General features: G+C 36.6%; 1 long non-coding RNA gene and 1 other non-coding gene across 2 annotated transcripts; one reads left to right on the forward strand and one right to left on the reverse strand.

Annotated features, from left to right (window-relative positions):
- The first annotated feature begins 15208 nt into the window (after positions 1 to 15208).
- LOC122106863 lies at positions 15209 to 23147 on the forward strand. The gene is made up of 3 exons (XR_006147246.1): positions 15209 to 15270; positions 19493 to 19496; positions 23113 to 23147. It is a non-coding gene; the product is annotated as an uncharacterized LOC122106863 (long non-coding RNA).
- A 370757-nt stretch (positions 23148 to 393904) lies between these two features.
- On the reverse strand, positions 393905 to 394066 carry LOC122103378. The gene has a single exon (XR_006146742.1). It is a non-coding gene; the product is annotated as a U1 spliceosomal RNA (small nuclear RNA).
- Between the last annotated feature and the right edge of the window lie 182650 nt (positions 394067 to 576716).

Genomic DNA, 576716 nt, shown 5'->3' on the forward strand with positions numbered 1-576716 from the left:
GAAAATCAAGATAAGTTTCCGAGAAAGTTTACAAAAATCTGTTCCTATAAAATAATTCATGAGGAAAAAGTACTTGAACACTGTCTTGGTTAGAGAAAAGTCATCAGGCTACAGTTTATTACGCATCCTACCAAATTTCAGCCTTTGTTATTGCTAAAATTAGAAGCCCAGTTGATGGTATATTCAAATAATGGAATTAAACGAATTTTATTAAGCCCATCTCAGAAACTGCACAAAAAACTTGATGTGGAAATGATAGTGAAAGAAACGGGAAGTAAACATAGGCTCGATTACTCCCTAAAAGCCCAAATTGCTTACTAAAATTAAATAACAAGTTAGGAAAGTACTGCCACATTTTCCTAGTATTTTCTCCCTTGTGAGTTTCAAATTGAGTCTTTAATAAGGAAAAATAGGAAGAAAAATGATAATATGCCATGAGCAAGTAAGGTTTATCCCAAGAATGTCTTTTAAATAATTTAAAATCAAATAATGTAACTGACCAGTTTACAGGTTAAAGTGACATGATCACCTTAAATAGATACTAAAATACATCTGATAAAATCCACCATCTTCTCCTGATGAAAACTATATGCAAATGAAGAACTGAAGGAAATTTTCTTGATCTGATGTGCTTCATCTACAGAAACCAATAGCTAACCATCATACATAATGCTAATAAAGGTAATGCTTTTCTTCTAAAATCAAGAACAAAACAAGGATGTCTGGTTTATCAGGTCTGCTGAACACCGTATTGGAAGTTCTAGCCAACAGGGAGGCAAGAAAAAGAAAAGCCAAATTGGAAAAGCAGAGGTAAAATTATCTTTGTTTTGGCTGACATGATTATGTGACCTACACAAATGCTCTAGAATCAGTCTTTGGTGAAGTTTCTAAATACACATTCAAAGCAGCAAACTCCCTGTACTTTTCTATAAATTTCTAGTAATGATCAGTATGAAATTCAAAGCCATGAAAATATCATGAGTATAGACTATCTAGGAAAAGAATTTGACAAAATATTCACCATACACCAAAGTAATAAAATATTGCCGAGTAACCAAACAAGATGCCCAAATAAATGGAGTGATATAACTTGATCATGTGTGTGTGATGGTCTTAATTGTCAGCTTGATGTGATTGACAGCCAGTAATAAAGCATACCTCTAGGTGTGCCCGTGAAGGCATTTGCATTTCCAGCAATAATGAGATCATGAGGGGTTTAACTTAATCAATGGCTTAAATCATTGATGGCTTCAAAATTCCAATAAGGAGACGGCAGACCTGTTAAAAAGGCATCAGGCTGTTTTTGTAATAATATCATTGCTATGGACTATTAAGCTTGGAACACACAGTGTCTTATTTTGTTTCTTCTCTAATTTAACCCAATAGATTCATCATCTATCCCTTGTTCACCCCCAAATTGTAGAGAGTATGCAAACCTGGTTTCTTGTTTTCAGTAAGCTGTCATTTTGTAATACCTTGGGGGAAAAAAACTATATACATAAGACGTGGAAGAAAATAATGATGGTTCAATAACGTGGCATAAAAACTATGCACTTCTCAATTTTGTACTGGCTTAGAGACACCAGATTCTATGCTTTCTGGACAGAGTATACTACAGAAAAAATTTCAATGAACACTACAAATGAGATGACTCATATTTGTATTGGGAAATAAAGCGTGAAATGGTTTAAAGTTCAAAATAGAAGCATCCTTAGCCAATTAGATACGCAAAGTTCCCTAGGCACTACAAAGATATTCCAGGTAGTTTTGCCACACCTTAGTGGAAGCAGTTATGCATACATTTCTAAGTCATTTATTAGTCCCCAAACAAAAATGGTGCATCCTCTTGGCCCCAAGCACTAGTCCCCTGTATATCTCCTCTGGCCTCTCTGTGTCTGGATGACAAAGATGGCTCCCTAAGCACTGATCTGCCAAGCCCTCACCAGCCTATGCTTTCTACCCAGTGAGGGGCAGAAACTAAAAGGAGAATCCTTTCCCAAACTGACAACCTGCAATAACTCTCTTAAAAAATAAGTACCCTGGAAATGTACTATACCCACAGGGCCAGTTTCCAGCCTCTGGACACTTTTTAGAATAAAATGACTTATTTTTTCATCTTTAAAATTGTTATTATAAAGGTGATGTACAGTTACAGAAGCCAGGCAAAGAGTACATTTCTTTTTGGACAATGTCAGCTCTTCCCTTGCTCTTTTCCAGGTTTTCCCTCCCATCACACTGGCAAATTATATTTTCAACATCGTGTCTAAGAAGTACTATTGCTGCATTTGTTCACCCTTTGTTCCTCCATTTCTGTGCCCCTTAATTATGCTATAAAATGACTTATTATTCACTTCTTTGGATCTTTCAGCTTCCCAGTTTTCTCTCTCTCTCTCTCTCTCTCTCTCTCTCTCTCTGTATGTGTGTGTGTGTGTGTGTGTGTGTGTGTGTGTGTCTGTGGGTACATGGGCAGATGAAGCCAGGGCCACTTAAATTATACCCCAGCTATTTGTTTTTGTTTTGCTTTGAGAAAGGGTCTCTTTAACTTCAATCATCTTCTTGCCTCTGCTTCTCAAATAGCTAGGATTATCAGTATGAATCACTATTCCCGACTTGAAATTCCATTGTTAAATTTTTGCCCTTCTACCATCACCTCCTTTACTTCTAGGTGACATGTTCCAATAATCACTACCCAAAATATGTCCACTGAAACCTTAACTCATTGGTGGCTATTTTGTCCTCCACTAAGCATCCTTTCCATGCTCTCCTGTCTCCTCACATCTTGGAGTGTAGGGATAATTCCTTGAAAACATTCTTAAATCCGCCAATTCTTCTCATTCTCTTCACTATTTTATTTACCAAAACTCCAGCCAAGGTATGGCAGACAGAATTATGGCTCTCCAGAGATGTCTACTGCCTAATCCCTGGATGAATATGTTAGGTTATGATTAAAGTTGAAGATGAAATTTACTTTGGTCAATAAGCTGGCCTTGAGAAGGAGAAAGTATCTTGCATCATGAAAAAAGGCCCAGTGCAGTCTCAGGAGGCAGAAGAAGTTTCAGGGATAAGCTGACACATGGCCACTATTGCTAGCTTTAAGGGTCAAAGAGAGCAACAAGAGAAGAAATGAGCTCTCAAAGATGGAAGGGCTGAAACAGACTGATGTAGGGCTATAAGAAGGAATGCAGTTAAGTTGCAGAGTTTCTCCATGGCAAAGGACATAGCTAGAGACATCAATAGAAAGCTCACAGACCGGGGGAAGATTTTCATTAGCTATACAACAGACAAGGGCCTCATATCATGACCTGCTCATGTAACTGTAACCTCTCTGTATATTATCTTTACAATAAAAATATATAAAAAATACCTAGAGTTCAAAAAATTAAACCCCCAACAAGAAATCCCCAAAGAAACAACCACCCCATTAATAAGTGGGCTAAAGAATTAAAAAGAGACTTCTCTGGAGAGGATATAAGAACGGCCAACAGATAAAAAATGTTCAAGATCGTTGGCCATAAAAGGAATGCAAATCCAAGCCACAATGAATTCTCCCTTACTACAGTTAGAATGGCCATTATCAAGAAAACAAATAATAACAGATGCTGGTGGTATGTAGTCAAAATGGAACACTACTACACTGTTGGTAGGAATATAAGCTTTTCACCCACTCTGGAAAGCAGTATGGAGGTTTCTCAAAAGACTAAATATAAAGCTGGTGCTGGTGGCTCACGCCTATAATCCTAGCTACTCAGGAGGCTGAGATCTGAGTATCACGGTTCAAAGCCAGCCTGGGAAGGAAAGTCCCTGAGACTCTTATCTCTAATTACCTACCAGAAAACCATAAGTGGCACTGTGGCTCAAGTGGTAAAGTGCTTGCCTTGAGCTGAAGAGCTCAGGGACAGGGACAGCACCCAGGCCCAGAGGCCAAGCGCCATGGGGGGTGGGGAAGAGTAAACTCTCCTATGATACAGTAATCCCACTCCTGGGTATTTATCCAAATGATCACAAGTAAAGCCACACTAAAGCTACCAACACAACTATGCTCACTGCAGCATTATTTATCATAGTTAAGATATAGAACCAACCCAGATGCACCTCAATAGATGAATGGATCAAGAAAATGTGGTATATATACACAATGGAATTCTATGCTTCTATCATAAAGAATGATACTGCCCCTTTTGTAAGGCAATGGAAAGACTTGGAAAAAAATTATATTAACTAAAGTAAGCCAGACCCAAAGAAACATAGGCTCCATGATTTCCCTCATTTGTAAAAATTAGTATATGTCTAGGATAGTCCTAGCAGAGTATTGTATTAGCTCAATAGCTATGTACATATGACCATACAGAGTGATGCTAATTGAAGTCCAAGACATGGAAACAACAGGTCTTTTTTATTGGGGGGGGGGGGGGGTGGTTGACCTTGTGTTCTTTGTTCTTAACTTTCTAGTTCTTTCTTTTTATTTTATTTCATTTTGCTTTTGCCATTGGTCTGTCCCTTGCAATCACTGTCTTTGATTATGATACCGTGTGTCTTGTATATACATTTGTCTGATTTGGGGAAGGAAAGGTGAATAATAAAATGCTGAAACAAGGACAAAGGATGACCCAATGCAACAATGAAACTCACAAGACAATATATTGGAAATGAACTTTACAATCTTGGGGACAGGGGGAGGGTTTTGGGGGAGGAGTGGGGAAGGGAAGCTATAGTGGGAGAAAAACAAAGGAGTGGGCAGCAATGTTTGACAAGAAATGTATTCATTGCCTTATTCATGTAACTATAACCCCTCTCTATATTATCTTAACAATAAAATAAAATTAAAAAAAACAAGGAATGCAAATATTTATGAAAAGATCATACTGATCAGCCATAGGAAAATATGTGTTCAGAAGAGTATGTAAAGGCACAGGCCATTGTTTTACTGAATAATCTAGCAAATTAAAAATCCAAGAAGGTTTTCTTTCGTTAAACCAGTGAGGCACCATGCCTAGCCCAAAGACCAATGCATCAATACTCTATACAGTATCAAATCTTAGTGTTTATCAGTTCGCACACAAAAAAAGTTCGACAACAAGGATGTATTTTATGTTTTTGCCTTCCCAAATATTTTAATCTCATTTGAAAAGGGCATAAAACAATCTACCAGTATTAGTATAGTTTGTGGCTGTTGAAGGGGATATTCATTTCCTTAAAGCTATTTCTCTTTTCTTGACAGTACAGAGTTTGAACTCAAGACTTCATGCTCTCATTTGGCTTTTCCTTTCTTGGTTGGAGCTCTACTCTTTGAGCCTCTACTTTTGGCACTTTGTGGGTGTTGTTTGGTGACAAGTCTCACAGATCTGTGTGCCAGAACTATCTCTAAACTTTGATTCTCAGATCTTAGCTTCCTTAGTAGCTTATATAGGTATGAACCATTAGTACCCTGCTAAACTATTTTTTTAAACTAGATCTTCTAAGTAGACTAGAAAAATGTTTCTTATATACACATTGCAAACCAGAAATAATGATTACTTAGCTGAAGTTTGGGAAATTTTTGCAGACCTTGGTTGAATCACACTATTCCTCTTATTAAAGCTAAGCAAATTTCTATTAGCTTGATCTAGTTCTGTTATAAATAAAAGGGTAATGTCTACCCTATCATTATAGTAATGGTATGATATTCACCTCTTTCGGACAGGAAGTAAGGCATTGTATAGTGACAGACTAGAATGCACTGGCCCTGCACTTTCCCTTAGCACACAGTCCCTCTACATATGCAAAAAATCCTGCTGTAATGTGCTGTGATCTTACCCCACATTATTTCAAAAGAAAAGCTAAATCAAACCAGAAGTTGAACTCTTCAAAGGAAGTTCTCTCTCCATTGCTTTTTGGCTTGAAATTCTGTTATGCATTGAAGCAGGCTTCTGTGATTGAAGGTGGGAAATGATAGATAGGGTTCAATAGAGGTCTGTGGTGAGGGGGCAGTATTTTAGTGTCTCTGTGACCTGATCCAAAGGCTATTTCTAGCAGTCTGTCATTTAGTCCAGGGAAGGTTTGTGAGGTCATGTTGATATATGATCTTTAATGCTCCACATTTACCACTGCACTTGAACTGGGTCTATAATTCTCATTATCAACGAGCTGCTATGTTTTGATACTAAAATATAAAATAAAATAACTTTTTTTTGCTTTATTTCTCCAAACTGCAATGAAAAGGAAAGTCAAACTTTATAAAAGTTCAAAGTATTTAGCTGGAAAAATTACAGCATCTTTATTTTTAATCCAGAGAAGAAAAGGAGCTTCTGCATTTTCTAGAAGAAAACCAGATGAGATCACAGGGCTGGGAATACAGAGGAGATGTGTCCAAGTGCTAGCAATATCATGATAAATATTTGGTTCTGGTAGACAATGAGGTTATCTCTGAAAATGTTTTGGTGTCTCAGAAATCATTTCAAAAGAAACAGAACTCATAAAAGAAAGAGAAGTCCAAAGATATGGGAAGACACTGAAGGATGGAAGTACAACAGCAGCATAGGATCTAGGAGAGCTGAGCTCCAACTCACTGAGGTATAAGCTAAATGATGAACAGAAAAGACCACAAGTTTCCCTTACCTGTTCTTTTCTTCTTTGTATTTCATTAATAACTTTCTGAAATGTCTAGAGACAGCCAAAAGGCCTACCAGATTCACATGCCCATCTACTCCATAGATCTTTGGAATTTGGTCAGCTATATCAGCTGATCTAACAGCATTAAGAGTAAAGTTCTAGCTGGGTGCTGGTGGCTCATGCCTGTAATCCTAGCTACTCAGGAGGTTGAGATATGAAGATTAGGGTTTGAAGAAGCCAGACTGGGCAGAAAAGTCCTGTGAGATTATTATCTCCAATTAACCCCTCACAAACCAGTAGTGGCATTTTGGCTAAAGTGGTAGAACACTAGCCTTGAGCAATAGAGCTCAGGGACAGTGCTTAAGCCCCAAGTTCAAGCCCCATGACAAACCAAAAAGAGAGTATTAGGTCATCTAAATCTTCCAGGCTCTAACTTACCTATTACCTCATCTATTTCTATTAATTTCTTTCCTCCTTCACTATCATCTTACCATGTAGGACTACTAGAGTTTCTGTTTGGATCACCAGAATTCCATAGTCTCCACCACTAGTCTGCATAACTTTTAATAAGTGATGGCTTAATTCACCTGCATGGCATCTTTGTAGGTGTCATTCTTTGCTGTGTTATTATGGAGTTCATTATTTTACAATAATATGTTTAATCATTTGCTTTTCCCCTCTATCCATTAGATCAAAGCTTCTTGACAAATGGTAGTAAATGAATGTATCATCAATGAATGGAAAGCAACTCCCTTCATTCCTATTACTTTGAGAAAGAATGAGATGGAGTTGAGTGGTTGGCTAGTACCAACATCAAGAAATCAAGCAATCATTTTAAATTGGAATTAAATGCTTTACTGGAAAACTGATGAATAATTAACTTAATTAATTTTAATGAATTTTAATTAATCTTGAAGGTACAGTTAAGTTCTTTCACTTCTTGTGCAAATGGTCTTTGAATTTGGCTTCAACTGATAAAGCCCCTGGTATATGATTTTTTGTCTATTTCTCTACTTTGTATCTTGGCTCCATGTGAGCACAAGTGTCACCTACCTCTGTTAGAATTGACAAAGTATTATTTCATACAGAGTCAGGAATATAGGTTTGATTTAGTCATCTTGTTTTTAGTGTGCTAACTTTATATGAATTCTTTTGAATCTCTCTCCTCTTTCATACATGGGGACAATACACAGTAAGGCTCAAATAAGATGGTATCTGATGTGGAAGCACTTTTTAATGGTAAAATGCTAAACAAATATGTCCTTACTGTAGCTTAAAACCCAAATTGTGGGTATTACTTATAACTGGACCCTTAGTCTCACTTTTCCCTAAAGATAATATACTCAGCCAAAAGGATTAATTTGAATTTTATCTCCTCTGCTAAGTGAGTTGGATAGAAACCAGAAAGAATGCCTTAAAAAGCAGAGAAAGACCAGGGTATCAAGTAGCCAGCTCAGATATAATCCACAGTATAGATAACTGACTCCTTCGAGTTAACAATTCAGGATAGACACCTCTGTGCTATGTGACTACTCTTGACACATATATTTCCCTTTTTACAGATAGGCACTGAAGGCAAAACAGGGAATTAAAATTGGATCAAATACTTCTGTAGTGTCTCATATTCCCAAAATGCCTTTGCACTCAGTTCTGTGTAGTATGGCTCGGAAGGACCTAGAAAAGTATGTCAATATTATCCTTGGATCCAAAGAGAAAGTCAGCTAGCAATTAAGTGATTCATTTCAGGTTACAGAGGGAATTAATGATGTTATTAACATGCAGAAGTTCTTCTGTATGTGGCAAGAACTCCTTTAATTCTGCTATTTGTGGCTGGTCATATATGGCTAGGTCATCCAGTCTTCACGTCAGGATGACCTTAAAGCACCATTTCTAGTGGAAGAAGTGGCTTACAGGAAGGAGCTCATCTATTTTCCAGGAGGAAAGTACAGAGAAGAGACAGGAGGACAGATCTATATGCATTTTGTCTTAGAAATTTCATGTGCTCTCTAGTAGACTAGAGATTTTCAAACAGCTTCCCTATATCTTGAAGATAGAAATTTAACTATATAATAAACAATCTGCAGATAAGAAAGCAAGTTTAGAGGGTTATTAACATTATTCACCATGGTCTGGACTACTGTTTCCAGTATTCTCCTCAAGAGTATATGGTTCAAAAGTTAAATAAACTTGAGATTTTTAAATCATGGAAGCAAATATTAGCTCCCAAAGGTAGGACCGGATTTAGGACCAGAATGAATAGGTAGGAAGATATTTCTCAGGCATTCATCTCTTCACCAGATATTTTGGGCTCTTCTTTGTATAGACACCATGAGGGTGCTTTCTCTTCTCCTTTGAACACAGGAGTGAAATAAGACTTGTTCTGGTCAATGAAAGGTCTTTTAGGTGAAAGCTTCAAGAGCTATGACCCTCTGCCACAGTGTTTGATGTTCAACAATATTTCCAATAGTGAAGGTTCTGTTTGCCTGGCCCTGAACACAGGCCAAGTAAAACAAGTGCACCCAGTCCATGATGGATATGTAGCGTGCAACAGAAAAAGATGTTTTAAAGAACTTCAACTTAAAATTGCATACTTATTTATTTATTCATTTGTTTATTTGAGTCCAGGATGGTCTTGAATTTATCCTCCTGCCTCACACTCTCCATACTGGGATTACAGGCATGTGCCACCCTGCTCAGTTTGGGGATAATTCATAATCAAAACATCTCAAAGCTCCTCAAGTACTGTTCCAATTAATGCAATTCCCCTTAGTCAAAAGGAGGGGAGGCCCTAAAGAAGAGAATGGCCAAGCATGTGAAGACATCCTAAAATGGATGTTCACAATGCTGAAGAGAAAAGCAGAATGCAAAGCATCTGAGAGAGGACAAATCAGACAGTAGTGAAGTGGTGGTAGTGGGGTATATATAACTGCCAAATGCTCTCCTACCATAGATGGTAAAACTGGTGTGATAATTAGGCCACCACGGGGAGATGCTGTCCATCTGATGGATATCAAAAATTGTGATCCGGGGAAATGGTAGATTTTGATCAGTTCTTGACTTGCTTGGAAAAATAACATCACTTTTTTTCTTTCCCCAAAGCAAGTCTGTCAGAAACTGAGGAGACCGTGAAGAGAACTATAAATTGGAATTAAGTTGGTCCAATGTGACAGACATTATGGAAAACATGGGAGATCAAATGACACCCCAATGTGCAGTGGTCATTGGAATGCACTCTGGTTTTCATAGAAGTGGATACAAAAGAGATTATTAATTGAGATTATAATTTTATCATATCCTATACTTGTTAAATTTAAAAGGACTGAAAATTCTAGTAGGCTGGGGAATATGTAATATATTACATTACAATAAAGTCACAACCTCAAGAGAACCTACTTGTTGATTAACTTAACTACTGGGAGTTAGGAACTGTGCTAAAATGTTGAGGGTCAAAAGAGAACATAGTTTCTGTCTTCAAGTGCCTCACAATATAATGAACAAATAGATAAACAACAAATAATCCTCTAGCCAGCAACTAGTAAATATTTATCATTTACTTAGTGATTAGGGCAGAGTATTTGCACAAATTACCTCTAATTTTAGAAGCCTCCTAGGTAGGATTAAAGACCCTCATATTAAATAGGAGACACTTAGGCCTAAACAGATGAAGAAAGTGACACCATATTCATACTGACAATGACCAAAGTAGGTCTTGAAATTAATTTTTTTTTGATTCCAGTATCTGTATTCTTTCTACCATACCATGGTGACTTTCATGTGTAACTATAAGCTAATATGACATCTTTTTAATATACATTTTTGAAATATTAATTTACTATGTGTTTCATACAATGAGTGAAAGGTACATGGGAGCAACTACCTTTTATATGATTACACTTTTCTCACTTCAATTGGTTTTAGAAAAGAATGGGACATAATGACTTAGACATATTCTGAGAACTTTTCTTGTAGACACAGGCAAACTGTAATTTTTTTCCAGGAAAGAGTATGAAAATATTTAGTATAGGGGAGAAAAGATACCAGAGAAAAAAATAAAAACCTCTCTGAAAATATAAGCAACAGTCAAGTTGGTTTTACAAATTGAGAGATGGCAATAGATTTTTTTTGTTCTTTTCCTTCAGGGCTTGAATTCCAAGAATTAAATAGAGAGCTCTAACATATCTTTTTTTTTTTTTTCCTGGAAGTCTCACTAATATATACCTATAATTGCAGGAATTTTGGCATTTGGAAATATAAATCACCATTTACTATAAGCCAAAGAGCTAAATTGATTTTAGCATTCTGGAAGAAAAATTGCACCTTTGGTGCCGAATTGCTTTCCTGTGAGCAGCAAGCCAAATATTAATGTAGATTTAAAAGGAAACAAAAAGTGTTCAAACTCTAATGTACTTCACACTTATAAATGGGGATTCAGTCACTTTAAAATAAGTTAAAATTCTTCAAGCAAAACTACTCTTATTATTTTTGTAATACTGCTCTGATCCACGGCTCATATACCATATAACAATGTTGTAAGCTGTTTAAATACACTGGAAACAGAAACTTCCATGAGAGGGCAGTTAATGTGGTTATACTCATTCTAGCTAACACATACTGGCATGAACCCATACCTTAGGATATCTACAACCACGTCACCTCCCACATAGCATCCTTTCTGTGACTTTGTGCCTCAAGGAAGAATTTATTTCCTCTTAATTCCTTTATTTTTTGTGTACAGAGAAATTAAACCAAAAGATACTAGGAAATCAAGACAAGGACCAATCTACTTGCCCAACAGGAAGTACTGGTAAGATCTTGGTTCATATTTTCTAAACCCTTCTCTATAAATAGATGAAAATTTCTTTTTATTAAAAATGTTATACTAGTGATTCGTTACCTCAGTTTTTCCTCAGGATAACATATTAAAATGTTGACAAATCATTTTATAGCCATATAATATTAGTTCATGAATAAACTCATTTTTATACTGACCATTGTATTTGAATAGTTAAGCCATCTGCAATGTTTTATTATTATAGACATGCCTTAAATAGACATGCCATAGCTTTTGGAAAGTAATTCAATGTGTATATGTATATATATACCTATTTAATTATCTAATTATAATCATCAAACTAAAGGAATTCAATGTGTATTTTCAAAATTTTGTTTATTAGGACTGGAGGAGTGGTTCAAGTGGTAGAGTGTCAGCTGTGAGAAAGACCAGGGAGAATGAGAGACCCTGAGTTTAAGCCTCAGTTCTATGTCAATGTCTCTCTCTCTCCATCTCCACATACACACACACACACACACACACACACACACACAGAAATGATGATACACAATTGAAATATAACATAAACAGGTGAATTTTTATGTGTCAAAAAGAAATTGTATTTAAAGATGATTATTATATATTTTACTTGATTGTTATTAAATCACATTCTGAAGATGGTAATACAATAAATACTATAGATATGTATTATAATGAATGAATGAGGACTGAATTAGTGTTAGATGCTAGTTCTGACCACATGTTCTACCTCTTCCTTCTGGAAGTCCTGCCCTTGCTATCTTCTGTGCCTTTGTTTCTCGATTTCTTGAGCCGTGGCTCCTCCCTGGTCTAGCCTAGGCACTAAGCTCTGTTCCTGGAGACAAGGCTGGTTTGTTGAAGAAAGCTTCCAGCTGGGCACCGGTAGCTCACACCTGTAATCTTAGCTACTCAGGAGGCTGAGATCTGAGGATCATGGTTCAAAGCCAGCCTGGGCAGGAAAGTCCATGAGACACTGATCTCCAATAAAAAGCATTCAGAAAACTGGAAGTGGAGCTGTGGCTCAAGTGGTAGAGCGTTCGCCTTGAGCTGAAATGATGAGGGATAATACCCAGGTCCAGAGTTCAAGCCCCACGACCGACCAAAAAAAAAAAAAAAAGCAAGCTTCCAACTAGGCTCCCTGCCACTCTGACCATCCATTTTGTTACTGCTAGTTTTCAGAATGTCTGATGAGCCCTTAGAGTCATGTCTTGACTTAAAGCACCATGAAGATGCTATGAGGAATTCACACTCTCCTCCAAGGCTGATTTTTGGGTGGTGCCTAAATAGTTCATCTTTTGCACATGTAGTAATTCCTTCAGCTGTGACATCATTTAGTGAATGTCTATTCTTCAGATTTTGCCTGAGGCAGGAGGTAAAATTTTTAGCTTTATCTTTTAAACTTTTATTTATTTGTATTGTGACAGGGTTTATTATATAGCTCAAGCTGGTGTAGAACTCTCTACATATAGTCTGTGTTGGCCTGTAATTCTTTATCCCACTGCCTCTTGAGTAATAGAATTACAGATATGTGCCACCAATGTCAAGGAAAGACATCATTTTAAATGATACCATCTTTGCCTTTACGAAGTAGGTCTGTATTTCAGAACTACTACACAGTTCTAGGCCAAGAAAGAAGGTATTGGGAAATCTTCAATGGAAGTCAATTTCAACTAGTGATCAACAGTTGAAATTTTCAACAGTTGGAATGTTGTGGTATTTAGGTATTTCTGTTAGCTTTCTCTGATTTCCCCTTTTAAACTTAGGACAATCCTTGTTAACTCAAGATTAGAAGGAACACTTAGGATGTTTAAGGCAAACCTCAGTTTCACGTATGTTATAAATACAACATAATGTGAAGAGAAAATGAAGCTTCTCCCCTGTTCACATTCCCTACCTCTGTCAAAGACAAAGTGTGAAGACAGAGGTTCAATGTAGAGCGATAACTGTTAGGTCATAATATTACCATTGCTTGCCTAAGACTGTAGCACTTGATAAACTGAGCCCCTGATTTGTAGTAATGTTTACCTTTAAATATTGAATTATTACACTGGTAAAAAGAAGTTTCCTTTTTTTTTTTGTTATTGTCAAGTGCATGTACATAACACTGTATTTATACTGCCCAGATTTGAAAATCCAAATCTGAAGACAATTAAAAAAACCTTCTAGTCTAGGATACTCACTGCAGGAATGAGAAGATGGAGTCAAAGGTCAATGGCTTGAGGTTCTTTTTTTTAGATTTTGATATCTACAATCCATTCAGGATTTGTCTGACTAAAAGAGAAGTAAGAGAAAAAATCTCCAAAAAGTATCAAGAAACTTAAAACTAAAAGCTAATTGTTATTCTACAGCTAAATAAAAAATAAAATCCAAATTCTCTAGCCTGACATTCAAGATCCCTTCCTTGTTTCTAACAAGTCAAATCTCCATCACTGTTACTACTTCACTATGAGCAGTTGTCACAATATGCCACTGAGGATGCAAACCTATGGCCTGATGGCTACACAGCGGTCAGAAACCCAGCCCGAATTTTCTTCAGACAGATGGGTATATCCTTGTCTATGCCCATACCCTGTAAGATACACAGATTCATTAAGTGCAAACTGTTACTCTAGAAAGGTAGCAACTTATCATATATATAGCAACTTATTATATATGTGGCAACTCCAAAAATATTCTTTTTTCTAAACCTCCCCCCCAAAATTGCACAACCCTGTGAAATTGTAAGAATATTTCAGGAAGCAGTTGTTTTTACTGCTTGTAATTTGTTTTCAAGCATCAGATAAAGTTATCAGCTGCTTCCTTTGTGTCTGCCATGGTCACCATGACATTGACTTTGTACGCCTGAGGTAAAAGCTGAAAGAATCCTTAACAACTCTATCCTACCAAGAGGCAGTTTGCCCAGCTAATACCTACCTTGCCCTGGAGGGGATAGAACCACTGGAATGAAGAATATATCATGAATGCATGTTGGCCAGACCAAAACTCCTGGAGCTTAGTTATCAATTTATTTCCTTTCTCTCAGTCTTTAGAGTTTACAAGAAGTGCTGTGCCTAACAATACCTATTTTCTGGTGTTTGTCAATATAGGAGACTGAAATAAAACCTGAAACTTTTGTGCTTCACTTTTGTTTTTTGTTTGTATCTGAGGGACACTGAAGTAAATACATTTTGGAAATATTCTAGCTTGTATTTTCCATTATTCTGGTTTAATTTTCTAGTAAGCACATCTCTTCAAGATAGACCTTTCAGCAAGAATTTTTTTCTTTTTAGTATAACAAGAATATTGCAGGGAGAAATAGGAAAAAGAGAAATAAATATTTCCTGCTTCGCATGCAGGAAACAGGAGTTGAAGACTCCAATGGCAGCTCCTATATGTAGCTTTTATATTTTTTGATCTGGAAGAACACACATGATCATGTCAGTCTAGCAACTCCAAATCCTACGACAATGTTCTGGGTAGGTAAGACAAGCAAGTTCTACCCCTAATCCAGGTAGCCTTCAGGAGTTCCCTTTGCCAGATGTGTCTTTCCTTCTTTCAGTATTGAAGAGTTTCCAGACTTTTATAATTTCAAAGTGAAAGTCAAGAGTTAGATAGCTCCTCCTTTACTTCACAGGTGTAGACAGATTTAGAGTTCCCCCTAGATTTTAAAGAAGCCCCTCCTATGTGTGATTGGAGTCTTTTTTTCTAGTCCTGGGGCTTGCACTCTGGGCCTGGGTGCTGTTCCTGAAATTTTATGCTCACAGCTAGGGCTCTACCTCTTGAACTACAGCTCCACATCCAGCTTTTTTGGCGATTAATTGGAGATAAGAGTCTTATAGACTTTCCTGTCAGGGCTGGCTTTGAACTGTGATCCTCAGATCTCAGCTTTCTGAGTAGCTTGGATTACAGTTGTGAGCCATTAGTGCCCAGCTGATTTGCTTGTTTGAAAGAATATTTTAGATTTTATTCTTTTATTATCTCTAAGTAGTTACAAAGGGGTTTTAATTCAACATAATAATTTATGAGTACGATACATCTTGATCAATATTACCCCTTCTGCTGTCCTCCCCCATCCCTTTCAGCCCTACCCATCTCCTCAAGTTACCTGGATTCATTTTCACACAAGTATATTGAATAAAATTCATATATTTACCCAGCTTTTCTCTCTCCATTCATGACTGTCCTGTTTTATTAATGATACGTGCAGATGCAGAGTATGGCCAGATAGTGGAGAGAATCACAAAGTTTTAACTTTATTATCCCTCCTTCTTGGTACATTTGAGACAATGTAACTGAATCCCTTCCTCTCTTGGAAGATAGAGGGACCCTATTATTAACCATCAACTATCGATTTCTCACATTGTTTTGGACCATTTGGCCAGAAAATGCCCTATTGGTAGTAAAGAAAACATTCTATAAAATGAGTAAATTAGATGCAGAATCTCACAACTTGGTCCATCGGGCGTGTCTTAGTCATATCACATACACAATTTGCTACAGTAGCTACTTTTGCTAGAAATTGTATGAGGCAAGTAAGATATAAGTTAATATAGCTCAAATTGTCACTAAATTCAGTCTGAGAAAGCAAATAAAAGGTAATTGATTTTTTTCTGAAAGATGTGATATTCCACTGAAATATATAAAAGGGAATATTGTTAATAAATTATATCGCTTTATTTCTTCTTTAAACATTGAAAACACTTTTAAAGTTGAGGTATTTTTAGAAAGAATATTTTAGCTTTCTAGCATTGCATATGAAGAATATCATGTTTTCCTTCCTTCCTTCCTTCCTTCCTTCCTTCCTTCCTTCCTTCCTTCCTTCCTTCCTTCCTTCCTTCCTTCCTTCCTTCCTTCCCTTCTTTCCTTCCTTTATTTTTTTCTTTCTGAGACAAAGTATTGCTACATAGTTCAGACTGACCTTGAACTTGCAGTTTTCCTGCCTTAGCATCCCAAATGCCGTGATTACAGGTATTCACTATCATACTCATGTTCCTTCATGTGTTTTTTCAAATGGGAAAAGTATACATATTCTGGAAACTTTAGGTTTTACAGCAGCATGTACCTTACCAATGCCTACAATTCTAAAAGTGCACCCTTAAATTATTTAAATATCCTTAAAAAATCAGCTGTAAAATTTAGGATAAAATGTTAAAATTAGTTTTAAATATACGAAACCATCTTGGTTCAGCCAAAAAAAAAAATCGTGGCATTTTAGTTTTCTCCAGTTTTACTCTTTCACGGTTATTAAATATTCAGCAAGATCAAAAGGCACTCTATTTCTGGCATCATCTACATCTAAGGCAATTTTTAAGAAATCAGGAACGAGGTAGACTTTTATTGCAGAAACGGAGCCTGATGGCACACGCTCATTGCTATTTAAAGCACTTACAGGATAGAAGGATAAATGACATCACTGTCACCCAAAATGGAAGTCTTCCTGAGGAATCACTTTGCACAGGTCAGGGAGAGTGCTGCTGCAAAGGTAAAAAAATCACTGTGCAGCATTTCACCAGAGACCAACCACCAGCGTTTCCTGTGGACCACTGACAAAACATGATGGTCTGTTTGGCTCTATTTGACTCTTCCCTAAAATTCAGAAATAGAAAAATCACCCAGGCTTTCTTTTGAAGTGAAATTCATGCAGCCTGCGAGCTGACAACACTCTTCCAAAAAACTAGGAAACAAACCCCTCAGAGACCACTCAGAATAACACCTATAGGAGGCCATTAAAATAACAAAGCTCCTGAGGTGAAATTCTATCTAGGAAGCTTTAATCAAAGAGCAGCGTGCATCTTATATTTTTGTTCTTTCTTCACCACAATTAATATTATCATCAGTTCCTTAGGGTATTTGGCCTGAAACAGTTTCAGAAACATTCCCTGGATTGTACTAAGAAAAAAACTACAAAACACACTTTCTGCACAAGCAAAGCATTTAGAAAGGTATAATTTAAAAAGCTAGTAAAACTAAAAACCAAACAAACAAGAGAAGCCTTTCTGTGTATTTTTTTTTTATAGCAAGTCATTCACATACTCCAATACAAGCTAACTAGTATATGTCTCAGTCAAGCAGAAAAGGTCAGTTAAGTTGATGTTAGGGAAATGAACCCTAAGATATGTATTCAAAAGTTTTTTTCTTTCATGTGATTGTTTCTAACACATTTATAAGATTATTTCTTTGTTGCTTTGTATGTCCCTCCCCCATGGTATAACCCCTGCTTTCACTGTATTTGATGTTGGTATAATTTGTGGAGGGGAAGGGAAAAAACAAATCGTTTAAATAGGGATACAGGTGGACCCATTGCAACAATGAGAAGTACAAGTCGTTATGTTGAAAACAAACTTTACAACTTTGGTGGGGGGGGGGGCGAGGAGGGTTGGGTGGGGGGGAGGGGAGATGGGAAGAGATGGGAAAGGGAAACAAAGGAGGAGGCTACAATGCTTGATAAGAAATGTACTCATTATCTTGCCCAAGTAATTGTAATCCCTCTGTACAGTATTTTCACACACACACACACACAAAACTTATACAAGAAGTGTAGCTTGGCCCCTTTCCCTGGTTCCTTGGCCTCTCGGTGTTTTCCTTTAGAATCTTCTTGGAAGAGGGTAGTGAAAGGCAGCACTGCAGGGCATGGGAAAGCAGTCTTTATAGGCAGGCATGGCTGGGGTTTAAAAGAAAAGTCACTTCATCACTCTCATACCATTGGGATAATAACAACATCTAAAGGCTTTTCTGAACATGAAGTAAGGAATATGGCGTGTGGAGGAAACCAGCAGAGAACCTAGGACATGGTTTAGATTCAGTATCTGGCAGGGTTTATTGGAGTGGGAGTTTTTGGTCTTGAACTCAGTGCCTGGGTGCTGTCCCCTTAAGCTTTTTTGCTCAAGGCTGACACTCTACCACTTGAACCACAGCTCTACTCCCTGCTTTTTTTAGTGGTTAGTTAGAGACTTGATTCTCAGGGACTTTCCTGCCTTTAAACCTCTGGTCCTCAGATCTCAGCCTCCTGACTGGCTAGATTCTAGGCATGAACCACCAGTAACCAGCCATGGCAGTTATATTTACTACTCTGAATAAATGAATGAGTGAATGAGTTGTAATGAATAGATGAATTGATTGTAATTCTAATTTCTCTCCTCAGCATTTCCATTTTAAAAGTAGTTTCTAGAGGATTGTAGAATTCTTAGGACTCAAAGCTGTCAAATTACTTCAGACATTTATGGGTATCCTAATCTTTTGAGTTAATATTTGTGATGGGAACACTGAGCCCTTCACATGACAGCACAGGAAGATGTGAGCACTGAGTCTGGGCTGGAAGAATTAGGTTCAAATGACACTTTTGCTTCATGCTAGTTGTGAGATCTCAGGCACGTCACAATCCTTCACTGCCTAGACTTCTTTATTGGTAAGGTGGAGACAATGATACGTAAAAGGCTGTTAAGAAGATAACATGACTCAAGGGCACAAGAACAGGTGCTGTCAATGGTCAGTGCCAAAAAACTGTAAGTTACTACTGTGACTCATCCTTTGCCCTTGCCATGCATCAGGCCCAAAAGTGATGGAGGTCCTTTAGCCAAAGAAATACAGAACAGCAAATACATGCACAGTAGAACACAAAAGACAATTTTGTTTGAAAATTTTGATATCCCTGCACAGATTTAGCCAGTAGACTTCTAGAATCATTAGAATTATCTGAAGAAGTTAGTATAGACACATGGGCAAAATGAGGGAACTCCAAAAGCACTGTGCCAAGTGAAAAAAAACCCCCAAAACAGCTAGGCACAAAAATCCTAGTGAAAGAAGAATGGTATATGCAATGGAATATCATCCAATCTTAGAAAAAAGAAAAATTCTGACACATGCTGTGGCATGAATGAATCTTGAGGACATTATAGTAAGGGAAATAAGTCAGGCTCTAAAAAGGAAATAGGTACTGTAGGTACCTAGATTCAGAGTATTGGTTAGTAGAGGCCATAGAAAGGGAAGAATAAAAATGAGTGTGTAATGGGTAAAAAGGTTCAGTTGGACAAAAGGAAAAAGTTTTGGAGATATATAGTGGTAGTGGGTATATAACAATGTGAATGTACTGAATGCCATGTGCATGCTTAACAATAGCTAAGTTGGTAAATTTGTATTAGGAATATGTTATAACATTAAAAAAAAAAAAACAAAACAAAACACCCAACAGTAGTAACAACAATAGTATCCAAATGGCAGAGATCAGAAGGATTAAGGTTCCAGATCAGCTTCGGCAGAAAAGTCTGAGAGATTCCATTTCTAGTTAACCAGAAAAAGGCAGGCTTGGAGGCATGAATCAAGTGATAAAAGGCCAGTCAAGTAAGCTGAACAAGCACAAGACCCTGAATTTAATCTCTAGTCCCAGGGAAAAAAATGTAGTCACAATACATGACTCAACTTATGGAAAGTACTAGAATAAAGAAACCTAGTCTATCATGACAGGAAGTGAAGAGTGGAATAGATGTATTTTATCATATGCAAATATGTGTGATATTTAATGTGTTTACTTTGCTAGCTTATGGTGCCTTGCTGTTTAGCCAAATATCAGTCTCCATGCTACTATGAAGGTTTCTGTTTGTTTGTTTTTCAATGTAATTAACATTCAAGGCAGTAGACTTTCAGTAGAACAAATTATTTCTGTGGTGGTTCATTTTATGTGTCATCTTTAGTAGGCTACTGCCACCCATACATTTCAGTGAACATTACTCTGTGTACAATAATGGTAAGGTATGTTCTGGATTACAGTAACATTTGAATTGGTACTGGACTGAGTAAAGCAATCTGCTCTCCTTCCAGTTCAGTATTTTCTTTGGTTTTGAGCTTACCAGTTTTCAGACTGGTAAGACCAGTTTTCAGAACTTCCATGACTGACCCTTTTAATTTTTAGTTTGGACTTTTAGTTGGAATTATACCTTAGCCATTGTGGGTTTCAGGCTAGCTGACCTAAGATCTTGGAACTTGTAAGCCTTTGGTATAGTGTGAGCTAATTTGTTAAGACCAACTTCTCTCTCTCTCACTTTCTAAATATATGCTTACTATCTATAGAGTGTATATAATATATATATGTATATATATGTACATACATGAATACATATCTGTATACCTTCTAGAATATAGATGGGCTTGAAAAAATTAGTTGAAAGCCTAAGTGAATAGAAATATTGGAGAGAGGAATTTCGATTCCAGACTGCCTTTGCATTAAGTCTTGTTGGACTTTCCAACCTGCCAGTTTGTCATGTACATTTAAGACTTGACACTCCCCATAATTGTACTATTATTCCCTTAAAATCTCTCTCTCTCTCTATCTCTTTTTATCTCAGGCACACACACACCTATACCTATACCCACACCACCCACTCTCTGGCTATGATCTAGAAAAGAAAAATCTTTATCTTGTAAATAATTGACATATAACAATTTTCTAAACACTTCAGATTTTGTATATGTGCTTTTCTGTTCCATGTCCCAGGAATACTTTATATACATAATAAAACATTTTTAAAACAAGCGAAGTTGTGCCAAAATATCAGTGGTTTAGAGGATCACAGTGCAGCCACATGCTCACAGCTCAACAGATGTTGGCTGAATATCTCTATGTCAACAGCTGACCTAAGGTCTGGGGAGACATGCATAGATGAACAAGGCAGAGAAAATCCCAACCCTCAAGAAGCTTATGCTCTAGTGGAAGGACCTTAGAGAAAGTCTAATTACGTATGTATGAACTTTGAATGAAAAATATTCACTAAAAATATCTGTTTTGCTGTAAGATACAGTAGGCTTTTGGTATCTACAGGCATATGCTTCAAAGAGACCACTATTGGGAACACCAGAAATGTTCTGGATACACAAAGTTCAGTCAGTCCTGTGGATGCTTGGTTAATTTTCCCCATAATGTCCCCCAATTCCATGAAGACAGAAGAGATATTTCAGCACATCTAAAAATTTCACTTTATCACTATATATTAGCACATGAACTTTAATCTTGCTTTTGGGGTACCATCTGCTTTTCAGGAGGCAGATTTTCACAGGATTAAGGACAGAGAATCCCTCAGCGGATCATACAACAATGTAAACACAACTGACAATAAAATTTGAGAGCTCCCTGCACCAACGGAGCTGCGGAGTGTGTGTGTATGTGTATTTGACTGCTCTTCGTGAAAATTGCATGCAAGGCAGGCTTACTATAAATCAAAATAAACCTGTAGATCTTACTTGGATTGTGATCATGTCATTTACCTGAGATAACTGCACCCAAATTCAGCAGCACCCTAGTTGATGAAGACAGTTGCTGAAAGTGAAAAGTATTGGAAAATAGAGTAACCAATTAACTCCAGCCTAGTGTGGATGCCAGCAATGGAATGCAGGTTCTTTACAGCTTGCAGCTCTGCTCTTTCAGCTTTTAGTTGTTACACATAATAGGTATCACATATGTTTTGCAGTGAAGGCAAATTGCTGCTTAGGCCTTTTCACCATAGAAAAAGGCTTCTGATAAATTCATTAGTTTTTAATGAATAAGACAAACTCCAGGAAAAAATTCAACTCCCTGGCCCGGCTCCTTGTTCATTTGTCATACATTTCTTAAGCAGGATTCTAATATTAGTACCTCATAGAATTTGGGAGGATGTAAATCCCTTACTTAGCACAATGCCTAGGACATAATGAGTTCTCAGGAAATGTTAACTGGCATTATTGCTATCTTGGTCTCAACACTGGCCAGGCCAGGGATACCTCTAAGAAGTGAAGAATTATTGACAATTGACAACTGACACTTGCCACTGCAAGAAGCATTCTAATATCTATTAGGAAAAGAGATAACAAAAAAACTGAACACAAAACCCAATACATTATGCTTGCTGTTGTAAGAGGGTTCAGAGACATGGTGAAGAGGAGTTTTCCAGGACACAGAAAAGAAGGCAGAGAAAAATCAGATGAGCCTTTAAGAGGGAGACTTTTGTCTGTGCTTTGATGTAACCCACAAATGTGCAAAGGAAGTTTCAGGGCTGAAGGTATTTTCTGCTGTGTGAAAAATGGATACGATAACATTGATTATCAAAGGTTTTATATGAAGCTCAAATGTGCAGGACTATTCTCATTGGTAATATGAAAGGCTTATATTGTTAGATTTGATGTGTATGTAGGTCTTTGATAGTACTAGTGATGATTGTAAAATTGTCTTGTTTGTTGCTAGAGGAAGTCAGACAGTTTGAACTGTGAAGAACATTAGAAATCATATAGTCTACACTCTCAGTCAAATGAGAAAACCAGATCCACACAATGAATGTGCAAACACCAGCAAAGGTCATTGTTAGTGAAACAAGTATCTAGACAGCTTTTTTATGCTGTCTAGAATGGTAGCCACTAGCTATGCATGGCTACTTCAATTTAATTATAATTAAATACAATTAAAAGTTTCATTCTCAGGTTGAGTTAATGCCATTTAAAAAACTCAAAATAGCATCTTCCCAATCAAACAGTCGATACCTAAAACATTTTCATCATCCAAAAGCACTCTGCTTTTTTTTTTGGTTGGTTGTGGGGCTTGAATTCTGGGCTTGGGTGCTGTTCCTCAGCTCTTCAGCTCAAGGCAAGCACTCTACCACTTGAGCCACAGTGCCACTTCCAGTTTTCTGGTGGTTAATTGGAGATAAGAGTCTCACAGTCTTTCCTGCCTGGGCTGGCTTTGAACCGTGATCCTCAGCTCTCAGCCTCTTGAGTAGCTAGGATTACAGGTGTTATCCACTGGCACCGGGCTACTCTGTTCTTTTTATTAAAGTTTAATTTAATTTTATTGTAAGGGTGATAGCAGAGGGGTTACAGTTATTTAAGTAAGATAATGAATGCATTTCTTGTCAAACATTGTTACTCCCTCCCTTGTTTTCTCTCCTTTCCCTCCCCGTCTCCTGCCCTCCTCCCCAACATGGTGTCTTGTGAGTATTGCTGTTGTATTGGTTCACCCCTTGTCCTTTATTTCACCATTTTGTTATTCTTCTTCCCTTTGTAAATGTATTTACAAAGCTTAGGGTATCAAAAAAAAAAAACAAAAACAAAAACAGTGACAACAGGGGAAAAACCAAAGGGGAAAAAATGAAAGAAAAAAAGAAATAACTACCCACAGTGCAATAAAAAACAAAAAAACCCTCTTGTTTCCAAATCTTGGAGTTTATTTTGATTAGCATCGTTTTATATGGTCATATGAACATAGCTATTGAGCCATTGTGAGCCTCTACTAGGACTACCCTAGACATATACTAATTATTACAAATGAGGGACACCATTGGAACCTATGTTTTTTTGGATCTGGCTTACTTCATTTAATGTGATTTTGTTCAAGTCTTTCCATTTCCTTATAAATGTGGCAGTCATTCTTTCTTATGGAAGCATAGAATTCTAATATGCCACATTTTCTTGATCCATTCATCTACTGAGGGGCATCTGGGTTGGTTCCACATCTTAGCAATGATAAACATAATTGTGCTGGTAGAAATGCACTCTGTTCTATTACACTGTTAGTTTTACACAGTGTGAGAAATGTAGACTTCAGTTACCAATAAAAGCATTTCCCAGTGAGTAAAGAAAGTCACTTGTTCAACATGGTGACAGGCTTTCTCAAATGCACTTCTGAAATTACCCATGTAATTTCAAGGTTATAGAGCAATCAAACTCAATACACAAATGTTTCACAGGGAAAACCAACAGGAATCCTCATAAAATAGCTTTATGGAAGCACCTAAGTTGAGGTGCAAGTTTGAAAATGAGGGTTACAATTGCCCAGTGTTTCTGAAACTACTGAATACAAAGATCTAGTATATAGATTATCAACAAGAAGAAAAGGGAGGATAATGAAATTTAAGTAGACCATGTTTGAGGAGTAAATTTGTAAAATAGGAAAGAAAAGATGGGGTATTAGTTTTTATTAAATATTACAATACAAATTTTGAGACAGGGATTTCTATGATCAAATTTGAAAGTATAAAAGTGGATAAAATTTTATCCTCTGGCAATAATAAAAATGAACAATTTATTAGATATGTATTATATATATTATATTAGAAGATACTTATTTTTTGGTGCCAATCCTAAGGCTTGAACTCAAGGCCTGCGCACTGTCCCTGAGCTTCTGTGGTCTAACACTCTATCTATCATTTGAGATACAGCTCCACTTCCAGCTTTTTGGTGGCTAATTGGGAAAAAAGAATCTCCTGGACTTTCCTACCCAGGATGGCTTCAAATTATGATCCCCAAATCTTAGCCTGCTGAGTAGGTAGAATTACAATTATGGGTCACTGGTGCTTGGCTAGAAGATATGTTTTGAAAGAAGATGGCATATGTACAATATTGTCCTTAAATAGGGGAACATGATTTAAAAGCTGTGAGGTGACAACTTGAGATTTAAATGGAAAAAAGAAAACTTTTCCCAGAAATGGACCTTTTGAACAATTCAAATAGACTTTGCTCTTGAAGTTGTTTTTCTTGTTAAAAAAATCCATGAATTTTCCTTCTATAAAATTATTATTTGCTTCAATAAAAAAAGAAAAGAAAATTATTCCTTGCTGTTTTTCCTCCTTGTATTTTTCTTTCTGATTAGTACAATTCATTATCAATGTTCACCATAAGGTTTGGCTGCAGTTACGTGGGCATTTAATATTCCAGTGTGCCCTTTTACCAAATGCCAAAAGAGCGGCTGTGATAGGCTTCCATTTAGAAATGCTTCTTTTGTTACCATTCAGTGTGTTCTCTCCTTTTTGTTGAATTTTGAAAATAATTTACCTTCAAAATCTTTTGGATGCTTATTATAATTACAGTTTACATTCTAATTTCACTTTGCAAATCAATGAACCACTTTTCAATGTTCTCAGAGCTTATACCTTAGTGGACATCTGGCTGGTAGTCTCAAGTAGTAGTCAACCAATGTGATAAATGTGACAAAAGTAAAAAAAAAATAAGGTTGATACAATGACCATTCATGGTGTGGCTTAGTATAGTACGGTGCAGTTGACTTGTAATCAGTGGACTTGGTTGACTTTATGAACTCTCAGTAGAACTTTGCCAGAAAAAACAAGCAATTATTTTTTACCCTTTGCTATTTTCCTTCTTGTACCTACAAAGAATGGAAACTTCTTGAGAACTAGAAATTTCTTTTCAGATACTCAATGCATCGATTCTCCATATTGGCTTATACACAATGTTTACTGCAAAGCTTCCCAAATCTTATTACAACATACCACCACTGGAAATGAAAAGGATCAGTCTCTTGTTTGCCTAGCATCTCACTAGCCAAGGTAGTTAGAAAGACAGCTATTCAAGATTCAGCCAAATACCAGCAGGGTGAGCCTTTTCCAGGAAAGTGCTTGTGGTCACAAGCTGTGCATTTTCCATGCTGTCCACCTAAAATCTAAGAGCAGCAGCAACCAGCAGTGCTATGCCTGAAGCAATGGAGATGGCCAGGCCCAATTGAAGCAAAGGTTTGGGCCAGGTCTGAGAGGAAAAGGCAGGTTTCTAAATAGTTACAGCCTCTGTGAATATTAAATAAGGGCAACACTGGGCTGTGTATGTATCTGCTGTGAACAAAGGCTGAGTTCTGCTAGCACTGAAACGCCTTGAGGCTCCTGTTCCATTCACCACCAGAAGCCAAGGCTCCCTTTCAGGCCAGCCTAAATTCAGAGAACTTGGTTTGACGTTATTCCAGGAGATTTTCAAGTCTAACCAGACGGTGCCTTACATGACATTAACACTGTTCTGGGCTCCCTTATTTATAGTCTGTTTTCATCACCCTGAACTCCAAACAACCATCCCCACTCACTGCCCTCCTTTAGATTCATCATCCTGCTGGTTCTCAGAAGGTGTCTTCATCCTTCAGTTCACCCTTTTCCTACCTTCTCTGTTTTCTCCGGGCTATTTCTCTAGACTACATTTTTTCTTCTTTTCTGAGAACACATGGAGGTAGGCTCCAGATTTATTAGGAAAGCCAAGCAAAGATAGAAGGATAGCATTGGCACAGGCCTAGGTGTAGCACATCTGATAGCAGGTGTGTTGTAGGCTCTGACGTGGTGGAAAAATAGATGGGGGGTTGGCTCAAATTCACCTTACCATAAGTGATCTGATAGCTTAGACCTTACACTTCTTGGAGAACCTTTTCACACAGCTCTCACTTTCTCATCCTGTCCTCTGCCCACCTAAAACTGATGATGGTTTAGTCTACCTCTCTTCTCTCTGTCTCTGTCCTCTCAAACTCCACCTCTCCAAACTTTCCTGGGAGCTGAGCCTGCAACCATGAAGCCCTAGAGTTGGAGGGACCCAGAGCACTGCTCTAGCTTAGGATCCCACTGCTTATCTGAGAATACTGATGGATGGGGAGGAAACAAAGCTGGTTGCAAAAGATAATCCTTGCTCCTCTGTGGTATCATGCATACATGTGCACATGTATGTTCATCCATGCATAGTTACATTCTGGAAAAAAACTTTCTATACTTAAAAATAATGTTTATGCCCAGCAATCCCACTTTTGGGCATTTACCCTAATGTTTACAAACAAGACCACACTAAAGCTACCAGCACAACTATGTTTATTGCAGCATTATTTACCATAGCTAAGATATGGAACCAACCCAGATGCCCCTCAGTAGATGAATGGATCAAGAAAATGTGGCATATATACACAATGGAATTCTATGCCTCCATCAGAAAGAATGACATTGCCCCATTTGTTAGGAAATGGAAAAACTTGGAAAAAATTATATTAAGTGAAGTAAGCCAGGCCCAAAGAAACGTAGGTCCCATGGTTTCCCTTATTTGTAATATCTAGTATATGTATGAGTCAAGCGAAAAAGGTCAGATAATGTGATGTCAGGAAAATGAACCCTTAGATGTGTATTTTAATGTTTTTTTCTTTCATGCATGTGTTTCTAACACATTTATAAGATTATCTCTTTGTTGCTTTGTATGTCCCTCCCCCACAGTATAACCCCTGCTTTCACTATATTTGATGTCAGTATAACTTGTGGAGGAGATGGGGAAAAACCAGTTGTTTAAGGATACAGGTGGACCTGTTGCAACAATGAGAAGTACAAGTTGTCATGTCCAAAACGAGCTTTACAACGTTGGTGCGGGGGGGGGGGGGGGGGGGAGGGGGGAGGGGGGGAAGGAGAAGGATTGGGATTAGGGAGGGAGGGAGGAGGCTGGGAAGGGATGTGAAGGGTAAACAAAGGATGAGGCTGCAATGCTTGGTAAGAAATGTACGCATTATCTTGCCCATGTAACTGTAACTCCTCTGTACAGTATGTTCACAAATAAAATTAAATTAAATTAAAAAAAAATAATGTTTATGCTAGAGAAATGACTTCAGTAACAAATTCTGGTTTGAGAGGGGAAGCAATGGGTACCTTAGTAGATATTTTTGAACATTTCTTCACTCAGTTAATATTTATTGAGTACTAATTATGTATTGGTTATTATTATTGTTATTATTATTATTTTGTGCCAGTACTGGGACTTGTACTCAGGGCCTCAAGCCAGACATTATGGGAGTTCTACTCTTAGGAGATCATAGAACCATCACTGCCCTGTGAGGTGGGTATTATTACTTCCACTGGTTTGCAGGCTATGGAACCAAGGCAAGGAAGAGTTAACTAGCTTTCACTAAGGCCTGGATCCAATGTCTGACTTAAGGTACACACACACACACACACACACACACACACACACACACACACACACACACACACACACACACACACACAGAGCTATCAATTGGCCTTATCTTCCTCTCTCATGTAAAGGCCCCTCTGGTTGAAGGCATCTTTGGGAGACCCAGGGTCAGGGTAGAGGGAAGGAGCAAGCCCTCTCTAGGCAGGAAGAATCCTTTGTGCTGTTTCAGGATGGCAGAATCTGCAGCAAGAAGCTTTGAATCCAGCTGGGTGATGTGATTCAGCATGGCTGCACATGGGATGGTCATGTAAGCGTCCACCTGACTCAGGGACACTCATTTGATTGTCCCTGAGATCAGCGTTTCAAATGCCTCCTATGAGTATGCGCCAGGACTAGTGGAAAACCACTGTGCTGGCTGCTTCTTTGCTGGGACTGTCAGGTTTTGAGGGAGGGCTTTTTACGGTCCACGTTCCCTTTTCCCCCTTGGCTGCTGTCAGATTCTTTACTTTCTGCATGTTGAAGTTATGTGCTCACATCACTGTCAGAGCATACTTAAAACTCTGACACATATGTTTCCTCTCCAGGCAAACCATGTAGAAAACTGTTTGTCACCATGGAGGGCTACACAGAGTGACAAAGCTCAGAAGCACCAGGAGGGAAGTTGGGGGAGATTTGTATGAACTTGGAAATATTGTTTTCTATGTGGTTAAGAAACCAGGGGTGGTATGGAGTATGAGAGGTAAGAAAACCTAGACTGTTAGTTAAAAACATATGTGGAACATGGCATAAACTCTTTCCCCAGAGGCCCTGACAAAGCTTGGTGGCTGCAGTGGCCTTGCTGTTATCTTTCTTATGCAGTGCCTGCCGGTTTCCCCGAACTCAACCATTCCTTCCACAGATGCAGCATTTCATCATCATGATTAGATCAAGACTCACATCCTAACCTAGGGAAACCACAGAGAAAACTCATTTTGAGAAGAGACTGGCCCAGAGACAGGAGGAAGGGGAGTTGGGGAGTCCAGCATACCCAGAGCAAGAGAAGGTAGATGATTCTTTGAAGAAAGGCAACATCAGGGTCTGTGGTGGCCATGAGCAATAATCCCAGGGACCCTGCCTTGCCGCAGGTGGAGCAGACTTGGCAGACCCCATGCTCCTGCCCCAGTCTCAGAAGCTGGTGTCTCTCTCCTCACCCGGGTCAGCCTTTCAGGGACTAGGTTAGAGGCTCTCTCTGTTGTATGCTTTCTTCTCTTCCATGGTCAAAATTAACCTCTTTCTTTGAGCACCTGTCAATTGTCATGTCTGGTACATGGCAGACCTGTATTTTGACTTTGCTCTTCCTTTTGTTTGGGGAAGCTCTTCCCCAGATAAGCTATGACCTATTCTTTCACCCTCTTCATCTTTATTCTAATAACATCATCTCAGTGAGGACTTCCTTGAACACCTGCTTTATCCCCGAAGCCTGCACTTACACCCCTTTCTTTGCCTTGTGTTTCTCTACATCAATCATCTCATTTCCCACGTGTCGGAATCCTAAACCAGAAGCAGATTTCTGTGCTTTGCTTTATCTCCAGCCCTCTGGAACCAAGACTGACACACCACAGGTACTCAGTTCAGACGTACAGAATGAAGGAGTGAGTCCTGCCTGGCATTAGGATTGGCAGACTAGGCCATGAAATGGAAAATCCATTGCAAACAGAACTGACTTCTCCCACCCCCACTGGATATCCCACATCATCTTAAACTAGAAACCGTTCAGTGTCTCCTGCAGGGGTTTGCATTGCTGTGGACTACAAGGTGCTGCCCTTCTTTCATATTTTTTGGCTTCGACACACTTCACAATATAATTTCTGGCCATGTAAAAGCCTTGTTAATTCAAGCCTTGTGTAGCTGCTGTAGGAAGTCCTCATTTCATTTGCATAATCCAAGTATTTAAAAATCATCCTGCATGTTTTCATGGAATAAGGCTCAGGATGATCTTCATATTCAGCTCTATTTAGATCGTTGCTTTTTTTTTAATTGGAACTGTTACAAAATTAATATTTACAGCCAGGCACTGGTGGCTCACATCTGTAATCCTAGCTACTTGGGAGGCTGAGATCTGAGAATTGTGGTCTGTGCAGGAAAGGCCATGAGACTTTTATCTCCAAAAAACTACTCAGAAAAAGCAGGAAGTGGTGCTGTGGCTCAGTTGAAAGAGTGCTAGCCTTGAGCCAAAAGAAGCTCAAAGACATCGCCCAGGCCCTGAGTTCAAGCCCAGGACCTGCCCTTCCCTTCCCCTCCATCCCCCTCAAAAAGAATATTTACAAAGTGAATAAACTTCTGGGAGAGATGTCAGTCTCTTTTGCTTTCTCTGTCTTATTCACTCAAAGAATGAAAGAATACTGAAGTCATTCACTCAGTGTTCTGCCAAAGAACTATTACTGAAGTATTTTTTTCCCCAAATAGACATGTGGATATGACAGTAAAATGCATCTTAGCCATCTTATTTCAATTGCTTTCTGGGTAATGGCAGTATCCAAAGTAGAAATCTGAGAATGATCTCTTCTTAAATGGGTTATCTGGAAAGATTTTTTTCTCCTTTATTAGAAACAATTTCTCTTTCTCCCTTTTCCCTCAAATACCTCATTTACCATTTCAAGTATAAAAGATCTGAGGTTCATAGTTCAAAGCCAGCCCGGGCAGAAAAGTCCGTGAGACTCTTATCTCCAATAAACCACTAGAAAACCAGAAGTGGCATTGTGGTTCAAGCAGTGGAGCACTAACCTTGAGCTGAAGAGCGCAGGGATAGTGCTCAGAGTTCAAGCCCCATGACCAAACCTCCCTTTCCCCCCCAAAAAAAGTAATAATATGCTGGCTTTAACTCTTGGGGTCTAGGAAATAAGCAATGCATATAGGGAAAACATTTCTGAAGCCAGGTACTAGTAGCTCATGACTATAACTGAGGCTGAGACCTGAGGAGCATTGGTTATAAGCCTAGCTGGGTACAAGACTCTGTGAGACCTCATCTCCAATTAACCAGGAAAATGCCAGACTGGAACTGTGGCTCAAGTGGTAGAGTGCTATCCATGAGCCAAAAATGATGCGTGAGAGCATGAGGTCCTGAGTTCAAGCCTTGGTACTGGCATTCATACACACATGTGCGCGCACACACGCACACACACACACACACACACACACACACACACACACACACACACGCGAAAAGTACTTTTGATAAAGGGTTCAGAGAAGTGCATGCCAGTAGATGCTTTAGAAGGACAAGGACTTTCTAAAGTCCTTGGCACAGGATGTTTAGTATTTTCTTGCTAGAGTGCAAAGTACTGGGTTTTGACTTGGTTGTTGCTACACTAATTCTGCTGAATTAATGTAGTCAGTATTAACTTGGACATATATAGGACAGAAAATGAGAATACCTCTCCCAGGTGGTCATTTAAAACTCCTCTAGTTATGTCTCTCTGGTAATCAGAGTGGACACACCACAGAAAAGAGACATGACCTCTCATATGTGTAAGGTCTCTTGTCCACCTGTAAACAAGATACTGGATCTTTGTTTCATTTTGCTTTCTTACTACCTGGGGAATAGACCAGACTCAGATTTCCTATGTGTGATGATTAATCTTGGCTGTAAACTTGATTGGGTTAAGAGGTTTCTAGGAGACTAACAAAGCACATTTCTGCATATGACTGTGAGAGCATTTTTAGAGAGGATTAATTAAGAGGGAAATATCTACCCTGCACATGGAGTCACCATCCTATAGATTGGGTACCCAGATGGAACAAAAGGGAGTCAGAAGGAAGCCTCCCCGTCACCCTCTCTTCCTGTCTGTCATGATGTCAACTGCTTGGTTCTGCCATGGCTTCCTGCCATACTGGACTGACATCTTTGAAAATGTGAGGCAAACTAAGTCTTCCTTTAAGTTGTATTTATTTATTTTTGGTTGGTCATGGGGCCTGAACTCTGGGCCTGGGCACTGTCCCTCAGCTCTTTAGCTCAAGGCTAGCACTCTACCATTTGAGCCACAGTGCCACTTCTGGTTTTCTGGTGAGTTATTGGAGATAAGAGTCTCACAGACTTGCCTGCCTGGGTTTGGGTTGAACCAAGATCCTCAGATCTCAGCCTCCTGAGTAGCTAGGATTACAGGTGTGAGCCACTGGTGCCCGATCTTCTAAGTTTTTTTGTTCAGGTATTTTGTCACAGAGATGCAGAGGAAAGAGACTGGCAGTTATCTTATTTATAATTGGGAAAGTCTCAGTTTGATACTGTATCTTCATCATTTCTCTAACATTTTCTAATATGTACAACTGCAAGACAAGGCTTTCAATTTTCAAGTTAACATTAGCTTAGAATTTAGTAGTAGTATTTGTATGTTTCTTCATCTTTTTTACAGATTTCCTTTAACCTATGGAAAGTATTACTGATTGTTCATCTATAATAGGATGTAAACTCCTTTTATAATAAATACCTTAAGGTAAAATATTATTTAAAATGATATATTAAGTAATTGCAAAACTGGCTGAAATCAATGGATGAATATGCTATAGGCTGAAAGTTGAGATGCAGTCGATGGGATGAATCACAAAATCTCTGATTGCTTACAATATTCTAAGATTCATTTGGGAATCATATGAAGCATTAGGCTGGGAATGTGGCTTAGTGGTAGAGTGCTTGACTAGCATGGCATGCAGGAAGCCCTGGGTTTGATTCCTCAGTACCATAACAGAAAAATCCAGAAGTGGAACTGTGGCTCAAGTGGTAGAGTGCTAGCCTTGAGCAAAAGAAGCTTAGGAACTGTGCCTAGATCCTGAGTTCAAGCCCCAGAACTGGCAGAAAGAAAGAAAGAAAGAAAGAAAGAAAGAAAGAAAGAAAGAAAGAAAGAAAGAAAGAAAGAAAGAAAGAAAGAAAGAAAGAAAGAAAGAAAGAGAGAGAAGAGAGAAAGAGAGAAAGAAAGAAAGAAAGAAAGAAAGAAGAAAGAAAGCAAGTGCAGGGCATTGCTGATTCTTTTGTTTTTTTGTCAGCCGTGGGGCTTGAACTCTGGGCCTGGGCGCTGTCCCTCAGCTCTTCAGCTCAAGGCGAGCGCTCTACCACTTGAGCTACAGCGCCACTTCTGGTTTTCTGGTGGTTTATTGGAGATAGGAGTCTCACGGTCTCTCCTGCCCGGGCTGGCTTTGAACCGTGATCCTCAGATCTCAGCCTCCTGAGTAGCTAGGATTACAGGCGTGAGCCACCAGCACCAGGCCAGGGCATTGCTAATTCTGACTGTAATCTTGGCTGTGAATTCAGTGCGGTAGTGCCATGTTCAGATCAGCTCCAAGTGCATCTTGGGAGCTGATCACAGTGGAAAAAACTGAAGACGCACTTTGGGATTCAGCCACAATGGAGAAAAGACTCTCTTCTGCCAGAAAAGGGACAGTTCTTAGGTCCAAAAGAGCATCGGCAAAAGCAAAAATTGTAGCCAGGCAACCGCATTTAGAAGTTATATGTTTAGTTTTAGTTTCTTCATGTCTAAACTCAGAAGATTATTGTAAGGATGAAAGAAGAGAGGGTGAACAGCAATGCCTGAACCAAATCAAATGCTACTCAATAAGTAGTAGCTGTTTTTCACAGAGAAACGTATTGGCATTTTGAAAATGAGTGCTTGATACACAATTCTAATATCAAGTAGACACATCTGGCCTTACTACCTCATTAAAACACATTATCAATTTTCCCTCCAGTAACTTAGGTCGCATCCTCCTCCCTGGAGGAAACAGTGAATCTGTATTTACCAGGAATCACCACCATTACCAAAAACAAAAAAAACAGTCATACTAAATTGGTTCTTTTTCTCTCTGACGCTCAAGGATCAACCTGTTATCACACCACTGCCATAGATGGTTAGGAACAGCCCAGTACTCTAACTGAAAATTTCTTTCAGTTAATATAGCAACTGAATTTGTTCTTTAGCATATCAGTAAATCAGTGATGGAGTTGCTTTTTTCAGTTCTCAAAATTCCATGTAATATTTATAGCCTCTGAATATATTTAAAGCTAAGCATACCAAGGATAAGAAAAAAAGTTCCATAAGGAGAGAAATAAATATGCTAAATGTGTGCAGTATATCTGTCCTATGAGGCTCCAGCATGCTTTATGCAGTGTTGAGAGTTTGTGCGTGAGAGCTAAGCTGCATTTCTCTGGTTGTTCTTTTGAACTGGAAGGGAGATGATAAATTATAAATGTGCCTAAGCCACCCAAGTGTGACAGTTTTAATTTTCATTTTAACAATATGTACAATACCAAATGCATGAAACTCAATTGGAATGTGACAAGGTAGCAAAGGGTACAGGGAAGGAAAGGCTGAAAGGTGAGCTTGCCCTTCCTGCCCATTAGCTTCTGTCCTATGGATGGTGGTTGGAGGTTGTTGGAATTGCAAGCACCTAGCCACTCTGCAGGCCTCACATTCTACCTAACACAAGCTTCACGTGTTTCTTTGCACATAACTGGCCATGCATGCCAATGACCACCAGTGTTTTAGTGGCTTTCAGATCCTTGTGCTGTTTGAATAAGCTAAACACTTTCCTGCTTCATTTTCCATGTCACGTTTTCTTCTTTATTTCCTATAGCTGATTGTGTGTATTGCTATTTCTTAGTTTCCAGGTCATCTTTTTTTTCCTCTCATAAAATGATGCCTTAGCCTTTACTTTTTTCAAGCTTTACAACTGCCTCCTTTTCTTGTTCATCTTTACTTGTTCATCTTTTCTTGTTGAAGCATCCCTGATTTTTTTTAAAGGTGACAAATTCACATCTGAGTATAGAATTCTTAGCAAAGAAGTGTGAGACACACCATACTTACAGGGTTCATGCAATTGTAATTGGGACTTTAAAAACACAGGCTTAAAAAGTCCTTGATCAAATGAAGTCCACAGTCTAGGAATGGCAAGCCAGTGGAGGGAATGAGAATAATGGAGGAGCATCAATGAGGAATGCCATCAACCTGCTCTGTGTTTTTCACTAGAAATGCATTCTGAATGTGGCCATGTGACTGGCACACAACTCATGAGAGGTGAGGATGGCAGGAAGGAGGGTACAGAAACAGAGTAGGTGAGGATAGTGTACAACTGTAAGCCATAGAGAATTCAAATCAGCTTGCACTTAGGAGGCTGAGGTAAGGGGATTTTGAATTCTAGGCCAGCTTGGGCTCCACAGAGAGAGATCTTTATTTATTTAAAGATTGACCCAGCCTTTCAAGACATTTGTAAAAATGAGTACTTGGCTCACCAGTAAGTTTGATAATCATTTTCCCCTGATAGATAAAATCACAACACCACTACAGAAATGGCTCACTCTCAATGGTCTGTCACTGGATCCGTGGAAAAATAAAATTATTTCAAAGTCTCAGAAGAGAAGTTAAAGGAACAGCACTTAATTGATCTAGGTTTTGTGAGTTCTATACAAAGAACAGACCTGTTCAAGGCTTTTGTGGAGGTCCATGCATTTATGGAGAGAGGGATTTTTAGGAGAAGGGCTTTGTAAAGAATTCATTTCCTTTGTAACGCTGCCATGTAGAAGTCATTCACCAATTCCCACCTTAGAATTATAGGATAGAATTCTTATGGAAACACATTCATACAGAATAACTTTCAGAGTTAAGGAGGAGAGGTTTAAATGATGGAAGTTGGCCACAGAGGGGAGTCTGGTAATTAGACTTCCCTTCTCCCTTTCTAACACCCAAGTACAAAAATCAAATCAGTTGCTTCAAACAGGGGATGCTTTTCATCAGCTATGTTGTCTATGGGTAAGTTAGGTAACTGGTCTATGCCTTAGTTTTCTCATCTAACACAGGGAAATGCTAATAATGCCTACTTCATAAGATTATTATAAAAGTTAAATGAGATAATATCCATAAAGTATGCAGGACAATGCCTGTCAGATAATAAGCAGAATACAAATGCCTGATGTAATAATGATTATTTCTATAATGCATATGTTATATTCAATGGAAGATCACTAGATATAATCATTGTCTAATTCTTCTTCCAGATTTGTGCTTCTCTTAGGAATCTGTGCATGTCTGTTGCAGAACAGAAAGTGAATAGTATGTACTATTGTCATTCCAATATTAGTACTTTGGGTACAAGTTCTTAAGAGAAAAGCAAATGAGAAGCCAGCAGGCAGTAGAATTGCACCCCTGAGATTTCCCCATGGCAACTGTCTTCACCACTCTCAACTCTGGCCTGGGCAGATTGGCATCTAACTTGTTCCTGACAAGATTGATGATTTGAGCATTACAGATTTGCTTTCTGTATCTTTAGGTTGAAAGATTTTTATTCTGTTTCCAGTTACACAAAGACAAGTGTGTGGCATTCTCAAACAATGGCAATGTCATCACGTTTGGATAACCAATAAAGGCATGACATTACAAACAGTTTCCCATCAGGTCCCTTTCAAAAACTGACTTCAGAATAGAAGTATGATGAAAGCCTTTGCGTTTATATAGAAAGAAATAAATATGTTTCATCCTTGGGACTGTCATTGATAAGGGGCAAAAGGATCCTATACAAGGACCTGAAATCAAACTCTCCCAAAGTTCCTACTGTATGATTGACCAAACATAAGATCGTTTAATAATGTGAGAATCCTATCCAACTGAGAGTCCTTTAGAAAATACACCTACAATAAAAAAATCCTAAAAAATGATAACTAGAGATGGCAGGCCCAGAAAACCGTGGATAATTTAAAAATATTATATTCCTTGTTAGAAGGAAAAAGTAAAGCTTTTTCTCATCAGGCACTAATCTTAGATCTCATAATTCCTAAATAATCAGGGCCACATTTTAATTCCTTTATCTGAAAAATGAGGAGTTGATGACTACTTCCAAGTGGTTTTGCTGGAATAAACTGAGCAGTCCTTGTATAGCTCCTGGGACAGAGCCTGACACAAGATAGGTCATTAGTAAATGTCTGTGTCTGCCAGGCCTGCTACTCTGCTATTATTAGTCAGTACCTGAACAGTGAAGTCTTTAATCAGGGAAAGGCTTCCCCTGGGCCTGTATAGCCTGGGCCTTTCAAACATGCCTATGGGTATTTCTAGAATTTGTAGAAATGATTCACATGTCTCCACCTCTTGTTTACCGTAGTTTTTCTACTCTCTGTTATATTCAATGGAAGATCACTAGATATAATCATTGTCTAATTCTTCTCCCAGATTTGTGCTTCTCTTAGGAATCTGTGCATGTCTGTTGCAGAACAGAAAGTGATTTTTGTCCCTGGCCTGACATTCCTTGTTTACTCTGAAATTCTTGATCTTGAACCTGATCTTATACCACTAGACAAATTATGCTCTGGTATTTCCTTAGAGTTCTGACTCAGGGTTCTGCTTTTGTTTTCTACGTAGCACATTTCAGTCTTATTTCACATATGGCACAATGGCTGACTAAAACAAATCAAAAGACCTCACAGGGGGCTATTTTATTCCTTCACAGGAAAGTTTCTTTATTATGGTCGAGTGCTTCCAGTTTCACCTCAAGTGTGATTTGCCATGGTCTCAGCAGTAAGCATGGCCTGTCTGGTTTAAGGCAAAGCAGAAATGGCATGACAATATTGGGATTGAAATGCAAAATCCCCACATCAGAGGATGGGAGTGATGGAGACACATGCTGGGAATCTGGAGAGGAACCTGGAGAGAGTGGTCACAGTAGCTTGCATGGATAGGAGATGAGAGATGCTAAAAGAATAGAGGCTACATAGGAGGAATCAAGGGTGTAGATCAGGCAGCCTACAACAGCAAAGGGAAGGGGATCAGGAGATGGGAAGCTAAAGTCTGAGAATAGCATGTGAGAGCAAGCACTCCTTTACTGTGCCAAAGCAGGATCATGACTGCCTCCCACCAAGACTCAACCCAGTGTTCAGGGCTGCTAGTTTCTGGGTTTTGGGCCAGTCCTGAGGCTTGAACTCAGAGCCTGGGCACTGTCCTTGGCCTTCTTTTGCTCAAGGCTAGCACCCTACACTTGAGCTACAGTGTCACTCCTGGCTTTTTCTGTTTATGTGATACTGAGGAATCAAACCCAGGGCTCCATGCATGTGAGGCAAACACTCTACCACTAAGCCACAACCCCAGACCCATGGGCTGCTAGTTTCTGACCAAGTGTTGTGTCTAAATAAGTAAGATTGAGATGCTTAGATTGAGATGCTACCAGTATACCTTGTCACATTTACATCATAGACAGGAGATGTTTGGGGAAGAATCTGGATGTTCAAGAGCTACTTGGATGTGGTGAGAAGGGACAGAGGATTTACATTCTGGAGTGTACACTATTAAGAAATGATGTTGATCAAGATATTGTGTTCATACACTGCTTTGTTAAATGGCGACTCTTTTGTACAACTACTTAAAAAGATAATAATAAAAATGACCCTAACAATTATTCAAAGGAAGTAATACCTGACGGTCAGAGGTGTATTTAGTAATTACAATAGAACCCTGAAAGATGGTATAGTCATTTGTGGTCATACATATTTATTTATTTGTAGAAACCTGGAAGATAGAATCCTAGCAGGGGACCATCAAAGTGCTGTAGATGAACTACATTGGAAAGCATATGGCTTAGGTATTCTCAAAGCTCAAAATATTTTGTTCTTGAAAGTGGGAATACTGGTGTAGCTAGGAAGATAAACATCCTTAATATCCTTTCACCTTTCATTTTCATAGCTTGTTCAAAGAATAAATGAAAAAACAGAAAATACATATTTTCTTCCCCTGTAAATTTAAAGGCCCATTCTTTCAAGTCATTGGAAAGAAGGCCTATTTAGAAAGATTAAGCCCCTAAAATGTTAATGATGAAGCAAAGGAATGACATGTGCCTTGCAAATTGACCATGTCAAGTCAGATTTTTTTTTTGTAGTATTGCTTATTTTGGGTAGCAACATTTGACCCAGAGAATTGCTATCTGAAACCTTGTAATAAAAATCCTCTCTCTAATGGGGTTCTGCTGAGTTGGCTGTAAGATCAAATGTCAGTGTTCTTTGATCTTCGTTGCTCAAATGTTCTCATTATGTGGAACAGAATTCGGCAGGTGTTTGATTGTTTATCCAGTAAAGGGGAAGGTGAGCTGGGATTAAATTGTTATGGCCTAGCTTTGTTTTAGGCCTGCTGACTCTGACTGAATTTGGAATAATTGTGTTGCAGCACTAGCAATCTTGCTAAGTACAATAGGACACTAAAGCTTGGCTCGGGAACTAATGGACCACAGCTACCATCTGTGGGATTGAAACTAAATGCCTTTAAAGAAATACTCATGAATGTAACTAGCCATCTTGTTGATTAGCTTTTTGGTGGACAGCCTACCAGTTGCCTCAGTGAACCATCCCAACCTCTCTCTGAAAGTCAATAGTGGATGAGTAATCATTTGTTTCTGAATAAACATTTGTCCTATAAATTCCAATCTATTCAAAGCCCTCTTGAAAGAAGATACAATTAAATGATGTAGAATGTAGAAAATTATATCAACACTTTGCAAAACTGTAAATTAAAATAGGAAAACATAAGCTCTTGTGCCAATGTTTATATGGTCATTTTTGTTTACTAACTGAACACATTCAGCAATCCTCTATGTCCTATTTTTTGTGCCTGGGAAGTTCAAATTTATATTCCTATACATTCTCTCAATGATCAATATTAGCATGCTTTCTATTTTTAAAGAAAAAAGTTAATCCTTGCAAGTGTATTTCTTTCATTAAACAACACATATGTGTAGCACATACCACTATTAAGCGCTATTATTAATAGCTCTACATTCTTCTTTACTTTTGACTCCAGAATTTTAAGACATCATTACATACTGACATTCAGCTAGAGATAAAATTTTAGGTGATTAGGAATAATTCCATTATTCCCTGAACTAAGCATGGACTGGCTTTTATAAAGACAGAGGAACTTGAACCCCTCGGGCACTTTACAGATTTATTTTTCTCATCTTTCTTCTCAAAATTTCATCATGCAGCCCAGGGAAATGGAGAAGCTAAAGTGGATTCATTGAGGGTTTGCTAGGTTAGAGGGGTCAGTGCCAACTCTGCTCACTGCCTCTACACACTGTCCTTACGGTTCAATCTCCCAATGTATGTGCAGTCCCAGTGGGCTGCTCTTTGACCGTTTCATTCTTGTTTCAGCTAGGATGTAGGATGTAGGAATTTAGCATCCTATATCTTTTGCTGCTAAGGGTTTCAGCTTCTTCCTTGAGTAAGAGACCAACCCTGTCTTGTCATGATTTGTTGTTTCTAATTTTGTTAAATGAATCTGTTAGGGACCTACCTAATCACATTCATGCTCTCCGGATCATGTTAGTTTGCCTTAAATTAGCAATGTTGTAACAATTTATCCCCATCTCTTAGTCCTAGTCCCTTCTGTTCCTCTTAACTCTATATGGAGTTGTATTTTTTTTCTCTGACCTTTCCCATGGCTGGAGAGCTGCTCATCTATTTGAATACCCAGTTATTATAGTTAGCTCATTCACTAAAATAGCTCTTTATTGCCTGTAGGCCTTCAGTAGTGATACTGTGCTCACTACTGCCATTCAGATACTTAGTCTGTCATCTGGTTTAGATGTTTTCAGATATTTTCCATGTTGGTATGGAACAATCACGTTCTGGCCCCTGGTCTGTTCTGCTTTAGTATAGCTAAATAAATAAGAAAGTTCAAATAGTGACACATTCTATTGGAACTGCATTAAACTTCCAAATGCCCCAAGTGTTACTTCTTTTCTACACTGTCTTTTTTTGATGTTGATCCTGGGGCTTGAACTCAGGTTACTGGTACTACATGAGTACTTGGGTGCTGAGCTTTTTTTTTTTTTTTGTTCAAGGCTCCACTTTGGGCTTTTTATTGGTGGTTAATTGGTGATTAGAGTCTCACAGACTCTCTTGCTTTGTCGGCTTCAAACTGTAATCCTCAGATCTCAGCTTCCTAAATAGCTAGAATTACAGGCATGAGCCACCAGCGCCAGGCTCTTTTCTGCATTTCTATTGACATATTCTTCTTTTCTAACTACTATTGAAAAATTCTTTCCCCTCTCCATGGAAACATTGACTTAACTCTCATATTCATATTCTCCCAATTAGGCAGGTCCTCATGACGCCATATTTGTAGAAAGATCCAGTTTTTGTACTGATGTATCATGCTCTCTTTCCTCTCAATCAGATTAACTTTCCCATGTTCAGACAGGTATAATAGAAGGGGCAGTATATTTAAACTAGGGGACTAATTTCAAGTATAAGTAATTTTCACTTGTTTCTTCTGTGCTTCAAAGTTCCTTAAGCCACCCCTACGTCCTCTTTTTTTTTTTCATTCCCCTGTACTTCTAACAGATTCAGGATTCATGTAGTATCACCCACAATCACTTTCTTGAGTTACTGCCTCAGGACTTGTGGTAATCTTTCATTCTGGGCAAGTTCATTTTGCAGATGAGGAAATTACCAAAAAGGTTAGGATTAGTTTGCATTTACATCTTTGGTGTTGAGGTCCTTTCAAGTAGAGAAAAATAAGCAAGGAGCAGCTAATTGGTAAACAGAGGGTGAGGAGAAAGTGCAGTGGGGAGCAAGGATGGTCACAGGCAGTTTTAGTTTGGGGGTCAGGTGGAGCCACACAAGCACAGGCAAATCCAGATGCTCCAGGAGTTTGGACTGTAGCCTATCCGTAGATGGAAGGAGATGGACATATCTGATTATTACTATAAGGCTATGTCTGGAATAATTCATATCTTGGCCAGCTTTGACCTTTGGCTGTGTATTGATAAAAATCTGTAAATAATTGTTACTCCCACCCCCAGAAAGTAGGAGAGAGGAGAGGGGAGAGTGGAAGCGCAGCATTTTCTTATCTTTCTCATCCAGTTGGCATTATTCGTAACAAAGAGAACTCCAAAGAGGAACAAGCTGGTAAATTGGATTGGCTGTATTAAAGCAATGTTAATTGTGAATGTGACTTGCTTACTATATTTGATGAAATCCTTGCCTGGCTCACAAAGCCTTCCAGTTCAAACCATTCTGTGCCATTGCATCTGATTTAGTTTCTGGCCTTTCTCTCTTCCCTTCACAGGCTCCATCTGGCTCCCTCACTTGGGGAAGCCAGGGCTAGGAGTACAGAAGCGTGTAGCGATTTCCTCAGTCAGGCATTTGCTGGGCACCCATTCCCTCTTCCTGACATACACTTACCCAGATGTAGACAGGGCATGCTTCCTGTGACCCCTGCCCCATGTCATTTCACCAAAGTCTCCCATTACAGCCATAAAGAATATGAGTCCTTGCCTCCAGTCCCTTGGGCACTTTCTATTCACTTTACTGCTTTATTTTCCCCCCCGAGGAACAAACTTATGCTAATTATTTTGTAGCATAGTATCTTGTTATGTTTAACATGGCTGTGTTTATTATATATCATGTTTTATTATGATACTAAATTTTGATAATGACTACTTTAATCTTATGGCTTAATGAAGTATATCTTTCTTCACCCCTCCCCAAATTTTAAGTGGCTTGCACAGATATAAATAATAAGACATAAATAAATTTGAAAGAGAAAGGAGAAAATAGGCTAGTAAAACAAAGCTGGTGATACAGTTAGAGAATATGCAAACATTAGTCTTTTCTTAATCAAACCAGTGAACTCTAGTTACAACCCAGACAAAACAAAGTAAAAACAAACAAACACTCTACTTTGTAGTTCCACTAAGCCATCATGGAAAAAATTGGGGTCTGAATCCAGGTCTTGCTACTTAGTAAATGCATACACAGGATAATCATCGAAGTTTTCAGATTCTGGCTTCCTTGTTTATCAAATGGATGCCATTATAGCATTGACCTAGTGGCTCTGATAGAGATTAAATGAGAACAGGGTGTGCCTACATGTCCTCAGCCTCATATACAACCTCAAGCCACTTCCTGGCATAGTCTGAAATGTGTTTGATCTGGAGATCTGGCAATCATGTGGAAGATGGGAAACCGGTCAAGGTGAGATGTGTGAAGTTCTGCCACCAATTACACCAATTGTTCCCCTCTAATTTAAGACAACAAAATCACTGTGTTCTGCAGCATCCAGGAAAGGGCCTGTTATATCACATTCCTAGGTGACTTTACATGTTTTTAAAAGGAAAATTCCCCTCAACACAATCCTTTGTAAATCTGATCTAAACACAAATGTCATATTCTAAACTGGGCTTGGATTGGGTGTGAAATGAGATGATCAGCAGACCCTACGTTATAGATTGAAATGGGAACAGTGCTTCCACCCAGGGTTCTTATAATGTCTTCAGCTAATTTGCTATGCTTTTACCCTGGTTGTCCTCACTGGAGCTGCCTCTAGAAATGAATGAGCTACTCTGGTGGATGATAGTAAATAATAGCCACCAGGAAAAAAAATCCTGAGGAAAATTAATTTTCAACAGTGGAACAGAGCAGGGAAAACAGAGCTGTACTTCTCCCGCTTGTGATTTATAGCATGTCCCCTCTTAACTCACAATAATGAATCACTGACTTTCTCTGCACAGAGTCTGTTCTCTGAGTTTGACTCTGCATGTATGTATATGCAAGGACAAGAACTTTTCTTCCACTTGGAATTGCTCTATGTTAGACTTCCACATCCTCTTTTCCTCAATCTTAATCTCCAAGAACACTCTCCTCCCTTACCCCATTCCTGGTTCTTTAGAACTCTCAACCAAAGTTCACATAAAAACAAGTTTTAACAATTAGATTAGGGCACAGAATTCATAGTCTTTTTTTTTTTTTTTAAATTAAACATTGATTTTATTTCTTTACAAGTTAAACTATCAACACTGCAAGTTTGCACTTTATACAGCAAGAAAAACTCTTAATTTAAGTTATTTTTCACAATTTAAATGCAATCTCTGAATATCTGTGGTGGCACAGAAGAACATTTGGATTTCTGGGTTAATCTGTACTTAATCTGAACATATGAGTTTAAGTAAATTTATAATGAACCGAGTAAAAAGAAGCTGCCATATCTTGCCATGTTGAAAAGCAGACTACAACCTTTTGTAAAAAGCAATTAAACAAAACAAATAAACCAATTCAGTGTTGCAGATAAAGTTGATAGCATTTAGTAAGAAAGATTATACTTCCATTATATTTAAGGCTTATCTTTACTCATTATCTAATAGTTGCATCATTTACTTTAGATTATAGTTTGTCTCAGGAGAGAAAACATTGTAGATAACCAAGTTTCCTATACTTTGGAAACAATGAAAGGCAGACTTATTTTTTTTTTTTTTATCACAATATACAATGTCAGGTGGCTAAAATTCTTAAGGCTTTGAAGCTGTGGAGAGTTCCATGTAGGAGGTTTTAGAGGACAGCATCCTCCTCATGCTGAAACTTCTCCCCACCCGGGAGGATGGGAAGCTCTGCTTTCTCACTGGAAATGAAGTCACCATTACAGGATGAGGCCAACTTTGAATTCACAGAGGTTTAAAGAATATTTTCTTGCCAAAGGTAGATATTTTATGAAATGACCAAAGAGTGATGCAACATCTATTATGATCCAAAGTAGTACAAATATTACAGTGTGACAAGTTTAAATTATGCATTTTAACAGATGGGGCAACGATCTTATCGGTATACACTGTACTGTGGAACAATGACATCTACTGTAACTCCATCACCTCTGTGTTCTAGTTATTACTGAAAACCCACTTCTTCTTAGCAGTTTCCTTCATCTCCTTCTTGCCCAAACTGGTAGACATACTTTCAATATGAAATGTAGTTCACTTCTTAACAGCATCTGATACTAATGAGTGTCCATTCCTTTCCTCCAAAACATTTTCCTCCATTGTTCATCATGATAAACACACTCTTTACATTTTCCTGTAACATCTTTCTTCTCAGTTCCCAATGTCCTTTGAGGTTCCTTGTCTCCTACCTATATCTTCAAGCTTTACCTCTGTTCTGGATATTCTCTCTCTAAGCTCTGTATAGCAACTTGTGTTATTGCCATGATTGCTGCAATTACTGTATTATTTACCTTTTCATCTTAGATTTCTCTCTTGGAATCTAAGCTAGTCATCCAGCAAGTACATGTACTTTAATCTTTACTTTCCCCCATGGAATGCATTGCCCTTTACTTCTGGTTTCCTTTCCTTTTGCAACCTCTCCTTTAGTGTCTACAATGATTATCCATCTCCTTTTATAGTTAAGGATTTGTAGGTTCCATTCTAGATCTCCAAGTGTGACACTTTCTCTTCACCCTTTTCTCTCTGTTCCCATTGTTGAAACCTGCTTTCAGACCACTCTTGCCTTCTATGGTTAACTGCCCTTGCTTTTCCTGCCTCCTTTGTTTTGTGTCTATACCATCCTTCACCTTGAATCAGCAATGGCTCTCTAACTTACTAATGTGATCAACATTCTCAAATTTAAAAAATATTTAGTGAGTTCACAGAGAACCTGGGAGGGTTCCTTGGGTAAAAGTGTGAGGATGGGGATATATAGGGATTAAGTTTGGGAGATCTAGTGTACAGCATGGCGATGACAATAATAAAGATTTAAAAGTTGTAAAGGAAGCTCCATTGAACTATCCCCTAATGTAAAACATGTATCAAAATATCACATTATATACTGGCAATATATATTTACCTGTAAACTTCAGTAAAACACAATTGGAAAATAAAATCATTCCATGATTTCTACCTACTTTGATGATAAAGTCCAAAATTCAGTCTATAAAACCTTAATGGATTGGTTGTTACTTCCCCTTTTTAGCACTGTCTCTTTTTCTTTTAAAACTTACTTAAGGGGCTGGGAAGGTGGCTCAGTGGTAGAGCGCTTGTCTTGCATGCCTGAGGCCCTGGGTTCAATTCCTCAGCACCACATAAGCAAAAAGAAAAAAGCTGGAAGTGGCGCTGTGGCTCAAGTGGTAGAGCGCTAGCCTTGAGCTGAAGAGCTGAGGGATAGCACCCAGGCCCAGAGTTTAGGCCCCACGACTGGACCAAAAAAACCCAAAAAAACAAAACAACAAAAAAAACTTAATTATTTTAATAAGTACTTTTAACTATCATTAGTAATGCATAATTGTATGCTTTGTTATACGGTGGCATTTCTATCCATTGCTCATATGATAGTTTGGTTGTATCTCTTCATTCTTGACATAGTTTCTTTTTTTCTTCTAAGTTTCTGGTTTTCTTTTTTATCTTCTCATATAGCTTCTTCTGCTCATTGAGGTCTTGTATCTATACATTCCTTACCCCTCCCTGACCTGAATAACTCCTATTCATTTGTAAATCCAGCTGTCATTACTTCCAGGAAGTCTGCTGGGCAAAACCCACAGTGCCTCAACCTTCTCTTTATACCTGGTCCCACAGCACTGTAACTTCCTGTAGACCTGTAGGCTTTAACTTCTTGTTCTCCGGGGAAGAGTTTGAATTATCTCGGGTGAAATACCTGTGCTGTATATAGTGCATAGTGCAAGGTCTACTCCTGGATGGCAAGCAGACTCCACCCAGTACCTGTGTTACCTAGGCAACTGGGACACCTGGAAGAGGTCACATTCCCATCCACTGAGGTCACATCTGAATCTGATGTGGCCACACCTTTCTCCCACCTGGTCCCACCTCCCTTTACCTGGCCACACCTTCCCCCCCACCCCTACCCTAGGTAAAAACTAACCCAAGGCCAGACAGCATCTTTGCCAGTCCTGTGGAGTGCCAACCTGGTTTGGTCCCAGCAGGTCTACTGAATAAAACTACCCCTTACCTGAATACCACGTGCGTGGTATGATTCTTACTCAGCAACCTCTTCTTTAAAAACCTACCACATAGTATAGTAGGTCTCAATAAATGTTTGTGGAAAATTTAGTAAAAAGGACAAATAAAATTTGGTTGTCAAATTTTAATTGACTTTAAAGAATGCACATCTACCCATACATTACGAGCAGCAATAGCTCTACTCTCTTGAGGCAGAAATTGGAAGAATACTCATCTTAAAAATGAAAATGATGCCATCCATTGTGGAATATTTATCACTTGAAGACTTTATTATTATTATTACCATGTAAATCAGCTGATATGTGGTCGGTCATTCTATTCTCACTGTGATATGAGAAGCAGGGACTACTAATATTCTTTACATAACAGATGAAGACAATGAAGCCAACGGAGATGAACAACTTTGAAAAAGTCATTTGGCAGAGCCAAGATTCTATATAATGCCCAGAGCCCATAACCGTATTCAATAAAAGTATATACGCACAATCCCCATTCAACTCCAGTAAAAAGAATTAACTGTGATTATTGAAGAGAGGGTCCATTTTACATTTGGCCAGTTATTTCTACTACACTAATAAAAAATGTTCTCTATGATGGTTATGGGTTGGCAACACGAAAATCTTGCTAGCTCTTTTGCATCAGATAATATAATTTTACTATTTCATATAAAATGCGAATGCTCAGGTTCATTAACAGTCAAATCCAGATGCAAACGCAAATTGAGAAATAGAATGGAAAACCAAAGAGCAGATTCTCATTATCTGGCTTTTGTTGAAATCTGTGCTACTGTTTTCCACTGTAAACAAGTACTGAATTATAGAATTCTAGATCTTAGAAAAGCTTAGAAATTCTTCACTTAATCTTTACCCATTATTTTTCAGCTAGAAGTTCAAAGGAAAATAACTAATAACTGTAAAAGATTATCAGGGCTCCCCAAATCATTCTGCTTTTCTATAAGCTGAATCTGTATCTACACTGACCCCATCATGCCACTCATATAACAGGAATGCTTCATTTCCACCAAAAGACATATCTGCATTGCTTAGAGATTCACGTTTTTGTTTTGTTTTTGTTTTGTAGCTTCACACTGGCTGGAATCAAATTAGTAATCATTAGCATTGGGCTAGGTAAAAAAGTGTAATGTGTATAATTAATTATACTGTGCTTTGATAAGAAAATGTACAATTATGTGGTTGAATCTCAAAAACAAACTGAGAAGAAAGAGTTGTGATGTTATTAATACCAAGTTCAAAGCCTAATCTAATCTATATCATACACTGGGACCCTGGTGGCCAGGGCTGGGCTGACAACCAGAGAGGATATTCATGGTTGTTAGAATGCTAGTAATTTCTGTTTCTTGATTCAGGTGCCAATTAGAGGTGCTCACTCAGTGAAAATCTAGAGAGCTACATACTTCTGGTGTTTTCATGTTTTGAGTGAATATTTGGTTTCAATAAAAATTTAATTTACAACTCTTTCCTAAAAAAGAAGTTTTGCATTTTAAGTGATTAGCCTAGTATATTATTAAAAATGTTCTGGCATAATAAGAAAAATCTGTGGGATATTCTGTATCTAAGTCCTGCTAAAACTAACATTGGTATGGTCATATCAACAAAAATAAATACATCAATATTGAATGTGTTTGCTCAAGAAACAAATGTCTTTGATGAGAAAACAAAAAATAACATTCCTTTGGCAGGTGGAGGTGGCAAGCATAAGCTTGTGAGGTGCTGCTGAATGGGTTTACTAACTCAGTTTAGAGAGGATCCAGAATTTGGTAGAGCTGTATTATTTTTTTTAAACTGTGGGGATAAAAATAATCTCAACAGAAACAAAGGATGAATTTTTAGAACTGTCACATCTGTGTCTCAACTACACACAGTCGTGCAATGCCTACCACATAACAGGTATTCAAGACATTATTTACCATATATCTGAATGAAGTACATTTCAATAGTAGTTAGAATGCTTCCAATTCATCTTTCCTATGTGGAAGTGTCATATATATTTGGTCAAATAGGGAATTATTTAATCTTGGTAGATCTACAGTATAGAATAATATGCACAATTACAAAAAATGTTTTAATTATTTTATAAAATACCTATAGGTTATTTAGAATATTTATGAATGACTTAGGAATCAACATTTATGGGGAAAGTCATTTAAGATCAAGGCTTTTCCTTTAAAAAAAACTTGAAAGTCATTAAGCCTTAGAAAATAAAATTTAAAATCTCTTCTCCCCTATAGCACTTCCAGAAAATATTGAAACAGAAGTATTATTCTCTCTGGAAGTGGCTATATTTTAAATTGGTGTCAAGAAAAGTCTTAGAAATTATTAGCTTTTAGGCAAAACACTTCCAATACCATATTTTCTACTTTTAAGTAATATATTCTTCCTATGACTCTAAAATCTGTCTAAACCACCATTAACATTTTAAAAGAAAGTTCTCTGGTTCTTTCCAAACAGAAATAAATAATACCTGACAGCAGCATTAGGGAACATAAACATAAAATTACCTGTTATTAAAAACTGAGCACATTTTTCTCAAAGAAATATATTACACTGCTGTAAAATAGTATGTTTGCCATTCACACGAATGTTTCAACATTATGGTTCAATCTTCTAAAAAGCTGACATGGAAAATAATGGTGTAATAAACTAATTCATCATAATGTGCAAAAGAAACTGCTGGAATAAATTGTAATAACCCTTCAAAAACTAGCAGCTTTTAAAAGTATTAATTTCTACTCCAGATAATTGGAAAGGACACCTGGGTGGGTAGGCAATATTTTTTATGGGATTGCTCTGTCAGGAGCTCAGATTGTCTCTGGACTCAGCAATGATCATTTAGCACTAAATGACAGTGAATCTTGCAAATGGTCCTTCCTAGATGGTGTTTGCTATAAATTACCAAACTCAGCTCCCCTCAAGGTCAGCCAGATGAAGGGGCAGGTATCAAATGGCCTTGGAGGAGACCTGGAGTGGCCCTCAGGTTTCTCATAAATGGACAATAGTTGTGTTGGCTGCCATAAAATCAACTTAATGGACTGACAACATAAATTACCATCAAACTTTGGACAAGACTGCTCCCTAGAAAACAGCTGAAGAATGCTTTTATATCAAAGTTGGGAGAAATGGATAACAATATGTTTTGCTCTATCCCGGATCATAAATATTTTTAACAATGTTAAGTGGGGGAATGAATTAATATTAGATGCCACAATGGGTTTTACTTGATGCATTAAAACCAGCATCTAAGTAATAGTAAAATGGCGCTTGCTTTCTTAAGTGACTGATAATATATATCACAGAGTAATGCAGAAGGTGTGTGTGTGTGTTTGTCTGTGTGTATATGTGTGCATGTGTGCACACACGTGTGTTTAGGGAGGAAGGTTCTGTCTACCTTGCTCTGTATACTTTTATTAAGCGTGAAAAATTGAGCACAATTGTACTTGCTCTCTAAGCTTATTAACTTTTCTTTTGAGCTCAAAGTGATAGGTTGTTGAATTCTCACACTGCATTGGGAAAATCCTTAACTCACTCTCTCTTGGACTTTTTTCCCCATCTGTATAAGTAAAATAATTTGTGATCCAAAGACCTCTAAAGACAATCTAACCAGTCTTTGGGCGATTACTAGAGAATCCTATATATGTATAAAAACAATCTACACTACACTTAATTCAGAGTTATGAAGAGTCTATCTGGTAGAAAATTTAACAGCTAAGTGAAGAAATTGCAGTTGTGAATTGTGGAGGTAAATGAAACATTCTTTGTGAATTCAGCTGAATTTTTCTTTACTCATCTAACTGCTTCCATCTAAAACTTCAGTTATTATTACTGGCTATTATGCTAACATAAACTTATTGACTTGGACTATTTTATTATAAAATATATACTTTTATTGTAATGATACTGTACAGAGGGGTTATAGTTACATGAGTAAGGTGATGAGTACATTCCCTATAGAGCATTGTTACCCCCTCCTTTGTTTTTCCCCTACCATCCCTTCCTTCCCAACCTCCTCCCCGCTCCCCCACACTCTGAAGTTGTAAAGTTCATTTCAACATAGTGTCTTGTACATCTCATTGCTACAATGGATCAACCTGTATCCTTATTTCAGCATTTTGCTATTTCCCTTCCCCTCCCCAAATCAGAAAAATGTATATACAAGATGCAGGCACCGACATCAAATACAGTGACAACAGGGGTTAGACCACATACAAAAGAAACAAAAAAATCACATAGTACATTAAAAACAACAGTGACAAAGATAAAACCTCTTGTGTCCCCATCTTGGGGTTCATTTTGCTTAGCATTATCTTATGTGGTCATGTGTACATAGCTTTTAACCTTTTCTGCCTGTCCTAGGCATATACTAGTTATTGCAAATCAGGGAAACCATGGGACCTATGTTTCTTTGAGTGTGGCTTACTTCACTTAATATAATTTTGTCCCAAGTCAGAGCATTTTTAACAGTATTTTTTTTCTTGAAGGAATTTCCTGTTGATTATGCTAAAATCATTGACATCCTGAGTGATGGCAAGTTATCCCATGAATCCAATGGTGTCTTAGATTATGAATATTCTATTTTATATAGTTTCATGAACTGTACACATATTGCAAAGTGCAGAGGTTCCCAAGTAGTATTTAAAATGAGCATACTTTGTGCTTTCCCTTCTCCTGTCTGGCAATGCATGCACACCTATCTTTCTTTGTGTTCCCCCTTACATTTATTTCTTGCCTTCTGTTCCTACTGCCACTTTGTCCAGTGCCTCATCACCTTGTACCTGAGTTATTGCAGCAGTTTCTTTGCTCTGTTCTCATTCCACCAATCCATCTTTCCTGGTCCTGCCAAATTAATCTTTTTAAAAGCACTATTTTAATGATGCTGTGTCCCTGCTCAAAAATTTTCAGTGACTCTCATCACCTGGAGGCCAAAGGCCAGAGTCCTTAGCTAGAAACACAGACTTTGGCTGCCTGGCCTCACCTCCTTTTCTGGTCATGTCTTCTCCAGTTCCTCTGCAGGAAATGTTAGCACCTCTACTGAGAGTCAGTCTGGCCAGTACCCAGCCACCTCTCTGACTTGGGAGTTGTCTCCCTTTGCCAGGACTTTTGGACTATTTCAATTCACAGTCAGCACCAGCAGCCAGAATTCCTTTTTGCTTTGTATTTGGCAATTTATTTTATTATTGTAATATTACATAATTTTGACATATGTGGCTTAATGCTTACTCTGTGTTTTCTCCCTAATTAATTTGCACAGCCCTTGGAGGGCAAGGGCTTTTGAGTTCTCATTATCTGTCAGCATTCCCAGCATGCAGTGATTAAAAAAAATCATTGGCACTCTATAGATATTTATTTAGCAAATGAATGCCAAGTATTGCTCTAGGCTCCTTGTAAGATGAGGGTACACGCCATGCAGTTCTGTTTGTGACTTGTGGCATTTAAGAATCACAACCTAGGGATGTGAGGAAGTTTTTCTAAGTATAAAACATTTCCTTTCATCATTTGATTCACAGTGAAACTCTAGACTATGAAACACAAGCTGAGCCCATGGGATTTATAACAATAAAATACAAACATGGGCAGCATTCAAGCCAATGTATATTAATTTAACAAATCCTAACTTTCTGAAAGTTCCTTACTACCATAAAGCTCATTCATTTCTAAATAAAACTGAAATAATGCCATGAATGGAAAGAAGGTAAGTAAGACATAGTCCAGAATCTTTATTTTATAACCCAGATAGATATTTTGCTTATCACATTCTGTAATAAAAAGAACACATATTTTGTAAATCAACAAGACCTAAATTGGCAACTCAGTTCTGCTACTTAGTATATTTCATCTCTCAACAATGTCTTTGAACCTGAAATTTTTCGTAAGATCTAGTATTAATATCCAATTTATCTGGAACAAAACCTGACATGAATGAACGTTTTTGAGTTGTTTATAGGGTTGGTGGATGTACATGCCCTAGGGCACCTTACCCAGGACTTGGCACATTAATAAATAGTAGCTATGATTACTGTTTTTGTTTGGAGAGTGTTTCTTGTTAACTCATTGTGTCAGAGACACTAATAAGCACTGGAGTCAAAACAGACCTGGGTTTGCATTGTGGTTCTCCCATCCTATACCTTGCTAATCTGTTTATTAACCTATCTGCATTTGAATTTCCTCAGCTGTATACAAAGGCAATCAAGTCTTTCTGCAGGAATGTTCTGAATACTAAGAATGATCTGCTTTAAAGTATGTAGCACAGACCTGTTGCTCCATAAGCAGTAGGTATTATATATGTCTTGAGAGGTTTCTTGTATCAATACCACCCTGCTATTCGTTGAATAGGTGTTCAAAACTCCTTTTTATGTACAACAGGCAAGAAAGCTTTTCTCTGTTATGTTTCACTGCCTTTCAGAGAACACAATTTGATATTAGGAGAAGCATTCTTGTAAATAGTATTTGAATAGCAACTTATAGCTTTAAAAATTCCTTTGCAACTGGGGAACACAGCCCAAAATATGCTACAGATCAGCCCTTGGTGACTGTATGATTATTATCTTTGCATTCCATTCTACCACCAAGAAGTTTAATAATTAATACTGATACACTGCTATTCAAAGCTCAGATACATTGTTGTCATACTTTCATACTTTTAGAAATATTTGACATTTGAACATTACTAGATGAAATTGAAGAATTAATCATAAAATGCCCATATCAGCAGTATATCAGACATGGAGTCCTCCTCTAGGGTGGGTCTAATAGAAGACACACTTGAAGTAGCTTTTTAATTTCTCTGATTCCTAAAATACAGTTTAAAATACTATCTATACTATCCATTCTCATCTAGGCTAGAATGTAGTTAAAAAATAAATCTAATATCTGGTACCTGAAACTTAAACAAAAGAACATAAACAAAAGAAAATGAAGAAACATGAGTAACTTAAAAATTTCATACAAAGGCACTCTGTCATATGCTGAGATTAATGACTTTTTTTCTACACTCAGTTGGAAAGCAATTAAGTGTTAAAAAACAGGAAGCACCTCACTGTTTTATAAGGAAGAGCTGTTTTTGCTATCATAATAACTGAAGCCTGTGCTTGATAATTTACTTCAATATTCCCTCCAATATCGACCAGGTCAAAGCCAAACATCAACCACAACTGCGAGTGTCATTCATCTTTTGGAAAAAGCACTGAAGAGTTTGTATCAAGAAGCATCAGGCCAAATCTCACTAAGTCTTTTAGGGTGGGTCAAAGACGCTGGAGGATACACATGGAACACTTAACCTCTTAATATTCCAAATGAGTAGCCAAACAACCATTCTTTCTAACAAGTTACATGGTTTTATATGCAACGTTCTACTCAATGTCCAGCCCTTAGTGACTTTGGTCATAAAGATAGCTATACTTTCAATGATGAAATGCTGTATTAGAAGAAAATTTCCACTTGACAAGTGGGAATTGAACAGCATTTAGTCAGCATTGGCAGCAGGCCACTCACCTTAGCTAGGTCTGTCCCCATAACCTATAACCCTTGCACCTGTATGGTATTCTTGTATCTTTAGTCTTTACTTCCTTTCCTTGTATCCATTTCCTTGCTATTACCTTTCAGGGATTTAAAGCCATTCATTCAGTGACTTACCAAGTGCTCTAGTATTTATGTTAACAGACTTATAGTGGTGGTTTATGTTTAGAGCTTCTACTACTGTTTCAAAGCCATTTCCACCTTCTTCCTCATAGTAATGTCATGTGAGAGGAGAAAGTTGAGGCACAGGTGACAGGAGGTGCCTGAGATGCCATGAGGTTAGTGTCAAGACAGAGTACCTGCCTCATGACTCAACCTAGGCTCATTTTGTTCCATGACCGTCATAACACCTTCTCTATCTTTAGATGTGGCTTGTGCTCCTCACCAATAACCCACCCCTCTGATTCCTCTGATACTGGGGCTTGAAATTGGTGCCTTACCTCATCATCATCATCATCATCATCATCATCATTATTGGTTTTTGGGCATGAACTCTGGGTCTGAGCACTGTCCTCAGCTCTTCAGCTCAAGGCAAGCACTCTACCACTTGAGCCACACAGTGTCACTTCCTATTTTCTGGTGCTTTATTGGAGATAAGAGTCTCATGGACTTTCCTGCCTAGGCTAGCTTTGAACAGTAATCCTCAGATCTCCTGAATAGCTAGGATTACAGGTGTGAGCCACTGGCATCCAGCTGGGCCTTCACCTTCTTGCTCAGATTTTGTTGTTGTTGCTGTTGTTGTTTTGTTCATGGCTAGCACTCTACCACTTCAGGCTTTCCTCTAGTTTTGGGATTTTGTGGTTAATTGGAGATAAGAATCTTCCATGGACTTGTCTGCCCAAGCTGACTCTGAACCTCAATCTTCAGATCTAAGCTCCCTGAATAGGATTGTAGACATGAGCCATAGGTGTCTGGCTGTGATTTTCAAATAGGTTGAACTCTCTGAGTTTTAACTTTGGTGTAGTAAGTGACAATGACAGTTGTTACTTCATAGGATTCTTTTGAGGAATAAATGAAACCATGCACCTATAATATGAAACCTACAGCAAGATTAACTGGTCAGAAATTTCAAGCTTTCTAGTCCTAAAGTGGGTGATATCTCACCTGAAGCTTGTTCTGATAGGTTCACTGAGGGTCTCTGAAGTTATTCTGGAATTCAATGGTGTATTGATTGGGCACAGAATACTTAACGTGTCAGTATGGAATTTAATTTAATGGAGGGTTTATCAATTATCTGTTATGCTCCAGCCTGGTTCTAAGTACTTCAGACATACCAGGAGCCACCAAGGAATGTCACAAGTGGCAAGAACAAAACTTGTGGATGACTTCTTAGACAATAAAGAGATTCCAAGACAGCATCGTCTGCTACATTGCACAGAGCTCTTTGTACAAGTTCCAAAATAACTCCAGAGATAATAAAGCAACTTTAAAACTACTTCATATAAATTTTATGGTTTACCCTTCAATGATTTATTCCATCAAATCCTAAAGGTGATTTGTGTAGCTAAAGATTCTGTATCCAGACTGTATCACTACCAGGAGTAAGAAAGGAAGGATGGAGGTCCCATCTCACAGTGAGCAAAGAAAGGAGAGGTGAAAAGGTATGGCGTTCTATGGTATTTCCATTATTTGTATTACCTAATTTTTAAAATAATGTAGGACATAAATAGCTGTTGACATTTTCTCTCTTCTCTTGTGGTGCTTCAGAGCAAAAATACTTAAGGTGATTTTTTGCCTCCGAGTCAAACAGAGAAATAAACAGTAGTTAGTATGACTCTATCCCATTTTGATTAATCCATTGATAAAAGGTATTTACCATTACACAGAACTAGTTCACCTCCAAAATGTTTATTTAAAGATCCAAACATAGTGAAATCTCAGCCTAGCTTTGTTTATATGAATGGAGGAAATATGGTAGGTCCAAGGAGATCTCAAATAGTGTAATTCTAACATCAAAGTTCAGCAAAATAAAAATACCAGGAAACAGGTACTCAAAAGGGGTGGGGTGGAGGGAAGAGGAAAAAGGTAGAAGAATGAAGAGGTGAAGAGGTAGGAAATGCAAACAAGAATCTAATGTACATATCCTACAAAATAAAGAAGAGCAAGGGAACAGTTGGGTAGGGGAAGGATGAGTGAAAATGTTGAAATGGGTAACACTGATAAAGATATATTGTATTTACAAATTGCTTTGTTAAATGGCATTTCCTTTGTCCAGGCAAGATAATAACTAAAAACTATGAATAGAAGAGTAAAACTAGCCACTTGGTACCGATGTGAGACGCAATGCTGAGAATGAGACAGCCTGGGGCTGAGGGTCAGAAACTCTTGTCCTGTTGATGCTACCCTCTTTCGGGTTTAGTGTTTTTAGCCAGTGACCTCACCTCCAGGGAGCCACAGTGATTCTGTTTGAGAATAGTGACTATGCCATCAATTTTCCAAGAAATGCTGAGCAAATTGAGATGGAATATTATTTGTACTAATTTTGGAGTGTTTAATATGTATTTTTAGGCCTTTTATATATTATCTCAGTTATCACAAGCATGCTATAGATAGTAGACGTTATGGTTTGCATAGGAAATATGTCTCAAGGGCTCATGTGGTGAAGGCTTGATTCTCAGCTGGGGGATTCAGTCTTGGAGGCTTTGATTATGGAGGTGTTGACTTAATCCATGGGTAAATCTGTTATGACTCCATTATTAGGAGGTACTAGATGTTAAGAGGTGGAACCTGGATGAGGAAAGTGGGTCTCTAAGAGCATGTATTTTTTTGTGTGTGATCTCTGGGGGAGGGGGAAGGTATCTCTAGCCACTTCCTGTTACTTTCTCTAATTCCTGGCTGCCATGAAGTAAGTAGATTTCCTCCATCACATAACTCTATCATGATATTCTCCTTATTATAAGACCAGAAATTCTGAGGTATGTGATCATGAGCTAAAACCTTGGAAACTATGCGTCAAAATAAATCTGTCCTCCCTTTAAGTTGTTCCTTACAGCTATCTGTCACTGAGATGGGAAGTCTGAAACACACTTTTTTTTTTTTACTACTATCTTCATTGTGCAGAGGAGAAAATTAAGACTGCAAGTTCTTCTATAAACACTTTCAGCTAGCAATTGGCTGAGTGGAAACTGAAGCTCAGGCAGCCTACTACAGGAAGTTGGACATGATTTGAAAGCGCATGAAGAAGTCTTTCATTCACATACCTACATTCAGACACTTCTCAATTATTCCAACGACGATTATCTGGTTTGTGGATATTCCGTGGCCTCTTCTCACCTGGTCATTTTCTTCTTTTGTTTTCTCCCTCGTTTATGAGTCCCTAAGACAAAGTGATTTTAAAGTCAGTTTTTGTTCCCTACTCTTTTTCTTAGTATCTGATTATTATCATTTTTTTGCCAGTACTGGGTTTGAATTCAGGGCCTCATGCTTGCTAAGCAGGCACTCTACCACTTGAACTATGCCTCCAGCCCCTAAACAATTGTGGAAAGAAACATATTGTAAGTGATAAAAACTTTTTTCCCATGGTATTTCTATTTCCTCTGTTAAATAGTTTTCTGATTAAAAGTATAATTTATATTGAAGGTTAGCTCTAGAGTACATCATGGTTAATTCCCTTCAGTTACAGATGGGAGCTCCACATTTCCAATAATGTTCTTATAGCAAAACTTTGTTCTGTGTCTGGACCTTGATGTTGTCAGGTACAAGTGGACAAACATATTCTCTTTGCAAGTGCTAAGCATTGCATATCTTCAGATTGACCTTTACAGACCTTTTACATTCTTACTTCTGACTTCAGATGACCAGGAGATTCGGGTAATTCTCTAACTGTAGAGTGTATGTTTGATTATAAAAACTAACATTCTTTATTGTAGAGATTGAAAACAAGAAAGATATTGGAAAATGGAGTAGAGAGTGATGTAAACTCTTTTCAAAAAAGGAATGTTTAATTACTACTTCAGGTTAATCTGTAGAGAATATAGGACTTCTAAATAGATTGTATTACTCTAATAAATCATTATCACAAATAAATGTGTAAGAACAGTAGAAATAAGATTATTCTGGTAAAATGGCCCAGAAAAGTCCATCTTTTGCTAAAATCTATTGAATGCAAAATGAAAATATATGGTGCACAGTAAACACACACATACATACACACATACACACACACACTTTTCAAGAGAAGGAAATGGCCTAAATGATTATATGTTTGGCCAACAGCCAACAACTGAATCTACTGCATCTTTTCATTGAGTAACATATTTCCATAAGTTATTTGTAATTCTAAAGGACTTGAGTCCTTGTCAGTTCTTCCCCTTAAAACCTCAGTATTTCCCAGAGCTTTAGAAAAGTTAGAGAGAAAAACTTCAACCCAGTTACTTTAGGACATGACACATGTGAACCGTGCCTACTATTAGCCAGAAAACAAGATCCATTGTCTGTGAGAACTTCTTGGCATGTTCACAGGCCTGCTGACCACAAAACACAACAAAACAAAACAAAATAACAAAGCCAAACTACTTCACTTCTCAATTTATGAAGCTAAAATTATTTCCAAAGATTTCAAATAAACAGAAATCATTGTAATTATGAATAATTAAAACGTTAAACTCAAGAGGGCACTCAATATTCATTACACTGTAGGGCTGGTCCCCTAAGGCTAAGGCCTTCAATTAGTTCAGTTTTTACAACATAAGACAAATGTGACAATCAGTAATTGCAGGTATTTTGTTCAAAGAACAAAACAAGCTGACTTGCCTTTCAATAACCCTCTCTCAGCCACTAGAGGTACTACAGTCTTAGGTTCTTAACATTTTTATTCATATCAGAATCTAGGAGGAGGACAGATGACAGGAAAGAATACCACCTTCAAAAGTGTGTACAAGGGCTTTGGCCTTATTGACCATCATTACTGAGTAAAATAGGTAGGCTATAATAGCAAATAGATTAAAAAGGAAGCCTTTTAATGTATTAATGCACTTGCTCAGATAATTTATGAACTTAAGTGCATCACTCTTCAGTTGCAATAGAATTTTAAAACTTTAGGGGATGGAATGAAAGTCATGCCTGTGATCCCACCTATTGGACATTTGGAGATAGGATTGCAGTTTGAGATCAACTTGGACAAAAAGTTAGTGAGAATCCATGTATACACAATGGAATTCTATGCCTCCATCAGAAAGAATGGCATTGCCCCATTTGTTAGGAAATGGAAAGATTTGGAAAAAATTATATTAAGTGAAGTAAGCCAGGCCCAAAGAAACATAGGTCCCATGGTTTCCCTTATCTGCAATAACTAGTATATGTCTGAGACAAGCAGAAATGGTCAGATAAGTTGATATTAGGTGAAATGAGCCCCAGGATAAGGATTCAGGTGGCTTTTCTTTCTTGATATTGTTTCTAACATATTTATAAGGTGATTTTTTGTTGCTTTGTATATTCCTCCCTCATGGTATAACCCCCGTTTTGACTGTATTTGATGTTGGTATAATTTGGGGAGGGGAAGGGAAAAACAAATTTTTTAAACAGAGATACAGGTGGACCCATTGCAAAAATGAAATGTACAAGATGCTATGTTGAAAAATGAACTTTACAACTTTGGTGGGGGGAATGTAGTCGTGGAGATGGGAGGGCAGGGATGGTAAGGGAAGAAGAAAGGAGGAGGCAACAATGCTTGATAGGAAATGTACTCATTAACTTGCTCATGTAACTGTAACCCCTCTGTATGGTATTTTCACAATAAAAAACTTATTAATAAAACAAAAACAAACAAGCTGAGTGTGGTGACACACACACACACACAAGAGGAACATAGAGAGACAAACACTTGACAAAACCTCAAAATCTTATCCAAAAAAATACTTAAAGGATAAAAGAACTAGGGGTATGAATCAAGTGGTAGAACATTTGTTTAGCAAGTTTGAGGCTACAAAGTTATTTTAATTTTTTTCCTCAGACTTTTCCTTGTGGAGTGGAAATGTCTTTTTACAAAATATATCGATTTTGTTTCTTGAACATTTATTTTCATTTAGCATACATTAATAGTGGGAGGGCATATCAATTTGGTAATTCCATAGATACACAGCATACTTTGAACAAGTGAACCCCCTCCATTGTATTTGCATAATACCCCCCTTCTTACCTCCTTTCCCAAACAGTGTCCAGGGTTTCATTACATGTCTTTATATATGCTCTGTTTTTTTCATCCTTGTATCCTTTCCTTTATCCCCCTTCCTCCCAAGCTCTCCAGATAGTCTCCTTTTTACATTCTATATCTTATCATAATCCTCATTTTAGGAAAGACTGTAACACTTGGCTCTTTGTGCTTGACTTATCTCACACAAGATGATTATCTCCACTTTCATCCATTTTCTTGCACATGACAACTTGTCATTTATGGGTGAGCATTACTTGGTGTGTGTGTGTGTGTGTGTGTGTGTGTGTGTGTGTGTGTGTGTGTGTGTGTGTGTGTGTGTGTGTGTGTGTGTGTGTGTGTGTGTGTGTGTGTGTGTTATCTTCTTTATACATTCATTGGTTGTTGGGCACTTTGGCTGATTACACAGTGTGGTTGTAGTGACCAGAGCTGTAATAAACTTGGGTTGCAGGTATCTCTCTTTCCTTTTTTTTTTTTGGTCGGTCATGGGGCTTGAACTCTGGGCCTGGGCGCTGTCCCTCAGCTCTTCAGCTCAAGGCAAGCACTCTACCACTTGAGCCACAGCACCATTTCCAGGTATCTCTCTTTTATATTGGTCTACAATCCTTTGGGTATATGCCCCCATAAGTGGAATGGTGGTGTCATAAGATGGGTCTACTTTTAGCTTTTTGAGGAACCTTCATTCTGATATCCATAATATTTGCATTGGTTTACATTCCCACCAACAGTGAGTAAGGATTTCTTACCCCATGCATCCTCGGCAGCATTTGTTGTTTGTTTTCTTGATGACTGACATTCTAACTAGAGTGACATGGAATCTTAGTGAAGCTTTCATTTGCATTTTCTTTATGGCTAAAGATGCTGAATATTTCTTCATGTATTTATTAGCCATTTGAAATTATGAATGATGCCTTTCATTTTCCTAATTTGTTCACTTGCTATTTTTTGAGCTTTTTGCATATTCTGGATATTAACCTTTTATCTGTTGACTAGCTGGCAAAGACATTTCATGGATTGTTTCCAGACCCTGTTAATTATTTCCTTTGATATGCAGAATTATTTTTTCCTTTTTCCTCCCATGGTACTGGGCTTTGAATTCCAGGTCTCATGCTTAGTAGGCTGGATGATATCGTTTTGCCCTGTCTCTAGCTTTGCTTTGTTCTGATTATTGTCTAATGTTTTCCAGATGTTATATAAAGATATTTGATCCATTTGGAGTTGATTTTTGTCAGGGTGAGAACTAGAGGTTTAATTTTATTTTTTTCCTGTGTGTATTAAAAAATGGTAATGGTACAATTTCTTCTTTGGTATTTCAAGTTTTTGAGCTGTTTCCTAAGCATTTATTGAACTAAAAATTACGCTGAGTTGGATGCTGACTAGCTAACAGTAAACATAGTTTGGAGCTGGGCTGGTAGCTTACACCTGTAATACTAGCTACTCAGGAGGCTGAGACCAGAGGATCATGGTTCAAAGTCAACCCATAGTCCATGAGACTCTTATCTCCAATTGAAACACACACAAAGCCAGAAGTGGATTTGTGGGTCAGGTGGTAAACTGCTAGCTCAGGGACAGTGACCTGAGTTCAAGTCCCAGAACTGGCATCCTCTGAAAGAAATGTAGTTTGGATCTAGAAGGCTTAAGTAAAAGGACTTCTTTGATTCAATACAAAGTTGACAGTCCTGACCTGAGAAAGGATTATCTTCTGCTAGCTACCAGGCCAACACAGGGAGAGATAATTAGTCTTTCATTTAGGTAGAGGAAAGAACTCATTAGAAATGTAGTACAAGTGGCTTCACAATGATAAATCTCAAGTTCCCAATTCCACTTTTAATAATTAGTGTGCTGAGCCTTGTGCTTAATTAAAATGGTTATTTTAAATGCTTATATTTAACTTAAACCTAATTAGCTGAAGTTCAATGTTACTGCCTCATCCATTTTTGAAATTAATTAATTTATAAAATAGCTCAAAAGTGCTGAAAATTTTAATATTAAAACATTATCAGGAGCAATTTGCATCCTTCATTGGCTTCAGTTGTGTATTCCTCAGGGAGAGGTTCACCCTGGGTGCAACCGCCACTCTCCCATGGCTAGTACAGGATGAGGTCAGAGGCTGACATGGTCTTGATAGTTCTAGGATATGTCCTGTAGCCTTCCATGCAATAATAGTCTATAGCTAAGGCTATATTTAAATTTCAAAGGGATCTAGAGGATCTAAGCTATAGAAATTCATTTTGTATTTCAAATATTAATTTTGGTTTTGAGCTAATGATCCATCCATGTGTGACAATAAGTGTAACAAATTTATCTCTGAGTCTGACCAGGAAACATTTCCAAGGACAAAATTTGACTTTAAAGTCTACTGAAAGGAAAGCATAAAACATGGCTATGTGTGTGAGAACAGGAGAGTCCAGAGAGACACACAAAGTTCTCTTGGTCCACAAAAACCCATGGATTAGAAAATCTAAGGTTTCAGTAGCCATGTAGAGAGAGTGGTGAGAAAGTACCATTCTTATTGTGCTGAGCAGGCAAAACTGCTGTTATAGACACTTGCCTATTAATCATGATTAATATTGTCTATTAGGTACTAAAGTACTAAAATGTTTTAGCCACTAAGTGAAATTAATACCCAATGAGATGGTGTGAGGCCTATGTTCCAGACAAATGAAGTAAAGCTTGGAGAAGCTAAGGCCCTTGCCTAAGCTCATATAATCAGTGAATGGTTACCTCCAGCTCCTCTATCAAAGTGCTAGGGAAGCCATTCTCAGTTGTAGGATACTTAGGGCTGCTCCTTCTCCTCCTCTGCCATCCTTATCACCACTATAAAGTGGTTCTTCCTGGTGGTAATAGTTAAATTAATGAAAAGATAAAGGTAACATATGTGGCTTGACAATTACTGACTAATAGCTGCTGCTACAATTTCAGTAACCTCTCATACCAGTGTGTGCAGAATTTTTTTTAATATTTAGTTAAGACCTAGACTTTCCTTTTTCCAATGAAATTTAGAGCTGGAGGAATTTGCTCCCACTGTTCTTTGACATGGCTCAGAACTTTGCAAAATTTCTACCATAGCAACAACACTTTAGGATATCCTAATTGAGAATAGGAAGTAAACTCGAGTCATTAAGTAAAGTGATGTGGAAGAGTTGCTCCCCTTCCCACACTAGTATGATTATTATGTGGTGCCCTACAATGTCCTTGAGTGATACTAACTTCAATGACCATATCTGCCATCTGGTTCTCTTTCCTCTAGTCATTCTCCTTGGTTTCCATGGAAGAGCTAAACCTATGCTCATTCTGTGAAAGAACAAATATTGTCTTACTTTGCAATTTAGGTAATACAATATTAGACTGCGATCAAAACCAATTATTCATTCATTTTTCAATTTGACATTTCAACCATTATCTTAACTCTGGATAGTCTCAGAGGATTCAAATACTTGGAACTATCACAAAATGATCCTAAGAGGACTCACTTGAAGAACTAGAAAAGGTAGCCATAGAGGCACATCTGTTTTGTTAATTTTGCTAAGGCCTTTAAATATCATCTGTCATGCTTTCCTGGCTTCCATCTTCCCCTGAGCTAAAGATTTCTAAAATGACTAGGGAAGGATGCACTTTGTGAGAAACTAGTTTGTGATTTCAATTCTGCATTTCATCTTCTGGACGGTGAAATGTAGTCAGCTACAGCAAGTGTTCCTAATAGATAAGAGAATTGTTGCTTCTCCTATAATTACCCCAAGTCTAACGGTAAACCTAGACTGCCACAACCTCATCATGCCTTTAGAAGTGCTAACAAGTCTGTAAGAATCCATTTGAGAAGAGGAGGCAGAGCTACTTTTATTTTACTTCAAACTAGGGTTATCATGGAATAAAATTGATGATTCTTTTGGGGACACAGGTTTTGGAATACAAAAAATGTAGTAAAAGGCAGGCAGTTCAGGCATTTTGTGTTCTTTTGAGTTTGCTTTGGAATGTTAAACAAGGTTGAATTCTTTTTAAAAGAAAACATTCTATTCAGAATATTCTGCCACAAAAGTCCTCTTTGACAAAGTGTCATATATATATATATATATATATATATATATAAAATATGTACATGTCTACATGTATTTTATATTCAAAACAGGCAAGTAATGTTTTAACAACTTTTGACAAGCATGGGGACTTCAACTTCCATAGAAACAAATCTTTAATGTATGTGATGCTATAGTCAACTTTGTATTTAGTACTTCTTCATAGTAAACGATTACGTTTGGAAGGGTTATATTTGGAAAAGTACAGAGAAATTAAAAACAAGCCATGAGAATGGTCAAACTCAACTCTCCAATAAAAGTTTTAAGTATATAATTCTGAAATTTGTTGAGAAAGAGAGCTGCAGATGTAGCCTTAAGTGAGTAACTGGAGACAAGTCATGGAAGTTTCTAGTAAACTACCCAAGGAATCATAAGAAACCAGCCACCTCCCAATTAAACTTACCTAGGAAATCATAAATATAAAAATCAAATCCTTTACTTATTAGCAATGCAACTCTCCCTGCTGGGACTCAATGGGATATCCATAGGTACCTGAAACCAACATCTCTAAGCCTTCTCTATCTTTTCCCTCCCACTGTGGTTCCCCCTCTTGTGATCCCCTAATTGGGCCCCAACAGAGGAGGTCCTGGTTGCTCTCCAACTTTGTCCTTTTGCATACTTCCCTTACTTTGATTCATCCAGAACTTCTTAGCATTCTAGGACTGGCCTAAGCTGTTTCTTCTTGGCCCACATCACATCTTGTTGGTTTTTAAAATCTTTCCTGATTAGACCAGTTCTTGGACAATTTTATGTGCTCTAAAATACTTCATTAAAAGGACTGATGAACCATATGACTGAGAAGTTCATATACAACAAGTATCTTTGTGCTTCTTTTTCTTTTTGGTGATTATACAAACTGTTAAATATAAGCATATTTTTAAAAAGAGTTTGATTGAGTTGGTATGTGTTCACATTCCCATGTGGCTATTTCTTCCAGCCAGAACAAGAAGTTCTATAATTTGGTTCAAATGCTTTCTTATCCCCATTTGTTAGGAAATGGAAAGGCTTGGAAAAAATTATATTAAGTGAAGTAAGCCAGGCCCAAAGAAACATAGGTCCCATGGTTTCCCTTATTTGCAATATCTAGTATAGGTATGAGTCAAGCGGAAAAAGTCAGATAATGTGATGTTAGGAAAACAAAACCTCAAATATGTATTTTAATGTTTTTGTTTCTTTCATGCATGTGTTTCTAACGCATTTATAAGATTATTTCCTTGTTGCTTTGTATGTCCCTCCCCCACAGTGTAACCCCCGCTTTCACTATATTTGATGTCAGTATAACATGTGGAGGAGATGGGGACAAACAAGTCGTTTAAGGATTCAGGTGGACCTGTTGCAACAATGAGAAGTACAAAATGTCATGTCAAAACCAGCTTTACAATGTCGGTGGGGGGGGGGGAGGGGGGGTACGATTGGTTGGGAGGGAGGGGGGAGGCCGGGAAGGGAGGTGAAGGGTAAACAAAGGAGGAGGCTGCAATGCTTGGTAAGAAATGTATGCATTATCCTGCCCATGTAATTGTAACCCCTCTGTACAGTATGTTCTCAAATAAAATAAAATAAAATTTAAAAAAAAAAAAAATAAAGAAATTTGGATTGTAGCAGAAAAAAAAAAAAAAAAAAAAAAAGAAAAGCGTAAAAAGGAGATAACGGGCCCACTGAAGTATGTTAAACTCTTGGATGACATTCTTTATATTTGAGTTCAAGGTTCAGACTTTTAACAGTAAGCACGAATTGAAAGGGGTAGGAAGGGGTTTTGAAGACCAATGCCAACCTCTAAATTTGCGCAAGTGCTCATTCAGAATGCAGGTCATCAGAGTCTGAGAGCTTTAGAAATACGCTGTGACTGAAAAAGGAGAAAATATGAAACCTGTACTCATTCACGGGTCAGGGAAATAGAATGGGCTAATAAATTATCTTATGAATATTGTTATCAAATAATGAGGAGCTGTAATAATCAATATACCCTTAAAAGAGCTTAAATCAAATGAAGCAGCTTGGATAAGTAAATTATGATGATGACAAGTTCAGGGAACTGGTTCAGAGTTCTTTGCATCCCAAATTCATGTAAGTAATCAAAGGGAAATTGCATTAGTTGCCCTCCTCAGACCATGTCTGAAAGATAGGAGGAGGCATTTATTAAGAAGATCCAAAATAACTTCATGACACAACTGCTTCCTACTTCCCAAGTGTTGTGGCTAAGGGGAACGATGGAGGGATCTTGGTGGGGGAGGAATTGGTTGAACGAGGAAGACACAGAGAAAGCAAAGAAGCTACGAAGGAGATGAGTGGAAGTCTTAATTTAACAAGTGTCTCACCAGTACTTTGCTTAAGGCAAGATTAAAAAACATGACAAGATTATAGGATTTTACCTTCCAATGCAAAAGTAAAATGAAAAACCATTTTTACTCCCCTATAAATTACTTAACACAGCTGCTCCTTGTTTTCTAGATTAGTACTTGGATGGATAGGCCATTCTACATGAGATTTGTTCTCTGTAGTTTGTGGTCTCCAGCCTTCAGTATTCCTTTGTCATTTAAGCAAACTCTTATTTCAAAATAGGTTGAAGTATTTCACCAGGATTATGCACAGAACAATTTCCACTGACCATCCTCGAGGTAGTCACAGAAAACAATCCCAAAGACTATAGCAATGATGCATAAATTAAACCACAGACCATGTAGTCTGTCAGATAAAACAATTTACTTTATTGAATTTACTTTTGATTTGAGAACTATCCTCCCTTACACATTCTTTCCAAAATGCTGCTTCTTAACAGTCTCATTTTGAAAGGGTGTGTCAAACTGATTCTAAGGAATGTGAATCCTCCACACTCTTTTCTGGCAATATGCTTTTAAAAAAAAAATCAGATCAGCAGAAACAATGTGAAAACACCTGTCACAGTAGTTTCAAATGTCTATCATTGACCAAATTATACATAAATCATCTGTGGTTTCAAGGGGGTCCTTGAATGAAGGACTTATTCATGAAAGGAAAAACAAATGCTGTAGAAAGTTTAAATCGGATAGCTGGTAAGAAAAAGTACTTGGATCATTTGCAGAAACTTACAGTTTTTATTTTTATCTTTCATCAGAACCAAGAGAACATTTTTGAAAGAACTAATCTTGCTTTTCATTCATGCAGGGTATTATATATACACGTACACCTACTCACAGGTACAGACATCATTCAACTAAACTCCACAGGGCTGAAGCTTGAAATGGAGCAGGATTGGAAACAGCATTTACTGAACACTTACTCAAGGTAAATGATAAAAAAACCTACCCCTTCCTCCCACTCTACTTGCACCCCATCCTCCAAAAACAAGAAAAGGTATAATTTTTGAACATGTATGGGTTTTTGAAAATAGCTGTGGGTTATAAATCTATTTTTATGACCTATATATCAATTCCTTTCTGTGGTCTTAGCTTACATGCTAGTCAATCTCAAGAAGTGGTAGGCTCTCCAGGTGACCTATTGTAAAGCCAGGCTAGAGGATTCTGCACAGAAACCCTCCTCTGCTCTGAAATAAAGTGACATTCTCCCTACTCATTTCCCCTTCTCAGGCATTTCCCTCATGTTAGTCCTTTCTCAGAGCTTGAGACCCACAATGTGTTCCTCTATCATCTTCCCTCCTTGTCTCCAGAGCCATGATGTAATGTTACTGTCCTCTGAATGTAAAGTATCATGCATTTAATATCCAGATTTAAGAAAGCAAGAATGTATCATAATAATAGGAATAAATTTATTATCTACAATAATACTGTTTGAAATAGCTAGCACATAACTTCTTTTCCAATGTTTTTTTATTTCAGACTTAAGCTTATGGCAGCTTAATGAGACAGAATGATAATCCTCAATGTGAAATGTTTTCTAAGGACATGTAATAGTCAAGCTGGTCTCAAATGATCTAAACCAGTCTGTAGCTAAGGCAGAGCATCATGTTCTAGGGTAGTGTGGTTGTGGCTATGGTTAGCAATATATAGTCTTCAAAAAAGCAATAAAGAACATTGTTAAATTTGCCTTATTTCTAAACTACTGGGGCCACACTGCAGCAGTCTTTGTCAGCACTTTATTGGTTTCAAAGAATGAAAACAAACACTGAGGTCTTTACTCTGAAATCCATTTCTAGAATTTATCTCACTAACAAAGGACTTGGTCCTGTGAGAGGTGTTCTAGTTATAAAAGGAGAATTTCTTTTTTTCTTCTTCTAAAAGTGTTCTTGCTATTTGGAAGACTGTTCATTCAGAAGTTTAGATTTATAAATGGGTATTAAAAACAACAAATTTACTGTATGATTTTATTTTTTCCAGGATAAACTCAAAAGAAGAAAATTTACTGAAACAAGAACTTTTCTGTAGTTGAATAAATTAGTGCATTTATCTATTTATATAAGAAGAAAAGACATTTAAAAACTTTGCTGAAACATGTAAAAAAAACTGGAATTAGTCCAGTTTCCTTTCAGTATTGTTTTCTATGGGTCTCTACCACAATTATTTATTGATAGTCTGAAAAAATACTTAGTCCCACTTTTCCCTTTCCTTCTTTTATTTAACAACACAGTGATAGGCATCCCATCCCAGAGCTTGCCCAGGCTGCTTTGCTTTTGGATTTCATATACACGAACACAGGTTGCCTGAAGAGAATACACAAAAATAAGTCATATTTCTAAAGCAACAAAAGAACGAGTTAGTTTGTCATACAGCCACCACTGAGACATGTTTTTGTTGAGTGGATTTTTAGATGTGAAAATGACTTGTTAATCATCACCAAAGTCTCTTTACCAACCAGCTCTGCATATGGGTGACAAAAGAGTGAGAAATACCCAAAAGAGAAGAAAAGTAGCGGAAAAGAAAGTGCAACTGCCCCAATCACGTTTTTGGTTTTTCTTCTTTTTATTATTGCCATTTCATCATGATATTTCTACATATGCATATAATATACTTTGGTCAAATTCACCCTGTTACTGCCTTCTCTTTACCATACTTTTTAAAGGGTTTCATTATTCTTTCTTCAGACATGCATAGAAAAGCCTTTGATCATCTTCATTTCCCTGTCCCTGTGTCCTTCCACCTCTCTCTCCGACCATTTCTCTCATTTCCCATGAATACTTGCTATTCAGTTGGTGGGAATGTACTAAAATGAAAAGGTTCCTGGAGCTGCTTTATAGGTGTTTCCATTGGGAAATCCCTTTTTGGAAAGAATTATTGTGGAGCTTTAATTTTTCCATGGATTTGGAAACCTTTTTCTTCCTGTTCCTACTCCTCTTTTTCTTCCTCTTCTTCCTCTTTTTCCCTCCCTCCCTCCCTTCCTTTCTCCCTTCTTCCCTCCTTCTCTTCCTCCTTCCCCTCTTCCTCTACTTCCTCCTTATCCTCCTCCTCTACTTCCTCCTCCTCCTCCTCCTCCTTTTCTTTCTCCTCTTTCTTTAGAGTCTCTCTCTTTTCTCTTTGGTCAGGCTAAAATCTTTCAGAGACAAGATTCAGGAAAGCAAATAGATCATTGTAAGACTATGACAGATCAAGGTATCTTCTAGTTTAGAATAATGTTCTTGTGTAATCCATGTGTATTTTCAGGGAAGAAGACATACTTATTTAGAAAGTAAGGATGATAAATAACAAAGGATGATAAATACCACTAAACAAAATGTCATGTCAAAAAGAGTCCTCATGAATTTTTGAAAAAGAACTATAAGTAATATTTACCATATATGTCACAAGCAATTTGATAGAATACATTTCCCTCTTCTTTCTTCCCACATTTAGCCAATGTCCACCAGGAGCAATATAAGTGGCCTGAAAGAAGATCTTTAAATGAAGGAGACTGTTCAGAGCATCCTGCAAATGCCTGGTTCTTTTCATTAACTTCCTAACTCCAGAATATAAGTTCAGTGGAAATAGTTTTATTTATTTTTTTCTTCTAAAGTCTTGCCTGGTAGATATACATTTGGGGTATAAATAAATGAGTGTACTTCAAAAAAAAACTTCTCTAATTATGGTAATACTTGTTTCCTAACTCACAGAGATGAGCCTAATATTAATTGTTCTAATCGTGTAATACCCAGTCAATTACTTCTCATCCTATGATAAAGGCACTGTCATTTACATTTTAGAATTGGTAGTATTGTAAGTAGGATGAGAGAGCAAAAAGGAGTTAGAGTCCTTCATCTTATAGAAGGTAGAGGAAAGGAGCTAGCCTGGTTTAATTTCAAAGCCTAAACGTTTTTATTTTGATCTTGGTTAGTCAGTAACCTTGTTCTGTCTACTGAGTCAGAATTGTCTTGGTTTTGGATCCTGGACTTACTTAACCCCTGCTCTATAACTCAGGCTTTGGGATCGCTTGGCACTAACTTGGAAGACTTCAGTCTTCACAGTGCATCTTTTGGTGATGTCTTAGATTACTTGAGCGGTCATAAAAATTTCATAGATTTATAGCTGAAACAAGACATTATTTATTATTTTTTCATGGGGCTGAAGGTTTGAGAGTCAGAAAATCACAGTGCCGCAATGGCCAGGATCTGAAGACCTTTTTCTTCCTGGTTGGCAGAGTGTCAGACCTACTCACCTGTGTGCTGAAACAGGAAAAGAGGTCTTCCTTTCTGCTTCTTCCCATCTCTCAGACTATGACCCCATTGCTGTGGCTTCCCTTAACCATAACCACTTCCTGAAAGTCCTCTTTCCAAATTCAGTCCCATTGAGGGGATAGGGCTTCCACAGATGAATTTGAATGGGAGAGGACACAATTCAGTCTTGGCAGTGTCCTTCTGAGCTAACATGACCATGACAGTAAGAACCAAATACATTCTCTTTTTCTACTTTGACCACATGATTCATTGTCACATTTGCTGAAAGAATAGATTTGTCAGATATTGGTTTCATGCTATGGTTAGACCTCAGTGATTTAGAGCTGAAATCTACAAATCTAGGTCAAATGAGTACTGTATTTGAAGCACTGTTAAAGCTCTATAACAAAGTTATTCAGAGATACACTTTTCCAACATTAATGCTTCAGTGGTCATAGGACGTTGCCAGAGCCTTCATCCTGGCCACAACATGCTCAGAGTTAGTGTTGTGGATGCGGACAGAAGCCTAGCACCATAGTTGAAAATCGTATCTTCCTCTGTGATCTGGAGAACATTGTGAAATTCACAAAATACATGCTTAATTATAGTTTTTCTGAGTCAGCTAAATCATAGATACCTGCTGCTAACCAAGGGGAAATTTCACAGATAGTATATGGCTTAATAGTTGCCAATAGAGGTTATGATCATGGTGTCCACTTGCTACTTTCCCACATGTAACTATGAGAATAAATTCTAAGTAGACAATGTACTACAGAGTTAATACAACTCTCACTTATTTCTTGGTAGGATATAAATATTTCTTGGAATTTTCCAAGAAATTGGAAATTTATTCTGACCTACTAATTACAAAGCTTTCTTAGCACAGGGGATAAGAAATCAAGCCGAAAATGATATTCCTCTGGTAACAAAGTGCTTGTTCTCTTAGCTGTACTTGGTTTCCTAATGACTACATGGATGGTTGTATCCTGCATTAGGATTTTAAAATGTGAATACAAGACCATTATTTGCAAAAAAATGGACAGACTACGCAAGTCAAATATATTGCAATATTTATAGGAATTTCACAAAAATATGGTAACAAGTCATCATTGTTAGATTTTTCCTCATAATTATATCTGAGCATAAAAATGAATTATTTATTTAATGAAGAAGAGATCAGTTATCCCCAAACTGCCATCTGGTACTGCATTTAGACAGTAATGCAAAACTCAAGTAGATAAAGACATTACATGTTACAATTGTTTTCTGTGACATCTTACCGGAAAGTTTTCTGTTCTTGGAAATTCCTGTGACAGCTAGTTTAATTTTTTTTTCTTTCCAAGTTTCTTGAACATGCCAAGCTATCAGGGAAAAACTACAGAGAAAAGTCCTAGATAAGGTGCTTGGAGATCTGAGTTTTCGTTTTGCCTCTGGCACTAAATAGCTCTGAGAGTTTGGGAAGATTACTCAGTCTCTAGAAACCTGAGCTTTCTTGTCTTTAAAAGGAGAGGGTAAGATAAAATTAGATGAGCTCTGAAGTCCTTAGAGGTTTTCTCAATTTATGATCTGTAGTGATTTTTCTTATATTAAAATCAACAGAATTTTGAACAAAAAAGGCACTAAAAGTTATTTTAGATAAGTACTAAACTTCATGTGGTTATAGCAGCTAACCTCATTATTATTAAATAGCACACCCTAGGTAGCATACTTTAGTTTTTCCAGCCTGTGATGATTAATATTTTCTGTCATCTTGAGTAGGCCACAGGTCAGGGTACCCATATCAGTTGTGTCTGCATTATGTCTTTCCAGATGAGATTAAAGTTTTAACTGTTGACTCTGTAAAATGTATGTGGACTCCTTAAGATGAATAGAAGTATAATCTAATCACTTAAGGATCTACATAGAACAAAGAGCAGAATAAGGCATATTTTTTCCCTTTCTCTTTGACTACCAAGATTAACTCAATCACAAAGTTCCTAAATATCTCTTCCCAGAGGAAATATTTTGCCTTTGCTCCAGACTAATACACCTCTATTTTTATACAAGTAAATAAAAAGTTGCCTTTATTGCATTTAGCACTATTTGTGTTAAATTGCAGATCTATACAAATTCTATTCAATTTCACTCTTTAGGACATAACTCCAAGGCAATTAAGACTAAGAAATGTTGTTTATTTATTATTGTTATTAACTATTATTAGCTTTGCCTTTGGTGATAAATGGACAAATCTTAATCTAGGGGTTCAACACATTTTCATTGTCCCAGAAGCAAGTAGTTATTCTTCTAACTTGGTATTTTCATATATTTGCTTTCACTATAAATATGTTTACTTTTTTGAATTTTTATATCAGGTGTTCATGAGTGATTTCCTTCTAGGGAAATAAGGATGCACACAGTTCACTTTTGTATGTACCTATACTGTATCACACAAATATTTTCTGTCTTGATATTCTCCTGTTACATTCAGACCAATGGCCATCATTACTACTCTTAACATGTTAATACTGCTATGTTGTACTTCTCTCAGCTAATTGCATTGCTAACTTCCCTCTGTTGGAGAAATTACTTACTCTTTTCCTTAGTTTCTTCCTAATGTAGCTGCAGTACAGTTATCCTGTGGTATGTCTTTCTTTCTTTTGGATAAAGTCCCATGTTACTTAATTCCTTAAAATCCATGTATTCTACTTCATTTCTCTTCTTGGTAAAGTAGACACTTTAAAGCCATCTTGAGGAAGATCACATGTAAAGTAGAAGTTTTTTCAATATTGTTGTAACTAAAAACATGATAGCATAATGTGTGTCTGCACTAACAAATAATCAATAGAGAAACTTAGTGCAGATTCTGAGTTAGAAATAATTATCTGATGAACTTTGAAGATACTTATTGAGAAATCTGATACCATTTTGATAGTTCATCTGCTTTGTGAAATCTCTACTTTTGCTCTGGGACAAACTTAAGATGTTTTCCTTTGTCTAGTGTTGTTCAATTTCCTAATGAATATGGTCTGTTTTTATTCACTGTTCCACTCCATCATTACTGAATTAGAAAGCTCATGCTCTTTAATTCTGAGAATATACTTTGGTGAATTTCCCCTCCATTTAATAAACAAGATTCTTCATAGTGGAGATTCTTACTCAATAGTAGTATATTTAGACTAATTTTTAGAATCTCATCTCTTGTATTCCATCTTTGATGATGTTGTATTTACTAGGAAATGCCTCAACTTTACCTCTATCTTACATTTTATGTAGCTTTTCATTTGTGTTGCTATAACTGTAATTTCTAGACATATTTATCTTTTGCTTTTAGATGTTCTTTTATAGCATATTCTCTTACTTCTGACACAATATTTTTTTTTTTTTTTGTCCATTGTGAGGCTTGAACGCTGGGCTTGGGCGCTGTCCCTGTGCTCTTCAGCTCAAGTAAGTGCTCCATCGCTTGAACCACAGCAGCACTTCCGGTTTTCTGTGGTTTATTGGAGATAAGAGTCTCACTGATTTTCCTGCCTGGGCTGGCTTTGAACCTCGATTCTCAGATCTCAGCCTCCTGAGTAGCTAGGATTACAGGGGTGAGCCACCGGCACCCGGCTGACACAATATCTTATCTCTTCACTAAGTCTGTTTTCTATGAAGTGTTGCTGTTTGTAATGTTTGTTAGATGTCTTTATAAAACAATTATCAATCATCCATTGTATATTCATTTCTAAGTAGATTATGATTGAGTAAGAAAAAGGTCCATTGTGTTCTTAAATTTGGGATGATCTGGTGGGACTCCTCTAAAATAGCTATCATTTTAGTATCTGTAAGGTTTTCATTTGGGGTTGATAAAATTCTCTAAAAATGACTCTGAATATCCTTCCAGTCAACCTGATTATTAGATTTTTTGAGTTCCATAGGGAAAAGGGCTATGTTTCTCAGTATCTGTTAATTAAACTCTAAAATTTAGTATTTACAACATAGGGTTTCTCTTTTCTGCTGGACCTTCCCAAGTCAGTTCATTCTGGTTTGCATCAGTTGTGAATAAAACTTCAGTTTCCCAGGTGCATGGATGAGAGATGATGTCTTGCAGTTGTGTATTTGTTCTTAGTCTTATTTTTCACTCATGGTTGCTTCTCAAACTCAGAGATGTGCAGTAATTTCCTTGGTCTTTGGGGAGTACTTTGGCTTCTGGATTTTGACCACTACTGTTTGAGAATTCAGCACATTTTTGAGTTTGCGAAACTGTTTTTCATGGTTATATGTACTTTCCAGTGTAAATAATGGCCTGCTATATTCTACTCTACTGTGCTTTTGGCCTTTTAAAATCACTTTCTATGTCATTTCTCTGATGGCTTGGAAAGGAGTTCCAATCTCCCTATGACAGCCTCAGCAGGAAGGGGAAGTGCTAGGCACATCCAACTTCCCCACTAACTACGTATGAACAGAGTAAAGAAATCATTACATATGTCATACTTGAATTTTCCTCATGTGAATAAGGTTCCACCATTTAAGTAGAGTCACTGGATCAATCCATTTCTCCAAGTATTATAACATGTTGACTATTTTGTGCCAGCTTATTGCATAGCCATGCCGAGCTCTTTGGTGTGTTAGAACTTTGCTGGTGTGGGACCGTTTTATTGGCACAAATAGACATTCTAAACAGAAAAAAATGGTCAGCCTCCAACAATGATGAAGGGCTTTCCTGTGGCTATATTGCCATCTGTCCTGCTTTCTACTTAACATGGATATTAGTTGAATGAATAGGTTTCTGGATGGTGAAGGTCACTATATTGTCACCCTTTGAGTATGAGGTCATCATCAATAATCTCCAACTGCAGCTGTAGCCAAAGAGAAAATGATTTCAACTGTTGACAACATGCCCTTGGTCCAGACTTAATGGTGGTCTAATAACATTAAATACAGAAAACCAGGGACAAAGGAAATCTTGGCGCACAAAAAGGTAACACTGTATATAACCTAATAGTTTTCTTTATAAAGGAAAGTTCTTTAAACATCTACCCTGTGTATTCTGTTATCTCTTCTAAATCGCTCTTTTTGCAGCTTTCAATTGCAAAGTGATGTTTATTATAAGGTGAAAGTATCATTTATAGATGATAAATATTGTCACTCATTTCTGCTTTGTCTATTTTTATAAGTTGCTGTATAATTAGATATTTTATTTCACTGGAAGAGAAAATATATGAAAAACAAGACCCTTATTTCATTAGAGAAATGCCTGCTTAGGTAACTACAAACTCTATTTAGCCTGAAATAAATGTCACATTGGGGACAAGGAAGTACATAGAAGAATAAAATTCCACGACAAGTGTTTCTGTGGCAGGTATTGCCTAAGCTATGGAAACACAATAGAAGTTTTTGGCTGGGTGCTGGTGGCTCATGTCTATAATCCTAGCTACTCAGGAGGTTGAAATCTGAGGACTACTGTTTGAAGCCAACTCAGGCAGGAAAGTTTATGAGACTCTTATCTCCAATTAGCTAACAAAAAGCTGGAAGTAGAACTGTGGCTTAAGTGGTAAAACACTAGCCTTGACCAAAACAAAATAGAACAAGACAAGTCAGAGGTAGTACCTAGGCCCTGAGTTTAAGTTTAAGGCCTAGGACTAATACCAAAAAAAAAATTCTGGCTAAGTGGCAGAGATTTGATCGTCATTTAATTTAATTAATTAATGTTTTTTGGTCGTGGGGCCTAAATTCTGGGCCTGGGCGCTGTCCCTGAGCTCTTCATTTTAAGGCTAGTGCTCTACCACTTGAGCCACAGATCCACTTCTGGCTTTTTCTGCTTATGTGGTGCTGAGAAATCGAACCCAAGGCCTCATGAATGCAGGGCAAGCTCTCTACCACTGAGCCACCTTCCCAGCCCTTTAGTCCTCATTTTAGTGAACACTAAGTAAGGAGCATTGCAGAGCAACAACAATCAGCCTCTCAGTGCCTTACACTGTCAAAAGCCAGAGGCATAGCCTCATAGTTACATGTGTGTATGTGGTTGTGGGGGGGGGGGGAGGGGCACATGTGCCTGCATGTGCGTAGGACTACTTTTTTGTGGAAGACCTTGGTTCTCTTTCAGCCATCTAGGCTCCAATACAATTTTTTTAAATGCATGTTTTCCCATTAGGCACCTTAAATTCTATGAGGAAAATGTAACCTTATTTTCATTTGATTGATCCTAAAAGCATGTGTACCTTGGCAACACCGTCACCTAGATTTCAAGTTCTTCCAAAGCACCTTCCTCAAAGCAAAAACATAGGTAGTAGTTGTCAGAATCTTTCAGCAACAATTATCTGTTCTTCAAGAGAGAAACTATTTTTTCGGCACCAACTTCAAAGCGTATTTTTATCCCACAGTCCATATGTAAAAAATAATGAATGGTAACCTAAGGAATATTATTTTGAGAAAGGGTTTAAAAAGAGAGATGCTTTCTGAGTTATTTTTCTGTCACATTCAGCAAGTAGAGGGCGCAGACAGCAATTTTGAAAGCACCTGCTGAGACCTAATGTATGCATATAGATTCTTGAATAACTTGATGATGACTGCAGATAGCCTCAGATATTTACTATGCATCTGACACTGTTCCAAGCAACTGATACACCTAACCTCATTTCCTCTTCCAGATAACTGTAACAGACAGATGTTTACGATCATCCCATTGCATAGATCTGAAACTGTATCCTACACAGATTAGTATTTGGCCCAATATCACACTGATATTAAGTGGTCAGAACACAGGGCTGAGCCTGTACCTTCAGGTGCATTCTACTTATTTGGCTTATCTTTTCAGAAAGGTCAGTTCTTCCACCTAAGATTTTGTGAAAATTTGTATAATGATATATCCCAAACTAAACTCCAAGCTAAGAGACTCTGGTCTTGTAATACTGAAGAATCAATTAAAAAGCTATGCTCAGTAACAGAGGTGCTATTCTATTTTTAAAAATGTAGTGGGCTTCTTGTGTATCAGAGGGCAGATCACAGATTATTCCCTTAGAAAACCCAGAATTGTACAATTCAGGAAAAATGGGTTGGTCCTTTGGTCTAGATTTTACCCTTGAGTTAATAGGGGTATCGATATCAGAGAAAAAATATAGACTAACACAATTTCTCTTCATTGATCTGCTCTGCCAAGTAATATGATTTTATTGCTTTTCTCCAGCTGTTATTTCTGTGGTTTCCATATAAAGTTATTGTCCTACAATTTTTTTTCTTCCTTTTAAAAAGGTTTCAACTTAGTATGATTGTGTGTCTACATTGTTGTTGTTGTTTTCTGTTTTTTGTTCCAGATTTCATCCTGCTACTGGCAGTTTTTTTGATTTTTTTTGTAAAGATACTGTACAGAGGGGTTATAGTTACATGAATAAGGTAATGAGTACATTTTCTATTGAGCATTGTTACCCCTTCTTTTGTTTTTTCCCTACTATCCCTTCCTTCTCCACCTTCCCAACACCCCTGCCCCCACCAAGCTGTAAAGTTTGTTTTCAACATAGTGTCTTGTACCTCTCATTGTTACAATGGGTCAACCTGTATCCTTGTTTCAGCATTTTGTTATTTCCCTTCCCCTCCCCAAATTAGAAAAATGTATCTACAAGATACAGGGCACTAGAATCAAATACAGTTACAACAGGGGTTAGACAACAGGGGGAAGAACATACAAAAGAAACAAAAACATCACATACTACATTAAAAACAACAGCAACAAAGAAAAAAACTTCCTGTGTCCATATCTTGGGGTTCGTTTTGCTTAGCATTACCTTACATGGTCATATGTACATAGCTTTTGATCTTTTCTGCTTGTCTGATAAGATTATCCTAGATGTATACTAGTTATTTCAAACAAGGGAACCCATGAGACCTATGTTTTTTGGGTCTGGATTAGTTCACAATGTAATTTTTTCTAAGTCTTTCCATTTCCTAAGACTACACATAGAGCTCCCCTAAAACCCAGCAATCCCACTTTTAGGCATTTACCCAATCACAAACAAGGCCATACTAAAGCTACCAGCACAACTATGTTTATCACAGCATTAGTCACCATAGCTAAGATATGGAACCTACCCAGATGTCCCTCAGTAGATGAATAGATCAAGAAAATGTGGCATATATATATATATGTATATATATATATATATATACATATATATATATATATATATATACATATATATATATATAATGGAGTTCTTTGCCTCCATCAGAAAGAATGCTACTGGCAATTTTATTGAACTGAGGCCAGGTGGCTTATGCCTGTTTGTACATTCATGGAACATGAATGGAATCAGTAAGCTTTTTCAAATCACTCATGTATGGAATCTTGGAGAAAAAGGGAACTTGCTTGTTGTTACATACCAATGGTGGAAGGACAGACAAATGAACATAAACAGGCCAATACACATATGCATGGTGGAAAAGTTATGGAAGTGCTTATATATAAATCATAATTTGAAGTAGAAATCACAAGCCATAAGATGGATCTAGTGAGTATCTATTTTTGGTAGAGTAAAATCCTCATGGAATACAAAGGACTTGGTGTGTCTGAGAACAGCAATGGCTGTAGCACAAGCTAGGCTTTGAAGTAATGTTGACTTGAGGTTTTAGATGTAGACTCTGGCATTATCCTGTTTAGTTTGACTCCTGGCATTGACATTGGACAAATTCCTTATTAACTCTTCTGTGCTTTAATTTCTTTATATGTACATAGAAAAACAAGCAGCAACTAAATAGCTGTTTTTGGTGGTTAAATGAAATAATATTGTAAAATTCCTAGTAATCACATAAATGACAGTAATGAGATGTCAGTAAGTGCTAATTATTAACATTACTACCCCAAAGAGACACATAATTTTAAAGTAATCAGTATCACAATTAAGAATGGAATTTTCCCCACAGCTGACTTCATGCTAATAGTAAGCAATATTAGATTATGTTTCTTGGTTTCCTTGGATAGGTATGTCATCTATAAATAAGAAATCTATTCCAGGAAGCCACCTTCCCAAGTCAGAAACTCTGAATCCTGTCTGAACAGCTGTTTGCCAGTCCTTTGAGACATCTTGATCTCTTACACTCTGAAGTGTGATGATAAAAGGGACAAAAAGTAACTGCAAGTGGCCCACACTGTTATTACACAGCCTGTAAATACACTTTAGAGGAAAAAAGGTATTAATCAAGATATATAAACTTTACCTTTTAGAGGAAAAATCATATTATGAGAAGCAAGTTCTGTTTAGGCTGTGCTACTTTCAAATCAGTAATTTTAACTGACTTAAGACATATTATCCTTCATTAGCTAAATCTCTAAGATAGAAGTATTTGAGAAGAGTACAACATTTAATAAAGAAAATTTGTGGCTATCTGGTTAACATATAGTTTCTAGCTTTTTGTTAGTTTGAATGCATAGGCTCTGAGTTACAGCTTCATTATGATCAAATATTGCTGAGTGTTTCTTGGTAACAAAAAGAAAAAGACCTGAAGGAACTTTCTAGAAGCTGGCTCCCTCTACCTAAATGACATTAAATGATCATGATCACTTCAGGAGACATCACTGAGAGACAAAATGAAAGCTTAGAGACACATCATTTTACATTAAGATTCTATATCCCACCACTTTCCATGTGAGAGTTCGAAGTCATCATGAAGAGCTACTGTTGAGTTACACCAGCAGGTTCAGTCAGATCTATCTCTCCAAAGGCAAAATTCAACACGACAGGCAAGATTTCAGTCAAGAAATCCTTCCAAGTTAAGAAATCCTTCCAAGTTTTCTAAACCAGCCCAGGCAGGTTCCTTTTTGGTGGTGGGAGTTTGCACAGAAAGCAAAGAAATCCCGCATGCTAGAGAAAATGGGGCTGAATAAGAGTAGGAGTTACAAATAGACCAGACCCAATGAGCAAGGCACAAATGGTCACGTGACTGCCGCTGGGCGCCATTGGTATGAACCAATGTTGTGTATGTACAACATTGTTAATATGATACATTACTGGGTAAGAAGACAGAAGGAGTAGAATTTCCAGGTTTGCATCCCTAGGCAGGGTAAGAGCAAAGTTAAGTTGGCAAGATCCCTGTTAAATTAGGGGAATTAACATTGGGGCCTATTTTCTCTAGTTTGGTCAGTTTGATCTTAGGTTCTACCATTGTGGAGTTGGGATGGGGTGAAAATAACACATGGGATTAAAATTTATTTATTTTTTGCTTGTTCCTCAAGGAAGACTCTCCTGAGAAAGTAATATTGAATAGAAAGTATATGGGTCTAATTCTAACGACAATACCAAACAATCAGTGAATGACCTTAGGGAAGCCTCCTCCTCCTCCTCACTGTCACAAACAGCACCATTCCAAACACTTGGTAGCCACAATGGGGCTCCACAAAATAGAGACCCCAAATTCCACAAATTGAGTCAAAGGGACAGACACTTGCTATACAATGTTTTATGTGTGATGATTATTTTTTTAGGTAATTGGAGGTTTTTTTTCTAAGTTTTTAAACTGAGAATTTGGTGACATTGAGATAGAGAAAGTACTAGCTGTGGAAAATAGTTCAGTTGAAGGGAAAAGTGGTAGAGTTGTTTTTGTGTTGTTTTGTCCAGGTTTTGTGGTTGTTGCCTTCATAAGGTATTTTAGCTTCAGGGAAGACATAGGTAGTGGCCACAGGGTTCCAACCAGTTGGCCAAGAATCAACCATTTTTGACTGAAATGAGAACTGACCTATTTGATGGAACAATGAGAGGTAATGGAGCAAGTTAGCAGGCGAGGCTCAAGGTACAATTAGCACCTTCTTCCTACACATCAGCAGAGCTGCCATAGGAAATAATAGATCAGGGTGAGTGAAGAAACTCAGATAATTCTGTCTGTACACAAAGTGAAGTACATAATTAGGTCAACTAAAGAAATGTTTGAGCTTACTTGAAGGCATTTTATGCAAATTGTGACTTTACTTGTAAATCATGGTTATAATTAGAAATGAAAGATTAATAAAAATGCTAATATATTTTAGAATTTCTTTTAAAAATGAATGCACCAATAAGGTAATTATGGGCTGTATACTTGATTCTTTTGGTAGCCAATGCTTAAGGCAAGCCCAAACCAGTCCGTAACATACTTTCTTCATCCTTCCATTCCCAGTAACAGATACCTAGAAACTAGTCATGAATTTCATTATCAAGGACTTCTTTTAGAACCACAACCATTTTACAGACTTAAAAAATCTAGTATGAGTTCAAATAGATACTAAAGTATACAAAGGTACTTCTAAGGCAGAGGGTAAATGTTCAGAAGTAGTACTGAAGGAATAGTGGTAGGCACCACTATTAAAATCATAAACTATTTATATCATTATTATCACAGTAATAAACTAGAAACACTGAATGCTAATATCATAGGCAAATATATAAATAGGTACATAAAATCGCATATCATGCACCAAAATGAAGAGGAAGACTTAATAACAAACAAAAAGTGCATGTACAAAATAACAAGTTTTTGTGATTATGACCATAGAGGATGCAGGCCCAGGACAAATCACTCGAACAAAAGTAAGTATTCCCTGTCTTTGTGGATTCAATCAGAGCTGTATTAGGTCTGTGGAATATAGGTCCTATGACATGCTTCATAAAAAATAATCATCTGTGGCCAAATAAGTTGGTGAAATGTCGCAAAACATATTTCTCCCTTGGAATCTGATAATGCACAAAAGAAAATGAAAACTTCTGAAAGTCCTGTAGTAAAGGAATGTTTATGCACAGAGCTAACAAACGTGAGGACAAAGAAAATTGAAAAATAAGAGACTAATTTTCCCTGTTGAATATAACAGAAGAGATTTGTCTCCTTACATTTTTTCCTTAAAGCAATTGGTTGCAAGTGCCTTCCTCACTTTTTTAAAAAGTATAAAACCTTTGCCAGGTGCCAGTGGCTCATGCCTATAATCCTACCTACTCAGGAGTCTGACACCTGAGAGTCATGGTTCAAAGCCAGCTTGGACAGGAAAGTTTATGAGACTCTTATCTCCAATTAACCATGAAAATCCCAAAGTGGAGCTGTTGCTCAAGTGACAAAATGCTAGCCTTAAGGAAAAAAGCTTAAGGACAAGGACCTGCCCTGAGTTGTGAGCATTATGACCTAGAAATGTCTTTGTTCAAGGACTTGGGAGCCATTCCCTTTAAAAGGCAAGTATCAAGGAAGATAGTGCCTTTTCTTCCTGGTCCTGTGTCTAGGGGCCTAACTTGAAGATGGTGCCTCATCTTCCTCTTCCAAAGCCCAACCGTGATGGGAATCTTGCTACAATGTGCAAAATTCCTCCTGCTATTAAGACATGACATTTGTTTTCCTAATGGACAACACTAAACCCTGACACAGATGGTCACACCAAATATAACACTAGGTGTGACAAAAGGTACTGTCAAGTATGTCTTACTTGAAAACTGGTTATTGCTTATCTTGACATCATGTATGTAGTTGGGCACCGGTGGCTCATGCCTGTAACCCTAGCTACTCAAGAGGCTGAGATCTGAGGATCACGGTTCAAAACTAGCCCAGGCAGGAAAAGTCCATGAGACTCTTATCACCAATGAATCAGCAGAAAAAAGCTGGAAGGGGAGCTGTGGCTCAAGTGGTAGAGTGCTAGTCTTGAGCTGAAGAGCTGAGGGACAGCACCCTGGCTGGACTGATATGCTTAGCTGTAACAGAGGGTTAGGTTCCTTTCATACAATATTTTAACATATTATCTGTGATGTACATCCTATTTCAGGTTAATGCTTATTCAATAATGAGAGTGTTTCTTCTCTGCTACCTTCGTACTTTTGGTTTGGGAGATGACTGTTTCAATCATATTTTTCTCACTCAAGTTTAAATTTAAACTCGAGTTTAAATTCTACACCTTTTGGAAACATGGGTTTGTGGTATTCTGTTTAATGCTTTAAACAGTCACTCCAACTCTTTAAAGATTCCAATTACCTTAAAAATAAGAATTAAGAAAATTTGCCCCAAAGCTCAAGAACTTGTTCATTTTGCCATCCACATTGTATTTCTAACTTATTCTCCCTTATCTGAACCATAGTACAACCAAAAAAAGTGATTCTTCAATTTTCTCAAGGATCCTACATACCCAACATCATTCTTATACACACAAAAGAACTTTATTATCTGGAGCAGGTACATTAGGCCTTAATTCTTCTGTGAAACTCCAGCTGAGAAAGACTGGCTGATCTCCATCTCCTTTAAGATCAGAGGAACCTTTATGCTTCTTCTTCTAAACCTTCTCAAATACAATCATGACTTGGTGTTTCTACTTAGATATTTAATCACTGTTTAATATGTCAGAAATTTGATTTTTTCTCTACAAACCTGCTTCTCCAAAATATTCCTTCAAGCTCAGTTGATAGAGTTATTCTATTCTTCTATTTATCAGGTAAAAAACAAAAATAAACAAAATCTCAGTCTTTTTTATTATAAAGATGATGTACAGAGGGGTTTCAATCATATAAGTCAAGTAATGAGTACATTTCTTTTTTGAACAGTCACCTCTTTCCTTGTTTTCTCCCAACATTTTTCCCTCCTGACCTAACTTAACATACAACAAGGAAATCTTGCTGCCTCTATTTTTTAATTATGTCCAATAGTGGCTACTCCTAACCTCCTCCATTACTATCCATTAGATATGAGGTGTTATCATCTCATCTTGTAAGACTTGTATCTTTGACTTCATCCAGTCACTCCCTTTTTATTGTCCAAGTATGTCCTCTGTCTCTAACCTTAAGGTCAAACAATCACTGCTCCTATTTCTGTAATAGCCACCCACATAATCATGTCTCCCATCTCAACTCTTTGCCAGATGTCAGATTCTTTTTATTTTATTTTTATTGTGAGAATACCATACAGAGGGGTTACAATTACATGGGCAAGATAACGAGGACATTTCTTATCAAGCATTGTTGTTTCCTCTTTGTTTCCCCTTCCCATCCCTTCCCATACTCGCCTCCTCCCCCTACCTGATCCTCTCCCCAACCCCCACCAACGTTGTAAAGTTTGTTTTTCGACATAACGACTTATACATCTCATTGTTGCAATGGGTCCACCTGTATCCCTAGTTAAATGATTTGTTTTTTCCCTTCCCCTCCATAAATTATACCAACATCAAATACAGTGAAAGCAGGGGTTATACCGTGGAGGAGGGACATACAAAGCAACATAGAAATCATCTTATAAATGTGTTAGAAACAATTGCATGAAAGGAAAAAAAAACAAAAAAACACTTGAGTACTTATCTTGGGGTTCATTCCCCTAACATCAACTTATCTGACCTTTTCTGCTTGACTCAGACATATATAGTTATTGCAAATAAGGGAAACATGGGACCTATGTTTCTTTGGGCCTGGCTTACTTCACTTAATATAATTTTTTCCAAGTCTTTCCATTTCTTAACAAATGGGGGCAATGTCATTCTTTCTGATGGAGGCATAGAATTCCATTGTGTATATATACCACATTTCCTTGATTCATTCATCTACTGAGGGGCATCTGGTTTGGTTCCATATCTTAGCTATGGTAAATAATGCTGCAATAAACATAGTTGTGCTGGTAGCTTTAGTGTGGTCTTGTTTGTGATCATTTGGGTAAATGCCCAAAAGTGGGATTGCTGGGTCATAGGGGAGCTCTATGTGGAGATGTCAGATTCTTGAAGAAACCACTTTGACCATTCTACTAAAAACTTCAACCAATTTCCCCAAACCCCTGATGATTCAAATCCCCTTCATTCTACTGATTTCTTCAACTAAAACCAGTAATTTACTTCTTTTTTTTTTTTTTTGGGTCCGGTAGTGGGGCCTGAACTCTGGGCCTGGGCGCTGTCCCTCAGCTCTTCAGCTCAAGGCTAGCGCTCTACCACTTGAGCCACAGCGCCACTTCCGGCTTTTTTCTTTTTGCTTATGTGGTGCTGAGGAATCGAACCCAGGGCCTCGAGCATGCAAGGCAAGCGCTCTACCACTGAGCCACCTTCCCAGCCCGGTAATTTACTTCTTTTTTATGTGTATAGTTATACTGTAGCTCTCCTCTCTCCCATTCTAAACTCTAAGGACCTTGAAGGTGGAGATTTTTCTATTTTACCTATCTAGAGAGGTCTTGGTACATAGAAGGTAGTTGATACATATTTGATCATATTAAACATTTGGAATTTGAAACTAGCAGTGGGTAGGATTAAGGTTTGATGCATATGGAAACAGCAACAAAACCTCAAAACCAAACCAACAGGCTGGTTTCAGGCTCACCCACAAGTTAATAGGCAAACCCCAAAAAATCCTCTCCTAGGAAATCATAAGTCTAGAGAGTGTCTTAAACAGTTTGAGGATGGTTAGGGGAAGCCAGACTTCAAGCACAGTGACAAAGGAGATATTTGATAGATCTAGGGAGTTTTACTTTGCTATATATTATTTTAAAGAAAGGAAGAAAAAACCCCTCAAAGGCTATGCTTTTTCTAAGTATAGATGAAAATAATCTACCAATTAGAAGGTAAACAGTCCTCAAATGTCAGATGGTCATAAATTCCATACAACAAAATGGTGGGGCAAATAAATGAACTTATAAAATGATCTTCTTGGCTAATCGGTGGTACTTTCTAATTCTTAATCCTAAACAGAAGAGACAATTGAGTTGAAGTAGAATTTCTCATGCTGTGCTCAGAACTTCTGGTTAGATGGTGAATTGTAAAAACTGGCTAATGTGAGAGTATATTATACATTTCATCTTTATCTTTAAATCTATTAGTCTCTTTTAAACAGTACTGCTGCCATTTCTTTGAGTGTGAGTCTGGTGATGGGTGTTGTTTATGTTTGTTCTTGTTAGATCACAGCTAAATTTTAATCACTGTCTTTAGAATAAAGTCTTAGTGTCATGTCTGAAGACTTCTTTGGTAGAGATTCCTTTTTATTTGTGTTTTGAGACTAATGTCTTAGTGTCACAACTTAGACTTTCACAATTTTGACAAACCGATTTTATCAGTATGTGTGGGAGCTATTTCTTGAATGAGGTAATAGGGCAAGACCTGGTGGGTGGGGGCAAAGCTACCAAATTCTCTCTCTAGGTATGCCTGCCACCAATACGGAAGCTTTTAGACTGGTTGTTCCAGAGTTTTAAAATTCTTTACAAAAAAATCACCGATTAACACATTAGTCATGGGCAATATAACTCAATTAATTCCTTTCTCCTCCTTGGATACTGGTGGTAGTAGGGTTTGAAGGTTTAGCCTTTTAATTACGTGGCTGGCTTTTCCAAGTCCCCTTTCCCATGTTTCTTAGCTCTTGAATATCATTAGTCAACAATAGGAACTTCTTTCACTCAGTAAATTTAAAGAGTTTTTGGTGTTTTCTGTGGCAAAAGAAACAAAAACCGAACATATACTTTTATTACAAAAAATCATCTAGGTATTGTAGTGAATATATTTGTTGATCTGCTTTCATTTCTGGATGATAAACTCTGTGAGTCTGTTTCTCTAGTTTCTTTTTTTAAAAATTCTGATCCAGGTAATAGAATATTTTTAATAAATGTGTTACTTCCTAATAAAGAAAGGCAATTACATTTTATTAGTCTGTAGTACTGTTCAGAGTTTAAAATATGATAGAACTAGATATTTTGCCAAAATCAAAGATCATAGTAAATTGTAATATCACACCAACAAAATTCTTATTAAGTACAGTTTGGGACAAATAAACCAATGCCTGATTCTACACTGGCCACATATTTACAAGATATAATTGGGAAATTCACATAACGCCCCAAACCTGAAGGTTCTCAAATACAACACACAGGTAATACAATGTCCTTTCTTCACACAGCAATATTTTGAGGATTAAATGAGATAATATGCTAAAGTGCTTATTACTTCAAAGGATTAATCAAATAAGCTTATTACTTCAAAAGATTAATCAAATGGGAATATAAAAAGCTACTAAATACACAGTATTGGTAAGAATATAAGAATGGCTCCTGAACAGCAAAGGAATATTACTGATAAAGACAGAGGAAAAACATCAGCTATAGATTTTATTTAATCCTGAGAGAGGTGGCAAAGGCTAGGGTTGCAGAGATAGCTTATTCTGACCTTCCAACTCAAGTTGAGAAGGTTGTGGCATAAGGGCTAAAAGGGACATGGTAAAGTACATTAAAAATCACTGCATTTTCAGCCCACTTGAGGCTAATGCTATAATCAATGGAAATTTTCCTGTATAAAGTCTGGAGGATATAGTATATCACATTCAACTCTTTCCAATAAGGTTATTTATTGCTATTCAATTCACATTTCCCTCAGGTTTTGGCAAGATTATTGAATTTATTCTCCCACATAGTAGCCAACCAAGTAAATCACATTGCATACTTCCATTGTCAGACATTTTTCTCACCCAGCATCGCAGGCTTTGTCCCTCAGAGTATCTTAAAATTTAGCTGTACCAGCATCCATTTATTATTCTGCAATTTAACATTATTGTTTCCTTCCTAATATTTTCTTAATAAAAATGTCAAAAAAGGCAGAGTGAGTCAGGTAGTTTTCAACAAAAAAACCAGAGGCCAGGTGATAAATGTTACGGATAAAACATTTTTCCTTGTAGATAGAAGGTACCAGTTACATTAACATGAAAAAATAATACTATCTCTGCTGCAAGGTCTCGGAGCACTTCATTAGAAACACAGAAACATAAAGAGCTGTGTTAGGGTAGCCTCGTGGGCTTCCCGAAGGACAGTAATAGTGAAGATACTTTCCTCCCCTGCTTTACACCATACGTTTTTAGTAAGAAGTCCAGTCCACTGAGTATCTCTCTTCTTAACTGACTTGGATGAAAAGCACTTTTGAGCAAGAATAAAAGGTCTTACCATTAGTCTATTTTTCAGTTGCTCCAAAGTCTTGTTAATAATATTATACCACATCATTTCACCCTCCACCATACATATCATACCATACCATACCCAACTATACTCGCATTACAGAATATTGTACTATTCTATAGTATCATTATAATGTACTATGGTAATCATACTGATCATACTTTATTATACTGTATATAATTTCTGAAGGAGAGCCTGTATATGTAATCTGTGTTAAAATAGCAACATAATTTATCCATCTTTGAAACACAATATATAGCATATCTTAATGCACAGTTACTGCAAGTTATAGGTCAAAAGCATTCTCATAAAAATAGGTATTACCCCTCTGTTTTTAGTATTTTCAAATAAAAATAAATTTAAAAATAGGCATTACCAAACACTTCCAGTTTAGTAAAATATCCTATAATGATAAATTAATAGAAAATGGCAAACTGAAACAAATAAAGCATTGTATCAATTGAAACCCTGACCAACTAAGGATCAATACTGAGCCATCAATAACATGTTTTTGCTGAACACTGGGAAACTTCACTATTGTCTGTGTGGCTTGACAAAGACATCTGAATGTTTGTTGTAGATTTTTAGGCTATTGATAAATTCAAAAAACTATTAGTTTTAAGCTCTAGGTGCCAAGTATATATAAATTAATGTTAGTAATAAAGTTGCAAAGTGCTCTTCCACAGGTGCATCGCCAGCATTTGGGGTTGCAGAACTCTTCATTGTGAGAAGAGGGCATACTCCAAATCATCACTGTTCTTCTTTTGTCCCTCATGATTTAATGTCATTGGCATCATTAAATCTTTGTACTCATCATGAAGACCAACTCAAAAGTTTTTAAGGAGAGAGAGATGGTGTTAAGACTCAAAACTGATTGTAAGATCTTTAAAAAGAATCAGCACAAGGGCCTATGTGTATCATACCAGGAGATCTCAGTCTTCTTCAATCACCTCAAGAGTCTTAATTTGATGAGACCAAACCTTGACACAAGCTACAGATAGGATTCTTAAGCGTTGTGGTATAAGAAGAAAACTGTTCTCCTTTACTGAGTGATCCCAGGTTATTTATCTGATTCCTTTGAGTTTTAGCTTTATCTGTTAGGATGGAACTCAAGGCCTCACACATGCTAAGCACATACTCGACCACTGAGCTGCCTCTTAGCCCCTTTCTCAGTGGGAATGCTTAAGCCTGTTTTACCTATGATTTGATGCAAGGTGTTTTATAAATTGTAAATCATGAAGTAAAAATTATTATTAATTTTATTAGCTTTTTTAAACTCAGAGTTACCTTAAATTGCCTAATGTTTTCTTTTTCTCTCTCCTTCCCCCCCTCATTTTTCCCTCTCCTCACCTCTCTCATTTGTGCTGGTCCTGGGCTTGAACTCAGGGCCTGGACACTGTCTGTAAACTTTTCTGCTCTACCACTTCAGCCACAGTTCTACTTCTGGATTTTGGTGGTTGATTGGAGATAAGATTTCATGGATTTACTACTCAAGTTGGTTTCAAATCATAGTCCTCCAATCTCAATCTCCTGAGTATTTTAGGATTGCAGGCATGAACCCCTAGCAACTGGCTTATGAGTTCATTCTTAAATATGATGGCTACACAATTTTACCATAAGTACAGGATTACTGGGCAATAAATTCAATAAATCCAGCTAAAACCTAATAGAAGTATAGGCATCAAAAGCCAGAAGGGATCACAGCAATTACTGGCATGTAAATAGCAGATTTCTGCTCTCTTAAAGTAAATTGGAATCATGAGTAGGATGGATGTCTGGGACATATAAAGGTTCAGAATCACTTAATTATTGCCGAACTGAGATGTGTTCATGTGCCTATATTCTGTATTGTCAGTGAGAACAAAGATTTTCCACAGTCAATTCAAAGCAATTTTTTCAGCACCACTGAAACAAGGACACAGGATGACTCATTGCAACAGTGATACCCACAGACAGTATATTGGAAATATACTTTACAACTTTGGGAAGGGGAGGAGTGAGGGAGGTGGGGGAGAAAAGGGATAGTGGGAGAACAACAAGGGAAGGGGTAACAATGCTAGATGAGAAATGTACTAATTGCTTTACTCATGTAACTGTCACCCTTCTGTACAGCATCCTTATAATAAAATAAAATTTGAAAAAAAGCAATAAGTAGTTCCACTAACTACCTGCTAAATCTTCATACTGTTTTTGCTTTAAGAAATACTGGTTGAATATCTTAAATCTTTTAAGAAATATCCATTCCTAGCTCCCCTTTTTATTACTGAAAACTTATCTTCTCTTTTTAAAACTTAAAAAAAATAACTTTCCCCAGCATAATTTTCAAGCCTTATTTTCTCTGACCTAATTGTCTCCTCTTGAAAATTCTCTTTCTATAATTCCCTTTCTTGAAGTCTTTCAGAATTTTCTACTGAGTATTGTTTTTCTTTTGCCAACTCACTAAGTACTCCTAGAATAAACAATTTGGTATTCAAATTGTGAATACTCATTATAATAAAAAAAAGTTGTTAGGCAGAATATGACAATTACTTGTTCCTGTTCCCAATTTTATTTTGAAATCCCTTATAGAAATTGGTATGCAAGCATGAATTTAAGTAGGTTAGAAATAAATTTGTGTATAGCAATTGAAAACTATAACTACAAATATCCTGGGTAGGAGAATAAATGTTAGAGGAGGAAGTGGGGGAGGGAGAGGGGCAGAGAAAAATTAGGAAAAGAAAGAAAATTTTCTGAGAAAATAAAGACAAATATTAACAACTGTGTGTTGGTAAACAGAGGCACCAAAATCAAGTTTGCTCTCTGATCAAGGCAATGTAGAAAGAGAAAGCTCTCAGAAAACAGCATAAAGTAAGCTTTCAATGTATTCTAGGCCTTAAAAAACTACCTATAAAGCTTATGATTCTAGTAGAATTTTGCTTTCATATATAGATTAATCATGGCCTTTGATTTTTCTGTCAAAAGCCACAGTAGCAAAATTGATGTCATCTAAGGCAAAAGCATAAATATTGCATTGTGACTAGACCAGATGGAAAAACATGGAAAGGTTGCTGAAATGCTTCGATAAAATATTCATTACCAGTAGTAATTACAAACTGAAATTAGAAAATAAAAATTCCACATGAGCAAAAGTGATTTTGTAATTCCATTCATCTGAGTGGCCCTGCAGGTATAGTCTACATTTACATCACATAATTTGAAAGCAAAAGCCTGTTGCAGACTAAGACTTCAATTATATGAACCAAAAAATACATTTAAAAGATCTGTGATCACAATTCATGTCTTAAGGGATTTGAGCTTATTTTAGGTATCGTAGCAGCTGCTCTGGTATCTGAGAAAATAATACAGAAGAAAACTATTAGCACTTCTTCCGTGTAAGCAGCAGCAATAGGAATGTCAACTAGAAGGGTAAGATCTAGGTTATTGAGGTGTGCATTAAATGGGTTATTGTAAAAATTAAACTAATGTTTCTTTGCCTTTTCAAGAAGGCAAATGGACACTCCAGTGTAGTTATAAGAACATATACTATATTCCATTGAAAGTTTGAGGCACTTCTGCATTACCTAAATCCAAGCTCTGGAGGGCCAAGGAAAACAGTTTCTGATGATATACACCATTTGTCTTCGGTTGGAGATCCTCAATATTGGCCTTTGGCAAAATCAAGGACATCTTACTACTTGCTGGACATCTTAGCTATGGTTATTATGAAAGTCCTACTTAAATCAAGACAAGATTTACATATTTGTATCTTCCACTGTTTCCCTTTTGTTCTCCTTATGAATACATTCTGGATTCCTCAAAGCAGCCTTCAATACTGAAGACAGTTTTCAATCCTCCACTACATCTTATCTTTTCTCATTTTCTTCAGGGTACTTCTCAGACTCATTCTACTCCTAGGTATGCTACCTGAGCGTGCTTTCTATCTGCTTCAGTTAACGGTAGCTTTACAAGAAAAGGTGCCATTTCAGGCATGTCTGAGGTGAGACTAACCGACAGTAAGAGAGGCTATCACACTCTTTGTTCAGGACATATTCTTATTAAAAATATAAAGTAAAGTACCATTAGCTTTGTGGCCACTACCACACAGTTCTGAGACTGAGTTACCTATTAAATGAGCACAGAATCTTTCATATGTGTTTGTTTTCTAGTTCCTCCCAATGCACCTCTTTTTGTTTTGCAACTAGGATGAGACTGCACATTTACTTCCACTGCATTTTGGTTCAGCATTGAACCTACTGCAGATGTTTCTGAATCTTGATCCAAGTGTCCCTTATGTGAACTATTTCTGTTTCATAATATCTGATTTTCAGGGAGTTCATGATTTCTATGGCTCAACCTAGAAGCCCTTCTACAATAAAAACATTTAAGTAATAAAATTATTATTATAATAAAAGTATTAGTTTTATAATAAAATTAAAGATAGGGCTGGGACGTGGCTCAGTGGTACAGTGCTTGCCTGGCATGCATGAGGTTCTAGGTTTGATTCCTCAGTACCACATAAGCAGAAAAAAGCCAGAAGTGGCGCTGTGGCTCAAGTGTTAGGGCACCAGCCTTGAGCTGAAGAGCTGAAGGACAGCGCCCAGGCCCAGAGTTCAGCCCCCACAACCAACAAAAAAATAATTAAATTAAATTAAAGAAAAGAAAAAATTACACAAATATTTTATGTGATAATAAATGAGTTTTCTTCCTAGTGAACCTCATAAATTCTTGGAGTCTCATTAATATATAACCTAAAATTAGTCCATTTTATAGTAAAATAAAGACTTCATTTACTAAGACAGATGTTTAGACCAATTAAAAAATGTGCTAAAACTAGCTTTCACTAATGGATTCTTAGATTACACAGAAGGACTAAAAAAATGTTTCCATTTATGACACTGTAGTAGTACAGGATGGAATTACAGGAAATAGCTGGCTAACAGACTATGCTGGAAGAATTAAATAGAACCCTAAATAGACTCTGAATGCCTGGAAGCTTTGGAACTGTTGGAAGATCATATTAGGTGATTGCTAATAACTAAAACATAATGAATATGAAAAAGTATCCTCAAGTGACATGCAACACAAATCCACACTACTTGATATAGTCTTACAGAAATATGATATATCGATATATCATGTATACATTATATATTGTTGTACAGTCATTTGGAATTATTATGTGAGAAATGGCAAGCAGAGTAAAATATTTCAACACGGCTATGGGTATGGTCTGTAACTATATTCCATGGTTCTCAGTTCACAGTGATTGTTAATGGAGTTCCTGCTTGCTAATATGTTAGCTGGTCACTCATGACTAGGATTTCTTTGACATCAATTGGTGGTTAGTGGATTACTTGAGCATCTACTGTAGTGAATGTCTCCTCTAGGATAGGCAGTGTCTTTCAGTTAGATCAATGAGATGTTTCTCAAAATGGTAGTACTGGCGATAGTGGATTTTCCAGAATCCTCATACATTTTCCTCGTTCAGTTAGAAGAGGTGGAAAAACATGTCAATCTTGATGTTGTATTGCTCTTTCTCATTTGTTACAGAGTAATAAACACCACTGTATTTCATCTCTCCTTGTTTTGAACCCAAAAACCATGACACCAATGTTTATGTGATGCAGACCCTGGTAGGGAAAACAAAATGCTAATGATAACAGCTTATTATTTCTTATTATTAGATAATTAATAATTAGTAATAGTGAAAGCAGCTAATTGCAAACATATTGGCTATGTAAGAGCACCTTTAACTTGCTTATTGACGTAGGCTAGCCTTTTTGCAAGCATGACTGCTGCCCTTCAGATTAAAGAATTCTCTTCAGCTTTTTCCTTTTCTTCCTAAAATTATCATGTGAGCCATTTGCTTCTGCATATCTATATTCAGATACCTGAGCAGAAAGATACAATTCCAGTTTTGAAGTACTCATGGCCTCCCAAAGAACAACCCAACACACATGCAGGGATGTCTGGCTTCATAGGAGAGGCATGCTGAGATCCTTGGTTGGCATTCAGAAATCCTTCACAGTTGCGTCTCTACAATACCATCCACCTTTGTCCTCAACTCACAGCCTCAAATAACACATGGTGAACTCTAGTAAATCAAACTGCATGCTAATCTTACTGTTCCATACACTTGTACTCTTCATTTGCATACCAAGTTCTTCCCTCAGCCACAATGCATTTTTCTTTCCCAGGAAAAATATACACTGTCTCCATGTGTAAATAGTGGCTTTGGGGTAGTTAACTGGGCATAAGAATCTCACAGACTTCCTCCCTGGGCTGGTTTGGAACCACAGTTCTCAGAACTCAGCCTTCTGAGTAGCTAGGATTATAGGTACTATAAGCCATCATTGCTTGTTTATTTTTTTCTTTCAAATTTCAATTTACCATGTCAGTTTATGAGTATAAAGCATCTTGGTCCATGTCAGACTGTCCATTGTTCTCACCTTTCTCTTTCTTTCCCACCTATTCCCTCAAGTTTCTTGGTTCCATTTGCACACATGTACACTGAATATTTATGTGTGTAGTCACCAACCCTTCTCTCTATGGGTCTCTCCCTTTCCTTTACTTTCCTGCTTTTGACAATACATGTTTCATCTTCCTGGTATTTATTTCATTAAACTAGAAGTTAGTTGTTCAAAGGAGTTACATCACTGGAATCTTTTCCTGGACATGCAGTATTTTAATCAATTGTGCATGTATACACAATTGCATATATATTTTATATATGTTTATAATTTAATTTGAACTTATACATATAAGGGAAAACATGGGCCCTTTGTCTCTTTGAACCTGACCTATTTCACTTAACATAATTTTTCTAAACCCGTCTATTTTCCTGCAAATGACATATTATTTTTCCTGGTAAATGAGTACAGTTCATAGTATGTATATATGAATGTATACGTGTGTGTGTGTGTGTGTATACATACATATATCTCACGTTTTCTTTGTAGGGCATCCAGGTATTTCCACAACTGGGCTATGATAAATAGTGCAGCAATGAATGTGGGTGTTCAAGTGTCTTTACTTTAAATGGCAACCTCATGGCTTTGTCACCATGCTGCATGAGAGTTCTGGCAAGGTATGTTTATTTATACACATGGACACTGTTGACATGGTTTTGAGTTGAGACTGAACTTACCCAACAAGTTGTTTCATCAAAACACTGCATAGAGAAGGTTGCATTCTATTGCATGTTATTTGGCTCTCCAGCTAAACCTATTAGTGAGCAGAAAATGTGGCCATTCAGAACTGTGTGCATCAGGAGATTGGGTCTCTCCAGATTCCTGAGCAGCTGGAGTCAGTGACTCATGCTGAGCCAACACAGGACAGCTGTCCATAACCCTGGTAAAGCTCTGTGAGTCAATAGCTGGCATCAGAACAACAGTAGGACAGCACCACTAGAAAAATGCAGGCAAGTAAAATTGCCAAGCTTTGTTCCCACCTCTGAACATCTCTCCACCTAAATCATGTAAACTTCAAAATCCAGGAAAATATGCTTTAGAAGCAAAGCACTTCATTTTTGTTCTTAAAGCAATTATGATTCTTTTTTAATTTCTGGATACTGATGAAGTTTTTCTGAGGCAGACAAAAAAGTTCACCTGAAAAAAAAATTTTAGCTGAATAAACCATTTTAAGTTGAGCAAACTAACCTGCCTACATAGAGTACCTCATGTTTTAATTTGTTCTTATCAACTACCTGTAGATAATAAGAAAGGGATATGAGAGGACAGCATTTCAGTATGTCGGAATAGGTGTCTGCCATCATCTAAATATGTTGGCAAGTGCAATTAAAGTGATCATTGGAATGCTTCTGGTTCAGCATCAATGAAAGTTTGTTTACTACTTGGTTCCCATGGAGTGTAAAAAATTGACAGTCTGCATCATAACTTGAGGTGCATACATTTATGATCTGCTGCTTTTATTTGTGCATTGTTGTATTGGGCTTTGCCAGCTCATTGCAAAGAAACTGCTGCAAGCTACAAGTCACATGGCTGCATGTATGATTTGATTTACTTCAAGGTCTAGCCAGGGCATTCAGCTTTATTTGTTAACCTTAGCAGAACATTATTTATTAATGAGTTCTTCATGCTTTATTAAGCCTAATGTCAAAATACCTCTGCGGGACCCTACTTGGCATGCTTTCTCTTTGTAGTAAGGCGTTCCATAGAAAATGAAAAACTATGCAGGACTGCTCTAGTTAAAACACAACAGATATCAGCTCAAATGCTCCTTTTCCTGTCTGAAGGTATTTCTGAATCTTTGTGAAAGATCTAAATCCGATACAACGTGAGGCTGAAATTTAAAAATTCCTTCTTGATAGAGGTAAAAGGACTCTCTAAAACAAAGCAATCCTATAAACTTAGAAGATGTGGTTTGCTCTTCAGCAGGCCAAAGGAAACAAGTGAAGAGGAGGCAGAAGACAAAGGTAAAACCTGTGCAACAATAGGAAGAAGGTGCAGAATTAGCAGAATTAGAAGGATTGCTTGAGATTAGTATCACGGTAAAGTGACTAATAATCTCTTAGTCATAAGGAGAATGAACACAATTCAGAAAGGTACAGGAATTTGATATTGGGAAGGAAGGACACCAGTGGGATGAAACATGCAGAAAGCATGGAATTTTCAGCACGGATCCTCCTGGCTCCTGGGAAGTATGAGCCTCAACAAGTATAGAAGGGACAAAACCTTAGAAAAATCCAGGGAATAAGAATATGTTGGACAGGTGAGTGTTGACCTCTCAGTTTAAGGAACCTTAACAAATTCATCAGGTATTCATAAAATAGAACCAACTGGGGTTCAGAGTCACAGATAAACAGACCAGAGATCTTTATTCTGAATTTTCAACAGAAAGCTGTGGGACAAAAACTGAGGTGTGAGAGAAGTGGGGGATAATTATCTTGGCTCACTAATATGTACAAATGACCAAGACCCTTCTATGACACAAGACTTCATCTATGCCACAGGACCTGTGATAATAAGCTCCATTAGTAAGTCATGCTAGATACTGAGCCATGAGCTTTCCTTCTGACTGATTACCAAGATTCTGTGTACTGTCTTGCGCATAAGGGAGGGAACCATCAAAATTCTTTGGGAACTGAGAGAAAGCAGCCTCAGATACAGTACTGGCAAATAAACTTTTCTATCCCATTATTTCTTAATGTTGTACTTTAACTTTTATAGTAACATGATTCTGTAGCTTGCTACTGGTACCTTAATTATGTGGGTTTTCTCACTATCTTTTATAATTGTTTCTCATATGTAGTAAGTAGTAATTATTGAGCTCCTGCTGTGTCCTAGATGGACACTTTGAAGAATAAAGTTATATCTCAGTGACAGATCTTATAGGAACCCTTCTGCCGAGGGTGGTAATAGGTATGTACAGATGAAATAAGATTACAAGATAATAACCTATCCAGATTATAAGAAAGAGAAGTAACGGCTGAGAAACAATTATAAAGCTTAGAGGAGACCAATCAAAGACATGGAAAGAGCTAAAAAGCTATGTTAAGTGAATTAAGTCAGGTCCAGAGAGACAATGGATTTATGATTTCCCTTATATGTGGAAGCTAGATTTAGCTTAGGAACTTATACATAAATGCATTGGGTGGTAAGCAAGTGTATACAAATATATTAACTGAAATACAGTAGATTCAAGGGAATCTCAATAGTGTAATTTCTTAGGCAAAATCAAAATTAAGTAAAATAAAACACAAGGAAAAGCACTTATTGAAAAGGAGTAAGTTGGGGTAAAGAGGAGAGTGGTAGACAAATGTAAAGGAGAAGAGGGGAAAAATGCAGACAAGAATCCAATGTATATCCTACAAAATTGTGAAGAGGGAGGAAAAAAGTCATAGGTGAGGGATGAGTGAGAATACAGAAAGGGGTGATAATGATCAAGATATATTCATAAACTACTTTGTTAAATGCCAAGTCCTTTGTACCACTACTTAAAGGTAACTACAATAATTCAAAATAATAGAAAAAAAGAAGAGGTACAGTTTAATCCAGTATAGGATTTTACATTGGGTCCTAGAGCAGAAAGAGTACATTGCTGGAAAACTGATGAAATCCAATTAACTTAATGTTCGGGTATTGCAGCAGTTTTGATTCATTTGTTTTGACCACTGCATGATGATTATGTAAGATATTAACACTAGCAAAAGTTAGCTAAAGGGTATAATGAGAACTCTAAATTTTGTAAGTCTACATTTATTTTTCAGCTGAAAGTTAAAAATTGATAAATGCCGTAAGAAGATGGATGTGAGTTTCTATTGAGCTTATTATAAAAAGAATAAAATTCTGAATGCTAGCAAGAAAGTGTTCAGGAGAGGAAGGACACAAGATAGTGACTAAACAGTAGGAAAACACAACTGTCTCCAACCAAATAGAGAGTTCAAGTTGCAACTCTCAGCGCCCCCAAGAGATGGGTAACAGCAATAAACAACAACAACCAGAGAAATGTAGGAATTGAAAAAAGGAAAGAAAAAAAACTTCAGAACCTGCACAAAGATGAAAAAGCGTGAGGACCCTTCCCCCACCCCTCACAGGCCATGAAGCTCTGGGCCAAGCTGCAAAAGAGGCCCGGCCTGCGGCCGCCTGAGACCCCAGAGCCACAGCAGTCTGTAGAACCAAACCCCCATGGCGCCAGACCTGGATAAAATAGAGAAAGAAACTGTAAGTCCAGACCCGGAGCCCCCATCACCACCGGGCCAGCTCACAGTCATCGCAAAGGAGCACAGTTGCCACCAGTGAGCTACAGTACACAGATACAGCCACAACACCACTGCCACACCACCACTGGACAGTCCGTAACCAGTTCCAGAATAAGTGAGTACTGCCATGGAAGACCAGCACTGGTGGTAACCCCCAGAGCTAGACCTGGACCCTCCCGCTCCTGCCTGGGCTACTGGTCCCAGTGAAGCTGAGAATTGTGTAAGCACCCCAGTAACCTGGGGAATGCACCCAGCCTGCCAGATCTCCACCCCTCCCAGCTGAAGTTGGGAACCATTCCTGGGTTCTAGGAGCGGATGGTGGAAGGATCCCCACCTGCGTGTTCCGGGAAGGTGCCTTAACAACTTAAACCAAGGGTACCTGGCTGAAGTCAGGAACCATGAGCAGGCGCTCCAACAGCTGGAGGCCGAATGAGCCCCCATCTGGGTTGCCCTGGATGGGATTCCAAGCAGAGCGGTGCTGTTGGTTCCTGGCTAAAGTCAGGAACTGCGCTCATGGTCTCCAGCAGCCTGCAGTGGAAGGAGCTCCACATGTGTGTTCCCGGCGGGTGCTACCGACCCAGGAACCAACCCAGAACCAAGGGAAGGCAGCCTCCTACTGTCCAAAACAGAGTTTGGGATTTGACTCCAATAATCCTTGAATCCTCATGCAAAAATCACTGCAAAAAATTACAAAATTCAACAGTCAAGACAGCAAAACCATCCCCAAAGGCCAGCAGCCACCCAGGAAAGAACTCTCCTGAAAGCGAAAAAGAAATGGAAGACAAAACACTACATCCAAGAGTTGATAGAGGCAATGACTCGAATTAAAGCAAGAACTGGATCAGAAATTTAAAGAACAAACAAATTATCAAAAGAGACCCAGGATTTCTAAAAAGAGATGCACTCAAGAATAGATGCAGTACACACCTCCTTAAAAGACAAAATTAACAGTTTGAGAACCGACATAGAAATCATAAATGGTTCAATTTCCTCCATGCAAACCACAATGGAAGCCATAGTTAATAGAGTGAATAAAGATAAAATGCAGCAACTGGGGAAAAAAGTCACAGATATGGAAAAAAAAATTCAAAATATGCCAAAGGGAAGTCCAAGAACAAGCAGACGACGCCAAGAAATTTATATATCAGGGTGGACAAAGGTGAGAAATTTGATGGAGAAACTAAAATTTTTAATAGTAAAGAAACACTAAATAAATTCATAAACAATAAGCAAGTGCTACAAAGAACATTAAGAGAGGGAACACAATCTGAAGAAAACAATCAAGATCAGGGATCCACATCAGACAGATTATCAGACAGAGTATAAATTGATAATGTCTTCAAGAGACCCATCTCACAGCCAAAGATAAAAACACTCTGAGTGAAGGGATAGAGGAAGATCTGCCACGCAAATGCTCCCAGCAAGAAGGCAGGAGTTGCCATCCTGATATCTGCCAAAATAAACTTTTCATTAAAATCAATACAAAAAGACAAAAAGGACACTACATATTAATACCAGAAACAAGGAGAGGATATCACCATTATCAATTTATACTCTCCAAACATTGGAGCACCCAAATATACTAAGCAAATACTCTCAGACTTACAGGAAAAAATAGACCCAAATACAATAATCTTAGGAGACTTTATTTAATACTCCACTCTCACTAAAGGACAGGTCTACCTACCAGAGGATTAGCAAAGAAGCCTCCAAATTAAATGATGCCATATCTCATGTGGATTTAATTGACATCTACTGAGTTTTCCACCCAACAATAACTCAGTACACATTCTTCTCAGCAACCCATGGAACATTCTCCAAAATAGATCATATCACAGTTCACACAAAAATTTAAGCAAATACAAGAGGATCAATATAATCCCTTGTATTCTATCCGACCATAGTGGAATCAAGCTAGTTCTTAATAACAAAGTGTGCCATAGGAATTACTCAAAAAGATGGAAATTGAACAGCATACTTCTGAGCAACACCTGGGTCACAGCAGAAATTAAAAAAGAAATTAAAAAGTTCCTACAATCCAATGAAAATGAATATACATCACAAAGAAGCCTGTGGGACACGGCAAAAGCAGTCCAGAGGGGCAAATGTATTGCTCTCCGTGCACACATCATGAAAATAGAAACAAAATGAAGTAAATCATTTCATGATGCAACTAAAACTGTTAGAAAAGCTAGAAAAAAATGAACCCAAAGTTACTAGATGGAGCAAGATAACCAAAATAAGAGTTGAAATCAGCGAGATAGAGACTAAGAAAACTACAAATAAAATTAATGAAACAAAAAGCTGTTTTGAAAAAAATTAATAAAATTGACAGACCTCTGGCAAGATTAACTAAAAAAAGAAGAAAGGAGACCCAAATCAATAAGATCAGGGATGCCACAGGAAAAATTACAACAAACATTCAAGACATCCAAACAATCATGAAAAACTATTTCCAGAATCTATACTCGCTAAGAAAGGAAAACCTAGCAGAAATGGATGAATTTTTAGAGAAATACAAATTGCCCAACCAAACCAATAAGAAATAAATCAATTAAATAAGCCAATAACTTACAATGAGATAGCAGAAGCAATCAGAAGTCTTCCAGTAAGGAAAAGCCCAGGCTAGGTGGATTCACTACAGAATTCTGTAAGACCTTTAGAGAGGAACTAATACCCATACTCCTTAAGCTCTTCTGAGAAACAGAAGCAGAGGGAGAAATCCCAAACTCATTCTATGAAGCCAATATCACACTCATCCTCCAACCAGGCAAATCTCCAACAAAAAAGAGAACTACAGACCAATCTCTTTGATCAACACAGATGCAAATCTCCTCAATAAAATTTTAGCCAAGAGAATCCAGAAACATATTAAAAAATTATACATTATGATCTAATAGGCTTCATCCTAGAGATGCAGGATGGCTTAACATACATAAATCAATTAATACAATCCATCACATCAACAGATCCAAGGTCAAGAACCACATGATTATCTCTATTTAGGTGGAAAAGGCTTTTGGTAAAATACAACACTCATTCATGTTAAAAGCTCTGGAGAAAATAGGAATAGAAGGAACATTGCTTAAAAGAATAAAAGCCATATATGAAAGACCGATAGCCAATATTATCCTAAACAGGGAAAAAACTACACCAATTCTCCTAAAATCAGGAACAAGGCAAGGATGCATATTCTCTCTACTCCTCTTCAATATAGCTCTGGAATCCTTAGCCAGAGCAACAAGGCAAGAAAAGGACATTAAAGGTAACCACATAGGGAAGGAAGAAATTAAACAATCCCTATTTGCACATGGCATGACATTATACCTTAAGGACCCCAAAAACTCCATTCCCAAACTCTCAGAACTTATAAACCACTTTAGCAAAGTAGCAGGATACAAAATTAACCCACAAAAATCAGTTGCTATTCTTTGTACAAGCAGAAAGGAAAACCAGGGAAACATCCCTATCACAATAACCTCAAAAAAATAAAATATCTAGGAATTAACCTAACCAAAGAGGTAAAGGACCTATTTAGTGAAATCTAAAGAAAGAAACCACACAGGATTCCAGGAAATAAAGGACCTCCCATGTTCTTGGACAGGCAGAGCAATATTGTGAAATGGCCATACTGCCAAAAATGATATACAAATTCAATGCAATTCCCATCAAAATTCCAATGATATTCTTTACTGAAATAGAGAAACAATAAAAAAAATTCATATGGAACAACAAAAGACCTAGAATAGCCCAAGCAATTCTAGGCAAAAGAAACAATGCAGGAGAGATTATTATACCAGATTTCAAGCTCTACTACAGAGCCATAACAATAAAGACAGTTTGGTACTGGCACAAAAACAGGCCCAAAGACCAATGCAACAGATTAGAAGATCCAGAAATAAAATCATATACCAATAGTCAGCAGATATTTGACAAAGAAGCCAAAGACATACAGTGGAAGCAACACAGTATCTTCAACTATTGGTGCTTGGAAAACTGGATGGCCATATACAGAAAAGTAAAAGTGGACCCCAGCCTGTCACCATGCACTAACATCAATTCAAAATGGATTAAAGACGTTAACATCAAACCTGAATCTCTGAAACTACTGCAGGACAGAGTAGGAGGGACACTTGAACTTATAGTCAGGAACTTCCTGAACAAAGTCCTGGTGTCACAACAAATTGGAGACAAGACTTGACAAATAGGACTATCTTAAAATGAAAAGTTTTGGGCTGGTAAGGTGGCTGGGTGGTAGAGTGCTTGCCTCGCATGCATGAGGCACTGGGTTCGATTCCTCAGCACCACATAAGCAGAAAAAGCAGGAAGTGGTTCTGTGGCTCAAGTGGTAGAATGCTAGCCTTGAGCTGAAGAACTGAGAAACATTGCTCGGGCCCAGAATTCAGGCCCCACTAACAGCAATAATAATAATAATAATAATAATAAATTATTTCCATTTCCTAACAAATGGGGCAATGTCATTTCTTTCTAATGGAGGCACAGAATTCCATTGTGTAAATATACCACATTTTCTTGATCCATTCATCTACTGAGGGGCATCTGGGTTGGTTCCATAACTTACCTATGCTAAATAATGCTCCAATAAACATAGTGCTGGTAGCTTTAGTATAGCCTTGTTTGTGATTGTTTGGGTAAATGCCCAAAAGTGGGATTGCTGGATCCTAGGGGAGCTCTATGTGGAGTCTTTCAAGGAACCTCCATACAACTTTCCAAAGTGGTTGAACAAGTTTACAGTCGCACCAACAATGCAGTAGGGTTCCCTTTTGGCCACATCCCAGTAAGCCAGGCCCAAAGAAATATAGGTCCCATGGTTTCCCTTATTTGTAATAACTAGTATAAGTCTAGGACAAGCAGAAAAGGTCAAAAGCTATGTACATATGATCATATAAGATGATGCTAAGCGAAATGAACCCCAAGATAAGTACACAAGTGTTTTTTTTTCTTGCTATTGTTTTTAATGTATTTAAAATGTACTATGTGATTTTTTTGTTTCTCTTGTATGTTCTTCCCCCACAGTATAACTCTTGTTTTCACTGTATTTGATGTCGGTGCCCTTCATCTTGTATATATATTTTCTAATTTGGGGAGGGGAAGGGAAATAACAAAACGCTGAAATAAGGATACAGGTTGACTCACTGTAACAATGAGATGTACAAGACACTATGTTTGAAACGAACTTTACAACTTGGGGTGGGGGAGAGGGAAGAAATGTTAAGGTAAAAACAATGGAGGAGGTAACAATGCTCAATAGGAAATGTATCATTACTCATGTAACTATAACCCCTCTGTACAGTATTTTTACAATAAAAAATTAAAAAGTAAAATAGTAAAAGGTTTCTGCACAGCTAAAGATATAGTTGCCAAATTAGAAAGACAACCAACCAATTGGGAAAAATATTTACCAGCAACATATCAGACAAAGGCCTAATATCCACTATATACAGGGAGCTCAAAAACTAATCTAATAAACCAATCATTGAATGGGTAAGGGAACTAAAGAGCGATTTCTCAGAATAAGAGATGAAAATAGCAAAGAAATACATGAGGAAATGTTCGTCATTCCTGGCCATAAAGGAAATGCAAATAAAAACAACCCTGAGATACCACCTTACACCAGCCAGAATGGCTCAAATCCTACATTCAGCCAATGGCAAATGCTGGCAGGCATGTGGAAAAAGAGGAACCCTATTACAGTGTCGGTGGGAATGTACACTAATACAATCACTTTGGAAAGCAGTCTGGAGGTACTTCAGAAAGCTAAATATAGACCTCACCTATAACCCAGCCATACCACTCCTAGGCATCTACCCTGAGCAACAGGACCTAAGTTACATGGACACATGCACCTCCACGTTCATTGCTTCACTGTTCACAATAGCCAACATATGGAAACAACCTAGATGCTCCATTATAGATGAATGGATCCAAAAATCGTGGTACCTATATATAATGGAATATTACGCAGCTATTAGAAAGGACAAAATAATGGCAAATGGATGGAACTAGAATAAATCATTCTGAGTGAGGTAAGCCAAGATCAGAGTGACAAATGCACATGGTCTCCCTGATATGTAGATGTTAAATCCAAAATGCAAGGAGATATGACAAAATAAACTGGACTCAAGAAACAAAGGACATCTACTTAATTTGTCGTATAATTTCTAAATGACTCCATGTTCTTGGTCTCATATATATATATATATATATATATATATATATATATATGGGCACATCTGAGGGAAGCTAGGAGGAGGACACAAAATCAGAGGGAAACAAGAAATACAACAGAGGGGCCCATCGGCTGCACTGGACATTGATGAAAATGAACTAAGCAACTCAAGGGCAGCAATGGAAGGGAGGTAAAGAGGGAACAGCTTACACCTTACACTAGCAAAAGGAAAGAAATGTACATATCACCCAACATGGAAGAAATAGTTGTATTGTCCAAGCTTATAGAATTCACAAACTTTATAGACCATGATAATGACAATTTGCCTTGCTAAGGTTTAAAGGTATATGTGACTTTAACTAAGTATCACTATCCCATAATAATGTAAAAATCTTTGAAATTTATGTAATCACTTTATCTCAATAAAAATCATTTTAAAAAGAATAAAATTTTCTTGATAAGATAAACTCAAGCTTTGCAAAGAGGCAGTTAGATATCCAAGGGTAATAGAAGAAAAACTGTGGGAAAAAGCATGCAAATATTGGGTGGAAATAGAAGGGAAGAGGTAGCTCAAGTGGCAGAGTGCTAATCTTGAGCAAAAATGCTCAGAGACTGTGCCTAGACCCTGAGTTCAAGCTATAGGACTAACATACATGTACTTATGTAAATATACCAATCATATATCGGTAATTTCTTCATTTTCAAGGGTAGAGCTACAATAAAATTGAAGAAGTAACTAGGGTTTACAGTGTTACATGACAATATTGTTTTTAGAAAAAAGGCAGGCAGAGAACTAAAAGTGAAAGTTATCTAGAGCCTTACAAAACATTTTATGAATGAAGAATTTCAAATTCAATAGTCTTATGACATTGGTATTTTATTTATGAGGAAACTAAGATTTAGCAAGTTGGAGTTAACCAAGTCAACAGAGCTAGTAACAGAACAGTAGGCTTGTCTGCACTGCTTTAAATTATTCTATACTACCTTGTAAGTTATCAGTAAACCTAATTATAGATGGCTGTACCACTAAGTTGGAAGAAAAAGTTGGACTCCTCTGCCTATCTCCCCTTGCACTGAAATGAGTTTGGGGTTATCCAAGTCATCTTTCTGTATATTTAAAAAACATTATGTTACATTTGCATGTAAAAATTTGCTTCTCAATTTGCCAAAGTGCAAAACAAAATAAAATAGTTTCCTTCTCTTAAAATAGTTCTCGTTTGAGTGAAAAATAAGTTTGATATTTACCTAAACTAATACTGGCATGAATCCTCAGAAAATAAATCATACTCAGTATCTTAGTGTTGACAACTGTGTTTGCAAAGAGGAACACTTGGTTGATGGATACTAAGCCTCTTAGTAGGTATGAAGTCTTTTTCATTTCCCCAAAAGATTAAAACCAAATTTGACATTTCGTTGTTCCCTCTTAGAGTGGTAAGTAGACTCTTTTGAAAATAATTCTACTTTCCATAGTGAATGAGATTTATTATTCAAGTCTAAACTCTACACAAAGAGGTATAAACACGAATATTCATTCATGATAAATTTGGTACCCCAAGGCACTATTTCTACATCATAAGTATTTGGATATTATATTACATTATATTGTCTGTCAAGCCACACTTGCAGCCACATTATTTTTATTCATTCCAATTTACATAATGCGTGAAAAGACAATGAAAGGCAAAGGTATGTTCAATTTTAAACACCCCAGGAGGCAAGTTATGACATTCTTGGACCACATTGGTCTAGATAGAAAAGGTGTGTGGCTACTAATCCCCTATGGATCAGACAACAATTCATCTGTGAAATAATTAAAAAATGGAGAAAATGTACCTAAGGGAAAATAATATGCAAAAATGTCATTGCTTTCTAAATCATATCCATATTCATGGCAAAGCTGGGGAGGAGGGAAGGATAAAAATTTCCAAGGCGATCACTTAAGGGCCTCAAATAAAATGAAATCAATCAATCAAAAATGAACATAACTTAGTTATTTTTATAGCTTTTCTATTATTGGTAATCTGCAATCTACTAGCTTTGTACTTTTTTAAACCTCAGTTTTGCTTATTATTGAAAATAATAATCTCACATGCTTAATGCTAGAAAGCTAATAACCACCTGATTAATAAGAGCCAGATGTAGACTTTGTCAGAATTTAAATATAGCTTTAAATGGTAAAAGTCTATTAACTTTAGATAGTAATAGAAGTCCTTAATTGAACAGTGCCACAGATATAAAAATAGATCTGTTTTTTTAGCTTTTTTATTCTTATAAGATATGCAGTTTTATTATAATAAACACACAAAATGGGCAGGTTACATATTTTCTACCCTTTCCCCATCAAACCTTGGAACATTCACAAAGTGCCCAGTAAACCTGAGTTTACATCTGTTTACATCTGTTTTCTATAACAGTCCTCACCAATCAATTATAACCTTGTTCTTAACATTATACATATTTTGTATTTTACTTGAAATTTAACTTACCATGACAAATAGCATGTATGGGACTACACCTAAAACTGTGTTCTGTGCAATTGAAGCCTACCCTCCCACCACTATATAAATGAACTATATAACTGTCCCTTGTGAGGGCTCAGAATTTTCATATGACTATATCACTTCCTAAGAACTGAGTAATTCAAGCTATAGATGTTATTTCAGTTGTTTTTCTACTCATCACTTTACTATTTTCTTTCTTTTTCATGTACTGAAAAATAATATAGTTGCATTCTAAATATGCCATATATATCAACAAGTCATTTTGTAGCTATATAAACATTTTCATTTATTTTCAAGGAAAAATAATACTGAAATGCAGTTTCTACAAAATGAAGATGTTAAAGCAAGGCACTAGTAGCACAGAGTTGTAATCCTAGTTACTGATGAGGCCGAGATGTAAGAATCATAGTTTGAAGACAGTCCAGCTAGAAAAAAATCTGAGATTCTTATTTCCAGCTAATCACTAAAAATTGAAAGTAGAGTTATGGTTCAAGTGGTAGAGCGCCCGTCTTGAGCAAAGAAAGGACAGTACCCAGGTCCTGAGTTTAAGCCCTAGAACTGGCACAAAAATAAATAAATAAAAAATAAATATTGAATTTAAAATCAACAAAAGGCAATAAAAGTTTACATTTAAGTCCTTCTAAAGAGGTTGTTAAATATGTAAAGCTTTTTCTGGGAGCTTACGCAGACTGACTAACCAGACTACTTTATAAAATTCAACGAAATGGTAAATCTCCTTACTTCTTAGGGACACATTATTTTGATAAAAGGCAATGAAGGATTGCACTTTGAGTGGTGTGCTGAAAACCCTATGTGCTTGGAACTGACTAGACTGGATATCTATATTATTCCAACACGGACTGCCTGTCTAGACCCGCACACAGCATGTAACCTGCACAAAATACTTCCCTTGGAATTTGGGTTTCACACCTGTAAAATAAAAACAACCAAACAAGTGTCCTTGGCATCACTTTCAGTTCATAAGGGTTTGATCCAATGGTACCAATAGTTAGATGAATATAAGCTTATCAATAGTGAAATAATTCTTGAAGTGTCATCACAAAATGAACCAAGTTAGAGATATATGTGTAAGGTATTTTTTGTATTTAAAAAATTATTTTATTGTAAAGATGCTGCACAAAGGGGTTACAGTTAGATGAGTAAGGTAATAATATATACTAAAATTTAGAATTTAGTCTTTTTTTTCTCCAAAGAATCAATTAACAATTTTATCCAATTTTTTTTCATTAGATACTTTCAAAATCCATTTTCTTAGCTACACAGGAGGCTGTGATCTGAGGATTATGGTTCAAAGCCTGCCCAGGCAGGAAAGTCCATGAGACTCTCCAATTAACTACCAGAAAACAGGAAGTGGTGCTGTGGCTCAAGTGGTAGAGCACTCACCTTGAGCTGAAGAGCTGAGGGACAGTGCCCAGGCCCAGAGTTCAAGTCCCACGACCACCACCAACAAAATGCAGACAATCTAAATATCTCAGATGATATTTGGGCTGTATTCAGCTCATTAGATTTTTCTTGACATTAGCTGACAAACATAGTTACAATGACATTGTAATAATTAAAATTAGTTTGTAACATGAGCTACCAACTAACAGGAAACAAATTTAAATGTCATATTTCCATTTTTTGAATTGTTTGAAAATGAAACAGTATTACTTAGAGAACACTTGTTCATAAACCCCTTTTCCCTCAGTCAAAGCAAACAGAGGATACTAAGACTAAAAGTAAAATAAAACATCAGGAAATGGATCTTCAAAAGGAGTGGGGTAGGTGAAAGGAAAAGGGCTAGAGGAATGAAAAGGAGAAGAGGAGGGTTAAGTGCACACAAGAATCAATGTATATCTTATGGAATTAAGAAGATAGAAGAAAAAGGTGATAGGGGAGGGATAGACTACTTAAAGAGGTGACAAGAATCAAGATATATTGTCTTCATAAACTGCTTTATTAAATAACTCCTTTTTACTTAATAAAACAATTAAAGAAGTTAGTCAGGCACAGTATAGGGTAAGAATCTCAAGCATGCACATGAATATATGTTCAAATCGAATTTACCTAATCTGATTTCAAGACACTGGACTAAGCATAGAAAAGCATCTTCTAGAAGAGCTGGGATAAATAGTACCTGGTCAGATTATCCTCCATCCTGTCACATTGTTCTTATCCATCTCTTATCCCTTACTTACATTTTCTTTCTTTTATATCTTATGATGCTGCATAATTCACTTAATTGTTGTGATTGTTTTTATTGTCTGCCTCTCCTCAACAGAATGCTATGAAAACAGATTATTTATTATTATTTTGTCTCTTTAATTCAGTGATGCATCTCAAGTCTTTGAACATACTATGGCCTATCATAGCTATTAATTACTTGTGTTTGACTTGCTGGAGAAATGAAGTATGCATTCAATTCTAATGTAGTCAGGTAAAGATCCTGATTGATTCTCAGCTGAAATCACGGCACAATCACCATAATATACACTTCTCATGCACAAGAACAAACACTCTCAGGCCAGTACAGTTGATAAAGTTCATTCAAAACTTAGTTCAACATTTCAATTTTCTGTTATGAAATTTAGTCATTGTGGTTGCCATAACACAGTGCAAATGTACTCTACTCATGAAAGAAGAACAGTTAACAGATGAACAAAGTGAGTTACTTCAGCGAAATCATGGAGATAGAATATTTTTGGGGTATAAAGTGTTGTCTCCATGAAAGTATCCTCACTTGGTCTCTCTTTATGAAGGGCTCAACAGCTGTGTATGTGCACATGAGCATATAAAATTATGCTTATTGAAATGAACTCCAAGAAATGGATACAAGAGGTTTTTTAAATTGTACTGTTTGTGGTTCTTTTTCCCCAACTTTGCTTTTTTCCCCTTTGGTCCCTCTTTTTTATGTTTGTACCCTATGTTTTGTGTATAATTTTATCTAATTTGGGGAGTAGAAGGGGAAGCACAGAAATGGTGGGACAAAGGGTGGACCAATGCAACAGTGATACTCACTAGACACTATGTTGGAAATGAACTATACAACTTGGAAGAAAATGAGAGAGTTGGGTGACACTGTTGAAAAACAAATATACGCATTACCTGACTTATATAACTGCATACCCTCTGTACATCATCTTCACAATCAAATTACAAAAATAAAGTGTTGTCTCTGAAATCATCTTTCCATTTGGCAGTTTGGAATTTTAATTCAAGGCCTTCTGCTTGCTAGACAGGCACGCTATTGCTGATCCACAACTCTAGCCCATTTTTTTTTAATGCCTAACAATATTTATTTTTTTTAATTTAATTTAATTTTTTTTGTGAACTGTATAGAGGGGTTACAATTACATGGGGAGGATAATGCATACATTTCTTATCAAGCATTGCAGCCTCCTTCTTTGTTTACCCTTCACATCCCTTCCCAGCTTCCTCCCCACTCAATCTCCCCCCTCCCTCCCCCGCATCAACGTTGTAAAGCTCATTTTCGACATGACAACTTGTACTTCTCATTGTTGCAACAGGTCCACCTGTATCCTTAAATGACTTGTTTTTCCCCATCTCCTCCACAAATTATACTGACATCAAATATAGTGAAAGCAGGGGTTATACTGTGGGGGAGGGACATACAAAGCAACAAAGAAATAATCTTATAAATGCGTTAGAAACAAATGCATGAAAGGAAAAAAACATTTAAATAGATATCTAAGGGTTCATTTTCCTAACATCACATTATCTGACCTTTTCCGCTTGACTCATACATATACTAGATATTGCAAATAAGGGAAACCATGGGACCTATGTTTCTTTGGGCCTGACTTACTTCACTTAATATAATTTTTCCCAAGCCTATCCATTTCCTAACAAATAGGGCAATGTCATTCTTTCTGATGGAGGCATAGAATTCCATTGTGTATATATACCACATTTTCTTGATCCATTCATCTACTGAGGGGCATCTGGGTTGGTTCCATATCTTAGCTATGGTAAATAATGCTGCAATAAACATAGTTGTGCTGGTAACTTTAGTGTGGTCTTTTTTGTAAACATTAGGGTAAATGCCCAAAAGTGGGATTACTGGGTCATAGGGGAGCTCTATTTGAAGTCTTTTGAGGAACCTCCATACTGCTTTCCAAAGTGGTTGAACAAGTTTACATTCCCACCAACAATGAAGTAAGGTTCCCTTCTGTCCACATCCCCTCCAGCATCTGTGGTTGTTAGAGTTCTTGATTTTTGCCATTCTAACTGGAGTGAGGTGGTATCTCAATGTTGTTTTGATTTGCATTTCTTTTTTTTTTTTTTCTTTTTTTTAATTTTAATTTTTATTTTTGTGAACATACTGTACAGAGGGGTTACAATTACATGGGCAAGATAATGCGTACATTTCTTATCAAGCATTGCAGCCTCCTCCTTTGTTTACCCTTCTCATCCCTTCCCATCCTCCCCCCTACCGAACCCTCCCCCCCATATTATACTTCTTGATTTCAAAATTTGTTGTGAAGCTATAGTAAGCAAAACAATTTGATACTGGCACAAAGACACACACACACACACACACACACACACACACACACACACACACACACACACACACACACACGGGAACAGGACTTAAAACCATGAAATCCCTATTCATGAATTCAACTAATCTCCAACACAATACACAAGGAAAAGGCTGCTGATAGGAAAACTGGATACCCACGTGCAAAAGCTTGATCTTTTTTTTTTTTTTTTAATTTTATTTTATTTTATTTGAGAACATACTGTACAGAGGGGTTACAATTATATGGGCAGGATAATGCATACATTTCTTACCAAGCATTGCAGCCTCCTCCTTTGTTTACCCTTCACCTCCCTTCCCAGCCTCCCCCCTCCCCCCCACCCAATCATACCCCCCCCCCCCACACCGACATTGTAAAGCTGGTTTTGACATGACATTTTGTACTTCTCATTGTTGCAACAGGTCCACCTGAATCCTTAAACGACTTGTTTGTCCCCGTCTCCTCCACATGTTATACTGACATCAAATATAGTGAAAGCGGGGGTTACACTGTGGGGGAGGGACATACAAAGCAACAAAGAAATAATCTTATAAATGCGTTAGAAACACATGCATGAAAGAAACAAAAACATTAAAATACATATTTGAGGGTTCGTTTTTCTAACATCACATTATCTGACTTTTTCCGCTTGACTCATACCTATACTAGATATTGCAAATAAGGGAAACCATGGGACCTATGTTTCTTTGGGCCTGGCTTACTTCACTTAATATAATTTTTTCCAAGCCTTTCCATTTCCTAACAAATGGGGAAATGTCATTCTTTCTGATGGAGGCATAGAATTCCATTGTGTATATATACCACATCTTCTTGATCCATTCATCTACTGAGGGGCATCTGGGTTGGTTCCATATCTTAGCTATGGTAAATAATGCTGCAATAAACATAGTTGTGCTGGTAGCTTTAGTGTGGCCTTGTTTGTGATCATTTGGGTAAATGCCCAAAAGTGGGATTGCTGGGTCATTGGGGAGCTCTATGTGGAGTCTTTTGAGGAACCTCCATCTGCTTTCCAAAGTGGTTGAACAAGTTTACATTCCCACCAACAATGAAGCAAGGTTCCTTTCTGTCCACATCCCCTCCAGCATCTGTTGTTGTTAGAGTTCTTGATTTTTGCTGTTCTAACTGGAGTGAGGTGATATCTCAATGTTGTTTTGATTTGCATTTCTTTTATGGCTAGGGATGTTGAACATTTCTTCATGTGTCTATTGGCCATCCTTCTTTCTTCTTCAGAGAAGCTTCTCTTTAAGTCTTTCGCCCACTTACTTATTGGGCAGTTGTTTCTTTGAGGATTTGTTGTTGGGTGGTTTAATTTTTTGAGTTCCAAGTATATTTTAGATATGAGACCCTTGTCCGTTGTATGGTTAGTAAAGATCTTCTCCCAATCCGTGGGCTTTCTATTGATCTTGCTAGCTATGTCATTCGCCCTGCAGAAGCTTATGCAACCTTATGCAATCCCATTTGTCCAACCTTTCTTTGATTTGTTGTGTTTCCGGGTCTCTATTCAGAAAATTTCAGCCTGAGCCAAGGAGACCTAGGGTTTCTCCTATTCCATCCTGTAGTTTTCAGAGTGTCTGCTTTGAGTTCAAGGTCTTTGATCCATTTGGAGTTGATTCTGGTGCAGGGTGATATATAAGGAGCTAGCTTTAGTTTTCTACAAGTAGTTAACCAATTTTGCCAGCACCATTTACTGAAGAGGCTGTCTTTCTTCCATTCTATTGTTTTAGCTCCCTTATCGAAGATTAGATGGCTATAGGTCTGTAGGTTCATTTCTGGGTTTTCAATTCTATTCCATTGGTCCTGAGGTCTGTTCTTATGCCAATACCAAGCTGTTTTGATTACTATTCTAGCCCATTTTGTGCTGGATATTTTTCAAGATAGAGTCTAGCTTTCTGCCTGGGAATGTGCCTGGATCCTGATCCACTTATTTCCTGTTGTAGCCAGTTGACAGGTTCGCTCATTAACATCCTCCCCAATCTCAGCTCCTCAGGTAGTTAGAAATGTGTTGTGAGTCACCTGTAATTGAGCCCAGCTTCAATTCCATTTTAACATTTGATTTTTTTTTTAATTTTTAACAAACTTGAAATTACCACCTATAGTTTACTTATTCAAAGCCTAAGATTAATGTCCGGATGACGTATAGTAATGTCTGGTCTACACAGTCATATTCAATGGATACAGCTAGGATTATTCTAGTAGCAGCAGACAAAAGATCCTTTTGAACAATCTTTAATTTCTCAGGCAATACAAGGAAACTTTAGCCTACATGTCTGCGATCTAGTAGGGAGAAAAAAATTAAACTGGAGGAAGATTATGTAAATTGGAAGGATTGGGAGATCTAGTTTAAAAAATGCTACTATAAACATAGCTGGTGCTTTACATTTTTCGGAAGTAGTATATAATAAAGGTAATGAATTAAATTTTCATCTTTGAATATTTTCTCCTTTCACAAGTCAACATATATGTGATTTCTTCTTTGCTTTATGTATGTGAGAAAAAATGGGATATTTTCATTTGTAATTTTTTCCACGCTTTGCAAAGTTTGCCATCACAAGCCACTCTGCATTTATTACCAACAGGTATCACATTAGAAAAGCAATCCAGAGGTATTCCTTGTGAAGCTAAGCAGCTTTGCATTCTAAGTACTCTGAGTTAATAGGACTATGTTTGAAGGATATATTACCAGGACCTGGAGTTACCTAGTTGTTTCTTACTGAACTTAGGACTCTGCAAAATGAAGGCAGGAAACCTGCTGTGAGGAGGATAAGAAAATTATTGTAATCTACATTCCTAAATTGAATGAGAATTTTTTCTCAGCAGAAACCTCTTGACTGCAAAACCTCTGAAATTATATCCTGCTGGCAGGAATACCTGTTTGGGGGTGGGGGGAGTCTGTATGTTCTACTGTTCCTCAAAGCAAATTTTAAGTATGCATTTACAGCCTTACTGAGTTTTCTATGTCTCTTCTCAAAGAGAAACAACTTGTGATCCCTTTATACTACTAATACAAAAAATTGTGATTAGGTACTGTTTGGTTAGTAAGTATACTGAGATTTGAATTCAGGGCCTCGGACTCTTACTTGAGCCATATTACCAACCCTGTTTTGCTTTAGTTATTTTTCAGATAAGTAATGATTTTTACATGGAGCTTGGACTGTGATCCTCCTATTAACATTTCCTTTTTAGGTAAGATTGCAGAAATCTGTAGCCACAGCTTGTTTGTTAAGATGGAATCTTAAATTTTTCCCAACTGGTCTCAAACCATGATCCTTCTGGTGTCTACCTTATTAATAGGTGGGACTGAAGACAAGATTCACTATGCTTGGCCCAGTTTTAATCATTATTGATACAGAATTCCTTTGTCTTAAAGATAAATTTCAATTTTTGTGTGTGCCAATTCTGGGGCTTGAACTTGAGGCATGTGTGGTCTTTGAGCTTCTTTTGCTGAAGACTAGGACTCTACCATTTGAGCCACAGCTTTACTTCAATTTTCTTTTGTGGGGTGGGGAAGGGCGATGGGTAGTTCTTATTAGAGGTGAGTCTCACAGGCTTTCCTTCATGGGATGGCTTCACAGCCTCCTGAGTAGCTAGAATTATGGGTGTGAGCTACCAGCAACTGGCTTTTCATATACAAGATAACTCATTAGAGCTACTTTACCACCTGAAAGTAGACATTGTATTTCGTGGGCTGTTTCCCGATGTTAAACTTATTTTCTGAACAACTGGCTAGGGTAGCTTGGAATAGTTTCTAGAGATTTTTTTTTTTTTTTAGTTGAATGGGGCTTGTCCTCTAATAGTTGTTTCAGAAATGGATCATAAGAAAACTTCCAAGTTCTCTCATAATGATGACAAAACTATTGTGTCCCAAGGTATCTTATTTATTATCAAATATCTCAAGTGTTACTAGCTTTTTTTTTTTTTTAAAAAGTTTTCTCCAAATTCATCTCCTTGAAAACTTCTAATAGATTCTTCTATAGTCTCTTTTATATAAAAATCTTTCAAATAAGCTGGGTGCCAATGGCTCACGCCTGTAATCTTAGCTACTAAGGAGGCTGATATCTGGGAATCATGGTTCAAAGCCAGACTGGGCAGGAAAAGTCCGTGAGACTCTTATCTCCAATAAACAACTCAGAAAACCGGAAGTGGCGCTGTGGTAGCCTAGCCTTAAGCTGAAGAGCTGAGGGACAGCGCCCAGGCCCAAAGTTCAAGCCCCTGGGGTTGGGGGTTTAGCCCAGGTTCGGTCCTCAGCCCTGAAAAAAAAAAAAGACCAAAGTCCAAGCCCCAGGACCGACAAAAAAAAAAAAATCTTTCAAATACATTTAAAGTAAAGTTCTTATGGACAAAAATACCTCTAAATCCTTTTTAGTGGACAATATTTTGTTTATTCTGCTAGTATAAGTCACCATGTTACCCTTGCCTACCCTGAATAATCTCATAACCCTTTTTGCAAGCAAGTGTAGAGTGATAATTTCAGAGCTACAGGGGCCATCTTGGGAAAAGGGTGAAGGAAGGTGGGAAGAAAGTGGGAAAGAGAAAGAGATTCCCTTAAAGCCAGGCCACTAGTAGGAAGCTGAGCTGGCCTTTGAATCCAGGTGACCTCCAGGATAGGGACCTTTCACCTTCACTAAGCCCACCAGAAATGCAGTGATGAGAAATGCTTCCACATACCAAGAGTATGTACTCTGTGTATGATGCCCTGTCACACAGGAAAATTTGCCTAGGGTCTGATCATTATAATTTCATTCCATATTCTAGCTACAAAATGGCAAACGGATAGCAGCAATGTTACAGTACTTTCCCTGGGTTTTCTGTTAAATCCAGAAACCATCATTTTTACTTTATTTTTCTTAAAAATGAGAAATTTCTGATGAATGAAGATTCAGTTTTTCTAACTCAAATTCTCTAAACTATTGTCTTGAAATGTAATTAGATAGTTTAGGCTAAAAATATAATGCCAGATTCTATCTTCAAATACACCACCTACTCTCTAACAGCAGAATTTGGCCCTGAAAATCCATTAACAAATATTGTCATTAAACTAAAGAGATAATTACTTTGGACTGGGATAGAATGAACAAAATAATAGGCCAACCACAGCTGGTAGTCATAATGGTAACACTAACCATATGTTACACCAGAGATTTAGAGAACAAAGACATATTGACACCCATGTAACCAAACATGTACAATTATTCTTCAAATAGAACAACTATTATAGTTAGAAAATTCATGGAAGTTCATTACAATTATCTGATACATGTAATAAAAAATATTTCAAAGGTATTAACTATTTTATCAATGTTTAAAAAAGAGGGAGACATGGAAACTTCTGTTCCACTGTGATATTCTAGAAATAAATAATTATGTAATTTTTTTTATTAAAATGGAACTACTGTGCTCATTCTTAAATAAGTTTAAGTCACAAGAACCTTTATTTTAAAACTACCCTTAAAGTGAATTTTCAGATAACTGAATAATGACTCAGCTTTTTAAAAAATTGTAGAATGACATTACAAATATTTCCTTCAGAAAAAATATTTTACAAACCCTGAGAAGCAATTAAAGATCAGCCATAAGTCTACCAACTGAGGGTAAGCATTAATATTATTTTGATTAAATAACTCTTTCCTTTTGATTTTCTCCCTCTGAATATTTCACATTTAATGAAAAGGCCATATCATAATGTGATTTTATAACCTCTTGTATTCATTTACATATATTATAAATATTTCTCAGTGATCATAATATTTTTACCATATAAATTTTAATGACTGCCCAACTTGTTGAGAATAATAAACACATTTTCATATTTTTGTGTACTCCTAAATTTCATTATTATACAATTTCATAATTATACTATTGCTCCCAAGAGCTTCTTACATATTTAAGTCTACATTCTTCTATACAGATGATTCCAGATGGCTGTGCTTTTTGAAAGCTGTGTCTTAACTTTTAATTCATTTTCTCTCAAATTCAGATTTCCAGATGAAGTTGGCTAAGCCTGAATTTAAGCTAATTTTTCTGTGTTCATGTCTAAATTAATGAAAAGAGAGATTATCCATTGATAGCTAAAACAATCATTTTGAATTCAATTATGCTTATAAATAAATACTCATATTTTTATGTCATTAAGATTTTTCTTTCTTTTTCTTTTTTTTTTTTTAAATCTTGGGACTTGAACTCTGAGCCTAGGCATTGAGTTTGAGCTCCTTTTGCTCAAGACTAGCACGCTGCCACTTGAGCCACAGTGCCACTTCTAGTTTTTTCTGTGATTAATTGGAGAGTCACAGATTTTCCTGCCCAGTCTGGCTTCCAACTGTGATCCTCAAATCTCAGCATCTCTTAACTAGGATTACAGGTGTGAGCCACTAGTGCCTGGCCATAAAGCTTTTTCTTATAGACAAACATGCTTCTCTTAGCAAGAAAGGGTAAGGATATCAGCACTGAAAACATTTTCTTGATTTCTGAGGGGTAAGTCTTATCTGACCAGATTGTTGCTTACTGTCCTTTGTACTAGAGTTTTACAGGACATGTTTGGAAGAGAAAAGAAAGCTATTATACATTGGGGATGAGACTATAAGACCTCAGCCATCCATTTCTTTTCTAAAACCTTATGCTGTGGTGATTCTAGAAAGTTTCTGACATTTACTCTCTGGTTGTATAATGTACTTCTTGGGTATTGAGATGTCTCACTTAGTTCTCTGAAACTGTGTTGAAGTTTTCTTTAGGGAAACACAATTGAAGATAAATGCCTGTCATAATAAATGTGATTCAGTTGCAAACATATTTCCATCCTCTCTCTATCTGCTCCTCTGCAAGGAAAAAATAATGAAAGGGAATGAAAGAGAGAGAAACAGAGAAAGAGGGAGAGAGGGAGGGAGGGAGAGAGAAAGGGAGAGAGATGGGAAAGAGGGAAGAAGGGAGAAATGAAATAGAAAAGTAGTTTTTATGTTTTTTAAAGTTTGTTTAAAACATTACCAAAATGTATTCTGAAAGTTTTATTGTTTTATTTGGGAAACTTATCTAGCCATAAACTTATAGTTTACATTTTAGGATTTGTGATTTGTACATTAAAATGTAATGCATGCATGTAGCAGTCTTAATGCTGAGAATGATGCTAATAATAAATGCATGTAAAATTATTATTATAGTTGGTCTAATTTAGTATATCTTCATTTTGATTATTAGAAAATAATAACATTATTTTACAGATATGAATATATTCTATTTCTCATGTGTAATTTTTTTATTATGAAAATACCGTAAAAGGGGTTACAATCACATGGGCAAGGTAACGAATACATTTCCTATCCAGCATTGTTGCCTCCTCCTTTTTTCCCCTTCTCATGTATAATTTTTTTATGTCATTCATAAGGCTTAAAGTCAAGGCCTCAGTGATGCCACTCAAAGTGGTGTTGCTCAAAGCCAGTGCTCTACCAGTTGAGCCACAGTTCACTTTTGGCTTTTTTTGTAGTTAATTAATGGTAAGAAATTAATGAGCTTTCTTGCTTGATCTGGCTTTGAACCATGATCCTCAGATCCAGCCTCCTGATGACTGAATTACAGGTGTGAGCCACTGGTGTTCAGCTCTTATGTGTAATATTGATAGCTAACATGCACAGTTAATTGATGCTAGAGGGATATATTTCTTTTTGAAGAAGATCTATTTATTTTTCCATATTTTATAAGCAAGAAATTTGATTCGATGTAAATAAGTACATGCAAAGACACACAGAGCCGGGGGAGGGAGAGGATAATGTCTATAAAGCTGAAATTTAAAGGATTTTCATTAAAACTTCATTTGCTACTATAAAATACCATCCTATTGAATCTTTAAGCAGTTATCACTATTTAAAGCATTTTTGTTAGCATTAATTAGTTGTACAAGGGGGTTTCCTTCTGATATGTCCATATATACATATGTACCTTGATTCAGGTTTATCTCTATTTCTCTCTCCTCTCTTCCATCCCTTAATCAATCTCAACAGTTTTATTATTTTGACCATATATATCATCTCTCACCCTCTCTATTCTCCCTCCTCTCCCCGCCCCTCAGGAGATGCTTCACCTGAATATGTACTATGTTTCTACTGATCATTTTGTTTGTTACAATAAGAAAATATAAACCCCTTATAAGCTTAAAATTGCAAATGGAAATAAAGCTGTTAAATGAGATACAGGAAGCAGAAACACCATAAAGTGATATTCATTAAATGTGCATGTAATCCATCATGAGTATTTAGTGATTTATAAATTCTTATCTACCAAGAAATCGAAGTAATAAGAGCTAAATCTAATCTTTAACTAAATCTAAGCCTGAGTTTTTACATGAAACAAAAAGATGCATCCCTCAAAATATAAAAAATTCTTAGCCAAAACTGGTAATTACTCATTATTTAGAAATTCCTTATAATTAAATCCAATAGCCCCAAATATCTGAATAAATTAAAATAGTACCCAGGACAGTGTAGTACCTAGAGAGACCAAGATGAGAGCTACCATTTGGAAAGAGATAAGGACCACTGGGAATTAGCTCAATGTATTCAACTTTAACAAAAAAGATTGATGAGAATTATTAATTCAAATGGGAGAATAAAAATGGAGTGCTATCTTAGTGCCTTTGTGCTAACATCACTCCTTGTTTATTCTTTTAAAGGAGTAAGCAGTGTATAAATCAAGTTACACATAAAGTTTGAAAATGTAAAGAATATAATTTTGAAATCCAGTTTCAATGACTCTTAAAGACCCCAAACACATTACGATCAATTAGGGCTGAGTAAATGCAACCAATCAGATTCCAGTGCCATATCCTAGCCCAAGTGAATCAAAGTCTCTGTGAAATATGTCCAAAAGCATGCACTGGTAAGACATCAACTGTCACTCTCATGTATGAAGTAGATCGTCAAATAATGAGAATTTCCATTGTGCCTTGCTTACACTTAAATCCACATAGCATTCTGTAATGTTAAACTGTGCACATAGCTGTCTGTTTGTCGTAAACTTAATAACTTTACTTTAGTATGTATATATGTGTATATATAGGCACATATATTAATACAGTATTCACTTTCAACATAAATAGCAGTTTCACAAGAAAGCAAGTTACCTTTCAAATTCTCTTACCTTCAAATCTTTATGCTCATCCAGAATGTTCTCCAAATGTACGTGATGATGATGGAATTGACTCTAATTTCCAAGGGTGTTAATGCTGGCTGTAGAGACTCTGCATATGGACAGCAGAAGTGCTTCTCAGAAGCTTATCTGATTATCTCTAAACAGAACAGAAAAACAAATCATTGGTCAACGGCAATTCATAGAGAATCTGCTATGGAGAAGGTTATTTTCAGTAATCTGTCAGTGTTACTAAATTTAACCTTGGCCTGGGTTCACTACACCCAAATTTAGCACGGTTGTCATTAAAAATTTCATGTCATTGTGAAGTCAGTGTTGTATGATACAGCTGCCTGCAGAGAATTCTGGTACAAGTCCTGTTGTTTTAATTGACTATTTTTTCTAAACATTGCATCAGGTGGGATAATTACCAATTTTAGTTTTTGATATTCAGGTAGGTACTTCATTTCAGTGCTGGATTTCTTTCTAAGTCAAGATTGATGAAGTCTCTTGGAAATACAGCTTTATGTGAAAATGTCATAACTTGTTAAGGATGTACTGGGATATTTTTACTTAATCACTATAAAATCATCTGGTAACTCTGCTATATTTTCTTCACATGGAAAATGCTTGCTAAGATAATTAACCATCAAAAAAACAAAGATAATTAACCATCAAGAAAGATAATATCCTTTCTAGTCAATATGAGTTGGCTACTCAGGGAAAAGCAAGCTTCTTTGTTGAATGAGTTAAGGAGAAGTTGGTAGTAGTTAATAGAAAAAAGAGAAGAAAACTTTTAATTTTTAAACTGGCACTTGAGAGAGGAAGCAATTGTATGGATAAATATAAGGTCAGATAAAAATGACAAGAGTGACAGCACAGGCAGCACAAAGAACAGCCTATAACAGTAGTTCTCATGGGAAATCTTACTGGTTGGTTATTCAACTACCATTTCCAACTGTCTTCCTCTTTGCTATGTCTCAAATACAAGAGTCATGTAACCTTATCCTGGGACACAATGTGAAGTATGCTGTGTACAAAATTATGGCTGAGAGGTTGGCCCAGTGGCTCAAGCCTGTAATCCTAGCTATTTGGGAGGTGTTGCTCAAAGGACTTGAAGTTCAAGGTCAGCTCAGGAGGGAGAAGGAGATCATAATACTCCATCTCAATCAATGGCCGTCACAGAGGCATGTGTCTGTCATCCCAACAGTACAGGGAAGCACAACCAGAAGGACCATAGACCAGGTTAGCTGGGTATAAAGCTAAACTCTATCTTGAAAATAACCAATCCAAAAAGGGCTGGCAGAGTGGCTCAAGTGGTATACAGAACCAACATTAGAATTCTTCCACCCCTTCTCCCAAATACTGGCAGAATTTGTCTTACTCATAAAAAGATTCTACTTCTTTTCTCTCTCCCACACCATTGTTTGCCTTGAATGAAGTTGTGTCAGTTGCAGAAAGAATAGCTATCTTCTCACATGACATAAAATACAACATAAATCCAGAGAAATGAAGATTATAGACATTATGACTGATGAGAAGCTGAACCAATCGCACTGTGTCTGGAATTTTGCTTTATTGAACTGCTGGGTTTTTAAAATTCCATTTTGGTGGTTGACAACTCAAAAATCACTAAGAAGTCAGTGCCACTGCAATGATTGTAGTGGTATCTCTTTAACTTCTTAAGGTGTAATCTGCAACAACAACAACAACAACAACAATATCTCATTCACTGGAATCAAGAACAGGCTTTACTTGACTGAGTAAGAACTCTGATTGATTGGCAGGGAAGGTGACTATGGGGAGAATAAAAGACAAAATAACTAGTTACAATGAAAGACTTCTTTTGGTCTTCCATCATGCATTTTTGTTTCCTTTCATTATATTCTTATGGGATCTAGAATGATCTTGTTGAGGGTTACAGTTATGTAAGTTATATAAGTCAGGTAATGAGTACATTTCTGTTTGAACAGTATCACCCCTTCCCTCATTCTCTCCCAGATTTTCCTTTCCCAAGTTCCTCTCCCCCCACAAGTTATATAGTCCATCTCCAACATAGTATCTAGTTGTAAGTATCACTGCTGAATTTGTTCACCCTTTGCCCATATTTCTGTGCTTTCCCTTCCATTCAAATCTGATAAAATTATATATAAGACAAGTGGTACAAAAATCAAATACAATGTCAAAAGGCAATAAATAAAGAAAAAAAACAAAAGAATTGCAAACACTACAGTAAAGCAATCCTCTTGTTTCCATTTCTTGGAGTTCATTTCAATAAGCATCATTTTATATGATCATATGCAAATAGCTATTAAGCCCTTATGATAATCTCCTAAGAATATCCTCCTTTGATCTTACTGTGTATGTTTAGAGTTGTGTTTAATTAATCATGTTCAAGTGTAATTATTTATCTTTTACTAGCCACTGGGTTTACTTGTAGATTTATATGCACATTCTAATTATTACAGATAACGGAAACCATGTCAGGCTGCACTAAAGCCACCAGCACAACAGTGTTCATTCCAGCATTGTTTATCATAGACAAGATATGGAATTAACCCAGAGGCCCCTCAGTGGATGAATGGATTGAGAAAATATGGTATATATACACATGGAACTCTATGCTTTCACTAGAAAGAATAGCATTGCCTCATTCATAAGGAAATAGAAAGACTTGGAAAAAAATTATACTAAGTGAAATAAGCCAGACCAAAGAAACATAGGTTGCATGCTTACCCTCATCTATAATAATTAGAATTTGCTTATAAACCTACAAGTAAACCCGATGGTTTGTTTCTTTGTAAGAGAGTCTGCTTATCTAGATCAAGGTGGCCCTTGAACTACCATCTTCCTGGCTGTTCTTCTCATGCAGTCAGCAGGCTCAGGTTTAGAATGATATTTTAAAAACGCTTTCCATAATTCTTAGGATACAAACTTCACATTTTTGTGTTTTTTTTATCATAGGAACCTATATACCCAGCCTCATTTCCCTAAGCAATAAGGAGCCTTTATTTATCTAAGTTTACATACAAACAGCACCCACCACAATGCTTAATACATACTAAGCAGCTAATAAACATCTGTTGAATGAACAAACAATTGCATTGTAATAACTTGTGAATAATCTTGCATTATTAATTTTTCCTTCATATTTGATTTTATGAAATTCTTATAAATATATATGGAGGCAATGAAATATCACTCATTTCTTTGGAACCTATAGCTGAATGCCATGGAAAAATAGAGGTTAAGAACTATGCAATTTTATTGATATGAATAATTGTTTCCTTTCTAAAAAGTTGAAGTTCATAATCTTTCAGTTGATAGGTTTTCATTGTTTTATGTAAGATTAGAAATAAACAAGGGAAAATATATTATTATTCTGTCAAGTGGAAAGAATAGGAAATGTGTCTGATTCTATACAATTTGCACAGATTAATTATAAAGAGATTATGTATATGATAAAGAGAAACTGACAAACCTTGAGCTAGAAGGACAAATGCTCATGCATCATGTTTGATAATTCCAGTGTCACATTGTCAAATATTGTATACATTTCTTTTCAGATATAATTTATATTTACAAAGGAAAGCTAAAGGACTAGGCAGTGTGGTATACATCTTCAATCTCTGCTGCTTGGGAAACAGAGACAGGAGGATCAAAAACATATCTCAAAAACAAAGTGGTCTGTTGGCTCATGCTTGCAGTATCTGGGAGGGAGTGTCAAGGTCTGAGGCCAGGCCCAGTAAAGTTTAGTGAATTCCTCTCTGAAAAATAAATTCAAGTCAAAAGGATTCAGGGTATGGCATAAGGGTCAGGGCTTATCTACTTAGCAAGCCATAAGTTTACTCTCCAGTACTCCCCTTCAAAAATCTAAAGCACAAGTCCAAAACTTATAATAACTAAAAGCCATATCACTTCTAAATATTATTGATTAAGTGTGGAAAGTAGTTCCTCATATACAAATATTTCTATATATTAGAAATTTACCTGTAAAGAGTAAAAAGTGCTTTAGGGATTCAAAGGAAGAGATACATATTGATCTCACAGGCACAAGAATTCTATGAACAGTTCCACAGGGCTTCTACCTGTATTGCTTATGGATAGAAAATGTTTTCCAAACTGGAGACAGGTAGATAAAGTTTACAATTAAAGAGATCCAGAAGATGAGAGGCCAGGAAATGTAAGAGTAGATTATGGAAATTTTGTCCTTGAACAAAATTCTTGAACAGGATTCATCTTCTGGGTAAAGGCATATTTCTATTAGGATCAATTATCTTTGAGTTTCTATAGAATATTGTTCAGTTGTAAATACATTCTAGTTTCTTCAGAATAGTCAATCTGTTGAGGTTTTAAAAGTCAAAAGGCAGGAAGGCAAAGAAGTAGGCAGGGAGGGAGGCAGGAATGCAAATGGAAGGAAGGAAGGAAGGAAGGAAGGAAGGAAAGAAGGAAGAGAGGGAGGGAGGGAGGGAGGGAGAGAGGGAGGAAGGAAGGAAGGGAGGGAGGGAAGAAGGGAGGAAGGGAGAAAGAGAGGAAGGAAGGAAAAAGGAGTAGGAGGAAGGAAGGGAATAGGAAGGAGTAGGAGGGAGGAAGGGAGGATCCTTCATGAAATGAGTCTGCAATGACTACAAATAGTTCTCTTTAAATAGTCAGACAGCAGGCTATTTTATACTTTTTCCTTAGAGTACTAAAAGGTATTTTAGGAAGTAGTGAATCATGATTTAATACTCAATTGCTTTTCAAGCAAAATAAGAAATTCCACTAGGATGTTAGTCATGATTGCATTTTCCCTATAATTTAAACTCTAAGTGGTAGGCAGAAGCAGTACCATTTATTTTGGTTCTCTTCACATAAAAACTCTCCATAATAAGTTTAACTGAATGACAGAAGGGTAGATTCTTACATTCTGTTTCTTTATACATGTATCTTCCATGGAGGAGGAAATGTTGTTCGGTTATAAATACCATTTTCATGGAGAAAATTCCACTTGTTAAACTTTTAGTACTATTTGCAAATTTCTGAATTTTTTTTAACAAAACAGGGCTCATTCTTTTTCCTGGAAAATTGATATTCGATTCTTTAAACATTGATTCTATTGTTAAGAATATAGGACTGTTGGAAGAGAGCAAGGGAAGGGGCAATACAGTCCAAAAGGAAATGTACTCTTTAACTGACTAATGGAACTGTAACCCCTCTGTACATCACCTTTATAATAACAATAAAAAGTTTAAAAAATGAGACTGATTGTTCAAATACTTTATAATGATGAATACTTTTTCTTACTTTTTGTTCAAAGATGTTAAATAAACCACGACAGCGTCTGTCCATGAAAAGCAAAATACCGTCTTTTAATTATGAAGATTTCTCAAGGAGATGAGAAATAGGATGGTATGACAAAACTAGACAAGAATACACATTCATGATTCTTCTTAGGTGCTCAATTTTTGGTAATTGTCCTCAGTCAGTGAGTAACTAAGGACTCTAGGAACAACTAAAGCTCTACTAACAAGATCTGAAAACAAGGTCATTCTAAGGAGATTGGAACGGACTATGGTTAGAAAAGCTGAATTTTATTATAGAATAGTAAAAGTAGTCATTTTTTGTATCTTTTAAGAAAATCCATCTCTCACAAACCAATTCTTATACAGAATCTAGAAACCTGTGGAAGATGGTTTGACCAACCCAGGCTATGAGAATGGAAAGTGGATAATACAGGAGTCAGAAGTTACTTGTGTTGATCAAGATGACCAGAATCCCACATCCTCCTGACACCTGGAGAATTCACTTATTCAGGCAATGCCTCAAATTCTTTTTGCTTTGCATGCTGGATCTTTTACCTCTACCTGCATTTATCACTCAGTGCCTTCCAGGCCAGAGAAGCAGTCTGGGAAAAGGAGAGAAGTAATGCCAATGTTTTAGAAATGGCTGTGTGCAAGAGTGTCCCACTCATGAGCTGACCTTGCAATTCAGGAACTTCAGTTCCTTCTCCAGAATGAGACTGTCCTCTTGTGCCAAACTTGCATGCCAGTAGTGGGAAAATTTGCACCCGGAAACCCTAGCAAATTCCAGAAAGATAGTTCTATTATGACATCACTATAGATAGTGGAAGTCTATCCTTAGCTTACAAATTCTTCATTCTGATTTCTGCTATTAGACAGATCCTTTCTAATATTTTAAAAAAGTGATTAGCCGGGCACCAGTGGCTCATGGCTATAATCCTAGCTACTCAAGAGACTGACATCTGAGAATCACAGTTCAAAGCCAGACTGGGAAGGAAAGTCCATGAGACTCTAATCTCCAATTAACCACCAGAAAACTAGAAGTTGCACTGTGGCTCAAGTGGTAGAGCACTTGCCTTGAGCTGAAGAGCGGAGGGACAGTGCCCAGGCCCAGAGTTCAAGCCCCATGATCAACCAAAAAAAAGAAAAAAGAAAAAAGAATCATTAAAACCCAAAATATTCAGGCATGTCTCTGTTCTTTACATGCTGATGGTAATTTGTATAAACCATACAAAGTTACATAAAATGATATTTCAGACAGTCAGTTTAGAAAGTCCTTATTGAATTTTTGTAATTGATAAAAAAAATTGAGTATGTATAGCTATATTCGTACTCTGTGGAATATCCTTACAATTATGAGCCTTGTCTTATTTAAATATTTATTCTTTTTTTTCCCCCAGAGCTGAGGACTGAACTCAGGGCCTTGTGCTCACCAGGCAGGTGCTCTTCAGCTGAGCTAAACCCCCAGCCCCTAAATATTTATTCTTTATTCCCAATTAGCTTAAAATATATATTGTATTTGCTTTTGATGCAGGAGTTGATGTTTTCTGTGTTTCCTCATGAGGAATCTTCTGAGTCTGGGGACTGACTGTGTCTTTTCTTTATTCCTCTTTATTCCTGTTCATTGTACAGTGGCTGTTTCATGCATAATGATCATCACTACAGAAAATATTTTACATGAGTAACAAAAGAGAAAAATGTCCCAGTCCTTTATCTGCTATTGTTTTCATTTACTTCTGGCACTGGTAAGACATTACCTTTTGAGCACAGACAAGATGCATTTAGATACACTTTTCTATCTCTCCACAAGATAAAACATATACCACATAACAATCAGTACTGTAATCTTCTGCTGAATTGAAATATTTTAGAATTTGATGGGCTCAACAGATATACACACATAGAAAAGACAGATGTCAAAGAACAGGGAACCGTTTAACTATCGTATCTTCAATATTCTGGGGCCCATGCTATCAGTGCTATTTCCTCAAATTGTTTCTCAGGAAGTGACTTATACATAGCTTTAGGATGATTATTTCTGTGTGTGTGTGCCAGTACTAGGGCTTGAATTCTGGGCCTCCATGCTCTTTCTCACAGCTGGTACTCTACCACTTAGCCATGCCTCCAGTTCTATTTTTTTTTCTGGTTAATGGAGATTACAGTTTTCCAGATTTGTCTTATGGAAATGGCTTTGAACCTAGATTCTCAGATCTCACTCAGCCTCGTGATTAGGCAGTGTAGGTGTGAGCCCCTGGTGCTTGGTTTTAGAATTATTTTTAAAATGGGGCTAACATATGGTAAAATGATTTATGAGGTCCACTTGTTTCACATAAAACCAAAGTTATGAAATAATTTAGAATGCAAAACTTTCATAATCTTCTTTACTTTCACAAACTCCTGTGTTTCACAAAACCCACCACAATGATAAAAGAGTAAGTTATTTTTGGTGAAAGGCAAGGGAGTAAACTATGCTGGTAAGTATAGGAAATCCATGTGTTAATTTACCCAACTGCACAGCAACATTTTTCTGGTTGATGACAATATTGGTTTTCTCCCAAATCAAGATGTGTGGTTCTTTCTGTTAATGTCATTGCCAAGGGAAAGTTCAAATAAGACACAAATGAGACAAAATGTGAATTGTGGATTGTTACTAATTTTGTTCTGAACTGGGGCTAGGTAATGTGGTTTCTAGTACAGGCTTCTCTAAGGATGAAGATAAATCATCTCTTCTTGAAGGATGTTTAGTTTGTTTATACATATAAAAAGAGGTTGAATGAAGCCAGAGGTTTTTATCCTTGCACTTTGGAATATACCTGGGTTTAAGAAAATAAGTCCCAGGCCTTATCCTTAAAAATGCTGATCTGAGATGAAGAAACTGAACTTCAGAAATTCTTCAGTTGATTTTAATATTCAACCTCAGTTGAAATTGACTGAATCTTTAGTGCCTAGTAGGGAATGATACTGAATTCGGAAACAAGACCTATTTCAAGTCACACATGCTCCCTTCCCACATGCTCACAAGGCAGTTTATTCATTAATATGGACTCTCACTTTTGATTATAGTTTCCTACATGAGTGAGACCTAGCTTTCGGTGAGCATATGTAGACCTGGTACCATGAATGTGTATCAGAAAAATAACAGGAAAGCTAGAGAGGAAAGAAAAAGACATATACACATAGTCAGATTATTAGCTTTCTGAAAGCAATATTCTATCTGCTCAATCATAATGAATAGAAATGCTTTTGGATATTACATTTACGTACAACAATTTAGAATGTTAAGTTTTATAAACTCTTTTGCTTTCTATCATATTGTGGGAAGAAAAGGCTCATGGCTAAAAATGGTGAGGGCTGATCCAACTAAGAGATAAAAATCTCTTTCAATGAAGAAACTGCTTAATGCTTATTTGTTGAAAGAATGGAACTTTCTACTGTCTAATTGCAGTCTGTTTAAAAGGGTTTTCTCAGCAAAATATTGGTAGCTTTTGCTTTGCTAGAAGGATGATGTCCAGAGCCCAACAGTGTGTCACCATGGTCTCCACAAATTCAGGCCAGAAGAACTACTCATATTTTGGCCAAAGGGAAGAGAGTTGGTATACAGAATGGGCTTCAACATAGGTTTCTTCTTTAACTATATTACCAGCATGCAAAAAGTTAATAAAGAAGAAGAGAAACTTATGAGTAAGCTTAAAGAAACCATGAAAGGAGGCTGAGTTAGTACTGAGCATTTTCTGCTGGGAAAAGCTGTACCTTAAAGAAAAGGCATAGGGCCACGTTTTCAGTCTATGTGGCTACCTCTATGTGTGTGTGTGTGTGTGTGTGTGTGTGTGTGTGTGTTTGTGCGTGTGTGTGTGTGTTTCAGTCTCTACATATCTGTGTCTTTCCCTGTGTCTTTTTCTTTATTTCTGAAAATTCCATTGTTCCTTATGTCTGTCTTCAGTCAGTTCTCTTCTATACCCAGTTCTGTTGAGCAATAAATAAAGTCCAATCAAGATGCCCAGTTTCAAATGTGTAATTGTCACATGTGCAGTTCTGTTTTAAAACATGTCTTACTTGCTCCACTGTTAGACTGGAGGGCTGCTAAAGAGCATAGATCATGTCTTTCCCATTTCTATTACACTGAAAATTAGGAAATGCAGGCCATCAGAGATTAAATTAAGATTATGGAAAAAGTTATAGACAAGCTTTCAACTGCAAATGTCCTATTTGTGAGCATTTCTGCTTCTCCGTGTGACTGTCATTTGCATGGAGTTCATGATTTCAATGTACATGTGAAAAAATACTCTTTGATTTTGTTTCTGTCACAAATAACTTTGTGTGAACAGGATGCATTGGAACAAGCCTGCTACTTTCTATCCTGTTCATATGGAGAATGACTACATGTTTTCTTTTGCGGTTCTCTGTTCAGGACACAGACTGAAGCTGTAGTTCAAAACTAGGATGGTAGAACTTTACTCCTATTCACTACCTGTGGGTTTGTTTTTGTTTTCAGTTCGTAAGGCTTCATCTAATCTATGAGGACCATGGCAAGGACAGGAATAACCTCCCATAGACTAGAGACTAAGGTTGTACATGAAATACTGTCAAATTCTTAGATCCTCCTTTCTTTTTGAAGATTCTCTATATGGAGTAAGTGAATGCATACTGATTAAATTATAAAAAATAGAATCCATTCATTCACTCAGGAAGCCAATAAATAGTTATTATGTGTCTTCATTTTAAAGCCACGATTATACAAAATTATTAATTTGCCAACAACCTATTGGTTGATGTCAGCGTAAGTGGTTTTGTCTACTTCTGTAGCTTTGGGTAAATTCTGTAGCTTTTACACACAGATGCACACACACACACACACACACACACGTGTGTGTGTGTGTGCACATGTACACTCTGCTCCTCATTCTACTGGCCGATGAGTCCTTCTCACTCTTCACTGTTGTTCAATGGAGGTGATCCCTTTTTACATGGCCAGTCTTAGTCCTTGAATTAATTATGATGCTTCTCATGCCAAACTATCTGCTGTACGATATGAAACAGTCTTCTGTGAGTCTTCTAACCTCAGGCGGAAGGGGTGGCTCTCCACACCATAATGTTTGCCCTATTACAGTCAGTTGCCTTTCTCACATTCATATATGACTAATTCATGAAGCACTAATTGGCTCTTAGTTTCATAACTGCTTGGCTTTTTTTTGTTTTTATTGTGAAAATACCGTACAGAGGAGTTACAATTACATGAGCAAGTACATCTCTTATCAAGCATTGTTGCCTCCTCCTTTGTTTTTCCTTACCATCCCTTCCCATCTCCGCCCCCCTACTCCCCACCAAAGTTGTAAAGCTCGTTTTTTGACATAATGTCTTGTACATCTCATTGCTTCAATGGGTCCACCTATATCCCTATTTAAACAATTTGTTTTTCCTTTCCCCTCCCCAAATTATACCAACATCAAATACAGGGGTTATACTGTGGGGGAGGGACATACATATTTATAAGATGATTTTTTTGTGACTGCTTGACTTTTAACTCATGTATTTATTTAGGCAGTGCCAGGGTTTGAATTCAGCTGACACTATACCATTTGAGCCACACCTCCAGCTTGGATGGCTATTTTGGAGATGGACTCATGAGTACTGTTCTACCTGAGTTTACTCTGAACTATGATTCTCTGGATCTCAGCTTCCCATGTACTGAAGATTACAGGTGTGAGCCAGCATTACACAGCTTCAACTTACTTTTAATCTCCTTCTGAAAATATCTCAAGGTAATAAAAGGATACTATATACTTCAATATTAAAATCCAAGCTGTCAGATGCAGGGTAGAAGGAGGGGAGAATAGATACCAGCCATATAGCCAATGTACACAAGAAAAAAATGTTTTTTTTTAAAAATCAGGAATTGTTAACTTGAAACAACCCTGTTACCAAACACAAGGCTAGTATTGCTCTTCTAGTTTAAGCTCTTCACCAAAAAGAGGGAGAGAGTAGATGCACAAATGGATTTTTGTAATTTAAAGTGTAAAAAACCCCACTATGTAATCTGGACTTGCTTCTCTATATAATTATAGTCATTTTCTAAAGTGTCTAGTATGAAAACATAGACCCATAACTGTAGTTTTCAGTAATTTCTCATGAAAACAGCATCTCAGAGTTTACAATCTATTATGCTGGTCTTTGTACTGTATACCCCCAAACTACTTAAACTGTTTGCTGTGGGTGAGTATTGATAACACCAGAGATAAAAGACAAGGATGGGCTGAGTTCACTGAGAGCACTATTTCAAAAAGTGTCACCTATGAGGCTTGCCATGTTACCCAAGGAACAATGAGAGAGGAGGGCACTTGCCCAGAGCAGTTTTGATATCAATGGGTTATGCAATCAAAGTAATGAATCACCACTGAAAAGACACATAATACACGGAACAGGATTTAGAAAGAGATTTTGAAAAAGCTCTTTCAGATGGAAACATAGAATTCCATTGTGTATATATACCACATTTTCTTGATCCATTCATCTACTGAGGGGCATCTGGATTGGTTCCATATCTTAGCTATGGTAAATAATGCAGAATAAACATGGTTGTGCTGGTAGCTTTAGTATGGCCTTGTTTGTGATCATTTGGGTAAATGCCCAGAAGTGGGATTGCTGGGTTATATGGGAGCTCTATGTTTAGTGTTTTGAGGAACCTCCACACTGTTTTCCAGAGTATTTGACAAGTTTACACTCCCACCAACAGTGTAATAGTGTCCCCTTTTGGCCATATCCCCTCCAGCATCTGTTATTATTAGATTTCTTGATAATGGCCATTCTAACTGGGGTGAGGTGGAATCTCAATGTGGTTTTCATTTGCATTTCTTTTATGGCCAGAGAGATTGAGCATTTCTTTATGTGTCTATTGGCTATCAGAAAAAATTGCATCACCCCATCTGCAAGGAAATGAAAAGACTTGGAAAAATTCATATTAAGTGAAGAAAGCCAGATCCAAAGAAACAAAGATCCCATGGTTTACCTCATTTGTAATAACTAGTATATGTCTAGGGCAGTCCAACCAGATGAGCAGAATAGCTCAATAGCTTGGTATATATGACCATATAAGATGATGCTAATCAAAATGAACTCCAAGGTATGGAAATAAGAGGTTTTTCTTTGTTGTTGTTGTTGTTTTTAACTATGTGATTTCTTTTTCTTTTGTGTTTTTTTTTAAACTATGGTTTATTCTTGTTGTCACTGTATTTCATTTTGATACCCTGGGTTATTATATATACATTTATCTGAATTAGGGAAGGGAAGAGGAACAACAAAATGGTGAGACAAAGGACAGAGGGTGAACCAACGTAATGGCGATACTCGCAAGACAATTGGAAATGACCTGTACAACTTGGGAGAGGGGAATTTGGGGGAGGGAAAATGGAAGAAAAATGAGGGAGGGGTAACAAGTTCAACAAGAAATGAACTTTAAAAAAAAATTTTTTTTGTCAGTCGTGGGCCTGAACTCTGGGCCTGGGCACTGTCCCTCAGCTCTTCAGCTCAAGGCTAGCGCTCTACCACTTGAGTCACAGTGCCACTTCCAGCTTTTTCTGCTTATGTGGTACTGAGGAATCAAACCCATGGCCTCATATGCATGCAAGGCAAGCGCTCTACCACTGAGCCACCTTCCCAGACCCAGGAAACGTACTTATTACCTTACATATGCAACTGTAACCCCTCTGTGCATCACCTTGACAATAAAATTAATTTTTTAATAAAATTCTTTCATTCTTTTTCTTTTTCCTTGGGGGGGAAGGGCTGTGGGGCTTGAACCCAAGGCCTGGGTTTTGTCCCTGAGTCTCTTTGTGCTTAAGGTTAGTACTCTACCACTTGAGCCACCGTGCCATTTCCAGTTTTTGAGTGGTTCATTAAAGTAAGAGTCTCATGGTGACTTCTCTTCCCCGTGCTGCTAAACCATGATACTTAGAACTCAGCCTTCTGAAAAACTAGGATTACAGGTGGGAGCCACTGGTGCATGGCCACTGTTTCACTCTTTAAGCTATGTCTATATATGTAAAGAAACATTGGAATTCTTTTTAGAGTACAAAGAGAACATCTTATCTCTCATTCTTAACAAGACCCTTTCTCTTCAACTTCAACAGAAAAAGAATTGCTTTTTTTTAAAGTTACCCTCTTTGATAAATCTTTCTTAGGTAGTTTAGTTTCTTGCTTTAATCAGATTACGAATAGATAAACACTGTTAACTGTTTCCTTTTTTTTTTTTTTTGCCTCCCTCCTCCATTCCCTGCCTTTGTTATTCCTTGCAATACTTCTACAAGCAAAGTTCTCCCTTTTATCTCCTTTCATTATGCATTCTTTCGATAACCACCTATACTTTTAAAAAAAATCTGGAAAGTGCTAAGAAAAATAACTGCCATTCGACTTTTTGATCATAAAAGTTTAGACTCTTATCAGTTGAAGTTGTAATGCAGAAATTTATCTACCTTGTAATAAGAACTCAGGTAATGTTCCTTTACTATATTGGTGTTTGCATACCACATCTTTGTTGGCAGTCTTAGAAGCACAGGTAATTTTCTATAAGATTTTGAAAACCCATGTTGGAATGTGGCCAACTTAATCATACTAGGAGATTGGGAAGTTTAGTGACATTGTGTATGTGTATGTGTAATTCAGAGGCATTGGAATAAGATGAAGAGTTGCTGCATAGTTGTATGACAAGATCCAAGAGGAGTAAACACAAACAATTCCCCCCAAAATCAAAATGTGAACTTGAAAAGATTACATTCTCCTGACATTCTGCATTTTACCAGCCTAGTCGGTTACATCAATGTATGTTACAATTATTTTGCCTGTGTTTAGTAACGTGCCTCTTCATCTACATCTAGGAGATAAAGCTTGGGCAAAACAATCCACCTGGCTCTCCTCCACATGCTTGACATTAAGTGGCAAGTCAGGACCCTCATCTACAATAGCACCTGAGTATGCAGCCAGCATACTAGTAAAGATCGCCACACTGGAACACCACAGGTGAGAAAAATACATGACAACAGATGCAGTTATGGAGCTGATGTAAGCACAGCCACAAGCTGTGAGGACAGACAGTCCTGCAAGGATGTGGAAATACAATCGCAGTGACACTGTGGAGATCAGTGAACTGCTGGGAAGCCAGCAAGCCTGATTGATTGCTCTGGCACGTAGCAATCAGGGGCAGTGGCCTCATTTCCAAGACAAAATCTAAAGAAAACCTGGTATGAAGAGCAGACTCCCAGAATTCTGGGCTCTGACCACACTAGCAGAAGCCAAGATAAACATGACAAGTATTAGAAAGGAAAGGAAAGCTCCATGCGGTGTGCAAGCCAGATATCCAGTGAAATACTATGTTTCAAATTGATATAAAAGTAGAAGCATTTGAGGAAAGAGTCCAGAAGGACATCTCATGACTCATAGAAACAAACCTTTGAGAAAGAAAGAGATCACACCTTCAATTGTGTATGCAGGCAAAGGTATATCTACTTTTTGGAAACTGTTCTAGCCTAGAAATTCTTAGCAGCTATACCCCGCTGTCTAAGGGTATACATACATAATGTCTGATTTATGTTCTATTTGATAGCATCTTTAATAAGCTGTCTTAATATAACTTTATAGGCAGAATGCTTATGTGCATAGCCAGGATAGAATTATTTCCATGATTGCAAGCAGAGGCAAACATGTCACAGAGTAATACTGAATGAACTAAATTATCAGAAGTATTGAACCCATGTGGGCTCACCTATGAGTTTTGTAACTCGTCAAGGTAACATCTCTGCTTAAGCCACTGTGTTTTTGTGAGGATTGAAGTGTTAATAGAGGTGTGCTTTGTAATCCATGGAGCACTACACACATATTTTGAAAGGTTTAAAGTATAATCGAGAGGACTTCAATAACAATGCTTACAGCAGACTTTACCACATTGACTGTTCTCATCTCAGCTCCAAAAGACAATAATATGATTCGCCTATCTCTTAAACCAAATGAAAAGTCGCTTAGCAATAGTTTAGGTAGCATTTATACAGCAATGTTTCCATTAAGAGAACAAAAGCACTAAAAATTCCCTCCTCCTCTTGCTATCTTAATAGTTCAAGGAAAACCATCTTGGTACTCAAAGGCAAATTCTGTGTTGGTTCCTTTGTTTAGACCTTACACAACTTCTAAACAATAAAGCTGGGCATCATTTACCATCTTGTAGTTACTGATAAAGTGCTCCTCTTTTTTTCTCTCTTACTCACGTCATGAAGAGAACCCTTAGAACAGATTTCTCTTCCCATCAATTTGTCACCTTATACAAACAAGCAAGCAAGCCAAAGCCCAACAACTTCGATAAAGCAAAGTCTCCTCCTATTGTGACAACAGGAAAAAGAATAGGAAGAATACATTAGAGAAGCATTTGCTGTTTCTTAATTTCACTTTCTACTTAAGCTTTATTGTGTTTCCTTTGTCATCATGGTGGAATTTGATAAAGCGCTCTAATTCTCATCTTTCAGAATATCCTAGGGTGGTCAGGGAAGTCCTTCCCCTTATTAGTTGTGCAAGGGACCTCACCAGTCTGTCATCTGGCACTGGTGTCAGTTTGTATTGGGACACCAGCCCTTGAAGCAGTAAGAGTGAACCAAATGGCCCACCTGATTTTTCAATCTTTCCTTAGTGACGAAACCCAAAAACTATTATCATGAAAAATGAGATGGACAATGAATGCAAAAGAAAAGTCAAAAGTATCAACAATGAGTATATCTGATATTGGATTCTAGTCCACAGAACCAGGGTGACTGGCAGAAACACAACTTGGAGAAAAACATTTGAGTTTCACAGCTCGTAAGTTACAGATTTGGCGATTTCCTAGCACCAGGGTCTGTTTCTCATGAATACAAAGGAGCTACTACTGTCTCATGTGTTTAAAAGTCTGTTGTTTCAAAGCAAATTTAAGCAATTCCTTGGGGGTTAAGTGCTCTGTTTTCTAGTCATTATTCAGCTTTGCCAGAGCCCCTTGGGTACTGCTACCTCTCAGCTTAGCATTTCTATTCTTTATTTAATATCTTAGGTTTTATTTCCCTCTTTGGTATACTGGATAACTTAGTCTATGTAAGCTCAGGCATGAGTACCAAATAGAAGTGTTAGAAAATTCAATTTATCATTAATGTTTGAAACCAACAGAATGCTTTTTTTACTATTGAATGTGAAAACTATAACTTGTCTTTGTTAGTAAACAATTAAAGATAAAGTATTTACCATGGGCTCTACCAATGATACATATACATGAAAGGCAAGCTTCTTAGGAATTAGATCTAAAATATATCACTGAAAATAGGAGGTCAACTAATTTCTGACTGGTGAATAAGATGATAAAGGATTCCTAAAGTGAGAATATGTATGTATCTCTAAAGAAGAAGCAAACACTATAACTGACTATAGAAAGTTTTGTAAATAATGTAAAATAATGATGCATGGTCATCAGACCACTGGACATTACTTCATTCATCAGATTATTTTTTGAACTTCTGTTACTGTTTTGAACTTCTGTTTTTTGAACTGTGTTAGACTATTGAAATAAAACTCATAAGTCAAACCAGACAAGGTCTCTTTTCTCACACCACTTATAGTCTAATGATTTGGGTAATTTAATAATGTTCAACACTGAGCAGGATTTTAGAAAAACAAAAATTTTATAATATTTGAAATAAGTGTTAATATGATAGGCCTCACTTTCAATGGTCCTAATGTGTACCAGTCCCTTGTTTATTTATTTATTTAATTGATTGATTGATTTTTGTGCTGCTTCTGAGCCTGGAACTCAGGGCCTGGATGCTTTCTCTGAGCTTTTGTGAGCAAGGTTAGCTTTCTACCACTTGAGCAACAACTCCACTTCGGACTTTTGTTTTTAAATTTAATTTTATTGTCAAGATGATGTACAGAGGGGTTACAGTTACATACATAAAGTAATGAGTATATTTCATATCAAACATTGTTACCCCCTCCCCACATTTTCTCCCTTACCCCAACTCCTCCTCCCCAAGTTGTAAAGTTCATTTCCAATATATTTGTTGTTTTTAATGCACTGTGTGAAGTTATTTCTTTTTTCTTTTGTTTTTTCCTTTGGTTTATCTCTGTTGTCTCTGTATTTGATTTTGGTACCTTGTGTCTTGTATACATTTATCTGATTTGCAGAAGGGAAGGGAAAACCACAAAATAGTGAGACAAAAGGACAAAGGGTGAACCAATGCAACAGTGAAATAACACTTCAGATTTTTGCTGGTTAATTGGAGATACAAGTCTGACAGACTTTACTGCCCAGGCTGGCTTTGAACCATGATCCTCAGATCTCAGCCTCCTGAGAAGCTAGGATTACAGACAAGATCCACTTACACCTGGCCTGTACCAGTATCTTTAATTACAGTACTGTGCAAAACAAAAAATGTCCTGCAAGTTCATTATCATCTATTTCAGCCTAACAGCTGAGCTGTCAGCCTTGATTATTCAACCTTTTGACTATGTTTTTCTGTGTACATGCTACTGAAGACATCTATTATACTTTTGGTGGTCCCTGCTAACAACAAGTTTTCTACTAGTTTTTCAGAACCTTGCCTAGACCAAACTTTTAGGCAGTGAAACAAAAGAATTTCCCATGATTTTCTTTTTAGTTAAAAAATGTGATACATACCTACAACAGTGAATATGTGAAATTTCATGTGTATGCATCCTTCATCAATATGCTTTTAGCACACATATAATAATTAATAACTAATATGTAGGCCTACAGAAACTTCTTAGATGTTTCTCTTACTCTATCCATCTTCCATTACTTACACTTCCATTGTATCAACAAATAGAAATATTGCTTTACTCAATAATACATTCAAAGTTACTAGAAATAATTTGTATGAATGTAAAATAAGAATGACTGAGAACAAAAGTCCTGGCATTTTTTTTCTTGGCCTATGGATGGAGACACTGTTGTAGTGATACCCTATGCAGTGCCAAAACACTCATTCCCTTAATTGTAAGGCAGGTTGGCTACAGACAGCTTAGAACTGTGCCCTTTCTTTAACGTGGCCTGTGGCTGAAGAGAATTGACACTGAAGGGTCTATCTAATGACTGGCCGTGGAAGCCTGGCCTCCATAGTCCTCAATTTGGGACAACTCCCCAGAGGAAACATTTAGATCAAAACTCCCTTGGCAGTTTGGAACCTCTGGTGAAATAGTGTTGCTGGTTGAGCTTCTTCTGTCAAATGTTCCTTTCCTCATTTGCATAGCTATATTGGTAAACATTTCCCCAAATGCCATGCACATAAATTCCCTAGGAGTCTGTTTCTGGGGAACTTCTGGGTATTGCAGAAGTTTAAAACAAAGAAGATGAATGCAAAAATAAATAAATATAAATCTAGAATATTTGTATATCCACATCCTTTTTATGCTTTGTAATCATTAAATCTTTCAGTGGGGCGCATAAATATTATTTATAGAAGACCTTCTACATAAGGTTACTATATGGATGCCACTTATTGTATAAGATTGAATTTTAAAGAATAATTTAATTTCTTAAGGATTTTCAAAACATGTTTTTGGAAATAAATTCATAGACCAAATACATATGACAGAATGAGATGCAAGCAAGTTAGAGACCTACTAAAAATTTAAAGTCTTTGAAATACAATAAAATTTGGGCATATTTTTTCTTAAATTTTACAATTTATTGGCTAAAACGTGAAGTAGATAAAAATATCCATAGATAAGAAAAACATTTCTCTAAATAATTTATGTTGCTAATTTTGACATAAAGAAAGAAACATTCTGTCTTCCCTTAGGTTAAAGTTTGGCTTTTTAAAAAAATTAGGTATTAATTTTCAAACTGTATTTTTATCAGGGGAAGCCAGAAAGGACAGCCATATTTGCTTAGCATCTCTGAGTCGATCTCACTGGTAGCTGTACTCTTCTTTTAAGAACTCTTACTCATAATTCACAGATAGGGATTTAGAAGTCTTACAGAGGTAGAAACTGTTCTCTAGTATTTTGAGTGAGCAAATGGAGCAAGGAATATAAGAAAATCTACCAAGCAACTACTTAGACAAATATGAGGAACATAAGAAAAGCACCTGTGAAATGGAGTTTTCAGCACTAACACCTGTATTTCAAGAATTTTTTCCATGACATTCTTATTCTTTAATTGACACTACAAAGGGCGCTGATAAATGAAAAGGAGTATGCAAAAACAAATGTGGGTGTTTTGGGTATTAAACAGCATAATGAGAGTGGCTGTAAAACTATATTCAACAGGGAATTACTTTCTCCAGATGAAGTCGGACATAGAAGCCCAAAATGTCAGACAAAAGAAGACTATTTCTGTTGAACACTGAAGGTATGGACTTAGGGTTATGATAGTGCGTATGCTGTAAGACCTCAGATACCTCTAAGCAATTTGTGGGGATCCATGGTATGGTACACTAGCACCTACTGACTTTGGGAAGCTTGCTGACGGTGAGCACCAAGGGCCAAGATTATATTAATTCTGTTGCTGCTTCTTAGGATCAATTCTTTCATTCTTTCCCTTTTCTCAAATAGTTCAAATTCCCAGCACAAGGTTTGGATGGAATTGATTCCTTTCTTGTTTCCAGGAGGGACCTGACTGGCTTAATCCAGACAGCATATCTCATCTCCAGCTCATACTAATTAGTTCAGAGTTGATTTGATAGATTGGTATCTGAAAATACATAACCTCAGGAGTTGCTCATTGCTATGCTCAGACAGTAACCCACAGGGCTCATGACAAAAGTGAACACTGAACAAATGGCTCCAAGAACCAAAGACAGAGTCATCATAATGAACTCATTTCAGTCACTTGGTTCAAGAGTCATCTGAAGCTAGAAATCTCTCAATTTCATGTCAAGCTGTTGCCTTAACTTTTCAAGCCAACTATCAATTGGGTTTTCTATTGTAACAGTAAAACACTATAACTGATATCAACTATATTCCAGAGTATGTAGCACACAGTGAGTAGCTCAATATTTTTTGACTTTAAGCATATGAGCTATAGCTTCTAATCTTATGCTTGTCCCTAAGCAACAACTTATTTAATCACTCCAAGTCTTATTTCTTTTATTTATAAAACAATAGAGCTATTCAGATTCATCTAAAAGACTCCATCCCCTTTTCTAACATGTCTGTTTGTGCCTTTGTACAGATTATCATTTTTTGCATCTCAGCCAACCTACTGGGATATTTGAGTCTAGGCACCGATTCAATTCTGTTAAGGACAACCCACTGGGAATATTCATCATCTGAGGGTTAAGGTAGTATGGGTCTTCTTTCAGCTGACTACCTGGGAATAAAATTATGGTGACCCTTAGAAGAGAAACAACACTCGAAGATTGGAAATGTAGAATTTATGGGAGAGAAAGTAGGATTAACATGGTTTGTTCAATAGTTTGTGAACATTTGTGAAGGGAGATGAAGGCAAGTTCTTGGATGGTTTCAAAAGAAAACTTCGTTACTTGAGGATAATTGAGGTGGTACTTAGAATTGTTAATCAAAAATTTAGGATGCTTCTGAGAACTTAGTCAAAATCCATTTTAAAAGGGAAAGGAGTTGGGCCTATGACTCATGTCTGTAATTCTAGCTACTCAGAAGGGTAAGACTGGGATGATAATATTTTGAGGTCAGCCTGGACAAAACATTTGTGAGCATCCTTTCAGCAACTATATGACACAGCTCAAGAGGTGGCATACTTGTAAATTGACCTCTTGAATTGAAACCTTTGTATAACAACTTGAAGATAATAATAATAAATAAAAAAAAATAGAGGATTTATAAGCTTTGTTAAAGTAAAACAAAGAGCTGGATGTGGTTAAATGGGCCTGTCATCTCAGCTATGTAAGGTTCTGAGATTGTGAGAACTACAAGTCCAGGTCAGCTCAGGGCAAAATGTTCCATCCTAGTGGAAGAAGGTGGGTGTGCTGGTGCACATCTGCCATCATAGCTACTATGGAAAGCATAAGAGAGGAGCACGGTGGTCCAGGTGCATGTAGGGGTGAAATACAAAATCGCATACGAGAATAACTAGTGCATAAAGGGACAGAAGCATAAAGGCTCATGTAGCAGAGTGCCGGCTTTGTAAGTGCAAAGCTCCGAGTTTAATCCCCTTTGCAGTAAAAACAGGCAAAAAAGAAACAAAATAAAAATAAAAAATAAAAGATATGTATCCACCTATGAAGTTACTCTAATAGAAGAAGGATGAGCCTTTCTGAGGCTTATATCAAAGCACCATCAACTGTGGGCCTTCAGGACATGAAGTGAGGAGAGCTCTGCTCTGTTTTTGTTTGTTTTACAAATTTCCAAGTGTTTCCCTCACAGTCACAATCTGGAGCAGCATTAGTGGATAAAAAGATAACACAAGTGAAACATATGTCAGATAAGAATGTTTGAAAGCTATTAAGAGAAATAGATGAAATTCATTTTAAGCATCCATCTTATTTCACCTAGTATATGAAAAATATTATTTTGACATATAGGCATTATAAAAATGTCAATGAGGCATTTTGTTTCTAATCTTTAAAATGTTTCTGATAGAGCATTTCAATATTTATGGCTGCATTGCTCTATGTTGGTCAACAGAGATCCCGAGGAGAGCTGTTACCTTCTGGGATCCCTTTTGTGTAGTTCTTACCTGGAGAATCAGCTTTCTCTCAAGGGAAGAAGTTTAACATGGCCCAACACTCAGGAAGAGTGCAGAAGAGTGGAGGAGGCTGGGAGTTTTTTTAGTACTAATCTTGTAAAGCCAGGTCTAGTTATTTTGAGACAACACTGAACATACTTACAAGCTGTAAAAATGTTCATACAAGAGAGTGTCAGGATTCAGTTTGCACTGTAGTCTTGTAGCAAGTATATTTGGCTTCTGTATATTTCTGTATATGTGGTTAGACATTTCAGATATTAATCTGTTCTCCATGTGAATCATTTTTCCTTCCTCCGTTTAGCAGGCAGTAGAGTCTCTGCTTATTGTTTCAGTAAAGAAATATGGCAAGGTTAAAAAAATTAGATATGTTCTCTGTTTTTTTTTTGACCCCAAATTTCCTTAGGGCCATTTAGAAATTATATGAGATAGGTGACAGGAAGAGAATGTACACATATAGGAAATGACGTTTTGGACAAAACTGTAAAATAAGTACGATTGTCCTCCAGGCAGGGAGGAGGGAGACAAGAGAAAAGAATGAGGAAGAGAAGAGGGGGTTGGAGTAATAGCACACAGGATCTGAGCTCTGCTTCCTGAAGAACAGGTAACACCGAAAGACCATTTCTAAGGGCAGACACCCCAAGGGAAAAAATGTTGCAATGCTTCAAAGAGGTAGGGAAGCTCAAAGACAGCCTGGGAAAGATTTTGATAAGCTAAGAGTGGTGGGAACTGAAGCATGTGGTAGGGGTAGATGCTTTGGGAGGATGGAGGAGACGCTTGCTTGATCTGTCTCCCCTGATGGTTTGGGAGGGGAGAGGGAGGAAGACAAGAGAGAAGAGAGAAGAGGAGATGGGAGGACAAGGGAAGGGAAGGAAGGAGATGGGGCGGGGAGGAAGAGGGAAGGAAGAGGAAGGGAGGAAAGAGATGGCAGAGGATAGGAGAGGATAGAAAAAAGAGGGGAGAAGAAGGAAGAGAAAGGAAAGAGAGAAAATGGGAATGAAAGGAGAGAAGATGATGAGAGGAAAATGGGGAAAAGGAAGGGAAAGGGATATAGAGGAGAGTGGAGGAGAAGAGAGGAGAGAGTGAGTGAATTCATTTTCTTGGGAGACAGAACTGGCAGTGTTGGTTGGATGGATATAGTGAGCTGAGGGAAGAGAAATCAGGACATATTCCAAATATTTCACCTAGGAAAATTTTAGTAAAAAAATTAAAAAACCCCAAATACCATTCTGAGACAGCACTCGAACACTAGCTGCTCTTCTGAGTTCCTGACAAATGATGTATTGAATCTCTGTAATACCCCCATGATGCAGTTGCTACTGTTTTCACTAACATTTTATAGATGAGGACATGGAGGCTCAAAGAGGTGAAGTGTTTTACCCCACATCAAAACTAGTAAACAGCAGATATCTGGGTTCAGCATTTTACTCAAACACTTCTGCTCTAGTCAAATAATCAGCTAAGCAAAGATCAGAGACTGATTAAAACTAACAGGAACAGTTAGTGACAGGAACAGTTTGGCCCACTCAATCCTACCTTCATGTTATCATGGTCCTGGATACTCAGTAACTGCTGTCCATACTCCACCTGCCTTTAATCCCTGTATATGACTTAAGAGCTGAGTCCCTCTGAAACAGGTTATTATGGACTTTAAACATAAATGTTCTGGAGTATGTCTTCCAGTACATTTAGCAAGTAAATGCAGAGGTTCTACTGCCTTTCATATTCACAAATAAATGATGACATCTGAGTGATTGTCTTTCTCCCTACATTCCCTTCTCTGGGGAGGAGATGTTTGTCCCCTGGGGAGTATGTGAAGATTTCTCTCCTGTTTCAGAGCATGAAGACTGAAGGTTTCTATCAATTCTTATAGGAAACTGAATTTAGACTAAAACAAAAAATGTTCGTTACTTCTTCAGCGGCAGCTGGATGATCACAAGCAGCAGAATGGTGAGATACCTCTTGGCGTCACTTAATGCTTTGAGGGTCAGAGGAGGTCTAAGGTAGGAAGAAAGACCAGGATGGTGTTTAAAGATATGTCCATGGGCCTAGGGTGAGCTGCAGGGTCTTGACCTTAGGTTCCACTATTGACAGGAAGCCCTGGGCCAGGGCACCCCTCAGTAGTTCCCTGTACTTATATAATAAAATTTCTTTTTGCCCCATCTCTTTGCTCTGGCTCTTGAACCCAGTGGGTCATGCTTGTAATCCTAGCTACTCAGGAAGCTCAGATCTGAGGGCATTGGTTAGAAGCCAGCATGGGCAGGAAAGCCCATGAGATTCTTTCTTTAAATAAGTTTTTTACTGTGAAAATCCTGTACTGAGGGGTTACAGTTACATGAGCAAGGTAATGAGTACATTTCTTATCAAGCTTTGTTGCCTCCTCCTTTGTCTTCCCCCTACCATTCCTTTCCTCCCACCTCCACAACTACGCTCTCCTCCACAGTTGTAAAGTTTGTTTTTCAACATAGTGTTTTGTACATCTCATTGTTACATTAGGTCCACCTGTATCCCTATTTAAACATTTTGTTTTTTCCCTTCCCCTCCCCAAATTATACCAACATCAAATACAGTGAAAATAAGGTACCGTATAAATATATTAGAAACAATAGCAAGAAAGAAAAAAACTACTTGTGTCCCTATCTTGGGGTTCATTTCGCTTAACTTCATCTTATCTGGTCATATGTATATAGCTTTTGACTTTTTCTACTTGTCCCACACATATAATAGTTATTGCAAATAAGGGAAACCATGGGACCTATGCTTCTTTGAGCCTGGCTTACTTCACTTAATATAATTTTTTCCAAGTATTTCTATTTCATAACAAATGGGGCAATGTCATTCTTTCTGATGGAGGCATAGAATTCCATTGTGTATATATACCACATCTTCTTGATCCATTCATCTACTGAGGGGCATCTGGGTTGGTTCTCCATCTTAGCTATGGTAAATAATGCTGCAATAAACATAGTTGTGCTGGTAGCTTTGGTATGACCTTGTTTGTGATCATTTGGATAAATACTCAAAAGTGGGATTGCTGGGTTATAGGGGAGCTCTATGTGGAGTCTTTTGAGAAACCTCCATACTGCTTTCCAAAGTGGTTGAACAAATTTACACTCCCACCAACAATGCCGTAGGTTTTCCTTCTGTCCACATCTCCTCCAGCATCTGTTGTTATTAGAGTTCTTGATTATAGCCATTCTAACTGGGGTGAGGTAGAATGTCAATATTGTTTTGATTTGCATTTCTTTTATGGCTAGAGAGGTTGAGCATTTCTTCATGTGTCTATTGGCCATTATCTCCAATTAACCATCAAAAAAGCTGAATGTGCAGCTATGGCTCAAGTGGTAGAGCACTATCCTTGAGCAAAAAAACCTCAAGGACAGAATCCAGACCGTGAATTCAAGCTCCAGGACCAGAACATGCAAAAAATTAAATTAAAAATATAAATAAACACTGCTATCTGTCCTGACCTCCCATTGAAATGATCAAAACTAGACACTCCAGTCTTGCTGCCTGGAGTGTCTAGTTTTGATCTTTTAAACTCTGATCTTTTCTGATTGTTTTCTTGTTTTGTTTTGTCTTGTTTTGTGTTTTTCTAGTTGACAAGGATTTTTGTTTCTAACTGAATTGCCAAATCTAGTTATTTTGAAATCATAGAGATTGTCAAACAAATAAAAGAATGAGGTTTTAAGTACAGATAATGTAGGAAATAAATATTTACACAGAAGCTCTAGACCTTCTATGGGCCAGATTCTCATCTAGAAAGGCATTTTCTAATTGTATAATCCATGCCTGTGTCACATACAGTGACTGGTCATGGGCAATAACCACAATTAATATTATTCTTGTTACTTATTTAAACCTTTAAAATTATTTCCATTTTCCCCAGATTCCCATTAACATTCTCTCAGTAGAATGTAGACAATTATACATATTATCAATATACTATGTATATTATATATACATAGATATATGTCTATACACATATACATACATGCATGTATATGTATATATATATATATGTATATTTGTGTATGTATTCACACACACACACACACACACACACACACACACACACACACACACACATACACCCTAAGCCATCAGTTCTAAGTAATGTGGGAATCATTCCTGTAGCCAGTAAAATACTTCATATAGGATTTCTAGAAATGAGGTTTTATGTTTATAATTGATGACACTGTTTCCTTTCTATCAATCTATTTCCCATACTAAATTTAATGCCTTTATATACATCTGTTAATGCTTATGTGGCATCCTTATAGCAGTAACATGTTATGAATACATGTCATGCTTTTGATTGGCTTTCCTGGTGTGGTGCTTAGAGGCACATGTTAGGAAATAAATTACAGTTCTCTTTTCTTTTCTTTTGTGATGTTAGGATTCAAAACCAGAGCCCTGCACATTTTGGGCAAGTAGTCTCTTATTGAGCTATCTCCTCCCCCAGCCCTTGATGGGTCATTTAAAGTAAAACATGGGGTAAGATGAATCTTTCTCTACATGTACCACAGCTGTTTTTATAGATGTCACTCTAAGCAGTTAGCTGTTGGACACTCAAGTTAAAAATCAATGTAATACCTCAATGCATTCATCTTTATTTATTGGAAATAGTATCACTAGGATTTCTAGACACTTTTTGGTGAATCCCTAAATATAGGCAGATAGATATACATTCAAAGCACATGCACATATGTGTGTGTTTATGTGTATGTGTATGTGTTTGTGTAAGTGTGTGTATGTGATGAATGATTAAGAACATCTATCTACAATTCATAGCTTCTCCAAAAGCAAGCTAGTATCATCATTAATAAAGAGTAACAATTAGCAATTTAATTCTATTAATAAGTTGTTTTAATTTACTAAAATGAAATTTCTCATTTGGTATGACTTACATTAGTGAAATGTCAGGATAAAATATCAAATATAAGTTCTGAAGTTGAATTATTATGATTTATTTCTTTATTATACATAAGGACACAGCCTAATTATTAATTAAAAGTGCCACTGATAGCAAAATTATGAGAGTTAACATACAAAATTGTTTGTTGAAATGGTTTTGTTTGTTTGTTTGTTTGTTTTTTGGTCATAGGACTTAAACTTTGGGCCTGAATGCTGTTTCTCAGATCTTCAGCTCAAGGCTAGCACTCTACCACTGAAGCCACTTCTCCACTTCTGGTTTTCTGAGTGGCTTATTGGAGATAAGAGTCTCACAGACCTTCCTGACTGGGCTGGCTTTGAAAGGCGATCCTCAGGTCTCAGTCTCCTGAGTAGTTAGGTTTACAGGCGTGAGCCATGGGCACCCGGCTGTTGAAATGCATTTTTTTTTATTTCTGTCAGTCAGGGGCCTGAACTCTGGGTCTGGGCACTGTCCCTCAGCTCTTCAGCTGAAGGTTAGTCTCTACCACTTGAGCCATAGCACCACTTCTGGCTTTTTCTGCTTATGTGGTGCTGAGGAATCGAACCCAGGGCCTCATGCATGCAAGGCATCTCTACCACTGAGCCACCTTATTTTTATAGGACTTTATGGAATTTTATCTGGAACTGTAATAATTTCAGTATCACAATGTTTTTCTTGGTGAAGAAATAAGGAATTGCAAAACTGAGTCTTATTGAGCCACAAGTCTATCTTCTATTCTAATACACTAGGCTACATAAGACTTTAGTGAACCTTACAAGAGTAATAAAAAACTTTGGGAATATTTTAAACCACTTGAAATTACTCTTTAACTCACATTTTCCCCAGAGTTAAATGTTATAATTACTGTATAAAATTATGAAATCAGCCAAGCATGAGTGGCTCACATCTGTCATCCTAGTTACTCAGAAGACTAAGATTGGGAGTACTGCCCAAGCAGAGAAATTGGTCACACCTCTTCTCCATAGAGAGCTGAATGTTGTGGTACATGCCTGTTTTCCTAGCTATGAGAGAAAGCCTAACATAGGTGGATCACACATAGGTGTGCAAATGGGCAAGAAAAGAGACTATTTACAAAAATAACCAGAAAAAAAGATGAATGAAGGGAAAGGGTTGGACAGGTGACTCAGCAATAAGAATATCTGCCTAGAACGCATGAGCCCCTCAGTTAAAATCCAACATAGGCAAAAATAAGTATAAAATTTTTAAAAAGTATGAAATCATTAAAATTTTTGGTACATTTACCACTAAAATAATTATGATTTAATTTTTACTTAAAGCCAGGGTCTGATGGCTTATTCCTGTAATCCTAGTTACTTCGGGAGCTGACACCTAGATGATTACATTTTGAAGCCAGCCAGGGCAGAAAAGTCTGTGAGACTCCATCCTCAATTAAACAATAAAATGTTTGACTACAAGTATGGCTCAAGTACAAGGTCCTGAGTTCAAGTGCTATTATTGGTCCAGATTTTTTTTAAAAATTTAAAACACAGGTGATGTACACAGGGGTTACAGGTACATCAGTCAGGTAATGAGTACATTTCTTTCTTTTCTTTTTTCTTTTTTGCTTGTCCTGGGGCTTGAACTCTGGGACCTGGGCACTGTCCCTGAGCTTCTTTGGCTCAAGGCTAGTGCTTACCATTTGAGCTACAGCTCCAATTTGAGCTATAGCTCCAATTCTATCTTTTTCTGGGTAGTTTATTGGAGACAAGAATCTCACATTCTTTCTGGCCCAGATGGCTTTGAACCGTGAGCCTCAGATCTTAGCTTCCTGAGTAGCTAGGATTATAGGTGTGAGCCACTGGTACCTGGTGAGTACAATTCTTTTTAAACAGTGTCATCTGTGCCCTCATTTTCTCTGGTTTTTCCCTCCTGTCCCCCCCAAGTTGTATAGTTCATTTTCAATATAGTGTCTAGTGAATATCACTGCTGAATTAGTTCATCCTTTGTCCCACTGTTTCTATGCTTCCCCTTCTCCCCAAATCTAATAAACTTACATATGAGACAAAGGGTACAAAAGAAACCCCATAGCAACAAAAGAGGAAAAAAACTGAACAAACCCTCTGTGTCCATTTCTTGGAGTTCATTTTGATAAACATAATTTTATATGATATTATGCACATAGCTATTGAGCTCCTGTGATTTATCCAATTGACCTCAAACCAGGTCACACGAAAGCCACCAGGACAATCATGTTCATTGCAGTAGTAGAATCAATCCACATGCCCTCAGTAGAAGAATGGATCAAGAAAATGAGATACATATACATATTCGAATTCTATGCTTCCATCAGAATGATGCTGCCCCATTCATAAGTAAGTCAAAGGAGTTGGAAGAAAATTATATTAAGGGAAGTAAGCCAGACCCAAAGAAACATAGGTTACATGGTTTCCCTCACTTGTAGTAGTTAGAATGTGCCTATAAGTCTACAAGTCAATCCAGTGGATGATAAAAGGAGGCTAAGGGGATCACAAGAGCTCAGCAGATTTTTTTTTCTTAGGCTGATCTTTCAATAAATAATAATAATAATATATATAATTTAAGAGAGAGGGAGGATATAAAAAGTAAAATACTAACAGGTTTTCAGAGGAAAGCCAGAATATTACAACAAGTTTTTTCTTGACAAATGTATAGAAAAGGTCATGCAATCAGCAGCCACAGCTATTGCTTTCATCTAAAGAATTTATCAGAATCTAAACGAACAGATTTTACATTACTTTAATATTAAAGGTAAACGATGCTGTCTGTGAGCCTTGTTCTATACTAAATGCTGGGGTGGGAGGCTGAGGTTCTAGGGAGCAAGGAGATACACGTAAAAAAAGCATGATCATTCAACAAAGCAAAGTGTTTCCTTTTTGGCTGGATTGTGGGATGTCAGAGGATGGAGAGGAAAGAAGTTAGATTGGGAGCTCTGTTAGGGAATTGGGAGCTCATTCTGAAGCAGGAAGACATGATGGCATTACTATTTTAGAATTCACATTCTAAATGCAGGATGGGAAATGATCCCTGTGATTGAGACAAAGGCCTCCCAGACTTGCCAAGGAGATGGACACACTGACCACAGAGGTGACAACTGATGGCAGCTACCTGAGCAGTTTAGATGAGAACTGGGAAGAGAAGCTAGAGCTCAGTGTGTCATGATAAAGGTTCATAGTCAAGTATGAAGGAAATGGAATAAGTTGGTTAAAAGTGGGACTAAGAAAGCCTTTTTTGGGAGGGGAGATAGGAAAAGCTTGGTTTGGGAGTAAGAGGAGGAGTGCCATAGAAAGACTAACTGTGGGTAAAGAAGACAAGAGGGTTAACTAGTGGCGTTCTGTCATGAGGAGTTGAAAGGTTTAGTAAAAAATCACATAAGCAGTATAGCTAACAACAGACAGGGACCAAGCAAGCTTTTTTTTTTGGAGAGGGAAGGGGGAAACAACTCTGGGTGTATGAGGAAGAAAAACTTCACAGTTTCCATTTTATCTATAATAATAATCAGTGAGAATAATAATCAGTGAGAATGAACAGGCTTGAAGCTGCCATTTGTGTTCTGTTTCAGAGAGAGAAAGAGGAGAAAGAAGGAAGGGTGATGCTTTTACACTGTGATCAGAGCATGTAAGAAATACAGGTCTTGGGATGGGAAGGAGAAACAAAGGAGGAGGCAACAATGCTTGATAAGAAATGTACTCATTATCTTGCTCATGTAATTGTAACCCCTCTATATGGTATTTTCACAATAAATAAAAAAGAAATACGGGTGTCTTACTTAACTGAAAATTCCCCTGCATTCATTGACAGTATATTCTACTGTTAAATCCCAACCACAACTCCTTAAACACTGATTATTATTCTTGCATGTGTCTTCCAATGTTTTGTTTTTTCTGGAATACTTAAACAGGGCTAAGCCTCCTTAGACTAACTTCCCAATGTTCCCATCTATGTTAGAAACCCCCAACACAGTTTGTTCCAATATTTATTCATTTGACACCTGCTCAGGGAGATCTTAGTATAATCATGACTCTAAAATGAGAATGAACCTGGGTGCTGGTGGCTCATGCCTGTAATCTTAGCTTCTCAGGAGGCTGAGATCTGAGGATCATGGTTCAAAGCCAGCCAAGGCAAAAAAAATCTCTGTAAGACTCTTATCTTCAATAAACCACTCAAAACCCAGAAGTGGTGTTGTGGCTCAAGTGGCTCAGAAAACATGCCCAGGCCCTGAGTTCAAGCCCCACAACTGACAACAACAACAGAAAACCCCACAAACAAACAAACAAACCTGGGAATGGTATTTCATGTCTTTATAAAGCTTTGCTGACCTCTGTGTCCTCCCATCTGCTATTAGAGTAAGCACTGTTCATCCATTAAATGGATTTCATTTAGTATCAACTTATGAAGTAAGGAAAAGCATTGGAATTTCTCATTTTTACATTGTCCTATTTTGCAGTGTATTTCTTTGAGTAATAAGCCTATAGATAACTTATTAAGAGGAAATCCGTGAGTGAAACTATGGGAAACCCAATAACCCTGTCTTATCTCTGAGTAAAATTAGTATATTACCTTTAACAAAGTTAGTATAATATTTCACTTACATATATATTAAATAGCACTGACCATAGCCAGTGAGATTGACAACTGACTTTGAGTTTGACAACTCGAATATCAAGATGGAGTTGTAAAACCCAGTTTAGTTGATTTCACCGTAACCCATTCCCAAAACAAATATCAGAATTCTTGTGAAGATTACATGCCAATTTTATACTTTTTCATAAAAAAATACAGAATAACATCAACAAATGGTCTAATTACTCATTGGTCCCAATATGAATTCAGTAGTATCATTCCTACTTGTTTTATAATACTTCTCTGCTTAGTTCTCATTACAGAATAAATCTATACTCATATCCAGCTGTCACTTCCCAAGTACATCTTTCAACTCCATGGGTAACTGGTTCTGTCTTCAAAAAATAAGCAAATAGTCTGTATCTTCAGCTCTTTCCTGTCTAATGATTTCATCAAGTCATCCACTAAATATGACTTGGTCTTGAATATGAATGAGATAATGTATCACTATGGTTTTCAAACACATCTGACATTCTATAGTGGTATTAACTGAAAAAAGAGAAAGTAAGAAGTAAATCTTTAGCTGAGCATAGTAGCTAAACTGGAAACAATCTAAATGCCAATCAATAAAGAATTATTTAAATAAATTATGTATTACTTGCATGTGATGAAATCATGCATTCAATAATATGGCTCTACATTTGGTTTTAGAAATAAAAGCATAACCATATTAAATTTTTAAAAAGAGGTGTTTGAAATAGTACTTTATGATCCTTCAAACACTGTATTTGTTTAGGGCTAAGGATTTATTTAGCTTATTTGTAGAGTACTTGTTTAGTCTGTACAAAACTCTGGTTTAATCTCAAGTACTTTAGATAGACAGACAGACAGACAGATAAATAGATACATGATAGTTTATTTGATAGTTGGTAGTATGCTTATTGGGGTAGTGATTCATAAGTACTCTTCATATTTTCCATATATTTCAGATTATTTTTCTTTATCATGACAATATTATTATCCTTTACCATGTTGACTATAAGAAATTCTATCTCTGCAAGTGGATATGAGGTCTCGCTCTTTGGTACATTTTTCTCTTAGGACTGACTTTCAAATGATGTGAGTGGTGCTTTGTCACCCACTTCAGGAGTGGTTAGGGCATTGCTGAATACCTACTTTGTGGTCCATAAACAACTCAGAAGGAACACATTAACCCTAATTCATTTGGAGACTGGTTCTCAGCAAGTAATTTGTTTTGTTTCTCAGTTAGGAATCAGTGATAAAAACTTGAAAAGAAATGAGTATCCACCTAAAATGAAGCTGGCAGAAAGCTCACTGAGAATAACAAATTTCAGTACTTTGAAGATTAGAAGGTATGTTAGAAGTTCAAATAGCTATTTTCCTTATCTGGAGAACTGGATAATTTGCTGCTTAAGTAACTAAGAAGTGTGTGTGTGTGTGCGTGTGTGTGTGTGTGTGTGTGTGTGTGTGTGTGTGTTTGTGTGTGTGTGTGTGTGTGTAAAAGTTTTAACTAGATTTAATGAGAAAATTTAATTTATAAAATCAGAATTAAAATCATAGGGAAGATGTTGTTGAAAGTTTTTCCTGTTCTTAAATATTAATAATGCCAAGGTTTCCTGAATAAAACTGAGTAATAGATGGCTAAAAATATAGGTTGTTACAATAGTTCACATCTATCCAGCTACTCTAGAGATTGGGGGGGGACTATAGATCAAGGACAGCTATGTTCAGTCTTTTCATTTCATTTTTAAAATAAAAGGAAGTATGCAAGTACAACTTACTCAAAAGTGATAGCTGATGGGTCATACCTATAATCCCAGCTACTTAAGAGAATGAGATCCTCTGGAGGATCTTGGTTCAAAACCAACATGGGTAGAAAAGTTTGTGATACTCCATCTCCAGCAAAAAGCAGGTATGACTCAAGTGGTAGAATATCAGTCCAGCAATCATGAGATCATATACATATATATGTATATATATATATAGTGTGTATATATATATATATATATAGTGTGTGTGTGTGTGTGTGTGTGTGTGTGTGTGTATATGTGTGAGTTTACCCACCAGAAACATTCCTTTTCTCAGTTTGTTGGTTATCTAAATTTACCTAAGGAAAAAATGCTTGAGTTCAGAGACAAGGCTTAAAAATTAGGGTACTTTTAGCAAATATTTGAGCTTCTAAAAGTTTAAAAACTTTGCTTTCAAAAATAAATGCAGTCAAAATTTTATTCTTCACTTTGAAGAAGTTAAATGGAGAGGCATTAGCTGACTATATATATAAGTTAAGTCTGCTCATGAAAAAAGCAAGAAAAACAAGTACTTATTGTCACTTTTTTCATTTTAAAATGTAATGTGTGGGTTTCTCTTCCAAAAATTCTCCGAAATGTATCAAATTATGAGGAGCAGGAAACAACAGGAATACTTATCATCTAGGTTTGAGAATAATAATTTGTCGGTATTCATGTCAGTATTTTTCTACATCATAGACAGCACCAAGAACATTTTGAAAGGTGACAAGTACCAGCTCTTTTCAAAGAAAATTTTGTCTCTAACTTTAATTGATCAAAAGGTGCTAAAAATGATACAAAGCATCTGCATTTAAAATTAGTGAAGTAAGCTGGGTGCTGGTGGCTCATGCCTCTAAATTCTAGCTATTCAGAAGGCTGAGACTGGATGATTTTGGCTCAAAGCCAGCTTGGGAAGTAAAGTCTGTAAGACTCTCCTATCTCCATTTAACCAGCAAAAAGCCAGAAAGAAAAAAGCCAGAAGTGGAGTTATGACTAAAGTGGTAGAGAGCTAGTCTTGATCAAAAGAGCTCTAGGCTGGTGCCCAGGCCCTTGAGTTCAAGCCTCAGGACTGGTGTGTATACACACCCCCCCCCCCACACACACTAGGGGGTGATTGGTCTGGCTAAGCTTTGTGGCCCACACTTAACATACAATAATCAGTTCAAAATTCAAATACATTGGGAGAAAATGACTTTCAATTACAAAAAGTATGTCTAGTTTCCAATTAGGTGTACTTTTTGGTACCAATTCTTTTCATGTGCCCATGTTTTTTCCATATTCATTGTCTTGCCTATATATATATATATAAAAATCCCAGCCTTCACCCCAAATAGTTATTTGTATCTTGATATAGAAGCCCAGAAATGGCAAATGTGACAAAGAATGAATTGTCTATTAAAAGAATCATGAAAAAAGTAACTAATGACTTATTGGTGCACATGTAATAGTAAGAATGATAATGAGTCACTGTGATGAAATTAGTCTTGCAATAACAGTCCAACAATCTATTTCAGTTAAAAAAGGAAATATTTTTAATAAATAAATTTTAATTTCAGCTAAAACCTTTGCTAGGAACATTACAATCTTTAGATGGGGCTGTTTGTAACTTCTATAACAAGAATCATCAAAGTGGGGGGAAACACTTACGTACATCTTGAAATAGGATCCACCTAACATCTAATCTTCACCACTATTATCCAGGATACTGAAAAAAAGTGTCCCAAGTGCACTCCATTTAGGGTATGGTTCTAGGCCTTGAGCACATGGACAGTGAAGCAGACAACAGATCTCGAAGGACTAAGGCAAAATTCGGATACAGACAGAACAAGGTATAAGCCCCTCCCTGGAAAAATGGCAACAGGCATATTCTAAAATAATCTAGCCTCTTGAGCTGTAGTATTTTCTATTTATCTACTTTTGAAAGTTAGGACCAATTGAAAACAAACCAAGATGCTATCTGCCCCTAGAAGCCCCTAGGCAGAAGAAGCTATCTATCTGTCTGTCTGTCTGCCTATCTGCCTTTCAATCTATATGTCTGTCTGTACGTATATGTGTGTGTGTGTGTGTGTGTGTGTGTGTGTGTATGCTCTATCTATCTATCTATCTATCTATCTATCTATCTATCTATCTATCCACTTATCTATTATCTATTGCCCTGTAATATGTATATCAGTATGCTCTTTGAAAAGCTCTAGTTCTTTAATTCAGGCAAATGTATCTTTCATGAACATTTTTTTTTCTAGAAAAACTATTGTTCCTCACCTTCTAGTTCTCATAACACATGGCTCTATGGCCTCAATTAATAGGAAAAACCCATGTGTAAAGTTCACCATCTCTCCCTGTGATTGGAAGTGTAACTTAAGTCTGTACACCTTATATGTCTAGAACTTTCTTCCAGATAGTCATCCATCAATGTGTACTTTCTTTAACTAGTTATTATGAGTGAGTAAAAAACCTTCCCTCCCTTAGTTCCTGCCCCTTGGAGTTTTCTTTGTAGTACAGGACACTCCTTTAACACTCTAAGTTCCCAGGTAGAATTCTGTGGAACCCTGTGCAGCTCCGCACTTCTCCATAGCCCAGGGTAGATGTATCAGGTATGCAGGTTCACTCAGTTCTTTCAGGAGAGATGTGATAGAATACTTCTACATTTGGAATAAGAAGTACTTACAGAAGACAAGACAGAAACCCCTCAGATATTTCAGTGTCTGCCATCATTCTGCCTTTTTCTCATCACTTAGAGAAGTAGAAAATAAATAAGAAAATAGTATACATTCCCTAAACGCTTATCTCATACCTCTACAAACAGTATTTTAAATGTTTGTTGTCTATTTAGTGGTGATGCTAGCACATCAAGCTAGAAGAAGAGATATGCCAGACACAGTATGAGTACTACTCTGAACAATTACTATTCTCCTTTTCCCAAAGAATAAACAAAGGACAACTCATAGCTGGACAAGCAATGGCTTAGAAATGAAGCAGTCAATTTCATTTGCTCCAGTTGGCTACTTCTTTGGGTAGCAAATGGTGAAGGAAGAAGTGAAAAAGTTGGAGGTAAAGTAAGTACACCAATAGTGAAAGTAATAGCAAAAAGTATATTTTATCATCCATTGCTGACATTTAACTTTTAAACAATTGAGAAGAATTAAGGGGGGAGAAAAGCAATGATGAAGAAATGTACAGGAGAGATGATTTCTCAAGAGAAAGAAAAAGAAAATTGGTGCTTGGGGCACTTCCTGGTCAGGGCTAAGCCTGCACTGGGAATAGAGCTTTATAGGCCAAAAGCCTATATCCAATATCCAAACTTGCAAAGGTTATGCCGTAAGATATATGAATTTTAAATGCTATTAGACTTGTATCTTTCAACATAACACTCTGATTCTGAAATTTCATTTCAAAACTTTCCCTCAAGTATTAATAAGTCACATTTTAAAAAACAAAGCAGAAAATAGAATGCTGACTATGTGTCAAGTGATGTGTTAAAGCAATATACTCATTTTATCTCAAAAACCCTACAGTCCTACAAAAGTGTTATCTTCTTCTTCTAAAGATGAGAAAACAGATTCAGAGTGATAAACCATCTTCGGTAACACTTTGTAGCTCTATGCATCAACGCCTAGAGATCTGATTGCAAAGGTCCTATTACTTCTATCTCATCATAATACTATTATGAAAAGCCCACCACCACACATAATAACAGCCATGAAGTGAGCAATATTTTAAGGGGACACTGGTAGTTCTAGAGTAGTTCATGGTCTCTGTGAAATTAAAAATAGAAATCTATATGTTTCTATGATTTTCTGTAAAGGATAGTTTATTTTATTCATCCCATTCTCAAAGGATCACCTCATAAAATTTGAAGAACTGTTGTACTTAGTGTATTTGGAAAATAATAGCATTTTACCTTAATTCCCACCATTTGGCATTTGAGCTCATTCCCAACATGATCAATTTTCTTCGCTTATTGGAGCAAGAGTGGAAACCTTAGAACGAAGGCGAAGATTAAATAATAATGAAATATACCAAAGTCCATTTAGCCATGTGTGCTATTTGGCGGCTGCCCATATAATTTCTGCTATCAGCACACCCCAGGGGCTATTGTAGGCTCATTAATATAATTTTTGACTGGAAGAGCCTTTTATATAGGCTAATACTCTCAGTTTATAGATGACACAAACCAAGACCCAAGGGGTAGAGTGACTCACATACTGTTACCACCTCTCACTGGCTTGATAATGGATTTAATTTTTACCCAGCAACCAGTCAGTTTTGGGCATCATGTCTGGCTCCAGTCCATGGAAGGAGAAACATTAGATCCATTCTCAAATCGACCTTTCCAGTTGGACTATTGATCTAGCCTACCAGATACTATTTAGCTTTTGAGTTCTAATCAGATTAGCTGATGGCACCACAATCGTCTGGCACCAGAGAAGTCTGTGGATGATGTTAGGGAAATGTTGACATGATTCTGAGAATTCTTATATTCTGAATTAGCAAATAAAGGTTATAAAAAGGATGCTCTTCTAAAATGGATCGTAATGAGGCAGACTCTGCCAATTTCCCTAATATCAGCCAAGTCATAATGATAAAAATCAGTCATTTAATTACTCACTTGCAAATGAAAACATATCATCCTCACCATTATTTCAAAGTATTATGACTCTATTACAATTTCCATTTCAGTCAAAATATGAAAAGAAACTTCTATTTAAAATATAGTCCTTGCCTAAGAGGAAATTGCTAAAAATAAATTGAGATTTCAGAGTTCATTGTAAAATTTTACTGTGGTACAATTTGGTGCATGATCCTGGTCATCTGACATGATCCTAAGTACTGAAATATATTGAAATGAAAACATTTCAGGAAGCATCATTAAAATATTCAAGAGGCAAAATCCATGGTATTGACCACTCTAGAATGGGGTCCAAGAACTTGTATGCAAAAGGGAGCTGGGAGAATTCAGGCTCACTAGACCTCAGCTTTTATTCCTGTACAATCTGTCTGTTTGACTCCTTAAGTCAGCATCAGCTCTAAAAAATGAAGCTGATGGTTCTTTCTTAGCTTTTTTTACTGCTGGCTAGGAAGTCAAGAATTTTGTGTTTCTTATAGGCAAAAATAGTTTAACTATAATCTAGTTAGATTAGACTGCCAGGAAAGGTTATAAAAAATTAACAATCTTGTATGTTTAGAGAGAATGTTCAGCTAGATTTGTTATGAGTTACCATCATATTAGAATCAGAATGAAATCTAAAGGCTCCTATCCAATATAATTCATATAAAAATTCTCTCTAAAGAATCACAAAATCTTGATTCTTTGTATTTTATGAATATTTCTATTAAGTAATGACATAATGAAACCCACTTGGGCTGTTTTAACTGTTAGAATTCTTCTTAATATTACTTAAAATCTGGATCACAGTTGTGTTTACCAAGTTCTGACATATTCTTTCTTAGTTGACCTTGGAGGCCAAATTTTGCCTTCCTCACCCTCTTCTTACTAGTCCTTGCCATTCTCCACTTCTTTCTATAATTTTTTGGAGCTTCTGATACTAAATAAATAAGAATGTATATAAAGAGAAAAATTAGTCAACAAACTGGTATATAGCTGTAGAAGAGAAATAGATTCTTAAGAAAATGTAATTTCCGAGACCTCTATGGAAATATAATGTACATTATAGTCATTATTAATCTAGGTCTTAGGGATACTTAGCTTTAGGATGTGTTTATTTTGTATGTAATAAGCCAACTATGACTTCAAACTAAAGCAAAACTGTAGCTTACGTATTAACCCATTATTTCTTCCCCTGTAGTTATATCCTAAATTCCTTCCAATTTCATTCCTTTCCCCCACCATTCTCTACAGATAATCCTGCCTTCTACAAAACTGAATATATTGAATAAGTAGGTTCCAATCATTTTTTCTGCATAAAATGGAATATTTATCTTTGAATACACCTTTATTCATTTTATCCATCTCTCCTGCTCTTTTGCAGAAAATGAATCCTACCCTTTCCACTCTTACTGGCTCACAGGTTGACCCAACTCCATTATTATACCCCTTTTTCTCTCAAAGCATACATCTTCCTGGCAGCCTATAAATATATTTTCACATATAAAAAAATCTGAATTAGCGAAGGGAAGGGTAACAACAAATGGTGAGACAAAGGACAAAGGGTGAACCAATGCAATAACGATACTCACAAGGCAATATGTTGGAAATGAACTGTACAACTTGGGGGGAGGGAACTGGGAGGAGAGAAAGTGGGAGAAGAATGAGGGGGGGGTAACAAGTCTGACAAGAAATGTACTCACTACCTTATGTATATAACTAACCCTTCTATATATCACCTTGACAATAAAAATAATTTAAAAAATTAAATAAATTTTGATTTTAACTAAAAACAAAGAAAGCAGAAAAAAAGGTAAAATGTTACATGGATAATGCATGATTTCAGTAAGCCACTGAATCATCCATATCCTGGTGCTACACTTTTTCAAATGTATTTACTTATATTGTTTGGATATATTTATAACAAATTCTTTAAGCTCCTTAGGATAAATTCTATTTATGCATCATCTACCCTCATTTCTTTTTTTTTTTTTTTTAATTTTATTTTATTTTATTTGAGAACATACTGTACAGAGGGGTTACAATTACATGGGCAGGATAATGCATACATTTCTTACCAAGCATTGCAGCCTCCTCCTTTGTTTACCCTTCACCTCCCTTCCCAGCCTCCCCCCTCCCTCCCACCCAATCATACCCCCCCACGCCCCCCCACCGACATTGTAATGCTGATTTTGACATGACATTTTGTACTTCTCATTGTTGCAACAGGTCCACCTGAATCCTTAAAAGACTTGTTTGTCCCCATCTCCTCCACATGTTATACTGACATCAAATATAGTGAAAGCGGGGGTTACACTGTGGGGGAGGGACATACAAAGCAACAAAGAAATAATCTTATAAATGCGTTAGAAACACATGCATGAAAGAAACAAAAACATTAAAATACATACTTGAGGTTTCGTTTTCCTAACATCACATTATCTGACTTTTTCCGCTTGACTCATACCTATACTAGATATTGCAAATAAGGGAAACCATGGGACCTATGTTTCTTTGGGCCTGGCTTACTTCACTTAATATAATTTTTTCCAAGCCTTTCCATTTCCTAACAAATGGGGAAATGTCATTCTTTCTGATGGAGGCATAGAATTCCATTGTGCATATATACCACATCTTCTTGATCCATTCATCTACTGAGGGGCATCTGGGTTGGTTCCATGTCTTAGCTATGGTAAATAATGCTGCAATAAACATAGTTGTGCTGGTAGCTTTAGTGTGGCCTTGTTTGTGATCATTTGGGTAAATGCCCAAAAGTGTCTACCCTCATTTCTATTGATTTTTTTCCCATTACTATGGGTCACATTTTCCTATTCTTTTCTATGTGTAGTAATTTTATACTGAACACTAGATTGATGGATGATAAAAGTTCTGGAGTCTGTTTTCCCTCTTCTATGGTATGTTGTTTTCATTTTAATAGGCAGGAAATTATTGAATCATCACCTTGACATTGTGTAGGGCAGATGTGTAGAAAGCCCACACATGTTCCAATCAGCTATAAACAGAGAAGACATAACTTCAACACATAATCTCCCTTAGAATCTTATAATATGTCTTTTTAAACTTTGCAGAGAGGGCATGGACCTAAACCAAAGGCCGCTCCTTTGTTGCACAATTCTGGGAACCACACAAAGCACTAAGAAACTGCTGACATGGGTGGCATGGAATACCAAGATTTTCCATTACTGCTGTTCAATTCTCAACCATAACAGTCTCTGGTAAGCTTCAGGAGAATTCTTCATACACCCTTCCTCAGCCACAGATACACAGGAGACTCCAGCAGAGACCTTTGGGAATACTATTACAAACAACCTTACTAGATGACACCTGATTAATGAGATGAAAGAGTAAAGCATACAGATCTTAGGGAAAGGGGCATCTAGGAAACAGTAAGTACAGAGACACAAAGTATAAAATTTCTGGTGAATTTCACATCTTACAAGATGGCCTGTGTATGCTCAGATTGGAGAACATAAGAGAATGGAGTGGGGGAAGAAAGCAAAAGCAGCCTTACACACCACAACAAAGACAAAGCTTTTCTCTGAACAAAATGGTTAGTCATTGTAGTATTTTGAGGAAGATCAAATTAAATTTAACCTAAGATATTCAAGCAACTTTAAAGAAAATTAACTCTATAAGAACACAGGCAAAGGAAAGGAGACAGATACTAAATGTAGTTGAGAGATTACTGTGGAAAGAATAAGGGTGATGATGGCAGTAAACAGTAAATAATAGATATATTGTGAAGATAGAGCCAGTGGATAGCCTCAATAGATTAAATGTGGACTAAGATAGAAAAACATTTCTGTCCTGAACCACTGGAAAAAATAACAATGCCCTCTACTGAAATGGAAAAAAGTACTGGAAGAGAATTAACTAGAAATCTGAGATTCGCATTGGTTCTTTATACTTGAGATGTGTATTAGATTATAAATTGTGTAATTTGTTGATCTGAGACTGGAGCCCCAGGATCAAGTCCAGATGAGAATAAGCAGCCTACTGATGATATATAAAGCTACAAGACTCAATTAATTTATCAAAGGAGAATAGAATCTAGTTTTAGTTTTCTGCATATGGATATCCTATTTTGCCAGCATCATTTGTTGAAGAGGCTATCTTTCTTCCAGCCTATGTGTTTGGCTCCCTTATTGAATAGCAGATGATTCTATGGGTTCATTTCTCTGTCTTACATTTTGCTCAATTGGTCCTCAGGCCTGTTTTGTGCCAGTACCAAGCTGTTTTCATTACTATGGCTTTGTAATAGAGTTTGAAGTTTGGTATTGTTATTCCTCCAACACTGTTCTGCCTAGTAAGGATAGTTTTCGCTATTCAAGATGTGTTATTCCATACAAAATTTTGGATTTCTTTCTCAGTTTAAAATAGATCAACGACCTCAATTTAAGACCAGGAACCATGAAACTATTACAGGAAGGGAAGGGTAGGGGAAACACTAAGGCTCCTGGGTACAGGTTGAAACTTTGTGAATCAAAATCCAAACAGAACAATTAAAAGAAAGACTTGATAAATGAGATTTCATCAAACTTAAAATTTCTTCTCAGCAAAGGACATAGTTAACAAGCTAAATATAAAGTCCACAGAATGAGAGAAGATCTTTACCAACTATATGTTAGACAAGGGCCTAATATCCAGATATACTTCAAGCTCAAAAAAGTAAATCCTCAAAAATTAAACCCTCAAAGAAACAAAAGATCAGCTAATAAATTGGGTAATGAGTTAAAGAGTGACTTCTTAGAAGAAGTAAAAATGGCCAATAGATGCAGGAAGAAATGCTCAACACCTCTAATCATAAAGGAAATGAATATCAAAACAACACTGAGATCCCCTTAAACCCAGTCAGAATAGCCACTATCAAAAAAACAAACAACAAATGCTGGTGATGATGTAGCTAACGGGGAACTCTAATACACTTTTAGTGGAAATGTAAGCTTGTTAAACCACTCTGAAAAGAAGTATGGATGTTCCTCAAAAATTAAACATAGAGCCAGGTGCTGGTGGCTCACACCTGTAATCCTAGCTACTAAGTAGGCTGACATTTGAGGATCGCGTTTCAAAGCCAGCCCGAGCAGGAAAGTCCATGAGACTCTTTTTTTTTTTTTTTTGGTTGGTTGTGGGGCTTGAACTCTGGGCCTGAGTGTTGTCCCTCAGCTCTGTGCTCTACCACTTGAACTACAGCGCCACTTCCGGTTTTCTGGTGGTTTATTGGAGATCAGAGTTTCACAGAAGCCACTGGCGTTCGGTTTCCATGAGACTCTTATCTCCAATAAACCACCAGAAAACTGGAAGTGGCACTGTGGCTGAAGTAGTAGAGTGCTTGCCTTGAGCTGAAGAGCTCAGTGATAGTGTCCAGGCCCAGAGTTCAAGCCCCATGAGCGATTAAAAGAAAAATTAAACATAGAATTACCCTATGACCCAGCAATACTAGTACTGAGAACTTGTCTAATAGAACATAATCTAGGTTGCAGTGAAGCCACCAGCACAACCATGTTCACTACAGCTCTCTTCACCATAGCCAAAATATGCAATCAGCCCAGACACCCCTCAATGGATGAATGGATAAAGAACATGTGGTATATATACACAGTAGAATTCTACTAACCCACCACAAAGAATATTAAGGAAATGGAAAGACTTTGAAAAAATTAAGTAAGCCACTTGCAGAGACACACAGGTTGCATGATTTCTCTCATTTGTGGTAGCTAGAAACATGCCTATAAATCTACAAGTAAATGCAATGGATGGTAAGCAAGTAGTTACAAATGAATTAGATGAAGTAGAAGAGACCTTATAGAGAGCTCAAATAGTATAATCTTTTAGAAAGAATAGGTCAAAGCTCAACAAAATCAACACCAGAAAATGTGGACATCCAAGAGGCAGGGTGGGGCCATGGGGGGAGGGGTAGATGAATACAGGAGGGAGAGGGGAGTATGAAGATAAGAATTCATTGTATATGCCACAAAATTAAGAAAAGTAACAGATGGAGTGGGTTGAAGGATGGGTGAAAATGTTGAAGGGGTGACACTGATCAAGATGCATTGTATTCATTAGCTGCTCTGTTAAATGGCACCTTCTCTGGACAACTACTTAAAGATAATAAGAAATTAAGGACAGAATAGGAATAAAGGAGATCTGGTGTTTGAGTTTTATAGTGTTTCAAGGGACCAGAGAAGAAATACTCAAGATACTGAGAAAGAAAATGAGGAAGGTAGAAAAAGTGTTTCAATAAAAATAAAGTAATTGGCTGTGTTAAATGCCAACAAGTAAGGTTGGATGAAGAGTGAGCAGTGTCTGTTAAATGTCTAGCATTGACTTCAACAGGAAATGGACTCATTACCTTGCTCACGTAACTGTAACCCCCTCTGTGCAGTATCTTTATAATAAATTATATATTGTAAATGTCTAGCATAGAGCTATTGGTGATTCTGAAAAAGGAGAATGATGGAAAGTGGTGGGAGCTAGAAATGAAATTTGATGGTTATTTAGAAAAGTTCTATTCTAGAAGAAAGAAAAAAACATGGTTGTAGCAAAAGGAGGAAATAGATCAAAGAAAAAACTATTAAAGATGAGCTAAAACAAACAAAACCTGTTTACATGCCACAGGAATTATGTAGTAAAGACACATACTTTGATGGTGGAGATAGAGCAGGCAATAGTGTCTTGGGACCTCGTGTTTGTCTCAGACAGGAGAATAATGACTGGGTTCTCCAGAGTAAAAAGGTTGAGACAGAGAAAACAAAGGTTTGTGAACAAGTACCTTTGGAGGTGGAATTCTGAAAGTTCTAGTTACTTTTGTTTTTAATAAATAACTACTCACTGGAAAGGGCAGCAGGGAGGCTGTGTGAAGTGGAGAAAAGAGGTGACAATGGACTAAGGTAATATATCACAGAAGCTGGAAGCAGTATGGACCCCATGAGGTTAGAGGTAATGATCTGAAAGTGACAGCCATCAGCATGGTTGTATGCTTTCCTCTGGAAATGTGGGGCTACAAAGGAGCTGGCCTGCCACATACAGAAAACTAGAATTGAGTTAAGAGAGTAACTTCAATGGAGGACCATGTGTTGAAGCTAGTAGGAGGGAAGTGAAAATAAGAGAAAATGGTGAGACAGTGAGAAGGTAGAAGGATTGATGGTTATATATTGCTGTGAATTTCTGGGGTTAGAGTAGTAACAGGAAGTACTGCATATAAGGATTTTGAAGGTGATACTCTTAATGAGAATTGCAAGGTGTAGATTATGGCTTTAAGAGCAGTTGCAGCAAGATGAGGGACAAGATCAGCTCAAACCCTTTCTTCCACAATTCTTATTATACTGTGCATTTATTGTTATTGGGATACATTACTGAGAATTAGCATGTTGATGACCCTTAACATATCATCTTTGTGCTCCTTAGCACCTAATCATTCTGAGTACACCACGATACAGAAAAAGAATGCATGATATATGCTTGTTAAACCAATAAACATATACATAATTCAATAAATAAGAAATTCTATAAATAAGAAAATTACATAAATTCAATAATGTTAAACATAAGAAAAAAGAAAGATAGTAGCTAACATCATGTCTTTGGGCTAAATATTCTTCCAAATGCTTCATATGACATTACTTAGCTTTGTACTAACACAATCTTGTAAGTAATGCATTCAGAGATGCAGGAAGAAATGGCTTAATTGGCTCAGCTACAGGGCTTAGGAGATGAGTTGATGAACAAATGAGGGCCATGGGGCTTCACACTGAAGCCAGGTTTGTGTTTTATGGAATGGGGTAAGCATCAATAAATGTTTTCTTATAGAAGACCGATAGAAAGTATTTTAGGATTATTTATTTATTTATGCCATTTGGAATCCAGCAGCTACTCTACTGCTATTATAGCATGAAGTCAACTCCACAGTTATGCAATATAAAAACAAACAGGGGTAGTCATATTTTGATGAAAATTTATATATGGACACCGAAATCTGATTTTTATATGTTTTTCATATGTCTTGATAGATACATTTTTTCTTCGCCTAAAATTATAAAAATCATTTTTAGTCCTGAGTTATACAGAAATCACTAGTAAATCTGGCATACTATTTGACAGCTATGATAGGGAGATATCTTGTGGTTTTGGCTTACCAGTTTTTTAACTTTCATGAAAAAAACTCAAGAATTGTTCCTGTTTTTATTCCAATTATCAGGTCTAATCATTTGAGAAATGTTCCTGAGAATTGGTTATCTCATGGATAGGGCATTAAATTGGTGAAATGAAAGATAGTAAATATAGAAACAAGGAAGTGTAAGACTCTCCACCATGCCTGTTGTACTTCTTATGAAACCATAACAGAGAAAATGAAGTCACTTCTTGGAGACAACATATTTCAAAAGAGGCAAAACTAGGAGTAGAACCATGGTCATTAGAACCAGTCATTTCCTTGACATTCTATATTGCAATGTTTTCATGAGATGATAATTACTAATGCTTTGTCTTAAATACGTTTATAACACTTCATATGCCATAAACATGGAAGGTTCTGCCTTTGTACTTCCTGTTTGAGTAAATGAACTGGTATTGGCATCATTAGACAAGCATCCAATACCATTCTAATCAACAGGTAACTCGTCATTATTTATGATAAAGGTACCTTTTGATCAGGTCTTAAAAGTAAAATATAGCTCTCTTTTTGTATGAGTACACATTTTCTGTAGGTAAATGAAACCACAATCTGCCACAGACAGCTAAGTCTCCAAGCTATGAGAGTAGAAAGGAAAAAAAAAATTGTAACCCCTCTGTAGGGTATTTTCACAATAAAAAAAAAAAGATTTTGGTGAAAGTTTCCTGGCAGAATGTGTTAAATGCCCTCAGAACTGCATTTTCAGATTTCTTCTCTGCAGCTCATATTTTGTAAAATATAGAACAATTTCTACATCTAAGACTGTGCCTTGTAGGCACAAATATTTCCAAGCACACATACTTGCTCCAACTCAATCTACACAACTCACCTTGGGTGTTGTCTTCTATTTATGAAAGGAAATGATGAATGAGATGAAGTTCAGAATGGGGTTAGCTCAGATTGTTGAAAGAATGTGTGTCTATGGTTGCACTGTAAGAACTCTCCAATTACAGAAGCTGCCTGGTGTGGAGTGTCACCTGCTATAAACTGACTGCTATACATAGAGGAAAGGCTCATAGTCACAGTGGTCTTGCTTTTGTTTTTAATACCAAACAATGATTTAAGAAATCCTAAGATTCTTTTTTCTTTTTCTTTCTGGATGGTGGTTGAATACTCAATGTACAAACACGAACATGGAACATGGAACTAGGATCCTTGGGGAAATGAGCGTGGTTGGGATAGATGGAAGGAGGGGGGAGGAGAATGACAGAAGGAGTGACACTGATCAAGATACACTGTGCACATTAATGGATATATTAAATGGAAAGCCCTTGTGCAAGTATTTGAAGATAATAATAAAAAAGCAGAAAACTCTAAACACAGTATTCACCATTTTTTCAACCTCAAGTTTGAAGTATTTTCAGAGTCACGTCTACCCTAGTAAGGATGACATATTATTAAAGTATTTTAAATTCATGATTTAATTCTTCTTTAAATTCTGCAAAACCAAGATTGCTTTCCTGGCTTATAATATCAATAGGATGTTGAATGCCAGTGGTGGATAGATAGATACAATGCTGAACAAAAAAAAAAGGGGAAGAAATGAATTCCGTTTCACTTCCTCTTTTCAACAGGAGATATACCATTGCTTGTAATAGCAATCATACAAACAGCAATCATAATTATACCAAAATAAAACTGTGTATATAAATGCAAATCTCAAGTTCATTTTCTCCTTTCCTTTTAGTTATGGCAATTTTATCACTTCTATCTGCTGAATAAACAGATACATTCCTGGTTAGGACGTTTGTTGCACAAAACATTTCCTAGGCAAAGACAGGCAGGGAAGAGCTCCTGATAAGAGAATTCATTCTAAACCACTCCATGCTTGAGTACACATGTGGAAATTTGATTGACTTCAGGAAAAGCTGCACACAGATATTATTCAAGGATGTTTCAAAAGGTTCGTTCCAGAGGTTTGTGATTATATCCATCCCTTATTGGGCAAATGCTCTTATTAAAGGTGACCCAGGCCAGGTTACAGTTATAATTGTAAAGGAATAAGAAGATGATCATAAAAAACCTCTGCTGTTTTAAAACATACTTAAATTCTTCAAACATGGAAAGGTCAGCCTAATTATCATTGATGAGAGCATTATGGCTTTCATTTCTCACCTTGGGTGAAGCCACTAAGGATGGGATTTGAAGCAAGGCAGGGTGATGGGAGAAACAATGGATGAGTGAACACGGACACTCATGACTGACAGCTGCTTCCTGACATTTGGGTTAAGTCATGAGGGAGGAGACCCAAAAGGGCCCACAGAGCAGGTTTACACATGCTCTTCAATCGTTCTTATGAAATTTATATTGCTCCATAAATGAACACAATTCTGTAATAAAAAATATGTCAAAATCAATAGGAACCCTTGCTGTTCAATTCTTCCACTTCTTGAATCTCAATGTGGGTAATTTGAAACATTGTTCTTTTCCTTGTCATTATTACTCATTTCTGTCTTAAGGGTTACGTTTCCTGTGTAATTGTGCTTGCAAATTTAACAGTCTCATAAGGTTGGAGTCAAAAGGAACAGAATTTTCACTCTCAAGTCACAAAATACAATAAAAATAAGAGTCAGGGGGAATTTAGAAAATTGGGAGGAAGAATGTGATGACTTTTTATATTTATTTTAACTAAGCAATATTTCAGCATTAAAAAAATAATTATCTCTTGAGGAGATACACCAAGCTCACAAAGACCATTACCCTGTTTTTGCTTATAGGCAGAATTTAGACCTAAAAAATGACATGATTGTAAAAGTAGATAAAGCCAGCAGATGGGGGGAGGAGGTGGAGCAGAGATACAGGATGAATATTATAGAATATATTATTCATATATGTATGAAACAGTACAATGAAACTCATCAAAACCTGTTTTAAATAAGGAGGAGAATGGCTTGAAAAGAATAACACAGATCAGATGAATCTGTACATTATATGCGCATTGTAAATCTCACACTGAAGCTCCTTTGTACAATTAATACATTGTGGCAAATTTCTTTTTTTAAGTTTACTAGAGTGAGGGACCATAAACTATTACAACAAATCTCCAAGGTTTTAATAATCAGCTATGTTTGGATTACTGCATCCCAATTTCCAAGAAGGCTAAAGGCTGAAGATATGCAGGTTAGAGGAAGCACTCAGAGAGAAAGACAGGGAGGGGAGAAGGGGGAGGGGTTTGCTAAGAACTTCTGAGTGAATTTACACTAAAAAATATCAGTGCTGGAAAACATATGATTTTATCCCTCTGCATGAAATTTCATGCACACATACAGATCCCAAAGGATTCCTTTTGAAAACCAGATGGAAATATGTTATCTACAGCAAATACCAGAATGCAACTAAAAAGATCAATTTATCAGGAAGTTATCATTCAGGAAATACTCCTAGGCTCAGGAAAAAGGAGAAGAGTAACTTCTTCATTTGTTTGTACATTAAGTTCAATTCCAATGCATCAATTCCATTTAAGTAAATAGGCAATATTTACTTAATGGTTACTATATGATTAGACAAGTTTTAATGGAAGGAGATAATTTATCTCTTCAGCTGACTATAAGGCAAAGGAATATGGGATGAATTAAAACCTAAACCTTCAGGATTATTCCAAGTTCATATTTTATTCGCCAAATTGGCATCTAAGCCAGTATTCAAATGTATGTGCCCATCTTTATCTACACTGAATTGAAACTAAGAATATAGTTCTGTCTGCACAACTGAAAACAAGAAAGCACATGTAATAGTGCACAAAGGCAAATGTGTTGCTTCAGAAAATACCCTGAAACGTGTGCTCGTTTTTAAGAAGGTACACGAGAAATAAGGAGCAGCGATGGAAGCACAATTCAATGTTAACGATCACCTTTCTATTTAGGGAAAACTAGGCAGAACCTGGGCTTTGGGAGTTCTACAAGTTTCTAAATGTAGACTGCACGCTCATGGTGTATGACAGAGCTGCCCCAGATTTGTATTGCGATTGCAATGTACTGTGATCTAATTGGTAAAAACACGAACGAAGGAAGCTCTCTATTCTGGACTCTTCCACATTTTTATCAGCTCCTGAAGAGAATCCTCATTTTATTGCATCTTGACAACCGCCTCATTATGGTTAGGACTTGGCTCAGGAATTTACTTTGAAGGGACAAGACAGACCAAGAACAGTAGAAATAAGACCTGATGAGAGAGAGGAAATTAGCTTTCAGCAGTTGTGAGAGTTCAAGCAAGCTGGTTTACTTGGACACAAGCAAACATATCTAAATATTGATTTAGGTACTGATTTTTTAAAATAACAGAACATGAACCTGGAATAGCTATGCAAATCTAGCCTTCTTCCAGGTTTCTTTAACAGTCAGCTAAAGAGGTAGTGTATTATCTCTTGCCATTAAAGTTTGTCTGGTACTTATTTGTAATCCTATAGTGCACTGCTTCTTTATCTAAATGGAACTGATGCATTAGAAATGAAGTAGTCCACAAGTACTTACCGAGAAATCACTCTATAGAGGGACACCATGGGAGGCAGTAAGAGCACCTTGGTGAATTCTGATCCTCAGCTTCAGAGTGGTCAAGGAAGAGCTAGGGAGAATTCTCCCGTGGAATAGGAAAGGGCAGGAAGGAATTTAAATCCAGAACGTAAGGAGTAAAACACTAGTCCATGATATTCAAACTAAGCAAGCATAAAAGAGAGGAAAAGTCAAAGGAAGCTGGGAGGGGAGCCCAGAGAAGTGCTTTCTAAGTGAGGTTCGAACAGGGAGAAGTTTTCTTAGATAGATATGTGCATGTGTGTGCATGCTTGTGTGTGTGTGTGTGTGTGTGTGTGTGCGTGTGTGTGTGTGTGTGTGTGTGAGAGAGAGAGAGAGAGAGAGAGAGTACACCAGAGCCAAAATCAGACAGACAGACAGCTTGATTTCAGGAAGAAGGCAAAGATTGTTTGGGATGTCAGAAGTATGGAAGGTGTTGAGGGAGGGAACATGCAAAGGTACACAAGCCACAAGCAGAGGCCACCCTCAGAAGGAAGGGCTATTCTAGGCAGGCTCAAGGAAGCCTCATTATGTGCCTAAGGTTCATGGGATACAATTTGTTAGAACATAGGAGCGAACACATTGGCATCTGTCAGCCAAGGGTACTAAGAAAGCTTCAACAGGACACGGTAAGCTGTGCTTGGCGATTCTGGCAGCACAACAGAGTATTTCACAGGTAAGAGAAGAACATGGGGTCACAGGTTGAGATCCAGGATGGAGAGCCCTGACACCAGGCAGAGGAGTGAGGACATGTGATTGGGAAAGAGCATCATGGCCTGGAGATGGAATCCAAGTCCATTAGTAAAACATCTCAGAATCAGACTTGTTCTAGTGGCATGATTGATTGTTATTGAATCTTCTGGTTGAACCACTAAATTATTTTTGAATTCAATCTCCTCCCTTCTGAAGGGTAAATGTTATATTTAAAGATTATTTTGGTACAATTATTTTCAAATAGTTCAAAAGTATATTTTTGAAGGCTATAAATATTATACTTCCTGTCTTCTTTTTGAAAAAGCCTTCAGAGATTTAATTTCAATTTGTATGCTTTGAAGATAATCTGACCTGCTTATTCACAATTCGGCATCAAAAACCTAAGTAGGACGCCTTCAGCCTTAGACAGAGCCTTTAGGAATTACAAAACCTGATAAGTAATAAAATCATAAAACCTTAACTAATCATTAGACTAACAATGCATCTGTAAATGTGGGTTTCAGGCCAGTGGGTCTGGAGTACCCCTGAGGCCAGGAATTCTTCTTCTTTAATGAGAGTAGCCTTATAAGCTTGGCAAAATTCTTATTAGCTGTGAATTTCTAGCATATAAATGAGGGTTTAGATACTATTTAGTTTTGGAATTCACAATTAGAAAATATATTTGAGGATAAGGGGAAAGCATTTCCCCCAAAAGCACGCCTCTTTGCCTTACCAGTCTCTGTAAGTGTATCTCTGTGTTACATTTCATTCTACCACGTCTTTGTACTTAAGCACTGTAACATGTAATATGATTCCTTGATTGAAAGAAATGATTAAGAATAAGTTATACCTCACAAAGGTCCAAAGTGTAGCCCTAAAGTGTTAGCTGTATATTTTTGGAATAATGGTCCTGTATAATGCAATTTTCTCATGAAAATGTCAAAAAGTTGTCCTGAAAGTAATGAAGAGTTTCACTGAAAGGCCACAAAAGCATTCTGGTCAGCTTTTAAATAGCTTGAGAAGAATCAACTTTTCTCCCTGGAGCAGTAAACATCAGATTCTTTGCTTTCCATTTTTATTTTGCAATCTCCTGTGGCCACTTGGAAAATAGCTCAGCTCTGCAATGGTGTTAGGGGTAGTGGGAAAGTGGGAAATCAAACTTGAAGTAAGATAAGCTTTTAACTCTGCTGTCAGGAAGAAGAAGAGGAGGGAGAAAATACGACTGCCACACACTTCTCCATGTTCCTTAGCCCAGGCCTGGTGTGAAATCCTTAGGGAGCATAGCAGCAAGTTTGAGATTTTCTTTCTCTCAGTCTGGCAAGGCCTCCAGGAAAACACTGCATTGTTTATGTCAGATGGGCCCTTTGCTGCATACAATCCCCAGACAACCAAGACAATTAGCATTCTTGCTGAAGACAGGGGATAGCACAGGAAATTACACATAGAAAGCTCACTCCAGGGAAAACTAAACACCTTTTACAGAGGGGCAAGGTGCTGATGAGTTTTGCCTTTTGAATAAATTAATCAAATGGGATTTTTGAACAATTTAAAGGAATGAGTTGAGATAGAAAAATTTAGATTTCAAGTGATGTAAGAAAACTTGAGGAATATATTTAGAAACTGTAAATGGCTAGAGGTAGAGTCAGAGCCTGTAATCCCATCAATAGGAAGGCTGAGGCTGGAGGATGTCAAGATTGAGGCCAGTCTGGGCTACATAGGAAACTTATTAAAAAGAAAACAGAGAAGAAAGAGATAAGAACCCTATATGTTATAAATTTTTTAGCATGAAAATAAGAGTTTAGCTAATAGTTTTGGAATTCAGGATAAGAAAATAATATATATTTACATAAGGGTATTTGTTATATATGCATTTAAATATAAAGATAGATAAGTATATAAGATATAAGGTATTTATATGGATATGATACAGATACACAACACACACAATCTTTTGATCATGTAAATTTCATATGTGGAGATCTTGTGTTTAGGAACAGTTCTTTCTCACATGAGTTCTATATTGCTACAAAAATTCCCACCTTGTTCATTCTGAAGACTCTCTCAATGTGATGTGTGGCCACTGGGATCATTGCATCTTTGAATTCACTGCTCCATTTTCAGGCAGTCTCTGAGCGGAATCCTGGGTTTTTGCCATATGCCAAGGGTTAGGCCATTAATATGTAAGAGAAGCTGGTATCCAGGGAATTGACTTTATAATTGGAGGACTCCAAAATAAACCTAACACTTCTCAAATAATGGTATACCATAGCCTCCCTGTTCTCTGGGCTATTAGGCCATGTCCAATTTCGTGGGTCTGTTGAAAGATACAGCTGCTTCCACGTGCCTGGAAAGCTTTAATTATGGTGACTTTTCCTCCCACTGGGAAGCCTCTTCCTGTGGTTTGAAAGTTTGAATTATTCAAGCTCATGTTAATACACTGGGAGAATGCTCCATGTGGCACGCTGAGGTACACTTGCAAACTGTCCTCTTTCCAGGACTTGATTTCTCCCTTCTCTAGCCCTGATCCTTTCCTTAGCCTCTTTTTTTTCTTTTCTTCGGTTCTTAAAGCAGGGATCAAGGAACAATAGACAGATTCATGAATTTGGGAACAGCTCATCTGCCGCACCAATTGTGTGGAAGTATATGCTAGATGATCTACCAACTGAAGTTTCTCAAAAGAAGTCATACGATTACATATTTAGGCAGCCATCTTCTGGATCTCTAAATAAACTCCTTCCACAATGGAAGCTACCAACTTGATTTTTCTTCCTAAAATGGAATCAATAGGATATCAGTTGCTTCATCCTCTTGGATGAAGCTAAGAATGGTAGTTTTAAAAACTGTCTTTATTATTATTTTATTATCAGTTAATGCATGTTAACTAACAAATTCTACATTTCAGTCTTTGATTAGTTTTCTTAGGCACTTGCTACCTCTCACAGGCTAGTTAGTGTCCTCTCCTACAAAATATGAACAATAACACAATCACCATTCAAAGAGAGTACAAAAATCAAGTCAGGCACTGGTGGCTCATGCCCAGAATTCTCACTACTTAAGAGCTACTCAGTCTAGGCAGGAAAGTCTGTGAGACTCTATATCTCCAATCAAATACCCCCAAAAAGCCAGAAGTGGAGCTGTGGCTCAAGTGGTGGAGTGTTAATCTTGAGCAAATAAAGTGCCCAGGCCCTGAATTCAAGTGTAGGATCAGCAGCAACAACAACAACAACAAAGAAAACACAAGTGCAAAAGCCAAATACGATAATGGCTAAGAGTTTTATCAAAATTACTATTAATAACAAACCAATATGAATTAAATGTTTTAGTGTTATTTGTATGACATGCAATAAACATCAACTTTAATTTAGTCTCTCATTTACTCCGTTTGATAAAACGAAAACATTAAAAAATACTGAGATTACATGCAAGAGTCTTTTAAAAAATATTTTCTTTAAATAGTTGTACAAAGGGGTTGCCATTCGACAAATTAGTCTGCAAGTACAATGCATCTTGGTCAGTATCACCCCTTTCATTATTCTCCCCAGTCACTCTCAACCTCTCCCACCTCTCCATTTTCATAGTTGCATAGAATATGCCTATAATACAAGATTCTTTTCCTTCCCTACAAATTGAATTTGTTCCATGAACAGAAAAAGAGGAGGAAAATTCATATATTCTCAGAAAATTCTTTGTCTTCGGTAGCACTGGGGTTTCCATTAAGGGCAATGTGCTTGCCAGGATAGTCTAGTGTCTACCACTTAAGTCAAAACACCAGCACAGTCCCTGAAAATTCCTAAAGAGATACAAAAGCTCTTTGGTTAATAAACCAGAGCATTTGTGAAAATTATTGGCTTGACTGAGAAATGCTAATAGAAACTTTCAGAATATCAAAACCATGATATATGAGCAAAAAGAACTCAATATTTTTTTTAGAAGCAAGTGGATTATTGAGGCAGAAAACGGACACAAAGGATTTGTTCAAAACATCCACAGGTCTCTGATGTGGGAAACCTTGATGAAACTCAGACCCTCTGTCAGTCAAAACTGGTATTTTGATTTGTAAAGAGGGTCTAATCTCTGGATGCTAAATAAAGTTTAACAACAACAACAACAGGTTTTCCCCAATAGTTACTAATAATCTAGCTTTCACCATTAAACACTAAAGAAAAAAATTAAAAGAAGAATGTTCTAAACTTCTCTTTAATTGTAGGGTCATACATCATTTCTTGGGGAAATAGTCAACCTCCTTATAAGAGGAACTTAATAGTCATCGAAGTACTGTAAAGCTTAGTATTAATATATGTTCATGTTTATACTGACGATTTACTTGAAAAAAGGAAATTCTTCACTATGTGACAACATGAATGGGCCTTGAGGACATTATGCTAAGTGAAATAATTCAGTCACAGAAATATAAACATTGTTTCATCCCATTGTTCAACGCATCTACAATAGTCCAGTTCCTAGAATTAAGTAGTAGAATGGTGGTAGTAAGGATCCAAGGGAAGAAAAGATAGGGAGTTGCTAATCAACGGACAGATTGCTTCAGTCAGGCAAGGTCAAAAAGCTTGCTGACCAGCTTCCTACCTTTGTCAACAATAATGTATTGTGTGCTCCAATATTTGCTAAAAAGGGACATCTCATGTTCAATGTGTTTGACAATATATTTAAAGATCTGAATGGTTATTAGCCAAACATATCATATTGATTAATCTGCTTACCAAATTACATCTGCTTATGTTCTACAAGGAAGAAGTCTAATTTTCTTCCCCATTAAGTGGGTATTGTCAATTTCTCTTCTTCCATTTTATGGACTAACCTTGAATGAACAAAAATGACGTACTGAATTCTTTTTCCCTCAAGCACACAATTTTGCTTTTCACATTTTCTTGTGAATCATTTTAAGTGAGAATAAAATGGGTAATTTAACTTCAGAAAGAATTATAAGACTTGCAATAAATAATGTCTGTCTTAATACTTATTATAAAAAATATTTTGAGAAGGAAAAAAACCTACTGTCACATTTTTTTGTCAGTTGTAGAGCTGGAACTCTGGTTCTGGGTGCTATCCCTGAGCTATGTCGCTCAAAGCTATTGATTTACCTCTTTTTTTAAAAAATTATTTTATTGTAAAGATACTGTACAGAGAGGTTACAGTTACATGAGTAAGGTAATGAGTCCATTTCTTGTCGGGCATTGTTACCTCCTCCTTTGTTTTTCTTCTATTATCTCTTCCCTCCCCCACCTCTCCCACTTCTCCCTGCAAAGGTTTTTCTTTGTTGTTGTTGTTTTTTAATGTGATTTTTTTGTTTCTTTTGTATGTTCTTTCTCCTATGGTATATCCTTGTTGTTATTGTATTTGATTTTGGTACCCTGCATCTTGTATATACATTTGCCTAATTTGGGGAGGGGAAGGGGAATAACAAAACGCTGAAACAAGGACACAGGACACAAGACACTATGTTGGAAACGAATTGTACTCTACTGCTTTAAGCTACAGTTTCACTTCTGGTTTTCTGGTGGTTAACTGAAGAGAAGAGTCCCACAAATTTTCCTGTTCAGGCTGGCTTTGAACCACAATCCTCAGATCTCAGCCTCCTGAGTAAGTAGGATTACAGGTATGAGCCACCAACTGCCGGCCCTGTTGTCACTTTCGTCTGCTACCTTTCTTTTGTAGCCCAACAGTAACATGTTGAGAAGACAAAAATGAAATAAATACTTGAGTGAAACAGAGTACTTTCTCTTTAGAAGATGTTATACAGGACTGGACTTGTGCTTGAAAACTTCTAGTAAAGTTAGAATATTCACATTTTTCTATTATTTAAATAATACATGTAACATTGATTCATTTTCATTTTAGGAAATGTGGACAATTGAAAAGAAGGGAATAATCACTTTGAGGCCAGTATCTAGATACAAGAAATCTTAAGATTGAACACATTAGTGTACAAAATACAATTTTAACAATATTAAGCACTTCTCTTGTCTAGTCCCTGCTCAAAATTCCTTATAAGTGTTAACTTGAGCATACAAATTCTGATATCTGCATTTTGAAAATGGGAGACCAAGGCACTGAGAGGTTTAATAATTTGCTCAGTGTCTAAATTCATATCTCAATGTGTGGAGAAGCTAGAATTTTAAGTTGTGCCTCTGAAGGGAGGCAAGCCCTGGGAGTAGGTAGAGGGGCTGCGAGTGACACACTGTTTGCTTTTTACATTTACGTAACACACGATGAAGCACTTCTCATGTCACTGAACAATCTCTTGCACAGGACTTGAAAAAGCAGCATTCAGCAAAGAAGAAATGTTACAATATAGCTATTGTATCAGGTTATGATTCAAGAAGCCTGAACAAAGAACAGTCACTGTTTCCTGACATGTATTGAAATCAAGTAAAACTCATCCTTAATAGACAAACAGAAGTCATTATGGAAGAACTGACCAATGATCTCATCATTCCAATATCCTAGTTCTGAAAATGTCCAATGACGGTTATTTTAGCAGAAGATATAAAACCATAAAACTGCCATAAAGTACCTAATTGTGTGCTAAACTGTAGCAGGATGAAAATTCCCCCTTGGCCTAGAGTCTGATTGACTCCCATTTAAAAGCATTAAAAAGACAATTTTACCCCTTCACACGAGTAGTGGGTGAACAAGTTATCTTAATATACACAAACACACTAAGCAAGTAAAAGAATGAGTTCCATTCCCACATAGCTTTGTTATAACTGTCTCTGTATATACACAATGCATTGAATACACATATTTAATTAATCCATTAGAATTATTCAGTAATATACTTGCTAAGTAATGTACCATAGTAGTGAAAACAACAGGTAAAGAATAACCTGTTCTTCCGTTAACAATTGATTATAGATGGGTAAGCAAAGGGCAATTCTTAAATGGCAAAATTCACTAGTTGTGTTCCTATACTTGGTAAATTGGAAAATCAATGCAATGGCACATTTTATTTCATATACTGAAAGTCCCAATACTCACTGGAATTACATTTTGAATTGAACATGGGTCTAAAAATATCACTGGTTTGTTGGCACAGTAGTCAGGCTGACACCAGCATTTTAGGGGGCTCTTGAATAATTCTCTGAAATCTTGACTTCCTTTAATAAAGAAAATGACATAAGGGCATAAGAGACTTGTACCTTCCACCTACTATTCCTTGGAACACTTGCTCTTAAAGCCTTGAGCTGCCATACAGGCCCAAAGATAGACAGCTATATAGAAATAGATCAAAGATACATGACATAAGACCCATGAGCTTTGTGAGTTAGAGTGAAGAATTATCTCTGACTGGACAGGCTACTAAAGATTTCATGGTAAAGGCACTTATGCCAGTTCCATTGCTACTCTTTTCAGAGTCTCTCACCTACTATCCTTGTCTCCCAGATGACCAGGATAATCAACATAGTCTATGATTAAATGCATTAAAAATTAAGTCAGTTCTACAGTGCTGGAGACCAGTGCTTCATAACCTTGAAGGCTTTCCTTGGCACAATCAGCTACTAAGATGATTTCTACTTCCCATAATACCAACAATCCTCATTTCTTCATAACATAGACTGCACCTTGTAAATTTTATATTCTGATGGCTTAGCATAATTATGGAAACAGAAATGATGTTTGACACATCCTGATTACAACAGTACCTGATACACAGTAGGCCTTCTGTACATAAATGCCATTTGCTAAAATATTTTAATGGAGAGGTGGTGAGTATACAGTGCTTACTCATGGACTGGGTTTTTAAAATTAATCTTACCTTATACATTCCAATCTGGTTTAGGTGCATTTCAAAATGTATTTTATAGGAGCTATTATAATGCCACATTATAGTCTTATACTAAAAATACACTCACTAAAGACAAACCAGTCACAGAAGCTTGCACTGGAGTCTGATCAGCTAGCTCTGTTTGTAAAATTGAAAGAATTAATGAATGAATAAATAAGGCTTTAACTGCTTTCAAATGAGCAGAGGTTAGAGCCAGTCATCCAGGAAATAAGAAGGAAATAGGAAGACATGCTATGTTCTATAAGAACAAATGACTCTGGATATTTGTTTTAAAATTACAGACGTAAAATTTAAAGACATTCCATAGTTATCTCACTCTTATTATTATTCTTTTAGTAGCTCTATTCAATATGTGAGCACTTTGGATTAATTCACTCACTCTTCTCCTTCTTTTCCCCATTGTGCTGACATTTCTGGCAGGTTGAAGAGAAATCATTCCAAGATGCTGGTTTGCTTATAACCCAGCAGATGATGGAAGTGAGTCAATCCTAAATGACCCCGAGTGTTTTTCAACGGAAGATATTAATACTTCTTCTGCATTTTCCTCAGGAAGGCTAGTGATTTCCAGAACTCACTTGATCACCAAATGCCTCCTAAACATGTGTTCTACAAGTACAAATGTTACATATACTACTTGTCACCTCAGTGACAGACAGTCTTGAAATCAGAAAGGTGATGCTGGAGTTTGCCCTTCCCCACTGTCTTTCTGTGGGTTTTGAAATCCCAGTTCAATATTTTATGTTTCAACATCTGTCTTCACCACAGCTCTTTATGAATCACAGAAAGGTCTAATGGATAATCTAATAGTGAGTATTTCACTTCACATGACCCATATCTGTTGTAATAATGATTATATGAATTCTGAGAAGCCAAAAAAATGGTATTGGGTTATTTATGATTTCTCTTTCCTCAATAATCAGTTCAACTACTGCACAATTATAAGTGAGCTCTTTCTGCTAGTTCCATAGTTACATACTATTTTGAAATGGGAAACACTATACAATTTTTTCTATCTACTGTAATTATATATTTTTAATTTAATTTTATTGTAAAGGTGATATACAGAAGGTTACAGATATATAAGTAAGGTAATGAGTTGATTTCTTGTCAAACATTGTTACTTCCTCCCTTGTTTTGCTCCCACTTTCCCCCACAATGCCCCTTCCCAACAAAGTGTCTTGTGAGTATCGCTGCTGCATTGGTTTAGCCTTTCCCTTTGTCTCACCATTTTGTTATTCCCCTTCCCTTCCTCAAATCAGATAAATGTACATATAAGACACAGGACACCAAAATAAAAAACAGGAACAGGGGATAAACCAAAGGGAAAAAATGAAAGACAAAAGAAATAACTTCACGCAGTACGTTAAAAATACCCTTATTTCCGTATCTTGGAGTTCCTTTCCATAGACATAATTTTATATGGTCATATGTACTTAGCTATTGAGTTATTGTGATCTTACACAGATATTAATTATTACAAATGAGTTAAACCATAGAGCCTATGTATCTTTGAGTCTGGCTTACTTCACTCAAAAAGGAATTCTACTAAACTGTTGGTGGGAGTAAAAACTTTACAGAGTAAACATAGAGCTCCCCTATGACTCAGCAATCCCACTTCTTGGCATTTACCCAAATGATCACAAAGAAGGCCATACTAAAGCGACCAGCACAACTATGTTTATCACAGCATTATTCACCATAGCTAAGATATGGAACCAACCTAGATGCCCCTCAGTATGTGAATGGATCAAGAAAATGTAGTATATATGCATAATGGAATTCTATGCTTCCATCAGGAAAAATGGCATTGCCCAATTCATAAGGAAATGTAATTATATTTTTAAGCTTCAACATTCCAAAAATAATCTTTCAAAAACAGTAAACAGTACAAATCGGGTTTTTAAGTCTCTACCTGTCCACATCCCCTCCAGCATCTGTTGTTATTAGAGTTCTTGATTACAGCCATTCTAACTGGGGTGAGGTGGTATCTCAATGTTGTTCTGAATTTTTTTATGGCTAGAGAGGTTGAGCATTTCTTCATGTGTCTATTGGCCATCCTTCTTTCTTCTTCAGAGAAGTTTTTCTTTAAGTCTTTAGCCCACTTATTTATTGGGCAGTTGTTTCTTTGAGGTTTGTTGTTGGGGAATTTAATTTTTTGAGTTCCAGGTATATTTTAGATATGAGACCCTTGTCCATTGTATGGCTAGTGAAGATCTTCTCCCAATCCATGGGCTTTCTATTGATCTTGCTAGCTATGTCCTTTGCCATGCAGAATCTCTGCAATTTCATGCAATCCCATTTGTCCAAAGGTCAGATAAGTTGATGTTAGGTGAAATGAACCCCAAGATAAGGATTTAAATGATTTTTTCTTTCTTGCAATTGTTTTAACATATTTATAAGATGATTTTTTGTTGCTTTGTATGTCCCTCCCCAACAGTATAACCCTTGCTTCCACTGTATTAGATGTTAGTATAATCTGGGGAGGCTAAGGGAGAAAACAAATTGTTTCAATAGGGATACAGGTGGACCCATTGCAACAATGAGATGTACAAGTTATGTCGAAAAACAAACTTTACAACTTTGGCCGGGGGGTGGGGGGGGCAAAGAGGGGCAGAGGGGAATTGGGGGGAGATGGGAAGGGATGGGAAGGGGAAACAAAGGAGGAGGCAACAATGTTTGGTAAGAAATGTACTTATTACCTTGCCCATGTAACTGTAACCCCTCTGTAGGGTATTTTCACAATAAAAAAATGTAATAAAAAAAAGTCTCCACTATGCAGAGTCTACCCTGGCTACTCCTCCCAGGAATTAAGAAGAAGACAGAGCTTGCTCTGTTGTTCTCTTTAAAACAGAATTATTGCCAGTCCATCAAATTAAATGGAGATTTTTTTAGCTTCTTTAAATGTATTGTGAAATAATCTTTACTAGATGAAGTCTCATGATGAAATTTCCTCTATAAATTTTGCACTTCTGATCAAGATCAGACAAAGCCTGAACTACTAACAGAGGATGATCACAAGGAAAGAGGTAATGCCAAAAGAGATTTCATTTTCTTCAGGCTTGCTCAGTTCAGTCTCCCGTTTCTCACCAGCCTGTCCTGGGAGGATTCACACTACTGTGAACCAGTTTTTCTTTTTTTTTCAAAGTGATTTGAATACCAGATGGTGTCAGAGTGGATGCTAAATTTTTCTTTTGAAATAGAGGCTCTTTGGAAAAGTCTTTCAAATTTTTGAAATTCAACTTAGTGATTACTAGGTGACATTTGTGTTGGTACTGTCACATGTGCCAAAGTTTAAAAAAATATTAAAAGAAAAATTTGTCTTGGAGACTTGAGTGACTTCTGTTTTAATTGGAAAGTCATTAACCAGCATGGAAGAACACTATCAAAACCGTGTTGCAGGTAATCATTCCTTAAAAAAATTTTATTTCCATTGTTCTTGGTGATTGCAGTATCAAGAAGCAAGGAGAAATTGATGCTGGGGTTCTAAAAATGCCCCATTACAGTCAGCTCTGCTCAGCCTCTTCCTAGACACAGCTCTGTCACATTGGCTCCAGGCTCTCACTGAGGATGGCATTCCTTTCCTTTAAAGATGAAAACGTCCTCCCAATACATGGGTTCAGCCACCTGTCCTACCACTTAGTGCCTCAACTACAAACACCAGTTGAAGAGTGTAGGATTTCAGTAGTCTCTTCTTTGGAGCCAGTAGAAGGATGATTTAAACAGATACCCAACCCAGGAAAAGAGAGTTTGTTGTTTGGTATTCATCTGCCATTGAGGTAGTACACTTAAGGATTTGAAGAGTAATTGCACTCAGCATTTATACAGATGCCCGTTATTAATGAATATAATGGGAAGACCAGGAAGCAAAGGCGAGTCAATCATTAATATAACATATTTATGAGACCCTCATGTTGGCCCAGCTTTGAATAGGTAGCCTGCATCTCTAGTTGAGAGAGTATTTGACTTACGGCTGGTATAAAGGCAGTGCCATAGGTGGGGTGGAAACTGATTTCCGCAGGACATTAGTGATCTTCTGTAATGTTCTATGGACAGGATGACAAAAGTGGGCTGTCTGATGGAAAGATGGATAAGAATACCTGATGGATGGTTAGTGCCACCACAAGGGAGCTCCATATGTCAGCCGGGAGGCTCAGAGTTCTGCTCTTCCTTAGTCTACATTTATCAACACTGTCTTAAATGAAGACATTACACAGAATCTCTTGAGCTTATTGGAAAGCTCTTTGGTACTGGTTTTGACATACACCCAAATTCTGCAAGTTTCTATTTTCTCATGCAAGAAGAGAATAAACAGTACTTTTGTCTCAGAATTACTCTGAATATCTAAGGCAAAAATGCTAGCATTAGGCATACCCCTAGGAACCCAAAAGATGTTCTAAGACATGGGATTGATAAGCTATACACAGGAAGGACAGCCAAGCAAGTTTATAGCAAGATGGAGATTCAAAACGATCTTGCAGGGGGAGAAGAGAACTGTGAAAAGGTTTTCCTCTTTTGTCACTGTTTTTTGATTTATGGACCTTTTGTCTTGTATGTAAGTTGATCTGATTTGGGGATGGGAGCACAAAAAGGGTGGGACAAAGGGGGAACTAATTGAGCAGTGATACCCACTAAACACTGTGTGGGAAATGAACTATGCAACTGAGGGAGATGGGGATCAGGAGGTGGAACAACTGGGAGAAAATGAGGAAGGGGTGTCACTGTTCATAAAAACAACACCTGACATGTAACGGTAACCCCTCTATACTTCACCTTTACAATACATTTTTTAAAAATTATCCTGCATAGTGGAATATAGGATGCAATAAGTAACATTTTGTAAAGGAAATTGAGGTTGCTTAATAATTATTATTATTTTTTTTTGGTCCGGTGATGGGCCTGAACTCTGGGCCTGGGTGCCGTCCCTCAGCTCTTCACCTCAAGGCTAGAGCTTTACCACTTGAGCCACAGCGCCACTTCTGGCTTTTTTTCTGCTTATGTGGTGTTGAGGAATCGAACCCAGTGCTCTACCACTGAGCCACCTTCCCAGCCCTGCTTAATAATTTTTATTTTTAATAAGGAAACCTTTAAATTTTTTATCTTGGTTTCTGGTAGCATTAATATTATAGTGCATGTCAGATAACAGGTTATCATAAGTTTCTTTTGCACTGCTGTTAACAATTGAGCAATTGATCAGACAAATTTTATAAAAATCTAGAAACTTGCAGTTTTAGAAGCTAGGGAGTCCATCTCAAAAGTCCCGCACACGGTATAAACCTTGCCATGTTTTCTCATGATGGAAGGTAGAAGGGAATGAACATTATTCTCAGAGGGCTGAAGACCACATTTTCACACCTTTTATACTGGCATTGTTCTATTCAGGAGGGAGATGTCTTCATGACCCAAACACCTCCCAATAGGTGCTACCTCTTAACACTATTAGCCAAATAAGTGAGAGAATTGTAGAATTTTCCAGCAGAAGATACCACATAGGGCTCAGAATGAGAAAGAATACCAGTTTCAAATTCAGAAGCTAATTTCCTATGCATAAAAAAAAAGATTGCACATGTGATTTTTCCCTGAGGTTAAAGCTAGAACTTGGAACTTGTCCCGAAGAACTTCATGTAGTAAGTAAATTGAGTTTGAAAAATATTCAGTAGCAAGAGTAGTCATTACATTCCTTGACTCAGGAAAATGACTGGTCTTGGATCAGTAACCTTACTCCAGCTACAGAGAAGGCATTGGATAACCGAGAAAGATGATCCAGATGACTATTTTAGAAAAACAGGCAGGAAATAGTGCTAAGGAGTCTGTAGGGGCAATTCAATTCTAAAACATAGGAGAAAAATTTGGATTTCTGACTTATTGGTGAATCACTGGAATGTGAATATTAACACAGTGTATGAAAAATCACACATATATGCGTAATATGAAAAAAATGGCCAGAGGCTACACTGGGGTAAACTGTCTCTAGCCTTACTATTTTAAGGTCAGTGAACAAAGGAGTCTAAAGGAAGCACTTGAAGCCAAGAGGAAAATGAGAGAAAGGATCTTATAACAGAAAAGAGCCCACAGGCTGCCAAGTAAATGCTTCAGAGAGACTAAGTGTACAGACAGGAGAGTCTGGTGTCCAGGAGGTTGTCCATACCCTCACAGAGTTGTACTGCAGTAGAATATCTATCCAATGAGAAACTATATTGTGGGGCTTTCTAGAATAAATTAAAAGGGAAAGCATGAATGACCAGGGGAGCTTGCTCCCAGAAGATACAGGCACAAAAGCATGGACAGGCTTTGATGAAGCAGATGTGACCTTTAATCAGAGAGGGGAAAGGGTTGTATTGGATCTCAATGATATCTTGAGGAATGCTTGAAGGAGAGGCAACAACAGAAAATTTAGTATTCGAGATAACTGGCATTCTGATGAGATTTGTCTGTCTGCAGAAGATGGCATTTAGGCAAGGGAGAACTGATCCGTGGAAACAAGCTTCAGTTCGTTATACAAAAGATTTCAAAATGAAAGCTCACCCAAAACACAATGCATTTACTTCACCTGAATATGAACTTCTTATATAAAGGGTTCAGGTAGAACCTGACCAAGGATATGTGGGGGAACATACCAAATTATGGGGGAAAAATCTGGATCGGATGGGTTTATACATATTCCTTTGAAATCACCTTGCTAAAGTTGACTAGTCCGATTGCGTTTCACTAATACTGGTTGAAATATGGGCCAAACGTGTTTTGGAAATCCCTACAAAGATATAATGCCTACCATTTTCTCTCTATGAATTCTTATTTTTCTCTTGATTTTGAATTTACACCTGAAAATAAGAATGTTTACGTAGATGAGAAATAGAGTTCTCTTATTCAATGGAAAACTTAAAAACTGAGACAGTTATTCATATATTAATTGCAGATAAATAACAAAGCACTAGAAAACACTTCATCAAATCAAGTGCTAGGTGTCAGAACATCCGAACAAAATGATGTCCAAGAGCAAGATTTTATTCTGACAGTTTGTGCATACCCACAGTCAGACTCTCTCATTTTATTATTTTTATCTTCCTGCACACATACATTTAATAAAACAAGGAAATATAATAACAAAAGTTGAGTATTATTTGAATCATAACTATCTTTCCTGCTGCCCCTTGTTCAAATATTTCTTTTATGAATTTTATGTATAAAGCAATACCATGTGGCTCTTCAGTGAGCAAGTATAACTCCCTCATAAGCTCAAGTTCCTTCCAATATGAAGTCAGAGATTAAGTGGTTCATGTGGAACAAAGTAAGTAAGACCAAAGATAGAGGATGACTGCTATTGAAGTCTAACATTACCACATTTACAGCCATAGTAAGCTGGAATTCGGGCAGTAACTGTTGCTTCTGACATTACATTGCTACATAAGAATTTCAACTTCATTCTGTGACTACAAATATTCTGATTCCTGAGATTACAATGCATAATCATGTAGGAGCATAATCATGTAGATATACCGAAGGGAAAGAACTACTCAGAACCCATGTAGGAGCAATTACATCTTTAATATTCTTAAGGCCAATGTCTCTTAGTGCTCTGTAAACTAGGTCTACTGTGACGAAGGCTGAAATGATTGCTCAGGGACCACCAGACCATATCCTAGTGGCTTCTTTCCAGCTTGTACAATCATCAGGCTCACACCAAGTGGCAAAGAAGATAGTCATGAGTAGAAGAGAGTTCAATTATTTGAGCAGTCCCATATGTATGTCCCATGGTTTCTATTAGACTTAGAAGCTGCTTCTATTGTGAATCTGTGCTCCAAGTAGCTAACCACACAGAATATTCTATATTCTACAACGGACATTAAGTGTGGGCCAACAGTCACACATTTCTCAACATAATCGCTTTTCTGTCAGTAAGGAAGAGATGCTCACAAATCTTAAATCTCATATATTTTTAGTGTAAAATTAAGAGCAATATACCTTATTATTCATAGGCTGCTCTGCTACATTAATAGTTTTACCCATCAGAGGCCTGTTATATTATACTTTAATGTTAATAAATATTGGCTCATGTTGACTATAGTTCAATCCTCCAAATAGCAATGCTCACTGAACAGTACCTTATGAAAGTAATAAAAAAATCATGCAAGATACCCTGGGGATTACATTATGTCTTTATATTTTGATCTTTCCTCAAAGGAAAGGAACACTAGTATATAACTAATTACAGAAAGTCATTAATGGTTGTACAGCACCTATTACTATATAAGCATATACTTAAGCAAAGGATCAGAATGCATTCTAAAATATCTATAACAGACTTGGGTATAATTCAATGGAGGAAAAAGAATTTCAAGTTAATAACAATGTTTTAAAATTTCATTTGTGTTCTTAAAGATAGCTATTTTAACTGTAACATTTTATCTTTTTCATAAAGTTGATGATTAGCACCTCACAAGGTGCCAAGAAAAATCTGCCTCTGGGTAGAAACAAACATATATGATTGCTCTGTTAAAATACAGGGCAGAGTCAAGAGAAGGAATTAGTTGGTTTAGGGATTCATAAGTTCTAAAGTGGAAAGAGCCAAACCAAAGGTCCTGAGGTCAAGCCACTGGAAATAAGGTCCTTGCTGGAAGTAAATAGAAACTGCAGCAGACCGAAAACTTTACAACTGAAAAGGTACATAAAGATCATCTCAAGGGTAGAGTGAAAACTTTAGGTAGCTGCAGGAGTTAATAAAAACCATGGGTGAGCTAGTGATGGTGGCTCATGCCTACAATTGTAGCTATTCGGGAGGCTGAGATCTGAAGGACTGTGGTTGAAAGTCAACCTGGAAAGAAAAATCTGTGAGACTCTATCTTCAAAATAGCTAGCAAAATTGAGGGCTAGAGGCTTAACTCAAGTGGTAGAGCACAAGCTGAGCAAGCAAGCCAAGCAAGCTCAGGATCCTGAATTCAAAACCTGGTATCATCAAAATAAATAAATACATAAATAATTAAAATAACAAGAGCAAAAAGGTAGACAAGAAAATGGTGTCTGATGCAAAAGAGGGGTACATGATTCGCTGAAACACACACACACACACACACACACAGAAAACACTGCTCTAAGGTTAGATTCAGCAAGCAGAACACTGGATTTTGAAGTATGATGGAAGCCTTCCCACAGCATTATACCGATAGGCCCAGAGAGGTTCCTCCAGTTCCCAGGACACTACCACCAGCAGCTAGTAGCAGCCCAGGCATTACTTCAAACCACTCAGCAAGTAACGGAGTAATGACCAAATAACAGGTACCTCTATGCATTTGTCAAAACAGAATGCAGGACAAAACAGAAATGATTTTGATCCTGTGGGGTCCCAGTGTAGAGGGATACACAAGCGATGATACCTGTACTTACCAAACCAAGAGACACTGTATTCTGAGTAAGTTCAAGGTACCATAGGGAACTCAAGCCAGGAGTGTTAGCAACATATGTCAGAGCCTAAGGAACCTCCACATTCTTATTTTTCAGGAATTACTCTCTTTCTTACTCTCAATCTTTCAGGATTGTTTCACATAGACAACACTAGAGCATTCTGGAGGGTTCAGGTGTCCCAGGACATTTCATTTTCTCAGTGGTGGACCCGGTGTCAAAAACTTTCCCTCTTAGCTCACCTGAGTCAGTGCTGAAGGAAGTATATGAACATTGGGATGTCCCCCCCATTGTCAGTTGAGTAAGGGCTGCGTTTACCCTGGGTATTATGGGGACACCTGCAACTTGGAAGCTCGCTACCCCCAGTAAGGAATCTTATTCTTCTCCCTCACTCAGCATAATTCCCCACCCTACCAATCTTACCAAACACCTGAGTGTTTGAGTGAGCTCTCTTTCCTTCTTCTCCTTTTCCCACCCAGAGCTGAATGTTTTGACTTGAACTCAAGGACATCAAAGTCATCACTTATCATTGCTTTCCATATGGCCGACCTCTTAAATGCTTCCTGAAGTTCTCTTTGGAACAGAATAGGTCTCCCAGGATGGCAGCTCAGCCCCGTCACAGCCCACTAGCTGCTCAATATCACCACTTAGGACAATCAAGGAATTAGAAGAGCTCTAAAGAAAAAGTCATGGAACCCCATGGGCAACCAAATGGTGATTTACAGTAGTGAAACCACAGGTATACACTTGGTGGGAGAGTGGGAGAGACAGAAAAGTCACTTGTTTCAATGAACACAACCTTCAAGAAGTAGACTCAAGAGAGCTGTCACCTTGGTTTACTGGAAGCTCCAGAACATTCTGGTGTTAAGATCATTGGGGTGTGAACTGCAGGTGACATATGAAGGGAAGGTCAAATTTGTTAAGGTAGAGTTTACCCAGTTTTATTTCTTGTCCATGGCTCTAGTGAAGTGCATAGCAAGATTAAACTGTCAATCACCTTACAATCTAAGAAATATCTAGGATAATAATTCAGACTCACAGGGGTAAGACTAGAAGAAGTTAAACATATCTGAAATGCAGTGTGGAATAATGGAAATCTATCATAAGCATTTAGGATATAGAGATTTTGGGGCACCATATTTCTATTTAAAGAAAAGAATTTATTTCATTTTCTGGATATGCTTCAATTTGTCTAGAATAAAAGATGACATTGCTATAGAATCTGAGGGTGCTTGATCTTCCCCCAATCTTTACCTCTCAGGGAAATCACTACATATGTTCATATTCACAATTCAACTATGTCAACAGGATAAAAACAACTTTAACCCTGTCTCTGGTAAGTAAGGTTTGCGTACATTAACAATGTTGAATGTGAAGTAAATGGTGTAGTTATTCCTGATGAATTTCTCCAGTCTTATTTGGCTCTTGGACATTGACTGTTCTAAGGAAAGAAAAACAGGTTTCATTTGTTTAAACACAAATTGACTCAATTGCTTCTCTAAATATACAACTTGGGGGGGGGGGGCTGGGAAGGTGGCTCAGTGGTAGAGTGCTTGCCTTGCATGCATGAGGCCCTGGGTTCGATTTCTCAGCACCATATAAGCAAAAAGAAAAACGCCGGAAGTGGTGCTTTGGCTCAAGTGGTAGAGTGCTAGCCTTGAGCTGAAGAGCTGAGGGATAGTGCCCAGGCCCAGAGTTCAGGCCCCAAGACCGGATCCCCCCCCCCCAAAAAATATATATATATAAGTTGGAATTTAGAAAGACAAAACAGATCTGGAAGGTTAAATGAACTTCCTGCATTTGGGGACTCACTGTGCATCATCAATTTGGGACTTGATTCTACCAGCACTTTCAACGTTAAACGTCATAGATTAGTAGAAGTGGGTTTTGATGGCTCTACTAAAATTACTTCAGGTTCCTGAAATTATTTTTAGTGACAACAGAAATAAGATGATAAAATTATGTTAGCCCCAGATACTTAACCCTCCATTTCTTACTTCTTCCTGCCATATTGTCTATTGATTTAAAGCCCAGAATCTCCCCCTCCCTCTATCTCTCTAGCACCCTTTCTCTTAACCTCCCCCCACCCACCCCAGTTTGTGTTTGTGTGATAAACTCAGGATCTCATACTTCCTAGGGAAAAGATACCACTGGACCTGCACTCCCAGACCTTTTGTTTTTATATTTGATTTTATTTATTTATATTTATGGTAGTGGGGACTGAAGTCAGGGGGGTCTCATGCATGCTAGGCAACACTGTACCACTTAAGTCATGCCCCAGATCCTGTGCAGATAGCGTCTGATGCTTTGATCCAAAAGCCATAAACCACTACCTCTGCCAGATAGAAGCCAGATACTGCTACCTCTGCCTCCTTAGTAGCTGTGATTACAGACCTGAACCACAATGCTGTTTTTTGAACCACAATGCTGTTTTTTGAGATAGGTCTTCACTGCCTGTGTCGGCTCTGAACCATAATCATCCTATCTCTACCTGCTGAAAATTGGCATTTATTTTGTTTTTGAAATGGGGTCTCCCTAATTTAGCTCAGGCTGGCTATGAACTTTCTAGCCTCCTGAATTTACCTCCTGTGTCACTGAGATTCCAGACATGGGATACTCACAGTCAGCCTTGAAGCTCAGATGTAGAATCTAAGAATGTTCAGGATCTCAATAGGCTCCCAAATCTTCATAATTATATGTAACACTAAGCATCCTCTAGCTGTGGCTAGAGAATAAAGCTATTCTCTAGGGATTATGGCTTCAGTCTGATTTAAAATTTCTTTTTGCTTTTCTTCTTTTGGCAATATAGAGGTTTGAATTCCAAGCCTTGCATCTGCTCTGGTGAGATCCTAGCTCTTGAGCTGTGCCTCTAGACTAGCTTTTTGCTGGCTATTTTGGAGACTTTTCGGCCCAGGCTGTCTTCAAATCATGTTCTTCTGGATTTCAATCTCCTCCAGAGCTAGGATTATAGGTGTGAGCCACTGGTACTCATTTCTTTTTACTTCAGAATGTGCAGCAGCCACAGTTTAAAAGAATAGAGAAGAAACTTTATAGAAAGCATTCAGGGGTATGAATTTTTGTCACAGGACTTTTTACCCTGGTCCTTGCCAGGGCATCTGATATCTTACCAAGGGGACAAGTCAAGTATCCTAAAGGGCTCGAAGGTGTTCAGCTTTGGTTTTACTCTGACACTGTTCACTGGAATTATTTATGAAAGGCACAGAGCAGTGCATGCAACTATTTCAAAAATATCCTCAGCAGTAATCTTATAGTTTAACTCTCAAGGCTTTATTGACTGTTAAGAAGTGTAATGTGATTTTTTCTGAATAAGATGTAGAAAGACAAAATTTAGTATGAAAAGTGCTACCATTGAGAAAGAGTTTATAAAACCACAGAAGTAACGGGCTGCAATGGAGATGTGATTCTACATCCAATTCAGAGACACGAAGAAGTACATCACTCAGGACATGGACACTGCCTCCATACACACAGTGGTTTCCCCGTAACTCATACAAATGTCGCTGGAGACACACATGATGCCAGATGTATTTCTGACTGACCTACACTCAATTAATAATTACTCAGAAGTCAGTGGGAGACAGAATCTCCATATCAACTTCTGTTGTTTATAAGGAAGCAGTTAGAGGAGAAGTAATGGCTTCTTTCCATGTGGTGTCATAAATATTCTTTGTGTATTTTGTAGTGTGTCTCTTCATACATATGCATAAGTACATATATACATCCTCTATATGTATATATACACATATACATATATATGTAGATATAAGGCAGTAAGATTCTTCAAATGCTTTTGTTGTACACTGATCTTAGCCGTGTTAATGTGTCAATTTTTAATGTCTCTGTACTATACATTAAAATAAAATCAAAGCGCCCTCTAGTGGCTGAAGGGTCTTCTTTGAGCTGAATAGCTTCTCCAAGGTCTTATCCATATATATATATATATATATATATATATATATATATATATGGATATATATGTATACACACACATACAAATACATGTATATATATATATATATTCTTTTTGTCAGTAATTCTCAAAATTTTTGTCTCAGAATTTATTTTCAATTACTTTTAACCATTAAACTTGTATTTAACCATTTAAACTTGTATTTTAAAATATTTATTCATTAAAATAATAGTGAGACCATTCATTAAACATCAACACAAAAAATTGTTGTCTTAAAAAACATACTTTCAAAACAAAACAATCCAAAAAGACATGGGTTGAATTACTGCTGGCAAATTTCTTTAATGTACGGCTCAAAACAGGTTTAGCTGGATTATCATAAATGTTTTAACATGCAATTGCTGTTTTGCATTAATGCATTTAGTAAAGAAAGGAGAAATTCAACAGCCTTTATAGACAACTTGGGGTATTTTTTCCTCTAATACTACACCAAAACTTGACAAGCAATATTTCCTGAGAGGTTACTTGTGCTGTGCAATCTGAAACTATACTGGTGTACTCTATTATGACAAATTCCATTGGCCTATCTTTCCTTTAAAATCAATGTAACTTTGACCAAACAGAAATTGTCCCATCTTTCACTGGCCATGTACAACGTACCTCACTGAGTTCAGTAGATCTTCCAAATGTTGATACATTCTCTTATTCAAAATTCACACTCACTAATATTTCCAATTATTTTTTCTGAAGCATCCAAAAAGTCTAAAAGCATCCTAAAAATCTATGCAAGCTTTCTAATACTTTCACCCGAAATCTTAAATTTTGTTAGTGGAAATAACATGATTAGATTTTTTTTACTGAACGTGACAGGTTCACTTTTTGAAAAAATGTCCGTAAAATATCCAAACATAAACAATAGTAGTTTGTCTGCTGTTCATTCTTTCGAGCAAATACTTGGTCAGTGGAAAAGTGGCAAGTAAAACTAGCAACTCAAAACAATCCATAAGCTTTTGTCCTCAATACTGTCTTTGTACACAAAGTGCAGCAGAAATGCTTTATGTGTCCCATTTCATCACCGGGCACATGAGAAAGACCATTCTCAAAGGTAGAGGTTTCATAGAACTAGTCATTTCTACTGCTCCATCAAGGACATTCCTTAGGAAGCCTGTCGTTTTTTTCCTCTCTCTTCTTAATATGATCATATCATCATCAGTGTAGTGATTTTTGCACATTACAAATCAATATAATGATAAGGACAAAACATAATGATAAGGACAAAAAAGTACCTTTACATTATGAGATTCTGACATAACTTGGGAATTCCAGGAGTCTTGAAACCATAGTTTGAAAGTGTTTTGTTTGTTTTCTCTCTGTAATCTAACTGCAAGTGTTGTTCATCAACATGACTATAGACTTCAACAATTTTCATTTCACGGGTTAGAAAAAAATAAAGAGATAAATATATAAGTTTTCCATTCAACAAAGGAGTTACAGTTGAGAGACATGGTTTGAATCCTTGAGTTAAAGGGGTATTTAATGCCTTCATACTGCAAGGATCAAATAGGCTTAACAAACAGATTCAGAAATCTGACAAACCATGCCTGATTTTTTTTAAATAAGTTTTTTTATTGTGAAAATACCATACAGAGGGGTTACAATTACATGAGCAAGGTAGTAAGTACATTGCTTATCAAGCATTGTTGCCTCCTCCTTTGTTTTCCCCTACCATCCCTGCCCTCTTATATCCATGACTACACTCCCCTGCCACTGCCAAAGTTGTAAAGTTTGTTTTTCAACAAAACATTTTGTACATCTCATTGTTGCAATGGGTCCACCTTTTCTGTATTTAAACAATTTGTTTTTTTCCCTTCCCCTCCCAAATTTTACCAACATCAAATACAGTGAAAACAGGGGTTATATTGTGGGGGAGGGATATACAAAGCAACAAAAAAATCACCTTATAAATGCGATAGAAACAATAGCAAGAAAGAAAAAAACACTTGTGTCCTAAACTTGGGGTTCATTTCACCTAATACTATCTTATCTGACCTTTTCTGCTTGTCTCAGACATATACTAGTAATTTCAAATAAAGGAAGCCATAGGACCTATGTTTCTTTAGGCATGGCTTACTTCACTTAATATATTTTTTTCCAAGTCTTTCCATTTCCTAACAAATGGGGCAATGTCATTCTTTCTGATGGAGGCATAGAATACCATAGTGTATATAGTCCACATTTTCTTGATCCATTCATCTACTGAGGGGCATCTGGGTTGGTTCCATATCTTAGCTATGGTAAATAATGCTGTGATAAACATAGTTATGCTGGTAGCTTTAGTATAGTCTTGTTTGTGATCCTTGGGGTAAATGCCCAAAAGTGGGATTGCTGGGTCATAGGGGAGCTCTATGTGGAGTCTTTTGAGGAACCTCCATACTACTTTCCAAAGTGGTTGAACAAATTTACACTCCCACCAACAATGCAGTAGGGTTGCCTTTTGGTCACATCCCCTCCAGCATCTGTTGTTATAAGAGTTCCTGATTATAGCCATTCTAACTGAGGTGAGGTGGTATCTCTGTGTTGTTTTGATTTACATTTCTTTTATGGCTAGAGAGGTTGAGCTTTTCTTCATGTGTCTATTGGCCATCCTTCTTTCCTCTTCAGAGTAGTTTCTCTGTAAGTTTTTAGCCCACTTATTTACGGGGCATTTGTTTCTTTAAGGATTTGTTGTGGCATTTAATTTTTTGAGTTCCAGGTATATTTTAGATATGAGACCCTTGTCCATTGTATGGCTAGTGAACATCTTCTCCCAATCCATTGGCTTTCTATTGATCTTGCTAGCTATGTCCTTTGCCATGCAGAAGCCCTGCAACTTCATGCAATCCCATTTGTCCAACCTTTTTTGATTTGTTGCGTTTCTGGGTCTCTATTAAGAAAATTTTGGCCTGTGCCAAGAAGACCTAGGGTTTCTTCTATTCTGTCCTGTAATGTTTTCAGGGTGTCTACTTTGACTCCGAGGTCTTTGATCCATAATCCTGCCTGTTTCTGAATTAGCTGGAAATCAAATGATGAGTGTTTACACTCCACTCAGGGAGCGTGCATTAGGACAGGATTGCATCTGGAGGTCCCTTTCAAAATACCTCTATTCTTCTGACCTCCAAAGTACACAGGAAATGGTAGTAACTGGTGAAGGCCCATGGTGGGCGGGGAAGTCTCTACAGAATTATTGACAATGGCAAGAAAATTGTGAGCATCCTACTGCATTCCCATTAAGCATGGACTTATGGGTTATGGTTACAGGAAGTGAATATTAGACTTAATTTTATTGTATTACTTATTTTTGTGGTACTGGTGATAACATTGGGGGCACTGTGTCCCCAGTCCTTTTGTTTGTTTGTTTGTTTTTCATATTGAGTCTCACAGGCCAGTCTCAACACCATAGTCTTCATACTTCTGCCACCTGCGTAGCTGGGATTACAGATATGCACCACCACATCCAGACCTGAAAATATTTTGTTGTTGGTACAGAAGGTCCAAAAAAGACTCTGTGGAGACTAAGAGGAAATGTCACACTTGGATGATTCTACTCTTCTTTTTACTATACCTATGGTATTATCCAAGGTAAATGAGTTAGGACCTCTTTCTGGTCAGTACTCCACGACACCTGTGGTTAGTTATCAGTGGTCATACCAGTGACTGAATTGCATGCAAAGATTTGTCTTTTCCTTATAAGAACAATACAGGCTGCTACATTTGGAGAGTATAAATTACAACTGTCCTCAACTTTCCCCCATGATTCATTGAAAATTATACAGATTGCTAAGAACTGTATAAAAAAAAAAAAAAAAAAAAAAAAGCTTCTTGGGCTGGGAAGGTGGCTCAGTGGTAGAGCGCTTGCCTTGCATGCATGAGGCCCTGGGTTCAATTCCTCAGCACCACATAAGCAGAAAGAAAAGCCGGAAGTGGCGCTGTGGCTCAAGTGGTAGAGCGCTAGCCTTGAAGTGAAGAGCCGAGGGACAGCGCCTAGGCCCAGAGTTCAGGCCTACGACCGGACCCAAAAAAAATAAATAAATAAAAAGCTTCTTGATGTATCTTGGGATTTTATTGCTATTACAGAAGTTAACATAGAAACTGGAATAGAAATTGGACTGATGTTGGTCTAAAGTAAGCTATTAAAGAATAACAATAAAAATAAATAATTTTGACTCTAGGTATGGTAGCTCATGCCTGTAATCCCCACTATTCAAGAGAAAGAAATATGGAGAATCATAGTTTAAAGCCAGCATTGGTAAAAAAGTGTTAAGAACTCATCTTGTCAAAATATCTGGGGGTTAGTGATATACACTTGAAATCTCAGCTACCCAATGCAATGTAACTGGGGGAATTACTGACCAGAAATGGGCAGAAAATATAAAACCCTATCTGAAATGCAATTAAAAATGAAATGGGGCTATGGGCGTAGCTCAAGAGGTAGAGGCATGCCTATCAAAAGTAAAAACACTCAGTTCAAAGCCCAGTACCATGAAACAAAAATAAAAAAGAATAATTTTGGTAAAGTATTGCATAGTATATAATTTCTCCTTTGACTTATAAAGGTAAGAGGGTAGAGAAAAAGTTATATTTAAGTTTCAAAAGCAGATGAATTAGCATTAGTGAAATGTGACTTGCTCTATTTTAGTGGATGGTAAAATACTGATAGCGACATATCCCAGCAAATTTGAGATAGCACTACTTTAGTCAACATCAATGTGAAGTGATTCAATTCTTAAAAGATATTGTAATTTCCAGTGTCATCTTGTTTTTTCATTGACAATTTTGAAACATATAACATTACTCAAATTTGAGAGATAATTATTCAATCTGCAGGATAAAGACTGATACAATAACAAGTTAATCAGCTGAGTCATGTAATGAAGAGGTGATTGCCTTAGAAAATGCAGATAAATGCTTATTAATGAGGAGAAAATTTTATACATTAACATTGCTGGGAAGAAGGAAATAATAATTAATAGTCTTTATTCCCAGAAAATACAGAAAAGCTGGTTTATACTCAGCAGAGAAGTATGTTAAATGTGAACTGAATGTTTAAAAATTATTTTGGAACACCAGTACCTTAATACTCTTGTCCCCATGTGGCTTGACTGCATACAGAAAGCAGTTCCATTTTATACTCACTACGTAGCTTGCTGGACATTTAAATCCAGAAAAATAGCACACTTCATAACACTGTGACTTAGAGCTACAGCTATGAAATGTATTCAACTCTTTCAACTCTCTAGGCCGAGGTCCCAGGCGGTGAGGTCCCAGGTGAGCAGAGGTTAGTAAACAATTTGGCCTGTGAGGTGATTCTCCTGGTAGCTTCTCGTATGCCAGGACAACTCAAACCATTCAGAGACACCTCTGCTCCCGGTAGCTCAGGCACACACACTGCCACTGAGGATAGCACATGCTCAGACGCCAGCAGATATGAAAGAAGAGAACACAGTCTTCACAGTGACGTTTGGGAGCAAACTGGCAACTCGGAGGCAATATGGGAATGGACTGCCCCCACCAACCCCGCCCTCCAATCATTAGTTCACATATTCTAGTGGTTCTTGTATGCTCTGAGCAGCACCATTATCTGGGAAGTGGCTAGCAATATAGAATGCAGATCCCATCTTGGAAGGTGCAGCTTTAGAAGAGGTGGTGGCCAAGGAAACTGACTTTTTTTTCCTGGATGCAGGCACAGGTGGTAGTTTTGATCATTCTATAAGCAATCTTTTCAGCACCCATATATAAACACCAGGGGAAACGAACAAAATCTTTCTAAAAGGATGATATGCTTAAAATAACTAAAGCTCCTAAGATACTTAAAGTATAAGCATAGCTGCCCAGGACAGTAATTACAGTTGAATAGAGAAAGCCTCTTACTATGGACATGACTTGTCCTTAAATGCATCCATGTGTTTCTAAAATACCACCCAGTGTCATGAAGTCATAACTTTGGGTTGAAAATATTTTTGTGTTAAATGTTTTCGTTTTTTTTTAATAGGAGGCATAAAATACTGGAAAATATAGTACTACATTTGTCTTTGGGCCAAAACTGCTGAACATTTTTAAGCAGAAAATTAAGTTTGCATTAAATATTGTCTGCCAGGGCTCTTTTCCAATTTCTATTCCATAAATATAAAAGCCTATCTAAGAAAAGGTCTCTATGCCTTTTTATACTTTTGAACATGCCTTTCATCAAGGCCTTAAGGGTAACAGGCAAGAAACCAAGCTTCTAAGTCAATGGAAGAAACAGAGGGAGTGTGTTCCCGCCACATGACAGCACACAAGGAAATTGGGAAGCCATGGTGAAATGTCAGGAAAAAATTAACACCAGAGCACCAGAGACTAGAATTCTCTTATCTAAAATAAACTTCCCAGGAGCTTGGAAGTAGAGAGCCAGCTTTATCAAGTGGGAGGCCCTGAGTTACACTTCAGTACCAATAAAGAAAATAATTAAGTCAATCAGCAAATAAATACATCACTAACTAAACAAATCATTTATCAGTAAAAATAACTTTCCCGCAACTAAGTTCCTGGATTGAAGGATCTGCCTTTACCAGGAGCCAGAGGTTGAGCAAAGGAGATTTACAAGAGAAAGTTCTCCACTCTGGATTTTCTTTGGCAGAGATAAAAGTCATCAAATGAGCTTATCTATGAGCTTATAAGAAATTTTAATTAGGGAATGTCAACCAAAATGGCATTTTAATCTTTCAAATTCAGTTGCATGATAAAAGGTTAAAAAAAGTCTTTTATGAAAGAGATCATTTTATTTGTCCACTGTATTTTCTTCTTTATCCTTGGCACTCAGAAAATCCATTGTTCCTCAAGTCCTATGCATGTAGATAAGGACTTGTACATGATAAACATTGGTTAAATGTACGTTTGTTTAATGTTAGGATTATGTTTCTCCACAATTGTCAGTGATAGGAATATTTAACAGGAGTTTTCATCTATTTCCACTTATACAAACTTCAAGTCCTAGAGAAAAACAAATAGTTTGGCAACTCTGGTTTACTTCCAGATTGTAAATGCCCCAGGAGGTTGAATGTGCTGACATAGGCAAAGTCACCCAAACTAAATGTGTAGACTAAAGAATAAATACATTAAATAAGCAAAAAAAGTTGAACCACCAATTTTATTCACTGAAACAAATATTGCTATTTTAAACAATCAGGCAAGAATGCAAAATTATATGTGCCGGTCTGCTAATCACAGCATTGTTTATATGCAAAAACACAAAACAAAAATAAAAGGTAATTTTGTTTATTCATAGTCAAGATGTGTGACTTTGAAACAATCAATTCTTACTTAATCCTGATGTCCACTTATTAAAATAGAAAGAAACCTACAATATTTTAAGAACAGAATGATAGCTAGGCTATCAAGAGGTATGACTCACCATTTGATCTTTGTGTTTGTATATTTGGATATACTTCGAAGTGAAAGGGATTATGTTGGATTTAAATTATTCTTTTTTATAAAAGTTCAATCAAAAATAATATATACTTCTATTTTAACATTTTATTAACACCATTTATGTTAGGTTTTTTAAAAAGAACAGCACCACGCACGTGGTATTCAGATAAGGGGTAGGTTTATTCAGTAGACCTGCTGGGACCAGGCAAGGTTGGCACTCCACGTGGCTGGGAAAGGCCTAGGAATGAGAGAGAGCTGGGAAAGAGAGGAAAGAGAGAGGAACGAGCTAGAAAAGCAGAGAGAGCAGAGAGAGCAGAGAGAGAGCTATTTTAACATTTTAAAACAGGACTATTATTAAAATTGCAACTGCTTAGAAAGGATACTGGAAGGAAAATATTTTCTAGTATAAATACATCAATGCATGGTTTACTATGTATTTCATTAAGTAAGTATTCTTACTCTCAGTTCAACATTCTTCCCTGAAAGTCAGTAGACTTTTATTTCTTCCCAATGACTACACAATGTTGTACATTAGCTTATAATCAGGTGGCAGATCATCCTTCCAATTATGTAGAGTCTAGGCTAAGAGATTTTTGTGTTTTCCTTCCTTTAGTCAAATTTAGATGAAACATATATATATATATATATATATATATATATATATATATAACAATACTAAATTCCCAAGGGATAATTAGGGATAATGTTTTCAAGCTAGCATATCCAATTTTGGGAGGGAGGTGGAAAGGACAACTGTCTTGTTTCTTCTAGGATTGCAAGGGTGGTAGAAAATAGTCTGGCAGTCTTGATAGAGACCTCAGAATGCAATTCCAGTCCTAGTCAATGATAAATAAAAACAATCCCAATAAGACCTACAATAAAATATTCATAGCAGCTGGATTTCTAATTAAGCTCAGCTGCCCAACTGTTTAGATAAATGGATAAACCCAGGAATAGTCATACAATGGATTGCTACCTAGTATTAAAAATAAATGAGCTCCTGATGAATCTCAATAGAAAAATAATCCAAAAATATGAACACAAAGTATATGTTATGGTTTATACTATATTTACCTATGTATGTATATATGTGTGAATATAAACTTCACTTGAAGTTCTGAAGCCAGAAACACTGATCAACAGCAACAAAAATAAGATCAATAGGTTACTGGAATATAGGTGCATATTTGCCTATAAGAGATTTCCTGGAGAACTGAGAAAACATGTTCAGTATCTTGCTTAAGGTAGTTGTACAATGGATACATAGATTATCATAACTTAGCAAGATGTATGTATCAAATGTGTGCACTTTGAAAATACATTCTTGGCGACACGGATTCAAAATATAGGAATTTCTAACATCAGCATTGCTGGGAGAACTTAAAATAGATTTCTGGAACTTACTCCAAGCCAGTGATTCAACAGGTATGGGGAGATGTACTAGACATTAATATTTCTAGTAGATTCTCAGGTGATGCTGATACTGCTAGTTCAGATACCATACTTCAAGAACTTTCTGACTCCTTTATAGTAGGCATGAATTATTCCTATATTAAAATTTTTAGACAGAGAAATTTCATTTGTAGAAAGATAGCCTCACTGTGGTTCCATATTAAGCAATCCTTAAGGTTGAAATTCATATAAAAGCATCTCAATTAAATGGAATGAAGTTTCATTTTGAAAAATTTGCCAGAATAAAACCCTGAGCTTTAAAATTTGCTTTCATGGGTCCAAGAAGTCTTTGGAACTTCACAGAATCAGAAAAATCCTCTGGAAAAAATGCATGTGCTAATATGTGTGTGTTTATACTATTTTTATGCCTCTAGAAACAGTGTAAAGTTTATATAAAATCTCCAAGAAAATATGATCAGAAAAATTTTAAGGAACACTAAAGCAATTTTATGAGCATTTCTTACTGTTTTTAATTTTCACTTTCATCTGTTTTCTCCATAGATAAACAGTAGGTGCTCATGAAAACCTACATATTCATTGTTTATTTATATGAGTACTCAGAAATTGTAGATGTAAGATTTGGCATTAACATTATGTAGGTCATTAGCTGTGCAGACAAATAAATATGGATGCATCATTAAGAGAGTAACAAAGAAAGAAAGACCTCCTGAGACTTGCAAACTATCCTAGAACTCTATTTTTTAAAAGTAAAATTAAAATGAAGATATTAACGCTGTAGTATTTTACCACCTCCATTGGTCCTGATTTCTGTTTCCAATGTAATTATGGCAACAAATTTTCATGCAAAAATTTTAAAAAATACTGTTATGCATCTTGGGGGACACATGAACAATAGAGTATCTGTAAATATAAGGACATTTTTATTAATGCAAATTAAATTCATACACAGAATACGCAAAATACATATATGGTTAAGATTATTTCATATCTATGTTCACATATAGATGAAGTGTTTTAATACCAAATGCTAGCATGTGGCATGTTTCTCTATTCATCGTTTTTTACTGTTCTTCTAATTCATTTAAAAATGCAAAATGCACTCTTCTCTATTCAGTCTATATATTTGATGCATATTTAGGGAGTCATTTTACTTTCTCCAAAACTACTAGAAATCTTATTGCAATTAATTTCATCCAAAATATTCAAATACAGAGTTCAACTATTAACTGATTTAGTATACATGATTCACAATATGGCAAAAGTCTAAAAATAAGTGATCCATGGATGTTTATGACTTAGACACAAGTAGAAACAAAAGGTCTAATTGTAAGATACCATGAACTAATTCACTCTCTCATATTATGAAAACATGTCGGGAGTTGGCTTTTCTTTTTTGCATGCCTTTCAACAGGTTACAATTCAAGGTCTACATATTCTATAAGTGTTAAGTGCTTTAAGAAGACAAAAACACAGATACTTTCCAATCTGAACTTCATTTCCTCTACCATTTTTAATCTTCACACAGAATTGGCTAGCAGAGTGATATGCTTTTCTCTGTCTTCTTGTCTGAGCAGTTGCTAACAGCTTTTAATTTGGGAAGTCTAAACTCTGAGTTACTGCGCTTCACTGCTTGCAGCTCAATTGTTTCTCCAGCCAGCAGAGCATTTCATTTCTCTGGAAGGTCACTGCAGGCTGCCAAGGCTTAGAAAACATATACCATCCTTTCATTCATGCTGCAATCTAACCCTGCAGTGCCATTAAAAGAAATGGAAGCAGACATGTGACTTTTTCTATTAACAATTATTGAATTTGTTGTAGTATAAAGTGAATTAGGCCATTGGTGAGCAAAGATACTCCATAATCCCATCTTATTTCAAGGTACTAGAAATCATTTTATATTTTAGTAGGTGGACTGTGCACAGATAATTATTTGTATAAATGATACTATGTCATCTGCTTTTGGAAATTACTCTTCCAACCATATCACTACCAGTTGCAATAAACCAACGATGCAGGAAGCAGCCCGGATCTAAGGACACTCATAAAGCCACACCACATTGGCCATCTGTTGGAGGAGGGATGGCATTAAATGTAATGTGGGTCTGGAACACATCCAGCATTATTTATTCTGTCACATATCAGATAAGCATTGAAATCAAATTGATGATATTTTAATTCCAAGGGGACAAGAAATGGAGAGTAAAAACAGGGGGGCGAGAATTCTATATATTTTGAAAAGTGCTCAAGTGGCAATTTATCCAAAGGGGGGAAATTACAAATGCAGATGATCTCAGAGGAGGAATAACCCCCATTACACAAGCTAAACATTGATATTATGGAGCTTGCTAACCTATGTATTTAAATATCATTCATAATGTTGGTAGGGAGAAAAATAAGGTTTTCAACGTACACAAGTTAACTGGATGGTTAGCACAATTTAATTCTAAGATTTAAAGGCAAGTTTTTCCTCTATATTTTGGATAATTTGAATGTGTTATATCGTTTTATATGCCAATATGTAAGGTATTAACAGAGAAATAAACTGTATAGCATGATAGTCTTTGTTTTGTTGCTGTTTTGAAGTTGTAAAGCAACAAATTTGTTGCCTAACAGTTATATTATGTGGTGAATAATATGAGGTTTTACTTAAACAACAACAACAAGTTATCCATGTATGTTTTAAAGGAAAATCCCTTGAAATTTGGATCCAAGATATTACCTAACATCTTATATTTTCCAATTATTGGTGTGGTAACTTGGTGCGAATAATTTAATTTTCCTGATTCTTAGTTTCTTTAAAATGTGAAAATGTCAACCTGAATTGATACCTGCCATCTTTGTAAAGCTAAGGCTTCAACAAAGATGCAAATAATTTTATTTCAATTTGGTAAGGTATATAGGCCAATCTTAGAGGACACAGCATGAGGACTGGCCACGTTCTCAGATACAGAATTTTTGCTCCCTAGTAACTCCTCCCTGTCTTCAGAAAATCAAGTCAGTCATGAACACACAGGAGTAAACTTAAGTAGGTAGTCCAGCTACATGTCTGCCTTAAGAATGATGGTACATACTGAAATGAAAGGGATGTTTATAACAGTTTTAAAATCACAGGAAGAAAAAAATGTTCTTTAGAGTTTGAGGTAGTATCTACAGATAGGATATTAGGGTCATATATTGTTAGTTTAAGGAGAAAAAAAAACATTTCATGATCATTTAACAGAGGGAGTCATGGAATACTTTGTGGTAGGCATGACACCTAACTAGCTGGGAATAAAAGTGACATAACATACCTGCCTTTATAGAACTCATATTTTAGTTGAGAAGTAACACCAACATCAGGCACGCTGAAATATTCACAAATTATTCTAAGGACTAGCAAAGAAGGATGGTGAGGGTGGGAAGAATCCACGGGGAGAGGTGATTTACTTCAGATGGAGTCCACTGAATTTGGTTAGTAATATATTTCCATATCACACCCACTGATAAGAGAATTCAGGACATCCTCACTCACACTACTGTTATTTTAAACGCTTAAACTGGAAGACTTCATTAAAAGTGAATTTTCCTCCATTTGAAAATTTCAACCCTCAGCTCTTACATATATAGCTGGCGAGAGTTAAACCCACTGTGGTGTGAGCAGCTGCCATGCCGAACCCCTACCTTGACCTGCCAAGGCTCATTAATCTCTACCGTTTAACACCTTGCTATGTGTGTCTCCCCATTTTGGAGAGTCAACTACATTCTGTCCATTTATGTCTAGACAACCATATAAGGTATTTATATAAAAAAAACTACAATGTCTACATGAGCCAAAGTACAGTATGTATTTTTCAAAACAGCAGTGCTGACTCAACTTCAAATTTTTCTTCATGGATTTCAAAATCCATATTATTCTAATTTGTTGAACTACTTATCACTGGATTGTTTCAACTGCTACTTTTTATTCTGTTTCCTACATTTAGGCAGATATATAGACAGACAGGTAGATAGAAATACAGACAGATCTATCTGTCTCTCCAAAATGGACTTTAAAAAAGCTTCCAGTTCATGTGGTTGTAAAGCCATAGACAGACTTTGAAAATAGTTAATATATAGATATATATGTATATATGCAAATATACACATATATATGCATATATGTGTATATATACATATATGTATATACAGAGAGTATATATATATATATTATATATATATATATATATATATAATTTTTTTATTTTAAACAACTTCCCTGGGCAAAATTGTAATAGTCAAATGAAAATCATTGATTTTACCCATCAAAGCTCTTTCGATCATTGTTTCTATACACAAATGTACTCTCTCAAATTGCTTTTCCTCAAGCTTTGAATATCTAGCTATATACTAATCTCATTTCCCTCTCATCTATCAACATGATCACAAATAAGAGCTCAGATAATGACCTCAGCTTGAATGCCCACTTGTCTTCTTTCTACCTATGGGACCATGGGCAAGTAAAGGAATCTCTTAAGGAAAAAGGAGCGCCTACTTCCTCAAGGTTATCTGAGAACTATATTGAAACTGACTTGGCACTGAGTTTGGACTTAGTAAGTACTCAAGTCCTGTTTGCAATTGCAATTACATAATTGTCTAAAATGACAAAAATACCATTTTTGTTAGCGCTCATTGGCCTAAGGAAAACCACAACATAGGTAATCCTATAAACATAGCAATCTCTTTTTTTGTTTTGTCTTGCTGAATTTATTTGAAAAAGCAATAACAAAATAAAACTGAAAACTGTTGGCATCTTCAGATGTATAATTTCTGATTAATCTAGTAATATTTATGTGGCTTCTATTACATGTGATACCGGTTTATTTGTGTTTCTGAAGATGTTACATATTCCAATCTCAAAGAAGAATTCTATCTGCTTAATTTTCGTAAGCTTAATGTATTTATTTTATATTGTCTGATTTATGTGCACCATTATGCTCACATGCTTCAAATAAATTTCTCTCTTCTGAATTCAAAGATATCACTGCTGAGAGTGATCTCATGGATAAATACAGCTTAATAGAATGATTTATACTTTGAGGTTTTTTTATAAACTTGATTCATGTATGGTATTGCCTCTGGTTAGCAGTTGTCACTGCTATTGTCAAAGTCTACCTATGGCTTTATAAACATATCAACTGGAAGCCTTTTTAAGCCCATTTCAGAAGTCTTAGTTGAAGACAGAATAATTTCTTTCTTCCTTCCTTTCTCCTTCCTTCCTCTATTCTTTCTTTGTTCTTCCTTCTTTCTTTCCTTTACTTCTTTCCTTCTTTCCTTCCTTTTTCTTTTTCTCTTCCCCTCCTTCCCTTCCCCTCCCTCCTCTTTCTTCTTTCTTTCTCTTTCTGTCTTTCTTTCTTTCTTTCTTTCTTTCTTTCTTTCTTTCTTTCTTTCTTTCTTTCTTTCTTTCTTTCTTTCTCTTTCTCTCTCTCTCCTTCCTTTCTTTCCTTCCTCCTTCCCTCTCTCTCTCTCTCTCTCTTTTTCCTTCCTTTCTTCTTTTTTGTTGGTTGTGGGGCTTTATCTCTGGGCATGGGGGCTGTCCTTGAGCTTCTTTTTGTTCAAGGCTAGCGCTCTACCATTGAGTGGCACTTCCTGTTTTCGAGTGGTTAATTGGAGATAAGAGTCTCACAGGGACTTTTCTGCCTGGGCTGGCTTTGAACCATGATCCTCAGGTCTCAGCCTCCTGAGTAACTAGGATTATAGGCATGAGCCACCTGCATCCGGCTGGCAGTATAATTTTTAAACTTATTTTCTTCTCTTTTGCTAATCTTGGCATATATTAATATATATTAACATATACATGCCTGTGTATGTATGTATGCACATCTACAAACATATATACATATATTTAACACAATAATACATATAGATACACACATGTATGTGTGTAGGTAGGACAACTTAGTATCCTTTTTCCAGAATATGCATCTTGCTTTTATATATTAGTACATATCAGTTGTCATTCTGATCTTTTTTATTCTTGTGCTAGCCCTAGGGCTAGAACTCAGGGCCAGAGCACTGTCCCTGAGTTTCTTTTGCTTAAGGCTAGTGCTGTATCACTTAAGCCACAGCTCCACTTCCAGCTTTTTTTCCTCAGTAATTTATAGGATATAAGAGGGGAAACAACAAGGAGGCAACAATGCTTGATAAGAAATGTACTCGTTATCTTGCCCATGTAATTGTAATTCCTCTGTACGGTATTCTCACAAGAAAAAAAAAGAAATGCAAATCAAAACAACATTGAGATACCACCTCACCCCAGTTAGAATGGCTATAATCAAGAACTCTATAAACAACAGATGATGGAGGGGATGTGGACAGAAGGGAACCTTACTGCATTGTTGGTGGGAGTGTAAACTTGTTCAACCACTTTGGAAAGCAGTATGGAGGTTCCTCAAAAGACTCCACATAGAGCTCCCCTATGACCCAGCAATCCCACTTTTGGGCATTACCCAAATGTTCACAAACAAGACCACACTAAAGCTACCAGCATGACTATGTTTATTGCAGCATTATTTACCATAGCTAAGATATGGAACCAACCCAGTCTATAAATGGATCAAGAAAATGTAGTATACATACACAATGGAATTCTATGCCTCCATCAGAAAGAATGACATTGCCCCATTTGTTAGGAAATGGAAAGACTTGGAAAAAATTCTATTAAGTGAAGTAAGCCAGGCCCAAAGAAACATAGGTCCCATGGTTTCCCTTATTTGCAATAACTAGTATATGTCTGAGTCAAGCAGAAAAGGTCAGATAAATTGAGGTTAGGGAAATGAACCCTAAGATATGTATTCACATGGTTTTTTTCTTTCATGCAATTGTTTCTAACACATTTATAAGATTATTTCTTTGTTGCTTTGTATATCCCTCCCCCACAGTATAGCCCCTGCTTTCACTGAATTTGATGTTGGTATAATTTGTGGAGGGGAAGGGAAAAAACAAATTGTTTAAATAGGGATACAGATGGACCCATTGCAACAATGAGATGTACAATTCATTACGTCAAAAACGAACTTTACAACTTTGGTTGGGGGGAGGTGGAGGATGGGAAGGGATGGGAAGGGGAAACAAAGGAGGAGGCTACAATGCTTGATAAGAAATGTACGCCTCTATACAGTATTTTCACAATAAAAAAAGAGGTGCATAAAAAAAAAGAGTCTCACAGACTTTCTTGTCCAGGCTGTTTTTGAACTGCAATCCTTAAATCTCAGCCTCCTGACTAGCTGGATTTATAGGCGTAACACATTGGTGCCAGGCTCTCCCATCTTTACTTATGATAATAGAATTCTACCACATGAACAGCTCTTAATTTAGTTTTATTTAGTCTCTTGCTACCATAAACAACATTCTATACTCTGTCTGTTCTTGTTCATGAACAGTGTCAGAAGGTCCTTAAGGACGTGATCTTTACGTTTCTGCTAGGTGCCCCACTATTACCCCTATTTGGTTTAGAGATTCATTCTCTTCTCATACTACAGCACAGTGAAAGCCATATCAAATTCAAATCAGTTCTTTATTTGCATCTAACCTTCTACTGGATGTGAAGAAAACATTTTAATAATAATAAGGATATAACTAATAAAGTATATTTTTGAATGCATATGAAACAAACTCTAAAATATAAAGAATTGGCTTTAAGGTAAATATATTACTATCCTGTTCTTAGGACTTCACATACATTGATTTTAATTATTATAGTGAGTCAGGCTTTATTGTGCCAAGTTTTCCAATGAGGAGACTAAGACATGGGTCAAAGTAGGAATATGATTGACATTACAAAGCAAGTAGTAAGGTGCATGATGTTAATTGTTTTATGCTGGCTCATTAAGCCTTCTGAATGTTTCTGAATCTACTCAGTGTCCACTAATTCAGGGAGGCCAGTGAAATAACTTCTATGGGTTCTTTCCTTGTCATTCCCTCCCCTAAACACCTGAATTTAAACAGGTGATGATGCCATAAAATACCTTTCATTTTATTATTCTTCCTTTACTATTATAGAGACCTACATTTTTAATTCCTAATGGCAGCAATGTCAAGGTATATGAAACAAAGAAGGCAAGGAGACAGATGTCCCATGTCTTCCCTTCAACTGAACAGTTTATTTTGATTTGTGTGTCATAGACAGAGTTGGAGTATACAACGTTTGATTCTTTAAATAAAACTCAAATAGAAAACTACAGAAATACCAGTTGCATAAACACATGAGTGTTTTTCTCTTTTGTTCATTGAGGTATTCTCAAGTGCACAGGCATTGTTCAATTTTCTCAACTGTCACAAAGTGAAGCTTTCCTCTTCCCCGCCCCCCACAGTGCATCACCCCACCTTCCACCCCCACCCAGGAGTCATGTGGAGATTACAAGGTGAGGTGTTTAACTGGGTTCCCAACGCACTCAACTTTAGACTTTATTATCTCTTCTATACCAAGAGTTATTTGCTGTTTCATAAAATCCTTTTATCTGGATTCCTGATTCCTTTCCTGTTAATTCTTTTCCTTTCATTAGTGACAGCAAAGATATTTTCTCAGTCTTCCTCAATTAACTCAGCTAGAGAGAAAAGCTCTCTCCCTCTACTTGACTGTATTCATGATTTTCTTGGGGCTCAGTGCTTACAATAACCGAGAACTCTATAAACTGAGAAAATTAGGGATTCCATTCCATCACTCATTCATGGATTCTGTTTCAGTGTTGGTATTTGTTACTAATAGTCCTTATTAGTACAAGTTCATCTTTCCAAATATATTTAGGAAAATATCAGTATAATGCAGGTTGAAATCTATTTCCAAGTATTAGGCTTGGCACTCTATAAAATGTTCTAGAAAAGTATACATGTCAATGTACATTGTAAAATCTTGTTTCTCATACACAAACACACACACACACACACACACACACACACACACACACACACACACACACACACACACACACACACACACACCCCTGCATCTGGTGTCTGACTTTTTAATCTGAATGTGGACGTTGTCTATATATCTCATGCTAATTAGAGGTGGCAAAAAAATAAGGCTAATTCTGTACTTTCTGGTCACCTAATTTAATAGCTCAGTGACTTGATAGAACAGTAGATTCGTTATTAAAATCATACTAATATAAATGGAAAAGCTGCTTTTTATTATAATTATTTTTGAAGTTATTTTCCTTTGCGTTATTTAAACTAATGTTATACATAACTTTTTTCATTTATATAATGTTCAATAGAATAAAGAGTTTTTCCTGATAGCAGTTCTTATTAGGAACATTACATGTTAGCAATAACAATTGCCGTCTCTTTCAGAATTTCTGTCACTTACGTCAGATGAGGAAATCTCTCTGTGCCTGTAAATATTCCAGTGAAACTAAAAAATAAATGTGGTTTTAAAGCAGCAACATAATGTGTCTTTCGGAATGCATATACACTTTCAATTTATTTTACTCTAACCCTCAAAAAAATAAATCTATGGTAGTCGACTGGCTTCAAAGCAACTTAACCTTAATTTTAAGACCACACTAAAAATACTGTCTGCACAACCTTCGTCTAATCGACTTTGAAAGAGACAGATGGGCCTGCTTTCTCCTTGTACTGTGTTGATAGTTACAATCTACATTTGCTCATATAACACATTTAAAAAGTCATCTGCAAAACTGACATCAGAGAAAACGATTCCAAATTCTAAATATATATATTCTAAATTCAAAAAGGCAACAGTGTAGCCTATAAATTCCCTGTTGATAATGACCAAAAATGCATTTCAGCTCAGTTAATAAATGTGAAGGAACCTGTTTGAGACAGGACAAGAACACAATAGGCCATTTCTGTAGAAGCCGTTAAGCTAGCAGGGGGAAAAAATTCCTTGTAATGTATTTGCCTTTTGTCATCTATCATTTCTGGTTTCTCTGAAGGGTTCCTTGACAGTCCCAGTGAAGAGACTACATATGCTATTCCTTGTTCTTACTTAGTAGGAAACAGTACTGAACTTCCAAAATATTTGCTATTACTTCCTGAGGAGACTTGTGCCTCTTTGCCCCTAAGTGTCATAGCTGGCCATAGGAATGGATCCAGTGAGTAAAATGAGTGCTCACGATTTGTGCTGCTCTGGAGGAAAGCTGCCAGAGCCAACAGCAATCCCTCTTCCCTGTGACATAAGATGGGCAATGTTCTTGACAAATGTTGCTTTGACAGGTGGGGTCTCTGAGTACAGAAAACTGGAGACAGAGCTTCCAACTTGCACTGGATACAGAGTGGAAGGGAAGTACTCAAGGTGTCAAGACATGAAGACTGGTCATTTGTCACCTCAACATAATGCATCTATTCCTGACTCACATCCATTACAAAAAGCCATATACCACAATGAAAGGGGCTTTTTGCCTCGAAGTTAGGAGGGAAACAACATAGAACGTGTGAATTAGATTGGAAAAGGAGCCTATGTAAAACTGGCTGGAATATCCAATGGTATTTTTTTTAACTTTTATTTGTCATTGTATAGTTGATACACAGATTACAGTTGCACCAATCAAATAAAATCAAGACAATTCTTTTTTGAGCCATGCCTCCCCTTCAGTCTCTCTCTCCCAGTCTTTCGCTCCCACCCCTACCCGTAAGATATCCAGTTCATTTTCCACCTAGTGTCTAGTGAGTACTACTGTTGTATTTGTTCATCCTTGTTCCACCTTCTGTGTGTCCTTCCTTACCTTCCCAAATACAAACAAACAAGACAAAAACAGCAACAATGGCAACTAAAGGGTATCTCTTGTTTCCTTTTCTTGGAGGTCATTTCACAGAATATTATTTATATCTGTTCATAGCTATTGAGCCATTGTTCAATGGTTAAGGTCTCATCTTTGGAAGACTAGTGTGTTTAGGTTGGAAAACGTAAGAAAAATCAGTCATCTATTGTTGTTTTGTCAGTTGTGGGGACTGAACTCGGGGCCTGTGCACTGCCTCTGAGCTCTTTTGCTCAAGGCTATTGCTCTATAAGTTTGAGTCACAACTCTACTTCCTCCCATCATAACCAGGAGTTAATTCCAATTTCTACCTCCTCCTGGCTATTGAGCTTTGAGAACTTTAATTTAAGCTGCAACTTTTGTATGTGTAAAAGGAGAATGCGGAAACTGCTGGGTAGAATTCTTGTAAGGACAAGAGCTAATGTGCATTACAGGTTCTGTTTAGTGTATGATTTACAACCATTGCTCAATCATCATTACAAGGCTTACTATGTTTCCTCTCAAGGAAGTATACATCTTTAGCCACATTATAAGCTTATGGTTGTTTAGAGGTGGTTAAGGAACGAACACTAGTTTCCAATTTGGATCTGAATTTGGGATAAAGAAGGTATCAGAGATTGTCAAAAGCAGACTTTTAACTTTAGGGCTAAAGGGGTCTGGAACATTATTTTGGAGGGAAATCGAGTCAAGAGGTAAACGGAGGTACTGCTCCTTTCTGCCAGCAAAAGACATCCCTAGATGACCCAGCAAAGGCAAGTCAGTGCATTTCCTTCTTCTTGTCTTTTTTTCCATTTCCAAGAATACAGATTTAAAAGGAGGAGGGAAAAGAAGAAAGCAATACTCAGATAAACACAACTTAACAAAAGGCCTGCTGTTATGCACTGGTCATCACTGCACATAAAAAGCCACTGCATGAAAATGCTTACCTTTGCTGGCTGTTTTCGACAACTGAGCTTCTCATATCATTGGCATTCAATGAAATGCCTGGCTGAGTAAAGGCAGAGAGCTTCTAAACATTAGGATCCTGTGAGGGAGTTAAACCTGTGTCTCCTTTAATACCCTCTTAGAAAAAATTTCATCTTTAACTTGGCCCTGAAGGGACAAGGAGTTTCTGACACAGGCAGGTTTCTAGTTTCAGCTCATCACTTTATTCATCATTTACACATGGCTTTTGACATTTCATCATGACACAACGGAATGGAATCCTTGGATCTAAAAAACATTTTGATGCAACATTGGCTTGATGGCTCTGACTCTGTTCTTTTTTTTTTTTTTTTTTTTTAAAGAATGTTCTTCCCCCAAATTATTCCACTATTATACAGGCTAGGATTTATTTTCTAGTAGTCCCTGCAAATCTCTGCCCATCAGAATAATTTTCCTTGTGCACTTTAGGTGTTACTTGTCAGTTATTGACTTGTCCTTTGACTTTTCTGTCCAAGCCATTTTCATTTTGAAACAACTGGTCTGAATGTACAAAGTCTATTGTGACCCTTTCCATACAGTGGTTTTTTGACAGAAAACATTAGGCCAAAATACCCAGAGACATTCAGATGGACCAGGGACAGATTCTGCAAATCTGAATAGATCTCTATCATAGCCTACTCCAGGCTTTCGTATCTACAGGATCAAAATTTATGTTCTCCAGTGATTCTGAATTCTGTCAATGTATCTTAACCCAAAATAGGGGACATTATGTCATAAAACTTAGCATGGACTTAGCCAACAAAATGTCTTCGAACTGGGAAATGATGATGACACATTCAGATGAGATCTAGAATTGATTCCAGGCCAATAATCAAGATAAAGAAACACTAAGTAAAGATTTACAAAACACTTGGGCCCAGCTTAGGGTAGGAAGTAAGCACTGAATGCAGGGATCTAAGCATCTGCTCTCTGAATGGATAGATTTCTACGTTTAGTACCTGCAGAAGATCCATGCATCCATCTTCTATACACGAGATCTGGCTTGAAGCAGAGTCCAAGAGTCAGACTGACAGGGTTAGTTACTCGAGTACAATTAATAAAAACTAAAACAAGAATTTCTTCATACTACAAAAGTATAGTTTCATGTCAAAGGCTGATTTAGTTGTAAATTAATTGGCCTATCCCAGTATGGATTCAAATTGGACAACTGGTTCAAAATGACATTAGAATGGAAACACAATTTAAATGGTATTTCTTAGCTAAGGAGAGCTGAGTATATGAGATGATTTCTTGAGGACTTTGGAGTAAAAGATATACTTGGATAAGGTGGTAGTACATGTAAGAATAGAAAGGGAGAGGGCTGCAGCCTTTTGCTGCAACGTAAGTCTCAAGTTATTTACTATGTTCCATTGTCAAACTAGCATTTCTTGTCACTGTGAAGGCAAGTTTCTAGATGAAAAGAACACAACAGAAAAAAAAAACAAAAGCAAAACAAAACAAAACAGTCTAACTGGCTTCATGCAGGCCAGTATGTGGTCTTGGCAAGGTTTACTGAATTTTTGCTTCCTCTTAAAAACACGTTCTAAATCTTTCTCTCCATGTCTTCTCTATTTATCTGCTCTTCTATGACACTTCATATACAAGTATTTACTAAGTACCCACTCAATGACAGACAATCTTTTACCATATTGCGGCAACACGTGAACAAAATTCCTGTCAAGTTGGTGAGAGAGAAGCAATAGCAACTCATCAGTCCTTACTTAATGGCAATGTAATGGTTTACTTTCTTGCTTGACTTCTTTATGAGAGAGGACTGTTCTGGTCAACTCTTTTGTATACTGTAGGCTCTTAAGAAATACCTATCTCATGACAGTATGGAATTCTGATTAATGACAACATTAAAAGTCAAAAAACTTTCTTAGCAGTGAGCATGTGAGCCCTTATTCCTTAGTATTAATTTATGAACTAACATAGCACTTAGAGCAGCTTCCAGTAGCTTCCAGTTTTATAGATATCATTTTGGAAAGCTTTTGTGTTGAAACAGAGTTGTCAAACAACCAATTTCAGTAATCACAATACTTCTTTTTTTTGGGGGGGAGTCTGGTCGTGGGGCCTGAACTCTGGGCCTGGGCGCTGTCCCTCAGCTCTTCAGTTCAAGGCTAGCGCTCTACCACTTGAGCCACAGCGCCACTTCCGGCTTTTTTTCTTTTTGCTTATGTGGTGCTGAGAACCCGGGGCCTCATGCATGCAAGGCAAGCGCTCTACGCTGAGCCCCTTCCCAGCCCCACAATACTTCTTTATAGTCAATGCCTGTGACTTTTTCAAACACTTTTAGTCAGAGGTGGGGAGGGGTGATCTTCTATTCTTGTTTTTAAGACAAAATATAAAAATAACCCCCTACTCTTTATAGGATTTATACATCAGCTAGGACTTACATTTAGGGTGTTAGTCAAACTTGTGGCTCAGCATTCAAAATAGCTCTTCAATGATCTTCACTGAATACCCGTTTCAAAATTTAAACTTAGCTTCCCTGTGCCCATGCATAGAATTATCACAATGATGAAGCCCCCTTGTACTGTTATGTTTATGCTAATAAAATAGTTTAAAAATTATACTTAATGTCCACACAACTGCTGTGTCTTAGAATTTACTTTCGGCAAAATCTCTTAGGTTACAAATATGCTCTTGAAAAATTTCCCTTTAAATACCTTTGTTAGAATGATTGCTTTTAGCAAACACAGATGGCAACATCTCTAGCTTATATAAATCTATGTAGTTCCCTGTCTAGTTTCTACACACAGAGGTCATCTTATACTTGTGGGAAAATCAAACTAATGGGTTGGCTACAACCTTTCTGGACTCTCCAATATTTGCCTTGCTGCAGCCTCTTTGCCCAACCTCCTTGTCCTTTAGCTCATGAGTACTAAAGGGTGAGTGGGAGAAATGAAGGAAAGAAAGAAGATGGAAATTATTTTGAGGATCAATTTAGAATTTTGTTATTCAAATTCATCTTGCTTCTCATTGCCATGGATACATAAGTTGATTCTTATGATTATGGCATTCATAATGGCAAATTATAAAAATGGCAGTATTTTATACTGAGACTATATTCTTTACAACTTAAGAAATAAATGCTGTCCAGATCACTTAAGATAGCATTGTGAAAACACACTATGTTAGCCCAGAGAAACCACATTCAGAAATATAACCTGTTTTCTTCTTCAGATTTTGGATTCCCTAGGAAATATTTTTATGAACAGTTTCCAGAAGGATGAAAAAAAATTATAGCAATGGTTCTATTGGTAATGTCACAATAAGCTGGCCCATTTACCTTTAGTAATATATTAAAACAATGAAAACAGCGAATAACATTCAAGGATCTCTAGTTGAGTCATGCTCATGATCACTCTTAATGTTACTAAGAACTGACTATATACTGTAACATGGTATGGTAAAGGTGGTGGTGCTCAAAGTATGGAAAATGTACTGTACTGCTTAGAATCCCACCAATATCAGTTATAGGTTCACATTTGGTAAGAATTTCCAGGCAAGAGAGTAAGACAGGGCAGGGTAAATGGAGTAACACAGAAAGTAAGTCATAAGCATACCTAGCCACTACAAGAAAAAATGAGTGGCCATTGTACTCAGTTTTAAACTTTAAAGAATACAAAATCCTAAATTTGATCAAATACTTTTCAAGTGCTCTAAACCCTAGAGATGAGTATAAAGATTAAGAAGAAGAGTAGAGAGGGAGGGAAGAGAGGAGTTAAGAGTATCTAATATAATTAGAATTAACTGATATGCAGGGATGTTTCCATCTCTAGTACCCAAACACCTCCACATTCCACCCTCAACATACACATAGACAAATACAAAAACACTGATGTGACACATAATTCCAGAATGGGAGTTAATGGCTGGCAGAAGACTACATTTTATCCTTTTGCAATCTGTCTGTTTTCCTAAAATAATAAGAAAGGAAAAATACTTTATAGCTACTGATTTTCTTTGTGTAAATCCATAGACACTCCCACATAACACAAGCTCAATTCCAGCCAGACTCTGTGTGTGTGTGTGTGTGTGTGTGTGTGTGTGTATTTAAATAAAGAAAACTGATCTTCTAGCTCAATGTTAGCAAAGTCACCTCTCACTGCCACTGCTAATGCTAAACATGTAATAATACTTTATTGTCTGAAGTAGGAATCTGCTTTGCTAATTAAATGCAGCTGTCAGTAATTACTACTTGTCAGTGTAATCTATTTTAGGGAATTCTACTTTAAATGATAAAAGAGTGGCCTAATACTGTGGGGGGCGGGTAGGCAAGGTGAATGTTTACTTCCTCAGATTAGAAACTCACCCTTTTTATAATGAATGAGTAACTTTATGATAATACCTTAACTGCATTATGGTACATTTCTTTAGTGCATGATAAAGTTTGAAATTAAAATTGTTCAATATCTTAACATAAATGCCTCTACTCTAACACCCAAATGTACTAGAACTTTCACAGAGTTTCTGGCTGCACCCTGAAGATAAGTCATGAAATGAACAATTCATGGCAATCCATGAGGAAAGCATCAGTGGAAAGTTCTTGTAATCTCTTGTCATTACTTTGTTTGGTATAAATGCACCTTTTACTTGTTGGTAAACTTGATTAGTAGATTCAGAGAATAATCACTTTGAAGGGAAATAGCAACTGCTCTTTGATTATACATCTTTCACTAGATTTTGCTGGGACCTTAGTTGAAGACCTTGAGATCTGAAAATGAAAATAATTCATGATGTTTGCATATAGTGTTGATCAATCTTACCTCACTCTGAATGAACCTAAAACGCTAATAGCTCCACATCTGTGTAACTAAAAGCAATGTCAAGTCAAGGGTAATGGCAGCAGGATTTGCTCCGTGGGATAGGGCTGCCACAGATGTTAGCATTGTGTCCAGGGTAAAAGAGAACAGACCTTTTGCCTTCACCTCCCTAATGTCCCCTGCCATTTTAAATGGATGTGGGAGCAATAAGAAAAGAAAGCTGGTGTCTCCAAGAGAAAAGTGTTAGGCTAATGGATGGATCCAACAAGAAGAACAGCACAGTGGGAAGCATGGAACAAGAGGGTTTTGGCACTGGAGTACTTTTACCCCACTGAGGCTGAAAGACTTATCATGCCCCTCAGAGCATCCTGACTGCCTCATCCTTCTTCTCCCACCATCTGTTTTACATCCAATCTCTAATAGTCCTGTGTTATTGGATAATTAATTATCTTGTTACAGGTCCCTAACAAACTTGGCAGCTACTCCTCTGAATATAGCAGGTAGCTTAAATAGAATTTTGATTTTGTCCTAAGGAATGAAAAAGCCCTCAGATGGAAAAATAATGAAAAAGCAGATCTATCTAAATAGAAATTTTAAATTTATAGGCAAAGACCACTAACTTCTATGATAGTCAGTGTAAATGTTATAAATTCCCTCCCTTGTTTTTACCCCCATGGCAAAGATGATCACCTTCTCTACAAAGAAAGCTTGAGTTATTTCTATTTTATATTTCTGGGTAAATGAAAGGTTACAAATCTGTCTAAATCAGGATCCAGATAGAAGAAATTAAGTACACATTGAAGGCTCTCAAAAATAGGGAAATTGAAGAGAAAAGAACAAGATGAACATGGATAGCAAGTTTCTTTTTTAATGAGTTCCTACCAATCACCTCCTCTACTACATTCCTAAAAGGCCTAAGATTATGTGTTGAACTCAGTTTCATATCTGCTGCTCATATTCTTGGAATATCGTGAGTGCTCATGAACAGCTGAGGGATTCATAAGCAGTGATTCTGAGCTACAGTCGCAACACTGAGTTAGATTGTGGCAACACTCTACACTGATGGAGTAGGTGCTGCATGGTGGCCAGATTTTAGGCCAAAGACATGCTTCCAAATATTTAGTTTGACTAGAAGAACAGTGGTTTTCTTTCCTGACATGCACATCCAGAGGTGTCACGAGGTTCCACAATTCCCACATTCCTTCCTCTATCAGTTACCTTCATTCTAATATAGGGAGTTAAAATCCCTACTTGGTTCATTTCTTGAGAGTAAACAATCTCCTCAAGTCTGTGGGTTGCTGGTTCAAAGACTGACTCTCCCATACTCCCAGCATGCCTGCTTAGCCCTGTGAGGAGGAAGACACAGAACCAGGCTCCTCGGATTGGTCTCACCAGAATGGAGCCCACCATGGCCAGGATGGCAATACTACATTACCTATATTTAAGGACACTATAACATTCTTTTCAGCAGAATTATTAATATATCCCTTTCACTTAGAGAAGTCTCCCAGTCTCTAGGCTTAATACAGAGTACATGTGTGCTTATATGACATAGAGTTATTTTGGTCAGCTGTCAATATTTTTAATTTATTTATTTATGTATTGTTATTATGAAGGTGATATACAGAGGGCTTGCAGTTATGTAAGTCAGGTAAAGAGTACATTCCTTTTTGGGACAATGTCATACCATCCTTTACTTTCTCCCAGTTTTTCCCTCCCCTTCTACCCATAAGTTGTACAGTTCATTTTCAATGCAATGTCCACTGAGTATGTTCACCCTTTGTCTCTCCATTTCTGTGCCTGCCCTTATACTCCCAAAGACATATAAATGAACAAACAGAACAAAAAAGAAAGAAAACCAAAACAGCAAAAAAGAAAAAAAATGACTCTTGTTTACATTTCCTGGAGTTCATTTTGATAAATATTATTTTATATGGCACACAGCTGTTGTGCCTTTGTGATCCTTTCCTAAGAGTATCCTCCTTTGGTCGCACTATGTGTGAAGCCTAGGGACTTGTACAATTTATTATACCCCAGTATTTTAGATGTAGGTTCCACATATGAGAGAAAACAGGCGCCGTTTGCCTCTCTAGCTTGGCTTATCTCATTTAACATGATTTGTTCTAGGTCTATCCATTTCCCAACTGTCAAAATTTGGAAATATTTTTATTAGTATATGTTGATTGTACAAAATAATGAGTTTCACTGTGACACTGGCATATTACTACACACCTTCAATATTTGGAAACATTTAAAGTATGTAAGGAAGAACCTACAAGCCAAGAATGGTTGGCTATTAAGCCGGGCACTGGTGGTTATACCTGTAATCCTAGCTACTCAGGATACTGAGATCTGAGGATAATACTTGAAAACAAGTCTGGGGAGGAAAGTCCATGAGTCTCTTATCTCCAATTAACCCCCAGAAAATTGGAAGTGGCACTCTGGCTCAAAGTGCTAAAGATCTAGCCTTGTGCTTTGAAAAAGCTCAGGGGCAGAACGGTGGCCCTGAGTTCAAGCCCACAACTGACAAACAACAGCAGCAGCAGCAGCAGCAGCAGCAGCAGCAACAACAACAACAACAGAATAGTTGCTCATTATTAGGGTGAAATTAAATCACAGAAAACTTCATAGATACAAAAGAATGACCTTTCTTCAAGATCTATTTACCTACCTACCTTCCTGCCTAACCTACCTATTTATTTCCTAGTTAACTTTTTAAATATATATTTTTTATTGTAAAGATACCACAGAGTGGTTACAGTTACATGACTAAGGTAATGAGTATCAAGCATTGTTACCTCCTCCTTTGCTTTTCTTCTACCACCCCCGTTCCTCCCCACCTCCACAACTCCCCCTCCCCCCCAAGTTGTAAAGTTCATTTTCTACATAGTGTCTTGTATACCTCATTGTTACAATGGGTCAACCTATATCCTTATTTCAGCATTTTGTTATTTCTCTTTCCCTCCCCAAATTAGAGAAATGTATATATAAGATGCAGGGCACCAACATCAAATACAGTGAAAACAGGGGTTATCCCATGGGGAAAGAACATACAAAAGAAGTATATTATAAGTACATTAAAAACAATAGCAACAAAGATAAAAACCTCCTGTGTCCCTATACTGGGGTTTATTTTACTTAGCATCATCTTATATGATCATATGTGCATAGCTTTTGACCTTTTCTGCTTGTTCAATAGTACGCAGTAGATCATCATAACAGCATACAATTTCAAAATAAGTTTATAAGTAAAAGCAGACAAGACTAGGTTGGTTTTACTTTCTTTTTTGCTCATGGTTTTCCTCAGCTTTAAGGTATAAGATGCGAGTATAATATCTTCATTAGTACAGAATAGCAGTTAATCCTTTTATGTAATTTGAATAGAAGAATGTAATACAATTCTACATTTAATTATGGTTTATTATTTTTGTTTGTTATCTCAAAAATGAAATCATAATAGAACGGATCATCATTTATATAGGTTGAGTAAGGCTTATCTAGTGTGCTTCAGTTTCAGACATTTTCCAGTTCTGGAATAATTTATATATGCACCATAAAATATCTTGGGAATGTGACCCAAGTTTCAATAAAACATTCATTTATGTTTCATATATAACTAATTATACACATAGCCTGAAGGTAATTCATATAATATTTTAGTGCACTTGCATTTTGACTGTGACTTGTAACATAGATAAGGTTAGAATTTTCCATTTGTAGCATTATGTCACAAATGTTGAAAAGTGTTTGGGATTTGTGACGATGTTGCTAAAGATAATAATGGGATATAAAACAGAGACTAACCAGGATAGAGATTAGCAGGGAGGTGTGAAGGTAAGTGGGGGATGAAAAGTGAAAAGTAGGAGAAATAAGGCAGAAAGAATGAAGTAGAAGTGGTGAAATTGTCTAAAGTACACCATATACATCTATGGAATTATCACAACCCAAACCCCTGTCACTGATGAATGCATCTAAAAACAATTACTTTTGAATGTGGAGGTATTCTGGATTTTGAATTTTCAGATTAGAGATGTCCAATGTGTACTTAATCTACAGTATTAGATACTTTACATATTTTATAAGATACATCAAAGTTTTTAGAGAATAGAAAATTGTATTTTACATATTTTGGAAGTAATATTATAGTGTATATATTATATATTTAAAAGTAATTTCTTATCTTTTACATGTAATTACTTACTAGGGAATGGCCACTAAAATCAACATAGACATTGTAAATATATTAATCAATGGGACATTTTTATTTCTTTAGTACTAAATAAGAATCTATAATGTGATTATCATATGTTGTTGGTTTATCTTTTTTCCTATTAACTTTTCTGTTTTATTCATGGTAAATGAGTTAATTTCAGATCTACCTTAAATCTGGAAAATGAATCAGATTTTTATATTAAAAATACTAATAATTGGTTAAATATGATCCTTTGTCTTTTTAGATAGAAATAAAATTAAATACATAATACAATTCTTAGATATACTGCTGTTATTAGATATATTTGTTACTGTTATTAGAGGGAAACATGGTAAGTACTCTAGGATCATCTTGAATTGCTCTTTTTCTATCACCTCTGGACAATCCAGCCCCAAGACATGACAATTCTGCCGCCAGAACGTCTTCCTGGCTCACCAGTCATGGTACTACTGCTTTGGGCCAGATCATGGGAATTTCTCACCTGGATCACAGAAGCCTTCTTTTTGCCCTCGAGTCTCCATCTTTTCAGTGCTTCTGAAATGTATTCTAATGTTTCTAAATGTTTTCTAAATGTTTTCTACAAACCTGATCACAAGATCTCTCTACCTGTTCTGCAACCTCCCATCAGGGTCAAGTGTAACTGAACTTAGTAGCTTAACCTTTCTGTTCCAATGAGCTGGCCTAGAACTCATCTCTATTTTTCCCTCCATGCTCCTGATACTAGCCATTCTTCTTGGTTCTCACTTGGCTTAGATAACTGGGCAGATGATACAACATTTAAAAAACTGGGAAAAAGTAACATTTAGAAAGTAATGCCATAGGACCAGAGGCATAACTCAGCATTGGAGCACCTGCCTACAAAGCATAGTAGGTATTACCAGAGAGAAGGAGGGTTGTCAGAAGGAAAGAAAATGGGAGGGAAGGATAAAAAGGAGGGATGGGTAGGGAGAGAGATGAAAAGAGAGGGAAAAAGAAAAGAAATTAATAGTGTATAAAAATTATGAAGCTCCTTGTTGGTAGTTCAGAGTTAGGAGTCTATTAGTTATAGAAAACTAATGATAGCCGTAATAACCCTTGACTGTCTCATTTTTCTATACAGAGTGAACAGGCCATTTGATTTACATAAGCATCTGATTAAGAGAATATAATTCCATTCATAGAAAATCAGGAAATAACAATTACAGCTACCATTTGTTAAAATTTAATTGAATGCAGGCACTTCTGTTCTGACAATGGGAAATAATATTCTTCATTTTAAACAGTTAGATGCCAGGTGAAGTGGGCACCATGCTTCTGATCTAAATTTGGAAAGAAGAATACAAAGCATACTGAATAACAACAAAATGAAAATAAGTCTTCCAAGTACCCATGACATCATCTTTCATGAACACTTATCTATTATTCTCTGCCTGTGTCTCTTCCCTCTTCTCCATTGTCTAGGGACCTCAGTTTTCTTTTCCTCAAGTCTGAGATAATGACTGAAAGAAAGCCCTGTGCCTGTACTTTTAAACCATGTATTAAATACCATGGAAATAAAGAGGTAAAGAACACTATTCAGCCCTATCCCTGTCTTTTAGAAGCACTCAGTTAAGATAGTCAGTGGAATGATAGGACCAATCTGTGCATTCTCAGATTCACATGAACCATGGAGTTGTCTGGACAGGAGCTTCTTCATTTCTCCAAGCTGCGTCCCCAAGAAAGGGGCTCTTTTCTGATGGCTTTTGGCCCTATACTCTTCCATTCCACTCAACAAAAATTAGCCAGGTAGGAACATCAGGTCACAAGCATCTGGCTTACAGGTGAGGAAATCCCATTTGCTCTCGGTGTCAAGTCCTACCATTGTCTACAGGACAGTCAACTGTTCAGCAAGATTTTGGATCATATATTTAAATCTATTTAAAAATAGGTTCAATGATTTGCTAAATCTTCATAAGGCTTAATTTATTGCTTTACTGGCCACAGAATGTAAGTATAAAATAGTATGATATAATAAGGCCAAGAAACTAACCTTTTTTTTTTTTTTAATATGAAACTTGTTTGTTGAGGGGAAGACATGATGGAACAGGAGGCTTGGACCTCAAAGGTCAGAGATCAAGGGACAACAGTTAGGAGCTAGCGTCCATTGTTAAGCCAGCTAGTGTAAGGGTTATTTGGGCTCTGAGCCAGATGGCCTGGGTTCGGGCCATGGCTCCATTTCTCTAGCTATGAGTACTTTCTGGGTCTCAGTTCCTACATCTGCAGAACAGAACCATTAATAACACACACTCTATTGGATGCTTTGTGAGGATGAAATGTGTTAACACCTGTGCTACTGGGTAGATAGGAAATATTAATTAAATGTCAGTGAATATCATTTATTACTTTATAGGGCAAAGAAATAAATAGTTGTATATATTATGAGGAACATTAGCATAGAGTGACACGTTTGTAAGTTTACAGTGGGGAATGGCAGAGTAGCAACCTGAAATAAATAAATTAGATTACGATAATAATCCTAAAATAAAATTAAGCTCAATATTTAAAATCAAGCTACCCAAGGTTAACAAGCAGAGTTAAGATAGAGCTTTTTTCTTTTCTTTTCCTTTTTGGTTGGTAGCGAGGCTTGAACTCTGGGCCTGAGTGCTGTCCCTCAGCTCTTCAGCTCAAGGTGAGCCCTCTACCACTTCAGCCACAGTGCAATTTCCAGTTTTCTGGTGGTTTATTGGAGGTAAGAGTTTCACAGCTTTTCCTGCCTGGGCTGGCTTTGAACCGTGATCCTCAGATTTCAGTCTCCTGAGTAGCTAGATTATAGGCGTGAGCCACTGGGGCCCGGCTAGAGCTTTTTTCTTTACACAAAGAATTCTGTAAGTTATAAAATATGTCAGTCAAACATAGTGTAAGTATTTGAAAACTTTTAACTCATATTGAGCATAGAGAACAAACAACTATTTCAATGCCCTTAGAAAAACTTTTGTCTTTCCCCATATGCTTTATAACAGAAACCACCAATTTGGAATACACGTACACTGAGTGTCAAATACAGATTAGACATGACCATTTCTGATGGTGTGGTGGTGATGTTAAAGATGACAGTGATAAGCAGCAGTGCCTTCTGAGCCTGTACGTGATTCTCCATGCTAGGATTTAATGTAGATTATCATTGGGAAGTCTATGAACTTGGTAACTTCACTGCCACACAACATAAAGTTTAGAAAGGCTAAGAAATTTGCCCAGTGTTCAAAAGCTGATGAGTGCAGATTCTAATTCAGGCAGCTTTTTCTGACTCCAGTACTTGTTCGTAGTACAATAAATACTTGATTTATGTTGAAGATTACTGCAATTTTTTTCATTGACTTGAGTTAGTTAACTATGGCAAAAAACATTACAGTGACATTTTAATATGTTCCTGAATAGTTCCCTAAACTACACTCAAGTAGCAAGGAGACTGTTAATATTTATGATAGGACAGTTGTGCTACCTCATTAGCAGTTTATAGATTCTGTTACTTAATGCTAATTATGTCTTAGATGCCTTTTTAAAATAAAAGGCACAATTATTGGCTTGCTTGCTTTTATCTAATTGTAAATCTAAACATTTTAATCAGTTTATCATCTCTTTCTCCTTAACATCATCTCTCTCTTTTCTGTAAGGCTACTCCATCTCATAAAAATTACTATTCCATGGGGTTTCATAGACAGTAAGTCATGCCCTGAGGTCATCAGAAACAAGAAAATGATTATCTAATATAAAATCACATCTTTAACCAAAAATACACAATCAAAAGGTATTTGCTTCTCAACAAGCAACTTGTAGAATATCCTGTTTTGGTCCATCCAGTTAACATTCATAGGATAAGCAACTGTGTAAATGGGTTAGGGAGAGTAGGTCTCTTCATACCTTTTACAAAACTCAAAGGCCTTTTGGCACAAACTTATAGTAACACATAGTACTGACCTCTGTGCAAGTTCACATTATAAGAATATTATGAGAGGCATAAAACATTCAGTATTGGATCCACTGTGCTATTACAACTACTTAAATATGGCATCAGTTCTTAACGTTACCTAATTTAAAAGTAGCTGAACCTTAGGAAATCATTGAGTCCATTAAAAACTACATTAAAGTATAGCACTGAGCCCAAGTATCGCTCCAGTTGGGGTTATGTCACAGTTTCATTAGTTACCTTCCTTATGATTTCCCTAAGAACCCATCCTCACTTGAAAGTTGTTGTAAGTTTCAATAGTTAGAATATATTTTGCTCTACAACCTCAACTTGCTCCCCACTTATCCCCCTGTTAAATAAACTTAAAAAAATAACATATTCAAGAACAGTGGCATTACATAGTAGACTGCCTGGCTCAAATACCAATCTTACTGCTTACTAGCTAACTATAGAGGATAAACCATTTATTTAGAAGCTTGAAATTCCTGATCATCCAATTGTGGCTAATAATAACATTGCTTACAAGAATTAAATGATGGGCTAGGAAGTTGGCTCAGTGGTAGAGTGCATGCCTTGCATGCCTGAGGCCCTGGGTTCGATTCCTCAGCACCACATAAGCAAAAAAGCAAAAAGCCGGAAGTGGCGCTGTGGCTCAAGTGGTAGAGCGTTAGCCTTGAGCTGAAGAGCTGAGGGACAGCGGCCAGGCCCAGAGTTCAGACCCCACGACCAGACCCCCCCTCCAAAAAAAAGAATTAAATGAATTATTATTACTACATTTCTTTGCCATTTCTTAAATAAATTGTTCAAAAAGTCTAGCACATTCCCCAAATCTTAGTATTAGATTAGTTGGGCATTTGTATCATTCAGAGGATGCCTGCTTCACAAATTATTAATATCACAAATGGACTCTCATTATGATGCTCAGTTATTGAACAAAATATACATATGTACCTAAACATAAGTAAGTTGAGAAATATATACATATGATTCATATATTTGCATATATTTATATATAAAACTTAGGAAACAGTCTAAAGTCTGCTCAACTCTAGCAATTTTTTAATACTGATATAAATTTCTCTTGTAAAGCTTTTCATGGAAAAATACTCATTGTATTAAATGTTAATTACTAGTAAGACATGAGAATACAACCTTTACATAAGACTCAAGGAGGTTAATTTATCTTTTCTGTACATTACATAATTATCTGGATGGTCCAATGTACTTTATACGTATTCTAACAGAAGTAAAATGTGTTAAGTGTTTTTGACTTAGATCAAAAAGATTAATGTGCAGTTAATAATATTTTGCCTTAATGGCAATGGTTAAAATAGCACCATGATGCTGCAAAATAAACACTGGTTTCAGATAAAGCAAAAATTTGTCAAGAATTAATTTGGATTCTATAAAAATGTTATGCTTTTGCTAGCTTTAAAAAATTAACACTAAACTCAAGAGAACTTTAGTTTTTTTTTCCTGAACACTACAAATTCAGTGTATAATTAAAAGCTCACTAATTTGGCTTTGACTTTCCCCAACCAAAAAAAAAAAAAAAAACATGTTAAAGGCATTAAGCAAAGATAAATCCATGGGTTACTAAGGGTGAGAATGTTGAAAGGGGGAACATTGATCAATATGCACGGTATTCATAAACTGCTTTGTTGAATGGTAACTCCATTGTACAACTACTTTAAAAAACTAAAAACATTCCAAAAAAGAAAAAGGAAAAATGCTAATGACATATACATTTAATGGAAATTGTGATTTGAATAATTTTTCCCTTTAGCTTGATTTGTGCTTTCTTCTCAAACTATTTACTTTTCCTTAAAGGAAAACTACAAATTCATGAACAAAACACTAACACAAACAACTGCAAACTTCTAACACAACTACAACTAGTAGTTGCACTACTCAATTGGTTATAATAATCTGAAGGCACTGAAATGTTGGCTAAAAGATTAAAAAGAAATAATTTTGTTTGTGAGTATCCATATTTACAAATACAGAATAAACACATTTTCTAGAACTTCAATGACACATCCTAGTGTTATGAGATGATGTAGATTAATCTTTAGCAAATATTCTGTTTAGCAAAAGCCCTGTTTTCTGGGAAGTTACCTTCACAGTTATTTTAGGGGGTCTATAATCAAAGCAAGTCAAAGAAAACTCCTCTCAAGCAAAATTTCCATAAGGCATTTCTGCATTTCTAAAAAAAAAAACTAATCATTTTTGTTAACTTGCTCATTTACATATAATTACATTTTAAGAGAAGTTACTGTTTGTGAGATCATAAAAAATAAACATGAGAAAATTAAGGAGCAAAATATTTGTTGTGCTCTAAGAATTCAAGTTTGCTTTTTCTATGCAACATGAAAATTTGCATTTACTCATAAATGAATACTAATGACATATTCAGATCTGGCACTACTCCATAGAAATTCATAGAAAGCCAGAGCTGGAAAATAAAATACAGTGCCCAACTAGTTACATTACTTTCATGTATTTAGACAAAGAACAAGAAGATTACAGTTATCATCAGTTTTCTCAAGTTGAGTCATCTAAATAATATGGTGAGTTAAAAAATAATGACGGGATTTTGGGCGAAAATCTACTTAACATCTCATGGATTTTTGAGTCAACAGTTCTTGGTGGATCATCTACTCTGGGCAAAATGCTGCTTCCTGATGTGTATGCTACTGCTCTAGAGTTCTATTTACACAGTGTAGGAGTAAGCACCCTGCTTCTAGCAATAATTCCTTGTTTAAAATAACACCCCAGCTCAGCAATGCATATTGTGTGTGCTCGCGTGCTCAATAAGTACTTTCTGAATCAGTGGAAATTCAGTGAGTATGAAGGTTATTCATTCATTCAAAAAAATCTGTGTGTGCCTACAAAATGGTAAGGACAATGATGCAGGCATCATCAAAACGCTGTGAGCTTCACCTTCTCATGTCAAAGGGAGCGACTTCAAATAGGAACATTTTAGCAGGAGGTCTGGCATAATCTAGCAACCAGGACTCCAGTATTGAATTATGTGCTCACCATTTTCCACATAATATGTGCCTGCACCTACTTGGAAATATTAGTTCATATGAGAAATGCTGTTGTCATATATTTTATTAATTGACAAAATAGCATCTTTAAATAGCCCAGAGCAGTAACTTATGAGAAGATGGAGCAGTTTTCCTTTCACTGTTAAAACACTCTAATTGAAGGAGTTAAATTTAAACACTAGTTTCCTTTCCATGTTGCTTACAATACTGCCCTGTGTCAGCACAGTTCACTTGCAAGTAGCTATATTCTTGAAGCCTGCCTAATACACTTTTTGGCCATTTGTAAACAAATACAGGAAGAAAGGTAAATAGGATGATTTTGATTTCTCCTTTTAAGAACTTCACTAGGAGGAAACCCAAAAGTAACTTAAAAATTGGGCTTAGATATAATTGATAGTAATGAAGACATTTTAAACAGCCATATTTAATATCCAAATTTATAATCCCCTTTTATTACCCTTGGAAAAAAGGCTGAATATATTTTAACTAAATTGCAATGTGAAAACATTTGTCTAAAGCTCTGGCATATGTAGAAAATCATTGATGGAAATCTTTCAGAAGTACCCACTTTCTATGATGTCTATATAATGGCTAGCAAATCATTTTAGAAAAGAAGCGCTGTGAAGCCAGGATGTCCATCCACTTTTGCTCCTGACCAAGACCCTACATGCTATTTATCAGTCTGAGTTTACATAAATCAGAAGAGTTACAGTGCAATTAAATGTATCCACAAAGTAATTTTGATATAAAGCACTTTGCAAATATTAAATCTCTCCTTCAAGGATCAATGTTTCCCATAAAGAAACATTATTCAGAGAAGGAGGGGACCCGCCCTGAAGGGACAAGGAGACCAGTGATGTGAGCCAGCAGCCTCCTTGGATCAGGGGCCCGGAACATGGAAAGAGGGAAGGAAGCCTGCCAGTGGAGCCCACTGAGCTGTGGTGGAGGTTTGCTTGGTTTTGTACCTGGAACCTCCACCTAACAGGGCACCTACATCAAGCAGGGCTCTCTCTCCTTCTTCCTTCCCTGAAGCTAGGAGTTCCCCCAAGTCCCAGGGGCTGGAGTCTTAGTGCTCCAGTCAGTAGTCTCCTCGACCTGGCACACTAGGTAGTAATAATATAAACACCACCTGGATTGCATTCACCTCGAGGTGCGCGCGCGCGCGCGCATGTTCAGGAGGATAAGGGAAAGGGTTGAGCGAAGTGGGGCTGTGACTGGGCGGGAACTGGTATTTTGAATGGTGGGACCCCAGTCTAAAGAGGAGGCACCCCCATTTAGACATTATCTTAGCTTTGCCCTGCCTTGTGCTTGCGCTCTGCTGGGGCCTCTTAACCCTCTCCCCCCCCCCCCCCCCCCCCGCTTCCTCAAAACTACCCTCCAACTCCGAGAGAAGCTGCCCAGCCACCAGGGAAGAAGTACAGCCCCCCCCCCCCCCCAACTCTGCCAGGCTCGGCAAATGCGTCTTCCACATCTTCCTCTAGGACAGAGCTGGGCGGAAAGCTGGGAGCGGAGTTCAGAAAGAAACTGACAGACGGACACTGCCAGACAGACTGAATCCACCTAGGGAATCAACCACCCCGACCCGCCTCGTCCCCACTACTTTAACCCCAAACCCTCAGAAAAAAAAAAAAAAAAAACGTCTCCAAAGTCCTCCCCGGGCGGCGCCGCGCCCCACAAAGTATTTCTGGCGGGCCCGCCCGGACGCCTCCTGGGGGGATGCTCCCGCAGGTCGTCGCCCCCCGAATCTCCGGGGCTCAGCCCCTCCCCCGTGCGCGGCCAGCGCGCCCGCCCCGTCACTCACCCGCGTCCCGGGCGGCGGCTGCGGAAGCGGCGCGGGGACCGGAGCCTGGGGGGCGCGCGGTTGGCCGGAGGCCCCGGGGCCGTTCCTGCGGCTCGGGCTGCCGTTGGCCCGCCGCGCACCGCACTTTCGGAGGCGCTGGCTCGGGCTGAGCGGAGAGCGAGCCGGCGTGGAGGAGGGCGGCCCGCCGGGCGGTGCGTGCGCGCGTGTGAGTAAGCGGCGGGCGGGCTCCCCGCGCAGGCGGCGGCGGCGGCGGCGGCCCGGAGGTCCGGGGAGGGAAGCTGGGACGGGGAGCAGGCGAGCGAGAAGTAGTGGAGTTTAGGGCGCGTTTCCGGCACTTCCCCGGGAGGCTGGAGCCAGGTGCGGCGGCAGAGCGCGCCCCCGCGGCGCGGGCACGGCACGGGCAACCGCGGGCGCCTGGGTCCGCGCGGTGTCAGGGGCGGCGGAAGCTCTGCGGGAGGAGGTGCGCATCCTCGTCGCCCCGCCGGGGCACCCGCGCAGCCCCGGACCCTCCGCGCCCGCCGAGGCTCACAACGAACAGCCTCGGGCGTCCTCGGTGGTGACAGTCTCGGCCAGCAGCCTGTGTCCCCTGGAGAGGCGCCCAAAAGAGCAACCCCAGCCAGTGCGGCTGGCTTCTTCCCTCCCGGCGTCCTCCTGCCACCGGTGCCAAGCTGCGCGGGCGCCGGGCTCCCCGCGGCTCGCGCTGTCACGGTCGCCGCCGCCCGGCCCCCGGGGCGCTCGAGCCGGCAGCTGCCTCCCCGGCACGTCCCCAGCTGTGCGCGCGTGTGTGTGTCTACGCCAATCTCCTCCCCTCCATCACTCGAGCGCGCAGGAGGGACCGGGTCCCCGGCGACCAGCTGCGGAGTGGCTGCCGGTCCACACCCTCGCGGCTCTCTTCCCACCCACCCCGCCCCGGCTCCTCCTCGCCCTCCCCGCCTCCCTCTGCTCCTCCTCCAGCTGCCGCTCCCCAGCTCCCCGAGGCAGCGGAGAAACCGCATGGAAAGGAAGGGAGGAGGAGAAGCGAGCGAGCGCGCGAGCGCAGGTGTCTTCCTGGAGAGCGGGGCGCACGCACCGGGGAGGGGCGCGCCAGGGAGCAGGGGGAGGCCGGGCTTTTAGGCAGAGACGGGAAAAGGCGAAGGATTTACTAGGGGGTTCGGAGGTCCTGCGGCTGAGCCTCCTCGAGTGTAACCCAGGCATGAGAACCGCAGGCGAGCGGGGCGGGTGGGGCAGCCAGGTGGACGCGCACAGGGCTCATGAAAAGGTTCCAGCCTGGGGAGCCTGTTGGTGTGACACGAGGATGACAGGACACTAGGACCTAAAGATCGAGAATCCAATCTCTGGAGCCGAAACAGGTCCCCCCTGCAGGGTTGGGGTTGTGGGTTTGACCCAGCGCTGGGACACACAGGTGTCCTGAAGGCCGGGATGTGTGGCTTCCTTTGGCGAGGCAGGCGAGAGAGCAAGAGGCTGTGTGAGGTTGGTCGGGCAGCGGCTAAGGCGATGCTTTGGGCTGCTGTGTGCACACCAAGTCATAGGGGGCGATCACTGCCTACCTGGGAAGAGTTGCTCAGGGCTCAGCTTTCTTGAAGGTCCCAAGTCTCCAGGGCCCAGAGGCACACTCACCTTTCCAGTGTCATCTCTCAGCCCTGTCCCTCCCCCCCCCCCCCCCCCCCAGCACAGCACAGGCCAGGGAACGATTCTTCATGCTGTGGGCTGTGTTAGATTGCAAGTGACTCACCTGATCTGAGGCTCCTCTACTCTACCCCCCCACAATGCTCAAGAAATCAATTTTTTTTAATCATTTATAAGTTTTCCTGAAAAAAAATTTTCCTCAGCCTCAATGCCCCCCCTCCCTTCCTCCAAATCTCTTGCTTACATTTCATAGTACAAATGTAGAGCACAGACAAATCCTTTAGGTAAGAAATCATTATTACTGCGCCTGATGGCTTGTCTGTTTTCAAATGACAGTTTGTAGAATGCAAAGTTGAGTCAACCTGAGGTCAGTAGAGAGAACTGGTCCATTTAATTAGCTGTCGGTTAGAATGATCACCAATAAGAACACTAGAAAGGATTGCCTTGCTTTCTCCTGGTCCCATTCCTTTTTATTATGGTAATTTCACTCTTGTTAATTTAGCAATCTGAAAATGAAAGGTCAGAGGCCATTCACCAAAGTACAATATTTCTAGATTCTCATTCAAAAGCCAGCCTTACCTCCTTCCTTAGGCCCCACTTTCCACTGTTACTATTCCTTCCAAAGGTCATGAGTTCAGATCTCAAACTACATTTTCAGACTATGGGGTCATGTAGCCTGAAGGACAAAGCTGTTGAGTTCTAGCAAGAGATAACACATCTAAGTGAACTTATTTCTACCAACTCCTCAGCATCATAAGCTCAGCAGCAACAACCACATGTATACTGTGGAATGTATTGAGCTGGATGAGGGATGGCTGTTTGCCAGATATGTGATCCATTAACCTCTGGCTCTTTGTTGGCAACAATAGCCTACAATCACATTCTTATGTTTAAAAGACAAAGGATTTTTTTCCTCCCATTTCAAAATCACAATGCCACATTATACTCGAAAAGAAACTGAAAACAATAAAAGTAATAAGAAAAGAAGAAACACAGTTTTTTTGAACTTTTTTTTTTGCTGTTCTGTTTCAGTTGAGGAAAAAATAGTGCTGATAAGCAATAAAGTCCAACAAAGGCCTAACAACACTTTGTGAAGAATGCTTCACACCATCTATCAGGGTTTTCAGTCGGTAAACTTTATTTAAATGTTTATTTGCATTATATCTTATTTTGTCTTTTGCATCAGGAAGATTGCTGAGAGGGATGGGCAAGACATTAGTTCTGTCTTACATCAGATTGATGTCTGGCAGGAAAGGAGCTTTCAGCAGACTGCTTTCTCAGCAGCGCTAATTTTCCTCAGAGGATCCTTAACTTGGAGATGATGTACTGAGAGATGATCACTGTGAAGCACAGCTCTGATAAAGCCCTTTGCTTCACCTATGTGTGGAGAGCAAGATGAAAGTACACGAACTTCTCAGCTACAGCCGTGAAGTACCAGAGGGGTGAGTGAGGTCTAACATTTTAACAGGGACATAATGCTATCATTCTAAATTAAATAAATGAAATTAACCACCAAAGGGATGCCTCCTAACACATTTTAAAAATATAATTCTGGAAATAGTCTTAGATTCAATGGGTTGGTTTAATGAGCAAACCCAAAGAAACCACAGGACGATGAAAACATTTAGTTAATTGGAGTAGTCATTTGGAAAAGAGTATTTTTTTTCCTGAACATCATCACACTCTCTTGTCTCATAAAATTGCAGCCATTAAATATTATTCATTTTGCAGTTTCTCATAGAGGCTTCCCTCTTCATCATTATTAGGAAATAGAGGGTTACCTTCTAAAATCTTATCTTTTATTTTCTTTTAACCAGCCAACCACTAACATCTAGCTGTAATTGGTTTGGCAAATATTCACTGAAAGAACCTACTATATGCCAATCATGAAAAAATCAAAAGATGAATGAAAGAAGCCCTTGCTTGGATGGAGGGAGACCAGTAGTCACTATGTTTAGCACATGCAGATGTGTGGTGACCCGTAGTTCTTTTCTTATAAAAAAACTGATCCCTGTATCACATTTCTGTTCCCCATCACTATATCTTAGTATCGCTTGTATGAAAGACATGTTTTTTTTCCTAGTATTACATTGTTTACTCATGAGACACCTAGCAGTATAAAGCCACACTCAGTTGTAAGGAAAACATTTGTCATAGAAGGGATGAATTGCTCTATAAGAAAGTTAAAGAGACTGCCTCAGTCTCTAGGTATAGACAAGTGTGGGTCAGCAGAAGTGTAGTACAGGACAGAAATTGGAGCCATTATGCTCTCTGTGATATTCCGATAGTTCACTAAACACAAATAAGAGATTGATGAAATCAACTTTAATAATATTTAACTTAACCCAATATATTTAAAATACCTAATTTGATGTTATCAATATAAAAATATTAAGATAATAGTTTGCTTTTATCTCATAATATGGTAGGCAGTATGTATCCCAAAGATGCCTACATCTGGTATTTGTAAATGTGTTGTATCACATGAGAAAAGGGATATAGTAGATGTGATTAAGGTTATAGACCTATATAATTCAATTATGAGTACTTTTTAAATGCCTAAGTAGTATTTTGTATTATTTACTTTAACTAGTTAAAACAAAAGTTACACATTTAAATTAGTGAACAATCAATAAGTTTATCTAGAGAATTGAACCTTCATACATATTAAAAGTAATTTCTAACCAATCATTTATACATTTCAAGAATTGCTTAGTTCTGATATCCAGATGTAAGTATGTGAGTACATGCTGATTTCTGCATACAGTATTTAAAGTTATTTCTCAGAACACTTTACTTGTTCTATATTCGTAATGTTAAATTTACCCACTTTGGAGCATACATAGTTTAATGGAATTCTATAACATACTTTCCTGTGTTGTACCTGAAATTACTGCTTCTCTATGTAAAATTGTGTCTTTAATTGAATTTTTAAGTCATCCAGTTCCAAAAGCACTATTTGGGAGTTTATCTTGGTCCAAAGAGAAGGAGAAAACATAATGTATACATATATATATGTATTCCTATATATTTATATATTATATATGTATTATATAATATACATAGATCCAAAATATGATCTATGTTAGTTATATGACATCTATGATCCAAAACAATTCTGGAACAAGAAATAGACTTAAACATATGTTCAGGGAAAGAAACAACAGTCTTGTAACCCAGACTATTGAAATAATCCAGACTTCTGTGGTAACAGACATCTGTAACAGAAATGAACTTAATATTATAGATTTAATAATATTGGATTTTGTTTTACATAAATGCTTGGTGTTGTGAATGACAGCTCTTGGCACATGAAGTCATATCATAAAAATTTGAAATGAGCATAAAAAATAATACGGATAAAATTAAAGTATCAATAGGGAGGTCACAAGTAACCACTTAGAGCATAGCTTAAGTGTAATACTGAGGCCAGATAGAGAAGATAGTAACCTGCTAAAGATTTCTCAAGGACCTTGGTAGAATAAACTGTCCACTTTATCATTTTTTTCTTACTGTTTCTTTGGTAACATAACAAGGATGATCATATAATTTATTATCCAAACTAGGACACTTGAGAGAGAAGAAAGGAATTGCTATTAACAATTATGCCAAAAAATACATAAAAAATGACTTTCACACAAACTGGGGCAAGTGGTCATCTTAAAAATAACTCCTGACTCGTAATATAAACTTGACTGAAAGGAACAAAGCAAGCATTGTCCAGGTTCTCTTATATTTTTACAAGGCCCTTAGACTAAAATGATACCAGCTCACAGTAGTTAATTTCTTTGCAAAATTTTACAGGCAAAGTGAATGTGTCATATCTTGACCAAAGTAGAAGTTTACTTGTCAGGGAAGATGATAGAAGACAGGTGTGGTTGCTGCACATAGAATGTGGCCTTGTTAGTCTCCTTTCTCCTGGCTAGATTGTGGTTCCTCTAATTAGGGTTCTCAACAGCCATTTTGGATCGTGAAGCACTGTGCTTAGGATTGAGCCATCAGTGACCATGGATTGGTCCTACAAGCCATGTCTGTCTTTGGCCTATTGAGTGAGGAATTAACAAACATTTTTCCCTAGTTATAATCCTGTATCACCTTGGAATTTTCTGTTATATCTGATTGAACAGTATCCCAGTACATACCATCATTACACATACGCTGTCCAAAGATATCCCACAATGGTAACCATACATGTTATTTAATTTTTTACCCACCATTGGACATAGGAGAAATTAATTTTAGTAATATATTTATTTGAACAATTATAGCGGAAATTATTTTTTCAACACATGACCAATGTGGAAAAAACTATTGTTCTGATCGTTCATATGCTTTGTTTCATGCTGGGGCTTTGAAATACCACATGTAGAATATTTTTCTTCATTTACATTAACCAGGTATCAAATACTTAATAGCCACCTGTGGCTAGTGACTGACATATTGGACAGCACAAGTTTATATCATGATTATCTCGCTCTCTCTCTTTTTTTTTTTGGCCAGTTCTAGGGCTCAAACTCAGGGCCTGGGCGCTGTCCCTGAGCTTCTTTTACTCAAGGCTAGCACTCTACCACTTGAGCCACAGTGCCACTTTTGGCTTTTCCTGTTTTTGTGGTACTGAGGAATTGAACCCAGGGCTTCATGCATGCTAGGCAAGAACTCTACCACTAAGCCACATTCACGACCCCATGTTCAGGTATCTTTACTATCTCCCATTCTGTCTTTACTAAGAAAATACAGGTAAAACTCTGCATCTTACAAAATAACTATAAAACTTTCTCTCATTTTTACTTCCAATCTAGCTATTTCTTCATTTCTTTTACAACTCTAATTAGATATGTAATATCATGGAATTCTGCAGGACAAGGTTGTTGAGTGTACTGCTTGATAAACAGAGTGGCTAGGGGGTACGTATTTTTAGAGGGATCCTCTAGAAATTGATACCATAGATATTAGGAGCTGTTAATATCAGGATGAAAAGCCTGGAGCATATGTTGTAATAGATATTTGGTTAGATATATGTTTTTCTTTTTTTATGTTTTTATTGTAACAATACTGTACAGAGGGGTTACAGTTACATGAGTAGGGTAATGAATACTTTTTCTCTCCAGGATTGTTACCTCTTCCTTTATTTTTCCCATAGCATCCCTTGCCTCCCCATCTCTCCAAGTCCTCTCTCCCCCTCCCCCCCAAAGTTGTAAAGTTCATTTTCTACATAGTGTCTTGTATACCTTATTGTTACAATGGGTCAACCTATATCCTTATTTCAGCATTTTGTTATTTCCCTTCCCCTCCCCAATTTAGAAAAATGTATATACAAGATGCAGGGCACCAAAATCAAATACAGTAAAATCAGGGGTTATACCATGGGGAAAGAATATACAAGAGAAACAAAAAAATCACAGAGTACATTGTAAATATATTAAAAACAATAGAAAGAAAGAAAAAAACCACTTGTATCCCTATCTTGGGGTTCATTTCACTTAGCATCATCTTATCTGGTCATATGTACATAGCTCTTGACCTTTTCGGCTTGTCCTAGACATAGACAAGTTATTGCAAATAAGGGAAACCATGGGACCTATGTTTCTTTGGGCCTGGCTTACTTCATTTACTATAATTGTTTCCAAGTCTTTCCATTTCCTAACAAATGGGGCAATGTCATTCTTTCTGTTGGAGGCATAGAGTTCCATTTATATATACACCACATTTTCTTGATCCATTCATCTACTGAGGGGCATCTGGGTTGGTTCCATATCTTAGCTATGAGTAAATAATGCTGCAATAAACATAGTTGTGCTGGTAGCTTTAGCATACCCTTGTTTGTGATCATTTGGATAAATGCCCAAAAGTGGGATTGCTGGGTCATAGGGGAGCTCTATGTGGAGCCTTTTGAGGAACCTCCATACTGCTTTCCAAAGTGATTGAACAACTTTACACTCCAACCAACAATGCAGTAGGGTTCCCATTTGGCCACATCCCCTCCAGCGTCTGTTGTTATTAGATTTCTTGATTATAGCTATTCTAACTAGGGTGAGATGGAATCTCAACGTTGTTTCAATTTGCATTTCTTTAATGGCTAAAGAAATTGAGCATTTCTTCATTTGTCTATTGGCCATTCTTATTTCCTCTTCAAAGAAATTTCTCTGTAAGTCTTAGCATACTTTATTGGGCATTTGTTTCTTTGAGGATTTGTTGTTGGGGGATTTAATTTTTTGAGTTCTAAGTATATTTTAGATATGAGACCCTTGTTCATTGTATGGCTAGTGAAGATCTCCTCCCAATCCGTAGGCTTTTTATTGATCTTGCTAGCTATGTCTTTTGCCATGCAGAAGCTCTGCAGTTTCATGAAATCCCATTTGTCCAACCTTTCTTTGATATGATGTGTTTCTAGGTCCTATTAGAAAATTTCAGTTTGTGTCAAGGATCCCTAGGGTTTCTCCTATTCCTTCCTGTAATGTTTGCAGGATGTCTGCTTTGACTTAGAGGTCTTTGATCCATTTGGAGTTGATTCTGGTGCAGGGTGATATATAAGGCTCTAACATTAGTTTTCTACAGGTGTAAAGCCCATTTTCCCAGCACCATTTACTGAAGAGGCTGTCTTTCTTCCATTCTATTTTTTAGCTCCCTAATCGAAGATTAGGTAGATATAGTTCTGTGGGTTCATTTCTGGGTATTTCTGTTCTTGGGCCAGTACCAAGCTGTTTTGATTACTATGGCTTTGTGGTAGAGTTTGAAATTTGGTATTGATATTCCTCCAGCATTGTTCTTTCTGCTAAGGATTATTTTTGCAATTCGGGGTCTTTATTGTTCATTTTGAATTTTTGGGTTGCTACTTCTATGAGGTTAGAATATTGCTAGGTATCGCATTGAATTTGTAGATAGCCTTTGGAAGTATTGCCATTTTCACAATGTCAATCCTCCCAATCCAGGAGCATGGGAGGTCTTTCCACTTTTTTAAGTTCTGCTTTAATTTCCTTTTTCAGGAAATTAAACTTTTTAAAATTTGCATTGTAGAGGTCCTTCGCTTCTTTGGTCAACCCCTAGGTGTTCTATTTTTTGTGGGCCATTACAAAAGGAGTTGCTTTCCTGCTTTCAGCTGTGCTCTTCTCATTGTTGGCATATAGAAGAGCCATTGATTTATTTTGAGGGTCATGGGGCCTGAACTCTGGGCCTGAGCACTGTCCCTTAGCTCTTCAGCTCAAGGCTAGTGCTCTACTATTTGAGCCACAGCAGCACTTCTGGTTTTCTAGAGGTTTATTGGAGATAAAAGTCTCACTGACAACCTTATACAATCCCATTTGTCCAGCCTTTCTTTGATTTGTTGTGTTTCCGGGTCTTTATTCAGAAAATTTCGGCCTGTGCCAAGGAGACCCAGGGTTTCTCCTATTCCATCCTGTAATGTTTTCAGAGTGTCTGCTTTGAGTTCAAGGTCTTTGATCCATTTGGAGTTGATTCTGGTGCAGGGTGATATATAAGGATCTAGCTTTAGTTTTCTACATGTAGTTAACCAGTTTTGCCAGCACCATTTACTGAAGAGGCTGTCTGTCTTCCATTCTATTGTTTTAGCTCCCTTATCGAAGATTAGATGGCTATAGGTCTGTAGGTTCATTTCTGGGTTTTCAATTCTATTCCATTGGTCCTGAGGTCTGTTCTTATGCCAATACCAAGCTGTTTTGATTACTATGGCTTTATAGTAGAGTTTGAAATTTAGTACTGATATTCCTCCAGCAGTGTTCTTTCCGTTGAGGAGCGTTTTTGCTATTCGGGGTCTTTTATTGTTCCATATGAATTTTTGGATTGCCTCTTCTATTTCCTTGAAGAATGAGGGTGGAATTTTGATAGGTATTGCGTTGAATTTGTAGACGCATTTATAAGATTATCTCTTTGTTGCTTTGTATGTCCCTCCCCCACAGTGTAACCCCCGCTTTCACTATATTTGATGTCAGTATAACATGTGGAGGAGATGGGGACAAACAAGTCGTTTAAGGATTCAGGTGGACCTGTTGCAACAATGAGAAGTACAAAATGTCATGTCAAAACCAGCTTTACAATGTCGGGGGGGGGGGGGAGGGGGGGTATGATTGGGTGGGAGGGAGGGGGGAGGCTGGGAAGGGAGGTGAAGGGTAAACAAAGGAGGAGGCTGCAATGCTTGGTAAGAAATGTATGCATTATCCTGCCCATGTAATTGTAACCCCTCTGTACAGTATGTTCTCAAATAAAATTAAATTAAATTAAAAAAAAAAAAAAAAAAAAGTCTCACTGACTTTCCTACCCTGGCTGACTTTGAAGTGTGATCCTCAGATCTCAGCCTCCTGAGTAGCTAGTATTATAGGCATGAGCCATCAGCACCCAGCTTAAGCCATTGATTTTTGAAGGTTAATTTTATACCCTGCTACTTTCGAATCAGCTGGAATAATTTGGGAGTGGAATCCATGGGATTCTTTAAATACAAGATCATGTCATCTGCAAAGAGGGAGAGTTTTACTTCATCTTTCCCTTTTTGGGTCCATTATGTTTGCATTTTTTCTTATTTCTGTATCTAGGCATTCTAATAGATACATGTTTTTTTTTTTTTAAATCATTTTTAGCAGAATCAAGTTTATCTCTTCAGTGGTGTCAGTTGCCTTTTCTTTGAGATATTCATACATATATCTCAAACACTAAGAGAAGAAAGAGAAGTATGAGTGCTGACTACTTGGAAGTCATACCCTGAGAGAGGGTATGGTTTCACATGCCAGTTGTGATGGGTGGTTTGAAGGAACAGTCATCTCCAGCAGCAAGAACACTTCCCAGAACACAGTATTACTGGAGTCTGTGTTCAAACAGCAAGAATAGTATCAGATAAGAGGAAAATGTGGGCTGGGAAGGTGGCTCAATGGTAGAATGCTTGCCTTGTATGCATTAGGCTCTGGATTTAATTCCTCACACCACATACAGAAAAAGGTAGAAGTGGCCCTGTGGCTCAAGTGGTAGACTACCAGCCTTGAGCTGAAGAGCTGAGGGAGAGTGCCCAGGCCCAGAGTTCAGACCCCACAACTGACAAAAAAAAAAGGAGAAATGAGCTTTGAGGCATTTAAGTTGTGTGAAGAAGAGCCAATGACTTGAACATGATAACAGATGAGTTTTGTTTTGTTTTGTTTTTTGGTCGGTAACAGCGCCTTTACTCTGAGCCTGGGTTCTGTCCCTGAGCTCTTCAGCTCAAGGCTAGCTCTCTACCACTTGAGCCACCACTTTTGGCTTTTTCTGCTTATGAGGTGCTGAGGGATCGAACCCAGGGCCTCATGCATGCAAGGCAAGCACTCTACCACTGAGCTACCTTCCCAGTCCAACAGATGAGTTTTGATTAATTCTCCAACAGAGAACACAAGAAACTTTCTGACCTAGCCAGCATGAATTTAAAGTCTCTCTCTCTCTCTCTCTCTATATATATATATATATATTGATTGATTGATTGATTTGCTTATTTGTGTGTTTGCTTATTTTTCCCTGTTCTGTGGCTTGAACTCAAGGCCTAGGTGCTGCCTCTGAGCTTTTGCTAGCATTCTACCTCTTGAGCCACAGCATCACTCTGGCCTTTTCTGAGTAGTTTATTGAATTTGAGAATCTTATAGACTTTCTTTTTCAGGGCTAGCTTCAAACCACAATCTTCAGATCTCAGCCTCTTGACTAGCTCGGATTATAGGTGTGAGCCACCAGTGCCCAGCTAAAGGTCAGTATCTTAAAAGCCAAGAAGTTCAGATGCCATACAGAGACCCAACAACATAAAAAATAGGAAAGGCAGAGAGCAAGAGAAAGTGGGCAATCAAGGCACTATAGGAGCATAGGTAACCAAAATTAGAAGTAGCAGCCAAACAATATCACCAGGTCTTGTGGACAATGGAAAGAAACAGAGTGAATTCAGTAGCCCAGGAGATGTTAGATTGGAGAGAGTAATTAATTCTTCGCTGACCTAGTATTTCATTTGTTTATTTGCTAATAAACCCACCCACTTGCCATCATCTAATGGGTATCATAGCTATTCATCCTTTGTCCTTGTGTGTTCTCGGTGACCTGGACAAAGCCAGTGTGTGTTAAAGGTGATGCTGCTAAAACTTAAGGCCTCAACACAGAGCATAGCCCAAGCAAAATAAAGAACAAGGGAAAGAAAAGACGAATGTCAACATTCAGTTGTGCAGAAGGCATTCATCTTGCCTCTTTAACTCTCTCTGTACTCTGGCTAAGAACAGAGCAACAGGCAGAAAAACACATCTGAAAATCCAGATAGATGATGCCAAGGCCATCCAGTCACCTCCATGCAATTTGCTCACTGGAAACTCCCTGAGGCCTAGAAGTGTAGCACCAAGTTCCCTTCTCAAGTCATGCCAGAATCACTACTCCCATGGGCCATCGTTCCCAACTGCATATGTCCAGGCAGCTGCTGCTGCTCTGCCACGGCCAGCATTCAGCTTGGAACCATTGTTCTTGAGAACTTTTTATTCTTAGTTTTAGACACGTCTAACAAGCATGGTTAGTATTTTCTAAGCTGATTGCAGACTTATAGCAGAAAACTACCAGATGGGCAAAGACATGTAATACATAATAGGCAAAGTGGTTAACAGGTGACTTTGAGTAGGGACAGAAAAATTGTAAAGCCTATTAATTTCATCTTCATCCAAAAATCAGGTGGCCTGTTCAGTGTCGGAGTGAATGTGTGTGGCATGTGTTGTGACTTTGGAAAACAACAGGCACAGATTCAAGTTAGAGGTTGGCTCATAGCTGTGTGACCTTGGGAAACTCATCCAATTATTGGAGGCTTTGTTCTCTTTGGTTTTTGTGTTTTGTGTTTTGTTTTGTCTTAGGGGTGGGGTGCCTGTCCTAGGGCTTGAACTCAGGGTGCTGTCCCTGAGCTTTTTTGCTCAAGTATAGTGCTCTATCACTTCTGAACCATAGCTCCACTTCTGACTTTTTGGAAGTTCATTGGAAATAAAAGTCTTACAGTCTTTTCTGCCCAGTCTGGCTTTGAACTATGATCCTCAGTTCGCAGCCTTCTGCATAGTTAGGATTACAGGTGTGAGCTATTGGTATCCTACTGTGTTCTCATTTTTCAAACAGATAGAGTAATAGCATCTTCTTTATCCAGTTGTGACAATTAAATATATGTGTATCAATAATCTTTACCCTAAAAATGACTAGGTGTTTAGGTTATTGCTTGCTTTTCCTTCCTTCCTTCCTTCCTTCCTTCCTTCCTTCCTTCCTTCCTTCCTTCCTTCCTTCCTTCCTTCCTTCCTTTCTCTCTTTCTCTTTTTCTCTCTCTCCTTTCTCTTTCTTTCTTTCCTTCCTTCCTTCCTTCTTTCTTTCTTTTTCTCTTCTTTCTTTCTCTTTCTTTCTTTCTTTTTCTGTGTCTCCCTCCCTCACTTCCTCCCTCCCCCTCTCTTTTTCTTTTTTCTCTTTCTCTCTGTGCTGGTACTACTGACTACTGTGGCTTGAATGCAGAGCCTGACTGCTGTTCCTTAGCTATTTCACTCAAGGATGGCACAATACCACTTGGGTCACAGCTCCACTCCCAACTTTTTGCTGGTTAGTTGGAAATACAGGTCTCTTGGCTTTGTCTGCCCAGGCTGGCTTTGAATTGTGATCCTCAGATCTCAGCTTTCTGAGTAGCTAGAATTATAGGTGTGAGCCAGCTTTATCACTGAGTTGTATAATTTCAGATTGTGCTTATTAAACTTACTACAATGTAGACATTATGCTAGGCACTGGGATTTAGAGTTATAGGGGGCAAAACCAGTCTATACCAACCAAGCTTAGAGTTACCTGTGGAGAAAGGCTAAAACATAAGTTACATGGTGTGTTATTATACAAATAATTGAGATTATCTACAACACAGTGCAAGTGTCCATATCTCATGAGAGAAGGCATCAATCCTAATTTATCATCAAACAGAGTCATGTTTAATAAACCATATTAAGGAGGCAGGGTGTGAGCAATTCTTGTTTTGGAAATATTCCATTTAAAATGATGAAAGCTAAAAACTAAATTTCCATGGCTTAGTTTGGTAGAAAATCCATTAGCTTCTGGTGGAACACCTTATGCCCCATTATATCAACTAAATGAGGCATTGCTAAAGTGGCAGATGAGAAAGATAAAAAAGGAGTGAGAAACAGTGGGCTGAGAAGGGACCTGAAATGTGGTGCTACCACATCACTCACAGAGCATCATTCTTTGCAAACGGCTCCTCCTTGCTGCTTCATTCAGTCCTCGCAATTACCTGGCCCACTTCAAAAGTCAGTATTATATGGAACCAACCCAGATGCCCCTGAGTAGATGAATGGATCAAGAAAATGTGGCACGCGCACGCACACACACACACACACACACACACACATAATGGAATTCTATGCCTCCATCAGAAAGAATGACATCGCCCCATTTGTTAGGAAATGGAAAGACTTGGAAAAAATTATATTAATTGAAGTAAGCCAGGCCCAAAGAAACAGAGGTCCCATGGTTTCCCTTATTTGCAATAACTAGTATATGCATAGGACCAGCAGAAAAGGTCAAAAGCTACATACATATGATCAGATAAGATGATGTTAAGTGAAATGAACCCCAAGATAGGGACACAACTTGTTTTTTCTTTCTTACTATGGTTTTTAATGTATCTAAAATATACTATGTGATTTTTTTTGTTTCTCTTGTATGTTCTTTCCCCATAGTATAACCCCTGTTTTCACTGTATTTGATGTTGGTGCCCTGAATCTTGTATATACATTTTTCTAAATTGGGGAGGGGAAGGGAAATAACAAAATGCTGAAACAAGGATACAAGTTGACCCATTGTAACGATGCAATGTACAAGACACTATAGAAAACAAACTTTACAACTAGGTTTGGGGGGGGAGAGTTGCGGAAGTGGAGAGGGACAGGATGGTAGGGGGAAAAGCAAAAGAGGAGGTAATAATACTCAATAGGAAATGGACTCATTACCTTATTCATGTAACTGTCACCCCTCTGTACACTATTTTTACAATAAAAAACATTTAAAAAATTCAGTATTACTGTCAATTAATAATGATCCTATAGAGATTACCAGCTGCACACACAAGAAGCTGTTACTTGTCCAAGTAACACATTGTAAGTTACACGTTCAGCAGGTAGAATGCATGTTGATTTCCCAGATGCATATGCACAAATGCATGCACACATGTACACATACACACCACACACAAACACACACACACATTACAAAGAACAGAAAGTTACCTTCATACAAAAGTATAATTCCACAGAATTTCATTTAAATTAATGACATAAACATCTCAAAAGCAGGACGCAAACATGTAAGAAGTGGTATTGGCATAAAGATTTTGTAGATGTAAGAAACATGCTAAGCATACAACTTCATCACCAATTCTTCTTTTGCCCTTTTCTTTTGGGCCTGCCCTCATCTTTTTCAAAGAGAATGGGGGAAGGTTATGGTGGTGGGTAGAGAGAAGACAAACAAGAATAGGAGATAAATATACAGGGACATCTTGATCATGAAGATATAATATATGTTTGATGTATTATATTTTTGTAGGACATATTCCAAGAAATATGAAATAAGGAAAGGAAAGAAAAGATCATGGTAAACATTTAGTTATATAGAAGGCATTTATCCAGCTCCAAAGATGTTGATATACGTTTGCAAAGAATAGAGGAATAGACAAAAACCACATCTAAAAATCCAGTTAGATGGCACCAAGTCCACCCCCAATCTCCATGCCAGAGGTTCTTGGAGGCAAGAAGAACGCCCTACAAATGACTCTCAGAATCTCTTCTCTTGGGATTTCTCCTAAAGGCAATCCAGTTTGGGAAAGGACAGATAGATCAAGGGGATCAGATATTGTGTTTTCACTAGTCTATGACTCTGAGTACCGAATGCCGTCTCCTCTGTTGTCCTGAACTGACAACTCCAGTTACAACCTTGAAGTCTGCAGCTCTCTATTACTACAGGGTATCACTTGGTCTCTCTACCTCTTCCCTGCCAAGTCACTGTAGATAATACCCAGAACCGGATGCCACTCTTGGTATGTAAAAAGATATCAGCTTCCTTCTTCCTTCACTGGGTGATGCACACCCACGTGTGCAATGCCCATTTCTCCTTCATGTGGACATAACCATAGGCTGCATCTCACAGCTATTAAAAAAAAACTTAATAGTGGGATTGATTTGTAGAAAGTTCTTAATAACTATTAGCTCTTTAAACAAACTCTTTTTTTTTCCTCTCCCAAATTAACACTATTTGTCCTCTGTAAAGTTTCAGTGAGTTCTCTGACCTATGATTATCTTTTTTTAAAAAAAAACAATGAAAAATAAGCTTCAATCAAAACCAGCTATTCATTATTTTCTATTGTGCAACACGGAAATTTCCCTCTTGAAATAAGAGACAAAAAATGGTGGTGTTTGAAATGCCTGCATAAACAGTTTTATATGGAAATGTGTTCTTGCAGGACACTTGTTCTGTGGATTGAGGGCCATATATTCGTATCACTCACATTTTCTTTCTCTAAACAGTCTCCACAAAAATAAAAAGAATACAATTTCAAAACTTGCTATCTCTTACTATTTTTATATGTCATATCATAAATGTAAGCTCTAAAACTCACTTATTTGCAATAATGGAGGGAAAATAGTAAGAAATCTGATGGTAAAAATATGTGGGAAGCAATGGAGTTGTAGCAATCTCAAGGAAAGTTAATACTTTAAGCTAAGTTATAAATGGGCTTTAGCAAGTAATAAAGTTAAGTTCCAAAAACCTATTTGTCACAAAAGACTCTGGTTGTTTTATACAATCATAAGTACACTTCGGTAACATAACAACTTTAATTACTAGAGTCAGAAGTAAATGACTCTTTTGAAAAAAAAGAAAATCAAGCAAACACACTTGGATTTGCCTCACAAATAAAACTGTAAAGAATTGTTTGAAGGGGAAAAAGCAACATTTCTTAATTACATATGCTTTAGTTGGTTAACTTTACGTGAGATTAGTGAAATGTGGATTAATGGGATTTTATTGCATTATGTAAGTTAAAGCAGGGTACTCATACAATAAACAACCCAATTATCTTTTCTATATCATAGCTTTCAAACACCTAGGACTTTGGCCTCATTTATGCTTGTTTATATACAGATTGAATTTTATCAAGGGAATGTCAGGAGTATGGTGTTAACTCTTTCCACAGAAGCAGCTCTGAAGAGAATCAAAGCTTGGGTCTGAGGACTCTCTGTCCCAGGAGGTATTGGCTTCCAAGTTTAATTTTTGTGCCTAAACTCTGGAGTCAGCCTATAGATTGTGACGCTGGGGAAGTCAAGTTAGGTCCTTCTGTCAAATGGGCACAATCATATCCTTCATCTCACAGTGTTACAAAGATTAACCTCTAGAACAATTGCTGACATATGAGCGCTCCCAACCTTTTACTCTGGAATTAAAGGAGGTTTGTCTATTTGTACCTTCTTGACAACACATCTAATCAAACCCTAATTTAGATGATTAATTCAGCTGTGCATGTACTAAACTATTGGGTTTTGAACTCAGGGGCTTGTGTTCTCTCCTTACTGTCTTGCTCAAGGCTAATACTCTACCACTAGAGCCACAGCTCCAGTTCAGACTTTTTGCTGGTTAATTGGAGATAAAGAATCTCTGAATTAAAGAATGACATTGCCCCATTTGTTAGGAAATGGAAAGACTTGGAAAAAATTATATTAAGTGAAGTAAGCCAGGCCCAAAGAAACATAGGTCCCATGGTTTCCCTTATTTGCAATACCTAGTATATGTATGAGTCAAGCGGAAAAGGTCAGATAATGTGATGTTAGGAAAATGAACCCTTAGACATGTATTTTAATGTTTTTTTCTTTCATGCATTTGTTTCTAACGCATTCATAAGATTATTTCTTTGTTGCTTTGTATGTCCCTCCCCCACAGTATAACCCTTGCTTCCACTATATTTGATGTTGGTATAACTTGTGGAGGAGATGGGGAAAAACAAGTCATTTAAAAATACAGGTGGACCTGTTGCAACAATGAGAAGTACAAGTTGTCATGTCGAAAACGAGCTTTACAACGTTGCGGGGGGAGGGAAGGAGGGAGGTAGGATGGGGGGGGAGGCTGGGAAGGGATGTGAAGGGTAAACAAAGGAGGAGGCTGCAATGCTTGATAAGAAATGTACGCATTATCCTGCCCATGTAATTGTAACCCCTCTGTACAGTATGTTCACAAAAAAATAAAATAAAATGAAAAAAAAAGAATCTCTGAATTTCCTGTCTGGTCTGGCATTGAACTGTGATTCTCAGATCTCAGCCTCTTGAGTAAGTAGGATTATAGGGGCTAGCCACTGGTACTTGGCTCTTCTGTCATCCCTTGATCATACCAAGCTTGTCATTTTACAACCTTTCACTTAGCTATGCTCTCTGCTGATAGAGCTATCCTGTCATACCTAGATCTGTCTTTCCCTGGGATTTTCAGTGTAAATATCTCTTCCTGAGAGACACCAGCTTTCAGTCTACAATGTTTTCCCAGTCTTTATCATATAACCCTTTAGATATCTTGCTTGGAAATTTATCTTTACTTGGTTTATTTCTTATCCATCCTTCACTGCTCATTTTTCTCTCTGAATGTCATCAGCCTTGCTCTCTTTGGAGGATAAATTCCAACAGATTAGGAACAATATGCTTCTAACACCACTATGTGGCATCTTGTTTGTTAGAACACTGTTTGGCAGACAGTAAGTACATAATGAATATATACTAAATAAATGAATGATGAATGAAGAATTGGAAGGTTACCCAAGGGAAGAAACTCCCTGTGCTCTGACAAAGTACTCCAAATCTCCTCAGTTCTTAACTTGTGTATACAATAACTCTGTGCGAGAGTGTTGAAGAGTATAGTTGGATATCCTCACCAGGAAAGTAGGGTAGTTGACTGTCGATTTCAAAACTTCATTGTATAGCTATCATTTCTCCACTGCCATTCATTTCATTTCCCATCATTCAGCTTTCTTTTTCTTGTGTGATATTAACATCTTTAACAAAATGATCTCTTTGGGTTCATATTGCAAAGCTGGGCAACTATATTTATATTCTTGTTTTTTTTCTTCTTGGTCCTCTCCTTCCTTCCCTTTTTCTCCCCTTCTCTCCCTCTGTCCCTCCATTCCTTCCTTTTTGTTTATTTAATTAATTAATTTATTTTTTATTGTGAAAATACTGTACAGAGGGGTTACAATTACATGGACAAGATAATGAGTACATTTCTTATCAAGCATTGTAGCCTCCTCCTTTGTTTCCCCTTTCCATCCCATCCTCCCAACCCCCCCCCCCCGCCCCCACCAAAGTTGTAAAGTTCGTTTTTGACATAACGACTTGTACATCTCATTGTTGCAATGGGTCCACCTGTATCCCTATTTTAAATGATTTGTTTTTGAACTCAGGGCCCAAATTTTCTAGGCAAGAGCTCTGTCACTTGAGATATAACCTCCAGACATTTATGCTTTTAAGTTATTTTTTCAGGGAGGATCTTAGTTTTTGCCCAGTCAATCTTGAACTAAAATCCTCCTACCTATGCCTCCCATGTAGCTGGTATTAGAGATAAGAGATATACACTATCACATTGAGCTTCTCTTTCCCAAGCTGGCCTCCAGCTTCACTGTTCTTGATTTCTGCCGAGTAGCTTAGATTTTTGGTATAAGCCATCATATTAGGCTTATATTCTTGCTTTCTAGGGGAGAAAATTCATGCTCAAAGAGATTAACTTATATGAGAGATTTGAACCCAAGTCTAATACCAAAGACAATAGATTTTTCCTTGCCCAGAGATAGTAACCAGTCATTTATCATGATCACAAATTTCTCACAATAATGATTAATAAGATGACCAAATAGTTCTCAAACTGATCTGTCTTATTTAATTATTTGAGACTTACTGAGTCTCTTTAGATTTACATAGCAAAAAACTAGGTTAGAGCTTAAGAATCTGTCTTTTTAAAGATCTTTCTACATAATTTTAAGGCATCCATCTTAGGTACAACTGAGTTAGATTATACAAGCAAACAAAAACCAAAGGAGGTAAACGATACTAAAAGGAATAGTTACCTTCAGGAAGTCTTCAAATTACCACTAGCGCTTGGTTTATCTGAAAAGTTTAATGGCAAAGAGAACTTTCAAGGCTGAAAGGTGGGGATAGGAAATTGGAAATAGGAAGTCTAAGCTTTTGGTCTAGAAGGAAGGAGAGCCTATATTATTTATTAGAAGACCCACAAAAGTGTGAGGTGGATTCTAAACTTGCTTGTGGAAGATGTCCTAGAAACTGTATTGGAGAAAATACTTTTTCCATGTTTTCAGGTTGAACTTTTTCCACTTTCTCTTCAAGTTTTTCTTTTTTCTTTTTAGTCTTTGTAAGAAGCATTCAATATGTCGCAATTATTGATTCAAAGTAAAGTTGGTAGAAGGGCATTTTCTAGGGACATAACCAAGCTATCATAATTTGTTTTATAAGAATCTTCATACTATTCTCCAAACACTGGGAAGTAAAGGAAAAAAATAAATAATACATTTAGAATTTTCCTTAGTGGAGAGCCTAAAATGCGGTCATATTCATAAAACCTAGCAGTAAAATGATGTCTGTGACACACTTTCTATAGGAGTGAGTTCTATCCCTTTGATGAAATAAATAGCCGCCTGGGACTTAGAGACCCTGGAAAATCACATCTGGTAGCTTGCACCTGGCTGACCTATTCATGGAAAAGGTCAATGTGGTGCACATTAATCGGCACGGCTGGAGGGAACTGAGCAGGTGTCAGGAGGTTTTCATCCTTTCAATCCATTCTACTTGCAGAGCCTGTGGCTCTTCATTCAGTAGTACTTACTATAGGCAATATTTATTTTCTTTTGTTACCATTGCAAAATTAGTAACTCAACTCTACTCATATTTTATAGATGATCTCATTCCTCACATAAAGATGGAGAGAATATTTTCTTTTTACTAAAACATAAACTATTATTTTAGAACTAGGATCCATTGTCCTAACAAATATTCCAGTATCACCTTTTATATTTCACATTAGTTCCCTTTGGTAAGTTAACTTTCTTCAGTAATTGGATATGGTTTGTCACAAAGAATACGTTTGCTGTTTCCAATTTTGAGTGAAGATCTGAGACATGTGGAGGAGGAGCAGATCAGAGTCAGTTATGTGGGTAACTATGCTGATCTTAGTACTGAGAGACTTTTAGCTACATAATGCTTTCTTAATGCAGGACACAAGATGTGGTCTTCATAAAATCTGAAGGTCTCAAATGCATAACTTCTAGCTGAAATGTTTATTGGACTTGTTTAGATGGCTGTTCTTTATGGAGGCTCCTTGCGTTCCACTCAGAGTTTGTTTTCAGATAGCTTAACATATAGCTGTTATGTTGAGTCTAGGGCTCCATGTCAGAACATTTCTCTTCTGTCAGTTTAAGATGCTAATAACATCTGAAAATCCACAGTAATTTTTTTTTAAACTCTGAAAATCCACTATTTCTATCTGTTAACTTTCCTATTTTTTTTCTATTCAATTCTAAGTAGTCTGAAAAGAAAGGCAGGATCTACCCAAATAATACAGAATTTTTTTCCTTTGATGTTGGTCCTAAATCCTCTGTTACTGATGACTGGAATTTTTAGATTATCTGTTAAACGCTGAGCTTTTATATTATCTCACCCTGAGAAGACAAGTTCATAGTAGAATGAGTTCCCTTTCATTGAAAGTAAAGTATCAATATGCCCCAGTGGTCTTGCCTTTCAAAAGAAAAAAGTTGGGACTCAATGACTATTGCACATAATTATTTTATGTTTAGTTTTGACACTTTTTAATTGAAGGATTTAATCACAGAGTTTGGGGTTTTTAAAAAGGTTTTATGTAAAGTTCAGATGCTTAGGTAATTTTTTTATTTTCAATGACTTATGTCCAAATAAAATTCTGTACTAGCCAAATGCCAAACAAGCGGGAAATGGAGACTGTCGGATCTGGGCTATTTTGGCTGCCGACTGAAAAGTGCTGTAACGTATGCTCACATTATACAGGCTGTTTCTCCACAGAGCCTCTCCTTTAGCATTCAGACCATGAAGCTTAGGGTGAGTTGGACTAGAAATATGGAGAATACTCCATTCCTGTTAATCTATCATGGCTGAATTGGCATAATGAATGGTGATAAATAGGCCTTTTTCCATCCACACAAAGTTACCATTACATTTTCAATGGTTTATGCTTGAGTGTCAAGAATAGCAGGCTTAATTACACAAAAACTGGTGGAGGCATGTGGTGTGGGTTTAATGCAGCAACAGGAGGACGTCAGCTTTGATCCTGCAGAAGGAAATGAAACTCATAGACGTATATACATCAAATGAAATGTGAGAGATTACAGAAGTCGTGAACATTTGCTTCTCAGATTAGCTTATTTAAAAAAAAATCTAGAGAACTTGATGGATTGAAAGATAAAACAACTAGTATTATCCCATTTCCTTCTGTTTTGAGAGTTAACCCTATCTCTTAATTCTAACTATATGTGAAATATTAAATTTTCACGATTTCTTTAGCATACTCTAAAAAATGTATTACAGGTTTGATCATGGAATTTAACAGAACACTATGTTGAAAGAGAAGAGCCAGTTTTAGGAAAATCAGTCAGGTAGTAAAATCCTTACGTGTAGAAGTGAGTTAATAGAATCAACTTGATAAAGTGTGACCATAAAATGTAATTATTATCACTGGACAACTATTTAGAGTTACCAGATATCTATTAGGAATTAAAAAGTCTAGTGGAGGCAGATCATAAACATATAAGAGGTTTCCCTTCACAGCCCACACTTAATACATTTTTCTTGCCCTACTTGATGGATTATGGCATAATTCTCTATGTAGTTTCACCTTTAGGAAATAAAAAAAATTAATATTGATGCTATAAAATGAGCCATCCAGAGAAGTATTTTGATGTTGAAGAAAGCAATTTGTTGCTTCAAAACATTCATGGCATGCCTCAGTTAAACTATGTATTGATTTTTTTCTTTTTCTTTCTTTCTCTCTCGTTTTTTGTTTTTGTTTTTGTTTTTTTGGTCATGGGGCTTGAACTCAGGGCCTTAGCACTATCCCTGAGCTCTTCTGCTCAAGGCTAGCAGAATCATGTTTGCCAATATCTTATTTCAATTTTATCATAAAGATACAGGATTTGAGGACTTTTGTGTAACTATTTACTCAGATAGAGATAATGATAAAATATAGGTAATGATTAAAAACAATTAGCTGCCATAAAATAGCCTTTTTAACAATCAAAGATCACATAACCTGACATTTCAATGTTCGTTTGTATCCTACAGTTGCAAAATTATTTTCATATTAGAGCAATTTAAGCCTACACCTATGCCAAAGACTTAGAGTCCCTTTATTCTAAGGAGGAAAATGGCACAGCATAGATCATTTTCCCTTCTATAGTTATAATGTGATGACATTTAAGACTATTAAGAACAAAAGTATACTTTGAAATGCAAATTGAAATGCAAATTTCATTTTTAATTTCTAAATAGGTAATAAAAACCATTACTCATTCATTTCAATGAGCTATTTCATTGAACATATATTGAATATTTGCAATTTATAAAGCATTGTGTATAAAGAATTATATCTAGTGATTGATTATATTTCCCCCTTTGGTGCATGCATGCAAGAACGCAGCATGTTTGCTTTCTTGGAATTCACAATATTGCCAAGGAGAAAAAAAGTCAATTGGAAAATATGGCAATATGTAAGCATCCGGGTAAATTGTCTGGGACAGACAGGTAAATGTGGTAAAAGCAAGTGTATGCAACACTGAGATCAATGTATGTCCACACGCTACCACTCTGAATTTGTTTTGACTTGTGTCATCATATTACAAAGAGTGAAAGAAATGTTGTAAGTTTGGATTCTACTACAGTTCAGTCCTGTATTTAATCTCTATTTAATTTTTACTTTCACAGAGATATCTGAGGACAGAGAACCTTCCCTCCAAGTCTATCCTTCCTTCCTATTTTCCTAATGACACATTCATACTTCTTTCCACAATTAGCTTAACAATCTAGGGAGGATAAATGTCACAGAATTTAGAAAATTTGATTTTCTGAAAGAAAAATACTTTGACATATATGTATGTAAACACACAGATGTATCTGAATAATTTTAAAGGAGATACAGTAAGTTTGGAACAAAATTTGCCTTAGAAAAATTTGATTATAGCATAGATATGTGTTATTGTCTGGGTGTGTATGATAAGAATAATTTTAAGGTTGTGAGCTCTCATACTTCAATAGAATGGCTAGAGAAATAAAGAGGGCATATGGATGTTCAGGGAAGGAAAGTTAATGATTAGTGATCCCTAGAGAAGCAGCTCCTTTCTTGAGGAAAATATAGTTCTCTTGATTAGAATGGAGTGGTATAATTCTGAATAAATTTTCTCTTGCATTAAAATTGTAGTTAAGATATAATCCTAATGTGCTTAATATGTAGATCTTCTTATGTTAATCTTCTATATTGCTCTAGAAAATTTCTTCAATTTCTACATGCTTCACTTAATTTTTTGGCTTGAATTTTAATGGCCTCCTTTTTTCCCATGGAAGAATATATTCGTGGCCTCAAGATGGAAGCTTATTTGCTTTATTATTCATGATTCAGCAGGGTATTTTACGATTAGCAAGAGTTGCAGCTTAAGTGCATATCTTCTGTACATACAGAGGTCAGAAATAATTTGCTTCATGATATAGGAATTAAAATCAATACTCTTACTTCCTTAAGAAAACAAACATAATGTAAATGAGAAACAAGTAAATTATTAATAGATAGGCTTATCTACAATATAATAAGCAAGGTCAGTCAAGAGAATTGAATTTAGGAAGTAGAACAAGTTACAGGAAACATAAAGAAGTTGGTTGTTTCACCACAGCTTGGCCTTCACAAAGTCACTTTTATCTAAGCCATGCAATATTAAGCCATATTACAAATACCCCACTAGCTGTTCCTCTCAATAAGTGCCTTACTAACGATAACTTATCTTCAATAATGGACTCTCTTGAGAGATAGAAATAAAATATATGATCATCAACAAGTTGGATCCTGGCTGTACATGTGTTCTATTTACATCTCTAGGACCTTTCCTCCCACTGTCAAACATTCCTTCTATAGATATATTTCTATATGACTTATAGAAAAAGAAACATAATTTGAACCATAACTTTAGTTTCAGTGCTGGAGATATAAGCATAAATGAAGCAACCTGTTGTCTTAAAAGACTTACAGTGTAATAGGAGTGACGTACAGAAGGAATTACAGTAAATCAAAATGAAATAATGGCACAAGCATATCTGCGGTTTTATGGAGGCATAAGGCAGGATACGGTAGTTACTGACAGGTGGGAGGCAATGCATGGAGTCAGTGGAGAGGTGACTAGTGTGGCTTCCTTTTTAAACCTTCCTTTACTTCAGTGCCTGAGGTGATTTTCCTTGTAGACAAATAGGCAATTCTCAAGATGGAGGAAAGTAGGGGCTGTCTGAGTAATTATATGTGCTTTCAACTTGGCATTTTTAAAAAATCTCTACTAATGGATTAGTAAAGGTAATCAGCAAAGAGAAACTGAACTCTGTGGAAGAGGTCAGTGAGGTGGGATTACAGAATTTATCTTTACTGCTCAGCCCCTATCATGGATGGCGGTGGTGAAGCTTGTGTATGATACGTTTTTATGCTTTTCAACCCTCCTAGTTCAGGTTGCTTCATAGATAGAAAGTCAGTCACAACCTTATCATTTGTGCAGATCTTTCAGAACTGCATTGCTCTCAGTCATTACAAATCAAACAGATCTCTAGCAGAGAAGATTGAATCTCTGAAACTCACGTACCCACTGAAATCTTAAATTTAGAACAGAGGGTCATTTGAACCTAAGATATTAGTTCTTTATCAAAAAACGAGTTTGAGCCACTGCAGAAAGGAGACTTATTCAGAGACATTACATAGTCACAAAAGTGGGAGATTATGTAGCCTAATGGCTATGTTGACCACAAGGGAAAAGAGGAGTTAGAATGACATTGTTTTCATCACATCTTTCCCCTGAGGAAGTCAGGACTACCTCAGTCTTATGTAATGGACAGCAATTTCTCTCCACTGTTTTGCTCTGTCCCTAACCCTGCCAGATAATAATAGTAAAGAATCCCTGAAGACCAGCAACTTTCTACTCTCAAAAATTATGCTTCTCACAGATCATAACAACTCATAAATCAGCTTATTTCACTAATCTTAAGCATCATTATTTTCTACTTATATATAGTCAGTCTAATCTTCTTTTTCCATCCTTAATACTACATCTGTTTAATTGAGTACTTTCCTTCTCTTACCATGTTTGTGGAAGACACTGTTCTTTTCTCCTTATACTTAATGAAATCATTTCAACTTTTGATTACTTCTTTAACTTGAGAGGTAGGGTGAACATTTTAAGTACAGCACAGAGAAAGAATGGGATAGGAAGGGGAATAATTCTTGTTTTATTCTACCAATTGGTAGCTTACATTTGGAATATTGTTTTATTTCCTGGGCTTTACATTCCTCATTTAATAAGAACAAAGAAAAAACTAATAATATGAAACATTTTAAATCCTTTCTGCTAAGATGATAGTTCTAAAAATCTTTATCCAGATGAAGGGCACCAGTTTCCAACATAAAAGACAATGATAGAGCTAGGGTAGCCATCTCAGATCAGTGTTATCTCTTTAAATATGTTTGCATTTATGAATATATGCATACATGTTTACCACATGTATCCATTTAGTACATGCATGCATGTGGATGTACATATTTTCGAACATACTGGCAAATGCATACTATCATTAACTTTGTCATTGCAGGATTCTCTGTACCAATGAAGAGTTTTGTGACACTGGACCTGTCAGACTCAGCGGGCCTGTCTGGAACAAAAAGGAATTGTAGAAAATGATCCTCATTAGGTCTATAATTATATGAGCTTCTCTCAGTTGAGATAAGCAAGACTATTTTGTATGACAACAAATCATGCTTTAAAACTCATGGAGTAAAACAACACAATTCATCACTCATGAAAACCCTGCCTCATATTAGGAGATACTTCAGGTTGACTGTTCTCTATGTGGTATCTTTCTTAGCTTGGTTGCATGAAGGTTCTCCATCTTCTGCTTTTACATGAAGATTACACCTTTATCATAATAGAAAGCTCATCTCGAGTTGCATTGCCTCTACTCACATTTCATTGATCAGAACAAAGTTATTGGCTTAAGCTAACTGCAAAGGAGATAGCTAGGTGTAGTAACTCAGAATCTCCAGGAAGACCCAGGGCCCCAATATCCTCTTAACAGCCTTGGTCGGCAACTTTAAATACAGTCTGTGGTAACATTGCACTCTTTCTTTTACAGTGTTAAGTTCAAATACAGGGCAGAGTGCCTGCAGTGGAGAAAGTTTCTTCTGGTCTATCTTTAACACTGTGGTATTAGAAAACTTATCACTCAGTGCTTCCTGACAGCAGATTTTCACCATTTATAGAATAACACTTGAAGTTACAGGGTGGTGGTTAGATTATATACAGTGTGTGTGTGTTTGTGTGTGTGTGTGTGTGTGTGTGTGTGTGTGTATGTGTGCGTGCGTGTGTGTGTGTGTGTGTGTGTGTGCTATGTATGTGGTACCTGGGGATCAAACCAGGTTTCAGACAACTAGGCAAATGCTTTACCACTGAGATCTGCTTCCAGTCCTTCTTTTGGGCTTCTAAAACATTAGGTTATACCAAATTTTTATACAATTCTTATCTCTGAACTGTAATTGTGGGAAAACTGGTCAAAAGTTACACAACACATGTGTCAGAACTACACAGCATTTCTCAGGGATGGTTCTTGTGTAACCTATGGAGTGAGAAAAAGAAAGGGAAAAATGAGAGGAGGAACTGAAGATTAGTCTTTCCTAACAATTACTTTTATGTCCTTTTAGGAGGTTTGGTGACATGTGCCATCTTGCTTTTTAGGGAGAGGGAATAGATCTGGGAAACGAGAGAGAAGAGAATGGTGTTAGAGTGTACAAGTCTGTTAACGTGGAGTCTGGGAGTGGCGTGAGATGGAGGATAACCAGCTCTGCCTTTGCTCTCCTCTCTTTATGAAAGAAAAAAGCAGGCTTTACTGAAGTCTTGAGCAATTGGCTCCCTGAGAGGGGCCTGGGTGGTTTGTGCAGTAAAGTAGATCATGACAGATAGCAGTCTTAGGTCAAAGCCTTTGGGATAGCAATGTACGCAGAAAGATTTTTCCAGCGAGACTAGCTTCTGCCCACTAATTGTGGTCATATATTTTATGGCTTTGGGAATACCGTGGCTACTATGTCCCAGTGCGGCAGAAAGTAGAGTTTGTTTCGGATTCAGTAAAAGCATAGTTGTGTGTGCACTTTCCCAGCAGGTTTTGAATCTACCTTTGATAAAGTCACTGATGGCTTACATCCAATCAAGTATTTTTTTGACTCATGGTGCATAATTTGCTTACACTTGCTGCTATTGATTACATCTAACTTTTTAGATCCCTGATCTAGTTTTTTTGAGCTCCTTAATTTATGTTTGTCTTTTCATCTGGCTGCTATTTTTTCCTTCAGAATCATCAATGGATACCTTTTCTGCTTCCTCTTTAAATATTAACATTGCCTAGAATTTTATCCTTGATCCTTGATGCTTCTTCTTCAGTGTTTTCTGCAGCTTTATACATACTAGTGGCTCTCAGCTACCACCAAACCCTTTTTTTTTTTTAATAGTCTTTCTTTTTTTTATTTTTTTTATTTTTCTCCCCTCCCCCCCCAATCCCAATCCTTCTCCTCCCCCCCCCCCCACCAAACCCTTTTAAAGTGATAAATCAATTGTTGTAGAATGGACAACTAAAATATGGTGTCTCTAAATTATAATGAACTTTCAGAAGTGAATGAGAACAGGCCTACTAAGCATTCCAACATAGAAAGAGCTCCCAAGAAATATTATTGGCTCAGAAAAGCCAAAATTTACTCAAGTGCCTTTACAATTAAATGATAATTATATCTATAAATCCCCTTTCCCCTCCAAATCTTGTGAAGTCCACCTATAATATCCATTTAATTAATTAAGCAAATATCTATTTTCTTAACTTGTTCAATAGAAAACACATTGAAATGCCACGCCGACTCCAGTGGAGTCTGCTTAGCATGGGAAACCATCTATCAGACCAAGATAGGGGCTTCAGAGACCTATCTCTGAGTTCTGGGACTTCACCGAAGTCTACCTCAGAGAATGGGGCTTTACAGAAACCTATCTCCAAGTTTTGGGACTTCACCGAAGTCTACCTTGGAGAATAGGGCTTCTAAGAGGCCTACTCCTTGAAAAAGGCTGGCAAGCCCCTGGGAAAGATGTGTTTCTGCCTTTCTTTTCCTCACTGTATAAGAGTGCCTATTAATCTTTTACTGTTTCTGCTGCTCATTGTACTTACTCATTGTCAACGTTCCCTTATTCAAAGCTCTTTCTTAAGAGTGTTGACGACTCCAATATCTGATGAATGTCTCAAAAATATGACTAACTCACCAGAGTTAAGTGCTACCCTGCAACCCCTCTTATGAAGGCTAGTAGACAAGTTATAAGCAAATATAAAAGTATTGGGGGTTTCACAAAGTCACTCCAGCAGAAGGAATTGTAAGAAATTTACAAGAAGCTGTAGGCGCGGCTAGAACAGAAGGAATGTATGGCAATTGCTGAGATAACTACTTAGGAGAAAGAACTTCCTGGTACTCTCATTTACTGAGACTTGCTAGATCTAGGCCTCCGTGACCTTACTATTAAAGAAGGAACAGGAAAAATCTTATGGGATAATTAAGGCCTCTAAAGAAATAAGGTAATGGTTAGTTGGTGACAAACGTCGAAACCCATTATATTTCTTAGAGATGAGCCGGAAACAAGTGCCTTTCAGGCGACCAGCTGGTGACCACCTAAGAATGAAGCCCTGCAGCAAGATTGTGTAACCTTTTGCCCCTTTCTTATGAAGACTTCTGTTATAAAAGTTTGTTATCCTCTGCATTAAATCGCACTCAGCACTCAGCATCCACTCCTAATGTGTGTGAGTTGTCTGTTTGCCATCTCCCCATCCTATTCCAGGTTCCTCCCTTAGGTGTCCTCCGTCGTCCCGACAGAACCCGGTCCGCGGCATTGAAATAATTTGTTCTCTATCCCTTGTATTGAGAAAGAATGAATTTGACAGGAAGAGGGAGTTTCAAGTATCTTTTTTGAATGATCATGGGAGAAATATATGGGGTATTGAGAGGTAGGGGGCATGGCACATAATGAATCATATCCACCAAGTACAACTGAGAATTCAGTACTGGGCTTCTGAACCTGCTATTGTGCTTACTGTAAGTGATATTTTTGTGGCCTTTTCTTTGCCCAGATATTTGTCATTCTGGAGTTGATTTAGAAAGAGATTCATTGAAAGTCATAATTATTTAAAGAAGGGAACAGGCAAAGTGTTCTTTCACCATGTCTATAAATCTTTCCTTATGGTCTGCTGAGAACTCTGCTCTGGCTGTCTGCTTTAACTATGTAACAGGAGTACATCATAATCTCAGGAGTTGTCAGACCCTCAGAGCTCGTCATGATGCAAGATCACAAGCAGAGACATTTTTGTGGTAACATCCCTAACTATGAGGTATAAATAGCATTCAACTGGCCCATTGACATCACATCAGGAATTTTAGTTTTTTCAAGCCTTATACTTTAAGTTTGTTGAAGATCTTAACTCTGAAATGTTAGACAAAACTAGAACCAGAAAATTAAAATTCATTCTAGTATAATATTGTCAGAAGAAAAAAAATTTTCTGCAAGGAGATATAAAGTGGAAAAGTTAGAATAAAGATGACAAAGATATTGAGGAAGATGCTCCATGTATTTTCAGTTTTGCTTCCTATAGCTGTCTCTAGTGTACAAAAACATTTCTCAAAGCAGTTTAATATCTAAATATAAAAAATAAGTCATTCAAACACAAGATTTAATAGATTCATTGACAGCCCCAAGAGTATATTTTTTTCTCAGAATGAAGCTTCCAATTGAGAATATTATCTTCATTGTCTAGTTTACCCATTGCTTTTCCTGCATGATATGGTCCCTTTAACACTCACTGTTTTAAAAATGGGGGAAAAAACCTTCATGATTGCATATGCGCAGATGAAAGAACTGACATGACAGACATTTTCCTCTTGTAGTGTGATTATATACAACTGATATAAGTTTTCTCAGTTATTTAATAAATCTTAGAATCAACTATTAAGCAATAAAGACCCAGATGATTATTTTAATTATGTTTTTTTCTAGAATATCTTTCTCAATTCACCTTCTACTTCCAGGCTGGGTCTAAAGCATGGATATCTGATTTGGTGGCATACAAAGACCTGACAGACTCAGTATTTGGTCACTGAGCTTTTGAAGAGTTGTGTACAGAAATCTAGATGCTGTTTCTACAGAGGACATGCCATTCTCCTTTCTTGTTTTTCTTTTTTTTGGGGTCCGGTCGTGGGCCTGAACTCTGGGCCTGGGCGCTGTCCCTCAGCTCTTCAGCTCAAGGCTAGCACTCTACCACTTGAGCCACAGCGCCACTACCGGCTTTTTTCTTTTTTCTTATGTGGTGCTGAGGAATCGAACCCAGGGCCTTGAGCATGCAAGGCAAGCGCTCTACCACTGAGCCACCTTCCCAGCCCATCCCATTCTCCTTTCTTATGAACCAACCTTCTCTCTCTTCATATTATGAAATACGAGGTGCATGGTATCCTCCTTCAGATTCAGCACTAGTGTAATGATCAGTGACAGCATGAAAATTTACTCAAACCCTCTCAATACTGAAGCAAATCTAATTTTAAATGCTTGGAAAGAAATCAGTTTTTAATAGACTTTAGAGCTGTTTGGCAAATGAAGCATCTTTTAGCAAGGTATAAATCAGATATTTGAGTTGCATACTTGTTAAAGTTAGTGACCAGAGCTATCTCGCTCTGTTTCCTGCTTTTTGAGATAATAATAATGTGTGTTTTTCTCTGTTGTTTATTGCTTGGCTGACCACACCTCTTTTAGATTAGGATAATGTCTGGTCAGGGTGAGGAAAGCTTGACAGATTCATCCTTCTCCATTGTGTTAACTTATTGAAGGCTCATCCTGTGAGTTTTTCTTTCTTTACCCACTCTTCCCAGGCAGTGGCTTTGATGAGGTGTATACTTAATCTACCTTTATTTCTATCCCAGAACTCTACTCTCAGCTTCAGAGAGGTACATTCAATAGCCTATTTGGTGTCTCCATGTGGAAATTTTAAGGACAGTTTAAATTCTAACCATCCAAAGTGAACTTACGAATATTACTACACTTCTACTGCCTACAAAACCACACAAGACCTTTTCCTTGTATTGCAACTTCAAACCTGAATGTCAGAAACCCGAGTCCTCCTTTAAGGCTTGCTGTTTCATATGCCATATCCTATTAATTCATCGTCAGGCCGTGCTGATTCTGCTATCTCAACATGTCTTAAACCGATAATGTCTCTCCATTTTCATTTCCATGGCCCTCATTCTAGCTGTTGCTTTCTCCACTTAGAGAACAGATAAAGCCTCTGAAGACCTGCAAGTTATTAATTTGAATCTGGGCTGCACCACATCATGATCACATTGCTGGAACCATCTTTTTATTTAAAGCTTAATTTGTTGAAAAACTTAGGCTAAGACTTAAAACATTTAACAGGGCCTTTTGACTCTGCTGGGTTTCCCCTCCACACCTTCAGTGGCATCTGTCACTGCATACCCTTCTTCAGCTGGTCCTCCTGTAGTCTTTTGAACACAGAACTTCACTCACACATTTCCCATTTCATAGCACATCTTGTCCTTTCCTCATACACATCTGTTCCTGCTTTCAGACACACAGTGTCCTCTAAGGTCTTTACTCTGCTCGGATCTCAGCAATATCATCGTTTTTTCAAAGATACCACCTTGCAATATCCTGTTTAGGTCAAAGCCCCCTCTAACAAACTTTCAGAGTACTATGTACATTCAATTCCTAGTGCTAATTTTATGTAAGTGAATAATTTATAGACATCTTCCCTACTGGTGACAAACTTTATGGTCATAGGGCAGGCACTATGCCTGTTTTTACTAAATTTTGCATTCTCAGTGCTTATTATTGAGATCACATGTGTGGTCCCTTCAGGGGTAATTCAGAGATCTGCTTGTTTTTGCTGATGTCCAGTGTCCTGGATCTTCACTGGTGATGTTGTAAAATTGACTCTGTAGCTTTGTCATCTTTCGTGCATCTCTGTTTCTGGAGCTTTTGTTTATCTGTGTGTTATCTGGCTGAATAAGAGGTACTTTATGTGGATAGGAAATGTGTTTGTTTTCTTTTTCTTTTTTTTTTTTCAGGTAAGGGGTAGGTTTATTCATCATTCCAGCTGGCACCAGGCCACCTTGGTCCTCCACGCGGTGGGGAAAGGCCTGGGAAAGAGAGCTGGGATAGCTGGGAAAGAGAGAGAAAAGAGCTAGAAAAGAGAGAAAAGAGCTAGAAAAGAGAGAATCTGGGAAAGATGGGAAAGAGAAGAGAAGGAAAGAGCTGAGAAAGGGCTAGAAAAGAGCAGAAAGAGCAATGTGTTTGTTTTCATTACGTAGCCCACATTCTGTATCCAGATCAAAATTTCAGGCCAACATTAATGGCCAGGATATACTCATCTCTGTACATTTCATGGTCACAAGGCTGTACCGTGTCATCAGCCATCTGCTTCATACCCTGGATCTCCATGTTCTCTAAGGGTCTCAATTCCATCTGTTATACCTTCCTGAATCATTTGGCTATTGTCAACCCTATCTCTTTAGTCCTTCTTTCTTCTCTGGCCCAGTTCTAATCATTGCACCTTCCTAATGAACTTTGACTTTCAGATTCCATGATTTCCCAAGTCTACTGAGCTCCAAGTCCCAAAGATACCTTTCATCTTTGGTCCAAGTCATTGCAGCAAGTATTTATCTTGCCTTACTGATTTTAGGAATAAAGGACAAGCTTTTGAAGCAAATGTCAGTAAAAAAATACTAAGCTCCATAAAATAATACATTGCATGTTCTTTGGTCATTTGCTGTTGCCCTTTCAAAAAAATTTGCCTATTTGGCTTTTTAACTATAATAATAGGGGCAGTAGGACAGCATGACAATCTGTGCTATCTGTAAATTGCAGCTCAAAATAAAAAGGCTGCTCTTCCTTGAGAAAAGCTCTTTTCAGTACTTTCAAATCCGTTGGCATTTTACGCTCACTATGTGCGGATTGTGCAAAGATAGAGAGGTCACTGCATTAGAAATGCAATGGGAAAGATGCTTTGTACAAGCCTGTGATGGCAGCCGTGACTTCAAGCAACTTTTTTCAGTGTAGATCTCTTTCTCATGGGTGCAAGAAAGAAAATATTTATAAGTGAAAAATGAAATGGTAGTTATTGTTTTCATAATTAGAACATCTTCTGAACATAATAGTCTATAACTTGCTTTTTTTGCTTTCAACAAAGGGGTGGGAAGGATCTACTATCTACTGGGTATCATGAGAATACTGAAGGAGCATATAGATTTGCAAGCCACAGACCCTGCATAGAACAGCCTATTCCAAGTAGAATTTGGAAATACAGTGAACACTCATGAGAGAGTAATACAAACTTAATTATATACATATGTTTGTCCCTTTGGGCTATGGTAACAAAATTGTTAAGTAGCTTATAAACAAGAAAATGTATTTCTCACAATTCTGGAGGGTAGAAAGTCCAAGGTCAAAGTGACAACATAGTGAAGTCCTAGGAGGAACTCATTTCCTCCTGAATGGCATCAGCTCATTGTGTTCCCACATGGTAGAAAGGGAAAGGTAATTCCCAAGGAATTGGGAAGGTCACTAATTGTAAGGTCACTAATCTCATTCATAAGGGCTCCACACTCATGGTCTCACTATCTCTTTAGGGCTCATCACTGTGCTGTTAAGATTTCAACATGTAAATCTGGGGAAACACCAACACTGGAGCAATAACAATGAACATTTTTTGAGCACAAAAAGACTAAATTCTCTAGTTTGGAAAGGAAGAAGCATATACAGTAATAAGTCAGGTGGTTTTTCCAAGATTATATAGACCTAGCCTTGGAACACTTTTCTTCCTCTTATTCATTTGTCCCATCTCAAGTGCGATCGAAGAAATTAATATTATCTTGTTTATTACTACTGGGATACATCTTTCTAGGCATAATATTTCCTTGAATAGAAAATTGACACTGGAAATGCGACTTTTAGAAAAACAGATTATAAGCCCTTTCTGTTCTGAGGGTCCTCTGTGGACACCATCTGGACTACTAGAAGTTTAGAAGTGGAAAACCTCAGATTCCACCCAGACCTCAGGAATAGAACCCTGCATTTTCACACCATCTTCGATTGTGTCTGTGCATATTCAGGTTTGTAAATCACATCTCTGTAATCCTTCACATGGAACAGAGGTCCTCCAAACTTACTGCCTCTACAATGCCTAGATGGCTTCTTAAGGCAAATAGAGTTGATTCTCTAGTGTAGGTTCATTTAGGATGTCTGTGCAGAAGCCAGAGAGCATGCAAACAGGCACCTAAGATGCTGCCAGCACCATTGCTGGAGGAGAAAGTTATTCTCAACCCTGAGTATTCATCAAAATCTTCTAGGTAGCTTGTAAAATATACACATGCCTAGGTTCCATTTCTTAGTTGTTTGGATAGGATCCAGACAGTTTTTGAAACCCCCATAAAAAGCAACCCTGTTTAGAAACCACTGCCTTGAAGAGACTGTGTTATATGATTGCCACAGAATTTGTGAAATGACTGATTTCATAGAAACTCTAGGAGAGAGAAGTAGACTTCTGCGTCTACTCAGCCAAAATGATGTATTGGTTTTGCTTCAATCAGTGTGGGCTCCAGCCTTGGATCTTCCACTGATCAGCTTCATAGACCTAGGCAGGTTATGTGTTCTCTGATCTTTAGCCCTGTATCTGCTTCATGGAAATAATTTTAACCATCATGTCCTATTGTGGGAGTGCAGAATGGAAAAAAAATGTATCAAAACATTCAATTGTTTTAGAAACTGAACTGATAACAGATTAAAGTATGCTTTTTCTATATGAGAATGGAGATAAGTATATACTGTACCATTTGTTTTTCCAAACACCAAAGACTTTAAAAGAATATTCAATATTGAAACTATATTGATTGAGAAGATATAGGAATATTAATAGGCCTAACTTCTGAAAGACATATATAAAAGAGCTCTCCTTTCAGTAGTTAGTACTTAACCATCACTTGAAGTTTTCTCAACAGGCAAAACTTCTGTTTAGCACACAAGGGAATGGTAACATTTTTAGTTGTATATTTTGAAGTGATTTAGATTAACTTATTTATGTCTCTCTAAACATTCCACAAGTTCAAGCACTTGAAAGTATTTCAACCAGATGACCACCTCCCTGCTTAGTTTAGGCATAAATTAAATTATCTAAGTAAGAAATATTACCATTTGTCTAATAATCAGGTATGCCATAAGTGTTTAAGGTTGACATTAGCTGATAAATTCATCTGCAAAAGTTCAGTATTGATCTAAGAGTATGAGAACGCTAAAAAAAACTTTAGAAAATTCATAGTTTAGCTTACATATTTTGTAAGTAATCAATATTAGCTTCCAGATATTAATCACCTACCTTTTCTAAAAATAGACTAGGAGCTATGTTCTCCTAGTCACAAACTATTATTTATTCCTTTTGTTAATTTTTATTATGTTGGCATACTATGTCATCATGTTGATGAAGTCTCTTGCATCTTTTTACAATACTTGATTGAATATGGTATATTTTAGATATGAGATCCTTGTCCTTTGTAGGGCTAGTGAAGATCTTCTCCCAATCTGTGGGCTTTCTATTGATCTTACTAGCTATGTCCTTTGTCATGCAGAAGCTCTGCAATTTTATGCAATCCCATTTGTCCAACTTTTCTTTGATTTGTTGTGTTTCTGGGTCTCTATTAAGAAAATTTTGGCCTGTGCCAAGGAGACCTAGGGTTTCTTCTATTCCATCCTGTAATGTTTTCAGGGTGTCTGCTTTCACTCCGAGGTCTTTGATCCATTTGTAGTTGATTTTGGTGCAAGGTGATATATAAGGATCTAGCTTTAGTTTTCTACAAGTAAATAACCAATTTTTTCCAGCACCATTTACTGAAGAGGCTGTCTTTTTTCCATTCTATTTTTTTACCTCCCTTATTGAACATTAGATGGCTATAGGTCTGTGGGTTCATGTCTAGTTTTCAATTTTATTCCGTTGGTTCTGCGGTCTGTTCTTGTGCCAGTACCAAGCTGTTTTGATTACTATGGCTTTGTAGTAGAATTTGAAATTTGGTATTGATATTCCTCCAGCACTATTCTTTCTGTTAAAGATCGTTTTTGCTATTCAGGGTCTTTTATTGTTCCATATGAATTTTTGGATTTCCTCTTCTATTTCCTTGAAGAAAGAGGTTGGAATATTGATAGGTATCGCATTGAATTTGTAGATAACCTTGGGAAGTTTTGCCTTGTTCACGATGTTGATCTTTCCAATCCAGGAGCTTGGGAGTTTTTGCCATTTTCTAAGTTCTGTTTTGATTTCCTTTTTCAGGGTTTTAAAGTTTTCATCATAGAGGTCCTTCACTTCTTTGGTTAAGTTAATTCCTAGGTATGGTAAAAAAAAAGTATTCTGTAATAAAGAAGTCATCTCATAAAGTATAAAAACATAAGGATCAGAGCTCAGATTATAATCATTATAATTACTTTTACTGTGTAATTTGTATGTAATTATTTTTGTCTTGGTGTGTATGAGACTTGTTGGATTTGAATGTGTCTCCGAGACTGTGTATTTATATGCCATTTAGTATTTGAGAATAGCTGCATATGTGCATGCAGATATATTTGTGATCACATGTGAGGCAGTACGTGTATATACACATCAAAGCATGATGGGTCCTTACTCCATAACTCCTTGTGGCATGTATTATGTTCCCTTGTAAGATCTGTAGCTTCACCCACTGTTCTTTCAGATTCTGGGCTCCTAAGAAGTCTACCACATTTATGACTACACAAGGTTCAATCTGAAAAATATCTCCCTTACCTAGTGTATTTTTGGTATGTATGACACACTTCAGCAAATCTTAGTCTTAACACTTTAAAAATAAAGCCTTTTTTTCTTTTCTGAGTGCTGCAGTGTCGTCTCTTTCAGTTCTAAGTGAAAGACTAACTTGAGAAGAAAGATGTACCAAAATGGAAGTGTTACAACACTAGCAATATGACTTACTAATGCTACTTTGAGTTGCATTAGATACTATTTTATTCAGCACAGAGTGTGCACAGAGTATAGATGCTCATGTTTACTCATTTAGAAATAAATCACAGAAGCCAAGTGCTGCAAAGTCTGCATAGAATGGAAAGCTCAGCTCACTTTCTCATTTTCTCTGAAATGAGGGGTTGGAGTTATTTTTTAGATACTATCCTTGTTTGCTATTACAAAAGAATCAGAATTTGGGGGTTATATTTGTTTACCTATTTCCTTTCCATTTTGAACAGCGTGGACAGCCAGACCTGCAGGATGACCTGAATATGTTACTTATTCTGGTCTTAAAAGGATATATCTTTTATAGATTTTGCCTCTCTTGGAACATTATTAAAACTCATTGTTGTATGAAAAGTTAGAATACAGAATTCCTGACAGTTCAGAAAAAAATTCCTTATCTAGTCCTAAAGAATTACTTACATGGATTTGCTCAACTCGTACATGTGAAAGATTATTTTTATAGATTGAAGAACTGTTTTGTTTTGTTTTTTCATGTAAAAGATAACATTGAGTGGGCACTGGTGGCTCACGCCTGTAATCCTAGCTACTCAGGAGGCTGAGATCTGAGGATCATAGTTCAAAGCCAGCCTGGGCAGGAAAGACCGTGAGACTCCTATCTCCAATAAACCACCAAAAAAACCAGAAATGACTCTGTAGAGTGCTCGCTTTGAGCTGATAAAACCTTACTGCGTTGTTGGTGGGAGTATAAACATGTTCAACCACTTTGGAAAGCACTATGGAGGTTCCTCAAAAGACTCCACATAGGGGTCCCCTATGACCCAGCAATCCCAATTTTGGGCATTTTACCCAAATGATCACAAACAAGACCACACTAAAGCTACCAGCACAACTATGTTTATTGCAGCATTATTTACCATAGCTAAGATATGGAACCAACCCAGATGCCCCTCAGTAGATGAATGGATCAAGAAAATGTGGTATATATACACAATGGAATTCTATGCCTCCATCAGAAAGAATGACATTGCCCCATTTGTTAGGAAATGGAAAAAAATTATATTAAGTGAAGTAAGCCGGGCCCAAAGAAACATAGGCCCCATGGTTTCCCTTATTTGCAATATCTAGTATATGTCTAAGACAAGCAGAAAAGGTCAGATAAGTTGATGTTAGACAAAATGAACCCACGATAAGTATTCAAATGTTTTTGCTTTCAAGCAATTGTTTCTAACATATGTATAAGATGATTTCTTTGTTGCTTTGTATGTCCCTCGCCCACAGTATAACCCCTGCTTTCATTGTATTTGATGTTGTTATAATTTGTGGAGGGGAAGGGAAAAAACAAATCATTTAAATAGGGATACAGGTGGACCCATTGCAACAATGAGATGTACAAGTCGTTATGTCGAAAAATGAACTTTACAACTTTGTCTGGGAAGGAATGGGAAGGGGAAACAAAAAGGAGGCAACAATGCTTGATAGGAAATGTACTCATTACCTTGTCCATGTAATTGTAGCCCCTCTGTATAGTATTTTCACAATATAAAAAAGAAATAATTAACTCATTTAAAAAAAAGAACTGATAGCACCCAGGCCCAGAGTACAAGCCCCACAACCGCCAAAAAAAAAAAAAAGATAACATTGAAATTTAAGGAAACTTCCCTAACATGCAATGTCTACAAGATTTATTAACAAACTAATTGATGTAACCAAGTGAATATTTGTCTTCAAATTCTCCAAGAGTATTATGTAAAATCTTCAGCAAGCCTTGAGATAGCATTACTTCATATTTACATAAGTCAGAACATTATAGGTTATAATTAATATCAAAGATTTGTGAGCTTTCTCAACATAAATATAATACTAATATGTCTATCTAATGTCAGCTATAAAAAAATCTACCATTTTTCTTCTATGAAATGTATCCCGAGACGAGGAGCACAAAAGTACAATACCTACTTGCATCTGATCATACAAAATAATCTTTATAGCAGTCAGCTCCAGGAAATGGAAACAAGAGTTTTTTTTTCTTTGTTGTTTTTTTTCTTCTCTTTTCTTTTGTCTTATTTGTTTGTTTATCTCCTGTGGGAGTAAAGGGGGACACAGAAATGGTGGACAAAAGATGAACAAATGCAGCAGTGGTACTCAGTAGATACGATGTGTCTAGTGAAAATGTCTACTAAAAGGAATTATATACTTGTGCATGGGGAAGGGAGAGAAAAACTGGGAGAGAAGGAAGAGGGAAGGGGTAACATTATTCAAAAAGAAATGTACTCTATTTCTGACTTAACATAACTGTAACCCCTCTGTACAATACCTTTATAGTGACAATTAGAAATGTATGAAAAAAATTGCATGAAATTTCAGAGCTTCTGCATGGCAAAGGACACAGCTAGAAAGATTAATAGAAAGCCCACGGATTGGGAGAATATCTTCACTAGCCATACAACAGACAAGGGTCTCATATCTAAAATATACCTGGAACTCAAAAAATTAAACCCCCCAACAACAAATTCTCAAAGAAACAACTGCCCAATAAATAAGTGGGCTAAAGACTTAAAGAGAAACTTCTCTGAAGAGGAAAGAAGGATGGCCAATAGACACATGAAAAAATGCTCAACCTCCCTAGCCATAAAAGAAATGCAAATCAAAACAACATTGAGATACCACCTCACTCCAGTTAGAATGGCTATAATCAAGAACTCTAATAACAACAGATGCTGGAGGGGATGTGGACAGAAGGGAACCCTACTGCATTGTTGGTGGAAGTTGTTCAACCAATTTGGAAAGCAGTATGGAGGTTCCTCCAAAGACTCCACATAGAGCTCCCCTATGACCCAGCAATCCCACTTTTGAGCCTTTACCCAAATGTTCACAAACAAGACCACACTAAAGCTACCAGCACAACTATGTTTATTGCAGCCTTATTTACCATAGCTAAGATATGGAACCAACCCAGATGCCCCTGAGTAGGTGAATGGATCAAGAAAATGTGGTATATATACACAATGTAATGCTATGCCTCCATCAGAAAGAATGACATTGCCCCATTTGTTAAGAAATGGAAAAGCTTGGAAAAAATTATATTAAGTGAAGTAAGCCAAGCCCAAAGAAACACAGGTCCCATAGTTTCCCTTATTTGCAATAACTAGTATATGTCTGAGTCAAGCAGAAAAGGTCAGATAAGTTGATGTTAGGGAAATGAACCCTAAGCTATGTATTCAAATGTTTTTTCTTTCTTTTTTTTTTTTGATCGGTCGTGGGGCTTGAACTCTGGGCCTGGGCACTGTCCCTCAGCTCTTCAGCTCAAGGCAAGCGCTCTACTGCTTGAGCCACAGCACCACTTCCTGTTTTTTTCTTTCATGTGATTGTTTCTAACACAATTATAAGATTATTTCTTTGTTGCTTTGTATGTCCCTTCCCCATGGTATAACCCCTGCTTTCACTGTATTTGATGTTGTTATAATTTGTGAAGGGGAAGGGGAAAAACAAGTCGTTTAAATAGGGATACTGGTGGACCCATTGCAACAATGAGATGTACAAGTCGTTATGTCGAAAACGAACTTTACAACTTTGGTGGTGGGGGGAGGAGGGTTGGGTGGGGAGGCCGGGGGAGGGGGAGGATGGGATAGGAAGGGGAAACAAAGGAGGAGGCTACAATGCTTGATGAGAAATGTACTCATTGTCTTGCCCATGCAATTGTAACCCCTCTGTACAGTATTTTCACAATAAAAAAAGAACCTAATGTATATCCTTTAAAATTAGGAAAAGTGAGGGAAAGGGTGGGTAGGAATGTTGAAAAGGGTGACATTGATCAAGATTGATTGTATTCATAAACTGCTTTGTTAAATGGAGACACCTTTTACAGCTACTTAAAGATAATAATTAAAGAAAATAGAAAGTGTATTTAAAAAGGAACATAACTCTACTATATGCTGTTTACAAAATATTCACTTCAGACAGAATATTGACATGTTGAAAATAAGATTGAAATGATATAAAAAGTACACTTACATTTATATTATTAATTTAGTTTTAATTTGAATCACATTTATTCCTACTCAATTATTAAAACATCAGTAACAATATGGTGGGAGCCGACAGAATATAGCACTTCTCACTTTCTGCAAAATACATGATATTGTATTATACTTATATTTTATAATGCTTACGATATTTATGTTGACAAAAAAACCATATGGAAGAAACAGAGAAAAACAGAAATCAGGATTGATGACTACAGACACTAGAAAACAGATGGTAAAATAAATCTAGTCATTTGCTTATGATTGCTTATGACTCTCTTCCTACAGCCATTCAAACTACTGGTAGTTTCTGAGGGAAATAAATTCTGACCTCATGGTAATCCTTGAAAACTACATACTAGAAATGAGTTAGTGATTTTTGTCAATAGACAAATCAAGGATTTTACTTGGGTACTGAAATAACCATTTAAAATGCAGCAAATAAAGAATTTAGGAAGCATTTTGGCTTGTAGGTCCTACCAAACAGGGTTTAGGATGTATTATTCATCCTTTGTACGGAACTAGAGTTTCAAAATTCTTTGACTATCAGGTATACAATTGATGATTTATAGAAATTAAAAATGGTTACAAGAAACCTTTATGTGTTTGTGACTTTAGCTAAGTATAACTTATGCCACAGTATTGTGAAGCATGTATAGTCACTTAATCTCAATAAAGAAATATTTGGGGAAAAAATCCTATCACCTTTTCCCTTCAACACTACTTCTATTTTCTGTTAAAGCTACTTGTTTTAAAAACGAACAATATACCTCAGTCTTAAACTTCTAAAAATTTTTTTCCACAAGAAGTCTACTTTGTTTTAACTTAAGTTCAGTAAGAACAAAGATGAGAACAGAGATAAAGAGAGCTGTGAAAACAAAAATAAGGTGGCTAGTGGTGGTGATCAGGAAATAATCTACCATTAACTCTTCGATTCATGATAGCTTTTTCTCAAGGATTGTATTCTACCACTTGAGCCATACATCCATTTCTGACTTTTTGCTGGTAAATTGGAGATAAAAGATTCAGGGACTTTCCTACCAAGACTGGCTTTGAAACATGATCCTTAGATCTCAACCTCTTGAATAGGTAGGATTATAGGTGTGAGCCCCAGGCACCTGACAATTCTCTGATATAAGTTTATTGTCATATTAATAGTTGTAGTTATTGAAATTTCAAAAGAGATAATCAACATTTATGATTTGATGTTGTAAAACTACATGAAGGTGCTATCAAAATATTGAGGTATTGCTATGAGAAATAAATGATATATTTGTATGCAGAAATTCTTGCGCATTATCACCTGGAGCATAATAAATGCATTTCTTTTAGATTAGAACATATGTTAACTAGAGACAGACTCAGACCATCTTTTCCTGTGGTTTTTATCTCAGAAGGAACAGAACTTAGTAATATTCTTTCCCCACAGGCATTTATGGAATTATGTAGTCTGTCTTAATTAAGGAAATGAAAAAGAACTCGATATTTTTGTGTGAATCTATGTAGGTGGTAAAATATACAAACAAGACAGAAAAAAAAGATGATACAGAAGAAAAACAGTCTTTTCAAGCAAATTGGAAGCTATAAAACATCATATGTCACAACTTTTGGAGGAATATGAATGTGCCAAACTACCCAGAGTTTTAAAAAGTCAGTCATCGACTCATTCACTCGAGTCTACAAGCAGATGTTGGCATAAGCTGGGGTGTGATTTGGCGTGCTCAGGGAAGTGTAAATGAAAAGCACCTTTTGAAATAGGAAGTAGTTACCTAGTATAAGAAAATGGTTTTTTATCTTCAAATTTTTACTTGACATATTATATTACATTAGAAGATGAAACAGAACATTAACTGTGTAATGAGACAGATACTAAGATGTACAGGAACACATATCTCTCAGCTCAGATATATACCGATGGTTTAGACATGGATACACATTTTGAAATGATGGCAGAGTTTTCACTTTATGTGAGCATGCTACTTGTGAGTTCAGAATAATATGAAAGTTAAAGAAACAAAACTTTGCAAAACAACAAAGGGGCACAAGTGATATTTTACTGTTTTAAACAGACAACATGGTTCTAGCAATGCAGAACCAAAGATTTCCCAGGGGTTCTGGTTGACATGAGCTCCCAAAGTTATGGGTTTCAACACATTCCAATATTGCATGTAGTTCTTTTCACAAGGGTGCATTTAGTGGACCTTCAGACTTCTATTAAAGTGAGTATAGTGTAGCTCTAAATAAAGAGATGCTATACTGATACTTTGAAAATTAGATTGACTACATTTCTCATTTTTGTTTTGGTGAGGATTGTATCATTTCTCTTTTTTTATATTTAATTTTATCATGAAGGTGGTGTACAGAGGGTTTACAGTTACATATAAGGTAGTGAGTACATGTCTTGTCAAACTTGTTACTCCATCCCTCATTTTTCTCCCACTATCCCTCTCCCCAACTCCCTCCCCCAGGTTGTACAGTTCATTTCCAACATATTGTCTTCTGAGTGTCACTGTTGGATTGGTTCACCCTATTTCCTTTGTCTCACCATTTTGTTGTTGCCCTTCCTTTCCCCAATTTAGATAAACATATATATAATACATAGGATACCAATCAAATACAGTGACAATAGAGGATAAGCCACAGAGGAAATAAGCACAAAAGAAAAAAGAAATTATGTAGTACATTAAAAACAACAACAACAACAAACTTCTTTCATATCTTGGAGTTCATTTCACTTAGCATCATCTTATATGATCATGTGTATGTAACTATTGAGCTATTCTGCTCATCTGTAGGATGAGACATATGCTAATTATTACAAATGAGGGAAACCATGGCATCTATGTTTCTTTGGGTCTGGCTTACTTCACTTAATATGATTTTTTCCAAGTCTTTCCATTTTCTTACTAATGTGGTGATCTCATTCTTTCTGATAGAACCATAGAATTCCATTGTGTATATATAGAATCCCCTATGACCCAGTAATTCAACTTCTGGGCATTTACCTGAATGACCACAAACAAGGCCACCTAAATCTACCAGTACAACCATGTTATTGCAACATTATGTATCATAGCTAAGACATGGAACCAACCCAGATGCCCCTCAGTAGATGAATGGATCAAGAAGATTGTATCATTTCAAAGTAAGAGAAAGTAACCCAAGAAGACAATTGTTAATGACAAGTAAAAGAATATTGGAGATTTACAGACAAGTTAGTTGGTTTTTCATGGGATACATAACTTAATCTCTGACATTGAATTACTCCTACAGGTGCCTGATTAATGTTTCAACTATTTTAGTATAGCCCATAATTAGTTTATAAACATTTCAATCTTCAAGGTTTGAGGTTGTTTTTAAGGCCTCCATTATGAAGATTATCACATATCATTGGTTAAAAATATTGTCTACAAAATCTCACAAATTCATTTGGATTATTAAATTGTCATCTTTCTTAAGCAATGACTGTAATTGTGTTTTCTGTGAAGCCAACCTAGACTGATTACATGCAGAATTCCTCTCAGGATCAACTAGAAAAAGAATGAGAAGGATAGGGCAGACTGGGAAAGGGAGGGAAAGGAAAAGGAGGAGAGGAAACAGCTCAAAGTGAGATTAAAGAGAGGCAAACATGGACAGTGGGGGGCTGGGAGGTGAGGATTAAATAGTTGCAGTGGCCTGAGTGCTTGTGTGTCCCCCAAATTCTTACATCTTAATACCTGTGATGGCATTTGGAGATGATGTCTTGGGAATTAATTAGGTCATAAAGGTGAGGCTTATGGGAATTGGTATTCTTATGGCAAGAGGCCAAATCCAGAGAACTAACTAGTACTTTTTTTAAGGTAGTGAAGATTTGCAGCCAGGAAGATTGTCTTTATCAGAACCTATCTACAAGAACTATGGCACCCTGGTCTCTTACTTCCAGTGTACAAAATTGTAAGATTTTTTTTAATTTATAAATCATCTAGTCCCTATGGTTCTTTTGTCAAGAAAGTCCAAGGTGATAGAGAGAAATTTTGTGCTATAATGTCACAATAATTATCCCATATTTGGTGAGATGGTGGAAGATTCTGCTCTATTCTATGCTCTATTCTCTATTCATACTGTGTTGTTAAATTTATAGTTTGTACTGCATACTGTATTTTACATTACACCAGGCATTAGAGGCAGCAGTTGGGTAAGATAGTTCTCTCTGATCTAGGGAAATTTCCAGGAGGTTCTGAAGACTGACAGCTAAGAGCTTCTTTAGCAGCTGGAGGAATCAGTCCCAAAGTTCTAAAGGGAGATGTGGGACACTTGTCACAGCATCCATTACAAGATTAAAACACTGATTGTTTTTTATTTCTAAGCTGAATGTATTAAAATTCTCTCTACTTTAGTTTCTGATTCTTTGTGGGTACTGAGCAGCTGCTTTTCATTTTACATATTTCAATCACAATACAGTGAGTTTTCTAATGTAACTGAAAGCCAGTTGAACAATTTCAGTCCATTCTTTGCTAAGCTTTGAAAGCATTTCTCTTGTGTTTCCTTGGATGCACTGGTTAAATCTATTATGAAATGTATTGATTTTATATAGCACTGGTGCAGGGATTATACTAGGGGGACATCTACTAACAATGATTAGATGACACTGCTGTAATTGTAATGACCTTCAAGAGGCCAGCTATTGAAAGGAAGGAAGGAAGGAGAGAGAGAGGGAGGAAGATGGGGAGGGAGGGAGGAAGAGAGGGAGAAAAAGAAACACGCGAAGGAGAAAAAGGGAGGGAGGGAAAATGTCTCCATCAAAAACTGCTGATGAAAATCCTTGTTGTGTAACTCCTCCATGACTTGAAGAAACAGTCTAGGGCGGAAGTTTTCACTTCAAAGTGAACTTCTGGTAAAATGGATGGAAGCATATTTTGAGATAATAAAGTAAGATTCCAAGCTGTATATTTTTCATCAAACATATAGGTACTAAATCTTGTGGGGAAAATAGAATAGTTTGTTTTACTTTAATTGAAAAAGAAAATTTATTTGTTAAAGTTACAGGCATTGGTCTGTGCAATTACATCAGTTCTCTATGAGACCACATGAGCTTAGTGAACTCCATCAGGCCACCAAATGACAATTAATAGGATCTTAATGGAGCTGAGGTGTTTTCTGACTCTTTGTTCTAGTTTTTCCTGGTTTGTGTTTGGAATTAATATATAAACTTCTACCTGATCATTACAAGTCAGTGGCACCAGTGGTTCTTAGAACAGATGTTTTATGGGCATCCTCTAAAAACAAGGTGAGCAAACCAGAATGATGAAACTAAAACCATTAAATGATGAGCTATTTTATAGCAAAATAATAAAAAATACTCTAAAATCTGTGTAGTTGAATAAATGCTTTAAAAAATTAATACCTTCAGAAATGCTCACAAGCTTGAAATCATAGCTCAAGGTACACTGAAGCATATTTCCTCTGCATTGCTCTTTTCAGGTTGAGAAAAACAAAATGACGTTTTTGGTGAGGACTCTGTGCTTTTCACTCTTCTGCTCTCTGGTTTGTGAGTGTTCATGCAGACTTTCATTCTCTAGTCAGAAATAAAACTGCTGATCTTTTGTAGGAAAGTTACCCTCTAAATAATACTTCCATCCAAGATTTTAAGTTCTATAAATCTTGTGCAAAATGCTGAACTGCTCCTTCAGTCATGGAACCACCTATATTCAGTCAGCTACCATTTCCAAGTCAACTGTTTCTGTATCATTACTTCCTATTTTACTTACTTTAAATATATAAATGCTCCTGTGTAAAAGATGAATTATATTTAAAAGGAGTGGTATTGGAAAGGCTAATGAGTAATATGATATCTTATAATTGTGTTAAAAGTGTGAGTGGATCGTGACTCTAAACCCATATTCTAGAGAATATAGATTCCTACTTTCTACTTATTTTCAATTTCATATTAATACTAGCATTCCTTAAAATTCTGGGACAAGGTATGTATGTTTCCTCTTTTTCCTAGCCTCCAGTCCTAGAATTTGAAAAGTTGAGATAAATCATTAGGTTGTCAGTTGGCTTGGACTGAAGAAAATAGCTAATTGTACATTTTTTGCATGATTAAAACAATAACATCTGCTGTCTTCACTGTGGATGATTTAATTTTTAACACGAGCTTCCAACCTTTAATTTTCTACAGAGCAGCCACATCAATTATTAATTCATCTATACTTCCTCAAAGCGAGTCAGACTTAAGATCCTTCATAAATATTTAAGAATACTGCTGTAATATAAACAAAAACTTTTACTTAACTTTTAATTGCAAGTTTGAGAACCAATGATTGCAAAAGCAACAAAACCAAAATAAACATGAGTTTAAAAAAAAAATCCAGGAAAGTGGAAATAAAAATAGACACTAAAATAAACAAGTAGACTACACTTCTACCACAACCTACATTATCTGTTTTACAATGTGAATCTGATTTGCTGCTCATTGAATTAATGGTCTAAGTGGACTTGACCAAAGTTAACTCAAGCCTGACCTGTGATAGCACATAAGTTTTAGTAACTTACCTTTTTCTATTTCTCTCACAGAGAGAAATAACAGCATTAACACTGACAGTTACTAAAGTAATGAATACATGAATATATAAACATAGCCTGCATGTAACTAAAATAATGAGGACACATTTCTAATTTTCTTATTATCATTAGCTCCCTTCTGAAATGAATATTGCTAAGTATTATATTTTTGTCCACCAGAGTGATATGTTGAAGTATCTTAAAGATACTTCAAGGCTACTACAAAGGCTAAGAATTTGCAGATATAACCAAGTTAAATTAAGGCCATGCTGAATTATCATGATCTCTAATCAAATATGACTCATGCCCTTATAGAAAAAGAAAAAAGCCACAAAAGGTATATCAGGAGAATGCTATGTGATAATAGACAACAACTCCAGGAAGAACAAGGATTCTGAGCAATACCAGAATCCAAGAGAACAGCATAGAATATATTCTTCCCTGGAGACTATAGAGACAATAAAGTTCTTGATTTCAGACTTGCAGCCTTTAGAACTGTGTCAGAGTGAATTTCTGCTGTTTTACACTACCTAGGATGTGGCACTTTGTCACAGCAGCTCTAGCTAATTAATGGGGATGATATAAGAAATGCCATCCCTTTTTCTTTTAAAAGTCTACGATCTAAGAACGTATGAAAATATTTTATGCCTACCTATCTGTCTGTCTGTCTGTCTGCCTGTCTGTCTTTCATCTATCTTAAGTAATCCTAAAACAAATATCCATCTGGTCTCCAATCTAAGTACAAGATAATGTTGAGTACCTGAAATGCTCCCCTCTGCAATTCTTGCCATAGCTTCTTCCCTCACAGCCTGATAGCCATTTGATAGCTTTTAGAAAAATCGCTGTCATCTTTGTAATCACACTGTAATCAATATTGTTTAATTTTCTTGCTAATAAGTTCTGGAATATATTTAGATGAACCCCTCTGATGAAAATGAATTTTAGAATAATTTTTAGGCAAATTCACAAGATGCTCACTGAGCATCTGAAAAATAGTTGGTAAAATCATATTTTACAATAAGTATATTTATTCTGTTGATTTTGTTTTACTGATCACTTATTAATGAGGACATATTAGGTGGATTTAGTGTCTCCTTTATTTTCTATACAAAGATAAGGATAATGCCATTGGTTTCATTCATACAAGATATGTAATTCAAAACAAAATTAAATTTATAAAATTGTTTCACACATATACAATAAAGTCTGTGAGATTTAATAACATTTTTAATAATATAGAACATTAGGACAACAGAATGGATTTTACTTGGTCTCAATTTACATAAACATAGGTACGTGGTATTAGAATTAAATGCTACACTTTTTAATTTTTAAAAGACATTACATTTAATCTAGATGTCCTTGGATACTTAACTTGCCTAGTCTAATGCCATGTGAATTCTTGTGATGTTTCATGTTTCTTTACTTCTAATAGAAGGGATGCATATTCTTTTACTGGCTACTTATTCATCACATATATTTAAGAAGTGTAATTGTCTATATGTGAAGAGTATTCAAAAAACTTATTTTGTTCAGTATGGAAAAGTTTGTGAACAGGAATCTATTAGGTGTTTTGGAAGACACCAGATCACAAATGGTCATTGCTTTCCAAAAAGCTCAGGAGAATGATTTTAATGTAACATAATACATCCTGTAGCCTAGGAAAATTTAAAGATACAGTCCAAATAGGAATGACAAACTCCATTTCAAGACCTGTTTCTCTGGAGAATAATATACATAAAAGCCATCCTTTAGTCTTGAACAAAGAGATTTTAGGTAAGGAACCTCAAGGCCAAAGAAGATCTAAGTATATTGGACTTTTATAATGCCTAAGAAATAAACTCACATTATTTACCTCTAGATATTAGTCAATCACATTATTACCTTCATGCCCCCTTTTAACTGGTCTTGGAAAGTTACCAAATTCATATATGTATTGGGCGATTATTATTTAGTTAAGAGAATAATGTCACTGACTGATAGGATTTGGTTGACTTGCTCACTATCCTAGGCATTATTTCTAGGTCAAAAAGCCTTAGCTCTGCACAATTTCAGAATTGCAAAAATTATTTCTCTAAAACACTAATGGAAAAGGTAAGAAAAAGTTCACTAATTTTAAGGATTAGATTTCTCAATTTTTAATATAAGAACAAAATTAAATACCTTTCTTACTGTTTAGAATAGGCCATTATGTGCTAGAAGTCTGAGTTCAGTGTAATTAGTAAAGATGTTTAAAATACTCTTAAACATGCCATTATTAGTGGTTTGGAGCTTTGACTTTGTTGTTGCCTAGAGCAACATTTTTTCAATTCTGCCCAATGAAACTTCATGAAATTTACTACCATGTTTTTTTAGGTCATTTAGTCATCTGTAGTTTTATTTTTTAATTATAAACTCATGAAATGAAAATGTAGATAGAAGCAATACTTATATTAAAGTATTTCTTATAAAATGCTATTTTAAAATTGTGTTATAAACACATTAAGCACTAAAGTTCATAAGGAATTGTATACTTATTCATCCACATTTCCAAGAGTTAATAAGGTCATGCAGGTAGAAAAAAAATCTCATGTTAAATACCATATGCCTAAATGTAATATAGCTCTTATTACTATAAAGCAATTCTACATTTTTGAAGTGGGCATATGGGATAATTGGTACTTTTTCAAACCTGCCTTTAAAAATATATACCCAACTTTTTTTTCAGGGCTTCTAATCTATATAAAATTCTTTACACTATTTTTCTAATTTTGAAAAATGTTGACTCTTTGGGAATGTGAATCTTCTTATTTTTTTGTCTCCTGTTTTTTTTAGAGTAGTGAATTATCTCCTCATGTGATATGCAGTTTTTAATTGTGTTTTGTGCACATTCTATTTTCGCATTGTAAGAGTTTTGTTCAAATTGTAGAATGTGTCTAGGTGGCAGTTTCTTGGAGTTTCATGTGCTTTCTCAGTTGTGATAGTTCTTATGTCAATTTTTATCATGATATTTCTATGTGACAAAATAATATAAATGCATATTTCACACCTAGGAGAACACAGGTTTAGGGGTGTATTTTTCTCTGTTGGAATAAATCCAGGTACTGCTGACATCTCCTCCTATTTCTCTACTCTGGGAGAAATAAGCTTTCCTTGCAAATTCCCTAAACTAATGATTGTTTTAATATCATTTTACTCAGATTCAGCCTCTCTAGATTTCTGGCTTTTTTATACAAGTTCTTACATGAAGCCTTCTGCTTTGGACAAGTCAAAGTCATTGTATTCCCATATGAGGCCTAAACTTCCCTTGGCCAGTATCCCAGTTCCATTAACCTTTACCAGTATTAGCTTATATGTTCTGTATTTTGGCTTTGGTTCCTTGCTTCCTTTATAGAGACTTGTGTTGCTTTTTTCAGGCTTAACAGTGTTTTAGATATTTTGGGATGTTTTATGATTTTAGTTATCCAGGGCTGAGGAAGGTGGCAGGAGAGAGTGTAATAATCTAAGTTGTTGAAATAGAAATGAATTTTCTTTAGATTAGAATGAAAAATAATGTGATTGTGTCAGAGAATTCTGTATGGGGAAACAAGCCTAAATGATGGGGTTAAAAGGATGACCAAAAGGATGGGATTTGCCTGCAAAGAGGAAAGAATTAGAAAACTAGGCAGAAGACAGAACCTTGGTGTTATATGAATGTGTAGGCCATCACAACTGAGCAGCAGAATTGAATGTAAGCAAAATCTATACCCCTAATGGTAAAAGAAATCTGTCCATCAGAGAATGTTCACGTTATTCCAACACTTCACTCAAGAAACATTGGGGTGTGATTTCCTTTCTCTTTATAAGTCATACTAACTTTTTAACATATTATGAAGTAGTCTTCATATTTATTAAGATTTATTTTTACATTTTGAATCCTTTTCTGGCTAGAAACAAGCCATGTGATTCTGTTGAAAATGATCTGGAAATAACTCTGGGCTTTTCTTTCTACTTGTTCCTTCGTCCTCCCTCTCCTCTCTCAATTTTCCTTTTCTCATACATTGATTTTCTTTGTCTTTTTCTTCTTTAAATGCTTTTTCTCAAAAGAAACATTTGTAATTGAATGAAGAAAATCTTTCCATTTGATAATTGGTCCTTTGATAATTCTTTCTACATCTTTTCTCCATGAAAACTTTAAAGTGAGTTTAGACAGAAAATAAATATTAAACTCTCTCACATTCTTGATATATAGTGAAAGGCAACCAAATAAATGTATCTATGAAATTTTCTATTGCTTTCCATATAATTTGGTTGTGGTGATAAACAGACATACTAAAACCTATAGTTAACATATTAGCTTATACAATTTGGTTTCCTTTTATCACAAAAAGCAAGTAGGACAATGCATCTTTGTATGAAGATAAAAGAGAAAGAACATCTTTTAAAAAGACATTTTGAACTATAAAAACAGAAAACACTTGTGAAATTAAATATAATTACATGATTGCTCCCCAAATTAGGCTATTCTTCCACTATGGTGAATATGTGGTGAGAGAGGATTATTCTATTAATGATTGAAAATTCACTTGTTTAAAATGAGATCAGAATAACATTAGCACTTAGTTACTTTCCATTGTTCAATTTTTTTAAATAGCGATTTTTTTTGTGAATCTTCCAAAAAGCCAAGACCAAGAATGTATTTTTTTGTAAAAAAAGAGAAATCTTTTTTGATCCTCTGAGCCTTATCTGCATGTCCACTGATATTGGAATGGAAATAGTTGAGAAGTTGAAGTTGAGAAATCTAATTCTTAAAAATCTATAATTTTTTTAGTCAGATTATTGAACACAGTTGACTTCAGATTGTACTGGACTCTCAATAGCTGCCAGTGAAATACTTTCTAATCTGGAAGAGGGCTAAGGTTTACATCATATGAGATTCATAGTCAGTCTGTTCACTGTAGGGCTGTCTTTGAACTTGGTCTTAGCCATAAGAGAACTGTATAGAACATAGGTTAAAGAAAGCAATGTGACAAGATTTCCAGTCTTGGAACTTGTCTATGTGCAATATTTGCACATGAGTTCAAAATAAAAATAGATTTGACCTTTAACACGAAATTCAAGTTGAAGCCAGTTTGAAAATAAAAATGTATTGTTTTTTATAATCTGTATCTGAGGAAGTCTATTAAATATTGGTTTTTAATACTTATTCATTGCATGACTTATAATTTGGTTATTATATAATTTGGTTATCTGTTCATAGATCCTTGTTATGTTGTTACAATATAGATATCACATCATATTTAAAAATGGAATATAAATATCGTAGGAATATATGACTGAAGGCATATTGAATAACACAAAAATTGTGAATTTAAAATATATTCTCTTTCTGTTAAGTAATTTTGTGTTTATCATTTTCTTTGTATCTTGATTAAAAAATAAATAGCTACTGTGTTATCTGCTTTCCAATTTGCCCCAGTATGCTTTGCCACACACAAAAATAATCTTGCAGAAGGAAAACGTCAGGCTTGTGCAAATTTCTTTTTATATTCCCTCTGTGTGAATCCAAGTCATAATTCAGCAGCTAGTCAAAGTGATTTTTTAATACATTATAGTGCATACTAAACAGCGTGTTTAGCATCCTCATTGCTATCCCACACATATTTTATTATATATTTTTATTGTAAAAAATTGTACAGAGGGGTTATAGTTACATTAGTGGGATAATGAGTACATTTTGTAGTGAGCATTGTTACCTCCTCCTTTATTTCCCCCCTACCATCACTTTCCTGCCCACCTCCCCACTCCTCCCGCCCCTCTCACCCGACATTATAAAGTTCATTTTCAACATAGTGTCCTGTACATCTCATTGTCACAATGGGTCAACCTGCATACCCATATAAGCATTTGCACAACATGTTTTTTAATCAAAAGTTTTGCTCATTATATTTTCCAGTCAGATATCTTAATTATTTTGTGAGCAAAAATCCAACCCAGATTTTCTAGTTGGAAATAGAATCCATAACTAGGAATACAGTACTTCTGTAGTGTTTTGTGGAGAGGTGACACCACTTTTGACTGCCAGAAGTCTCAGGTCTTATAACTTTCTACAATTACTTAAATGCAATTTTCTTCTTGGAATGAGGAAAAAGATATGAGAAAACTAAAGTACTTTTCCTTCTCTAACTTTTAACCAACAGAAGCAGTTAGGCTTAAGGAAAAAAACCCTACAACTTTGCAAGTTTATACAAAGGTAATATTACTTTGTCAGTTTTATGGGACAAAACCTCTAACTTACCACATTATACTTTCAGCCTTTTATTGAGCATCCTGTGTTATGGACACAGATCAGTAAGACCATCTCTGTCCTCAAGTAGCTCATAGTACTCAAAGATGAACACCAGCAATTTATACTATAACCCATTCTACAATATCAATGACAGGAACATGATCCCATCTAATGTCACAGTTCTTATTGGAAATGTCAAAATGACCCTAGTATTTCCATGCCTAAATAATGATCAAGAAGAATTTTACTGTCAGAAAAAGGTGCAGAATGGCACCCAGTCACAGAATCCAAGGAACACACAAGCTTTATTACAACGGGATGGATACTTACACAACTATTTGCAAAGGTGCCTTCAGAGACTCTTACTAAGGCTGTAATTGGACACTTAACTTTTAACGTCCCTTCCCAAATGGCATGTTTCATTTTCATGCCAATTAATCCAGTGCTGAGAACATGTAAGGCTGGAAAGGGGAGAAAGGGCCTGTCACATGGACACAGTTGCATCTTCTGGTCTCACCTGAGAGCAGCACTAGAGATAAGGCTGGTGGCTGACAGCCCTAACTGAATTTTAGAAAACCCAAATCTCATTCTTCCTTGTCCCTAAAGTGAATGTTAAAATTGGGTTATTCAATTCTTCCTGTCCACTGTGGCCTGCAGAGGAAGCAAATGGGCAAGGGCTCATGAAGCTAAGAGGAAAAAGTCAACACAGGAGATTTTCCCACTGTTAGTAGTTTTCTATGGTGGCAGCTGAATATTAAATACCATGTTTAGGCATTTGTTTTATTTTATCATCTACCAAATACCATCAGTCCATCCATCCATTCATCTTTCTGAGAACATATTGAAATGTGTTTCTCCCCCTATCTTTACTCTCTTACAGAATTTCAAGGCTTCTCTATCTTACTGATATGTATCAGTGTACATAAAGGGTATAGATTAGAAGAAAAGCTGCATTGCATTTCCCTCTTTGGAAAATGTACCGTTGCTTCTTAGCAAGGTTAATTAGATTGAAGATCCAGGTGGAACACTGCAATTGTATTTGTCACTGCATTGATGTTTTAGGGTAGCCTCAATGTGGAGAATCTTTGTATACATCCTTCTCTACTTCCTCCCCACTCAAAAAGCCTACTGTCCACCGTTCACAGACATATTATTCTACCATAAGGACTTTGAAATTATGAATCTGAGGAACTTTGTCCCTAAATTACTATAGAAACAATGTCATCACGACTACCATGGACGAGCTACTCAGCTATTGAAATTTTAAAAATTGTTTTCTATCTAGTTTGGACTGGGAGAGGCACTTAGTAACAGCTTTGCTCTTTAAAGTCCTTAGCCCCATAGCAATTCAAAAACATGCAAATCTTTTGTCTCTTTTTGAAAAATGCTGTCTGTAATATTAAAACAACAACAATAAAATTTGGCCTTAAACAATTCAAAGGAATTCCATAAAAGAGTGGCCTATTTGTAGCCCAGCAGAAGAAAAGGTATTTACCAACTTTTGTTTCATCCATAGCTATTTAAAAAATTCAGTTTTTGTTTATATTAATAACCAAGTTTCAAGGAAAGTTTCTTGTGGTCTGGGATTCTTTCCCTTAAAGGCATACTTTTGTCAGTGCCTGAGAATCATGTTCCTTGCTTGTAGAAAACATGAGAGGAGATTTGTAAAGGTGAATATTAACTGGTAGTTGAGCTGTGAAAGGTAGGGTATATAGGAAGGAAAACTTGATAATCTGATAATCTGTTAATGTACTGCTTTGATAGAACTCACAATCTTATTATATTTTTACCATGTGTGAGCACATCAGAGCCTTCCCTCGGCCTCAAGGTTGGCTGTAGGACACATGCTTGGAACTAATGTCACACAGGAGATCAGCTATTTCTCACTGTGGCTCCCAGTGGGCACCTTGCAGGGAGCTTGTTTATTGCTCCACTAAAGGGTGGACTGGCTTATCATTACAAAGCCAGACTGAAATACTGCCCAGATTCTTCTTTCTGCCATCAAATGCTAGAAATTTCCACACGTACAGGTGGGCTATTTGAAGACTAGAGTGAATATCTAGATACAGGAAAAGAAATTAAAAAGAGATTTGGGCATAGATGATCACATACTGAGATAACTTGCGTGCCAGTGTTTTGCCGTTGAGTGCAGTTATTCTCAGTATACTGAAGAAAAGGAGAAAAATTATGTCTGGGCTTTTATGTTGTTTTTTTTTGGTGTGTGTGTATGTGTGTAAAGATTGGAACTGATTTATCATTTTCTTCTTTTCATTACATAAATAAAAGAGATGTCATAGTTGGAGATTTGGGGTTCAGGCAGGTCTCAGGACTGTTTTAACTTTGATGGGGTGTTACAAGCAGTTTTACTTGAAGAGAGCCCTTTAAACTGCAGAGTGACTAGCATAATAGCTTTTCAAGAAGGCAAATTTAATGAGACTCTAAAATGCTTCTTAGATATTTAAGCATTAAATGCATAGACAGGGGCCACCTCAGTGGGTCTATAGATGTATAGGAAGACAGCAGGTGCTATGACCATGCCCACTGGAACCAAGACTGCCCTGCTTTCTAGCTAATTTGGGCTGATAACACATGACAACTACTTTTCACCCCTTGCTTCTCATCCAGGGATCTTTGTATTATACTAGTGTTTTCAGAAATACTATCTGATTTCCCTCTCTCTCATGTTCACATTTTTCCTTTCTTTCCTCCAATTCCCTTTGATAAAATATCCCTAAATAGTGATATTGGGGATATTCCCCTCAAGATTAAGGTTTGTTTCAGTCATTGGTTACATTGGGGAGAGTTAGGAAATATTAACAGACTTAACCAAGCACAGAGAAAAATAGCTACATCCACAATTCCAGTGTAAAGGAATATCTAACTGTATATACAGCCTTGATAAAAGTGTTAAAATGTGTGTATGTGGATTTGGGGCAGCAGGCAGTACATTGTACTTAGAGTTCCTTGGCTTGGAGACAAATATCACCCTGGGTTATATCAATGCTGATATAACCCTTAAAGAAGGCTTTTGCCTTACTCATGTAACTGTAACCCCTCTGTACACTATTTTTACAATAAAAAAAAAAAACATAAAAAAGAGAGGCTTTCACATTTTTTATTTTTTTATGTAGTACTGGGGAATGAATTCAGGTTTTCTACAGCTTGAACCATACCTTGAGCATATTTGTTTAGTTTTAAGATAGGATATTATACCTTTTGACCTAGGGTGGCCTTCAGGCTGTTTTTTTTTCTATCGATACCTTTTGAATATCTATTTTTACAGGTTTGCCACCATGCACTACCTGTTTGCTGAAACGGGGTCTGGATGATTTATTCCCAGGCTGACCTCAATCTGCAATCCTTCAAATCTCTACCTCTTGACTAGCTTGTAAGTGTGAGTCATTCTGCCTGTCCAGGAATATCTGTCTGTCTGCCTGTCTATCTATCTATCTATCTATCTGTCTATTTTGGGGAAGGTCCAGTCATGGGGCTTGAACTCTGGGCCTGGACGCTGTCCCTCAGCTCTTCAGCTCAAGACTAGCACCCTACCACTTGAGCCACAGTGCCACTTCCGGCTTTTTTCTTTTTTGTTTATGTGGTGCTGAGGAATCGAACCCAGGGCCTCATGCATGCAAGGCAAGCACTCTACCACTGAACCACCCTCCCAGCCCAATGTTTGTTTATTTTATTAGTAAATTGATCTATCGTTCTTTTAAGTTTACTTTTTTCCTCTACATTTTTATTTTTCATTTTTAAGAGAAGCATTGGCTTCTAGATGAGATTTGTTATAAATTAAAACAAGAACATTTGACTGGAAGTTACATGAGTTGGTAGGTAGCACTTGAGTCAGTTCAGAAATTGCCTGAAATTGGATTGGCACATTTGAAAGGAAAGATTCACAGATCAAAAATCACAGACAAAATTCAGCATTGAATTTGGGGATGGTGAGAAAGCAAAGAGAGAAAATTTTTAGGCCCAAAGAAAGGACTCAGGTATGCCAGGATGCTTATCAGAAATACAGATGGCTAGTTTTCACTGTATTTGATGTTGGTATAATTTGAAGAGCTAAAGGGAAAGGGAAAAAACAAATTGTTTAAATAAGGATACAGGTTGGCCCATTGCAACGATGAGATGTACAAGATGCCATGTCAAAAAATATACTTTACAATTTAGGCAGGGGCAGGAGGTGAGGGGGTGGGGAGGCTCGGGAGGGGAAATGGAGTTGTGGAGATGGGAGGGAAGGGATGGTAGGGGAAAAACAAAGGAGGAGGCAACAATGCTTGATAGGAAATGTACTCATTACCTTGCTCATGTGACTGTAACCCCTCTGTACAGTATTTTCACAATAAAAAACTTATTTAAAATTTTTTCTTTCAGCTTGTCTTCATTTTCTCAACAAAAATTTCCATAGAGCAAAAATTGTGATTTTCAAATCCTGATCTTTATTGACTTTATCTCCTCCACTGTAACTCAACATAAAGAGACTTACTGTAAAAATGACGATTAGCTGAGTGAACCACACAATACAAAGCATACCTCTAGGAATAGATATTCTGTACCTAATTGCTAGAGAAGCAACTATACTTATTTGTCTCTTTGAAAAATGCTATGACAAACCAGTGACTAACATATAAGGCTTAAAACAAAATTTAAGGATACCCCTCTCCTATCTGAGATATCTTCTCAGGAAGCCATCACATTAATGTGGATACTGCTGTCACTTATTGTGACAATTTTATAATGTAAAATTAATGTTTGCCAGCATCTTTTTAGGTAGCTCTGGAGATTAAGTATGGGAGACAGGGCCTTTTGTTTGATCTTCACAAGTAAGGCTAAGTGGGAGCATTGAAGCAATTATCTGAATTATTCAATAATACTCTCTTTTATTTAATTATTCACATAAATCCTTAGTTTTTCTTTTTTTGCTCTAGCCATGGAGACTTGTCATCTGATTTATTTTTGCTTTAGTTTTGAGAAGTAACATGCTTTTATATATTTCTTGTAATGTCTTAGAACTTTTTTTTTAAAAAAAATGTATGATTATCAGACCTTTATAAAAATTAGAGGTTCTACAATTGTGTTCTCCATAACAGTGTTGACTATGACTGACAAAGCATGATGTAATTTCATGTTTTCACACATTTCATTCTATCCCCTAAAGAGACTGTTATTTGTGCCTAATTTCCAGCTGACAATATATGCAATTAGAAATTGGCAAAACAATTACCCCAACAGCTGCAAGAAACATATAGTTAACACTAGAATGTCAAATGTGTTGAATGAATGTTGAATTTTTAAAGAAAAACACTCATTTTCATTTCAGTTATCACCTAACCTTTCTCTCTATTAATTGATCATTCTCTTGAGTACTTTTCCCAAAGATATCACGTTCTGTTTGTATTCAACACATTTTTTTTTCAGTGAAGAGATAACAGGGCTACAAGGCATATCCTACTGTAAACACACGATTGAATTACAAAATCAGTTATCTAGATGACCTCCATCGCTCCCACTAACTCTCAGCTCCTAGGTTTATAAATAAAGGAGGTTCTCCCAGGTGTATGGAAAATGACCATTCTCATCTCTGTGGTGCTTGGTCCTATTGAGCAAAGTTACAAATATCCCCATTTCTCCTCTACTGCTGGCATCATGCAAAATGCATTACATGAATTCAGTTAAGAAATGCATCTCATCAAGGAAAGAAGTGTCATTTGATTAGACAGGTTATAAAAGGTAACCACAACCTTCCCCACCGAAGTGTACTGGAGACAGAATCACAGTTTTGTTTTTCGTTGGAGGCGCAAATGAAAGAAAAGTTACCCAAGATTCTAATGGTGAGAGAATAGCTAATACAGAAATCCTCTCTCTTAAAAACATTTCTGTGAATGGAATTCAACATGATGCATCTTAATTCATTTTTTTAAAAATAAACTCATCCAACTGCCATTTCCCACAACAGAAAATCATTATAATATACTAATCTAATTCTGTTTTTCTCTTTGAAAGATAATTAGGCTTTATTTAAGAATTGTCTGAGGAAATTTTCTCCAGTACTATATGGTTTTAAAACAGACTGAGGAAGGAATATAGCAGTGAAGAGAAGATTCTGCATTTTAAAAAATGAATCTGTGTTCTTCCCTGATAAAGACGTGCATGTACATGCACTTATGCCTAAGAGATCGGTTGGTAAGAGAGCAAAGTGGTCTCCAGAGCTTTCTTAAGCACATGAAAAATAACACTTAACAAACAAGGTCTACCAGTTTCCTATTTGTAAATTCTAGATTAATAAGACAATGAAATATATACATATATATAGGTTCTAAAGTTTCAGTGTTGATCCATTTTAAATTACACATTTAATATAGGACTGTTTCAAAACAGTGAATTATATAGGTAATTACTGTTACTAAGAGCAAGTACAGTTCATGAAGTTCATTGTACTTTCTCCTTAATATATCTTCATTAGTATACCATTAAACATTTTGGTGGCTCTAATTGGATTTTTAAAATAAAGCTTTTGCTGATTTCCCTGCTAAAGCTTCAAGTGTCAATTAGATAGAAGTAGAATAAGTAAAAATTTAAATGAACTATCTGCAATGAAGAGATCTTAAATGGTAAGTATTCTTCTGTATAGACTTTCTACCAATCTCAAGACGTGGCAATGTGAAGAGTTTGACAAATACTCTTCTAAACAGAATGAACATACCATAAACCTTGTTGCTTTGTAATGAAAGGCTTTAAAATAATAAATCCTGAGAATGTTTAAATAGGGCATTTACTAGATGGTAATGATGTATATTTTAAAAATGTTGAATGCACTTGTTGAGTTTATTCAAAAGCCATTTGTGGGAATGTTTTGTATACTTGTCTTAGAGAAACCATCATTTCCTTTCATACCAATTTATTCATTCTGTTTTGCAATGTGTACTTAACAATACATGCTAGAAAACATTTCACTGTTACATTAAGAATAGAATGAACAAAAAAAAATGCTATGTTATTAGCATACCTCCATTGAATTTTTCTTAATGTTGTTCAACAGATAACCTAAACATATCCATAAGAAGACTAGAAATAAAAGTAATATTAAAATGTAAACATACACATTATACTAGTTCAAGTTACTGACTTACTTTTTTCTTTTTTCTCTATATTTATTTTATTGTAAAGATGCTGTACAGAGGGATTACAGTTACGTGAATAAGGTAATGAGTATATTTCTTGTCGAACACTGTTACTGTCCTTTGTTTTATCCCTACTATCCCTTGCCACCTCCCCCACTTCTCCCCTCCACTCTTCCTACCCCCCATGCTCTGCCACAGGGAAGTTGTAAAGTTAATTTCCAACATTGTGTCTTGTGGTTATCATTGTTGCAATGGGTCATCCTGTGTCCTTGTTTCAGCATTTTATTATTCCCCTTCCCCTCCCCAAATTAGATAAATGTATAGTCAAAAAAAGGATGCCTAAAGAAATACTAAGATGAAGGGAATATTTGGGTGGTCCTAGGTTGATGGATATGACTGTTGTCAAAATCCACAGAACTGTACAGTTCTTGATGTGAACAAAACAGTCCTAGCAAAGAATAGTGGTGAATAAAATTTAGCTAGAAATCATAAAGCTTCAGGAGAAATAATCTTGCATGGACACTGTACCATCATAGAAAAAAATGTGTTTCTGTGTGAGTGTCTGTGTGTATGAGATGGGAGTGTGGATAAAAATTCTGCAGCAGCTCTATAAATGTGCTAGGGCTTAACAGAGGAGTAAGTGCATATTGAGTGGCAGGCCACCTGAATTCCTTCCTGCTGGAGAAGAAAGTTATGTTAACGTGGAGAAGAAAGGAAGTCTGGGGTAAACCATACATAGCCTGAGTAGAGGTAGAAGCATAGTTAAACATGCAAACTAATATTGAATAAATGTGGGAACAATTACAGACACCAGTTAGGGTATATTGTCTACCAGTCTGTTCTGAGGGAGGCCAGAAGCAGTAAGAACCAGCAGCAATCAACACACACCACACTCAGACATTTGTCTCTGAGTATTATTCTCTACTATAAGCAGCAAAGATTCTTGAGGATCTGTCTGTTGGATGAGTGTAGGAGAAAAGACACGAAGAACACGGTACATCCTTTAGTACCAGAAAGCAAAGACATGAGCAAAATGTGATAAAAAAAAAAAAAAAAAAAAAAAACCAATGGGTGCATGGCAGGGATAGGGGAAGCAGCCTGTGCTCTTGATGTATAGAGCAAGAGCAATTAGAGCAATAAAAGGATGTGGAATTAGATCAGAATTCAGAAACTATGCATGAGACTTAGTGGCATAAACAAAAGACTGAATTAAGAGATAAATGGGATTTGATTTAGTCTTTTTAAAATAATTATACTATTTGCGATTACCATGGAGTCTATTACCCTTCAGTTAATTCATTTGAAACCCCTTGCTTGCCACTCAGTGTGTTTATGTGTAGATTTGTAGGCACATTCTAGTTATCACAAATAAGGGAAAAACATGCAACCTATGTTTCTCTGGGTCTAGCTTACTTTGCTTAATATAAAAGACACAGAATGGGAAAAAATGAAAAGTGACAGGTTGACTATGAAGAAACCCAGCAAATGCAACCTGAATGAAGTGTTGAAGATTAACACCACTCCAGTGGATATCTTACACCTCCCGATATATGACACAGTTCTGTTGCATACCGATAAAAACTCATAATCATGCTGCTATGTCAATTGGAGTAAACAACAGTGTGTAGTAAATCAATAAAACATGAAAATGGGTGTTTCTGTGAAGATATTGTGTAAATATGATTAGCAAAGGAGATAATCTTCTGTTTTCTGGATTAAGAAAAGCCAGGTTTCCCTGAGAAGGAAGACATTCTCTTGCCTGACTTTCCAGCCTACCTTCCTGATCACCTGCCCAAAGTGATCACATAAGCCAATTGCTTGCTTGCTTGTTTCTTTCCTCCCTTCCCTTCCTCCCTCCCTCCCTTCTTCCATTCTCACTTCCTCTTTCTCTCCCCCTTCCCTTCCTTAGATATTATTTAAGAAATGTGAACTCTCACACTTACACTTCTCCCCCACCCCTGCCCCACCACCCCACATCCATTCTTTAATTTTCTACCCAGGGTATGAGCTGAGCATAATTGCCCCCTTTCTTCCCCTCAGTGGTGCGTTGTGAAGCAGTTTGTCCAACCTAGCTGAATGAAAAGTCGCTGATGCCAGCGGAAAGGAAGTACGACTGGGACTGACATGACCTAGAGTTTTCTAGGCAGCATGTTGTTTGACATTTACTAATCAAAGTAGTGAAACGGAAGTCATACAAGATGTTCTTGATAGCAATACAATCAAATATGTATTTTCATATATACCTTTGGAGCATCTGCTTATTTGGTCCATGCCTTACAAAATCACTTGGCTAGGGAGTTGAACACATTAATATCTACCCTCAGGCCATAGATTTGTTCATATGTGAAAGATTTATTTGTGTCAGACAGTATTGAAGGTTATTGGAGTATAGCAGACAGACACAGACCTCTGTCTCATAGAACTAATATTTGAAGTGAGAATAATAGAAAATAAGCAGAAATAAGAACAAAAATAAGGGGGCTGGGAAGGTGGCTCAGTGGTAGAGCGCTTGCCTTGCATGCATGAAGCCCTGGGTTCTATTCCTCAGCACCACATAAGCAGAAAAAAAAGCTGGAAGTGGCATTGTGGCTCAAGTGGTAGAACGCTAGCCTTGAGCTGAAGAGCTGAGGGACAGCGCCCAGGCCCAGAGTTCAGGCCCACGACCGGCCCCCCCACAAAAAAAAAAGAACAAAAATAAGATATTGATAAAAATCTATGCTAATGACAGGATGATGACTGCATATACAACCAAGAATCTATTTCAGGAAGACTTCATTGAGACAAAATTGAAGATTGAATAGGAAATACAAGAATAAAGACAGCTGCATCATAGTATTGTGCTGATACGTGGTGAAAAATAGAAAAAGGAGTTTGTATATAGGTCCAAACACAAGACAGTTTTGGGGGTGCAGATATTACTGAAGAAAGAATACAAAAATTGGGATACATTACAGATAGTGGAGGATTTGGACTTTGTTTCCATGGTAGGACCAATATGAATTGCTAATAGATTCAGTGCAGCTGAGGAGAGTATTCAAAGACTGAAAATTGTGCCTCAGGAGGAGTTGTTAAAGGGCCATTTGTGGCTTAGATAGAGAAGAGATAATCAGCCAATTAGATGATCAGAAAGAGTAACAAGGAAGAGAAAAGGAGTAATAATAAGAATGAATTGAGGAGGGGGTAGAAAAAGAGATGAGAGAGAGTTGATGCCATAAAAATTGATACTGATCATAAAATAAACCTACTCAGATTTTTCAGGATGCAACAAAAATAATCAGTCAAAATAATGAGACAGGTAGGCACAAGTTACAATGGAAAGCCAATGTTTGACTAATCCTTGGTTCTCAAATAAGCAAAACAAGACACCCAAATCAGAAATGTTCTCCAAAGCTGAGAATTATTTGCATATGTATGCATAAAATGCAAATTATCTACATCCACATTGCTGCTCTTTACATTACCATGACTTTACAATACTGAGAAACTTGTTAAAGATCAAAGTTGTGAAACTTTATTATAATCATTCCAGAAACTTCCTGAGAGACACACCAACCCTTCCACAGGAAATATTAAAGGAAAAGTTACATCCCAAAATACTTCTTCTAGTCCCCCCACAATTGTTAATATCATGAACAAGTTTAAACACTTGTTTACAATAGTAATGAGAAACACTATTAATCATATAATATTAAGAATTGTATAATGGTTTTATATTGTCTTCCCAAACACTTTTAAGCTCTCTCCTAGAAAGCCTCTTGTGTCTATCAAGCCTGTTTTATTACATGACCTTCTTTGCCAACCTGAATCAAATTGAGCCTCTGTGTCCCTGTTCCTCAATTAAATTATGGTTAAGTTAAAATTTTCTGAGGACCATGATTTTCCTCTCTCCCTCCAAAGATGCTGCCAGTACTGAAAAGGGGATGTTTCCTTACCAAAGTAAGAAATAAACTCAGCATTTTCCTTATTAATGGGTTGATTTGGTGACATTTTGGGAAGCCAGTATTCCACAGTGGATAGAAAAAGTTTGCTCTATTAAAAATGTAATGAAAGTATATCACAGCTGTTCAAAGACTAAAAATATTGAACTGCACATATTAAAAACCTTAGCAGTGTCTCAGCAGACACAAGTAATTTATTTTTAAAGAAGAAAAATTCAGTTTGTTTTTATGTTGTCTAGTGCAAAATGGACATAAAAACAGGGACTATGTTGAAGATCCATTCAGTCTATTGCCTGGATAACAGAGAGATTATATTCATTTTTATTGAAAATCATATCAGTGTGCATGCTCTGGGTGTGTGTGTGTGTGTGTGTGTGTGTGTGTGTGTGTGTGTGTGTGTGTGTGTGTGTGTGTGTGTGTGTGTGTGTGTGTGTGTGTGCGCGCGCGCGCGCGTGCATGCGTACTTGAGCATGTGGTGTGTTATGTTTCTGGGATTTGAATTCAGGGACTTGGTTCTTCAGACAGGCACTCTACTTTTTGAGCCACCCCACAACCCAATTTTGTACCAGTCATGTTTGAGGTGAGATTTCTCTTTCTGAGGAAAAGGTTGTACCTGGCTTATGGTGCTGTTGACTTCTCTGCTAGCTAGAATGTCTCTGTTCCCTACTATGAGTTAAATTTGCCTCATGAATTTTTCTGCCAGGGATAGCCTGCCCATTTTCAGCCTTCCAAGTGATTAGGGTTATAGACATGAGCAAACAAGTTAGTCTATCAGCTTTCCCTTAAGCTAATTGTAATAGTTACAATGCTCAATGCACATATATGAAAATGTACATATGTGAATCAGGTAACTTTGTGAGGATGGGTAAGGTACAGATAGATATGGGGAAGAATGGTGATTGTACTCATAATTGGCATATCAAATTCAAATCTCTTTGTACAACTACTTAGTGACAATAAAATAAAAATAAAATAATTGTTATATATTATATAGTTAAAGCATAAAAGTTAAACATTTTAAAATTAAAACCAAGTAGACAAATGTTCTTGGTTATGAATCAAAAATTTGAAGAAAATATTGTTGAAAGAAAGATGTTTTGGGGCTGGGAAGGTGGCTCAGTGGTAGAGCTCTTGCCTTGCATGCATGAGGCCCTGAGTTCTATTCTTCAGCACCACATAAGCAAAAAAAAAGCCAGAAGTGGTGCTGTGGCTCAAGTGGTAGAGCGCTAGCCTTGAGCTGAAGAGCTGAGGGACATCGCCCAGGCCCAGAGTTCAGGCCCCACGACCAGACCCCCCCCCCCAAAAAAAAAGAGAAGATGTGTCATATAAAACTAATAATGCACTGCAATAACAATCACAGTAGTAAATATAACAGACATCAGATTATGTTAACAAAGAACTGAGAACTGTACAAAGAAGGGAAAATGTGAAAAGCTAAATTGCTTATACAGATGAAACTAGAAATAAAGTTTGCTACTTAAAACTGGCATTTAAATGCATAGATCTTTAAGAGCTTTTATGAAAAGAAATAGCACTACAATGAAAACAAGAACAAAATACTTGCCAAAATTCATTAAGTTAGCATGAGGGCAAAGTGAATAGAGGTATATAATATTGAAAACAGTTTTATAGAGACCAGTAGAGGCCATTTCTTTTGGGACCATGGAATCATATGACTGCATTTTGACTCTGATGGAAAAAGGTTTTATTTAAGGAAACTTGGAGTAAGAACTGAGGAAGTGTAACTCATTAGAAGAACTTAGAAGCTTTTAGGTCAGAAATGTTAGTTGCCTGGACATTTACACTGATGGCAAGAAGTATAGATATTTGCAAGATATTGAAGACTGAAATTGATATGCAGATTAATTGACTGGATGGTAATGTGGAGGTAGTTGGAAGCATGAGGATTTATAGCTTGAGAACAGTGTGTGATGGCACCACTTGCTGGCATTGGAGGCTTATGGTCATGAAATGTATCCTATAGATATCTGTGTGGATCACCCACATAGGGGCTCCTTTCCTCTACACATATCGAACATTTGTGTACATGATGTTAGCTTTCTATAGCTGTGCTCAAAATGCCTTGGAGAGCAATTAAAGGGGAGGATGATTTATTTTGGTTCATGAATGGATTCAGACATTGTAATCCATTGTTTGAGGCTCTGGGCTTATGGTGAGGCAGAATATCATGGCAGTAGGGACATGTGGTAGAGGCTACTCATATCATGGCAGACAGGAAGTGTATGTGGGTATTTTACAAAGGGAAGAGAAAGTCGTTGAGACAGGATAGCCTGAAGAGCAGCCCCAGTAACCTGTTCCTCAGGTTGGGCCACTCCTCCTATGGTTTCCAGAACTTGTCAAAATAGTTCTACAAGTTGAGGATGAAGACTTCAATCCATGAGCCTGTGGGGGCTTTTGCATATTGAAATGATAACATATTTGCATATTGAAATGAGATGCCATCACAGAATACCAGCTGTAGCATAGTTCTTTAGGATAATGTGGACTCAGTGGCTTTGTTTCACAGAATTGTTACAGATTCGTTATTCATTATTATGACAATACTAAATCACTTGCTAACTCCATCCCACCTGTCTTCCTGGCACTGACTCCATACTGGGAGATGTAAACCTATTTCTGATCTCCCCAAGGCCTCATTCACTCCATAACACCTTTCCCAGTGCAATATAATCCTCTAAACACCTTCTACCAGACTCCCAAGTCTCTTGCCAAATCCTTCCCTTTCGTCAATAGCTGAAGTGCAAGTAAATGCAAGGGTAACAAGCCTGTTGGGCAATTTCATTCTTTCTTTTAGTGACAGATACCTAATACTGTGTATTGTTTCTGCTATTCACCCAGAAATATGCATCAACATCACAAGGCAATATTCTTTTAGCATAAATTTTATAAAGATGTCTCGTTGAAGTTGCCCAGTTGTTTAAAAAATATCTCTACCCTGGTGATCCAGTACAACACCAGGAGAAATCTGGATGAGCAAATGGTGTATTTATGTTGAGAAAGAGAGAGAGAGAGAAAAAGGATGGTAACTGCTATAGAATTAGCTGGCAGAACACAGGTGGGAATTGGTCCTCACTCCTGTGTCTGGGGCCTCTGTGCTAAGTGGAGCCCCTAAAGGTTCATAAACAGAATCATATAAAGGCTATACAAGTAGAAAGATAGATAGGTGACATCCCGAAGATATTCACAGAAGAGGTCTTGCTAATGTGCTGACTTCAGGCCATTATTTAAATACAACGATCAGAACTATCTTACTTTCCAGTCTATGCATGTTATAAAATATCACAGATTTTTTAGTCTTGGTGATTTGCCCATATCCATTTTATCCTTGTTTAAAGGACTGAACTGAATATGTTTGTTTATAAACGTGAGAGGAAATGGAAAAGCCAAAATATCTCACCAACTAAAAAATCCCATTGTTCTGAATAATAAAAGTGCCAGAGACAGTAAATCATGTGTCAGTGCATGAATTTATTTAAAGAAGATAAAAGACTTTGTTTTCTCAAACCCCTCGATGGAGACACTAAATCAAACTCCAAATCTGAAATAGCAGATATTAGATGTCAGATGCATGGGTCACTCATACATCTCCCCCTTTCTTGGTAGAAAACAAGGAGGAAAGAGTCAGCTGTGATTAAGTTGCAAGGAAAGAGTCTTCGCTCTGTAGCCATTAGTGACCGTGTGTGAGGGGGCATTCTGCCAGGTGTTTGTGCCTGGCTGAAGAAACGTCATGATGGGCAGAGAGGTGGAAGGCAGCCGTGAGAAAGGTAAGATAGGATGTGATTATTTTTACTCCTTAATCTTTTGTTTCAAAGGCTTTTGTTTCAAAGGGAAAAAGTGTTGAAAACATCATGCAAATATAATTCTTCGATGGTGCTAATTTGAAATCCTCTCAGTAATGACTAACCAGATATTGTGATGAACTTTTTTAGTTCTGATTAATCCTAGGTTAGTGCAGTGAAAACCTTTCAGAGCCAGAATGATGGGTTTCTTCTGAGATTGAGAACAATATATAACCCCAAATGTATAAATCTCAAACTATAGGAATGTCAATCGGACATTGTGGATCCTCAAAATGGAAAGAATTCTCCCTGTGTTACAATACCCATTCTTTTTAAACCAGTTGAACAATTAGACTTTAAATGTAAACTCTATTTTCTGAAGACCAGTGACTGACCATTATGCAATGATTCTCCTTCTTTTTAGCATTTTTACAGGGCAGCTGATAAGGAGCTGGCTATATTGGCATGTGTGTACAAACATGCATGCTAATGGGGCACAAACCTCTGCACTCAGGAAGCTTTGTATTGTATAATCATTTGGAATTCAAGTTTCTTTTTTTAATTACAATATTCATTATTTGCCATATATTTGTTACACACTGAATTTCAGGCATACAAAATAATGAGTTTACAAAATACTATTTCTTTAAGGCCAGAATTGGATGAAGAGTTGGAGTAATTCAATAAAAACTTAATGAATACCTGCTGGGTGAAGCAAGGATACTGGCATGAATCAGACTCATATTTGGTTTCCAGGAATATACAATTTAGCAGAAGACAGAGAAAAGGATATAAATCATTGCAATGTAAAGCAGGTAAGATGACTCATAGGGGAGCACAAAGTGAAATAAGTTCATAGGAGACAGTACTCATATCCTTTAGAAACTACAAGAAACTTATGTGAGATTTTGAGGTTTAAGATTGTCTTGAAAGATGGGGGAGATTTTGAAGGGTGTGGGAATCTGACTCATCTTAAAGAAAAACAATGTCACAGAGAGGGAAAGACTCCTTTGGAAATGGTAAGTTTTGCTTGAAAATGGGCTTCTGTGAAAGAATTATTTGAAGCCAGAATTACAGGTGTAAGCCACCTTGAGCAGGAAAAGCTCAGGAACAGTGTTCAGGCCTTGAGTTCAAGGCCCATGACAAACAAAATAAATGAAAACAAACAAATAAAAATTAATAAAGTAAAAGAACATTAAGAATTCATTTTGGTATGCACTTCAACCTGGAGCAATGTAGACTAAATTGCTATAAACAAGTACGCAGGTAGGAAGAGATATGAAGATAAAGTTAGTTCAGCAAGAAGATTAGAATCTCAGCCCACAGATGAGGTAAAGGTTATGGTGGTAACCTCAGGGGGGAAAATGATGCAACCAAATGTACATGGCCTTCTGAAGGACTTGTTCAAAAGTGGCAATGAGTTTGGTGCAGTTAATAAAAGAAGTAAAGACGCCAGCCATAGCCAAGATGGAGCCTTGGTACCAAGAGAAGGAAACTGCACAAAACAAAGTCAAGAGGGTCCATTAGCTGTGAAGAAAAAATACCATTTTTATTTTGAGATCTTGTTCATTTGTATGTAGGTGAGGTAGTCAGGAATGATAGAGATACCTTTCATTAATCCAAGTGTAAAAGCCATGAGTATAAACTTGGTTGCCATGTACTTAATGATGAACATTTATCATGAAAAATGTAGGACATTGCTATAGGAGAGAAACAAGCAAAGGACAGAATGAGGGCCAGAAGGAGAATAAAGCAATGAAAATGTAGTTGTTAACAAGTGCGGAAAAGTTGGAGATGGGGGTGGTGCTAAGTGTGGTGCTTAGATGATCACAAGCAGCATCATGGAGGACTTTTGAAGGAGAAGGAATGGAGTCAAAAGGAAAAGTCCTATATGAGACACGGTTAATGAGAGTCAGGGCTGACTTTTGGGCCTAATGCTTATTTTGTGACTAGCACCATAATGTGCTGATAGGGTGGCCAGAACTGTGAGTTTGAATAGCTGTCCCAGTTTGCTGTCCCATTTCAATACTGAACATTTTCATCTAACCTTTCAGTTCAGGGTAAGCTTGAATAGATGATCACCTTGCACTTAATACATTTTCATTAAGTATTTATTTAGTGAATGAAAAACACACATACAAGATCAATACCTCTTAGATTTATTAAAATAAAATGAGGTTGGTAATGCTTGTGGTAGTTAACACATGAACGTGTTTGAAAACTAGAAGAAATCATGTGTATGAATCCATTTGACCAAACAAAAACATTGTGCAGATTTATACAAATGTAGGATTGTTTTTATTGTTATATATTTATGATTTATTCTGTGCAAGTATCCATTATTATTTGTTGAGATTTTTCATTACTCTTTTTCATTACTTTTTCGTTTTGTCACTCAGCCTCTCAGTGCCAGTGATCTGAAATTGGCACTGAAATTAGTAATTAATTTGTTTATATGGCACCCAACACCCAAGAGCCTCTAGGCACATAGCCAAATCTTTTTTTAAATATAGTCATTAAATGGAGGAAAAGAGCCAAGTAAATCCCAATACTGGCAACTGAAAAGAGCAACTGGAAAATGGGGACAAGGATGAAAATCAAGTATCAATTAATAAAATATCATTCATTATCAATATCTCACCAGAATTAATAGAAAATTGGTAAAGTCAATCTTAACCTCTGCATAAAATCCCTGAACAGATTTTAATGTAAAATATGTTTTTTTCTATTAAAAACATATCTAGGTTGTCTGGGTACCATTGGCTCAAACCTACAAACCTAGCTACTCAGGAAGCTGAGATATGAGGGCTGCAGTTCGAAGCCAGCCCAGGCAGACAGTTATCTCCCATTAGCTACCAAAAAGCCAAGAGTGGAGCTGTGGCTCAAGTAGTAGAGTGCTAGCTTTGAGCAAAAAAGATCAGAGACAGTGCATGCATATGTGTGCATGTATGTACACACACACACATACACACACACACTACAAATACACTATTCACTTAACGAATTTCCAAGTTAAAGAAAGAAGCTTGCTGCTTATATTTCCTGTGTCTATTTGTTACGTGTTTTCTGTAGGAAGAACTCTAAAGAAAGTTTTATTAACATTATTTAACTAAGTAAACGAACCATTCTCCTGTGCAGGAACAACTGCAAACTGGATCAAGGTCTTTGACTAGACACAGTGAGTCCCCCCATCATTTCCCAAGGTCTTAATAGATAGAATTACAGTCTTATGATCCTTCAGTGTTTTGAATCATTTATATCTCCTATGGACACATTATAAAACTTTAGGTAAGGGCTGGGAAGGTGGCTCAGTGGCAGAGTGCTTGTCTTGCATGCATGAGGCCCTGGGTTTGATTCCTTAGCACCACATAAGCAGAAAAAGCCAGAAATGGTGCTGTGACTCAAGTGGTAGAACACTAGTCTTGAGCTGAAGAGCTGAGGGACAGCGTCCCAGCCCAGAGTTCAGGCCCCATGACTGAGAAAAATAACATGAAACAACCAACAACAAAAAAAAACTAAGTATTCTGTACCCTTTAACATTTTCTCAACTTCTATTCTTTCCTCCTCTGTTTTTCTCATTTTAAAAATTATCTTAAGATAGTTGTACAAACAAGTTTCCAGTTAACAAAGCAGTCTACGTACAATGCATGTTGATCAGTGTCACCCCTTTCTACATTCTCACCCCTCTTGGACTCACCGCTTCTCTTACTTTTCTTAATTCTGTAATATGCACAATGAATTCTTAACATCCTCCTTATTGATTAGTAGATTTCAATGCTTCTAGAAGCCAAAGGTGTCGTATGATTCAGACAAATATTCTTCAAGGACTTAATTTCTTTTCTGTAAGAAAGTTGGCACATTTTATACTTTTCTTGCACAACTCAACTCATACTGCTTTGAAGATTGCCCTTCGAGACATACTGTGTTTGAAGTGTCCCTTTACCTCTGTGCTTTGATTTTTGGAGAAACAGAAGAGTTTCTGACATTAAGCATCCTCCATAAATAAGTTATAGGATAATTTTATAGAGGTTATTCATTTCCTGTTATGAAATCTCTGCACAGTCCCATTGTGTTTGTCAATATTCTTACAAATTTGTGAAGCAATTGTAAAATTTGAGATACTCATCCTGTAGAATTTTTATGTGATATATGGTTTTCTATTTGAATTGATCAGATTATCTCTGTTATATTAATATATGGTATCACTAACGTTAGCATCTGGTCAACCACAGTATTTATTTCATACATATCACTGGTCACATTATTAGCTATGTCCAATGACTAGTCACATTATTAGCTATGTCAAGTGACATGAGTCTTCTCAATTTCCCTGTGAATTCTAAAATCTTTAATTTACAAAGATACTTGTTTCTAGAAACAGCTTCCAAAATATTTCTACTCAGAGATGGAGAGTATGTATGGAATTGTATTTCAAATTCTGGAGTTGATGTCTAGTGGCTAGGGCTGAAAGAGATGATGTATTCTGGCACTGCTTTCTAAGAGTCACACTGGCTTCTTAATATGAAGGAGATTAGTAGTGTGACTTTAGATTTGAGGTGTAAGTTTGAGGTCTCTTATGTATAAAATAGGAAAATGTTCTTATTTTATTTAACATAAAATGATATTTTATAATACTTGCATATCATTATAAAATGGCATATAATATGTTAGTAAAATGCATGTAAAACACCATTTTTTAATTAACTTTTTTGCCAGTCCTGAGGTTTGAACTCAGGACCTGGGCACTGTCCCTGACCTTCTTTTGCTCAAGCCTAGCACTCTAACACTTGAGCAACAGCACAATTTAAGGCTTTTTCTGTGTATGTGGTATTGAGGAATCAAATCCAGGGCTTCAAACATGTGAGGCAAGCACTCTACCACTGAGCCACATTCCCAGACCCTAAATTTTTTTTTTTTTTTTGATAATCCTGGAGCTTGAACTCTGTGCCTGGGAGCTTTCTTTGAGCTTCTTTTGCTCAAGGCTACCACCTTACCCCTTGAGCCACAGTTCCACTTCTGTCTTTTTGGGTGGTTAATTGGAGATAAGTGTCTCATGGACTTTCCTACCCAGGCTGCTTTGAATCACAATCCTCATTTCTCAGCTTCCTGAGTAGCTACGATTATTGGCTTGCACCACCAGGGCTCAGTTTAACATCAGGTATTTTTTTTTCTTTTTTCTTTTTTGTCAGTCATGGAGCTTGAACTCTGGGCCCTACACTGTCCCTAAGCTCTTCAGCTGAAGTTCTAGCACCCTGCCACTTGAGCCACACCATCACTGACTTTCCTACCCAGGCTGGCTTTGAACCGTGAACCTCAGATCTCAGTTTCCTGAGTAGCTAGGATTACAGGCGTGAGCCACCGGCACCCAGCTAACATCATGTATTTTTATTTGTACAATACAAATATTTCCTTTGGCTAGTACAAAAAAATGCATGGTAATGTATGTATATCCATAGACCATATATCATTTCTTAGCTTTTCTTTCTTATAATGCTTAATTAGGTAACTGTGAAACAATTTTAAATAAATTGTAGTATCAACTATGTAAAGCATGCCAGGATTAGTTGTTTATAGTTACCAGACATTTTTAGGGTACTAAAATATAATAATATACATACTTTTCCACTAAATTTTATTTCTTAAAGTTGTACTAGAAATTATGTTATTAAGAGATCATTGTATTGGTTAATTTGTTACACATACAAGTTACATATAATCACCAGACAATTTTGTAATGTTGGCTATCGTTTTCTGAAATAGGACTGTATTTCAGACTAACAACCAAGTTTAATGGGTTAGTAACATGTCTTTCTTCTTTTTCTCTTTTACAAACAGAACTTTCATTAAAATCCACTTGCATTGTTCATATGATATACTTAGCCAAAATTTGGTCAATAAGGTTTTAATCTTTCCCTCTTCAAGCATACAAAATTAGATAGACAAAATTACTTGTATAAGTTTTCAATAAAATGTACCTGCCGTTCTGTTCTTTCTCTCTTTTATTGAGGGGGAAAATGCTGCAAGGGCATTGTCTGGATAAATTTGAGAGAGATTTCTATTTTTAAGCTTCTTAGAAAAATTACCTCTGTTCATTGGGAATTATCTTAAGGGATTTGTCCCAGTGATTTTATTATGTAGAGTTAAAATACATTTGGATGATCTAGCACTTGAGAAAATATAGTAACAAAACAGATTTGCATATTTTCTTCAATATAAATAGATCATTTCCCCATAAGTCTCTAATTTCTTGCTATTTTCTTCCTTCTGTAAACCCCTATGAAGGTATTGAATTTTTTTTTACAAATAAATTTTGCATAAACAAGTTCTGCCCGTTTTAATCCCAGTCCCTGGGCCAAAACTTCTTTAAAATATAAATTGCCCTAGGATCTTGGGTTTTTTTTTCTTCATATCAAAGACTTCTCTCTAAATCTGTATCAGTAATCATGCTGAGAGCATCACATTGTGCTCAGTTTATCACCCACACAAAAAAGAGAGAGGCTCAAGTTAATTCTGCCTGGGTTTGACTTCCTGACCAGAGGTAATCAGAACTGCTATATAGGCTAGATCCTAGACCACAGATGATGGACCATGTTCTTACCATTTGATAACCATCTTCTGCTGTTCTTCTTTTAAGATATTTTCTGAATCATTATTTAATGTGGTAGCAGATGGCATGTCTCTCAGTGAAATCAAAGGCATATGGCAAGCTGTTTTCAATAGAACTATTCCACCTAAGTTTTAGTATTTATATTTCAAACAAACAACAAAAACAATTTCATTTCTGATACCAACCTTTGAATGTACTTATAATTAAACAGACAGTTCTCAAACGTTGTTCATTTTGAAATTTTTCAAATTGTATTGAAATAATTTCTCGAGTAGAGTACATAAAGTTCAGAAGTAGAAACTAGCTCTCTTTGATGAACCAAACAATTCTAAGAAAGAGACTAACATGGAACTATTTTTTAAAAAGTTAATAGATCCTATACCCTGAGAGAGGCTATTAAAATGTTAGACTCAATCATCTGTTCAAGTTGAGAAAACAATACATTCATTTTAAATGTAATCATTAAAAATATTTTTCATCTTTTTTCTGTTTGCTCACTAAGTTAGGGGTTGAAACATTTTTATGTGTACACTTCATTAATTCTACACCAATTATTTTTGTCATAGCATTACTAGTTCATCAAAGCCAGAAAAATAATGATAACAACAAGTCTAAGAAAACAACTTACTTTTTTCATAGTTTTTCAGCTGGCACAATAAAATTATGTCTTCTGAAAGATTATATCCAGACTGACTATTAACTCACACTCCCATGTCTCTCTGGAGTCCATATTTTTTGCAAACAAACAATCAGCACCATGCTAACAGGTCCAGCTGCTATGATAGCTACCCTGTAATTGTCCTGGGAGGGCCTCTCAGGGGAGGAAGAAAGGAGAGGTAGAGGGAGGAAATCATAGTCATGATGCTTAAAGACTTCGTTTTCCTTTTTAAAATATAATTATGTGGTTATTATGGTTATTATTAAGGTATTGTACAGAGGGGCTACAATTTTATAAGTTATTACCAGTTCATAAGTCATCAATGTATTTATTTTTTGGAGAATGTCACCCCTTCCTTAGCTTTCCCTCAGTTTCCCTCCTTCATCCTTTCCCAGAAGTTACATAGTTCATTTTCCATAGTGTATACTGTTCACTCTTTTCCCCTACCTTTCTGTATCCCACCTTTAGCTCCCCAGACTTAGTTGTTGTTTTAATATCATAGTACTTGAGATCTCAGCGGAGTAGACGTTTGAGCGAAGTGGTGATGTTTTCTACTTTATTAAGTGAAAACAATGTTTCAAATTTCTTTAAACTACTGATGCACATTTGTGGTTTTAATGGAATAACTTGTTTTTTACAGATCTTCTACTTTTTATAGAGCAAGTCTGAACTCAAGTTGTTACAGGGCCAGATCATATAAGATGGGAGCTGATAATCGCCTCTTTGCTCTCCCTCGTATTTGACAAACGGAATCGCACCTGTAAGCTAGTATAAGATAACCCTTTCTTTTCCTTAAATGTCTAAGAGGATTCTAGTATCCTCTTAGATTTTTTCCTATTTTTGTGAAGCAATATCCGTCTCTACATTGATTTCATACTAGGTTTGCTACATTTATATTTTGTATCTCAATTGTGATAATATACTCAAAAAAGGCAATGTAATGGAATTTTATGTTAGTGATTGCTTTTCCCAGTACTGTTGCTTATCTGAAACTTCTCTCACTATTTCTTATACCATTTAGATATGCTAAGAACTTTGCAAAAAACACTTGTACTTAGAATGAAAGTTTTAGAATATTGGAAGGCTCAGAATCTGCATGGTGTTGCTAATGACTTAGTCTTTCCTCCCCCATTCTTTGGACTGGAGTATTCGCTTTCATTATGACAACTGTATAATAAATCTGTGTGTACACAGACCATATAGTAGTTCCTTTTGTTAAGTAAATGTAAGAATGGTGAATTGGCATCTTACTCTTTGTATGGTCAAAAAGAACTATCAGGTGCCTCTGGGTTAACCACACATCCTTCATTTATTTTCTTTTCAACCTTTGGCAAATTGCTCAAACAGTTTGGCCTCAGCTTCTCAATCTATAGAGTAATTAGAATAACAATGGTTTCCTCACAGTCTTATTAGCAACTCTGAAAGTTAATGCTTATAAAGCACTCAGAACTATGATAAATTATACAGGTTTCTAGGCATTCACATACAGTGAAACCAAAGGAGGATATTCTTAGGAAAGCACAACAAAGGCTGAATACCGATGTGCATCTGGTCATATAAAATAATATTTATTGAAATGAACTCTAGGATATGGAACAAGAGGTTTCTCTTTGTTGCTGTTTTTCCTTTTATCTTGTATGTTCATTTATCTGTCTTTGGGAGGGTAAGACTCACAGAAATGGTGAGATAAAGGGTGAACAAATGCAGTAGTGGTACTCACTAGACACTGTGTTGAAAATGAACTATACAAGTTTTGGATGGGACCAGAGTGAAAAACTGGGAGACAGCCAGGGAGGAGATGACATTGTTTATGTGCTCTTTATCTGACTTATGTTACTGCAACCCCTCTGTAGATCACCTTTATAATAACAATAAAAATTAGTTCAATAAGTAAAAAGATAAATAAAATGACAGATAAGAACACACAGAACTATATCCAATATAGTGTAAAGATATATACATTGAGCTGTTTGCTTTTAAGATATAGTATAGAAGACAGAAAACTATATGACAAAACTTAGGGATCATTATTGTGTCCTAAGTATTTTGTTGGCCCGGTATTCAGTCAATCTGCCATTTGCAAACGTCTTTAGAGCCTAGTTTTCTTATATATACAATGGGGATTAAACATTGTTTATGTTAGAAGCATGGTTGCCATATCAAAAATATAGCAGGTAAAATCCAATTCCCATTCCTGGCACACATAGGGCTTTGATAAATGTATAAGCAATTGGCATTACTCATATTTCCTAAGGTCAATGACCGAATGCATGGGGAATTGAAGTCTTTTCTGTATTTCCAGTGAAAACAAGCTCATGAGGGACATTTTGGGAATGGTAGAAATATGGAGCAAGTGATTAAACTAAAGTACCTCTTTATCAATATGTCCTAAGCTAAGTGTGGGGAATGTTCAAGCCAATTTCCTCAGCTCAAATCCAAACTGGTGCCAAGGGAGGCATCATCTCTGATGTGGGCTAAGCGCGGTTAATGCTGATCCACATATGTGTTTGTTTTTAGCTAAATGAGATGACTGCACTGGAAAGTGCTGTTCTCAAGGTCAATGAGGACTCTTATTTTCACAGGTGTGCCTGTTCTTAGGGAGTCTGGAATCTGATAGTTTAATGTAGTTCAGTTTCTAATCTCGATGTGGAAGAAGACAATAAACTTTTTATGAATAAAATGGCCACTTTAAGGTATGAGAAGTGTACGCATAAAGTGCTTTTAAACATCATCCTGGAAACTTTTCTAAAGTAAAAGAACATGCTTACTCATTATATGTGAGCTACTTGTGTGTTGTATAGCATAAGACAATTTTCTTTCTGTGTGGTACACACGGCATGTACACTCATACTTGACTTCCAAGTCTGTACAGAAAAAAAATATTTTATATATTCTCTTGGAAAGAACTCTACTTCTCTCTTATAGTGCATAAGTAAAATTTTCTCTCTGAGGACCCAACAAGTTTTTAGTAGTCTTCCTCAGTAGTCAGTTTAAATAGATAACTTGTTACATTGAACTAAAATAAACAAGTCACAGGATTTTCTTTAATATGTATACCATTCACTGAGACCTTATGTAATTTTAAGATAGAAATAATAACTTCTTTCACTATTTTCTTCTTTAAGATACAAGAAAAGCAAAACATACGCACATAGATAACCTGCATATAAAAATTAAAGACAGCTCTTATTCTTCTTTGTATTTTTTCCTATTTCTTATTCCATTTATTTGAGATAGTGAGGTTTGAACTCAGCTTCTCACCCTTGAACCAAGCCTTCAGACCTTTTTTCTTCAGTTATTTTTGAAATAAGTTCTCATGCTTTACCTAAGCTGGCCTGGACCATATTCCTCCTGTTATACTTTTGGCATAGTTGTACCAACAGCCATATATTACCATAACCAGCTTTGTTTTCTGTTGAGATGAGGTTTCAACAGAGCCCAGGATAATTTTAGTTTGAAAAGCATTAAGTTTGCATCTGAAACTCTATCCTCTGGGCTTGCTTGCTTCCTTCCTTCTGTCATTCCATTTTGTTTTTGCCAGTCCTGGAGCTGGACTGGCAAAAGGCCTGGACTCAAGGCCTGGGCACTGTCTCTGAGCTTCTTTTGCTACTTGAGTGATAGCACCACTGCCAGCTTTTTCTGGTTATGTAGTATTGAGGAATTTAGCCCAGGGCTTCATGCATGGTAGGCAGACACTCTACCACTAAGCCACATTCCAAACCCTGACCCCCTGGGTTTTCTAAGGTACACCTGAGTTATTTGTCACCACTGATATCATTGGATCCATGTTGAAATACTCTAGTGAACTTTTTAGAAATGTCTTATCTAGCTAGACCCTTTTCTGAAGTAATAAAGAACCTCACTGAGCATGGTAGTGGCATGATTGTAGTTTCAATGACTAAAGGCCTGTAACATGGAAATCACTGAGACAAATACTTCATGGCTAGCCTGAGCACACAGTGGAGTCTCATGTCTTTAAAAAATAATTATGCTGGAGAGTGTGGGGATGAAGCTCAATGGTAGAACACTTGCCTAGCATTCGCAAGTTATGGAGTTCAATTCTCAACACCAGAATTGAAAAAATAAATAAATGAAAAAAACTAGCCCTATTTCTTTTACTAGGTTATAACATTTAGCAATTAAATATTTAGTTGCTTCTAGTATCTTCTTTTCATTTTGAGGTTAATTTTTTCCCTATAGTTTGACTAGAAAGTTGTCAAGGGTCATATTTTTAAGCATGTGTATTTTCCCCAAATACTGATTATTGAGCAGAAAGTAGTTGTTCACATAGTACTATGTACCACAGAGATTTGACTGGAAAGAAAAATAACAGTAGTGATGTCTTTCAGGGCTCTGAACACTTCTAGGAAACACCACTCAGAAAAAGAGAGAAATAACTCACTATAGAGGACCTAAGAAACAGAGAGGCTATGATGAGCTTGAAAGCCTTGATCAGTAAAGGCTTATTTTTTTCTCCAGGACTTGTGGAAGAGGACTGTGATCATGCCTGTCATGGCCTATGGGGAGAACTAGGTACATTGAGTGGGCAAGAGGCATTGTGTCCTACAGGAACTCAGCTTATTCTAAGGTTATGAACAGTCTAGCATTGTAAATATATTTTCCAGTATTCTTTGTATTGTAATCTATTTTTGAAATACTTTTTAAAATTTTTTATTGTAAAGGTAATGTACAGAGGGGTTGCAGTTACATGAGTCAGGTAAGGAGTACATTTCCTTTTGAAAAGTGTCAACTCCTCCCTCATTCTCTCCCAGGTTTTCCCCTATGACTTCTTCCTTCCCCCCCCCCCCCCAAGGTATATACTTCAATTCGAACATAGTGTCTAGTGGATTTCACTGCTGAGTTGGTTCACACTTTGTCCCACTGTTTTTGTGTTTCCTCTTCCCCTCCCCAAATCAGATAAATTTATACACAAGACAAAGGTTACAGAAATAAAAACATCAACAGAAGGGGGGGAACAAAGAGAAAAGGAAATAAGAAAAGAAAAAAAAAGAACTACAAAGAGTACAATAAAAAGCCTCATACATTTCTTGGAATTCATTTTGATAAACATCATTTTATATGATCATATGCACATAGCTATTGAGCCCTTGTGATCCTCTCCTAAGAATATTTTCCTTTGTTCTCACTGTATGAATGTTTAGACTGCTGTTTAATTAATCATGTCTAGGTATAGTTATTTGTCTTTTACTAGGCACATTTTAAATATTACAACACAACCTTGAGATTCTACCTCATCTCAGTTAGTAGGGCAATTATCAAGAAAACTAACAATAATGTACTGTTGGTGGTAATGTAAACGTGTTCAACCACTCTGGAAAGTAGTATGGAGGGTCCTCAAAAGACTAAACAGAGCTTCACTGTGACCTGGCAATCCCACAATGGGCATTTATCCAATTGACCATAAACCAGGTCACACTAAAGCCATCAGCACAACCATGTTCCTTGCAGCATTGTTTACCATAGCCAAGATATGGACTCAACCCAGATGCCCTCTGTGGACAAAATGTGAGATACACACACACACACACACACACACACACACACACACACACACACACACATACACACACACACAATGGAATTCTATGCTTCCATCAGAAAGAATGGCATCGCCACATTTGTAAGGAAATGGAAAGACTTGGAAAAAAATTATACTAAGCCAAGTAAGCCAGACCCAAAGTAACGTAGGATACATGGTTTCCCTCATTTGTAATCAACAAAATAATATTTTTATATAGGAATAACTATTCTGGAGGTGGGTTTTGAGGTGTGGGTCAGTGGTGGAGCACTTACTTAGTTAGCATGTACAAGGCTCTGAGTTCAATCCCCAATACTATAAATATAATTATCCTAATAATATTTTTTTTCAATTTTTTATTGTGATTAAGTAATTATATAAAGTTCACAAATTTCACAGTATTGTGAGATAGTGATACTTAAAGTCACAAACACATTCCAACCTTCATGGGGCAAATTATCTTTATCGTGGTTTATAAAGTTTGTGAGTTCTATAAGTTTTGACAATACAGTTTATTTCTTCCACATCAGTTGATATGTACATTTCTTTCCTTTTGTTTAGTGTCAGCTGTTCCCTCTTTCCCACTCATTCCCTCCCTCCCATCGCTGCCATTTAGTTGCTTAGTTCGTTTTGATCAATGTACAGTGCAGCTGATGGGTCCTGCTGTTGTATGTTTTCCCCTGTTTCCCTCTAGTTCTGTGTCTTCCTCCTAGTTTCCCTCCAATGTGCACATATATACCATATATGTGGTCAGCATCATGGGGTCATTTAGAAATGATTCGACCAGATGAGTGGAGGTCCTTTGTTTCTTGAGTCTTGTTTACTTTGTTGTATCACCTTACGTTTTGGATTTAACATCCACTTATCAGGGAGACCATGTGCCGTTTGTCTCTTTGCTCTTGGCTTACCTCATTCAACATGAATTCTTCTAGTTCCATCCATTTCTTTGCAAATTCCATTATTTTGTTCTTTCTAATGGCTGCATAATATTCCATTGTGTATAGATACCACAATTTTTGGATCCATTCATCTGTGGTGGGACATCTGGGTTGTTTCCATAGCCTGGCTATTGTGAACAGTACTGCAATGAACATGGAGGTGCATGTGTCCTTGTATCCTGGTTCCTGTTGTTCAGGATAGGTGCCTAGGAGTATTATGGCTGGGTCATAGGGGAGGTCAATATTTAGCTTTCTGAGGACCCTCCAGACTGCTTTCCAAACTGGTTATATAAATGTACATAATAATAGTATTTTAATTAGCAACAATCATCTGTAGAGGGTTAGATGTTGTCTTTAAAAGGTCCTAATTTTTTTTTAAGAAAACATACCAATTTATTCTCTACTTCCTCCTATCTGGTGTGTGTGTGTGTGTGTGTGTGTGTGTGTGTGTGTGTGTGTGTGTGCACATGTGCATGTGTGCGCATGTGCACAGGGGTGGGGTGGGGTGGTGGGGCCTGAACTCTGGGCCTGGGTGCTGTCCCTCAGCTCTTCCGCTCAAGGTTAGCACTATACCACTTGAGCCATAGCACCACTTCTGGCTTTTTCTGCTTATGTGCTGCTGTGGAATCAAACCTAGGGCCTCATGCATGCAAGGCAAGCACTCTACCACTGAGCCACCTTCCTAGTCTCAGGTCCTAATTTTTTTAAAGAGCTTTCTATTCTGGAGTTTCTACAGATATACCTTTGCTTTTACTTCTCGTGTCATAGTCTCAAAGTGAAAGCTAAGAATTCACATCAAGGCAATGTGTAAATTCTAGTGTTTCTTAGGGCTCCTAGTTTATTAAAGATGTGTCTCTCGAAGTTCTGTAGAGAAGACATTGCTTGACCCAGTCAATGTTAACAAGAATAAGAGGTGAGATGATTATATATTAATCAAGGAAGAAGAATAAGAACTGTATAGCCAGAATGATGTATACACTTGTAGTTCCAGCACTTTGAAGGCTAATCAAGAGGATAGTGAGTTCAAAGCCAGCCTGGGCTACATGATAGGACAATGCCACACATATACATACAAACACAAAGAATTGTTTGAAATTTTTGAAAGGATAGCTACTTAAGAGTAATCTAAAACATTTTCAAATGGAAAATGACTAAATATCTATTCTTAGGTTCAGTTTAGAAGGGTGTACTTGTTATTTTTTTCAGCTACAGCAATATTCTATTGTAGCAGTCATAAGATTATAAGCTGTGACATGGCATAGAGGGATATGACTCAAATCAAATGTTCCAAAACTGGAAAGTATTTACATTTCTTCAAATACAGTGGAAGAAAGTCCCTGTCTAAAGAAATATACTCAGTTAAAGAGCAGTAGCTTGTGTATCTGATAAAGATTACTGAAAGGAAAAGAGATGCAAAATAGCTCTAGGTATTCTTCTGAAGAAAAATTCATAAAGTCAGTATATCAACAATGATATGCAGTCTATATATCAACAATGAGAATGTTAGAAGAAAGCAATAAACTTGAAATTTTGATACACATTGGCTTACTAATTTTAGTAAACATTCTGAGACCCTCTGAGTTATGGCTGATAAAATCAGCAAGGCTAGGGGATTCTTTTTCAACTCACAACTTCAAGGATGAAAATTGTCTCTCCAAGTGCAAGTATATGTTTTCTTCTTTTGGTCTCAATTCAAAATTAAATATCACTTGAAAATTTTCCTCTATGCAAAAGTAAAGGTAAGTGTTCATGTATAGATACACCATTTTAGGTTATTTAATACTAGGCATTTGAAAATTCAACATTATAGTAGGAAATTTATAACACAAATAAGTCTAAGTTTAGTCATTTGTATGTACAAGTATTTATCATACCATATGTATAATTTTATTTGAACTCTAAACAGAACATTTGATTGTTTTAGAATTAAACTTTGGGGCTATATTTAACCATTAAAACTAAGACAAAATTTTGTATTTAAATAATCCACACATAAATCCTTATTTGGCCTCTTACCCAAGAGTTTCATTTTATATTTCTCATGGATCTACCACTTTGGAGTAAATGTCCCATAACTATCTTCCTCCACAGAGGGAGGAAGTGTTGGCCATGGGCCATTTTAAAAGCAACAGAAACTTTAGCCAAGAAAAGTATAATTCAAAATTTCACTTGTACTTTCAAATAGAAAAAGTAGCCATTTCATTGAGGAAATGTATTTTACCTACAATTTTACCTTATTTGTTTTTTTAAATGTTGTTGAGTCTTGGTTTGTTTGTGGTTTTTATTGTAAAAATACTGTACAGAGGAGTTACAGTTACATGAGTAAGGTAATGAGTACATTTCCTATCAAGCATTGTTACCTCCTTTGTTTTTCCCCTACCATCCCTTCCCTTCCACCTTCACAACTACACTCCCCCACCCCTAGAGTGTAAAGTTCGTTTTTTCAACATAGTGTCTTGTTCATCTCATTGTTACAATGGGTCAACTTGTATCCTATTTAAGCATTTGGTTTTTCCCTTCCCCTTCCCAAATTAGAGAAGTGTATATACAAGATGCAGGACACTGATATCAAATACAGTGAAAACAGGGGTTGTACCATGGGGGAGGAACGTACAAAGGAACAAAAAAAAATCACATGGTACATTATAAATACCTTAGAAACAATAGCAAGAAAGAAAAAACTACTTGTGTTATTTGGAAATCAAGTGGAAACCTGCCCCTTCTATCTCCAGTCCAGAAGTAGCTTTAGCTGAAGGAAGCATTGTTTAGAAAAAGGATACCTTCACTTCTTCTTCTTAAGGCAGGAATTGGCATCTGGATGCTTCCATTTGTTAGGTATACCCTATGTAGAACCACAGCTGTTTTTCCGGATAATAAACAATAAGAAGGAGCTAGGTATTTAGAGTCAGAGAAAATACATGTTTTTTAATAAAAAATATTAGGTTCATAGGGTTATTATTAGTACTGTAATTATAGTATAATATTTTTGAAATTTCATGATATTTATGGAAAAAAAGACAAGCATGCCATTTCAGTAGCTCTGAAAGATTGCCAAAAAAAGCAATGCATAAACCGAGAGAAAGCAAACAAAGATGGCTGTCACAATTCTGTTCTGCTTGTCAATCTAACTCAGAGTTTAAGTAAGAAGTAAATACCAGATATATTCTGTAGTGAATTTGTCAGGACATCATTCTTGCAAAATCACTTTTCATCATGAGATGGTTGTCTGATTTTTTCTTATTTATATTTTTTAATTGTAGCATTTTTAGGGTATAACTTCCTAAGGCATATCATTGATTAGGGTTTATGTGTATAATTATTTAGGAGTGATGAATGTGGATAATTGTGCAGGTTATATTTAAAACCAAAGTCAATGCATTTCAAAATAACAACTGAATAGTTTGTATAGGCCAACCCTGATGTATGTCTAGATTTTACTGTATCTCAATATATTTTTATAGTTAATCAAGGCTAAGATATCATTCATAGCAATATGAGCAAACAGATGGCTGAATTAGCAGATTGTCTTGAGGCAATATTGTTTTAATCAATATGATTACCAGTATGGATTTAGTAGGAGAGTTTTAGATTCAGAGTTCATACAATGGCAAGACTTCTCCTAAGGGAAGTATTTCATAATTTTTAAAATATATATTCATTATATTAGAATATATTTAACTTCCATTAAAATAGTGAATAAATAACATGAATTCAGATGTTTTCAAAATCTGGAACTAAATGCACCACCAGATACCTGGTTTTCATTGAGAATAGTAAACTAATAATGTTTTGAGAGCTCTTACTCTGGCAGGTATTGCTTTCAAGAAGCTTACCTTTTAATGAAAAACACAACAAATAAACTACAGCTATTTCTGTAGATGCAGATATTACTGGAAACTTTTTTTTTAAAACAAACTACGTCAGGTGGGGAAAAACAAGAGAACTTCCTTCGAGTGGTTAGGAGGTTCTCAGAGAGGGTAATATCTTCATAAGCAAAGATCTGTATCAAGAGATACAGCTGCTTGCTCAGCTTGTTTGCTTAACTGGAGCTCTATCACTTGAGCTATGACTCCAGCCCAGGTTTTTGCTAGTTATTTTGAATATGAACCTTCAAAACTTTTCTGCTCATGCTGGCTTTGATAAGAGTATCCAAGTTAAATTGAAATCAGAGGAATTCTTTATTGGCAAATTACTAGAAATATTTGTTTATTCACAAACCTTTCCAAGTCCTAAAGACTGAACTCAGCAGAAGGATTACAAAGATGAGTGAGTAATAGACAGATTCCTGAAAAATGCACAAGAAGCTAATTATAGTGAAAAAGCTATTTAACAAAATGGGGGTATGCCAAGGACTGTTAGGTGCAATTTCTACATTTTATTTTGATAATTCTATTAACAGTTAGAATGATCCCCACCTTAATTTTTCTGATGAGTGTATTGGGGTTTGAAAATACAGCGTATGCTTGTTCAGCTTCTTTGTTTAGCTGATGCTCTGTCACTTGAACCATGACTCCAGTCCAGCTTTTTGCTGGTTATTTTGAAGATAAACTCTCAAGACTTTTCTACTCAATCTGGCTTAGAACAGAGATCCTCTAGATCCTCGCCTCCTAAGTAGTAGTTAGGTTTACTGTTGTTAGGGTCTAATTTGTCTTTGATAAATTATAGCAGTGAGCAGTTAATTATACTTGTATAATGGTACAGTATTTATCATTGTGTGATCAGAAGGACTCTGCCTCTGATATAATAGAAACCCAACACTAGTTTAAATAGCAAGTGTATTTATTTCCTTTTGTAATTGGCAGATTCCAGGATTGGCATTAGCATAAGTTAAAGCTGAACTCAGAGGATGCCTTTTGTTTGTTTGTTTGTTTTTGTTTTTTGTTGGTCGTGGGGCCTGAACTCTGCTCTGTCCTTCAGCTCAAGCTCAAGGCTCAAGGCTAGCACTTTACCAAGTGAGCCACAAAACCACTTCCGGCTTTTTCTGCTTATGTGGTGCTGAGGAATCGAACCCAGGCCTCATGTATGCAAGGCAAGCACTCTACCACTGAGCCACCTTCCCAGCCCCTCAGAGGATGCCTTTAGAGTTACTTTATTTTTATCTAGTGGCTCTGTTTTCCTCATTACTGGATTCATTTACTAGAAGGCTGAGTATCATAGACACAAAGAAGGTCACAGGCACCCTGAATACCCTGAATAACACTATTATAAACTCAGAAAGATTATTTCTTTCCCAGCATTCTGACCTATTGACTGATGTTTAATCTGCAATTGTCACATGCTCACTGCTGGATCAGACGAATCTACTCTTTCCACTCACAGACAGTGTGTGCTTAGGTGAGGGAGAAAGAGGGCCACATAAATGACACCTCAGTCAGCATCCTATCCAATGAAAGAAAACAGTTCTACTGTCTGGCAGAAGGTAAAAACAACAACAAACATGGTTTTACAGCCAAAAACAAAAACATTCTATTGCAATTAGGTCACTTCTGACCTTAATCAAACCACATCAACTTCTCTGAGTTTAGGCTGCACCATCTGTAAAGCACAGACCTGAAATTATAAAAGGGAGGTTGTACATCAAGGTTAAGCCCATAAAAAGTACTTAAAAATAGCTATCCCTTTGATAGCAATGATAAATACCTGGTTTGTTGAGATTTTCAGATAATAGAGAAAAAAGTGTCAGGAAAGATGAAATGTTGTATGAAACATAGATCTCTCTCTGGGATATAAAACAAAGAAAGAAGGCCAGCCAGAGTCTGGCTCTACTGAATAGTTCCTGAACAAGTAAATAGAAACCATTACATTCGGACACAAGTTCCACTTAGTTTTAAGGTATATCCCTTAGTGGAATTTCTACCTAAAGGAGTGAAGGCTGTCTTTATTCTCAAATACACTGATAATTAACATTTCCATGATATAAAAAGAATGACTACTTAGTAATATTCCTATTCATTTAAATTGATCATTTAAATCTGAATAATATGCTTCATTCTGTGCTAAAATGTTATGGAATTATTTTCTTTTTGAGACTAATATATAGATGTGTATATTTTATGTTTCCTGGGTTGGTTGTTGTACAGCTATGAATGATCTCTACACCAAAATATGCAAACTACTGCCCTTAGATAGAACACCATGTTTGTCTCTTTTTCAGTTTTCCTAAGGGCCTCTAAGTGAAGAATTGATTTTTGCACTTTGTCTGTGGTCTGCATCTTCAAAATACTTTCAGGCAGTTGTGACTGAGGATGTCAAGGGTGAGGAAGAAGCTCTAAGTCCCTGGTGTATTTTCTGCACATTTTGTTAACTTAACCCCTTGACATGTCTGATCTTTATTATCTTTAAGGGACTCTATGTGCTCCTTTCCCCTAGGATCTGATGGTGTCAACTTTACCAGAGTTTCTGGTTCCTTGATTTTCACTCTTCAAATCTCTGCTCTAAATCACAATGAAAACAAAACAATTCCTGCCCAACAATGCAGTTTGCCAGCTGATTGGCTCTAGATGTCCTCAAATCTACTCTCTAGGACCCTTAGGTGTGATTCATTTTCTAAGCAACTTATCATCCAGCAGACACTGAAACAAATTACAGAACTAGTCAGGCGAAGAAAGGTTCAGAACCCCTGTGTTAATTAGGTGCTTCAAAAAGCAGACACATAGGTTGGAAGAGAGATAGTGGATGTACAGAGATTGGAGCTGGAGATCTCAGATGATGATATAGGTCGGGCTCTGAGAAATAAGAAGAGAAGAAAGAAAGACTAGATACAGAAAGTTATAGCGTATGGTATAGTTCAGGGAAAAATTTGGTAAGACCCATGCAGTCACTAGACAGAGGAATTTAGACCTATGAGCCAGCCTGTCAGTATCCCTTAGGACACTCAGTCACTGGCTGGAAAGCAGCCCATTGGAAGCACAGCATCAGCCAATACAGTGGTGGGTTCAGAATGCCTGCAGCTGGGGCTTTTGGTCAAGAATGCTCCCAGAATTGCAGTTCTGTAAGCACATTTTCATATCTGCCACAGACATATTGGGATGAGTGGGAAATAAGGCCTACAGCTAAGCACTAGGGAGCCAAACAAGATCCTGGTCCTAGAGAGACAGTATTCCTCTCATTTAATGCTACCTACCCTGGGTTTCCACTGTAGAATGGACCTTTGATGAGCCAATGAAGATGAGTTATCCCTCATCACTCACACATTTATTGTGCAAAATAGCTAGTGGGAGTCTGGCATGGACCAAAGAGGTAGAATCCTGGCTAACACATGCATAACAATACTTTATCTTGCTACCCGATATGTGAACAGTAGCGCTGAGCAGTGCAGAGCTTGTGGTTGAAGCTTGGGCTTCACTTCTGTAAGTTTCTTCTCCTAGGTTTTCTTTTCTTTTTCCATTTCCACCTTGTCTTCACCCATCTGTGCAAGATGCTCCTGTCTAAATAATTTTTCTTGATGGCTGCCATGACAAGTAGGGAGAGTGATAAGCAAGCAGAGCTGCTTCTGGGGTGGGGTGGTTCTTTTCCTATAATCCTCAGCATCAGACAATGTCCACTTCTAGTCTCATTGAAAAGAGTCTCCTCCAATTGGTAATGCTTTGATTTGTTCAGTCTTAATTAAAGAAACAAAACAAAACCAGAAATGCTCCCTTGAAAGAATGATACATGGGACAGTTTGAGCATCTTCATTTCCTATTTGCATATCTCTTAGGAAGCCTGACACTAGACTTCTCCATGTAAAATGAAATGATTTATAGTTCATGGGCTTCAGCTTGTGTGTGTGTGTGTGTGTGTGTGTGTGTGTGTGTGTGTGTGTGTGTGTATGTGTATGTGGTGTGTGTGTGTTTAGGTACTATATAAACTACTATTATTTATGGTGGTCAAACAATGTTGCAACAGCTGTTATCAACACTAGTTGATAAACATGAGTTACTATCTACTTTTTCAGTTTTCTTTGGTGTATTGAACAAAGATGGAGAATAAAACTGATTCAGATAAGAGGATTCTTTTCTAGCTCTTTAAAATACAGGAAGAGAAGTTAACTTTCTATTGACTGACATATTTTCACTTGCATTCCACTTATTTTCTCAGTTTTCTAATGAGGTATTTATTGTGCAACTTTCCTTCTGTGTGTGTGTGTGTGTGTGTGTGTGTGTGTGTGTGTGAGATGTGTACCTAATAAATGAATGTGAAAGGGAAATAAAGACTTGAAATCCTTTCTCCATTTCTTGTACTTTTGAAGGACAAGGATTTTATCTCTCAGATATAGAGATTTATAGATGATCTTCCCACTCCTGGCTTTCTGGTATGTGAAGATGATTTTAAAGTAATTTTTTCAACTAGTTTCTTCTAAAGGAATATGTTGTCTGTTTAATGACATTTCTACTAGAATCACAGAACAATTTTCTAGCTTTATGCTTCTTTCAAGAGTTAGAGATACTATCTTTATAAAAAATACAATTTCTGAGAGAAAAAATTGAAGTGGTTGCAGCTTCATTTTAATTATAGAATATTAACTATTCAAATGCATAGGTGTGTGTAATTCCATGTATCTCTGTGGCTGTATGCAAGCACATATATATATATATATATATATACATATAAATACATATACATATATACAATGCATATTTATTTATGTATACATATTTTGAATATGTGTGCATTTGTGTGATTCAGAAGATCCAACCTAAGCACCTGGTATGCATATGCTATATCATTTAGCTCCTTCCTCAGCCCTACATGTCTATATTATTATGTTACTAATTTAGTTTAGTGGTGTGCAGAGGGACTACCGTTTCATAAGTCAGGTAATGAGTACATTTCTTTTTTGGACAATGTCACCCCCTTTCTTCACTTTCCTCCAGTTTTATCAGATTGTAGAAAACACGTCTTCTAATTTATCTAAAAAATTAATACCAAATACTACCTTATTATTTATTACTTATTACTTGTTACTTGTGCCAAACTATTAGTTGGAATGGAAAGGACTAGTGTTTTTGTTTCTTTGGTTTTTTTTTGTTCCTGTGCCAGTGCTGGGGTTGGAACTGAAGACGCTGGGTATTGTCCCTCAGCTACAGCTCCAGTTCTGGTTTTTTGATGGTTAATTGGAGAAAACTGTCCCATGGGCTTATCTGCCCAGATGGCTTCAAGCTATGATCCACCTGAGTAGCTAGGATTACAAGTGTAAGCCATAGGCCCCGTGGCAGAAGGTCCTAGTTTTTAATAACAGTCTTTTTTCATTGGTACTGGGGTTTGAACTCAGGGCTATGTGCTTTCTAGGCAGGCATTGTATCATTTGAGCCACACCTTCAGCATCTTTTGCTTTTAGATAGGTTCTCACATTTTTTTCCCCTGGCTGGACTCAGATCTATAAACCTCCAACCCATTCCTCCTGTGTAGCTGGATTTCAGACACAGACTACCTTATCCAGCCCTGATGAGATAAGAACACAATTCCAAAGCTCACCAAACTTAATGTGCATTACTGATATAGTCTGAAGATGTCACAAATCTGTGAGAAAATACTACTGGTAAAGATAATAATAAATCTTTACTGTTTGTATTAATTCTACTACTTGCTTACATTCATTTAGGACTTTTATTAGAGCAGATTTAGGTTCAGAGCAATAATGAAAGTAAGGTACATGAAGGCTAGATACAGCACAGGCCTAGATTCCTTGTTTATAAGCATTCCTCACCAGATTGGTGCACTTGTTACAATTACTGAACCTGCTCTGACACACAGTTTACATTAGGGCTCATTCTTGTGGTAGCACAGTTTATGGGTTCAGACAAATGTTTAGTTATACATATTCATCATTACAGCATCACAAGATGTAGTGTCCCTTACCAACTATGCTCTGCTGATCTGCTGTCTCCAAAGGTTGCCTGTGAACGTTTTTTTTAACCTAGAATGTTGTGAAGTTGAATACTGTTCAGTCTTTGCAAACTGACTTCCTTCCATTATAATGTGTTTAGATTTTAATCCATGTTTTCATGGGTTTCCTTTTTATCACTGGATCACATCCATTGTTTAGATGTAGTATAACTAGTTTTTCCATTCACCCACTGAGGAACATTGTAATTGGGCTTGGTTATACTTTAGCAATATGACTGCCATTCTTATCAATAACAGAAACCACTGTTAGATATGCATTCTATGCAATGAACATACAGATATCTCTCAATTGAAATAGGAATTTGGATTGGTTTTGAAGTTTTCTGCTTTAATTAAAATATTTGTATTCATTTCACTTTTCCATCTTAGCTTTGGTAAGCTAATTTGATGCTAGTAACATTACCAATGACTTTAAAAGAATTTAAAGAAGACCAGGAACTTGGGATGAAAGTGGTTATACCAGAGAACGGGCATGTGACTAAGGTGGCCATGGGCAGTGCAGGTTTCTCTTACTTTCTATCCACAAATGCTGTTTTCCTCTTTGTCGTTCACCAACAGAATCAAGAAGCATGAGAACAAAATATAATTGTTCTTTAAATATCTTTGGTTTCTGGTTTCTGCACCAAAGTGAAAACAATGTAAAAATAGCATGAACTTATTTTTGAAAAGATAGGATTCTGTTTTTGTATCTGTAGACAAAAATCTGTTAACAATAGTTACTTTTGTGGGATAAATGTATGGGGAACTTTCTTTTACTGTTTTATAATTATTAAAATGTTTTAATCCAAGCTCATATATTGGCCACTCTGGTCTGAAATTATTGCATAGTAGCAATGGACAAAATAGTAAGATTTCATTATTGCAGTTAATACTTGTAATTGCCTTTATCACCAATAATAATAAGCACTAAACTTCTGTAATAATGCTTTTTCATGCAGCTATTGTTTTGGGTTTTGAGAAGTTTTATGTTTAGTGAAAAAGTGAAACTTATTTTTTAAATATACTTATTTACTGTGGTTGTTTTTAGATGAAGGATTTCATTACATAGCACAAGCTAGCCTTGAAACTGAGTTCCTCCTACCTTGCAACCCTTTTACTTCAGCCTCCGTGGTAATGAAAGTATAAACATACACCACATATTTAACTTGAAATTGATTTTGAAAGCATAAAAACTTAGTGGTTTTTACTGTTAAGCTTGAAAATTTTGATAAAATGGACTTGGGTTCTTTTTTTACAAATTGCCTAAAAATTCTATGTTTTAGAAGTTACTTATAGCCATATAATTTCTCTCAAACAAAAATTTTGGTTAGTGTTAAGGTTAGGGTTACTAATTAAGGTTAGGTTTAGGGTTACTAACTAAATTCAGTTGAGAGAAAGAATTTAATGTTAATAACATGTATTGTCTCAGGTAAATCACAATATATGGAAATAACACCATTAATCAACTAAAAAATAAAATGCCAATGAAATAGACATAGAAAAGCTTATTTAGTATTTATTTTGAGGAATACAGTTCATTTGAAAAGATGTTTTGATGTTAAGTCCAACGGAGCAGTTCAGCACTTAACAAATTTGAAGGTATATTGGAAGGTGATATGTGAGAAATGTTAGCTTTGTATGTCCCTCCCCCACAGTATAACCCCTGTTTTCACTATATTTGATGTTGGTACAATTTGTGGAGGAGAAGGGGAAAAACAAGTCGTTTAAGGATAACTGTGGACCGTTACAACAATGAGAAGTACAAGTTGTCATGTCGAAAACGAACTTTACAACTTTGGTGGTGGGGGAAGGATGGGGTGGGGAGGCGGGGGGGGGGGGGGGGGGGGGGGGAGGCCGGGAAGGGATGGGTAAACAAAGGAGGAGGCTTCAATGCTTGATAAGAAATGTACTCATTATCTTGCCCATGTAATTGTAACCCCTCTGTACAGTATGTTCACAATAAAAAATAAAAATTCAAAAAAAAGAAATGTTAGTTGGGAGTGGAGTAATACCAGACACAGTGTAATTCTGGGATAGCAGATATTTCAGTGATCTCAAGGGGCTCATAATTGAGGAACCCAATGGGCCTCATTATGAGGCTGTTTTCTACTATATCCTGAAGGTCCTCATGACACACATGAGGCAGGGAGGTGTCAAAGTGGTAGTGGGCTGTAATTTTTCTTTTAGCAATGTATGATTAGCTTGCTAACTGTACATATATCCCATTATTCACATCTCTCAAATCTGCTAACATGGTTAAATTAAACATTAAACACATGAAGAGAGATAAAGGGAATGATTAGAGTTAGGGTGAGGTTTAACTAAATTCCAAAATAAGTTTTAAAAGAAAAGATAATAATATATAGTCTTTTAAAAAAAGGATTTCTCGCTTGTTATTCCTTGCTAGTAAGTGGTGTCTTCGTTACCCTGGATTGAAAGAGACAAGGCAATTTTCCACAGACTGAAGTAAAAATCAAAAGGCTATAAAAAGAAAATAAGTTAGTGTCAAGGATCCCTATTGGTTTGCTTATGTGTTTGTGTATCAGTCCACAATGTGATTTATCATACCCCAGTCTGTTGCATCAGATACATGGGAACTTTTCAAAGCTCAATTGGGCATGTTTTGAAGATGACGACTACCATTTCAATCTGTCCAACTGCTAAGACCTGATTGGCCATTACATTATTTCAGGGGGGTGCTTCAAGAGCTAATCAGCAGTGTTATAAGCGATTATTATTTTATTGTTGCTGAACAGGAAACTTAGCAATAAAGAAAACTGTAAATTTAGGATTTATTCCATGTAGGGGTATGCCTCATGCTTAGAAGATTAATGAAGAATTCTTGGTCCACTGTTTATTAAAGATAACACAATTCTGGTACATTTTAATTGTAAATCTACTCTTTGACATCCTAACTAATGGTTCTTGCTGAATTAATAAAAGCAACATATTAAGTTTAAATCCCAGATAAGGTAAAGATTGCCATTTTAATATCCCATCCATATCCTTTATCTTTCTACAGGGGCTTTCAGGCCAGTAGTTTTAATAACATGCATGAATGAAGATGCTCTTTTTTAACTCAAATGGTGGCAAAGAGTTTTTCCTTTATATTAGCAGGCAATCAATTCCAATAGCTTTTTAATGCTTTCTTAAAGAATCAATTTTAAAGCAGGCACTCTTCAGGGGACCCTCTTAAACTTCTTCACAGTCGGTCTCCTAATTTTCTATTACAATGCAATCTAAAGCAGCTACAAAAATAATGCAGATAATGTTTGCTGGGTAATGATTTCCAATTTCCCCATTCTATGTACCCTGTTATTAGGAGAATCATCTTGGTTGTGTAAATTAATTTTCAATTCACTTCAGGGGAACATTACAATGATTTATTCAGCAGTGGCATTGAAGAAAGTGTTTGGGAGGATTTTTAGCAATCTGAGAAACAAAATCAATTTGTTCTGATGATGATCATGTTAAAGAGGAAAAAGAGGAGAAGGCAAAGGGTAACTTGAATGTGGACCACAACTGTGGCCTCTATGCTAAAACCAAGATTTGAGACCAGCTTGTCATTTTGTAATATGTGAACTTAGTGACTGACTTATATCTACCAACATGTTGAATGAGTAGTAGAATAGCCAGGCATATTCCTTCATGTGCTATTTCAGTTATATAGGTCTATGTCTTTAAGGCACAGTAATATTTACTTATATTTTCTTGAAGACAGAAGTAACTTATAAGCAAGAAATAAGAGGTTTACTTAGTACAATGTAACTAGCTGGTTAGTTTGGTACAACAATAAAAATGTTAAAACAATCTGCCATATCAGTCTCTCTCCTTGCACTCTCTTGCTCATGACTGGTACTCTACAAATTAAACCACATCCTCAGTATTGCATTGTGCCGGTTATTTTGGAGGTAGAGTTTGTAAGATTTTCTGCCCAGGTTGGCTGAAATCCTTTATGTATCAGACTCTTGAGTAGCTAGGCTGACAGACGTGAGCAACAGGCACTTAACTTTCTTTATGTAATGCATGTCATATATTTTCCCCAAGATTGGTTCCTGGTAATATAGAGGCATGTGGTATATGCATTTGGCCATATAATAAAAGGCGAGGGTAAAAGGCTAGGAGAGAGTTCCTGAGGAAATGATGGTTGGTTGAGTTCCTATAAAAAGTAAGAATACATGAAGAGGAGGAGAAGGAAACTCTGAAAGAAGAAACAAGATCACATTCACACCTTGAAAAGAAAGCTATTGCTTCTTTATGGGAAACAAATTAGGGAAAAGCAGAGTACATGGAGTCAGACAAGGAGCCTTGACTACAGCTTGAGAAAAATGATGAATCCTCATTGGATTTTCTGTTTCCCCAAATCTTTTCACCTCTATGATGATCTAATTGGATATTTCTTTCTCCATCATTATGTAGCTAAAGGCATGGATGAAGGCATGGATCTTTGTGGATATGACCATAGTATGAGCTTGATACTAAGTACTTTCAGAATTAAAATTGTTCAGACAAAGGAGCACGGATTCTAGAATTTCTGGTTGAGTTGTGGAGGGTGGCAGAATGATCCAGGATCCTAAGTTTGACTTATGAAGCTGAATTTCAAGTTATGAATTTGAGGATACTATTTTAGAGGACTTTTGATAGATTTTCTAAATTCCATAGAATATTTTTGTGAATAGCGTACTTTCTTGGTCTGGTCTGTTTTAGAGTGAGAGCCCAGACTGTTTCTCATATAAGAAATGATTCAGTGATGTGCTTAAACACACACAGTTTCTGCTCAGCCCACCATGAACACACAACCTGGATTTCTCATTTACTAGCGCTATGACTTGAGTAGCTGCCTAATCTTTAAGTCTCCATTCCTGCATTTGTAGGATGAGGACATCTATTTTCCACTTCACAGTGGGTTTTTGAAAAACAAAAGAGAGTTCTCTGTGGTGTAGTAAGTAGGCTGCACACTTGTGTTTCACAGTTTGTGTATGACAATAGGACAATGACATGTCCTGGCACCAGTGGTATTGGCCTGGAAAGCAGTCATGAAAGTATCAATGTGAGTGTGGCAAGTTTAAATGACACAGACTTGGCAGTAACATATTACTCAGGAACTTGGCAGTAACATGTTACTCAGGATGGTTAAACCCTAGAGAGCCAAGAACAGGAGCTTTGGAAGAGTGAGTTAATTGAAGAGCTACAACCAATGGAATTACCCCTTGTGAGCTGACTGGTACCAGGAGCCCCTGTTCAAGATGGAGCTGTGTGGCAGGGATCAATCAGCCTGTGATTTCTGTATGGTTTAGGTCATAGGAACCTGTCCTCAGGATACACTGCAGTCTTCACTTTTGTCTCATCGGGCCTCTCAAACTCTGAGGCCTCCAACACTGCAGGTAGAGAGCTCCAGGGGAAAAGTGGAATCGAAGCATTTAGTACTGGAATTGGAATTCCTGCTCACTGCTCTCATGTCGAAGACGGAGCCTGGTTATCAAGACCAGAACAAGTTCCATCCCTTCCATTATCAAACATACTTTCACCCACTGACGTTATTCTTGGAATTGAATTACCCTGGAGTAAATACCAAAAACCCAAGCAACTCACAGAAATGCAGACAGTTTTATATCATCCCCTGTAACCTATCTCATAGTCATTCTGGAAAGAGGAAGGAAATTAGACACTGTCTTAGATTAAAACATGAACTACATGGACCTCTGAGCTTCCTTCTTTGCATAACTACTATGACTGATGCTCACTCAACACTGCAAACCTGTGTGAAAAAGTAATCTCTATCTCTATGTTTGGGTGACTGTGTGACGTGTGTGTGTGTGTGTGTGTGTGTGTGTGTGTGTGTGTGTGTGTGTGTGTGTGTGTTAGTTGACCTCTTCAACCAGAGAGGAAGAAAAATATAATGCTTTTAGATTGGTTAAATGGCATTTGTTTGAATTGTTAAATGGTGTTGTGGCAGACAGAAACATTGCATATTTGAAAATTACATTTATAAGAACTAGTGGCATAGATCTTTTTAAATGTCAGCAATTTTATCCATTATCATGCTTGTCAAAAGAGAAGAACCTATCCTGACTTCAAAGGACATGCAAACTACATTTATTAATCTCTTTAAGTTTTAACAGAAAACTGACAGCTTGTGTTAGAAATCACATCTACTCTAGATATGTGTGGGAGACATCTCCACTAATAAGTCTTTCACATCTATGTAAAAGTAAAACTCTGTGTTCTGGTTTTCTAGTGCAGCATGTGAAAAATGGAGATGGAGGTAAGCATGCACCAGCCTGCTGTGAAAAATGTAGGCTGTGTACATACATCACCTACACAATACACTCCAAACACTACCTCAAAGAAAGAGGTAGTCACTTCTTAGGCTGCAAGTGAAGACAGTATTTTTTATTATTAAATATAGAAAGTAGATGGAAGACCATGTAGCTTGAATAAAATGGATCATTACATACTTCAAATTCTCTTTGAGAAAACCTGAGGACACTGCAGACAGAAAACATTTCAAGTTCCAGAGATTATGAACAGGGCTCATATTGAGTCCACTCCAGTGCTCTATGGGAAAGAACTGGCTTAGATTTAGGACATGTCAGATGGTGAACACATCAATAGTTTTAATGAACAGTGGGACAGATGCTGAGGATTTCAGGCATTGGTTTGACTGGAGATATTTCTCAGACAGGATAGTCTCTTTCTCATCCATGTGTATTTGTGTGTGTGTATGTGTGTGTGTGTGTGCGTGCGTGCATGCACGTGCTTGTGCACATGCACGTGTGTTCTGCACTGCTCTGGAAGCTAAAATTCAGGATCTAAGCACTGTCCCTTAACATTTTTCCTCAAGGTTAGCACTCTACCACTTAAGCCAGAACTCTATTTCCAGTGTTTTTTGTTAATTGGAGGTATCGGCTGGCTTTGCACTGTGATCCTCATATCTCACCTACCTGAGCAGCTAAAATGACAGGCATGAGCCACCCATGCCTACCTGCAGGGATTTATCTTAGTATTGGTTTTTAAAGTTGAATCATGGTTAATGAGGTCCCTAAAGAAAAGTGGGAGAATAAAGGAGGAGGTAACAATACTCACTATGAAATGTACTCATTACCCTACTCGTGTAACTGTAACCGCTCTGTACAACATTTTTACGATTAAAAATTAATGAAAAATATATAAAAGAAAAGTGGGAGGTCCTAATAGGTAATGCAACAATCTCTTATAAGTCAAATAATCTCATAAATCTATTTGAAATTAATAATTGAAATAATTTAAAGTGGTGATTAACAAAAAGGCTAATATTAAAGAGGGATTGGGAAATAAAATAACATCAAGAATGAAAACAAATTTGCTGCCTACTTTTCCTTCTTTTCTTAAATTCCTTTTATATCCTACTTACTGCTTGAAATGCAAATGGGAAAATGGAGTAGAAGATCCAGGATAAAAGTCAATCAAATGTAGTTAACAAATAGATATTTGTCACTTTAACAAATGTAAGTTTGCTTCTGAACTTCAAGAAGCAAATTGAGTATGAAGATTTGGTTTACCCCATCTCAAAAGAATGACGATTTCTTGTCACTTCTCACTAATAAAAGATTTTATTATGTGCTGTCAAATAACAAAACAATAAAAATCAAGCATGGTATCACTTATTAATGGTTCTGCTAATTCTGTTATTAAGTTAATTATTCTTAATGTTTTTAAGGCATATTTGGAATTAACCTTGTGTTTGGTACTGTGCTTAACATCTCTGACTTCATCTTTGTTCCTTCTTTCTCACTCATTTTTCTGGGGGGGGGGGGCGGTCATGGGGCCTGAACTCTGGGCCTGGGCGCTGTCCCTCAGCTCTTCAGCTCGAGGCTAGCACTCTACCACTTGAGCCACAGCACCACTTCCAGCTTTTTCTGCTTATGTGGTGCTGAGGAATCAAACCCAAGGCCTCATGCATGCAAGGCAAGTGCTCTACCATTGAGCCACCTTCCCAGCCTATCACTCATTTTTTAAATGTGTAATATTAGTACTTCTTGATGTATAAAACTTATGTACAATGTTCACAACAATCCTGTGATATAGATGATGTCATTGCCTCCATTTTAGAGATGAAGAAACTTAATGGGAAGATTAAACAATTTTCCACATCAACAAGTTAGTAAATGAAGGCGCTATGATTTGAGCAGAAGCCATGTGACTCCAGGGTCACAATGCATGATGATGATTCTGTACTATTTATGCCTACATCTGAAATATATCCTATATATATGTATATCTATATATCTATATCTATCTATCAATTGATCGATCAATCGATCTATCTTATCTATCTATATCTGTATGTGGATATAGGCATGTAATATGAAAGATCCAGTGAAGCCACAATTGAGGCTGTTACTAATTTGGTAGACCTGCTTTCTCTTTCAAGGTCACCTCTGCCCTGTGGAGGAGAAGGAGCAAGGAATTATGTTTCATGGAGTCCTTTCTTCCATGTGTCTTCAGCTTACAGTCTGCCAGTGAGAAACACTGGGTGAGATGAGAAGGTGGGACAGAAGGAGCCAGCGGTCTGCAAAAGTAGCAGCAGCCAGAGGCAAAAGCAGGTGTGGAATTCCATGAGGAACTCCAGCAAACTCTTGACAAGCAGCTGCTTTCCTTCTAGAGGCTGAGAAAATGGTGGAAGCTTTCCAGGAAAAAGAAAATGAAGAGCAGGAGCTTCTTCTATAAACTATGAAGAACACTTGCACTCTCTGATGTTGGGGAGGGAGTCTTCTTTGATCTTGGCACAATACTGGATGTTACCAATTGTCATTGTGTCTTCATGAGAGTTTTGAACATTGTTCAACCATTTTGTGTATTATCATGTCTATAAATAAGAGAATTTTTATGCTCAAATTTTTAACTCTATGAGCTCTATGAGTATTTTTGGCACATTTTTAATGACTAAGTAGATATTTTCCTAAAAATATAAAAGTAATATAGGCTTACTCCAAAAAAACTGAAAGTTAAAAGTGCTAAAGTACATTAAGTAGAAATGGAGTCTGTATCCCTTGGTAATTACTATTTAAAGTTTTCTATCCTTTTTTACACTTTCTTCTTATTTTTTTTGTTTTCTTTTTGCCAGTCATGGGGCCTGAAGTCAGGACCTGGGAGCTTTCCCTGAGTCTCTTTGTGCTCAAAGCTAGCTCTCAACCACTTGAGCCACAGCACAGCTTCTGGCTTTGTCTGAGTAGTTTATTGGAGAGGAGATTCACAGACTTTCCTGCCTGGGCTGACTTCAAACTGCAATCCTCAGACCTTAGCCTCCTGAATATCTAGGATTACAGTCATAAGCCCAGCAACATTTTCATAAATACAAATGCATACAATATTGGAATTGGTCAATATTGGTCAATTGGTCAATATTGAAAATTAATCCACTTGCCTTTTCTATGTGTTTTAAATTAAAAATTACATATTTTTTACTTAGCACAACTTTAACCATTTTAATAACTGAATGGTATTCAATGACATACTTAATTTTCTATCAGTGAGTACTAAAGTTGTGTCCAATTTGTTTATTCTATAAAAATGTTTTGGTTAGTATCCATGCAACTGTGTGAAAAATCCAGTAATTTCCTCAGACAAAATCCTTGCACATGAAGTTTTTAGATCAAATAAGCGAGCATTTCAAGTTTCAATTCATATTGTCAAATCTCCCAAAGCAAGTTGGAATACATTTTTTAATTACAACATGAGAACATCAGAATTATTGTGTCTGCAAGCCTTTGATAAGCTTTTAGGTAGCTTGAGAGAAAAGGTATTATGCTTATACTATGTAGAGTTAATGATTATTAAAGCATCCATATCCCATTTATATCTGATTTTCATTGTTTTAAGAGTGGAAGAGAGGGGGAGAATGCAGTCAAGAATTCAACATATAGCCTAAAAAATTAATAAGAATGAGAGGAAGGATGGGTAGAGGAGACATGGGTGAGAATGTTGAAAGCAGTGACATTGATCAAGATGCATTGCATTCATAAACTGTTTTGTTAAATGTCAACTTCTTTTTACAACTACTTAAAGATAACAAATAATAGATAAGGGGAAAATGTCTCTAGTAAATGCTGGATAGCAATCAGTTCTTAGGAAAATTTTCTGATGAGTGCCTATGGGCCAGGAACCCATGTTGTTATATCAATGGATAAAAAATTAACATATGTTTTAGATACCAGCTTCAGAGACCACAGAAGTGACATGCCATTTTAAACAAGTAAAAACTTGATTTTAAATTTCTATTCAGCTGCAGAATTGTTTCAGTCAGATGGAGATGAGCTGTAGGCATGCTACAGATATAACTATTTCTTTCCAAAAATTTAAAAATAGTTTCAGTAATACGTCAGCTTGTATTTGGTTGAGCCATTTAGGTCTATGTCACATACTAATGCAGACGTCAGTTTGGCCTGATAAACTACTTCTATCCCAGAACCGAAATAAGCAATTCAAATACCTCCTTTAATTTGTGAGAGTTTTGAATAAGAGTTAAAAAAATCATATCAAATGGGTTTAAAGAGATTCTGTACAGCTGCATGACTAGAATTTGTGGGTGGAATCACTTCATTTTAGTCTAAATTCTTGCAAAACTGGGTGTTTCTTTATTGATGGCCACAAGAGAAAACTGACTCCGTTGTTTCTCAGTGCCTAAAAGCAGAATGGGAATATGAACCCAGGAAATCTTAATGAGTTCCACCTTGCAGTACAGAAAGAGAAGGCCTCTGCATCAAGACTTGCATCTAGTAATCTAATATAAATTAAAAGTATGCCAAGGTCCCCAGATGCTTAAGTCATTGAAATAACAAGCTAATTTGTCAAAAAAGCAATTCTTTGCCCTCTAATTTTGGCAGTAATAACATTTATGTAGCCAACACAGTGATCCTGCTTCATGACTGATATGTCTTAGAAATCTATAAGTAGATGGAATGTTCTTATTTAAAATTTATTCTTCTTGGTTTAATATATAGTCCAACATAAATATTTTGTCCCTATCTTCTTTAGCTGATCCTCCATACATTTCATTAGAACAAGAAAAGGAATCTAATAAAAGAGATTTGGGATCAGAAAAGATTTCGAGTAAGATATTCCTAACAGACTAATGTTAATTTTACTTTCTGAGCTCTGTACTGTAATTAGTTTGAGGTCCGCGGATGTCAGGAGAGGACTATTGGAACAGACAGGCCAAGAAAGAATATAACTTACACAATAGCAGTACATATTTAAGGAGAGTACTACTTTATGGGAAAAGAAACATAATTAAAACTGGTTTGAAGAGATTTCTCAATAAAAGCCAGTTAAAATTGCATACCCTTGAAGATATCAACTTTATCCAGGAGTTCTCAGTGTTAGAATATGAAGACTGAAACTTTGCCTTAGGACAACTGGCAAGGACCATCCAAATTGCAAAGCTCATCCATTAAAACTGCATTGCATTTCAGCTTCTCTCACTACCCAATATGCTTCGCTCCTCTTTCATCAGTTTAGTTCTTGGGAGAGAACTTAACATCCTGCACACAAATCTTTGAGTTTCAGAGTCTATTTTTGGGAACATGATTTCAGTGACTTCATACCTAGTTGTAATGGTGTGGCTGGGCTCTGTCTCTTTCCATGTAATCTCAAGGTTTTTCCATGTGGTTTTCTAGCAAAATAGAAGTGTGTGTGTGTGTGTGTGTGTGTGTGTGTGTGTGTGTGTGTGTGTGTGTAAGAGAGAGAGACAGAGAGACACACAGAGACAGAGATGGAGAGAGAGAGACAGAGAGACAGAGAGAGAGGGGGAGGGAGGGAGAAACAAAGACAGAGACACTTGGGGCTTTTGGAGACCAACACAGAAATAGTGTTCTTAAGGATGGCTCAGAAATGGCATGGCATCACTTCTATCACATGCTTTATTGGTCAATGTGATAGGCCGTTCTAGGATCAAAAAGCAGGGGACAAAATGATGAGTAAAGTATGAGAAAGTATACATCCGTCTGTAACCTAATACATAGATTGATTGAACTGTTCTTCAGGGTGACAAGGAGAAATAGTTTTTCTTATCACTCTCCAAGGGAATGCAGTGTCAACAACTTATGATGACTGTGTCAATAGAGAAAAGATAAGAGGTCTTCCTGGACCATCATTGGACAGAGTATGAAGAGGAGTGCAATGTGTGGAAGGAAGGCAGAGAAATTTTTCTTCAGTGAAATCTCTTAGATATGTATATAATAGCAATTCAAATATAATAGATCTAAATAAAGCAGAAACAAATCAGTAACAGATGGCTAGGAATTGAAATCATGAGATCTGTAGACAGGTAGATTTTGAGTTCCAGCTTTGCTGCTGGAAGAATATGACTTGAGAAATGAAACACAGGACATCACTTGTTCTACCAGCATGGGGAATGAAGATGTTCGCCTCATGGTTTCAGAGACCAAATACAATAAGATAATATCTTAATATTTTGTTCCAATTATGGGCAGAACTGCTCAAGAAATGGTGAAAAAATATTTGAACCAAGCACAGGAGCTACAATATTGATATGAAGTGAAATAAACCAATTTTTCAAACAATAAGAAGAGACATTAATGATAAAACCATGAATGAGCTGGATGCTGGTGGCTCATGTCTGTAATCCTAGCTATTCAAGGGCTGAGATCTGAGGATTGCAGTTCGAAGCCAGCCAGGGCAGGAAAGTCTGTGAGACTCTTTTTTTTGGGGGGTGGGGAGGTCCGGTCGTGCGCCTGAACTCTGGGCCTGGGCAATTGTCCCTCAGCTCTTCAGCTCAAGGCTAGAGCTCTACCACTTGAATGCCACTTCTGGCTTTTTTTTCTTCTGCTTATGTGGTGCTGAGGAATCTAACCCAGGACCTCATGCATGCAAGGCAAGTGCTCTACCACTGAGTCACCTTCCCAGCCCAGTCTGTGAGACTCTTATTTCTAAGAAAGTACTCAGCAAAAGCTGGAAGTGATTCTGTGCCACTAGAGCACTAGCCTTTTGCACAAAGAGTCTCCGGAACAGGGCCCAGTCCCTGAGTTCAATCCTAAGAGCTGACAAAGAAAATATGCCAAAACAAAACAAAACCCAATTCTGAGCAATGGTGAAAGATTCTCATAGCTGGGCCTCAATAAGTTCTGCACAACATCAATTCTCAAGAAGACATTAAGCAGGAAGTGAGTTGTGTTTTTAGGACCTGGTACAGACAGGCTACAGTGTGGTTAACTGGATAGCATCTTTCTTTTGAATGTTAGTCACAAGCAGGTATGTGTTTTCTAGTAACCCGTTCCCAGTTATGATTGAGATACAAATGTAAAACTTAATTCCCAGTTATGATTTTATACAAATATAAAACCTTAAGTTTTAAGAGTATAACTGCACTATCCACATTTTCTCCTATCACTGGCAAACCTTCTTTAGCTTTCTCTTCCCCCTCCCCTCTCTCAATGCTGCTTACAGACTCAATTAGAGGTAAATAAAACCCCCTAGATTTCTTGTGGTACCTGTGTTTAAAATTTTTTTATCTTATTGACTATTTGACAGGGCACAGCTAGAGAAGAGGAAAACTTAGTTCAAAGAAAGTAAGTGTGTCAGTCCATCTCACCCATTAAATATTGATAATTTTACATTATAGGTTTGAAACGAGGGATTATTGCTCCCATTTCAAGCAGTCTGTAACAGAAGCTAGTCTATTTTTCTTCCCCTGTGGTTAGCACAGTGTGTCTGGACAAACAGTCAATTAAATTCTTTAAATATAAATCCAAATGAACCTGAGACTACATAGGGTTTCATATTATGCCAAAGACATTTAACTTGCCAGGATGGCTTAACTTATTCTGACTGTTCTTGATACACACGAATATTAATTGATGTTTACACAAGTTTTTTTATTAGTTTTAGGAGAAGGAGGTTATTTGTGAAATAAAGATTGCACTGATATAGTAGAATTGCTCAGTGGCAAAGGTCATACATCATTTTCATCCGCTCGCCACTCATGCGACCTTGGGAAAGTCACTTTGCTTCATTCATCTGACCTGTAGGTGCCTCCTTTGTGAAATATGACTGGAGATAATTCTTTATTGATCCATGCGACAGGTCGGTGAGGCACAAATGAAATTATGATGAGAGAAGGTGTTAAAGTGCCATATAAGCTTATTTCCCATTAATACTCATAATATTAGGTTTATAAAAATTTATAGCATTATATGCTCAGTTTGGGTATCTGTGACCACAAATATTTTAGATGTTAACTTAAAAGTTGTAGCCAGAGCAAACTTATACTCTATTTGCTAAAGGCAATAACTTATCAATTTTATATTATATATACACATGTAAAGTAAAATATGTATATAAACCTGCATATACATTGGTAGGTCATTTTATTTTGCATGTGCATGGCATGTACTATATTCAAAATTAAATGATACATTAGAATTCAACTCTTCTAAGTTTTAGCAAGAGTTTATTTTCATAAAACACAGTTAAGGTGGAGAGAGAGAAAGAGAGAAAGAGAGTAACCATTTTCTGCTCCCTATATTGGAAAGGGTAGCTAAATAGTCATAAAGTTCAACTTTTAATTATCTTTCTGTTCATGTGCTCAAGTTTTCACTTACTCTTTCTGTGTATGTTGTTTTCTTGTAAGCTGGTATTACTGTTCACTATTTTCTGTAACTACTCCTTTGGTTTTATCATATTGTATTCCGTACATAGATTGATAAATTAGTATTATTTTGGTAAATGATTGATTATATACATTTGCTCTCTGAGTTTACTTAAGAAAACATATTTTCAGGATTTTACTATTATTTTAGTAAATAATAGTGGAGAGTTAAAGAAGAGGATATTTTAATCCAGACCCAAAATGATATTGCAGGAAGTAGTTAATAAATTATAAAAATCCTAAGTATAAAATGTTCAAGACTTTCCAAGAAAAACAATGGACAAAAATCTGAGCCTCATTTATCTAAATAGTTCTTTTGATCAGAGCAATTTTGACTACATTCTTTTAATTTCCTTCCTCCAATTTACTCATTGACTCTTGTCTATATTTCCACACAGTTAACAAATTGGCTGATATTTCTGGTTATCTTCACAGTCAATTACACATCGATCAACTGATTGACCATGTAGCAATTTGATTTGGTTGTTAAGAACAGCTGCGAATATTGGATAGAGTGTTGCAGTGGTTAATTCAGCTGTACAGATAAGATTTAGAAGAAAAACTTTTAGTACATGCATGTATGTATGTATGTATAGATGTATGTGTATGTGTATCTCTCACATAATGTTGAGTCTGTAGCAAAAGTAAGATTTGACTAGGTCTTGTCACAGTTCACCTTTCATACCCAAAACAAAAGGGTGGGTATATGCAGTCCTAAGAATCAACGTATTTATGAGAAAAATGGAACTGCAGTAATTGAGGTGATGGGTGGGGTTGGGAGAGATGGAGGTAAATGATGGAAGGGGTGGCACTGATCACGATGCATTGTACCCACAAACTCACATATTGATTTGAAACCCCTTTGTACAGCTACTTAAGGATGATAAATAAATTTTTGTAAATATCTTTAAAATTAAAATACACCTACTATCTGAAAAGTAATTGTTTAACTGACTAATGGTAATTGTGTATTTTTATGCAGTAGTGTAATGTGAGATATATCACACACATACATACACACACAAACAAACACACACACACACTGCTGGAGGTCAAATTCAGGGCCCTTATGCTGGTCCAGTGAGCTGCCATAGCTGCGTCCTCAGCGATATTTAGACCCATCCATTGTAGAAAGATTCAATGAAACTCATGAACATACTCATCATCTTAACCTCCACAGAAAATCTGTAAACATTTAATTGTCTTAACTTACCAAACATCAACACACTGTGTTGTACCGGTTAATCACTCTCATCCTGCATGATGTAAGTGACTGCAAAATTTTGGTTTATCTTAAGAGCCTCACCCTCCATATGGAGTTCCCATAGTAAAGGGTTTGTGGTGTTAGCTGACTGTTGTAGACCTTGAAATTAGCTTTAATTTCTTTAGTTTTATCATGACAGTAATGTGGAAAGGTATATTTAGTTAGGTTACATGGGTAAGGGAAAAGCAGAAGAGGCAAACATCTGACGTGTTCATGTAGGCTGGGCACCATACAGTGTTTGATGTTTGTGTGGGTTCCCTTCTAACTTACCCTAAATTGAGGCTAAGCGCTAGTAGTGAAGTATGTGTGTTTGCTAACCTCTTCCACAGAGCAGCTATGGTATCAGAGGCCTCGTTTTCAAGGATTTATGATTCTCTGCTAAATTTCTTCTTCTCTGCCAAACTTCACAATGTTATGATTACAGATGCTTGTATTCTTACATTTGCCTGGGTACTAATAATCCCATCCTAAGTTGAAAACACTGTAAATTTAAAATGTATTTACTAACCATAGCTGGGTGCCTAGCTACTCAGAAGGCTGAGATCTGAGTATTGTAGTTCAAAGCCAGCCCAGGCAGCAAAGTCTGTGAGACTCTTATCTCTAAACACCAGAAAACCAGAAGTGACACTGTGGCTCAAGTGGTAGAGCGCTATCCTTGAGCTGAAGATCTGAGGAACGGCACCCAGGCCCAGAGTTCAAGGCCTGTGACCAACAACAACAACAAAAAATTGCATTTACTAACCTTAATGACCATCAACATACTTAATTATAGACTATTGGTTAATTACCCTCACAGTTATGTAACTGGGAAACTGCTCTATCTCCACCACATTCCTTTCACAGGTAAACAGCCAAATTCAAAATCTGAAGGGCAGTTTCTATTGCATTTATAAAGCTTCACAACATTCATAAAGTTACACAATTTTAAGTTAAACCATTGTCAGACCGTGACTGAAGTATTAATTAAAGTAGTTGTTATAGTCCCAACCTTCAAGTAATTTATAAAACATAAATGCACCTAGCTAAATACAATGAAATATGGGGAGAGGATCATGTTTATCGGTGATAGAACTGACTGGCTCTTAGTGGTTTTATTGTGAAATATGCAGAAATACTAATAGCTGGACTTTTAAACAATGGATAGTTTGAAATTGGCCATGGTGAGGAATATTTACACCATGAAAACTGGCAAATCACAGTATTTTTTTGTTGTTCAAAGAGCTTATTAAAAAAATAGAAATATGTTATTATTAAAATATAACACAAAGTATCAATGATACCTGATGTTTCAAAGGTTTATTATTTCTGATGTACAAGTATTAATTCAGTCTTATGATTTCATATTTAAATATAAAATTATATATACCATTATTCTGTTATATACCTGGTTTACTACACACTAGTTGATATGCAATTTCCTCACCATAGTTATTTTTGGTCCTTTTTCTCTTAGTATTTTCATAGATTTGTATGATACAGAGGCACACTATAGACTTTATTGTAATTTCCTCTGATATTTAGATTAGTTCAAGAGGTCTAATGTTAAACTGGCTTTTATCCCTTTCTTGGAAGCTTTTGGTTTTCACATATTATTCTATAATCTCAGATTTTCTTTAGTTCTTGGAAGGAGTATTGTTTTCTTATTTTGGCCTGATATTTAGTGAGGCTTTTCAATGTATAAAGCTGATCTTTTTTGTCATTGGCAGATTTTTATATTATGAGTTTCTTTCAGTTATCTCAGAAACCAGTTTTGAAGGTTAAATTCCTATTTCTCTCATTCTTACCTCTACAATTTCTGGTAGCTTTCAGTTCTGTCCTTTTCCTTTGGACTTCTCAAATTTGTCATCTTCCCTACTGAATTGATTAGAAGCTATCCATTTTTATTGTCATTAGTGTGATGGTACTTCTGTCCCAGCACTACCTTCTTTTCATTCCCTCAGTTACTTTAATTGGATTTCTTCATATCTTGACCATCATTTTTTTAATTGTGAAAATACTGTACAGAGGGGTTACAATTACATGGGCAAGGTAATGAGTATATTTCTTATCAAGCATTGTAGCCTCCTCCTTTGTTTCCCCTTCCCATCCTTTCCCATCCTCCCTTCCCCCCCACCCAATCCTCCTCCCCTCCCCACCAAAGTTGTAAAGTTCGTTTTCGACATAATGACTTGTACATATCATTTTTGCAATGGGTCCACCTGTATCCCTATTTAAATGATTTGTTTTTTCCCTTCCCCTCCACAAATTATACCAGGATCAAATACAGTGAAAGCAGGGGTTATACGGTGGGGGAGGGACATACAAAGCAACAAAGAAATAATCTTATAAATGTATTAGAAACAATCACATGTTAGAAACAATCGTATTTGAATACATATCTTAGGGTTCATTTCCCTAACATCAACTTATCTGACCTTTTCTGCTTGATTCAGATATGTACTAGTTATTGCAAATAAGGGAAACCATGGGACCTATGTTTCTTTGGGCCTGGCTTACTTCACTTAATATAATTTTTTCCAAGTCTTTCCATTTCCTAACAAATGAGGCAATGTCATTCTTTCTGATGGAGGCATAGGAATATCATGAGCGTGAGGAAGCTCTTCAAAGATTGATACAGGAATTGCATGAGCAGCTTGAGAACAATCAAAGAGAAATAAAGGAATGGCATGAGCAGGCTGAGAACTCTCAAAGAGAGGAATTGCATGAACGTGAGGAAGCTAATCAAAGAGTAATACAGGAATTGAGAGAGCAGGGTGAGAATAGACAAAGATCACTAAAGGCATTCATGGAATCCATAAACAGAGAGCTGAAAGAAGTCAGGGAGTCCACAAGGGAATGCTGAATGGAACCCAACAGAAGGAATGGGAGTCCAAGGAAACCATAACCAATCAACTAAGTGATTTGAGAATAAACACTGAACACCAAATTAAGGAAGTAAAAAAGTTCATACAAAACCTAAACCAAAGCTCCAACAAAGAATTTGAAGCCATCAAAGCCAACAAATAGAAGGAAAAGAAAGAAAAAACAAAGTAGAAAGTCTTGATGTTAGGTTAGACCATGCAGAAGATCAAATCACAGGGATTGAGGACAGCCTAGATATTATAGAGAAAGAACATTTAAAAATCCAAGAAAAAAATCTAAAGTTCGTTTTTCGACATAATATCTTGTACATCTCTTTGTTGTAATCGGTCCAATGGTTTCCTATTTAAATGATTTGTTTTTTCCCTTCCCCTCCACAAATTATATCAACATCAAATATAGTGAAAACAGGGATTATACCGTGGGGGAGAGACATACAAAGCAATGAAGAAATCATCTTATAAATATGTTAGAAACAATCGCAAGAAGGGAAAAACATTTGAATCCTTATTTTGGGGTTCATTTCGCCTAACATCAACTTATCTGGCCTTTTCTGCTTGTCTCAGACATACACTAGTTATTGTAAATAAGGGAAACCATGGGACCTCTGTTTCTTTGGGCCTGGCTTATTTCACTTAATATAATTTTTTACCAAGTCCTTCCATTTCCTAATAAATGGGGCAATGTCATTCTTTCTTATGGAGGCAGAGAATTCCATTGTGTATATATACCACATTTTCTTGGTCCATTCATCTACTGAGGGGCATCTGGGTTGGTTCCATATCTTAGCTATGGTAAACAATGCTGCAATAAACATAGTTGTGCTGGTAGCTTTAGTATGGTCTTGTTTGTGATCATTTGGGTAAATGCCAAAAAGTGGGATTGCTGGGTCATAGGGGAGCTCTATGTAGTCTTTTGAGGACCTCCATACTACTTTCCAAAGTGGTTGAACAAGTTTACACTCCCACCAACAATGCAGTAAGGTTCCTTTCTGTCCACATCCCCTCCAGCATCTGTTGTTATTAGAGTTCTTGATTATAGCCATTCTAACTGGGGTGAGGTGGTATCTCAATGTTTTGATTTGCATTTCTTTTATGGCTAGGGAGCTTGAGCATTTCTTCATGTTTTTATTGGCCATCCTTCTTTCCTCTTCAGAGAAGTTTCTCTAAGTCTTTAGCCCACTTATTTATTGGGCAGTTGTTTCTTTGAGAATTTGTTGTTGGAGGATTTAATTTTTTGATATATTTTAGATATGAGACCCTTGTCCATTGTATGGCTAGTGAAGATCTCCCAATCCGTGGGCTTTCTGTTGATCTTGCTAGCTATGCCCTTTGCCATGCAGAAGTTCTGCAATTTCATGCAGTCTCATTTGTCCAACCTTTCTTTGATTTGTTGTGTTTCTGGGTCTCTTTTAAGAAAAATTTGGCCTGTGCCAAGGAGACCTAGGGTTTCTCCTATTCCATCCTGTAATGTTTTCAGAGTGTCTACTTTGACTCCGCGGTCTTTGATCCATTTGGAGTTGATTTTTGGTACAGGGTGATATATAAGGATCTAGCTTTAGTTTTCTACAAGTAGTTAACCAATTTTGCCGGCACCATTTACTGAAGAGGTTGTCTTTCTTCCATTCTATTTTTTTTAGCTCCTTTATCAAAGATTAGGTGGCTATAGGTCTATGGATTCATTTCTGGGTTTTCAATTCTATTCCATTGGTCCTGAGGTCTGTTCTTATGCCAGTACCAAGCTGTTTTGATTACTATGGCTTTGTAGTAGAGTTTGAACTTTGGTATTGATATTCCTCCAGCACTGTTCTTTCTGTTAAGGATCGTTTTTGCTATTCAGGGTCTTTTATTATCCCATATGAATTTTTGGATTGCTTCTTTTATTTCCTTGAAGAATGAGGTTGGAATATTGATAGGTATCGCATTGAATTTGTAGATAGCCTTGGGAAGTATTGCCATTTTCACTATATTAATTTTCCAATCCAGGAGCATGTTTCCACTTTCTAAGTTATGTTTTGATTTTCTTTTTCAGGTTCTTAAGGTTTTCATCATAGAGGTCCTTCACTTCTTTGGTTAAGTTAATTTCTAGGTATTTTATTTTTTGTGGGGCTATTACGAATGGAGTTGCTTTCCTGATTTCAGCCACGCCTTTCTCATTGTTGGCATACAGAAAAGCCATTGATTTTTGAGGGTTATTTTTATACCCTGTTACTTTGCCAAAGTTTTTGAATCAGCTTGAGCAATTTGGGAGTGGAGTCCGTGGGATTCTTTAAATACAAGATCATGTCATCTGCAAAAAGGGAGAGTTTTACTTCATCTTTCCCTATTTGGATCCCTGTTATGTCTGCATCTTGTCTTATTGCTGTAGCTAGGCATTCTAATACTAAATTGAAGAGAAGTGGAGAGAGTGGACATCCTGAGTTAAGAGGAAATGGCTTTAATTTTTCACCATAAAGTATAATGCTGGCTGTAGGTTTGTCATATACTGCCTTTATTGTATTGAGGAATGTTCCATGGAGTCCTAATATTTCTAGAACCTTCATCATAAAGGGGTGTTGGATCTTGTCAAATTCTTTTTCTGCATCTATTGAGATAACTATGTGGTGCTTATCCTTTCTCTTGTTGATGTGATGAATTATATTAATTAATTTGCATATATTGAACCAGCTTTGCATCCCTGAAATGAATCCTGTTTGATCGTGGTGCTATGATTTTTTGGATGAATTGTTGAAGTCAATTGGCCAAAATTTTTTCGAGAAGTTTTGCATCAATGTTCATCAAAGAAGTGGGTCTATAGTTCTCTTTCTTTGATGAGTCCCTGCTTTGTTGACCATCATCTTACACATTGCCTTCACTCATTTATTTTTGAGGCCACTTTTATCTTCCCTGTTTTTAAACTTATTTGTTTTTAAACTTGTTTTTAAACTTGTTTTTAAACTTGTGTGTTCCCTGTTTTTAAACTTATTTGTTTGAACTTATTGGAACTTTTTGTTTACCATCTCCTACTGATTTCCTCTGTTCCTTCATAGGCAGATGAGGACCAATCTAGACCTGGCATTGGTTCTTGGTTTTGCTAATTTTTGTGTGCTCTATGCCTGGGTTCAGACTTCTTCTATTCTTTACAACGAAAAGCAGACACCTGGACACAGATGTTAAGATGTGCATTTCTAACAGTGATTAGTTAAGAAGGGATGGACTGAATGAATCATTCTTTGCTTCTGTGAAAATGGCATCTCAGCTAATGTTTCTCAATAGTGACTCTCATGGCTTTGGGGACCTTAGATGGATGTAGAGGCAGCTAGCTGCTTCACCTGCCTTAGAAAAGGATCTTTGGCACATGTGAAAAAAATAAGGTTCTATGCAATAATGCAAGGCAAATGAGGATTGGTAAACCAGACTTCTGCTGATGTAAGCTCATCCTTGTTCTCCATGTGTACATTATATGTCATGAAAAAGTACAAGGGAATCCCTTTTCATTTGAGGCTGTTTTGGGGTTTTGGATGTGTAGCAGCCTCCTTGGTCTCTGTTCAGCAGATGCAAGTAAAAACATTTAATATCTAATAGTTCCAGCAAAAAAAATATTTCTCTAGACATTGTCAATGCCCCTGGGCAGCAAAATTGTCCTCTTTTGCCTCTCCTCTAAGAACCACTGCTGTAAAATCTAAGAATATAATTCTTAATCCACAATAAATTGTAAGTATTTTGTGAAACTTTCTCCAAAGTCAAATAATACTCTTCTCCCTGATTTTTATTGTACTATTATATCTTTTATCTGTCTTTATAGGCATCTAGTAGAATTTACAAAGCAATTGTATGAGTAATTACTTCTTTGATGTTGTATTCTAATTCATTTATTTATCTGCTAGAAAATCATTAAGCACCTCATATATGCCATACTGTGTGCTGGCTACTAGAATAACACACACTTTCTTTAATGACTTTTACCTGTGGGGAATTTATTCAATTGACCACGTTTACTTTCTTCAAAGTTTTTGCCCTTAAAGCTTTCCTAATAAGTATTTCTCCTGATTTCTTCAGACATTTTATCTAAATATAAGTTTATCAGTGCCTTTACAACATTCACAATCTTTAAAATTTTTCTAAAGGAAGGGATAAAGCCTGTGGCATTCCTTAATCTTATTTGATTGTGGAGCCCTATTTTCTCCAGAGCATTTTATGAGGTGATTATTCTTGGGTATAAGCCCTGAAAAGTATTCTTTTGTACATTTCTCTATCATCTAAAAATGGATGATAGTAATCTTTTCAAATGAACACCTTCAGCCATGATGTTATACAGAGACCAAGCTCCATATTCAATTTCTCTAATCTAACAGTTAGCTCCGTATTAATGACTCATGAATACCACTGTAGCAGTATACCTTCAAGGAATTCTTACTACAAAACTGAGTATCATGTATCCTTCTCTTTTATGCTGTTCTACTCTTAGTTTAGTTAGTTACACTTTTGCTTCTTTTGATTCACATGTCTCATATGCAGGGCTAAGGCATCTTCTTCACAAATTGGGACCAAATGGGAGCTGAGAAGGCATTTTCTTTAAAGTTGAATTTAAGTTACAAATGTCCTGGTAAGATATAACACCACTAGGTTTCTTAGAAAATGGATTTTAATCTCATTTTTCCCATACACTTGAATTGGGATAGATTTGCTACTCTAGAACTTCTGGTGAGATATTGGAAAGAAATAGCAAGTAAAACAAGAGCAGAGAAGTAGGTAACTGTATTGACCAAAGTCAAAATGTAATGCCTTAGTGTTCTGGGTAGAAGGCAAACTACATTGGTATATTCCTTGTTACAACTACTAATGTGCTTAAGGTTAACCTGAATGATTGACCACATTTCTAAAGAAGAAAAGGTAATCATTTCACATTTTGCATAGCAGTAGAAGTGTCTTAGGCAAAATATTAAGTGTCATTTATTTTTTGCTTTTTCCATTGTTAAAGATTCTGCAGGCTGGTATGGGTCCAGTGTTAAGATTAAATGTTTGTTTCTTCAAAAAGGAACTGATTCTTTTGTTCTGTGTTGTTTAGTTCAGGATTAAACCATGAAGGGATTTGGAAGGGTGTACTGAAGTTCCACCTGGTTCAGTGAAAATAATGTATTACTAGATAATCATTGCCTTGTAATAGCTTAAGAAAGTAATAGTTCTTCCTTTTTATTTTATTTTTTAAAATTAAAACTCCATGTAACACTTATGATTAAAGCTAAACCTGAAAAGCATCAGGATTAGGTTTGGGGTGCCCACCGAATCTTCCCTAGTGTAATTATTTGCTAGGCTTAGAAAAGCTATTTCTTTCTTTTTCCTTTGAAGATGGGTACATTTATCTTTATGTTCAGGTACAGCAAGACAGGGATGAGGAAGACAATCTGACAAGACTAGGAAACAATATTAAACCTGCATCTTGAGAAAATTGCAGAATAGTTTCTACTCTATCAGGATTGTCAATTCCAGGTATCTTACTTTGGAACTTTTGTATTACTCTGGTATTGCTCATAAAATGTTACGTTTCTGAAACTGTTAGATTCTACAGAAATCAGTAACCTTTTTGTGCAACCTATAAGAAGAACATAGATTGCAATCTGTTTATTATAACCATAATTTGTTTTTCTTTTCTTAACACTTCATGTCAACTTGTCCTTTGTCATGAAAAAGTGTCAGGTTTCTGTTCTCAGTTTGTGCAAAAGAAAGATGTGTTAGATCAAACTTCATATTGTAGGTATAGTTGTTTTTTGGGTCCTTCCTATGTGTTCAGCTAGAAGCGTAGATACTAAAACTAAAAAAAGTAGGTACCTTCCTTTTGTGTATAATTTGGAAATTCAGGTTTTGAATTCGGCTAATTGTAATTTAGTTATGGGACTGGTGATTTAGTTGAATGAATTTACCCTTTTGTACTGCATATTTTTCATCTTAAAATATTGATAAGAAAAAGTAACTATATCTAAAATATATAATGTCCATAAGGAGACAAAATGTCCATTAAGATTGGTAAAGGAATTGACTAGCTTCCTCACAAAAGAAGATATAGAATGTCTGGAAAACATGTACAAAGACAGTAAGTACTACAAGTTACCAGGAAAGGCAAATAAAAACCATGATGATTTATACCAGAATACTTATTTAAAGACATATACAAAGACCATAGTTGTCAAGAAATAGAACTCTTACATTGCTGGTGGCACCGTAGCATTGGTACATCTGCTTTGGAAAATGTATTGGTAATTTGGTAATTTCTTACAAAGTTAAATGTATAAGTCACTCAGCAATTCTACTTTCAGATGCTTACGAAAGAGAAAAAACAAACATGTCTGCAAAAAAATGCCACACACAAGAATATCTATAATGGGTTTACGCTTAGTGCCAAGAATCTCCAATTCAAAAAGATTATAAACTACATATTATGATGTACTAGTATAATGAAATACAACTTAGAAGTTAACAATAGAAAGGCCTGATTAATTTGACACAAACAACACTATATTTTTAAATATATTTTTTATTGTAAAAATACTGTACAGAGGGGTTACATGAGTAAGGTAATGAGTATATTTCCCATCAAGCACTGTTACCTCCTCCTTTGTTTTCCCTTACATCCCTCTCCTCCCCACCTTCCCAACTTCTCCCTACCTCCCCACCCCAAAGTTGTAAAGTTCTTTTTCAACATAGTGTCTTGTATATCTCATTGTTACAATGGGTTATTGTAACAACACTATATTTAGATTAAAAAATACTGGTAAGTATATCAAAAATAGAATCATGTACATTCTATTATATGAAGTTAAAAACCAGGAAGATTGCCTATACTGAAAGAATTAATACAAATAAAGCGCTTCCTGACAACAGGGAACAAAGCAAAGGAAAAAATTGAAAGAAAAAAGGACTAACTTCACATAGTACATTCAAAACAACAACAAAGAAAAACCTCTTATTTTCATATCTTTGGAGTTCAGTTGGCTTAGTATCATCTTATATTATCCCCTATTGTCACTGTATATGATTTTGGTATCCTGTGTCTTGTATATGATTATCTGAATTGGGGAAGGAAAGGGAACAACAAAACGGTGAGACAAAGGACAAAGGGGGAACAAATGCAACTATATTGGACACTATATTGGAAATGAAGGTGGAGAAAATGATGGGAGGTATCAAACGTTCAACAAGAAATGTACACATTGCCTTTCTTATGTAACTTAACCTCTCTGTCCATCACCTTGACAATAAAATTAAATAAATAATAAAGAGCTTATTGAAGAAGAAATTGAGTTAGAGCACAAAGTAGCCTTTTGAAGTGATAGACATTTTCTTTATCATATTTGGGGAGCAGATTTAATTTGAGCAATTACAGCATTTTTGAATGTAGATTCAATTGTATACCTTAATATGAATTCTGTAACATTAAATTTGATCAAATACAACACAACAAAATAACTATTACTGTCTTATTGCAAATGCTATGGTGTCTCCCCATTCAATTTGGCCACAAGCCATACAAAATAAATAATTATCTTGACATTCTTTTTTTCTTCTTTTTTTTTTCTTTTGGAGGTCCTGGGCCTTGAACTCAGGGCCCAGGTGCTATATCTTTTGTCAAGGCTAGCACTGTACTACTTGAGCTATATAGCACAATTTCTGGCTTTTCCAGTGATTAATTGAAGAGTGTCATGAACTTTTCCAGCTCAGGCTGGCTTCAAACATTGATCCTCAGATCTCAGCCTGAGTAGCTAGGATTACAGGTGTGTGGTACCCAGCAATGTTGACATTCTTGTGTGTCATAGATACTGGGAAAAAGTTAAAAAAAAAAAAAAACTAGACCCTTTCTCCAGAGAGATTTAAGAGAAACTTGTCTCTTATAATTTTATTTTTATATGCATTTTTGTACTACTTGGAAGAAGGGGAATATGAACACTAACATGACTACTTTGGGAACAAAAGTATCACACAAAGATGAATAAAAGTCAGACATACTCCTGTTGAATGGAAAGCTAAAAATGGGAGTTTCATGCTAAATGATATTTTTAATATCCCTTATGGCCTTTAGTTAAAAAACTATCAAGTATCAAGTTATTGTTTCTATATGTATTCCTAGGAGGTACTTGAACTTGGGTCATATTTAGAATTATTCAAATCATTCTGCCAGATCTTACACCACATTATATGCTCTGAAGTGTCTCCCTTTCTCCTTCCCTCTCTTTTTCCTCTCTCTCTTCCTCCTTTGTTCTTTTCCTTCTTCCCTTCCTTCCTTCCTTTCTTATTTTGACTATTTTTTTCATCCTAGACCCAACGTTTATCAGAATATGTAATACTGAGTGTGTTAGAAACATGATTCATAGCAGCAAAGAATTATAATGGACAAAAGAGACAAAAACTCAATTCTAATACATTTGGAAATGATCTGCATTGAATAACTGAAGTTTTATATGTCTGTGTTTTACATTTATAATTCTAGTTCTCCTGAGTCATCCTGTATTTTGTTCTTCAATTAAGTTTATGTGTATTATTTTTGAATATTTTTTCTATGATCAGGGGATACATAGCTAATGGAGTGAAAATTTTATTAATATGGGGATAGTTCTCCTTGCTTTATTTTTTTATCTTTTAATATATATTTTATTGTATACGTAATGTACAGAAGGGTTACAGTTACATGAGCAAGGTAATGAGTTCCTTTCCTATCAAGCCTTGTTACCCCTCCTTTATTTTTCCCCTAGCACCCCTTTCCTCCCACCTCCTCAACTCCTCCCCACCCTCTCCCTTCGGAAAAGCTGTAAAGTTGGTTTTCAACATATTGACTTGTACATTGTTACAGTGGGTCATCATGTATCCTTACTTCAGCGTTTAGTTATTTCCCTTCCCCTCCCCAAATTAGAAAAATGTATACACGAGATGCAGGACACCGGAATCATATACAACAGGGGTTGTACCATGGGGGAAGAACATACAAAGAAAGAAAAAAATGGCCTAGTACATTATAAGTACATTAAAAAGAACAACAAGGAAGATAAAATCTCCATGATCAAAACGTAATTGTAAGAGTATAAGAGTGAGAGCAGTGGTCATTTTATAAACAAGAAGGAAAATCACAATCTTCTGCACATCTAGGGACCCAAGGATGGACATCAAGTTCTCCTAAAGGACAGTAGAGGATTCTTCACTTTAGCACACTCCCTTGACCTTCCTTGCCTTTTATCCCTTGGCTCTGCCATACCTCTCTGAGAACACCATGACAGTCACATGGTCAGCCCATGACTTACTTTACCACAGTGACTTTAATATTCTGCAGAAGAGTCAGGACACACAGCATGAATATGGAATGAAATTTTATCACAACCTGGAGTTTGTTCTTCCAGACTTCTAACACCATCTAGATTATCACTTTTGGAAGCTGACAGTCAGTCTCAAACTGGTTCTTTTAGTGGAGCAGGATGAATGGATGGCTCAAGAAAAGAACACATCAGAATTTCTGAGCACAGGAAAGAAAAAATAAGTCTCTTCCCAAACTGTGTCACATCATTTTGCATCAGGAGAGGGACACTTGTGGTGCCGAACATTGCCAAGAAAGGTGACAAAGCAAAAATTGATGTTGACACTCATTGATCTAAAGGTCAGATGTTATAGATACATAAAATAAGGCCTAAGAAAAGTAAAATGTGTTTACCAAGATGATGTAAATCTTGGGTTGAACTTCATAAAAGTGACGTTTTTGTAGGTGAAAACTTTCCAGTATGTGCAACTTTATTCAAAGAATATGTGCATAATGAACAATCTGATGTTTTTACTTTTAGGAAAGAGTCATATTAGTTGGCTACAATTTCTTTTTACACTCTACAAAGCAAACTACTTTTTGAAGGGTTTCCCAATCACATGGCTTTTATATTAAAACATTTTGTGATACATATGCTCCATGGAACATTACTCTGTCATGTAAAAAAGAATACACAGGTGATTGTCAGTAATGAGAAAGTACTGTATAGTTCAAAAAGTTAGAAGAAAGGATTTTGAATATTTTCAATACAAAATGATAAATGTATGAGAATATATGATTTAAATAATAGAATGTATCAATGTATATAAATATTGTCTGGTGTTCAATAATTTTGCACAGTTCTTGTGACTTTATTTAAGGAGTTAAAAAATAAAAATTGTAAACATGTGAGAAAAATCATTTTTTGTTGGCAAAGACCCTCACATCATCCTGCAGGGCACAATTTCAGGGACAGTTCACATTTTAAAACATCACTACTAGACTATCTTACATTGGAAAACTATTGCATTAATACTTATGAACTTATTTCTTTCTCAAGATGTCTTTCATTAATACTGATGAATAACTTCCCTGTCCATTTTTTCCTTAATATATATTTTTATTGTAAAGATACTGTCCAGAGGGGTTACAGTTACATGAGCAAGGTAATGAGTCCATTTCCTATCGAGCACTGTTACATACTCCTTTGTTTTTCAGCTACCATCCCTTCCCTCCAGACCAATTCTTCCCTCCCCTCCTTGCACTCCCTTCCCCCCCAAAGTTGCAAAGTTCATTTTCAACATAGTGTCTGTATATCTCATTATTACAATGGGTCATCCTGAATTCTTATTTAAGCATTTTGTTATTTTCCTTCCCCTCCCAAAATTAGAAAAATGTACATACAAGATGCAGGACACCAGAATCAAATACAGTGAAAACAGGGGTTATACCATGGGGGAAGAACATACAAAAGAAACAAAAATATCACATAGTACATTATAAGTACATTAAGAAGAATAGCAACAAAGATAAAACCTCTTGTGTCCCTATCTTAGGGTTCATTTAATTTATTATCAGGTTATATGGTCATATGTACATATGACCTCTTCTGCTTGTCCTAGACATTTACTAGTTATTTACTAGTTATTGAAGATAAGGGAAACCATGGGACCTATGTTTCTTTGAGTATGGCTTGCTTCACTTAATATAATTTTTTCCAAGTCTTTCCATTCTTTCTGATGGAGTCATAGAATTCCATTCTGTGTATTTATATATATATATATGTATATATACACACACACACACATATATATATCACATTTTATTGATCCATTCATCGACTGATGGGCATAGCACACTGCAGCCCAGAACTCCTGGACTCAAGCGATCCCCTGGTCTCAGCCTTCCAGGCAGCTGGGATTACAGTCACGCACCACCGCACTTAAATTTAAACCACAGATTATTTACATAAGACAGCTGTTAACTTAAGCACAAAAGTAGAAACATAGAACAGCACAGGATTGAGTCCTCTGAGTTCACTGTTGTTGTTTTTTTTGCTTTTATTTTCTATAAGTGATCTAATATTGAAAGCTTTGTCTTATTTTATCCTTATATGCACATTGGCTGGACAAATATGTTTCATAACAGAATCTGAGAAGTGAAGGTGGAGGATAAAACTGGGAAAACGTGAAGTGGCCCTAAGAAATGATTCTGGAAACATTTTCTGGAAAAGTGCTAAAGCCACTTATGGGGAAGAAAGATCAACAGGCATGCAGGCAGTTACATCATCTTAGCAACAATTTCCATGTGTAGCCATGATGTCACCATTTACTGTCACTGAAAAACACACTGGGCCCATTATAGAGAGACCAGTAACCAATTACTGATGGCCAATTTTAAGGTTCAGTGGGTAATTCACTATGTTTTATTTATTCAAATGATTTTCCAAAGCTAAATATCAACACTGAGTAAAATTTTATCCACTTCTATCCACTTTTTAAAAAATGTTTGTCAGTCACCAGACCCTACCATTTTGAGCCACAGCACTGTTTCTGGTGTGTAGGTGGTTAATTGGAGATAAGAGTCTCACACTGACTTTGAACAGTGATCCTTAGATATCAGCCTCCTAAGTAGCTAAGATTACAGGTTTGAGCCACCAGCACCCAGCTTCTATCTACTTTTATATCATACTTAACACTGTATTTTAAAAAAGCCAAACCACTAGAATTACGCTTTTGATCAAAAGGAAAATGAGTTTGATGTTTTATTGATTTAGAGAATTTATTCTCTTTCAGATTTTACTAACTTTGACAGTTTAGCTTCTGGTTGCTGTGTTTTATCACAGAGCTTCAACATCATGTTGCAGGTGAAGGTTTGTAGCTCTTTTGTTATTGTTCTTTGTTTGCTTATTTTCTTCCTAACCAGAGACTTAATATAGATAGATATGTGTATTTCATTTTAGATGACAAATTACAGGCTAGAAATAGTTGAAATAATGTGCCAGGCTTTATTTATTTTCCCTTTTCTCTTCCCCTTATCAACATACAGCATAGATAGCAATCATTCAGAAAGAATAAACATCTAAGAAATAAAATAACCATGAAGTAGCATTTGGAATATACATGCATATAATTCATATATAATACACAAGGTTATAAAAATTTGCTTGTGGTTTGCTATATAATTTTATGGGAACTTTTGTTTAAGCTCATGGATTTATTACAAATTACTAAATAGATATTCCATACTAGTGCTTCGTTTTTATAAGACTTATGTCTATATTTCATTTACAATAGAAAAAAACTATTTCCCTAAGTTATCTACTTGAGCACCATGACTCAAAATGTCACAGAGAAGGAAGGGAGGGCTGAAACAGGTACTTCATAAACTATGGTATAAATTAAACTGACCAGGCGTACTGGTTTATACAAACCCATTTCAATTCAGACCACTTCAACACATAGCCTTTTATTTCTTTTTGTATGTTTTTGAATATTTTTATTACAGTTAAGTAGTTGTACACAGATCAAGATGCATTGTATAAATAAACTACTTTGTGGAAAGGCAAAAAATTAAATAATAACCTAAAGTTAAGACAAGTATGGGAAAAGATGGGTTGGGAGAGGTGGATGAGAAATTCACATGGGAGACAGTGATCAAGATGCACTGCATTCACAAACCACTTTGGTGGATGTCAACTCCTTTGTAGCACATAGCCTTTTAATAGTTTTAAGAATTGGAAGACATTTTAATAGTTTTAAGAATTTAAGAATCCAGATGGAAACTCTCTTAACTAGTGTAGTTGGAGTTCGGAGATTGCATCAGAGAATTACCCTCTAGAGATAAGAATAAACTGGGTTTTGTTTATGTGCTCATGAGGACAGTGGACAATGCAGACACCATAAATGAGGTGATATTGTTTCTTCAGAGACAAAACAGTTATCAAGCGTTGATGGAGAGAGTTACTGTTCAAAAGAAACTTGAAAGAAGTGGTAGAAATGCAAAATAAGATGGAAAGTCAGATTTCAGGAGAGAACAGTTTAAACCAAATGTAACCTTCACCTGGAGGGCAACTGAGGGGGCTATGAAGTCTGTTGATAGAGGCTGAGGTAATGGTTCAGAAAAATCAGCTTGATAGTGATGTGGAAGATAAAATGCAGACCAACAGCTCAGCTGAACACAAAGGACTCCATGGGTATCTTTTAGGGGTGGGAGCAGGCTAGGTGAACACCATATATATACATATATAGATATAGATATAGATATATACACAATATATATATATATACACACACATATACATATTTAAAATCCAGATCCAACCTGTTATTTACTCTGATATTTCTTGCTGCATACTAAAACACAAAGTAAAACTTTAGAAAATTCTGGAATTTGAGCTTGAGACACAGTTTAGTAGCATAGCAGCAGTGTAGCAAGCACAAAACTCTGAGTTCAAACCCCAGTACTATCAAAAATAAAAAACGGAGGAGGAATAGAGAACTCTAGAATTTGAGGGATAACACAGAATTAGAAGTGGAGAAAGTCACTGTGAAGAAACAATATTATGAGGAAAAGAATGAGTGAGCATCCAAGAGAGAAAAGGCACTTCCATTCAATTAAGTTTTTGAGATTTTTTTTTCATAATCCTGATTCTAATACCTGAAAAATATGGCTGTGTGCTAATGGTTCAAGCTTGTAACTCTAGCTACTGAGGAGGCTGAAATCTGAGGATCTCAATTTGAAGCCAGCCCTGACAGGAAAGTCCATGAGATTCTTACATCCAATTAACCACCAGAAAACCAGAAGTAGAGCTGTGACACAAAGTCGAAGAGCACTAACCTTGAGCACAAAAGCTCAGGAACAGCTCCTAGGCTTGGAGGTCAAGCCCCATGACCAACAACAGCAAGAACAATAAGAGAGAGGGGGAAGAAAGGAAGAAAGGAAGAAAGGAGGGAGGAAGGGAGGGAGGAAAGGATGGAAGGAAGGAAGGAAAAACAATGATAGTAGAAAGATCCTAAATGAGCATGGAATTGCAAATTCTGAAGAAGAAAATAGTCAATGGAATCTAATTATATATAAGATGAAAATATTCTAGAAAGGCTTTTTCCAGTAATGCAAGGATGATTTTTAAACAATTTTAAATCAATCAATATATTTAACACCCCATCAGAATAAAGATAAACATCCATGTAATTGTCTTCATAGATACAAAAAATCCTTGATGAATTTCAGTACCTGCAAATAGGAAAGAACTCTCAGCTTGAAGGGAAGTTTCTTAATCTAAAGTAAGGTTATAGTAGTTCGGAATCTGATGCTGCAGATATTTGAGTAGTGTTTCCATGAAATACTGGCAGTGGTGACTATTGAAGCTGGAATGGAAAATAGTGAAGAAATGAGGGCTTAGTATAACACCCCCCATGAGTTTTTTTTAATAAGTCTTGACTGCGATGGAAAAAGGGTGATGATGGCTGAAAGAAAATGTTAGTCAATAGTCATTTATGTGGTCTGTTAATATTTGCTACTGTGAAAATGGCAGAAAAATGAGCTATTTATTTTTTCCAGAACAGACTCTCTCCCTGTGTGTTACACATTGTATATTTCTTGGCACTTAGGAGCAAAGAATACATACTGGAAGAATTATGCCTGGAAAAGGCTCAATACAAGGACTATTTACAAAGAGGTGGGAAAGAATAGGGAAACCAACCCATGACCCAGAGGTACACATTAACTGGATATATTAGAAAGGCATTACTACCCCCAGGCCTGAACTTGTTTCCAGACACTAGTGAGAGTTATAGCCATGGGACTGAGATTGCTTAAAATGATAAATTCCCTGAATTCTCTCCTCTCTTCTGAACTTCCAATATCCTGCAGGTACAGTTACCAAATGCAAGAAAGTGTGGGTAGTGCAGTCTCTAGAGATCTCTCTTTCTGGTTACAAAGAGGTAGGCAGAAAATGGATCTAGAGAGGTGAATGAAAAAGCACCAGACATTTTACTGCTTTCTAACTGTAATACTTTTCCTTACCTTCCTATCTGGCAGAACTCATGAGTGACATTTGATGGGGGCCCACAGTGATTGCAATGCAAAACTATTGCTTTCTCTTTTATTTGCCTATTTGTGTCTGTGACGAATATTTGTTGGGTGCAAATATGTGACAGACACAGTTTGCACTGTTTTCCTCATTTATCCCATCTAATCCATAAGCTACAGACTTATTTATTCATGTAACTGTTGAGGAAAGCTAGTAAAATACTTTGTCTAAATTATAGAATTTGTACTGTTAGCTCTCTATAGAGAGACTTTCACTCTGCAGAGTCAACTAATAGTGAATTGGAAATATTTGAAACACAGTGAAGATGAAAACAACAACAACAGCAAGATATAAGGGAAATGCAGCATAATTTGTATCATCTTAGGTGTTATAAGTAGTCTGCAGATGCTTTGAAATACTTGGGAGGGTATGTGTGTACATATGCACACATATACACAGCTTATATACAACAGCTTATATACAACACAGATCAGTTAAACAAACTCTATGTTGCTTTATATTTGAGGATTCTGTAGGGATGACTGGAATCAATCTTGTGCAGATTCCAGAAAATGATTCTGTTGGCAATTTTGAGGAGTCCCAATATCTCCCTCTCTCCATGTCCCTCTGGTACTTTTTAGGCAGACAAACAGGGTACTGAAAACTAGCTGTGTTTTTTGAAGTCTGTGCAAGAAAAACATTCATGCAGTAAATGAAGGCCTCAAAGAACAAACTTCTTCATGGTGCCTTCATCATTAGTAAGGTGTGGGCTTTTCGAGGCCCTGTGTGCACACTTGGGATGTATTCCAGGGAGAAGCAGAATGAGAGCAAACACAGTAAGAGATCTACCACGCTACACTCTGCCTCTGTTACAAATGACTGTACTCATCATAGCTGTAGTGACAGAAGATAATGTGTTAGCTAATACAGCAGGAAAGTTCCAAAAGAAATCTCACTTCAGAAAGAAATCTAAGGCTTCAAAAATTCATACAATGTCTTCTCTTTCTCCCTCCCTCCCTCCCTCTCTCCCTCTCTCCTCCCCTCCCCTCTAAACTTTACTATTTTTTTTAACACTTTCAATTTTCAGTCTCCTCCTGCAAAGTCTGTCTGCTGCTACTGTTGGTCTTATGTTCATAGGACCTTTCCTCAGTACAAATGAAAGGAAGATTTCCCCAGCCCCACCCCCAGTATCCATTTATCCATTTATCAATGCTTATTAGCTAAGCATTCACTTCAGGGTCAATTACTGTGATAGAAGTAATTGTTCATGATAATTTGTCATGTTTGGGCTACATAGGCACCACTAAGAATACTACTAAGTAAGTAGAGTGTTAAAAATAATGGACTTTAATGGAAAATATGCTGGGTAGTCTGTAAGTAACTGTCAGTGTTCATCCCATTTCCCTACCCAGTCTGTTTTGAATTTAAGTGCATTCTTCTTCAAAATCAAATTCTGTTAGTCTGTGATTTTTATTTCAGTTTCCCCACCAAGCTTCTCAGGAAAGATGAGCAGGTCTAATCAAGAAGTGTAATATTTTCACCTTGTTGAAATGCCTCTTTACATCACCTCTACATCGTTTACCTAGACTGCTGCTCACCAATACCACCATTCTCTTGAAAAGCATAGACAGGGCTTTGCACTGAATGATGCATTAGAACAATCACTGCATTTTTTTCAGAGTACTCATCTACCTGACAACTCAAATTACCTTTCTCGTCTGTCTTCTGTATTGATATTTCTCATGCTTTTGGGGTCAACAAGAATTTGATGGAAGTTGACAACACTCATATATATCTATACATATATATATTCATACATACATACATACATACATGGCATTTTTTAAGAAACAGAATCTTGAGAAATTTAGACATCTTTATATCTTAACTTAGGGAATAGCACAAACTCATATAGCACTTTACCTAAAGAGTGTAGAATTTCTTCTGTAGACTTCATTTACACTTTGATTACCTACCTGTATCTGTAGAGGAAAAATGAACTTGAGGTTATAGGAAAAGCAAGTGACAGAGTGACAGCAAGAGCTGAGATAGGCAGAGTTCCCAGTTTCCTCTAAAGGGAGTTTAGAGCAGAAGAATTCTAAGATGAATCTCACGTTTCCAGATAAGCTGTGGCAACATTAACTAAAAGTAGAAAGATCAGAGGAAGAGTAACCTCAGGAGATTAAGTTAGCTTTCTGTCATAAAACTATGCAATTAAGGTAAACACATATGGAGTAAATGTCAACAATTTAGAATTTTTTTTTGGGGGGGGGGGTCGGTCATGGGGTCTGAACTCTGGGCCTGAGTGCTGTCCTCAGCTCTTCAGCTCAAGGCTAGCGTTTTACCACTTGAGCCACAGCTCACTTCCAGCTTTTTCTGCTTATGTGGTGCTGAGGAATCGAACCCAGGGCCTCATGCATGCAAGGCAAGCGCTCTACCACTGAGCCACCTTCCCAGCCCCACAATTTAGAATTTTTAACTCAATAATGTTTCTCAAATCTTAACATGCATCAGAATCACTTATAGGACTTGCAAAAACAGATCATAGTCTCCACCTTCAGAATTTTGATGACATTTGTGACTATTTCCCAGGTGATGCTGCTGCTACTAGTCTAGAAACCACAGTGAAAAACACCAGATTTCTGTTATTTTGGGGGTATCTCCCCAACTTTTATTCTTGTGATTAGCCTTTTCCACTCATCTATTTCCTCAGAGACCTAGTCTTCTTTTACTCTAACAGTCCTGATTTTATTAATATGAATATATATATTCAAATGTAATTAGATAGGAAGAAACCATCTATGAGGCAAAGAGACCACTGAACAGTGAGAATTATGAAAAAAGAAAGAGGGAGTGATAGAAATATAGAAATAAACAATAGAGGCATCATAGTTTGGAATCCCAGTCATCCTGAATGTTAGGCAGAACTGTCTTTCCCAATTTGAGTAAAAAAAATTGCCTTCCTTTCTTAAGTTGCTTAGCATGTGTTCCTTTTATTTTTCAAATGAAAATATGTGAATAGCTCTTATTTGTCTAAAATACTTTGGAGATTTTGTTTTATAAATTTTGTATGAGTTAATTATGCAAGTTAATATATGTTCCTTTTTTAAAAAAAAGAATAAAATCAACATTATTTGAATTTTATTTGTATAATTTAATTTGTGTTTTAGTTCCTGTAAGTTTACGTGAAGACCACAGCTGGGTGTAAGGCTTTTATTGATCTGGTTTTACTCTAAACTAAAACCCAATCTAGTTAGAAGCATAGATGTCTATAAAATTAGCCATGACATGTGTGTTGGCATTGGTAATGTTCAGTAGTTTCTTCTCCAATGGTGGTCATTGATCTTGATTTAGAGTTCGACATTCAAGTCTTTATCTTTAGTATTTTAAAGCAGTACTGTTTAACATGTACAGCTGGTCTTACTGCTCTTTGTGTAGTACAATGAAATTAATGGGAGGGAAGCCATCTGAGACACATTAATTAATAGTTAAGGAAAAAATTTTAACTTATTTGCCTCCTCCATTTCTACAACTGGATAGATAATGTGTCCATTAAGAAAATTTAGTGTGTTGCAACACTATATGTATTGTGAATTACCTTCCTGTGGGTACCCAGGAAAACTCAAAACAACACAGAAAACTCCCAGATAGCACCAAATGTGTTCTTGGTTTTCTTTGAAATCTCTCTCTGGTATGGCTTATGGTGTTCAGGGAGGTTTTAAGGCATCTGTTTCTTTGTAGGTAAAGGAGAAAAAAATCATATGGGCCATGACTTAAAATCATTTTCCTTCTTATATTCCTGAGTGTGTATTATCATTAATCTTCATCTTCACTGTTATGTTTTCCCTAATTTCTCAGTGACAGTTGAAGAAGTAAGACAATGTCCCATATTCACATTGTTTGTATAGAGCATTTGATCCTAAGAAAAAATGGAACAATACTTTTTGCTGAGTCCTCCAATGGCAGTGACGGGAACTTAATTATATACTGTTATTGGATAAAGAAAATAAATTACTTTTCACGTACGCTTCAGACCATTTTAAATAGAAGATTTCTGGGGTTGGGGGTGTTTTGTCTCTACAGTTAAAAAAAACAATGAATAGTTAGACATAAATCCTGTAGTTGTTATTTCTTAGTTCCTTTATTAAATTACACATGTGTGAAGTTCTACCAGGTCTATTTAATTTGTGCCCCTGGCTTCTGTTTAGGAGACAGGACAGATAGCTCACATTTCCTTGATGGAGCACAGTCAAGCTTTATTTCATTTGTTAGTTGGGTAGAAGTTGAACAGAGCTTTTTTGGAAATATAAAACAGAGTTTCCCACAGAGCTAACCTCATTTTCTAGGATTCTTGCGTTGCCCTCACCATATGTCCCACTGCATTATTAACAAAGACATCCAACTGCTGAGGTTATTTCTATTTCTAGTAAATAGATGCCAGTCATATTTCTAAAATTATCTGTAAGCAAGTTATATTTCCTGGTGACGGAATGATCAGTGTTAATATAACACAACGGGCATTAAATTCAAGTAGAGAAACTGGTATGTGTGAAAGATAAGGCTCGGGAAGTGGGGGCGGGCTGGACGTATAGGGTGGAATTAATTAGTGTAGAAATACGAGGCTAAGGAATTGGAATGAATTCTGGGTAGTGTGGAAGACCTCTTATTGTATTTGGACTAGCTCTCTAAGAATGACTGCAAATTCAAAGGCAAACCATATGTGAAGGTTTTTGGAGAAGGACCACTGCCAGCAGCACTATCAAGGCTCACTGTTGATGTGAGAGGAGGAGCTGTTCCCTCTTCAGCCAAAAGAATTTCATTTCAGATCCAGTATTTCCATTCAAATAGCCTCTCCTTCCATCCACCTGCCAGCCTCCTTCTGATAGATGCAGAAAGTGCTCCTGGAAGCCAACTTTCTCATGTAGCAGGCATTCATGACCTTGCTTGTAAATAAAACATACCAAGATAATATAACATGATTATTTTTCTCAGCATTGTGCACACAGTAAGTGTAACAAGGAAATGGGTAAATGCATTCATCAGAATCAGGGATTCTAGAGTCAGAATTCCTTGATTTAATTTGAGGTTCCGGTAATTATTTGCTGTTTGGCCTTGAGAAAGTCATTTAGCCTCTTTCCATCAGTCTTTCTAAAATGGGGATAATGTGTGAACCTCACAGCATTATTTCAACTCACTGAGTTATTGCCCATAAAGCTTTAATAATGGTGAACAAGAGTAACGTGTCAAAAATTCTCTGAAATATTTTTTTATAAATTTTCAGCTGATTAGAGAGTTAATCAGTAATATGAGGTGACCAAAGTCTTTTTGGTCAGGAAAATGTGGCTTCAAGTCTTGCCTCTGCTGCAAGTAGCCATATAAACCTGGCTTTCCCTGAGTCCATTCATCACAAGGCAGCTTGCTCAAGGGCAGATTTTTGTCTATGAGCAAGGTAGTTTTCAACTTGGGATGGCTGAACAACTAAGGTAAGATACCACCTTGTATAATAAGTAGTCAAAGGGGCTAGAGGTCCAGTGTGTCACTTCATGACTTTTGTTCAGGCATTTTCTTTATCAGTTGTGTTCTTTTCTGATTCTTCCCATGGTCAAAATTGGTGGCTGGAGCAATTTGGGCAAAAATAATGCTTTTCCCCCATAGAGGTTAGGTGAAGAATTCCTTGGCCAACTATGAAATACAAATTCTTCTCTTAAATTCTCTGAGCTATTTCAGGATATACAACTGCCCTTAAACCAAAACAACAATACCTGGAAACATGCTAAAGTAGACCAGTGTTGACTATAATTCTTCATTGAGGGAGAATGTTGGTGGTGGCTTAAATAAATAGAAGAAGGAAAATAAAATGGAAGTTTTCCTCCCCTCTTTGGATGGTTGAGCACTCCTACACTACCATCCTTTAGGATCAGTGAAGGCCCATAGAATAATTTTTTCATATTGCAATAACAGATTAATCATGTTCATGAGAATCAGATTTATGGGGGGTTATATTTTTATAAATATCTAAATTATATGATTATAGTTCATGATTAATAAGAGTATTATAGCATATCATTACCATTTGCCAAAAAAAAAAGACTCAGAGGAAGAAGAAGGTTTCTATAAATGATTCACTGGTAAACTAGTTGTAATCAAGATACAGGGAAGGTATATTTACCTGTATCTTTTATCATTTGCCAATTGGAATTGTTTCTGTTGCGTGTGGATAATTATTTTATTTCTCATGAGAGCTCTTCTTTCTTCAGGACAGGGTCTGGGTCTCACACAACAGTTTAAGCAAACCGAAGGAGGCCTGAATTCAAAGAAAACTCAGCTGCATAGAGACCAGACCACAGCATTGACAAAAAAATAAAAAAATAAAAAAGAGAGCCTGGAAGTTAGGAAAGCACTACAAGAAATAAATACAAATGTTTATGGGACCACTCCTTAGGAGCCACTGTTGAATCTCTAGTAGACAGACAGACAGGCAAACAGATAGATAATAGATGATTGATAGATATGTATAGGTAAGTAGATAGATAGACAATAGATAGATAGATAGATAGATAGATAGATAGATAGATAGATAGATAGATAGATAGATAGATAGATAGATAGAAAGATTTCCTAAAGATGTGTCAGCTTACCCTTGCCCAAACTCAAAAGAGCACAGAGTGTTAATTCTTAAAATTTTCCTTTCAAAGACAGCCTCTTCAGTAAATGGTGCTGGCAAAATTGGTTAATCACTTGTAGAAAACTCAAGCTAGATCCTCACATAGCACCCTGCATCAAATGGATCAAAGACCTCAAAGTCAAAGCAACACCATGAATACATTACAGGAAGAATTAGGAGAACCTCTAGGGCTCCTTGGCAAGGCTGAAATTTTCTTAATAAAGACCCAGAAACACAACACATCAAAGAAAGGTTGGACAAATGGGATTGCATGAAACTGCAGAGCTTCTGCATGGCAAAGGACATAGCTAGCAAGATCAAAAGAAAACCCACAAATTGGGAGATCTTTACTAGCCATACAACAGATAAAGGTCTCATATCTAAAATATACTTAGAACTCAAAAAACTAAATCCCCCAACAACAAATCCTCCAAGGAACAAATGCCTGATAAGTAAGTGGGCTAAAGACTTAAACAGAAACTTCTCTGAAGAGGAAATAAGAATGGCCAATAGACACATGAAGAAATGCTCAACTTCTCTAGCCATAAAAGAAATGCAAATCTAAACAACATTGAGATTCCACCTCACTCCAGTTAGAATGTCTAGAATCAAGAAATCTAATAACATGCTGAAGGGAATGTGACTAAAAGGGAACCCTACTGCATTTCTGGTGGGAGTGTAAACTTGTTCAACCACTTTGGAAAGCAGATTCCACATAGAGCTTCCTTATGACCCAGCAATCCCACTTTTGAGCATTTGCCCAAATGATCACAAACAAAGATATACTAAAACTACCAGCACAACTATGTTTATCACAGCATTATTTACCATACTAAGATATGGAACCAAACCAAATGCCCCTCAGTAGATCAATGGATAAAAAAATGTGATACATGTATACACACACACACACACACACACACACACACACACACACACACACACACACACACACACACACAATGGAATTCTATGCCTCCATCAGAAGAATGACATTGCCCCATCTGTTAGGAAATAGAAAGACTTGGAAAAAATTATATTAAGTGAAGTAAGCCAGGCCCAAAAAAATATAGGTCCCATGGTGTCCCTTATTTGAAATAACTAGTATAAGTCTAGGACAAACAGAAAAGGTCAAAAGCTATGTACATATGACCATATAAGTTGATGTTACGTGAAATGAACCCCAAGATAGGGACACACCTTGTTCTTTTCTTTCTTACTATGTTTTTAACGTATCTAAAGTTAGTATGTGATTTTTTTGTTTCTTTTATATGTTCTTTTCCCACAGTATAACCCCTATTTTCACCATATTTGATGTCGGTGCCCTGCATCTTGTATATACATTTTTCTAATTTGGGGAAGGGAAGGGAAATAACAAAATGCTGAAACAAGGATACAGGTTGACCCATTGTAGCAATGAGAGGTACAAGACACTGTGTTGAATACAGAGCTTTACAACTTGGGGGAGGAAGGGAGGGGAGGTGGGGATGGAAGGGATGGTTGGGGGTAAACAAAGGAGGAAGTAACAAGGCTCAATCGGAAATGTACTCATTACCTTACTCATGTAATTGTAACCCCTCTGTACTCTAATTTTACAATAAAAACAAAACAAAACAAAACAAAGAACAACAACAAAACCTTTCCTTTCAAAAAGATTTCTTTCTGGATTAAACTTCTAGATTTTACTTATAAATTGACCTGGTATGACAGAAAGACTCCTGGGTATGTAGAGAGAAGGCTGTTGTCTAAAACCAACTTCTTGATTTGTTTTCTCCATGATAAAATAAAGCAATCAAAAGCGCAACAGCAGAGCCCATTGGCTGCACTGAACTTTGATGAAAGTGAACCACACAACTCATGGGCAGAGATGGGAAGGAGGAATGGAAAAGAATGAGGGAACAGATGACACTAGGCAAAAGGAAAGAAATATACTTATTACCCGATGTATGTAAAAGTGACCCCGCTGAATATCACCTCTAAAATAACAATAAAGTAATAAAAAATAAAAAGAAACAAGCATACTTTCTCTATTTCCAAGTATTACATTCAGATCAATTAAGTTAATGTAAGAAACAGCATTTTCTTCTTAAGTTTACTGTTATGACAGAGATGATGTACAGAGGGGTTACATTTACACTAGTCAAGTAATAAGTGCGTTTCTTTTCTTACAGTGTCTTCTGTTCCCTCATTTTCTCCCATTCCCTCTCTCCCATCTCCACTTGAGGGTAGAGGCATATTTTATGTAAACTGTTATGTGTTTTCTTATGTGAAATAAATTTGAGTATAATTAGAAAAATTTTTATAAAAAATAGTATTAGTTATTATTGAAGTTGTAATTTAGGAACTTTTCAAATTGCCTTAAAATGTAACAAATCACACAACTAAACTATTAGTTAATTATTTTATTCCTTTCCTTATTCACTTTTGTATTTTGTTCATCACTATCACTTCATGAGTTGCAACCTGGCAAAAGCAGGGTCCCCCACTTTGCCAACAGTGACTCCAAGGCTCTCCAGGACATTTAGATGCTGTCCATAACTCAGCCTTGGATCTTCCCACTCCCCTGCCTACACCCCCTCATTATTGCCCATCAAGTAATCAAGTAGTACCTTGTATCCCCTGAATGAAGTGGTGTGGTTACACCTTCTTCCCTTTGCATTTATCCCTTCTTATGCCTGGAATGTATCTCTTATATTCATATTCATTCTACTCAAGTATCTCTTCCTCACAAAGACTTTACTGAGTACTTTAGTTTACTGCTACTAGTGATCTTCTTTGTCCTTATGTATTCTTTCTGTTTGAGTGAAGTGGGGTCTTCTCAGGGATACCCTCCCTGGCTGACTGAGGATCTTGCAGATTTCCTCAAGGATACTAATTGTACCTGATTAAGATCTTCCTGGGAATTGCAGCTCCAGGAGTGGCAGGACTTTGATTTTTCCTCACTAATATATATTTACACACACCCCAAAGCAATGCCTTGTAGTTGGTGAGCGCTCAATAAATGTTTGTTGCTTGCAAGGCAATGGGGAACAGATTGATAGCTGAAATTCTTTAGTGAAATTATGATTTGTTATTTTCTATTGTAAGAATCCAGTATACTTCATTACAGAGTTAAAATCACAGGCTTTCAACCAGAGGAACTGCAGACTTTTGTATTTTTGAGTCAACTAAACAACATTCAAACTTACTGAGAATAAAAATGGGCAAATGTTTTCCCTAATTTTTTTCCTATAGGAATGATCAGACACTGCCATGGTAGATTTAAAATCCTGTAACTAAGGATTACAATAGTTCTCCATAAGAAAGTTAGATAACACAATAAATAGGAAATAATTTTGATATTTCAAATAGAGATTACATTGCAGACTGATTGAGAGAAGTATTCCTGGCAAAATGCACTTTGGTTTTTAATTGTCGCACATAATTTCTCGTTGAGATTTTACTTCCTTTAGTATTATAAGTGGTAGACTTAAAATCATTGAAAAGAGGACTGTGAACTAAGTCAGCAGTGATACTCATTAGACACCGTTGAACATGAACTATACAATTTGGGGGCTTGGAACTGGGAGAAAATGAGGGGAGAGAAGAAAATGAGTACATAACACTTGACTTATATAACTGTAACCCCTCTATACATCAGTACTTTTACGATAAAAATTTAAAAAAAAAAAACCAGAAAAGGACTTCGTTGGAATTTGAAAGTTTGCTTTGCAGCCCTGCTGCCACATGTGGTGAGCGGGGCTGCAATGCTGTGACAAAGGCACTGAATTGACTGGAGTGTGAGGACCAATGAGCTCTCCCATCAAGTGCGGGCAATTCAGTCAAAGAGGAACTGCTAAACTGAAATTAATGCTTATGTTTCTCTTCCAAGCAAGTGATTTCATTAACAGAATTAGATTCTTGGAGGGGGTAGTTGACACAATCTGGTAATTTAGAGAGTTGTCATTAAAAATTAAGCACATAAGAAAACAAAATGAACTCAACTTCTGCTTCCAATCCACACTGGTGGCAGAGTATCTGAAGAAAAAGATCCCGCAAGTTGATGGAAATAGTAAAATCAAGATCATGTGGAAATATCTGTGGTGCAGGTGCTGACTTTTCTTGACATAGCAGAGGAATAAATTATGGTTTCTTATTATAAAAAGCAGAGCATTATTTAAACGTTTTTTTTTTTTACAAATATTGACATATTCCTGTATTTGTCTCTAGATGGGGAATTATAATAGTTTAGTGTGGCTTTGCTTTGTATAACAATAAGTAACTTTTTTCAAATTTATTAAAGACAGCAACTCTTGATTTCCCAAATGTGGTATGATCTGTATTTTTGGACATCTAAAAGTTATCTTATAATATGAATCACCTCTTTTTATGGGAAGTCTTTAACTATGAGAGAAAGATACATGCCAGAAGGATCGAGCAGAATCTTAACAGTTCCATAAGAGGAAAGTTAGTGATTTAATATTCTGTGCCATGTTCTGATATTTTGAGGCCTTTTCTCTTGAGTCTGTGTAGCAAAATTACTTTCTTTCAGAAGACTTTCCTAGCTAACCAAATGTAACAATTTACTCATTATTATTATTATTATTATCTTGCATTTAGTTCCCAGGCCACTTATTTGACATCTAGTCTCATGCTGCACTAGGTTTGGTTTTAATGGTTTCACCATTTGTTGCAAATTTTTAGATTCTCCTCTGCCTACAAATACAGGCACTATTTGCGATAGTAGTCATAAGTATATTCTTTTGTCTGGCTTTCTTCATAAATGGTTTGCCACAAAGCAAAAACAGGCAATATTATTAGAGTTTTAAAATATTTTTTAAGTAAGAAAATTTAGGGGAGGGACCATAAAACAAAAAAAAAGAAGTTAGCTATAAAGAAAATTTGTTTAATTTATACTGGAAATGTTCCTCAAAGTCTCACATGCTAAGGACATGGTCCCCCTGCAGCAATGTTCAGAAGTGAGTGCATCACGAAAGCTCGCATTTCATCAAAGGATCAGTCAGCGGATGGGTTCATAGCTGAATAACCCGCTATTGGGAGGTGGTGGACACTTTAGAAGGTAGAGACTAGTTGAAGGATGTGGGAGGAAGGTTACTAGAGATGTGCCTTCGAAGGATATATTTCGTCTCTGGCTCTAGCCTATACCCATTCCTTATTCTCTTACTCTCTTATCCTTTTGCTTCCTATCTTTAACATGGTGAGGGGCTTTCCCACACCCCTCCCTTTGCCTCACACACACACACACACACACACATACACACACACCACGTATATGTATATATGCATACATATGTATATATTACACATATATACGTATGTATATATGTATGTATATATACATTTGTGTATGTGTGTATATATATGTGTTCACGCACATACATGCACACTCACACACTGGAAATCTGAAACAGTGAGACAAGTAAACTTGTTTTCCTTGGAATTTTGTTACAGTGACAGAAAGCTAACACAAACACACACACACAGGTGTGTGCACACGCACATGCACACTAAGTGTAGGATCCTTGCTGTGACTAAAGTTCAAAGGGCTTCAGAACTGGCTTTTCTTAGAATTATTTGGAAAAGCAGACTCATAAGAGCTTAGAATGCTGTAAGCAGAGTTTAATGGGCAACTCTTGCAGGCTCTCCTATTAGAGTGCTGCTGGGGGTGTTCAGATTAGAAGGTAAGGTCCTGAGGTTTCAGATGAAAATGAGGACTCTATTAGCAAATGGACTAGGTGTCATTTGTGTTACATCCCTCAAATCACTTGGCTATGTTTTGTCCATCCCCTGATACTTTGTGGGAGGATGGGTTAGGAGGCCATTGACTGATTAATCTGGCAGAGACCATTTCAAAGCAGCGCAAAGCTGTCATGGGTAGTGCTGGCTATGTTTTCCCAGGCTTGCAATAAGAATGTGGATCAAAAAGTAGCACATAATTATTTAAAACTTAGAAGGATGCCAATTATTTTGATGCTTTGAAGATATTTCCTGCAAGTTTCAAGATGTGAAATATAAAGTTTTCATTTGAGTGTACACATCTAAGGACTACCCAGGCACTCTTGTTTTGACACAATTTTTTTTAGGTATTTTTTTTTACAAATTCCTTTTTCCTCAGCATTGGGATATTTACACTGTGTCATTTCCACAGGGTTTGTAACTTAATTTTTATTTTACAGGAAACCATAACTAAGAGATGACATTGAGTTTCAGAGCAGACTTTCGACTTGGACTACTGAGCAATTCTGGAACTGCCAAGACTTGGGGACTCTTGGAGAAGAGCTGAGTGTATTACAAGGTAGGCATGATCCTGTGAGAGCCAGAGGCAAGATGTGTAGTTTGGATGCTGTGTCCCCTAAAGTCCATTTGCCAAAGGTTTGGTCTCCAATGCAGTATGGTACAGAGGTGTAAGGAAGACTGTCACCTTGTCAAGTGGATTCATCTGTTGACAGATTCATGGATAAATTGACTGTTGAGAGGTGGTGGAAACTTTGGGAAGTAGCAACTAGTTCCTAGGAGGAGGGAGTCCATTACTGGAGATATCCCTTTGAAGGATGCATTTTGTTTCTTTCTCCCCTTCCTTTCTCTCTTACTTTGTTTCTCTCTGCTTCCAGACTTTCAACAAGAGCTTTCTTCCTCCATCACATCCTTCCACTATTAGATATATGTGTATCTATATCTATATCTATATCTGCCACAGGCCAAAGCCATAGAGCTGCCAATGATGGATCAAAACTTCTGAAATAATGAATAATGCTTCTTGCTTTAAGTTGTTTCCAGGTATTTTTTTCACAGCAATTGGGAAGCTGACTAACACAGGCTGGTAGACCAAGAATTAAAAAACAGAAACGCCTTAAATTAGAATGGTTTCCAAATTTTTACAATTAGTTTTTGTGTGACATATGAAGGTTTTAACACTATTAGAAGTAATGACAACTTTAGCTTTGCTTCCACTATTCTGCCTGATGGCTGTATGTTTACCACGAAAGTGCCAATTTGCTTACATGCTTCTCTTAGTGACTTTTATTTCACCATCACTGATATGATACCTGGTTTCATTTGAACAGCTTGTTGCGAAGATTTTGACTTCTTTTTAGTTTAGTTAAAAAATCTTAAGCCACAAGTTATTAAACTTTAAAAGTTAACTTTTATCTGAAAATTCTCAAGACACGAGTTTGTAGTAAACTTGCATGATACTGAAGAACTCTTATTGTTCTTATCGTGCCTGTTGAGATTATTCTGCTCCTAGGTTGTTTACAGAACCTGTATTAGGAGGGGGTCTGTCTTTCATCTTCTTTTTCTTTGTTCCTGGTCTGCCAGAAGTGACATTCTTTACTACCTGCAAGGTGAGGCTTGCTACACTGTGTAGTTTTTCTGCAGAAGAATTTATGGGTATTATATCCAGACATGAAACCTGAAGCATAGTCCTTGTTCTTCCTTCTCCATTCCCCCTCCTCCTCCTCCGCTTCTTCTTCCTCCTTTACCTCCATTTCCTGCTCCTCATTCTCTTCCTTGTCCTCTTTTTTTTTCCTTTCAGGTGCTGGGACTTGAACTCAGGACCTTGCCTTTCCCTTAGCTTTTCCTGCTTATAATGGTGCTCTATTGCTTGATTCACACCTCCATGTCTAGCTTTTTACTGCTTATCTGTAAATAACCTTCTCTCAAATTTGTCTGTCTGGGCCGGCTCTTGATTCTCAGAGCTCAGCCTTCTGAGTAGCAAGGATTATAGGCGAGTCATCAGTGCTTGACTAGTCCTGGCTCCTTAATACAGGAGTTATCTGAACCAGTTGAATTGGTTTTTGGTGTGATCCGTGTTACAAATTTGACTGATCCAATGGTACACTGGTATAAAAAAGTAGTTTGATTAAACCTATGTAAACACTGACATAATCATGAAATATAAAATAATCTAACCACAAACTCACTTCCACATTTTTCAGGTTGATTTTGGTTTAATAGTAGCACAGGGGACTGTCTCAGAGTCTTGAATACCTGATTCTTTGTGTGAAATTGAGTTCAGCGGTCCACTCCCAAGGAATCATCTGCCACTAAAGTGATAATCTGGGCAGCTTAAACCAGGAGTTCATTTTCCTGTGATAGGAATAGCCAAGTTGATGTAATAAAATCCCTTATTGAATTTTTCTGACGTTTCTTCGGGAACATTAGATTTTAAACTTTTGTCTTATAGCTTTGTCTTTAGACAAACTTAAGAAGCAAAAAGCTTTCTATGGATGATTAGATTTAATAGCTGTAGTTATGCTATTATGGTAGCTAAAACATACTAGAATAGAAGAGAATGACCTGTTCTGTTGAAGTATTACACATAAATTATAAAGGTTTAATAGAAAACTATTTTGATAGAATAAAGGAATTACAAAATTTCCAGTTTTAAATTCACACCTAGAAGTTCATTTTGGATATTACCAGTATAAATAGATTGTGGTAGACTGAGCACTTAAATATATAGAAAATAGAGTAAAATTAATTAGTTGACGATAACTTTGCCAGTCTTTGTTAATGAACAATTTTTAAATTTACTTAAAGATTAAAAACACCTAAAGCTATAACTAATTTCTATTAGTATTCTAGCTGTATAAAATTAGTGTAAGGAGGCTGTCAGATTTTCTCTTGAAAATAACAATATGCAGGACAGCTCTCCTATCTATGTTGAGGTGATCAAACACCTAGAGAATATCAAGTATATCTAATTATTTTCAATATGCCTTATTTAAAAATCAAACATCAAAGAAGAGAGGGTTCAGTTGTAGAGTGTTTTCCCAGTATATGTGGGACCCTAGATATAATCCCAAATAAGAGAAAGAGATAGATGAGAGAGAGAGAGAAGAGAGAGAGAGAGAGAGAGAGAGAGAGAGAGAGAGAGAGAGAGAGAGAGAGAGAGAGAGAGAGAGAGAGAAAGAAAAATGGTGTCTGGGACAAGTAGAAAAGGTTAAAATCTATGTACAGATGACCAGATAAGATGAAGTTAAGCAAAATGAACCCCACGATAGGGACACAAGTGGTTTTTTTCTTGCTTGCTATTGTTTCTAACGTATCTATAAGGTACCATGTGATTTTTTTTTTGCTTTATATATTCCTCCCACACAGTAAAACCCCTGTTTTCACTGTATTGAATGTTGGTATAATTTGGGGAGGGAAAGGGAAAACAACGTTTAAATAGGGATACAGGTGGAGCCATTGTAACAATGAGATGTACAAGGCACTATGTTGAAAAATGAACTTTACAATTTAGGCGGGAGGTGGGGGTGTAGTTGAGGAGTTGGGAGGGAAGGGATGGTAGGAGAAAAACCAAGGGGGAAGCAACAATGCTTGATTGCTGTTTGTATTCCATTGACTTCTTACATATTATAACATATTTCTTAGTTTAAGATTATATTCCTTTATGCCACATAATAAATTAACATATATTCATTAATGTTTCACACAACCCCTTTATCCTGTATTTTCATCGTTGTAAAAATGAATATGAATGAATAATTTACGTCTATTCTACTTATTCTTATTTTTATATTTTTTGTTGGTTATTGGTCTTGAGCTCAGGGTCTGGGCACTGTCCTTGAGCTTTTTTACTAAAGGCCAGCATTCAATCATTTTGAGCCACAGCACCACATTTGGTTTTCTGGCGATTAATTGGAGATAAGAGTCTCACTGACTTTCCTGTCCGAGCTGATTTTCAAACACAATCCTCAGATCTCAGTTTCCTGAGTAGCTAGGTTTATAGGCCTTAGCCACCAGCACCCAGAATATCTATTCTATAATGTAATGAATAGAACACAATGATTTATAAATGAACTTTCTCTCTCTCTCTCTCTCTCTATATATATATATATGTGTATATATATAATTATTTGTAAACTAACTTTGGTGGAGGGGGGAGGAGGATTGGGTGGGGGGGCGGGGGGGAGGAGGATGGGAAGAGATGGGAAGGGGAAACAAAGGAGGAGACTACAATGCTTGATAAGAAATGTACTCATTATCTTGCCCATGTAATTGTAACCCTTTTGTACAGTATTTTCACAATAAAAATAATTATTTGTAAACTCATTTAATATTATTTTACCATATTAAATCTAACTAGATATATAGAAATTACAATTTGGACTGCTACACAAACCTCTGATTTATACCATTGAATGCATTCATTTCCCTTGATCAAGACATTGCTATATTCAATTTAGTAGAACACAAATTTTGCAATTTCCTAAGTCATGTAAGTTTATCTAATATAACAAATCAATAAAGGAGTTTAGAGAAGTCAAAATAGACTATTCATAACAAAACACAGTCCAAACTCATATTAACTGGAAGGTTGTACCAACCTTTTTTACATGGCTGTAAAATCAGGAAAGACAAAGCTGTATAAAACCACAGTGACTAAGTCAGTCTAATATGAACAAGATTAACCTGATGAATAAAATCATGTGATTTTTCTTCTTATACCATATATTTAAACTTCTAAATTGCAAAAGTAATTCTTTTCATAGCTTACAATCTAGTAACTCAGAATATTAATTAAATTCACAGGCCAAAGCCTTTTTAAATGAATCTTTCTACTTTGAGGTAATTTTATAGTCACATATGGGAAATACAGGAAGATCCTACATGGTTTTCACTCAGTTTCCCTCAATAATAAATGGCCAGAAACAATCTAATCTACTAATGTTACTCATACTCCCCTGGCAGAACTTCAGCTTGCATGTTGTTTGTGTGTGTGTGTGTGTGTGTGTGTGTGTGTGTGTTGTATGTGCTCACACATACACAATTTTATCACATGTGTGGGCTTGTTATCCATCACCATCAAAACACAAAATAAGTCCACAACCACAAAAATCATAGTTGTGTCCCTATGTTACTGTTTCCTTTCTTTTCTGACTCCTCATTCCTAACACCTCATCATCTCTTCTGGCTGAAATACTTAGGTATAAATTTCAAGAATGACATAAAAATAGAAGCAGTTTGTAACCTTTTCGGATTGCCTTTTCTCACTCAGGAACATTTCCCGGACTTTCCTCCAGTTGTGTGTATCAACACAATGCCACTCTGTGGATTTACCATAGTTTGTTCAAACGATCACCTACTGAAAAGTATTTGGGATAATTACTGCTTTGGTTTTGATGAATAAAGCTGTACTAAACATACTTGTACAATTTTTTGAAAGAATATAAGTTTTCATTTCCCAAGGATGAAGGTCCAAGAATTTATTGCTGGGTTGTATTCAACCTGCACATCAGTTTTTGAAGCAATGCTCAAACTGTTTCCCAGTGTGATTCTCCTGGTTTGTATCCTCAAATACAGTGCAAGAGAGATGCATTTTCTTAATGAATTCCCCAGAATTTGACAACTCTCTAAGCCATTCTGATATGTGTAAAGTGATATTATATTGGGCCTTCAATTTTTATTCGAGTAATGACTACATAGTTGAATCTTTTTCCATGTGCTTTTTGTCTGGATAGACTCCTTGGTGACATGAGTGTTCCTGACTTTTTCTCATTTTCTTCTTGTATTATTTTTTACTGTATAAATTTTCACATGCTCCTTGGATAACTTGATGTAGTCATCATCTTCCTTGGTTCCAACTGCTCTTATGATCCTTTTCTTCATGTACAGAAAACTGTACATGAAGAAAGTGGCATTTTGCAACTTTGAGGGGCCCAGTAATGCTATTTATTGCTAACTGACTTAATGTTTTTTCTGACTAGGGGCTAGAAATATATATGCCCTGTCATTCAGGAGGTGTTCGTTTGTGATGACTTCTTTCTTCATTGAATATTGTCCTTCCAACGTTTTTCTATGTTTCTTCAAAATTTCTATCATTTTCTTTATTTTGTAAGTTTTAAATTCCATTTGTTTGCAAATAAACACTATGATAAAAGAAGTAATATTGTTTGCAAATAAACGCTATGATAAAAGAAGTAATATTTGCACATCAAGGTCTTCCCTCATGATGCAATTTATCCCTCATCCCTATACTGGTTTTAGAAAGGTATATTTTATTTTATCTTTTTTATGGGTGAGACAAAATAGATCCAGAAAATTTTCTTACACCACAATTTTCACATTTTCCACAAAGAAACTCTCATTTCCATAGATTTCTTGTACATTGGGTTATTGTTATTCTGCTGAAACATGACAATCTGCCAGAAATTTTAAATATCTCTGAAATTCTCAGATCCCTTTCATCATAGTTTTTACTTCAAACTTCTTGAATTTATTAAATGTAATTTCTTCTTCTCTTTTATTTAAATGATAAGAAACAATTCTTTTTTCCATTTTTTGGTTTCCTCAAGTTCTGTAACACTTAGGATTTGCCTTCCTTGTTCTTGTCATTTTTACAACATCTTTGTCACCTAGTTTCAAAAACACATCACAGTATTCAAAGGAAATTAAAACAATCCTGCCTTTCCAATTGATTCATTCAACAAGAGAAAGGTGACAGTGAAAGAATGCCATGGTCTACTTGTGGTGTTGTTTTCTAATTGAGTTTGCAAATAACCTGTTGTGCATTTCTCACTTCAAATTTTATATTGTTATCTTATATTTCAGAATACTATGGAAGTATAATGGGTTGCAAATAATAATCTAAGGAAAGGATATGTATAAGACATGCATTCTAGCCTAAATATAAAATTATATATGTATCAGAAATTTAAGTGATATAATATTTAATCTATTGATTTTTAAAACAAACAGAATCTAATATGTACATGTACACATATACATGTGTATATATATCTATATACATATATATGTATTCTGTGTGTTAGTGTGTGTATATGTGTGTGCCTGTCCTGGGTTTTGAACTCAGGGCCTGGGTAGCACACTACCATTTTAGCCACAGCTCCATTTCTAGGTTTTCTTTTTTTGGTAGTTAATTGAAGATAAGAATCTCCCAAGCTTTCTGGACCAGCCTGGATTTACACTAGTATTTTCAGATCTAGGGAGCTGCCAGCCCCCACTTAATCTGATATTTTATATGGATACCTAAAAACAAAAGAAGTACTTTTTGATACCTTCAACAGAGTTGAACCTGCAAGTAAAACTCACTCATGCCTGTCCAGCCATTTCAACATAGTCTACATGAATGTAAAAAAGATCTCATTCTCCACTGGCTTTCTCCACTCCTCTTTGGATGCTTTTAGAAAACTACATAATTGTTTTCCCTGTATATGTTCATATGTATATAACTTTAATATCTAACTAGCTTTTGTTTCTGCACCTTATAAGAATTTTAGCCCAAATATTTGCACATTCCCTACAAAGCTTTTCATAACTTCTGCCTCCCACCTTGCTCCATTATTATATCTATGTAGAATGAATCCTTTCCTCTTCAGTTTAAGCTTAGCCAGAATTAACATCATGACTAAATGCATCTTTATAAAGTCCTCTTTCAAATGTTCAATAATCATCTATTTACCCTCTATCCAACTATCCATTCATCCATTCATTTATTTATCAAATAACACAACATATATCTACAGAGTACATACTGTATGTTATATGTTGTGGTAGGCTTGAGAGTGTGAGGAAGACATTCATCACTATGGATGGGAATGGAAGCATAATATCTCTTAAAGAAGTTGAAAGAGTCTTCACTTGGTTGGCCACATGAAGAACACTAAAGCTAGACAACTTGAAAAAATGTGAATATTTGAGACAAAGGAAATAGATTATCTAATGTTGAGGACAGAAATAAGAGAAAACAAATTCCATCATGAATCACCATGAGACTCAGTGTTTCTAAGGGCATGAAGCACCATATGTGAAGGGATGGGAAATAAAGTTGAGTGATCGTGAAGAAAAGTGCACATTGCTTTTAGGAATGGAGGTCTTGATGAAAAGCTAATGATAGTTGAGAACATTTACATTTATAGGCACTGGTGTGGCCATATTTACTTTCATGAGACAATTCTAAATGATACTGTAGGAATGGGTTGAAGTGCAGGAGTGTTAAATAGGAAAATCAAAAAAAGTCCATTGCAAACTTTGAGCAAATGGGCATCCTGACATATAAACAGCAAGTGAAGATGGAGAGAAAAGAAACATCTCAAAGACAATAGGTTAGTAGAATAGGACATTAGATGACAGAAGAGAGAAAAAGAATCAGATAAGACTAAGTATGTTGCTCTTGTGGGATTGTATAACTGGAAGGTATTGTAGGATTTTTAGTAAATACCAAAGTTGTGGGATGAGCTTCTATTTCAACAGGGGAAATCTAAGGCAATTAAAAGGTAACTTGCAACGTATATATGTCTCAGTGGTGATCGAAAACTGAAAAATTGTGCTTCCCCAATTTTAATTAATAGAATTTTTTCTTTCAAGGCACTTGAAAACAGCACAAAATATTGTTTGTTACTACTATTTCAAATGATAAAATGAGTTGCTTCACATTTTCATTAAGGTTATTATTAATAATATCTCCTATTGGGAAATAGAAGATACTTACAATGGAATTTGATACAATTCTTTCAACCATGTAAGGTTTTCAATGCAAAGAAACAAAGCACAAAATGCTGAGCTATTTTGTAAGGATTCACAAAAGTTCTTCATTGCATAACACTTAGTACTAGAGAGAATCTCAAATTAATTTAGTTCTGATGGAAGGAATCGAAACAAAACTCTTTAGTCATCTATATCACAAAGTTAAAAAAAACATTATGCCACTGTCAGTATCTTCTGATTTGAAACAGTTAAGAAACTAGGGTATTCCCAAGCCATCACAAATATTATGACATCTAAACACAGAATCAGCATGTAGTTCCATTTGCTGAGTGATTTGGAGAATCTTAAAAGGCTCCCAATTCTCTCTGGTGCCCACATTGCTAGTGCTTGCAATCTTATCCTGAGGAATACTTTTTTTTTTTTGTAAAAGATTGAGAGGTCAGAGTATCAAGCAACTATTCTCTTAATTCTTGCTGACTTTTAAAAAATCCAAATACCTCTTTATGTGATGAAGGCCTTCATTTTAAACTCCATGGATTTAATGGTCATGGAAGCATGGAATTACAAATCTGTAAATAAGCTTCAGTAACTGGAGCTATCTCAGCACAGACAGCTTGGGTAACTTGTCCAAAATAACAAATACAGATGCAGATGTATTGCAGCCTGTATTCACTGTGGCTGAGTGCTTATGCTTACTGGAGCTGGATTGTGTGTGTGTGTGTGTGTGTGTGTGTGTGTGTGAGAGAGAGAGAGAGAGAGAGAGAGAGAGAGAGAGAGAGACAGAGACAGAGACAGAGACAGAGACAGAGAGACAGACAGAGAGAGAGAGGTATAAGGCAGAGATGAAGGAGGGAGGACATCTTTTCACTTTGGATGTCTGCCATTGGTGTGTAAACATACAAGGGTGGTCTGGCACAAAATCTACCTGTTTTAAACCATTTCCTTCCAAATAAAAGACAATTTCAGTCTTTAACTTAGTATATTATCTGTTTTAAAAAGGAGAAGAAAACTTGTTGGGAAGATTTTTATTTTGTCTTAGTGTATCACAAGCATCCAACTTTCTCTGCTGGACTCTAGGAATGAAATTCAAGTGTTTTCTTGGTACTTTCTTCTTCTCCAGCTGTGTTTCCTGATTAGAGAGTTAGCATTTGGAGCTCTTAGTCTCTGAATGACCCTTCTATATTTTTGAGTGACCAGGAAACCTGCAGTCTTTTCTTTACCCTTCCACACTGCCATCTCAATGCTTGTAAAACTTTTCATCCACCAGAGGAATCAGTACTTTCCATGCTGTGAAAGTAGGCTGTCTCAGCTACCTATGCAAATAATAGGTGTAAAGAGGCAATGCCCATCTCCCCAAGAACTGTATAATCTAAGCTAATCATTATAGATAAATGGTGTTCTCAGTGGCTTTATAATGAATTCTGAAGGATTTACAAAATAAAGCACACACCATGTCAGCTTTTCTTTTGCTCTGTCAATGTTAAGAAAAACATTTTAATTCTTTCCTGTTCATATCCAGTTTCTCCAGTAACAGTTTCAATAGTTGTATGAAAAATGTAAAAATAAGATAAAAATATGGAATGGGCTGGGAAGTTGGCTCAGTGGTAGAGCGCTTGCCTTGCATGCCTGAGGCCCTGGGTTCCATTCCTCAGCACCACATAAGCAAAAAGAAAAAAGCCGGAAGTGGCACTGTGGCTCAAGTGGTAGAGTGCTAGCCTTGAGCTGAAGAGCTGAGGGACAGCGCTCAGGCCCAGAGTTCAGGCCTCACGACTGGACCCCCCCCCCAAAAAAAAATTAAATGCATTTGTTTCTAACGCATTTATAAGATTATCTCTTTGTTGCTTTGTATGTCCTTCCCCCACAGTATAACCCCTGCTTTCACAATATTTGATGTCAGTATAACTTGTGGAGGAGATGGGGAAAAACAAGTCGTTTAAGGATACAGGTGGACCTGTTGCAACAATGAGAAGTACAAGTTGTCATGTCGAAAACGAACTTTACAACGTTGGTGGTGGGGGGAAGGAGGGAGGAGGATTGGGTGCGGGAGTGGGGGGGAGGCTGGGAAGGGAGGTGAAGGGTAAACAAAGGAGGAGGCTGCAATGCTTGGTACGAAATGTACGCATTATCCTGCCCATGTAATTGTAACCCCTCTGTACAGTATGTTCACAAAAAATAAGTAAAATATAAAAAAAATTAAAAATATGATCCAGATATAATAAAGACAAAAGAGAATTCTTTTCCAAAAAAAAAGATAAAAATATGGAGTATTAGTTGCTTCCAGGCAATTCCCATGGAAAGAAACAATTGCTTAAAACCCAGATTGTATCCTCATGCTTCATTAATCGTTAATATTCATTTAAAAAAATGCATGTAGTCATACAATTCACACAAATGAGACCATGCCACACAATTTGTTCTATAATCTGCACTTTGTCATAGCAACATGTCATAATTATGTTTCCAAAAATGAAACCTAAGTTGTTTTTAGTGGATGTTCATCATCATGCTTTGCTTTAACTAGGCATCTATGGGTAGACACTTAGGTTGTATTCCAATTTTTCATGATTACAATGTTTATAAATTTTCCATGGGTTGCACGATAATTGCTTTAGTTTACGACTTTTTCCCCCTAGAAGACAATGAGAGGATTGGACTTACAAAGGCTTCCCTAGTCTGAGTTTAGAGACTGCCTTTTGTTAGGACCTGCCTTCCACCACCCTATGGGAGGTCTTCTTACTCACTTGTCTCTTCTCCCCTTGGGACCTTCACATTTTCCCTGGAAAAATGGCTATGGGTGAACGGAAATTAATAACATGACATTTATCCCAGTTTAGTGACTGAGGCAGCCTGCCTCAAATTAAGGTTGCTAATGTAAGAATTCCTTATTCAGCAGCTACTTTCTTTGTAGCTTCTCTTTAGTGAACTCAGATGCTCTGCTCCAAGACACAGCCAGCATAACAATCCGCATACCACCCTCCTCTAGTGTAGTGCCTGTGTGTATTGTGTTCCCCTAACTGTCTTTACTGAGCAGTCAGGATAATCAAACTGCAGTAGGAAGTCACAGCTACCATCTCTATAAAGGGGATTCCTTAGCAAGTGGTTTCCTAGCCTGAGAAGACTTAAAGATTTAGCAAAGTCCATTTGGTGGTAAGGAGTAAATGTCCTCGAATTAGTTTCCTTTGCCTCAGGCTTTGTCAGTGATTAGACACAATCTACATTTTCTTGTTCAATGGACACAATTCAGTCTTAATCTTCACCAATCAGTCCTCGGACTTTTCTTAGCTCCATTGCTTAAACTTAGATATTTCTATCATGGCATCTGTTTTCTTCTGCAATTTCCTTTATCCCACATTAATTTGAATGCTGCCAATTCCTGAGAGCTCAGCTCTGATTATTTCAAGCCATGAAGTCTTCTCTAAGCAAGTCTTCTCCTGGATGATCTCTGTTTAGTTGTCTTGGTTTTACTATTTATTTGATCATTTGAATAGAGGGCTCCTTTCACTGTTCCTGTGGGCTTGCATATGATATGTTTTGTTTGCACTCTCTCTCTCTCACTCTGTCTCTGTCTCTGTCTCTGTCTCTCTCTCTCTCTCTCTCTCTCTCTCTCTCTCTCTCTCTCTCTCTCTCTCTCACACACACACACACACACACACACACACACACACACACACACAGAGCACTGATATCCTGGAGCACGGACTAAAGGATAAGTGTTTGGGTCTGTCACTCTACCTCCCTCCTGATTGAAATACGTCTGTACACTTTACTCACGTTGGACTCACTTAACTCTATTGAGGATTTGAAGGATAGATACTGGATTCATTAGCTGTGTTTCCTGAACACTTAGAAAATCTTTCAGACTCCATGGTTAAGTCATGTGTTTTAAGAGATGTAGGCAAAACAGGAAGGAGAAAGGAAGGGAGAAAGGGGAATAGAGAAAAGAGAGAGAGAGAAGGAACATATGAACAGTAATGGCTCCCAGCTGCAATGCATACACACACACACACACACACACACACACACACACACACGTGTGTGTGCACACATGCACACATAGATAAGGTTGCTTTGTTCCTGAGGGTCCTAGTTTCTAGTCCTCACTAGGTTTATCTGCCATGGATTCATGACATATTCTTACTTTCACACACATTCTTACTCATGTATACCTAAAATACATTCAGGTTTTCCTGAAGCAAAGTGAATGGCTTTCTTGTCCTTGGAAGAAAACATGTTCCCAAACATCTTGGGACAAAGACAACATCTCCGATTTGCTGCTTACCCTTTCCCTTAGTTGTATGGGTAACACTATTGGAGTGGTATACAAGCCCTTTACCTCTTTCCTTAGAGTCCATACCCAAGTCCACATACCCTCCCAGCACCCAAAAAGCTGCAACCGCCTCCTTGTTTGTCTCCTCACTGCTTCCTGCCATGTCATACAACTGTCTGTTTTAATATACTCTGCTGTAACCGGTGCTGTTTGTGCATAGTATGTGTTAAGATTTTCTATACAGCTTGTAACCACCCTGGAGAATGGGATTACATTTCTTTACACATTCTCCCTTAATGTATAACATGGGGCATTGTTATAAAAAGGAGAGTCTCAAATATTAATACTTAAGCATTGATTTTTATTTCCTGTGGATTATGGCCTCTAGGCAGTTTCTAGGTTTCAGCAGATTTTAGTCCATTGAAATATCATTTGCTTAATATGTGTTTGTGTGTTTAAATGTTATATGACAAATACAGCTCAATTTTTCCAGAACAAGAAAAATGGAAACAAATATAATTCTCATATTAACAATGATTCTCACATATTAACTATCTAATTATCTGTTCCTCACAACAGCCATTGTAGGCTTAGTTATGCTCCTTATTGGAGCATAAAAGGAGAAACTGGGGCATGAAAAGATTCAGTAATTGTCCAAACACTTTTAACTTCAAATCAATGCATGTATCTCATTTAACTGGTGATGTCTCAAGGACCCAGTGGGTCTTTGCATTCACTCCAACTTTAGAAGACCCCTGGCAGCAGAACACGGGGTAGGGGAGGGGGAGGGGAACACCTTCACATGCCACCAGAGAGGAGCTGCCCTTGCCTCTTGTACTGTGTATTCCCTTGGCACATGGGAAGGTCATTTGTCTCTACTGGAGTACTCTAACTATAAAAACATACATAAAAATGACCTAGTCAATGAGAAACTATGGCTAAAACACCCTGTGTTGGGGACTTCAAACGCATACAGCTGTGTTTCCATAAAACATTCAGCCTTAAAAACGTCTCACAGAGAAATCGGTTTTTAAGGTAGGTTTGATGATAGGATACCAGATTAAACATTTGGAAAGCATTGTCTCTATTAACCACAAATGGATAGTCACTGGGTGTGATGCTGAACTAATCACATTGCCTACAATCCATTAGTTTAGAGTCTTGAAGTTTGGATGGAATGGTCTCCAGGTCCTTTCTAAATAAGTCTATAAAAATGTGGTATATATACACAATGGAATTCTATGCCTCCATCAGAAAGAATGGTATTGCCCCATTTGTTAGGGAATGGAAAGATTTGGAAAAAATTATATTAAGTGAAGTAAGGCAGGCCCAAAGAAACATAGGTCCCATGGTTTCCCTTATTTGCAATAACTAGTATATGCCTGCGATAAGCAGAAAAAGTCAGATAAGATGATGTTAGGCGAAATGAGCCCCAAGATAAGGACACAAGTAGTTTTTTCTTGCTTGCTATTGTTTCTAACATATTTATAAGGTGATTGTTTTGTTGCTTTGTATATCCCTCCCCCATGGTATAACCCCTGTTTTCACTATATTTGATGTTGGTAAAATTTGGGGAGGGGAAGGGAAAAAACAAATTGTTTAAATAGAGATACAGGTAGACCCATTGCAACAATGAGATGTACAAGATGCTATGCTGAAAACGAACTTTACAACTTTGGCAGGGTGGAGGGGAGTGTAGTTTGTGGAGGTGGGAGGGCAGGGATGGTAGGGGAAAAACAAAGGAGGTGGCAACAATGCTTGATTTAAAAAAATGTACTTATTACCTCGCTCATGTAAGTGTAACCCATCTGTATGGTATTTTCACAATAAAAAATAAGTATATGCTTATTAGATGTTAGATTTAACTGTAATGTGAAAATATTCAAGGAAGTTAAATGATTGAAGGTCATCATGGCAGAATCTTCTTGGTTTTCCTTCTCTTTTTGTATAGTCTTTGGTCAGATGAAAAGTATGCTCTTATGAAAACCAAGTAATTTCAACAGCCCCAATTTTCCCTAAAATTAACTACTTTGACTGAGAGATATATTTTCAGTGCATAGAATACCAAGGTCCTATGCATAATAGTGTACAATGTTTGTGGGAATAACTAAGATTAATGTGAGGGAATTTCTAGAATGGCTTTGGAAGTGCTTTTCAACTTCTGACTCCTACAAGAAATGACATGCTTTTACATAATAATGCTTCTTTGTTTATATCTAGATTAGTATATCTCCATCAAGATAAGCGTGGGCAGTACCTGGAGACATGTTTTCATTATCACAACTGTGATGAAGACACTGTACTATTGGCCTCTAGTGTGGAGAGGCCAAGGTGGATATGGAACATTGCCTTCTAAGATGCAAAGGACAGCTGCCACAGTAAAGAATGATGTGACCCTAAATGTCAATAGTGTCACGGTTGTGAAAGTCTAGATGAGAAAGAACATGGAAAAGGCCTCGGCTGAGGGAAGATAATGACATGTGAGCCCTTACTTCAGTTCACACAAAACCTTATTTCGTAAAATCAGAAGCCTGTGTAATGACAACTGAATAGATTTAGAGAATATATTGCTAAGAAGTTTTTTTTTTTAACTAGGAAGATAATTTAGGTTTAATGAACCCTACTAGCTTCATAAATATCTTCCCCAAACTTTCTTTTAAAACTATAAATTGAATTGTAGACTTCATCTTCTTAGAACATTGTATGTACTACATGGCCACAGAGTCACCTGGGCTGGTCCTGGCATATTGTCCAGGCTACTCCCAGAACCGTTTTTTACTCTTGTCCTATCGGTTCAGCTCTTTAGTGGATTCAGCGCACAGAACTTTCTGTCCCTTTTCAGATGCCACTACCCACAGACTTCCTTTCCTCCCTCCTCTTGGAACATTCCTACTCATCCACAGGATGCTCCATATACCACTTGTCTTAGCTCTAATGACCTCTTCACAAATGTTATACTAAAGCTTTTCTTAATCCAAAAATAGGTTTTGTGATTCACTGGGTGAGTGGGGGGGGGGGGGGGGGGGGAGGCAGAGGAAGATGCATTTTTTTAGCCCAATGAAAGTGTATTTGTTGACTGAAATGTGGGAACTTACTGGGATACCAAAGGAAAGATACACTTTATTGTAATAAGAACAGATAATAAAGTCGGGTGCTGGTGGCTCATGCCTGTAATCCTAGCTACTCAGGAGGCTGAGATCTGAGGATAGAGGTTCAAAGCCAGCCCGGGCAGTAAAGTCTGTGAGATTCTTTTTTTTTTGGGCGGGGGTGGGGGGGGTGGGGGGGGTGGGGGGGGGATCCGGTCGTGGGGCCTGAACTCTGGGCCTGGGTACTGTCCCTCAGCTCTTCAGCTCAAGGCTAGCGCTCTACCACTTGAGCCACAGCGCCACTTCTGGCTTTTTTTCTTTTCGCTTATGTGGTGCTGAGGAATGGAACCCAGGGCCTCAGGCATGCAAGGCAAACCCAGGGCTTCAGGCATGCAAGGCAAGCACTCTACCACTGAGCCAACTTCCCATCCCTGTGAGATTCTTATCTCCAATTAACCACCAGAAAACCAGAAGTGGTGCTGTGCCTCAAGTAGTAGAGTACTTGCCGTGAGCTGTAGAGCTCAGGAACAGCACCCAGGTCCAGAGTTCAAGCCCCATTACCCCCTACCCCAACCCCACCCTCACAAAAACAGGTAACAGCAGGGCTTTGGTCTCTCATAGCTCTACTCCTAGCTTTTCCTGGGGGAACAAAGTGTGGAGTCAGCCTGGGAAGAAAAGTCGGAGAGACTTTTTTGTTTGTTTTTTAAATTTTTATTTTATTGTAAAGATGCTACACAGAGGAGTTACAATTACATGAGTAAGGCAATGAGTAGTACATTTCTTGTTGAGCATTATTACCCCTCCTTTGTTGTTCTCCCACTATTCCTTCCCTTCCCCACCCCACTTTTAATCAGCCAAAATATATAGCCAGGCTGAAGCGGTGGTTCAAGTGGTAGGGCACCAGCCTTGAATGAGCGTGTGAGCTCAAGACCTGTGAACTCAAGGCCTGGTACCAGCCAAACAAAACAAAACAAAGCAAAACAAGCAACAGCAACAACAAGAGGAACAGATGATATGAAAACTTAGCATCTTAGCCACTTTTTATGGTTTATATTATTACTGTTATTATTATAAATTTTAAGCATGTAGTGCATTACCACCAACAACTTTTTATCCCAAGCTTTTGAATCACTGATCTAACTCATTCACACTCTAGGTCTTTTATATATACTTGTGGATTAAATTAAAGAAACTACCTTTGGTTCTCAGAGTCTTGGATGAAAATGATTTGCCACACTTTTTTGATCCCAATCCCCTACAATGCTACTGAAAGATTCTTCAGCAGCCAGGACAGAAGGTTCTCTGCTGGGCACAAGAGAGAGGAGGACGTAACAAGACTCTCCCTTTTCTCTGAGGCAGAAAATTAACAGTGTAAAGCATTTGTACAAGTCCTATGGGCTGAGATATAAGGCTCAAGCTTTTGTTTTTCTGAGATACAACTGCCTCTAACTAGAGGTACTGTTTCTCTGTGGAAAAGTAAGGCCAAAAAGGATAAGATAATTCTTTCCTGAAGTTTAGAGTTAGAATATCCAGTGTTTCTGAGTATGGATTGGGTTGAAGAAAACATTCTTAAGCGTATACACATGTAACAGCTATTTGATAAAAGGGTTTTATGAACATCTAAATCCATGCAAATTAAGGGTTTTGATTAGAAGAAGATCTGAAGAAAAGCTTAGCATTTCCAGAAATTGTTCGCCCTATAGACTTCTTCTTGGGATAAGTAGAGCTTTAGTAATATAAAGGTGAACTAATCTGTGTGATATCATGATATTCTGTTGGCTATTCTACTGATGTTCCTAATCGCCTGTCATTAGCATACCATCCTTTTGTTCTAAAGAACTGCTCCTGACCTGGTATAGGTCAGTTCTTTTGAATACTATGAGAAAATGATAAAGATATTTGGTTCAAAAATATTATATACACATATATATTTCTCTTTTATTTCACTGAATGTCATCTCTACATCTTATCTTTTGGTTACTATGTAAAAAGCATTTTATTCTCTGTATGATTTGTCTCTAGAGAAGATTATATTCCTGCGTGTAGCTATATATGATTGTCATCTATTATTGGATCAAAGCTTTCTACATATAACAAGATACAGTCTATGATGAAATTCCTCTTATATATTTCAACTAAGATATAGTTTAATTCTATAATGTGAACAAACTAAATCAATACAGACTCTGCTTCTCCTCTCAAGAATTGAGAAATTTTTCTAAGTGGAAATATAAGCTATGATGTGAGATTGTTTTTTAACATGGCTTCTTGTTAAGATCATCTGCTTTGCTTTGATTTAAATCTCAGATATACAATGTTTTCAATTTAGAGCATACATTTTGCACATTGGTTATTGCCCAGTAAATTAAAGGTATGATTTTGACACATTATTTTTATATTTATATTATGACACATTATTTTTATATTGATAGTAACCTGTTAATTGACACCAATTAGTTGTAAAGAAAAAAAGAATTTTGTTTTTAACAAGTTCATTTATGTATTTAATGTCATTTATGCCATTAATGCATTTAATGGTCATAATCACCTCATTCTTTATTGATAATAAGATAGTTTTAGCAATGTGTACTTCTAACTAAGATGTATAGAAAGAGGGTTTGATTTCACTGGTCAACTAATTACTAAAGCAAGACATAAACTACTGAACATGCATTTTTAATAGCATGACCTGCATCATCACTTTGAATATTGTTATTGTCAACACTATTATATTTAGGATTACTGAGTTCAAACTCCAATTTTCCAAAAAAGACAAAAATCCATTTTACTAGAAAACAGTGTTTTATAAATTGATACATTGTGACGAGTTTCTTTTGTTTTAAAAGACATACACCCTCAAATAGTTTAAAACCAAGCTCTGCACTAGTTTTCATTTGTGGGTAATACTTAGTAAATTCTGGGACTTAAAGCATCATACATTTATTATTTCAGATTTTGTGGATTAGTTGCTCAGGTGTGGGTTCATTGTGTTTTCTGCCTATCGTCTCTGAAGGCTGGAATTATAGAGTTGATTGGTTGGTGATATCAAATGTCTGGATTCTCTTCCAAACTTACTCAAGTTGTTGACATATTGCTGTTCAGTAAGGAATTCATAGTATTTACCTCTCCTTTTCTTTATTTTATTTTTTTGTTGGTTGTGGAGCTTGAACTGAGGGTCTGGACACTGTCCTCGAGCTCTATGCTCAAGGGTAGTGCTCTATCACTTTGATCCACAGTGCCAAATTCAATTTTCTGTTAGTTAATTGGAGATAAGAGTCTCATAGGCTTTCCTGCTTGGGATGGCTTTGAACGTTGATCCTCAGATCTCAGCCTCTTCAGTAGCTAGAATTACAGGCATAAGCCACCAGTGCCCAGCAAGTTCTATTTTGTTATTGGCTAATGGCTAGACACTATTCTCAGCAATTAGAGATCACCTACTATTTCCTGACATAACATGGTAGATAAATACACACACACACACACACACACACACACACACACACACACACACACACACACACACACACACACACACACACACTCTTTGCTGAGTCCTTAGTACTTACTCGCCAGCCCCATCGAGGATAATGTCTCTTTTGATTGAGTCAAATCCAGCCTACTGATAACTCAATCATGACTGACATGGTAGTCAAAAGTCACATGTGGCTATTAGAATTAATTAAGAATTCAGTTTCTTAGGCTTGGTTTAAATGTTCAGTATCCATATATAACTTGTGGCTGTAATGACAAACAGTGTACTTTTAGACTTCCTTCATAGCAGACAATTGTGATTGGGACTAAATTGTTAATTGGTATGGATTGCCATGCCCATACAACCAAGATAAGACTTCATTATCTTACTTCATCAAATTGACTAAGAATTGAAGTTTCAGTCTTTTGCAACCAGGCAAGAAGGGAAATATCTTTGTGAGGCTACTAGGGCTTGAAGTTAGGCCTTATGCTCTCTCTCACTTGACTTTGAAGCTCAAGACTTGATGCTCTACCACTTGAGCCATAACTCTACTCCAGTTCAGCATTTTTCTGATTAATTAGAGCTGAAGGTTCAAAGATTTTTCTTCCCTGGGCTGATTTTGAACTCTGATTTTTCCAAATCTTGTACTCCTGAGTAGCTACGATTATAGTTGTGAGTTAGTTGTACTCAGTTAAGAGAGGAAACAGTTTAAAGAAAGTATTTCAATGTGTTAAAACCTACAACAGAGACAGACTTCTTTGCTATACTCATAACTCAAATTATTGATAGTATCTCTACCTTTTTCCTGATGTATTGCAATGATAAGACATTAATATCACCAGAGAAAATTATATTTGATAGCCTTTCCAGTGTGACCATAAAACTCAACTTCAATCTATTGTGAGGCACAAGCAGTGCTGTGCTGTGGAACTGTCTCTGATGGTGGAGATGTTTGATGTCTTTTCTGCACAGTGGGGTGGTCACCAGTTGCCTGTGGCTATTATGTACTAGGCCTGAAATCTTTCTTCTCTTTGATTTTGATAATCGAAACATTTACATTGATATGTAACGTATTGGTACTGGTTGGCATAATAGCAGAAATCTAGACTACCCCACATTTCCAATTATTGGGATTCTAAGGGAAATTGGATACTCCATTGCTACAGGTTCATAAAGGAAATCTGGGAGCATTTTAGATTGGTGGTAGGGAGAGAAAGTTCTTTAGATTAGGAAGACTACTATGTAATTGTCTCGGCTACGTTATGTTTTAAGCAATTTTGCAAGTTTAGGATGAGAGGTTTAAAGTGAAATTCTCCAGCTTTAAGTCTGGTTTTAGATTCACATTTGCTTTTAGTCTGTGATAATTTGTCTGCCTTTAGAATGTTACAGCTTTGTTCAGCTGGAAGATATTTCCCTGCAATGTTTTTCTCCTCACATTGACTTGCCTTTTTTGCTTTGTTACATTTAATTATATCTCCCCCTTAAGGCAGATGGGAGGGAAACCAGCAAGTAAACATGTTTCCACTTCAGGACTTGTTCTTCCCCAAAAGGTATAATTTGTAACTTAATAAACATAACCACATTGTGATTTTAATTAACCAGTCCACAGCAACAAACAAAATAGTAAATCTGTGATTTATTTTAGTATGATGGAAAAGGCAGATCTCTATCTGCTGAGGAATTTAAAGCAAAGGGAAATCAAATTTAGCTCAGGGTTTCATCTCTAGATGTGCTGTCTCAAAAACACAGATCGTCTCTCTCATGGAATGTACACCTATTTGGGGAGAGGTGGAAATTTCCAGTATGGTAATGTTTAGGGATCATTTCCAGATGCTCAGTTTCTCTGGAACTAGACCATGTGTTGCAATTTTATGGTACTAACAATGACAACTCTTTCTGTATTAACAATCCCAGGCAAAGACCAAGCCAAAAAAATTACAGACAAGCACATATTTTTCCCAGGGGAGAGCATGAGCACAATCCCCCACTACCACAAATTATGCAGTCGAGTTCCCTAGGTTTAGGGAAATCTTGAGGGTCAGCACATCCAGAGTCCCATAGATAATGCCTCACCCTGGGAAAAACAACCTTTGTGATCATGGTCTCGAGACAAGCACTTTTACAGTTAAATTTCATCACAGTTTGGAATTTTTGTTCATATGGATAAAAAATGAAATCTCTGAAATACTTCCATTTGTAAATAGGAATAATGAGAACTACTCTTCCTCCACTGCTTGGCTTTCTTTTGTGTTGTGGATCAGATGCCATGGAGATACAAAAGAGTCACAGTTGTGGATTTTTAGAAGAGAGCTCAAAGCTTGGTTCTCTATATATGTATCAGCCTAGGACAAGCCACTTGGGGCACTGGATCTTATAGAATTACAAGTTCCAGTTCCAGTTCCCAATTAAAACTGCACAGAAAAATGAGCCAAAATGCTGAAGAGTTCTGTATTTTCTGAGTACCCAAAGGACCAACAAACATTTCTATCCTCTGGTCTTGTTTTTCTTTCTTCTTTAGCTACTGATTGATAAATAGGGTTGGAAAATTGTGATTACTGTACAGAGAGCTAATGATGCATTAGAATATCACTTTTTTTCTTGGTACTTTTTTCCTTGGCCACTTCTCACCACTTAGATGAAACTTTGAAGCTAAAATGGAAGGAGGGAGAAGGAAGGACTGAGAAGGAAGACTTTTACTGAGTGAACAGAAGGACTTGTTCATTTGTGTCTGATTTCTTTTTAAGCTTCTCATCATTACATAAATTCTTTTTTATTATTATCTTTAACTAGTTGTACAAAGGAATTGCCATTTAACTAAGCTGTTTATGAACACAATACATGTTGATTAATGACATCCCTTTCAACATTCTCACCCTCCCAATCTACCCCTTCCCTCATGCTTCTTAAGCTTGTAGGAAACAGATTGGATTCTTGGCTGCATTCTCTCCCTCTTTACCTATTCATTTGTCTACAGCTTTCCCCTTGACCCTATTCCACCTTTTTTGAGTACCTCCTTCCTAGTGTTTTATTTTTACTAAACTTTGATTTTGGCTTTGTGAAAAATTATACTATTTGAATCCTCTGTTGAGTCTACCATAGTTTTTGTATACATTTGCATCCCACCCAATGTACTTACTTATAAATTTATAAGCTAAATCTAGCTTCTGAATACAAGGGAAAACATACATCCTTTGTGTCTCTGCACCTGACTTAACATGCTTTTCCCCGTTTTTTCCATTTTTTTCACAAATGGCACAATATCATTCTTCCTAATTCAGATTCCACCTCACCCCAGTTAAATTGGCCATTATTAGGGAAAACAAATGATAACAGATGCTGATGAGAATGCAGCCAAAAGGGAATCCTAATACACGATTGATACAAATGTAATCTTGTTCAACCACTCTGGAAAGTGCTATAGAGGTTTCTCAAAACAATAAAATAAAATGAACATAGGACTACCATATGTTCCAACAATTCCACTCCTGGGAATTTACCCAAATGATTACAAAACCAGATGTCAGTCAGGCCACTGGCACAACCATGTTTATCTCAGTACAATTCACTATAACCAAGGTATGAAATCATCCCAGGTGCCCTTCCATGGATGAATGGATTAAAATATTTTTCTTCTTTTCTTTTTAAAAATTATCTTTAAGTAGTTGTACAGAGGATTTGCCATTTAACAAAGCAGTTTATGAATACAATATATCTTGATCAATGGCATCCCTTTCAAACAATCTCACCCATCTACTCCCAGCCTATACTTTATTTATTTTTATTTTTTTTATTGTGAACATACTGTACAGAGGGGTTACAAATACATGGGCAAGATCATGAGTACATTTCCTGTCAAGCATTATAGCCTCCTCCTTTGTTTACCCTTCCCATCACTTCCCAGCCTCCCCCTGCCACCCCAACCGTCGTCCCCCCCCCCCCCCCCCCCCCCCCCCCCCCCCCGCCACCAAAGTTGTAAAGTTCGTTTTCGATATGACAACTTGTACTTCTCATTGCTGCAACGGGTCCACCTGTATCCTTATTTAAACGACTTGTTTTTCCCCTTCCCCTCCACAAATTATACCAACATCAAATACAGTGAAAGCAGGGGTTATACTGTGGGGGAGGGACATACAAAGCAACAAAGAAATAATCTTATAAATGCGTTAGAAACAAATGCATGAAAGAAAAAAAATTTAAATACATATCTTAGGGTTCATTTTCCTAACATCACCTTATCTGACCTTTTCTGCTTGACTCATACATATACTAGCTATTGCAAATAAGGGAAACCATGGGACCTATGTTTCTTTGGGCTTGGTTTACTTCACTTAATATAATTTTTTCCAAGTCTTTCCATTTCCGAACAAATGGGACAATGTCATTCTTTCTGATGGACCAGCCTATACTTTCTTTCATTCTTCTTAATTTTGTAGAATGTACATTGGATTCTTGAATGCATTTTCCTGATCTTCTTGTCTTCATTTGTGTATCCCTTTCCCCTTGATCCTATCCATCCAGTTATAGTATCCATTTCCTGGTACTCAATTTTGCTACACTTGGCATTTACCTTTGTAAAAAATGACACTATTAATGACACTATTTGAATTCCCCCTCGAGTCTCCCATATTTTAGTTAATAATTTGCTGGCAGAGATGTAACCAAACAAAAACCCTAATATATTTTTGCTGGGGATGTAAATGCAACCACTCTGGAAAGCAGTATGAAAATTCCTCAAAAATTAAACATAGAACTTCTTCCCTATGATACAGGAATCCCACTTTTGGAAATTTACCCAAAAATTACAAGCCAGGATACAGTAAAGCCATCAGCACCACTGTGGTTTTTTCAGTGCTATTCATTATAGCCAAGGTATGGAATCAGCCCAGATGACCTTTAATGGATGAATGGATCAAGAAAATATTACACATATACACACATACACACAATGGAATTTTACTCATTCATTAGAAAGAATGATATTGAGACATTTGTTAGGAAATTGAAAGACCTGGAAAAATATGCTAAGTGAAGTTAAATCATGCCCAGAGAGACAAAGGATGTGTATTTTCCCTTATATGTGGAAGCTGGATTTAGCCTATAAATATATAAGTAAATATGTTGGATGGTATGCAAATTTATGCAAAGGTATCAACAGAAGGGTTTTACTTGAACTTCGGCAGGCCCAATGGTCTGAAAGCAAGGGGTATTTGATTTGCAAAAGTCAGATACTTGAGAGAAGTATTATTTTATATTTGACAGATTTTGATATAGTTTTGTGGAACTGCCCAGTGGGAGGAAGTAAGATATGACATAGAATATTCTCTTTATCTATTTTCTAAGTTAGAAAAGAACGTATGAAAGCACTTCTTATCCAGACGATCTTATATACGACTGAAAGAATGAGGCAACACACTGAAATGTTAGTATAGTTCTATCTATTCTGCTTCTGGAGATAAAAAGTAAAGACCCTGATAATTTAAGGCATGAGGAAAGTATCCAGAATAAACATGATTTATTCTTTGATTGATTTGTTCTTTCCTTCACTATACATTACCATGTTCTAGGCATTGTAATCTCTGAACTGTAGAAGATTCAACTGTATAAGCAATAAAAGAGCTGGAGAGAGGTTAGCTAAAGAGTTCCTGAGTGATTCCTTAAAGGAGAGGATGATGTAAACCTGTATATTAGGAAAAAAGTACCAAGAGACAAGCATTTCATTAAAAATACATATTTTAACTATTATTTTAAAAGAACAACAGTATGTCATCTGCTTTTAAAAGCAAATTCATTTAAATTGACAAAATTGTGCATATTTTACCATGAACAGATGATGCATTGAAGTCTATATGCCTTATAAAATTAATGAGTTAAAGCAATTAGTATTTGTATTATCTCATTTATCTCTATGATGAAGACACTTAAAAACTATTTTACAGATTTTCAAATTTCAACATATTTTACTAATTATAGCCATCACATTGTATAATAGATTGTAATTCAATGTGCTCTTCTTGAGCAAAATTTAATATCCATTGACCAAACTCCCCCTAAATACCACTAAATCAACCCTTCCCCTGATCTCTAGTTCTCCCTCTGGATGATCAGCACTCTACCCTCTTCTTTTGTATGTCTTTAAACTCCATATTCTAAATAGTGCTACAATAAATATAGGTATGCATATTGACTTACAGTCTTTTGGATACTCACTTATAAATGATACAGCATGATCATATGGTAGTTTTAGTTGTTTGTGCATCCCATACTGATTTCCATATGATGACACTAATTTGCATTTTTACTACCAGGTTACAAGGATTCTCTTTTCTCTGCATCTTGTTCAGCATATGTAGCTGTTAGTTTTCTTGATGATTGACATTCTGACTGGGGTGGGGTAGAATCTTGGTATCATTTTGCCATGTGTTTTCTTTATGGCTAAGAATCAACCAGGGCAATTTTGTCCTCCACTACCTAAGAAGATGGAGTAATGTCTGGAGACATGTCTTCTTGTCACGCCTGGGGAAGTTGGTGTTAATGATTGCTTCACAAGGAGTGATTTACAGGACCGTCACTCACATAAACAATTATCCAGCCCAAAGCGTATGTAGCACCAAGTTTGAGAGACCATGGCAGAAAACAGTTTACCTGAGCTGTTCTAAAACATGCTGCAGTCCTTCATGGTATAGTTGATTATGTTTGCTTTTAAAATGAAAAATAAGGAAGAGCCAGAAACATACATCTTCAAAGCCAAAAGATTGTAATGTTTTGTGACATACTGCAGAGATCTCATTGATGTAAAAGCATGTCATCTCTGGATTAACCATGTGGCTCAATCACAACCAAAAATGAAATTTGTATTGAGGTAGCTTATTTGGTACTAGACAGCTGCATTAGTGTACCTATGCAAGTTCAATGAGAAACAAATATCTACCACTATTCTGAGTCAAATGTGAATATTGAAATGGAGCTTATAGTGATGCTACTGGGAAAAACAAATTCATTATAAAATCTTTAAAAATTACACATTTTTGATATTATGCAACTTCCTTATTCAAATTAGAGTAAGAAAGTTGCAGATCTATGAATTTTAAAAGAAAATGGTCACCTCAGACTATCATTATTTAATAGCTAATGATATAAGTCAAAGATTTCAAAATTTGCTGATTTCAGGTGCAAGTGTCACATTATCTAACAGAAATTGGGTTAGATTTGAAGTGTGATCTAAAGAGGATTGCCAGTTAAAATATAAGCAGAGTAAGGGTAATAGAAATAAAAGAAAATTGTTAGAAAATTGTTACATTTTACTTGCTTGAAGGCTGATGTAAAATACCACCTTCATGTATATATCTAAAATTTATCAGTACACTAAATAAGTCTATGTATTAGGATGTTCCTGTCCACTCTTTCAAGTTTGCTAAATTATATAATAACTTCAAGAAGAGACAGATTAAAACAGATTACTCTGAGATCACAACATTAGCCTTACTTGGTCATGAGTAATAACACAGGCAAAGCATATGAAAAACAATCAGTCTAGCTAAGTACTGACAGTTCATGTCTTTATTTCTTACTATGGAGGAGTCAGAGACCTGAAGGAATGGGGTTTAAAGAAAGTTTCCACAGGAATTAAGGAAAGTCTCCATCCCCAATTAACCAGAAAAAATGTTGTAATGGTGAAGTGTTTCTCATGGTAGTACACCAGCCATGAGCAAAGAAAGCTCAATGTAGCTCCAAGACCTGAGTTCAAACCCCAGTTCTGATATTAAAAATATCTGGCTGAAATAATAAGTCATGTAATTATGTTTTGAAAAGCAAATTATACAAGTTATGCAGTGGTATATTCTTTAGTTTTGAATGAGGAGTTTGACTTCTGTTACATTCATTCTTTTATTTTCAAATTTCTTTTTAAGAGCATTTTCATGATAATATCTTGGGCTATAAATTGATATTAAATTTATTTTTCTATAATTTTTGTCCTAACAGGATATAAAGCACACTGACTTAGTTCTGGAGATTCAGTAGTGAGTAATAATATTCACTTGCTCTAAAGTTTGGAGAACCTCTTATAGCGTCTACAGGATAGAAAGACAATCCAACAGGTAGCAACAGTATAATGTGGCATCTCTATGAAATAAGCAACTACTGAAGTACAAAGAAAGGAGTTCTTACCAAGCCTTGAAATGTTTCTGAGGAAGTGAAGTTAGTAGAATACTAAGCTGGATCCTGAATGAAGAGTAGCAAGTAGCTTCCTATTCAAGCATGCTGTGAGAGAGAAGTGTATTTTAGACAGAAGGAACAGCATGATCAAACATTCTGAGATGAGCTTGGTACTCTGAAGTAAGTGCAAATGATTGAATATTGCAGGAATCTAGGAAACTGCAATGGTAAATAATAAAAGATAGAAAACCAGTAGCCACATCTCCATGCTACTTAATGTCACTGGCATTGGGGAATCATAAGGAAGAATTAAATAGTAGAATATAGCATGATCCAAGGACCACATTAAACATAGTTCTGGAGAAAGTTGGAAGCAACATACCAAGTTAAGAGGCTGAACTGGACAAATTGCTTATAAGTTGCAATTATAAACAGATTTGTTGAAAGGTAAACCATTGGTACAACTACCTAAAGATAAGAAATGTACAATAAAAAAGAGGACCTGCCATCTAATCTGAGCAGAGTAATTGACTTCCAGTGAAAACAGTAGGGGAAATTTGAAAATAACTAGATGCTAAAATGACACAACTTTGTGATTGTTTATATATAGGAGGCATGATGGAATCGAAGCAACAGTGATTTCTATTTATTTTGTCTAGCAAGTTGGGTCAATAATACTACCCCTGACAGAAGGCACTTGAAACTTATGGGGGAAATTAGTTCTGTCATCTATTTGTTTAAAGGCAAACCTTGATTATGGAGGCATATCTTCTGGGTATCAGAATGCCAAATTATTAAGAAATATTTATGAAGATAATTATCACTTTAAGAATTAATTTATATTTTGTTTTTGTTGGTTTTACCAGATGTAATTTAGAACAAAGAAACTTTCCTGAAGTATTTCAAAAATGTTCCCTCCATAATTCTTCTATTAGTTCCTAAAAAAACTACCTAAATTATAAATACATCCTAGCTGTTGATACAAACATATGCATAAATGAGCATTGAAATAAAGGATACGAAATCATATTTTCTAATGCTGAATGAATGTGTTTTAAAACTAAATTAAGATTTTATTAAGAAATTATGTAACAAGAAACAACATGGTATGCTTCGTATAACTCAATAACTATAAAAACAGTAAAATAATTTTAATTCATAAGAGAAAAGTAAGAATGAATTTTAAGAATCACAAAGCTTCTATTTACAGAATAGTTTTGCATGGCATTAGTTGATGGATCAAAATAAAGCACAAAGAAACTTATCATCTAAACCACAAGAATAAAAATATTATATCCCTTCAAAACAATTTATTGTTGTTCGTTGCTAGCTTTAATATGTTCGTTGATAAGAATTTGTATGTGTGTCTGAATTTCCAGGCCATATCCAACTATGTTAATTGTTTAATTGTATTGTTTAATGAAATAATTATATTTTGCTTTGCCATGAAATCCAGATTTTTAATAGAATTATGACAGCCAGTGTCTTTGCTAAAATATTGTTAATGAATGAAAATGTATAAAATAAATTGTACACTGAATTTTTTTCCAGTTATACAGGCAAATCATGATATTTTCAGGTTTTGTCTTTATGTTCTGATAAGCCAAGCTAAAGTTATTTCCCACAACAACATATGAATAATAAAATCACATTGAGGGTGATTTACATATTCCATCAAGGCCCAGAATAATTAAAATTTCAGAAATATTACTCTTTGAGTTCTATGATAATTTCAAACCCTTCTTTAAATGAGAGAAATAGTCACAGAGGAGGGAACTAGACATTGTGCAGTAGCATGCTGTATGCAATACTCTTTTAAATTTCAATTCAACAAAAATGAAAAAAATCTTCAAACACAGCAGAAATGGTGAATTAATAAGACCTGCAATTAAATCTCTCTTTGTGGAATAAACTGTGCCTATGCCTTAACAAAACAAGATGTCAGCACTGTGAAGGTCAAAGTTGCTTGGCATCAAATAGATCAAATGCTGCATTGTTTATATCCATGTTAGAAAAGTGCATGGCTGTAAAAATATTCTTATAATCTGCAGAATCTGACACTGGAAATAACATTTGCTATTTAATTAAATGTTGAGAGGTATTGGTGGACAGACACTAGTAGACAGCAGTAGAATGACCTTTATTCGCCTTTACTATAAATTCTCTGGCATCTGAAACACTTAAAGAAGATAGCTGTTTGTCAATGGATACATTCCTTACAGGTACAACTTTCTTTTGAAATTTATACCCAGGCAGATGATTTTTAAGACTTCTTTTTTTTATTAGATTTCGTGATTATTTATTTATTTATTTAACCTTTTCACTCTAAATATGGTCTAGGTGTGTGTGTGTGTGTGTGCTCTGTGTGTATGCTGTGTGTGTGTGTGTGTGTGTGTGTGTGTGTGTGTGTGGTATTTGTGTAGTTTAGGTCCTTTGCCAAAAATCTCTTAATTCTCCTCACTGTTTTGGGGATAGAACTTTTAACTTTCTTAGCTTTTCTTCATATCAGCTAAGCTTTCCAGGTTTATTAAGCTGAATTAAACTAGATGCTCCTTAGGTGCATATTGTACTGCCTTTGTTTTACGTGCCTTTTATTTTTTTTATGTTGCTTCACTCAAAAGAAACAACTTCTTCCTTCATTTTGAGTCTGAATGAAAAGATGTTTTCCAAAAGATACCTCTTGTCTAGCATCCAAGACTAGTTGCTTATGTCTGTTACAGAACCAAGGGAGAAATAGAGAAACAGGACACTCCATTCAAGGGCAAACACTGCTAACTCCATGCAGTAATGGTTCCTTGTTTCGATGAGGGAACCAGGTTCTTGGCAAACTACCTTAGACCCTAATAACTGACCTACCAAGAGAATTCTTCATTTCTCCTTTATGCAAAACTGTGTAGTGGCTCTCTGGACCTTATAATACAGAAAGAAAGACACACTTTTATTTACCCTCCATTCAAAATGCTACTGAAAGCACTATAATCAATAATATATATCACTGAACTTTAAAATCTCTGAAAGTAGTCATGGAAGAAATAACGGAGATGTTTGATCTTGTCTTTGAGCAGTTGCCTTCAACTTCTGGAGAGCATTTGAGTTGCAACATAGCTGATAGTGAGAATGGAGAAAGGAGGCTGCAGAGGAAGACAGGCCCCAGCATCCATTCCTGTCTTCAAAGCTGCCTCCAATGTATTATTTAAGATTTCCGTGGGTTAAAAGAAAAAAAAAACACAAACACCAATTTGTTCTAGAATTCTAAGGGAATCACTTGGTTACAGTATTCATCTTAATTCAATTTTTTTTCCCTTAACGCATACCTTTGTGTAAGGTGCATCCAAATTTTTCCCTACCAGATATGACTCGTCTGAACATCTTTGTGCAGCAACTCCTGACTGGTCCCTAAAGGCAGTGACTCCAAATACTTCTGTGGTTTAATTGTCTCATCTACAGTAGGAGGTTACTGACAGCATCTGCCCCAAGGTTATGTGGTAAGGATTGAGAATAAATTTCCTAACATATTTTATGTAATTGATACTGTTTATATGCATGATTATGTTTATTTGCTACTTTATCCTGCCTTATGACAATACACCTGTGGCTTGCTTAAATAATTTTCTTATTTTACTCTGAAATATCACATAAAAGCAAGTGATATATGCATAAATTTAGGCATGCTTTGCTTAAAGATGAGAAGATCTCTGAGAGATGAGAAAGAATTTCTTTTTCTGGTAAAATCATGGTGTGTACTAACACAATCTAGGTTACATATCTGGTTTATCTAGCCTACAGATACAAATTTATACAGCATGTCACACTACTGGCATATTTTGCACATGGAAGCCCTTTGGTATATCAATGGTACCTGCATTTACATATAGAATCAGATTCATGGCTAGTATGTGATCAACATTACATAACCATCATATATTGAACAATCTATTTAACCTTTGTGAAACCATTTCCTCTACAGAAAAAAACTACAAAAGACATAATTCATAGATTTGTTGTAGATATGACATGTAATGTCTTATGATCATTTAGCATAGTTAGAGCTCAAAATAGGCATCATTCCCTAACTGATTTATGTCGTTAACTCTAATCTCTACAGCCATATGGCACATCCCAAGAGCACAAGCCACATTCATTCATATAATTATGTCTGTCCAGTGTGCTCAACATAACTCATGTTTGTTGAATTGACCTGAGTACTCTGTGGTTATTAAATAACCATTGATTGGCTGAATCCCCGTGCAACTCTTCTGCTTCCTCTTACTTCACTCTTGGGGGTGATTTATAATTCTTTAGGATTGCCAGTTAGGATAAAGGGAGTGAAAAGCCATAAGCTAAAGTAAAATGAAGGAGATAGAATGTGAGAAATTGATCCTGAGGCCAAGATTATGAGGAGACAAATTAGGTGGTCACTTCTGTGGTGTTACTTGGAAAAAAAATATTAAAATATCCATCTTAAAAATGTCACACTTCCCACCTTATATGTCCATATTTGCCACAATTTGCAACTTTTAATTATTCTTCTGAGTGAAGATAATAAAACTTTGCCACTGTGTCTAACTGAAATATTTTCCTTTACTATGGTGATGTTTCAGAATGGAGGAGGCAAAATAGTCAGTGAAAGTCTTCCAGCCAGCCAAATTCCTTTCTTAGCTTCACAATATTTCTTAGTTCTGCCTTATTGTAATACAGTCCATTTACAGTGTCATTTCAAATAGTCACCTACCTCTGTAATTGTAATATTGAAATGGCATTACACGTGAGAAAAAGTAAACCCAGAATAGTCATCTTACTCAATCCATTCAATGTTGACTATCTATGTCTAGAAATGTAAAGTAGGGTTTTGTAATTCTAAACTTTACTATACCACAAGGCCATTCATGATCCATCAGGACTTGAGTCCAACTCACACCACAATAATAAATAGCATGAAAAGATAATTAGCTGACTTTGATTAATTACACTATTAACTCATTGTCCCCATCTGACATGTTGTATATAGCAAGTCCTACTTTATACTTCAGGTGTAAAGACTTCTTTTTCAGTCTACTTGGGATTATGAACTTCTACTTCTGAGTAGATCTCTATTGCTGCTCACATTTCCCTAGCAACATGGCAGCCTTCCATCATCATCCTTTAGTGTATCTATTGTGACTAACGGCATCCAAGTGCACATTTTATTCTACATAGAAGAAACTTCTTTATTCTTCACATCTCTAAGGCACTAAAATTGCAAAATAAGTTAAACATTTTGGAAACAATGGTTTTCTCGAAAGACTGATAGATCTATTAGAGCACTGACTCCATCATATTTTTATACAGCTTTCAGGAAAAAAGATTAACTTGAATAGGATTTATTTTACTCCTTAAAAATTCCCATGCAATCCTTGCCTCTGAGATTATCTCCTTAGCTTTTCAATTTGCACAGGACTGAGGCTTCAATATAGTCTCCTTTCTTTTCTTCATTTTTTTAAATTGAATCAATGTCCATATTCTCCCTGCCTTCTGATTTCTTTAATCATCCTCTTATGTTACAGGTCTTTGTTGAGTAGATGTGGGTGTGTGAGGCTTCCATTTCAGGTTCTTACTGTCTAACTATGCTACACATATCACTCTGTCTTTTCTATTTAAATGTCTCTTGTGCTCTAGCTACTGCTTTCTTCCTGGATTATTTAGTCCCTTCGAGATGTTGTTGAGTCTTGCTTCTTTCAGAATTGTCTCTATATGATCTACTCCTTACCTACATTTTCCTTAGCATCCATAATATACTCACTTTCTGTGTGATGTTTCTGTGTTTATCAAGAATACCTATCTAAGGCTTACTCCTGTCTTCAAAATATTTTTGGACCTTTTCTGCTCCCAACCCACTCCTCCAGGGAGAATAAAGCACCTTCTCTGTTTCCACACTATGCCTTTCATCTCAGTAGCCACACCAATCCCATTAAAATACAATTCAGCTCAGAACAGTCTCTGCTCCAGACAATGCAATAACTTCACAACTATGATGAAAATCTGTACCATTACAGTGATCTACAGGATCGTTCCTGATCTGCACACTCCACTGCCCTGACCTCTTTGACTTTATCCTTCTTATTCTTCCAACTTAAAAATTATGCTAGACTGGCTAGACATCAAGCAATCTAAAACTGCTCCTGGGCTGTTCTTGTAGGCTCTTTTACTGAGGGTTCACATGTCTAGCTCTCTAAACCTCCTTCAGGTTTTGTCTTACTAGATAACGAAGCTTTCCTTGACTACCTTATTTAAAATTTAAACTTGCATCCTCCACTTCCAGTTTGTAAAGTTTCTATCTCATTTCATTTATAGCACTTATTATAATCTTATTCAAACAATTTTTGCCTTTGTTCTATTGATATAATCTAAACTTTAAGAGGAAAAGATTTTTGTTAGCTCTACTGACTGCTCCAAATTTAGAGTCTTAAAAACATGTCAGACATATAGTGAATACCCAGCAGATAGTTACTTGGAAAATTAATAATTATTTGGGATTGCTTAAGTGCCAGAGGTGACACTGAACTTGATGACCCAAGCTATTGAGGAAAAGATGCTGAGGTCTTATTGGTCATCTCTTTAGGGACACATGGCACAAATATATGCAAATTGTTTTATTGAGTTTTTCTTTCATAAGCTTGATGAGACACATGAAATTACTTAGAATAAATTATATTTCAATTTCAGTATCAAAATGCATGGGACTTGCCATAGACAATTGCTTTTGTGGTCTTTTGTCCTAATTTGAACATTTTTGAGCTGTATAGAAAGTCAACATTTTCTGTTTAGTTTGAGCCAGACTATTTGGCACAGATGTCCAGGGTCTGTTTGCTATCATTTTGGAACTGGTGGTTCAGATAATGGGAACTAAAAATGTAAGTAAGCTGTGGCATGTTCAATCTCCTGCTGATCTTTGGTGTCTGAGAATATTTCCAATTTCATTCTGGTCAAAAAGCAATGATAAATGGGTATCAGTTTTATTAATTCAGTCTGTACTTTTATTCTTTAGCTCCTGATTTGATAAGGATTGCTACATGGGGAAAATATCTTGGCAGGTAAAGCAAAGAGAACGTTTTGGAAAGTTTTTAGTTGAAACATGAGAGGTTCATTCAAATAGATATTAATGAAAGACTCAGAGATATTAATACATATATAATGGATAGATTTCATGGATGAGGTTTCAGAAATAAAGACTCACCTTAAAGCTGACTTTCTCTAGTTTTTAAAATTGTAGTCTAGTAATTAAAGCTGTGAATTACACACACAATTCACACATAGCCTAGCTTCTATCCCTGATGATGTTTTCTTTTGGTATGAAAAGAGTATTTACAAAACATGCCTGGAGGTTTTGCTGTGAATATACCCCTTCCTTTGTTATGCTTTAAAATTCTGATTCAACCAGATCATTGGAGAACTGTACACTTGTTTTGCATTGTTTCAGACCCTTGTAAAGTTGCTTGTACAGAATTGCATTTTGGATTTATGCCATCAGCCTGTGTTGGGAGACACTATAAGAAATAGTCACAGAAAAGGCACTATCACACATATTTGTAAAAATCTTGTCAAGCTCTGGTTCAATATACATCCTTATGTGAACTCCCAGGAGAAATTTCTTTCAGTGTTTTACAGCAGGAAAACTAGATTTCCTCTGAGCAAATGGTTTGTGTTTGTATTATAAACACTGTGAATTGAATGATCTCTGGGTTTCTATTCTACTCTGGTCTCCAAGGAAGTGTATCTAGCAGGATTTGTACCAAAAAAAAAAAGGGGGAAACCATTCTGTGCCTCCCAATATGAGGAATTACAATTTGGAGGATTATAGCCTTACATGTTGATGAAAAGTCTGTGGATTGTGAAGGACATCATTACAGATTTCAACTTGAAAGCAGAGACTGATTCTCAGTACCTCTGTAGAGAGTAGTGAGCTTCCATGGGTGCTTTGGTTTCTGCAGGCTATGACATGTAGTGAGCTTCCATGGGTGCTTTGGTTTCTGCAGGCTATGACATGCTTTTGGCCTTTCCCTTACTTTTGTAAGAAAAGTATGATAGCTTCTCTGAGGGCAGAATAACCTGGACAATACAGGAAATGCATTTTGAAGAAAGAGATTTTAAATTGTCTTATGCAATACTCAAAGGTGCTTGATGGTAAGGCTGAATTGATCATGGAAACTAACAACAACCCAAAATCTGACTGTTCGTTTTCATTTTTCTGAACAGGGAGGGATTAAATAGCATAGAGGGTTTTTTTTATTGTGAAAATACCATATAGAGGGGTTACAATTACATGGGCAAGATAATGAGTACATTTCTTATCAAGCATTGTTGCCTCCTCCTTTGTTTCCCCTTCCCATTCCATGGTTTCCCTTATTTGCATAGAGGTTTTTTTTGGTCATGATTTTACACCTAGATTCAACTTGATTTACTTCTGGTGCTAGTCAGTGTTCTGACACTGTGACAAAATACCTGACATAAACAACAGAAAACACCTCATGGCAGCAGATGAAAGAGCGGGAGAAGGTGCCGGGACTTGATATCCGCTTCAATGACAGGTCCCAAATATCTCACTCCAGCCCACTTGGCTCTATCTTCTCAAACTTCCATCACCGTATTCTGGGGACCCAGCCTTCAACAAGTGAGTCTTGTTGCAGACTCTAGCAGTACCTCTATTTTTTTTTTCATCTCAATTTATTTCATTTCTTTTTCTGTTGTAATGACCTCTGAAATTGACCTCAACTTACTTATTTACTTATTTTACTTTATTTATTTTAACATTTGGGACAGAACTTTGTTATATAGACCAGGCTGGCTTTAAACTTGCAATCTTCTTGTTTCAGCTTTAACTACTAGGTTTTACAGGCATAATCCTTAAACTTGGCTCGCATCTTTTTTGGGTACATTTTTATTGTAAAAATGCTATATAGAGAGCTCACATATTTTGAAAAACGTATTTGAAAGAATTTTTTTGCTGTACATGAATGATTCACTCTAGGATCCTCAGTAAGTGTAAAAATTAGCTGGTGATAACATGTTTTGTATAAAATGGCATAGAACTTGCATCTAACTGACTCACACCTTCTTTTATACTTAAAAGCATGTTTAGATTACCTTCACAATAATATTTAACATAGTGCAAATGCTACATAAGGGATTCTTTTTTTTTTTTTTTTTTTTAATCCAGTCATGAGGCCTGAACTCTGGGCCTGGGCACTGTCCCTCAGCTCTTCAGCTCAAGACTAGCACTCTACCACTTGAGCCACAGGAAAATATATGTATATGTTTGGAATATATTTAAATACTGAAATCTCATATAGATATTTTAAGATTAGTCATTTAAGTTTTCCCTTTAATTTTTAAAGTTTTGCAATTTCATGAATAAATATAAAACAATTGTTTTTAAAATATACACCTGTATTCCAAAGTAGTCAATGCTTAAAAAGCAAAGCAAGGAGCTAAGCATCAGTGACTCACATCTTTAAACCTAGCTATTCAGAAGGCTGAGATCTGAGGATCACGGCTCAAAGCCTGTCCAGGCAGGCAAGTCCATGAGACTCTTATCTCCAATGAACCACCAGACAACTGGAAGTGGTGTTGTAGTAGAGCGTTAGAGTAGTAGAGTAGTAGAGCATTAGCCTTGAGCTGAAGAGCTGAGGGACAGCACCCAGGCCCAGAGTTCAAGCATTATGACTGACTAAAAACAAACAAAACAAAAACAAAAAAAAAGCAAGGCAAGAGTTTTATGCTAACTCTGAGTGATTATATAAAACTTTGGTTTAGTTGTACTTTATAGTAGATATTTTCAAAAACAATTGGGATATAAAATCTCTAGCTCTTTAAAGTGAGCTAAATTATTTTATTTGTTCTTTTAGGTCTGTCTCTTTTGTGCACTGTTACCTTTATCCATGTCTTATTTTACACATAGTTGTCTCGTAGGGGTCTAAAGGTGGCTGTACCTTGCTAGGAGAATAAGTATAATGGTTTGAGTCTAATAGTTAATATTTCTTCATGCTTGAGTGCTTCCTTTTTCCTTCTTTTTTCCCTTTTGAGTTTAAGGCTATATATCAACTTTAGAGGTTTTCAGAAGCTTGACCTCCGAATGAGTGGGCATTATTGCACGTATTTTTTCTCTTTAATAGGATTACAGAGTAATGAAATTTAGAGACTAAAAGAGACTGTGAAAGGTCACCTGGTCCAGTACTTTCCCAAAGAGTCCACTTCCATTTAGAACCATCTCCAAACCACTGCAGGCAAAGGGCAGCCTCTGCTATTTTATAGCCTTTCAGAGACGGAAGCACTGCCATCTCTAGTGGCAAGCCATTTTTATGTTTTATAATTCTCAATGTCAGAAAGTTCTTCTTTCCATTTAACTTAAATTCCTCGTGCAAAAATTTAAGTCTGTGGACTCAATCCCTGATGAGATCTGAAAATAAAATCAGACTTTTGAATAGACTTGGATTCCAGTGTTCCTCTGATTAATACTCCTGGGATAAAAAAATGTGGATCTGCGTGTGTGTGTATGTGTGTTTGTGTGTGTACACAAATGTGTGTGTGTGTAAAGAGAGAGAGAGAGAAATGGAGACACAGAAAGAGACAGAAAGATAAAGATAAAGAGAAATGAGACACACAAAGAACGGAGAGTCTTTGAATCAGCTTCTTTCATTACCCATCATTAGTATGACATTCACTCCTACATGAAATCTAGTAGTTGTGGGGTTCCGCTCAACTATCCTTACATTTTCTTCAGTTCTCCTTTGGTTATGACCCATATTCATGAGCCGTCAGCTACATAGGATTATGTGTGAAGTTCATAGGTAAGAGGTAGGAAGAACAGGAGTGAATGCAGCATATGACAATATAGGAACTGGAAATAAAAACCACCATCACTTTTGACATTATAAACTATGGGACCTAGAGCATGACAACCTCAACTGTTGAATGGAGATTAGTAGTATTGTCTATTTTCTGTCTGTTTCCTAGAGATTTTTGCAGATGGAGAGAGAAAAAGATACTGAAGTTCTTTGAAAATTGGTGGAATGTTGAAATGGAAAATCTGGTTTGGATATGGCTTTAGTAACTGTTGCCTGATAGAGTTGCTATGGACAAGTCTGTTAGCAATATTGAGCTATAATTTGATTTTACACAATGCCACAATATAATTAATAACCCTAAGGAGTGGTAATGGTGAAAGATAATAAATGCAAAGTGTCTGATATCCTTTTTCAGAAATTGTAGACAGTCTGTAAATTGTGTAGAAGTGAAAATTCTGACCACATGCTTTAATTGTCTCTAGGACTTCTGTGTCACCTATACCCTCATTATGCTTCCCATGCCACATTGCATCAACATTTAGTAACCTACTTGGTTTTTTTATGACTTCCTCTTTATTCTAGCTTCCATATTCTAACTAGTGACATCTATCAAAGATTTAGCTGAGCTGGTGGCTTACATCTGTAGCTCTTGCAACTGAAGAAGCTGGAATCTGGAGAATCACAGTTTTAGTCAGGTGGAAAAGTATTCACCTCTTTTATCTGCAAACTAACCAGCAAAAAAAAAAAAAAAGATAGACTAGACTCTTGGTCCAACTGTTAAAACACTTACCAAAGCAAGCATGCAGAGCAAGTCTGAAGCCTCAAGTTCAAATTCTGATACTGTTAGAACAAGTAAAAAGCAAAATTTTAAAAGGCAATCTGAACACTACAGTAGCTGTGCTGTTGGATGAATCCCAAAGATTCTCAGAGCCAGATGAGAGCCTTCATATTCTAGTTTATCTATTTTATCTTTCACACTCCTCCTCCACATGTGCATCCAACATTTTGTCTCCCCTGATCTTGAAGGCAGCAAATTGAAATGTACTTTTGGGTCTTGGAGTGTCCTATTTGTTTCTCTGAAATACCTGCTAACTTTCTATCTTTCCTTTTCGTGTTTGTGTATGGGTTTGGGGCTTAAACTCAGGGCCTGGGCACTGTCCATGATCTTGTATGTATGTATGTACATATGTATGTATGTATGTATGTATATATGTATGTATGTATGTATGTATGTAAGTATTTTTGTTCAAGGCTAGCACTCTATCACTTGAGACATAGCTCTACTTCTGGCTTTTTTCTTGGTTATATGGGGGTAAGAGTCTTATGGACATTCCAGCTTAGGATGGCTTTAAACCTTGATTAAAGATCTCAGCCTCATGAGTGGCTAAGATTACAGGAATAAGCCACCAGTGCCCAGCATTCTGCTGTCTGCCTTCTTGAAGGATGTACAGTGCTTTAGTCTTAAAGCCTTGTATGTGGAGGATCCACACATAAATGTCAGGAGATCAAGGTTTTTAGTTCATGGATTTTTATTTTTCTGTAGACCTCCATGTTAGCCACCACTGTTACAGACACAGCCTAACTTCGCCTTTGCAAAGGCATAAGTTTCTTTGTGATGTTTTTAACCATTGACTACCACACAGTATATATAACACTGTGTTTTAATTTTTTATAACTTTTACCTTGCCTTTGTGGGAGGTGTGTACTGCCAGGGGCAAAATACCCATGCCTGAATTTTCCTGGCTGTTGGTTTCCTCATGGCGGGCAGTCAAAAGGTCCACTGTGTTATCAAAAACCACAGGGAACTCACTTGGGGTAGAAGAGAGCCCTGGGAAGCACCAAGCACTATCTCCATGCAGCCTCAGGAAAATTATCCCCAAGGAAGGAAATGAGATGATAACCAGGCAAACATAATTTAATGAGAGGAAAAACTAGTCAATTTCTGATTCATTTGTTTCCAGAGATGATATTTCTCTGTTTATTAAATCATATTTAGCTCTTCATTATTAAAACTCTTCATTTCCTCTAGCCTCATTTCCCTAGGTCCAGCATGTGTTTGCTTAATACAAATTTGAAAGGTTAAGCTACCAGTTTGATGCCAAGGCTTTGAGTGAATGAGAGGACAGTTGGAAATTTTCTGCACGATTTGGTCTTAGGCCTGAAGGTATGCTATAGGTATAAAAGGTCAGGCAATTGATGAATGCTTTCTGTGATCACTGGAGAAAGAATTCTGAACTTTACTGATGTGTTAACAACATGAAATTACTATATTTACCAGCACATAGTTGTGTGTGTGTGTGTGTGGGGGGGTGTATGTGAGTCCTGGGGCTTGAACTTAGTGCCTGGTTGCTATCTCTAAGTTTCTTTAGTTCAAGGCTAGTGTGCTACCATTTAAGTCATGTTCTGCTTCTGGCTTTTTTCAGTAGTTTATTGGAGATCAGAGTGTTGCTGACTTTCCTTCCCAGGCTAGCTTTGAATCCCAATCCTCACTTCTAAGCCTCCTGAGTAGCCAGAATGACAGGTCTGAGTAATAGGCATACTGTTTAAGTGTCTGATTCTTTTTTTATATTTAGGGATTAAGTTTGGTAACCACATGGGGGTAATGAGATCTTTGAGATTTTTTTCCCCAAGCAAGCCACTAACATTTATTCTATCACTCAAGAAATGTTAGTCACAACATCTTTGGTACTGTCTCCACACCTAGATGAAAGGTTGGACCTGACCAAGCTTGTTTTCCTTATTTGCTGAAATTCCACCATAAGATTTAATTCTACTGGAATCTTAGTCTCACAATCGGCTTCATTAGGCAACCCCTACCACACACTGCATTTCTTTGTGCAGTTACATAGGCCTGTGTAGTGACTGAGCATCCTTTTCTTTGAATATTAAAGACTTATGGGATTCTGGTATGTCTTGTGTTTGGTAGATGTCTCCTTAAGGAGAAGGATATACTTAAATTTAAAATTCACTCCTACGTAGGCTATCCATATTAGATACTCTTTCAGTAACTGGTTGACATGGAATTGTCTTTTTTTCTATTTATTATCCTCCAAATGCCATGGTTCATTTTATAGATGGATGCTGAGTGATCTTGTTTCTATGCAATGTTTTCTTTTATTCCTTTCCCCATATCCATATTGATCTAGTTTTATGTCTTGCCTTTTTAGGTTCAGAATTAAATCTTTTTCTGTTTGTTACCTTTCTACACAACCGCTTGAAGCTATACAAAGGCATTTACACTCGCCTTTCTTCTTTACTTATTTGATCATCTTTATGTCCTTGGCTGTCTTGCTGGGAAAGATCACTTCACTCTTGGGCTCTAATAAAAAATGGCATTCAGAGTAGATTGAGATGGTGCAATATTAAAATGTATATTTAACCAATTTAGACTTTTATTTATTAACCAATTTTTCTTGTATTGGAAAAACTAATTTTTCTAAAAGTAAGAACAACACTTAATCTCTATATATTTGTATACTTAGTACATTTATCAATGACCCTGCAGTAATTATCCAAGGCTACAAATGTATATATTTACTTCTTTTATCTTAAAAAAAACAACTAAAATGCAATGTTATGTTGAACATGGTGGAAAATGTTAATGTAAGCTAAAAACTTCATAAAAATTTGTTTTCAAACAGTATGGATTTTGCAATAGAATTAAGAAGAAATCTATTAATAAAAGCTGCAACGTAATAGTAGTATCATAAATCCCCAGGCCCGATGCTCTGCAGGCTCTCTTCATACCCTGAGAGTAATACAGGAATTATTTTCAATTTTATAAGCTCATTGAAAAGTGGAATTTTAGTCTTAGAAAAGTGTAACAACCTAGCTGACCTTCATTTCATTTCTTTTTTTAAAAATTTAATTGGAAGTAGCTTTTTCCAGGACAGGGATTACTGAAACTTATCTGTTGCAGAGTGCATCGATTGCCACTTTTTGAGTCATCACTGTAAACATGTAGCTTTGTCTGCTCTTTTGGGGGAACAGTTTGATGATTGGTTGGTAAAACTGACATTTTTGCAGGCCACATTCAGCAAGTGTGAGTGTGGGTTGCAAGAGACATCCTGGGGGAAAAGACAGACTTTCAGCCAGAACCCCTTTCTCTCTCTCATTAGATGTATGACCACCTCCGTTAAGGAATTCCTGGACTATACACCATGTGGAAGAAGCTCCTGCACTTAAGTGTTCCTGTTTGTGAAATCTTGACAGTATGCTCTTCCTGCTTGAGGAGCATGGTAGCATACACCTCCTCCCAGTATGTGAGTGACTGAGACAGGAGGATTGTGAGTTGAAGGCTAGCCTAGGGAAACTACCTTTAAAAAATGATCTTATTCCTCCAGAGACTAACTAATTCTTCATTAAGAAAACTCAGAGGCCTATGAAGCTTACAGCAAGCTGCAGTCACAAATTTTGTGGGTCAGGATTAAAAGCAGGTGAAAGAGCTCAAAGTTGATATAACAAGAAATATAGAAAGGTCACACAGTTTGAGCTTAAGAAAAGTGTGCTCTTAGAAGCAGTCTTCCAAGTGAGAAGTAGTTAATAATTCTAGTCACATTTAGAACATTGTGTTGGACGTTTAACAGTAAAATGAAGTGGATGGAGAAAGAGGTATTCAGATATGTATCAAAACCTTCCTTTTAATTTTTTTTTTGTCAGTCCTTAGTCTTGAACTCAGGGTCTGGGCAGTGTCCCTGAGCTCTTTTTGCTCAAGGCTAGTGTTCTACCACTTTGATCCACAGCTCCACTTCTAGTTTTCTGGTGGTTAAGTGGAGAAAAGAGTCTCATGGTCTTTCCTGCCCTGGCTGACTTTGAACTGCCATTCTCAGATCTTAGTTTCCTGAGTAGCTAATATCACAGATGAGTCCCCAGTGCTAAGCCTTCCTTTCAGTTTTTAAGATTTGTATTTCAACAATGTCTTCAGAATATGCAAACCATGAACACAAAGTAATTCATTTAAATATTCTCTCTCTTTAAGCTTAAGTATGAAGAAGATAGCATATCGAGCAACATAAGCACAACTCACTGAGTAGCTGTAGCTGCACCATTTTTGTTTCTACCAAGAAATATTAGAAATCAAGTGAATGGATCACCATTGCAGTGATTATTGGTGTCATCTTTAATTTGTAAAGAATGAAATTTAAAGCTGCACCCAGTGACTCACACTTGTAATCTCAGCAACTTGAGAAGTGGAGATGGGTATGACTAGTTTGAAACAAACAAAAGCTTAGCAAGATTCCATCTCAACAACAAAAAGCCAGACATGTGAGTGTCCACCTACCATCCTAGCAATATGGGAGAGGTAGGTAGGAGAATCATAGTCTGAGGATGGCCTGGACCAACAATATAAGAACTCATTTGGAAAACAAAGACAAAGGGCTGAGGTATGTGACTGAAGTGGTAGAGCTCTTGCCTAGCAATGCTGAGACCCTGAGTTGGAATTGCAGTCCCTCCAAAAAGAAGTAATAAAAGTCACAAACCAGTACCATTAAGACAAATCATTCTCTTTGCCAAGAAGCTGCAGGTGGGAATATCCTGGAATTGAGGTGGTTCCTCCTCCCTTCGTTGTGGATGTTGTTTTAACTCAACTGTGGAACCAGAGACACTTTATAGCTAGGATATTGCTTCTGTCCCTTCTGCCTTCTTTCCACCCCAGGTTCCAACTTTAATTCCACTTGTTTCTCTTCCCCTTGTCCTTTATCACTCATCAAATGCTTTCGCTTTATTTTCTGCCTTCTACCATACCCTTTGTCCTTTATTCGAATAATACTTGAGATGTGAGTAATTAGCTAGAAAAGCAGACTTGTTTTCCATTGCATAATGATCAGGGAATATGATTTCTTAGAGAAGTTCTTTGTTACTGATATCATTCACTGGCCCAAACGTAGTTTCAGTCCCATATCAGTGAGGATGGCTAGCAAAGGCAGGATGCTTTATTTGTGTGGGTAAACCATGACCCTGGCTTCCACTCATGATCTGAACACTGAGAAGAAGTTGTAGGAAACACTGAAGGGAAATGTCAGTGTCTGAATACATTAATTGTAGTCAATAAAAGAGAACAGTAGGAATAAAAAGAAGACAAGAAATCTAGGAAAAGGAGTCACTAGGTTGTTAGAGACAATGAAGAGAGATGGAAGACAAGTGAAGAGAGCCATGCATTTTTTAATTAAATTTAATTTTATTGTAAAGGTGATGTACAGTTAGGTAATGAGAATATTTCTTTTTGACCAGTGTTATATTTTTACTACTTCATTGTAAAGGGAATCTTGGATGGTAAACACCATGGAGACAACACAAATCTTCTGTCTTTGCCTAGGAGAGAAGTACTTTTGGATTTCATTCAGAAAGGAAAAGTGGTGTGAGATACAAGCTCTTAGATGTGATGAATACATACAGAATAAACATCAAGAAATACTTTCTTGGAAAAAGTTTTCAAAAGCTCTGTGCTCTCCATTGGCACTGCATACATTGAACCAAAGAGAGCGCGAGTCTTCTCAAACAATGTTTTTTTTTAATCTATTTTCACATATCCATGGCCTTTAGAATAATTTTTCTGCTAAATTTAACACAGCAAAATTCTTCCCTCTCATTTATACCTACACCTATATGTAAGTATTGTTTGTAGAAAATTATACCACAAAGTGGGATTGATGGACCTTTTGGTAGTTATCTTTTCATTTATCAAGAAACTTTTCTTATATTTATACTAACAGTGCAAAAAAGCTACCTGCTACAAAACGCTGAAACAAGGACACAGGATAATCCCTTGCAACAATGATAACCACAAAACACTATATTGGAAATGAACTTTACAACTTTGGGGAGGGGTCGAGGAGTGAGGGAGGTGGGGGAAGGGAAGGGATAGTAGGAGAACAACAAAGGAGGGGCTAACAATGTTCGACAAGAAATGTACTCATTACCTTACTCATGTAACTCTCCCTCCTTTGTACAGCATCTGTACAATCAAATAAAATTTAAAAAAAATTTAAAAAGGAAGAGCTACATTGAAAACCAGATATACTACTAATTAATTTCCAATAAATTTTGAGGTTTTGTTAGCAGAATGTTTTATTTTTTCAGGGTCCACATCTCGTCAGGTTGACCACTTACAGGACCTGTAGAGAATTTGATTGAGACAGTGAGGTAGCCAGGCCATAGTCATCAGGCTTAGTCTAAGGAACAAGGTCAGAATGCAAAGTCAATTACATTTGGCTCTACCCTCAGACAAGTGATTTCCAAAGACTGTGCTGTGAAATGAGGGATGTACTCCAAAATCTCTAATGATAGTTTCCATGCAGTGAAAGCCTCCATGTATGCCAGGTACCCTGCCATTCATTTCACTTCCATTAATACTAATCCTCATAGCAATACTAGTTTTATATTTAAGTAGAATGAAGCTCAAAGAACTTAATTTTCGACTAAGCTCTACCTACTATCATTTTGTACTATATTTGGGAACCAACCCAAAGTATTTTTATATTCAGGCTTGATTTATCAATATGCCATAAACTGAAAATTTAGCTTCTGCAAGATGCTTTTGGTGGTACAAATAGAAACTACGAGGAAGAGACCCTACTTTAAGAGAGACCCTGTTTTAGAAAATTCCAAGAATATTTTGGGAGGGATCGGCATTTGAGAAAATGCTTGGGAGATGGAAAGAACTTCAGTACATGAAGATGGTGATAAGTAAAACAAGCCCATAATGCAAATCAGTTCTTTGGTGACATTTTAGAGATACTGCAACTCCTTGGTGTTGGATATATCTGCAAACTAGAAACATCTCTCAGAACCAGTAACACTGTAGCAATGATTACTTGAATAACTTTCCTATGTCATAGCTTTGTCGGTCTTGGCCTGCCCTTGGGGGTTTCCTTTGGGGGGGGGGGGAACATAATCTCTATAGAGACAAACTGTTCATCTTCTACTCTCTTTCTTTAGCTTCTATTCCAGTTCCTGGTTTCAGGAAATGAAATCTGATTCATGGTAATCAGTTATTGTTTCTGCTTCTCAGGAGAAACCCAAGACAGTCTTTCTAATTAGGACTACATAGAATTGGTAAACAGTGGCTTCAGCCTCTTTCACTATTGTACTCTGAGCCTTTTTCCTTCTCCAAAATTCCATTTGGAATTCCAAATTCCATTAGGCTTTTTTTCATATTCTTTATTGTGATTATGTGATTGCATAATTTCCCAAATGTCACAGTATTGTGGGATAGTGATGTTTAGTTAAAGTCACAAACACATTCTAACTTTCATGGGGCAAATTGTCTATCATGGTCTATAACATTTATGAGTTCTATGAGTTTTGACAATACAGTTGTTTCTTTCACATTGGGTGATATGTACATTTCATTTTTCATAGCTTCAGCTGTTCCCTATTTTCCACTGTTTCTTCCCTCCCACCACTGCCATTGTGTTCTTAGTTGCTTTTTTTTTTTTATCAATGTCCAGTACAGCTGATGGGTCCCACTGTTTTATGTTTTTCCCTGATTCTCTCTAGTTCTGTGTTGTCCTCCTGGTTTCCCTCCAGTGTGCACATATATACCATATATGTGATCAGCAGCATGGGGTTATTTGACTAGATGAGTGGAAGTCCTTTGTTTCTTAAGTCAACTTTGTTGTTAACTTTGTTAACTTTGTTAACCTTATGTTTTGGATTTAACATCCACTTATCAGGGAGACCATGTGCCATTTGTCTCTTTGCTCTTGGCTTACCTCGATCAACATGATTTCTTCTAGTTCCATCCATTTCCCTGAAAATGCCATTATTTTGTCCTTTCTAATGGCTGCCTAATATTCCATTGTGTATAGATACCACAATTTTTGGATCCATTCATCTGTGGTGGGACATCTGGGTTGTTTCCATATCCTGGCTATTGTGAACAGTGCTGCAATAAACATGGAGGTGCATGTGTCCTTATATATTGGTTCCTGTTGTTCAAGATAGATGCCTAGGAGTGGTATGGCTGGGTCGTAGGAGAGGTCAATATTTAGCTTTCTAAGGACCCTCCAGACTGCTTTCCAAAGTGGTTGTATAAGTATGCATTCCCACCAGCAGTGTAATAGGGTTCCTTTTTCTCTACATCCCTTCCAGCATTTGTCGTTGTCTGACTTTAGGATGTGGGCCATTCTGACAGGGGTAAGCTGGTATCTCAGGGTTGACTTTATTTGCAGTTCCTTTACAACCAGGCATGGTGAACATTTCCTCATGTATTTCTTTTCTTTTTTTGGGGGGGGTCCGGTCGTGGGGCCTGAACTCTGGGCCTGAGCACTGTCCCTCAGCTCTTCAGCTCAAGGCTAGCACTCTACCACTTGAGCCACAGCGCCACTTCCTCCTCATGTGTTTCTTTGCCATTTTTATCTCTTCTTCTGAAAAGTCTCTCTTTAGTTCCCTTGCCCATTTAGTAATTGGTTTGTTGGGTTTAGGAGGGTTAGTTTCTTGAGTTCTCTGTATATACTGGATATTAATCTCTTGTCTGATATATTGCTGGTAAATATTTTTCCCAGATAGTGCTATAGTTTTTCTCTCTTTAAATTTCTTTGTCAGTGCTTTGTGTTTTTAACAGCAGGGCTGCTTCCAATGCAACTCTACAGGTCCTTCTTGACTAGATGTCTTAGAATTCATTTCCAAAATATAAAAAAAAAATCAGCGATGTTCAGAGAAAAACAAGGTGAGGTGAGAGGAAATATCTTACTATCTGTTGTGACGCTAGCAGCAGACAAGAGTGAATCATCCACAGGGATTCTGAAAACTCGTGATTGTTCTATAAGACACCTGTATCAAGGTGTTTACAGTGGTGTTCCCCTCCAGCAGTGGGAATCTCAGCAGCAAGCTGTATGAAGCAACAGACCAGAGGCCAGAATAGAGTTTGCACAATCAGTTCAAACCCAAATGAAAATGGATCGAGGAAAGTGGAAGAAGTTTCAGGATATCAGTTAGGTGGTCTTTCCTATACCAGCCAAAGAAATAAAGGGAAGTGGATCCACTGTGGGTCTCCGGTTGAGAAATATTTGGAAAAACAAAGTATGACACTAAGGCTTTCTAGTTCTATTACCCTATAACTTACAGAAAAAAATCTATTTAACTTAATTTGTCTCTTCCATTCATAGTTAACTGAAAATGGGATTGGTTCTAGTGAAGTTACAGTGCTTGGTACACCCAAATGACAAAAACATCTGGTTCCTTACATTGTAATAAAGTATGCTGCTAACTTCATCTGACAACAGTGCTCCAGAATAGTGCCTACAAACATCAAAAGAGGTTAAAAAGCTTTTGTTGTGCTTTTATATAGCACAGGAACTTATAAACACAATAAAAAACAGTTATGGAGAGAAACTGAACTATCAATATAAAATAAACTATAGAGAGACTAATAACTAACTATAAGGTCCAATTTAATACAATAGATCTAACCTTTAGCTAAGACTTTTGTATGACTTTTACAGTGATTGAAATGGAGCCTTGGAGACAAGAAAGAAATTATCGAAAGAAAGTACTAGCAGGTATCCATAATTTGAGGTCATTTGAATTTTGCTTATGAAATAGGAATCTCATTATTTTGCTCAAGCTGGTCTGGAAATTGCAGTCTCCTGGCCTGATTCCTGAGTAGCTGAATAGTTAACATATCTAATCACTTACCGATTTCTTTAAAATGTTGGGGGGATATTCAATGTGAAGTCATCATGCTTCACTGTGTCCCACACCTTTATAACAGCCACCTTTGAAGTGTGTCCATTATGGGTTGCCTGTGACACCACACTAAACTATTTTATGATGGTCACTCACATCTCACCTGACAAGATTCTCAGAGCATTATGGGAATAAATAAACTCTACCCTTTTCTGAAGATGATCTACAAGAATTCAGCCACTTGTGATGTGCTGTTACATTTTTCTGACTTCTGCAACTAGTGCTTCATTGACAGAATTATCTGCTGTGAAAGGCTGACTCAGGCCGGATACCCTAGGAAGTATGGAAAGCTGCTTTAGATTTAGGTAGGAATTACATAACTTCAGAGTAGATGCTGCCTTGGCAAGATTACCCTTCCTTACTTTAACCTTTCATTTAGAATTCCTCCTATATCACACTGTCTAATGTGTGTTGGGATCCATAAACTCTAACCCCTAAGAGAGTATGGAGGCAATAAACATGAATAAAGCAGCCATGTGCATGGTGCTGAGAAGTGGGGTATGAAAAGCACCTGCCCTGTGAGTGTGGCCATAACTCTACAGTCATATAGGAAGCTTGTTAGAGTAGCTCTAATATGTAAGCATAGACAAAATCCCTAAAATTTACATAAAATTTCCAATTAAACAGACAGTTTTTTAAATCACCTGATCAGAGAGAATATTCATGTTACTTAGTTACATATTGTGACAATTCCCATATCCTTAAATCTATCTGCTTTCTACTTTACTGGGACTATTTATTTTAAAGTGTAATGCCTATTTGTAATTATACTGTACGTTCTGAAATATTTTTCCTTTTACTCTTATGGGCAAAACCTAGCTTCATTGTCAAGTCTAAAAATAGACTGATTATACTTCAGTAATTTTCATCTATTTCTTATACATGCAGAAAGAAGGAGTGTTACAACGCCTTTCTCTTTCTATCAATCATTGCACCGTTTCTATGAGAATCACCTTTCAATAGTTTAACAAGTTTACCAGAGTTCTTTAACCAAATTAGGAAATATTCTGGGTGAAATGTTCCCTGAAAGCACCTTACTAGATAGGCAATAATATAGCAAATGATCTCTGAAGGAACTTGATGGATTAAAAAGTAGGAATACACAAAAGTTTGGATCCAGTTCTCCTCTGTAGTTGAATTATCCCAAATGATGCTATCTGATTTCCCTGCTAGCTCCAATGTGAGAATTCAGAACTGTCTTCTTAACTTCTGTATAATGCGGGGATATGAGAATTTGTTCACTTACTTTGGAATAAATGAAACAAGAGGAAGTTTCTAGAACAAATATGATCATTATCATAAGATAAATCCCAATTAGAGAATACAGACAGAAAGCACAATCACAAGGCTTCTTCTGTACCTAAGGATGAAAAGGGAAAACTGGCTAGTTACCTGAACAGAAACCTACCATGTAAGTGAACACTAAAATACATAAATAAAAACACTTAGAGATGACTAGAAAAATTGATAGACTTTGTCCAGTTCTGTCTTTTAAAATAATGTGTTTATGGATGAGCTACATAATTGGGACCTTGGGTATCATGATTAGAATTATGGTAAATAAAATGATTAAAGTTTATAGTTGGTTAAGTGACATGCTGAACTAATTTCCTCCCCACAGCCCTTGGTGTATTTATCATTTACAGTGATGAGCTGTATTTAAAAAATAACTTAGCATTTTATTTACTAATAATTAAGTTCATACACTATGGAAGTGAAGTATCTATTGGTTAGAATATTTTTCTAATGAAGAGAGGCAAGATAGAGGCAGTGAATCTAGTAATAGTTTCCAATCCATTAGTTGTAGTTATTTCACAACTTCTCATCAACACTGACTTTGTAGTAAGTCATGAGGGAGAAACAAATAGAGCTGCTTACTTCTTCATCTCAATAACAGTGGTCTCAGCTAGTTTTCTTGTGAGCAGATTAGCATGTTGAACATGACTCTGATTCCTAGGTAAAATGAGAGCACTAGATAAGAGGAAATAAAAGAGTTTGCTTATCATTTCACAGCATTGCCATGTAGTAGTATGCTTTATATTTGACTTGATTCATAAAAAGACTGTTAATGTGCTCACATTGTTTTCCCTGGAGAATATTATCAGACATGGGCTCCAGATAGTGTATAGATATTGAATCTGGTTCCGATTTTTTTCAGACCTTAATTCTGGCTTTGTGTAATGACATTTTTCCTAGTTCTCATTCTATGGAATGATAATGTTTTATTCCATTGAGTCTAATTTCCTCCAACTTATACCTTGATGTATTTTTGTGGTTATTTCAATATCTAACCTTACTCACACCTCTGTCCCATAATGGAGCTTTCTCTGATTCTGTGAATCTAGCATGGCTAAGAAGCTTGATCAACTTTTCCATGATGGAACAATCAAGTCAAGAGAAATTGGGTTAGATAAGTGGCTACAATAGGCCAAAAGAGTATGATGACAACATCCAATAACCAGACTTCCTATGTGGTAATCTTAGCAATAGATGAGCTGGATCTTGTGACCAATTAAATATAAATTGAGCTGTACTAAAGGACGGATATGAGAGTTCCTCATGCCTCAACTAGGAACTAGGCTGTAGATTAGTTACAATGGGCCAAGAGGAATAATACATCATAGAATATTGAAAACCACTTTATTTTTATTGAAAGCTAAGTTCTATCCATTTTTGCCAAAATGCATAATCATACTCTCCTGCTCCAAGCTTTCTATTTTTATATACAGCTAACTATCAAAATTTAGTGTCAACATTATACTGTATTATATGACATATTATTGATAGTAACCTTGCAAATCTTCATTTTAAATCCATATTTATTGAGCTAAGTTATTTGATTTGGTACAATGATTAATTTGATTATTTGAAGTTACTTAAAATTATTATTGTATTTCAAGATTGGGACATTTTGATTTTTTAATAAATTCTATGTTGATATGTTATTGATATACATTAAAAGTTATAAAAAATTATATTAAGTAAAAATTCAACCTATATTAACAGTATGGCATGACACATAAAATATTAATAGTGTACAGTTAAAATATAGTGTATAGATTAAAACAGGCAAAGGAAAAAAGGAAAATTAATGATTCCCAAGTTTTGCAAGTTTACTACTTAAACGTAAGTGTTACTGCTCCAAGAAAAATGTTTTGGGGGTTAAGAAATAAAAATAACAAAATTAAGGTATGGATACTTTAGATTACACAGTACATTTTGCCAGTTGTAGAAAATATGTTGGTACACTTTTCACTATAGCTAATTATAATTTAAGTATGTGGACTTATAAACTCCTGTACCAGCCAATTACGAATTAGATGACTGCATAAAGAGAATGCCCTACACATTCTGTATTTTGAGGTAATTAAATGATTTTACTGAATTCACAAATGAGAATCATTCTGGAGCTCCCGATTATTGTGAGAATGTTGTTCATAATGCATTTTTTTGAAATTTGATCTCTACATTTTTGGTTCTTTTATCACTGGAAATCTTCTCATCCTGAAATTTAAAGAATAAATCATGAGTATCCTGAAAGTGTTAGAAGTCTATACCTGCAGTGCAAATAGGATGTTTTTGAAGTCAGATGGGAAAAAGTGAAATCTTGAATGGATGCATTGCTTGGATTTCACAACGCATGACAAATCTAATTCTGTGCTAGTTATCCCATTAAAATAAAGGATAATGTGAATGGAATCTGTGTAAAATATGAGTGCAATTGAATGACTTCCACTGTCATTTGTGTGCTTTGGTCTGTCAGTGGGTAACAGGGTTTACCCTCAAGTAAAGGGGCTCTGGGTAGCTTTCTATATGTCCTGAAATTGCCACAAGAAATATCAACTATGGGAAGAAACTGAAATGTCTTAATTTTTTTAATATGAAGAACCTATGTATTAATTTTTTCTTTATATCTTCAAATAGTGGTCTGGGTAAATTTTCTAAAGAAATTCATCAAAATCTGTTTCTTTTTTCAAATTAAATAAATACATTAGTTGAAAATGCAATATGCAAAAAGTGCTTTCAGTGATTTAAACTCTTGTTAGTGGAGGCAAGTGTGAAGTGAACAACAAAATCTGTAAAAAGTGTCTCTACTTTCGTTTTTCTGACATAATGGTATGGTGTTTTGATTACTTAAAGGATACATTGTATCTAGCAGAAAAATGTCTAGTTCTAAAATAGCAGAAACCCTGCTTTAATAATTTCAAAAAGCGATTAAAAACACCCATGTAAAAGTATGCTTAAACCACATGAAAATTACATAATTCAAGTCGATTTATGTTTGACATGATCTTTTCTTTATGTCTGCGTTACTGACTGGGAACATCAAATTTGCATATAAAAATGTAGGTAGCATGTCTTCTAAAAGTAGAAGTACTTAGAATGCTGAATTAGCCTCTTTTCTACATAGAGAGACACCCTATAATAGATTCTGAGTTAAACTATATGTCTAGGCTGAGGTCCTGAATGGGCTAATGTCCTTTAACAATCAACAAATTAGTAAATTGCCTCTATTGAAATTTCTTTTCTCAACCTAATGGTTTGTTTAACTGATGGCTGATGTGACCATTAGGAGCTATTAGCATGTTAAGAGGGTATTAAATAAAGCCAACAGTTGGCTTTAAAAACAAAAGGATAAGCACAGCACAATTTATTATTTTGCTAGGCTAAGCAAACGTGGTTTCAAGACATTACGGGTTGCTAACAATTCCAGTAGTCATCTGTTGAATAAATATTCTATTTGATTAGAAACAAAAGAATCAGCAAATTTGTGATCTGCCAAACTTTAACAGTCAAGGCATATTAGGTTATTTGTGAACATTATTTAAGGTATGTCTGGTGGCTTACCTAAAATTTTGTATTTAACCAAACATCATTTTGTGTGTGTGTGAATAAGGAAACTTCAAGTTGCAAAGGAGATGCAGGTGATACTACCTCAAAAGGAAGTTACTTTCCAATATACTTCATTTAATATGTGGGGTAAGTGATAATTGGATAAAAATGCCTTATATTATTCAAGACAACCTTCATGCTGCTTGTAATATATATGTATGCATGTTTCTTGTTTTTTTTTATATCTAGAAAAAGATATCTAGCAAAATAATGCAAAGAAGAGGCTGAGAAATTCTTTCCATTGGCTCATTTCAGTCTATGACTCAAATGCTTGGGGTTTTGCAGTTATGCTACTCTGAGGGTCAATGCCAAAGAACTAGAAAATTGTACATTTGTGTATTTCTCTTAGTGACTTCAAGGAAGGAAGGAATAAAATAACTTTGTCAACAGACTCAGAATACATTGAGGATATAATCCCAATGCCTTGTGTGAGCCTAAATTTTCAGAGCTGTTATCTCTCCCACATGCCAGTACACTAAAAATGCTTAGCGAAGCCAACACAGAGAAAAAAAACTCCCTATTAAATGTCCTGGAGGATGATATAAGGCAGATAAACCCAAGAAGGCATAAGAAGGTCATAAGCAGTATAAAATAAAGAACAGAATGAAAGAGATTAGCAGAAGGAAGGGCAGGTAGCATTTTAAATAGTGATATCGTTGTCTTTACAGAGATTATGAAACTGAATCCAAGATTTGAGGCATAAGGAAATTTGTTTTTCAGATATTAGAGAAAAGAACATACCAAGCAGGAAGAACCACTGATGTTAAGAAGACAGGAGATTGATCTGTTCAAAGAGTAAACCAAACCAGACTACATGAGAGATTTGTAGGAAATGAGGTCAGAGGGGAAAAAAAAATGCAGAAAGAATGCTATAGCCAATGTAATAAATGTAGCTTTTACTGTAAATAGCATCTTTCTTGTGTTTTAAAAGGATCGTTGAGATTGCTATATTGGTTGGGTGCTGATTGTAAGAGTTCAGGTATATATATTCAACGGGGCCTTATCAAGAGGGATTGAAGTGACTCAGAAGACAAAGAGCCATGGCCTGTTTGTAGCGCTGGCTTAGCAGGATTTGAGAGGTTAAGAATAGTCCAGTTCTAGATATATTTTGAATGTAGAACCAAAGAAATGGGGATTGGATATAGAAAGGGAGATACGAAAAAAAGGAAAGATCACAGCCTCTTAAGAAAAACAAGTCTTTAATGGATGATTTGTTTGTTTGTCTTTAAGTAGTTGTACACAGGAGTTGCCCAAAGTAGTTTATGAATATAATGCATCTGGGTCCATGGCATCCTTTTCATTTCTCTCATCCATCCATTCCCTACATACCCATTCCCTCACTCTTCTTAATTTTGTAAGATATACATTTGAATTATTAATCAGTGTCTTAAAAGTAGCCTAAAGGGAAGTCCTGAGGTGGCTTTGACTTCCTTTCTTGGTATCCCAATTGTGATTGCAAATATATATATATAAATATATATATACACATATAGATATAATTTTTTTTTGTTGGTCATAGGGCTTGAACTCTGGGCCTGGGCACTGTCCCTCAGCTCTTCAGCTCAAGGCTAATACTCTACGATTGAGTACTATCACTTCTGGTTTTCTGGTGGTTTATTGGAAACAAGAGTTTCACAGACTTTCCTGCCGGGGTGATCTTTAAACTGCGATCCTTAGATCTCAGCTTCCTGAGTAGCTAGGATTAGTTGTGAGCCACTGGCAACTGGCACAAAAATATATTTTAATTTTATTCCAAATGCTATATGTGAATTACAGCCTTTAATGATGGAGTTCTTAATGCATTCTTCCTCCAACAAGGTCAAGCTCTGAAAGGGGCAGACAGCCTACCTTCTAGATGAGGGTGATGCTGTAGTTCCCTACATCTAAAAGTGAGAAGAGTACCCTTCTCTGTGGCCAGGATCTTTTCAAGGTACATTTCTCAAATATGATGAGCCTTCCCCCAAGAGAATGTTTTCTAAGGACTATAGTAAAGTTCATTTCCAATTTATTTCCTTGGTTGAAAAAGAAAACCATTCTTGGATTCAGGTGCCTGCCTGTATTCCTAATTACTCAGGAGGCTGAGATTTTAAGATCACAATTCCAAGCCAACCCAGGCAGGAAAGTCTGTTAACACTCTTACCTCCAATTAAGTACCAAGAAAAGCCTCAGGAACTCTCAAGCCCTGAATTCAAGCCCCAGTACCAGCACAAAGAAGAGAGAAAGAAGGAAAAAGAAAGAAAGAAGGAAAGAAGAGAAAGAGGAAGAAAGAAAAGAAAGAAGAGAGAAAGAGAGAAAGAAAAAAAGAAAGGAAAGAAGAGAGAAAGAAAGAAAGAAAAAAGAAAGAAAGAAAGAAGGAAGGAAGGAAGGAAGGAAGCAAGCAAGCAAGGAAGGAAGGAAGGAAGGAAGGAAGGAGAGAAAGAATGTCAAATCCTTTCTTGGAGCCTCAGCTAAAATGTAATAATTTTTAGTAGTGCTATGATTTTTTAACTGTAACCATTAAATACCTGCTCAACAGTAAAATCTTGAAGGCATTGTTAAAATATAATACATTAATAGCTTCCTACCCAGTCACTCTTAAATGCCACATACTAATCCAATTGACTAGATGTGGTATTTTCAACATGCTGTACTGAAATAAAGAAATCAAGATGAAGAATTCATTGTATATACCACAAAATTAAGAAACATAAAAGAAAGGGTAGGTTGAAATCAGAATGTTGAAGGGGATGATCTAGATGTATTGTTTTCATGAACTGCTTTGTTAAATGGCAACTCCTTTGTACAAGTACTTAAAGAAATCAAGGGCTGGGAAGGTGGCTCAGTGGTAGAGCACTTGTCTTGCATGCCTGAGGCCCTGGGTTCTATTCCTAGCACCACATAAGCAAAAAGAAAAAAGCTGAAGTGGCATTGTGGCTCAAGTGGTAGAGTGCTAGCCTTGAACTGAAGAGCTGAGGGATAGTGCCCAGGCCCAGAGTTTAGACCCCACAACCGGAACCCCCTGCCCCCAAAAAAAGAAATCAAGAATTTTTTGCAGTTTTTTTTATTGTGATTAAGTGATTACATAAATTTCATAAATTTCACAGTATCGGGGGATAGTGATACTTAGTTAAAGTCCAAACACATTCTAATCTTCATGGGGCAAATTGTCTTTATCAAAATCAAGAATATTTTAGGAATGTCTACTCTAACTTCATGGAAAGCACTATGATTCAGAGGTTAAGTTCTTCCTAATTTTTTTTTTTTTTTTTTTTGGTCCGGTTGCGGGGCCTGAACTCTGGGCCTGGGCACTGTCCCTCAGCTCTTCAGCTCAAGGCTAGCGCTCTACCACCTGAGCCACAGCGCCACCTCTGGCTTTTTTCTTTTTGCTTATTGGTGCTGAGGAATTGAACCCAGGGCCTCAGGCATGCAAGGCAAGCGCTCTACCACTGAGCCACCTTCCCAGCCCCTTCCTAATTTTTATAATAATAATGCCTAATACTTCTTGCTTTATTTTCTACCACACTCAATTTTCAGTAGATAGCCCTATGTTCTCAAGTTTATTTTTAATTAGCTCACCAATACAAAATATCATAAACGAAATAGATATTCATGGTTCCACAGAGTCTATAGCAGATCTTAGCAATATATAGAACAGAGAAGAGAAAGAACTCTTATGTTCTTCATACCCTGATAAAAATGTGCCTGTGCCTGCAGCTAGGAAAAAATTGCATGATGGTTTCCAAATTATGTTGGAGACTGAAGATTGAATAATAAAAATTATACTTTGCTGATTGATCTTTAAAATCATCTGTGTTATCCTTATAAGGAAACTAGCTGTTTACCTTTGTGGCTATATGCTTATTTTCACATTGAAGACTGATCTAATACTTAAAAGGGCAAAATGCCATAGCTATTTCCTAAGGAAACAATCCCTCTTGCATTCCCAAAAGTTCTTCTGAGTAGTTCCCCCTCTCTTGGTTATTTAGATACCTTCTTTCTAGATGTAGAGAAGATCCACAAAACATGTCTGTGGCAGCTGCTCAGAATCACATAACTAGCTTAGATTAAAATTGAAGTCATGTGGAATTTTTCAGAGAGGGTCTTACTTGAACTTGGGTTCTTACCCAAGTAAGAACAAAATAAGAATGGCTAAAATACTCAGAGGGTGACCATATCAAAACAGTGGGAATGAAGGTGGCATTATGAGGCTTCACATTATTATTGCATTATGCATATTTGTGATTATTAACAAAAGTGAATAGTTTTTCAATCAGAAGTATAAATAGATTTTTAATACTAAAAATTTATGTTATATCTTTTTAATGTAAAATAGATTTCCCCTGATATGATTTTGGCATAGATCTCAAAAAAGAGAAAATGAGTGTTTTGAATCTAAATGTGTAATTACAGAGTAGTAGTTAGGAGAACTGTGAAGAGTTTTTCATGGCATTCAGAACAAAGCCATCTATCAATGGAAGAATAGCTTGGCAGTAAAACTGCAGATCCAGGAACCACACATCTTGGATATATGTTCCTGTTCCTCTCTCATACGCTGTGAAAAGGCAGGCTAGTTTCTTCACCTCTCTGTATCTCAGTTTGGTTTTACAATTTTAAAAAATGGTGTTAATAATTATATGTACATCATAGCCATGGTATTGTTGAAAACATTAGCTCAGTTGATACACAAACTGATGCTCTTAGAACAGTAAATGGCATCCGTGAAAATACTAGCATTTTTGAGGTATAAATTTTGAAGTTTATGTGAAGCATTAACTAATTGTGTATCTGGTGATCTAAACAGGGTACATGATTGCATAGGCTGTATGATTAAGTCTACTTCTTAGATATGATTAAAATAACCTAAACATAGCACATGTCTGCAAGAGAAACTATGGCTTAATATGTTTGTATTTCAACCTAAATTAGTGTTTGATTTGCACAGTAGATTCTAAACTCAAAACCCCAACCTTCAATATGAAAGTAAGAAACTCTCCCCTTTCTTTGACAAGTATGTTCTGCAATAAGTAGCAGCTTTGTAGAGGTAGGTCCAAGGTGCAGCCTGGACATGGCTGTTTTAGTGATTCCTTACTGCCCATGCCTTTCGGGAAGTTCAGTTCTAATGCATCACAGACACTTCTGCCACTGGAGCATAATCAAAAACGCAATTTTAAGTTGGGAAAAAGCCAAGGTCAAACGTATTCCTTGATCTTCTACTGTCTTGCCAAGGTTTTACTCTTTCTATTATTATTACAACAATGAGTCCTCATTGAGCACAACCTCTTGAGGATTCTAAAACAAGCTTCTCTCTCTCCCTCTCTCTAGTCTTAAATCATCTCTCTGTGGATCAGACCTATAAAAATACACGATCACCTTCCTCCTTAAAGTCTTATTATCCACAGGGATTGGCAATATGAGCATCATCCCTAATTTCACAGCTGCCTTCATAAGCAGAATCAGGTCAGCAGAGAATATCAACCCACACTTACCTCCACCTTTTACCTTGGTTCAGGCCTGGCTTCTACTGTTTTAGAACCTTGACAGATAGGTTGGGACAAATGCATGGGTATTTTCACATTAGCAAATGGCTTCTAACAAAACATCTAAGGCAAGAATTGGAACACTTTGGCATAGAGTAGAAGAGTACAAAAGCAGTTACTAGAAAATGCTATTATTTTCTGTAGTCTTTTTTTCCTTCTAATTTTATGTTTTGTGTGTATGATGAATACATGCTGAGAAAAAGCACCTTTTTCAATAAAGAGAAAGTAGGTTCTTTTCCACATTAAAAAAACGTAATATAATGTCTGTGCACTGTGTCCACGCATGGTATATTGGATGTCTCATATTTGATGTTGGATGCTTCATATTAGGGTAATATTTAGGGAAAAATTAGTTTAAAACAGCTTTTAGTTCCTTAATTTTTACAAGTTAGGCTACTAAAGGATGAAAAATAAATTGGTTGTATAAGAATGTTTTGTCTATTAATTTGCAGTAATGGTTTATGAATGACATAAGTCCATGTAGACATCTGTGACAAAATTACCATCATAGAAATTTGTTTCTTGTTTTTTCTCAATGGAGGCAGAACTTTGTTTGGTCATGTAACCAAAAAGTTTATTGATTAGTACTATTATGATAGTGTTCTAGATAATAATATGTCATTGTGTTTTAATATTCACTAACAGTCATGACGCTATTGTTAAAAGTTGTAATCAGGAGATTATATCCTCCAGGAGTTACTTTTCTAGTGAATTTTATAACACAGATGACAATTTGTGAAAAAAAATGCCTTCGATCATCTACAATCTTCTAAAATTTCTTTTGTACATGATCACACAAAAACAGACCACACAATATTGGAATAAAAGCAAAATGGGAAAACAAAAGAGCAATATAACAATTAAATCAAAGGTAGTCTGTGGTGGGGAAAAAAGGTGTGGATGGGAAAAATAAGAATAAGTAATAAACTACCAGAGGGCTGGTGGAATAGGCTCTTCATTATAAAACATGATTATCATGCATGAGATCCTGAGCTCTATCTCTAGAAAAAAAAACTGCTATCATTTAGTAGTGCTTTTAAATCAGCCTATATTTATTAGTTATATTCGACTATATATTCAATTGAAATTTAATATATACACATTTGTAAGATATGGTATTTGTTTCAGACTGAAGATAACAAGTATAATAATCCCATTGTCTCATACAGGTTCAAAGCCCTTCACTATTACTCATTTAGATAGAATGGAGTTAAGGCAGCTGCCCAGAAAAGTAAATATTGAATTACAGAAACTCACATGTATATTTGAAATTAATTGCACTGACATATTTTGAAAGCCAACATACAAGGATTTCAAGATTTTATTTAACTGAGTCTTGATAGGCACAAAAAAACCAACAAAAGAAAATAAATGACTTAAAAGGGAAAAAAAGAAAGATTTGTTAAATTGTGAAGTGTTCTACCTTTGTTTGCTAAGTAGATTGGAAGGAGCAAATGCTCTTGAGAAGCCAAGTGGTAGTTGGTTTTATGTTTACCAAACATCTCTGAAATCAAGTGTGAGAGAATATTTACAGAGGGTTTTTGTAAGAGAGATATATCTGCTCCCCTTTACTGTGTCTGGTCTCCTTCAGATAGATTGAAAATGTAGTTTTGACAAGTTTATCTCTTTTGGAAATTTCCTTACTTAATTTCAATTAAGGAATTTTATTAAAAACAATATATTTCTGAAAGTTTGAACAAATAAATATTTTGTGTCTGGGAAGGAAAAGGGATGAGGAAGAGAAAAAACAAGTAACAGACTTGACATCTCTGTATAGAAGATTGATAGTTGACCTATACAGAAGTAGTTAATGAAGATGCTAAATAGAAAACATGACATCCTTGAGCCGCTCAACTTGACACATCAGTACATGCCACTCTTTTCCTCTGCTGGATGACACAGATATGTTAAATCCTTGTCTTTTCCCAGTCCTATCTATTCCAGAGATATTGCTAAGATGCACACGATTATAAAGTTAACAATGGTAATACATATCACATCTTTTCTGTGTCTGGTCTCCTTTGGGTAATCAGGACAATTGTAACTATTGATACACCAGCTCTGTTATTTGGTTATGGAAGGGAATAAAATTAAGCAATCAGCTTAATTCTTGGGTTTTTTCTCTCAAGTCTTTTTCACTGACAGTTGCACATTGATTTTTAAAAGATGTTCGGTATAGTCAAAGCACAATTATGTGGTTCATGAGGCAGCTCTTTTGCTTAGAAATAATTTTATAGTATACCCAAAAACATGTTCTTATAATAACAGGATAATAGAAATTTCCATTTTAGCTCTTTGCTTTCTTTTTTCTTTCTCCATCAACTCAACACATGAAATCATTTCTTATTGTGCTGGCAGTTGTTTTTCTTAGTCTTTTGGTTCTACCCAAGAGACGCTCAGATCAGGCCATGGTCCAGTACACAGATCTGCCACTAGCTTCTTTTAAGAGACCTGCAGCAGGTGGAATCAGCTGCCTGACAGGTAAGTAGGAAGTAAAACCACTTCAATGCTCTCCAGGGATCATGTGGGTGGGCACCTGCCTGTGGAAGAAATAATTAGTAACACTCTCCTCTGAATGCAGCTCTCTTTCTTAGGTTGCTTTTTTATGCTCAAGTCCTCCAGTGAACTTATTCCCTTGACACAATTGCCAGTTACCACAGAGATCCAATTCATAGTGAATAATTGACCATTCAAGGAGGGGTTCCCTTATAGTTTCTTGGTTCTGACACTTAAGGGTCAGCACAGCTTGTGAAAAGATATTGGGTTAGACCCTATTTTTATAAAACAATAGAGTGTAGTTAGTTAATTCAAACAAATCTCTTTAACCCGGATCTATAGTTTTTGTGATCAAAGATCTTTCATCAGTTGTTTGTGTTTTTTAAATTGAGTTTAAATATATGAAGCTCTAATCTGAGAGTAATATGGCAAACACTATGTGGGGGGAAATTGACACAAATATAAATATAAATACCTAACAGTAAATGGTAAAACTAGTAATGTCAATTGAACAAATAGTCTAAAGACCAACTACCTTAGCATGATGAAATGTATCAGTAGAGGTCTAGCCAAATCCAGTAGCATAATCACCTTAAACTAGCACAAATTAGGCTCAGCCCTGGCCCCTGTGTTTCAGAGCCATTCATAGAACTAAAATGTAAGTGGATAGAACATAAACCACACGGCATTCTGTCACTGAGATCTGGCATTTCTGATCTGCTAATCCTTATCCATTCACTTTTGCAGCCAGTATCAATTAGATTCCAAGAAAATGGAAGCTGTTCCTATATTGCTTGCCACATGACATTGCTACATCCCACTTTTATTCTGTTCTGTTTTGCCTTTTCTTTTTACTTCAATAAATACTCTTTGTATTCATCTGATCTGATTTCACTAATCTTGTCTTCTATTGTATGTAGTCTATTAGTGCCCCATAGTGATCTATTTAAGATATTGTGATATTAGTTCTAAAAGCACATATATTGAAATTCTCAGACCCTTTGTTCATTTTATTTAGAATTTGCTATGTTTTCTCTAACATATTAATTATAGTTCTCCTAAAATCTCTATGTGGTAAATTTGGTATTTAAATCATTTTTCATTTGTGATCCTGCTTCTACAGTATGTGTGCATATGTGTGTGTGTGTGTGTGTGTGTGTGTAAATCAACTCTTCCTATCATTTGGTTTCTATCAATTTTTAAATTATATGTGCCCAGCATAGTAAAAGATGGCCTCTTCTTACAATAAAGCACTTCCTCCACTCTTTCTTACTGCCAGATTCTATACAGAGGGGATAATAACATCAGTGAAATCAGGCATTGAGTTGGGTCTTGACTGGGTCACTATTTAGAATACTCAATCTATCTCTGGTTTGGATCTGTTTACTGTAAAAAAAATTGCAGGACCATGGAGAAGGTGTCAGGTCTCTCTTCTTTGCTCTGAAGGTGAGCAGGCGATATGGTTCTGTTCTTGAAAGGTAGGGTACTAAGTCATGTTTTGCACACTGTTTCTATCGCTCTGTATTAAAAGTGTTATTTGATGTTTTGTACATTTTATCTAGATGTTACTGCCATAGCACACCGCTGCCATAGACCAATATTTTTGATGCAGAAGTAGAACTGCTTTTTTTTCTCTTTAGATTCCCTTTATCCTCAAATCAACCAAGATAGTTTCTTTGGTTTCTTGTGTGATAGATGAAGTCAACATCTCTGTTTGTCTTTGCTATACCTTAAAAATATACCTTAAAAAACTTTTAATAGTGCTCATTTTAAGGCTTTGTAATATTTTAAACATATTTCTGTTTTACAGAAATACTTTCAAGGCTAAAGGTATGTCTAATGCCTGAGTACTTGGGATTTTATTCTCAGCACTATAAAAATAAAATAAAAAACTAAAACAAAGGAGGAGGCTACAATGCTTGATAAAGAAACGTACTCACTATCTTGCCCATGTAATTGTAACCCCTCTGTACAGTATTTTCACAATAAAAATAAAAATAAAATAAAATAAAAAACTAAACAAACAAAAAATACTTCAAAGTATTAGTAAAGTTAATGTATATCCCCCTCTAGCATATGCATTTTTCTTTTTTTTTAGTTCTGGTCGTAGGGCCTGAACTCTGGGCCTGGGCGCTGTCCCTCAGCTCAAGGATAGCGCTCTACCACTTGAGCCATATCACCATTTCCAGCTTTTTTTTCTGCTTATGTGCTGCTGAGGAATCAAACCCAGGGCCTCATGCATGCAAGGCAAGTACTCTACCACTGAGCCACCTTTGCAGCCCAGAGACTTAGTATCTTTTTTTTTTTTTGGTCAAATGTTGGGCTTGAACTCTGGGCCTGGGCACTGTCCTTCAGCTCAAAGCTAGCTCTCTACCACTTGAGCCACAGTGCCACTGCATATGCATTCTTAATTGGCCTAGCAGATATGTATTGCTTAGAAATAATAAGTGCTTTTCATTCACTTAATCTGTAAATAATGTCTGAATCACTTGAGTCTATATGTTCATTTGTCTTTCTTTTAATTTAGGGAAATTTCTCCTTGTTTGAAATATGTGCCACCCATTGTTCTCTTTATGGGGTAGAAACAGGGTTGAGAAAATCAATTAATGAGTTCATAGGCCATGTTAATGAATATCAGACACATAGCATACTAAGTCTGAGATAAATTTGCACTGAATTCATAGCAGAGACCAGAGTTTTGAGATGCATGTTTTCTGGATTCCTTTTCAGTTCTCTATATAAAAAGTCTCCTTTTAATATTTTTTTCTGTTGGAAAATTATCTTCTACTATTCATTATATTTTATATACTTAGATTACAGATTAACTACCTTTTTACTTATTAAAATGCGTATTTCTTACTAGGCTAACTATTCCTATGTTAGAGCAATATTTTTATGTGTAGTTTAGGGTGGCATACATTCTAGAATATTAGTAATATCTAGTAAATACCTTAAGGATGAATAAGTAACCTTTACCTCTGATCTATCTCTACTTCCATGAAACTCATCTACATAATTTTATATTTGATGCACATTTACCAATGTACTCTGCATAAGCTATCATATAACTCTACAAGAAAAGTCAAATGTTAATAAAAGTCTAAAGGTTTTTTTAAAAAAACTTTGTGTGTTGGTAGTCTAGTGTTAACTATCACTATCATTGCAAAAGTTGGGCTTTTATAGAAATAAATGTTATAATTTTATAACACATAAGATACACATGCTATGTTGCATATTTTAATATTTAGGCCTCCTATTTGAGATACATATATGCATATGTACATATTCATCCCTCAAAATATTCAGTTATTTCTTAGCTATGGTTCAATAATATTGATTTATGAGAGATTGTATCACGTAATTGTTTTAGGTTCTTAACTATTCTGGATCTAGTAGTAATTAGAAATGACAGTGTTATGATTGTTTTCTGTTTTGCCAGAAGAAAAGAGACATAGTTTTGCTTGCTGAAAAGAAAGAACTTAAGATAAGAACAGGTATATTTGGTCTGTCTTAGTGAAAGAACTTTGATTTTTTAAAAATGTTATCCATATAAAATTTAAATAGCAACAATATTTTTCTCCAAGTATCTGAAAACTTAAAAACTTGAGGAATTTACATGCTGAATGATTTCATGTCAGCAACAGCATTCCCCCAAGTGGATTCTATATGAGACTACAAAAATGTTCCATAAATTAAAATTGGGGACACCTTGATTGAACAGAATTAGACGTCGAAATATCCATTCAATATCAATTCACATGCTTATTAGCAATTTTAAAAGCTCTGAGATATCCTTTAATGAAGAATATTAGGTTTCCTTTCCTCATTATTTTTCAATAAATTGTCTTTGGCTTATAAAACCTTTATTTTGAAACAATATCGAAACATCCCTTGTTTTGAAGTGCATGACATCATATTTTAATACATTGGTCTGACATAATATGACATAATAGACTATTTCATTAACTATTGTAAATGTTGAGAAAAGAGAAAAATAAATAATCCATTTCAAGTTCAATATTCTTTAACCCTGTCAAAAAGATCAAGGTAGAGAGACAATGAGAATGGATCACCATGTCAAGTTAGTTTCAATGTAAGATTAACTAGCATCAGAATATATATATATAAGTATCTGCCCCCTAGTTAGAATCAATAACCATGAAACTGGGCTGGGAAGGTGGCTCAGTGGTAGAGCTCTTGTCTTTCATGCATGAGGCCCTGAGCTCACTTCCTCAGCACCACATAAACAGAAAATGCCAGAAGTGATGCTGTGGCTCAAGTGGTAGAAGAGCTGAGGGACAGCACCCAGGCCCAGATTTCTGGCCCTATAACCAGCAAAACAAAACAAAACAAAATAAAACAAAACAAAAAACCCACCATGAAACCGAGGTAAAGAACTGGAAAGTGATGTTTTCAAGTAAAGAATCCTAACATCAACGAATAAAATCAGTTTGGATTATGAGTGGCCAAAGTCAATGGCAGGAATTAAGAGCCCCAGAGAGAACATCTATTTCAATTTCTGGGCCTTGAAGTCTACACTTTGCCTAACTGTGGAAAGTATTGATTTCTGAGATAATTTGCTCCCTTTTATTTAATTGGAATTTTTTTGTTGTTGCTGCATTATGTGGTCACACATAACAGGCAGTTCTAAAACAGTGCTAGAAATGAAAAAAATAACTTAAGGAATTAAAGTGCACTATGAAGGATATGTAATTTTTATATAATGTTTTACTCATTTTTTTTATTTTGCTTTGCTTTGGCTTTTCTTTAAGAGGGATTTATTCACAGATCTGTTTGTTCCCTCCTGGCATGTATGCATAAGGATACAAGAACTCAATGAGCAGATGCCCTCCACCGTTTACCTCATGATGATGAAAGAATTTATTAAATAATGGCAACTCTTCTAAAAGTTCTTTCTATACCCCAGGCAATCTGTCCTGATTCCTGTGGAGAAACCATAGTGTGAATAGAAAAATTCTTTTTGATGATGTTGACAAAGCCTTCAACTTGCTTCCTTAAAGGACCACGTCTCACACACTCTTTTATTGACAGAATATTGGAAGCATAGGAAATTGTGATCTTCTATCTCCACTAGCCTGGAGTTCTTTCTCAAATCAATCTCTTAATCAAACACAAAAATGTACTTCTATGACCCTGATCTCTCTCCTCCACTTCTTGCTTAAGGCAATAAGCTTTTGAAGTGCTTTAGTTGAGTTGGTTTTTTATATTATTGTTATTATTCTTTATTCTGAAAACATCATTTGCAGCTGGAAATCTGATTCAGTTTAAAGTGCTCAGTTTTTATGGTATGTTTATAAATGCATGACAAAGACATAATGCAGTAACTTTAGTAATAAAATACCATTGTAGAGTGGTTCAAGTGTAAGCTTGTAATGTTTTTTCAAGTATTAAATATGGACTCTAAATTATATCAAAATCAAACATGCTTTAAAAATAAAAAAGAACTAAAGGTCACTTTATGAAATGTCTATAAACTATAAGCCTCACTGGCAAGTAGCTTAGAAGAAAAATGATTTCAAAATATCAACTTAAAACTATAAATACTCAAAACAGGATACTATTTCCCTATTTTGTTCTAATTCCAAGTTCTGTTACTTTGCTCTGAAGCTTGTTTTATGTTAACTTTTTTATTCCCATACTTTCATTTTTGCAAGAATTTCTTTTAAAGTATTTAAAATATTTCCCTTAATAGCTAGTTCCAGAGATTGTGGAAAGACTCTGAAATAAGTGAATTAGCAATAAGTAAACTGTTTTCAAGATATTTAGTCCTTAATACAACATCATAAAAGCAAGGTCTTTGATGATAAAGGAAGCAAACTCAGTAAATTTTTATTCCTTCATAGTAATTTTTAATCAAAATTGTCTTTAATCTAGCCAAAATCCAAAGCTGAAACAACTGTCAAACATCAAGAATCGGTGTTTTGTGTTTTGAGGTCATTCTTTCTCATGATCATATGCACAGTTACACATTTTAAGCTATGAGACAATCTACTTTCTGTGACTCACTCTTATTTTTTACAGTCAATATTGGGTCTACCCTTTGGGATTATCAGCAGGCAGGAACTCCAGTAGAATAATACTCTGAGACTGCTTGTTCTTAATGAAAGTAATTTGTTATGAGCTGAAAAGAAACTGTCCTTTGTCCTTCTGCCAAAAACAGCCTTGTTCCATGTTTGTCGGGGTCATTAGGATTAATGAGTATACTACAAGATAGTTTAAGACAAAAGCATTACAGGAAAGATATGTAGTATTTTCTTAAAACAATGCCAACTATAAGGAACACACCATTTTCAGACACCTTTTTAAAAAATTGCTCAAAATTCATTGTTATCCTATGTAACATCTACTTGTCACCATTATGAATTTCATAAAAAATTTTGAGGAATGTTTTTATTTAAGGTAATGGGTAAGACTTGAACATATGGAAGAAGCTGACACTTTTTATGGGTTATGATCAGTTTAGTAAGATTAAGGCTATTCTGTGAGATGCTCACTTTTTCTTTCATGTTAAAACAACTTAGGCAGGGGGTGAGGGAGAGACACATAGTCATCCTTGAGTGGCAGGTCTCACAAAATGAAAAGCAAAATGCTTTAATAGGTAAGGAGTCATCTTAAATCAGAAACCTGGAGTCAGAATTTGTAGTTATTACTAGAGTGACAACTTTCAAGTTCTAATTCCAACCTAAAGTGATGAACATAATCCATCTGAAGGGAATTGTTACCTAAGTGTTTCTTTTCTCAGTTGGGATTCTATATTTTTCAGTGATTTTGTTCCAAGAACTCATTCAAAAAGACAGAGCTTGATCCTTCTCCCTCATCCTTCTGATTGGGCAGCACTGATAGATGTTTACTTCAAGTACCTTGTCTTCATTTCTTTACAATATTCTGCCTCTCACCATATATACTTTCTCCAAGAATTCCACAAAAAGGGTGAGAATGACCCAGATATCTAAATTGGAATTTGGGGGGAAACGCAAAAACTCTATAGAAGTTCTATCCACTCTGGATCTGGATAATGTTAATAAGAACTTTCTAAAATAGAAAATGTTTCTCCACTGAGATTTCATGGGACAATAGTGCACTCTGAATGGCCTGCTGCCTCTCTCTTCACTATATGGTGGTTCAGTTCTTTCCTTAAGGTTTTAAGACTTCAGTATCTCAGTCATTAATGATAATTTCTGACAAGTTCTTATTTAATGGCATTTATATTATGTTATTCAGAGAAAGTTATATGTGAATGTTTTTCTTGTTCATGTTACTTTGGCCTGCAACCTTTTATACATACTTATTACTGGGGATACACTTGATCTAGAAGAAAAGTCAGCAGAATTAAATGGAACATCCAGTTAATCTATTATGTATGTACCTACCTACTATGCTCTCTTTAAGTTTAAAATGTCTTTGGAGGTTGGGAATGTGGCTTAATGGTAGAATGCTTGCCTAGCATGCATGAAGCCCTAGGTTCAATTCCTGGGTACCATATAAGTAGAAAAGCTGGAAGTGGCACTGTGGCTCAAGTGGCAAAGTGCTAGCCTTGAGCAAAAGAAGCTCAAGGACAGTGCCCAGGCCCTTAGTTCAAGCCACAGAAAAGAAAAGAAAAAAGAAAAAAGTCTTCAGTAATTATTGTCATTGTAACTGAAAACAATATTGGTTGAAAGATTTAGTTTTCTGGAACAAAAAGAGATAGCTTCCATGTGGTCAACAAAGGATTTGAACAGGAGTATCTAGACTGGATTTGTATATGGCTCTTTGAGTATAAACTTCTCCATTGAGATTTTCTCCTTGGATATCAATTACAATTAATAGTGATTCTGTACCCGCTACTGGATATATTTACTGAGAAAACATATCAAAATTGTCATGAACAAAATTGACATGAGAAATATCTATCTCACATCACTACTCATCAGAAATTAGTTAAAACTACATTGGACAAAGTTTAGGTTACACACACACACACACACACACACACACACACACACACACACACACACACACACACACACACACACACACACACACACACACACACACACCCCAAACCACAGGAAGACAGGTTGCTTCTTTCAGTTATAATAAAGATCACAACATTCTTCCATAAGAGTTTTGTTAGGAGTAACTGAAAATTGAAATGTAATTTCATAAGGCATAACGAAGTCTTCATAGTAACAACAATAATGATGATGATGATGCATGCTGGCAAATAAGATAATTGTACAGATAATTGGAAGATGTACTTCCTTGGCTGCAATATTTATACTAAAAGGCCCAATAAGGTTGCTAAGATTCCATCAACATCCACAAAATACAAATTAATTAATGGATTCATGCAGTATCTACATATTAGCACACATTTGTATTGGAATTAAGTTAAAAGTTAGGCTTGCATAAATAATACATAAGAGGCTGACATTCTCTATTCCAATTTGAGAGGATAATATTATTGGGGAATTTTATTCTTGCACTAAAAACACATATTCTTTTTTTTTTTTTTTTAAATTTTATTTTATTTTATTTGAGAACATACTGTACAGAGGGGTTACAATTACATGGGCAGGATAATGCATACATTTCTTACCAAGCATTGCAGCCTCCTCCTTTGTTTACCCTTCACCTCCCTTCCCAGCCTCCCCCCTCCCTCCCACCCAATCATACCCCCCCCCCACCCCCCCCCCCCCACCGACATTGTAAAGCTGGTTTTGACATGACATTTTGTACTTCTCATTGTTGCAACAGGTCCACCTGAATCCTTAAACGACTTGTTTGTCCCCATCTCCTCCACATGTTATACTGACATCAAATATAGTGAAAGCGGGGGTTACATTGTGGGGGAGGGACATACAAAGCAACAAAGAAATAATCTTATAAATGCGTTAGAAACACATGCATGAAAGAAACAAAAACATTAAAATACATATTTGAGGTTTCGTTTTCCTAACATCACATTATCTGACTTTCTCCGCTTGACTCATACCTATACTAGATATTGCAAATAAGGGAAACCATGGGACCTATGTTTCTTTGGGCCTGGCTTACTTCACTTAATATAATTTTTTCCAAGCCTTTCCATTTCCTAACAAATGGGGAAATGTCATTCTTTCTGATGGAGGCATAGAATTCCATTGTGTATATATACCACATCTTCTTGATCCATTCATCTACTGAGGGGCATCTGGGTTGGTTCCATGTCTTAGCTATGGTAAATAATGCTGCAATAAACATAGTTGTGCTGGTAGCTTTAGTGTGGCCTTGTTTGTGATCATTTGGGTAAATGCCCAAAAGTGGGATTGCTGGGTCATTGGGGAACTCTATGTGGAGTCTTTTGAGGAACCTCCATACTGCTTTCCAAAGTGGTTGAACAAGTTTACATTCCCACCAACAATGAAGTAAGGTTCCTTTCTGTCCACCTCCCCTCCAGCATCTGTTGTTGTTAGAGTTCTTGATTTTTGCTGTTCTAACTGGAGTGAGGTGATATCTCAATGTTAAAACACATATTCTTAAAACCTTAAATGGAAAAGATAAATATAAAAGTTTAACTAAAGAAATAACAGATATTGAGAGGTATACATAGATATTTTTGGTCTATATGCCTGAAACTGATAGACAATAAAAGTAAAATATTTTGATATTTTTGCTTAGTAATTCTGCTCTGAATTTCACACATTGATTGGATGAATTAATTACTTGCCTTGAAGCTACTTAGTTGTATTTTATTTAAAAAAACAACAGCAAAGCTTCGAAAGGCAAGAAATAGAACACATTACATTTAATTTATATTTTTCTCTTCCTACATCTTTCTCTCTGCCACTTGATCTGACCTGCTTTCTCTTACTTTTGTGACTCTATTTTATTAAACAAAGGATTGTAAAGGATTGCAGTTTTTGTTTAATGTAAACAAAAATCACAAACTTGACATGCTGTGAATAGGAATAGAGATTCGTTTACAATGATCATCTTTAACTTTCACTTTAAAATGTTCATATTTCATATCTGACCCTATTCTAAGGTACTGAATGACTTGTGGGTTGATGTAAGTATGGGCAAAATTGTGTATGCTTTGTAGTGTTGAGAACCACTGATTTGCTTTGTTCCATGTGACTAGTGCAGAATTCTCATGTGGTAGCCAGTTCATGGCTGGCAATGGAGAGGTGGTCCAGTAGTTCTGGTTCATGGTAGATTTTTCTGGTTCATCCAAATCTGTCTAGAATATCTTCACCAATCCTACAACTTTTGTCTGTCTCCCCCTTCCTCCCCCCCGCCCCGTCCCCCATATTTCATGTCCCACGTAGACCATCTTTATTTACTACGCTGCCTGATCAAATTTTCAGATGGTCACTATCCTATCTACTGTCTGTTACTTTGGCTGTAAATCAGGAACTAGGAGGTAGATAATACCCATTCCAGATTGTTTATGAATGCTGTTTGTATTTTTCTCAAAAGTGTATGGAGAAAGGACTGAAAAAGTCAGCAACTTCAACAAAAAAAATAAAAATTAAACCATAATAATAGAGTTATTTTCTGATCTTAGGTAATGTTGGAGCCATATCGATTTGATGCATTTGATGTTTATCCACTACGTATTTCTGTAATGTTGGATTTACCTTAAGTATACTAATATTTTATATTTATGTTTTTACTTACTGACTGATGATTTATACATTTTATGGTAAAAATTTCACCAGAGTTGGAAAGGCATGTATGAGAATATTATTTAAAATCGATTTGAGTCTCTGTTTAACAACCAGGTTCATTCCCTTCTTTTGCATCATCCTTATTCCCAATTGGAATTTCCTAGAAATAGAGTCTAATCATTTCCAATTCCCTTAAATAGCTACAAAACTCAGGCAATATGAAAAAGTCTTAGATACAACTCTGTGCTTTCTGTAATATGAAGAACATCAATAACTTGCAATACAAGACTGAAGAGCTGTGGGACATTGAATTTTGAGTTACAAAAATTTTTACAGCAGTTGGCACATTAACAGGTAACCCAAATCTTGAATTTATAGTTTATTTTTTTCCTAGTAGAAGAGTTAAATAAGAAGTAACACTGTTAATTAGAAAACTACTGCATTTGTGTGCTGCTATTATAATATTAGTTATAAAACTCATTTTTATTAAAGAATTTTAGAAATAGATTCTACTAACATATGCTTTTGTTGAAAATAATTATCTTGGCCATTTGACAAAGTTGTCTAATAAGTACGAAGAATAGGGTAGAAAATGTCAGATTTAATTTTTCTAAATAATAAAATCTCATCCTTGCAATGAGTTTTATATACATAGACATTATTTTCATGAAATAGAGAGCTAGATATTTGAATAAAAGTCAACTGATGTCCATGTCTACAAGTTTGGACATGTTACTAATTAAAAAGCAAGAAATGTGAGAGCGTTTTCTGTTCTCTTAATATTGGCATGCTTGCCAAAGTATTTGAAGACGTCTATCTATATTACTGGTGCAAGTAAGTTGAACTTAAAATTTAGAAACCCTATAATAGGAACATTTTCTAGCATGAAAATGACAAAATGAAGACTCATAAAGATTCTAAAGTATCATCTCTAAACAATGTTAGCTCAAATTTTATATTTTTAGGTTTTGGCATTCAGTCTTTGAACCAAAGACTGCAAAAATTACTGTCTTAGTTTCCAAACTATTTCTTTGTTTCTAAAATTTCCCACAAATCACTTATCTTAGTTTCTCAAATTTTCAAAATTAAGTGACTCAGACTTGAAAATGTGCCTCTTAACATTTTAATGAACTTGACCTACCATTGAGCTCACAACTACACTTTGTTGACACAAAAGTATAGTTTCAGAGTTCGAGAACAGGAATTGGAGGTTTGGCTCAAGTGGTAGAGCACTAGCCTTGAGCTGAAGAGCTCAGGCACAGCGCCCAGGCCCAGAGTTCAAACCGACAAAAAAAACCCTCAAAACTAAGGAGAGTTGGAGAACAGAGAGGTAAAGATGGGAGAGGATTGCAGTGGGAAGGGAATGAACAATGAAGCTATGAAGACCACGGGAAAGAGTTTGATAAAAGAGGTGAAAAATTAGCCAATTCAATGGCAGCTTCTCAGTTGTGCAACACACAAAGACACTCATCATTAGACTAGCAAACACCTAAAATCCATTTCCTGAGATTAGTTTGAAGATTAGACTACTTATATGCTGATCACAACTCATCTATAAATTAATCTCACAAAATGGATTTTAGTCCTACTTCATTTTAGACAATGCTAAAAAACACTCTAGAAGCAATATAGATATTATTGCTCCAAACTGCTCAGCTGGTAAATTACAGAGCTGAGCCGAGCCTGGATGTGTGGCTCCAGGGTTGCAGTTTCATATTATGTAATACTATGGTATATTGACTTCTGATATATTTTTCCCAGTAATCTGTTTTGTGACATGGGCAATTGGAATTTTTGTCCAGCTATTTGTTTTCCATCTTGTTTTAATCTGAGGAGGAGGACCAGAAGAATAACAGACAGAATCTGAATGTATGAATATGAACTGAGAGTGGAAGTGAGCGTACCATGCTATGGAGCTTCCATCTGTGTCCTGTTGCTTCAGAAGGGTCACAGAGGTCTCCCAGAGATGTGAAAATGGCCGCCATCTCAGTGCTACTTCCATCACAGTGACTATTACTGGAGAAAGTTCTGCTTGACAGCCTACACCAAAGACCCCTTTTGGTCTCAAGATCCTTTTACAAAAGGATCCATTCTGGGATACATGATGGTTAATGCTTCTTTCATATCTGATGCAACTGTGGGATTGAGACGGGGCTTTGAAAACCATGTTTAATCACTTCTTAGTTGTAAAATTGTGGCCAGATTGTACGTGGTCAGACTCTAATCTCACTAATATTTAGTAATGAACTTGGAAAATTTTTATTCCATTTTATTTTATTTGTGTGTGTGTGTGTGTGTGTGTGTGTGTGTGTGTGTGTGTGTGTGTGCCATTACTCGGTTTTAAACTCACAGCTTCACACTCTCTCTTGACATTTTCCTCTCAAAGCTGGTGCTATTCCACTTATGTCACAGGTCCACATGTGGACCAACAAAAGTTGGTTGATTGAAGGTAAGAGTTTTTAGGATTTTTATGCCCAGATTGTCTTCAGACTCTGACCTTCAGATTTTAGCTTCCTTAGTAGCTAGGATTATAGGTGTGAACCACCAGTGCCTATTTTAACTTATTTACTTCCATGTTTATTTGTAGTACTGAAATATGAAATCATGGTCTTATGTTTGCTAGTCAGGTGTTCTACAATTCAAGCCATGCCTCCAGCCATTTTTTCTCTGGTTATTTTTAAAATATGATCTTACTTTTATTCTATACAGCCCCGAGCCTTGATCTCCCTATTTTTACCATTCCCATGGATGATAGACAAGTGCCCCTACATCTAACTGTTTCTGTTAAGATGAGGTATACTAATCTTTTATTGCCTAAACTAGCCTGGAATTACGATCTTCCTTGTATCTGTATTTTTAAATAACTCTGTTTACAGACATAGGCCACTGGTGCCTGCCTCTATTCCATTTTGTGTAACCCATTATCTTCTTCTATACAATAGGTAATAATAGGAAGCACTATCTATAGACTTGTTATGAGGATTAAATTAGATAATTCACACACAAAATTTTAAATAATGTCTAGATTTTGATAAACTCTCAAAAACTATCCTATTCTAGAATCATGGGAGCGTAAGTTCTCAGCTCCTGAGTGATAACATGCTGGCATTATAACTTTGTCATTGTATAGTTGCTCCAAGTCCTTTAAGAGATAATAAATGGAAAGTGCTTTTGCCATATGTTTGGCAGAATGCCAATGCTTAATGAATCAGTTTTCATTATCAATTGTCATCCTCCTGTGTTTCAACTTTTCCTTTCTAGGCTTGTCTGCCCTGGTGTCTATTTATACCTGTAGGTTTACCATAGCAAGGCTACTTTTATGCAGTCAAAGATGCAGATGGAGAGGTGAGCTAATTTAGACCAGTTAGACCAGATTTAGAAAATGTAAAAGCTACAATAAAAAAATGTCTCATGCTACAGTGGTCTGAGAATGCTGCCTGTCTTCCTGATACAGGGACTGCATGCTAAGCAGAATGCACAGCCTTGCCTGAAAGCCCAGAATATGATATAAGCAGCACTAGTATGGTGTGGTTCCACAGCTAGCCTGGCTAACACCACCTGTCTCCAGGTGACTTAACCTTCCTTTTGTCTGAAAATCTGATCTCTGTCAGCAACATACTACTGACTGTTTCAGATGTATCTTAAAACTGAAAATACTTGCCAATGAGACAGGAGAAGTGGAAAAATTAATGTGAAAATTGGAAAAATTAATATCCACCTCTATATTACACAGTGTTGCTAAAATAGCTGGATAGAACTGGGTAGACTCCTTTATAATGACACATTTTACTGCATCTAAATACAGGCAGATGACTGTAAGAGTCAATAGATGATCATATTTTCAAGCAAACATTAAGCATGTTAATTTACTCAAATCTCATAATAACTATGTAAATCATAGATTACGGTTTTCATTTTACACCTGAAGATGGGGAAATTCAGGCTCAGAATAATAAAGAATCATACTTAAAATCTAATAGCAAGTAAAAAATTGGTTTGAAGCCTGATTTTATTTTATACCCTATTGTGCATGAGAGAGATGTGTTTGTGTGTGTGTGCATGTGTGATGTGTGTGTGTGAGAGAGAGAGAGATAAAGAGAAAGAGGTAAAAGGCAAAAATCTCACTCTAACTTAGAAATCTATAAAGTAGAACTTTTTGCAAATATATATAGCTATATATATGTATATATATATATACATATATATATATATACATATATATATGTATATATGCAGGTTCAACTTGTATTTTCCCCTGGATTCTAAATAGTGATGTATTTTTTTTATTTTTATTTTATTTTATGTTTTGTCAGTCTTGGGGCTTGAACTCTGGGCCTGGGCACTGTCTCACAGGGCTTCAGCGCCACTTCCGGTTTTCTGGTGATTTATTGGCAATAAGAGTCTCACAGACTTTCTTGCCCGGGCTGGCTTTGAACTGCAATCCTCAGATCTCAGCCTCCTGAGTAGCTAGGATTACAGGCATGAGCCACTGGCACCTGGCAGTGGTATATTTTTTACTTTCTTTTTTCTTATGTTTTCATGTAAGTGTTAGGTATACAGCAAGAGAGATATTCCATTCCTATTATTGCATGTTCATAAATGTATTTATATAGATATCTTTAAAAAAGAACATGTAATTTATCATAGGAACCGAGCCCTTTCCAGAATAAAAGGAAGGGATGGAAGGAACTATGCCGCAACAGTTATTCTATGCCGTCTGCTGAGTCTTTTCTTACCTGACAACCCTTTACAATAACTTTGTGTCATGCCAGCATCCCAATGAAGGATGGAGCAAGGGAGAACGTGTTACCAGCTGTCAGGCTGCGGAGAACATGGTTGCTGCACTCTACAGTGACTGCCAGACTGTATCATGTTCGCCAAGTTGTCAATAGACCCTGCTTTCTACTGTGGAACCTTTATGAGGCTGTCTATAGTTCTCTGCTTCAGCCCTCATGGATCCCATCCTCTGCCAGCACCTTTCCACTTTCCCCAGATTGTGACTGTGAAGGCCTGTGCTGTTGCTAGAGCTCACACACCAATTCATCCAGTAGTAATAAAGGTGGTAAATGATGCGGCAAAAATCTCAGCTTCCATTGGCTATTATCTTGGCTACTCCCTGCTACAATTAGGAGAATGTAGGGTGGGCTATGTTTCAGTCATTCTATAATTCAGGATCCAAGTGCTTTCTGTCTTGTGGCTCTTTCATCTGCAATGTTCTCTTCTGGAGAAGAGAGGAGCATGGGTGTTATAGAAACTCATCCTGGGGGGTTGGGAAGGTGGCTCAGTGGTAGAGCGCTCGCCTTGCATGCATGAGGCCCTGGGTTCGATTCCTCAGGAACACATAAGAAAAAATAAAAAAAAAAAAGAAACTCATCCTGGAAGTAGTTTATATTATTTCCACCCATACCAACTGAAAGACAGCAGAAAAATGTCAGAGGACAGGCACCAAATACAAGAGAAAAAAGGCTTCATGTTTAAAAGCACTGGTCTTTTTGATTAGTTATCTTTTACCTTTGTCAAACATTTCTGGCTTTCATATTCTCTATTAGCATAGCTAGAAAAGATGCTAGATTTACAAGTATATACTTGACTTTCTGCCCTCACATATTTTATCTGTATCAATATTCCCTTATTTTTCTTGATAGTTAATTTGATTTTTTATAAAAAATTATTTATTGTGATTAAGTGATTACATAATTTCCCAAATTTCAAGGTATTGTGGGATAGTGATGCTTAGTTAAAGTCACAAACACATTCTAACTTTAAAGGGGCAAATTGTCTTTTGTGGTCTATAAAATTTATGAGTTCTATGGGTTTTGACAGTACAGTTGTTTCTTCCACATTGGGTGATATGTACATTCCTTTCCTTTTGCATAGTGTCAGCTGTTCCCTCTTTCCCCCTCGTTCCCTCCCTCTCATCACTGCCATTGAGTTGCTTAGTTCATTTTGGTCAATGTCCAGAGCAGATGATGGGTCCCACTGTTGTATGTTTTCCCCTGATTCCCTCTAGTTCTGTGTCCTCCTCCTGGTTTCCCTCCGGTGTGTACATATATGATATGCCTTATATGTAGTTAGCAGCATGGGGCCATTTAGTAATAATTCGACCAGGTGAGTGGAAGTCCTTTGTTGCTCAAGTCTTGTTAATTTTGTCGTATCACCTTACGTTTTGGATTTAACATCCATGTATCAGGGAGACCATGTGCGTTTTTCTCTTTGCTTACCTTGATCAACATGATTTCTTCTAGTTCCATCCATTTCCCTGCAAATGCTATTATTTTGTCCTTTCTAATGGCTGCATAATATTCCATTGTGTATATCTACCACAATTTTTGGATCCATTCATCTGTGGTGGGACATCTAGGTTGTTTCCATATCCTGGCTATTGTGAACAGTGCTGCAATAAACATGGAGGTGCACGTGTCCTTGTATATTGGTTCCTGTTGTTCAGGGTAGATGCCTAGAAGTGGTATGACTGGGTCGTAAGGGAGGTCAATCTTTAGCTTTCTGAGGACCCTCCAGACTGCTTTCCAAAGTGGTTGTGTAAGTATACATTCCCACCAGCAGTGTAATAGGGTTCCTCTTTCTCTACATCCCCTCCAGCATTTGTCATTGTCTGACTTTAGGATGTGGGCCATTCTGACAGGGGTAAGCTGGTATCTCAGGGTTGATTTATTTGCATTTCCTTTACAACCAGGGATGGTGAACATTTCCTCATGTGTTTCTTTGTCGTTTTTATCTCTTCTTCTGAGAAGTCTCTCTTTAGTTCCCTTGCCCATTTGGTAATTGGTTTGTTGGGTTTGAGAGGAATTAGTTTCTTGAGTTCCCTGTAGATAATAGATATTAACCCTGTTATATTGCTAGTAAATATTTTTTCCCAGATAGTTGGTTGTCTTTCTAGCTTGGTTGCTGTGACTTTAGCTGAGCAGAAACTTTTTATTTTAAGGTAGTCCCATTTGTCGAGTTTCTCCCCTATTTGTTGTGACCTGGGACTCTGTTCAGGAAGTTCCTGCCTGTGCTTATGAGTTCAAGTGTCTCTCCTACTCTGTCCTGCAGTAGTTTCAAAGATTCAGGATGATGTTAAGGTTTAATCCATTTTGAGTTGATGTTGGTGCATGGTGATAGGCTGGGGTCCACTTTTAGTTTTCTGCATGTGGCCACCCAGTTTTCCCAGCACCAGTGGTTGAAGAGGCTGTACTTCTTCCACTGTACATCTTTGGCTCCTTTGTCAAATATCAGCTGACTGTAGGCATGTAGTTTTATTTCTGGATCTTCTGTTCTATTGTTTTGTGCCAGTACCAGGCTTTGTTATTATGGCTCTATAGTAGAGTTTGAAGTCTAGCATCGAGATCCCTCCCATGTTGTCTTTATTGCCTAGACCTATTCTAGGTCTTTTTTTGTTCCATTTGAATTTTTGGACTGTTTTCTGTATTTCAGAAATGTATGTCATTGGGATTTTAATAGGAATTGGATTGAATTTGTATATTAATTTTGGCAGTATGGCCATTTTCATTATATTAAGTCTGCCTATCCAAGATCATGGAACGTCTTTCCATTTCCTGGTGTCCTCTGTAATTTCTTTCTTTAAGTTTTTATACTTTTCATTAAATAGTTTGTTTTACATCTTTGGTTAGGTTAATTCCTAAATATTTTATTTTTGGGGATGTTATTGTGAATGAGGTTACTTCCTTTATTTCCCTTTCTGCTTGTACATTGTTGGTGTACAGGAAGGCGACTGATTTTTGTGGGTTGATTTTGTATCCTGCTACATTACCAAAGTGGTTTATACGTTCTAAGAGTTTAGGGGGTGGAGTTTTTGGGATCATAAAATTTTATCATCTGCAAAAAGGATAATTGACCTTCTTTCTTCCCTATGCAGATCCCATTAATATCTTTCTTGCCTTATTGCTCTGGCCAAGGGTTCAAGGACTATATTGAAGAAAAGTAGAGACAGTGGGCATCCTTGCCTTGTTCCTGATTTTAGGAGAATTGGTTGTAGTTTTTCCCCATTAAGTATAATACTGGCTATTGATTTGTCATATATGGCTTTTATTGTTTTAAGGAACGTTCCTTCTAGTCCTATTTTCTCCAGAGCTTTTAACATGAATGTTGTATCTTATCAAAAGCCTATTCTGCATCAATGGACATAATCATGTGGTTCTTGACCTTGGATCTGTTGATGTGTTGGATTACATTTATTGATTCATGTATGTTAAACCATCCCGGCATCTCTGGGATGAAGCCTACTTCCTTGTAGTGTATGATTTTTTTATGTGTTTCTGGATTCTCTTAGCTAGAATTTTGTTAAGGATCTTTACATCTGTGTTCGTCAAGGAGATTGGTCTGTAGTTCTCTTTTTTTGTTGGGTCGTTGCCTAGTTTGGGGATGAGTATGATATTGACATCGTAGAATGAGTTTGGATAGCCCCCTCTTTTTCTGTTTTTCTGAAGAGCTTAAGGAGTATGAGTATTAGTTCTTCTTTAAAGGTCTTATAGAATTCTGTTGTAAATCCATCTGGTCCTGGTTTTTTCCTTGTTGGGAGACTTCTGATTGCTTCCTGTATCTCGTTGTAAGATATTGGCTTATTTAATTGATTTATTTCTTCTTTGCTCCGTTTGGGCAACTTGTATTTCTTTAAGAAGGCATCCATTTCTGCTAGGTTTTCTTTCTTTAGAGACTATAACTTTTGAAAATAGTTCTTTATAATTGTTTGGATGTCTTGGGTTTTTGTTGTGATTTTTCCCGTGGCATCCTTAATCTTGTTGATTTGGGTTTCCTCTCTTCTTTTCTTAATAAATCTTGCTAAAGGTCCATCAAATTCATTTATTTTCCAAAAAAACACAGCTTTTTGTTTTATTAATTTTATTTATAATTTTCCTATTTTCTATCTTATTAATTTTCGTTCTTAATTTGGTTATCTGGCTCTGTCTAGTAACTTTAGGTTCCATTTTTTCATGTTTTTCTAGCAGTTTTAATTGTAACATGAAATTATTTACTTGGTCTGTCTCTGTTTTCTTTTCTTTTTTTTGGGGGGGGTCTGGTCGTAAGGCCTGAACTCTGGGTCTGGGTGCTGTCCCTCAGCAATTCAGCTCAAGGCTAGCGCTCTACCACTTGAGCCACAGTGCCACTTCCGGCTTTTTTTCTTTTTGCTTATGTGGTGCTGAGGAATTGAACCCAAGGCCTCAGGCATGCAAGGCAAGCACTCTACCACTGAGCTACCTTCCCAGCCCTGTCTCTGTTTTCTTGATGTGGGCACTGAGGGCAATAAATTTGCCCCTTAGGACTGCTTTTGCTGTGTTCCATAGGTATCTTTGTGATGTGTATTCATTTTCGTTGAATTGTAGGAACTTTTTAATTTCTTCCTTAATTTCTTCTGTTACCCAGGTGTTGCTTAAAAGTGTGCTGTTCAGTTTCCATGTATTTGAGTAATTTCTGCAGTATGCTTTGTTATTGAGAACTAGCAGGATAATGTCAATCCCTTTGTATTTGTTTAAGTTCCTTGTATGAACTATGATATGGTCTATTTTAGAGAAAGTTCCATGAGCTGCTGAGAAGAATGTGTACTGTGTCATTTTAGGGTAAAATACTCGGTAGATGTCAGTTATTTCTGCTTGAGATATGGCCTCACTTAATTCGGTAGCTTCTTTGCATCCTCTGGTTAGTAGACCTGTCCTTTGGTGAGAGTGGCGTATTAAAGTCTCCTACTATTATCATATTTGTATCTATTTTATTCTGAAGGTTTGAGAGTATTTCCTTAACATATTTGGGTGCTCCAATGTTTGGGGAGTATAAGTTGATAATGGTAATATCCTCCTCTTGGATTGTTCCCTGTATTAATATGTAGTGTTCTTCCTTGTCTTTTTGTATTGATTTTGATGAAAAGTGTATTTTGTCAGATATCAGAATAGCTACTCCTGCTTTTTTTACTGGGACATTTGCTTTGTAGATCTTTCTCCAACCCTTCACGCTGAGTTTGTTTGTATGTTTGGCTGAGAGGTGGGTCTCCAGAAGGCAACAGACGGACGGGTCTAGTTTTCTCATCCAATCTGTAGTTATTTTTCTTTTGGTGAATTGAATCTGTTAATATTTATGGTTATTGTAGAGAGATGCATTGTGATTCCTGTCATTTCCTGTTTTCCTTAGTTTTATTTCTTTCCTTTCCTCCTGTTCTTACTAAGTTAGACTTCTAGTAATACCTGTCTGATGAGAATCCCAGTTCCTGATTGCTTTCTTCAGGTTGTGTTCCCCTTCTAGTATGCTTTGTAATGCTGGCTTATTGTTTATGAATTCATTTATTTTTCTTTACTATAAAAATTTTAGTTTCTCCATCGAATGTGAATGCTAGCTTTGCTGGGTATATCAGTCTGGGCTGGCGGCTATTGGTTCTCAGGGCTCAGATTGTGCTTTCCCAGGCCTTTCTTGCATTCAGTGTCTGTGTGGAGAGATATGCAGTGATTCTCATTTTTTCCCATTGTAGTATAGCTCCTTCTTTTTTTTTTGCTGCATGAAGCATTGTTTCTTTATTATTCAGCTCTATCATTTTTACTATAATGTGCCTAAGAGTGTTTTTCCTGGGATCCTGCTTGCTAGGTGCTCTATATGCTTCTGTTATGTATGTAAGATGTTCTCTTTTAAGATGTGGGAAATTTTCATTGGTAATCTTGCTGCATTCCCTTGCTTTGATATTCCTCACCTTCGTCCACTCCAATTATATGAAGGTTAAGTTTCTTGGCACTGTTTGCTTGCTCTTGGATTTCCCTTTGGCGTAATTTAAGTGATTTTTACATATCTGTGACTTTTTTGTCTAGTTGGTGCATTTTGTCTTCTAAATTCCATTTCATTCACTCTAGTAACTATGGTTTCCATTGTGGTTTGCATGGAGGAAATTGATTCATTTATGGATTCTATGTTGGTTCTCAGAGTACTAATCTCACCTCTTAGTGAGGTGTGTACTGCCTCTTTTTTTTGCGTGCATCTCTTGTTTGATATCTTGCATCTCTTTCAATATTGGGTTTCTGTGTTCTTTAAGTTTCTGATCTTCTTCTCAATTTAATTCTTGAGTCATTGCCTCCAGCATCTCTTGGATATAGCTTTTGTCTTCCATTCTTGCTTTGTTTCCACTGGGGCTCTCCCAGGGGTGGCTGCTGGCTTTTGGGGGTAGCTTGCTATCCTGGGTGTTGATAAACCTTGTAATTTTTCTCTGTGGGGGATTCAGGGATTATTGGGAACTAATCTGAAATTTTGTTTTGGTCAATAGGTGTCTGTCTGCTTGGTTGCTGGTTCTGGGTTGGCTGAAAAAGTCTGTACCTAATGTCAGTTCTGTTGAGGGAGAGGCTGACCTCCAGCTGCTAGTCTGACCCATATAGGGCTCTCAGCTGTCTGCTGTATATCACTGGCAGTTCCTGCCTTTAGAAGGACTGAGAAGTCTAGGCTGCTCCTGTTTACTCCTACAGGTGCTGTTGGTGAAATCAGGTGTGCTGGATGTACTCTCCCAGTTGCTGGAGCCCGTGATTTTTTGTTTTTTTGGTTGGTCTTGAACCTGAACTCTGGGCCTGGGCACTGTCCCTCAGCTCTTCAGCTCAAGGCAGTGCCCTACCATTTGAGCCACAGCACTACTTCCGTCCCTTTTTGCTTATGTGGTGTTAAGGCATTGGGCCCAGGGCCTTATTCATGCAAGGCAAGCGCTCTACCATTGAGTAAACTTACCAGCCTGAGCTCTTGACTATTAGCAGGTGCTGGTGGTCTGACTTGTCCAATCCTCGGCCTAGGATATACAAGTCAGGTTCTGGTGGGGTTTGGGCTTCGGGTTCTCTTGCCCTGGACACACAGGTCTTTTGGTGTGATGGGCGTGATTCCCAGGGGGTGCGGTTCCCTACTTTCCCCTCTCTGCTGAGGCCTATGCTCAGTTTCTGACTTCAATCAGGAGGAGTTATGTTGCTCAGGCATCTGATCCCCAGGCCTGGTCCTGCTCCTGGTCCCCTGCCTGGGGCATGCCAGTTGGACCTGTGCTGCTGTGTATCCCGCCTGGGTTACACAGCCTAGAGTACACAGGCTGTTGTGACCCATGGGTGCTGTTCCTGGCTTGGGTGTTTAGGCTCCCTTCCAGGGGTGCTCTTGATCTGGTATGGCTGGCTGTGGTCCAGGTGTTGGGGTAGGGTCTGGGTCAAGATTTGGGAGCTCTCCCTTGAGGAAGGATATACTCTCTCCTGCTGGGTACTCATCCTGGAGCTAGTTGGGAACTCTCCAGCTGTTGTTTCTGTGTGATGTAGGTGGCCACTGCGATCTACATTCAGTTGAGATGCTTGTGGGCTGGGCTGGGCAGTGGCAGCTCTGTGTCGGTGTTTCTCCTCTGTCTCTGCCTCTGTTAATGCTGTTGAGGTTCATGCTGTGGGCTGGGCTGCCCATGGGCTGAGCGCTGAGGGGTGGGGGAGAGGTTCTCCATGCAGATTCTGAGCACTGAGGTTTGTCTCTGTTTGCATTTTCCAGATCAGCACCAGTACCTTGCAGGTCTTCTGCACTGGCATTCTGTGGGCAGTTAATTTGCTTTTAAAAGCAAAGTCTGTGGAATCAAAGATCAAAATAACACAATCATCTCAATAGATACAGAAAAGCAATGAGTATAATTTTAAGTTCCTCATGACAAAAACTGAATAAATTATGCTTAGAATAATCATGCCTCAGCATAATATGAAAATCTGTAACCAGTATGATCCTTAGTGTGAATAAAAGGGAAGAATTTTCTCTAAGATCAGTAATGAAACAAAGCTATCACATCTACCATTCTTATTCAATGGAGTGCAAAGCATTTAGTGGGAATATTAAGGGAAGAGAAAGAAATAAGAATGCCAAAGGAAAGAAATCAAATTATTCATTTCTGGATGATTTTTTGATGATGTGAAATTCCTTTATTTTTATTTTTATTTTTCTGTTTTAAAGGTGATTACAGAGGGGTTAGTCACATAAGTAAGGAAATGATTACAATCCTTGTTGAACGTTGTTACCCCCTCCCTGTTTACTCCCACTTTCCCTCTCCCCTCATTCCCATTTCCCACAAGTTTGTAAAGTTCGTTTCCAACCTGGTATCTGTGAGTATCACTGTTGCATTGGTTCATCCTTTGTCCTTTGTCTCACCATATCTGTGATTCCCCTCAATCCCCAAATCAGATAAACTTATATACAAGACAAAGGACACACACATACACACACACACACACACACACACACACACGCACACACACACACACACACAAACCAAACCAAAACAGTAACAAGGGGAGGTAAACCAAAGAAAAAAATAAAAGGAAAAAATATAAATGCATAAAGTACACTAAAAAAACCCTCTTGTTTCCATATCTATGAGTTCATTTCAATTAGCATCATTTTATATGATCATTGAGATCCTCTGCTAAACTATCCTAGACATATACTAATTATTACAAATGAGTGAAATAATGGAGCCTGTATTTCTTTTGGGTCTGGCTTACTTTACTTAATATGAATTTTTTCCCAAGAAGTATGGAGGTTCCTCAAAAGGCTAAACATAGAGCTCCCTATTACTCAACAATCCCACTCCTTGGCATTTACCCAAATGACCATAAACAAAGCCACACTAAAGCTACCAGCACAATTATGTTCATTGCAGCATTATTTACTAAAATAAGATAAGCTCAGATATGGAATCAATCCCCTCAGTGGATGAACAGGTCAAGAAAATGTATATATGCACAATGGAATTCTATGCTTCTATTAGAAAGGATGATATTGTCCCATTCATAAGGAAATGGAAAGACCTGGATGATTTTCTATATAAAATTTAAAGATTATTAGGTATTTTTCTTGGATTTCCTTTTTTAAAAAGTTTATTGTTATTATAAAGGTGATATACAAAAGTGTTACAGTTACATAAGTCAGGTAAAGAGTACATTTCTTTTTGGACAATGTTACCCCTAAGATTATTAATTATACATGATAACTTTAGTAAAGAAATGGAAGACATAAATCACCATATAAAATTTCATAGACAAATTCAACAACAAATGTACTCACTACTTTACATATGTAACTGTAACACCTCTATACATCCCCTTGACAATAAAATTACATTTAAAAAATGCATAGCCTTTCCATATACCAACAATGAGCCCATTAATGATAACACCTTACATCTAAGGTTGTGAAAAACTATTAAAAGTGAAAAACTGCAAAATACTGAAGAAAGAAATTAAAGATGAGCCTCAGGGATGAAAATTTTCCAATATTCATGAATTCAGAGAACTAATATTCCAAACAGCCATAATTATTAAAGCAATTTTCAGATTCAGTGCAAATGTTATCCAAGTAAATATGCATTTTTTTCACAGTGCAATAGAAAAATCCCAAAATTCATATGGAATTCCAAAAAAACCCTGAATAATCAAAGTGATCCTACACAAAAGGAGTAAAGCTGGAGACATCAAAACACCTGATTTCATCTCGTTGCATGGAACCATAGTAGCAAGAACAACGTCGACCTTTTCCTTACAGAAGGACATTTGATTTTTATAACAACATTCTCAAGCCAAGAAAAAAAGTTTGCCCAGCCAGATAGTTCTGGTAGGTGATAGGAAGCACACATGCCTGTCTAGGCATGTAGCAAAAGATTTTTGAGGCCTTAACATGGTTCATGGGCTAGGTGGTTCTTATCTTTCAATCAAGAAAACAGAATAAAGGACCAGGAAATGAATGCAAACATTTTAAGCCAAGTGATTTTTGAGAAATTTTCCAAAAATATACACTGAGTGAAAGATAACATCCTTAAAAAAGGCTGCTGAGAAAACCAGATGGCCATAAGTCAAAGATGGAGAGGAGACTCTGATCTCCTTCCTTCTATCAATTTAAAATGGACCAAGTGTCTTAACATAGACTTGAAATGGTAAGGAAGCATTTCATACCATTTGTATGCATCAAGACAAACAATGAGCTGAGAGAGCCAAAGAGAAGCATATAAGATGCACACAGGGAAGTCCTATCGATAAAATACAAAATGAAGTCAGAGGCTTCATGTCATTCAAGGGCTAGACATGCCCCAACCCTGTGCAAACAACATAGGTAAACACTTCAAAATATCAACTCAGGAGACAACTTCCTAGATAAGACTCAAATAACTCAATAAACAAAAGCACATACTTTGGATTCAATAACCTACTTTAGAATCAGCCATGGTGCCCACAAACAGTAAAAAAGTATTGTATGTATATGTTATTTATATATTTCTGTATATATGTGTATATACTTATCTATATATACATGTATAAATATACATATATGTAACTATATGTACATCCATATGTACACATATATATTTATGTGTGTGCTTATGGAATATTATACACCTATGAAAAAATGAAATGGTCATTTTCAGGAAAATGAATGGGATTTGAGATCACCATGGTGATGAGATAAATGAAGCTCATGATATTGAATATTAGGTCATGCACCAGTGGCTCTCATCTACATTTCTACAGCTGAGATCTGAGGATTGCAGTTTGAAACCAGCCTGGGCAGAAAAGTCCATGAGAATCTTATCTTCAATTAACTATCAAAAGCTGGAAGTGGAACTGTGGAATGAGTGATAGAGCACTAGACTTGAGGAAAATCACTCAGGGACACACACACACACACACACACACACACACACACACACACACACACACACACTCCCATAGAATATGTTGAGTATTATATGTGTTGTCAGTTACTTGTGGAGTATTGACCTATGGAATATTGCTATGATGATGACATTGATAATAATAAGACACGAATGCAGAATGGAGAATGTATAGGAAAGGATCGGTGGGAAAGGGGGGGGGGGGAATTAAAGGACACACTTAAATGCACCTGTATGACATCATCAGTAAAGTTCAATCTAACTGGGCTTCCCAGTACTGAAACCATTAAAATGAGGTGGTTTTTTTTTTTTCTTTCTCCCAAAATGAGCATGCTCTTGCAAACACCTCCTCACACCAGGGATTAACTTTAACACCAGAGGTAATTTGTGCAATCCTTTCATTCTCTTTAGGTTCTCAAAATTTCCGGAGGCAATTCTTCCACACACTTTGTCTCCTACTTCCAACCCTCTGGGCTGGAGTTTATAGTTTTCTGCTGTAAGGTTTAAAACATCAAGTTTGAGAGAATTTGACAGATGGAAATTAACAGCAACAGCAGTCAATTGTCTCTATGTTATTGTTACAAAATGATGATATGTCAATTCATCTTTGAAACAAACTGCAAATTTGGGGGGAAAAGCAAACTTCTGGATTATACCTTTAATTTCACATATAGAGAGTATCAATTTTTGGTCTTGAGGAAAACTGTAGAAATGTGAATAGGCAATTTTTTCATTCATTCATTCATTCATTCATAGGATTTTTCTATGCAGCCCAGGCTGACTTCAAGTTTGCAATCCACCTGTTTCAGCATCCTGAGAGCTGGGATTTTAGGCAAGTGCTACCATCCTGTTTAAATGGATATTTTGACAGAACAGCTAAGAATTCTGTTTAATAATTAAAGCTCTTTTATACTTCAGTACAAATTATGTTGCTTCCTATGTTCTTTACTTATAAAGTAAAAGATAGTTTGAATTTATGGAGATGAAATCTCAGGGAGCAGTAACTTAGAAGAAAATGAGATCAGACAAAAGGAATTTCGGGAAGAATTTTGACCTGATCACTAGGAGGGCCCTTAAATAAAATGCTGTATCCTTCTTTGTGCTGCTTAGATCATTTTGTTGATGTCATAGTTAGAGTATTAAAATAAAAGTAAGTCTATGAAAGCCCTGATTTTTGTGTTACTGATATTCAGTAGTAGATCCTACAAATTGTTTAATGCTTCTGAGTTTATTTCTTTATATAAGGTATAAGACATCAAATAAAATAGTAACTTTATTACTACTTTTTTTGAGTACTAGGGCTTGAACTCAGGGTCTTATGCTTTCGCTTAGCTTTGTCTGTTCACTGCTGGTGCATGGCTGGAACCAAGCCTCCAGTACGAATTTTTTGCTGATTAATTGGAGAGAAAAGTCTTTTAGATTTTTTTCTGTCTAGGCTGGCTCCAAATTGTGATTCTCAGATGTCAGCCTCCTAAGGAGCTAAAATTGCAGGTGTACACCACCAGTGCACAGTTAATCATTTGATTTTGTACCCTGTATCTGGATTAAGGCTTCTCAATCTTGGATCAGCAGTTCTTCATTGTAGGAAGGGATTCTATCTATTGCAGGATATTTAGGAGTTCCCAGTAACAATTACTTTCCAAGTTGTTTCCATGAATGCATCCAGATATTGCTGGTAGACAAAATTGTCTTCAGCAAGCAACCAGTTGTCTAAAGCAATCATTTCATTCCTCCCAAACCTGCTAAAGAACCATGAGTGATAGTCTTGCTCTAAACTGCATCAAGTCTAATGCTGTGTTTTAGATTTTAATCATGTCAGCACTGAACTTGTGGTAACAACTTCTATAGTATTCATATTTCTCCATTAAGCTTAGTAATAAATAGCACGGATATATTTTAAAAATCATTGTTCTTTAAGCAGGCTGGGTTTATTTCTCGCTGTTGGAATGTGCTAGCCAAGGGAGTTGAGGGTGTTGTTTGTACTCTTTCTTCTTCAGGCCAGCACAGAGATTTAGCAGGAGTTATTGACGAGGTCATCATCTCACAAGAAAAGGAAAACTGGACAGGCCTACTCATTTGTTGGCTCTTAATCTTTCTATCGGAATATGAAATAATTGAAAAACCTGTATCAAGACAAGTCATAGTAATCACTGAAGTCCATTTCATCCATTTTTTTCTCTCTGTCATAGGAAGACACTAAAAGACAATCAGCAACTGGGAACATATACCTCCTACAATAAATAAAATAATTCTTTAGGGGTTGTAGACTAACTCCCTCTGAGCAGGGAAGACATTTTCCCCACTTAATTGTGGATAGCTCTGATGTATCACTATGGAAAGTCAAAATGGGGCTTGAAACTGGAGAGAAGGAGAAAACTCTTAGATGGGCAGCAAAAAAAAAAAAATTGGGTCTGGACTCTGAGACCTACCAATTTAATGAGCCTAAACTGCCTCTGCTCTGAGGGGATTAATCAAGAAATAAGCAGAGCTTCTGGGAACAGCAGCTGTCAGCAGTTTCCTGGGTACCTCGAGAGAGGTCTTATCACACAGGAATTATAAGCAACTCCTGTCAGGCGGCATTTCCTATGCCCTGGCACTACTTTAACATGTTATTGGCTGTGCCATGAGCGCATTGATTCAGAGCAGAGGTTGGCAAACTCTTTCTATAAAAGATAAAAGAGGTAATATGGAAATCTACATGAAGCATATGGTCTCTGGCTCAACTACTCAAGTTTGCCATTATAATCTGGAAGTAATTATAGATGTGGAGCTATTAATGTGCATGTCTCCATTCCAATAAAAAAATGTAGAAGGGCTGGAGAGATGGGGACAGTAGCTTCCTATTTCCTGGTTTAAACATTTGTTTCTTTCTTAAGTCAGAGTGTCTAAAGGACACTTGTACAATGTACAACCTCTTCTCCAAGGACAGAGAACTGAAGAGGGCCTTTTATGGAGTCTATGCAATCATCAGCCTAGAGTGGCCACAAGGATTTGAATGAAACATCCATTCTCTTAAGACCCTCTGAGTGGTACTAGATGAGACATAGTAATATTACTCAAAATTTAAGAAGATCATTATTTGCTAGTATATAAAATATTCATCTTTTTTCCACATAGTTCCATTGAATCTAAACTAGGCTGAGAGTGACTGGGAAGGTGGCTCAGTGGTAGAGTGCTTGCCTAGCATGCATGAGGCCTTGGATTCAATTCCTCAGACCACATAAACAGAAAAAAATGGAAGTGGCGCTGTGGCTCAGGTGGTAGAGCACTAGCCTGAGCTGAAAAGCTAAGGGACAGTGTCCAGGCCCAGAGTTCAGGCCCCACGACTGACAAAAATAAATAAAGCAGACTGAGATATTTCAATATTTTACATTATCTGGATTTATACACAGTCTTCATGATTGATCCAAGGAATTATCTAGGTCATTAATAAATTGATCCACACATATTCTGGTTCTGGCAGTATAAATCTGGCTAGCATAAAACATAGTATAGGGGTACAATTCAAGACAGAAACTCCAAATGTGACCAAGCCAGCTGAAAGTGAGAGGAGGCCTCATTTTAGTAGGTATTTTATGTGAGGCTTTCCCATGAATTAGCAAGGCCACAGCTACTATTAATTGTGCTCTAGATTGGCCATATTGCTGGAAGAGACTGAGCCTATAGCAGCCACACCTAGGCACTTCCTGAAGGAACACTATGGGGCAGCACTGGTTGACTTTGCTTTATTTTTCTTCTCAATTTGCTAAGATCCTGCCCATTAATAATCCCGCTTGCTCTTGGGCTGGGAACTGGATCTTTGCCCCCAGAGACTGAGGTCTCCTGAAGCTAAAGATCAGAGCCTGAGTCCTCACATGTGATGCTGGGAAACCCAAGTCCAATACATTCAACTGATCTGTTGGAACAACAATTATTCCTGGGAAGTGTCGACTTCTTAGATCATTGCCTTTCTCCTGTATGCTGCTGTACAGACAAGGGATCAGTATGATGAAAGACTCTATTGTAACAGTCCAATTCTGTACATTCCTTCAAAATAAAGTAATCTAACATGATGGAGCTGTAGAACCATATTCTTGTTTGAGATAGTAAGTCTCTTAAAGATTTTCAAGCCTATTTTTTTTAGAACTGAACTAATAACATCATACTTTAAAATAAAAAAATAAATTAAAAGGATATAATAATTTTGTTTGTTATGCACACTTTGTAGCCCTTAAAAATGTTCACTGCAGGATAAGAGAATCCATGAAAATCGGATGTTGAAGCTCAACAAACATATTTGGAATCTTTTCTTTTAAGACACATAATCCAAGTTTATTTCATCAACATTATTCTAAAGTTGGAAGCTATGCAAACTTCCTGATATATTAAAAGTTCATAAATTCTTGTAGGAATGAGGAAAGATCATGATAGAATAAATCATTTCAGCATTTTTATTTCAAAAGACAAAGTTTCCTCCTATACCATCCATCTCCATGGAGCCTGAGCTATTCTATCTACCCAGACCATACATTATCAGTTTTTATGCATAGCTAGCCATGTGCTGAAGGAATTTCTTCCTACTAGTTCATGAAGTATAATGAAATAAGATGAGTAGCTAAACATAAATACCTCACTCTGACACCTTTATTTTTAGCACACATGTTAAGATAATTAATGCAGTTCAAAATACAAAGGAATTTATCTGCTGATCTTTTGGAGATGCTTGTTTGCTACAGTAACTGTATTCACAAACATATAACAACAGCTCTAATGGGATGCTGTGAAGTATACTTACTCAAGTAGAGCAAGTTGTTATTTTCATAAAGATATATGAAAGTAATTTAGAGGTTATGAAGCATGTTCTTTTCTCTAGAATTTAAAAAGAAGAAAAGAAAAAGTGGATACTAAAGATTTGTGCTAAGCAACAGAAAATAGAAATATAAACCTATTAAAGAATAATATTGAAACAAAGTAATCACTTTCATGTTCTGGCATAATTTCTTTCCTCTTCTCTGCTGCTGTGATATTCGGAATAATGGTTTCCCAAGGATGTCCGTATCCTAATTTATAAACAAGTTATCTTATATGGCAAACTGGGCTCCATAGGTGGGAATGAATGAAGACCAGAAGAGGACTGATCTTCCTGCATTATCTAGGTAGGATTAATCTAATCACATGGGTCCTTAACCAACTCACAGCTTTTCCTGGAACTGATGTTTCACACAGTAATCCTCACTAGTCAGAAGGCTGAAATTTGAGAAATGTAGGAAAGTCCATGGGTCTCTTCTCCCCAATGAACCACCAAAAAGTCAGGAGTGGGAGGTGTGGCTCAAGTGGTACAGTATGCTAACACTGAACACAAAAAACATAGGGATGGCACCCAAACACTGAGTTTAAGCACCAGGACGGCACACACATACAAACTCTTCCCCCACATGATCAACATTCCCCACCCCCCCAAAAACCCCACAACCTCCACCTCCCCCAGGCTATCTAAGGCAGATATATAATGATATAACTATGAGAAAACAAGTCAGGAAGATTTAGCACTGATAACTTTAAAGATAGAGGCAGAGAAAGGACATGCATCAAGAAATCTGAATTTCCATTTGAAGTTAGAGAATGCAAGATTTTGCCCCATGATTGACTGAGATGAATATAGGAATATTTCTCCTTGAATTTAGCTCAGGGAGATTCGTATTGGACTTCTGACCTACAGATGTATAAGATAACAAATTTGTGATAGTTTAAGCTATCTAGTTTGTGGTAATTTTTAAAGAGGCAAAACAGAACCAACCAACCTGCCCATGGTAATTTTCTTAGTTTTCTAATTATCCGTTTTACCCCAGAATATATTGAGTCTAATACATTCTGATACTTGCTCCTTTATTTCACTCCTCTTGTTTTATATATGGTACTTTTTTTGGAATTAACTTGGTATTTTATTTCTTAAGTAGAAACTTAGAGCATAGACTGTTTATCATTGGTCTAAGCTCCATTTTTAAGGAGTCCTAATTTTCTTTTCTTTTTTGGTACTTTTTATTGTCAAAATACTGTACAGAGGTGTTACAGTCACATGACTAAGGTAATGCATACTTCCTTTGTTTTTCCCCTACCATCCCTTCCTTCCCCACCTCCCCAACTCCTCTCTCCCCCACCTCAAAGTTGTAAAATTTGTTTTCAACATAGTGTCTTGTATATCTCATTATTACAATGGGTCAATCTGTATCCTTATGTCAGCATTTTGTTATTTCCTTCCCCTTCCCAAATTAGAAAAATGTATATATAAGATGTGGGACAGTGGAATCAAATACAGTGAAAACAAGGGTTATACCATGGGGGAAGAACATACAAAAGGAGCAAAAAAGTCATATAGTACATTATAAGTACTTTAAAAACAACAGCAAGAAAGATAAAACCTATTGTGTCCCTATCTTGGGGTTTATTTCACTTAGCATCATCTTATATGGTCATATGTACATAGCTTTTGACCTTTTCTGCTTGTCCTAGACATATAGCAGTTTTTGCAGTTAAGAGAAACCATGGGGCCTATGTTTCTTTGGGCTTGGCTTATTTCACTTAATACGATTTTTTCCAAGTCTTTCCATTTCCTAACAAATGGGGCAGTGTCACCCTAAATGAACCCACAGACCTATAGCCACCTAATCTTCAATAAGGGAGCTAAAAAAATAGAACGGAAGAAAGACAGCCTCTTCAGTAAATGGTGCTGGCAAAACTGGTTAAATACCTGTGTAGAAAATGAAAGCTAGATCCTTATATATAACCTTGCACCAGAATCAACTCCAAATGGATCAAAGATGTTGAAGTCCAAGCATTACAGGAAGGAATAGGAGAAACTCTAGGGCTCTTTAGCACAGACCAAAATTTTCTTAGTATGCTAAAAGGTCAAAAGCTAGGTACATATGACCAGATAAGATGAAGTTAAGTGAAATGAACCCCAAGATAGAGACATAAGTGATTTTTCTTTCTTGCTATTGTTTCTAAAATATTTATAAGCTAACATGTGATTTTTGTGTTGCTTTTTATGTTCCTCCCCCACGGTATAACCCCTGTTTTCACCCTGTTTTCTCTATTAAAACAAAATGTTTTAATAGAGATACAGGTTGAGCCATTGTAACAATGAGATGCACAACACACTCTGTTGAAAACATACTTTACAATTTAGGCTGGGAGTAGGGGAGGGTTGGAGGGGGGAGTGTAGTTGTGGAGGTGGGAGGGAAGGGATGGTAGGGGAAAAACAAAGGAGGAGGCAACAATGCTTGATAGGAACTGTACTCATTAGCTTGCTCAGTATTTTCACAATAAAAAAATTATTAAATTTGAATTTCTTTTTTGATATGCAAATCAAAACAACATTGAGATACCACCTCACTCCAGTTAGAATGGCAAAAATCAAGAACTCTAATAACAACAGTTGCTGGAGGGGATGTGAACAGAAGGGAACCTTACTGCATTGTTGGTGGGAGTGTAAACTTGTTTAGCCACTTTGGAAAGTAGTATGGAAGTTCCTCAGAAGACTCCACATAGAGCTCCCCTATGACCCAGCAATCCCACTTTTGGGCATTTACCCAAATGTTTACAAACAAGACCACACTAAAGCTACCAGCACAACTATGTTTATTGCAGTATTATTTACTATAGCTATGGAACAAACCCAGATGCCCCTCAGTAGATGAATGGATCAAGAAAATGTGGTATATATATAAACAATGGAATTCTATGCCTCCATCAGAAAGAATGACATTACCTCATTTGTTAGGAAATGGAAAGGCTTGGAAAAAATTATATTAAGTGAAGTAAGCCAGGCCCAAAGAAACATAGGTCCCATGGTTTCCCTTATTTGCAATATCTAGTATATGTCTGAGACAAGCAGAAAAGGTCAGATAAGGTGATGTTAGGGAAATGAACCCTAAGATATGTATTCAATATTTTTTCTTTCATGCAATTGTTTCTAACACATTTATAAGATTATTTCTTTGTTGCTTTGTATGTCCTTACCCCACCGCATAACCCCTGCTTTCACTGTATTTGATGTCGGTATAATTTGTGGAGGGGAAGGGGAAAAACAAATCGTTTAAATAGAGATACAGGTGGGTCTATTGCAACAATGAGATGAACAAGCCTTTATGTCGAAAATGAACTTCACAACTTTGGTGGGGGGGTGGGGTGGGGAGGATGGGAAGGGATGGGAAGGGGAAACAAAGGAGGAGACTACAATGCTTGATAAGAAATGTACTGATTATCTTGCCCATGTAATTGTAACCCCTCTGTACAGTATTTTCACAATAAAAAATAAAATAAAATAAATAAAATCTTATTAAAATTTTTTCTTAAGAAAGCTTGGACAGGCTGGGAAGGTGGCTCAGTGGTAGAGCGCTTGCCTTGCATTCACGGAGCCCTGGGTTCGATTCCTCAGGATCATATAAGCAGAAAAAGAAGTGGCGCTGTGGCTCAAGTGATAGAGCGCTAGCTTTGAGCTGAAGAACTGAGGAGTAGTGCCCAGGCCCAGAGTTCAGGCCCCATGACCAGAAAAAAAAAAAAAAAAAGGTTGGACAAATGGGATTGCATGAATCTGCAGAAGATCTACATGGCAAAGGACATAGCTAGCAAGATCAATAGAAACCCCACAGATTGGGAGAAGATCTTCACTAGCCATACAACAGACAAGGGTCTCATATCTAAAATATATCTGGAACTCAAAAAATTAAATCCCCCAACAACAAATCCTCAAAGAAACAACTGCCTGATTAATAAGTGTACTAAAGACTTAGAGAAACTTCTCTGAAGAAGAAATAATGGCCAATAAGCAAATGAAGAAATGCCCAACCTCTCTAGCCATAAAAGAAATGCAAATCAAAACAATATTGAGATTCCATCTCACCCCAATTAAAATGGCTATAATCAAGAATCTAATAACAGCAGAGGCTGGAGGGGATGTGGCCAAAAGGGAACCCAACTGCATTGTTGGTGGAAGTGTAAACTTGTTCAAATCACTTTGGAAAGCAGTGAAGACATTCTTCAAAAGTCTACACATACAGCTCCCCTATGACCTAGCAATCCTACTTTGGGTATTTACCCAAATGATCACAAACAAGGCCATACTAAAGCTACCAGCACAACTATGTTTATTGCAGCATTATTTACCATAACTAAGATGTGGAACCAACCCAGATGCCCCTCAGTAGATGAATGGGTCAAGAAAATGTGATATATATATATATATATATATATATATAGTAATTTTTAGAAACCTTTAATTTTATAGATTACAACAGGTACATAGTTTGTATGAAATAATCTCAATCATATCTTTTTTATTATTAATAAATTTTTAATGTGAAAATACCGTACAGAGGGGTTACAATTACATGGGCAAGGAAATGAGTACATTTCTTATCAAGCATTGTTGTCTCCTCCTTTGTTTCCCCTTACCATCCCCCCCTACACCGCTCCCATGCGTGAATGTTGTAGAGTTTGTTTTTCGACATAAGGTCTTGTACATCTCATTGTTTCAATGGGTCTCCCTGTATCCCTATTTAAACAATTTGTTTTTTCCCTTCCCCTCCACAAATTATACCAACATCAAATACAGTGAAAACAGGTGTTATACCGTGGGAGAGGGACATACAAAGCAACAAAGAAATAATCTTATAAATATGTTAGAAACAATGACGAGAAAGAAAAACCATTTTGAGTTCTTATTTTGGGGCTCATTTCGCCTAAAATCATCTTATCTGACTGTTTCTGCTTGTCTCAGACAGATACTAGTTTTGCAAAGTCTTATATATATTTCTAAAACTTAGACATGTCCCAAACGTGCATTATAATTTTATAACTATTTAACCAATTTTTGTTTACTAACAAAAACTTGTCTAATATATAACATAGTAATGCCTTTCCATTTCATCTTTCTTCTGTTGTTGTTGGTCATGGGCCTGAACTCTGGGTCTGAGCACTGTCCCTCAGCGCTTCAGCTCAAGGCTAGCACTCTGCCACTTGAGCAACAGTTCCACTTCCAGGTTTTTCTGCTTAGGTGGTGCTGAGGAATTGAGCCCAGGGCCTCATGTATGCTAGGCAAGCACTCTACCACTGATCCACCTTCCCAGCTCTCCATTTCTTCTAATAATCTGCCACCCTCTTCCCATACCTCCATTTTTAAAGTTTTCTCTGCATTAGCACCCTGGAAAGCAAACAAGAGAAAAACATTTCATTTCTAGTAGATATTATGTAGTTGTATCTTTTCCCTTTCACTTCTAGCTTAACGAATAATACAATATGGAACAATAATCCTCCTGGTGAAATAAAAACATGGAACTTAAGAAATACCAACTGTCTTCCCATATAGACAGCTGCTAAAATTGCCTTGTCTTGCACACCACGCCAGTATTCCACCAAGGAAAAATCAGTTGCAAAATAGTTACATGAGTCTCCAGATATTGGAAAACTATCTCAGAATTTCTCTCAAGGAAAGGCATAGATATTTTAAAAGTTTTTTCCTTAGCGTGCTAAAGTAAAAAGTCAATCCTCAAAAGTAATTACCAAAAGCTTAATTCTTTCTTAATTTGGAGTCAGTATCTCTGGTGTCAGGTAAGTTTCTTTACTGTTCTTCTTATTTAATTGAAGTATAATTCACATAGTTAAAAACCTATCTTAAGGACATGTTTCTGTAAGTTTTACAGTCTGTATCGTCAATGTTTTACCAACCAAGCATAAAACCTTCCAATTGGCCCTGAAAATGTCTTTGTTCTCTTTCTAGACAATCCCGTATACATGAGTGCATTCTCATATTTTTTAGAGTAGATTTCTTATGTCTGTGTTTCATATTACATGCGAATATAGTTATATAGCATACTGTCTTTTATGTCTCTTAACATGTATTAATCAGCACTTCATTAAGAGAGAAAGGAAGGGGGAAGGACCACAAAATAGAGGGAGAAAGAAAAGGAGACAGAGAGAGAGAGGGAGAGAGAGGGGGTGGGGAGAAGACAGGAGGGCAGAGGAGGGAAAGGGAAGGGAATGGGAGAAAAGGGGGAATAAGGAAGGAAAGAAGAGAGAAGTGGAGAAAAGAAAGCATAGAGAAGACAGAACACAGAGTTATAGGTATTTGCTCATGCAAATTAAGAATGTGAGAAGTTCCAGCATCTGTTATCCAAAAGCTAAAAATCCAAAGAGCCACAGGAATCTAAGTGAGTCTGAGTCTGAAAGCAAGAGAGACAATGGTCTAAGCACCAGTTTTTCAGCATAATTGACCAGAACTTAAAAACCTGATGCAGAAGATGGATGCCCTTGCTCGAGAAGAGAGAATGAGTTTGCCTTCCCTCTAATTTTCTTTGTTGTTCTGCTCTGGCCCCAGTGGATTGGAAGGTGTCCACTCAGAGTAGTGATGTAGATCTTCTTTACTAGGGCTACCAATTCAAATGCTAACTTCTGCTGGCAACACAGTCACAGTCCACTTAGAAATAGTGCTTTGTCGGAAAAGGTCAGATAATGTGATGTTAGGAAAACAAACCTTTAAATATGTATTTTAATGTTTTTATTCTTTCATGCATGTGTTTCTAACGCATTTATAAGATTATTTCTTTGTTGCTTTGTATGTCCCTCCCCCACAGTGTAACCCCCGCTTTCACTATATTTGATGTCAGTATAACATGTGGAGGAGATGGGGACAAACAAGTCGTTTAAGGATTCAGGTGGACCTGTTGCAACAATGAGAAGTACAAACTGTCATGTCAAAACGAGCTTTGCAATGTCGGTGTGGGGGGGGAGGGGGGGAAGGATTGGTTGGGGGGGAGGGGGGAGGTTGGGAAGGGAGGTGAAGGGTAAACAAAGGAGGAGGCTGCAATGCTTGGTAAGAAATGTATGCATTATCCTACCCATGTAATTGTAACCCCTATGTACAGTATGTTCTCAAATAAAATAAAATTAAATTAAAAAAAAAAAGAAATAGTGCTTTGCAAGCTATCTGTATGTCCCTTAACCCATTCAATTTGGCACATAAAGTTAATCACTACTTCAAGGTTGACATCTGTATAGTACATCTATTTATTGCTAAGTTGGACAGTTTATATGATTGTAGTGCAGTTCACTTGTGCAGTCTCCTCCTGATGGACATTTGAGCTACTTATTTTACTTTTGACTACTGTGAATAAGGCTAATATGAAACTTTTTGCACATTTTTCCCTTTTGACTCACTCTTTACTAGGTTATTTTTGGAGAAGTAATTTCTTTATTAGAAATGGTCAGTTCCCATGGTGCTGCTGTATTGCTCATCAGAAAGTAACATATGCAGAGTTCCACTTGTTTCATTTTCTTAGGCTCCATTTTCATTCAGTCTTTCTAATTTTAGTTCTTTTATATGAGATTAAAATACCATTTGTGGTATTTCTACACTAAAAGTCATGTTAAACCGTCTTTATATGCTCATTGGGTATTTTTATAACTTCATTTGAAGATTATCTTTTTTGGCTGGTTTGTATATAAATTATTCTTGTATTTTAATTTATTGGAGAATTTTAATGTATGCTGTTCAATTTGATGACTTTAGTGGACATATATGTTATGAATATTTTTCCCTTTCTATAGCTTGCTTGTTTATCTTCAGAATGTCTTAATGATTCATGAGTTTTACCAAGTTTAATTTATTACTTTCTTTCTTTTGATTAGGGCTTTTTGTGTCACTTTTAAGTAAACATTACCTATATCAGTGTATGTTAATTATATGTAATAACTTCATTTAGAGACAGAGAATTTGGCCATTGGTCAAATATTAATCCAACTGCTTCTGTAAACTGAACACAATTAACATGCAAGTATACTGTCAAAGTAAAGCAGATGAAATGTCCTATTACATGTGGGCCTCATCCTATTTTTTGAAGTCCTAGATAACTTTATGTCTGACCATGTGTTATATACAGAATTCTTGTCAAAAAGTAAGTCATGAATTTTCCTGTATTCCAATGTACCCACTCAACTTAACTCGCACACACACACACACACACACACACACACACACACACACACGCACACACACACACACCCCAAATCTTATCAAGTCTGTGTCTATGGAGAACCTTGACTAACACATTTAGTCTGGAGTCACGAAGGAGTTTCCTTAAAGAAGTTGTAAAAGTACAAGATTTTATGTTTAGACCTATAATTTGTCTTAAATGAAATTTTGCATTGGGATAAAATTAGCACTTGAGTTTCAGTTTTTTTCTCTAAGTGTTATTCATTGTTTCAATATAATCTCCCTTTAAGCTTTTCTTTCTCTATTGAAATGTTTTTTTGGCAAAATTCAGTTGTCCATATGGACATGTTATCATTTCTCTTGTGTTTGATCATTATTCTTCTTTCTTCTGTCACGACACTGCTTTACATATTGTAGTACATTGCTTAATTTGATTTGGACTGGCGTCTGCTTACAATTTTAGTCAGGAAAAAAGTGGTTGATATTTATAGTTCTAAATAATAGAGATGTTGAGATGTCTTTTTCCTAGTAGTTGACCGTGTGTTCCTTAGCTCAGTTGAGCTATGCCCTTCAGAAATGCTCATTAAGTCATCACTCAATGTCAACACAAAACAGTCATTTCTCTGAGTATACATTTTTGGTTAAGCGGAAACTTTGACTAGGAAACTAGTGTGTGTAAGTTACATTATTTGAAGTCCCTGTATGTCAAGTTTGCTAATGACTTTACTATATACCCTATTTCCTGTTCTCAAACATAGATGTTTAGAAGTTTCCTCTTACCTTTTAATTCTCATAGGGACAATCTAATAGCAATTTAGTGGTTTACAGCTTGGGCTCTGAACTTCTATGGTTTTGATCCTGTTTATTTTTTTATTTTTATTTTTTTTGCTTATGCCAGTCCTGGGCCACTTTTACTCAAGGCTAGTGGTCTACCACTTGAACCACAGCTCAACTTCCACCTTTTATTTTGGGGTGGAGGTGGGGCGTTAATTGGAGATAAGAGTCTCACAGACTGTCCTGCTTGGACTGGCTTTGAACCACAATCTCCAGAACTCAACCTTCCGATTACTGGTATGAGCTACTGTCCCCAGCCTGATTTTTATTTGTGATAAAATACAAATTGATTTGTGTTTGAACTGGGACTTATTCCCTGCCCAACATACAAAACAAAAAAAATGGAGATATTCATGTTTAAATCCCATGTCATCAAGCCAAAACTGTACTATTTATCTGACTTCTCTAGAAATCAGGGGAAAAGAGAAAGGAGCCAAGGCTCCAAACATGATGGTTTTAATTCAGCATGCAAATTTCACATTTACAAGATAAGCAAATTTGAAATATCTACCCTACTTTTCCTTCTTGTCCTTTTTCTGTCTACAAAGCCAGACTTCCCTGTTTATTTCATCAGAGTATTTATCTTACATCCTAGGAGATGAAATGAAGTATTGCCTGATTGACTCACAAAGAAAAACATATAATGATATAAAGTTTTTGTTGTAATTTTGTCTTCATCACACACTGTACATTGGGTAACTTGGGCATATCCCTTAACCTTTTTTTTGACTTAGTTTTCAAAGCTATCATATGCAAAAAAGTAACAACACTTACCTCACATAGTTGTTTTGAATATTAATTAAAGATACCTAGAAAATTGCATGGTACATACAACATATGGCATGGTAGTCATGATTGCTGCCTGGGAAATAATGATTTCCCAGTATTTTAGAACACTTTCAAATGGACAGGCAATGTACAAGCATCATTTCATTAAGAATGCCCCAAATCCTATGAGACCAGTAGCATCATGTCTATTCCACAGAGAGATGAGGTTGTACAATCTACAAATTGAGCCAGGATTCAAATCCAGCTCTATTATAATTCCAGAGCTGCGCTTTTCATCACTATTTTGGTAACTCCTATTTCTAATAGCATTTTCTTAAAACCGTACTTCAGAATTCAGTTGCATAAAATGTTGCAGAGATTCAATTACTTTGTAGATAAATTGCTTAAAAAATCTAGAAGCTCCTTACTATGGGAATAAATATATATTATGCTCAATATATATTATGCTCCACTTTAGCAATACTACCAGTGGCAATATGATCAAATGAAAGACATTAGTGAGAAGTAACTAGTCTAACAATCATAAAGCTGACATGTATTGATAACTCATAGTGAGACTCAAGGTATGCTAAATAATCTATTGTCATCCTTTATCCCTTGGTATCTATGGTGGATTGCTTTCAGGACACATGCTGATACCAAAATCCTTCTGTGCTTACATAAAACAGCATAAGAAATATATATATATATATATATATATATATAATGATGTTCACTGTATTATCTGTTTATTGTTACATATTTGATAGATCAGGACTATTTAATAAATTGTTGTTCTATTGTTTAAGAAATAATCACAAGAAAAATGTCCATACATTGAGCAGAGATGAAATTTTTCATCTACAGTTGGTTAGATCCATGTGGGCCCACTAGCTATAATTTTATATTTAGGTCAACTATACTTAAAAAAGATATATCTTCTTTGTATTATGGCTGGGGAAATTAGGGTTAAATTGCATACCCAAAGTGATTTCATTTGTAGGAAACATCCAGAATTGTCCCATGCCCTTCTGGACACCCATATTCATATTTCTTATCACTTCATATGAAGTTAGCTGTGCTATCTTGCCAGGGACCGAAGGGTTTCCTCAGTATGTGGGTTTTTCAGTGTAAAAGTAGGACAGCACCTACCAAGTTACAGTTAGATCATTTTGAAATTCTCACTGTTGTTTTCTATGAAGACTGCTCCAATCTGACCTGTGTGAAAATTTCCTGGAGTAGAAGGGTGAGTATGGGAAGCATTAGTGCACTTGGAAAGGAAGTTTCATGGTATGATGCCACACAAGGCATGCTAAGATCTCCATGACCTTCAGGGCCATGAAGACTTTCTGTGACTGCATTTCCCACCTCCATCCCACATGATGCAAAAAGAAATGGGAATGTGGCAAAAAGATTTTAAAAGGCCTGTGAACAATAATAGAAAGGCTAGAAAAAGTAAAGCTACAGAGAACACTACATCTAATACATTTTTTAAAAAAACTTCAGGCCTAAACACTTCCTTTCCCATAGTATAAATAATTTTTACTTCAGAATTAAGTTAGAAGCCCACTTATATTAAGGGACAGAAAAATCAACAAGATTGGGATCATATGTCTCCACGGAAAGTTTATAGAAAAGTCAGTGTGTTCTGTGGGGAACAATAAATATATCATAGGACACATGTAAAGGAGAAGCTTTTGCTTCCTATGTGGAATTACCTGACCAGTAGCTTTTTGAAACCACAAAGGAATAAACAATTGACAATTTTGTAGAAGAGAAATTTTTGAATAGATAGTCTGTGTGGGCTAGAAATTTCAAAGCCTTAGTGTAGAAAGTCTGAGGGAGGAAACAAATGTTTCCCGTTCTCACAAATTCAGTTCTAAGTGGTGCTCTCTTTTACAGACTAGGGTGTACAAGGGGGATGAGGAGGGACTTCCATCATGTACAGATGATTTGCAATCAGAATCTGATTATATAATGCACCTAAAGGAATTCCAATGGGTTGATGACTTTTTTTCCTCTCTAGGATTTACCTTCTTTCTTCCTATAATTTAAAAAAGTAGCTGGTTGCCTTAAAGGATATTTCATTTTGTTGCAAAGTTTTAGAATAGTTTTGTGCCTTATGTTGGATATAGATATCCCTTTTCCTGGCATTGCACCTAATTCTTCAAATATATAATGGTTGCTGTACATTTTATCAATGGGGAAACAGTTTCACAGAATTTATATCGCTTTTCCCTGATCTCACAGCCAGTCAATTGTGTATTGATGAACCTGTCTCCAGACTTCTGAGTGAGTGGGTTATAATACTAGGTAAGCCTCCAAAAATTGGAGGTAATTAGACTAGGATGAAGGAAATTTTGAGTAGTTACTAGAGGAAGGAGATAATTAATAGTATTGATGCTTTTGAAACCAGATGCAGTTCATTCTATGAATACTATGTCTTTGCATATATCCACAGGAAGAAAGGGTCCAGAATCCTAAAAGAGTGTTTCATGAAAGTTTGGAGAAGTAGGTCTGCAGAATCCAAAGGCTGAACCCTGAGCAGTGTGAATATGCTCCACTAGCCTCTTCCCTTTGGTGGAATTTACAGTTTAGTGCTAAGAGTACAGTTAGCTGACAGTCTTTAGCTATTAATGCCTTAGGGATATGCTATCGTTTGAAGCAAGATTAGCTTCTTCCTTAACTATGCTTCCAGCCAAATACTGATAGCATCAGAATATGAAGGGCCATACTTTTTAGTCAAAGTGGTGCTATAGTTGGAATCTAAGATGTCCCTCAAAGGCTCAGTTATTGGAGAGCTGAATGCCACTTGGTGAGTGTTTGCAAGCAACTGGATCCCAAGGGTTCTGAAGTAATCAATGAATCAATCCTCTGACAGATTTGTAATATAATAGCATAAATGATAGGTGGTAGAAAGTGGGAGGTAGGACCTAGTTGGAAGAAGTAGTTTGCAAGTTTGCCATCTGTTTCTTGTGTGGCATGAGGTGAACTCCTTGGGTTTATCACATGCTCCCATCCATCATCAGCCTCTCCTCAAAATCACAGTGGGACAGCCAGCCATGGACTAACACTTCTTAAAACTATAGTCAAGTTAAATCTTTCTTCAAGTTGTTTTTCTCAGGTATTTTGTCACAACAACAAATAACACCACTGATCTTCTGCAGCAGGTAGTGTACTGTGAAATTCCTTATTGGATGGGCTAGACTTTGCCAAATATCTGAAGTTGTTTTGAAAGCTCTTGTTTTCTCATCGTCTGCCTTAACACATGCTGGAACATGCATAGTACTTAGTGGTCCTTTCCTGCCCAATCCTACTTTGTCCTCATTTATATTTTACAGTTACCGCCAAAAACCTGCAATAATTCTCTTTAGTCTTAACAGTGTCTCAGCCTCTACTTTCTGTAAGACCCAAGTCACACAGTTCCTATTCACTACTCTAGTCATTTACATCGCTAAACACTTAATCTGCTAGCAACAAAACCTAATGTAGAACCTTGGATATATTTTTTCTTGCTATTGTTTCTAATGTATTTATTAGATGATTTCTTTGTTGCTTTGTATGTCCCTCCCCCACAGTATAACCCCTTGTGGAGGGGAAGGGAAAAACCAAATTGTTTAAATAGGGATACAGGTGGACCCATTGCAACAATAGGATGTTGAGATGTATAAGACGTTATGTCAAAAAACAAACTTTACAACTTTCATGCATGGGGGTGGGGAGGGACGGGAAGGGGAAACAAAGGAGGAGGCAACAATGCTTGATAAGAAATGTACTCATTTCCTTGTTCATATAATTGTAACCCCTCTGTATGGTATTTTTACAATAAAAAAACTTATTAGGAATAATAAAAAAACATATTAAAGAAATATTCTTTGTGGAAACCAATCAGCCAATGGATGTTAAGTTCATAGGTTATACTCTTCAGTGGTTTATATTACTGAAAATGATTTGCATTTTGAATACAGGGTTTTATTTCCTGTGTGCAGGTAGTTAGTCAGTACCTCTTTCCAAATGCCTGAATCACCAAAATGAGGACTCACTATGATCACATAGAATTGAAGGACCCAGTTCATAGCAGAGGGCTGATGGTAGTGTACTCAGTAAGGCTGAAGTGGATTACACCTTTTGAAGGTGCAGATGGGAGCAGCTCGAATTGTCAAAGATAGAGCATCACATTTCCAGATGTAGAATGCATCCAAATCAATGACCGGTATATGGTTCTATGTAACTATTAATGGAATAAATGAGTCTTCAGAACAGGGAACAGATATTGGAATGGTCTTGCTAATCAATCAGTGACCTATTTAAGAAGTTTTTCTTCCTCTTCCCACCATTTTAGTATCTCTGCTGTAAAAGGTACTATTCCCAGGGAGGAAATATTCTAACTTTGTACACAGTAAGACTTCTATTGAGCTCTAAGCTCTGACTTTCCCCCTCCCTCCTCTCTCCTCCCCTTTCCTCCCCTCCCCTTCCCTGTATTTGGGTTACATATATATTCTTGAAATTGACTGTTTTTATAGCCATGATTATTTTATATTTTGTAAAAAGAAATAGCAACAAAATAATGTCAGGGAATCATCTACCTAACACAACCACCTAGGAACATAACAGAAATTATAATTGAGAGTTTGGAGTAGGGTGAACTGAGTGAGACACTTGCCAGAGGGACAAAACTTAAGAGGGTACCAGAAAACTCAGTAATCCTGAAGACCAAAATACTTAGTGTGATACTTGTAACATAGTATATTTTAAGAGCAAATGTTTGTGTTCCATGAAAAAGATGATATTTGAATTAAGGCTTATGTTCATAGTTCTCATAGCCCTTCCACAACATATGACACATTTCAAAATCTCCTATTGTACCCTGTTGAGTCTTCGTCCATTCCACGAAAGACAAATGGGGTCCGAGGAAAGGTAAGTGTGCCGCCTCCCTTAACCCGGGAGACAATCAGACTCAGAGGGGAGTCAAGTCAAGCAGGAACTCATTTATTAACACACAGCAAGCACTTTTTAAAGCAAAAGAGACTGAGTGGTATGGGGAAGAAAAGGAACCAACCAATCACTGTAAAAGGTCACACCCTATCATGCACCTAAGCTTCCACAAGCTGTTTAGGCATTGAACATAAACAAATCGGGCTCTGCCCACTCAACTCCCTCTCAGCACCATCTTTGCTACCCATGTGCCCCCACAGATTCCCCTTTTTTGTTTTAATGGCAGACCCACCTCCCAGTTAGTTAACCCTTTCCCCTCCTCTGTAAAGGTTATTTGAACAGAATTACATTAGAAAGAATAGCATTGGCCACGCAGGGGGTTGGAGGCAAGTCTGGGGGGTGAGATTCACCAGACAAGGAAAGGGAGGGCCCTTGTGCATGATACCTCACATCCCCACCTAGACAGTAATAAACATCAGCCCCGCAACAGTTAGAAATGTCCAAAGCAGTTCGATTAATTCCTGGGCATATATGAAAGTCAGTATCTCATAAGATCATCCTCTTCAGAACATGGGAGCAGCCTGGGTATTGGGAGTTCCACACATTTGGCAAGGTGCATCCTCGTGGGCCCCCACACTCAGGCCGTTCTACTATAGTTCAGAAAAACAAGGAAAATTTAAAACAAACTCTGCAGCCATAGCAAAGCAATCCCGGGCACCTGGTGTCTTTTAAGTAAGCCAGTTCCTTGTATGTGCCTTTAAGGGGTTACAGGAGTCAAGATGACCTTTGAGCCTTACTATCAGCTCCCCACACCCATCTTTTTTTAAAGAACTGAACCTGCCTGTCTTAGGTTGGGTGGATCACCTTGTCTGCCTTACCCATCATCAGGAACTTCTTCAGAGCGAAGCTGAAGGCCCTGTCTTAGGTTGGTCAGACTGACACCCCCTCTTACCCGTCTCTGGCTGCAGTTCCTCTTGGGGGAAATTCATTCACTTAGAGCTTGATCTTATGTATCTGGCTGGCTAAACTCATAAGAGTTTTGCAGTGCACGTATAATACAAGGAAGGCATAGAAAAACCATCAGCAAAAGCATTACCAGGCCAAGCAATGTCATTAGCAGTCCTTTAACATTAGTCAGGGATGGGATAGCAGTCTTTGCCACTTCAGAGTCCAGAGGTGGGGCTTGTTCTAATCATTTGCCTGTGGAGTTGAAGAAGATCTAAAGACAAGTTATTATGGTTAACATTCTGTGTTAGTGCCATAGCGGCTGCCGCTGTGGAGGCAGCTAATGAAATAAAGGCCAAAATCATACCAAGTTTTAGAGATGTTTACAGGAAGCATATGGATTCAGTAATGCCACTATACAAGCAATTAGTAACATTAAAGCAGGTAACATTAAAATAATTAGCTAAACACAAGTCTTAGCCACCATAGCCGTTTTTCTTTCCTTGTTGGTTAGTTTATCCTTGGGCATCCTCCTGTATAGCAGAAATGGGTTCTGGCAGGGATCCAAATGGGGGCTGTCTCCCCTAGGGGAAAAATGCATCCAAATCCCCAGCCCATAGTAACTAGGGGGTCAGATCCTCTCCATTGTTGTGTCAGGGGGTCCTTTCACCTGACTTTACCTTCACTTGGGGCTTAGGGTTTAGTTGTCCTCAGTGCTTCTGAAATTTGGATTCTGTTGCTCCTTTTGAAAAATTTAAAATGTTAATGGTAAAGAAAGCTATCTGTAACTGTATTTGGGTGCTAACTCCCCTTTTTTGTTTTAATAATTGCTTAAGACATTGGTGATTTCTTCCTACAATTGCTTGGCCTTGGGGATTATAGGAAATTCCTGTTCCTGCATCACCAATATTCTTATTTATTTATTTATTTATTTTTGTCAGTCGTGAGGCTTGAGCTCTGGACCTGGGTGCTGTCCCTCAGCTCTTCAGCTCAAGGTGAGCGCTCTACCGCTTGAGCCACAGCGCCACTTCCCTCTCTTTCTGCTTATGTGGTGCTGAGGAATTGAACCCAAGGCGTCATGTATGCAAGGCAAATGCTATACCACTAAGCCACCTTCCCAGCCCCTTCCTGCACATGAGGCAGGGTATAGGGGGCAGTTTGCCCTCCCTCCCCCCCACCTGGTCGGTTGGTGGGGGTGGGGGAGGGTGGGGGGTGGGGGGGCGGGGGGGGGATTGTTGTAACCGGTCTCTCTTAAAGTGCCCCTCCTGCCCACATTTCAAACAAGTCCCTGTCCCTGATGGTCTTGGGGTTCCTCCGCCCTGGGCTGCCAGTGCCTGGGTAATAGCCTCAGTCATTGCAGACATCTGAGCCTGTAAAGCTAAAGCTAGTGATTGGGACTGGTGCTGGTTGCTTTCCCTCATCCTGTGAGGCCACCACCCATCTGCTCAGGGAACTCTCTCTCAATCCTGAGCAGGCCATGCGGTGGTCTGCATTCATACCTTCCCAGACCAGCAGCTTTACAAACTGATCTTGGAGGTTCCCTGCCGGCAGTTTGCTGTTAATACTCTGATGGACTCCATCTATAAACTGAGGTAGAGGCTCACCAGGTTTTTGTCTCACTCCTGCTATGGGGGACTCAGTAGGCCCATCATCCAGTTTGTACCACGCGGCAAGTCCTGCCTGCCTCACCTAGTCACGGTAGGGGCCAGGTATTGAGGCCTGTTGGACACCAGTGGAGTACCCTTCCCCTGACCCTATTAACATGGTGTAAGTAATAGGTATCTCAGGTTGAGCCTGCTGGTTATTCTCCACCCGCACTCTGCATTCCTCCTTAAAGAAGACATACCATTTAATAAACTGAGAACTGGTGAGGACAGCTTTGGCCACATCCAGCCAGTCCTTAGGGACACACGGGTGATAGGCAATGTCCTGTAATAGGGTCTGGGCCCAAGGAGAGTTTGGGCCATCCTCCACCACCACCTTGCAGAACTCTTTAAAATCCTTAGCTTCCCATGGATACCATTCCAAGGGTCTGTTAGCTCCTGGTGCCAGATTGACTGGATACGCTTGGGGAAGCGAATCCTGTGGCCCAGGGTCTGGGCTCCCGGGTGGCCCTTCCTTTCCAGGGCAGGCCTCCAAGTAGGTTACTTCCCCAGTCCTCGGCCCCTCCATGGAAGGTCGGTAGGGGTCCGGGTCTTGCAGGTCCCTCTTGAAGTTCATGTAAGGCGCCGTACCTCCCCTCCAATCGGTTGATCAGGGAGGAGGCCTAGGACCATCAGGATCACCCGAGTCAGAGGGGGTAACCTTCACCCTCGTTTTGACTTCCACTGTGCATATTTCAGTGCGTTCTCGATTGAATTTGACCCATTTGTTTTCCTTCTCACTTCCCAAGCCTCCTTTACTCCCTCTGGGCCTAATGTCGCCTCCTCTTCCTTCTTCTGTGAGATAGCATTACCCATACTAAGGGTTTCACTTACCCTGAGAGACTGCTTAGCCTCAGCCAGTATCTTTTTCTTTCAAGCCCCACGTTAGGCTCCAGATGTCGGGTCTTCATCCGTTCCATGAAAGACGGACAGGGTCCCAGGAAAGGTAAGTGCGGCCACTCGCCCATTCCCCAGCCTCCCTTAACCCGGGAGACAATCAGATACAGAGGGGAGTCAAGTCAAGCAGGACCTCGTTTATTAACACACAGCAAGCACTTTTTAAAGCAAAAGAGACCAGGTGGCGTGGGAGGAAAAGGAACCAACCAATCACTGTAAAGGTCACACCCAATCATGTACCTAAGCTTCCACAAGCTGTTTACGCACTAAATGTAAACAAATCAGGCTCTACCCATTCAACTCCCTCTCAGCGCCATCTTTGCTGCCCATGTGCCCCACAGTACCCATTAAATATGTTCCAATAAAAACAATTCAACTTAAGCCAAAAATACTGTAAAGCATGAAAGATGTATGAATTATCAAAGTTTCAAATAAAGCTAATTATTTTATCTTTGTCCTTTTTTATTTCTGACTTTGACATATGTTGTGGTACTTATGGTTAGCTTTCTATCTCTCTGAAAAAAAATACTAGGGAAAAAAAAATTTGACCCATGGTTTGAGAGATTTCAGTTGGTGGTCACTTAGACATGGTACCTTGGTCCTCTGACTAGGAGGGAGAACACATCATGGTGTAGAATACAGCAGAGGAAACTGCTTACCTCAGGTCTTTACAATAAAATATATATTAACACATAATATATTAAAAAAAGAAAAGATTAAAATAAAATCTGGTAGTTATAGTTTTAGTATGTAGCCATTTTTTTCATAGAACATATGGTTAAGTGATTATCTTTCAAAATAATAAAGGCAGAAATTATTTTTATTAGAACACTAACTAATCCAGAAAGTACACTAGAAATAGAAAAAGATACTAAATACATTCTGACATCAGAATTTCAGTATTGTTTTGTGGTATTTACTTTACTAACAGTTTAAAAATGACAATTTCAGGAACTAAGTAATTTAAAATGATACAAGTAGTTCAATGAAAAAATTCTGCTTCAGGTCAGACTTCCAGTCTTCAAAAAAAATCCTGAAAATAAGATTTCAATTTCCATTACACAAAAGAAAACCAATTAAAATAACATTGTTCTGGCAAAATAAAGTTTGTGTTTTAATATGTCCTAAAACTAATAGCACCATAGATTATTAAAGCTAGAAGACTTTCAGAAATTCAATTTATTTTCATTCTTTAAGGTCAACATTTCTTTTTTGTATTCCCCTCATGTTAGGTACTGAGTGAAGAGAGAGCTTTTGTTTGTCCTTCCTGCTTGTCATCTGTTCTTCACTCTATGTAATGCTTTTACTCACAAGCATGGAAAATATTTTAAATAAATAAAATTTTCATATCAATGTTTAAAAATGTTACTGGAACAATTTGATTAAACTATGTTAAAAATATACAATGCGTTTTTAGTTTAATTTGTCTAGAGTTACCTTAAACAAAATAACAATAAAAATACCTGTGATAAATCACATGAAGTTTGAAATATAATAAAATAGTTCACCTAAAACACAACAAACTTCATTTTTCTCATTGTTAAAGTCAAATGACACTTTTAAAATGTTGGTAAATACTTTTAAAAGTGATGTCACAGGAAAGAAATTTTCTAGTTATTTTATTAATAAAAAATAATCATATTATACAGACTATAAGTGTTCTTAGCATTAAAATTATATTTAAATAGTTCACGATGGGACAGAGTGTAAAAATACATGTCACAAATTTACTAATAGATAACCCTATCTGTAGAGCTGAAAATATTTTGATGGCTTTTATCTTTTAAAATATTTTTTATGGGCTGGGAAGGTGGCTCAGTGGTAGAGCGATTGCCTTGCATGTCTGAGGCCCTAGGTTTGATTCCTCAGCACCACATAAGCAAAGAGAAAAAAGCTGGAAGTGGCTCTGTGGCTCAAGTGGTAGAGCGCTGTCTTTGAGCTGAAGAGCTGAGGGACAGAGCCCAGGCCCAGAGTTCAGGTCCCACGACCGGATCCAAAAAATAATAATAATAATAAAAGATTTTTTATTATCTTTAAATAGTTGCACAAAGGGGTTTCAATTCAACATATCAATTTATGAGTAGATCACTTCTTGACCAATGTCACTCGGTTTATCAGGATGTATTTTCTTTAGGTTATCTTTCTGATTTACTTGGTACTCTGAATAATTATCTATATTGTTGCATTTTAGTTAACGTTATACAATACTGACATTTCTTAACATCATTAAGATTTTTTAAATAAGATTTTTTATTGTGAAAGTACTGTACAGAGGGGTTACAGTTACATGAGCAAGGTAATGAGTACATTTCTTATCAAGCATTGTTGCCTCTTCCTTTGTTTTTGCCTATCATCCCTTCCCTCCCACCTCCACAACTACATTCCCCACTTCCATGCCCCCCCCCACCGCCCCACTAAATTGTAAAGTTCATTTTTCAACATAGTGTCTTATACATCTAATTGTTACAATGGGTCAACTTATATCCCTATTTAAACATTTTGGTTTTTTCCCTTCCCCTCCCCAAATTATATCAATATCAAATACAGTGAAAACAGGGGTTATATTGTGGGAGAGGAACAAAGAACCAAAAATAAAATCACACGGTACACTATAAATACTTTAGAAACAATAGCAAGAAAGAAAAACCACTTGTGTCCCTATCTTGGGGTTCATTTCACTTAACTTCATTTATTGGTCATATGTACAATAACTAGTATATGTCTGGGACAATTAGAAAAGGTTAAAAGCTATGCACATAAGTTTTTTTCTAAATAGTTTTATTAGCTGACTATTACTGTGTAATGTGATCAAAATATACTTTCACCATTTTTAGGCTATATGACATTTATATAATCTTCTTTTCAATTTTTGTTGTTAACATAAACATTAAAATGAGCATTATTAAATACAAAGCTTTTCACATATTCATTAGTGTTTTTAACTATATTTCTAGAAGCTGTGATGAAAGAATTGAATACTTTGCACACTGGCAATCTCTTGTCCATGCATGATGGACCAATTTATATTCCATGTAGCAGTGAGGAAAGATGCCCAATTTAGCATCCCCTTGAGCTTGATCTTTTAACTGTTCATTGTACATTCTATGGAGAAAAATGGTATTTTCTTGTTATAAATTGCATTCATTTCAATATTATTAAATTGAGTGTAAAGCAAATGTAAACCTCTTAGCCATTTCATATTCCTTCCTCTGTCAATTTTTATTTATGTTCTTTCTCTATTTTTACATATTGAATTTTTATCCTTTGTACACTTAAATGTTAAATATTTTCTGTTGTATTAGTTGAAATTTTTTCCATCTTCTTTTAATTAGCTTTCACATGGTTTGTGTATTGACATTTTTACATACTTATGTGTTCCTATCTACCAATCTTTGTTTGAAAAGTATTTATTTTTTAAATACTTATACATGCTTTCTATCTTATGGATCGGATAAGACTTCTCCTTACCTAACTTGTAATCCTTCTGAAAGTCCTTTACCTTTCCTTTCTCCCTGTAATTCCCTCCTTGTGTTTTCTTCCCTTTCTATAATTTTCTGGAATTTATTTTATGTGTAAATTGAGAAAAAAATTAGTTAAAATATAAAACTTTTTAATATTATAACAATAATAAGGCATTTTGTAAATGTTCTGTTGGCTCACACCTGCAATTCTAGCTACTTATCAGGTTAAGGTCTGAGGATTAAGATTCAAAACTAGACCAAGTAGACAAATCTGAGAAACTGTCTCCAATTAACCATCGGAAAACAAGAAGAGGAAGTGTGGTCAAGTACTAACCTTGAGTAAAAAGGCCCATGTAAAGATGAAGTCAGGAATTCTAGCCTCCGTTCTGGCACACACACACACACACACACACACACACACACACACACACACACACACACGTTAAGAATTCCATCTCTTACTACTCCCCACTTCTAGTTTCTGTGCTCAGAAATAACATTATTTAACAGATACTTGGTCATTGTTTTCTTTTTCCTATGTACTTTGGATGCCTCAGACACTCAGCACAGGTTTTTGAGATAATATTAAGCCTTGATGTCTGTTGTAACTGCTGGAAATATCATTGCTAGTTGACTTCAAAAACCCTTGTTGAGGTGGAGTGAAGCAAAATTATACCAGGTAATTTAAAAAGTGATTAAAAAATTTATGATGATATGTGAAACACATGATAAAGAGAATCAAGGGCAGGTTTTAAGTAGTTTAACCTCTCACCTGACTCAGATGTTTGCATAAGTTACTCTACCACTTTGAGCCTGTCCTCTAGTGACTGACTCTTCCTTTGGTCATCCTTGATACTTCAGCCTGAGTATTGCTATTCGGGAGATCTCTCTGACTCTTGCTTCCAGCACTGATTCTTTCATATCTTTCTTTGTTAAAACAGAATGCTAGCTTTATTATTAATTGTACTTAGCCTTTTAGTTCTTCACATATGCTTTCTTAATTTAAATTTTCTCCCAAAAGAATTATAGATCTCTTATATACTGTTTCTAGTACCTACCACAGTGTTGGAAACAATATCTGGTATGTATCTTACACATTTAAAAATACCCATTCAATAAATTGACAAACAATCAGTGTTATTACATTGCATACATTACCTACAGAATTCTGAACTTACACATCCACATAAATTTTAAGTGCTAGCAAAGTATCTTCAGCTTATCTTGAATTTCACAGTGAGATAGTTTGAAAATGTCTTTTAAAACTGAGAGACAATAAAATAATGAAATGAATCTTCACAAGTACCTTGTAACCTTTTAAACATTTTACTATATTATTTTTATTTTGAGGAAGTCTTTATGCACAGTGGCTCAAGGGGTAAAGCTCTTGCCAAGTAAGCATGAGGCCCTGGCTTCAATCCTTAATGCCACACAAAAAAGAAAATTTCATTGCACTATTTTTCACATATCAGAAATATCCAATGCTCATTTAAAAAATCCACATTGATTTGAGCTTTATAAGGATTTAAAATTTTGTAGGGTTTCATGTCTTAACTTACGCTGAAACTGAAAATATTTTTAAGAACAGATCCTGTCATATGTCATAAAGTAGTAAGCAATTACTCTTTGTTGTTGTTGTTGATCATGGGGCTTGAACTCTGGGCCTAGGCGCTGTCCCTCAGCTCTTCAGCTCAAGGTGAGCTCTCTACCACTTAAGCCACAGAGCCATTCCTTCTTTCTCTTATTTATTACTCATAATCTACCTAGATTTTCAAAGTGAGAAAGGGAATGAAATAAGTACTGGAGGATTAGAAGTCTTTTTAAAGTGATGTATCTATATTGTAAAGCTATAATTATCTTCATAGTTTCATACATTTTAGGGAGAGGTGTAAGAGTAGTTCTCAGGTGGGGGAGTTGTCATTCAAATAAATCATTTTTCAGACTTGGACTAAGATGACGGAAACTTCTTTGTGAGCTTTAAAAAATATAAAGCTTTATATCTAGCCCCTTTCATGACATCCACTAGTCTACAAATAATTTTACTTTGTTTGGACTTACTGGAATAACTTCAAACTGAATCTTTACTTTCCATTGTCCCATTCTGTGTATGCTTACTCAATTGTGTCCTTAGTAATTGGCCACAGCTCCTTCCAATTTTCTTGACCTATTTCCTTCAACAATGACCTTCGTTAGAAGAACTCTCCTATACTTCATTGGTACTAATCATTACAGACAGTGAAGTCCTATGATTTTGTACACATTAATCCTGCATAGATATTGTATAATCTAATTCTGAGTACCACATGTATATTACTGCAGGCACACTACTCATTCTAATTCTGAGAACTAAGCCTCTTTATGTTGATTTAGAGGGAGGAAAACATGCCCTACTTTATATTCACCATGGACCACGTCAAGCCATTATATTTATGCTTTGCCAACATATCCTCAAAATAACACAGAATGACTTCTATGTCTTTCACCTTGTTTTAATTTATTCTAAAGTGCATATGCAAACAGTGCTATCATCTTTGATGTAGGAAATCTGTCTCCAGGTAATATTCCCATCCTGTCAGAGTCACCCAGCTAAGTGATATGGATGGGACTTTAATGATAGAAATTAATTACAGGGTTGAGTTGTTTCTCACCATTGTGTGTCGTGTTGTCACGTTGCTTTCAGCTTCAGTGCTCCTTGCCACTTGTCTCTCAAGAAACTTTTGCTTGTAAGTGAAGCATGTGAATGTGTATCTCAGCTCGAACATATGTGTGTGGAGGAGAAAGAGATGGGTTTGTTTTGCTGATCGCAGCTTGTGATAACTGTTTAGATCTTTCAATCACTTTTATTTCCCAAGTTCTACTTCTTCCTTTCAGGAAGTATTTCACTCGAATGAGATATTAAAAACAGAGAATTCAGGTGCTCTTGAGCTGCCTCTGGCCATTCATTAAACACTGTCAAGGTAACACAAACTTAAAAATTCTTTTAAAATACATTTTAGGACCAAATATTTATAAGGTTTACATATAAGTGCAAATTATTATTATAACAAATCTGTGATTAGAGGAAGGCAATTATAATACTGATCCTACTAATCCATGCTTTCACTGTATTTGATGTGAGTATAATTTGTGGAGGGAAAGGGAAAAAACAAATCATTTAGGGATAGGTGGACCCATTGCAACAATGAGATGTACAAGTCGTTATGTCGAAAAATGAACTTTACAACTTTGGTGGTAGGGGAGGATTGGGTGGGGGAAGGAGAGGAAGTATGGGAAGGGATGGGAAAGGGAAACAAAGAGGAGGCAACAATGCTTGATAAGAAATGTACTCGTTACCTTGCCCATGTAATTGTAACTCCTATGTACGGTATTCTCACAATAAAAAAAATAATTAAAAAAATTAAAGATACAAGCACCAACATACAAACAAAAACAAAAAAAAACACATAATTTTTGAAATATTTGTAACTATCAAGAGAGAAGGAGCAAAGAATAAAAAGATTAAGGAAATGGGTGGTATGGCAGGATCTTGAGAAACTGAGTGTGAAAATGAATATAATCGAGGTGACCACTTTTCATTTAAAAAATAAGAAGAGGTACAACAGCATTAAGAGAAAAGTAATCTTTAGTCATAAGCTGCTGTGAGAAATTCATCTTGCTGCATGATTTCATGCATGCATGCAGATATACATAAGTATGAAAGGGTAAACATGTACTCACAAACATGCCTGGAATGTGTCTCAATTAACAATAATTATATAGAATAATGTACAAAGCATGTTCATATGTTCAAGTCCTGATAGAGTGATTAGTGTTCACTTTGCCTGAGACTGAGAAGATTCCCTAGAAGTGTTAAAATTCAGGGTTAAAATGGGGAAAGTCTCAGCACACTGCAATATATTTATCACACTAAGTCTATCTCCAAAAATGAATCTTAAAATGTTCATAATATTCCACTTGGCCCTGTGACACTCCTATTATTTTTATTTCTTTAAAAATCAAGATTAGTTTGACTATGTTTATTGCAGCATTATTTATCATAGCTAAGATATGGAACCAACTCAGATGCCCCTCAGTAGATGAATGGATCAAGAAAATGTGATATATATATATATATATATATATATATATATATATATATGTACACACACACACACACACACACACACACACACACACACACACACACACATATATATATATGTATAATGGAATTCTATGCCTCCATCAAAAAGAATGAATTGCCCCATTTGTTAGGAAATGGAAAGACTTAGAAAAAAAATTATTTTAAGTGAAGTAAGCCAGGCTCAAAGAAACAGGTCCCATGGTTTCCCTTAACTGCGGTGACTACTATGTGACTGGGACAAGCAGAAAAGGTCAAAAGCTATGTTCATATGACCATAAAAGATGATGCTAAGGGAAATGAACCCAAAGATAGAAACACAAGAGGTTTTATCTTTCTTGCTGTTGTTTTTAATGTACTTATAATGTACTATGTGATATTTTTGTTTCTCTTGTATGTTCTTCCCCTGTGGTATAACCTCTGTTTTCACTGTATTTGATTCTGGTGCCCTGCATTTTGTTTATACATTTTTCTAATTTGGGGAGGGGAAGGGAAATAACAAAATGCTGAAATAAGGATACAGGTTGACCCATTGTAACTATGAGATCTACAAGACAGTATGTTGAAAACAACTTTACAATGTTGGGGAGGGGGAAGGGAGGAGTTGGGGATGTGGGGAAAGAAGGGATGGTAGGGAAAAATCAAAGGAGGAGGTAACAATACTTGACAGGAAATACACTTATTACCTTACATAACCCCTCTGTACAGTATCTCTACAATAAAAAAATATACTAAAAATCAAAATTAGTTTGAATTAAGAATAATACATAAACAGGCAATAGAAACTGGGATGTCTAAGAAGTTATAATTTGTTTAAACTTATGGCTTGGACCCTAAACTTTATTCTACTATGAGCTTAAAATCTAAGACAATGAGAGGTATAAAAGATTTAACTTGGAGGTAAGTGGGGACATGGAGTACTGTATATTTTAAAAGAAGGGAGATTTTTCTTGCCTTCCCCAAATCGAAGTCTTTTAACACTGTAAAGGAAGAAGGTAGGGAAAACCTTGGGAAAGATCGCAAAGGGGGCTCAAAAAAAAAGCAGGATTATATTAAATATATAAACAATGGTTGTTAGAAATTCCACACACCACTTTTATATAGTCTCATCTCATCCCCTAGTTCATCCCACGAATCTTTGCTCTTCGGGCCTTGTACAATTTTAGTGGCCTATATTCCAGTTGCCACTTAAGTATCTGAAAATGTATCAGTAAACAAAACAGGAATAAAATCCTTTCATTGTGGAGTTGATAATCCTCAGCTTAGAGTGTGAGAGGCAATCCATAAAGCAAATTGGCTTTCCAGAAGGTTAGACGAGTGCAAATGCTTTACAGAAATATATAGCAAGAAAAGTAGAAAATAAGATTGGAGCATGTTCACAAAGATCTCACCAAGAAAGTAAAATTTAGAAGTAAGCATAAAAAGGACTGCCTCAGAAATGGGGACATGACAGTTGGATACTATTTGGAGATTTAATTTTTGTAGAACCAGTAGATATGTGCAAAGTTTTGCTTCTAAATCAATAAATAACAAAGCAAGAATGCCAAATGAATTTGGAGAAAGTTAAGGAGGCCAACAAGAGAAAGCATCAAGTTTTCCCATGCTTGTAAGACTATATTGCTGTCATTTTATTTCATTTTCATTTGTTTGCTTGGAACTGACCAGAGAAATACTTGAATCTCCGATGGATGTCAGTGCCCTGCATTTTGTATATACACTTCTCTAATTTGGGGAGGGGAAGGGAAAAAACAAAATGCTTAAATAGGGATACAGGTTGACCCATTGTAACAATGAGATGTACAACATACTATGTTGAAAAACAAATGTTACAATTTAGGTGGGGAGGGGAGTGTAGTTATGGAGGTGGGAGGGAAGGGATGGTAGGGGAAAAACAAAGGAGGAGGTAACAATGCTTGATAGGAAATGTACTCATTACCTTGCTCGTGTAACTGTAACCCCTCTGTACAGTATTTTTACAATAAAAACGTATTTAAAAAAAAGAAATACTTGAATCTGTACCTTACCTGTACCCTCAGGCACTGTATTTTATAAAGAAGTCTTTATAAGTAAGTCAGAGCACAAAGCATAAACTTGTGTTTCTCTTGCCACAATTCATCTCATACTTTTGTTTCAGCAGAAACCAAACATCTTTCAAGCCATGTTAGAGGTGCTCACAGCCAGAGGCACTGAATAGCATTGGACATAAAAGCCTTTATTCAAAAATAACTTATTTAAGCCATCTGTTAGTATGGAATGGAATTTATCTATCAGTGAGATCAGTAGATATTACATCAGCAATTCCTAGTTTTCCTTCACGCCCCGTAAAGCACTGATAAATAGTCGTTTAAATGTGAAAGCTAACATCTTTTGCTGCTCAGATATATGGTACTCTAATAATACCTTCCTTTCAAAATACAAAAATGTTCCTGGTGAGTAAGAGACACACTCCAAATACTTCCTGGCACTTAACGTAGATTTTTACTTTACAAAGTTTAATAGATATTGATATTTACTACTGTTATTATAGCACAAGAATATATGTTTTCTGAAGGAAACAAACACAATTTTAAGAACATATAGAACAATAGGTTTGGACAGGAGGTATAGCTCAGTTGGTAGAGCATCAGCCACTGACCAAAAGTGTCATGAGTTCGAGTTCTAGTGTCAGACAGAAAAGCAATGGAAATGAAAGAACAGTACAATAGTTTTTCCTGAATTGTTTGGGCTATGAAATATAATGAGTAGGCGCCAAAGAAAAAAATATAAATCTGGTATTTTATCATAAATGTCTGAATAAAATATCTATCTGAATGTCTGAATACAAAATTCAATTGTTTTGTTTCATTTGACAGTTTTTAATTTCTAATGAATAAACATATTATAGAATTTTTTAGTTTCTGGAAACCAAAGATAATTTTTAAAGGAAGAGGTGATTGGGTGTCTTTTCTCACGAGTATCAAATCAGAGATTGTCAGTTTCTGGGTCCCTGTATTAAAGTTTGGTGTAAATTTAATGCTTAAGAAAATCTTAGCGGGACTGGGAAGGTGGCTCAGAAGTAGAGCGCTTGCCTTGCACGCATGAGGCCGTGGGTTCGATTCCTCAGCACCACATAAGCAAAAAGAAAAAAGCCAGAAGTGGTGCTGTGGCTCAAGTGGTAGAGCACTAGCCTTGAGCTGAAGAGCTGAGGGACAGCACCCAGGCCCAGAGTTCAGGCCCCACGACCGGACCCAAAGAAAACAAAAGAAAAAAAAGAAAATCTTGGGACAAAAGTATGTGGGTTGACCTTCTGAACTACTTTATTTGGTGGTTCTATTGTCATTCAGGGATGATTGAGTTGTGGCACCCAAAAGATTTGTCTGGAGCTCCAAAGCAAAGGTCCTCATTGATGCATTAAAGCACTTAGAAAAATTATTATATTGGCACCACCATTAATTTTATTTTGCACAGCATTGACCTGGTAGGGTTGCCCTGACCAGCACTCAACGATTAGTCAATAAGATAACAAAAAGTTAAAATGTCTAAGCATGAAGAAGCTAAATAAGTTAAATCAATTTAATTCATAATGAATAATTTCCATTTGGTGAAGCTTGATTTCTTAATGGTCTTTTTCATTTCCTTTAAATAAAAGGCAGGAAAACTTTAAAAAAATGCTCAAATACTTACTGTTGCTGTTCAATATCTTTACTATGGTAATTTCTAAGTGGCTACAGATCTCTAATCATGGTGCCACTTACTCAAACTGCAAAAAGGTTATTAACATTATGAATTTATATCATTTGTTTAGTTCATTTTTTAACCTAGAGTAATATCTGATTTTTCTGTGGATCACTGCCAGTCTTTCAGTTGGCTAGTATAATTTTAATAGGAAAAAAAAGAGACAAACAACAACAAAAAGCAACAAGGAAAGAAGACATATCTGTCATGAAAGGAAACAGTTGTTCAGGAGGAGGTAGTGATTGAATATATCTGCTAAATCTGTTTTAAACCCTCCACTCCACTTAACTATGAACACTACAACTGAGATTAAGATCAGAAGAAACAGTCCAATCTTGTAATCCTTCAAAACTTTTTTGTATATGTTACTGGGAATTGAAATCAGGGCCTTTTATGTAATAGGAAAGCACTGAACTATATCCAGCTACCTAAAATATTTCTTGATTGTACAGCATGTGTCTGCCATTCTTTTTGTTACAGAAGCTCATAATCTAGTGAGAAAGCACCATACGACCATGCATATATTCATTTATTCATATACATGAATTTGTACATAGACATAAACAGATTCAAATGTGCATATAATATAGAGAATTAAAGGTAAATATATTGAATATTATAATTTTGTAGCAGCATATAAATATTGTAATAAATTTTATGACTTTTAAAATTTGTACTATCAAATCTACAGATTCCAACTACAAATAAAAATAATCATAGTAAGGTTTTTCTTATAGGAGGTATAAGTATCTAGTAAGATTTTTGTGCTTCTTATGTATAATTGTAAAGAAGGTCAGAAGAAGACTACAAAGATTCATGAAATCTTTTCCAGGGAAATCTAAGAAAGATCAGAGTAGCATTTAAAGAGAGGAAATATGAAGAAGCAAAACTGGAAGAAAAGAGAAAAGGAGTGAGATGCGCAAAGGTGACGGCTTCAGTAGTGACGCATACATTTGGCTAGATGCTTTTTCAGTGGCTATGACAGGATGGCTTGTAGCACCAGAGAGTATGGAGAAACACAGGTAGGGCCAGTCATGCAGATGCCGTGGTAAATAGACACCTATTGCTAAGACTCTCTTAGGCAGCAAGGTACTTGGAGATGACAAAGTGTTCTGTGTTTGAGTGTTTGTGAATGTTCTTTGTCCTATGCCCATGTTTCAGAATGGAGTTTAGATGGAGTATGTTAGGAGACATGCTAACAGTTATAAATTAAGTTTCAAAGTTGTGACGCTTGAAATAACCAGAGTACAAATAATCTTCCCATTGAAATGGTTAGCTGCTGGGTGATGGAATTGTGTCAGCATTTTTCTTCTTTGCCTGCTGTCTATTCTGATTAAACATCATTCACGTTCAGCTTCATGTGGCATGTGCATTCTAGACTTGTTTTTGTTGATCATAGCTCCTTATTTGGTAAATAAACTGTAGACACATGGGTTTTGAGTGGAAGTTATCCCAGTTGACTGACTTACATTTTTGTTGAAAGTTTATTCTGTCAAATCAGTTGAAATCAGTCATCCTCTGAAGATAAATTATTAAACTTTAAACTTTAACAATAGGTTTTAGACTTAAAGGCATAACCATTGTTAGAGTAGAAACTTAAGTTGGCATCTGGCTTGCATTCCTTTCATGCATGTCATTTATTTGTCCACAAACATTTGTTTTTACTGAGCACTTTTTTGTTTTTGGCAAAATGGAAATAGTTATACTTTTACCAACACTTCAATCATATTAAGCAATTTTTAATTCCTATAACATTTGTGTGAGATTGTCAAGCATCTGTCTTATGAGTTCTACCAGAGTGAAATGTTTATATGATGGATTTGCCTAGAGTTCAAGATAAATCGTAGAACGGTTGGAATAAAATGCTACTTAAACTATTTTCTCTCTTTGTCTCTCTCTTTTCTCTCTTTCTCTTTCTTACATACATATACACACATATTCACAAGTACATCTTTTAATTTATCAATTCAGGCTTTCTATATTGCATATAGAAACTTCATAATGTTATTTGCACATGAAAACTTTTCCTTTAATTAAATCTTAAATATTGTTACCAATTGGTTATGTGTGCTGCCTTCTTAACAGTGGTTAGGAGGTCAGGCATGAAGGTACAAGAAGTGGTGAGGAAAATGGTTTGGTCATGGACCATCTATACACAAGAAATATTTCCAAATCCTAAGTAGAAGCTGCATTACTTTCACTGGTGTTGCAAAAATAAATATTCTTTGATGTAGCCTGAGAGCTCACCATTCTCGGGTACACTTGAGTCATCTTTCAACATTAACATATTTTTTCTCATGTATCTGTTATTTACTATAAGAATGTATTTCAAGACACGATTCCCTAAAAATCCACTAATAATCTAGGTCTGATTTTAAAATTCTCCTATTAAGGGAACCTAGTGAATTAACAGTTAAATATTTAAATTAAGCATAAGTTGCTTAATGGCAATATTAATTTGATGTAAATTTCTGGGTTATAAATTTTATATTTTGTGGAGATTAGTTTATATTCATAATTCTCTACAAATATTAAGTATACAAAAGTATTAACATATTCATAATTGTTGAATCCATCTTGACTCAAATTTTACCATTCTGTATTATAATATTCCTGTCCTTATGGTATAAAGAAGAATGAGATGGGGAATCTCAGCTCTGCCTCTCCTCAGATTCTGTCATTGAGTAACAGAGTGAACTTAATCAACTAAGCAGTCAAGAAAATGTCAGTGATGGCGCTTCTCAACTTTCAGGGATAACTTACTATAATAAAGAATAAGCCCCTGTGAGGTGTTTTCCAGCATTAGGTAGAGATATCCAACTCTTCATGTAAACCTTATATAAACCATAGTTTAACTATGCTTGTCAACATATAGACAGCAAGTGTGACACTTTTAGTTGGAGGATATTTAGGAATAGTTACAGTTACAGAGGAAAGGCATAAAAATGGTGAAAGATGGGTTAAGAACAAAACAGATTGTCAGATGTGGGGTACAAAATCAATGGAAAACATGAGTGGCTCATGGATGAAAAGCAAGTAGGTTCAGTGGGTCAGAGTGATTGGCAGTGAAGAACTGAAGCCTAAGATATAGCATAGTGTGATATTTGGTTCCCAATAAACAATGTAATCACACTTGACTACTGCAATTGCCAGAAAATTCAGATCAATGATGTTATTTCCAATAACTAAAAATAAATGGAATGGACATTTTTATTGCTTTCCTTTTTAACTTAAGCTCCCTAAATACAATTTCAAACTTAAGCAAAAAGATTTACATGCTTAGTTGAAATACATGCAAAAATTTGCTCAGTAAATAGCTTTTATATTTTCCAATTGATATTGTAATCAATAGTTAAAATATTTTAATTCAGTTATTTATATTCAGGCAATATTTTGGATTTGCTCCCTCATAATATGGTGGATATAGAATTAACACTGAGTAAAAGATTTTGAATTGTTAAAAACAAATTATGTATCTTGAACTAAATAGTAGCTTATGGAATATCCAGAGCCATTGATTTTATGCCATCCATAATGGAAGTAGCTAAGGAAAGATGAAATGAATCTCAGAGCATAAAATTGAATAAAATGCCTTAATTTGGCATTTCAATGATTCAATGATTGAAATATTCAATGATTATGAGCTAAGATTTAGCAGTTTTAACATTTAAATGGGAGGGAGAAATAGGTAAGGAGGAAATATTTTATAAATTTTAGAATGGCCCAGAAAGCAAATAGAAGGCTGATGTTACCTTTTATGCTTGCAAACACAGCAGAAATAAAATAAAGTACTGTGCATTTTCTTCTTTCTTTATATGTAATTTATATGTTATATAAAGTACATGTATTTAAAAATACATGAAATAAATAAATAAATGTATGAAAAATATGATTGCCAAAGTAAATTTCAGTAGTTTCTGGCTCAAAATACAGCAAATGGTAGATAGATAGAGGTAGCTATACTATTAAATATACTGAGATACTAAGTTATAAGGTCTAACTTTATTACAGAAACAGATTTAAAGGCCTTAAAGAATACGCATCCTTACTCTCTTTCTCCCTTGTGTTGTTCTGCTCTCTGTACTCCCATTTCAAAAAGCCATGTCAGTTAAACTTTTTATAAATTGTAGGATAGTAGTATCTTTAAATTTTATTCATAATCAAAATTTGATAATAGGGCTTCATGTCTGATGTTGGCTTAACTTTTAGTTGTGGCTTATGATTTGTCAAACATGACTGAAACAATAAGAATAATTGCATCCAGACACTGGTGGCTTATTCCTAGCTACTCCGGAGGCTGAGATCTGAGTATCACAGTTTAAAGCCAGCAAGGGCAAGAATGTCCATGAGACTTGCTTCCAATTAACTATCCTCAAAAGCCAAAAGTGGAGCTTGGACCCAAGTGGTAGAGTGTTAACCTTGAATAAAAAGCTCAGAGACTGCTCTTAGGCCCTGAGTTCAAACCCCAGGACTGACATATTACACACAGTAGAAGAATAGCCATACTAGATGTAATTTCTTTTTGTTAACTTTGTCACTTATGGGGCTTCAAGTTTTCTGCTCAAGGCCAGTGCTTTAGCACTTTGAGCCATAGTGCTACTTTTGGTTTTCTAGTGGTTAATAGGAGATAAGAGTCTCATGGACTTTCCAGCCCTAACTATCTATGAATTGTGATCCTCAAATCTCAGCCTCCTGAGTAGCTAGGATTACAGTCAGGAGCCACCAGTGCCCTGCTTAAAATACAAAGTTCAGCAAAATAAAACATCAGGAAGTAGTTCCTTGAAAGGAGTGAGATTCAGGAGTCAAGGGGAGAAGGGGACACATGAAGTGGAGAAGAGGAGGAAAACTCAGACAATAATCCAATGTATATCCTACAAAATTAAGAAGAATGAGAGAAGGAATTAGTGAAGGAGGGATGGGTGAAAATGTTGAGAGGGGACATTGATCAAGATATAGTGAATTCAGAAACTGCTTTTTTAAATGGAAACTTTTGTGCATCTACTTAAAGCTAATAATAAAAAGTAAAAAAATACAATTGGTATATTTATCAAAAACAAATTACATAGCCTTCTGTTGATCTATCTATCTATCTATCTATCTATCTATCTATCTATCTATCTATCTATCTATCTATCTATCTATCTATCTATTGCTGGACATATTTTCTCTTTCTCTCTTTTGTTATTCACCATCTGGGTCTAAAGAACACAGAAAATGCCATTATGTGTTTACATAGAGAATTTTCTAAACCACAGCTCGGTAATTTAGACAGTCCTTTAAACAAATCAAATGGCAAATCTAAAAGTGCTCTTTTTATTCAAATAACACTTTAAATGAGAAATAGAAGCCATGAAATACTTCTCTTACACATTTTTATGATTGATTGTTTTTTGAGTGTATTAGTGGTGTTTTCCATAAGCTATTCAACAATTCAACAAACTTCTATTAATACAAACTTGTGAGGGTTTTATTATAAATTTTCCATTAGAGTTAATCTAGATAGAAATTTCCATCATATCATATTTCTGTCCCCCACATAGTCATAGATTACCAATAATTCATGTCACCTAGAGTTTTGAAGATCTCATCAGTATCTGTTTACAGTTAATGATTTTTTACAACTGTTGCTCAATTACATTACCATCAGATGATTTTTTATTTGATGGAAGTGATAAATAACACAATGGATTGTTTCAAATCCATAAATACCAGTAGAAAGGGTGAAAACATTGTGAATTTGAGAAAATAAACTCTTTAAACATTAAGGGAAGTGCAAGGATAAAAAACATCGGGAGGAAATGTGCTCATTACTTGACTGATGTAATTGTAATTCCTCTGAACATCACTTTATAATAACAATAAAGAATGAAAAAAATCGGGATGGTCAGAAAAGGACATATGATAAGCAAAATCCCACAATGTGAGAATAAGAACGATCATAATGTCATTTGGCATTAGAAGTAAAATGTTTAAATTATTATAATATGTACTTACTGAATGCCGTGGCATATAACACTCCACAGGGGATATTTTATGCTTTCAAGAGGATTGCTTTTCTCTGCACAGATACTTCAAAAGCCAAAGGTTAAAAATGCAGAACTGCTTCTGATCATGTGTGTTTATTAGAAACAGTTGGTCATTGATAATGCCAGTGGCTTGGCAGATTTAAAGTTGTCTAGATTTTTCAGGTAATTGGACATACACGAGAATTGATGATAGCTAGGGTTTTTAGAACTATCCCTAATGTCTTTGCTTGTGATATATAGACACAAGAAAATGTGGCACTTAGAACCTAAATGCACGTGAATAAAATTCTTTTGGTTCCCACACTTCTGAAATATAATTATCATATGGAAAATTTATGTTGATGAGTCTTCTTCCACTCTGAAGATTCCTCAAAAAATTAATCACTGTCCCAGCTCAGATTTGGTGCTGTGATATGGTTGCAAGGCATTTGCTTGAAGTTTGTCTTGATTTACTGTTCATTGAATAAGCATTATCACCTTCATTTTATTCCCTCAAGCCATTAGTATAATGATGATTAAACTTTTCATGAAGTAAGCTGAAAAGCTAAAAGGCCATTGTAGTCTACAAACCCTGTGGTATCATGACCTGAAGGCGAAAGAAATGAGCAAAAGCAGCCATGAGTGTTATTTCTGATGAACCTGAATTTTAGATTTGTTTTTCATGGCCTGCTTGAGTTGCGGAATTGAAGATGCTACAACCAGAGTACTTCATTATTATCTTACGTATATAACATTTTTGTCCTGTAGTCAATAAGCTTAACTCAAAATATCATCTTCATGCTTTAAGATTCTGCCTCCTTTCCTTTCTTTGATATTTTTTAAAATATAATCTTTAATCTGTAAGAATTTTTTAAATTTATTAAAATCTAATGCTATTTTAGAATGAGATCTTATATCAAAGTGATATGCTCTTTGCCATTACTGCCAAAGAGAAAAGAAAATTCTGTTAAAATTTGTTTGTTGATTTTATAAAGGTAGGACTGTGGTGAGGGATATTGTTAGTGGTGGAAACCATGTGTTTATGTAAAATCTCTACTTTCTGCTGACCTTTGCTATGCACTTAAAGCTGTTCTGAAAAATTAGTCTTAAAAAATAAATAAAATTGGTTTTATAAAATCAGTCCTTAGTTACTTTGAGGATGATTTATTTTAAAACTAGTATACTGGTCTGGGTTGGTTGCAATAACAAAATACCTGAGCCTGGGAAATTTGCGAAGAAATTGCTTGTTTAGCTCACACTGTTAGAGATTTAAATTCTAAGACTAGCAGTTCCACGTATCTAATCTCTACTGAGAGCCTTTCAGTACATGCATGGCATCACAACAGGAGAAGTACATGTGAGAGAAAAGAACAGTCACAGGAAGCCAGAAAGATTTTAAGGTTGGGTTAATTCTTTGTATAACTCACTCTTATGAGAATTAACTAGGGTCTCAGGAGAGATCTGACATTGATGCTTCCAAATTAGCTAATTACCTCCAACTGGGTTCATCTCCTATTTAAAGCCTTGGACCCATAACTTGACTATTGTGAGTAGTGCTATAAAAAACATGAGTGTATAGGCAGAATTATTATATGCTGTTGTAGATTCTTTCAGATATGTTCACAAGAGGGTTATGGAAGGTAGTTCTACTTTTCGTTTTCTGAGGAACCACCATACTAATTTCCATAGAGGGTATAGTAATTTACATTCCCACAAATGAGCGTCCTATTAATCTTTTCACCATCTTTCAAAATCACCACACTAAATATCTAGCATTTGGCATATGAAACTTAGTGGGACCAATTCCAACTCTCTCAAACCCTAGCAACATATGCTTGGCAATTAGAGAAAAATCTATATGTTATAGTTGACTAATTGATAAATGCATTGCATTTTATGCAATTTGGATAATTTTGCAAAAAAATGTGGTCATCCTGTGTGGCATTACCTTACCTAATGCTAACTGATTTCTTCAAAATATGGGTATTTGTTTCCTGCTCTTATCTTGCAGTTCCCTAAAGTATCACTGTAGAATACAGTAATATTTGGCTAGCCTTTAATGCAGAATTAAAAGCTCCTGTTTACTAAGTTGATATAGACCAAAATTTCTCTGAGTAAATGTTAGAACTGAGTTCTTGAAACAGTGAACCGCCAGGGGAGGTAAGAGTATTTCTTTAGGCTCTGTTGTATGTTGGTTCTGCTCTATTCCTTGAAAAATTCTAGTATAGACTCTAAAGAATAAGATGTAATATTCAGATAAGAAAAATTGTCTATATACTTCCAGTGGAAAAGAAAAAAAGTCCACTAATATGGTATTGCTTTTATGTTTTTCTCAACCAACATTGGATTTACCATTGTCTCAACTGTGGGCATTCCTAACCTCCCAAACTATGAGACTTAAATTCTGTTATTTAAGGCTTCTAGTCCAAAATGTTCTGTTATCACAGCATGAACTGCTAGTACGAAGTGCACATTGAAATAAGAACTTCTTAAAAATGTAGATTTGCATTTAGGACTGAACAGTAGGTAAAGGATTGGAGAATGCCCAGGCAAACAATAGATAGAACAGACAATGCAAAAAAGGAGCTATAAAGGTAATTATAGTAAGGGCTCATAAAGAAGAGAGGAGATTTTTAGATACAATTTCATCTTCTTGGTCAGACACAGTGACTTAGAACTACAGTCCTAGGGAGGCAGAGATCAGAAGATTGTGGCTAAGGATTAGTTCAAGAAAGAAAGAGAGAGAAAAAAGGAAGGAAGGAGGAAGGAAGGAAGGAAGGAAGGAAGGAAGGAAGGAAGGAAGGAAGGAAGGAAGGAAGGAAGGAAAGAAGGAAGGAAGGAAGGAAGGGAGGGAGGGAGGGAAGGAAGAAGGGAAGGAAGAAGGGAAGGAGGGAAGGAAGAGAAAGAAAGAAAGAAAGATAGGAAGAAAGGAAGAAAGGAAGGAAGAAAGAAAGACATACAGAAAGACAGACAGACAGAAAGATTGAAAGAAAGAAAGAAAGAAAGAAAAGAAAAGACAGACTAGCCCAAGAAAGAAAAAGCTAACCCAAGAAAAAAGCTAAGATTTTTGGGCTGTTGATGTGAAATAAATATAAAATTTCTATACATGCTTAAGAAAAGCTTATCAACAAATCTGATATTTTCTTAGCTCTTTCTTCTTTTTAGTAGGTACATATTGAGATATATATTTATGTATACTTCTCTGTCATCTAGCTACCTATCTCTTCTATTAAATGAACAGTGTAGAACTATATATTTCTATTCATATTTGTATTTTAATATTGGTTCTAATATTTCATAATTTTCTTCAGTAGTATTTTATTTTCCTATTTCCAGAATTTCTCTGAACTTCTTACATTGTAGACAAGATATTTAATTGCAAATATTTTTATCCCCAAAGGAGTCTATCTTAATTTGTTGTGTGTTTTTTTTTTAATTTTTTTTTAAATTTTATTTTATTTGTTGTGTGTTTTTTAAATAAACCATAAAATATTGAAGGCAAGAAATAACTTTTTTATCTTGATACTTCTCATCTTATAAAGATGTATCAAAAATGTTCAAAAAATATATGTTGACTTAGAAGAAATGAAATTTCAAGCCAGAATCATAATGTGAAATAAAATGGTAGGCATCAGGGGACTATCTGACAGTATCCTTGAATGCTTTGCCTCTCTTCCTTACCACAGTCATGCTGTCTTTGTGGATTATGGATTTCTTGGTGGGTGTCTGATAAAAATATTTGAAAAATGCATGTAACTATATCAAATTTCATGGAAGAAGCAATGTGGAAATTACAGCTCTGTTTACTTAAGAGCCTGGAGATGTCTCCCAGATTTGAATTAGCTTGCTCTCTGCTTTTTTTTTTTTTTTGGTCTTCTTTGACTTCCCATTTAAGATGATGCTCAGACAGGAGAAATCCCTGCAAAAAGAATGTGAGATTTAAAATCATTACAAAGGGGAAAAACAAATCGTTTAAATAGGGATACAGGTGGACCCATTGCAACAATGAGATGTACAAGTCCTTATGTCGAAAACGAATTTTACAACTTTGATGGGGGTGCGGAAAGGACTAGGGGGGCGGGGGAAAGAATGGGAAGGGATGGGAAGGGGAAACAAAGGAGGAGGCTACCATGCTTGATAAGAAATGTATTTATTATCTTGCCCATGTAATTGTAACCCCTCTGTACAGTATTTTCACAATAAAAAAAATAATAATAAAATAAAATCATTACAAAAGTCCTTCAAAAATGTCAGTAATGAATTAACTTTTAGAGTTTTAAACTCAGGGCCTCACACTACTTAGGAAGGTGCTGTATCTCTGAGCCATGTGTCCAGTCCTTCCTCTAAATGTTAATACGTGGTTTCAATTAATAAACAAAGATTACTGGGATTGTTAGAATTATTATTGTATAAGTCAAGTATCATGAAATCGGTTTTGTTTTTCAGGTTAGGAAGAGCGGAAAATACTGTCTACCATGTAGTGACTACCTCTTGAAACATGAGTAGTCCCTGAGTGTACATTCTTCTCAGAAGCAGACTTTGTTCTATGGCTGTTTCTGCAGCCGCTGGGCCAGTCTCCTTCATGTTAAGATGAATAAAGCTAGGTTTGAGGCAGCCAGAAGAACAGTGGTCCAAATGAAGTCTTGTATTGACCACTTTTCTGACCCCTTGTTTCCTCACCCATCAGCTTCTAATCTATCTCCCTGCCATTGTTCTTCCTTCACTGCTATAATGTCTGTCATCAGACAGGCCACCCTAGTACTGCCCTCAAGTCTGCCACAGACTTGTCTTCACAGCTCACCTTAGAAACTTTTACCAAAGGACTTAAGGAAAGCCTACTGGTAATCTTGGTTGTGAGCAGAAGCATTGCTACTAGAGTGTCTTGAAGTGCAAAATAAATAAATAAACATTATGATATTAGGAATTTTATTTTATTTTTTCACTAATTAGGAACAAGCTCATTTAGAAAGATAATTGTCTTTCTGTCTTGGGATTCTATTATAATGGATGACTGCCTAAGTACTAATACAGGAGAACTAGACCCCAGGGGTTAGGGGTTTTGAAAATGGATATGAGCCGACTCTGAGTCAGCAGTAACACATTATTTTCTTTAAGAAATATGGTATTAAAACCCAAAGATTTATTACAATATGAAATTATGAAAGTCTTTTCTAATTAAAGAATGAATGTTTGTATTTTTATTACAGCAGATGTGTCGATTCAACTTGTTTCCCTATTGGAAAGCTGAGAAGTAGATGAAGTTTAAAAAGAATGAAAGTAGTAGAGAGAAATAGTAAGCATGAAAAACAGTAACTAAAATGTATCTGGGTTCAGAGGAAGGAGGCAATACCAATTCAGAATTTATCCCATTCTAAAGAACATGCTAATTTAAGAAACTATTGAAAGATCCTGTGTTAGCTTGGAGTTGTCATGACAAAATGCCAGAGCTAGCCAATAACTGACAAAAAAAAGGGATACGAATTGTAGACTTCTACCTCAATATTGTCTCTCCCCTCATTTGCTTCTGTGTAGAAGATTTCCATGGTAAGACAGAAACCACGGTATGCTAATACATGGTGGAGTGTTTGGGCAAAGTTAATTGTGCAAAGAAGAAAAATAAAGTTGCCTAATCTCTTTTAATTATCTAAACTTTTATGCCTTTAGGAGAGTTTAACTTATTTTCAAAATTAAAAAAAAAGAGGAGAGTAGAAATTTGGCCAATCATCACCATGTTCCTGCTATATCCGAAACTGTGATAACTCATTTTCAGTTAATTGCTAATTTACCTCTAAATAATTTAGTAGTTTTGATTTTGCTTCTACAACACCTAGAGGCAATGATCTGCACTAGGAACCAAGAGAGTGTAGAAATTTGATTTTAATAACAGTCATTTGCTGTTAGAAGTTAAGTAAGGAAAATATTATCACTCTGAATGGTGGGGAGGAGGAAAAATATTCAAGAAATACTTAAAACTTCAGAGTATAGAATTTGTTGAATGTCACTTGACTCTTTGTTTGCATATTCTAATCCCCAAACTTCCTACTACCTAATGAAAATCATAGTTTGAAAAATTAAACAAAACATAGCTGTTATTACATATTTAGGAAAATTGCATGTATACAATTTCAATGAAAATAGATGCTGTAATTAATTGCTTTCTAATAAGCTTAGCACAAACCTCTGGAAGTTAAGAGGAGATGACTTGTCAGAGAAGACAAGTGTGCTTGATAGAAGCAAGTCTTCACTGCAGGACCTGATTTGGGTTCTTGTCATCCCCAGTTAAAGTTCACAATTGGAATAGTCAGAAGGCATTAATATAAGATAGCCTTGAGCCAGGACATTGAAGATTAGAATCAGACTCCACAGCATTCATTGAAACATTTTATTTTCCCAAATCAAAAACCTACTCCAAAATCATACTCAAATATCACGGAAGAACCTGTGATAACAGCTGGCTAGGGTCTCTGGGTCTCATGAAATTATATTTGACTTTTTTCTGAGTAAGAAAGCAGTTACCATCGACTGGCATTTAGGTCAAGTGAATCTGTTAGCATTTGATTTCTTTCTTTCTTTTTTTAAAAAGTCATTTGTCTTGACTCTTGCAGTCATTTTAGAGGCCTTAATGAAGACTCCCCTTTCTGTTGCTTGGACTTAGTGTGTGGACAATGCCTGCAGTAAAACATAATTAAATGTAAGAGCCAAGTTCTTCTCTTTATACCAAGAAATGAAAATGTGCCCCAGCCTTGCTTCTGATATATTGAAATTTCAGTTGAATGAAAGGTTAGGATTTACATGGACAAATTGCACAACATAATCACATATTTTGGCTTCCAGTTCTTGTCACCAGAGGGAAATAATTGAGCAGCTTATTTCTTGTCTTCCTTTTTACTAACCTTAAGTGTATGTGGGAAAGGGTTTTGAGGACAATTGAGGTGGGTTATAGGAACTGAGGTTGAGATTATTCTGTTGTTTTATGTTTCTAAATGGTGGTGCTAGTATTCTGTCAACAGAAAAAGACTTAGGATTTTAAAAAAATATTAAGTATATTTTTACTACATGAATCAGCCACAGAAATAACCCTGTTAAAATAGCTAATTGAAGAGGTAATTAGAAAAAGGCTTCCTGCAGTAAACATGGAGTCAGAACACAACTTTTCCCTTAACTTTATAATATAGATGTTAGGATATTCACAAATTAGCTAATAATAGAAATTTCTTGATTTATATTGTGTAACTCTATATATTTCTCAACAGTACTTTCAGCAAAGCACCATTATTACTTTATTAAATACTACTTTTGTCTACTTGGGCTTAACAAACAAATCTAATGGTATGAAAGAATTTAATTTCAGAGCTGAATGGTAATTTGTTAGGCACTGTTAATTCACATAATTCAAAGTTAATTATGTTTGCAATATTAGGAGTGTGGTAATTTTGTTCTGTTGAGATATATAGCTTTTATGAAGTTTTATATTCTGATTAAGCAAACCTGACTGACAAGAATATATCACAAATTGTAATATTCACAGGAAATGTTTTGTGTACATGTATACGTCTAATTACATTGTATTTTGAATTCTAATTCAGTCATACTTGGTAGACTCTATATCATCTCCACAAAGACTTGTTCCAGTCTTCAGGATGTGTTTTGTGCTTTGGTTTTCTGTTTTTACTATTGAGCTGAAATTCTTAATCAACACATCATTCTTTCCCATTGCAGTGAGTGTGTGCATGGGGAAATTTCTTCATTGTATACAAGTTTGGCAATTTTTTTTATTGTTGTTGTTTTTTTGGCTAGGGTTATGTCTTATCAAACTAGCAAAAATGCAATCAACTCATTCTTACAACTATTAATAGCCAGGTATAGTGGTGCATATCTGTTATCCCACGTACTTGAGAGGTAAGATTGGGAGGATCATGGGTTGAGAGCAACCTAGGTAAAAAGTTGATAAGAATCCATCTCAACCATAAGTCTGGTCTGATATGCACCTGTAACTCAGCTAGAATAGAAGGCCTTAAATAGGTTAATCACAGGCATAAGTCTAAGACATTATTGCAAAAAAAAACAGTAACAACGTGAAATCTGGGTGTCAGTAGCCCATACCTGTAATCCTAGCTACTAAGGAAACTGATATCTGAGGATTGCAGTTCAAAGCTAGCCCTACCAGGAAAGTATGTAAGACTCTTATTTCCAAGTAATCACACACACACACACACACACACACACACACACACACACACACACACACACACACACACACACACACACACACTGGCAGAAGAGGTACAGTTCAAGTGGTAGAGAACTAGCCTTGAGCAAAAAGAGCTTAGGGATAGTGCCTAGGCTCTCAGTTCAAGTCTCAGGACTGGCATACAAAAAAAAAACAAAGAAGTTTAGGGGCATAACTCAAGTAGTTGCAACAAATAAATCAATAAAATTCCTTTCCTCATATATAAATTTGTGATTCTATAATATTGTCTCTAGTAGCTATATGGTGTTTTTGTTGTTAGGTTTTGTGCCTGTAGTGGTGTCTGAATTCCTTGTGCTACTATTTCGCATTTTCACTGAAAGCTGGTACTCTTCCAGTTGAGCTACACCACCAATTCCTCTCTTAAGCATTAAATGACAATGGAACCTACTACTTTTAATGTACTGTAAACAGACATATGAGGAACAATTGTAACTTTCAGAAAATACAGGAACAGAATGTCATGAAGTTAGAAAGAGTTTAGAAATTTGTTCACATGTTAAGTGATCAATGTTACCTTGGGAGATGGTAGTAGGAAAACAGAGAGAGAGGACACAAAGAATACATCCAACAGAGCACATTTATCCTGGGCCCCAACTTTTGTATTGATGATCTTTAGCATTAAGATCCTGGCTTATAAATTGCACTGAAAATTTTCAAGTCTATCTGCTCATCCTGAGCACAAGAATAAACAGAACTGACAGTTTCTTTTTATTGTGAAAATATCGTACAGAGGGGTTACAATTACATGGGCAGGATAATGAGTACATTTCTTATCAAGCATTGTTGCCTCCTCTTTTGTTTCCCCTTACCATCCCTTCCTATCTCCCCCCACCTCACTACCCCCCCTCACCACCCCACCCCTGAGCCAAAATGTATAGTTCATTTTCAACATAACATCTTGTACATCTCATTGTTGCAATGGGTCCACCTGTATCCCTATTTAAACAATTTGTTCTTGCCCTTCCCCTCCACAAATTATACTGACATCAAATTTTTGAAGAAGCTCCATAGCCTTCATTGATTTCTTTCTACTTACTAACTCTCCAGATACTTCCCTGTCTCATTTCACAGAGGCCAGATCACACTATCTCATATAATAACTATAGAAACTTTTCTTGATATGATGCCTTGTTATCTATTTTGGTATATTATTTAAAGATTGCCTGTTTTCCATTGGATCATCTGGTTCATTATGTTTTGAAGTTTAATTTACATGCTCTTCACATTTGTTAAATAGTTTTGAAGCTTAGAGAAGGTTGAGTAAGTAAATCTTTCAAAAGAAAATTACATACTTACAGCTCATTTGGGATTTCTAAGTTCTCTATTGTCACTGAGTATGGATATCATCAATCTTTTGTAATGTATTATTAGATTTTCATTTATGTGTGCCTTGTTCATTATAATTTCTTTTTTTCTGCTAGTTTTGAGAGTTTGCTTACTATTCATTTTATGTTACACTTTATAAGCACGTATTGATTGTATAGAATAATGAGATTCATTGTTTTTTCACATCTGTGTATAATGTACATTGGTCATATTTACCCTTTACTACTCTTTTAAAATTCTTCCTCTCCTATCCTTTGGTTTGTTCTTATATCTTGAGATGAAGTTACAGACTTTTTTATTTGAGATCTTCTGCTTTTGGTGGTGTAGTCATAGATTACTTACTACACTCTTCTCTTATTGATACTTTTGATGTATCACATAAATTTCCATATGTGTCTCCATTTTTCATTTGTTTCAAAACAAGCTTTCAAAATCACCTTCCTGAGCCTTTGGTTGTTCAAGAGTAAGTTGTTTAATTTCCTCGTGTTGGTATAGTTTTAAAAGTTTTTCTTTCTATTGATCTCTAGGTTTATTGCATTGTAGTTGGAAAAAAGTATCTGATGTAATTCTAGTTTTTAAAGTTTCTTTGAGACTTGTCTTGTGATCTTGCATGTCATCTACCTTGGAGAATGTTGTATGTGTTCATCAGATGAACATGTATTTAGTAGCTGTTGGTGACAATATTCTGAGTATGAACATAGGTTGAATCCATTAGGTCTAGAGTCAATTTAACTCTGCAGGTTCTTTTTTGATTTTCTCTTTGGTTTATCTTCCAATTGCTGAAGGTAGAGTCTAAAATTCTCAAACTGTTATTGTATTGAGGGCTGCTTCTCCCTTTAGACCTATTGATATATGCTTTATGTATTATGGTGCTCCCACATTGAATCTATATGTATTTAGAATTGTTATTTACTCTAGATATATTAACACCTTTACTATGACATAATAAGTTTTCTTGTCTCTTTTTAAACTTTTTGGTTTAAATTTCACTTGATCTGTTATACCTATGGGTGCTACATTTCAGTAAGAACTTTTAAAGTATATTATAGTGCGTGTATATATGTGGATGTGTATATAGCATATACTCTATACTATCTATAGTATATATGTAGCATTATAGCATATAATCACACTTCCAACCTTAAAATAAATTTTATAACATTCAGTCTATGTGATATTTGAGATGTTAAAGTTAACACAACACTTAAAAATGGTTGCTGGAATTAAATTTCATATACATTATTTGCTTGTCTTATTTTGATCTTGTATTGGGTCTTTATTCATCAAGTCTAATCTGATCAGCCAGCTGGGGATAATTATGTTCCACCTCACCATTGGCACTGCAGATGGCTGGTGTTGCCCTTAGTCATCCATAATGAAAACAAAAAGGATGGCAAGGAGCCACATGAGTTCCATTACAAAATCAAGGTCTTCCTTGCTTTGTCCTCAGGGGAAGAGATATTCAGCTCAAAGACCAGCACATAGTATTGCTAAAATTACCTATTTGGAACATTTATCCTACAAATAGAGACTTTGTATATTGAGTCTCCCTGACTTTAGATACATCTCTTTTACTCAAAAGAGTAGAATAACTTGAAAAAATACTTTTAATCCCATTTTCCTTGATTGTAAAATGATAAATTTTGACATGCATGTATACCTACATCTATCTATCTATCATCTTTATATCTCCTTTTATGAATAGTTGGCTATTTCTTTGAAATTGTTTCATACCATGTAGTAGACTCCTTTTCTGCAAATATGTATTACTACTGTTACTTCTAATCATTAGTATTATTATTACTATTTGTCGATAGAGGGGCTTGAACTCAGGGCCTGGGTGCTATCCTTGAGCCTCTTTCTGCTCAAGACTAGTGTTCTACCACTTGAGCCACAGCACCACTTTCAGTTTTTGAGTGGTTAATTGGAGATAAGAGTCTCATAGGGACTTTTCTACTTGGGCTGGTTTCAAACCACAGTCCTTCAGATCTCATCCTCATGAGTTGCTAGGATTATAGGCATGAGCCACCGGCACCCGACTTTGCTTCCAATTATTATCATTATTAAATTGCCTAAGTTTAGCACATAGCATCCCACCAGAAGCCTGATAAGTACATATAAGCAGAGACAATAACCAGAGATTATAATTAAGGCCACAAGTATTTAGAAATCAGGGAACAAAAAACTCACATAAGGGCTTTTTCTTCCCAGGCAGTATTAGTTAACACTGGAGTTATGCAACGTAAAGATTGCTTGTTCACTACAAATCTAACACTTCCAGAGATGTTATTCAGCCATGGGCCAAATTAGGCATCACTGGAATCAAATGGTGATTGTTGAGAGAAGGGTCATTGGGTGTATGAAAGCCATGCTCTTAAAATAACTAACAGGACAGCTTCCTTAGAAAAAATCCTTCTACCTTAACCTTTCTTATTCTTTAAGTCTGTGGTAGAGTTTCTGTGGAGTTTCTCCATGCAGTACAATTATGGAATCTCATACTAAAAGCATTTGATGCTGTAATAACAGCAACAGCAATCTCAACAGTTAGATAATGGCCTGAAATTTGAGACTGGGAAATGTTTTTTTTCTAGCAATGGGTGATAATGGATAATAAAGAGTGTCTCCAGATTACATAAAAATGCTAGGGATCAATATTCTGAAATGCTCCTTAACATTGATGCTGCTTTTGTTGACAGAATATACATCACTATTTGTATCAACAGCAGCATGAACAGCAGATTGTGATATAAAGAACTGATTAAAGAAATTGAGGGGACTCAAATCACTCCCAAATTCTTACTTCAGCCAGAACTATAAGCATGCAAATAAACAAGAAGATACAACATTTAGTAAAATCTTGAAAATGGGTAATTCTATCATCAGTGATGAATTACAAATAATGAAGCTGCAGTAGAATATTTTGCTAAACTTTCATGATTCAGCCTTTTGTTTTGCAAATATATATAATCTAAATTATACACACACATATATGTAATCTAACTTTTATAAACCTGTGATTAGTTGATACTTTCTCTCAATGTTTAAGAACTTATACTGTAGTGAAATCATTTCAAAGGGTTAGATTCCAGTCCCACAAAATTGTTCAAGAAAACGACTGTGTGTCAGTAACTTGAAGTGTCCTTGGGAGAAGTAAAGTGCCTCCACTTGAGAATATCTCTTAGGGACACAGTCCTGTCATGTACCAGTCAGTTAGCTCTGTGTAGCTTTAGTCGGAAGTTCTGATTGGCATCTCAAGCTATGTAGAAGCCATAAAATGTTTGGGCATTGTGCCTACTTATGAGTTATCTTCTCTCTGTGTGTGGAGCTGTGAAGAGGAAAGAGTTAACAAACATCCAAGTGCATTACAGATCTACAGACAGGTTGGTGGAGTCCTCATCAAGCTCATATGTAGAGATGAGTGTACTGACTTTGCTTTTGTGCCTTGAAGAAGCAATATTATAAAGACAGTAGTGGATATTCCCTTGTCATAGAATTTTAAAAGCAAATCATTTTGTTGATGAAATAGAAAATAGTTACTTGCTAAATTTAGACATGAAGTTTCAAAAGAACCTGTATTCGTGAAACTACATTAGACACGTTAGAAAGCAAAACATTTAAGAAATGATCCGTTTCCGAGATGGCCATGATGCCTCTTACCTGTAATCTCAACAATCCGGGGTGGGAAAGTATGAGGATCACTGTTCTGTTCCATCTAAGGTCAAAGTTAGCATGTGACCCTATCTGAAAATGAAACAAAACCAACAGAAAAGAAGAAAAGGACTGGGGCCTTGGGTCAAGTGATAGAGTGCTTTCTAGAAAATAGGAGGTCCTGAGTTCAAATCCTAACACAATAAAAAAGAAGATAGCCAAATTCTTAACATCCACATTTTAATCTAAGACAGAGGCAAATGCAAATCCGAATACATTATTCCATGTCTCTGAGTTTGCAGTTCAAACAATAAAAATAATACTATATCTATTTAATCAGACATTGAGGGACTAAATGAATTAATGCATTTATTCGACTCAGAACATTGATACAGAGGGTTCAAAAGCATAAGCAGTTATTATTGTGATGTGAGATCATTACTTGCAGATAAACTTACATGTGATGTATAAAACCTCTTAGTATGAAAAAAATATAGAGTTCTAGCTGGAGACAAGAATCATTCTTAGAGGCCAAAGTGGGGACAGTCTTCATGGAAAGTGCTTGCAGAAGTTTGTCAAGGATAGATAGAAACATGTCCAAGTAGACAAAAGCAGGATGGATTTTCCATACAGCCCAAAGCTAGACTATGTATTTATAAGCTGTTTGTGCCCATTCCATACAGTTGTTCCATTCATGTTTCTCAGCCTTTATGCATTTGCACGATGTTTGAGTACCTGCTAGAAATGAAGATTCTGATTTGGTTTGTTCAGAATCGGGACTGAGATTTTTCTTTTGCATCTCTGCTGGGGCCTCCGGTGCCAAGGACAACAGTTCAGTATAAGACAGTAGATCATCTGCAGTCTCTATCTGGTCTTTGTAGAACTGTTAGCCTGTTTTCGAAGGAATGTATATCTTGAAAGTTCAAGCATGGACAGAAAAAGTGCACAACTCTCAGTACTCACTCGGATCTTCCCCTGACTGACAAGGATCCTAGTGAATTAGCTGTTCATGGAAGAGATTTAGGTGAATCGAAAGCTTCACATTGGAGACATGATTTTGTAGGCTTGTGACTTTAGTTTTAATGGTTTTTAATAGAAGAAGGTCTTTATCTTTCATCTTCTACCAGATTCACACATATTGATTTTATGGACTGCTGTTTCCAGAGTCATTTAAGCACAAGCCTCCTCTTGTAGATATGGTCAGCTGCCCACTGCTTTTTCATGCTTTGTTAGTTAGCCATCTAGAAGTCATGTTGCTGAAGCTGCTTTTGATAGATTGAGTGAAATTTACAAATGCTAAACCCAAGAATTTAGTAACTAGTTTTCAGAATCTCCTTTATGTGGCTGGAACCTACTTCTTGGCCAAGTCACTATGTGTTAACAACAAGCACAAGTTGATGGCAGCTGGGAGATAACAAGCCTAGGAGAAAGGCAAAGAGCTAAATTTAGAGCTGCTGGATCTTGGAGGCTGGCTGGGCCTTTTCTTGCCACACTGAAAATTGCAAAGGGCTATGGTCGTCAGCCTGTGAGCTAGGCTAGAACAAACTGGGATTCATTCAGGTTTCAGAAGTGAGGAATAGGTCCTAAAAAATGATTAGCTACAGCCGAGAGAAGGGTTGGAATGAAGAGCTTTTTTGCTTCCTCTTCTATTTGGGTATTTGTACACATGCATATGATGTACTTTGATCAAACTCTTCTATTGCTCTTATTTATCCCTTTTCCCTATTATTAAATAATTTTAATGGGTACAGTGTTCTCTTTTTGTGCACGCATATGAACTACTTCAGTAGATCTCTTTTGCTAAGATGCAAAATATCAACTTGGGAATGGAAGGATTGTGCTTGTGATGTCAGTGGTGGTTTTCTCCTTTGAGGAATGCACTCATAATTCAAAGACCTCATAGTATACCAGAATCCTTGGCAGCCTCTTAATTGAGAACTTAATTGATGATGGGAGGAGTTCTAGGTTTCATTTTTGAAGAGTGTAAATCATGTAGTCAAACCCACACAGCTGATGGTCACTGGCATTCTTGGCCTGACCCAGGCTGATGTGTGCATGGTCTGATAAGCAACATCAGTCAGTGCCAAGATTGGCAGGTGATTGTAGCACTCATGTTTAAGAGCCAGCAGCTGCAGGGAGAATATATTATCTTGTTTCTGGAGAGTTCTGGCAAGAACTGGATGGCTTGTCAGTGAAGCCAAATAACCTGAGGTTTGGTGGAATGTTATTTCAATGGAGAAAACTCAAGCAAAGTTTGGGAAACAGGATAAATATCTGGTCATGTGTACTTTATAGCAGGATGGTAGTTGAGAAAAAAGGTTGACAGTATATATGCATTGGATGATGAATGAGAAAGCAAATCTAGACCCTAGACCTGAGGGGCTAGAGCTCCTATCCTAAGACAGGCTTAGTTGGGAATGAGGTGAAGCTGAAGCAGGGTTACTTAAAACCATAAGTCCATGCATTAGTCAGGATAGGGGTAGGATGGTTGCTGAGAAGTAATACTTATTTCTTAGCTATTCAGACAGATAGGATAGGAGTAGGATGCCAGACACAAATTCTTTGTTTGAGTTTTATCTTAGTAGTAATGAGGTCAAAATTGATTCCTGATTCTGGAATTACATGTTCACTTGGGAAAAGACAAAAGGTAGAGCACACTCACCTAGAACAGCTGGTAGAATCAGAATAATGACAATCCCATGGAATGTCTACATCTGTGCTAGATGAGTCTCTGTAAGGCTGAGGATGACTTGATCATGTTATAGAGAGAATGTTATAGAAATAGTAGGCAAATGATAGATAATGCATCTTTGATCAGTGCCTGGCTCTGCTTGAAACTCTTAGCTCAAGGGCAGAAAAATGGACAAGTTCATGGAGACATGCAAACTGCCCATGTCTAGATAAGTAAACATCATTACCCTAACTTGTAAGTATTATAAGATAAGCACACACACACAAGATACTGGGTTAGTGAATAGTTAACTACAGAAGAAATCTTGCGTACATAATATTGTCCAGGAAGGCCTGCCTGGGCAGTGACTTAAAAAGTAAAAGCTGGCTCCTCTCTTCAGTTTTCACTGTTGTTCTGTGGTAGGATACTAGGCAGCAGACAGCTGTTTTGTCTGAGGACTCAGATCCAATCAGAGGATCGGCAGGAGAGCAGAACTCCACCCCTAAAAAGACCCTGCAGTGCTAAAAGGTCAATAAAATGGAAACCCCAAATGGAAACCAGGGTATTATTGTATCCCTTTAGATCAAAGCTAAATTTGGTCAGAAACAGGGGAAATTTACCTCCAATTGAAGCCCAAACTCTCAAGTCAATAGAGAGAAAAATAGGGAGAGAAAAGAAGAGCAACAGATGAGCATTCAATAAAGATCCAAGCCAAGGCATCCACTGTCACCTTCCTTCTGAGGAAGATGCAGCTGAAAAGCCTACGACACTTACTATAAAGTATGACATTCTGAAAAGGTGCTGATACTCATCGAACAGATACAAATGCAGTAAGTTTCAAACCCATAGGAGTAAGTCAAATCATCTCAAATTAGTTTTATTTTAAAGTGGAAAAGGCCTCATAGACCTAGCAAGGCACCATGTCTGAAGAAATGACAAACTCTGGATGACTAAAGCAATGACAGATATTTTGAGACTAACGTTTGATTTAGAAATGTGATCAGATAGAGGAGGTACTGCTTAACAATGGAAGAACTTGAAACTACTCCCTCTGATGTCTGGAAATAGAAATGCAAATCTGAAACTGTCGCTGAATGATTTAAAGAAGTTTAACAAACCTAAAATACTCATGTTTCAGATCAGGCAATTCTGAGGTGAATTAAAGGATGAAATCACTTGAGAAAGTCTAAAAGACAAGAGAAGAGGAACATGAACACAGAAAAAAAGGCAAAAGAAATTACAATGAGGAATTAGCAAAGACTCTACCTCATATTTGACACAGATCCCAAGACTCTTCTAAGCTATAAGTAAGAAGGTGAATTAAAGCTAGTTAGGCTTTACCCAATTCTTCTTTATCTAGTCTATATAGTGGATCAATTTTTCAATGTTTTCTCCAGTTTTCTTCTGCTTATAATTTTTATATTCTGGCTCTCGTGATTGTTTTCATTATTTTCTTCTCTGAGGTATATTCATGACAAAAGATATTGCTGAGGCTGCCAGATGACGGGATCTTAAGAGTAGAATCGAGGACAGCTCCATAGCCCTGTGATGTTCAACACTGTTAAGTAAAATTTGAAGTCTATTCAGTCTCATACTTTAAGCTAAATGGTACCACTGCAGTTAAAACCATTAATAAATTATAGATCTTCAAACGCAAGCAGTATCAGTTTTATTAATCTTCAGTCTTTGTATATCACCCTTTAAGTTTACTTTACAACATACTCTAGCCATTCTGAACAGAGTGTGAGATATAGACTATTATCTATCCTATCCTTTCCTGTCTGTCTGTCTGTCTGTCTATCTATCTATCTATCTATCTATCTATCTATCTACCTATCTACATACCTACCATTTATCCTCAACTGAACAAAGGTAGAATATATGGTTATGGTCTGCTGGGTCTTGGGGAAACAATATGCCAACCTCATATGTCAGATTTCCTGATACTATATTAGCTACGACAACTTCTTGCAATTCTGTCTTGAGTTTCCAATGAGAGCTTTAATTTCTCTCTGAGAAAGCTGCCATATTTTCCAGAAATTTAATCAATTCACCGAGGTTCTGACTATTATCCTATTGCATGCCTCTTGAAAGATCTAAGACTAAACAAGTCTGAACTGCATATCATTTGATGTTCTGTAAGAAATGGACTCTACCCCAAATCCCATTGCTATATACTACTTGAAAATCTTCCCTAACCCCAATTCACATTAATAATCCAAGGAAATCTTTCATATGCTTTGACATCTCAGCCATCAGGAAGGCAAGTTAATTACAATCATTTTGGAGGTCAGTAGTTGTTCACATTCTCTAGGTGATCTTAATGCCATTCTAAGGCTAAGGATTATTGCCTTCATCAACTACTCTGTCTAATTAAATTGGATCCTGAAATAAGGAGCAAGTTTAGTCAAGTTTTCCCCATTTTTAGACACCCAGACTCTATCATTATCATGGAATCTGTGCTTAGTTTCATTGCCGAGTCAGAAGAAGCATGATGCAAGGGCATCATGTAAAAAGGGAAAATATATATCATTTGTCTGAGCAGTCTCTGGGAGGAAATATAGAGAAAGTAAGTGTGAATAAGACCTTTGCACCTCTACAAAGTGTCAAAATGCACACCCAGCAGATCCCTGTGAGATGTAGATGAGAGTAACTAGCACCTTTGCTTCCCAGCTGTGCTTTTCTGTTGCTTCTAAAAATATGCAACCAAGATAGAAGGTAGAAAAATGTCTACTTTAGGATTAGAGATAATTCACCTGTTGATTTCCTGTTGTTTTGCCACCCCACTTGCTGCCAGTGAAGATGGATCAAAGCAATTGAAGTTCTGATAAGGTACAATTTCAGAATATGTTAGCAATGATACTTTCGTAGTAAATAAAATGATGGAGTTTCTAATATTACTTAGTGAAATATTTGTAAGAAATTTAATTTATAGAACAAAGAATTAACTGAGCAGAGTGCTGATTACTTAGTGAAATATTTGTAAGAAATTTAATTTATAGAACAAAGAATTAACTGAGCAGAGTGCTCATGCCTGTAATCCTAGCTACTCAGAAGGCTGAGATCTGAAGATTACAGTTTGAAACCACCCTGGGCAGTAAAGTCTGTGAGACTCTTATCTTCAATAAACTACAGTGTGATTATTATCTTCACAGAGAAATTAAACTAATTCTTTACAACTTAGAAAGTCTAACAAGAAATATCCAAGAAATGGTCTGAAGGGGCATAAAAGATCCTATTTCAAATAGCACTCTTCATTTTCTCCAAGAGTAAAAGGTAAGCATGAAGTACTCACTGCAACTAGACTGATCTTACTGAATGGCAGAATGAATGATTGATGGTTAAAACTGAGTGATATAAGCTTGAAAGAAAGAAAACATTATCCAGTTGCATTTTATTAGCACTGAGTTGATGTGCTCCTGGTAAAACCATCTTTGATAAAGCACTGGCAAACTACCGGTGAAGCTAACAACAACAACAACAAAAAACTAAAAACCTCCTTTTAAAGGAATTGAACTAGAGATGTCCCTCAATAGATGCATAGATCAAGAAAATGTGGTATATATACACAATGAAATTTTACTCATCCATTACTCATCCATGTGTAAAGAAATGAAAAGACCTAGAAAAATTATAAGTGAAGTAAGTCAGGCTGAGGAGGATAAAGGATGTATATTTTCTCCTCATGTGGAAGCCAGATTTAGCTTACAAACTTACAAGTAAATACATTGGGTGATATGAAAGTATATACAAACAGGTTAACTGAAATATGGTGGATTCAAGGGAAAACTCAAAATGGCATAATTCCTTAGAAAGGTAAAGCTGAGCAAAGTAAAACACCAGAAAGCAGGTACTTGAAAGGGATAGGGTGGTATCAAGGGGAAAGGGGTGGACAAATGAAGAGAAGATGGGAAGAATGCAGTCAAAAATCCAATGTATATCCTATAAAATTAAGAAAAGTGGCCAAGCACTGGTGGCTCACACTTGTAATCCTAGTTACTCAGGAGGCTGAGATCTGAGGATCACAGTTCAAAGCTAGCCCAGGTAGGAAAGTCCCTGAGACTCTTATGTCCAATTACCCACCAGAAAACTGGAAGTGGCGCTGTGGCTCAAGTGGTAGAATGCTCTCCTTGAGCTGAAATGCTCAGGGACAGGGTCCAGGTCCAGAGTTCTAGCTCTACAATGGACACACACACACACACACACACACACACACACACACACACACACAAGTAAGGAAGGGGTGGGTAGGCTAGGATGGGTAAGAATGCTGAAAGATGTATTAATGAACTATAAAACAGAAAAACAAAAGGCATATACCTCATAAAATTAGTAACTCTTACAAATAATATATGGCTAGCAGAATATGAGGCAGAAGATCAACATTGGAGACAAAGAATGATAGACTACTTAACTACCCCAAGGATGGAAGAATTTCCCTTAATCATAACAACTTCTGATCTGTCAGTCAGCATCCGGACCTCCAAGGTGATCAGCCACCACGTGAACTCAACAGTTGCTAATAAAATGGATGCATTTGATAAAAGGTTTAAAATAGAGGTCAAAGATATAAGAAAAGATGCTCTTCTAAAAATATTTTTATTTTCTTTAGGTAGTTGTACAAAGGAGATGCCATTCAACAGAGCAGTTGATGAATACAATGCATGGCTGATGTCAGCCCCTTGAACATTCTTACCCATCCATCCCCCCTCACCTCTTCCCTCACTTTTCTTAATTTTTAGGTCATGTGTTGAATTTTTTTGCCATGTAAAGCACTTATGTACAAATGCATCCCAATTTGTGTCATCCCTTCAATATCCTCACCTCCCTTTGACCCACCCCTCTCCTTATTTTTTTCAGTTCTGTGGCATATATAATGCATCCATGCATACTCATTTCCCCTGTCAATTTTTCTACTCCTCTTCCCTTGTTACCTTCTCTTGCAATAATTCACTTCCTGGCCCTTATTTTGTTGGGCTTTGACCTAGTCTTTCCAAAGAATTATACTATGAAGAATTATTTACCAAAGCCAGGATATGGAATCAGCCCAGATGCCCCTAAATGGATGAACAGATCAAGAAATTGTGGAATTTCACTCATCCATACGAAAGAACAATATCGTACTATCTTTAAGAAAATGGGAAGACTTGGAAACATTATGTGAAGTGAAGTCAGCTGGACCCAGTGAAACACAGGTTGCATGGTTTCCCTCATTGTGGGAGCTAGAATGTTCCTATGAATATAGAATAACACACTGACACCCAACAGCTATAAATTAATTAACAGAGGGAAAGTGCAAATAGTATAATTCTTTAAGAAAAGATGTTTTAACACTGACAGATCAGCAGTATCATTAAATATCTTAAGTTAGTGCTACCTTTTGGGCTTGCATATCTATTTTAGGAAAGAATTCAGAAACACAAATTTATGTGAAATTAAATCATAACAGCATTACTTAGGAGTAAAATATTAGAATATTGGATTACATCTGAATATCTAATAATGTGAAAATAATTAGATAATTATACAAGTTTATGATTACACTTCGGAAGTCTATGTAATCTTATTACAGTAGTCTCATTTTCTGCTAATTGAAGAAATCAGTGGCCTTTCTATCAATTTAAAAAATTGGAAAAATATATCAACATATTAGTAATCTTCTTTAGGAACTGGAATAATAGGGAATTTCATTACTATTTGTATTGTGAACAATTAGTTTTGTGTTACTTTTTATTGGGAAAAAGCTGAAGATATAAATTTCAAGAAGCGCACTCTGTTCTTGAGATTATAGATCATCATATAATATAACATGGTGTCTGATATTTTTCAGTCAAGTGTTTCCTAAGAGGTAGCTAAGGTGGTAAGGCAAATGATTTGCACCTTGTTAGAGCACATAAGAGTGTATTTAATGTGTGTTAAGTTGAAGGGTCTGAATGAAGTGCTGGCAAGTTACACAGGAGACGAAAGTATGATCTTGTGTAGGCAGAATGGGTCAAGGATGATGCTGACAGAGGTGCAGACTTTCCATTAAAAATGTAAGGAGTTAGAGGCAGGGCAAATAGTACAAGTAGAAATGGACAGTGAGTGTTCAAGGAAGAGAAGAGAAGGCAGATGTCAGTGGAGTAGAGGAGGTATGTGAGGAAGTAGAAAACATGCTTGATTTCAGGGAATATGATTTTGAGCAGGGTTATGAATGGATAAGAGAACCGATAGGGCCATGCACACTGAATGTGAGGGTGAATAAGAAAGCTAGTTGTAGCAATTGCACAAGAGTTACGGAGTGATGAATGAACTGGAATAGTTTTTTAAAAAATGAGGCCTACTTGATTTACTGGAAACTAGAAAGAATCACTACTGACTGATCATTGGGAACAAATACAATGTAAGGAAAAAGACCATCGTAAAGTAAAAGAGTATGCCTTTCAGATTCAATTGAAGGAGAAGAGATGAAGAAGTGAACCAATAGACAAGGCAAACAGAAGGCAGTGTGCTATTGGCTAGTGAAAGCAAACATTCAAAGTATCGCAGTGATCCAGCTCATTGGGCTGAGGCATACCAGGTGAAGTATTGCAGCCTCAGTATGGACATTGTAATGGATGCAACCCTGTGTCTTCTCGGACTCAGGACAGACCATATTTCAATATTGTCTTGTGGAAAACCCCTCTGAATAATTATTTACAGATTATTTAAAAAATAGCAAGTTGAAATGTTGCTAGATGAAACAGCTGATGTTTCAGTTATTCTAGTTCCTGATCAATGACAAAATCCTTCCCCACGGTATAACCCTTGCTTTCACTGTATTTGATGTTGGTATAATTTGTGGAGGGGAAGGGAAAAAACAAATCGTTTAAATAGGGATACAGGTGGACCCATTACAACAATGAGATGTACAAGTCGTTATGTCGAGAAAATGAACTTTACAACTTTGTTGGTGGGGGTGGGAGGAGAATTGGGTGGGGGGAGCGGGGGAGGATGGGAATGGATGGGAAGGGGAAACAAAGGAGGAGGCTACAATGCTTGATAAGAAATGCACTCATTATCTTGCCCATGTAATTGTAACCCCTCTGTACAGTATTTTCACAATAATAAAAAAGATAAAAATAAGGTGCACTCTGCCAACAAAAAATATAAACTTGTAGATTGAGAGGGTATTTTGGCTTGTCTTTCTCTTTTGGACCCCTAGAGTAGGAACATTATTCTGTCTTCTCAATGAAACTATCACTTGTGTGCTACTTTCTCATTGGATTTGGAATCCATTATCGTGTCCAGGACACAAGGAGGCTGAGATTTGAGGATTGTTGTTTGAAGCTATCCTGAGTGGAAAAGTTCAGTTCTTATCTCCTTTTAAAAGCACAAAAGTGGAGACATGGCTCAGCACAAATGGAAGGGTTGTAGAACCTGAGGGAAAAGCCATACAAGAGTGTGAAGACTTGAATTCAAGCCACAATGCCAGTATCCTCACCTGTTAAAACAAGGCCCTGAATATTTTGCCAACACAGAAAAACTTGACTACTTAAGATGCTTTTCTTTTTTCTTTCTTTCTTCTTTTTTTTCTGTCGGTTGTGGGTCCTGAACTCTGGGCCTGGGCACTGTACCTTAGCTCTTCAGCTGAAAGCTAGTGTTCTACCACTTGAGCCACAGTGCCACTTCTGGCTTTTTCTGCTTATATGGTACTGAGGAATCAAAAGCAGGGCCTCATGCATGCAAGGCAAGCACTCTACCACTGAACCACCTTCTCAGTCCTACTTAAGATGTTTGATAGGAATTTTCCTTCAGAAAGGAGTAGCTACAAAGTTTTTCTTAAGAGATACAAAGTATCCCTAGTAGCAAGTAAACAGGTAGAATTTTAAAAGAAAGACAAAACACTGGAAGACTAACAGGGAAATATTACTGGCATTGTTGAAAAGAGCCAGGTGATGGTTGCAAAGATCAGAATGCATATGGCTTTTTTTTTATTGTGAGAATATCGTACAGAGGAGTTACAATTACATGGGCACGATAACGAGTACATTTCTTATCAAGCATTGTTGCCTCCTCTTTGTTTCCCCTTCCCATCCCTTCCCATACTCCCCTCCTCCCCCCACCTGATCCTCCCCCATCCCCCACCAAAGTTGTAAAGTTCATTTTTCAACATAAAGTCTTGTACATCTCATTGTTGCAATGGGTCAACCTGTATCCCTATTTAAACAATTTGGTTTTTCCCTTCCCCTCCACAAATTATACCAACATAAAATACAGTGAGCAGGGGTTATACTGTGGGGGAGGGACATACAAAGCAACAAAGAAATCATCTTATAAATATGTTAGAAACAATTGCATGAAAGGAAAAAAAACAAAAAAACATTTGAATACTTATCTTGGGGTTCATTCCCCATATGGCTTGTTTTGATACATGTGTTTCAGACAAAACAGGACTTGTTAATGAATCATTTAATTTTAACTGAACAGGTATGACCCTCGGTGCCTTGACTGATAGAGAAGGTGCATGTGGCGCCAGAGGTTTTGGAGCCGCTTTGGGCACACTGAATCCTTTGTGGCTACCACAAGACAGTTTCAAGGGTCCAAGGAAATTGAAATCTTGATCAATGTCGCCATCTGCCCAGGCTTAGTTTTGTGAAGCTGTTATCTTATTACCTCAGGACATACATTGATTTCTAGATTAAAGGTTTAAAATGTGAATGTAAATACTATGATCTGGCTACCAAGCATTGCAAGGTAAAGTGAGAGTCCTTCAACTTCTAATCTAACAATACTATCTATTTAGGTCCTTACCATGTGGGATAATCATGTCAAGTGTAGTAAGCATTTCTAGGGAATCTCATAAAGCTGTCTTATAAAGCTAAGAGATCTGCGTTATAAAGCAGGATAGAGGCCACTGAGTAGCATTGAAAAGTAGATCCCTCTTACAATCAACTGAGATGAGGGTAATAAGGTCTAGGATAATGATTATAGACAAAAAGAGAACAAAAAATAAATTTATGAGTAAAACCCATACAAAGTGCATGATAAAAACATTCATCAAATCCAGGTAGTACAATGAAGTAGAAAGATAGCAGCCTCTACTTCATAACACTCTTAACAGAATCTAACTATTTCATTTCTTTTAGTGTGTCTTCTTGTAGGAAAAGCCACATAAACTTTCTTGATGTCCTGCAAAAGCAAGTTAGTCTGCCGTGATCACAAATAACAGTAATTAGTGACAATAATGATAGCCGCTGGCATCAGGATTAGCTGATGTGGTACCTACAAAGGGAGTGTGCCTAACGAAATATTGTTATTGAACTCCTGGGAATAACTTGCTAATGAGTATGTGGGTTTAACTACAAGTTTATTACCCAGTACATTTTTAGGGAGAACATTTCTACTAATAGTTAGCACTCATCCAAAGTGATCTGTAGAACATCACTAAAGAATTGTGACACATGTGCAGACCAAAGCATTTATAAACCTTGAACATATGTGACCTTATTAGCGAAGGCAGTAAGATGTTGCTCGGAGTGACAGGCACTAATCACAGTCCTCGTAGAACTGGAAAGAGCTTTTGAAGGAAATCTATGCCAATCTCCTCATTTTACAAATGAGCAAACTAAACCTAGACAGGTTGTCACTTGCCCAAGGGTCATATCATTAACTAGGAGAAGAACCAACACTAAAATCTCCAAGTTTCTCCAGAAAAACTTGGATTGGCAGTTCTTCTCACATTGGTCAGCCTTCTTGGAGAGCCTTTCTTTAACCTGCCCTGGATTCAAGATATTAATGATGTCAAACGGATCTGAGATGATCATTTTAGGTGATGAAAGGACCATATGTGTACATACAATTTCCTGCCAAACACACACTTTTAAATTAATGAGACACATTTAGAAATGATTTATGTGGTTTATAACCAGACTTCTGTAAGATTTTTAAGAATCCTGTGATAACACAATGAAATTCTCTGTATTGTCACCAGCCACCATCATCATGCCCCTATCATATAGTAAGCAGTAATAACATGCTTGGCACTAGTTAGATACTTTACCAACATTAAACCCTTGGCTCTTTAAAGCAAAATGTGTATCACCCTATACATAATACTGTTCTCAAATAGTGAGTAAACAATATTAAGGAATACAAAAACTACTAAGTAATGGAGCCAATATACCAATCTAGTCATTTACTTCTCCACAGTCCTGTACTCTAACGGCTAATTACATTGGCCTATAACTATTCTCACCAGCATTCAAATACAAATAATAGCAGTGATATACTATTCCATTCTGTCTCATGCTTCCAGGTTTTCCATGAGTTCTCATCCCAAGGCATGTGACCACCTCCCTCAATGGTGGCTTGGCTTCTTAGAGATTGCTATCTTTTACTCTGGGATATGTTCATCGCATAACCACTAAGTGTCAGGAAACAGAAATCAAGGGACAGTGAGCCAAGAATAAACATGTAACTTCTAAGTATGCTTGGTGTTACAAAGGAAAGAGTAATGCCATGAGTGATAAGAAAGCACTTGGAGGCAAAGTCTGGAGTGAGGTAGGCAGATGCAAAGGCACTCTTCAGCTGTGCCTCTTTGTCTACTTCCTTCCCCCTCTCCTCCCATGAAGCCATGCGGGAGAAACGCACATACCCTATACAGACCAGTTTGAACTAGAACACCAATAAGGATGGCACAGGCTGAAATAAAGAACACCTTTTTTGAGAAGCAGACTTGATTTGATGCACATGGTGACTGGCTATATATAGCAGTGAAAAATAGAAGTAATTAAAGAAAGCAGTATGGCATACCAAAAGGAAATTCCAAAAGCTTCACAAATGAGGAGGAGGAGGAAGAGCCTCATGGTGCCCCACGGGGAGAGCTCTAATAATCTCGTATTAATCAAGAGATCAGTGGGAGGGCCATGAGCAAAAGACAGATTTTCAAAGGAAGGGGATGGAGAAGTCACTCATAGTTGTCTGAATCATACCTTTCCCCAACTCCATGCTTATCCCTTCTACTGATAATAGAAAGGGATGATACATTTTCTAGACGTTTCTTACCGAACTTCCCTAGAACCACTAGTTTTTCAATTCAGCCCCTCATGTAGATAGAATGCCAGAGACCTACCGCTACCCCCAGTGATTGGCTGAGAAGAGGTCCTGTGAGCTTTCTATGTCCCATACCACAACCAAAGTTGCTTCTGAGGTAACATCTGCCTCAAAAATGGATGAGTTGGGGGGTTTTCTAGAGTCTGCCTTTGATTTCATTCTTAAGAGACAGGACTGATCATCTCCTTTGTCTTTGTAACACCACAGGGGTCCAGAATTCCTGAACTAAATTTGAGGGAGGTCTACTCTGATCCAGCTCAGTGGGTCTCAGTATAGTTGAAAGAAAAGTTCTATAAATAAAGATGCATCATTTTCTTTCAGCATATTTCATTAGAGAAAACATTGGTATCGCTGACGAGACATGCTTGGATCTCTTTGTGTTATTCTAGGATAGGTAGGAAAGCAACTTTAAGGCCATGCCTAGCCTTGAACCACTCCATTTTGTAAAGCAATTGTTCTAACTTAAGCCATTCCACTTTGAGCATTAGTGCTAACACAAAAGGACTTTACAACTTGGTTATGCAAGTAAACAACTACCATCTGTCTGCAGGCTATGAGGCATATATAACCTGATAAATAATTTATTTGTACCAATAAACAATTGCATCAGTAAATATATCAGTCATACCAGAAACACTAGAGTCCACATCCATGCAAACTTCCTCACCGTAATCAAAGGACATGAGGGGTGCATAGCATTGAGATATGGACACACACAGTTACGAGATGGTGAGATACATGCATCAGGAATCAAGGGACAGGCAAGGTCCTGGAGCTTCTGCTCAGTTTGATCTGGTTTACTATGACCCATTTGAATTTCAGTCCTCAGTAAACTCGAGAATCATTTCCTTTTAGTCTGGAATAAACCCTGAACCTGGAATCAGTTCTGCCTCTTGAACCAGAATTTTTGCCTTTTAGAGACTCTGTTTTGATATCACCAGTCTGTGACAGTTCTGTGACTGGATTCTATCCTAATGTCTCATCTGACCACCTGCAATGACTCTGCATCTCTGCTCTTGCCTGAGGCAAGGTCTATTTGACCCTTCCTTTAATCCTTTCCTAGCTATGCTGTCTTGTCTGTATTATTGAGAAGTGTAAGGAGTGATCTTAGGAGTTAGTATTAGTAATTAAAATTGCTGTCACTGAGCATAGATTATTCAACTGACCTCAGCAGAACTTGGCAGTCAATGCCAATTTGCCAATTAAATTGATGTTACTAGTACATTTGTTGTATTCAGTAAATTCTGATAAGTAGAAAGACACAAATGTGTCGTTCTATGTTTCTAGCATAAGTTGGGACATAAATTAGGACATCTTCACAGCCTCAGCCTTTAAAGTAGTTAGGACAATAGGCATGAGGCAGCAGAATGCGGCATTGAATAGTAACATTTCAATCGTAGAAAAATAAGATTGTACCTGTCAGGGTTAAAAAGTCAGGGAAGACTCCTGCAGTAAAGGAGAGAGATGGAAGTCAACTCTCTTGGAATAATAATCTTAAATTCTGGATTGTGCAAGTAGAAAATGGTGGGAAAGCAGGGCAATGTAATTAGGCTTCCTACCCTCCCACTTAGACAAGGAATGTAGCATTATCTTTATTGCTATTTCCTTCTCGAATAGATAGCTCTCAGGCCTGTCTTGCGATTGGAACAAACAAGGGGCTGTGAGATTTCCAAGTCAAAGAGATAGAGAAAGAATCTGTGATTTCAAGTATTCCAAGGTGATCGAAGAGCAGGGAGGTCAGAAGAAAGAAACGTGTCTAAAATTTCCAGAGGTGTTAGGCTGTGTGGGCAGGATAAATTAAGGTCATCCACAGGCCATTTAAAGATCAAAGTAAGGAGCAAGAAGAAGAAATATTGGCTGTGCACAGTGGCTCATAGCTGCGATGCTAGATACGCATGAGGAGGAGATTGGGAGGATCTGGTATAAGGCTAGGTCAGAGGAAGGAAGTGAGATGCCATTTCAACCAGGGTCACACAGCTAGAGCTGGCAGTGTGTGACTGTAGCAGCTATATGGGAAGTGTAATGGTATGACGATGCTATCGGCCTCTTTTTCTCTGGGAGGAGAAAAACCCACAAAACTTTGTTCCAACAATAGCTAAAACAAATCGTGCTGAGAGGATGGCATAAGGGGCAGGATGTCTGCTAACTGCATTAGGTCTTGAGTTCAAACCTCCAGCACTTCCAAAAACATATAAAAAAAAGAAAAAAAATAAGGTTGGACTCGATTATTGGGGATTTTAGCCCTGATCACACTGGCATGCCTCAGATAAATCATAGTTTGTTTGAGAGATTATCTTTATCTTTGTGGAGAAATGACTGTCTCTGCTCTCCCTAATTTCCTACTGTGAACATCTGAGGTAATGAGAATAATCTAGAACTTTATTTAATTAGTAAAGTATTAAATAAGTACAATGTAGAATTGTTCAGTTATTGACCACACCCAAGGAAAATGCCAAGCAGAGAGTTGGATAGTTACTTCAGAAACACTTCAGATTGGCTCAGCTTAACAGATACTCAATTTTCAAATAAATGGCAATTGTCTTCAAATATAAGCCAATGCCCATGCCCAAAACATTTTATCTAAACTATATAACCTTACTTTATTACATCAGTGTAATCTGTAGCTAAGAGTCTTTCATAAACTACACAAAACAGAAAAAATTGCATTTCCAGTTGTTCTATTGAGAGATAAATATAACTTGTCCAGATAGGGTTATTTTCGGAAGAAAATTGAATTTGTACTAGAGAACCTACAATTTTCTATAGTACATGCAATGAATAAATTAGAGATGAAAAACTCTATTTTCTGAAAGAATAATGAAGTATATATTAACTATTTTTTTAAGTTCTTGAGATTTGAACTGAGGGTCTCATACTTGTAGATGTTTTACCACTTGAATCATGCCCCTCACTCCTTTTCTGCTTTAGTTAATTATTTTGGATAGGATTTTATGCTTTTGCCTAGAGCAGGCCTTGGACAGCAATTCTTTTACCTATTCCTCCCATCTATTTGGAACCGTAGGCCTAAGTCACTATGCCCTGATTATTTGTTAGTATGGGGTCTTGCTAATGTCAGTCTGGACTGACCTCAAATCATGGTCGCCTCCATTACTGCCTACCAAGTAGCTAGAGTTACAAGTGTAAGTCATTGTACCCAATTTCCTATTTTTTTTTTTAAATTGTGAAAATACACAAATGGAAAGATAATCCCTTTATAATAACAGTTATCTATTGAGGTCAACAGACAACATCATACTTCAAGACAACAATGGTAGCTTCAAGAAAATCAGAACTAAGGTTTGAAGGCACTGATAACATAATTAATATTGTTCTGGCGGCAGCAGCCAGCCATTTTTGACCATTAGCAGTAATAAATAAAAGTGAAGTGATATTCAAGGAGAATTTGCACCATTCTCAGATAAAATAATTAATGATTATTCTACCAAATTTAGCTTCTACCAAAGCTAAATTATAAATACTAAAATTGTGTTAAGTATGTATGTTACAAATAAGTATATAAAACCATACAGTTTTACATGGTAGCCAAAATATTTGTGAAAATAATTTTAAGATATCCGTTCCAAATAATGTATCAATTGAATTATAAAGAGAATAATGCAGAGCATTTATGAAAACAATTGCAAGTCAGTAATAAAGATGAAATTCAATGATTAAATGAAGAGACACAATGTGTTCTTAAATGAGAAACTATTATAAAAACATTAATGCATTAATTATTTTCATATTAACTTGTGGTCATTATAGGATTCTAATGAAGAGGAGAATATTAATACTGATAAAGTAATTCATGAAGTAATAAAGAAATATTCAAATAAGTTATTATTACATTTACAAATATATTTATAGCTTTATAGAGAAAACATTAAAAATGACTTTTCCCTCCTCTTCTTTCCCTCTAATCTCACATATTCTCTTAAATTGTCCAAAAAATAATAGCTAGAGGCATCTGAAGAAGTACCATGTTCTATATGTAGGCAATACTTAAAATAATCTGGAGGTGCAATGATGTGGGATCGTTAAAAACTGACCATTCACAGAGTCATAAATAGAGGAAGGTTAAATTTTCAGCACTCAGGAGAATTTCTGGCTCAAAGAAAGTCACACTGGAGTTGAAGGTATCATCAGGGGAGACTTACTGTAAGGTGATAAAAACAAAAAAAAAGGTTAAGAGTCTTCTTTAAACCATACACCAAATGAGTGTACATAGTGAAACATAAGAACCTGTAATTCCAACAACCACATGGGGAAAAAGATTAATTATGGCTTTTTCAAACATAAAAATTGTGAAAGAATGGTACACAGATAGTAATTGATTTCACTGCATAAGTTTGCTAAAATTTTGGCATCCATCCCAGTGTCTGTGTGTGTGTAGGGGAACAATCTGTTAAAGGAAATACAGTATATATAGTAGATATAGAAGTGGCATCTTTCCAGGTACATTATTAAAATTGTACAAAATTTATGAAAGGACTCAAATACCAGTTTTATGTTTCAGAAAATAGGTAAGTAGACTACATTTTTTCAGAAGTAGGGAAAAAACTATAACACAGGACCAGACCTTATGAAAGATTATGTGTAGTATGATGTTAACATCGCAGATCATGCGATGATGTAAATTTATAATATGTACTACAAAATATTTGTATCAAATATTTTTTTCTCATTAATTCCTCATTTATTATTTATTATGCATTTAATAAAATATTTTAAAACACATTATCAAGAGTAATATATTAAAATATTTAAAAGATAATCATGACAATTGTTTGTCTTGAGCTCTAAATTCTAAATTCCAGAGCTTTTATCTGACAAAAGGAATATAACTTATTGCCTGTAATTTTCCAGAGGAAACCCTTACCCCTGTTCTTTCATATATTTATTTTCCATGCTTTTGTATTATATCTCTGTAGCATCTATTTCCTTTATTAGCTAGTTATTCAGCCAACTTGATAATTTTCTACAGGATCCACTAGCCTGGTTTAAATAGACAAGCCACCATGTTTCATAAATAGAATTGATTGTATGTTTCATTCATTTGTCATACTATTGTTAAACTAGTATGATTATTTTTAAATTATTTTCCTCTACTCAAAGCTAATGCCTTTACAGGTATTGTCTATTCTCTGTCTATACTCTGCATGCCTAAGATTCAGTGACTTTTTCTAAATACCTAGCTATGAAATTAAACTATTGAATATTTAATATTCTTTAAATATTAATGTTCTTAGAGGGCAAGAATATATAAAAATGGGATTCATATTTTATTCCTTTAGATAATGGTAGTGAAAACAATAATCATGGTATCTCTTGAGCATACAGACAGTTTGCTATTGAGGAAAAACTAAGTGACTGTCCATCAAGCAGAGCTTGCTGGAGGCCTCAGCTGTTGCAGGATGTCAAAACTAGTCATATATTTATATTTGCTTACTAGATTTTTCTCAATTAAATAACTTAATGAAGCAGTTAGATACCTTATCCTGTGATAAGATCAAAATAAAAAATGTACCTGTTTTTACATAAAAAATGAATTGTGGAATTTAAGTAATTAATGAGGTATCATAAAATATATTGCCTAAGAAGAAACAGGACATAATATTTTACATAATTGAGTTAAAAATAAGTGCAACAGTGGCAGGGTTGAAGAGATCTTTCCTGCTCTGCTGAAATATGAGAAAGGAGAAGGAATGATGGTTACAAAAACCATTGTATAAATCAATAGTTTCTGTATTGAACTAAGCTCACAGTGTGACACAAAAAATAACACCTTGAAGTGTAGGTAGAAATATTATAATTGGTATTTATGTATTTCCTGAAAAAGAAAAAAAATGCTTTGTTGATACTTGAGAAGTGAACTGGCAATTAGTGAGTCTTCACTAAATCATTATATAATATTTCTAATTCATGAGAGATCTGTGAGGTACTCCTAAGGAGAAGGAAGCCGATGCAACACCATCCATGAGTTTGCTCCCAACATTTTGCAATGCCCTATAGTCTCAGTAGGCTTTAATAAAGACCTTATCATCTACTTTTAAGAGCATTGAGCTTCTTAACTTGAAGAGAAGATGAAAACTAATTCTGAAGAATAATTTGAACTCGAGATCCCCTTTGTCAGTATTTGTAAGCAGAAGCCAACATCCTCTTCCCCTAAACAAACTAGAACTGGATTTTTATCTTCAATTACGGGTTGTTTTACCAGACACATTTTAAGGCAAAATCAGTGGAGATCTAACCAGCTATGATAAGAAGATAAGCTAAATTATTCAAAATTACAGAATTATCAAGACACCATTTAAGATACAATTCTGTATATACTATTTTAAACAATAAACATCTATATACCCATCAGACCTTGAAGTGCTGACTAATAATGGTAATATATTTTCAAATGGCCTGTATACAACATTTTGTAATAGGTATTTATTGTATGAGATATTTAATTTTAACTTAATAAATTAGGGGCTGGGAAGGTGGCTCAGTGCTAGAGCGCTTGCCTTGCATGCATGAGGCCCTGGGTTCGATTCCCCAGCACCACATAAGCAAAAAGAAAAAACGTTGGAAGTGGCGCTGTGGCTCAAGTGGTAGAGCGCTAGCCTTGAGCTGAAGAGCTGAGGGACAGCGCCCAGGCCCAGAGTTCAGGCCCCACGACCGGACCCAAAAACAAACAAACAAAAAGTTAATAAATTATTACTAACATAGATAATCGATCCATGAACTTGGGAGACCACTGACAGAAGAAGTGAATTTAGGATTTTCCTGCACCAATTTGACCAGGATTGGGTATGGCAAAGTGATAGGAGCTAATGTCAACTAAACATCCAAGAAAAATCTTATTAGGGGAAGTTTGGGAGTGGGCATCAGTTATTGACGATGAACACTACAGTACTGATCAATTTTTTTCTAATATAATGGAAGACAGCTTGGATAACTTAGGAAAAAAATCTATGAAATTCTCTATGAATGGGTGCTAGTGGTTTATGCCAATAACCCTAACTATTCAGGAGGCTGACATCTGAGGATTGTGCTTCAAAGATAGCCTCAACAGGAAAATTTCTTAGACTTTTTCTAATTAATCACAAAAATGACCAGAAGCAGAGCTTTGACTCAAGTAGTAGAGCACTAATCTTGAGTAAAAAAGCTTGGGGACAGCACACATGCACATGTGCACACATTCATGCACACGTTCATAGGCATGCATGCACAAACACATGCACACCTCCAGGAAAAGTTTGTTCTGGGAAGTTCTTATTAAGAACCCATCTAGCTCGGCACTGGTGGCTCATACCTGTGAGAGGCTGAGATCTGAGGATCGTGGTTCAAAGCCAGCCTGGGCAGGAAAGTCTGTGAGAGTCATCTTCAATTAACTACCAGAAAACTGGAAGTGGTGCTGTAGCTCAAGTGGTAGAGCACTCACCTTGAGCTGAAGAGCTCAGGGACAGTGCCCAGACCCAGAGATCAAACTACACAACTGACAAAAAACCCACAACAAACAAACAAACAAACCAAAGCAACTCATTTGCCAGGAGGATATGTACAGAGTGCTTTTATAAGTGGATGATAGCATTGCCTTCTACTTTGTCCTGACTATTGCTAAACTAAAAGCTGCAAGGCATTTCAGAAAGACAAGTGAAAAATGACATTCCAGTCTTTACTTTGTTCTGCCCAATAGATTTTATTCTCAGAGGATGAAAAATCTCACCTAGCGAGAGACAGGATTGTAAACAGGTTGTTTTATTCTAAGAAGTTTCTAAGTCAGCTGCTAAGCTTGGCTTTCCCCATCTAAATCTGTTTTCCCTTCAGATAGCTTATCTAAGTAAATTATTTCCTCATCAACTCAGAGCAAAGACCTAGGAATTATGCTCACACCATATGCCTTTGCCTTACTTGACATAGAGAATCCATTCATAATAAACAATTCCATTGAGTCAAATAAGAAAAATATAGCTAAAGAAATAGTTAAGTAAATAATTAAATGAATATCTTAAATAGTCTTATAAAAAAGACAGGATATCTTTAAAAAAAACCATTGAAAAGATACTCAATTAAAGTTACCAAAGAAACAAATACATATGAGTAGAATTTGTTAATACAAAGTAAATATTAAATGTAAGGATGAAATATATTCCCTAGAATTCCAAAAATGGGTTTAAAAACTCTAAATATGAAATAACCACAATTCTTGATCATTGATCATGTTATGTCTGAATGCTCCCCGCATGAATCTGACCCCCAGAAATTCATATGTTGGAAACTTAGTACCCAACAAAAGAGTACTAGGAAGTGGGACCTACTGAGGGATGTGTAGGCCATGATTTGCTTCTGTATTGAATGGATCCATAGTGTTATAAAAGGATTTTCAGGAATGAGTTTATCCTTTGCTGCTCTTCTGCCATGTGAGGAAACAGTGCTCAATTCTTTTGTCCTGTTTGCTACCATCTGAGGACACAATAGAAAGACCTTACTAAGATATGGTACCTTGTTCATGGACTTCCCAATTTCCATAATTGTAAGAAATAGATTATGATTATTGTTAAATTACTCAGTCTCAGGTATCACATGGCTAACATTGGAGCTGGGGGCCTGGTGGGGTGGGGTTAAGAAAAGTAGTCTTGCAGAGATACAACACTAATAATTACATACTTGAGAGTGAAGACTAGTGGGATGCTCATGAATGTTTATAGGGCTCAAGAGAAACATTTTCCAGAAAGTGAAACATTAAAGTGTTTATGTGTGCATAGGAATGCACACACATGTGCAAAACAGATAAGAAAAGCCCCAAGGAATGACTGGCATACAGAATGAGTACAGAAAATGATAAGCAATATCTCTGAATATTTCATTCACTATTTTTGTAAGCAAAAAAATAAAAAGTACAGATTTCATCAAGTAGGGATTTCAAATTGCAAAATAAAAGAATCAGATATTCAATATTTGGATTTTTAAAGATAGTATGGGGAAGAAAGGGCAAATGTCTAAAGCATGTACAGCCATAAAAAAAGCTAAATCCTAAAAGTCTGTGGAAGTGACTTACATGAGCTACAAATATATTCTAAAGCATCCAGAAAAAAAAAAATGTCTCTTCTATCTTTGCTCTTCTCTGGGTTTCTATTCTGTACTGGTTTTTCTGCTTTCTAGAACTGAATTTAAATCAGTAAATAAAAACATAAGGGTGAGAGCACTTCATCAATTTGAAGTATTTTAATGAGAAGTTTCAGGGTTCTACCTCATACTGAGAATGCCAGTTCAACTCCTCCTCCCGTTTCAAAGGGCCTAATTTATATCATAACAACAGTTTTATTTTCAACCTATCAACAATGTCCTTTTCAAGCCTCTACATTAATTATCTCATGCCCTCGATTTTCAATTTGGTGTTATAGGTTTCAGTCTCTTAATTACTGATTGTATTTGGCCTGTGGTATCAAGGAATATTTTATTTCTCATACTATAAATATGTAATTGTTTTTATCTTTGCTGGTTTTAATATGTATATGCAGTATTCATCTCTCTAATGCCTAAAAATTAAATGTGACATTGTGTTTTGTATGTGCAAGGAGTTCAGCTATGATTAAGTGACAAAAACTAGAAAATGCTCCCTTGGGGGGAAAAATAAAACACTTACGAAGCATTATTTGCCTATTGAGTGTGGGAAATAAATGTTGCATTTCGTCGCTTTTCACCATAGCCCTTAGAATTGCATCTTTTTGTTGTTGTTTTGTTTTGCAGTAGCACCAAGAATAAAGCAAGGTCATTTCTAAAGTGCTTTCTTTGTCCACCTCTCTTCCTCTGTGTCTGAATTGTGACCCAAAATGCTTCCAAAGTGGCCAGTAGCTTCTCTTTAGCTACTCAGGTGGACAGATAAAATAAGAGTAATGCACGAAAGTTTATGATCCCCATCAGTGCTTTCATTGTGGCAATTTTCATTACGCAAGCCAGGTGAAAGCCCAGGTGTTTTTAAAAGGTAGCATTTTCCAAGGCAGAGGCAAAAAAATGGGTGATGTTGCGGGGGGAACATATAAGAAACTTCATTTCACACAGAAACTAGTGATTCTCTTTCTCTTTTTGCACTTGCTAGGACTTCCTTCTTTTGCTTTGCTGTGCACTTACTGGACCTTCCTATTATGCAGACCACACTAGGCTACCTCAGTAGTAGGCTTGCTCAATAACCCTTTTTTACTGCAAACCTGGGGTCTAGGTATGTTCTCATCTTAATTAAACAGTATAAGCTGTTTTTAAAAACAAAATCTGTTCTCTTCACCTTCATCTACATGTTAATTACAGAGGACAGAAAATGTCAAGTTTTAATTGGCTCAAGAGAGCTATGTACAACAGAGCTTCCTGCTAAATGGAGCCGAGGGCTTTGCTGGGACCAGCTGTTAAGATTAGGGCTACTCTAAATGGACAAGGCTTAACCCTCTTCCAGACTCTCCAATATCTAAAATCAATACAGAAAAGCATCATAGATGCTCTGATATTACAAAAAAAAGAGAAGGAGAATGTCACGAATGATTGCTCCAAAGTTTCCTTACACACTGCAGTTACTAGTCACTATTCGTGAACAGCTACAGAATCAAATATCCTATAAGCCACTAATGTTTGCTGGAAGAAACCCAGTAGCATAATTATAAACCTGTGCTTTAGAACGGTTGGAGCAAATGCCCCTAAAACCTCTCAAATACTTTTGATTTCAAGGATTTCTAAATCTTCTTAAGTGTTTGTGATGTAAACAATATTTTAAGCCAAAAACCATTCTGAAGGTCTTTATATTTCAGATGTAAATGCATCACTCATTCCCTACTCTTGTTCTTAGTTCTCTTTCCGTTTGCCCCTTTATTTATTTATTTATTCTTCTTAAATAACCAGGAGCGCTTTTGAAACTTACTGGAGTGAATCCATCTTTTCACTAGGCTTTGACAGATAGAGAGGCTTAAGAAATGCAGTCTACAACATAAGACATCTGAACAGAATATATTGTAGATTCCCCCCCCACTTCCCACCCACCCTGTTGCCTTCTCCAGGATGAGGAGCCCAGAGTAAAATGCTTCCAACCCGTACAGGGAGCACACAAGTATTCACCCAAAGACAGATACCCTCCTTCGGGGACCTTTCACTGAAGGCTCCATAATTTGGAAGCCAACATGACATTCTGACATAAACATACTGTTTTAACAATTGACTCAGTATCTAGTCTGTGGGCTGACCCTACTAACCATTTATTTAGATGGTGTCAAAATAAAAAGATCATTTATTTTTAATATTTAGCAATATGGTCATTTATTTTTAATGCATTACCTTACATAGAAATACTAGATCCAAGTTAAGGAATACCTTTCTTAATGCAATCGTTTCTTTAACTGGGTCTCTTTTCTATAAAAACCTTCAGTGATTTCAAAGGAGCTTCTTATGTTGTAATAATATTCTATATAGTAAGAAACAACATTAAAGAGTCAAAATATAAGGTTTTTCTCAAAGAGAAGTTTTTGAGTTTTCTACATGTATTCCTGGAAATGAGCCCATCTTGAGAGATTTATAATATCAATACGATTTTTAGCAATCACACTTTTTCATGCTTATTCTTTTTTTTTAAATTGTTATTATAGAGTTGACAAGTACAATTCTTTTTGAACCATATCTCCCCTTCTCTCTGTCTGTCTGTCTCTCTTGGTTTTTCCCTCCCATCCCCACCCACAACATACCCAGTTCATTTCCACATGGTGTCCAGTGAACTTCATGCCTATTCTTTTTTTTTTTTTTAAATTAAAAATTTTATTTGAAAACATACTGTACAGAGGGGTTACAATTACATGGGCAGGAAAATGCATACATTTCTTACCAAGCATTGCAGCCTCCTCCTTTGTTTACCCTTCACCTCCCTTCCCAGCCTCCCCCCTCCCTCCCACCCAATCATACCCCCCCTCCCTCCCCCCCACCGACATTGTAAAGCTGGTTTTGACATGACATTTTGTACTTCTCATTGTTGCAACAGGTCCACCTGAATCCTTAAACGACTTGTTTGTCCCCGTCTCCTCCACATGTTATACTGACATCAAATATAGTGAAAGCGGGGGTTACACTGTGGGGGAGGGACATACAAAGCAACAAAGAAATAATATTATAAATGCGTTAGAAACACATGCATGAATGAAACAAAAACATTAAAATACATATTTGAGGGTTCGTTTCCCTAACATCACATTATCTGACTTTTTCCGCTTGACTCATACCTATACTAGATATTGCAAATAAGGGAAACCATGGGACCTATGTTTCTTTGGGCCTGGCTTACTTCACTTAATATAATTTTTTCCAAACCTTTCCATTTCCTAACAAATGGGGCAATGTCATTCTTTCTGATGGAGGCATAGAATTCCATTGTGTATATATACCACATCTTCTTGATCCATTCATCTACTGAGGGGCATCTGGGTTGGTTCCATATCTTAGCTATGGTAAATAATGCTGCAATAAACATAGTTGTGCTGGTAGCTTTAGTGTGGCCTTGTTTGTGGTCATTTGGGTAAATTTCATGCCTATTCTTATAAAAGCACAGAAAAATCATTTGATATTTTGACTGTAACAATTAGGAGATTTCTGAGATAAAGCAACTACTAGGATGGTCCTCTCCAAATCAGCAGGCAGTATTTCTCCAAAATAAGTTGAGTGATAACTCATACATCTCTAGTAATGTGTTGTTAAAATGTCAAGCTTCAAGTACAAAGTCAAATAATAAATTGAGTATCTGCACTTGGTCAATACTTTGAGCTTAGTATGACCACCAGGGGGAGCAAGTCACTGGTCAAAGGAAATACGTGCAGTTTCAGAATTCAGAGAATACCTGGCTTTACAGAACACCATGATATCTTGAGTGGAAAGAATGAACAAAAAACATGAGTCAATCATAGATGAATCCCGAACTCCTGCAATAGTATCTTATTAAAATCAAATGGCTTTACTATAGTGGAGTAAGTGCGGGGGCCAATGCCACAATTATTTTTCTTAGCAATTGCTTTTTAAACAGTGAACTGTCATATCTTCTAAAGTCCTTATGAGCTTCATGCCCACAGCACTGCTCACACACTTTAGAAACACAAATGGCTTTGAAAATGTAATAAAATAATGGAATATACTCCATATATCTAGTGTTAGGAGAAAAAAAGAATCTGGCAATAGTCATGACATACCTGTTTAGATATTTGATAAGGCTGAAATAGGGAAGGAGGTTTCTAATTACATACTATGTATATAACATAGGTGATTATAAAAATGGGATATCTAGTCCTCAAAAAACTTTGCCATTTGGGGAAAATAAATTATATAAAGGAAACAATGTGACATGTAATAAGTCTGTAGGCAAATAAGTACACTGAAATTACTCAAGAAGGCATTCATAGAACAAAAGAAGTTATTCATGAATAATTTTAACAATAATTTCAAAATTCATAGGTCATACTAAGGCATATAACTTGCACAGAGTATGTTTTGAAAAAGATATCATGTCAGTGTCATGGATATTACATGTTGATATTAAACAGAATTAAATGTAAAACTTAGCTTAAGACGAGCAATTTACTGATGGTATGTTGAATATATAATTCTAGATAAAACTAATAAGATCCTGATTTTACAAATCTAAAGAGAAGGAAAATATCGAAACTATAATTGCTTTATTATAAAATGTGTAGCATGAAGTATTATGAAAAAGCACTGTGTGTATGGGAAACCATAATATGATTGTAAATTTGGGTTAGCACTTACCAAAAATGAATCAACTAAGTCATGGCATTGGAGACTGCGAAGAAGGAAAAACAATCTAGAGAGAAGGGATTCTATCTTCAAACTCTGTACAAAAAGATGTCCTTTTATTATAGCCATTCTAACTGGCTATAATCAAGAATTCTAATAACAACAAATGCTGGAGGGGATGTGGGCAGAAGGGAACCCTACTGCATTGTTGGTGGGAGTGTAAACTTGTTCAACCACTTTGGAAAGTAGTATGGAGGTTCCTCAAAAGACTCCACATAGAGCTCCCCTATGACCCAGCAGTCCCACTTTTGGGCATTTACCTGAATGATCACAAACAAGACCATACTAAAGCTACCAGCATAACTATGTTTATTGCAGCATTATTTACCATAGCTAAGATATAGAACCAACCCTGATGCCCCTCAGTACATGAATGGATCAAGAAAATGTCGCATAAATACAATGGAATTCTATGTCTCCATCAGAAAGAATGACATTGCCCCATTTGTTAGGAAATGGAAAGACTTGGAAAAAATTATTTTAAGTGAAGTAAGCCAGGCCCAAAGAAACATAGGTCCCATGGTTTCCCTTATTTGCAATAACTAGTATATGTCTGAGTCAAGCAGAAACGGTCAGATAAGTTGATGTTAGGCGAAATGAACCCCAAGATAAGGACTCAAATGTTTTTTTCTTTCTTGCTATTGTTTCTATCATATTTATAATATGATTTCTTTGTTGCTTTGTATGTCCCTCCCCTACGTTATAACCCCTGTTTTCATTGTATTTGATGTTGGTATAATTCGGGGAGGGGAAGGGAAAAAAACAAATTGTTTAAATAGGGATATAGGTAGACCCATTGCAACAATGAGATGTACAAGATGTTATGTCAAAAAACAAACTTTACAACTTTGACAGGGTAGGGGGCGAAGATGGGAGGGTAGGGAGGGAAATGGGAAACAAAAGAGGAGGCAACAATGCTTGATAAGAAATGTACTCATTATCTTGCCCGTGTAACTGTAACCCCTCTGTATGGTATTTTCGCAATAAAAAAACTTATTAATAAAAAAAAGATGTCCTTTAAGAACTGACAGTTGATCAACAGGTAGGTAGTGAAGGAGGAGCTATGGTGACAGATGGACCTAGTAAGATCTCTTGGGACACTCTGACACTGTTAGATAAATCAGAAGAGATGTCAATGTAGACACCCACTTGAAACATAATCTGGAAACATTTTGTTTTGAACAGTCAGTCAAATGATCTAGATTATGATTTGAGAGGGTCACATTGGCACCAGTATGGAAAGAATGAGAGTGCTTTCTGTCTTCTATTCTTATTTTGTAGCCACAAAATTCAGGTACATTCTGTAAAAAGGCTTAGAAATCGTCCTGAGAGAGACAACTCAAATACATAGGAACTCAGGTGGGAATTAGTTCAGCCAACCAGTGAGTTGAGCCCTGAACTATTTTTTTTCCTATGGACATAGAAGTTAATATCATTTGAAGAGGTTTTTCTCTGTAGGCTATGCTGGCTGTCTACTGGTGCTGCTACTGATGTTACAAACACAAATCTGAGAAACAACAGAGAGATGTGTTGTGAGAAATGCCTTGGGTTTAGATCCAATTTATAGCTTCCTTATAGGTAATTGGTAGCACAGTCCATTTTTAAGGCTTGAGAGCCCTCTGGCTCCCAGGAATCAAAATATAAAATAGCCAGGGTGGACAATCTCTGTTATGCATATGAAGAAGATGTAATTATTAAAAACAAATGTATATCAAAACCTAAGTTTCAATTCGTTGTCATTTATTTATGTAAGTTATTTTCAATGTCTATTTCTTTCTTCTTTTCTTTCCTTTTCTTTCTTTCTTTTTTTTGTAGGTCATGTGGCTTGAACTCAGGGCCTGGATGCTGTCCCTGAGCTTTTCTCCCCAAGGTTAGAGCTCTACCACTTTGAGCTACAGTTCCACTTATGATTTTCTGGTGGTTAATTGGAGATAAGAGTCTCATAGAATTTCCTGCCTAGATTGGCTTTGAACCATAATCCTCAGATCTCAGCTTCCTGAATTGCTGAGCCCTGGCCCTATTTATTTCTTAATTATTTAAATTTTATATGGTTAAAAATCAGTATAAAGATTTATAAGATTGCTTTGTATGTCCTTCCCCCACAGTATAACCCCAGCTTTCACTGTTATTTGATGTCGGTATAATTTGTGGAGGGGAAGGGGAAAAACAAGTCATTTAAATAGGGATACAGGTGGACCCATTGCAACAATGAGAAGTACAAGTCCTTATGTCAAAAACGAACTTTACAACTTTGGTGGGGGGGGCAGGGAAGATTGGGTGGGGGGGCGGGATGAGGATGGGAAGGGATGGGAAGGGGAAACAAAGGAGGAGGCTACAATGCTTGATAAGAAATGTACTCATCTTGCCCATGTAATTGTAACCCCTCTGTACAGTATTTTCACAATAAAAAAAAATCAGTATATAGAGATTATAAAATGTGGACATTTTGAAAAGAAATAATTGTTCATAGTTACTAATTTTCTTTTAGATCCTCATAGTTTTGCTGCTGTAGCACTAATACGTTCAACAACCTATCATTTATAATTTTGCATAATGCCTTTCAATTTTTTAACATAAATATTTTGTGTAGAACCTGGTATATAGTGAAAACATTGTTATGAACTTGAGCAAATTAATGGATATTGCTATTGTGTATGGTGCATGTTGAATAGCATGTTTCTTTTTTTTCTAGACGTTTGGTGTATTTTGTTAAGCAAATACACTATAATTGTATAAACCTTTTCAAGTTCTCTACTATTTAAGTATTTTCTAGTACTTTTCCATACAAATAAGTTGATGAGCATTTACATGTTCAGTGCTTTCTACCTTTAATGTTGTTTTGTCATATTTGTGGTAGATATTTTGTACCTATAAATCTACAAGTAAAACATTGGGTAGTATGCAAGTAGTCACAAATGAATAGTATGATCTTTTAGAAAGACAAGGTCAAAGCCCAACAAAATCAACAGCAAGAAATGGATACATCCAGGAATGGGAATGTGGCTAAGAGGAGAGGGGTAGGCCAAGGAAAGAGTCAAGGGGAGAGAATGCAGTAAAGAATTCATTGTAGATAAGGGAAACTATGTTTCTTTGAGTCTGGCTTACTTCACTTAATATAATTTTTTCCAAGTCTTTCCATTTCCTAACAAATGGAGTGGTGTCATTCTTTCTGCTGGAGGCATAGAATTCTGTTATATAAATATATATACACGTATATCACACACATATATACACACACATATATCACATTTTCTTGATCCATTCATCTACTGAGGTTGGGTTGGTTCCATGTCTTAGCTATGATGAATAATGCTGAGATAAACATAGTTGTGCTGATAGCTGTAGTATGGCCTTGTTTGTGGTCATTTGAGTAAATGCCCAAAAGTGGTACTACTGGGTTATAGGGGAGCTCTATGTAGAGTCTTTTGAGGAGCCTCCATACTGCTTTCCAAAGTGGTTGAACAAGTTTACATTCCCACCAACAATGCAGTAGGGCTCCCTTCTGTCCACATCCCCTCCAGCATCTGTTGTTATTAGAGTTCTTGATTATAGCCATTCTAACTGGGTGAGGTGGTATCTCAATGTTGTTTTGATTTGTGTTTCTTTTACGGTTAGAGAAGTTGAGCATTTCTTTATGAATCTATTGGCCATTCTTACTTCCTCTTCATAACTGGTCTATGTCTAGGACAAACAGAAGAGATCAAAAGTTATGTACATATGACCATATAACCTGATGCTAAGCGAAATGAACCCCAAGATAGGGACACTAGAGATTTTTATCTTTCTTGTTCTTTTTAATGTACTTATAATGTACAACGCATTTTTTTTTTCTTCGTATGTTCTGCCCCCATGGTACAACCTCTATTGTCACTGTATTTGGTTCTGGTGTCCTGCATCTTGTATATACATTTTTTCTAATTTAGGGAAGGGACGGGAAATAACACAATGTTGAAATAAGAATACAGGATGACCCATTTTAACAATAAGATGTACAAGACACTATGTTGAAAACGAACTTTACAACTTTGTCAGGGTGTGGGGGCAGGAGGAGTTGGGGATGTTGGGAGGAAAGGGATGGTAGGGGAAAAACAAATGCTCGATAGGAAATTGACTCATTACCTTGCTGTAATCCCTCTGTACAGTATTCTACAGTAAAAACATATATTTTTTAAAAGAATTCATTATATATAATACAAAATTAAGAAAAGTAAGGGAAGGGATAGATTCAAGAGAAAGTGAGAATGTTGAAGTGACACTGATCAAGATGCATTATATTCATTAATTGTTTGGTTATATGGCATCTCCTTTATACAACTACTTAAAGTTAATTTAAAAAATGTTTTGTCAGGCATATTAGTAGAAGTGACACTATTTGGTTGGAGATACAAATACTTTCCTAAAAATTAGTTTACAAGATCATTAAACAGAAATAACTGGTGGGCACTGGTTGTTCATGCCATAATCTTAGCTACTTAGGAGGCTGAGATCTGAGGATCAAGTTCAAAGCCAATTTGGGCAGACAAATCCAAGACATTCTTATCTCCAATTAGCCATAAAGAAGCCACAAGTAGAGCTGTGCTTCAAATAAGAGAGTGCCACTTTTTAGCAAAAGAGCTAAGAGCACTAGGACCCAAATGCAAATCCCAGTACTGGCCTTGAAATAGGGAGTTCTAGTCTGGCCAGTGCCATCTTGGCCACACAATGGATGGGAGGGTCTGGCATCTTGTCTTCGTGGTGGGAGAAGGTGAAGTCCCCTGCCCCCTTCCAGGTGATTGGTGTACCTGAATCTCTGAAGGCAGGAGTGGGGACTTGATTCACAGGTGACTAAACCTGTCAGTCCTGGGACTGGAGTGTCTTGTAACCTTACTCCAGACCTGTACCTGTGTAGGCCCAAACCAGTTAGGTGCCATTACACCAGGCCACATGTCTCCATCCCAGTCCTGTCTCCTGGCTCTTCTCCAGTCACCATGGCATCCTGATTCAGCTCTCCACTGGAGCTGAATTGGATTGTTGGTATTGCTTTTGTTCTTTCTTTCCTCTCTGGCCTTCATGGCTCAGTTTCCTAACAGTGTTAGGTATATTTTCTGGCTTCTGGTCATTGAGACAGGAGTCCACTATGCAGATGCCAGCCTTTTAATACAGACTCCCGAGATCTGACCTCTCAAAATGTGGCTTCTCCATTTTCTTGATGTATAACACCATACCTGATTGTTCTCTGCAATAAAATTGGATTCAGAAGCGCAAGTGAACAAGAACAGCAGAATTATATAAAACACTTTAAAACCAAATAGTCCGTTAGATAACAGTAACTCATGCCTGTAATCCTATTAAGGGGGCTGAGATCTGAGGATCAGGGTTTGAAGCCAGCCAGGGCAGGAAAGACTGAGACTCTTATCGCCAAAAAAGCCAAAAGTGGAGTTGTAGATCAAGAGGTAGAGTCTGCCTTGAACAGAAAAAGATTTCAGAGTCAGTGCTAAAGTCCTGAGTTCAAACCCCAGGATACACACACAGACATACACACACACACACACACACACACACACACACACACACACGAGTTTACTTCTGTATTTTTTCAGTAGACAAGTTGGGGAGATGGTAGAGACTTTAAGGGGCCTAGTTAGAGGAAGTAGGTCACTTAGAGCATTACTTTGGGACTTATACGTGTTTCCTTCTCTCTCTGCTTCCTACCTTCTGCCTCCACCATCATGATATTCTACCCTGGCCCAGGACTGTAGCCATGGACTACAAGCTGATACCTCTGAGACCATAAGGCAAAGACTTTTTGGCTTTGGCAATACTTTCTTCCTCTCCCAGGTCTTTTCAGGTCTTGGGGAGAAGAACAGAAAGACTTTCCATTTTCCTGGTATCTGGGATCACCTATGAAATGATTGGCCTTTGTCTGGAAACTAAATTTAACAACTTAGTACAGGGTTTCATGAACCAAGTAAAGATTCCTGTGACTGTTATTTCAATGAAGTGCTGCTTGTGCTGCTTGCCATTGTTAGATAAGGCTATGAACTTGCTGGTATGTTCATTTTTTTTAAATTTTTTATTTTTTGGGTCCGGTCCTGGGGCCTGAACTCTGGCACCTGGGAACTGTCCCTCAGCTCTTTGGCTCAAGGCTAGCACTCTACCACTTGAGCCACAGTGCCACTTCCGGCTTTTTTTTTTTTTTTTTTTTTGCTTATGTGGTGCTGAGGAATCTAACCCAGGGCCTCACGCATGCCAGGCAAGTGCTCTACCACTGAGCCTCCTTCCCAGCCCCTGGTATGTTCATTTTTTTAAAAATGATAAATGTGAGACAGCAATGAATGTTTGTTGTTAAAAGCTGCTTAGATACAGAAAGTTATTCAGCAAAGGTTGTTAAGACTTGCTGTCAGTACACATTAGGAGCATCCTAGGGAAGCTGCAGGAAATGTGGTCCATGGTGCAGGAGCGCAAGCATCATGTGCAAAGTTGGGAGAACCCCAGGTTGAAGGCTTCACTCCAGACCTACTGAATCTACATTCTAATAAGATGCCGAGATGATTCCCGTATGTGTTAAAGTTCATGACATGCAGTATGCTTTCACTTGTATGAAATGTCAAGAAAAGGAAAATTGATAGAGACGAAGAGAAGATTAATGATTGTTGGGGGAAGAAGGCTGAAGCAGGGATTAATAGTAAAAAGACATGAGGAATCTCACTGGAATGATGGAAATGCTCTGAAACTGATTTATGGTGATGGTGGCACAGGTTGGTAAAGTTCCTAAAAAAATCATTGAATTGTACACTTGAAATAGGTGAATTATATGACATGTGAAAAGTATGCTTTGTAAAACTAGGAAAAAAAGAAAATATCTTTGGAACAATGTAGATTGTTGAGTCTTCTCCTGATCCCCATGTTAGTCCATTCAGGCTGTGAGTGGCTCACCAATTGAGGAATTATGTGAAGGAAACACCGAAAGTCCAACCCAGAAACTCATTCCAACCTCATTCCTTCTCTTTCTTCATAACTTGAAAAATTCCAACATAAAACTGCACATTTCTTTTGGTTTAATTGGTAGTTAATACTCTATTGTATACAGATCCACTTTCCTTATATCCATACTGGTGAAGATTATTTTTTAATATCAGTATGTTTCAAATGAATTTTTTTTTTTGTCGGTCGTGGGGCTTGAACTCTGGGACTAGGCGCTGTCCCTCAGCTCTTAAGCTCAAGGCTAGTGCTCTACCACTTGAGCCACAGCACCACTTCCGGCTTTTTTCTTTTTGCTTATGTGGTGCTGAGGAATCGAACCCAGGGCCTCATGCAGGCAAGGCAAGCGCTCTACCACTGAGCCACCTTCCTAGCCCTCAAAAGAATTTTTTTTAAATCAATCATGGGGCTTGAATTCTTGGCCTGGATAATGTCTCTGTGTTCTTTTGCTCAAGGTTAGCACTCTACCACTTTGAGCCACAGCTCTACTTCTGATTTTCTGGTGGTTAATTGGAGATAAGAGTCTCACAGATGTTCCTGCCTGGGCTGACTTTGAACCATGATTCTCAAATCTCAGCTTCCTGAGTAGTTAGGATTACAGGTGTGAGCCACCAGAGCCCAGCTGTTAACTGAAATTTTTTTGTTGTTGTTGTTGGTCGTGGGGCTTGAACTCTGGGCCTGGGCTCTGTCCTTCAGCTCTTGAGCTCAAGACCAGTGCTCTACCACTTGAGCTACAGCACCACTTCCGGTTTTCTAGTGGTTTATTGGAGATAGGAGTCTCACGGACTTTCCTGTCCAGGCTGGCTTTGAATGGCTATCCTCAGATCTCAGCCTCCTAAGTAGCTAGGATTATAGGCATGAGCCACCGGTGCCCGGCTTAACTGCAATTTTTATGTCTTCATGTGCATGTAAAAGTTTTTCTTCAGAATTAGTACACATAATGGGAAATTGAATCTCATTATATTAAACTTGTTAAAAATACTGTTGAAAGGATCCTGCAAAAATTTCCACCAATTTGCCCTCTACCAATAAAGCAGTAGACAAATCTTGGAAATGATTTGGGCTTACAAATACTTTAGTAAAGGAAGCTACACAATTATTTTAGTTTCCCAGAAAATGTTATCTTCATACCATATTGTAGTCTAATAAGGTTCTATACTACTATCTAAAATATTGTATGTAAAATCACTTTAATTGCTTAAAAAAAGCCATAGTCTTCTGAATTGTGGGAAATTATACCAAAGAATTAGTTCAGTGAAGATTGCTACAAACCCTGAATTTGAAGAAAAATTTTAGAAAGCAGAGAAATGAATGGAAAAATAGAGAAAGAGAAAACGTGAGATATTTGAAGCTTAGAAAAATAGTAAAATGAATTATGCCTGTGTAGAGTATTAATACATTCCAGAGAATGATTAATAAATGTTATCATTTTCTTTTTAATCATATATTAGAGAAGAAAAGCATAGTTTGTTGTTTGAATTTATATTGGTTTTGATGAACATACTTGCAACATTCTTTTTCAGTCCGAGTTGTCTATTAATTTTCTTTTACAATTATCTTTTATGTTATATATCTTTTTCTCATTTATCTTTTAACCTCTGTATTGTGGACAACTAATTTCAGATATATTTAAAAGCATATTAAAATATGGTATTTTACTTGATTTTCAAAAGAATTATAATATGTTTTCATACTCCAGTTTAAAACTTCTTTTTTAATCTATTGGATTTTTTTTCATTTTTTTATTGTGAAAATATCATATAGAGGGGTTACAATTACATGAGCAAGGTAATGAGTACATCTCTTATCAAGCATTGTTGCCTCCTCCTTTGTTTCCCCTTCCCATCCCTTCCCATCCCCCCCCCCCAATGCCACATCTCATTGTTGCAATGGATCCACCTGTATCCCTATTTAAACAATTTACTTTTTTTCCTTCCCCTCCCCAAATTATACCTCTCCTTATGGCATTAGGTTGCTAGTTTTAATTTACAATATCAAATATATAACTTTGCTTAAAGAATACATATCATCCTGAATGGTGTCATTAATTATCTCTTTTTCTTCTGAAAAAGAACAATTTCTAAAAGAACATCTCTATAAATAATTTCTGTGCTTTTAAAATGTTCTCCGTCAATTTGTGACTGCACTTTCTTCAGTACAAGAAATTTCTATTTATTGCTATTTAATATATTTAAGCTTAAGCTGTTTTTCAAAAATAAGCAATCATCTCTCTTCTATTGTTTCTTTCTTTTTAATTTCCCTCCATCTTATGAAAATAAAAATTGCATTAATGGGTAGAAGATGTTTAGTTTTACATCATGTAAGGTGATTCACTATGTACAGAATTGGTCATGCAAATATGTGAATGACATCTTCTACCCCATTAACGCAAATTTTATTTCAAATATCTTAACTCTGGACATTATCCAAATAAAGAAAGAAGAGAGAGCAAATCAAATTAAAGAAAACTATCCTAAACATTTAGTATATCAGCTGTTTTTATCCTATTACCTCCCGAAACAACATTGCTCCTTTAATGAAGAACTGACAGGCTATCCAAAAACAATGAAGAATATTTTCTGTTCAGATAAACCTGTCTACCTGTAAATTTATCATCTATTTATCTATCTATCTATCTATCTATCTATCTATCTATCTATCTATCTATCTATCTATCCATCTATCCATCTGTCTGTTCTTTCTATTGTAGGGGGTATCAAGTGACCGATTAAGCCATTTTCCAACATGAATAGGTTTATTTGGACCTTCCTTTTCTTTCTCTGTATATTCCTTTCCCTTCACATACATCCTTGCTTTTCCATTGTTTACTTACAAATTGATGTAACTCAGAGGTGAACCTTTTCTCTTCTAGTCTGCTTGAAGTTCTTAGTTCTTAGAAGCAAGTACTTTCAGGGATCCAGCAAATAACCCAGGCAAGAGTGAGGCAATCTATGTTTGGCGGGGGGGATGATGGGAAGGGATGGGAAGGGGAAACTAAGGAGGAGGCTACAATGCTTGATAAGAAATGTACTCATTATCTTGCCAATGTAGTTGTAACTCCTCTGTGCAGTATTTTCACAATAAAAAAAATAGATTAACACCTGGTTAGGACTTGGACAAATGAAAGAGGCATCTCTTTTTAAAAGATATGTGGATAAGATATTTTCTAAATAATTCACTGACCTCACAACCCTCACCTCGTCACCTTACAACCTTCACTTTCTTGCATAACTATTGACACATCTAAACTCATTACTATGTGCTGATTGCTCCAAAATCTATAATCCTAATTTAGTCTAGGACTGTGAGGATCATCTCAAAATAACAGACAGTTGAGTACCTACCATAACACAAAATGAATTCATTTTCTTCCTGTCTTAACTTGCTGATTTTCTTTTATATCTAGTTTTGTTACTCTTTAAAATTAGGAATTAAACAGGATCTTAGAAATCAACCATAACACTCTTTTCTACTCTGCCCTGTATCTACCAATGAGTTGTCCATCAAACACAAATCATTTCTATGATGTTGATGTCTGTTTATTATTCTGTTGCTTTTTTTTTCTTTATGGGTTTTTTTTTTTTTTTGCTCTTTAATGCCAGTCCTGAGGCTTGATCTCCAGGCCAGGGCACTGTCCCTGAGTGTTCTCTCTCTCTCTCTCTCTCTCTCTCTTTCTCTCTCTCTCTCTCCCTCTCTCCTAGACTAGTACTCTACTACTTGAGTCACAATTTTACTCCTAGTGTTTTTTGTAATTAATTGGAGATAAAAATCTCTTGGATTTTCCTGCTGATACTGGATTCAAACCATGATCCTCAGATCTTAGCCTCCTGAGTAATTAGGATTACATGTTTGAACCACCGATGCACAATCTAAGTTCAGCTTCTTCTTGTAATAGAGTTTATCTGGAAAATTGCATTCTAATTGCATCCCCAGCTTTCTAATATCACAGTCCAGCTTATTTAAAATGTGTTTGTCTTTATGAACTCTCTACATCAGAAACTTCATGGAGACACATCTTTGTTAATGTCCCCTACCTTAACGTCACTACTCTTCAATCTCTGCCTCCATCCAATTCCTTTCTATTGCTTTCCTCTTGTCTTCTGGGGCTATGGTCTCCAGTCATGGTCATCCACTTGTATATAGTGTTTTGTGCAACCTAGCATGTTTTTTGTGATATTTCCTCATTTTCATGTATTTCTCTCAATCCTTTGCTTTCCATAGAGTTAATTCTTCTTAATACTATAGGACTCAGAACAGCTTTATTTTTCTTAGGAAAATCACAGTTTTCTATGTTACATCGATTTTAACATATATTTATTGGTTTATTTATTATTTACCTTATATTGTTAAAAGAAATTGTCATTTCCTTTTCTTTTTACCTTTATTTTTTGTGTTCTGAGTATCTCATAAGTGGTACTTCAGTCTTTCAGATTTCTCATATCTACAGGCTTGGTAAGAATCTATTTGTTTAATTATAGAGATAACTAAGGGAATAAATGGCTGGATACAATAAACTATAGCTTGAGAACTACAAGTAGAATTTAAGAAGAAAGGAGTATAGCATGAAGGGTGGCAGGTTTAATTGATTCTTTCATGATAGAAGTATCAGACACACTGAATAGAAATAAATGTAAAACCATATTGCACCAGGGAAGCCAAAACAAATACTCATATTTTTTTTTGATAAATTGCATGGGTAATGTAACCTGAAATGTAAGGCTTAGAACTATATTTTGTTTTATTTTTTGTCCAAATTCATAAATCAAATTAAATTGTATTTTAGCTTTATTTCAGAAATTAAAAATAAATATTTGTAACATGTGGTTTCTTATAGCTGTACTCAATATTTTGTTATGAAATCATCAGTTGTAGATAAAATTTCTATTGATGTGGAGATCTGGGAATATTGGTTCTACACAATATTAAAGGTGTCATTGAAAACTCTGATACTGTGAACATGAGAATGTTGTATTAACGTTTATCTTTATTTTTCTAGTCACCTCAGGTTTACTGTCAACTATATTTATGGAATGATTGAACCAGACCAAGTACAATAAACTGTATTATTCCAGCATCTTTCACTAATTTAATTGTATGTGATTTCATATATCTCTTAGGTTCTTAATGTTAGCGTCAGTCTCAACATAAAGAATTAAGAAATTACAGACAATTGAAGTAAATCTCTTCATTAACCTAAGGTGATGGTCATACAGTGGCATTATCCTTGAGTTCGCTTTCTGGAAGTGATAATTATAGCTAAAATAAAATGCTGCAAGCCCCAAGAATGAACATTTTTAAAATTCCAAAATTATCTGAAAATTATAAAATCATAAACAACAAAAGTCTTTGAAGTTCTTTAGGAAAAACATACTTAAATATTACCAATGTCTATATGGGAATAATTCAAGAGTTAAAAATATGGAACAGAACCCTAAATTTACTAGTGAAGATACAAATTTAAGAACCTGGCAAAGTTAAATGCTGTTTTCCAAAAGGATGATTCTGTTGGAAATCCAATTTGTATGCAGAGTTTCTGAGGAAATCCAGTGCCATTCTAGGCCTGGAAGTTCATTGTTAGGTGATTTGATAGTATAATTTAACCTATTTTAAAGTGAGGGAGTCCAAGTCCAACAGTAATCGTGGGCTACAGAGAGGAACAAATCACTCCAAGAATGCCTGCACCTGCAGTTTTGCCTATAAACCTAATACTTGGGCTGAAAATATCCCATTAATGATTAGAGAATAGAGTCTGAATAATTCTCTCTGCTTGACGTTTAGTAAAGAAAAGGAAGCTGAACAGCAGGTACATCTGGCAGCTCTTGCCACCAAATACCATGCAATTACTTTTTTCATTCCAAATTCCAAAGCACTATGGGGGAAAATGGCATAATTCTTGCTTTAGAATAAACAATGAAATCAATATGGGGACACTTTGTAATTTTTTTAGCCACTTTTTTGTTTCATAAAATAAGAATGATATAATCTCTGGCTTTTCTACTTCTGTCGTTTGAATACAAAGCACTTCAAAAGCAATGAAAAATATCAGCATCAATACTTCATTATGATGGATTAGATTAGCAATTATTAAATATGTGAATGATGATTTCTGCATTTTATCACTATATACACTAGACAAATATAGATGATACACACCTGTTTTAAATCTCATTAAAAATCAAATATTTAGGGGCTGGGAAGGTGGCAGAGTGGTAGAGTGCTTGCCTTGCATGCATGAGGCCCTGGGTTCGATTCCTCAGCACCACATAAGCAGAAGTGCCACTGTGGCTCAAGTGGTAGAGCGCTAGCTTTGACCTGAAGAGCTGAGAGACAGTGCCCAAGTCCAGAGTTCAGGCCCCACAATCAACAAAAAAACAAAAATAAAACAAAACAAAAATCAAATACTTAAGTTCTTAGATTTCAATGAGGCTTGAAAATTATTGTGGTGATGGATTGCTGAAATAATAGATGTAATAAATAGCTCATTCTATTTTCAAAATGCTAGTAAGAAATAGACCAAAAGATACAAATCAGACATGACCAAGTTATTAAAGTATATGTAAAATGGGAAAAATAACAAAAGAAGTCTATGCTGAAGCCTTAACATAAAATATGTATAGAGAGGGCTTATAACTTACCCCTCATATCAAATTTTGTACTACTTCCTTCTGAATATAAAATCTTTGAGGATATAATTATGCAAATGAAGACAGAACCACTTTGAAGTTAAATACCTTTAAAGTTTTCTCTCATTTTAATGTAATGTATATACAGGATAACACATTAACTACTGTGACAGTCTGGTGACATAAAATAAAATGTTTTCCTTAAACTATTCTTTAAGAAAGCCTCAGATATAACCATATTTTTTCATTACAACATAAGGAACAATATTATTAAGCCGTGTTTTGGAGAATTACATTACATTGGTGGCTTGGGGCTCAGTGGTACAAGAATGACTGTATTGTAAAGCCAACTGGGAAAGCATGTTTTTCTCTGGGGTTGCCCTGGGAGGCAGTCCATTTTCAATTTGCACAGCAGCTCCATCACACATCTATCCTTCTTCAACCATGTCAGAAGAAATGACTTGTCAAACAATGCTTTGCCTGCCAATTACAAGCAATTTTTTTTTTTGCTCAGTCTCAGTTCCTTACTCATGTATATAGCTAGAATGGGTATTCAATGAAACCTAGTTTTAAGGGACAGATTTTTGCATTGTTAGCTCTTACATGATGTTTTACTAGAAAACTCAAATTTGTTCCAAAGTAATGAATACATTGGGAAATAATTGGAATATAATATGAATTTTGTATTTGCCTAATATGTAATTTTCTTCAGTATATAAACTTGAATGAAGGACAGATACATCATTTGGGGGGGGGGGGGGCGGGGTAGGTCATGGGGCCTGAACTCTGGGCCTGGGCACTGTCCCTCAGCTCTTCAGCTCAAGGCTAGTGCTCAATACTTGAGCCACAGTGCCACTTCTGGCTTTTTCTGCTTATATGGTGCTGAGGTATCGAACCCAGGACCTCATGCATGCGAAGCAAGACTCTACCACTGAGCCACCTTCCCAGGCCGATATGTCATGTTTTAATTAATCTGCAGAACATAGACAAATAATAAGAAAATTATTTGATTTCCTAAAGGAGAACTGCTATGGGTTACCAATGGGAAGAGTTACAGGGAAGAAGAGTCTGATGTGAATGAGATTGAAGTGTGTGTGTGTGTGTGTGCATAATAGAAGAGCATAAAGAAGCTGAGGTACCAGGAACTTAAAGTCAATAATCATAGCTACTCAGGAGGCTAAGATCTGAGAATCAAGATTTGAAACCAGCTGAAAAGAAAAGGTCTGCAAGACATCTCCAATTAACTAGTAAAAGGCCAATAGAAGTGTAGCTAAAATGGTAAAGCCACCAATAGAAAAAGCCAAGCTAGAATGCAATGTCCTGAGTTCAAACCACAGTACCACCGTCCTCCATCTCCCAAAATAATACTTACTTGTACAAGTAAGTCCGTGTCATATTTATTGGAGGACATATGTATTTATTAATAGATAAAAGTGTTTAAAAATTTACCATCTCATGTTATATCAAACTAGCCATACTACCAAGACTTAAACGAATTCAGAAATTATGGCATGCTACAGTGGTCCCTCAATTTCACAGAATAAATTTGTTAGAACCTCTGTGGGAAACTTAGAAATGACTACTGTGTTTCTCTTATAGAAAATTACCTTACTTACACTTGATAAAATTATTGTTATTACATATAACTGTTCCTGCTATATCTATACAATCATTACCATCATGAAAGTACAAAACGAATCTGAAATAGCAAGCCAGTACTCTCTCTACATATATTTCCACGGTATTCAATCTTTTAGAGTCAGAGTCGACTTACATCAAAATTTTTCTGGTGAAGAAATCTTAAGAAAATCTTTGAATTCTTCAAAATAAAAATAAATATCTTCTCAACATGATGTCTACAATTGATAGCAATATTATAATTTTGAAAAATGTTCAGAGCAGCTATTAGATATTCTCCCCATAAAATAATAATATGTGAGATGAGGCATATGTTAATTACAAGGTGTTTTATCTGTCAATTATTTAAAAAATAAAATGATATAAAATGAAATATGCTGGCTCAAATTTTACCAAGCCAGAGTAGCATCAATATTTCTTTTGGTTATATATGAAATTCTCCAAGATGATGGAGAATGTTAGACCATACTGACAATTCGTTGTAATTACACCATAAATTTTAGTCTAAAAGAAAACTTTTTTTCAATTGGAATGGAGAACAGTGAAATTATTTTATCTGTAGATAAAGTAACATTGCCTTAGATAAAGTTGCAATATTCATAATTAATAGATGGATGTCCATTGTGTATATATATCACACTATCAATTAAAATAAAATAATGAAAGAAATAATTTCTTTTAAATCCTTCAATAAATTTCAAAATAAATTTACATTGTATTGGATTTATATTACTGATGTAATAAGTTATATGGGGAAATAAACTACATTAAAACAAAAACTTGTATTTTATCATAGGAGTCAGAAGTTTGAAATTGGTTGACAGATTGCATTCTTTTTGAGAGTCTAAGAGCAAATCCATTTTTTTTACATCTTGAATTTCCTCTTTAATACTCTTGCCTTGTAATTTCTCTCACAGCTTTAACCTGCGAAGTTACTTTTATGCTGGACATTTACTCAATTGCAGGACAGTTAGTATTTTTGAAGTACCATTTTCTACCTGTCATGTGGTCATACATTGCCAAGTTCAGGTTGGCTAAAATGCCAATCTTCCTCAAATTTGTATGCAGATGGATTCCTACCCATCTGCAGAGTCAGTCCCAATCAAGAACCTAATTACTGTTTCAGAGAAATGAGCAAGGTGATCTGAAAATTCTTCAGGGAATGGCAAGCATCCAAAAGTGCAAAAACAAATCTCCCAAAGATAGAACAAAGTTAGAGGAATTATGCTCTAATTCAGAAGTCACTTCAAAGCTCTGTCTAAAATAAGAACAGATCTATATATCTATATATTTATATATCAATGGAAAAGAAACACGAGTCTAGTAATAAGCCATTCTATCTAAGGCCAATTGACAATCAGTTTGTTCTATGTACTATTTGGGACATTCTTTTGTGTGTGTGTGAAAATACCATACAGAGGGGTTACAATTAGATGGGCAAGGTAATGAGTACATTTCTTATCAAGCATTGTTGCCTCCTCCTTTGTTTCCCCTTTCCATCCCTTCCCATTCTTATACCAAAAATATATTTGTCATTGATATAAGTTACCTGAGTGTCCTGTACATTCTTTTGGAACTCTTCCTCTTGTTTATATGAGGATACAATATAAGCTTAACAAACAAGTTGTGAAAAGTTTGTGAGCCTGATGTGTAGCAAATCATTACTCTGTAATATCTGTTTGAAATCTCCTATTACCATGCTTTCTGAGAAAAGCAAAAATTACAAGATTTTATGAATACTTGTATGAGTACTTTTTTAACTTCAAATTAGGAAATGCCAATTTGTACCATGACCTAAACTTAAAAATGATGGAAAGACAATAAAAATGTAAAGAAATCCCATTCTTTACTGTTTTTGTCCTACTTTGAATAATAATACATGTGATGATTGTTCCTTAAAGTGAATAGAAAAACTTATAGGTCCAGTAATCCATTAATCTGACACCAGGGGACAATGGATCTTCTTCCTCTGGAAGCCTTTTTCTAATGATTTACATATTTGCAAATGTCTCATCTTTCTTTTAGCTCATTGCATACAATGATGGACATTGCTTTGCTAATTAGTAGAATTAGTTATTGTGGATGACATGAAATTGCCTTTTTTGTTATATCTTGGGAATATTGGTAAATGACTATTATTGCCACATTCACATTTGCCCACTGACTCTATTAACCTTCTACTATTTTCCCTCTTATTGAACCATTTAAAAAATCACAATCCAAAGACTTGTATTTGTCTAGGCACAAGAAAAATTGTTCAAACATTATTGGATTAATAATAAGATACCAACACCTTTCAACTACTATTATTTGGGAAATAAATTGTATTAAGTAGATGTAGGAAGAGATATATGGATCCATTTCATAGTGTGTGATTGATTTTACATATTTTAAATTGGAGAAGTAAAGATCATGACAACATTTTAGAGCATGATTACATTGTTTAAACTGTTATTACAGATTTATAATTTGTGTTCTTTGTTATAAACAGGTACATGACTTGATACAAACTTGGTTTCAAACAATTAAAATTGCTGGAATCATCAAATCTATAAGGAAAATGTATTTTCCAGAGTTCTGCTACTTAAATATTTTGATCGTAGAATGTATACATGAGTAATGTTTATTGTTACATGAACACCTTTTGGGAACATTAATCCAATTCAACTCCTCATTGTATTCAAAATAGTTACAATATAGTAAGTTACCATTTTTAAATTTCTTCAAGGTAGAGTATTTATCTATTATATTTATTAAAGCAGGACAATATTTTACAGTTATTCTCTTTTTTTTCTTTTTTTATTGTGAAAATGCCATACAGAGGGGTTACAATTACATGGGCAAGGTAATGAGTACATTTCTTATCAAGCATTGTTGCCGTCTCCTTTGTTTCTCCTTCCCATCCCTTACCATCTTCCCCTCCACCCCGATCCCCCTCCCCCCTTTTACAGTCATTATATAGACTATGTTTTCCAGTTCTATTGGATGAATTTTGAGTAAACACACACACACACACACATACATACAAATCCATAAATCACTTTTCATTCTGAACAATCCTAATTCCAGTATTGAAGTTGCTTACTAATGAGATTGTTATGTAACCTACTATTAAGAAACAATCCATATTTAAACCTTACTGATGTAAATAAACTGTGAATTAAATTCATCATTACAAGCAGGTGTTACATTACATGTCTATGGAATACCTCCTAAGAAGAGAAACCACTAATGTGCTGAGTGTTGCCTAAACAAAGCAATTTCTCTGCTGACATTTTGTATTCCTTTTTTTTTTTTTTTTTTTGTGAGTGTGGGACCTGAACTCTGGGCCTAGGCGCTGCCCTCAGCTCTTCATCTCAAGGCTAGTGCTCTACCACTTGAGCCACAGCACCACTTCCGGCTTTTCCTGCTTATGTGGTGCTGAGGAATCAAAGCCAGGGCCTCATGCATGCAAGGCAAGCACTCTGTCACTGAGCCACTTTCCCAGCCCCCAATTTTGGGTTCTATTAACATTTAGACCAAGTGTTCTTGGTCAGTTGGAGCTTTGCCAAATTCACGTTTGATTGTATATTTTATGGTGGTTTTTCTAATTGTAGATATTAATATTTTCTTTTTTTTTCATTTCCTGAAGCTTGCATTGGTCTCCTAGTTTTGTTTTCTATACTCTTATCTGTATGCTGCATGACAATAAGTTTCTAGATGATTGATGCTTTATGATCCACCATGTCCTATGGGTCAGAATGAGGCTGTCCTTTGACCTTACTGATGATACTCTTTCTCATGAGTCACTTGATATTCTTTGGAAAAAAAAAAAAAAGAGAAAGAAACAAAGTGGTCTCGTATACTTCATGCATTAAAAAAAAAAAAAAAAAACAGTAGAATGCCACTGTGTATTGGTGGCTCATGCCTGTAATACTAGCTACTCAGGAGGCTGAGACTTGAGGATAACAGTTCAAAGCTAGCTTGGGCAGGAAAGTTAGTTAGACTCTTATGAGCAATTATCCACCAGAAACTAGAAGTAGAGCTGTGGCTCAAGGTGGTAGAGTACTAGCCTTGATCATAAAAGCTCAGGGACAGTGCCCAAGCCCTAAGTGCAAGTTCTATAACCAGAAAAAATAAATAAAAATAAAGAATGCAAAAAATTAGAAAACAAATCACTTCATTATTACTACTCATTTTGGACTTCCCTGTCCTATTGGTATCCACAGGATATCACTAAAACATATTATCTCAGAGATTATTAGGTTGAGGAAACAAACATTTATCATCTCACAGGTCAAGAGCCCTGACATGCTGTGTTTAGTTGTTAAAGGTTTGGAGTCACTCATGACCATTCATGTAGCCTGAATATTTTCAGAAGCTGAGGTAAGTTGCAACTTAACGGATATGCAGAATATGCTTCAAGAGCTATAGGTGGGGTCTTTATTTTTTAGTTGCTAGTTTTGGAGGCTTCAATTCCTTCCATGTGAACCACCCCCAATCCTCAACAAAGGCATTCTCAAGTAACTGTTCCTAGAGGAAAAGGTTTGAGTAAGAAAGTAAGAGGAACTCACAATGCTTTTTTATGACCTTGATTCACAAGTAACTTGCCAGCACTGTCACCTTATTCTAATGACTACACCACAGCAAGCGAGTCAGTACATCTAGCTGACTCAGAAAAAACAAAAAACAAAAAACAAAACTAGTGTCACCTATGAAAAGAGCTAACAACTCTGTAAGCATAGTTTAAAATCACTATACCCTCTTTAATATTTAGTATGTTGCAACAGATTCCTCGTAGTTCTGTTTGACACTAAACTTTTGTCTTTATAGATAAAAAAAAAACTGAGCTGAATGTTAGTGGTTTATGCCTATGATCCTATCTACTTGGCAAACTGAGATCTGGACCATCTCAGCTTGGGAAGAAACATCCAGAAGATTATCTCCAGGGAAGAAAGCTGAATGTGGTGATGGTGTGTGCCTGTGATCTGAGCATAGACTGAAAGCTTACAATAGGCAGGTGGAGGCTCAGGCATACTGCTGGGCAGGAGAAATGATCCTCTAGCAGCCACGCACTGGTGGCTCATGCCTGTGATCTTAGTTTCTTAGGAGGCAGAGATCTGAGGATCCTGACTCAAAGCCAACCTAGGCAAGAAAGTCTGTGAGACTCTTATCTCCAACAAACTACCAAAAAAGATGAAAGTGGAGCTGTGGCTCAGTGATAGTGTGTGAGCCTTGCAAAACAGAAGCTCAGAGACAGAGTGTAGGCCCAGAGTTCAAGTTCCAGGACCAACATGTCCTTAAAAAAAAAGAAGAAATCAGCACCAAAGAATGATTGATGACATGTTTCAAGTGGTAGTGTCAGCCTAGCAAACTTAAGGTCCTGAGCTCACACCTAGTTCATTCACCTCCCTTGCTCAAAAAAGAAGAAAATCCAGTTGGCAGAACATAATCAAATTATCTACTAACAATTCTCTTTCTTATATTGCTTCAAGGCTCAAGAAGTTTCCCAGAATTTTCCTGTACCCCTGCATCGAATTGATACTATCATCTAAATTCTAATCATACCAATAACCTTCTCCTAAAGTATAATAACTAATTTATAGCAGCATCAGATCTTTTCATAAAAAATCCTATTTCCCATTAAAACATTTTAGCTTGCAGATAGGAAAAATTTCCACAGATCAGTGCCAATTCAGATTTTGCCTTTTATTTTAATCTCATGCCCCATTTCCTTTTCCCTTTTACCAACTCGACCTTTCTGTTTTCCCTGGCTGGCTAAGGTCCTGCTTCCATGAAACCCCACTGTCATTTTCTCATTGACCTGGTGAACCTCTCTCCTCTCAGTCCTCATTACAGGCACTGTAAGTGTTGTGTTCTGTCTAGCACAGTACTGTTCTTACAGTTTTACCTGTAGTTGTGTGTTCCTTCCAAATTGATAATATGCTTCTTGAAAAGGGAATATTTATTCTTATATCTTTACAGTTCTCATAGATCTTTACACAAGTTAAATAACACAAAGCTATTCAGCAGGATTTTTTTTTCTATTTTACTTTTTCTGATTGTGAGACTGAATAATACTCTTGATAAAAATTCTGTAATAAAATTTCAAAATAAAAAACCTATTTTCTTTGCAATTATATGCTTTCTTTTTCTTTCTTTAATATAGAAATCCCAGCTGTCCAACCAAAGGTTATTTTGTGAGCTCATATTTACCTTAATACCAGTAATAATTTTGGTAACAAAACCTCTATTTCCAAGCATGAAATTAAAAATATTTAACTTATCTTGTTTGTGACTAGAACAAAAGAACTATTTGGGCTCTCACTTTTCTTAAAATATAGTTATTAAACATAAAGGGAAAATATCATTATTTCTAGTTACGTGGGGCTTCTAAAATGTAGGAAATTATTCGGGCACAGGTGGCTCATGCCTGTAATCCTAGCAACTCAGGAATCTGTGATCTGGGTTAGCTTGAAGCTAATCCAGGCAAAAAAATCCATGAGACATGTTGTCAGTAAACTACCAAAAAAGCTGGAAATGGAGCTGTGGCTCAAGCTGTAGGGCACTAGCCTGGTGCAAAAGTTGCTCATAACTATTGCCCAAGCCCTCATTTCAAGCCCCAGGACAGATGTGGACATACACATACACACACACACACACACACACACACACACACACACCACCACCACCACCACCACCACCACCACCATAGCAAATTATGTTCTTCTAAAATAAAAACTTAATTATATAGAAATGCAACTTTTTTTTTTTTAGCTCAACTGGGAGTCTTTTGCAAAGTGCCTATTTCTCCAGAGGCTTTTTGAGAAAGTTTTATAAAATGTTGATTGCCTGTAGTATTCTTTCTCACAAAATTTAATTAAATAGTGCCTTTTATATTTTCATATGCTTCTATTGAAATTGTTTAAATCTCTCTCCCTTATGGAAGTAGTTATTATGGAGATAAATGCTTTTTTTAAAATGACATAATTCAGGATTAAAAAATCTTTTTGTTGTGAAACCTTTCAAATATAAACAAAAATGATAAGAGGAAACACAATGAGTCTTCCTTTATCTATTAACAAAACTTCAACATTTATCAACACATTGCTAAATATGTTTCCTCTCATGCTCCCTATTGAGTAAAGACACTGATTATTTCTGTAACTTACTTCTATTGTTGACTCTACTGTTTTTTAAGATGCACAATTATTAAAATATATGTCTGTGCTCAGCTATATGTATGTATGAAATGGAATGTGAAAATGATACAACCAATAGCATCATGTATCAGCCTTATTACATTTGGATATGACTACTGGGCTCTGGAGAGGTTCAATTTCTAATGTCATCTTCTGATCAAGTAAGGGGCACATAGACCAAGGTAATAAGACAGAGGACTCAGAAATAAACCATGTGACCGTAGCCATGTCATTCATAACAAAAGAGCCAATTTCACAGTGTCTCCATTGACACTTCAACTTCCTTCTCAAAGCTACCAAGTTATCAGTCTGTCGGGTGCTGCTTGCATGATCTCTGCTTCTGTAACATACTGTCAGGCTCCTTGGCTTCCCTTTGAAATCTCAATGGAAGCCTCCATAAAGCTAGAACTCTTGAATTTTGCATTTCTACAAAGACAGCTAGAACTCTTGAATTTTGCATTTCTACAAAGACAGCTAGAACTCTTGAATTTTGCATTTCTACAAAGACATCTAGAACTCTTGAATTTTGCATTTCTACAAAGACAGCATCTTACAGACAATGCCAGTGCCTGCTGTTGGCTCAAACAGTAACTCAGTCTACTTGGCCCATAAGTACAGTGGCCTTTGAATGCCTGAATAGTTAAATACAATTAAATAAATCTAAGAAAATAATTTCCTACGCTACCAAGTGGAAGCAGAGTACCCAATTGCTTTCTTACCAAATAGAAGTTTGCACATTTACAACCTACAGCCTGAAAGGGGTGAGGTTAGTAATTAATAGCATACTCTGGAAGCATCTTTCCCATTATCCCCAGAGAAAGTACTTGTCTTCTTTATAAAGACACTCATAAAGACACTTATCTCTTTAGCCCTCCTCTGCTCTTTTTGTGTGTGTGGAAAACTGCAGGTTTTCACACGTTCTTCCCCTGCTTTTTGCCCCCAGTTCTCACAGTTAATCTGGCGAAACGCAGCCCCCAACACTCAGGGCACTGCCTGCACACTGTGCTGCCTGGAGGGGCCCCTGTTAGACTAATTAGTTAATCACCTTCAAACTTATCCTCCCTACAAATCTTTAGGGCATGGATAAAATGTAGACATGTTTTTTGTGGGATTTTGGGGGGGCAGAATATAACACAAATGACTTCTCATCCACTTTCCAAAAGAAGCTTCATTTCTATCGAAAACCACATTAACACAGATTTTAGTGTCTATGGTCTTACCAGCATTCTGCTCTTCTGAGTTTCTCCCCTTTCTCTTTCCAAAGTCTTCCAAATGCCTTCTATAACCTAGTTCTGAAGGCTTTTGAACCAAAGGCTCATAATGATGATTACCCATCTGCCATCAATTTTCTGAGTTCCTCAGCTCTTTGAGAACATATTTGAGAAAGTGAACTTAAAAGAAGGAATGATTATTTTAGGGCATGGATTTCTCAGGTGATCAGTCCATGGTCATTGGCTCCATTGTTTCTAAGCCTGTAGTGAGACAGAATATTCCGGTGAAGAACGTATCCTACATCAAAATGGTTCACCTGTTCACTTTGCCACAGCCAGGAAGGGGTGGGGGAGGAGGAGGGGAGAGAGAGAGGGAGGGAAAGAGGCAGGGGAGACATAAAGGGGAAAGGGTAGGGGAGGAAGAGAGGGGAGAAGGATAGGACAGGAAGGAGAGAGAAAGATTGTGTGTGTGTGTGTGTGTGTGAGAGAGAGAGAGAGAGAGAGAGAGGGAGGGAGGGAGAGAGAGAAAGAGAAACAGACAGAGACAGAGTCAGACAGAGAGAGAGACAGAGAGAGATATGCCAGGACATGATATATCATGTCTCCATAATTTCCAAATAAATTAAATCACTGGTAATATCTGAGCCCTCATGATCCAATCAACTTCCAATGCCTCTCTCTACTGAAACAAAGTGCTCATGTGGACAAAGCCTGTATTCAACCCATGAGCTTTTGGGGCTTTTTGGATCCAAATTTTACTAAAGGTCATATATGAAAACAATCATTACACTCACAATATGCATTACACGTAGTAAGAGCTATATTTAGAATTCATAATTGGGAAAATTAGATGCTGAGTATTTATATTTTGCCTATCAAATGTATTTCCACCTGTCTCCATCCACACTGTTCCTCCGAGGACTGACATTCATGGGGTCCATGAATGAACTCTCTTGCCCTCTGGCTTCTAGTTGACTTGAGACAAAAAGCGTACCTAGGGAGAAAATTTCCTGGTTGAGAAGAGCAAGGCCTGGGGTATTTATCTTGCTTATGCCTCTTTCTGACAGATTATTCCCTCTAGTTTATTGTTTCTTGTCTGTTTAGGTTTAAGAGTGATAATCTCTCTGCTCTCGCTCTTTTTTTTCTCTCTCTCTGTATGTATGTATGCATGCATATATATATACATACATGTATATTATGCACTGATATGTATATATGCAGGTATATATTTTCACATTGATATTGATATGAATATTATATACATATATAACCTATATAATAAATGCATAAATATAATATACATATATATGTAGAGAGACAAAAAGAGGGAGGAAAGAGATTTATCATGTTATCAGTTTTTATTTATCAGTTTTATTCATGTTTAAGGGTCACTTGCATGATTTGTAGGTTGGTATGTCCAAGAACTTCAGTGCAGGTCAGCAGATTGTAAGGTAAGTCTGGAACAGACTTATTTTAGGTAAACGAACATTTCTTGTTGAAAGTATTAGCTATGTAAATTTGTGAGATGTGCCACAAATGAAAATGAGTAAACTTCACAAAATATATTAAGAATTTCAAAGTTCTAACATCAGGGCAGGTAATCTTGGGCAACTGCAATTATTGAGATAAGATGTTCACAAAAACTGCTCTGGTTCACTGGAATGCCTGAAACCTGTTCACACATGTAGCATCTACTTATTATGAACTTTTTTTCAATTAACCCATATGCATGTGTCATTAATTTACTGTAGGACTCTGAGGTGAATAATCAAATGAAATCAACTCCTAAAATTTTAGTGTCAAAGCTCAATGACTCTGAAATTTGTCCATTCATCCTTTCTTTTTGGATGAATTTCATTTCAGAGGAACTTTTCAGTAAAACATTTTTAGAAAGTTGAAGTCCTTAATTAATATGACCTAAGAACATACACATCAAGGATGACTAATTAGACTCATGCTTGGGGCCTTAATTATACAAAGAGCATGGATTTATTTTATAGTTGCATTTGTTGATAAAAAATGTTTTGATCTACCAAATATTCAAACATGAAGTGTAGTTCTTAATGCTTTAAATAAAGTTTGAGTGTCATTTGAATGTTGACTACTTGTATTACTTCTGGTAAGTATAGTACTTGTGAGTTGTGATTTCTTCCCCAGAAACCAGAATTCTGGCAGTGTTTGAGTCTTCTTCATTGATTATTTCAGGCAATGGGACGGTAAGGATGAATGAGTAAAAGTTTTATTTGCCATGGCCTAGGTTGAATAACCTAGAATCAGTATTAAGTCTCTCAAATTTATAAAAAGATAAAGAGAATGGGATTTGTAAGGGATTAATAGTATGGTACCAAAAAGGTGGCATAAATGGGTATCATTCCGAATCAGGGGCTTGACAATCAAACCTTCCCTATCAGAACTTTTGAGTTGATGAATTGTTTTTAATAAAGTTTCTTTGATAGGTTTGTCACTCTTTTTGGAAATACTGCAAATCTTATTTCATTTTGCACGATGAAATATAAATGTTATTTAATTTTCTCTCTTTTGTTAATGATATTGATGCCATTTTTTTCTCTAAAGAATACTTCCTTTCATTGTAACTGGAAATAATTTTACTATTTAAATAGCTTTGTTGTCTTCATCTAACAGAATTATTTAACTGAAAATAACCTAGTAATTGAACAATGTTGGAATGCCACTAATTATTGATGATAATAATATGCCAATATTCAAGTAAAGACAAGAAATTTCTGAAAGATGACAAGAAAAGTAATAAATAAACTCAGAAGACATTGTTCCTTTTTCTGAATATGAACACTTAAGAAAAGAGAGAGTTGCTATTGCTTATATGTGCTTGTATTTCCCACATTTTGCCAATGATGGAATAAAATTGCCAGTATTATTTGTATTAAACAAGGAGCCAAGCTTGTGTTAGTGAAACTAATTCCAGTAACTTAACTTGGCATTGGGAGAAGTTGGGTCCTCATGGTGTTATCTCGGGCTGTAAGATGAAACATTAATTACAATCTGCCGAGCGGTTTTTAGTTTGTAATTTTTAATCAAAACATACTAAAGTTTAAAGTCTAAAGTAATTTTCTGATTACCTGTATGTCACTTTATGAACTCATTATGCATAAGGATAATTTTTTGTCTTAATACCTATTCTGATATATTTTACAGTTAGCAATAAAAGTAGGGTGACAAAAAGGTTATGCATACAGGAGAATTCTTGTCACAAGAGAAAATAAGCCCAAAGCTCTGGCTACAAGTCATCTGATTAGACTGCATACTAAATTTATAGAAACACATCCATAAAGTCATTTTTGTGTCTGGTTACTTTGTACTCATTAAAGCATAAATTTTGACAAGTGAAATTAAACATAGACTCTTCCTTGGACATGAGAGATAAGGCAAGAGGGGGAAAGCCGTTCAGGTTTGAAAATGTTGTTGGTATCTTGATATGATATCTAACCTTTTCAAACTCAATCTACTTGTTCAAAGAGTTTTGATAATTCCCTGATAATAATAGTGCATGATAAACTCTACTGTTTAAACCATGCAAAATATGACACTGATTGGGATAAGTTCATGGCTGAGTGTTCTTGAGATCTGAAGCATATGATGCACAATCTATGTTTAAAATTCAGTCCCTTGACCTGATGCAGTATTCTTTCCTCTGATGTTAGATGTATTGGTGGGCTCTCACCGGTCCATCTATCCTGGACAGAACATGTCATGAGCAGCCATTCTTACTACCTTTCAGAACATGAATGATTCTTTCTTTGGTCATGTCTCCTGATTATTTAATATCTCTCTTTCTCCAGTTTTACTTAAATGGATAAATCTGCTTCTTAGAAGAGTATATAATTATATGTTTTTAATTTTTTTTAGTCTGAGAATCTATTCTAAATGAATTACTCCTATTAAAGGAAAAACCTTGATAGCAGAATCTTTATTCCAGGGTTGTTTTTTTGAGGATCTTGAATAATATGTTTTAAAATCATTTTATTTGAAAGTTCTTTGAGCATATTGTTATAGGTGAAGGAACTGTATGTTATTCTCATATGAATCCTAAAGTGATATGTTTATAGATATCATATACTTTATGTGTGAATGTATGTGTGTGTGTGTGTGTGTGTGTGTGTGTGTGTGTGTGTGTGTGTTGCGTGCCAGTCCTGAGATTCAAACTCAGAGCCTGGGCACTGTGAGCTTTATTTTTTATTGTTCAAGGCTAGCACTATCCCACTTGAGACATAGCCCCACTTGCAGCTCTTGTGTTGCTTAATTGGAGATAAAAGTATAAGGTAATTTCCTGCCTGCGATCTTCAGATCTCAACTTCCTGAGTAGCTAGTATAATAGGTGTGAGCCTCTGGTACCCACCAACTTCAGCTATTTTAAAGCTGCGTAGCATATCTTTTCCACTCCAGAGTTTAGATACAGATCAACAAGTTTAAAGAAGCAAATTCTATTCATAATTAGATCTGACCTATATTAATTTTCTTTGCCTTTTGGCCCAATTTGACTGTGTTTGTTGAACATCTCCTTTGAGGTCTAAGTGATACTTTGATTTGAAGAAATTAAAAATACTGAGAAGAATATGTTTCAATTAACACCCCATAATTTGAACATTTCCTCATTATTTTGCTGTACCATTCCATAAATATTTATCACTTTTAGGTTAATCTTAAATTTATCTTAAAAGGTTATCTTAAATTTATCTTAAAAGGTTGTCTAGCCTCAGTACAAAGAAAACTGATTCCATCAGGTCACAAGTGGAGGTCAATTAATTCATGCTTTTGTGAGATCACACATATCACCTGAGAAGACTAGGATCATGTAAAAGTTGCATCCCCTTCTCTAGGACATGCATTGTTTGGGAACTTTGCTTTTTAGGCATTAAATAGTGAGGTTGTCAGAAAAAGAACACTTTTTGTTTGCTTTTCTGCATGGTAAAATATAGACTGAGTCTTAAAAACACAAAGTATGAAAAATACAGAATTGAAAAATAGTGCCTGTAACTGTGAGAAAATAAGACCTTGTTCTGCTTTTCTTACATATATTGTAGATAGATTATCTCAATTGACCCATAATTTCCTATCTGCAATCTTCGAAGTAATGCAGATTTTAAAATTCAGACTATTTCAGAGTTCAGAAAGATGGCACTGTTCATGTAGTTTACATGCTGTAATGTCCTGAGGAAAGCCAAAGGCAATATTCTATTATCAACTGCATTAATATTTCTGTGCTGAAAATACAGTATTTGCCAGCAACAGTTGCCTGTAATTCTGCCTACTCAGGAGGCTGAGATCTGAAGATCTTTGTTTAAATAGGGATACAGGTGGACCCATTGCAACAACGAGACGAACAAGTCGTATGTAGAAAACGAACTTTACAACTTTGGTGGCGCCAGGAGGAGGGCTGGGTGGGGGGGGGGCGGGGGAGGATGGGATGGGAAGGGATGGGAAGGGGAAACAAAGGAGGAGGCTACAATGCTTGGTAAGAAATGTACTCATTATCTTGCCCATGTAATTGTAACCCCACTGTACAGTATTTTCACAATTAAAAAATATTTCTTTTCAAAAAAAAAAAAAAAAAAGCCAGCCTGGGGGAGGAAAGTCTGTGAGACTTATCTCCAATCAGAAAATGCCCGAATGGCTTGGTGGCTAAAATGATATCCCTAGCCTTGAGCACAGGAAGCTCAGGGACAGTGCCCAGGCCCTGAGTTCAAGACCCAGGTCCAGGAAAAAAGAAAAAAGAAAGAAAGAGAGAAAGAAAAGAAAATAAAAATTTAGAATATTTATATATAATCAATAAAACTTGAAAATTTTTATTGATCAAATCAGGTTTTATTCTCAAATGACTTACCAAAACCAAAACAAGACAAAACTGACCATTGATATTTTCAGATTTTATTTTGCTTATTGCAATTATAAATAAAGGAAACAGATTTATACTAAAATAATATGTGTTTTAGCATCATTTGAACTGCCTGTCCTGAGGACCCTTTGTAAAGGTATTATTTGTCTTCATATCCTTATACTTAATGTTATGATTTCTGTGGAAAGGAAATTAAGTTACATGAATACTTATCTGAAAAAGTTGGCTGTGAGTTTATATAATTAGATATAGACTGAGTTCCACAAACCCATGCACTCAGAGAATTCTTGTTGTGGGCAAAGAGTATTACCGAGCTAGCTTCCAATGTGACTCATTCTAGAAAAGCCTTTTGCAAATTCCTTTGGTTGATGTTCAAGGAGTCTAACTTTCTTCTGTTTCCTATAAAGATAGCTTTGAAAGTGTGTCTTTCTTTGTACCTTAAAGGTTTGTTAAAAAAGAATATTCTTGAATGAGAGCTTGACTGTTTTATCTCTTATCTCTTCTTCACTCATCCCTGACATGGCAATTAATTCCAAGAAAGCACAAAACAATTGAATGATCCTGGGCAAACTTCAGGTAAACCAACATTAACTCATTGTTTGTGGAAAAAAAGTTCCTAAGGCTTTCCCCTGTATCCTGCTATTCCTAGAATGTTTCATATACATTGGAGTGAAGACATAAAGAAGGGATTTAGGACCAGAAGTAGTCTCAAAATGAAGTGTTAGAGACATTATAAAGCCACTCAAAATCCCCAGGTTGTATGATAATCTTGAGATAATCTTTAGATGTGGAGCCTAAGAAAAATTTCTTAAATCTGGCCGTAGGAAACTGAAATGGAGATGTTTTTTAAATTCACAAAATGATCAGTCTCACCTGGTACAGTGTCTGGTATTTGGTAAAATTAATATTTATTAATGGAATGTATGGTGTAATAATGTCTAGTTATATGTATATATAATTAAAATAACACAGGCTAGTTTATGAGTAAAGAAAAGCTAATTGCGTGGTCTGGACACATTTAGCATTTGAAAGAAGAGGTAATTTCCTATCTTTCAATCCTGGATCTAGTCTTCTTTTCCATTTGTAAATGACAAGAAAGAATGATATCATGACTTCCTAAATAAATTCAAGCTTAAAACCTTATGATAACAAATCTAACCCAAGTTAAGTTTGATCTCTAATGAACAACTATTTTTTTTCTAGCTTTGCATTGAACTTGGCCTGAGGGATCTAACTTGAAGATATAATATATATATATATATATATACATATATACATATATACATATATACATATATATGCAAATCTCTTCTAGTTCTCTCCTTGTTTTTGATGGATTATAGATGACCTTCAATTACTTGCTTCCTTCTACTACAGTTGATTTTCCTACTTGTAGGAATCTGCACAGGTCTCATAATTACTTTGACCACTACACAATGGAATAAATAATTCTATGTCAGTGGTGGACTATACCTTTAAGAAGGTGATTTCTCTTTCTTGTTGAGATTGTAGAGACAACTTAGAGAGAGGAGTCCATCAAAATACCTGGAAAGGAGAAAGACCACCTAGCACAGCATGACATTGAGTCTCCAGGTAACTTCAGTTCCACCTTCCAGACTCGAATGACCCCAATTACAACCAGTAGGACCTCCCAATCAACTCACAAAAATTATGGGAGTTGGTAACAAAGTTGTTCTTCTAATTCGCTCAGTTTCCACATAAAAGTACAGTTGTTTAACTGATTCTTTTGGTTTTCCATTTCTCCTTTTCAGTTTTAAGGCCTGAATAAAATCCCTAATCCACTAATTGCTACTGCTATAGTGGTGATCACAAAAGGCCTTTAATTTGAATCTTTGCTGTGCTCTTTGTGTTCTCATCTTCTTTAAGTGGGAAATTCTAATAATATATCATGTAGCATATTTTGTAATGAAGATCTTTGCCCAGCAAGCCCCTGAAGCTTCATTATTTGTCTAGAGGCAACTTGAGCTATGCCATGCTTCAATGTAGGAATTCAGGCATATCTCAGCTGCTCTGTTTCTTCTTATCTTCCCATACTTCTTTTGTTTTTGCTTATATGCTCAAAAATAGAGAAAGAAAGAAATCATATATATATAATGTAAATATATATTATTATATATAAACAAATCATGTATATTTATACACTATATTTATATATACACTATATATATGTATGTATATATATATATCCCTTCTGTAGATCATGATCTTTCGAATTTATTATATTTGCCCATTTTCCTCTCATATCAAAGCATATGATTATCAGAGAAAAAAATTAGAGAATTCAAAAAGTAATACAAGCACAGAATAAGACTTTCCTTAACACCTCAGTCATTAGTATATACTATTTGAATTCTTTTCCATATTCTCATCCATGTTCATGAAATTTAAATGACCACTATGCATATTTTAAGCACTCTCTTTTATATCTAATACAGCATCTTGAATATTCCCTATGCATCATTTTCTAAACATGCTTGTGCCAAATACTTATCTTGTCATGATAGAGGGGGAAATGTATCAAATAAACATTTGTCAATAATCATTTTTGCAATTCAGATTTACCTACAACAAAATTGTCCTCAGTGTGCTCCAGGTTGGCCACAATTTTCTTCTGCTTCTTAATTTTGTTGTAAGAATACTGGGATTCTAGTCCCTTTGTTACGATAATAGCCACAGTATTCAGAGCCTGTGGTGAGCTATTTGTATTATAAAACACAGAAAGATGACCCCTGGTGGGATGATTATTCAGCCAATATAACACAATCCAAAAACTGACACATAGTCAATATTTTGGCAGGAAGCAGTGAGAAAACTGTCAATGTTCTCAATTTCTTTTTTGGGAAAAGATCTACGGTGCTTGAAAAGAGCTGTATTTCCAGACTGGTAGAATGGATGAAAACAGAGAAAATGGTAATGACTGGAAAAGAGAAGTGTACAGAATAAGACAACTTGAATTAAAATAATGACTTGAGCCAGGTATAATTGCAAAAATCTGTAATATTAGCAGTTGAATGATAAGACTAGCTTGGGATATATAGAAAGGCTCTGTCTTAGAAAAACAAAAAGAAAAACCAACAAGAAAAAAAGGGATGTTTAAAATAATAATGAATATCTAATTGGCCACCATGAATCAATCACTAATTGATTTTTAATAGTCATTGTCAATTTTACTGAACAAAGAGATATCCAGGAATGTAAAGTACAACTGTAGGTGTATTTGTAAAGGTATTTCTAGAGATAATTCGATCATGAAGTGTCTGTGAAGTTGCCTCCAGAAATTATTTGATTATTAAAGATCTCATCTAATAAATAGAATAGACTCATGAGAGCTGGTTGAACTGTGACAGATGACTCTTGGTTGGAAAAGTATATCACTATTGGAGTGCCTTAGAAGGTGTCATTATTTTGTGCTGGCCTCTTCTCATCTTTCTGTGCTTCCTGATCATTATAACATAAAGAATATCCTTAGACATATGTTGTCACAGTGCTGTTCTGCTAAAGGGCATGAGGTTAAGCAATCACAGAATGAACCCTTGAAAACCATGGACAAAATACATCTTTTCCTCCTTAAGTTGTTTATGTTAGGTACTTTGTCACTGCAAAGCCCAATAACTAAGACCACCATGGAGAAAAAGAAAAACTTCTGGTCTCATGGTTTATAATGTAGTTGGGAAAATATAATATTTGGGTTGCTGGGGTTTTTTTGAGTCTAGGTTATTTCTCTTACCATATTAATCTTGGCTCTACTCACTTTCCTAAAGTGGCAAATTCTCATTCTTTTTATGGATGAATAATATTGCTTGTGAGTTTGCTCATCCATTCATCAACTGAAAGACACCTGACCTGATTCTATACTTCGGCTATTGCGAACAGTGTTTCAATTTACATGGATGTGAAGGTATCTCTGTTGTATGCAGACTTTCATTCCTTTGCATATAGGCCCAGAAGTAGTATCATAGGCTTATATAGCAATTCTATTTTTCCATGTTGGCTAAGCTAATTTTTATTCTAACCAAAAATATGTCAAGATTCCTTTTCTCTTGCATGCTTACCAGAATTTGTTGTTTCTCTTCTTGATGATGCTCATTCTGATTAGAGTGAGATAGAATCTCAATCTCATTTTGAATTGCAACTGACCACACTGAACATTTCCTTTACAACTAAACATGTTGAACATTGCTTTGAGTACAAAACTGTATGTTGAGTTCAATTCTATGTGGTCTAATTGGTCTGTAGCAAGGCCATCTAAGTGGACCTGCTCAAACTATTGGATTGTCCTTTAGTGCTTACTTAACATTTGCAAGCCATCAAGTCATAGCCCTTAAACTGTTGCTGTTCTTGGAAATGATGTAGTCTAAGACACATTCTTTATAACTGTTTTTGGAATTCTCACATCAAGGTAAGTCTCTCTCCATTGATAGACCAGAATGAATGTTAAGATTTAACATTTGGTAGGAGACAACCATAATGATTTAATGTGTATTATCTTTCATGCATTCATTAATTCATTTCTTCAAACTGGTGATTGAATCGCAGGCTTTGAAGAGCCATGCCTCCAAACTCCACACTCATTCTTTATTTTTCTTTATTGTATTTTAGTTTTGAGACAAAAATCTCATTCGATTTTCACTTCATGATCTTTTTTCCTTCTGCCTTCTGGTAGCTGGGATTAAAAACATGTGCTACCATACTTAGTTTCTTAGCATTTACAAAAGTTTTTATTTTGTTTCTTTTTCTTCTTCTTTGCCTGTTTTCTGATAAAACTTCTGTTTGAGAAGCTACTATAATTAAAAATAGGTTTGATCTAGGTGAAAAAGAAGTCAACAATTATTTGAAATTGTTAAAATTTATTTAATGTATGACACTTTAAATTTTCCAAAGAGAATATTTCTTACATGATATTACAGTGAAGATTAGCACTTTACTTTTCATGGAGAACTTCCACTTCTAGGAGATTTCAGTGCTCCATGGGAGAAAGTTAACTGTAAGGCACAGAATTGGCTTAATACGATTTCCTAAATCAGATCTATTAGTCATGAAATTGATTAGCGTAGATTAGTGTCTAAGGAGAGCTCTTCTTCAGGATCCCAGGAGGTTTGTCAATATCTGAGTGATAGGTATCTGTAGTATAAGTATTTTGAAGTCTGGCAAGCAAAATATCCTTCTTATTAGGCATTTTTCATCATGTCCAATAGAATATGCGGATATGAGTTAGACACAGTGAGATCTAATTTAAGCTCCTGCGATTTTGGTAAAAGTTCTACACGCTTCTCTTCATCTCTGATGGGCAACTGTTTTATCATCAACTAGCAAAGTAAAATTAAAG

This window comes from Dipodomys spectabilis, unplaced genomic scaffold (assembly GCF_019054845.1).
Source record: "Dipodomys spectabilis isolate Male_0828 unplaced genomic scaffold, ASM1905484v1 ptg000001l, whole genome shotgun sequence".
Classification (NCBI taxonomy): domain Eukaryota; kingdom Metazoa; phylum Chordata; class Mammalia; order Rodentia; family Heteromyidae; genus Dipodomys; species Dipodomys spectabilis.